This window comes from Macrotis lagotis, chromosome X (genome assembly GCF_037893015.1).
Source record: "Macrotis lagotis isolate mMagLag1 chromosome X, bilby.v1.9.chrom.fasta, whole genome shotgun sequence".
Lineage (NCBI taxonomy): Eukaryota > Metazoa > Chordata > Mammalia > Peramelemorphia > Peramelidae > Macrotis > Macrotis lagotis.
In genome coordinates, this window is record NC_133666.1 from 238040695 (window position 1) to 238617410 (window position 576716).

The 576716-nt window shown below is 34.7% G+C and overlaps 3 protein-coding genes across 10 annotated transcripts; 2 read left to right on the plus strand and 1 right to left on the minus strand.

The window, feature by feature from the left end:
* Positions 1-23949: 23949 nt before the first annotated feature.
* SSBP2 (single stranded DNA binding protein 2) lies at positions 23950-428329 on the plus strand. 4 transcript variants are annotated; one of them, XM_074204890.1, is made up of 17 exons: positions 23950-24076; positions 153490-153562; positions 163202-163263; positions 184940-185024; positions 316436-316525; positions 357765-357824; positions 371735-371801; positions 373389-373459; positions 378696-378763; positions 387193-387241; positions 391961-391996; positions 393909-393963; positions 397061-397131; positions 399295-399373; positions 407997-408025; positions 414512-414610; positions 427860-428329. In XM_074204890.1, the coding sequence occupies exons 1-17, from the start codon at positions 24015-24017 to the stop codon at positions 427887-427889; spliced, it is 1086 nt and encodes a 361-aa protein (XP_074060991.1). In that variant the 5' UTR covers positions 23950-24014; the 3' UTR covers positions 427890-428329. The 4 variants fall into 4 exon arrangements, with proteins under 4 accessions (XP_074060991.1, XP_074060992.1, XP_074060994.1 ...); XM_074204891.1 differs by lacking the exon at positions 316436-316525; XM_074204893.1 differs by lacking the exons at positions 153490-153562; positions 163202-163263.
* Positions 428330-465361: 37032 nt separating this feature from the next.
* Positions 465362-535190, plus strand: ACOT12 (acyl-CoA thioesterase 12). Of its 3 annotated transcripts, none has more exons than XM_074207733.1 (15): positions 465362-465509; positions 472553-472622; positions 481449-481509; positions 485458-485559; positions 490075-490210; positions 499380-499536; positions 503368-503487; positions 506813-506963; positions 507768-507823; positions 508776-508839; positions 511446-511529; positions 518858-518991; positions 524260-524388; positions 532954-533080; positions 533687-535190. In XM_074207733.1, the coding sequence occupies exons 1-15, from the start codon at positions 465362-465364 to the stop codon at positions 533831-533833; spliced, it is 1686 nt and encodes a 561-aa protein (XP_074063834.1). In that variant the 3' UTR covers positions 533834-535190. The 3 variants fall into 3 exon arrangements, with proteins under 3 accessions (XP_074063834.1, XP_074063836.1, XP_074063835.1); XM_074207734.1 differs by lacking the exon at positions 465362-465509 and adding an exon at positions 478319-478404; XM_074207735.1 differs by lacking the exon at positions 472553-472622 and having other exon boundaries at positions 465487-465509; positions 533687-535188.
* Positions 535191-537225: 2035 nt separating this feature from the next.
* Positions 537226-557709, minus strand: ZCCHC9 (zinc finger CCHC-type containing 9). Of its 3 annotated transcripts, none has more exons than XM_074207739.1 (6): positions 557603-557709; positions 554691-555061; positions 546284-546434; positions 545086-545178; positions 543688-543756; positions 537226-541623 (listed from the first exon to the last, which is right to left on the minus strand). In XM_074207739.1, the coding sequence occupies exons 2-6, from the start codon at positions 555042-555044 to the stop codon at positions 541505-541507; spliced, it is 786 nt and encodes a 261-aa protein (XP_074063840.1). In that variant the 5' UTR covers positions 555045-555061; positions 557603-557709; the 3' UTR covers positions 537226-541504. The 3 variants fall into 3 exon arrangements, with proteins under 3 accessions (XP_074063840.1, XP_074063839.1, XP_074063838.1); XM_074207738.1 differs by lacking the exon at positions 557603-557709 and adding an exon at positions 557446-557486; XM_074207737.1 differs by lacking the exon at positions 557603-557709 and adding an exon at positions 557030-557420.
* Positions 557710-576716: the final 19007 nt, after the last annotated feature.

Consider the following 576716-nt stretch of genomic DNA (forward strand, 5'->3'; position numbering starts at 1 on the left):
TAAGTAATATTTTAAGTGGAGGTGATACACAACTGTCTAGGGTAATTTAGATGAGTACCTACTCAAAGAAAAAAGAATCAACTAGATATCTCCCTTGGTGTCACATTTAATTCTATAATTATTAAGAATAAAGAGTCAATCTGATCCAATAAAGTCCTCAAAACAAAACTCAAAATTTGGGATTATAAGTGTCAAGATATTAGGAGGCCCCCTGCCTGTGCTCTGAGCTTGGCATAGCAATTGTTTCACAGTAGCATTAGCTGGTCTCTGAGCTTGGACATGAATGAGATCCTGCTATGAATCAAACAACACATTTTTACTATTACCCCTCATTGTCAGGGCTACAGCTCACTGAGCATCCATGGGTAGAATAAGTATTGGGATCTCCCACACTGCTTTGGGGATCATTAGGGGCAGGACTTTGGCACATATGTTCTGATTTGCAAGCCATCTTCCTCACTCTGAAATTAATTAAACTTTTGTTTGATCTCTGACCCTCCTGTTTCTTGCCTGCTTTGTTCAGCTCTGGTCATTCCCAGGTTAGAAGCCAATTCTGGTCTGGTTGAAATAAGTATTATACTAAATAGAAAAATACATTGAAAATGTATATTTGGGGAGGCTAGGTGGTGCAGTGGATAGAGCACCGGCCTTGGAGTCAGGAGTACCTGAGTTCAAATTCAGCCTCAGACACTTAATAATTTCTACTCAAAGAAAAAAGAATCAACTAGATATCTCCCTTGGTGTCACATTTAATTCTATAATTATTAAGAATTATTAAGTGGCCTTGGGCAAGCCATTTAACTCCATTTGCCTTGCAAAAAAAACCTAAAAAAAAAAGAAAATGTACATGTACATAAAATCCTACTATGATGATTCATTGTGGTATGTAGGTTTCTTTAGAATCCTGAAGACTAAACCCTGGCAAAAAGCTTCTGGGATAATCCCAGCAACCAACCAACTAGTTAAGTATACATAGATACATGTCCAAAAGATTATCCAATGAGATTGATTTCGGGGGATGGCAACCCATAAAACAAAGAAAAATTTAAATTGGTCCTCAGTACTGTGGGTCTATTCTGTTTCAGCATTAATTGTAGCAGTGAAGGAAAGATGGCATAGGATGTTAAGAAGTACTTAGTTTTTGACTATCAATAAACTTTAAGTAAACTATTGATCTTCTAAATGTGAAATTTTGTCCAGTGATCATAGAGTAGACACATTGGTGGAAAAGTTGAATCATATCAATCCTGGCATTTTTTGCTTTCAACAAAACCAGAATAAGGAAGTTGAAGCTAAAAGGAAGGATGGCTCATAGTTACTCTTTGAAGAGATGAGGAAAGGAACTAGCAGTGTAAATTTATTATACAACCAAAGGCAATGAAAAATATTATTTCATAAGATTTTGTCATATATTTCAGTATGAATAACACATTTTTGCAAAAAATCCACCATGAGAATATTTGCAGTTTAAATTCCAAATTCCATTGCTGAGGATTAAGTAGAAAATTCTATGAAGAACTTGAAATGACCTAACAAATAAAAAATTTTTGACAATTCCAATGCAAAGGTGGGAAAAGGTGAGCATGGAGAGAAAACATATGGGAAATAATGGTTTAGGAAGAAGGAATGAGAGAGTCCAAAGACTTACAGTTTATATAGAGTTATGCTTTTACATCTTGAACACTTCCTTTGAGGAAATGTAGACACAAAAAGCACTAATTAGCACCAATAAGAATGAAATAGGTTGTATTTTAAAAAATAGAAAAAGACCTAGTACTGATGTGGAAGTATCTCTGAGGCTGCTGTTCATCACTGGTTCATCAGAGATACTTCAAACTTAGCAAAGAGCAAGAAGAAAAATAATAATAAGAAAATTAAATGGCATACAAGTGAAACAACTTAACACTGCACTATTTAAACAATAAATCAAAAATAAAAATGGGATGCAGACAAATGAAATTCTATTATAGATTGCTATAAAAGTTTTATTCATACATTTAACCACTAATCACCACGACACCAAAGAGACCATAAAAAGTAAGCAAATATCTACTTTTACTTATTGTCAAAGGTAAAACTAGGTTAGAATATAAGATGGTTTGCAAAAATATAAAGGAAAAGAATGGAAAATTATGAGTAGCAGAATCTCATAAAAATAGAAAAAATGATAGAGCATAAAACCAGTTTGGGGAAAGCTTGGCAAGATATCCAGCTAAGTAAGTTGCCCCAAGGACATTTAAAGATGAAAACTGGAGAACTACAAACAAAAGAAAAAGGGGAGGGGGAATTTGTAAAAATCATTATAATAAATTATTTTCCTATCAAGGTTGCTTGAAACACCACATGGATCTTCATATTCACATTCTCAGATATATTTATAGAGGAGGTAGAACAAATATGCAAAAACTGCCAGATTTAAAGATGTATATAAAAGAGAGATTAAGTAAGAATTTAAGGAAAGAGCTTCTCTGGTCCCAAATACATTCTACAAGTTTGCCTCAAATTCCACCAATCCATTCACTCTTAGAAGGGTTGATAAAGGGGAATATACCAGTATTGTTCACAGTTTAATATTTTAAAGATCTGTAATTATATCAATATGGATACTCTTTTTAACCATGCTGATGCTGATTTTACCCACTCAACTCTCTTGGAGTTTTACTAAAACTGAAAATTTGCCGTGACAAATCAGATGATGAGTCTTTCCCTTTTACCTATGTGACTCCTCAATAGTTTAGTAGGACCTGCAAGAGCTTATGATGTACCAGGTCAGTAGAACTTTAGTGAAGGTAGTGGGCATCTTAGTGTAAATTAATTTGCTCACTTCTCTAACAATTAACTTAGGTACCAAAGGATCAGGAGAATTGTTGTGAGTGGAGAGAGAAATGTAAGATAATTTTGGAATATGGGGCATTTCAGAGATAAGTAGGGCTGAGATCTTTGGAAGAGAGAATTTTTAAATTTATGGACTAATAAAGAAGATATTACTATCATTATAATGTAAATCAAGGTCTACTAGCACAATATATCCCATGAATTTCTTTTGAAAGGTATTGAAAAATAATATGCCTCCTTCAGCTACTAAGTTGTGCTAATATCTGAAGTTATGGTATAGCAAGTAGGACTAAACATTTGGTTCTATGAAATTTTATGCTAATCCCTAAGAAAACAGAAATTAACTTTTAATGCTACTAATATATTTGGTATATTTAATGAGCTATATTAAATATTCAAATTGATATATGATCTCAAAAATTCATAATTTCCTTCCAATGATGCAAAGCACAATCCCTCTATGACTATATTTTTTTTTTTAGGTTTTTGCAAGGCAAATGGGGTTAAGTGGCTTGCCCAAGGCCACACAACTAGGTAATTATTAAGTGTCTGAGACCAGATTTGAACCCAGGTACTCCTGAATCCAAGGCCAGTGCTTTATCCACTACGCAATGGGGTTAAGTGACTTGCCCAAAGCCACATAACTAAGTAATTATTAAGTGTCTGAGACTGGATTTGAATTAAGATACTCCTGACTCCAGGGCCAGTGTTCCATCCTTTGTGCCACTTAGCCATCCTTCAGGGATCTATCTTATTTTCTGAGGTGATTCCTTGTTTTCTCCTGACATCAGGAAGATGCTAATGGAATGCTCTGACTTTCCACTTGTCAAATCTGATTCTTGCCATATGACTAGTCCATTTTTAATTCCTTACAATAGGATCCATCATTATCCATCCATCCATTGTTATTCCTTAATGATACATTTTACTACTCTTATTCCTCAGAAATCCTCTTTGTTTATATGTTGTATGTTTCTCAAACCCACTTTATTGCTTTCTGTTGCCCTCTGGTATAATGATTGTCCCAATGTTATTGTATGTATCACTCCCATAGAGCAACATTGGCTGTTACTATTAAAAAGATGACTTTTTGCTTTCATGGGAGGCTTAAGCAAGTAAGAGGGATTTACAGTTTCCCAGAGGTAATGCAACCCACTCTACTTTTTCTTCTTTTCAATTTTAGACCCAACTCCTTGTGCATCTATACTGTCTGTTCTAAAAATGTATGCCAATGAAAAGGATCTATAGGTTGTCTGTCCCTATGTATTTCTGGTTTGTTTTTTTTATTTTGCTTGACTGATTTTTGATGTCTCATAAAGTCATTATCTTTCACTTGCCCAATTCTAATTTTCAAGAATTTATTTTCTTCAGTTAGCTTTTTTGTCTCTTTTTCTATTTGACCAATTCTGTTTTAAAGAAGTTGTTTTCTATTGCTATATGCTCAATCGTATTTTTAAGGAGTTGTTTTCTTTGTCTATTTGGCCAATTGTATTTTAAAGAAGATATTTTACTCAGTCAATTTTTATTGTTCCTTTACGTGCAGATATCTTGAATAACTCCCATTTCTTTTCCCCTTTTTTCTACTTGATTTTAAAAATCCTTTTGGATCTCCCCCCAAGAGGACTTTTTGGACCTGAGACCAATTCATATTCTTCTCTGGGGTTTAACATAAAACGCCTTTTTCCAAAGTCCTCTTCTGAGATGCTATTATTGCCATAATAACTTTCTATGGTTAGAACTTTCTTCTGTTTCTTAATCATGCTTAACTCTGTGGTTTTTAAGGTAGAGTTCTGCTCCTAGACCACAGGTGGCTCCTGTTCCAAACTTCTTGAGCTGGAAGTCAGAAACCTGCTCACTCCCTGGGGCCTCACATATTAGCAGTTTCTCTACTGCGCTGGAATTGCCAGACCTAGTCGAACACTGTACTGGAGGCCTGGAACTGGTAGTTTGCCTTCTATGCTGGGCCTGGAGGTCTTTCAGTTGTGTCGGTGGCCTACTGACCCAGGACCTGAGGACTCAACTGGTGATCTTTGCTGTGGGTGAGAGCCCCTCGCTGTCCCCCCTGTCTGCTCCAGACCACCCTCCCCTACACCTGAGGGGGACAGACCTTTCCTGAAATCCCTCCAAAATATCTTAAACTAGAAAATGCCCACTCCAGTTTTGGGGGATTCTGTCATGCCAGAATCCATTTAGAAGCTTGCTGAACATTTCTGAGGGAAGTTCAGGAAAGTTTCTGGCTTCTCCCTGCCATCTTGGCTCAGTCCCCTATAACCTGAGCATCTGAGCCGTAAACATTCTTCAACCAGTTGATTTTGCCTACATCGAGGTACCAGTCAAACTTCTTTGAGGGATTACAGATCTCTTCCAGGAAATCGCAATGTCCCTAGCCTTGTTAAAATTAACGCGTTGTCTGCAAACAGGAGCATCTGAGTGCCTCATCAAGCCCAAGAAATCCCTCTTTGATTTGGAATAGGCGTTAGGTCGTCATCATAGTGAAAAAGCAACTCCTTTTTATGACATACCTGATGTTTATTAAAAGAGGGCAAATAGGATTATTTCTGTTATATCTTCCAAAAAATCTTGAACAGTTTTTTTTTTTAGTTTTTTCTTTTTTTTTTCTTTACAGGGCAATGGGGTTAAGTGGCTTGCCCAAGGCCACACAGCTAGGCAATTATTAAGTGTCTGAGGTCACATCTGAACTCAGGTACTCCTGACTCCAAGGCTGGTGCTCTATCCACTGCTCCACCTAGCCACCCCCTGTTTCAAATATTTTGATAGACCTAACTAATATTGTCCCTTTAATTTTTTTATTCTGAGATTAAATATCCTTATTTCCTTTCGACTAACATATCAGCTATACTCAAATTAGGTATATTATGCAATTTTCATATTTTAAGTCCTATATAAATATGAGTAATAAATTTGTGATTAAAAGCAAGCATTATGTGCATAGGGGTATAATAGAAATTTTCCCAATATGTAGAGGAGAAAAGCAAATATGCCCCTTTTATCACTATTTCTTGATGCAGTTCTAGAAATATTAACTGTGCCAATATGACAAAAGAAAGAAATTAATGACCTAAAGATAGAAAAAAAGGGGAAATAAATCTTTATCTATTTGCAGATGATATTTAGAAACTTAGTTACTTAAGTTTTCTTAGAAAATCCTAGGGAATTGATAAAGAAAATAAGGGCAACACATAACCTTTAGCTAAGTGTGTTTGTGTGTGTGTGTGTGTGTGTGTGTGTGTGTGTGTGTGTGTGTGTGACAAAACTAGGAGGTCAAAATAGAAATGAAAGACCTACTCAACTATAAAATACATGAAATACTTGGTAGTCACTCTCTCAAAGTACCTTCAATATTTGTTTAGACAATTACAAATTATGTATTCAAGAAAGAAAATTTTAATAGCTGAAAGAATATTTGGTATTTTGACCATGCTAATATAACAAAAGTGATAATATTGCCAAAATTAATTTACAGGCTGCTAATTACACCTTGGGTTGTTTGCTGGGTCTGGGCTGAGGAAGATCTGAGTTCAAATCCATATTTAGATACTTACTAGCTTTGTGACCTCAGTAAGTCATTTAACCTCTGTTTGCTTCAGTTTCCTCATCTAAAAATGGGGATAATAATAGCACTTCCTAGAGTTGCGAAGATCAAATATAATGATGTAAAGTGCTTAGTGTAGTATAAACACCATATAAATGTTAACTATTGTTATTTTCATATTTAGTGATATATCAGTCAAACTACTAATTATATATTTTTGAGAGCTAGCTAAAATAACAATAAAATTAATTTGAAAGAACAAAATACATAGAATTTCAGAGAAGCATATAAAAAGCTAGAAATGAAGGGAGAAACAGCATTTCTAAACCTCAAACTATAATATAAAATGACTATCATCAAAACCATTTGGTATTGGTCTAAAAAAATAGAAAAATAGTTCAACATCTTCAGACTGGCTCTTCCCATGACAAGTTACTGTTAGGAATTCTTTTTTTTAAATCAATTAATTAATTAATTAAAATTTCCAATTACAAGCAAAGATAGTTTTCAGCAATCATTTTTATAAGGTTTTCGGTTTCACATTTTTCTCCCTCCCTTCCCTTCCCTCCCATCCCTTGAAAGAGAGCAATATAGTATAAGTTATACATGTATAACTATATTAAACACAAACTGATAGGAATTTATAAAAGTCTAGCAAAGGAGCAGAGAAAAAGTATCTTCTCATATCTCTTCTTGGGGGGATTGTTTGTTCTTCTTAATTTTATAACTTTCAGTTGTTTGGCAGCTGTTCTTTACATTTACATTGTTCTAATTATTGTATATTTTATTTTCTTAACTCACTTCACTAGTTGCATCAGTTCAGGTATATCTTCCTATGATTCTCTATATTCATCATGCATATTGTTTCTTATGGTACAGTATTATTCTTTTTTCTTAAATTTTATTTATTTAAGGCAATGGGGCTAAGTGACTTGCCCAAGGTCACACAACTAGGCAATTATTAAATGTCTGAGGCTAAATTTGAACTCAGGTCCTCCTGACTCCAGAGCCGGTGCTCTATCCACTGTACCATCCAGTTGCCCACCCCACCCCACACAGTATTATTCTATTTCATTTTTGTTCAGCCAAACCTCAATTAGTATTCATATATTTTTTCTAGTTCTTCACTACCACAAAAAAGAATACAATTATAAATATTTTGGTGCTTGTGGAGTCTTTCTTTCTTTCTTTCTTTCTTTTTTTGGTAAATGACTTCTATGGGTAATATGCCTCTCAATAGACTCTTTCATTAAAAAGTATAGGTATTTCAGTTCCTTATTGTCATAATTTCAAAATACTCGCTGGATTTACTGTACCAATCTATAGCTATACCCCTCTAACAATGACTATTTCCATTTTTGGTTCATTGTCAAACTTCCAGGTGTAGGTTGTTTTACATTGCATTTTTCTTATTATGAGTTTCACATTTTAAAAAATATTTTGTAACTTTTTTTAAAGATATTTTGCAAGGCACTGGGGTTAAGTGGCTTGCCCAAGGCCACACAGCTAGGTAATTATCAAGTGTCTGAGGCCAGATTTGAACTTGGGTACTCCTGACTCTGGGACCAGTTCTCTATCCACCGTGCCACCTAGGCGCCCCTACATAGCTTGTAACTCTTTCATGAACTTTTCATATTTTTTGACCCCTCATATATTGAAGAATGGCTTTTGACTAGTCCATCAAAAGACAGATTTGGAGTGATGCAATGGATAGAGCATTGGCCTTGGAGACAGGAGGAAGGGAGATTGAATCAGAAACTTGACCACTACCTTGTGACCTGATTGTCTTGCAACCAGAGCCATCTCCAGTCATCCTAATTCATTTCTGGCCTCTGGACCCAGATGGTTTGGAAAAAGTGAGGCTGGTGACTTAGCACAGCAGCCCTTCACTCAAATCCAAATCATGTGTTTGTCACAACATCACCTCCCTGATGTCATGTCCTTCTTTGAGAATGAAGGACAAACATCATCATCATCATCATCATCATCATCCCATGTTCTTGCACAATTAAACCTTCAAGTGAAAGGTCTAACCCATGCTGACTCGTTGCATGCTTGTTGTCCACATATCTTGTATACTAAATCTTTATCTGGGAGATTTGTTATAAAGACATTTTTTTTTCCTTTTTACTGCCTCACTTTGAAGAGGATAGGGCTCATATATGTAGAATATTGCATATGATGACTGGTTGTTTTTCAGTTTGTAGGTTGGTTTTGTTGAATTTTTTCCTTTCTTCTGCTATTTACTTATTTTTAAAGAATGACTCTCTAGGAGGGAGAAAGGAAGAAATACAGGGAGAAATTTAGGTTATGTAAAAATCAAATATCCCATAGATATCTGTTTTTAAAATGTTTTTGATGATCTCAATATCTTTATGGAATCACAGTCTTTTAAAGTTGGAAGGGACTCCAAAGGTCAACTAATCTAATTGACATCAGATTGAGTCCCTTTCACAATATTCCTAATAAATGTTTATTTAGACTGTAATTGGCAACTTCTAGTGAGAGATCCTCAGACAAAAGTAGAATTGTAAAATTAAAAAATTAAAAAAATTATGCTCAACATTCAGATTTATTAAACATTATTCCCCTTCATGCCATTTATGATTCTGTCACACTGACCTTGCTAGTCTCATGTGTAGCTCCATTTTTCTCCATGCTCTTGCAATGGAGTGCACTATATCTGAAATACGCTTTTTTGTTTCCATCTCTTAGAATCCCTTGTTGTCCTCAAATCTCAGTTCAAGTACTGCTTTCTACATAAAACTGTTCCCAATTCTCTAGTACTTAAATGTTATCAAGATCCATCCATTTCACCTTTGTAGCATCTCTATAATAAAACCTCTTTTCTCCTCTGATACTATCACCACCTCAGTACAAGCCCTCAACTACTTATGTCTAGACTCTAGACTATTGAAATAGCCTGCTGGTTGGTAAACCCACCACAAGTCTCTCCCCACTCCAGTCTTGCTCCATTCAGCTGACAAAGTGATTTTCCTAAACTATGAGTCCAATCATGTCACCCCCTTACTTAATAATCTCCAGTATCTCCCCATCACCTCCAAGAACAAATATAAAATCCTCTGGTTAACAGAATCTCCTCTATCTTTTTTGTCTTCTTCCTCCATATATCCCTCCATATACTCTTTACAATCTACTGTTCTCAGAACAAGACACTCCATATTTCAGCTCCAAGAATGTTTTTCTGACTGTTTCTCATGAATGGAATACTCTCCTATCTCATATCTGCCTCTTAGCTCCCCTCAAGTCAAATTCAAGCTAAAATCCCACCTTCTATGGGAAAACTTTCCCAATCTTTCTTAATTCTGTGTCTTCTAGCTATTGATTATATCCTATTTATCTTGTATATAGCTTGCTTTATATATATATATACATATACATATATATATATATATATATATATATATATATATATATATGTATTCTTTCTGGATTTTGTTTCCTCCATTAGATTATGAACTCCTTGAGGGCAGGGACAGTCATTTATCTAGTGGTGCAGTGGATAGAGTACTGACCTTGGATCCAGGAGGACAGGAGTTCGAACCTGGTCTCAGACCCTTGCCACTTACTAGCTGTGTGACCTTGGGTAAGCCACTTAACCCTGATTGCCTCACATCCAGCGTCATCTCCAGTCATCCTAATTCATATCTGGTCTCTGAACCTAGATGACTCTGGAAGAGAAAGTGAGGCTGGTGACTATTTAGCACAGCATTCCCTCACTCAAATCCAATTCCCTGTACTTGTAAATAGGCATCACCTCCTTGATGTCATGGTTTTCGTTGAGAAGCAGGACACACATCATCAGCACTTAGTCCAGAACCTGGCCTACTGTTGTTGTTGTTGTTGTTTTTCAGTTATTCAGTAGTGCCTGACTCTTTGTAATCTCATGGATTGTCCGTGGTGTTGTGTTTTTTTTTTTGTTTGTTTTTGCAAGGCAAATGGGGTTAAGTGGCTTGCCCAAAGCCACACAGCTAGGTAATTATTAAGTGTCTGAGACCGGATTTGAACTCATGTCCTCCTGACTCCAGGGCCGGTGCTGTATCCACTGTGCCACCTAGCCACGCCATCCGTGGTGTTTCCTTGGCAAAGATCCTGGAGTGGTTTGCCATTTCTCTCTCCAGTGGATTAAGGAAAACAGAGGTGAAGTGACTTGCCCAGGGTCATATAACCATATCTGAACCCAGGTCTTCCTGATTCTAGACCCAGTACTCTATCCACTAAGGCATCAAACTGCATGGTACAAATTGGGTACTTACCAAAATGCATTTTGATTGATTCTACTACAAAAACAAAACAAAATAATACTTTGATTTTATTTTGAATATATGCAAGTTGTGTCCTTCAAAGGATTGTAAACTTACAGAGGACAGAGGTATTTTTGTCTTTGATAAATCAGTGCCTAGTACACTAACTGATTGATTGATTAATTTACCAGTTGGAGTTTGGGAACAATAACAAATCATCTTTTGAAGTACTTTTCCATTCTCTGAAATTTGAAATAATATCATCTCAGTGACCATTTCTAATCAATAAAAAGGCTACTGAATTTGTGAAGAATACTATTTATTTTAAAAATGTTGAAAATATACAGTATTCTTCACATCATGATATCTCTACTCAAGGAATATGCAATCTTTCTGAAAAGATAGGAAAAACATCTATAAAAGTTCGATAATGATACAAGGATGACAAATGCTAAATAAAAGGAAAGTTTCATCATTATGAGTTGGCATGATCATGAGATGGGACTTTAGGTGGGCTCTGAAGGATTTGTAACATTTAGATAAAGGTTGGTTTAGTGGTCAGCCAAGCCAATAGTTGTTTGAATAGGAAATAGGAAATCCCTGTTCTTGGAATTAAAAAAATCAGGGTTTGAATTTGCCACTTAATAGCTCTGTGGTATTGGATGCTTCTTCTTTAGCCTCACTTTCTGTATTTATAAGATGATAAAATTGGACTAGAGCAAGGAGTGTTGTAATGTTCAAGTATCATGGACACTTTGCAAACCTTAAAGAACTATATAAATGCCAGTTAATGGTATTATTATTATTATTATTATTATTATTATTATTATAAGCTTTCTTCTAGTCTAGTGATGATTTTATTCTCTGAGTCCCCTACTGTATTCCTAATGAGTTCAAGTAATGTTTATATAGCAACTGAAGGGGATGTTGGCAAATGTCTAATAACTGGTTAATCTGTATATTATTAACATTTTCTTAAATCCAGGCAACCAATAAAACAATAAATTCAGTCATGATTTTTTAGTGATTGTAGTTTCTGGAAATTTAGCAATGGGCTTCACAAGAATTACATTGGCTTCTTGACATCCCTGTCTTAGAGACCTTCCAATTTTAACATTCTATGATGCTATAAAAGGGAAATAAGTAAGGTGTCTCTTGGGGATAGTGATGAGAAAAAAATTGGGGTAACTGTGGAGGATGTTTCAAAAATTCAAATCAATAGACATTTATTAAATTCAACCATATGTAGAGAATTGTACTAGACCCTGGCAAGATAAAAAATAAGACAAAGTAGTTTCTATCCTTTTGGATTTACAAAATTTCAGGGGACTTGTGACACAAAACCATAAGGAAATGACCATAAAAAGGGGAAAAAAAACCTGCCTGGAAGGTACAAATAGAGGGAAGTCAGAGGAAGGAAAGACTATCTCTTAATTGGTAAGGGAGAAGAGAATTGGGAAGAGTTTCATGAACTGAAGAACTTTGAATTTAACTGAATTTTAGCAGGCTAGGCAAGATTCTAGTAAATGGGAAAAGACAGAAGCAGATATTCTTGGCAGAGAATGGCAGGGAAGTATATATATATATTATATATATATATATATATATATGTATATATTGGGGAGCAATAAGAAATGTGGATATGATTCAGGATCCCTAGAAGGTTTTTGATCATCTAGGGAGTGATGAGGTAGAAATAAAGTGCCTTTTGTGTCTGTATCACAGGCATAAATCTCTTGAGGCTACAAGCAAATTTGCTTGCAAAGAAGAGATCAATGGGTATGGATAAACAGAAGAGATTTCTTTCTCACTTTCTAGACAAATTAAATGTTCTAAAATTTTCTATTCTAAAATTTTGTAAGTAAGTTGCTTGAAGTCAAACATTTCACTTTCTGGCTATTTTTCTCATTGTGGACATGGAACTTACATTAACTTGATACCATATACATATCCCTTTCTCATTAACAAAGGTCTAGTTAATCCAGGGGTCATTTAGGTTTAAGCATCCATTAAGCTATTTAGGTTATTATCAGTGTTACTGTGGGAAGCATCAAAAATCTTACTCTTACCATTTCTATCACTCAACCAATTTAAGTATTTAAATAATAAACAATTATTCTGTCATTCAGAGCTTCTCATTTATCATTAAATTCTTTCTTAATGTTTATCCTAAATTGTTCTTCTGAGTTGGACTTATTTGGGACAATAAATTGAAAATGCCTTTGTTAAATAAAAAACATGGAGAATAAAGAAACAGGAATATGAAAGAGAAACCAGAGGACCACCTGGAGGTATGTGTAGGAGAATAAAATGCTGAAAAATTATGTGCTTTTATTAATTTAATAAACCTGTTTTGATGTCAGTGTAATTGAATTGTTGCCACAAAATACTGGTCTCCTGTTGTTGCATAAATGTTAAAATGAAGGATGTTATTTCCAAAATAGGAGATACTAATCCTTCTCTAATAGTATGTTACAAATTTATTTCCATTATGCTAAGTAGCCAAAGTTGGTTTGCTTGTTTGATTTTATGCATTTAGGTACATCAGAATTTAGAATGAGCTGGGACTAAGAGTCACAGGCTCCTAGTATTTCCTGACCCACCCCTCTTTTTCCTCCTTCCCTCTCCTTAGTTACCCAAGGGTTCCACTTGTATAACTACAAGTCAACCATGGTAAACTCAAGGGATACAAGTCTCTAGATTCTTTCTTTTGTTGCTTTAAAGAGGAAAATCTTTAGCACTTTTTTTTTCTGTCTCTGCTAAAACAGAAAAGAACAGACCACTGATTAAAATGCTGAGAATTGATAGGGCCTCATAGAATAGGAGAAGCAACAGGAAATGTGATGCAAGGAAAGGGAAAGCGATACAATAGGAGGAGGAAGTGAATTGAGAAAAACAGGAGGAAGGAAAAGTAACTGAACAGCGGAATGAGTGAGGGAAAAAAATTAAAAATAGGTTAGAATAGCTATCCATATGTTTCAAGATTCGCTCATTTTTAGCCTAATTTCTAGAACTGGATAGCTTTCTTTAAAAATTGAGATGCTGAAAAGTTATTTCCTTTATAAGGCAGAGTAACAGCATACTGACTAGAGAATAACAGGCAGAGAAAGGGCTGGGTAATTCTGAACTTTATCTTCAGCAAATCATGTAGTGCCACAAAGACAGTCAGCATGATGCCCCACAGCAAGAATGGAAAGGAATGATAACGGTAAAGTTAGGACGAAGACAAGAACTGACTCATATAGAAGGTATAAGGGGAGGTCTTATCTCTTTCAACAAACAAAAGAGAAAAAGAAGGGCTTCGCCACATTTGTTTTCTTCTTAGAAATCAAAAGTGAGCTGAAACGACCATCTCAGTAACAGACAGAATGTGGGGAAATGATGAAGTCGATAAAGGGCAAAGCTTGAGAGGAAGATGGGTGGGGTATGATGACTCTGTTGTTGCTTAGAAGAATGTAACCATAAGAGCACAATCTATTGCTGCCAACTTTGAGTAAGTGAGACTTACTGAACCATTCTGTTGTGGCTCCAGCTCCTGTTTCGAATCCAACCTAACTCTGGAAGAGAAACATTATACCATGGTGTTTGTTCTTGGGTTCATTAGGACCTGAGTTTAAACTGTACCTCCATCACTTACTACTTTTGTGACCCTGACCTATTGTAACCCTGACCTATTGGTTCCTTACCAGTAAATAAGAATGATAATAGTTACTATTGTTCACAACTCTTCTTGTTAGGCTCAGATGATAAAATTTACAGACAGCATTTTGAGAAATATGAGTTGGAGAAAGAAATGACAAACCACTCCAGTGTCTTTGCCAAGAAAACTCCCAAATGAGTCTTGAAGAGTTGAAAATAAAATCCATTATAGATGTTTGATATTGTAGAATCATGGCATATCATAGATTAAAGGTTTGGGTGATGCTTTTAGGGGAGAGGGGTGGACCTACAATTTTATTGGTTTAGGAAACTCTTCGAATGGAAATTCACTCATAAAGGCAAATTAGTAACTCATTTGTAATGTAAAATTTTAGAGAATTTGCCTAGAGGCAATGAGAGGTAAAGAGAATGGAAACTATTCACTCCTCCCCAAAATTCTCTACAATTTTCTTACAATTTCTACAATTTTTTTACTTACTCACTTTTTGCAGGGTGGCAAGGGGGGGGAGGGAGGAAGTGTTAAAGAAGATCCAGAAAGATTTCTTGAAAAGAAGAAAAAAGGGAGAGAATAGAAAACTGGGAGGAGATGAGAGAAGTATTCTCTGAAACAGTTCAAAATTTTTTCCAAAGGAATGGGCTGAAATTGAACCCTACATTCCCCCTGAACCTTTTCTCAAGCATCTCCAATACCGAATCAAAATAATACACAGTCTTGTTCTCTAGTTCTATATGAAAAAAACAAACAAGAAAAGTAGATATTGTAAACGTCTCTCTCTGCCACAAATGATAAATGGTCTTTTAGACTAGGACTGGTCTCTCCTAAAGGAAAAAAAAATCTAACAACAAACAAATCTAAATTCCAAGACTTGACTATGATGCACTAGCTTGTGTGAGAGAAAGGCAAGGACAATAGAAGGCATTCAGAAAAGCTAGAAAAGTGGTTATAACTGTCCTGGAGTGATGTGCAAGTGAAAGTTTACAAACCCAGAACCATATTCTCCCTTGTCCATTCATCTTCTTACAACTCCTGTGCCAGAAATCAGAGACTCTTCTATGTCTTCTTCCTTCCCAGAACCTTGACCACACTAAAAAACTATGAGTACTAGTGAAAAATCATTTAAGTAGATGTATCCTCACTGAATCTTTAATTTCTAATTACCTCATACAAAAACAGAGGAATATTTCAGAAGTTACATCCCTCCCTTTAGAGTATATTCTAATCCAGGGAGTAGAAACAACTTTAGCCATAACACCAATGTTTTCTTTAAAAGTATCTCTGGGAGCCAAAGTCCAAAAAGATTGAGTGTAAGGCAAAAAGAGATTGGCTCAGAAAGGGGAGATGATGAAGAACTATCAAAATAACAACAGCCCTCCCATGATTCAAAGCTTTCCTCTTCCAAATCTCTGTTTTTAATTTTTGATATCTAGTAAAAGATACAAGGAGTTGATTGACATGTCTGGCTTTCCCAAAGATATTTAGGGGACCATTAGGATTTTAAATTTTATTAATATTTTCCAAATCATTTCTAAAAATATTATTCCCTTCCTTCTAATTCTGAAATATTCCAGGCTTTGTTGAACACAGGGCTAAAGGACCTTTAGAAATTTGGCCTGAGTCCAAATAAATTCAGGTGATACTACATTTAGTGTTTTCTTATGCTACACAATAATGGGATCTTTCTACCTTCTGCCCTCATCAGAAAATTCCAGTTTGCTATGGCAATAGCTGAAATATATACTTGACTGATAAAGGAACTGGCTGTGAATATGTGTAATTTAAAGGTACTTCCTAATGAAATATAAACTTAATGTACATTATTTTTATTTAGTGTCAACTATTGATATAAAATAACTGGCTTCATAGACATTTTGAGAAGTTAAAAATAAATTGCTTAAATATTTTTTATACCTGAGGAAGTAAATATCCATTTAATTGGTTCATCTAACTGACTAAAGATTTTTTGGATATTTTCCCCCCTTTGCCTGTGATTTAATGTGGAAAATTCCCAATTTAAAAATTCACTTCACCAATGCAGGTAACCCAATAACTCTGACTGGCTAGGTTTAATGACTTTAGTAGTCACTCAAGCTCTCTATAAAGCCAACAATATTATAACAGTATCAGAAACTAGTGGCTTAATGTACAAGTTCCTAATGCATTAGCAATGACGTATGTCAGAAAAGTTGAACCCAAATCTTATGGAAGTCAAGACTGAACTTCTTGGATCAGATAGGAAAACTGATATTGGGGCAGCTAGGTGGCACAGTGGATAGAGCACCGGCCCTGGAGTCAGGAGTACCTGAGTTCAAATCCGAACTCAGACACTTAATAATTACCTAGCTGTGTGGCCTTGGGCAAGCCACTTAACCCCATTGCCTTGCAAAAACCTAGAAAAAGGGGGGGAGGGACTCATATTACAGAACTATCTCTTCAAATTCTTAGATAATAAATAGCAGAATCTAATGTAAGGGTCGGGTAATTTAGTCAGTTAATCAATTGTCCTTATCCCATTTTAAGAAAATAATAAGGTAATAATAAGCCTCTAATGAGATGGAGGTATTTCTCAAAGACTAAGCAAAGATTTTAGACTAAGTATGAAAAGTCTTTGATCACTTTGAGAAATCCTTGGAAATCATTGGGTACACTGCAATAACATTTCTAGACAGTTGAATTTATTGGTTAAGAAAAGGTGTTTACAATCTGCAGGCTTGAAGGAGGCAGTTAGTTCAGAATCTGAGAGATTTAAGTTAAGCAGAAAGGAAACAACTTTCCATCTAAACTCTTCAAGAAGGAATTTTCTTGTCTTTGAACCCTGAACTTTGGTTTCACTCTGTCTCTTCTTTCCCCTTTTGACCAAAGAGGGACCTTTTGAACTACAGAAGACTTCCCGTCTTCCTTGTACTTTTGTTGTTGCTCATTCGTGACCAACTCTTCCTGACCCCATTTGGGGTTTTGTTGGCAAAGATGCTGGAGTGGTTTGTTATTTCCTTCTCCAATTCATTTTACAGATGAGGAACTTCTGCAAAAACAGGGTTAAGTGACTTGTCCAGGTTCACACAGGTAATAAGTATCTGAGGCCAGCTTTGAATTTAGGCAGACCAGTCTTCCTGACTCCCAGACCAGCATTTTATGCTCTGTGCCACATAGCTGCCCATTCTACCACCACAACCAATAACCTCAAGGAAATATTTGGAGGGTTCTACCACAAAGGCTTCCAGGAATAATATAAATTAATTCTTTGACATTCTTGCTCTCTAAGCTTGAGTTCATTTTCTCCTATGAACTTGTGGGAGAATATTACAGTGGGGCATGTTTTGTACCCATTTTTCTTATGCCACCTTAGTAATACACCTTCCTAAAAGCTAAGTGAGTCTAGCTATATGATACCAACTGTTAGCAGTGTGTTTTCATAAGCTAGAGTACTAGAAAGATAACATTCAATATCTCATTCTTACTTTTAAACTGGAGTTGTTTTTTTTTTTTTTTTTAGGTTCTTGCAAGGCAAATGGGGTTAAGTGGCTTGCCCAAGACCACAAAGCTAGGTAATTATTAAGTGTCTGAGATCGGATTTGAACTCAGGCACTCCTGACTCCAGGGCGGGTGCTCTATCCACTGTGCCACCTAGTCGCCCCTAAATTGGAGTTCTTAACATGGATCCCTGAACTTTTAAAAAATATATTTTGATAACTACTTCTATTTAATTAGTTTTCTTCATGATCTTACATATTTTATGTCTTTAAAAAATACTCTGAGAATGGGTCCATAGATCTCACTAGATAGCTAAAGTCCATGTCACAAACTGTTATGAAACCTTGCTCTACAGATCTGAAGGGAAATATAGCTGGCTGTGCTGAGTTGGTTTGGGGTGGAGGTTCAGTCTGCCAGTGGAAATTGGGGTTTTGTAAAGTAGCTCCAGAGTCTAAATCTAGCAGACTAGATTTAGAGCTGAAAGGGACCTTAGAAGTTTAACCAACCTCACTCAATTTACCAATGAGGATACTAAGGCCCAGAGAAATTAGGTATTAAGTGGCAGACATTCCATAGCTAGTATTCTCTGATAATATTTTTTCTCTCATATATTTTAATCAATACTTAAAGAAAACTAAACATTCATTCAACAAACATCTGTGTAAGGAGCAGGCACATCAAACTTCATAACATTAAATAAAAAGATGCCATAGGCAATATATGTAGCTGTTCAGAACTCAGTTTATAGACTAACTTACTGAGAGCTTATGAATATGAAGTAAAGTAGCTAATTAAAGCAACAATTTTGTTTTAATTCAACAATCTTCAGCCTCCATCAAATCAATTCTGAAAATTTTCCTAATGTCTTTACTTTTCCATGACTGCATATTGTGATGATTTGCATTATGGCGTGTAATGACACCAAAGAACACTATTTTGGTATATGCTAGCATGGCAGTTGGTGAATCTGACCACATTAGTTTGCTCTCTCTAAGAATAATGTTCCATAAGCTATTTTGAATGACACCATCTCATAGCATGTTCACATTTTTCTATTGAATAGTCACTTTTCAAAGAAAAAGGTGTGGTTTTTGTGGTGTAGAAATGGAACTTGCCGTTAGAAACAATAAATTCCACTGCGTTTACTTATGATTTTCTATGTGTTCTAAGACAAATTAATTGATTTTTCTGGGACTCAGTTTATCCCTTTATGAAAAATGCAGCTAATAGGGATATACCATAATTATTAAAGAATAAAATGCAGATTGCTCAAAAATGAAAAATTCCATGAGTCTAAAGAATTCTTTTCATATTTACAAGCGAATCCATTTTTTGAAACAAATGAACAATATTTTTGTACTTTAGAAGACTTGCCTAAAAGAAAAGGGATATAATTTTTATGCTTAAACTATTTTTAAGAAGCTCGTTTTTAACAGGTGAAAAATATTTAGTACTCTAGGTCAACAAATCTAAAGAGTTATGGTTTTAAAATAAATGTACGTGATTGCGATAATTAAATTCATCATTAGCCTATACTTAAAGTGGCATGCTCATCTAGATCTATATTTATCTATCTAGAAGAGTTCCACATTTATGAAGCTTTGTACGAAGGCAGACATTACTTAATGTAATTTAAGCTATGAAAAAAGAAAATCCTATATACATATATTTACTAAATTATGCTAAAAATTACACACATTCATATGTGTGAAAACACGCAAAAATGTCATCAGTCTTGAGCTCAAATAAGGCAATGCCTGTTTCAAAAGGATAAAAAATTTTCAAGAATTAAGAGGCAGATTCCAGAAGAATGAAATAGTTCATACATACTCAAACAAAAGGAAAAACAAAACAAGCCCAAACATTATTGAGGAAATGCAATGTTCTATACCTGGAAGAAAAAAGTTAAAAAAATATCTGTGGCTCAGCTGGTCATTATTCCCATACATAAATTCCAGTGCTCTTCATGCAGGTCCAAAGAAGTAAGCAATATTTTGTAAGCCATTAGGAAAAATTTAAACTACATCATTAAGCTTTAAAATATCCCATTCCCCATGCCCTACGTCCCATTTTTTAAAAAATGAGAACAAACAAAGCAAAGGATCTTCAATCCTGGTTCTGGGATCTCAGATTTGGCTCAGTATATGTGTTTCAAATCTCATTAATTACAATATTGGCCCCATGAGATGCAGTTGCTGCTGCAAAGAACACTCTTTGTACTCAAAATGATTTGAGCAAGGGCAAAGAAGCATTTTATTTACATGTGTAAACACTTAAAGAAAAACAAAACAGACACATTCAACTTTATGAAACTACAGAGATGTTTTAGCGATAATTTATTTGGTGACTTAAGCTTTAACCATACACTATGTAGTTTTAGTTTTACTTTGTGTATTTATTGTATGATAACATTCTTGTAAAGGTAACTGTGACATTAACTTGGCAAGTTCTGAACTAAGACCTTTTAGCATTTTGTTCTTTCCAGATACTAAGACCAAATTGTTCTGAATTCCATTTCCCACTGGGCAGGTCTGTAATTTATTTATTTTGGGAATACGAGAAAATGTGCCACTACTCAAAGGCCTCTGTCTACGTACCAAATTTGGGTCAAAACCAATAAAAATGGATAAATTAAATAATGGTTAGTAAACATCCCATCCTTTATTCTCTTTCCTTTTCCTTGTCTGAAAGTTCAAAAGGTAAGCACAAATGATGGAACCATCTGGGAAATAAGAGATCTGAAGCTGTGAGTACATGCTGTTATGTATGGTAATATTTTGTGTTTATTTTAACTACACGATTTGGCTATACAGGCATCTTCCATGTCAAGTTCGTGTTTCTGCCCATTCCAGCCTAGCACACCTCATTTCAATCTTATTATCCTGCTTTTGTAGCCTTCTCTTTGGCTATCTGACCCTGGAAGATAGCTTCCATATATAACACTGTTAATTGAAAAATTGCTTAACCTATCAATGATCAGTCATTATTAAGAACCAATTAATGACTTTATGTAGAATATAACTGTATTGTCAAGAGGTGCCATTTGCCACAGATTGATTCAGTTGTAATGGTCATTGTTTGCCATTAAGATAGCCCAACAATTTTTGATCTTTTGCACACAAACATGATCTAACTCTTTCTCTGTCTCTGTATCTCACTCATATTCACATCCAGGTCTGAGAGAAAGTGGCTAATGTGGTTTTTTGAATCATTGACAAGCCAGTGGACTTTTTGATTTTCAGGGGAAATAATGTTTTCTGCAGGTATAAGCATGAGGATGGGATGGAGGCCAGGACTTTTTCTTGAAATCCAAGAGCAACAGCCTATAGGGTTCTATGACTGATGGACCTGTGGGTTTAACTCATAATTTTCTGGCTTGGAGCCATTGGAAATTGAACATTTGAACAGTGGCTAAATAATATTAAACCTGATGACAGACTTTGAGGAAGGAGTAGCAACCTTAAGAACTTGGAAGTTTTGATAAGAAAAAATTGAAGAGGGACTTACTGGTTTAATCTACCTCATTACATTTCTTTAGAATCTGTATTTAAGAAGTTTAAATTATATTATACAGCAATCAAATAGGCCATCAGAGATATGAAGGATACTCATTCTACAGACAGCAAATAGTTTTCTTGGATATTCTTTAATATTCTCAAGTTAAAAGTGATTTTTCACTTTAGTTTTTATATTTTTTATTTGTAAAATTTTTCCTTTCTCCCCCCACTATTTTGCTTTTTTTCAAAAAATATTCTTATATTACTCTGTTATTTTCAGTCTTTATTGTCAGAGGAAGGGAATCTCCTGTTTAGAGGCAGCCTTGGCTTTCCAGTCAAAGAAGATTCTAAGCTGTAAGTCCCACCTTTCAAAACTTATTGGCCCTGCGACCCTGGGTGGTTAGTGCTCTTGCAACTCTCTAAAAACTTAAGTTGCAGACATGGAATTTCCTCATTTAAGAGCTCCCTATAGCAGTGAAATTATAAATGCTGTCCCTAGCCTTAGTCTCCTTGATTACTATGCTATCCTTGTTTCTTGATTCCTTTCATTTTTCTCCATTTCTTATTTTCCCCAGTTCCCTCCTTTCCCCTACTCTCCATATACTCGGTCTTTGTTATTTTCTATTTCCCAAGTCCGGTTGATTTATGCTTGGTGGAAGGCCTCCTTTCTGCCTCTCACTTTTTCCAGTTGCCCTTCCTTACCCTTTTATTGCTGTTTTATTCCTGTCCCTTCCTGCCAGTGCTCCCTACGATCCCATTTCTTTCCGTCCCATGTATCTCTGCATTTTTATGGCCATGCTAAGTGCTTCAAGCTAGATCTCGGGGGTAGCCGGGAGCCCCCTCCCCCTCCCATTTCGTGGTGCATCCCTGGATGTCTGCACCTTCCCGCCGGTAACCACCTCCCCCTCCCCATCCTGGGCAAACAGCCCCTGCCCGGCCGCCCCCTGCACTTGCACCCAGCCGCGGCCCCCAGCGGGGAGAGGAGGGTTCCACTGGGAATTCGTGTGTGTGTGTGTGTGTGTGTGTGTGTGTGCCTGTATGTGCCTGTGTCTGTGTTTGTGTGTGTGTGTCTGTGTTTGTGTGGGTGTTTGTATGTGTCTGTGCTTCTCTGTGTGTGTATATGTGTGTGTCTGTGTGTTCGTGTGTCTGTGCTTCTGTGTGTGTCTGTGTGTGTTTGTATGTGTCTGTGCTTCTCTGTGTGTGTATATGTGTGTGTCTGTGTGTTCGTGTGTCTGTGCTTCTCTGTGTGTCTGTGTTTGTATGTGTGTGTTTGTATGTGTCTGTGCTTCTCTGTGTGTGTATATGTGTGTCTGTGCTTCTCTGTGTCTGTGTGCTTGTATGTGTCTGTGCTTCTGTGTGTGTATATGTGTCTGTGCTTCTGTGTGCATGTATGTGTGTGTACATATGTCTGTGCTTCTGTGTGTATGTGTGCACACATGTCTGTGCTTCTATGCGCATATGTGTACATGTGTCTGTGCTTCTGTGCGTATGTGTACATGCGTCTGTGCCTGTGTGTACATGTGTGTACACGTGCCTGCCTCTGTGTGCATGCGTACATGTGTCTGTGTGTACACGTGTGTGCTTCTGTGTGTATGTGTGCATACATGTGTTTGTGCTTCTCTGTGTGTGCACATGTGTCTGTGCTTCTGTGTGTGTACATGTGCCTGTGCCTGTGTGTGTACATGTGTCTGTGCTTCTGTGTGTATATGTGTGTACATGTGTCTGTGCTTCTCTGTGTGTGTACATGTGTCTGTGCCTGTGTGCACATGTGCCTGTGCTTCTGTGTGCATGTGTGTACATGTGTCTGTGCCTCTGTGTCTACATGTGTCTGTGCTTCTGTGTGCGCGTGTGTGTACATGTGTCTGCTTCTGTGTGCATGTGTGTACATGTGCCTGTGCTTCTGCGTGCACATGTGTCTGTGCTTCTGTGTGCATGTGTGTGTACGTGTGCCTGTGCTTCTGTGTGCACACATGTCTGTGCTTCTGTGTGCATGTGTGTGTACATGTGCCTGTGCTTCTTGTGCATGTGTGTGCACACGTGCCTGTGCTTCTGTGTGCATGTGCGTGTGTGCTGTAAACTTTCCCCACGCGCGGGGGGCGGATGGGCAGGGTGGTCCCCCGGGCCTGCCCCCTGCTGCTGGGGGGCTCTCGGGCCGGGCTGCGCCGGGGGCGCGTGCGTGGGCGCCGCGTGGGGGCTCCTTCGCCCCCCGTGGCGCGGCCGCTCCCCCCCGGGGGGGCCGGGCCGCGCGGCCGTGCGGCGCCCCCGAGTCTGGGCCCGCGCGGGCTCGGGCCGCTCCGGCTCCGGCCTGGGAGACTCCAGGCCGCGCTTTCCGCTCCTCCCGGCGCCTTCTCTCCAGTGAGGAGCCTCGCGCGGGCGGCGCGGGGGGCGGGCCGGCGCTGGAGGGAACAGCCAGTTGTTTAAAATCCTTCTAGAGCAGTTTCTAATTCCCCCCTTGCGCCGGGCGGCGGAGGGGGAGGGGGAAGGAGCGAGGGAGGGGGAGGAGGGAGGGACGGCGGCTCCGGCTGCGGCCGCCGCCGCGCGCTACAGAACGTCGGGGGGAGGGGGGCGGGAGCCGTCAGTCTCGCGCGTCGCCTAGGCGACGGGGGCGGGGCCCGGGCCCGGGGCGTCCAATGGCGGGGGTGGCTGCGTGGGTCGCCATGGGGACGGGGCCGTTCCCGGGGAGGCTGTGATGGGTTGACAGGTGCGTGACAGTGGGAGCTGCTCTCGGCACAAGCATGTACGGCAAAGGCAAGAGTAACAGCAGCGCCGTCCCGTCCGACAGCCAGGCCCGCGAGAAGTGAGTGTCGCGGGCCGCGCGGCGCCCCCACGGCCAGGGCCGCGCGGGGCGGGGGCGGCGCGGGGCGCGGCGGGGGCGGCGCGGGGCCGGAAACTTGTTGGGGCGGCGCGGGGGAGCCCCGCGGCGGCCCCTCGGCTCGCCGAGTAACTTTGCGGCGGGGCCCCGGGGCGGGGGGAGGGGGGGCCGGGGCGGGGGGGGGGCGCCCCGCGTGGGGCCGCGGGCCGGCGGGGGCCCCGCCACTTGTGGCGGGCGCGGGGCGCCCGGGGCGGCGCAGGTGTGCGCCCGGCGGGGCCCGACCCGGCGGCGGCGGCGGCGGCGGCGGCGGCGGGCGCGGGGGGCCCGAGCGAGCGCCCGGAGCGGGCAGCGCGGCGGGCACCGGCCCGGCCCGCCCCGCCCGGCAGCCTCGTCCGGAAACTTTCCTCCGCCGCGGGCACAGGCGGAGCCGCTCCTCGGCGGGCGGCGGGCGGCGCGGGACGGGCCCCCCGCGCGGGCGGCCGGGCGCAGATGCCCCCCGCGGGCGGCCGGGCGGCGCCCCCGAGGCCGAGGCGGCGGCCGCGCCGGCGCCCGCCGTGCCCGCCGCCCGCCCGCGCTGCCCGCTCCGCGCCGGGCCTCCCGTCCGTGCCCGCCGCGGAGCGGCTCCAGCGGCACCGGGCCGTTCGCCGTGGAGAGCAGCGCGTGTGATTCAGACCCGCAGTCGTCGTGACATTCTCCTTTCCCCAAGTTTGCATGCTTTTCTGCTCGCCTCGCCCCCTCTTTCCAGTCCTCTTTTGTCACTCACAAGAAATGTGCATTTAGTCAACTTCCAATGCAAGAAAACAAACGTTGATTCCACTTAGTTTTGCTGTTTGCAACTAGCGTAGTCTGTGGTCCTAAGTACAACTACCCTTACGAGCAAAGTTATGGGGGCCCTGCTAGATGGTGCTATTTGATTTAAATACATGCCTTCTCCCATTCATTGCAACTGGCATCGGGAATTCTGGCCTTGATGAAGGAATTTGCTTTCTGTACTAAATTCAGGTGGGTGGGTCATTTTTGAACTCTTGATAGTGATTACTGCACAAAGTTGAATTCGATTGCATTAATTTTTAGATGACGATTGTTTGGGAATGGTGAAAATAGATTTAGCCACTTTTTGTTGTATAACATATATCTAGTTTTCTTTATAGTGCATTTTTTTAAAAAACAAATGATGAATTAAGCCTAAACATTCAATTTCCTCATTCTGTACTTTGTGACTGTTTAATTTGGATTTTTTTTTTAGTTATTTTAATTTATCAAATATAACAACTTTCTTGGGTATGGAATCTGAACTTCTCTTGGAGAGTAGAGAGGATACTAGACTTCCTACTAAGACTCTCCTTTTAGGAAAGAAGAAAACTCTACCTTGTTTCAATAGAGGCAATATATATACTAGTCCAGATCCTAGATTTAGATATTTCATAAATAAGATGAACAGAAAATTTCTGAAAGAGTTCAAAACATGAGTATGAGTTTAAAACATGTTTTATAATTTGCTGAGAAGCATTTTATAACTGGAGTTCACAGTATTCATGCTGATAGTGGATAACTGACAATGCTTATGCATAATTATGTTTTCCTTTTCATCAGGAAGTCCCTTTGTGAAGTACAGTACTCTTAACAAATTAATAGAATTTAGGGTCACAGCTTAAGTTTGTATAGTTTAAATAGGAAACTAGTCACTCTTCTAAACACAGTAAAGGGTAGGTTTTAATTAATATTTGTGTTTTTATACAATAGATTGAATTTACAAAGAGGTTTGAATTAGTCCTAATTATGTTTATGCTGTTAGAAATTCTCAGAAGAGAAAAGAAACAATATTTATACCACAATTTTGATTCTGCACTACAAATTTATTGAGAAGAATACGCGAGTACAAAAGTTTGTTTTTTTTTTTTTTTCTCAGTGACCACAAAAATAGATGCTCAGCATTTTGGTCCTTTTAGAGATTCCTTACTCTCAGTTTTTTTTTTTTTAAATTGGATCTGTGATTTCAACTGTGTAAGGATCTTCTGCTGAGGAGTTGCCTCTATCAATGCAATTTAGTCTTTAGAATTAAGTTATCTCACATTGAGAGAATCAGTGACTTGCCCAGGGTCTCTTCTCTAACAGATTGGAGGGAAACAAGCCTGTGCATTCTTGGCTTCAAGGCTACCTTTAGCCACTGTACACTGCTTTATAAATTACTTCTGTATTTATTTTATAAATGTTTGGTATAGGGTATAATGTTACAGGATAAGAAGTTTCAGGCTTTGCACAAATTGTCATGATAAGGGTTGATCTGATGTGACTAGATACATTGCTACTCAGGAACTCATAACATTTGATAAAGTTATGGTTCCCCCACCCCACCTAAATTTACAGGAACTGATTTGGGCAAGTCATCTAACTTTTCCATGCCTCAGTTCCTCCATTTGTAAAATAAGAGAGTAGGACTAGATGGCCTCCAAGAGCTCCTTAATGGTCCTGATACTTCTGCTAATACTGACCTGTTCTTGTGGTTGTGATGAAAAAGTGTGTGTGTGTCTGTCTGTGTGTGGGGGAGGGGGACTCATTTACAGAGTAACTCTTAAGGAAATTTTAAAAGTTTATCAGATATTGGAGATTGAGGTGGAAATCTTAATGTTGAGGAATCCCTACTCTTTTTTACACTGTTTTGCTAGTTTGTTGTAGGGGTCTTTAGTAAGAAGGGTGATACTGGTCTTTTTAACCTTAAAATTAGATAGAAACTTGAACAATATTTATGAAAGAATATTGTAATATTATAGTTTCTAACTTGTTATTGTCACACTGGAGCCTAAGACTACATGGCAGATTTCAAATTCATTGTTCGCTTTTTAAAATCCTTTAATGTGATTTTAATTTGAAGATATAAAAGCACAGGTAAATGAATCAGATACAAAGAGAAACAGCCTTTTAGAGTAGTGTTCTCAACTATGGAATTGTAATAATAAAATGATACACTTGAGAGATCTGAGAGGACAGTTTTGGGTAACTTTTTTTTTTTAAATTGTGACTCTTAATAGAGAATCCAAGACCATATTCTGGTGTTTAAAAATGCTACTTCATTTAAAGCAAATACCTTCACTTGTTAAATCCATCACATTTTTAACCATCAGTAGTGAAGTCAACTTTGTAGTAGTATTGGTTTTCATTTAGTCTTATAGCAAAAAATAACTAAATAAAATATTTGGGATATATGTCAAATTATCCAGAAAATCTTTTACTTTTCCCATAAGAAAATATGTTTATGGTAAGTCTGGCTTAGGTTACTACAGAGATATGACTGGTGAATTAATGGATGACAAAATTTTCCCGAGCTATGAAAATTTAGTTTGATATAATGGAACTTGTATGTTAAAAAAACAAATAAACAACCTAGTAGTTTACCAGCACTTAGAAACAAAATGTCATTACATGGCTGTGATTTCTTGAATTACTTTTAAACACAAGACTTTTCTTTCATATATTGCTCAGGGTATATGACATCCTAGATATTTTGTTGAATTTCTTACTTTCCTTGAAAAAGACTGGTTTAAAGTAATTTTTTTCTAATGTGTTCACCTAAAATTAAGTTAAAAAGTCTGATGTGTAAATTATTAAAAAAAGCTATAAAAATCAGATTATTTAGGGGGAGGTTTGTTGTGAATCCTTGCAAGATAGTAATATTATCATTTTTTTGCAAAGCTATAAAGGAAAATATACCCATATCCTTTCCTCCTTTCCATATTAAAGGTTTATTCCTCACTTTCAAAGCCAGTTTGCCCCATAAAACCAATTCAGCATGAAAAAACACATTAAATTTTAGTTGCTGCGCAATAGTGGACCAAATGTGTCTTGCAGTTTCAACCATAGGCAGAAAATAGAATGAATTTCTCTAAAAATTAGAACATCATACTTGGAGTAGTGGTAGAATTACTCAGGGTGTAGAATTTATTGCAACTTCATTTTAAGGACCTAGTGCAAAATGAAAAAAAAAATCTTTATCATGTGAACTTTACCAATTACCACCTTGGCTGTCAGAAAAACAAAAAGGCACATTAAGCCATTTGGTTTGTTATTGGACAATAGGACTAAAGTATAAAAAAATAATTAAACTTGGCATAAAAGAAATTATGCATATGGAAATCATGACTCAAGGCTCAAATTGAAGATATAATCCATAATAATAATGCTTATGATGCCCACCATTGTCAAGTGCATATTTTCTTTGACATGGTTGAAAGAGGATTTAATGAAATACTTGTAGACACTTAGATTTTTGTGAGCTATTATTATTTGGAGGGGTGAATAGGGTAAAGTATATTTTGTTACTAAGTTTGTTTTTTTCCCCCTTCCCCTCTTTGCTAAAAGAAAGATTAAAAAGGGAATTAATGGTATGAAAATAAAATACACTCATGAAGAACTCAGAACAAAAAGATTAATATTATAGGGGTTTGTCTTTTTGTTTAATGTCTAAATTGTGTTCACTTAGTTGCCTCTAAATGTATTTAATTTTCTTAAAGAATAGACATGGCATTGCATCGACATGCACAGTTTGTGTAAACGGCACATCTCTATTAGTCTGTGTGTATGTGTACATATATATACACACACATGTATGCATGTATATGTATGTGTATATATATATATATATATATATTTAACCAATTGTCCTGGGGTATAAGTAAATAGCAATACTCATAATTTAAAATGTATTAATAGCTAAAATCGTTTGTTTTTTTTAACTGAATTTGATGTTCATGAAAGAGTAGAACTATATAGGCAATTGCTGTGCAAAGGAACTTTCAAAATTTGTACTTGTTTAGCTCTTAGTCTATATTTTAATTTTCTATGAGTTTCAGTTAATCTACCACTTTTTTTTTATAAACTCTCACAGTTTTCTCCCTTAAATAATTTAGTTTATCTATGCAGGGTATTTTCCGTTGGACTCTTAAACATTAGGACAGCTGAGATAACTTTCCTGGTAGAGTGTGTTTGAACTATTATCTTTGTCATCTCACTTTTGAAATTTTATATTAGATTTAATTTATGAGAATATTATAAAACAAATGGAGAATTCCATACAAAGAGAAAGAATGCCACTTTATTCTGTTTTATTTTACTCATTATATGCAAATATATATATATATATATATGCAAAAGTATAATAGTTTAGTCTTTCATTATTAAGATGGTCTTTAATTATTATACTTCTAAGTCAAATATTAAAAGACCATTATTTCTACAGTAATTCATTTTAGAAGATATTTATGAAAGTAGAAAAATTGAAAAATGCCTTTTATTTTTGGTTATTCATGGGAAGTGTATAATTGCATTTGGATTCACATTAAGCAAAGGAAGACAAAAGACTGCAACCAAAATTGTATTTGCACTTGTAGTTTAAAGATATTTTAAACAAAAATTCACATCCCCAGTTTTGGGCAGGTAACATTTATATAGTACTTTACATATAGTATATCATCGCATCCTCACAACAACCCTATGAGTTTGAGGTGTTTATTTAGTATATAACATTACCTAATGCAAATTACCTGATGCAAATAGAGTTCATAAGAAATCAGTGATTCTGCTTTTTTAAGGTTTAATGACTTTTTTAAATGATATAAAGAATTTGTTCATCCTTTGGGGTAAATAGTAATGTTGAAATAGTTGTAATTTATGATATGTTGATACATTCAAGGAATAAGGCATATCTCTTCAAATTTCATATCCTTGTCAAAAAGTATTCTTCTAACCCACCATAAGTAGGTTACAATGAGGTCATGATTATCTCTAGTTCATTTCTTACTAGTATCCTTACCAGTTATTTTTACTTGCTTGAAAAGGATTGGCCATACTATAGACATCTTAACAATCCTTCCTTCTAATACCACGTATAATACTTTTCAGGGCTAACGGTAATTAATGAGTAGACTTGGAGGATGCTTTACCTCCTAATGATTTCATGATCATGAACTTCAAATTGCTTCAGTAAATAACCAAAGAATTCTTCTGTTTTTTTAAAAATTCTTAAATGCAAAATTAATTTGAAAAATTTCCAAGTTAATTATTTTTAAATATATGTGGTATGTAGCTTCTAAAATGAAATTATTCTTTGTTGTAAATGTTATATACTAAGGTGTGTATATATACATATATAAAAGGGAAGCTTTATTGGGATGCATATAAAATGGATTGAGTATTACAGTAAAGAAATTGAATGGGTTTATAATGAAGCTTGAAGGATTTAAGTTAGCTTTAGAGAAATATTTTGAATATTAACAATGATTTATAACTTGAATTATTCAAGTGATTGATATTGGACTTAAATTAATTTTTTTAGTTTCTGATTTAATATTTATTAGAGATAGTTTCCCAGCCTCCATGTCTTCATTGTGGAGTGTGGAACAACCCTAAATAAAGTCTCAAAAGGTGTTAAAGATCAACCCTAACTTTTCATTTATGCAGTTTTTAATTTTAGACCTATAAGAAGGAAGGGTAGGAATAAGAGTTTCCCAGTAATGGTTTTATTAAGACCTCTAAGGATATTTTCACAGCTCAGACTCCTGAAGCTCCAAATACTTGGAATTGAGGTTTTCTGGGACATTATCAACTTTGTATGTGTGTACGTATGAAAACATACAGAGGTAAGGGAAAAGAGAACTGGTTTTGGAGCCAAGAAATCCTAGGTCTAAGTCCTTTTCTGACACATACTAAGTGCTGTGTGACCTTGGGCAAGTCACTTAATCACTCAGTGTTCTGGGCAGATCACTAAAGTATTAGTTACAGAAAGTGCTGATCTTAATTGGAAGAGAAAATTTACTCCCCTGGGAGTTTCCAGTACCAATCATTTCCCATCCACATCTCCTTACTTAGGTAGACTGTGAAAGTGCATGAACTTTGCCTCCACGTCCAGTCTCCTTTTTTAATAATGCTGGTGACCTCTAGCTAAAAGTGGTCTGCTTATAAGATTTGGAGTCAGGTGCAAAAACAAAGTATAGACTTGGATGATGATGATTAAATGGTTAAAAAAAAGCCTTTTTTTTCTTCTCTTAATTCTCAATTACCCTTAGAGTTGCTTATTCTTTTTCTCCTTATTTATTGTATGACTTTTATAACAAGATATATATATATATATATATATATATACAGAGAGAGAGAGAGAGAGAGAGAGAGAGAGAGAGAGAGAGAGAGAGAGAAAGAGAGAAAGAGAGTTTTCTTAGAGCTACATGTGACTCAGGAGCAGGTGTGACCAGATTGAATTCTTTCCATAATGGTTTCTTAGGTAATTTTAACTATTAGTTTTCAATTGCTACTGAATGTATCCATAGTATTGTTTTACCAAATCATTTACTCTTTAAAATGAACAATGTAGGTCCATCAACTCCAGGTATTTTTTTTTTTACTGTACTACTCTAGGATTTTTTTTTTAATCCTGGAAAATATTTTTTAGCAGTGACCAATTTGCCATTCTTGGGTTATGAACCCTTGTGGCAATCTGGTGAAGCCTATGGATCCTTTCTTCAGAATAGTTTTTTTAAATTCATAAAATAAAAATAACACTAATACAAAGAAGATCAAAGCAAAAAGAAAGATGTAGTTTTTTTCCTTATCCAACACTCCAACACACACACACACACACACACACACACACACACACACACACACACCCCATGGATCTTTAGAACATCTGTGCAATCCATGTTAAGAATCTCTGTTCTAGGAAATACTGTCAAAGTGATAACCTTAGTAAGGATTCAGAAGGAAATATATTAAGTAAGTCCACATTTTTCTTTATTTATATCAGGCCTTTTATCTGTCATAGGCAATAAATTTAGATTTGAGAAGGATTGCTCAGATTATCTGTAATTATCATTCATATGATCTCAGTTTGATCATGGGGGGAAAAAACCCCAAACTTGAGTTCATAGGCTCAAGGACCTGAAAAAGTATGACCATAAACATATCTGATAGAAGTCTGAAGGTTATTGATATCCTTCTTAGCTTGGCTGTTGTTTGCTGCCATCAAGTGCATGCATCATAGTTAAATAATAAAGTAAAAAGTCCTGGTAGGAAACTTGGGGGATGATAATTGTTTAGATCAATAGGGTTCCAATAGATTTATTAAAGCTTGTCATCTTATTTTAACTTATCATATAGGATGACCTTCAACTTGCAATAAAGGTCTTTATGGAAGTGATAAAAATTTTTTAAAAAAAATGGAAGCTTATTGAATCAGCTTAATTACACAATCCAACCTTATTTTATATTCATTTAAACTTGCTGCTGTTTTTCATTTTAGTTCAACTGAAATTTTCTGACAAATGAAACCTCAACTTAAGCTTCAAATCTTTGTTTTTGGAAGGAACTGGGTGATCTATTACAGGTGCACAGAGAGAACCACTTGCCTATTGCTTTCCTGTACCATTGTTCCTCTTCCAGTGTTAACTGAAGGAGAGATTCTACTAGAAAGAAATAGTAGACTATCCTCTTGGAGTATGATCCTTTGGCACAGTCTTCCTGTCTTGATTGGGAGTAGTCCCTGCTAGCTTTGTTTTGTTAGAGGGCTGAATGTTACAGTTATTCCTTAAGGTATCTTCTATGACTTCTCCAGCTTTCATCTAGTCTAAGGTGAAGGGTTGTGGAGGGAGGAAGTATAGATGTTTCAGTATATTAACGAAAATAAGTGTTTTTGTATTGCAGCCCATTTAGAAAAGTCGGAACTGTCAAATGCAATTGAGATATGGCTGCTGTTTATTAAAAGTGATACTTGATGCATGCAAAATTTAGTAGAATTCACTTGATTTCCATTCATAAATATCCAACAAAGTAAATTTGGCAAACCTTTATATATTATATTCCTACTGTATATAGAACAATATATCCTCTACTGGTTTGTTTATATAATTTGCTGTGCTAAGCAAAATTCTTAATTATTATTCCTTGGATATTGTGTTTTTATTCAGTTTGAATCAACAATTTCGGAGCATGTATAAAATAGTTTTATTTTTTCATCTCTAAAGCATCATACATTTGCGAAATCTAAGATAAATTATTGATGCGTTAATAGTGACTATAGACTAACATTTCAACATATTGTCTCCAAATAGTTTTAGTTATTTCCAATGCGTAGTGTCTGCTTTATAACCATGTGTAACATGATTGTAATAAGTCAAGTTTCTTTGCCTAGTGGTCCACTGTTAATACATATTAATACATTTGGTTTATGGACTGTGCATATCTCATTGTTTCTCCATTCTGACTGCCTGCCTGATTTGGCAGAAGCTCTACATTAACATTTGCATGAATCTTTTCAAAGTTCTTCAAAAGCCTGTGCTTTTGAGAGTCAAAAGAGTATATTTGAGTTTTAACTAAAACTAGGGTATATCTTCTAATGATATAGAAGATTTAATGTTATTCTTTTTGTATTATAGACTTGATCAGATTTACTTTTCTACAATGTTTATTTTTATTACAATGTTTTCATCATTTGGTCAACTAAATGAATAAGCATAGAAGCAAGTTTTAGTATTGTTTTTATTTATTTTGGACTGAACCTGTAGAGGGAACTCCAGCTGAGAGGGAAAGCCCTCCATTAATTCAAACTGGGGTTTGCTCTATGACTGATAGTTTTAGGGCATGGACACATTAAATGACTTGCCAGGGTTCTCTAAGTGGAAAGGGATCAGACTAGGACTTGAATCTGGTTATTCTAAATCTGAGGATAGCTTTCTGTCCTTACCCTGTTAAAGTTTAAAGAATATTTTTTAATCAATATATCCTAAAACTAAGGCAAGATTGTTTGTTATTTATCCAAGCAAGTGTACTAAGCAGTGGCAATACTGGAATGTACTGAAGATCGTGTTAGATCTATGTTCTTCTTTAGAATTGAAACAATAATACTGTCAATGAGTAGTTCATTTGAAATTTAATAGATCATTGTGGTAAAACAAACATGTCCAATGAAAATCTTTTAGTTTCTTTTGACTTTTCAAATACTTGAGGATTGATATTTTTAACTATTTCTGACACCCTTACTCTTTTATAGGACCAAATATTTTCATTTTTAATAAGGAGGAATTTAACTATTTGAAGTAAGTTCTGTTTAGTATACAGAGCTTTTATTCAAGTAGAAATAGCCACTGGGAGTGGTTTTTGAGTGAGCTTTTAGATACTGACCATACCTTATTTCCAGAAAAAAGGTACTTTCTAATTGTTGCATTTGGAAAGATGAAGATCTGTCATCAGAAAAGGAAATGGAAGTGGGCAGTGCAAAAAATTTTCAACAAATCCCTGGATTTCCTCTTAGAAATGATCTGTGAACTAAGCTAGAGATTTAAAGTATTTTGCTCAAAGTCCTTCTTTGCCTTCAAACTCTGGAAATTATGTAACGTGTGTCTGTGACATAATTTATTTAAGACACCCAGTTATTCTGATCAAACTCTTTTTGGGGAAGAGTGGGTGGATAAGAAAAGGTTTAAAAATTTTAGCGTTTCTGATTCTTCCTTTTCAGTTGTTCATTTGAATGTGATGGATAAACTATCTAATCTTTAAAAATCCAATCTCCATTTTCAAGTTATTTCAAAGTTATGGGGGAACATTTCTATTATGTTTGTTTTTCACTTTGTGACTTACTGTTTTCCCTCCTGGTTTAACTTCCAAGGTGTATTTCCAGTCAGTGAAGTTTTGAGGTTGCCAGTACTTTAATATTTTTTTCTCTCGATGACTGATAACATTTCCTCGTGCCGACTGACATTTAGATGAATTTATCTAAGACTCTTGGATGTTTGGGACTATTGGGAACTAGGAGAATATTTTGCTTGGGAAGGTGGTTGAACAGTCTTAGTATATTTAAGCAGTTTTTGTCAATAGAAAAATTCAGGTATAGGGGAGACTTTTTTTAATTCTTTTTTTAATTATATTTTATTTATTTTGAGTTTTACAATTTTCCCCCTAATCTTATTCCCACCCCCCACAGAAGGCAATTTGCCGTTATTTACATTGTTTCCATGGTATAGATTGATTCAAATTGAATGTGATGAGAGAGAAATCATATCCTTAAGGAAGAAACAAAAAGTAAAAGAGCAAGATCAGACAATAAGATATTAGTTTTTTCCCCCTAAATTAAATCTAATATTCCTTGGTCTTTGTTCAAACTCCACAGTTGTTTCTCTAGATACACATGGTATTCTCCATTGCAGAGAGCCCCAAATTGTCCCTGATAGTTGCACTGATGGAATGAGCGAGTCCATCAAGGTTGATCATCACCCCCATGTTGCCGTTAGGGTGTACAGTGTTTTTCTGGTTCTGCTCATCTTGCTCAGCATCAGCTCATGCAAATCCCTCCAGGCTTCCCTGAATTCCCGTCCCTCCTGGTTTCTAATAGAACAGTCGTGTTCCATGACATACATATACTACAGTTTGTTAAGTCATTCCCCAATTGAAAGACATTTATTTGATTTCCAATTCTTTGCCACCACAAACAGGGCTGCTATGAATATTTTTGTACAAGTGAATGTTTTTAGAATGGGAGACTTTTAAGTCCTTTATGGGATCTCTTACCTTCCAATGATAATAAAATTACCTTTACAAAAAACAAGAATGTTTCCCAGAATTTCACACATAGCAGCCACTATGGTACATGCCTACATCCCTAGATTGTAATAGATTCTGAGTTGGTCTCTGAGTCCCATCTCTTTCCAAGTTCAATTCATCCTCCTCAAAGCTGCCAAAGTCATTTTCCTTGAGGGGGCAGATCTGGCCATTCGTTTTCCCATTCAGTACATCAGACACTCTATTGCTTCTAGGACTAAATATAAACTATTCTGATTGGTTTTTAAAGTTATTAATAACCTTGACTCATGCTGCCTTTTCAGTCTTGTTTTACCTTATTTCCCATCACCAAACTTTGATTTTCCTTTCGTCGCATACTTTTTGATCTTCTTTTGCTGTCTGTCCCTTCTTCCTTCCCTGTCTAGAATGTGTTCTTTCCTTAGTTCTACCTTGTAGTATCTCTTGCTTCTTCTAAGAGAGCTCAAGAATACCTTCTCCCCGATGATTCTCCCTGTATCGCTTTCCTCCAAGTATTGATGCCCTCCATTCCCAAACTACTTTTTTTTTTTTTGCAGGGCAATGGGGTTAAGTGGCTTGTCCAAGGTCACACGGCTAGGCAATTACTAAGTGTCTCTGAGGTTGGATTCGAACTCAGGTCCCTCTGACTCCAGGGCTGGTGCTCTATCCACTTGCGCCACGTAGCTGCCCCTAGGGAGGCTGTTTCTTTCAGCCTGTAACATAGTTGGTGCATAATAAATGCTTGTTTGTTGATTGATTTGAAGTATATTACGAAGTCGCATTAAATTTGGATCATTAGATTCAAGGAGGCCATTTATATTGAAATAAATGTTTGTTAAATACCAGAAATGTTACTGATTTTATTGGGAAATATTGTTCATAGTTTACTATCACTTGAAAAATGGGTGTTGTACCGTTTTTAGTCATTAGAAAAAATGTGTTTTGCAAAAGAAAAAAAAAGCTCAAACTGAAAAACCATGAGGTTCAATAGTATATCTAATTTGTTTTTTGCATATTTTATATAGTGAAATGAAATTTGAGTTGTAGGTCTGATGGCTGAATTGTCCTATTTTTAACCTGGCATTTTATCTGTAACCATGTTTCTGGTGGAAATCATAAAGAATTGGTCCATAAGTAAAGAATGGTTCAATAAGATATTGAAGATTATGATACAATACAAATTGTCATCACAAATTAAGACATCCTTACACCCTAGTATGAGTCATCTTTTAAGACTGTTAGATGACCTTTCAAAATTTAATTGAGAAGAAAAAAGTAGTAAATTGCTTCAATATAATCAAAGGTCATTTATATCTTATAAACATACTAAAGTAATATAAGCAATGTGTGATAAAATAGATTTTACTCTTATTTTTAGTACATGTTCTGATGCACAGTAACTGATGTGTAAAGCAATCTGTTTTTGGCATTTTCGCTTTTGTGTTCTTTAATTTGAAAAAAATCAGAAAAAAATTTTATAACTGGACAAAGTGGGGAGGATTTTGGGAGTCATCATTTGCTTTGTGTATGTTAGGTGTTCAATAAATGTTTGAATGAATTTGATTTATTGTAAAGTCACAAAAACATTTCAATTTAGAGAAGATAATATCTTGTAACATAAATTTCTAAGACATGCAGTTCTGCCCAGTGCAGCTTTCAAAAAAGCCGTTTTTGTTTCTCTGAGATGATTACCAAAATCAGGTTTGGACTATTCAGTCTCCTGTTGACTTTAATACTATGATGCAGGCAAAATCTAGTTTCAGAGTTATGTTTATCTAAGTATTCTCCCAAGTTATACAGATGAACATGGAAAGACACTAATTTTGGGTGTTGCCCCTCCCAATGGATTTATAAATGGCTCTTTGTTCTTGAGAAGAAAAATGTAAAGGGTAACCCTTGCTATAGATGGATTATATAAAAGGGAGGGAGGACATTGAATGAATTTCAGGAATTGGCATCTAACCAATTTGGAAGCAGTTATGGACTCCTCCTATTTTTCAAGGTTTTTACTGGAATAGTTACTGGAACTCCTGAAGTGGATAAGTATTTTTGCCTGAAGCTTACTAAAACAGCCAGGAAATCCTTCTCCCTTACTTGGCCACAGACCTTCATTGTGAATCAGCCAATGATTTGGTTGTCTTGGCAATTCTGTGGAGTTCTGTGATCACAATTGTATGATAGTAAATGCACCAAACCTACTGCGTGCAGAACAGTGTACTAGATACAGATACTGCAGGAAGAATAGGTTTTAAATACAATTTAGCCTCTGCTCTTTAAGGAGTTTGCAGTCTGTTAAGGCAGATAAAACACTAAGAAAACTATCACATACAAGTACACTAGAGGGTTACAAAACGAAGTACTGTGTGGAGATAGGTTACTATGAAACAAGGAAACTTAATTAACAAAGATGATAGGTTATTACTAATGAGAGGATTGTATAGGAAGCGGTATTTGAGTTGGTATTAAAGTTGGTATTTGAGTGGTATTAAAGAATGGGTTAAAATTCAAATAATTCTAGAGTGAGCTGAAAGGGAAAAACTCAACCCATCCACCTAGAAATTGCTCTGCTTGAAGACCTCCAACTAAGAGGGGGTGTGAGGGGCAGTGCTCCACCTAAGAGAGGTGGTTCATTCCACTTTTAAACAGTACTAATTCCTGACATCAAAGTGGAATTTACCTCTACAATTTTAATCAGTTCTCCCAGTTACTATTTTTGGGTCTAGGAATAATAAAATTTATCCCTCCTCTACATATAGGCAGCTTTCATCTCTCCTGAGTTTTCTTTTCTGTAGGTGAAATATTCCCTTCTCCCTCCCTTTTATATAATGTTCATTCAAGCAATTTTCAAACGACATGGACTTAAGACCATTTACCATCTTAATTGACCTCCTCTGTTATTTTCTATCTTATCCATATCCTTCTTAAACTCTGTTGCCCAGAACTGAATGCAGTATTATGGATGAGGTCTGTCTAGGGCAGAATTCAATGAGACTATCTTGTTCTTATTCTTGGAAGTTATCCTTTTTTTTAATGCAGCCCAAGATGATATTAGTATTTTGGACTACCATATCATACTGCTGAATCATGTTGAGATTGCAGTTCACTAAAATCAACCAGACCTTTTTTAGAACAAATGTCAATAAACAATGCCTTTCCTCATACGTGAGGTTGATTTTTTTTAAACCTAGTTAAGTGCATTTATCTCTTTTGCACTTCATCTTACTAGATAATTATCTAGCGTTTCCTAGTACCTTTTGCATCCCAACTCTGTTAACTCAAATTTTATGAACTTGTCACCTGTCTTGACACTGTCCTAGTCATTGGTAAAAATATCAAAGTCCAGGACTAAGTACAACCCCAAAGGGCACCCTTTTGGAGATTTTGAGTGAAGAGTTTAACTACCTTCTGTATCAATTTAATTGTACTCTCATTAATTTTAAATGTTTTAATTTTTCCATAGGAATACTATGAAATACTTTTATCAATAGCTTTACTAAAGCACCCACCATCCACTGCATTCTCTTCTACTCATAGATCAGTAATCTTGTCAAAAATTTGGTCCAATGAGAGAGATAAAGAAAGAGATACAGAATCAAAGACAGAAAAAGAGAGAAAGATAATGGATCCACCATCCAATTTATCTGGATGGTATAATGTCTGAGGGCAGCACGGTGGCACAGTATTGAATGCTGGGCCTGCCAGGAGTAAGGAAGACATCTTCCTGAGTTCAGATCCAGCCTCAGACACAAGATTGTTCCTCATCTGTAAAATAAAATGGAAAAGGAAATGACAAACCACTCTTATTTTTGCCATGAAAACTCCAAATCAGGTCACAAAAGTCATACATGATTGAAATAACTCAGCAACAACAACAGAGTATCTAAAAAAAGAACAATATATAATTTGGCTAGAAAGGTATGATAAGCTTTAAATTTTCTGAATGTGGAAAGTCTCATCTCATTTTTTTATCTCCTGGTGCTTGGCACTAGAAAAGTATTTTGGAAGCCACTGAATATAACCTCCTTGGTTTTATAGGGGAGGAAACTTGAGACTCAGAAAGTAAAAATCCCAATATCAGAGATTAAAAATAACAGAGCCAGGCTTAAAAACTTAGGTCCCTTGACTCCAAGCCTCAACATTATTTCCACTGTATCATATGAAATCCATGATGCTGCAGCAAAATTTTGGTCATTTATTTTCTTAATATTCAGTTGGGAGTCAACTTGATATATAGCACATAGTAGCATCTTAACAAGTATGTGTTGATTGAGTTTACTAGTAGGTATTGTCTCTTAAGGATTTCAGTAATGCTAGATTTTTTGGTCTACTATCATATTATAATAAATATATTTTAAAATAACAAATAATCTTTTCACTCTATTTATAATGAAGATACTCTTTTGAAACTTTTTTTTGATAAATCTTCAAGGCAGTGAATATACTTGTTCGGTCAGTTGTGTCTGATTTTTCTTGACCTCATGAACTTTATCCATTGGCTTTTCTTGGCAAATGATAACTGGAGTGGTTTGGCATTTTCTTCACCAGTGTATCCTCATTTACAGATAAGGAACTGAGACAAATGGCAAACAGGTTTAAATGACAGGTTTAAGATAGAACATGCCTCAAGTTATATTTGAACTCAGATCTTCCTGATTCCAGGCCAGTGCTCTATCTACTCTACTGTTTACCTACCCCTAATGAACATACTAGCTTGCTTGAAATTTGACTTCTTGTAATCCTTTACTAGTATAACCCAGCCTCAGGCACTTAATAGCTGTGTGATCCTGGGCAAGTCACTTAAACCAATTTGCCTCAGTTTACTCATCTGTAAAATGAGGTGGAGAAGGAAATGATAAACAATCATAGTATCTTTTCCAAGAAAACACCAAATGAGGTCACAGGACACAACAGAAAAATGACTAAACAACATGTAAGCCCTTGGGGAAGAAATGAGCAAATTTGCAGATGAACCAGTTCATTTACAAATTGGTTGCTTACTGACTGAGTGCATTAGATAGCTTGGTTCAGATATTAGTCAATAAAATGAATGCTTCCATTGAGTTTGAAAAATAGGAAAACGATTCTATGCATTTAATTATTTTGGAACTTAAAGCTTTTCAATTTAAGGAAAAAGTTCTTTAAAATTACTGTTCTGTGTTTCTGTGGTTTTGGAAAACCTGAATCAATCCTTTCTTTGATTTTGGGTTTGAAGGGCCCAGGATAGGTTTTCTACTCCTAGCAGGTTCTCAGTAAAATTTTAATGATTACTACTTGTTACTTTGTGGGATCCTCAGTTTTATAGGTGTCAATGCTATTGCCACTGATTCAGTATGCAACTTCTACTTGTCCATCTTGTACAATATGGTTTTTGCCCCCCTAAATCTTGTATAAAAGCTGTTTCTCGTTCACTGATAGCCTTCCTAATTGAGAGATGTCAATATACCACTCAACAGTCCATCTTTGACTCTTATTCTTAATGAGAACAGTCTACTTTTTCTTCTTTGTGAATGTCATTGAAAATGCCTTTCATGCCATTTTTAGCACCTGAGTCATTTTTCACAAAATGCTGCCACCTGCCTTTGTCCACCATGATTCTATCCCTGGCCCTTTGAACTATTTGTAATTTAAAATTTTCTGAGATTGTGAGGCTCCATGATTCATTGGGTCCTGGTTATTTGTAATCTAACTTTCTTTACATGTCACACTTCACTCTGATTCTGTACTCTAGTCAACAAGAATTTATCTAGCACTATGCTATTTATTATGGAATATAAAAGGAATATGAAACAGTCCCTGACCATAAGAAATTTGTAATCTGATGTAGAAGTCAGGATCTACACATGGAAAAATTAGAGGGCAAGACAGCACACTTAATAATATTCTATTTATCCAGTGGTCACATTAATTATCATTAGTAACACTGTTATGAACTTAGTAGTAAGGACAAAAAGAGACTGAAAGAATTAACTGTCATAAGACATAGTTACTCTAAAATGGGTGTGAAGCTACTCTTGGGCAAGAGGAAAACAGAATTGTGTGTAAAGTTAATACTGTTAATTTAAAAACTAGGAAGTGCCACTGTTAAGCTGAAATACTGAGAAGTGATAGCTAAAAGCCAAGGAGAAGAAAGCTGCTTTGAAGCCTATGGTCCTCAATTGCTTCTAAGGTCATCATCATTATATTATCGCAATAATAGTATGCACACACATATACCTAAATATGTATATATAGGATTTTAGTTTATGCAACACTTTTCATATATGGTGCTGCATTTGATCCTTCAAACATCCTCATGGTATGGGAAGGTGAAGGGAAGGTTACTCCTATTTAATAATAGGAAAACTGAGGCCCAAGAGATAAAAAGATTTGTCCAGGGTCACATGTGATAGACAATAACCACCTTTTAGTCCATTACACCCCATTGTTAAAAGTTAATGAGGTTGACCCTGAGTCATTAAGAAACATTTTAATTATTTCTGTATTCTAAGAAGGCAGGGAAGTGCGTATTATGTTCTAAGATGTGCTATTGAAAACCATTTCAGTGTTTCCAAAGATTTGAATTTTAGTTGTCTGGAAAATTACAGTACATTGAACACTTCATTAGGAAGCATCTGGAGAAATGGTTAGATTAGGTTTGGAGTCTGGAAGACCTGGATTCAGGTCCTGCCAATTTATAGTAGTTGTGAGAACATGGGCAAGTCAACTTAGCTGTTTGGCCTTTTAACTCTCATACTAGACTTTGAATATGAGTTGCGAATCTGCATCAAAGGTAGAAAATGTCCATACCTTGAGTTGCATTTGAGAAATCACAGATATGAGCATTCCCCCTGTGCCCTTACAAAAACAAAACCCACTAAACCCCCAAATCCTAAAAAACACTTATAGTAAGATACTAAATTGAAAATGAGTTAGGGAAAAATCACTATGGATTAAATCATAAAGGATCTTGAAGAGTGGGAGGCATAAAACTTTTCATAAATATCCAAAGTCTGCCCTATAAATAATACAATAGGGAGAGGGGTATAAATAAAGCATTACTGGATGTTAAAGAATGCAGAAAACAAATATCAGTGTCATGGAAAAGGTGCTAGATTGGTAGTCAGAAAATCTAGGTTTGAATCTTGGTCTTGCCATTGTAAACCTATGTGACCTTGGTCAAGTCACTTAACCTCTCTGGGTCTCATCTGTAAAATGAGATGGGACTAAATGGCTTTTAAGGATTCTTTGAACTCTGAATCTGTTTTGCTGAACAAGGTACTTCATCTCTTTCTCTGGGCATTTTCTCTGGCTTTTTCTCCCACATGTCTGGAATGCACTTTTTCCTCATCTCTACCTCATGGCTCCCTGGTTTCTTTCAAGTTCCAATGAAAATCTCATCTAAAGAAAACCTTTCCCAACTTCTCTTAATTCAAGTGCTCCTCCTTTGTTAATAACTTTTTCAGCCTCCCCTTATAGCTTTTGTACACACTTGGTTGTTTGTTGTCTCTTGAGCTGGATTGGGAGCACCTTGAGGGCTGGCACTGTTTTTGTCTCTTTATCCTCAGCAGTTAGCATATAGAGGTACTTTTTGACTGATTGATTTAAAGAAAGTCATGGAAATAGATAAATGGTGTGAGGGGGTAAGAAACTAGAGGGGCAAAGTAGAATGACTGGCCTGAGAAGAGCACAGATTTGTGTCATGCCTTAAAAACTAGGCAGAGGTTAGACCTGAATGGTACTAGATGGATACGCTAAGGTTTTTGGCAGGGTATGGACATGATCAAGTTGTTATTCTGGGAAGTTTAATCTTATGTAATCAGTATGCTACATGGATAAGAGGACAGAAAGTGAAAACAGAACAATCAAATTAAAAAGAAATGCTTTAAAGCAACATTTTTAGAAGTCTGTCATCCTAAAACTTTGTTTTTTTGTGTTTTTTTCCCCTCAGTGACAAATGTTAAAGATTTGAAAAGATATTGAAAGCCCCACATTTATGAAGAGAGGTCATCTTATGTTCCCCTTATGTATCATATCCACTAGAGTAAACTACAATAAAAATGTTTTTACCCACAAATTGCACAAAATAATATTTATGGAAATCCTATTTTCTATATTTTAAACACATAACTCTGGAAAGGAAGGTTAATATTTTGCCATTTTAAAATAAAGTCTGTAGGTACCCATCAGTCATGGAATGACTAAACAAACTGTGGTACTTGAATGTAATGACAAAGAAGCATGATACGATTTACATGAGTCAACACAGCAAAATAAGCAGAATTGTGAAAATTATATATGTGTAAGGGTGTGGTCTGTGGAATCACTCAATCACCCTCAATCACTTCAAATGACTAACAAGATGTGCTGCACCCTGATACCTTTATGAGGTGAAAACACTTCTATTGAGTCAGTCAACCAAAGGAATTAAATTAGATGTGGGAAAAAAGTACCTTATCAATGTGGGAGTCATCAAAAGCCATTGGATGAAAGGGTTTGATGCTCTTCAGGAGGCATAGAGGGACTGACTGAAGGGTCAGGCCTTGTGAGGTTTGGATAAAAACATCAAACTAGTTTGGAATTGTCCCTTCTAATGCTAGGCCTGCTTCATTTCCGAGCAATTCCAGTAGTCTTTGAGAGGGAAACCCTTAGGGGGTGCAGGGGACAGACTCAAGCCCTCTCCTACCCTCTATTATGAGTGTTACCTTAGCTTCAAAAGGTCTGAAGGTTTGGACTAACCAAAGGCATCCTAGTAGTGTTCCTGGAAGAATAGTGGCTCCTGAGTGGTGTTTGCATCAAAAACTGATGTTAAGTTAGACACACTGACGAAAGCCTGCTTTTTCTAAGACACACTGAGGAAAGCCTGCTTTTTAAGCTCCAAGGAGTCCCACAGAAAAAGGACTTCATCCTTAAGGGGAGCTTTGTAGGCACCCCAATGTAGTGGAGAAAAAGAGTGAGAGTGTGCTCTCAAAACTGAGCTCATTCTCCCAGGACTTTTTGTATTTTTTGGGAAGAGTATAAAAACCAGTTGGGTTATTTGTCATGTGCCAGCTATTTTTATTATATCACTTTAGTAAATTTCTCTAAGAGCTAATTGAGTCAGGTTGACTAATTGATATCAACTGATAGTCAATGTGGGGAACATGCTGGAAGGAGATGCCAAGGTAGTTCTGTAACAACTCCCCTAGAATCTTGAGGGGAGGTGCAAGTCAGTTACTCTCTCGATATTTATCCTGTTAGACTGAGGATGAGGGAAGATGATGGACTCTTAGTCTGTGCTACATACACAGTGACTACAACCATGCAAATGGAAAGAACCAAGACTTCTGAAACTATATTATGTAATTAGAGCCAAGCTAGACTGAGTTGTAAAATAGGTTTCCTTTTCTTTTTTGCAAAGGTAGAAGATTATAGGTATGGAATATCATTTTTCTCTAACAGTTGATTTGTCAGTTGATTTTTGTTGAGCTTTTTTTCTTTATTCTAAGAGTTGCCTTACTGAATAGAGATAAGGAAAATGGAGATCAAAGAGGTTGTGACTTATAGTTAGTTATACATTATAAATGAAAAACAAAAGATAGTAGAATTACCAAAAAAATCTGCTTTTGAGCAGAAAATCTCTCCCACCCTTCAGGAGACAATCATCTCCAATCCTGTGTAGATTTATAAAAAAAAATTTCACCAAAAAGAATTTTATAACAATGCCTGTATTTTATTTTTACAGCTGACAGTATAAATTATTTTCATATTATATTTCAGGTAATGTCTTGTGACTATTTAAATGTAAAGTGTGCAAATCTTATTGTCTTCTAATTGTGGGTATTACCTATGTCTTTTTGATGACATTTCTTTATTTTAAGAAATTAAATTATTCAAATGCATTGTCATTTCTAAATATACTCATAATAGTGGCTTACATTTTTTTAGTGGCTTACATTTTTTAAATGAATTTTACAAATATAAAAGGCTTCTATATTATCTTATTAAGTCTTTACAGTGATCTTCTTAGGTAGATCTGCCAATTTTATAGTCCAGTTCTGAGAAGTTAAGGAGAATGAGGATCAAAGAAATTGTAACTTAACCACAAACACACAGATGTATGGGTACAGATATTTATTATATATGTTAACATATATGATACCCTGTGTGTATTAATATATATACATTATCTATTATCTATCTATCTATCTATCTATCTATCTATCAAATTGGAAGAACCGAGACTAAAAATATGGTTCATCTGACTATATTCTTTACAAAATAAGATGCAACATTAATTTTTTAAAAATTAAATTATAATTGTCATTTTGTAAGTAGATATTGAAATTTAAAGGTTATAACCTAGATCCCCTTTGCAATAATAATTTCTTAAAATTTTGATGTTAGAATCAGCATTGATACAAGCAAAATTTTTTTTTAGTTTGTCATAACATCAAAATGATTAAATTCCTTCCAGTATCTCTCATTAATTAGTCTAGTTGGAAACTATATCAGAGCTAGTCACAGGATTTTTTTTCCCACACAGATAACATATACCCAATATAAAATGTCTTTAAAATAGTATAATTTAGGTCACAACACTGGACCTGAGATTTAAAGTTTATACTTGTCCTTTATCATTTGGATATTTATCCCATGTTTATTTTATTTCTGTTTTTCCATTGCAGTTATTGCCATTGCCTGTTTTGAAGTAGGGCAAGTGAGTTAAGGATAGTAAGTTAAGGATAAAGGTAGTAAGTACCTTGAAAAGGATAGAATGGCTGATTAGTATACTCCTCCTTTTGTTGTGATCTTGCTGAACACTAGAAAACTTACATTCAAAATATTCACAAGACATCACCTAATGATATCTTAGATTTAAAAGGGACGTCAGAGGTCATTGAATTCAACCTACAGATGACTGAGAATTTCCTTTACAACCTCTAAAAGTGGTTCTCCAGCCTCTTCACTTAAAGATGTCATTTGAGGGGAAACTCACTACGTACTTAAGCAATCCATTCCAATTTTGGATAGCTTTAATTGCTGAGAAACCTTTTCTTAAATTGAACTGAAGACGAATTCAATGTAAGTTCTACCATTGTTCATGGTTCTTCCCTCTGAACCAATCAGAATAAATCTAATTTCTACTCCACCAGAGAACCTCTCAGATAATTGAAGATAGCTATCATGTTCTTTCTATATCTTTCCTAGGTTTAACAACTCCATTTCCTTTAATCTATACTCATGTGGCATAATCTTCAGGCTCATATTAGTGTTTACTGTAATTGTTCTCTACATTATTAATGCTCTTCCTAAAAGGTGGCATCCAGAACCAACCATAAAATCCACAAATGAGCTGACAAGGGTTTGTCTTGATCATCTGGACACACTGTAGCTTTCTTTTTTCTTTTGGAATCAGTCAGGATTAAATGACTTACTCAGGGTCACATAGTTTGTAAGTGTTTGAAGTCTGATTCCCAGAGTAAAAACAAAGCTCCTTAAGCAAACATACATAATCAAGCAAAATAAATTTCCAGGTTGGCCATACCTAAAACTCTGGAAGTAGGCTAACATTATAGTCCTATTGTCTGGAATCATGTTTGAATTACATAGATCGTAGTTCTAAAACTTCATTTTTGTTAAGAAACTGCTCTTGTTCTGCCCACTTAACTCTACATCAGTTCACACAAGTCTTCTCTAAGTTTCTCTGAAACCTCTAATAATTTCTTAAGGCACAATAGTGTTTTTATATTACATAATTTGTTCAGTTATTTCCCAATTAATGAACACCTCTTTAGTTTTTGGTTTTTTGCCATTGCAAAAAAAGACTGCTATAAATATTTTTGTGTATGAAATAGCTTCTCTTTTTTCTTTGATGTTTTTAGGTCAGTGGCAGGGGTACAATATTGAATAAAAGTTATGATAACAGGCATCCTTGCTTCACCTCTGGTCTTATTGGGAAGGCTCCTAGCTTATCTCTATTGCAGATAATGTTTGCTGATGATTTCTGATAGATCCTGCTCAACAATTTAAGGAAAACTCAATTTATTTATTTATTGTGCTTTCCTAGTGTCGTCAGTAGGAATTAGTGTAATATTTTGTCAAAATATTTTTCTGTATCTATTGATATAATCATGATTTTTTAATTTTTGTTATTGATATGGCCAATTATGCCAATAGTTTCCCCATATTGAATCAGTCCTGCATTCCTGGTATAATTCTCACCCATTCATAATGTATGATCTTTGTGATACATTGCTGTATTCTCCTTGCTAGTATTTTATTTAAACGTTTTGCATAGATAGTCAATAGGGAAATTGACCTCCAGTTTTCATTCTTTTTCCTTGCTTTTCTAGATTTAGATAGCAGCACCATATTTGTATTGTAAAAGGAATTTGAAAGGACTCCTTGTCTGTTTTTTCTAAATGGATATATAGTATTGGAATTAATTGTTCTTTAAAGGTTCTTTAAATTCACTAATTAATTCACTTATTAATCCATTTGATCCTGGGGATTTTTTCCTTAGGAAACTCATTTATGGCTTTTTCAGTTTCTTTTTTCTAGGATATGATTATTTTAGTATTCCATTTCCTCTTTTTTAAGTTTATTTTTCCCAATTAAATATAGAAATTGTTTTCAGCATTTTTCTAAAACTTTCTTCCTCCTTCACCTTCCTCCCCTTTCCCCAAAGCAGCAAGCAATCTGATATAGGTCATACATACACAATCATGTTGAACATATTTCCATATTAGTCATGCTGTGAAAGAAGAATCAGAAAAGGAAGCAAATTTTAAAAATGGAAATAGTATGCTTTGATATGACTCCATAGTTCTTTCTCTGGATGTGGATGGTGTTTCCCATCACAAATATATTAGAATTATATTTGATCACTGCATTGCTAAGAAGAGTTATTAAGTCTTTCTTGATTGATATCACATAATGTTGCTTTGTAGCATCAAGTTTTCCTGGTTCTGCTCACTTCACTCAGACTTAGTTCAAGAAATTCTTTACAGGTTTTTCTAAAATCTTCCTGCTCATTTCTTATAGAAGAGTAGCAGTCCATTACATTCATATACCACAATTTGTTCAATTCATTTGATGGTCATCCACTCAATTTTTAATTCTTTCTTACCACAAAAAGAGCTGCTATAAATATTTTTGTACATGCAGGCATTTCCCCTTTGTAATGATCTCTTTAAGATGTAGACCTAGAAGTGATATTGTTGGATCAAAGGGTATCCATAGTTTTATTTGTTCTTTGGGTATAGTTCCAAATTTCTCTCCATAATGGTTAGATCAGTTCACAACTCTACCAACAGAGCATTAGTGCCCCAGTTTTCCCCCATTCCCTCCAACATTTATCACTTCCCTATTCTGTCTTATTAGCCAATCTGATAGATGTGTTGTGGTATCTCAGAGTTGTTTTAATTTTCATTTCTCTGCTCCATCTTTGGGGACAAGTAGGTGGTACAGTGGATATAGAGTACTGGACATGGAGTTTGAAAGACTCATTGATCATTAGTTCAAGGAGTTCAAGAACAGTTTCAGATACTTAATAACTGTTAGATGCTGGGCAAGTCTCTTATTCCTGTTTGTCTCAATTTCATCATCTGTAAAATGAATTGGAGAAGAAAATGGTAAACCACTCTACCATCTTTGCCAAGAAAATCCCAAATGAAGTCCCAGCGAATTGGACATGTCAGAAAATGACTAAACAAATGCCCTCCTATGTTAATCTGGCAATAAATATTTTTATAAATATTCATCCATTTCACTTAAATTGTTAGATTTTATTACTGTATCATTGGACAAAATAGCTCCTAATAATTGCTTTAATTTGATCTTCATTAGTGATGAATTCATCTTTTTCATTTTTTCTTATATTTATTTTTATTTTTGTACAAGTGATTTTTATGCATTATTAAGATATTCTTCTTTTAGAATAAACATAATACCCCTCCCCCCAAAAATATAGACCCTCATGAGCAATAAAGTAAAGAGAAGAAAATAAAATTAAAATTAGAAAAAATAATAATAGTAATAGGGGAAGCTAGGTGACGCAGTGGAGAGAGCACCGGTCCAAATCTGGCCCCAGACATCCAACAATCACCCAGCTGTGTGACCCTGAGCAATCCACCCCAACCCCATTGCCCTGCAAAAATCAAATAATAATAATAATAATAATTATATTGATGATGATAATGTTGGCTAAGTGGCACAGGAGACAGAGCACTGGCCCTGGAGCCAGGAGCACCTGAGTTCAAATCCGGCCTTGGACACCCAACAATCACCCAGCTGTGTGGCCCATCTGTGCGGCCCTGGGCAAGCCACCTAACTCCATTTGCCCTGCAACCCCCCCACCCATAATAGTAATAATAAATATGCTTCAGTCTGTGTTCCAACACCACCAGCTCTGTCACGGGTAGATCACATTCTTTAGGGTAAGTCCATCACAAAAGTTACTTCCATAGTTTTCCACTCTTGCCATTACATCCCAACTCCATTTGTACTTCCCCACTATAATATACTATATTTTCTCTGTCCTTTCACTCTGTCCCTCTTCTTAAATGTGCTGTAGGGTAGCTGAGTGGCACAGCAGACTAATCACCGGCCCTGGGGTCAAGAGGCCCCGAGCTCACATACCACCCCTTAAGGCCCTGTGGTCCCAGACAGGCCATCCAATCCCTGCCCCTTGCAAGAAGTAAAAAAGAAAATGTGTTTTATCTGACCACTCTCCCCCACGGTCCACCCTCTCCTCCATCACTCACATACCCCCCTTCCCCCATCCCCCTTCTCTCCTTCTTACTCTAGATGTCTATACCCCATCAAGTATATATGCTGTTTCCTCTCTGAGCCACCTCTGATGAGAGCAAAGATTCCCTCATTCCCTCTCGCCTTCCCCCCTTCCATATCATTGCAATAGCTCATTGTAATGAAAAAAAATCTTATTGTATGAAATATCTTAGTCTATTCCACCTCTCCTTTCTCTTACTCCCAGTACATTTCCCTCTTAGCCACTGATTTCATTTTTACAATATATTATATCTTCAAATTCAGCTCTGTCCTGTGCTTCATCTATAAAAGCTCCTTCTACCTGCTCTATTAGATGAGAAGGTTCATATGAGTATTATCAGTATTATTTTTCTATTCAGGAATACATGCAGTTCATCATCATTAAGTCCCTCATATTTTCTCCTTCTCCAATCTCTATGCTTCACCTCAGTCCTGTATTTGAAGATCAGACTTTCTGTTCAGCTCTGGTCATTTTAACAGGAACATTTGAAATTCCCCTGGTTCATTGAAAGTCCATCTTTTTCCCTGGAAGAGGACATTCAGTTTTGCTGGGTAGTTGATTCTCGGTTACATTCCAAGCTTTTTTGCCTTCTGGAATATTATATTCCAAGCCCCACACACTTTTAATGTAGTTGTTACTAAGTCCTGTGTGATCCTGACTGCAGCTCCATGATATTTGAATTGTGTCCTTCTGGCTGCTTGTAATATTTTTTCTTTGACTCGGAAAAGAAATGAAAGAGATGTAGGAAAAACATGAAAAAGAAGTCAGCAGCTTAGTCAAGGAGATCCAAAAGAATGCTGAAGAAAATAACATGTTAAAAACCAGCTTATAATATTCCTCGGGGTTGTTGTTTTGGGATCTCTTTCTGGGGGAGATCAGTGGATTCTTTTAATTTCTATTTTGCCCTCTGCTTCTAGGGTATCAGGGCAGTTTTCCTATAGGAATTCTTTAAAAATGATGTCAAGGCTCTTTTCCTGATCATGACTTTCAAGTATCCCAATAATTTTTAAATTATCTTTTCTGAATCTGTTTTCCAGATCAGTTGTTTTTTCAATGAGCTGTTTCACATTCTCTTTTAATTTTTCATTCTTTTGGTTTTGAAGTATTGTGTTTTGACTTCTCATAAAGTCAGCAGCTTCCTTTAGTTCCATTCTACATCCGAAGGATTTGTTTTCCTCAGAGAGCTTTCTTATCTCTTTTTCCTTCTGGCCAATTCTGCTTTTTTAAAGCATTCTTCTCCTCAATGAACTGTTTTATCCATTTGAACTAAGCTGGTTTTTAGCATGTTGTTTTCTTCAGAATTCTTTTGGATCTCCTTGACTAAGCTGCTGACTTCTTTTTCATGTTTTTCCTACATCTCTTTCATTTCTTTTCCCAATTTTTCTTCTATCCCCCTCACTTGATTTTCAAAATCTTTTTTAAGCTCTGTCATAATCTGGGCCCAATTTCCGTTTTTCTTGCAGTCTTTAGATGCAGGAGCTTGTACTTCCTCCTCTTCAGATTGAGTATTTTGATCTTTCTTGCGATCATAGACAATGTATTTCTCAATGGTGTTTCTCTTTTTTCTCTGTTTACTCATTTCCCCAGCCTGCCTCTGGATTTGGGGTGCTTCTTGAGCTTTTGAGTATTATTGGGACACCCTCCTCCCCACACACCCCTCAGTGTATGAAGCTCTGTCCTCCCTCCTGGTCTGTGAATGACCATATGCGCCCCCTCTGCCACGGGGCTGAGGTGGAGGGGGCCCCTGCTGTTCTATGGGGGGGGGCCTAAACTGCAATCAGCATCTGAATGTGGTCAGAGCCCCAGAGTCCTGTTCCAGGTACAGAGGACGGAGCTCAGAAGTCCCTCTCTGCTCCCCTACCTTGGGTCTGCTGAGCGCCCAAGGCTCAGTTGCCTGGGGGCTCCTGTTTACTGGTTCTGCCTGCTTCTATGGATCTGGGCTGCCTCACTGCTGCATGCTGAGTGCCCTGAGGACTGGGCTTCCTTCGCTTGCTATGGCAGAGAGACCCTCCTCCCCATCTTCCAAGTTGTGCCTGCTGCTCCCTGGGCACTGTCCTGCTGCCACGAACTGCTCCTCTCAGGTTCCCTGGGGCTGCCTCTGAGAGGCAGAAGTTCCTTCACTCTGGCGGCTGCCCCTCTAACCCCGGGAAGCAGAGCCTTTCCACTATTTTCCAGGTTACCTTGGGCTGGAAAATTGTCTCACTGGATTCCTTTGTGGGTTCTGTCTCTCAAAAATTATTAGTTAGAGCCCTTAGTTTATAAGTTTTGAAATATTATAGAGAGAGAGCACCTAAGAGAGGCTCTTCTCCTGTTGCCATCTTGGCTCCACCCCCCCCATTCTTTTTATTTTTGATATTGGTAGTTTGGTTTTCTTTTTTTAAATAAAATTAATCGATGATTTATAAAACCAGTTTATAGTTTTTATTTATTAATTCCATGTTTTCTTTAATTTTGTAAATATTTTAAAATTTTAGTAAATTTTTTAAAATAAAAAAATAAAACCATTGAGTCAAAGGTGTATAATTCAACAAAACAAATTTCAACATTGTCCACATCCAAAACATGTAACTTAATTGCGATTTAAATTCATTGTCTCCCTTATTAAAAGTGAATGATAATTTTTCTTTATAGGTTTTTGCAAGGCAATGGGGTTAAGTGGCTTGCCCAAGGCCACACAGTTAGGTAATTATTAAGTGTCTGAGGCCGGATTTGAACTTAGGTACTCCTGACTCCAGGACCGGTGCTCTATCTACTGTGCCACCTAGCCACCCCAAGAATGATAATTTTTTCATCAATCTTTAGGACTTAATGGTTTGTCACTGATCAGAGTCTTTCAAAGATTTTTCCTATGATATTGTTATTATATTAAATATTTTTAAGTCTTTTCATTTCACTTTGAATCAATTTATAGAGGCTTTCTCAGTTTTTTCTGAAGTTCTCTATTTCTTAAATTTTTTCTTTACCATGTTGCTTTTGTAGGATAAAAATATCCTTAAAAGAAGGCAAATATTTATTGAATGCTGTGTTTTTGATAGAATTCAGTTGATTCACAGATTGCTCAGTTTCTGCCTCAATACTCTCAAAGGTTCCTTTTAGCTTTAAATTTGTGATTTTCTTGATTTTAGACAAAAAAAAGAATCATAGTAAAAAGATTTGGGATTTTTCATAAACTCCTTTCTTGAAATACATATTTCTTTAATTCAAGTGTTTTGTTATTTACAGAATGTTCCATTAATATCAAAACTACACTGAGACTTTTTAGTGTATCTTACATTTCCATGACAGTTTTCCTATTTTTAGCATGACTCAACAATTTTAGTCAATTTTATTTAAATCTGTTTTTACAGCACCTTCATTTTCATTATACATGTATCTTCTAACTCTCCCTCCCTCACCCAGAGTTCATTTTCTGAAACAATGAGAGAGAGAACCAAAGAAAAGAATGAAAAGCTCTGTCTGTTCAGTGTTTTGAACTACTAATAGAGATTAGTGTCTTTGCAGAAATGGGTAAGATGGATTTTCTCATATATTTTCTTCAGGACCAAATTTGATCATTATAATTTCACAGTGTTGATTCTTTTTTTTTTTTTAAGATTTTTGCAAGGCAATGGGGTTAAGTGGCTTGCCTAAGGTCGCACAGCTCGGTAATTATTAAGTGTTTGAGGCTGGATTTGAACTCAGGTAGTCTTGACTTCAGGGACAGTGCTCTATCCACTGCACCACCTAGCTGCCCCCAACGCAGTGTTGATTCTTTCTGTGTTTTTTTCCATTTGCATTGTTTTCATGGCATATATTACTTGCTTCACTTTTCTTTATCACTCCCTGTTCATAATAGTCTCTGTAGACTTTTCAGAATTTTTTATGTTTATCATTTCTTATAGGACAGTAATATTCTATTATATTTGTGTACCTTAATTTCTTTATCCATTACCCAATTATTTGATAGCTAGTTTGCTTCTAGATTTTTTGCTACTCCATAAATATTTTATAAATATTTTTATGTACATGGGGCCCTTCTCTCTTGAACTTCCTTGAGTATATGCCCAGCAAAGAGATCTCTGAGTCAAAGTGCATGAACAATTTAAATACTTTTTTTTGCATAATTCCCATTTTTTCCCAGGATGATTGGACTAATTTACATCTCCCTTTCCAACAGTGACTATATCTATGTTTTCTCATTTTTGTTGGATAAGAGATGCAACCTCCAAGCTGTTTTGATTTGTATTTCTCATGTTATTAATGATTTGGAGTAATGTTTCATATGGTTGTTAATAATTCTTTTGACAGTCAGTAGTTCATCTCCTTTGACTACTTACACAGTGGGGATTAGGTTTTGGTTTTGTATTTGTATAATTTCTTTATATAGCTTGGAATTGAAGGCTCCTTTTAAGAATTACTTAATACCAACATTTTCCCCTCTTGGCTACTTTCCCCATTATTTTAGTTTTGTTGATTTTGTTTGGATAAACTTTTTTTTATTTTCAAGGAATTTGGAAGTATCCATTTTATGTCTTGTAATTTTCCCTAGTTTCTGCTTTTGTTAAGGATTTTCCTCTTAGCAATTGCTGTGAAAAAAGTTCCTGCTAAGGTTATGTCCATTTTTAATGGTCTTAACTTTAAATATTAAGGTTGGTTATCTATTCAACCTTGGTTGTCTTGGTGGTACAGTAACTAGGATCCTGGCCTTGGAGTCAGAAAGATCTGAGTTCAAATCTTGCCTCAGATGCTTATCAGTTGTGTGTTTGTGGGCAAAGTCATTTAATTTCTCCCAGACACAATTTCCTCATCTGTAAAATGGGGATAGTTACACCTACCTCAGAGGGATGTTTGTGACCATCAAATGAAACAACTTGTAAAGTTCTTTGCAAAGCTTGAATCACTATATAAGTGCTAGTTATGTCCTCATTGTTGCTGCTGCAGCTGCCCTGAGCAGAAGAGTGATTGACAGGTCAGATAGGTCTTCTTGAAATGTCATTTAGGCTCGAGAACAGGAGAGACTGGATCTGGGAGATTAGGAGGCTGTTGGAACAGTTGGACTGAGTGCAGTGAGCTGCGTGTTCTGCAATTTAGAATCTTAGAGAGCTGCAAAGGACCGGCTAAGTGATGACTTGGTCACAAAGCCAGTATAAATCAGAGAACTTAAATCCGAGTCTTCCTGTCTTCAAGTTCTGTTCTCGTTCTCCAGTGGATCCCCAGTTTCCATATGAATGGATGAATGCATTGATGCTGTACTATGAGAAAACACAAGGAAGCCTTTGCTCTCTGGAAATGTCTGTTTTTCATAGGAAAAGGCAATACATAGAGAGTAGAAAAATATTGGGATGGGGTTGAGGGGAGGCTGAGGGCATGATTATATTGATGTCCAGGAAATGGCATGGCAGTCTGGAACGCTCCTTAGTTTGAGTGGAAGCTCTCATGGGGAGAAGAATATCTTATTATTAATATAACAGTTGTTATTCCTTCCCTCTCCCTGTAACACTTTCCATAAATTCTTCCTTTTGAATAAGTTATTCCCTTCTAGAGCTATATTCAAATGAGATAATAATTGTAGAGATTAGCACAGTATCTGGCTTATATAGTAAGAAGTATATAAATGGGATTGTTGAGACAGCTAGGTGGCACAGTGGATAGAGCGTGACCCTGGAGTCAGGAGTACCTGAGTTCAAATCCAGCCACAGCTTAATAATTACGTAGTTGTGTGGTATTGGGCAAGCCACTTACCCAATTTGCCTTGCAAAAAACTAAAAAAAAAAGGTTTGCTATTATATTATAATCAGGGATCCTATCTCACCAAGTCTCAGTGGTACCTTTCCTATCAAATTTGCTTTCTATCCTTTGTTATTCCCTATACTTGGTGCATTTAAGCAATGGCATCTAAGACCATGGATGCTGTGGGATAATCAGAAGAGTACTAAACTTGAAATTAGGAGATACTGGATTTAACTCCTTTCACTGATCCTTGCTAGCCAGGTGACCTTGGATGAGTCATTTAATCTCTGATGTTAGGATTTGATGGCTTTGTAGTTAGCTGGGTGATCTAGTTCAAGGGATTTGACCCCCTCTGTTAACCTTCCCTGTAATGATGACCTCTCACAATCATTTGAGATGACACATTTAAAATATTTTTCAAGTCTTAATGGTCTCTATAAATGTTTATGATCATTTTTGGATTATTTTGGGGTGCTATCCCTTGTAAATTCCTGTTTTTTTAGTACACCTAGACCTTCCTCTGTTGTTTCTACTGCTCTCTGTGGTGTTTAGTTTTTCCCATCCCCTCTGCATTCAACTTGAAGCCCTCCTAATTATATTTTCAAGAATATTAGGGAAATATTTATTTTTTGTGAAAAAGACCCTAATACTGTACTATGAAAAATATTCCTCCAAATATGTTACCTGCCTGAAAAAGGCCCCAGGCTTCCTTTAACACATCTATCTTCACAGACCCCTTCAATGCATGCCCCAACATTAGAAAGTATAGCCCTGAAAGAGGGGGGCTTTCTTAAGGTGCTGATATGATTTTCAAATTTTCTAAAAGATAGAATTTCTAAAAGCTGTATGAATGAAAGTTATGTTTCGTGTCTAGAAAATAATTAATTCTCCCATAAAATTGGTGTGTATAATATGACCAAATCAAAATCGTTAAAATAAAAGGAAGGTTGACAGATGCTCCATTGACAGAAGACTTTTTAGTAGTTGATACTTAATTGTGGAGGCATGATCATACTTGATGGAACATGAAGTAAGAGATGGAAAAATAACTATGATCTGTACTAAGTTGGAACATGTATGCATACCTGAAGAAGGCTCTCATCTCTGTAACACATGCTCTACCTGGAAAAGGCATTCTCTGTTATACAGCCCCTTTGGGCTTTACTGGCTTTAAGATATTGAACTCATTTGAAAAAGGTAACATCCAAAGACTGCATACAAGAGGAATGATTTTCTTTAAAAATTTGACTGATTTAGCACTGAAATATTTAAGGAATATGTACTCTGTTTACTTAGTGGGGAATAGGATATTTTTTTTCTTTCACAATCCATTGAGTTCTTATTAAGCTTACATGTGTGAAAAGAGGTGACTTCATAGCAGTTCATTAATCCAAGTGCATTTTGTACAAATTTGGGTATATCTGTACAGGAACAGCTTATTTAGGAATGTTCTTGGTCAACAAGGCCCTATTGGACACTTTTACCTTTTCATAATTGTTGCTTCCTGGTCAAAGGTATTCTCATTCACATTATACAAGTTTTTGAAATGTGAAACTTTTTTTTTTCTTTTAGAAATCAGTGAACCTTGAAGTTTCATAGCCAGTGAGAGTTTTGGCTTTGCAAAAAGTGGGCTTCTCTATAAGAAACTGGGTAGTGCTGTTTCAACAAAAGCAGTTTTTGGATGCAAGTTTTAAAACTTTCTTATAAATTCCACTAAATTTATTAATAGATAACTCTCCAACTATGTACTTTCCTTTTCCTTTTTTTCCTTCTCCTACTTTTTAACATCAATTTCTAAGGCATATTCTAAGGCAATGTCTTGGCATATTTGAGACACACCATGTCTCCATCATATTTTGCAGATGCTTTCTGTTCTTTCAAAGTACCCATATAAAATATTTGTAATTTCACCATTTCTTTCCAAGCACATTTTTGTTGTTCAGTATCAAAGTGAATGGGACAAAAATGGCTAAAACATCTTTGACAGAATAATACATATATATTATGAAGCTGACACTTAGCACATTAGCTTTTTAATTTTGTTGCTTTCATTTTTATGACTGGTAGCATTGAAGTAGCATTTTTCCTATAGAAATAGTTGAAAACTTCCATTTTTAAAAATGGAATTCCCTAATACATCAGTAATAGTAGGTAAATCCTGCCTATGTACTGTTATCCCAAGATATCATTAAGAATACACTTGATAGACTCACTGCTTTTTGGTTACATTATACAAAGGTATAACAAAGTTAAAAAAAGTGAATAGTAATTCATATTTTTAAACAAAAGTCTATCATCACCAAGTATAATTGATAAATATTGGCAAATACTGCTGAGCAGTGTTTTTTACATCATCTGTTTTTCCTGATGTATCATTTGTACCATTATGCAGGTGAACAATAATTTTTAGGACCAAATTCATTTCCTGACAAAATTTTGAGTAGCACATTAATTTGGGATCAGCTGTACAAATTAAATCATAACAATCCATTATATCATAACATTACAAATATACAAATTAAGTAATGCCTAACTGGTTCTTTTAAAAAAGGAGTAATTGAGTCACATGGAAGTGACTTACTCATTGGTCACATTTTTAGCAAATGAATGAGCCTAGGCTTTGAACCCAGATCCCTTATCTCCAAATATAGCAAGTACTCTTTCTTATCAACCATACTCTCCATATTTATTTTATAGCTCTCTGCTGGACAAGTCTTGCTATGAATGACACCTTTTTCACTCTTGAAAAATCAAGTGTTTCATCTGTTTTCATGAAACAAAAAAACCCCATGTAATATTGCTATTTTTAACTTTTAAAAAGATGAAATTATTATTACATTTTGTTTTGAGAAAAACACTTCTGAACACCTAAATAGATGTACCATAAAGTATATTCAACTTCCTGAAAGTCATTTAAGTAAAACTGATCAGTACAGTATGACTGATAGTAGTACATGTCACATCTACCCTTTTTTAAAAAAAGTTTTGATTGATACCTCAGATTTTTGTATTATAGTCGCTATAAGCACATCCCTTTGTGTAATAACAACAAAAACCCCCAACAGGTAAACACAATTTATGTGTCATTTGAGCTCATTGCCCTAGGGTTTAATTTCATTATCTAACTCTATGGCCAAGCTTAGTCATTACAATCCCTTAGAGTTTAGCTTTGTTTTAGTGTTTTTTGATTTATGTTACTGTATTCAGTGTACATATTATACTTCTCACTTTACTTTCTCTAGTTCTTATAAGTCTTTCTAAGTTAGTTTTTAAATCTTTGTTCATTGTACCTTTTGATACAAATAATATTCCATTCCATCAATATAACACATTTTTCATTCATTCTCCAATATGAGCAATGGTTTCCAGCTTTTTCCTCTAACAAAAAATGCTGCTATGAATAGCATCATAGTCATATGGGACCTTTCTTTGTGTCTCTGTCCTCCTTGGGGTATATTCCCATAATGAGATTGCAGAGTGAAAGAGTGAAAAAGATATAAACAATTTAGTGGCTCTTCTTGTATAATTCCAGTTTGTTTTTTCACCTGTCTTACATGAAGAGGTGGACTTCCTCCTTGCCAAAGCAAAAACTCTCTACCTGTACCCTTTAATTTAATTCTCTCCCCTAGTCTTTTCCAGTAGATTTCTCCCTAAAATGTTCCATTCTTATCTTCAATCTCTTCAGTCATTCCATACCTTTTAGCTCCTTTCTTGCTGTCCATAAAGATGCATATTTAAAGATCCTTTCTTAATCCAACCATCTCTACTAATTATTGTTTTATATTTCTTTTCTTTTCAGCTACATTTTTGGGAAAAAAGCTACTTAAAATAGGTGTTTCTGCTTCTTGTTCTCTCATTGGATTCTAAATTCTCAGCATTCTGGCTTCTGACCTCAGCATTCAACTGCAACTGTTCCTTCCAAAGTCAATCAGTCTTTTAATTGCCTAATCTAATCACCTTTTCCCAGTCCTCATCCTTTTTGACCTCTCTGTAGTCTTTGATACTGTTGATTATTACCCTCTCTTCTTGGCCTCTTTTTTTTTTTTTAATGGCAGTGCTATCTCTTTATACTCCTATCTTCCTGACCTCTCCTTCCCAGTTTCCTTTGCTAGATATTAATTCAGGTCATACCCACTAACCAATAGTGTTAAACTCAAAAATTCTGACTGAATCCGTTTTTCTTTCTTTTTCCCTTCATACCCATCTTTGTGGGTTTTGTCAACCAACTCCCATGAGTTAAATTAAATTTTATGCATTTGATTTGCAAATCTACATATCTATCCCTAACCTTTCACTTGAGCCTCTTGCATCATCAATTGCTTCTTGAACATCTGGAATTGGGAATTAATCTTTATCCCCTCACATTCATCCTTACTCCATACTTCCCTATTATTGTTGAGTATACTATCATTCTCTGAGCACCTAGGCTCACAATCTTACGTGCCATTCTTTACTCCTCATATGCTAACTCTATAATCAAGTTACACAAATCTGCTTGCAGTTCCTTACATAGGGTACTCTGTCCCCTAATCCTGTGCATTTTCATTTTCATTGGGCTTTCCCTCATTTTTGAAGTTTGCTTCCTCCTCACCTCTGACTCTTAGATTACCTGACTTCTGTCAACTCTGTGATGTCTTAACAAAAGGGAAACTATTAACATAGTTGATGATATAACATCAATATCAATAATAAGAGTTAAAAAAATCACATGATTATCTTTGTGGATGCAAAAAAAATTTTGGGTAAAGTTCAACCTTAATTTTTATTTAAAAAAAACCTCTTGAAATAAATGGCATAAATGTATTTTTCCTTAAATTGATAAAAAAATTATCTAAAAACATTAGCAAGCATTATTTGTAATGGGAATAAACTAGAAATCTTCCCAGTTAGATTAGTTATGAAACAAGATTTTCTGATGTCAGCAATATTAAATATTGAATCCTAGCAATGTCAGTAGTAGTAGTAGAAGAAAAAGATCGAAAAAGAATCAGAATAGGGAATGAAGTAATAAAATTATATCTTTATGCAGATGATTTGATGATATACTTTAAAAATCTGTCAACTAAAAAGTTAGTTGAAACAACAATTTTAGCAAAGTGTCAGGATATAAAATAAATTTGGATAAATCATTGACATTCCTAAATGTCACAGGTTCTTTAAGAAGCACTAATTTCAAAATATCACGTTTAAAATAACTCTAGACAGTATAAAATACCTGAAGATACACTTGCCAAAACAAATCCAGGAACTATATAAACAATAATAAAAAAAACTTTTTATACAAATAAAATTAGATTTAAATAATTGGAGAAATAGTAATTGTTCATGGGGAGGCAGGGCCATTACTGATAAAAATGGCAATTTAATCCAAACTAATTTGTATATTCAATGCTATTCCAATGATATTATCAAAAGATTTTGTTGAATTGTAAAAAAAATAACAAAATTTATTTGGAAAAAATGAAGTCAAGAATATGAAAGTAAATAAAGGGGAAAAAATGTAAAGGAAGGGGATTTAGCAGTACTGGATGTTAAGCTCTACTATAAGACAGTAATTACCAAATCTATCAGATGCTGCTGGCTAAGAAATAGAATGGAATAGAGCAGGCATACAATATATGGCAGCAAATAAACTTAATAACCATGTATTTGACGAGAGTAAAAATTTAAAATTTTGGGATAAGACTTCTTGGATAAAAATTGTTGGGAAAATTGGGCATAATAAAATAATATCTTACACCATTTGCCAAGATAAGATCAAAATTGATACATGATCTAGATATAAAGAGAAATTTCACAAGAAAATTAAAAGAACAGGTAACATACTACTTATCAGACTTGTGGATAGGTGAACAAGTTATAATAAACAAGAGACAAAATTAGTTATAGTTAATTTTGATTATATTAAAAGGTTTTTTTATAAATAAAACAAATGTAAATAAGATCAAAAGGAAAGCAGAAAATTGGGAGAAAAATTTATAGACAGTTTAAAAAATAAAGGTCTCATTTCAAATATATATAAAGAACTTTTGTCACATCTATAATAATATGAATCATTCACCAATTGATAAGTGGACAAAGGTTATGAAAAGGCAGTTTTCCAATGAAGACATCAAAACAATTTATAGTCATAAAAATGCTCAAAATTATTACTGATTAAAGAAAGGGAAATTAAAACAACCTTGAAATATCATTTTATACCTTCCAGGCTCGCTAAAATGATAGAAGGGGAAAGCAACAAATATTGAAGAGGATTTGGAAAAATCAGAACAGGAATATGGAAAAACTAGGGCACCAATGATTATGAACTAATACAACCATTTTGGAGAGCAATCTGGAATTATGCCCAAAGAGTTATTAAATTGCCTTTGACCCCACAACAACACTGCTTGCAAGGTTTTTTCCCAAAGATGATTAAGGAAAAAGGAAAAGGAAGTCTTATTTTTTCAAAAATGTTTAGAGCAGTTCTCTTTTGTGGTGGCAAAGAACTGGAAATTGCAGGGATGCCTATTGGTTGGGAATGACTGAACAAGTTGTGGTACATGATTGTGATGGAATACTACTGTGCTATAATAAATGATGAATTCAGTGATTTTTACAAAAGTACAGGAAGACTTGCATGAAATAAAGAAGTGCAAAATGAGCAGAACCAAGAGAACATTGTATAAGTAAGAGCAGTATTTAAGAATGACTTTGTGCAAGTAAGTTATTTTGACTATTAAAAATACTCAAATTAACAATAAAGGACATATGAAGAAAAATGCTATTTGCATCCAGAGAAAGAACTGAGGGACAGAAGTATGTATAGAGCAATTTTAAATAAGTGTGTATATGCACATGTAAGTATATATGTATATTTATGTGTGTGTGATGTATTTGTGTCTAATAGTAGCCATGTGTAGAGTGGGAAAGATGGGGCGGGGGGGGAGAGGAAGAAAAAAGAGGAAAATTTACATGATAATTTTGTATATTTGAAAGGAATAGCAAGGTGAACACGGTTGATTTGTAGTTTCATGTGTAATTGTCTTTTTTTTTAATTGTTCTATGTTATGGAAATGCTTGTTTTTTCCATAAATTAAAATTTTTTTAAATGAAAATAAAAAAAGACTTGTATCAAAAAGAAACTATTTTTCTGCTGTCACTAGTCTTTCTCATATATATATATATATGTATAATGTATATCTATATCTCGTTTGTAAATAGTTATTTGGATGTTGTCCGCCCCCCATGACAGTGTTCATGAACCACTTGAGACCAACAGCTTTCTCCCAACCCTCCATCATTTTTTTATCCCTAGTGTTTAGCACTCTGCCTGGAACATTGTGTGTATTTAGCAAATGTTTATTGATGAGAACGGTGTTGTCCTAATTTTAATCTCTACCAATAGTGTATTAATATTTGTGTATTTCCATAGCCCCTCCAGCATTGGTTATTTTCATCTTTGGCAATTTGCTAGATTTGAAATGAATCTTAAATGTTATAATTCTCATTCCATTTTGAATGAGATTATTTTGAACAATTTTTCATAGTGTTTATTATCTGAAATTATTTTTTGAGAATTATTCAACTTTGATCATTCATACAACTAAAATGATTCTTCATTATATTTCTATATAATTCATTTCATATCTTGTACAGAATTTTATTAGAGCTATACACACCTGAGGGAAAAACCTTTCCCCTTAATTCTACCATTTTTCTAATTCTGTCTTTACTGCTATTCAGTTATATAGTTGAAATAGTCTGTTTTTTATAGTTACTTCTATTTCTTTTTTTTGATCAAAATTATTCCCCAGTTCTAGTTATGCTTTTATTCTCTAATTTTTTTATGATATGACTTTTTATATTTAGCTCAAATATTCATTATTTTGTTACAGAGTGTAAAATTCTGGTCTCAATCTAATTTGTGCCAAATTGTTCTCAAGTTTTCCCAGAAATTTTTGTCATTGGAGTCTTTCCATAATGAAGTTTGTTTTTTCATGTTCTTCTAACATTGGACTACTTTATTCAGTATTCTCCTGCTTCTTTAACTGAATTCTTCTATTCTTTAATCAATAACCACTAATTTTTGAGTGATGACTTCCCAGGGGGATATGATCCACTAGTAAGAGGGTGGAAATATAGATTGCATTGCCACCCTTTTTTTTTTAAGGCCAGTTAAAGACTTTTCTCCAATTTAGTCATATTTAGCCTTTGTTACTCATAATCCATTCTATCTGCCTTCATTGTGTAAATTTCATACTTTCCCCCTTTCACAAGACATTGGCTCTTCAAGTAAGTCAAAAACTTAGCAGGCACGTGTCAATAACTGCCTCCCTTCTCAGCAGGCTCATCGCTTTCCCCAAGATTACCTCCTGTTTCCAGTTCCAGAGCAGTGACTGGTGACTAAGAGTCCTGCCTCCCCCCTTTTCTTTTTGGATAGGTCAGAATAAATCTCACAGGATGAGCAGGCATGGATAGATTGCACTATCTATCACAGAACTTACATTATTCCTACCACTTCCAATATGCTCCTTTTCCCAGCTTCTCTGTTACCATTCAGGTCACTTTGATTCATGTAATCATGAAAACCAGAATCTCTTGAATCTTCTTTGACTTTCCCTAACAACATATATCTAATCTTGTCAAATATTATATCTTTTCCTGTCCTTTCTGTTCATTCACATGGCCACCATCTTAGTTCAGAACTTCATTTGTTCCATCCTTTCTATAAGAATAGCATTTGAGAATTTATGAAATTTTTGATAAAATATTGGTAAATCATGTAACTAATTTAAAAAAAATTTATATGGATTGACTTCTTGAAGAAAACCCTGGGTTCTTTATGATCACTGCTTCTTCTTCCTGATGTTCACTAATTATCCACTTTTTAATTCTGCCTTTTAGCTTTTTTATTCTCTTGACAAATAATCTGGTCATTTGTCCCTTATATTCTCCATGATTCTTTTTGAGAAATTTTTTTTATTATGTTGACAGCCATAATGAAACATGAACATTTATTTACAAAGAACAGAAAAAGAAGCTTTCATATTAAATTGTTAGTCTATCACCTACAGCTTATTTTTTAAGAGCATACATAAGCTTTTTATCATAATAAACACTGGACCTCTTAGTTGTCTTCCTTTCAGCTTTCTGTATGTTCTTAAAATGTGTTTTATTATCATCTCCATTCTCTTTTAAAGATAATAAAATCATAGAATTGATGAGAGTTGAAAGGGACCTCATAGGTTATCTTGTCCTCATTTTAACGATGAAGGAATGAGGCCGTAGAAAGGTTAGGTAACTTGGCCAAGGTCATGTAGCTAACAAATGGCAGTTAGGATTTGAATCTACAACTTTCTAACTACAAAAATGTAAATCTAGAATCAACATTAACATTTGCTGTTTCTGGGTGTTTTTAGATTTGAAATTTTTCTTTTTTTTCTTTTTCTTTTTTTTGAGCTTATTTATTTGTTTGCTTGTTTATTTATTTGCAAGGCAATGGGGTTAAGTGGCTTGCCCCAAGGCCATACGGCTAGGTAATTATTAAGTGTCTGAGACCGGATTTGAACCCAGGTACTCCTGACTCCAGGGCCGGGGCTTTATCCACTGCGCCACTTAGCCGCCCCCATGAAATTTTTCTTTCACAAATACTTTGGATTCCTTTTAACCAGTGCTTTATCCTCTAATTTGAACAGTTCTGTACTTGTATGATTTCCTGAAATATGGTGTTTAGGTTTTTTGATTTGTTTTCATAAGTCTCCATCCCTTGCCACTCTCTAAGCCAGTGATTCTTGGATTGTATATTGGTTTATAATGCTCTTGTATTCTTCAGAATTTCTTGTCTTTTTTCTGAGGAACCATCTCACACTTATCAGATTGACTTATATGATGGAAAAGGAAATGACAAATGTTGGAAGACTTTGGGATGATTGAGACACTAATGCATTGTTGATGGAGTTGGGAACTGATCCACCCTTCTGAAGAGCAATTTGGAACTATAAAACTGTGTATACACTTTAATCCAGTAATAACACTACTGGGTCTGTATCCCAAAGAGATTAAGAAAAAAAAGAAATTATATATATATGTATATATATATATATATATATATATATGTATATATATATGTATGTATGTATGTGTGATGTGTGTGTGTGTGTGTGTGTGTGTGTGTGTGTGTACACACACACTGATAGCAACTCTTTTTTATAGTGGCAAAGAATTGAAAGTATCCATCAATTGGGGAATGTCTGAACAAGGTGTGGTATATGATTATGATAGAATACTATTGTGCGACAAGAAAGGATGAGTGAGATTCTTTCAGAAAAACCCAGGAATACTTATGTGAACTGATGCAAAGTAAAGTGAAGAGAACCAAGAGAACATTTTGCATTATAACAGAAATATTTTACAATGATCAACTGTGAATGACTCAGCTCTTTTCATCAGTGCAGTGATCCAAGAAAATTCAGAAGGACTTGTGATGAAAATATTGTCAGCCTCCAGAGACAGAACTGGAGTCTGAATGTAGTTCAAAGCATACTTCTTTTTTACTTTTTTTCTTTTTCTTTTTTGTGTTTCCTTTTCAATATGGATAATATGGAAATATATTTTGTATAACTATGCATGTATAATCTTTAATTAAATTGTTTGCCTTCTCCAGAAAGAGGGAGGAGAGAAAGGGAGAGAATTTAGAATTAAAAATTTTTCATGTAATTGAGAAAAAATAAAAATTTGATGTTTTCTTCACTTCCTCTTAATTTTTTTGGTATCCCTGCATTGATCTGTTGTTTCTTTGCCAACCCCTTTTTCTGTTTAGAATATACTTAACTTTTATTAAAAATTTTCCTATCTTAAGCATATTGTTTCTCTTGTTTATCCTTTAAAATTCATCTTTGAGTTCTAATTTCTTCCATTATCTCTTCCTTGAATTCTTTTATTAATTTCCTTAATCATCTTGGATTATTTGCAATTATCCAGTTATTGTTTCTAGGATTTAGTTATAGTTATTATAGCATTGTACAGCCTTCTGGAGATTTTGTTTCACATTCTTTCAGCCTGTTACTTTTGAATTAATAAAACTTCTGGTTTCTTGAATCTTTCTGATTTTGTGTGTGTGTATGTATGTATATATATATATATTTATATGTATTTATATGTGGAGTTATCCTTTTAAAGATTTCTTTCATTTTTATCTTTATGTGTTGCTGTTATTGTTTTTGAATTGAGTTTCAAACTGTGATGAAGGTATGTCTAACTTAGACCTAATGATTGGAAGTCCCTCACTGTTTATATATAATAATTTGCATCTTAAAAACCCCTTAGTAATTTTGTTTTCATATTTGTAATTTCCTAATGTACTCCCTATCCTGATAGAACCATCTTTGTAACAAAATATAAACAATTACAGACTATCAACCAGCAAAAGACCTTTTTTTCATGTGGTATACATAGAATTCTACATATGTAGTATCAGAATTTTTTAGGATAAATCTTATTTGGGAATTCTTATCCTAGAGTCCATGTAAAATTATTTCAGCATAATTTATTTCTTTTGTGATACTATGCAATTTTTTAAGTTGGTTTATTTTTTGCAAGGCCCTGGGATAAATGACTTGCTCAGGGTCACATACCTAGGAAATTAAGTACACTATCTACTGTGCCACCTAGCTGCTCCTAATCCTATGCATTTTATTTTTTATGTTTCAAAACATTATTTTTGAAAAGATTCAAGAGGCTTCCTCAGACTCCTGTGGGGGCAGGGCAGGGACAACTAAGACATAAAAGAGGTTTTAGGACCAAGAGCTGAATAGAACTTATTAAAGATTTTTAAAATTCATTTACATTATTGTAGACATTGAGCAGTTGTGAATATTGTATCCTTGACTCTGAATCATTTTCATATAAGTTGATTGTGTTCCTCTGAATCTATCTCCTCCTCTCTCCCTTTCTCCCCTCCCCTCTCCTCTCCAATAACACAGCTCCAATCAGCATTATTAGTTTTCAGATATTTCTATAGCCATTCTAGTATTGACTATTTTTGTCTTTTATCAACTTTGCTGATTTTCTGGGTTTGAATTAAAAATGGAGTTATTTTAATTTGCAGTTCTCTCATTTTTAGTATTTTGGGGCATATTTTCATATTGTTTGTAATTTGCAATTTCTTTTGTAAAAAACTTGTCTTGCTCTTTGTTTGAATAATCTTTTGGGGATGATGGTTCTTGTTCTTACATTTGTATTAATTCTTCATATGTCTTTGATATCAGATTTTTTTAATCAGTTGTTTCTTCAAAGCCTTTTTTTTCCTTTCACTAAACATTTTCTTTTCATTTTTCTACCTACATTGATATTTTTTGTTCCAAGTTAATTTTATATATTAAAAATTGCCTATTTTTTCCTTCTTATAATGGTTGCTGTCTTTGGTTGCCTTCAGAGACCCAGACACTATTGTGAAATATTCTTTATTATGTTTTTAATACTCTAATTTTTGAAAATGTTGTGACTTTTTCTATTCAGGTTTGAAACTTATTGTGATAAATTGTATATGATGGAAATTATAACCTAGCTTTTGCCAGACTGATACCAAGTTTTTTTAGGAGTTATTGTCACATATGGAGCCTTTCCTTTAGTGATTTTTGTTCTTGAGCTTATTAAATTCTGTGTTACTTTTTAAACTTGATTTTGACTCTTGATTTCCAAATCTATTTCAACTGTTCTGCTTTTCTATTTTTTAACCAGTACTAAATGTACATTCTTTTTAAAAATCTGAGTGATGAATTCTTTGCTTATCCACATTGGGCTTCTTAGGCAATATGTTTGTCCTTCTCATTGAAATTCTTCCTTTTGTTATCTGCACAGTTTCATTCTCTGACTAAAGTCTCTCACTTTTCCTGTATGACTGACTTCCTGTATGACTTCCTGGACTGACTTTCCTGTAGAATTTGTGTCCATGGGATTCTACTTACCTTTTCTCTGCACGCTTGTAATTATCTTTCCCCTAAATAGGGTGTGTTTCATATTGTGTGTGGCTTTCTTCTCTCTCATCAACTCTAGAACTAAAGCATTATTTAAAGCAGCTAAAGAAATTCTCAACTTCTTTTTTGTGTTTTTGGCAAGGGAGAAAGGGGTGGGAGAAAGAGTTTGGGGAGAGAGAGAGAGAGAGAGAGAGAGAGAGAGAGAGAGAGAGAGAGAGAGAGAGAGAGAGAGAGAGAGAGAAGAAGGAGGAGGAGGAGGAGGAGGAGGAGGAGGAGGAGGAGGAGGAGGAGGAGGAGGAGGAGGGAAAAGGGAAGAGAAAGAAAAAGATGGCTACTGCTTTAATCATGAGTCACTCTCTACCAGGCTCGTGGTCTGTTTCCCAAAGTCCTCTTCTATTTTATTTTTCTATGCAGGCTCTAATGATGACAAAATCTCTTCTGTTCTTCTCTTATTGATCTTCACTGAAATGTTCTCAGTGCTTCTACCCTCTGGTTCTTGGATTTTATCACATAAATACCCTGCTTAATATTTAATACCACATTGCCTGCCCTTTTGAATCCAGGGCTCTCTAAGGCTCAGATCTTGTGTATCAAAGTAAACTCCTTTCCTCTCATATTTTAATTCCTTCCCTTTCTGTACACTTCATGACTTTATTCCTGAAATCAAATAGTTGTTTTCTCACTTCCTAACATTCAGAGTTTCCTAATTTTCTAATTTCTACATACATTTTACATACTTGTAAAAAGTAACACAGATTACCCAGACCCCTTTTTCCTGATGGTAATTATTCTTTTATCCCTGCCTTCAGAGTTCTCTGGAATCCTTAAGGGGAATTGGGGGTGTCCAGGCTGTATGCCAATGGCTCTAGCCTCCATTGCCAGAGCTACCTTAGTAATGGGGGTGGTCTCTTGCACCCCAGACTTATTTAGTACCTAACAGCCAAATTAGCTTTCAGAAAGGCAAATTTACTTCAAAAGTTATAATCACAAATATACAATATAAAAATATTGTTTCCCAATACATGGAAGCATACTACCCTACCCCTCTTATCTTGCATCTACTAATTCCTCTGGGAGAGGGGGAAGAGGGGGGAAAGGAGAAGTTGAATAGGTTTATAGTTAAGTTTATTTCCTATAGAGCACAAAGCTCCATTTCCAAGTCCAGAACCTCACTTGGTTTTGATTTTTAGAAATCTTGGCTTCTCAGGACTTTCCTGCTGGGTTGGCTGGTTACAGCATCCCACCTGGCTCCAAAGTTGCCTAACTCCATTTTCAGAGAATTAACTATTGGTACCTGAAACTCACATGGACAAACAACAGATTTCTTAGAGTCAGGTTAATAGAGAGAGTAGGGGACCGGAAGTCCTTCCCCCTCACTGTTCATGCTATTGGATGCAATAGTAGAATGAGCACCAACCAGAAAGAGCTCCAGTTTTAAAGATGTTAGTTTTGGTTAGGCAGCCAGTCCAATGAAGTCACTTTCATTCATGTGATAAGGGATACATCTCCATGTTAGGCAACCTGAGAATCCAGAGCACCCCCAAGCCCCCCAACTCCAAGGTTCAGGCAATCTGCTTATTGTCCAAAAGCTTCACTAAAGAAATATTCATTTCTTTCTGGGCTTATAAACATAAACAAAAATTCTTTTACCTTGCTATCTCCCTAAGCTCTATGGTCAACAGTTAGAGAGCATCTAAATCCTCAGCACCTACTCAGTCTTCAAGGCCTTGCAATCTGGTTCCTAATTTCACTGCTTTATTGAAGCTGTTTTCTTTCAGGACACTAATGATGTTTTAATTACTAGATTCAATGGTCTTTTCTTAGTCCTTAATCTCCTTTGATTCTCCTGGAATGTTTGATATTGTTGACTCCTCCTTACATCTGGATGCCTTCTCCTTCGCTGCCTTTTGTGACACTACTATTTCTTGATTCTCTTCCTATTTTGCTGATTAATTCTTCTCTTTCCCCTTCATCTCCTTCCTCCTTGACTACTTTTCCTGTTTCTAAATTTTCTCCCTATTTGATCTTATCCATTTCAGTGGCTTCAATTATTTTCACCTCTCTGCAAATGGTTCCCAATCACACATACATGCATATATGCACACGTGTGAGTATATGTATGTATATATATATATATAAAATGCACATACACATTTATATTACCTCAGTCTTTCCATTGAGTTCATTTTACATTAAACTGCTTGTTGTCCTCCATTTGCATGTGCTGTTGGTGTCTCAAACAAAATATGTATTAAATAGAAATCTTTTTTTTCTCAGCTCCAAACCTGCCAAAGGCAGAGATCTGACCATATACCTTCCCTTTAAAAAAAATCTTCATTGAGTTTTTATGAAATAAAAGCCTGAAATTTAATGTTCTTCATATTAGGAACAGCTTACCTAGAAATTTTTTCCCCATCTTTTCCCTTTAACATTCTCTATGATCCATTTACATTGAACTAGTTGTTTCCATATCTGCTTGTGCACTCTTGAATTCTCTCTTCCCTCCCCTCTCCCTTACTCTGTCTCTAAAAACACAAAAAGTATAGAAGCTGAAAATTTCCCTCCTTTCTCCTTGGTACCTTTCCTGGGCCATATATTCTTCCCATTTCAACTTTGTTAGTTTTGCTCCACCATCTCCATAAACTATTTTTTCCTCTCTATACCCTAAACTCTTATGTCAAATGTTTTAGTTTACTTATTGAATCTCATCGTTGCTTCTTTCACATTTTGCATTTATCTGTATATTCCATATTCTATATTTTCATAAAGCTTTAGGGATCACTGGCCGCTTCTCCAAATTTAATCCTGTGTTAGTCCTTGGACAGGAAACATTCATTCCTGAGCTTGCATTCCTTAGACATAGCCTTCAAGAACTTAGGGTCAGCTCCATGCCACAGTGTGGCATATATAGATGAATATATTGTACATATTAGATATTTAATAAATATTTAATTGAAGTTGTGTCCATAGCATTATAAAGGTTTTATCAAGTAATGCTCTTAAAGTATTATATTGACAATAAGATAAAAAAATTTCAATCTTCTAGGGATATTGAAGATTATGTACTCAAAATTAATTTTTCAGATGCAGAAATAGGTCTAGAAGGATGTTTACACAAGGTCACACATGTAATAAGCAACAGAGCCAAGATTTGAGTCAAAGTCCTCTGTTACAGATATTTTCCAGATCGATCTAGTTTTCTACTTTATCACAATTTCTTTTAATTGTGTACAAAAGTAGAACAATATCTTCTGTAAAATGACATTAAGGACAGTTATGTAAATAGAACATTTATATGGCTAAGAATTTTAGGTTTTCAAAATTTTTTTGGTGCATAAGTACAACTGAAGCTGCTTAAAACCAACATGATCTGAAAATCTTTATATATTGTAGTGCTTTTTTATTTTCCATAATTTCATTTCAAAAGGCAAAGGAGGATTCTCTAGTTAAAAAGAGGGGTTTCACATGCTTCCTATGGGGACATTCTTCAGGAATTACAGACATCTTTATCAGCTGACAAGCTCTAACCAGAGATAGCCACTGTGCTAACTAATCTAAAAACATTTTTTCTTGAGTTTTTATTTGAGGATTTGTTGAGTTCTGGCTGTACTAGAAATGTAACACTGAGGTCTTTTATGTAGTTTATTGCAATTTCCTATTAACTGTCTCAGGTATCACCTGTCCCATTGCTTTATTTTAACTATAAAAGAGTACATAATAAAAATCTGTCAATTTTTTCCTTTGTAAATTGTCCCCTAATGAATTTATGCCAAAACTTTTGATTCAGCTGAGGAAAATACTCAATAATTTAATGAAGATATATTCAGAGTAATTTTTTTAATTTCATTCAAAAGAGAGGAATAAGTTCTTTTTTAAGTTGAATCAAAAGATGTTATATCTCTTTCTTCATTGAAATATTCCACAATTCAGTGAATGTTCATTAGCTTAGTCCCTGATGTGGAAAGTAACAATATAGTGAGAATTGAAGCATAGTTTTGACTTGCTTTATATTCTCAGGATTTAGCATAGTGTCTGGAACATAGTGCTTAATAAATATTTGTTGGTTGAAGGAAAGTGAGTGGCAGCTTGGTGTGGACAGAGAGTTGGGTCAGGAAGTCCTGCCTCTGACTGTCAGACTATGTGCCTCTGGGCAAGTCACTCTCAGTGCCCCAGGAAAGTCCCTGAGATAAATTACAGAGATGTGGCTACTCTGCATTGGTAGAGTTCCCTTCAATGATGAAACCACAGGTCTTTACTCCCCCATCCCCCCCAAGAAAATATTAATAAGTTCTCCTTAATTTTTCATAATATACTTTTGAAGTTTATTCCTTTTTATCTTAGAATTTTATGTTTCAGATTTTTTAACCATTCTAATATCTGTTTGAGTTTCAATATTATTACATATTTCAATGTAAAAAGCAAGCAAGCAAAACTGGTACAAGTGGTTGGTTGTTAATCATTCATTTTTCAGTCATATCTGACCCCATTTGGGGTTTTCTTGGCAGAGATAATGAAATGGTTTGCTATTTCATCTCCAGCTCATTTCACAAATGAGGAAACTGAGGCAAACAGGGTTAAGGGAGTCTTCCAGGGTTATATAGCTATCTATCTGAATCTGGACTTGAACTCAGGAAGAAGAGTCTTCCTGACTCTGGGCCTGCCATTCCATCCACTATGCCACCTAGCTGCCCAAACACAGGGAGCAGTGGAGTCAATTTTCAGCTCTTAGAGATTTTCTTTTATCCCATACTTACAATTGAGAATGGTAAAGAAAAAGAAAAGATGCACTACATATTAAAAAATGTGGGCAAAGAGTAACGACATCTCTTTAATCTCCTACCTCTCTTTTTGGATTTTATTTGTCAACATAAAATTGCCTAATTTAAAGCCTTAGATAACTACTCCCTTTAGAGTTATTTTAGAAACTCATGAATTTGGACTTGACTATAGAATAGAGTTTATTTTTATTTTCTTTCACCTCTAGCTCAAATATTGCTTGTTGCTCAAAGATCTGAACTTTGGGCCCATATATTTTTCTTATTTGGATGAATTACTGAATGAAGCATCAAGATATTTGTATTGCCATAATAGATTCAAATATCTAGAAATCCAGACCATAGATTAACATTAGGGAATAGCCATAAAGAAAGGTGTACTTTAGTAGATATAAAAGGAGCCTCAAAATCAGAAAGACCTGGATTTCAGTCCTATCTCTGACATTGGCTAAGTGACCCTGGGCAAGTCACTTAACCTCCAAGTAAGACTGTTATAGAGAAAATGTCAAAGTGCATTGGTAGAGGAGTTTTCCTTACCTCTATCCATATTCTCTACTAATATTAGACTTTATTATAGAAAATGTTTTGCTAATTCCAAATTTGTTTTAAAAATGAAACTTAAAAAATAAGTGATAAATTAGTTCTGTAGTTTGATAGTTTCCCACTTAACTTTTCCCAGTAATATTAGCAAAAATCCTAAAATCAATCTGGGAATTTCTACTGTAGCCATTTATTTTATTTTGTTTCCAAACCTTCAGTAACTTCATTTGTGATCCTAATGTAAACAAAAGCACCTCATTAATTTTTGTTTCAGGGTAACACCATAGGATCTTTTTTTTTTTTAAAAAAACTTTTCATTATGGGAGACATTTATGAACCAATACTCAAAGTGAATTTAAGCATATTCCAAAATGCTTCATTTAAAAAATAAACAAAAATGGTGCTAACTATGCAATGTAGAAACCACATGTACTACCTAAGCACTCTGCTGTAGCAAAGTTGACATTCTTGCTGTTACGCCATCGCCTATCTTTATGCCTTTGCCCAGGCTGAACCTTAATTCTGGATGCCGTCTCCTCACTTTTGTATGCTCAAATTCCAGTCCCTGTAGAACTCCTTTCCTGCTGTCAATGTCCCCTCTCCCCTTTTACCTGTTTTGATACCTAAATAATTAAATATTTAATGTAGACTTATTTTGTTCATGTTGCTTACCTCCCCTTAAAATGTCAATTTTTTTGAGGGCAGGAATATTTTGGTCTTTGTGTCTTCTGTGACTGGCATGTACTTACTAGACTCTTCACCCTTATTTGAATATCTAATGAATGTGAGAAATTTAAAGTTCATATTAGTTGACTCATTTTATTATAAAAGTAGTATATGTAAAGAAAAAAGCATTGTAGCTGTTTAAAGTTTATTCAGTACAAATAATATTATTATGAATTTGTATTTGTGTAAGCTGGTGTTTGAGCAAATTTGGCCTTAGTTTATTTTACACTTCTTTTCTCCATTCTATTAAAAATGAGAAGACTATACCTGTGGAGCTAAAAGATTCAAAGTATGATGAAGTGAGATATTGTGTGTGTGTGTGTGTGTGTGTGTGTGTGTGTGTGTGTGTGTGTGTGTGTACCTGCACGTGCGCTTGATCTTGGCTTTGTTTTTAGCAAGGAGTGAAGATTTTTTTTTTCAAATAAGTTGCATTATTTCATTGTTTAGACAATGGAATTCACCTTCATGGGAAACTATCAACATTCCAGTGTAAATCCATATCAGTTAGAAATGTTTTTGCAGTTTGGTGAAAAATATTTTTTATTTGTTGCTTTTTCTCTCTTCACTATATCTCAGTGTGGCATAATGAATAATGCCTGACCTGGAGTGAATTCATCTGGGTTTGTGGCCTATCTCTAATACTAGTTTTAATTCTAGCAACTCCCCAAGACTCACCTGTTAAGCCACAGATAGGTAGGGATCTATTTTGCTCCTGAAATCAAATTATTTCTCTTTTTATGTATTCTTTTCCCTGTTCTACGTCCTTTTTTTACAGTTGTGTCTTTATTGCATTTTAATATGTGTCACAGCTAAGGTGAGAGCACTAGCTATGATAGAAAAATTCCATTTAAGTAAAATGTTTGTCTTTTTTAAAAGTATTGGTGTTAGAGTCAACAATGTGGATTGATACAAGCTTGATATATTTTAAAACCACCTTTTTTTGTGGGCTAAGCTGATACTTTTATATATATTTACACCTAATTTATTATAAAAGTGGTTTGTGGTAGCTGAAGTATAATAATGCTAATTTGCTAACTGTTAATTTGCTAATTATTGTTTGCTGCTAAGCATTAGATTTGGATCACCATCCATCCTTTCAGTCTATTCTATAACTTAGAAGTCAAATTTTTCATCTTAATTCATACTTCTGATCTTATTGTTGCTCAGCTTATAAAAGTCTTTGTGGGTTGCCATTCAGTAAAACTTAAAACATTTATTGAGTGGCTGTTATGTTCCAAGTATTATGTTATAGGGGTGTAAATGCACCAAAAGAATTAATTCTTACTTTTAAAGAACTTAAGTTATAATGGGAAGACAACAATAAGTAAATAAGTAATACAGCTAAAGAGAATAAATACTAATAAAGGTTAAGCTTAGTTTGAGGAAATCAGGAAACGTTTCCTGTAGAAAGATTGTGATACTTGAGCTTTATCTTAAAAGAAAAAGAATAGTAGTGGTAAGGGTAGGTGAGGTAGGAGTACATTTCAGACACAGATAAAGAACCAGTAGAAAGACACAGAGAAAAAAGATGGAGAATATTGAGTGAGGACCAGAGAAGTTTTTATGAATTTAAGAAGGGAGGTTTAATGATGTTGGGAAAATAGATTGGGGCAAAGTTGGAAGGGCTTTAAAAGCTAAATAGAAGAGTTTTTATTCTAGAGACAATAGGCCACCAATGTAATTTGTTGAGTTAGGGAAATAATTTGGTCTGTCAAATTAAAATGTAAGTTTTCTTCATATTCAAGGTCCTCTACAGTCTGACTTCAGGATATCTTTCCATCCTTTTCTTACAGTTGTTTCCTTTCATATAATCTACATTCCATCCCACCCCTCTAGTTTAGACTACTGTTACTTCAAATGTATCTTGTACTTTCCAGCTTCTAGACCATTGATCATCCCTTTTTTAAAGCCCATAATGTCTCCCAGAACTGTCTTTCCTTTCAGTGTCTTCTTTTTATTCATCTACCACACATGTTGTTACTCTCATGTAACTTTGAATTTAAGAAGGGAAAATTGTAAGAGCCAATGGGATAGGAACAGTCAATATGCTGTGACATGTTTGAGAACTAGAGCTTAGTTTTTGTTCCTCGTCTGAGAATTTTCCCTCTAGTTTTGTTTGACTATACCATAAAGTACATGCCATTGATTCTAATAGAGACAGCACTAAAATGTTAAACTATTTTCTTCAAATCCATTATCACTACTAGGAAGACAATTAGAACATATGTTTTAATCATAGTGAGTTAGCAGCATGATTTTCCTTTGCAAAGATCAGCATACAGAGGTGGAGAGAAGAAATGGAACTCAGGAAAAATCAGTTAATCAAATTGGACTTAAAACAATATAGTAAGAAAATCTAAAGTTTTCAAAATTAGCAGAAAAGTCAAATAAGATTTGCAGATATGTTCATTTATGAGGAAAACAATAACTTATCTCTTTGCTCAATTTATGTATACACTTCATATAGCAAGGGTCTAGAGCTCCCTATACCTATGTAAATCTTAGGGAAAGACTAGTAGTTCTGAGTGGTTGTATTTGACAGACTGAGGATTTGAACCTGAGTCTTCTTAATAGCAAACTTCAGCAACTGAAGGACTTTTTGATTTTTGTCATTAATATCCCCAATGCTTAGAGTAGTGACTGACATCTAATAGGTGAAGAAATAAATGCTTGTTGGTTGATTGATTTACTTGTTTTGCTATTGCCTCATCTATTTTTATTTTGAGTTAAGAAACTCCTTATAGTGGTGCTAAAGACTTGACAGATTGCAGTCAGTCTCATTTTACTGTGAAACAATATAATAGACCTTAAGGCTAGACATTTTAAATTATTTGGATCAGTAAGGGAAGAAACTTTAGAAACAAAGGTCTTTTCTGTCCCCAGTAAAAGGATGGATGGTTAAAAAGTAATGACTACTTTTGTTTCTGTCAAGGGACTGTCCAGAATGAGCCAAGAGATAGAGAATGGGATATCACTAGAATAGCACAACTTTAGTAGCGCCAAGGTATTTTGATTGTTTATATTTATTGGGAATCTAGGGTAGGAGAAACATGTCACCAATGAAGTGTTAACTTTGAACATCAACTATATATATTCATATTGATCATAAGTAAAATACTCATAACCCTCTGCCTATCCTAAAGAAGTTTTCTCTAAATACTATTTCCAGCAAACACTCCTCACCCCCATTATCTTCCTGCTGTTATCCAGATTTATGGAAGGAAGGCATGGGACAATTTCCCCTGATCTCGATTCATCTCTCTTGACTTAGGCAGAGAAATGGGAATGATGATACTAGTTGTAGCTACTTCCCAGCATTGTTATGATGCTCATAAGAGAAAATATATTTCTTGTGACACTCTGGACTCATCTCAAGTGGGGTTGGATCCATCTCCCCTCTCTAGACATATCCCTGAGAAAGTGAAAGTATCTTTCTCTAGTGCTACCAGCTTGGGCCCTTATTCCAGTACATTCTCTTTGCTACTTTCAATCTCCATTAATTAGCACTCCAATTTTATTTAACTGGTTAACATCAATTAGCTTTTTTAGGAAGTTAGTGGAAAGTTATAGCATAATCAGAATTTACAAATATTTTCCATCAATACTTGAGGGTATACTTTTCCCTATATTACCTCATCTTCTGGGGTTAATGCAGTTTCTATATTGCATTTATCTCACCAAGTTAATTTCCTCATGTATTTTGGCTAAGAGGGATAGACGAGCCTACATCTCTGCCACCACTTGACAGCTAGGGTAGGTAGCTGGTGGCTTTACTTCTTGTGTAGCTTTCAGCAAGTCCCATCATGGAACTTCATTTCTCCGACTAACAGTGGCTCATTCTTCTGACCTCACAAAGTATCATTCCTCTCTATTAGAACCATTAAGGCTTTGTGCTCTCAACTTCATGTTGGCTCCTAGTTAGAGAGGACTGGCCCAAGGTTTCTCCCCTACCCAGAGGACCACAGTAACTCATCCTCCTCCCATCCCATTTGGCTAGAGAGAGCTTCCCTTTGACTCATCAATACTTTGGTAACATCTCCCAGTTTTAACTCTACAGGATCTTCTTCACTTTGTGGTTAGTGAACCAAAACCAATTAGAGAATGACTGCTCATACTCCAGTGTACACATGGGAATTGCATCAGCCAAGATGCAGCACATGTTCATAAGGACTGAATACATGGGTCAGTCCTCCCAGTACATATATTAAAATTCTTTACGTATCTTATAAAGAATTGTCAGATGTGAGGGCTGCTAGGTGGTACAGTGTATAGACTGCTGAACCTGGAGTCAGGAAAATTATCTTCTTGAGTTCAAATGTGGCATCAGACATTTTCTAGCTTTGTGAACCTGGGCAAGTCACTTAACCCTGTTAGCCTAGTTCCTTATCTGTAAAATGAGCTGGAGAAGGAAATGACAAACCATTTCAGTATCTTTGCCAAGAAAATCCAAGTGGGATCAAAGAAAAGGTATATACAACTGAAAAAACTGAACACCACCACATCATTATTATTTTGCTTTTATGGTTGATAATATTCAAAATGAAGTAATTTTTAACAATTAGATAAGTGAAGAGACTTCTTTTGAATTGAGTCCAAACCTTCTGGTTATGAAAGGCTTAGGCTGACCTCTGTGGGATCTGTGTTGTCACCCTTACCTGAAAAGTCACAGAGATGATGTGTTCCCATGGTATCAGTGCTTCCCATCTCTTCACTATAATGTTGTAACCAAGGATTTTTTAAGAGTATAACTTAGGGGGCGGCTAGGTGGCGTGGTGGATAAAGCACCAGCCCTGGAGTCAGGAGTACCTGGGTTCAAATCTGATCTCAGACACTTAGTAATTACCTAGCTATGTGGCCTTGGGCAAGCCACTTAACCCCGTTTGCCTTGCAAAAATCTTCAAAAAAAAAGTATAATTTAGGTAAGCTATAGTGGTGGTTGTGTCACTGTAGCTGAATGGGGGTTATGGATTTTTAAATGTATGTGTTTGGCATGTAGCTTTGACATGTAAAGGACTTAAAGAATTGGACTTAGAAGAAACTTTAAAAGCTCATCTGGTCCAATCCACTTCGTTTCACAGATAGGGAAACAGACAAAGAGTGGTGAATTGAGTTATAGGCTAATAGATCTAGAACTAGAAGGGACCTCAAGTATCATCATCATCCTCCTCATCATCATCATCATCATCATCATCATCATAGTTTATAAAAGCACTTTCATGATGTTGCTGGGCACTTCCATGATGTTGATCATATATGGCTTGATCATTTTACTTTTTCATTCTTTAACATAAAAATTTTACTTTTCGATCTAAAATCATCCTTGGTATAAGTTCCATGAAAATTAAATAGCTAAGATTTTATCGCATGATTTCTACTGCAAGGAATTTATACCAAGATGAAGAAAAAAACATTTTTTAGACTTTGTCTTGAACTCTAAACAGTTAGTTTACATCTTAGAATATTCAATTTCTTTATCTTTATTTGTATCACTATAACAGCAGCTAGAATATAGTAGTTCTTATTTTCTTTTGTTTTTATTTTCAAACAACAGAAGTATGAAGTCTTATGAGTTAAATTTTACTTTTGGTATGTTATTTTGTGTCACTGGGATTGGGGAATAGGATAAGAGGGAAGATGACATCATTCTACTTGCAGTCGATTTTTTTGACAGTATGTAGCATGCCCATAATTTAATTAATGATTTAGCACCAGTTAGAAAACTATATTTAGAGTTTCCTAGAGGTGGCTAGGTTGCACAATGGTTAGAGCACTGGCCCTGGAGTCAGGAGTACCTGAGTTCAAATGTGACCTCAGACACTTAATAATTACCTAGCCATGGGGGCAGCTAGGTGGCGTAGTGGATAAAGCACTGGCCTTGGAGTCAGGGGTACCTGGGTTCAAATCTGGTCTCAGACACTTAATTACCACTTAACCCCATTGCCTTGAAAAATCTAAAAATTAAAGAAAAAGAAAAATTAGAGTTTCCTATATGGAAAAAAGTTGGGTACACATGAAGGTCAAGTAGTGTAATGGATGAAACACCAGCCCTGGAGTCAGAAGAACCCAAGTTCAAATTTGACCTCAGACTCTTGATACTTATTAGCTATGTGACCTTGGGCAAGTCACTTAAACATGATTGTCAAGAATTCGGATGACTCTGGAAGAGAAAGTGAGGCTGGTGACATAGCACAGCACACCCTCACTCAAATCCAATTCACTTGCTTGTCATAGCATCCCCTTCCTGATATCTTGGTCTTCTTCAAGAACAAAGGAAAAATCACATCATCACAAATAACATCTCATTTGATCTTCACAGGAACCCTGAGAGGTAGATGCTACTGCAACCCTCATTTTACATTTGAGCAAACAGAAGATGTGACTTTCTCAATGTCACAGAGATAGAAAGTATTTGAAGGCAGGATTTGAATGCAGGTCTTCCTTGAGTCTCAGAGCTGTGCCACCCAGATGCCTTAATTTACAGATGACAAAGCTGAGGTGTGCAGTAATATAAAATGACTTGGTCACACAGGTTACAAGTATCAGAGGTGAACCCAGCTCAATTTTACTATTGGACCATACTTGAATGAATATCTCTTGGATTTCAAATTTGCTGATGGCTTTGGTTAAATTTCAAGGAGACACCAAGCCTAGAATTGAACTGCTTGCCCTCTAGATCCTCAGGGATTTCCCTTCCTTGCTTCTATTATAATTTACCCATGTGTCTGGTTATTGTTTTTAGGTACTCATGATAGCTGAATAATTTATTTCCCTGACTAGCAGTGGAGAAAACTAAGGAATATGGTAGTAAATTAGAAATTAGAAAAGAGAAGGTAGTTCCAATATAACTAAGATTTCTAAAATGAGTTCCCTGGGAATTTTTCTTCTTTTAGAATAGTGTTCTTTTAGTCTCATTGTTCACATAGGGGGGAAAATGTAGTAATTTGGAATAGAAAGAGATTTTACAATGTTTTTGAATTATCCCAGATTACTTCTTTCTTCTGCAAAAAAATTGTCACCAGTTGGTTTTCATTTTTAAAACCAGGGTCAGGAAGCATTTTTGTAATATTTAAATTTATAAGTAAACAAGTCATTAACCTTGAACTGCTTCCTTGGATGACCTGGCACAAGACTTGCTGTTGGTAATCCCAGAGTAGCCCCAAACCTCTCTATCACTTGCTCAGACTGTGACATTAGGGTATCTGAGACAGAACCCCAAAGAAATAACTTGTTTGAAAACTTCCATTAAGATCTTACTGCCCTCAATATTATCTCTTTTAGCTGAGATAAAAGTTTTTAATTCTCACTTGTCAGAAGAGAAGATCATATCTATTAGTCTACTGTAGAATTCTGGTAATTTCATTGGATTCCAGATTTTTTTTTAAACCACATTGTTCATAGACATTTAGAGATCTCTTTTGGCATAATTTAGCATGATTGGTCTATAATGTATCTTAAACTATAATTTCCCCTTTTGTTTGGGAAAAATTGATTTTTTTTAGAAAAATCTTTATTTTCTTCATTAGATTGAATGTCTTGGTGGTCTTTCTCCCAAAAGGACTGGCATTCATGTAACACTGTGCATTTTAATAATGAAGATGGATATATACCCCCTTTATTAAGTAGTCATTGAATTTCATCCTCCCCAGATATTACTTTATTCTTTGCCATCTAAGGCAAAATTAATATACAGGATCATAATATGGTAAAACCAGAGCAAAAGAGTTCACAAATTCTATTGAAAATGTTCACATATAGAGAAAGGAATGTGTGGAAGGAGGGAGAAAATTTGGAACTGAAAATAAAATAAAATAAAATTGAATTTAAAAAAAATTGGCAAATGCTGTGAAAAAAATCCATGTCATCAGTTTTAGAATGAATGTTTCCAATTAGTCAACATTGGGAGAGAAATTGACTTCATAAAGTAAAACAAATACTATCAAGAAAATAAAAATTCATATAACCAGAAGTATGATTTTAAGAAATTTGGAGAAATGCCACAACCTAGATTTTAATTTTATATTCCCAAAATATCTTCCCCCAATTCTTTATTTTTAGTTTTACTAGTGTCATGACAATGGTAAAGTTCCAAGGTTAATATATCTAAGGAGAAAAAAATTCCTGAATTAAATTCCTTAAACTTCATATAGATTGTCTTTGGGATATTTGTGTTTATCAAGTAATTGGCAAACCATAAGGAACAAAAAGAGAGAAAAATAGTATAATTAATACATTGAAAAAGTCTAAAAACATGTGCAATGTGTATCACTTGTAGACCTTCGCAAAGGGCTCTTTTGCGCCTCTTAGGAGTGTTTTGTAGTTGGATTTCTACATGTTCTTAGGATGTGTTGGTAGATTGACTCCCAGATGTATGAATGTATGAATTTTGTAATTACTTTGAATAAGGCATTTTATTTTTCTCCTGGGTTCTGTTATTGCTATTTTAAAATGTTGTTGTTGAGGGGTGTTCTACTTTCAGACGTCACATTTTCTATATTACACTTAATGATCTGAGAGTTACTCCTAAAAATTAGAATTGTTTTTTATTAAAACTACATACATAGGCTGGAAATAGTATGAAGAGGGCATAAGAAGAGCATCCATTTTGAAAGGTATATCTTTGACCAAGATAATGAAGCAAGGGGAAAAAAAGAGGAATTAATAAGAGGGGGGGAAAAGTAGACAAAAAAGAGAGGTGCTTCTATCTAGTTATAAAAACATTTATATGGTTTTTTTATACTCATTGCTTTAACTCATTGCTTGTAACCTTCTTGAGGGTAGAGAAAATGACATCTGCTTCCTTTTAATTCCCTAGTTGCTTAGTCTAGGGCAGATTATTTACCTTGTGAATTATTATCCATTGAAAATACAGCTCTTAACATATACTATCCACTAGTTCCTGTTTAGTATTGTCATGGGCTCTGCAGTTTGGGTAGAGGACCTTTTAAGATCAAATTTTTCACAATAAACTTTGATGAATCAAAAACCCAAAATGTATAGAACCCTAACCTACTTAGAAAATTTCCCCTCTATTCTTTTTTGTAAAGAGACAAACCAAAACTACTGCAAATCATTTTTTTTTTTTAAAGTTAGTTGTATAGGGAGCAGCTAGGTGGTGCAGTGGATAGAGCACTGGCCCTGGAGTCAGAAGTACCTGAGTTCAAATCCGACCTCAAACACTTAATAATTACCTAGCTGTGTGGCCTTGGGCAAGCCACTTAACCCAATTGCCTTGGAAAAAAATTCTAAAAAAAAAAGTTAGTTGTATGAAGAATTTTATAGGTTCATTTTCAGAAGGCAGGTCACCAGATAAACCATTTATTTCAGCCACAACAACTTATGAAGACCATCTAAGTCTCAGAAAGGTATGTTGATGAATAGAATATTGACAGAAATTTTAGATCCTTGAAGTATGGTATGAATAATTAAGAATAATTAAGCAATAATTGAAACAAGTGTGTTGATATATTTTAGAAAGATTTTTTTAAAAGGAATCAAAAATCTTGCCCAATTTCTAACAACCAGAAATTAGTTAACCAAAATATTCCTATTTCTTTACCCCCAGTAATCTAATTACAACTTCATTTTGATAATGAAATACTTCATTATTGATACATATGAAACACAATTGTGGCAAACTTCAATCAGCTTTGCTGTAAATTGCTCTGCTGTATTAATCTGAGAGGTGGTACTGATCACAGCCAGCATATAGTGTGGAGCCCCAAAGAGACTCCACATATCCACTGACTGGGAAACAGAACGACTTTCTACATCCTCTGAGTCATCTCTTCATAGTATTACTTCATTTGTAAAAATGTAAATTGCTGTAAATTCCTGAGAATGTCAGGCACACCCACATACAAGTGTGTTGTTTTTTTTAAACAAAACATTCCCAAACCAACTATGAATCAGTTTGTCTGGACCACCTTCCTCTTCCATTAATGTGGATAAAAACAACAAAATTGATTATTCTACATGAAATAACTATCCCACATAAAATAAATAATGGATGACTGTTGACTAAAGTCTCTTCTAATTTATAAGAAAGAAAAGAAACAAGACCCTAAGAATTAATTTCTCTAGAGAATAAAATTACTTATATTTTTCCTTTCTCCAATGACTTTTTTTATGCTAAAATCCTAGATTTGTAGGAATAATACACCCAAGGAATTATTGAGACTTTTACCAATTGCCCGGTGCTTTATTTGCCTTTTAGAAAACTGACATTAATTTTTTTTCTTTTCCCCAGAATCCTTTGCAAAAGGAAGGTCAGGTATTATCATTATCTTTGATTTTTATTGAATAGAACTCAGGTTTACAGACTCTGAGCACCAATACAATTTCCAATGTAATCATACTGCCTTCATGACTGCTTTCTGGGGATGGTTAAAATTTGGGAAATGAAATTATGCTTTTCTTTTTCCTTTTTTTGGCTATTTCTCATTACTCACAGTGTACTAACAAAAGCTTGCCAGCTATTTATTTAACTGAGGACATAGGCTTTTATTTTAAGTCCAGAATGCAAGTCCTCAAATGACCCTGGCCATTTACTGACAAGTTTCTTGAAGGAAACTTATTTAAAACTAGTATGGAAATTAAATGTGATGTAAAGTCTTCCATGTACTGGGTTATGGAATTTTCTAAATATTAATTTGTGGAAATGTCTGTATTCAAAATTAAGTCCCAAAACAAACCTCTTACAGAATATCTTTTAATAACCCCTCTGATCCTGTTCTGTATATGCAGATGGATTCCTTAGAGAAATAAGGCAAAATACTAAGGATAGATATCATGGATGGGTGAATCCCAGGTAAGAAAACTCCTTTCTACCAATGTAGGTTGAAAGTTTTTTTGCATTGTCTAAACTCAGAAAATTACTTAGAACTATGAGAGGTTAAATAACTTAGATGGGATCACTCAACCAGTATTTATCAGAGGCATGCCTTGAACTCATTTCTTTCTGTCTTCAAGCCAGCTCTCTGTTCATTACACCATGCTATCTATCAAAATATAGTTTAGTTTAATTAGACCACCAAAAAGCCATTTCCATTTTTATTTCATTCTGTAATGAATTTATGGGGGATATCTATAGGATCAATAAATTTTATAGAGAGATCCAAGGAATTCCTATTTTCTATTTGCACTAATCCTTCATTGAAAGGAGTCTAACTGAGGTACTCAACTAACTTTTTTTTCCTATACTCCTTTTTTTTTGGAGCAGACATAACAGAAATTTGGCTTAAAACAAACTAATCCCATGAATATCCCATGGTCAAAAAAAGATTTGGTATTATCTCCATATGCCTTTTAAATCTTTATTTTGAGATTGTATTACTAAGCAAATTAATAATCCTCAGGTATGATTAGTAAATAGAATCAAACAGCATTCAGTATGTTGTATTTGTTGAAGATCTTTAAAGGGAAAATGAACATGAGGCATGAGCTAGCTGTGGCACTTAAAAATGAGTTGTACAGGAAAAGCTGTACTTAAGTCATTGGAGAAATATGTGACTAGAAAAAAAATATATATATACTAGTTGAGTAGCAAAATCAAGTGTTAACTAATAGATGATCCATGGATGGTCCTCTGATAATCACAATATCAGACAAGTTAGAGGAGTATCCCAAGGTTGTTATTGGGTGGAATGCCTAGAAGGGAATGTTCAAGAATACACAGTCCTGAGCTGCACAAGATGGTCAGGAAACAGATATTTTAACCTATACTATTGCCTAGACTTTCCACAGAAGTAAAATTACAGATCTTTTGAAGCTGGAAGTGCTTAAATAGATAGAGTTACTAGAACTCTATTGAAATTAATTTAATATAAATTATCTAATAATGTTCTTTTGCCAAGAAAGCTAAGTTAGGGTTATCTTACGTAAGATAAAAGAAGTAATTCTTCAAATTTTTGCTTAGAGTCTTATGAAAATATTTTATCTATTTTTTTAAAAGATGTGTTAAATTTTCTGAATTCTCTAGGAGAACAAAAGAGGGTAGAAGAAATAGAATTTATTGTAGAGAATAAGAAAGTTGTAGTTATTGGATAACTTGAGCAGTTTAATTGTTTATTATAAGGAGGATGATGGCTATTTCTTTTTCACTTAAGTCATTCAAGTGGCCTTTAATTATATTAAAGGATTTAGATTAAATATGAGAAATAACTTTTGGGCCCTAAGAATAATTAAATACTAAAATAGTTTTTTAATAGTCTGAGATAAAAGTTATATTTAATGTTAGGTGAGAGACAATAAAGGGTTAATGGGATTGGGATAAAGGAGCCAAAGTAGCTGTTTACCCCTAACACAGACTGGTTCCAGTGTGATAATTACGATGCTGCAATCAGTACAGTGCTTATCAATTTGAAGGCATGGAGAATTTTCAATGTTTCCAACTCTCCTCAACCTTTCAGAAAACCCATTATGAGCCCTGAGTTGGTACTGGTCAGTTCCTCATAGCAGAGGAGCTCTGTTGACCTGAGGAAATCTCTTTTCCCCATCTGGGCCTTTGAAAGCAGAAAGGTGGACAGCTTTTGCTGTTACTAAGCACTGTGGCTGTTACTAAGCACTGAGAATCTTTGTTACCTGGCTCACACACATTCACAGTTCTTCCACTCATTCTTAGACTCAAACTCTTTAATCATAGGCAGAAGAAGTGAAGCTGCAGCATGGACCATTGATCCATGGCCAGGTGCTCATTAGAGAGCTAATGGCAACCCAACAAGTGGAAAATATGGACTGGAAAATAACAGTAAACAATTCAGAAATATGAAGAATTTTACCAATAGATATAAGGGTTGAGGGCAAAGGAAGGGAAGGGGAAAGGAAGCCAAAATATGTTTCTACTTGTGTTTTTAAACCAGTTTGAAGTAGAGCAGAACTGTTAGATGTTTGGAATAAGTTGACCTATTAGATTCCAATTTTACTTATAATTTTCAAACTATTAATTCAATAAACCACTAGCACTATAATAAATACCTTTATATACATTATCATAACATATAGCAAAAATATAGCTCAGAATTTATTGGGTAGATGGAAGAGAGACTGACTTTTAAAGAGTTGTACCCAACATTGTACATTAAAGAACATATATGTTATTATTTATGTCTTAATTGCTTTTAAAACAGTTAGATTGTTTTCTACAGGAAAACTGGCACACTTTTAAAATCTAATTTGAAAACTTCAATTAAGTTAAACTATTTAATTAATTAGAAAATACTATGTAAATATTGAAGATTTTTATAATTTAATGGGCAAACTGCTTTACCATTGAATCCTAATTAAATATTGAACCACTTCAACTAAGTATCCTCCACACAAAGAATACTGAATTAAGAAAATGTCCAGGTAGTTTTCAGAAAAATTCTCATTAGTATGACTAGCTTGTCAGTTTATAAGTAGCAAATATTGGTACCATATGTAGTATCTGTGCTTTATTCCTAGGCATTGGAGCTGGGATACACTAAGATTCAGCTACAGCATAGCAAATTAAATTTATTTTACTGTTGATCTGTTTAATATGAGACTTTAATGTTAGCCTGGAAAAGGTCACAGATCCTCTTTTTCTAGCTAAAGGCAATGAAGATATGTGACTGTTCATGGGGATATAGCAGAAAGAGGCAAAAATAAATGATAATACTATTCCCTATAATAAAATGGTTAGGAAAATGAAGTGACCCAGTTTGAATTGGCATTTGGGTCATGTACCATAGGGATTCTCTCTTTTGGGATTGAACAGTAGCAGAAAGCTTATATTCAAATGCCTGGATGAACCTCAATAAAATAATGTGTTTAGTTTCAACATTTTAAAAGGAGAGAATTCTGAAAAAATACAAAAATGTATTCTTCATAGGTGTTCATAAGTTTCTAATTACACATCTTAGTGATCACCTGGATTTGAGTAATAACTTGTGGAATAGCAAGGTGCTATTGGCAGGTATAGTCCTGTTACAAATACCACAACTTTTTAATTCAAAAACTTATTAATAATTTCTTTAAATATAAATATTTTAATATGATTCAATATAGCTGTCCTATAGGAACACGGACATTTGTACATATTTTCATTTTTATTGTTATCCCTCTCATTCTCAGCATTTTTGAAGATGTTCAACTTCATCCTAAAATAAGTTGCTATCTTTCTCTTATTCATTTATATTTAATATGCTATTATAGTAAATGCTCATGAGAAACTATGAGCTCATCAATTTGAATGTTTCCTCCCATGATCCAGATTGTAATTCATCTATTCTTGTCCACCCTGGGAAACCTCTGACCATGTCCTTCAAGGAGGAGAGATCTATAAAGTCATCTCTCTTTTGACCCTTTGAATTCTTTAAACTTGGCCTCATTCTTCTACTTAACAGTCTGTGAGTCCAGACACAGTAGCCTTCTCGCTCCCCCCCTCCCCCAATCTCTTATCTCCATGTCTTTTCACTGTCTGTCTCTCTCTCTCTGATGCCTCAACCTCTTGGAATCTCTGTTTTCCTTCAAGTATAGTTTGCCTGAAGCCTTTCCTCTTTCCCTCATCGAATAACACTTTCCTCCTTTTTCTTCCAATTACTGTGTATTAGTTTTGCTAATATATATTTTATATATATATATATATATACATGTTAATCTCCATTAGATATCTCTGAGCTAGAAAATTTAAACATTCTAGTAACCTTTTAAAAATATTTTTAGATTTTCTAAAACATTTATGTCCAGGTAATTTCCTGAAAAATTCTCATTAGCATGACTAACTTGTCTGTCTATAAGTAGCAAACATTGCTTCCATAGGTAGTATCTGTGCTTTATTCCTAGTCATTTAATTTTTCTCATAGATATCAAGGCATATCTTGTATTACATTCCTTTATTCTCAGACAATGCTTTCAGCATTTTCTAAATTGTCCTCTTTTCCATTCTAAAGGGAAATGAGGTTGACTTCTCAGAGCTGTTTTAATTTATACTTTTTATTAATGATTTAACATGGGTATTGATATTTTGCCATTCTTTTAAAATTTTTATATTTTGACCACTTATTCATTGGGGGGTTGCTCTTTTTACTCATTCATGTCAGTTGCTTAAATTTCCTATATACCAATTTTTTTTACCAAATGCATATATATATATATATATTTATATGATGTAGAGATTTTTCTCAAAGTGATAGTTTTTCTTTTTAATTAAATTTCCAATGAATTTGATATCTCAAAATCTTTTTATTTATGTAATTGTCATGGCCTGTTATTGGATCTCATTTATTTGGTTAAAAATCTTATCCTATCCATATGCCTGTGAATTTCCTTTCTCCCACTGTTTTTTTAAATGATGTGTTTTATATTGAGGTTAAACAACTTCTTAGATATTTGTCTAAATATAATTTTTTTTGAATTGATTTTCTGTTTTTCCAGCATTTTTTGTGAAATAAAGAATACTTCCTTTAGCTTAGCAATCTGTATTTTGGAGGTTATCAAAGTTCCATACTCCAAAACTCCAAACAGGAGATTACACTTTTGGTCCTTTCTTGTTAGCATAATTTTTAAATTTTTTATTGTGCAATTCTTTCTCTTCTTTTCTTCTTTTTTTTTTAGGTTTTTTTTTTTTTTTTTTTTGCAAGGCAAATGAGGTTAAGTGGCTTGCCCAAGGCCAAATAGCTAGGTAATTATTAAGTGTCTGAGGCTGGATTTGAGCTCAGGTACTCTTGACTCCAGGGCCAATGCTCTATCCATTGCGCCACCTAGCCGCCCCCTCTTGTTTTTGTATATGTTTTAAAGTTTTATTTAGATACTTAGAAACAGAACTACATACATATCTATACTATAATTGCAATATATACACATATACACTCATATATATATATATATATATATATATAATCTTTTATAGGTATTGATAGTTTAATCCTCTGCTATTTTATACCATTTTAGTATTAATGGAATCATTAGTTTCTACATTTTGTTAATACTATATAAAAAGTTGATGAGTTGTTGAGTTATTTACTTTTTGCCAGTTTTATAACCTTGATTTGTTTTTTGTCTGATTGCCATAGCTAGCACTTATAGAATATCAAATAATATTAGAGAAATAGCTTTCTTGCTTAACTCTTTTTTGTATAGGTCAAGATTCCACTACTGCTTCATTACTTATAAAGGATATACAGTTATCTCTTTCATATTTCAGGGATTGGAGTAGGGCACCCCTGACAGTCTAGAAAATTCACTTTAGATTCTTTGACCCTCTCTTCAAAGAGAAGTCTGAATTATTATTGTATTAAAAGATAAAACGTGTTGATGTTATATAATCCTATACATGTATTTTATGCATTTCTTGAATTTCTTTACTTTTTGATCTACTGGCCCTTCATGGTCATCTGCAGCTTCCACAAAACTCCCATTTAGTTTCTTATACTGACTTGTGACGTAGCAAAACTGCAATGGGGAAAGTCATGATGTGGAAGGGACAACTCTGTCTTTTAGATTTTTGGTGCTTTTAAAAAATCATATTGCAGCATATTTATAAATAATTTAATCCATTCTAAAGATAACATTAAGAGCTTTTACTTTCTTATTCCTAGAAGGTGGGACTGCATTCTGAAAGTAATTGTTGACCATCAGCAGGAAAACTTCAACTAGCTTTAGATGATATGTTTAGTTTTCAGTCTTTAAAAACCGCTTCAATAACTTCTTTCCTTCCTTCCTTCCTGATTTTTTTCCTTTGAAAATGACTCATGCCAGTCTTTTGATTATTATTAATTAGGAAATGGATCTTGTTCTTATAAATTTGTAGTAGAGAAACTTACTGCAAATATTCCTTCCCCCCATTAACTTCTAATTGTAATTATTTTCTTTTTAATTGTACAGAAGCATTTCATTTTTATGTAATAAAATTTGTCTTATCATTTCTTTTGATCTCCTTTCCCTTCTTTGGTCATGAATTCTTTTAACATCAATTATTCTCAAATATATTTTCCTCTTCATATCTCTAATTTCTCAATGACATCACTATGTCTAAATCATGCAAACATTTAGAGTTTATTTTGTTAAACAATTTGAGATGTTTGTATCTAATTTCTGTCTTGTTTTCTAATTTTCCCAGCAGTTTTTGGCCAATTGTGAGTATTTATCTCAGTCTCTAAAATCTTTGGTTATATCAAACCAAATACACTGTATATACTTTGTGCCGTTATGTTCATTTGTTTCTGAATGTTGTATATTTAACATGTTTCTATGATTGATTTCTATTTTTTAACCAGAATCAAATGATTTGGATGATTACCGTTTGTCATATAGTTTTAGATTTTGTACTGCTCAAGTTCTCTTTTTATCACCTTTTCCTAATAGATACTATTTCTTATCCATTATTTTCCATAGACGTTAAAGTCTATATATTCTGTAGTTTCTATCTCTTCGTACTTGGTTTTGTTGGTAATATATAGAAATGCTAATTATTTCAGTGAATTTATTTTATATCCAGTAACTTTGTTCAAGTTGTTAATTATTTCAGCTAATTTTAATTGACACTTCATGGTTTTCTAGATATGTTAGTGTCAAACTCAAATAGAAAAAAATTCTTTGGGAGCTATATGTTTACTTAGAGATCCATGATCCACAAACTAACATTATCTAAAGTATATTTTGTTTTTATTTATTTTGTTTAACATTTCTCAAGTATATTTTACTATGAAGTTTTATGGGCCACCATTCGACATCTCTGATTTAAGCCATCATATTAAATTGAAAGAAGCAAAGAAGCAATTATTTTGTTTCTTCTCTGAATTTTTTGTTTTCTTGGCTTCTTTTTCATGTTTCCTTCAGTAATATTTTGTAGCACTTTCTTAAATAGTAGTGGTGATAATATACATGATTGATTATTCCTCTCTGTTCTTTTTTGGAAAGGCTTCTTACCTTTACATATGAGAGATAACATGTACCAATTAATGAAATTCCTTTTGTCCTTATGGTTTTTAGTGCTTTAAAAGGAATTTGGGGTTGAATTTTGTCAAAAGCCTTTTCAGAATCTATTGATATGAATGGTAATTATTCACTATTTTTCTTATTAGTGTGGTCTGTTTTGTTTATAGTTTTCCTAATATGTTTTAGTTTTTAGGGTTTTTTTTTTGTTTTTGTTTTTGTTTTTTGCAAGGCAATGGGGTTAAGTGGCTTGCCCAAGGCCACACAGCTAGGTAATTATTAAGTGTCTGAGGCCAGATTTGAACTCAGGTACTCTTGACTCCAAGGCCAGTGCTCTATCCACTGCGCCACCTAGCCGCCCCTTAGTTTTCCTAATATGGAACCGTTCTTAAATTCCTAGAATAACTTCAATATATTCATACTGTACATACTCTTTTAAATGTATTGTTATAGTCTATTTGCTAATGTATTATTTAATTTTTTTGGTCAATATTAAAAAGGGATATTAATCTCCAGTGACTTTATCTACTTTTATCAAGATCATATTTGCATCATAGAAAGTGCACAGAAGGGTTCTTCTTTTACTATTTTTCTAAATAAAATTTATATTTAATATATAATGTCAAAATTAATTATTCTTTGAGCATTTGATAAAATCTATTCATAAATCCAACTGATCCTTGAGGTTTACTTTTCTTTAGCAGTTCATTTATAGCTTGTTCAATGTTTTTATATTTAGATTTTTAAAATAATTTTTCTTTTGTTCATCAGACTAGTTTCTTTTGTAAGTATTCATCCATTTCCTCTTAGTTATCAAATTTCTTAGCATGTAATTGTAGAAAATGGATGCTGATAATATCATTCCTTTATTTTTTCCTTGGCTGTTCTGAGTTTTTCTTTTTCATTTTTAAGATGAACATTTTTTTTCTTTGTCTCTATGTTTCTCACTGTCATTAAAAAAAAATCTAGTTCCTTGTTTTATTTAACAGTTTAATATTTTGGTGTTTTTTCCTTGTTTTCAATTTTGTTTGTTAATCTCTTGCTTTGATTTTAGAATTTCTACTTTGATATTTACTTGGGAATTTTTGAATTTGTTGCTCTTCTAGATTTTTTTAGCTGCATGTCCAATTCATTTATTTTGTTCTTTTCCACTTATGTTGATGAGAACATTCAGAAATATAAACATTCTCCCTAATTATTGCTTTAATTGCATCTCATAACTTTTCATATGATGTCTTGTTGTTTTTCATTTTCTTTGATAGAATTTTCTATTGTTTCTATGATTTGTTCTTTGACCCACCAATCTTTGTTAGGGTTAATTTAGTTCTTTCTTCACAGTCTATTTATTTAATACAATTCATTGTAGACAACCAAGGATGTATTTATTATTTCTGCTTTTCTGCATTTGTTAGATTTTAATGAATTTCCAGGAATTCAGTGTCCTCACTGCTGCCACCCCAGTACAAGTGCTTTATGTCTGTGCTATTGCAGTAGTCTGATGGTTGATGGCTCTCCTACCTCTCTTCTCATTCCTGTGTACCCTTCACTCAGCTGCCAAGTTGATCTACCTCTAAAGCACATATCTGACAATTATATAATTCAATAAACTCCAGAAGCAGTGATCTCCAAGATTTTATATAAAGACCTCTGTTTGGCTTTCAAAATTCTTCATAATCTGTCACTTTCCTACCTTTCCAATTTTATTTCACCTTACCGTATTTTCCCAGGTATAAAACGCTCCCATGTAGAAGACACCTTAATTTTGGTATCTGAAATTTCAAAAAAAATGTATTACACAAAGTTGTTGAAGTCAAGTTTTATTCATAAAATTCATACAGTTCCTCATCACTGTCAAAACTCCCATCCATTAGCTCATCCTCATACATGTTTGATGACAAATCACTGTCTTAGGTGAGGCTTGGGACTGCTCTACTGCCTGTATTCTGGTCTGGGGTTAACCACAAGCACTCCCTACGCAAGTCTGGTGTGTGGACACATGCTCAGTCCATTCTGTTTCATGAATCTGAAGCACAAATTGTGGTGTCCTTTGAAAACAGTCACAACTTTTTCATCAGCAATTCTTCTTGCCTCCTGTTGAACCATCTTTGTGGACAGAATTCCAGTGGCCCTTTGCTCTTCAATCCATCTCTGATTACCTCTCTAACTCAGGTTATTTGGCTGACTTGCCTCTCATGGTCTTCTTCTGGAGCATTTTCAGTCAGGTTTCTTCATCCCCTAACCAGTCTTGGATTGTTTCCTCAGTTGGAGGACCACCAAACTGACATTCAGCAGTGCAATTTCTATTCACTTTTGCAGACTGGATCACTTTGAACTTGAATTCAGCACTGGACAAAAATCTTTTCTGAGCCATATTGGGGCGGAATGTGGCAAAACATAACCCAATACACCAATAACAAATGAGAAACAATAAGCACAAAGATGACAAGTGCAAAAAAAGCAGGAAATGCAAGTAAAAACTCTAAAACAATGAGCACAAAAACAAGTATAAAAAAGGGAAATGCAAGTAAAATATCTACAAGGACTGTATAAGATGCTCCCAGTTTTTAGATTCCAAATTTTTCTAAAATGGGTGTTTTATGTATAGGGAAATATGATACATTACTTCCTAGCTTTTCCCTTTCCCCTTGACCATCATCTCTGTTGATTTGATTTTAATGACTTTCATGTTGTCTCTTTGCACAAGACACTCCTTTTTCTGACTCTGGGCTTTTTCACTGATGGTCCCTCAGGTTCATAATTTTCTTTCCTCATCTCCATTTCCTGGCTTCCCTGATTAGAAGGATCTAATTACCTATTAAATGCCCGCAAGAAATTTCCCAGTAACCCTTAATACTAATGCTTCACTATGAGATTTTTCCTGTATATTTATCCTGTTGATGCATAGTTGTTTGTATGTTGACTCTCATTAGATTAAAAGCTTCTTGAGAGCAGGGACATATTTTTTTTTTTTTGCTTTTCTTTGTAATCTCATTGGTTAACACAATGATTAAAATTTTTTTTTAATGGACTCACTATCAGCAGAAATGTATTATGCTGAAAAGTATGATGAGAAACTGGGAGAGCAGGACAAATTACTCTAAATCTTGCTGATCTTTCAACTCCTTTAAAGACTCTTAGAGACCTTCCCATAGTGGTTAAACTTTTTGGCCCCTCGTTACTGCGCAAAGGTGACTGTATAAAATTCTCCATAGTGTTAGTGGATGTTCCCATTCACAGGAATATGTAAGAAACATGTCCCCTATGGAGACTGAAAATGTATCTTTAGTAATGTAGTTATTCCTACTAAAACTCTTTTTAGCAGTATGTGTACCTGTGTATGTTGTGCTCAAATACCTGGGCAAATCTTAATGTAAAAATAACAAAGTGATGAATTTATTTGAAAGCAATTTGGGGTAGGAATGCATTTATGAGGGGTGGTGCTACTAGTGGATAGCACACTGACCTTCCAGTCAGAAGGACATAAGTTCAAATTCAATCTTAAAATACTTAGTAGCCATGTGACCCTGTACAAGTCACTTAACCCAAATTGCCCCCAAAAATAAAAACAAATAACAAAAAAAAATATTTGTGCTTCAAAAATTTGAATAGTTTTAGTTATATAGCTGTGTGTCTTGGCACTTCCATTCATTTAAGAAGAAACTTTGTACATATGTTTGATATATTTCCAAGAAGATTCCATTTGCAAAAATTTTCTCTTAAAAACACTGTAAAATATTTTTAAATTAAAGATTGTGCATGAGAGAATATTTTAGCCTGTTTTTTAAGCATTTAGATTAGTGGTAATTATATTTGGTTGCTTTAGATTTACATTGGTTTTTCAGAGATTAGACACTATAAGGAAACAGAGATTGAGGAATGAATGAATGAGTAAATGAATGAATGAAATAGCATTTCTTAAGTATTACTATTTACAAACAACTGGGGATATTAATAAAAAATAATTTAGATCCTCATCACAAGGAGGTCACTATAAGAGACAACTCATGTTGGCATTAGCTATAAGCCAGATGGAAAGGTCCCATGGTTCTTACGGTTCAGTAGGTGAGCAGATAATGCACTTTATATCTTTCTTTAATGGCATTTTCATCTGTTAAAGCAGATCCATTTTTGATGTTGAACCATTTGATAGTGCTAAGAACTTTGGTGACAAGAGCACTGTTTTCTGTATCCTTTATCTGGCAGTTACCTTTGCCAGGTCACATCTTCACAAAGGTTCATTCTCTGGACAGTGGTTACAAGACAGCCTGGCTAGAAGTTGGACTTAGGGTTTGGTGGACAGTGTTTTTCCCAGGGCTTTTAGTTATATCTGCCTGTCAATTTGGTCAGTTGTTGGGGTAAGACCCTTCTCTATCTGAAGTGTATCATTGGATGAAATACTTATGTTTAACCCTAATCTAATTAACATTTAAGGCATCCCCCCATATATTTTCTCCCATCTGAGTTAAATAATTAGACTAAAGTTCTTTGGTTTCATTTTCATTTTGATTCACTCCATGAAAAGAAGTATGATTCTAGCAGGTAAAAGGTTGAAGAATAGACTGCTTCCTTTTTTTCTTTCTCTGTGGTTTCATAACTAGAAGGGTAATTATAAATGGATAGAGATTGTGACAGACATAGCAGAGATCACGGTTTTTGAAATATATCTTGTATAGACTTGGTTATTTATATGTTATCTTTCTAATCAGAATGTATGCTCCTTCAGGGCAGGAACTGTGTTTCTGCCTTTTTTATCCCATATGATTAGTATACTGTTTGGTAGATGATGGAAACCCAAAGCCTGTCATAAAGTTTAGGAAAACCTGTATTGCAGTTTTATAGATTTTCTAATATATTTTCTATAGTGTGGAAATTATGATCATTCAATAACAGTTCTTCGATACTTTTTTGTGGATTTGTGATCTGATTAGAGATTCCTTTTTTGGTATAGATTGATAGCAAAGAGTCTGTATATTGTGCAGTTCTTGTCCATGTAGTTTTGTAAATCTACCACAAACAGTCTATACAACATGCAGGGACCCACATCTAACTTGAAAAAAATAATTGTTTGGATACCAATGGGGCAGGTGAGCTGTCCATCAGCTTCCACCAAATGACAAATCTAACCTTCAGTTCTTTTAGCATCCTTACATTTTGCCTCATGTATAATTAATTCTTAATTAGTAATAATTTACAGACTTCTCAACATATCTTTTTGTCAACATAAGTGACTTTTAATTTTAGATTTTCATGACTGACTGACTTCCAACCATAAAATATCACCAAAAATAGTGATATTATAAGTAAAATTTTAAAAGTGATATTATAAATAAATATAGTTCCATAGAGATTGATATTTGGTCGGTCATACTTTGGGTTATATAATAAGGTCTGAAAGTGTTACAGAGATGGACTTTTTTTTGGAGGAAAAAGCTTATTATGATCATTAAAAGAATCAAAATATCTTTTTTCTATTAAAATTCTGATTCCATCTCATTGTCCACCCACATGTCTGTCCAGAATATTTGTTCCTAATAACTAGCCGTGTGGGGAATTAGCGTAGGAATTTTGAAATCTATTTGTTTTTTCTTTGTTGATGATTAGGCCAAACACTTCAGTGATTTTGCCATTATAATTGGTTGAAGGAACTTGGGCTATTTAGCATAGAGAACCTTTGAAAGAATACAATAGATTCTTTCAAAAATGTGAAAGGCTACCATAGATATTTATTCTGCTCATATCCATAAAGTAGAATAAGGAGCAAAGTAAAGAAATAAATTAATATTTAACATAAGGATGGACTTCTCAACATTTAAAATGATTCAAAAGTTGAATGGGCTATTGGGTTTCCCCTTACCAGTACTCATCAAGCAGAGGTTGGAAAACTGCATGTTGAATATGTTGGAGAGGGGATTCTTTTTTATTTTTGAACTGGACTATATGGCCACATATATTTCAGTTCTAAAATTCTTTGTTTTTGTTGTTATAGATTTCATTTAGTAGACTCTGCAATATTCCAGGACTTGACTCAATCAGCTCAATTGCTGATTTCACTATTTATGGAAATATTTCTTCCTTTTAGACTTCATGACAGTAGCAGACACATTTGGCAAACATACATGTCCTTGATTTATGTATCACTCAATATTAATAATCATTGAGTGTTAAATAAAGTTATCTGAATTTGTTATATCTTGAAAAATCATTTGATTCTGACATGCATAAGAAATACTTTGTTTGAAAGCAAGTTTCTGTTGTGGCATTTAACTCTACCAAATTCTGCTTTTCATTGTCAGTAAAAAGTTAGCACAGAGGAATACTTATATGCCTATATTCTGTGTACTTTTGCGTGAATAAAAGATATTACCTACTGTATAATTTGTAAAAGGTGTATCTCTTCCCTTCTCAAACATTTGGCAAGAATGTTTTGATTTGCAGATAATCAAAAAAGATGTACATATATAAATAGGAAGTAGGGCATATAGTTCCATAGTTATTTATATTTGGTCAGTCATATTTTGGTTATAATAAGGTCTGAAATTGATTTTTTAAGAGTTTGATTTCTTCAGTTCTTTCAGATTGTTTTTAAAATCAATCTGCAAAGTAGTTGATTCCAGAATGAATTATTTTTTTTTGGTGGGGGGGCAGTTTTCTTGGTCTAGTACAACTTTTTTTTCTCATGTTTGTATTATTAAAAGCTTTCCAAGTTCACTTTCATCTTAATATCATTTTAACTTCTTCATTCAGAAAATTAGGAACTATTACACTGAGCTGAAATGTAGTGTCTTCATTTTAATTGATGGAGAAAGCTATTATAAACATTTGTATAGATCTTTTAATTTTTCATTTCTTCATTGCCCTCCTGGTTTTACCTTTAAAATACCCTCAGGATGATCTGGCTTCTTTGGGTATTACCAAGGTTTCTATTTGTTTATTTTATCCTTCACTGCTTCCTGCTATTTTATGAAATATTACTTGTGATCTTTTGCTAGACTCCATAAGAATTACAAAAAAAATTTTATTTTCAATCATCATTGCCCTTGGCTTCCATATCTTGCCAAAGAGTATTTATTGGCTGTACATATTTCTTTTGGTGTCCTTGTGGATATTCATTTATATCATTTAAATTTCTTTTGGAAATTTTAGTAACTAGTGTGTGAATAGCTATTCCTTGATTCCTCATTTTCAGCAACAATTTTTTTTAAATAAGACAGAATGAAGTTGTTTCAGTTATACAACATATCTTCTCATTTCCATTCTTCTGTTTTACTAGAACCTTCTATCTTGCCTATGCTAGAAGTACAATGGTCAGTCACAATCCCAACCTGACTACCTATATATGTCGTAGCATTTTTTTGTGAGGGGGCCATAGGGTTAAGTGACTTGCCCAAAGTCACATAGCTAGTAAGTCTGAGGTCAGATTTGAACTCAGGTAGTTTTGACATTTCTATCCTGGGTTGGTTTGTCCCTACTTAGGCAGCTTGGTGGTCCTGTGCTACCAAGGGCTCCTCATATTGATACTGGACTTAATTTAGACACTCAATTAGTTTAACCCTACCATAGCTTAGAACCAGCTCCTCAGATCAAGTGATCTGTCAGCATCAGCCTCTCCATTAGTAGGGATGATAGATGGGTGCCAGCACTCTTAGCCCATATTTTGCTCAAGAAGTCAGTGATCTGACTATACCAGAAGAGTTGAGTTTGACAAATTTCATTTTGGAGGACATTATTTTTAGCTTGTTAATAAATATTACTGTGACAATCCAGTGGTTTTGTGATCTCACTGATATGAATGTCTCCTCCACCGAAGCAGATTTTATAACCCATCAGTTCTTGCCATTATACAATCTTACTCTCCTTTTAGTTTAGCACAGAGGGGGCCGCCTAAGTTATGGAGGCCCTCTTCCCATTTTCTTCCTAGTATAAGGTTGACTGTAGTTTATGCTAATTGTGAATTATTCTTTTTTACTCTCAGTATATTACTACCTCATGTTTTGAATTCTTACATTTCTTTGCTGCCTTGCTGCTTCTCCTCTGCAGTTCCTTGCTTGGATTGTGTGGCAGTCTAGTCAGGTTTACCATGTGTCTCTCAATTGTCCTTGGAATAATCTTCAACTTGTATTCATTGAAGACTATATTCTTCCATCAATCACAGCCTTATAGCTTCACTGGGAGAATTTTTCTTTTCAAAAAATTGGATCTGATTTAATTTATGTGATGAACTTCCAGTAAAGAAACTCCCATCACACATTTAGATCTGTACTTGTTCTGCAATTTATAGGCAGTTTTTTGGAAGAACTTTGCAGTTATCAAAATCCCATTTTCTTCCTCATCTCCAATTCACTCTTCATTTGCATGTCTATTGGCCCTTGTCTCTGTCTTTCTCTAATCAGAAGTTTTATCTTATTGGATGCTAAACACTTTTAAACATCAGTTTAGCAAGGGCTGTTGTTAAAAAGCTCTTATCTGTAAATAAAGAAATTATAAATTTCAGTAGAGTAACATACATAAGAAAAAAGCAAAGTGGAGTATGAAGTTAAGCAATGGAACTAGTTTGACCAATCCAATCTAAAGCATCCACCTACTAAGAGTTAGCTTTCTACCATTTGTTTCCTACCTATTACCAAGTAAAAGACACCCATGGGGAAATGTTTCCAATTGATTTGCCCCAGTCCATGGATTCAGCATAACTTAGGTCACAACTCTAATGAGATTGTTATCACATAAAATTTTACCAATAACCATTTGCTTCTGAAATCTCATGTATTTTAGTCCAGCTCCACAACAAGTGTCCTTTTGATGGGATGAGAAGAGAAGCTCACTCTGAGCTAGTGACTTTAATTCATCTGACAAGATTAGGGGATAAGAGGGGGTTATTCTTAGAAGTCACAATTGTTGTACTTTTGTGATCATGTAGTATTCCTTCATATACTTCATTTCTTTTTTTATCATTTATTCAGTTTGATATATATTTTGAGCTTGTTTTAGTACATATTATTAGATAGCTATTGGTTCAAACTTAATTTTTTTCATAGTACCTTCGAACTTTTCTAGCAGTCCTTTTTTTAGTTTTTTTTTAATTTTTATTAAAGATATTATTTGAGTTTTACAATTTTCCCCCAATCTTGCTTCCCCCCCCCCCCCCCCCACAGATAGCACTCCGTCAGTCTTTACTTTGTTTCCATGTTGTACCTTGATCCAAATTGGGTGTGATGAGAGAGAAGTCATATCCTTAAAGAGAACAGAATTCTTAGAGGTAACTAGATCAAACAATAAGACATCTGGGTTTTTTTTTCCTAATTAAAGGGAATAGTCCTTGTACTTTGTTCAAACTCCACAGCTCCTTATCTGGATACAGAAGGTGCTCTCCTTTGCAGACAGCCAAAAATTGTTCCCAATTGTTGCGCTGATGGAATGAGCAAGTCCTTCAAGTTTGAACATCACTCCCATGTTGCTGTTAGGGTGTACGGTGTTTTTCTGGTTCTGCTCATCTCACTCAGCATCAGTTCATGCAAATCCCTACAGGTTTCCCTGAAATCCGGTCCCTCCTGGTTTCTAATAGAACAATAGTGTTCCATGACATACATATACCACAGTTTGCTAAGCCATTCTCCAATTGAAGGACATTTACTGGATTTCCAATTCTTTACCACCACAAACAGGGCTGCTATAAATATTTTTGTACAAGTAATGTTTTTACCTTTTTCCTCATCTCTTCAGGGTACAGACCCAGTAGTGGTATTGCTGGGTCAAAGGGTATGCACATTTGTTTTGCCCTTTGGGCATAGTTCCAAATAGCTCTCCAGAAGGGTTGGATGAGTTCACAGCTCCACCAACAGTGTAATAGTGTTCCAGATTTCCCACATCCCTTCCAACAACGACATTATCCTTCCTGGTCATACTGGCTAATCTGAGAGGTGTGAGGTGGTACCTCAGAGAAGCTTTAATTTGCATTTCTTTAATAATTAATGATTTAGAGCATTTTTTCATATGCCTATGGATTGCTTTGATCTCCTCATCTGTAAATTGCCTTTGCATATCCTTTGACCATTTGTCATTTGGGGAATGGCTTTTTGTTTTAAAAATATGACTCAGTTCTCTGTATATTTTAGAAATGAGTCTTTTGTCAGAATCATTACTTGTAAAGATTGTTTCCCAATTTACTACTTTTCTTTTGATCTTGATTACATTGGTTTTATCTGTGCACAAAAGCTTTTTAATTTAATGTAATCGAAATCATCTAATTGGTTTTTAGTGATGTTCTCCAACTCTTCCTTAGTCATAAACTGTTCCCCTTTCCATAGATCTGACAGGTAGACTAGTCCTTGATCTCCTAATTTGCTTATAGTATTGTTTTTTATGTCTATGTCCTGTAACCATTTGGATCTTATCTTGGTAAAGGGTGTGAGGTGTTGGTCTAATCTAAGTTTCTTCCATACTAACTTCCAATTATCCCAGCAGTTTTTATCAAAGAGGGAGTTTTTATCCCAATGACCAGAATCTTTGGGTTTATCAAACAGCAGATTACTGTAATCATGTCCTGCTTTTACACCTAGTCTATTCCACTTGTCCACCACTCTATTTCTTAGCCAATACCAAACAGTTTTGATGACTGATGCTTTATAATATAATTTTAGATCGGGTAGTGCTAAGCCACCTTCGTTTGCATTTTTTTTTCATTAAGCTCCTGGCAATTCTTGACTTTTTATTTCTCCATATGAATTTGCTTACAATTTTTTCTAACTCATTAAAGTAACTTTTTGGAATTTTGATTGGTAGGGCACTAAATAGTTTAGTTTTGGTAGAATTGTCATTTTTATTATATTAGCTCTCCCTATCCATGTGCTGTTGATATTTGTCCAGTTATTTAAATCTGATTTAATTTGTGTGAGAAGTGTTATATAATTGTTTTCAAAAAGATTCTGAGTCTGCCTTGGCAAATAGACTCCCAAGTATTTTACACTGTCTGAGGTTACCTTGAATGGGATTTCTCTTTCTAGCTCTTCCTGCTGTTTCTTGCTAGACATATATAGGAAAGTTGAGGATTTATGGGGGTTTATTTTATAACCTGCAACTTTGCTAAAATTGCTAATTGTTTCCAGTAGTTTTTTAGATGATTTCTTGGGATTCTCTAGGTAGACCATCATGTCATCTGTGAATAGTGAGAGTTTTGTCCCTTCCTTCCCAATTGTAATACCTTTAATTTCTTTTTCTTCTCTAATTGCTGATGCTAACATTTCTAATACAATATTGAATAGTAGTGGTGATAATGGGCACCCTTGTTTCACCCCTGATCTTATTGGGAATGCCTCTAGCCTCTCCCCATTGAGTATAATGCTTGTTGATGGTTTCAGATAGATACTGCTAATTATTTTAAGGAACAGTCCATTTATTCCTACACTCTCTAGTGTTTTTAATAGGAATGGATGCTGTATTTTGTCAAAAGCTTTTTCAGCATCTATTGATATGATCATATGGTTTCTGATAGGTTTGTTATTGATATAATTGAGTATACTAACAGTTTTCCTAATATTGAACCAACCCTGCATTCCTGGAATAAATCCTACTTGATCATAATGTATTATCCTAGTGATGACTTGTAGTCATTTTGCTAAGATTTTTTTAGGATTTTTGCATCTATATTCATCAGGGAAATAGGTCTATAATTTTCTTTCTCTGTTTTAACTCTTCCTGGTTTAGGTAACAGTACCATATTGGTTTCATAGAAAGAATTAGGCAGAGTTCCATCTTTCCCTATTTTTCCAAAGAGTTTATATAGGATTGGAACCAATTGTTCCTTAAATGTTTGGTAGAATTCACTTGTGAATCCATCAGGCCCTGGAGATTTTTTCTTAGGGAGTTCAATAATGGCTTGTTCAATTTCTTTTTCTGAGATAGGGTTGTTCAGGTATTTAATCTCTTCTTCATTTGACCTGGGCAACTTATATTTTTGTAAATATTCATCCATTTCACTTAGATTATCAAATTTATTAGCATAAAGTTGGGCAAAATAATTTTGAATTATTACTTTAATTTCCTCCTCATTGGTGGTGAGTTCACCTTTTTCATTTATAATACTAGCAATTTGGTTTTCTTTTTTCTTTTTTTTAATCAAATTGATGAGAGGTTTATCAATTTTATTGGGTTTTTTCATAATACCAACTTTTGGTTTTATTTATTAATTCAATAGGTTTTTGCTTTCAATTTTATTAATTTCTCCTTTAATTTTTAAAATTTCTAATTTGGTATTTGGGGATTTTTGATTTGTTCTTTTTCTAATTTTTTTAGTTGCATGTTTAGTTCATTGATTTCCTCTTTCTCCACTTTATTCATATAAGCATTTAGAGCTATAATATATCCCCTGAGATGCCAAAACCCATAGGTTTTGGTATGTTGTTTCATTATTATCATTATCTAGGATAAAATGATTAATTCTTTTTATAATTTGTTTTTTGTCCACTCATTTTTTAAGATGAGGTTATTCAGTTTCCAATTTGTTCTGGGTCTATATATCCTTGGCCCAGTATTGCATATGACTTTTATTGCATTATGATCTGAGAAAGATATATTCACTATTTCTGCCTTTCTGCAGTTGATCATTAGGTTTTTATGTCCTAGTACATGGTCAATTTTTGTATAAGTTCCATGTACTGCAGAGAAAAAGGTATATTCCTTTCTATCCCCATTCAGTTTCCTCCATAAGTCTACCATATCTAATTTTTCTAACAATCTATTTACCTCTCTAATTTCTTTCTTGTTTGGTTTATGATTGGATTTATCTAGATCTGATAGCGGGAGGTTGAGGTCTCCTACTATTAGAGTTTTACTGCCTATGTCTTCCTGTAATTCTTTCAGCTTCTCCTCTAAGAATTTGGGTGCTGTCCCACTGGGTGCATATATATTCAATATTGAAATGACTTTATTGTCTATGGTACCTTTTAGGAGGATAAAGTTTCCTTCCTTATCTCTTTTAATGCTATCTCTTTTTGCTGCTGCTTTGTCTGAGATAAGGATTGCTACCCCTGCTTTTTTTTCTTTAACTCAAGCAAAATATATTTTGCTCCAGCCTTTTACCTTTACTCTTACTCTATATGTATCTCTCTGCTTCAAATGAGTTTCTTCTAAGCAGCATATTGTAGGATTCTGGTTTTTAATCCACTCTTCTATTTGGTTAGGTTTTAAGGGAGAGTTCATCCCATTCACATTCAAGGTTATGATTACTAATTCTTTATTGCCCTCTGTGTTATCTTCCCTCTGTTTGTATTTTTCCCCCCTTCCCCCCTTTATCCATATTCCCCAGTATTTTGTTTTTGAATACCATCCCCTTCAGTGTGTTTGCCCTCTTATATCACACCCTCCCCTTTCTTTCCCCTTTCCCTGTTCCCTTCCCTTCCTTTTGTTATTTCCCCTTATTTCCTCCACTCCCCTTCCCTTTTTCTGTCTCCTCCTCCCCTTTTCCCCTTTTAATTCTTGCAAGGTTTGATGTTTTATAAGTTAACTGAGTATGTGTAGGTTGACTTTAAGCCAAGTCTGATGAGAAGATTCAGGTGTTTCTTTTCTACTTCCTTCTTCCCCTCTATTTCCATAGGGTTTTTTTTGTACCTCTTAGTGTAATGAGATTTGTCCCATTCAATCCCCTCCCTTCTTCTGTCTCTTTCCTGTCCCCCTTTTTAGGGAGGTAGTGTATTTTTTTTTAGATCATTCTATCTGAGTCATAGAAAATTCTGAGTGTCTGTCCCTTCTAGTTCAGTATATTCTGTTGAATAGAGTCAAAATTCCTGAGAGTTATTAGAGTCTTTCTCCCCAGTAGAGTTAAAGCCAGTTACATCCCATTTGATATCAGTCTCATGGATAGGTCATGGATGTCCATCATTTCTGGCAAGGTATATTCTCTCTGTTAGAGTTACATTTCTCAGGATTTATGAGAGTCTCTTCCCCCCCCCCTTCCCCCATGCTGGGATATAGCCAGTTTCAATTTACTGGATTGCATTTTTTTCCTTTTACGCCCCCCCCCTTTTTTTTACCTTTTCATGTGTCTCTTCAACGTCCTGTTTGATATCTAAATTTTCTGTTTAGCTCTGGTCTTTCCATCAGAAATTTTTGGAATTCTTCCATTTCATTAAATGTCCATCTTTTTCCCTGGAAGAGAAGGCTCGGCTTTGCAGAAAAGTAGATTCTTGGCTGCATTCCAGGCTCCTGTGCTCTTCGAAATATCTCGTTCCAGGCCCTTCGATCCCTTAAAGTTGATGCAGCCAGGTCATGCGTGATCCTTACTGTGGCTCCTTGATATTTATGTTTCTTTCTGGCTGCTTGCAGGATTTTCTCTTTTATCTGATAGTTCTGGAGTTTGGCCACAACATTCCTTGGTGTTTTCATTTTAGGATCTTTTTCTGGTGGGGATCGATGTACTCTTTCTATAACTACTTTGCCCTCCGATTCGATGATGTCAGGGCAGTTTTCCATCACTGATCCTGTAATATTAAGTCCAGGCTTTTTTTCTCTTCAATGTTTTCAGGAAGTTCTATAATTTTCAGGTTGCCCCTCCTCAATCTATTCTCAAGGAGAGTGGTTTTGTTGATTCTCGAGGTGAGTGGTTTTGTTGATGAGGTATTTCACATTTGCTTCTATTTTTTTGATTTTGTTTTACCTACTCTTGCTGTCTCGTGGAGTCATTAGTTTCTGTAGCCTCCATTATTTTTTGGGGGGGAGGAGTTTTCTTCATTAACCTTTTCCAATTGGTCAATTCTGCTTTTGAAAGAGCTTTCCATTTGACCAATTGAGGTTTTGAGAGAATTAATTTCCTTTTGCATTTGCTCATTTGAGGATCTGAGAGAATTATTTTCATTTTGTAATTGTCCAATTCTACTTTCTAAGGTTTTATTTTCTTGTTGCAAGGTATTAATTGTCTCCCCCAAATTTTCCAGTTGATTTTTAAATTCCTTCCTTATTTCTTCAAGGAAGTCTTTCTGTGCTGGAGACCAGATTGTATTCTCCTCAGAGGTTCCAGGTCTCTCTGGGTTGGGGTCTTTCCCTTCCAGGAATTTTTCTATGGATCCACCTTTCCGCTGACCCTTCTTCATTATGCTAAGACCTTGAGTTGGTTGGGGCTGGTTCACCTGGGCTTGGGATCTCTAAAGGCTTTACTGAGTGCAGTTTCTCTGGCGGGCCAGTAGGAGGTGCTGGTTGCCCTCTCTGGGGTGTCTGTGACCTTGGTTGAGAGGCCTTCTCTCTTAGCTTGAGGGAGGGAATTGGAGCTATTGAATTCTTTTGCCTTCAATCAGTGGTGGGCTTTACCCTGGCCTGAGGTCATTCCTCAGCTGGGCTGGTTCTTTTGCTCACACACCTGGGCTTGAGGCAGAAGTAGTTTGCATTTGTTTGGGAGGAGGCCTCAGTGCAATGGATGTGTGGGCTCAGAGTTTCTCAGACCCAAGGAGCCCAGGGATGGTGTCCGCAGCTCTCCTGCACCAGACCTCTCCCTGCAGCCCTCTCCCCAAGCTCCAGGGGGACAGCAACAACACCAGCGCCCCTGCTTCCCTGCCGTTGTGGCTGATACCGGGCTGATCTTCCCTCGGAGCTCAGACTCACCCTCCGGTACTCAGCCAAGGCTGCTGCGGAAGACAAATCCTGAGGTAGATTTTCCTCTCCTGACTTTTCTTTCTGGGTTTTGTGGGTCGGATTTCTTTAAGAGGTTTGTTTCATGTGATAGATGGGGAAGCGATCAGGAGACTTTAGAACTGTGCCTGTCTTCTCTCTGCCATCTTGGCTGGAAGTCGTTTTTTTAGGTTTTTGCAAGGCAAACAGGGTTAAGTGGCTTGCCCAAGGCCACACAGCTAGGTAATTATTAAATGTCTGAGATCGGATTTGAACCCAGGTACCCCCGACTCCAGGGCACCTGCTTTATCCACTAAGCCACCTAGCTGCCTCCTCTAGCAGTTCTTAAAACATTTAGTTACTCTTTTTTTCCTCCTGTGTTTTTTTTTTCTTCTTAGGTACTCTGTCCTACTAATCTACATCTGTTTGAATATACAGTACTAAATACTTAAAACTATTGATTTTTAATATAGCCTGAAACCTGATACTACGACCCCTTAATTCTTTTTTGATCGTTATTTCTCATGATACTATAGACTTTTTGTTCTTCAAAATGAATTTTATTATTCTTTTAATTTCTACTCAAAGAATTTTGCCAAGTAGTAAATTTGCCATTTAATTTAAGTAGTATTGTCATTTTATTATAATGGCATAGCTTAACTGTGATCAGTAATATTTCTCCAGTTATTTGTCTTTTAAAAAATTATTTTGGAGCTAAATTTATGTAAGTACTCTGTGTCATAGTATATACCTTCCATATAATTTATGTGTTTTGTAGGTATCTTAGATGAAGTTTCTCATATTATTTTTTGTACCATATGAAAATGCTGCTAACTTTTATAGATTATATTTTATATTAATGTTACTGAAACTCCTTATCTTTTCTCAATTAATTACTTTTCTGTTTTTTTAAAGCATAACATTTTGTTATTCATATAGAGTACTGTTTTATCTTTGTTGACATTTATTTTTGATTTTTTTGTTTTAATGTTGTAACTAGAGTTTCTAGGACTATCAAGTAATAGTGGAGAGATGACACCCTTGTTTTAGCTCCATTTGTGCTGAGATAGCTTCTAAATGTTTCTTCATTGTAAATAATGTTAGCTCTTGGTTTTAAATATGTGCTTTTAATCATATTCAATATATTCTCTTTTATGTCTAAACTATTTAATGTTTTTAACGTATATAATACTTTATTTTTGTCAGGGGATTTTTCTCTTTGTATTGAAAAAATTATTTATACTATAGCCATTAGATTTATTTGTTATCATTGGTAACCTGATAGGTAGATTTTAGTTGGCTTCTAAGATCTGAAACCAGATTATAAGGAATTAAGACATAAATGGGTCCTGAGGAAGTAGATCTGGCATAAGTAGATAATTCTTTCTGTGGCTTTGAGATTTGGTAAAAATATAGGGGGATAACTTGAGGGAATGTCAGGATCAGGTGTAATTTTCTTAACCATAAAAGATATTTAGCCAAGAGTGTAGATGGCAGGAAAAGAATTACTAGATAGGGAAGATTGAAGATAAGAAACAGTATTGATGATCAAACAACTGCTAAAAGAGATGGAAGGGGGGATGAGATCGAGTCTGAAGTAGGTGAGTTGGTTCGGGCAGGAAGGGCTAGCTATTTTTTCTTACAAACTGGAGCAGAGAAAGAGAGGGGTGAAGTAGGGGAAATGAGCTAGTACACAGAGAATGGTAATTATTTTCTCTGGAGTATGTGGAGTGAAAATGGCATTAGAGACTTGACAGAAAAGAAGAGAGATTCAGAGAACAAGTTAGAAAGTCATCCAGGGAAGAATAATAGTGAACAATGTAGGAACAAAGACAGAACAGTGCTGTAATACATTGCATCTTCTGCTTTACCTGATTTCAGCTTCATATAAAAAGATGTCCTGTGCCAGTTACCCCAATCTGTCTCCCCACCCATTTCTTGACTCTTTTTGTGTGTTGCCTCCCCCATTATATTTTAAGTTCTTTGAGGGCAGGGACTGGCTTTCTTTTTATTATTTGTATCCCCAGTGCATAGCACAGTACCTGTTCATAATGGACACTTCATAGATGTTTCTTGGGTTGAGTGATTGATCCAGTTGGCACAGCTTTAGTAACTTTCTCCAATAATATTTAGCACTCCCCACCCCCTTCCCAGTAGGAGCAGAAAAGTCAAATGATAAGGGCGATCCAAGGGCAAATGGAAATATAGGAATCCTAGAAGGACAAGTTTAAAAAGAGATTTACCTGTAGAGAACAAAGTATAGTGAAACTGGTTAACAGTAAAATGGAAATTGTGAAAGGAAGCAGATGAAGCCAAAGGTAGGTATCATGGATTAAAGTACAGAAGTTAAATTCAGGAAAAATATGTTTACAAAAGAGTAAGACAGAGGGAGATATTAAAAATTCAATGACCAGGGAAATGCTGCTTAATAAAAATGCATATTGAATTGAATTGAATGGAAGGACAGGAGATGATGATCAGAGAAGCGAATTTGAGATAAAGGTAATGGAAATGGCAGTGGTCTAGGTAATGGTGAAACTGAAAGTATAACCAACCATCTTAAGTATAGAGGAGACAGGGTGGTAATACAGGTCATAGGGTTTGACTGTGTTGATGAACTGGGAAGCAAGGATGTCTGAGAGGAATTCAACCTGCCTACAGAAATCCTCAAAAGTTAGGGCAAGAGCTGGGTAGAAAAAAGGGACCATGAGTCAGTTACTGAATTCCTTGAGAAAAGCAAAATGGTCTAGAGTCTATTAAATAAATATTATCCTTCAGTCAGAGGACTCAGTCACTCTGCTTGAAAAACTCCAAGGAATGGGGACTATCAACCTACTACCTCCCAAGGCAGCTTGTTCCACTCTTGGACAGATCTTGTTGTTTGGAAGTTTTTTTTTCCTGATCTTAAGCCTAAATTAGACTCATAGCAACGTCTAGCTAGTGATTCTGGTTCTGCCTTGTGGGGTCAAAAAGAACCTACCTAATTATCATCTTTCACATAACAGCCCTTTAAACATTTGAGAACCCATAACCTCCCTCCCTGCAATCTTCTCTTTTGTAAACTAAATATTTCTTGTACCTTAAGTCAATTTTAATTAGTTTGTCACAGGGTTATTTTCTTTTATTTATGGAGCCTTAGAACCAAAAGGGACCTTAGACCTCATCCAAGCTGTGTCGTAGATGAAGAAAGGGAGATGCTGAGAAGAGATATGACTTGGCCAAGGGCATATGGCTAGTTGGTGATAAAGTTAATAGAAAAGCATCTGAAGCATTTAAAACTAGTAAATTGACTCTAATCTTTCTATTATTCCATTTCATGTGACTATCAATTTGCAGATATTCATGGAATTCAATCAAGGATGGCAAGATCTTTGGTAGTATATGTAATATAATAGACAATGCAAGACATCATATGAATCATCTCTTTATATGCCCCTCAAACAGTGAAGAAGGGAAAAAGCTTGGTTTAATACCATGTAACTATTATAATAATACACTTTTCTATTAATGTGGTTTTATAATTGTTCATGATTTATGTTCCTTCCACTGTTTTGGAGTAAGACATATTGTATTTAATTACTGGGTATATTAGGTTAAAAGGATTAAACTAAAGAGAAAATATGGAAATCTTCCATTCTCTGAAAAGCTGAATCTTTGAGGATGACAGAGCAGAGTATGTCTACTGTAATTACATACTTTTTATTAGACTTGGTTCACATACCTCTTAATGTTGCTTGACCAGTCCTCCGTGTTCTTCTTTGGCATGTTTTAAATCCATAGTATCAAGAGGGAACCTGCAAGGTTCTATACAGCATAATATGCATGAATGGAGTCTTTGGCCAATGGAGAGACAAATCTATCTTAAGTTTCTCTGCATAATTTTTTTGTCTTGGTTTGTTGTGGTTTTTAGAACTTGGAGTCAAGGTAATAGAATGTCACATCTGGGTGGGGAGGACCTCTGAAATCATTTAGTTCTACTTTGTGCAAATAAGGAAATTACTTGAAGCCATGACTTATAGACAGGGCCATTTTTAGGGTAATGATGAGTAAATGACAACTCTAGAACTAGAAATAGATTTGTTATTCTCAGTTCAGAACTATGTTGTTAGTGAAGATGAAATAAGCTTCCTTGTCTTGAGCATTGGCTCAGGAAAGATAATTATTACTTCTAAGAGCCATAGAAGAAATATATTTTCTGGTATATAAGATTAATCTTTATAATTTTGTTTGGCTGTAGCAAAAGAATTTAGGGACAAAAATAGGATGAGAGGAGGCAATGGATTGGGTGAAGTTTTGGTGACTGTTCTTACAGACAAGTTCCCAAAATGATACTTCCTGAAGGATGGCATTTGATATGAAGATATCAAAGTTTAATATATATAATTTCCACATAGGCCAGTAAAAGTACATTCTGCTTCTCTTCTGAATTAAGTAAAAGCTTTAGATTCTGTTATCATAATACCAAAAGTGGACAAGTCTGACGGTGGTTGGATAACTAATAATATAAACATTATTTTAATAGAAATTCAGAATGACTTTTAGAGGTTCCTTTGGGGTTTAGTTCATTTTCCCTTACATAATCAATCAACATCATTTGTTGAACATTTGCTACGTGTTAAGCACTGGGGAAACAAAGTCAAAGGTGAAACATCCCTTATCTTCAAGGAACTTACTTAGCTATATGTATGTATATATATATATATATATATATATATATATATATATATATACATATATCCATATCCACAAATATAAGACAGACAATGTAGATATAAGGCAGCCTTAGAGGGGAAGGCACTAAGGGAATCAGGAATGTTTTCTGCAAAAGTGATGATGAAATTGAGTCTTCAAAGAAATAGGCATTCCAAGGCAGTGAAGAGGGAGAACCTTTAAGGCAAAAAAACCAAACCCATATGTAAAGGATCAGAAATGAAAGGGTCATGTGTGAGTCACATCAGGTAGTATCAGTATAATAAGACCAAAGAGAACCCTGGAAGAGAGGAATGTGTTAAAAAGACTGTGGAAAGGAATGAAGTTGTGGTGGGTAAAACAAGTTAATTTATAATTGTTTGTTAAGTAGAGAAAGAGATGCTAGAGTTTATGGAGTGACATGATTTAAGACCTGAGCCTTAGGAAAGACCACATTGGCAGCCATGTGGAAGATGGGTTTATACAAGGAAGAAATTTGAGGTAGCATTACCAAATAAAAGATTATGAAAGAGGCTAAGCTAGGGGGCAGAAGATCAGACCTTGGAGGAGGCTTGTGACTGAGTGAGTGGACAGGAGACAAATGTGAGTGAGATTGCAGAAAAAATTCCTGCCAACAGGATTTTGTAGCTGAGTGAAGGGTCAAGAATGACACCCACATTGTGAACTTGGAATGTAGTCAACAGTAATAGAGAAATTTGAAAGACATTTGGATTTTTGGGAAAAGGTAATAAGTTTTGTTGAGGATATGTTGAGTTTAAGATGAATGTAGGAGACTCAGTTGAAATTGCTCTGCATATGTCTCAAATTGTTAAATGATTAAGTTTGAGAAACTTAAAATTGCATTAATAGATTTGAGACATAGATTTGTAAGCCACCTGTATTTTAATTTTCATATGTAAGTGAATCCGTGGGAGCTGATGGGGTCACTCAGTGAGAGAGAGAGAGCAGAGCAAGTGAGGGCTTAAGACAGAGCCTTTATGACACTTACAGATAATGAATGAAGCATGGATGATCATCTGGAAAGGGAGAGTGAGAAAGAACATGATGATGATGATAATGATAAGTATAACAGTAGTAATTATATGGTGCTTTCAATTTGCCAGGCATTTTACTGAGCTCTTTACAAATATTATCTCACTTGATCTTCACAATCCTGGCAGATAAGTACTCTTAATATCTCCATTAACAGATGAGAAAACTGTGGCAGACAAATTAAATGACTTGCCCAAAGTAACTCAGCTTGTAAATTTGACTAGTAAATGTCAGAAGCTGAATTTGAACTCAGGTTTTCCTTTCGGTGAACCATTGTTGCACTAAACTGTCAGCAAAAGAGAACCAAGAGAAAGCTGGGTCATAAAAACTCAGAGAGTAGAGAGCATCCAGAAGAAAGTTGTCAGCAGTATCAAATACTATAGGGTGGTCAAAAACTTCAGAGAAGTCAAGAAGGATGAATGTTTGAGAAAAAGGTTGATGATTATAAGATCATAGGTAACCTTGAGGAAAAGTTGTTTCAGTGAAATGAAAAAATGGTCCATCAGATTGCAAAGATTTTAGAAGCAGTTGAGGAGAGAGTATCTGGGGACACCTGCTATGTGTTGATATCTTCTTCAAGGAAATTGGTTGTGAAATTCAAAATAGTAGGATCTAGGGTGAGTTTTAAAACCTACATACTTTACTTATTTTAGCTTTTGATATAAATATGAAAATTTAGTTTTGAATTTTTTGTTAATATAAATAATATAATATAATATAATATAATATAATATAATATAATATAATATAATATAATATAATATAGTGTCTCCTTGTATCTTCACGGAGCATAGAATTTACCAGATCACTAGCTCTGGCAGGCCCTATCCAACTGGACAGGCTAAGTTGGAGGGAGGCCTGGTCATAGATGGTTGTGTCTTGTTGGAGAGAAGAGAAGATTGTTTTTTGGTTCTCAGATTGTCAACATGTGTGGAAAGATGATATCACTGATCCTTGAAGTAATGCATGAAATGACATTAGCATTTTGTTATTGTTTTTAGATCAGCAGCCAATTATTGTGCACAGTTACTTGAATTAAATTAATAGCAGATAGTATAAGTTAATAGTTAATAGTATAGTAGAAGATCATCAGTGGATAATAATAATTTGTAATTTGCTTACATGGTTCTTAGGAATATAGCTTTCAGAATGGAGGGGACTTTTGAGGTCATCTAATTAATGCCCTCATTTTCATCTAGTTAACTCCTTCATTTTACAAATGAGGAAATTGAGGTCTAGAGAGATTAGGTGACTTGGACACAGTCATACAGGTAGAATTGGGTTTGACCCTAGCCAGGTCTTTTTATGTAAAACTCAACACCTTTTCCACTCTTCCATTGCGACCATGTTTTTAATTACTTCTCTTTCTTTACTTAGCTAAGGCCCTGGTTAGTCCTGTGCTTTCAGTGAATTTTTTTTTTTTTAATGGGAATGGAAATGGTACTAGATTTAGAGTTAGGGAATTCTGGGTTCAATCTTAGCTCCTCCATTTATTATCTGTGCATCATTGAGGAAATCATATTACTTTTCTATATCTGGTCCCTCCATTGTAAATGAGAGGGTTGTAGACTTTGTGTGCACTTGGTGATAATCTGTGTGACCATAGAAGACAGGGATCCATTTCTGAGTCTTATTTGATGAGAGGAACTAGGGCTTCCTAGTCTCATTGATCATGAAAAGACTAACCTGTGTGGAACCCCTTTCTTAGACCAGACAGATGTGACAACTGCTAGGCTAGTGAGAACACTTTTCCAACCAGATGCATTTTCATATGTAACCTAACCAAGATAAATTTTATCAACCTTAACCACTGTGATATCTTTTTGGAATATCATATGTCCTTTCCATGCTATTAATAAACTTATTTTTTTGTTAAATATTAGATGTCCTGTGATTATCAATTTTCCTCCCTGCCAATCTCAATCCCTAATCATTAACTAGGCCCAGAAAAAAGTATAAAAAATAATTTGCCCTCTTGGTGGTGCTGTACTCAATCTACTAACCCAGTGATCTTATATTCAGGGTTTTCTGAACATGGTTTCCGAACTTTGTTACCAAGTGACAGAGATTGGATAAAATCCACAGATTGGATTCTCAGGTTGAACTATGAGATCATTAAATACGAATTTTAATTAAAATAAAATAATAGAAAAATCTATGACTCTACCCCCAGTTACTACTCAGACTTTTCTTTCTTAACCAATGAACCTCATACTCCTTAGCTAAATACTCAATTCTTATTAGTTTCATAGTTTATTGATCTTCCCCAAAATGAGCAGAACCAATCCGTGCTCCCCACAAAGAGAGCCTCTACTTCCTTTTATTTCCAGAAACTTTCTGTTTGCTTTTCCTACTTTTCTTCCTAGGGTCCAAAAGAATCATCCCCCATACACTGGGTGGGCTCCCTTGCAGATCATGGGAAAGATTAAGGTAAGAAGGTTCTAAATCAGAGACCTCAAACCAGGTTCCAGAGTATAGGAAAAAAGAGAGAGTCTGGGAAAGAAGGAACAACATTCTTTTCACCTTTTCACTGGCCCAAACATTTGACACTCTAAACTCACATGGGTTCGCACTGTAACAATTTTTGTCTACTTGCACTGTCAACTGGAAGTCTTTCTCAAGGTTTGTTCCACTTATGTCTCAGTTGGTAATAGTAGCCTCAACCCCTAGGTGCCCTCATAGACTGAAGTCTGGTCATGGCCACAGAAGATAGCAATTGTCACTGGTATCCACTGGCAGCTCCCCGAAGTATACTGCCATCATCATGCAAAGGGGACAGAACTCTAGTTCCCCTGCTGTCCTTTATATATTCTGTACCCTGAAAATGGTCCTAAGGAAGTTACTTTCAGGGGCGGCAGAGGAGGTGATAGGAAGCTCTAGGTATGAGAAATCTTGGTGGTCATTTGTGCCACTACTGGTTCTCCTGAATAGTGATGTAATGGGATAGAGTAGAAATAATTATACTCTCTCTCATCCCTGTCTCCCTCAATCCCCCTCTTTGTGTCACACCTTCCCAATCTTTCCAATAAGATTTTAAGCTTCTGGAGGGCAGTGACTAAATTCTTATACCAGTTATATATCTGAAGCCCATAATTAGAGTCTAGTAAATAGTTGTTCTTAGTGATGATGATGATGATTAGCATAGTAATTGTTTCTATGTAAATGTATCCTCTAAAGTGCCTGAGGGCACTTGAAAGCAATTCTTGTAATTAGCTTAAATATTCCTTTTGAAAATTGTTTATCCTCCTCATTTAAGTAAATTTTTTTATTTCTTGGTGGAGGTGTAACCTTAGGGAAAACCCTTGTTCCTCTCAAGACATTTTCTGAATTGCTGAAGGCCCTAATGAATTTTCACCAGATTATCCTACTGGATTAATGCTTTTGAGGGAGGCTAGGTGGGCTTTAAGAGAATCAATCATAATTTTTTTTTTTTTGTGAATTTCATTAATCTGCAAAGGACTTTGTTTCTGGTATGGAATACATTTATTGTTGTCTGAAAGGTACAACAGCAAAATGACCGGAGTTTCTGCTAATGTTTTTTGCTTGGTTGGGTTTTTCTGTGGAATTTTGACCACTTCTTCCTGTGAATTTTGTTTTCTTTATCTGTAGGTTTGTGTTTGCCAAACTTTTTTTTTTTGACTTTGCCTTTAGTATAGGTCCCAAGGAGCCCTCATTAGTCAGTGATGTTTATGGATTCTGTAGTGAGAACAACTTTATCAGAATTCTTTGTGAAAAATAGTTAATGGTTTATTTCTTATTAGGCTCATTCAATAGTACATTGTCAATACTTAAATGCTTAATAATGAAGAGAAGCAAGCTGAAGAAATAAATCTGAGTCTTATAAAGTACAGTTGAATAAGAATTTTGAGGAAAGAATTATCCATAGGAAGGTGAATAGGAAAAGACAGCAAAGTTTTGAAGGGTTTGTTGGACAGAATAAGAGCAGATAAAAAATTTGAAAAGATAGATAAAGGAAGATATAGGGAAAATAAGAATCGCTAAACTCAGAAAAAAATGCTGAAAGACCATCCCTACACACTTGAGAAAATTTTGTAGTTATGGGCAGGTGGCAATGCCTTGGGCAAATTTGGAGCAGGATTGGGAAACATGTGCAAGCCCTGGGGGAGTATTCGTCAGCTGTCCTGAAGTAAGAGAACCAAAAAAATAAGATCAATATAAGAAGTGACCAGAAAACATTTGATCTAATACTTTTTCTAAGAAATACTAATTTTTATTTGATGCCATAGTGCAGTAGAGCATAGAATTGAGGTCCATCAGATTCTGGTTCTAATTTAGTATCTAGGCAAATCCCTTGTCCTCTCTTAGCTTTAGTTTCTTCATTTGTAAAATGAAGTGGTAGGCCTGGATAAATTCCCAAGTTTACTTCTAGCTCTAAATCTATGATCCTATGATCTGACACACTGAAGTAATTCATTGTTAAGCCAATTCTTTTTTTCAGTCATATTCAAGTAAAATGATGGTAGGGAAGGTAGGATCAGATCATGATTTTTCATTGTCCCAGGAAACTGTAGATGATTTCTGTTAATCTACTAATGCAGAACAGCAACTGTCCTTTAATCTATAATCTTAGTTTTAAAAAATGGCAGTAGTCAATGTCATCAGAGAATATGGGATAATAGGCACAACAGTTGGTACAACTAGGGTGGAAAGCAGTTTAGAATTCTTCAAATAAAGCTGCAAAAATGTTTATACCTCAGGAAGTCTCTGATAAGAAGAAAATTTCACAAATAGACCAAAATATTTATAGCAATACTTTTTTTATGTTGGTTAAGGATTGGAAAAAATTAAATGATCTACTATTGGAGAATTGCTAAAAAATATTGTATATGAAAATATTGGAATAGTACTGTGTTGTAAAAAATGATGTATGCCATGAATACAGAGAAACATGGAAAGATTTACATGAACTGTTGCAAAGTGAAGTAAGTGGAGGTAAGAAAACAGTATATACATAATGACTGACACAACGTTAATGGAAATAACAACTCCCTCACACACAAAATCAAGTGATATAATAATGATAAAATTCAAGCAGGATTTGAAAGAAAAATATGAAAGAGATGTTTTTAAAAGATATGGAATTTTGGGAAGGGGAGAGAGAAACTGGGGAAAACTACCATGATGTAAAAAAAGATCAATAAAAAATTACTTATAAAATTATAATGTTAGAAAGTTTTCTGGGTCACTGAAATCAAATGACTTGCCTAGGGTTATACAAACAATATGTCAGAAGTAGGACATCAATCCAGGCCTTCCTGACTCTCAGACTATCAACTCTGTAAACAAAGTTGCCTCTCAAATAAGTAAAATCAAGAAGAATACTGCACTTTAGAAAGAAAAACATCACCTTTAATAAAATCAGATGGAATAAAAATTATTTTAGATTGCTTACAAGATCTGAAAAGACTCTTTTTGAGACCCAAGTGGAAAAAAGCAAATTTTTTTCCTTGCTCTTAGAAATAGAAAAAATTCAGTAGTTAAGAAATTTAAACTCTAAAATAATTTTATTCTTTTAATTCCCATTTTCTATCTCCTGTTCCATCAATGCACCTTCATAATACCAACTTTTGGTTTTATTTATTAATTCAGTAGTTTTTTGCTTTCAATTTTATTAATTTCTCCTTTAATTTTTAGAATTTCTAATTTAGTATTTAATTGGGGATTTTTGATTTGTTCTTTCTCTAATTTTTTTAGTTGCATGTATAGTTCATTGATTTCCTCTTTCTCCCATTTATTCATGTAAGCATTTAGAGCTATAAAAAATTCCCTGAGAGTTGCTTTGAATGAATCCCATAGGTTTTGGTATGTTGTTTCATTATTATCATTATCTAGGATAAAATGGTTAATTCTTTCCATAATTTGTTTTTTGGTCCACTCATTTTTTAAAATGAGGTTATTTAGTTTCCAATTTGTTCTGGGTCTATATATCCTTAGCCCAGTATTGCATATGACTTTTATTGCATTATGATCTGAGAAAGATATATTCACTATTTCTGCCTTTCTGCAGTTGATCATTAGGTTTTTATGTCCTAGTACATGGTCAATTTTTGTATAAGTTCCATGTACTGCAGAGAAAAAGGTATATTCCTTTCTATCCCCATTCAGTTTCCTCCATAAGTCTACCATATCTAATTTTTCTAACAATCTATTTACCTCCTTAACTTCTTTCTTGTTTATTTTATGATTCGATTTATCTAGATCTGAGAGTGGGAGGTTGAGATCTCCCATTAGTAGAGTTTTGCTGTCTATGTCTTCCTGTAGTTCTTTCAGCTTCTCTTCTAAGAATTTGGGTGCTGTCCCACTGGGTGCATATATATTCAATATTGAAATGACTTTATTGTCTATGGTACCTTTTAGGAGGATAAAGTTTCCTTCCTTATCTGTTTTAACACTATCTATTTTTGCTGCTGCTTTGTCTGAGATAAGGATTGCTACCCCTGCTTTTTTTTACTTAAGCTGAAGCAAAATATATTTTGCTCCAACCTTTTACCTTTACTCTTACTCTATATGTATCTCTCTGCTTCAAATGAGTTTCTTCTAAGCAGCATATTGTAGGATTCTAGTTTTTAATCCACTCTGCTATTTGCTTAGGTTTTAAGGGAGAGTTCATCCCATTCACATTCAAGGTTATGATTACTAATTCTTTATTGCCCTCTGTGCTGTCTTCCCTCTGTTTGTATTTTTCCCCCTTTCTCCCTCCTTTATCCATATTCCACAGTATTTTGTTTCTGAATACCACCCCCTTCAGTGTGTTTGCCCTCCTATATCACACCCTCCCCTTTCTTTCCCCTTTCCCTTTTTCCCTTTCCCCTTCCCTTCCTTTTATTATTTCCCCTTTTTGCCCCCACTCCCCTTCCCTTTCTCTGTCCCCCTCCCCTTTTCCCCCTTTTAATATTTGAAAGGTTAGATGTTTTATAAGTTAACTGAATATGTGTAGGTTGACTTTAAGCCAAGTCTGATGAAAAGAAGATTCAGGTGTTTCTCATGTGCTTCCTTCTTCCCCTCTGTTACCATAGGGTTTTTTTTTGTACCTCTTAGTGTATTTTTTTAAGAGGTTATTTCATGTGATAGATGGGAAGAGATCAGGAGAGTTTAGAACTGTGCCTGTCTTCTCTCCACCATCTTGGCCTCATCCCGTCAATGCACTTTCAAAAATAACTATTACTTGATTTTATTTCCATCTTTTCCACTTTCTATTCTCTGATAGAAATATTGAGAAGCCAATAATATGGAAAACACAGTAGCTCATCTAATTATTTGGATGCTAAAAATATAATCTAATAACTACTGTTAAAAACTTTAACTATTTATAATTTACTTGAATATGTAAACTACCTTTGTGTTTCAAATGTGTTCTGCTGAAATTTTAAGCAGTCTAAAATTCTTTAAAAGAAGAAATTAAGTTTTGTTATTACATTTAATTATTTAAAAAGGAAATCTAATTTATGATAGAAATAATTAGACTGGAAGAAAAAAGTTTACAGCTCAATCATTTCTAATGGTAGAGCATTTGTTGAGTCATATTCTACTCTGATAGCCCAACCATTCTTAATTTAATGTTTATATTCTGTTGTAAAACCGATAGAACAAATGACATTGAATTTTGAATATATTATTTTCTCTTCCTTATAACCTCTATTTTTATTATAGTTGATGGAACACGATTAATGTTTTTTTTAATTTTAATTTAATTTGTGTAGAAATTACAGTATCTATTTTATTCAAAAGTTGTACTTAGTAGTTGCAGCACTGCTGTATTATTAGATGGGGAAAAAGATGTAAAGACTATTAATAAATAAAATGTTACAAATATCCTTTGTCTTATAGAAAAGATAAATATTCTCATGAATAGATCTTGAACTTGGTCAAAAGTTTTGAATTATATAGGAATGCTATATAAATCAAATCAAAATATTCTAAGTTCAGGTTCAAGGACTGCTACTTATTATTTCTCAGACTCAGGATAAACCTCTTTTTCCTGAGCTTTATTTTCTTCTTTTTTTTTTTTAAGGATTTTTGCAAGGCAAATGGGGTTAAGTAGCTTGCCCAAGGCCACACAGCTAGGTAATTATTAAGTGTCTGACACCGGATTTGAACCCAGGTACTCCTGACTCCAGGGCCGGTGCTTTATCCACTACGCCACCTAGCGGCCCCTGAGCTTTATTTTCTTTACCTTTAAAGTGATGATATTCTCATTACTCTCCTCAAAGTTTTGTTGTAGTAAACAAATTCATCAAAAATTATATTATTGGGATTATCCTTTTAATTAGATACAGTTTTTCAAGGACTGCTATCAATGGAATTTCAGGCTAAGGAATTCTTCCTTAGCCCTCCAATTTATTTCTTTAAGCCATTTGTTATATAGAATCCAGCTGAAAAAATTCAATCTATTCCCCCCTCTTCTCTTTCTCTTAAAATTATAATAACATAATGGTTAAAAATTAAGAAAACATGCCCAAATATCTCATACAGAGTTCAGACACCTAAAGCCAGAAAGACCTGGAATTAAGTCCTATCTCTGACCCCACTGGCCATGTCACCTAACCTCTCATGGTTCTGGGCAGCTCTCTTAAGACAGAGGTTCTTTATCATTTGATGTGTTTCAGACCTCTTTGGCAATATAGTGAAGCCCATGGACCCCTTCACAGAGAAATGGTCTTAAATGCATAAAATAAAAAATCTAGGATTACAAAAGAAATGAGTTATATTGAAATACAGTTATATATGTATATATGGAAAATATATGTGTATGTACAGTTATGTATATAAATACCTGTGTTCCATGAAATTATATGTACAACATAGACATACACACACATACATATATATATATATATATAAATATATATATATATATATTATCTGTGGGTGAGTATACAAATTTTCATGAACAACAGCCTAAAAGTCATGTTTAAGATGTTGTTTTGATAAGGAAATTGGAACAAATCTCTCTTGCAATAGTTTTGGCTTCTCTAAAAGAAACCTATCTAATGTAGAAAAGAAGTTATGACATATATCCATGTTCTCAAGAAAATTTTTCTGGATTTGTGGAGACAGGACTAATAAACAGAATAAATTATATTATAAACATAGGCAAAATATATAAAACTATGTTAAAATATATTTTACTGAGTGTGTTGAGATAGTGGAAAAGGAAGAGAGCTGCAGGGATTAATCTTCATTAGGGTCAGGTGGAGAAGATGCCATCAATTATTTAGCACTTCTATGCATTTTCTTTCCTGTTGGTGACCTGCCTCTCTGCCTGAACTGCCTGAACCCTCTCAAGTTTCTGATTTTGTCTTGGCAACCTGAATCAGATCTCTTGTATTCCAGATTTGCATCCTGTTTTCTCTGTTTCCTAGAAACATAATTCTGACTCTGACTCTTAAGTTATTTCTTTTGCCTGATGATTCACTCAAATTTATAAGATCAGTTGTAGGATCATAGTACTGGACTGAGACTCTAGAAGTTATTTAATCCAGCTTCATTTTATGGATGAGAACACTATATCCTCAAAAGGATAAATGACTTGACCAAAGTCACCCACACTATGTCAGTGGCTAGAGCTTGGTTCTAATGTCATTCAACTCTGGCCTCTGATTCTGATGAAACTTCACTATGGTGGAGTAGTCTCTGGAGTAAGAATAGTATAGACAGTTCTAGAGATAGAAGATCCCATTGGTATAGGTAACTCCCAGACAAGAATATTCCCTCAACCAAGGCAAGTAGTAACTTCTGCAACTTCAGTCTTAAGCAACTGGCTAGAGCAATAAGAAGTTAATCATTTGGCCAGGATCAAATATGTTTCAGAAGTAGGACTTGAACAACAAAAACAACTAATAACTAATGGTTTTATAGCGTTCCTATATAAATTATATCTCATTTGATCCTCATAGCAGCTCTAGGAGATAGGGGCTATTATCATATCCCTGCTTACAAATGAGAAAACTGAGACAAGCCAGGGTTAAGTGACTTGCCCACAATCAAATAGCGAGGAAATATCAGAGTGGATTTGAGCTCAGGTCTTCTTGATTCCAGGTTCAGGCTCCATTCACTGTCCTAGCTCTCTATCCACTATGTAATACTTCCTCTCAGATGATTATCTAATGTTTATAAAATTACAGTACTTTGCATTCATTGTCTCACTTGAGTCTTTCACTTAACTCTATGGTATGTTACTGTTGATATTATTTTTGCCTTTCTACAAGTGAACCAGCTAAAGGTCATCGAAGTCTGACTCACTCATGGTCACCTAGCTACTGGGTCTGGTAAGAAGTGGACTTTGGGTATCTATCTTGCTAGCTCCAAGTAGTGTTCTATCTACTACACACAACATTGCCATTCCTTTCCTTGATGTCATCACCACCTTTGTACTTTTTTATTTTATTTTGTGGATCCTTATTCCATAATCTAGGCTTAAATAGCAGTAGCAGGACTTTTATCATGCCCAAACATGTTTTTGTTTTTTTTTTTATTTCAATAGCTCCCAAAGTGGCAATGGGTTTGTCTGAATCGCTGCTAAGAGGAGCACAGTGTCCACACCAAAGGAAACAAATTTGTAATAAGGGTCATACATCACCCTAGAGTTTCATGTCACTCAGTCAGTTGATTTTCTTAAACTAAACTTTGAATATTTCAGGGAGTTTGTAGTTAGCTCCCTGGGTTGGGGGACAGGGGAAGTGCCTGTTAGGCAAGATATCTATTGAAATAGCTCCTGTTAAGGAATCTTGGAGAATTCTCCCATCTTTGACCATCTTGCTAGAGTTTAGATATGTCAAATGCTATACAGTGAAAGAGTGCTTCTCAGAGCATCAACAAAATAGTTTAATTCCATAATGATACCCAAAGTTTCAGTTCAGAAAAATAGGGTGTCAGAATGACTCTTTCCATTAATTCCTCCCAAGTTTCACACCTCAGTCTGTTACTTTGCTAAGCTTGTGTATTCCTTGTGTTTGTGATAAAATTCTATTTCTCTTTTCCAAGTTTCTCTTCCATTGCTTTTCTAGATCCCTACTGACTCACTCTCTTTATGTTTATAATATTTTAATTCATTTAAAAGAAACTCATCACATCTTCTAGGAAGACAACTTGAACTTGGGGTCAAGTTGTGTTTCACTCTAAGGATTTTATTTTAGGCATTTCATAAATCCTCTCTGGATTTGTGTCTTAGATAACTCTGGTATCATATAACCTATAACCTTTATCTTTTTGGATTTTTGTCTTTACATTCTTTGAGCAATCTATTCTCGTCAACCCTTTATTGCTGGTCTACCTGGGAGTTCTGGAACTCTTGAATCCACAGCTGTCTGGGAAACATCCAGTTCTGTTGATCTGGACTGGTGGCTAAGTCCAGAATCAACACTGGGTATCTCCAGACTGTTGGCATTGTTTGAAGCTCTGGTCACTGAGTTAAGCCCAGCCTTGTCCCATAGTCCTGCTAGGGGGTCATTTGATTACAGATTGAATTTCTCTTAGGCCAAAAAGATGACTCTTTATTGATTACTGAGTTATTTCTCTTACCCCCACCTTGGGCTTTTTTTTTTTTTGTCTTAGATCATTGCTGGAGTAGTTGTGGGGAGAGCTTGATTGTGCTACTTTCTACTTCTCCACATTGACTTATCCTCCCTTCTTACCTCTTAAACTAGAAGTACAGAATAACTAGAAGTTCAGAGAAATGTTCAGATATGGCCAATGTGCCAATTATTTAGCTTGCCAATGCTTATTTGTTCTGGGACAGTGAAAGGGGTTCAAGTGGAGAAAATTTAGGGAGACAAAGGATCTTATAAGAGTGGTGCCATAAAAGAATAAGAAAGAAAAGAGCATTAGTGAAGCATTTTAAAAAATATTATTTACAACAGAAGGAAATTAATATGGAGACGGACACAAGGAGGACAGATATGGAACCTAGAATATTCAATTTATGATATACTTGAAACTAAATTTTATATACAGTAGAGAATTGGAGTTTCATATAATCTTTTTTTTGTAATTGAAAATATTGATGTTTATTGATATTTGTCAAGTTCACAAATAGCAAAAAATGTACTCCAAATCCAGAAAAAAACTACAGGCTATCCATCTCTCCAAATTTGGTCTTTAAATCAAAATATGAAAACAAGAATTTTAATTATAGAGGGTTAAGACATAAAGGAAGACATTTGATATCCTTGTATGGTCATCAGCAAGGATGCTAAGATTAGATGTTCAACGCACAAATCTTTGTTTTATGACCCTGTTAAAATGTATGGTTTGGAAAGACATGACTTTCTTAATAGTAGTTGGATTCTGATTTTTCACACCTCTTTAGCACCAGGTTCTAAACATTGCTGAAACATTTGATCAAGCTGATCTAGTTTCACTGTTAATATAAATGTTTCCAATCCCACAAATGGCTTTGCATTTGCTGCCAAATGCTTCCTGACATCGTTTAGTTAGCTACAATCTGGCTCACTCTCGAAGCCTCAAAAAAAATCACCCAAGAGCCACATGTAAGAAAAGTTGCTGATTATTTTTGGTCCACATTAGGGTGACTTTAGGAAGCCTAGAAACCCTTATCTGCCTTTCAGTCTTGGTCCAAAGACCCCCCCCCCGGGAGGAGCTGTCTACGTTTGAATACTTTATTTTCCTGAGTTGGTGTGGAGACTGAAGAACCTTTGGAATAAAATTCCAAAGACAACCCCCTCCCTCTATCTCCAGAGCAGCCCAACCCCTCTCCCATAACCCTAGAATCAATTATTGTGATTTCGTCCTTTCTTCCTTCCCCTGATTTTCCCAGATTGTCAACAAATCTCCTAGAATTGTGTGTGTGTGTGTGGGGGGGTTCCCAGGTTACTTTAGACAACCCAAACAAAAGACAACCCCTAAATTTTGGATGCAGACTGGACCAAACAACATCAGTGTCAAGTTTTGAACAAAAGGAATAGTAAATCTCTTTGTGGAATTGCAAAGCCCTTCCTGGAGACTTTTTGTTGTTTATATTGTCAGGGAATACTACCTTAAACTTGGATAGCACATATTTTCACAGTAATAAGATATATAGAACTTGAAGGTCTATATAGACACAATCTTTTGGGGTGTAGATAGTGTAAGTGTTGCTCCCATTTTTACAGTTGAAGAAATCAGAATGAGAATTCCTTGAGAGTAAGGGCCATTTTTTTGCTTTTTTTTTTCACATCTCTAGTGTTTGCCATAGTTCCTAATACTATCTGTGTCCTTGATTGACTTTCAGATGATCATACAGCTAAAAACAGTAGAGACACATTGGTCGTTGAACTCAAATCTTCTAACTCTAAATACAGTGTTCCTTCCATTGTATCACATAGCCTGACATAAAAAATTCTAACTAAATATGCCACCTCATTCTTGAATCATTTTAAACTAAATGTAACTACTTAATTGTTTTTTTAATTTTTTTTCTAGCTAAAAAATAAACCTTTTCATATCCCTTATAATCATTGTATCCTAATAACTATGTTAGTTAGGTAGTACATAGTATCATTGTCATTTAATTGATGAAGAAACTAAGGATCAGATTGGGTCAAAGCCACGAACCCAATAAGTGATAGTGTTAGAAATTGAACCCAGATTATCCAATGCCTAGTTTAATGCTCTTTCCACATTCTCTCTTTAAAAAAAAATCACCATTTATTTTATTTTCTCATGAGGTTTTATATTTTTGTGAGGCAGGGGGTATTATGTTTATTCTTAAACAAGAATATTTTAGTAATGTGAAAATAAATTAAAGAAAATTTTAAAAATAACATAATAAAATACACCAACTTATTCTTTACCACACCCCTCTATTTTGAAGATAGGGCTAACATTTTACTTAGATATTTTAAACTTGCTGTGATGTAGTCCTTGGAGCATAGTTTGAAGGATTATTTTGTAGATGAGGCAGAATTATATTGAAATAGGTATCTCATGGGAAGTCTTCCTATCCCTTCTCTGATTGAAAACATGAGATGATGCCTGCTATGGAAAGTCAGAATAGCCTCACAGCCATGAAGTCCATGTTACAAATTCATGTTATCCAGTTTCAATTGGACTTTACTGCAGGAAGGCAGTCATTTTATTTATTAATATTTACATAATAAACATTTATGTATCATTTATTATTATTATTCCCTATGAAGCTATTCTAAAGTTCACTTCCTTTTCTCAAGCCTCTCCAACCCCATTCTGTCTTTCAGGTAATGGTCTCTTACTTAAGAAAGAAAATGAGAACCATATGACCTGAGCTTTTTTTTCCTTCATCTTCATCTTCATCTTCATCTTCATCTTCATCTTATTCTTTTCATCTCAAAACCCCTTGGTACATCATCTCCTACTCTGTTGTCTTTTCCCCAGTTGGCTTTCCTGTGCCAAGGCCAACCTTCCTCCAGGTGTACTTGATCCCATCCCTTCCTATTTTTTTTCCCAAGCCAATTGCATCCTCAGTCCCCCCATACACCTGTAAATGTCAACATTCCCTAGAAAGTACAACTTTTCCACCTGTTTTCAAACATTCCCAGGTTTTTTTTATCCTAAAAAAATCTTTCTTTTGACTTTATCATGCCCTTAGACAATCATTCTTTATCTTTTTACCTCTGGCAGCCAAACTCCTCCAGAAAAGTTTACAGTATTTACTTTCACTTCCTCTTCTCCTTGGGCATTCCTTAACTCTTTGCAGTCTGGCTCCTGGCCTCATCACTCACAATTCTAAAGTTACTTGTCATCTCTTGATTGCCAAATCAGTCTTTTCTCAGTTATTATCCTTCTTAGTCTGACCCAACCCCACTGAAGGCCTTTCCTCCTTGAAGTCTGACTCTCCTCTTTCTGTTTTCATGACACTAGTCTCCTACTTTGCCTCCTACCTGGTGGACCAGTCTTTCTTAGTCTCCTTTCCTAGCATATCATTCATATCATCTGTGTGTTCCCCAAGGCAATTTCCTAAGGCCTCTTCTTGTTTCCTTCTACACTCTCTCATGGTAACTTCATTTTACTCTTGTTAAGTTTGACAATTATCACTATGCAGAATAGATCACAGATCTATATATTGAGCCCTAGGCTTTTCTTTCCTGAACTTTAGTCATCATGAATAGCTTCTGGACATTTCAAGACGTCCTCAAGACATCTTTAACTTAGTCTATCTAAGCCATAACTCATTATTCCTAGATTGAAATTTCCCTTTCTCTGTCAAGGGTACTATCATCCTTTCAGATTCTGAGGTAAGTAATGTTGGCATTATCTTGAATATCTCATTCTTTCTCCCTCACCCTAGGTAACTCATCAGTTGTCAGATCTTACCACTTCTAGTTTCACAACACTTCTCACTATGACCCCTTTACTCTGCTCACATAGCCACCTCTGTAGTGGAGGCATTCATCATCTCTCACCCAGGTTATTGCAACAGTCGCTTAACTAGTCTCTTGCCACTATAGTAAATCCTAAATACGGTTTCCAAAGAAATTTTCCTGAAGTGCAGAACAGACTTCTAATTCAAATTCGGTGACTTCTTTTGTTTCAAGGATAAAATAAAAACTAGTCTATTTAGCATTTAAAGCCCCAAACACCCTCACTTCCAACTTAACTTTTCCTTAGCATTGGGTATTACTACCTCTTCTGAGTTCTGCATTCCAGTCAAAGTGGTTTTCATTTCCTTACACAGGTCACACCATCTCTCATCCTACATGTTTGGAATACACTTACTCCTTTCCTCCCCCTCATACAAGCTTTTTCTTCTTTCTAGAGAAAGGCTGCTCTAGGTTGTGAACATTTTTTTAAAAAAAAGTTGAAAACCATATTTCAATATAGTTGATTTTCTTTGTTATCAAATATGTGTCTAATTAATTTAAAAATCATTATTCTGATAAGCTAGGCTTCACCAGATTGCCAAAAGGTTTCATTTGACAAACAAAAGATTAAATATACACTATTTTAGATGTGTTTTAAATACCATTTTCTAACTCTTCTAACTGCAAATTCCTTCTGTCCAAAAACTGTCTTGAATTTTATGACATATTTCTTTGTGTATTGTAATGAATGCACTGCATTTTTAAGCCTAGGTCTCTCTAGCTTATCATGTCTGGAAGTACAGTGGGCATCCTTGTCCATCAGTCTGATGGTGATCTATACTTTAACCTGCCCTGTATTTTTTGGATCTCTTTGTATTCTCCCTTCCATAGGAACCTAGTGTCCATTTACTTCTTGAGGTCCATCACATTAGTGCTGGACTCTTAATCCATCTTGATCCTATTATACAGTTCAGAACTTGTGTCTTTTAAGTAACTCACCACACCCAGTCTGTCTCCTGAGCTCCTTGCCTGTGGAAATTATTTTATTATTTTATTCTTTGTATTTGTGTCTCGGGTACCTAGCATACAGTGGGAGGCAGAGTTTAATGTTTAATACATTCATATTGATTGATTAATTGTCATTTCTCATAATTGTCATAGCTATGGCAAATTTGGAGACTGTTTTGGTGCTACCCAACTTAGAACTATACTAGAGCTATGAAAGATAAATGCAGTGACTCTCAGGTTGGAGGTGAAGGATGAAAGGTGAAAATTTTTTTCTTTAAATTGAAGTATCAGTATGTATCAGCCAAATCAACAAACATTTATCAAATGCCTACAATGTGCCCATTACTGCTCTAAACATTAAGGACACAAAAAAAGAAAGCAAAAGACAATCTGTGTCCTCAAGAAACATAATCTAATAAGAGAGACAACATGTAAGTAAATCTATACAAAGTAAGCTAAATACAGGATAAACAGGAAATAATTAATAGAGGGAAGGCACTGGAATTAAGAGGGATTGGGGAAGGCTTTCTGTAGAAGGGGAGGATTTAGTTGAGATTTAGAGGAAGCCAGAGAAGTCAGATCTATGTTAGGCTACGTACATTATGTATTACTCAGACCACCTGAAGTTTAGATTCCAAAACTCAGTCACTTTCATTGAGACATCTTGAGTTTTTCCAAGGGAGTTTGTAATATAAATTGAGTATTGAAAAATATCATTAGCCTTATATCAGTCTCTTCAAAACAATGAATCGTTCATTCTAAATAGCTCCTATTTCCTTATTTATGTACTTTTTAGAAAAAGTAACCTGAATCTGTTTAATTCAGTGTTCATTTTTTAGATCTTTCACATCTCACATTAATGCAATTTTATTTTTTATTTATCACTTTGTGCCAGTAGCCAAATCTCATTTAAGATTTTGAATTGCATCAGATTGTAATAAGAGAAAGTTATTAAATATAAATATGAATTAAGTGGCAAAATGGAAAGTCTACAAGACAGTTGGCATAATCTTGATGATTACATAGGACTCCTGATAACATGATATAAAAATGAGCATTAATCTTTATAAATCTTCAATTCATGATACCTTTTCAAATTAAAAAAAATGGATTAGAAGATGATAAAGGACTTAGATTTCAATTTCTACTTTTGTTACTAACTAGAGTAATGATCTTGGGCAAATCTATCTTGGAGTTAGATCATGGGTAAATAATTTCCTAAACTAGAGAGGAAGAGGTTCTATGGACAATGTTGTTCTAACTTGTTCTATATTACAGCTATGAGAATTGATCTCATTTGTAGTTGTGAGGCAGTGGATTGTGTTGGGAAAAACCTTGGATTTAAATTTAGAGAGTACTGCCTGTTTAATGTTGGAAAAGTTACAAACCTTTAAGGCTTCATGTTATTCATCTATAAAGTGAGGGTGTTGGACTAAATTATCTCAGCCATCTTTGCTAACTCTAAATCTATGATCATCTAATTTTATTGCTCTGGACCTTAGTTTCCTTATATAAAATTATGAAATTAGATTTTAATCTTTAAAGTCCCTTCTAGTGTCAATATTCTGTGATTCTGAAAAATTAAATCAACCTTCCTGCTTATTTTCAGCATTGATTTTTAATGTTTAATACTGATTTAATAATTTTAAATGAGCCTTTGCTCATTTTTCTAAAAAAAATTTTGAATTCCAAATTCTTTTTCCCTCCACTCTTTTCCTGATTCACTGAGAAGACATGATTGATATTCATTATATATTAGCCATAGTGCTAAAGAAAAATAGAAAAAGTGGAAAATATTTTAATTGGCATGTAGAATTAATCAATTCTCTCTCAGGAAGTAGATGGCTTTTTTTTTCTTTACCATGGGTCTGTTGAAATTGTCATAGATTACCGCAATGAGCAGAGAAGCTAAATTGTTCATACTTGATTGTGATTACTGTGTACAGTATTTTCCTGTTTCTCATTTCACTTTACATATTTGTTCATATAATAAGTTTTTCCGGGTTTTTCTGAAATTAATCAATCTCATCATTCCTTATAGTACAGTAATGTCCTATCATAATCATTTAGAACTTATTTAGCAATTCCTCAATTGATGGACATCCCCTTCAATATCTAATTCTTTACCACCACTAAAAGAGCTACTCTAAATATTTGTGTACATATGCATTCTTTTCCTTTTCCTTTGATCTTTTTGGTATCCAGACTTAGTAGGGATATTAATAGGCAAAAGGTTATGCACAGTTTTTGGTCCTTTGAGCGTAGTTCCAAATTGTTTTCCAGAATTGTTGGATTAGTGTCTAACTAATTAATACATAACTATCCCTTTTTTTTTCATATACCTTTCAATACTTGGCACTTTCTTTTTCTGTTATAGTCAACCTGACAGATATGATGTGATTACTCAGAGTTGTTTTAATTTGCATTTCTCTATTAATGATTTAGCTAGAGCATATTTTATGTGACACTAGATAGCTTTGATTTCTTCTGAAAATTTCTTGTCAATATCCTTTAACTACTTATCAATTGGAGAATAACTTTTATTTTTATAAATTTGACTGAGTTTCCTACAAATTTGGATGAGTTATCAGGGAAATTTCCCAGTTTCTTGCTTTCTTTCTAAATTTGTCTACATTGGTTTTGTTTGTAACAACCTTTTAAATTTCATGTAATCAAAATTTCCATTTTACTATCTGTGATCCATTCTTTTTCTTGTTTGATCACAAACTCTTCCCTTATCCATAGATAAGACTGGTAATTTTTTTTCCATGCTTTCCTAATTTGCATACATCACCCTTTATGTCTAAATCATGTATTCATTTTGGTTTATCTTAATATATTTTGTGCGATGTTCTATTGTACCTAGTTTCTGCCAGACTACTTTCTGGTTTTCCTAGCAGTTTTTTGTAAAATAGTGAGTTCTTATTTCATTAACTTGGTTCCTTGGATGTACTAGGTCAGGACTGTCAAATATTAGTTGCAGGCAGTGTGCAGCCTGCAGTACAAATTTATGTGGCCTGCCTGTGGGTTTTAATTTTTTTGTGTGAAAAAATAAAATAATAATTTTCATAGAATGTATATTAGATTTTTAAATTATGTCACTAATAAATAATCTTGTTGATGCTAAATTTCTTTGGTGTTTTTAGCATTATTATGGACAGAACATATTGCACAAGATTTTCAGTTGATCTGTGGGATGCATTCTGTCTGTAGGATGCAGACAAATCAGTAAGATTCTGAATTGCATCAGATTGTAATAAGCCTTTATGCCGTTATATTGTCGTTTTGTTGTTTTGTGTTTGTGCTTTATGCCTTCACCTGTTGTATTGATAATGCTGGTTCTCCCACTTTCTAAGAATGTAAAAGTATCATGACTTTTCGTAGTGCCTGATAAACCTAAGGTAAGAATAAAATTAGCTGTTATATTAGTGTACTGTATTTCTATTGTAGGTGTGGCCCTTGAATAATTATTTTAATGTGACCCTAAGATAACCTAAATTTGGACAGCCCTGTATTGGTTTATTGTGGCCATATTTGTATACCTAATCTATTCCATCATTCTATTTCATAGAAAGTACCAGATTATTTTGATGATTACTTCTTTGTAATATAATTTCAGATCTGATACATCTAGGCTATCTTGCTTTACTTTTTAAAAAATTGATTCCTTTGATATTCTTGACCTTTTATTCCTCCAGAAGAGTTTTGCTGTTATTTTCTAGTTCTATAAAATAGTGCTTTGGTACTTTGATTGGTATGGCACTAAGAAAATTAATTTAGGTAGAATTGCAGTTTTTATTGGATTGACTTGGCCTATACATAGACAAATAATAGTTCTTCATTTGTTTAAATCTGACTTTGTGTAAAATGTTTTGTAATTATGTTTATATAATTCCTGGTGTCTTGGCAAATAGATTCCCAAGTATTTATAGTATCTGTAATTCTAATGGGGTATCTTTCTATTTCTTCTTGCTGTTTGGTTGATAACACATAGAAATGCTGATGATTGATGTGTGTTTATTTGATATTCTGCTAAAGTTGTTTATTTTTCAGTTAATATTTTAGTTGATTCTCTTAAGTTCCTTAAATATTCCATTATACTATATTACAAAAGTGATATTTTTGTTTCCTAGTTGCTTATTCCCTTATTTTTATGAGTTTCTTGTCTTCCTGCTATAGCTAGCATTTCAGTACAATATTGAATAATAATGGTGATAATGAATATCTCTACTTTTCCTGTGATCTTATTGGGAAGGCTTCTAATTTATTCCAATTACAGACAATCCTTTTTTAAAAAATTAAAATTTTTTTTTTGTTTTTGCAAGGCAGTGGGGTTAAGTGACTTGCCCAAGGCCACACAGCTAGATAATTATTAAGTGTCTGAGGCCACATTCAAACTCAGGTCTTCCTGACCCTGGGGCTGGTACTCTATCCACTGAACCACCTACCTGCCCCAAATCCTTCTTTTTGGTATTAGATGGCTACTATTTATCATTTTAAGAAAGATCCAACTAGATAGTACAATGGATAGAGTACTGGCCCTGAAGAAGAAGGACTTGAGTTCAAATCCAACTCAGACACTTAGAAACTCTGTGACTTGAGACATGCCACTTAACCCCAAATTACCTCCCTCAAGCTACCCAAATAAAGCCTTATTCCTAGGCTTTCTAGTGCTTTTAATAGCAAGTATTATTATTTGTCAAAATATTTTTCTTCATCTAGTGATATAATCATATGATTTTTGTCTTACTTGTTGTTGACATGGTCAATTATATTTTAAGTTTTCCTAATTTTGAAGTAGTCCAGTATTCTTCTCATCCAACTTGGTCATAGTGTATGGTTTTTGTAATATATTGCTGAGATCTCCCTGCTAGTATTTTATTTAAAATTTTTGCATTTTTTGCATATTTAAAATTTTTCTTTAGGAAAATTTGTCTATTAGTTTTCTTTTTCTATTTTTTACTCTTCCTGGTTTAGGTATCAAAATTATATGTGTGTCATAGAAAAAAATTGATATTCTTTTATCACCTATTTTTTCAAAGAATTTGTTAGTATTGAGATTTTTACTAATGTTTGGGAGAATTTGCTTGTACAATCCATATAGTCCTTAAGATTTTTTTCTTAGGGAACTCATTTATGGCTTGTTTAATTTCTTTTTTCTAAGGTAAGGTTATTTAAGAATCATATTTCCTTATATATTTTTGTAAATACTCCTCCATTTAATTTAGATTGTTAGTTTTAGGTTTTTGCAAGGCAAATGGGGTTAAGTGGCTTGCCCAAGGCCACACAGCTAGGTAATTAAGTGTCTGAGACTGGATTTGAACCCAGGTACTCCTGACTCCAGGGCTGGTGCTTTTTCTACTGCCCCACCTAGCTGCCCCCAGATTGTTAGTTTTACTGGAATATAATTGGGCAAAATTGCTTCTAATCATGACTTCATTTTTATCTTCATAAGTTTTACTTTCACCTTTTCTATTTTGATAATAGCAATTTAGTTTTCATTTTTAGACCAGTAGTTTATAGTTTAAACCAATAGTTTATCTATCAGTTTTTTACATAAAACCAGTTCTTAGTTTTATTTATCAGTTAAGTGACTTTTTTTAACTCTAAATTTTATTTTCTCCTTTAATTTTTATGATTTCTGTTTTGTGTTTAATTGGGAAATTAATTTTTTGTTATAATTCATCTGCTCTTTTATTTTGAAATTGGTAAAGGTATAGGATAAGGACAATGATACGAAGATATCTTCTCATGTTAAGGATGAATGATCGAAGTCCCTTTGTAAATATATTCTTTGTCTGCTATCAGATGTGATGTGAAAAAGAAAGAAAAAAGCTAATTGGACCCCAAGCTTTTTCAAAGAGAAGCACAGAGTCTAAAACAAGACAGATTATAGTCCTATTACACTCTGCCCTGGTGTGAGCACATCTGGAATATTATGTTGATTTCAGAAGTGCATTCCAAATATGGAGGCTTCCAAAGGAGAATGATCAAAATGTTGAAAAGACTCTTAGTTGATGGAATTAGTGATCCTAAGCCTGACTAGAGGTCTAAGGTGGGGAGTGGAATAGGTAATGAGTACTGTCTCTCAAGTGTCTGAGGGACTGCCAGGAGGAAAAGCTGGTGTCTTGGTTTTGTTTGGGTTTAAGCAAGCAATTTGAATTAAGCTAAAGGTAGGTAGGCAGATTTTGTCAAAGTACAGGCATTTTTGATTGATTAGTGGTATTCAGAAACTGGAATGGCTTGTCTGAGCACAGTGAGTTTCCTAATGTAAGAAGCTATGGATCTTAGCCCTGTTTTAATCATTAGAGAATACCTAGACTGAATGACTTAGTTAATCCAAGGTATCAACTAGATGTGATTTAGTCCTGGATACTCCTTTTAATTCAGTGAATCAGGGACATTAGCCTAGTTGGGAAAAATTCTGGATCTATTTGTAAGAAATGAAAGCCATTGGATGAATTGAACTGATTTCATAGGAAGGATATTGGAATTGACTGAGGATGCTCCCTTACATCCTGGATCATTCAAGGTTTGGCAGCCTAGAGGCAAGAGTGATTTTAACAGGGCATCCTGAGGTGGATTAATTGGGAATGTTAAGAGGTCAACATATGCATTTCCTTCTCCAATTTGGCTAGAATAGAACCATGTTAACTTGGAAAATTTAGAGGATTTGAAATTTATTTTAGATCTGAGCAGCAACATCAGAACACCTGACAGTAGTGTCTGCATCAGGAGTCGAGGACAATTACAAGATTAATTTTTCACAGTTCTAAGTAGCTCTGTTCTTGAAAAACTTAAGTAAAATAGTCATCATTGGGGAAAAAGAAAAGGAGAGAGATAGAGACACAGACACACAGAGAGAGATAGAGACACAGATAGGGAGACACAGACACAGACGGGGAGACAGAGACAGAGAGAGAGAGAGAGAGAGAGAGAGAGAGAGAGAGAGAGAGAGAGAGAGAGAGAGAGAGAGATGCAGGGAGAAACAGTGTCACACACAGAGAGACAGAGAGGATATATACAGAGAGAACTGATTGTCAGTAGATGGATTCAGGGAACATTAACATCAAAAATGAATCCTTGAGTTTTCTTCTTGGATTGAAGTACTAACAATATTATTCTGGACAAAAGAACACTTTGCTTTCTTGGAAAAAAATGAAATGATACTAAGATTATTAAATAGGACAAACATACTTTCCCTTCAAAAGTCGTTTGTTGAATTTTAAAAATCTTACCCTCGGGGGCAGCTAGGTTGCGTAGTGGATAGGGCACCGACCCTGGCATCGGGAATATCTGTGTTCAAATCCCTCAGACACTTATTATTAATAATTACTTAGCTGTGTGGCCTTGGGCAAGCCACTTTAACCCCATTGCCTGGCAAAAACAACCTAAAAGAAAAAATGTTACCCTATATTAAAAAAATAACAAGGTTTATTTATACTAAAATATACTACATTTAATAAAACTACTAACAATCAACTTAGTTAATATGATGTCTAAAAAGCATGCCCATCATTCAGGACCAGACCTACTGTGTTTCCCCAAGTAGAAGATGCTCCCATATATAAGATGCACCTTAATTTTTGAATAAAATGTATTACAAAAAGTTATTGAGCTTAAGTTTTATTCATCATGAAATTCAAGGACTTTCTGCTCCTAGCTTTCAGGCATCTTTTGAGCAAGTCAGGTGCATGGACGCAGGCTTAGTCCGTTCCATTTCACAAACATGAAGCACTGTGTCCTCCTTTGAAATCAGTCACTTCTTCATCATCAGCAATTCTTCTTGCCTCCTGCTGAACCATCTTTGTAGAAACAGGAATTCCACTCACCCTTTGCCCTTCAATCCATTGCTTAAGTGCCCTCTCTAGATCAGGTCATTTGACTGACTTGCCTCTCATAGCCTTCTTTTTTTTTGCAGTGTTTCAGTAGGATTTCTTCTTCCAATAGCTAGTCTTGGATTATTTTCTCAGTTGGAGTAGGACCAAATGACATTCAGCAGCACGATTTCCTTTCACTTGTGCCACCAGGATCACTTTGAACTTCAATTCAGCATTGTACAATTTTTTTTTTTCTGAGCCATTTCTGGGCAGAACATGGCAAAATGTAACCCAATAACAAATGTGAAACAATGAACAGAGGCAATAAGCAAGAATAAAGGGAGAAATATAAATAAAATCTACAACCACAGTTTTTAGACCCCAACTTTTTTGAAAAAGGGTGCATCCTATACATGAGGGAATACAGTATATGTTAATGAAATGGGTATCTGCCTATATGTTATGTCTTGAAGGGGTACCAAATTACCTTCTTTTAAATCTGACTCATTGGTCATGGTTTTTCAAGTCCCCAAATTCCTAATTTCATTGGGCTAAGACATTCAATACTCTTATAAAAATATAAAATATATTCATCTGAAGTATAATTTATTAATCATAATAACTTATTAAATTTTTAGCAGTTTCCTTAATGAGTCACTTTATCAAAGTCTTGAGAGAATCAGGTACAGGATACCTAAGTAGTCTTAGATTTTATTGGTTTTCTTATTTTTTGGTAGTGAATTAGGATTATATGAAGAAAGTTCAAGAGCCTAAAGTCAGTCCTGGGGGGCCTAGGGGATAAGGATGGTACTGCCATGGATGTCAGGGTCTTGGACACAAGCAACAAAGAAGCAATGAAGAAGAAAAAGGGGGAGGAAATATATAATGATTGGGAGGGATACATTGAAAATAATTTTCCTATAAGTTCATGATTTTTCCTGGAGCCATCACTTTAACTATGTATAGTAGCTTTAAAATATAAATCTTGTGTTTTAGCAGATTAATTTATCAAATTAATATGAGTTTGGAAATTCTTTGAAGGCATTTTCCTGGAGTGAAAAATCTGGCAACAGCTAATAAGGTGATCTAATTGATTTTCATTTGTTGTGGATCTGCAGGAAAGAGACCATCTGGAAGATAATGAGAACCTAAACCACATAAGATTTATAGATTAAAGGGAACAGTTTAAATTGCACCCTGTAGAAGCATGGTGGCCAGTGCAGACTTTAGAACACTAATATAATGAGCTTCTCATAGCTCACTCTATCAGGAGGCAGTTGCATTTTTGTACCCCTCTGTTGAAACTGCTTAGGATTTTTTTTTCTGGTAAATGGAGCTAAGAGGAATTATAGTAGTTTTGTCTGAAGGTAAATAAAAGCATGTGGTAGAGTCAAGATTTCACAAAAGAGGAGAGTGTTCCTGCTAAGTGTAGATGGAAGTGGGTACTCACAAACACTTGTTTGTCATTTGGAAAAATGAAGTGGTAGCTTGAAAAAACCGCATACCTATTAGGCAATGGTCAAAAAATTAATAAGCAAAATTAGGAAGTTATGGAAAAATTGGCAGCTATAATTTGTACCAGTAAAATGGGCAATTCCATATGAGACTCAGATTGGAAGCAACGAAAAATCATCTCCACCTACCTAATGATATTTATATTTAACTGCTGCATACAACTAAAAGAATATTATGAGTAATAATTAAATGTAAGCATAAACAGCTATTGAGGGAGATGGTATAAACAGACATATTCTTCATGTTACAGATGTTTATTTGAAGAGTTGTATGATAGTCAAACTATTTTATTTCACTGTGATAAAAGACAATGCTAAATAACTTTTTAAAAATGAATCCTTCTGTTAAGTGAACGATCTGAATTCATCGTGTTTGTAAGTTTAGATTTTTGTGTTTCAGATTTTAAAATTGGGTATGCTTTATATTTTACTGAACTTTGTTAGAGAAGTTTGTGTTTTACAATTTAAGTATCCATAAAGTACTTATTCTTTGTAGATTTGTGTATGATTAATTATGTGATATCACTAAAATAGTGATTGCAGTACATTTTTCTAGCATATATCTTAGGGAATGCTTCAGATGTAATGAATTTCTTAATTATTTATGAGTAGATAATGTAGATAATGTTTTTTACAGTGAACATGCCCCCCTCTTTTAACTCTTGCTGTGTGTCCTGTCTTCGTTTCCTTTCTACATTTTTCAATATGAACCCAAACAGATGTAGTTGACCATTTAATTTCCTTCCTCAGGAGTCCCTTCTTATTTGAGGTGATGTCCTTGGTTTTCTGTTTATAGCATAAAAGCTCTTCATTAATTTTGATTAATTACCATTTTTTATAATTGAAACAGTTTTAGACCAGTGAATATTTATTAAATTAGTTTCATGTATCAAGTACTTAGCTATGAACTAAGAATACAAAGGCATAAATGAAGTAATCCCTGCCCTTAAGGAGTTTATATTCTAGGGAGGGGGGAAAAAAGTACACATAAAATTATGTACAAAATAGATAAAAAGGAAAGTTGAGGGATCGCTTAGCTGACACTTCAGGAAGGAACTTCCCTCATTCATGGGGGATTATTCATCTGATCTTTGAAGGAAACTAAAAATTATAAGAAGTAGAAGTGAGGAAACAGAATTAATAATAAAAGCATTCATTTAATGTTATAAGGTTTATAAAGTACTTTAATATTATTGCATTTGACCCTCACAACAAATCATATTATTATCATTTCCATTTTATTCAGTTATTTTGTTTTGTTTTGTTTTTTTAGATTTTTGCAAGGCAAATGGGGTTAAGTGGCTTGCCCAAGGCCACACAGCTAGGTAATTATTAAGTGTCTGAGACCGGATTTGAACCCAGGTACTCCTGACTCCAAGGCCAGCGCTTTATCCACTATGCCACCTAGCCGCCCCCATTTTATTCAGTTATGTGAGATTAGGTGACTTCTTCATGTTGACACAGTGTAAATCAAACTCACATTCTTCTGACAGCAGTTACATTTTCAAGTGATAGAAATAAACTTAAATCAAAATTCAGCAGATGAATGAGTTTTAAAATGAAGTGAAAAAATTTAGAATCTTATACATAAAAGCACTAATGTCTATCAGGAAAAATGTAATTTCAATAAGAGTGTTACCTTTGAGCAAATAATACTTTTTAAAAATGTTAAGCCTTAGTTTGTTTTAGTAGCAACTATAGTAGATGCCACCTACTGGTAGACATTGTGGATAAATGTTAAATTCATGTCTCTGTCCCAGTGTAATTTGTGGTAAGGTCAATTTAAGATAATTATATTTAATTTGTTAAGTAATTTTGTTGTTCATATATATATTAAAGTTTAAATGTTGGTCACCTGGGATGCATGCAATAAATCTTTGTTGAGTGAATATGCCCAAATTTGAAATGAATTTTAGAATAATTTTTTTAACAAATATTGTGATTTAAGGATTAATGAAACATCATTAATTTTGAATAATAAGGAGAAAACTAGTCTTGAATTCTTAGAAAGTTCCATTTGCAATTTTTAGGAAATAAAATTTTATCTTTTGCATGTAAAAGCATAAACCAACTGCTACAAAAGGTCCCAAGTAGAAGGGCTAATAGATCTACTTTTAGCAAATTAGCACATGTAACTTAACACATTGATATCTGCTAAATTGTCTGATGGTTACTAATTAAATGGGTTTGCAAGTTTTGCCTTTCATAAGTAGAATATTCTCCCTGTTCATTTCTATTCTAAACTTAGTTGCACCTTTGCTGACAACAGTTTTTTCTTTAAATACAAAACCTTTTAATTTAACAACTTGCTCTGAAAATATTCTTAAAATTGCTCATTTCTCTGCCTTCTTATGTGAATTATAGTGCACATAATATGTTTTCTTGATAACTCTGAGTCATCATCACCAATCTTGTTATATCTTTAAGTGATATATAATATAATACAATTATTATATCTTTCGATGATATAATGTCATTATATATGATATATATGATATTAAGGTAAGGATAATTAACACAAAATTAATGACATTTTATATGATCATAAATATAGTGATACCCTTAGGTAGCATCAGTGGTATTGAGGTTTGTATTGCTGTGGTGGTGACTCTCAAGTAATTGGCCCTAGGCTACTGTTCGTTGATTCCATAGAAAATTTGTTACTTTTATTGATCTTAAGAGAATTATGGGAGACTCATGGGAGACTTATGAACAGAGGATCACATCTTGATTTGGGAAGTTAGCATAAAAAGTAAGGTCACAAAGAGTCAGGCGCAACTGAAATGAGTGAACAGTAACAGAAGCCATCCTGTCCAATGTTCTAATTTTGAAGAGGTGGGAACTGAAGAGGAAACTTTGGTTTTTTTTAGGAAACTCCTGTGCAGAGGCTTGGTCTAGGCCACGCTATTTCCCTGATCCTTTTCCTTCCCCATTTCCATGGGTTGACATCTTTCTGCTTTGGGTCTAGATTACAGAAAACTTTTTTGAAATGTGGATCAATTGAGAATAGATATGTTATAAGTGATAATATAAGAATTCTCTTACGAGTAAAGCACATTAACTTTAGTATGTGGGTTTTGACAGTTAAAAGCAAAACTAGAAGAATGTCTCCAATGTCAGTGCCTTGATTGTGTCCAGATGGAAAAAGGTAAAGATAGCTGTTTTTTCTGTTATATCCTTAGAAAATACCGAGATATAAAACATGATAGTTTTGTTGGATCGTTGACCTGAATTTTTAGAAGATTTGTGATTGGTGTGATATGTTGAAGATTAGAATAAATTACATATTCTATAATTTCAATTGTAGAAAATTCTTTTATCTATCTTTTAATAAGTATGAAGACTGCTTCTTAATATTTTTGAATTCATTCATAATTAAAATACTAAGTATTCACTATTTGCGTATATAGTAATATATATAGTAATCTGATAGACTTTGAGAGACTTCGAACATAATAAGCACTTTAATGATTTCTTTTTGAATGAATCAATTCCTATCTGTACCTGAAGTCTCTTCAGACTCAAAATTCTGTATTTTATATATCCTTTTTTAAATATGGTGATTGCAAGTCTCACCAAACACTATGCAATATGTGAATTAAGGCAGTAGTCATCATTAAAGTTAATTGGCCCTTCTTGAAGTTGTCTGGTCCAAACTTCAGTTAAAGTTAGAGCAATAAAACTCAAGTCTGTGGTATGCCCTCAGAAAAGATTAATTGATAATTGGGTCATTAACCATCTAGTTGAACAAGATGGCCTCCAGAATAACCTAAAATTGAATGTTATTTAATTTGTAAAGCATTGATCATTCTTTGCAGAATAAAATGAACACAGTCAAATTGCATTTTTGCAACCTTAGATGTTGCTTCTCATATAGTAGCTAACACTTACCCAGTGTGTCCACAGCTAAGTTTCACCTTCTATGCCAGAGAGATGCTCTAAGGATTGAAGAATCTTGTTCTGTTTTATTAAAAACAACACTGGCAAATAAATGTAGCAGAAATACTGGGATTCTATTCTGATGGAAATTATGAATACCCTCTTTGAAAGGTTCAAGTTCCCTAGGGCCCTTGTGAGGAACTATTTGTTCCTTCCTAAATAACAAGCCTGCAATGCCAGCAACCTTACAAACATGAAGATAATAGCATAATAGAACAGTATGCCTTTTCAAATTAGGTTCTTTTATACCTGTATGTGGAACAGAAATTATCCTGTTTCATATTAAAGATTATCTTTTTGATATCTACAAAAAGGCTGCTTGCCTTTAAAAAAAAAAAACTTCTGGGACGACTAGGTGGTATGGTGGATAGAGCACTGATCAGCCCTGGAGTCAGGAGTACCTGAGTTCAAATCCAGCCTCAGATACTTATTTACCCAGTTGTGTGGCCTTGGGCAAGCCACTTGACCCCATTGCCTTGCAAAAAAACCTAACAAAAACAAAAAAAATTCTATATAAAATACTAGTGGCATAACTGGTAGAATGACTAGAGCAACTCTATGGGATCACAATGAGAAACTGCTTAACAAAAGTTTAAGTTCTATAATTGTTTATCTTCCTAAGATTAAGGTTTAAAACTATTGCCTAACATGTATTTAATGAGACAGTATAATTTGATAGTTTTTGCTACCATTGTTCAGTGACTTTTTATTAATTTTGTAGCATGAATTCTGGGCTCACTCTGCCAACTTAATTCACATAATACTACACATGTATTTGGTCTTCAGTCCCTGAAAAGAATGCACTCCCAGTTGGGTTACTAGAAAATCACTCCTCCCTTTCCTCCATTGTAGAGATAGGTGGATTGGTTGTGTGGTGGAGGTGTTCTTTATCTCCTCTTAAGTCCTTTTTTCTTTTTGAGGAGTTCTCACTAAGTTTACATGTAGCTTAGAAGATTGTGACTTGGCTGCCAGATCACACTACTGTTGAGCAGGTTGTTCTTCCAGACAGACTCACTGGACTTAGCTGCTGTTGCTATTTCAGTGATGGTTCTTTTGGTGACTCTTCCAAATTTTGAATTTCTCAGGATTGTAACTGTTTTTGGTTTATCCCTGATATTCATTCACCTAAGATCAAGGAAAAATACTCTACATAGAGACCCCCCCCCAAAAAAAAAAAACAACAACAACAAGAGACACTTTGCAGTCATGGCCACATGAGGTGTTCCTCAACCAGGAGCAGATCACTGCCTGAGAGCTGTACCCACCTTCTCTCTGTTAACTTCAGGATCAACTCTTTATCCACTTACAGGGAAAGGAGAAAAAGAGCATCTGTTGGAGCCTTTTCTATGCATACTTTCCAAATGCACATACTTAGTCCTGGCTTAGTATCCAATTAAATTTTTAGTCAAGATGTACTAAGTCAATAGAAAACAGTAAGAGACTACCTATCCATCTCCGTTTCTGGAAGCAGGTTCATCAAGCAGCCACATAGATTAGTAATAAGCAGAGGATATAAAGCTCAATACTGTAAGGATTAGATTCTCAATGAGTGATCCCTCCATTACAAAGTCAAGTTTCAATGACAGTTTCAGTGTTGTAGAATTTTACCCCATTTTTGGTGGCCTAATTTAAATTAGAAGTTTCTTCTAGAATATTTGGCCTTTAGATTTTTAGGTTATTTCTCTTAAATATTGTTGTTAATATACAGTGATATCCCTGCTAAGTGATAATACTAGTGAGGTATATACAAATTTTAAAAGCAGATTAAATTCCTAATTGGCTTTCCTGCTTCAATTCTCTTCCCCCCCCCCTCCAATTCATCCTATAGTAAATTCTGCTTTTAGACTCATCTTCCTAAAAATAGCACTTAAAAAACCATAGTTCCACAGTGCCTAAGACATAAAGTCTACATTCCTGTCTGAAACTCAAGATCATATAAATCCCTTCAACCTTTTATTTGACCATTCCTTGGTTACAAATCCTGTACTCTGATAACTTGAATTTCCCTCAAATAGACTTCATTCCTCTCTCTCTCTCTCTCTCTGTAGCATTTGCTTATGTTATTACATGAGCCTGTCTAGAATTCTTATTCTCCCCTCCAGTCTGCTTATTCAAATTTTCTTCATCCTTTATGATCCAAATTAAGTACTGCCTCTTTCTGAAATATCTGATTATTCAAGATTTCATTCATCACTTGCAGTCAGCACTCCTACTACAAAAGGATAACCAGGCCTTTTTCTCAGCTAACAGCATTTGTATTCTTTTAACAGCATAGGAAGAACTGATTTTAGCACCTAGTTAGCAAAACTAATTAGTTAAAATTGAAAGTTTCCAGATGGCTCATACTTTGCCCCCAGGTTGTGGCACTTCAGATGAGTTCTCTTCTTTCTTACCTTCAACAGGTAAATGGTCTCAATGTACCCTCTACCCTTGTAATAGAATTTTTCTTTTAAAGTTAATTTGAGAAGGCTTTTCAGGCTGTTTAACCTTATCCTTTTTTATGAAGTTTGCCTCAATTGAGAAAAATGCTAGGTACAGTCCTGCTTTATAGCATTTATTTCCTCCTCATTCTATTGAGATTTGGTTATATAGTGTCCTGTTTTCTCTTCTGTTCTGAAAAAAGTCTTTTTTTCCCCTTAGCTAGATTATAAGCTCCTTGAGAAAAAGAAGGGAATGCTTTTGAATTACACTTTTTTTGTGTGTGCTCACACAGTTCTTGCTGTATCATAAGTATTCAGTAATACTTGTTAAAATGAATGAAAAGATTAATAAATGTGAATTTGGATTTCAGGACTATTTTTCAGCTTACCCTTTGTAGAGTGGAGGCCATGGTATGATAAGGGAATGGAAGGGGAATAAAGAAATTTAGAAAATAAAAGGAGAGGAGACTAGAAGAGGAAAGATAGAACTCCTTGCTTTTCCAAGCTGGAATAATAACCAAACTAGCTATCATTTTTTTAAAGTTTTTTTTTTCAAGGCAAATGGGGTTAAGTGGCTTGCCCAAGGCCACACAGCTAGGTAATTATTAAGTGTTTGAGATCACATTTGAACCTAGGTACTCCTGACTCCAAGGCCGGTGCTTTATCCACTGCGCCACCTAGCCACCCCTAGCTATCATTTCTTTAGCAATATCAGCTATTGATATAAAGGACTTTTCAAATATAATTTCATTTTATTCTCATAGTAACACTAGGAGGTAGACTCTCTTATCATCCTAATTTTACAGATGAGGTAACTGAGGCAGAGAGAGATGAGTGTCTTGCCCAGGATTACACAGTCAGTGTCTTAGGTAAGATTGGAATTCAGGTGTTCTTGATTTCAGGTCTGGTACTCTATGCTTTGCCACAGATGAGTTAACTTCCCTCATTCAGATTCCTACCTTCTCTCTCTAATGTCTAATAGTAGTCCTGGAGTCCTCCTAATTTAAATGCCTACGGCAACTACCATTATATGGGCTAGTAATTCCAGGACCTCTCTTAAAGCTAGGTTTCCTCCTTTCCCTTACCTGGGAAGACCCTTACTTATGGAACCTCAAGAATCTGATGTCTCTTATACTTTTGTTAGTCTGACTTGTGACTCTCCTCTACTTTTACTCAATAATTCTTAGGTTTATGTCACCTTGCCATAGGTCTGACAGCTTCTATCCATGTCTTTTGCCACAGTTGTTGTCCATTCTACCAGGCCATTATCTCTTACTGCTCAATAGGAGCAAAAACCGACAGTTGAAAGTTCAGTTGCTTTTTTCATAAGTCTAGTAAGCCTTTATATTTTTGAAGGACACCCTGGGACACTTCGAAAGACTGGTCTGTGTTCAAGGCCCTCTGTGATTGGTACATTCTCCAAACTGTAGCTCGTAACCCCCTGCTGGTATGTGTAAGCTTTCAGCTAACAAGAGGTATGTGAAAAACAATAATAGCTTTAATCATGTTTGACCACTAAAAATAAAAATAAAGTACAAAAAAATCCCCCCCATGTCCACATGTGGCTTCTAGGCCATGGACTGGAGAAGGACATACATATAGAGAACATGTATAACCAAGGAACACTCACAGGGGGCTTATGTGTTCATGGAACATGTACAGAGGGGAATGTCTTAGGAGGGCTGCAACTCATCTCTAATACTTCTGCTAGGAAAAAATCCTACCATTTGGTTTATGTCTTAACATTTTTATTGTATTTCTTATGTCCATTCTACTCTTTTGTGTGGACTTTCATGTGTCATGCCTTCTTATTGAGTCAAGTTGAATTATGGCAAATTCACTCCAGCAGAAAGAAAAGTTTGAATGCTCATGAACTAACTCTCTCTCTCTCTCTCTCTCTCTCTCTCTCTCTCTCTCTCTCTCTCTCTCTGTGTGTGTGTGTGTGTGTGTGTGTGTGTGTGTTCCAGATGTTTGATATGGCTTCCAGATCACTGAATCTTGGAATTTTAGAGTTGGCATGACCTTTCTGACTTTGTCTCCAAATTGAATCTTAGTTAATCTGTGTTTTTAGTCTAAAGTTTGATTAGCCATACAAACAACTTTCAGTTATCGTAGTACAGGGGAGGATATCAAGGAACTTCTATTTTTGTACATAATTTCGGTGGTTCTCTTTCTCTTTAAAAAATGCTATTTTTAAAATTACCTTTTGATTTTCTCTTCTGTCCATTGGACAATTTTAAAAGTGCAAAGCACAGATGATTCAGGAAATAAAATATAGTCTTGTGCAAAAATACGTATTTCATCCTGGATTTTAATCACCTCTCTGACAGGAGATGAATGATGTGAATCATATGAATTTAACCATTGATAAGCAATACCTATTTATAAACAAATTCTAGTTCTAGTTATTTTTAAAGATCAAGGTTTGTTTTCCACGAGTTGCTATACTATGAGGTTCACTGATTCTGGCAGTGAAATGATTAATATTTTTAAGGTCTAACTGAAAAGATGGTTTAAAAGGAATTAGAAATTGTCAAGATTCTCTTTTTATCTTTGTGGAATTTTATTTACATAGAAAAACATTCTTTAATAATAAATTATATTTTATTATGCTTAGAGTTTTTACATCTTTGAGAGTAGAAAGATATAGGTTCTGTATTCATTCTGCAGAATAATTTGAAGCTAGAGAAGTTGATGCTTGCTGATGTGGATGCTGTAGGTTATTTGAGGATTTTTGTTTCCTTACTCCCAATCCCAGAATTTAAGGAATTTTAATGTATTAATTAAAAGTTGAACTTGTTTAGAGTTGGAAAAAATAATCATTAAATGAAATGTTATGAAAACTATTTGGATTAAGTATCATTAATATGTATGTTATAAGGATAAATATAAATATTTTGAAGTTTTGTTAAAATATGAGAAGTTTCAGTTTTAAGAGGAGTGAAAGAATAAGATTAGATGGATTACTTATGTGAGATGTTCACATTTTTCTAATGAAGTTATAATTTCCTCTATTTGATAATGGGAAAGAATATGACTAACTAGGGATATAATAAGGTTTTGTTATTCATTTGTGTCTGACTCTTTGTGACTCCATGGACCATACTATCTCTGGGTTTTTCTTGGCAAAGATAGCAAAGTGGTTTGACATTTCTTTCTCCAGAGGATTAAAGCATACATAGATTAAGTGACTTGCTCAGGGTCACATAGCTTATAAGTATCTGAGATACTTTTGCAACACAAGACTTCCTGAATCTAAGCCCAGAGCTTTATCTACTGAGCCACCTAATAACCCTATTTTAGCTATTATTTACCAGGATACTTCTTTAGAGATTTCAGGTTGGAAACAAAAAATGCAAGAAAAATATGGAAGTGAAGACAGATTTCTATCTAGCTTATTGTCTAATTTTGGTAATAAGGAATCCTGAGATGGGAGGGGAGGGGGGAGGGACCTAAGTTTTACTATTAGAAGGACCTTTGTTTTGAACTTTCAAATTCATTCATTTATTTATTTATTCATTCACTTATTTATTTATTTATTTATTTTGAATATTACAATTTTTCCCCCAGTCTCACTTCCCCCACCCCCACCCCCAGAAGGCAGTCTGTTAGTATTTACAGAAGTCCCTTCCTTTGCAGAAACTTTCTCTTTAAATGTTTTCTCTGGTATGTAAAACTGGTATTGTTTGGAGCAATGAGAAGATAGAAAATTTAATTAAATTAATCAGCAAGCATTTAATAAACTGTTACCAGGCATTATATTAGGTACTAGAGATACAGAGAAAAAATAAAATAGCCCTTGCCCTTAAAACACTTAGATTCTGTCAGATGGTGTCTGAGCTGAGTTTTTAAAGAAACAGCATGTATACTTATAAATATATACAAATTAAATATGAAGAAGCTTTTGGATGCCGGCTCTAGCAACTGTATGTATTGTCCTTTGAGAGAAGGAAACTGGGGAATTTTGGAAGTTCTAAGAGGCATAGTTTGAAAGGATTGTGCCTTCTAACCATGAGTGACATTCAGAATAAAACCTCATTGATGAGATGCTTCAGAATGAGGAACACAGATGTCATCCGTATATATGAAGGAAAGTGATAGGACTTTAAATGTCACAACCACAGAAGTTTTCCTAGCACTTGTATGGAAGATAAACTGGAGAGAGTTAAGGAGACTGACATGACCACTGCAGCCGTCCTGGAAGAAGTGATGAGGGAGGACCTTAACAAAGGTGTTTCTGCTGGGAATAGAGAGGACCCTGTAGAGGTAGAATCAGGAAAGACTTGGTCACCATTTGCTAGTATATTATAAGGAATTTTTGAGTATTCTTATATATAGTTTTGAATGAGTATCATAAACCTGAATGTGTACATAGATACAGACACTGGGGTACACATATAGAAATGTGTTTATATTATGTCAGAGGCAGCATTTTCAAGTACCCAGTTCTTTCCGACACAGGATCATCCCTGTTTGTGCTACACTGTGTTAACCTTTCAGGAGAGTTGCAGAATGAAGACAGTTCAAAGTTGTTGGTCTTCCAGAAGTGAAGAAACAGGTACTCATAAGAGAAAGAACTTGGAGTTAGGAGGGTTGGCTTTGAGTGACAACCACTAGCATATGATATCAAAAGATGATCAACCTCTGACTGAACTAAATCATTACCAAATGGAGATTGTAATAGTTGTATCACTTACCTCCAATATTATGGGGAAAGTGCTTTGTAAATCTCAAAGTTCTATATAAATATGAGTTATTAATTCCTGGTAATAACAAAATAACACTTATCCTTAGACATAGATGAAAATGTAGAGAAGTATATCTTTGTGCTAAGTGTTCATATTAGATTCTCGGGGCATGGATTAGGACTGAGGCTTTAAACAAACGAACAAAAAACCCGAGTTAACATTTCATTTTAGATTAAACATTTTGTTCCTTAAATGAAAAATTGTAGAAGAAAAGAGTTATTATTATACAGTGGTTAAAATGCTAACTTAGAGTCAGGAAGTTTGGAATCAAATCATGCCTCAAATCAAGCTATTTAGACCCTCTCAGCCTCAGTTTCCTCATCTAGAAAATGGGGATAATTATAGTACCATATATTTGTGCAGCACTTTGCAAAACTTCAAGAGCTGTATAATTGTATATAATTGTATAAATGTTAGCTGTTATTAGCTAATATTATAATTAAAAGAATTCAGAAATAATCCCTTTGCTTCTAGAAGAAAATCTCATCTTGGTAGTGCTATATTTAGATTGAAAAATTTAGAAGGAGGAACAGTTTTAAGGTTATATCTATGTTTATTAGTGTTCTCAGACCACTCTTTAGCAGTGAGCCACTTGACCAGATGGACTTACTCTCATGGTCTTAGACAAATGTGCAGCTCAGCTCAACTTGTAGAAGACTTAACTCACTTCATGGCAAGGAGATCAATGATCAGGAATGAGAAAGCTTTCCTTTCTGTTACTTGTGTGACAACTCATTTATAATAAGTATAGCATTTCAGACAGAGATGTCATCTGTCTTTTAATGATAAAAAATCATTTGGCAGGAAAAATAGTACAACTATATTGAATTGTTACTATGCATTGTTTACTAGAAACCTGGTTCAATATTGGTAAATACAGAGTAGCAGAAACTGAACTGTTGTGTAATATCTGGGCATTAGTCCAAGATATCATTAAAAAATACTACCACAAGACTAATTTGGGATTTTGAATAATATTTTGTTAACAGATCAACTGAAATTAAAGCACATGGAGTAGTTTAAGAATTAAGAGTACACATAATGGGAACTGTGTGTAGGCAGAATAGGTTATATTCTTTGCATGTGTTATGGAATGTGTGTGTGTGTGTGTGTGTGTGTGTGTGTGTGTGTGTGTGTGTATATAAAAGTAAATATATATATGAATGCATATATAGATCATAAATATAGGTATGTGTTTATATGTAGGCGTATATAAGTGTATAATAGATTAATTTTCAAACTAAAAATCTTAAATGCTTTAGTGAGGTCTGCTATATCTAAATCTTAATACTTTTTTGGTTATATTTTTATATACCTCATACAATTAAATAATTTATGTTAGTGTCAAAGCTGATGAAAGGTTGCTGAACAAATATAAAAATGAGAACTGAGATTTTTGACATGCATGTGCACAAAGAGTTAAGGTTTATATTCGCATACATGGGGAAAATTGGAAGAGATAAAGTTATTAGAAAGTTTCCATGAAATAATCACATGCGAATAAATGATTTATTTATACTATAAAAGAAGACTTCTTAGAATATAGAGTCATGGGCTTATATTATTATTGGTCATGGACTTAAAATTTTAAAATTACGTTTTTTTTTTGATCTAGGACAAAGGGAGTGAGTTACCAGGACAAAAATTGAAATGTGTGACCTTTCTTGCCCATAGAAACATATCTTTGCCTTTTTCTTCACATATTATTTTAATTGTAAGATTTTTCTGAGTATTTGTGCATGTGTATGAATCTATATTATATTGAATGCATACATAGATGCTTATGAATACATATATAGTTGTGTATATAGACATTGATATGTCTTTATTGATATGCATATGTCAAAAACATACATATGATGTTTTTGTGTATATATTCATAAAAATGTAAGCATATGTGTGATTTTGTTGGTAGAGAAGTTGTTTCCTTAAGGGATCATCTCCTAATGATTGCTACCCATTCTGCAACTTAGGTGTTTAAAGAGTTATTTGGGTTGTCCAGAAGTTAAGTGATTGGTTTGGATCACCCAAGCTAGTGTGTGTCAGAGGCTAAACTTGAATCTTCCTCTTCTCAGCTTCAAAGGAGGTTCTTAAACTCTTCTCAAAGCTGTTTCTCGTGTGTGTGTGTGTGTGTGTGTGTGTGTGTGTGTATACATATATATGTGTATACATATATATAATACATATATATACATTTACAATTTATAGAAAACTGTGTAATAGATGTGTGTATACATATGTTGCATGTATACACACATGAGTATAGGAAGATAGAAATATAAATGCCCCATTTATAAATTCCCATAAGCATGGGCATTTCATAATGAACTTATTTTGAAAGGAAAAAGAATATATGTCTTCTTTGAGTTTGAATTTTAAAAAACTTTCTCAATTATTAATATATTTTATTCATTTTCTAGGTTAGCACTCTATGTATATGAATATCTGCTCCATGTAGGAGCTCAGAAATCTGCTCAGACATTTTTATCAGAGGTATGTTTTGCATCTTTTTTTGGCTTACAATTTTTGTGCATTTCATAAATAAATTGCTTATTTTAAACTAAATAATTTTATATAAGTCATTTGTGTATATATTCTTGCATGCCATATAGTGGACTCTGTTATTGGGATGTATTTATTTTGTGAATTATCTGTGTAAGCAATTTTTAAAACTCCAAGACTCTTTGTAGTTGGTGTTTTTCTAGGAAATGTAAAGCAATATTAATATCATCCTAAGCAAAATATAACATAGAATCAATATGCTGCTTTAAAATCATTCTATGAATTCCTAAACCACAAATTATGTTAAAGATGACTATTACTTTAGATTATTTGTTTTATTCATTAATATGGATATAACGAAGAATTAATTCTTTTCTCATATTTTAATTAGGAAAGATTTCAGCTATCAGCTGTTGAACCCATCTCTTTTCCTTCCCTAAACCTATTTGATAAGCTTTAATTTGAACTTTTTTTCCACAATGGTTCTATTTTTTTATAGTTCTCTTGCAGATTTTGATGCCTTATAGACTTTAGAGGAAGAAGAGTTTATAATTTTAGTTATTTTGTTCAAGGCTGCTTTAACTTGGATCACTCCATGATCTCTCCCTGAATCCCAGAGCAAGTTTTGCCTCTTCAGGGCATCACTTAGGATCCCTGGAATCCAGTGTTCTTCTGCTCCTTCTGAGTTTTTTCCTAAACCAAGAATATTCCTTTTTGTTCCTTAAATTTTGCAATGTTTCCACATCTTTATTTGTGATTACAAAAGTAATATTCTCCAAAAATAAAAAAGAGCTTTATGGATAATTTATTTCAATACCCTTTTACTAGTGATAGAATTATCTCCTGTTCCTTAAAAGTAGAAATTCTTTCACTTTTGTCTTTGTATCCACATCTTTTATCACATGTTTGCTGATTAACTGGTTGTCCTAATGCAACTTTTTCATATTCTAAGTCCAAGTACAAACATTTGCTCTCTGTTTCTGCCACAAGTCACTATCAATGACTGGTGGGGAGACAAAGGGAGAAATCCCTTTTCTTCTGTTCCCTAACTTCTCACTATTCTGGAAGAAAGGCTGAAGGAAAATTGTGAAAAAGCGTAATGCCAAGAGTATTTTCCCATTCACTATTCAAGTTGATTTAGGGGAATCCTCCTGATGAGCCCTCTTTTCCATGGACATATATGTAGTTGCTGACTATATATGCATCCCTATATCTCAACATCCCTGATTTAATGGTCTGATATAGAATCTGATTGCTTATGTTCCTGAAGGAACATTCCTTCTCTTCTCTACTACTTGAAATTTCTCTACCTTCCCATTAACCCCTTCTACTTTTACTGTTATAGATACCATTTCTGCCAAGAATTGCTATTAACCCTTACGACAATCTCTAGTTTTAACTTCTTCCAGGAACTGATTCAGGACATCCTATGTGGTGGCTGTATCAGTGGTAAAGGAGAAAGAGGAGTAAGGAAAATTGGCAAATAAAAATGAAGAAGGGAAGTTATCCCCTTGTAACCATTTCCCCTTACATGTATAACTGTTATTCTTTGCCATCTCATCATTGAATTATCATTCATTATATACTCCTCTATTTTTTATTATGAATTTAACAGGTATCAACAGATGTGAACATTCCAGTATGAAAAGAACAGAAAAGAGAATTACATATGAAACTGTAAATTTCTGTTCAGTTTCATGCCATTCATTTTTAAAGCCTCATATTAAATTTAACATGATCACAATAGACTATCTTGAGTGGATGTCCTTCCTCCTGAACTTCTTTCTTCTCTCTTCTTTGTTTTTTGTGTCATTGATAGTTTTATTTTTCTTCTTTTATTTGAATCACTCTCACTACCCACCAACTCTCCAATCCCACTAGAAAGAAACTCTCCTCTATACCCAATAAGTATTATCAGGCAAGCAAAACAAATCAATACATTGACCATGTATGAAAATATATATCTTCTTTCATATCTCTAATGATGTGTCACCATTCTTCCCAGAGATGGGAGGCATGCATTATCATGCCTTCCAGAATCATGATTGATCACTTCATTGATTAGAATTCTTTCTACCTTGTTTTTTATATACACAGTTGTATAAATCATTCTAGTTCTATTCCCTTCTCTCTGTCATACTAGAATTTTCAGGTTTCTTTGAATCTAATTCTTCTGCCATTTCTTGGAGAGTAATAATATTATTACATCATATTCTTATACTTTTGTCTTTTAGCTATTTCCTTGTTAATGGATACACACTTCATTTAGTTCATTGCTATATCAAAAATTATGTTACAATTTTTTCCTATAGATAAGTTATTTTCCTTTATCTTGATCTATTTGGGGTGTTGTCTAGCAGGATAGGAAGGTCAGAAGGTATGTACGTACAACCCAGCACTCACCTCATTTCCAACTTACTATACAAACTCCTACAACAGCTCCTGTTAACAAATGTCCAGTATAGGCCAATTCTGGAATTTCTTCCAAAATATAGATGAATCTTACTGTGTACCCAAACACTCACTTTTATGCGCTTTTATTTTTTTCCACTATGGAACTTAAGTGGAGAAAAAAATTAAAAATACTTTGAGGGGATGGAAGAGGACCTTTTAAGCTCTACCACTTTTCCCATTACTTAAAAAAGTTAAGAGTTTTAAATCTCATACTTGCTTCAGTGTCAGGAGAGGAGAAGCTGTGAGATTGTTATGTTTTCCACTGGGCCAGAGAAATACTAATTAGGGAATATGGGTAGTAGTGATGAACAGTTAAGAAGGCCATTCTTTTCCCTTAAGAAGAGAAGAAACCAAATTCTCAAAGTTCATCTGAGCAAATCTGTATCTGCATGCAAGAGCCCAAGTTACCACATCTTAGACATTTCATTCTGGTTTGAGATGGCTGTAATTGTTAGGAAATTTTTATACTGAGCCTAAATCTAGCTCCTAATAATTCCTTTTGTTGACCTCTGGATGATAAATTCATAATAAAAAAATAGAGGAGTATATAATGAATGGATAATTCAATGATGAAATGGCAAAGAATAACAGTTATCAATGTAAGGGTTACAAGGGGATAACTTACCTTCTTCATTTATTTGCCAGTTTTCCTTATTCCTCTTTCTCCTTTACCACTGATACATTTCAGGAAAGCAGTCAGATCCCTAGAAGTCTATTCACCTTGGTTAAACATACTTTTTTTCTTTAGTTGTTTTTTTATATAATAGTTTCTTTTTTTCCCTTGCCGTTCTGGTCTTCTTTCTCTAAGTTCGTTACATTTTGTCAAGTTTGCTCCAAACTAAATAAGGTGTTCTTTTTATAGTGTGAACAGTTATATCCCTTATTCTAAATCCTTGATAGATCTGTAATCTCATGAATATGGATACTCCTAGTGATTCTAGCAGCAATTCTATCTGAATGCCTGCCTATCCTATACTAGTGTGTATATTTCTATTAATGCAGCACAAAAACAAATTTTGACTGTGGGAGAACTAGAGACTCAAAGTCCTTTGCTCATAAGCTTCTCTTTGCATAGAGCTCATTAATGCTCTATTTCTGTCTTCTGGCCCAGACCCCAACAACCTTTGTTGGTATTCTTTATGCCTTTCTTGGTATTCCTATTTCTGCCCCTTATTTTACAATTTTTGAAAGGTGGTAGGGAGTCATTGAAGTTTATTGAATAGGAGAGTGTCATGGTCAGACCTTTAATGAAATCACTCTGGTATTTGTGTGAAGGATGAATTGGAGTGGGGAGAGTCTTGAGGCAGGGAGACCTTTAGGAAAGCTATTGGAATAGTTTAGATGAATGGTGATGAGGATTTTAACTCTGGTGATGACTGTGTGAGTGGAGAAAAGGGATGTAATATATGAGAAGTGTTGTAAAACATTGATGTCAGGCTCAAAACAAGTTAACATTATCTATGTTACATTTCATTTATTTTGTTAAACATTTTTCCAGTTATGTTTTAATCTGGTTCAGTCTGTACTCTATGTACGTACTATGCAAGCTGCACTTCTATTGTAGAGAGATGACAAAATTCAAACTTTTAGTAAGTTTATATATAAGCTAAAAAAGTGACCTAGATGGAGAAATCTTGAGATTATATCATAGAAAGAATTTGAAAGAACCAGAAATATTTAGACTAGATATAATATTTAATTGGAAGAAGAGTTGGAAGGAAAGGAAGGATGGCTTTAAGTCCTTTCTTCATGTGTTTGAAGGGCATGTGTGAGATTCTAGAATCATTAGACTTGCTTGGTTTAGCCCAAGGGTTGAACTTGAAGACTGGGTAGAAGTTACAGAGGTGTTGATTGTGCTTCATATAAGTCAGACTTTCTTAACTATTACAGCTTTGTAAAAGTGCAAAGGCTAGGCTCTGGGGGTATTGGGTTCACTCTCCTTTGTGGCCTTCAAAAAAGACTACAGAAACCTGATGCTTACATTCTAGGGATATTCTTAGTGTGAACGGGGGTGGGGGTGCAGCGGCTCTAGATTGCCTCTGTAATTCCTTCCAGAAGTCAGATTCTATTATTCAGTGAGGTTAAATAAATGAAAAACATTTTGAAATATCAAAAGTCTTATGCTGCTGCAAATTATCACTATTATTAAGACTTTTCTGAGATCCCTTTCCTTAGTTTTAATCTTTGGAAAAGTGAGTTGCTTTAAATAAATCAGATAAACAAAGATACAAACAAATGAAATATATGAGCAAATACTAGAGGAGAGAGAATCCTCACAATGAGTTTCCAATGCCATTGCAGATTCTTTCTTTCTCTGCATTTCGTGGTCTTTTATAGAGAAGAGGGGTCTTCCTCTATCACCTAGGCTGAAAGTGCAGTGGCCTCTCATGGCCAGAGCCTAATATTGATTGGCCTAGTAGATTTATTCTACTTAACTTTTTTGACCTGTCCCCGTTTGCCTCTTCTTAGGCCCTATATTTCCCCTTCCCGCTACCCCAATTATGGGGCTTATCATGTTCTTTCAGAATTTAGTGTGGATATTTAGCTTTAGCTCAGTTGCAGGCCAAAAATTCTAAACTCCGAGGACCTACCAGTTTCTACTTTAGCCTCAGTTCCCCCCACACACACACACATTTTGAGGGAATACAGGTGTGTATTACTGTATCTGGCAGTAATTTAGTCTTGAAGCATCACCTGAGACACTAACAGCTTAAGTTACTTGCTCCATGCCAGAGATAGTTCTTCAACCCAGGCTTTCCTGACCCTAAGTTAATTTCTCTATCTACTACCTTAGAAGTAGGAAAGCTTGAAAAGGATATGAGATTAATAAAGGAATTTGTTTTATGCTTTGAGTTCTTGTCATTAAAAGAGTTGGTAAAGAGTCCATACTATGATTTACATATAATTTGGTGTTTTCAGTCTTTAAAAATCATTGAACAAAATCACTTAAGCTGCTTTCCCTCATTTTGTGTAATTGTTATACACTTCTTTGAAAAACTACTTATTAATCAGCTTAAAATTTCAGGAATAGGTGGCAGGAGAGCCAATGGAATTAGTATTAGATAATTCAAGCTGGACATTTTTACATTTTTATAACATACATTGATTGGTCATTGTCCATATTTATCATGATTAATACAAACATATTTAACTAGTTGCTGTTAATCTCCTTTGAATTAATTTCCTGGATTTATTCTTCTTTTTTAAGAAATGCTTGTCACATATTCTCCATCAATAATTTTGGTTCCTAACAGCAAAGTACATATCTTCATCAGAATTCCCACTGGTTTGCATTTTATTTACTTCACAACCTTGAAAAATCTTACCAGTTTCTGGCAGTTTAATGGCACTTAAGTTTTTCAATCTATTCCCTAAACTTCTTCCTTTAAAGACTTCAGTCCTAGTTAAGGCCACCCTGTGAGTTCCTGTTAATTTTTTTAAGAGCCCTTGGGATAGGAATTTCCCATCCCTGTAGTAATGACTGATGGAAAGAATTTGTTCAATTTCTCTGTAATCTACAATAATGATTCTCTTTAATTGCCCTCTACCTCTTGGTGGTCTCAAGGATCTGTGGGCACATTCTCCTTCTTGTACTTGACTGATTTTTAATTATTTAATCTTTAAAGTTAAGGCAAAGATTAAGTCTTTCCACATTTGTTTTTTAAGTAATAATTTGCCATTTACCATTAACATGGGATAAAATTTTAGTGTGTTTAATAGATCTTGGATAAAACCATTAATTTTAAGAGATTTTAACCTAGATCTGAAACTTTAAATTCCATTTTAGAGGAATAAAAAAAAATTCAAATAAACATTCTCCCTCACATAAAACTTTTAAGAGAAACAAGAAGTAAGTAAAATGAATGTTATTATTCTTTTTAAAAGAGACAGCTATCATTCAAATATTCTTGAAAGCAAACTGAAATTAGGCAAAAAGAGTGACTAAAATGTCCTTATCCCAAGGAGTTTAAATGGCAGAAAAAAATGGCTTCTTTTCTGTTTGTAGCAGATTTTTTTGTAGTGGCAAAAAGTAGATGGCTTTCAATGGAAGAACAGGTAACCTACTTGTGGTACATGAATGTGAATGCGAAAAATCCTAAATATGAGGAAGCTGAGAAGCTTGGACAGGCATACAAATGTGGATGCAAAATAAAGTAAGCAAAACCATGAAAATAATTTACACAATTACAGCCATAGAAATGGGAGGAACAAGAGTAAACCATTTGAAACTGAATTCTATGAAATGACCAAGCTTCACCTGCTAGGAGGCAGGAGAAAACCCTACCCACCTCATATACGTTGATTTTTTAAAAAATTTTATTTATTTAAGGCAATGGGATTAAGTAACTTGCCCAAGGTCACAGAGCTGGGCAATTATTAAGTGTCTGAGGCCACATTTGAACTCAGGTTCTCCTGACTTCAGAACTGATACTCTATCCACTGTGCCACTTAGCTGCTCCCCACAGTGCCACCTAGCTGACCCTACACACATGGATTTTTTTGAAGAAATAGCTGTGGATGTTGGATGTGGAACACTAAATCTTTTCAATATGCTAATTTGTTTTAGTGACTTTTCTTTTTCTTTTTCTCCTCTTTAAAGTCTTTAATAGTAAGGATGACTTTCTAGGAGGTGAAGGAAGAGGACATATTAGGGGATATTAGAGTATCTAAAAACAAAGAATATAAATGAAAATTTAGTTGTGGGGAAAATTATTTGTATGGCATAATCATAGAGTTATAAATTTAGAGCCAGAGGGACTTTGTATGTTATGGAATCCATATAGATTTAATCTATTCTCCTATAGCTTTTATCAATAGGGCTTTCTGTAATGATGTACTAACGATTTAAAATCAGTAAACATTTTATTAAGTCCTTACTATCTTCCCAGAACTGTGTTCAATGCTGGAGGTAAAGATTAAAAAAAAAAAAAGCAAAAAGAGTCCATGCCCTCAAGGAGACTACATTTTACTTGGGAGAATACATACAAAGTAGACAGAAACTGACTTTAGGGAAAAAGTACTTGCAGCTTGTAGATTGAACACAGAAACTGCAAGCACCTGGTCTTTTCCATTCCTTTTGTTTTGGGCAACTACTATATGTCACTGATGGTTTTTCTTCTAAAAAATTTCATTTATATTAATGATTTGGAGCCTTTTTTTCATTTATATCGGAGAACCTTCTTACCCCAGCAGAACTAGAGGTAATATTCCCCAAATTGTACCTATAATTGCCTTTTCATATAATTATGATTAGTCAAGAGGTAAATGTCAGTTACTTTTGGAAGTTATGACCAACAGACAACTTACCTATTGAAAAAAGACATCACATTTAGTATAAATCAGTTATTTTACATTAAATAAAATTATTATAAATTCTTTAATTTTTCTCTGCATGCGTGCTGGAAAGGGTCTGAACCTATAGGTTTTTTTTTTTTTTTTTTAGTGGAAGGAACTGCCAGTATGAAACTAACCTTCACTGATGCTTTTCTTTTTTAAATTTCATATTTTGTATTTTATTTTCCCCTAGTTACATGTGAAAACAATTTTTAGCATCCATTTTTAACACTTTGAGCTCCAGTTCTCTCCTGTCCTCCATCCTCTCCCTCTCTGCTTTGAGGAGACAAGGGATTTAGGCTATACATGTATAGACAAACAAAACATTTCCATAAAATACATACTGTGATAGAAAATATAGATTAAAAAAAGATCCTCAAAAAAGAATGCTTCAATTTCTATTCAGACACCATTAGTTCTTTCTCTGGTGATAGTATTTTTCAGCTGATCATCTTATGCTTTTTCTGTTACTTTGTACACAGTACACTTTGCATCAGCCTAAGTTAACCTTTCCAGGTTTTTCTGTGAGCATCTTGCTCATCATCATTTCTTATATGACAATAGTATTCCACCATAAACATATTCCATAGTTTGTTCAACCATCCCGCAAATGATGGAAATCCCCTCAATTTCCAATTCTTGACTACCAGAAAAGAGCTGCTAGAAATATTTTTGTACCTTATAGGTCCTTTATCTTTGTGTGGGGGGTATATCACCTAGTAATAATATTGCTAGTTCATTTGACAACCCTCATAAGGGTTACTTTTGGCAAACTGAGAGGCTAAATTTGTCTATGGTTATTCAGATATTAAGTACCCTAAACCAGGACTTAAATCTAAATTATTCTAAATCTTAAGTTTTTAACTCTATTTCCTTTCTTTTCTGAAGGCTCAGAGACATTAGCAGCATGTCAGTGCTCACAGAGTACCAGCTGTGGGATTCAAATCCAGATCTTAACTGACTTCAAACTCAGTACTTTTTCCATTGATATTTCTAAATGTGATAAAATTGCAGGTTCAGTCCCTATCCTTGTTCATAGGACTGCTGTGAGAATCAAATGATGATAATTTTTTAAATGCTGTATATTATATAAATTGCTTTTTTCTATCTCTATTATTTTTTCATTGCAGACCTGCCAAGATATATAATATATCTACATATTAACTTAATTTTTTAAATCAAATAGGACAAATAATTAACATCCATATATCTCACTTTTATTTGGGAATTTCAGCTAGCTACTCAAACTTTTAGAACCAGCATATAGAGACCAGGGCCAAATCAAGCCAAATACACCAGCATAATGTATCTCATTATAAGATGCCAGGACCATTTACTGTTTTTAGTTAAAATACTCATCTGATCATGCCTCAACTAGGGTAAACTGATATTCCAAAAATAAATTATGAATAGTCTAACAGCATAATTTACATTGATCTTCATTGGTAGTATTCAAGAAGTTAAAAAATAACTTGGCACATGTACAAATACTATAATTTTACCATGTGTTAGGCTATATTTATATGGACGCAATTAAGGAAATGTTGCTAGAATATATTCTTGAGATACAAAATCTGTAAAAAGAAATGACCGTTGCTTGTATTTGCAATAAATTTTAAATTTTATGGTTTTTTAACTTATAGGAATCAGCAACCACTTAAATATATTTGTATATACATACACACATACTTATTTAAATAAGCTAAATAAAAATAAGAAAATAATAAAGATCCTGTACATTAAAATATAAAAGAGAAAAGTTCCTGCTTTATTGTATGTGAAGAAATTTTGTATACATTGTGTTTGGGGGGAAATTTTAATATCTTTTTTAATCCATTTTAGATAAGATGGGAAAAAAACATCACATTGGGGGAACCGCCAGGCTTCTTGCATTCTTGGTGGTGGTAAGTGTATCTTTTTATTCCAATTAAACTAGATTTACACTGTATTCCAATGCCCAGTGTGGGGTGTGTGTGTGTGTGTGTGTGTGTGTGTGTGTGTGTGTGTGTGTGTGTGTGTGTGTGTGTGTGTGTGTGCAGGAGTAGTTAATGACCAGTAATGCAGTTTTTTGATTGTATATGATTTTTAATTGTATATGATTCTATCTTTTGCTTTAAAAATTATTTCTATATCCCTCCCAAAAAAATTTAAGAAAAATAAAAACCAAAATCCTTGAAACAAATGTGCATAGTCAAGTAAAATAAGTTCTTTCATTTGTCTTATTTGGTATCTTATTTTTTGGTATCTCTCTTTTAGAAGGTACTTGCTTCATTTGGAGTTGTAGTTGATCATTGCTTTTATCACAGTTTATAAGTATTTTTTAGTTTATAAGTTTTTGAAAATTCTGTCTCTGCAATGTTATATAAATTGTTATCTTAGTTCTGCTCACTTGACTTTGCATAGCAATTCATACAAATCTTGTATCTTCATTTCTCCTACCTTAGTATTATTATATTAATATACCGTAATTTGTTCAGCCATTCCCCATTTGATGGGAACATCCCTGATTTCTAGCTGCTATATTATCTTTGTACAAGAGGCTTCTTTTCCTTTCTTTGATATTTTTGAGATTTAGATCTGTTAAAATGTTTAGGTCAAAGGGTTTGCACAGTTTAGTATCATGGTTCCAAATTAGCTTCCAGAATAGTCTAACAATCTCCAACTCCAGTCATTTTACATTAGTTTCTGGTTGTAGATTCTCTTACAATTGTAGTTTTTCTTTTTTTTTTTAATCTGAAAAATGTGAAATAGAACTACAAAATTGATTTTGTTTGCATTTTTCTAATTATTAGTGATTTGGAATTTTTTTTCCTATGTTTGATGATAATTTGTACTTCTTCCTTTGAAAAACTGTCTGTTAATATCCTATAGTCATTTATTTATTGAGGAATAGAATTTGTTTTTTTGGGTTTTTTCATGTTTTTTTCCAAAGCAAATGGAGTTAAGTGGCTTGCCCAGGGCCACACAGCTAGGTAATTAAGTGTCTGAGGTCAAATTTGAACTGAGGTACTCCTGACTCCAGGGCCAGTGCTCTCTCTCTCTCTCTCTCTCTCTCTCTCTCTCTCTCTCTCTCTCTCTCTCTCTCTCTCTCTCTCTCTCTCTCTCTCTCTCTCTCTCCACTGTGCCACCTAGCCGCCCCAATAGAGATTATTCTTATAAATTTGAATCACTTCCTTTTATATCCTGGATTTGAGACCTTTGTCAAAGAAATTTGTTGCAAGGATTTTTTTTTGTCTTTCTCTTATAAATTTAATTGCCTTAGTTTTTGTTTGAACTAAAACTTTTAAATTTTATGTAATCAAAATTATTCATGTTATCTTCTATGATGCTCCTTATCCCATTTTTTGTCTTAGATTTATCCCCTTGTCATAAAGCTGAAAGGGGCTTTCTTTTTTGTTCCTTTATTTGACTTATGTTATAATCTTTTTTTATCAGTTCATGGGTACATTTAGAGGCTTATCTGGGTATATGTTGTAAAGTATTGATCTAAATCTAACTTATGACTGACTGCTATCCTGTTTTCCCAGAAGTTTTTGTCAAATAGTAAGTCCTTACCTCAGTAAACTGAGTTCTTGGGTTTTACTACTAGATCTATTTACTTTGGTATACTTTTATCACTCTACTCCACTTATTGATCCCTCTATCTTTTAACCATTGCCAAAGAATTTTGATGATTACTGCTTTGTAGTGTAGCTTGAGATCTGATACTTCTAGGGCCCCCCCTTCTTCCTTTTTTTCTTTATTTCCTTTAAAGTTCTGAATCTTTTGTTTCTCCATATCAACAGTTCTTAATTTGGGGTCTGTGTTTGCTACTATTTTGATAGGCATGTCAATACGATTTTTTTTCTTTTTGATTTTATGTATTTAAAATTATTGATCAAGTCTGTTAGAAAAGGGTACATATCACACAAAAGTTTAAGAACTCCTGCTCTAGATGAATTTGGTTATTATTTTGTTAGCTCTATAAAATAACCCATTGTTAGTTTAGCATGATATTGAATCCATAAATTAATTTAGGTAGTATTGTCATTTTTATTATATTGTCTTGGTTTGCCTATTGGAAATAAAAATTCTCTAATTATTTAGATATCCATAAAGATTTTATAGTTATATTCATATAATTACTATGTGTATCTTGATAGGTAGACTTCCAAGCATTTTATTTGTTCAGTGGTTATTTTTAATGTTATGTTTCTCTCTCTACCTGCTCAGTTTTTGAAATTATAAAAAAAATTGGAGTATTTATTTTTTATATCTTGATATTACTAATTATTTAAATTAATTTTAATTGACTCTTTGGAATTCTCTAAGTAAATCATCAAATCATCTGCAAAATAAGTGATAATTTTTTTGTCTATGTTTATTCCCTAAATTGTTTTTCATATTGCTATAGCTTGCATTTCTAGCATTGTATCACCTAGCTGTACTGATTAGGTATATTCTTGTTTTACCTCTGATCTTACTGAAAGGGCCTCTACTTTTTCCCATTACAGATAATATTGACATGTGGTTTTAGGCAGAAATTATTTAACATATTAAACAAAGGGCTGATTATTCCTATGCTTTTGATGTTGTTTTGTTCTTTAACAAGAATGTGTATATTATTTGTCAAATGTTTTCTCAACATCTGTTGATATGATCATATAATTCTTTATACCTTATTATTAACATTCACAATTATCACTGTAGTTTTCCTAATTTTGAACCAACCCTTCATTCTTGGTATATATCCACCTAGTCAAAGTATATTACCTTTTTGTTATATTTCTGTAGCTTCTTTGCTGATATAATATTTAAAATTTTTGTGTTGGTCAGTTTTCTTTTTCTGCTTTGACTCTTCTTGGTCATATTCTAAAATTTTGAAGTTGAAGCCAATACTAAAATTACTTTCTCCTCAAGCTTCTCACATTAGTTTATCTACAAAAAATTGAGAATAAATTAGTTCTTCCCCATTTTTACCTCAAACTCTTAAATAACCTGCCTCAACAATCCTTTCCTTTTCCCTAGTTTCTAAGGCAGATGCAGTCATTCCTACCAAATCCAGCTCATTGTGTTCTTGATTTCATCACCCCAATTCTTCTCTAGGAGTCTCATCTCTCTTATTTATCTGCTTTTCTAATAATGTTCAAACATTCTTTCTCCACTAGCTTCCTTTTCTGTTTCTTATAGATATACTCAGATTTCCCTATCTTTAAAAACTCTTACTTCATTCAGCAATCCCTTCAAATTCTAACAAACTTCTAGAAAAAAGTGGGTTACAATTTTTTGTCTTCATTTCTTTAACTCCCACTCTCTTCTCAGCCCCTGGCAACATGACTTCCTGTCTTAACTACTTTACTCAAACTGCTTTCTCCAAAGTTATTAAATATATATGTATATATTTGTGTGTATATATATATATATTTAATTTTTTGAAAATTCTGTTCTTGAATGTTAAAAAATTTTCTATGAAACTATAAATTTTCATTTTATATCACTTGTTTTAAACATAATTTTGTTGCATACTTTAAAATGTTTCAGTGTCATTCTTGTTTAAAAAAAATTTTAAATAATATTTATCACCAATTACATGTTCCAAATTTTATCTTTCTCATCTTCTGCTTCTGCCTTGAGATGGTAAACAATCTGACATAGGTTATATACATGTACAATAATGTAAAATATTGCAGCAATTAAAAAGCTTTGTGAGACTTGGTGTCTGGGTAATTTAATCATTTTATTAATTATATCAACATATTTATTAGTAAAAAGATAATTATTTGACCATCTCTCTTAGACCAAAAACCCCTCTTGATGATAGACTCGCAGTTTATATGCCCTTCAAAGAATAGTTATTCCTGAGGTCTACCAATAAACCCTTGTTTTGTTATGGACTATATTAAACAAAAGGTCTTGGGCTACTTGATTTGGGTCATCCAAAACTTGGTCAAAGAGACATCAATTTTTATATATCATCTGCCTTGACAAAAGGGAGAATCAGCACTTTACCAGATATATCTGAGCAAACACAATAAGCAAGAATTACACCCATTAGCCCAGAATTAGAATTTCTTTTACCATCTTTTTAGATCTAGACCTGGGTAAATCTTTATGAGAATTTCTCACACTGATTGATTTCTGGATCAGAAAGTAGAAAAGGGAAAAAAAAACCTTGTTCCTAATACACTAATTAGTTATAGAGGCAACTAGATGGCACAGTGGATAGAACACTAGCCCTGGAGTCAGGAGTACTTGAGTTCAAATCTGGCCTCAGACACTTAATAATTACCTAGCTGTGTGGCCTTGGGCAAGCCACTTTAACCCCATTGTCTTGCAAAAAAAATAATTAGCTATTAAATACAAAAGAGGAATATTCCTTTCTCAATTAGTCATTTTGTGCAAGAAAACTCCAACAAAAAAAGTGAAAAATAATATGTTGAGGTCTGCATTCAGCCAACATTAGTTCTTTCTCTGCATACAGATAGCATCTAGATGAATCCTATGGGATTATTTAGGATCATTGTATTGCTGAGAATAACTAAATTATGTACAGTATCAGTTTACTTCACTCTGCATCAGTTTGCGTAAGTCTTAACAGATTTTTCTGAAATCATCCTGTCCCATCATTTCTTGTAGCACAATAATATTCCATCACGATCATATATCACAACTTGCTCATCCATTCCTCATTTTTAGACCACTTCCCCAATTTCTAACTTATAGTAATCACAAAAAGAGTTGTTAGAAATATATTTTTTTATTTTTTAAGGATATAATTTTTTAAATTCAGCGACTTTTTCTCAAGCTTGATCCTTCTTGTCTACTTTGCAACATTTAACACCATCCATCCTCTTCCTGAATATAAAAGGTCTTTTGTGGTTTTCCATGAGATATTTTTTCCCTAATGATTTAATGGTAGAATATACACTAAACATTCCATGGACCGGGGATAGCCCCTTTTCCCCCCTCAGTCTTTCCTTGGCTTTCTTTGAATGCTAAATCACATGTTTAACTCTACATATTTGATTAAATTTCTGTGATGTCTGCCAGTAGGCAGACATTTCTGATGAGAACTTTGTTCATTCTTCTGACTCTCTGTCCAAACAACGCAACCAGGCAACAAAGATTAAAGCCAGAGGCTGTAAAATCTTATTGTCCAGTGACCTCTTTGAAAAAAAGACAACATAAATCATCTTACTACCCCAAATTTGATGTTCTTTTGTGTTTTTAGCACTAAAACAAAAACACAGAAGCTATATCTAAAGAAATGTAAATGAGAAAAAAACAGATGCTTCAATGAGTTAATTTTTTTTATTATCTGGTGACCTCTGCACGGGAAGTTGATTCATAAAAGGTACTTTTCTGCCATAAAACCAGATGTATAGAACGCGCTCAGTAGATATCTGTTGAATTGAATTTTCTTGATGGTACATGTGAGCATGTTCTTCATGACATTTCTGGCACATGTAACTTTGAATACCCCTCTCAGCACACCCCATTCTGCGGGTCTGGTACATTTAGTTACTTGGCATGGCCCGAACTCGAAGAGTTTTGTGTTTCGTGCCCTAGGCTCTTTATCTTTCAGTTCCATATTCAAAAGGTGAAAACAAAGCACTCCCCCATGCTCTGTGGGGAGTTCCCTTTCAAAGGATTCTTGAAGGCTGCCATTTTTATCTCCTTGAAAACCTCTCTTACTGGTGTTCTGAAGTAAAACATGGGGCAGTTGTGGTTGTGCTTCTGAATGTCCCTTGTTTCCCTTGAAATGTGTGTATATGTATGTTTGTGTGTGTGTGTGTGTGTGTGTGTGTGTGTGTGTGTGTGTATGCATTTGGATGTGTACATAAAAGCAGATCCAGTCCTATAGTTCTATGGTTTGAAGTTTTCTTCTCTATAAGGAAATTGTTGCAGTTAAATAATTCTATTTTTTATTTCCTTGGGGTATAAAAATAATTTGCTTGTATTAAAAAAAATAGTGATCAGTTTATCTCCTACAGGACATGGTTTTTATCTTTCCTTTGCCCCTAATACATTTTATCTTGTATCGTGCTTATTTAATCATATTTAACCACCAGACAAAAGGTGCTGCTGCCTAGTTACAGAGCCTTATTTGTTGAGAGCCAGGGGGTGGATTCAGCTACTGATTCTCTCTGAATGCCCTTGTTCTGTTCTGGCCGTGTCTCCAGCTTCTTCTGTCTCAAATCTTTCTTTCTGAGCTTGCTCTTGTCCAGAAGTATAGCATGTCTATGTTATAAATTAAATCCGGTTACAAGGCCAGATGCAGACTTCCTCTCTGCTGAAACCAACTTATCTCCATTTTCTTCTTTTTTTTTTCCCCCTCTTCTGTCCCAAAGTCACCACCCACATTTGGTTCTTTTATGAACACAACTTGAAGAGTTTTATAGGTGGAACCAACTGAAAACATGAAACTCACATCCCAATGCTCTGTGTAGGTTGGTTTTCACTTGTAAACTCCATTTATCTCAATCACTAATTTGGTGGTCCTGTCAGGTAAGTAAATAAGTTTGGTCTGGAATGTTCTTGAAGAAACCATGGTGGTTCTTTGTACATCTCTTTCTGGGCAGCTAATTGATGCAGGAGATAGAGCACTGGGTTTGGGATCAGGAATACTCATCTTCTTGAGTTCAAATCTGACCTCAAATGCTTACTGGCTGCATGACCCTGGGTAAGTCACTTAATCCTATTTGCCTCAGTTTCCTCATCTGTAAAATGAACTAGAGAAAGAAATGGTGAGCCACCCCAGTATCTTTGCCAAGAAATATTTCTAGAAATTGGTTAACCAGGGGTGGCTAGGTGGCGCAGTGGATAGAGCACCAGCCCTGGAGTCAGTAGTACCTGAGTTCAAATCTGGCCTCAGACACTTAATTACCTAGCTGTGTGGCCTTGGGCAAACCACTTAACCCCATTGCCTTGCAAAAACCTTAAAAAATTGGTTAACCATCTCTTTAATAATCTTCCTAGGAAAATATTCCTAGAAATCAAAATCAAACTCACTAATTTATAGTTTACAAAGTGTATTTTCATCCCTCTTTCGAAAATTAGGACAAGGTTTGTCTTTTTCTCATCTTAGTGGTCGGTCTTTTTGTGATAAAGTTTCTGTGAACTTAGATGATCATTAGCTGAGTGTTCATTGCTGTATCTTTCACCTTTCTAAGGTGGTAAGACTTCTGAACTTATGCATACTATCATGGCTAGGCTTTCTGAAGAGCCATGTTTACTGCTGCATTGTAATATAGTATGTACTTGCATAGTTTTCTAAAAAATAAGCATTTTTAATAAATGAAGTGTATATACAAATAAGACCACTAAATATTCTTGTCATTGGTATGAGTTAGAAATTACAGTGAGAAGTTTTTCTCTCTTTTATTGTTCTCTGTTCATTGACCTCAATCTTTCCAAGTTGAACTAAAATGATTTTCAGAAGAAGGCTGAAAGCCATTTGAGGCCCTCAGTTGTGGCCCTGCCTGGAGAGGAATCACAAAACAGCAACAGAAATTTAACTTATTTACTGAAAATTACAGGGTCACATAAGCCTAGGAAGATTCCTAAAACAAGTAAAGAAGTTTTGATTTCATATATTACAACTTAGTTTATTTCAGTATATTCATCAGGAACTTTCATACTCCATTATCTTTATTATATTATCACAATAATGTTTGAAAATGTAGAGCATAAGAAAATTCAAGTAAGAAACTTCCAAACTACTAGGAATAGCTTTTTTTACATTTCTTTTGACTGATCTTACAATTTGTGTCAGTAAGGGATTTATGGTTCTGGTGCTAACTTTAACTGCCTTCATCTTCTTGAAGCAATTGATGATTAATTCTCTCATCTTGAACTGATTCTGTTCTTGTTGCTTTTATTTTGTTTTTTGTTTGTTATGTAAATTGATAAGGTAGGCAAGAAATTGAGTCCTTGAATCTTACATCTTTTATGTGGCTTTCATCCCTGAAATTTGTCTTTGATGTCTTTTTGTTGGAAAACTTGAAAAAATTTTCTCCTATCAGGGAAGAAGTTTGTATAGATGTTAAATTGGACCCTTGAGGTCAAGACAGATACATCCTGTTCCAAATTTCCTAACATTTATTTGACCAGCATTGCCTGTTCAGTTAAAATAGTACTTTACCTTTGAGATACTTTTTTTTTAGGTTTTTGCAAGGCAGTGGGGTTAAGTGGCTTGCCCAAGGCCATACAGCTAGGTGATTATTAAGTGTCTGAGGTCATATTTGAACTCAGGTACTCCTGACTCCAGGGTCGGTGCTCTATCCACTGCGCCACCTAAGATACTTCTTATGTAAACTAACAAAATTATAAATACTATAACTGGATTAATTTGATCAAATATATTCCTTTTGGCCACTGTAATTATATTTATTTATACACAACTTGAATTTGTTTTATTGTTTCTCTTATTTGTGGAGTCCAAATTTCCATATTTCTCTTTTTTGCTCATTTCATAAGTGGTCCATATGAGAGTATAGGAATGTGAACTCTCATAACTAATTAATATTTAGTCTGATTTTCTGTTTACAATTTTTTCCCAGAAGAGGAATGTGAGAGTTAAAAACAAATGATTGAGTTTTTTCTTCACAATTTGTCTCAGGATCCCTCAAGCAGTTAGGTACCTGCATGGCCACAAAAATGCCACACTATGGAGTTCTTTAGTGTTCTAAATATTTTTGTTTGATTCTTTTTTCTTCCCTTCCAAAACTCAATGGGGGGTTGATGATGGTAGTATTTGCTTACTCTTCCTGAGAAAATAATTTTATTGTAAAAATATATGAAACTCAAAAAAAGTTCTTGTTATTTAAATGGAGGAATTTGGACTAGATGAATGCTAAGGTTCTTTTTTTTTTAAATCTCTAAATCTAGTCTTTGAGGGAAATGTCCTTTACTGAACAAGAATTATAGGTCTTCGGTAGAAGCTAAGATATCCTCTTAAGAAATCATAAATTGAAGTAATTTAATTAGTATTTACTTAGGTTGTATTGTGCCCATAGCACTGTGATAATCACTGTTGGAGAATAAGTGAGGTATAGAAGAGCATTCAAAAGAGCCTTTTGCATATCCTGTGCTAGGGGAGAGAGAGATGAATGATGATTCATGTTATGGAATGAGAGAAAAGGAGAATGGTTTGTGATTAAATGCCACAGTGTGTGGCACAGACAGTGTTATAGTAAATATAATTCTATACAAATGTTTGAAAAGAGATCTGTCAGGATGAGTTTGAGTCAGGGACAAAGCTGGAAGCTGAATTAGTTTGGGCTAGATTGGGGATGATAATTCCATGTCTGAGCTAAAAGCTTCTTTACTGTCTCATCTATTCCTTCCTTTCCCCAGTGTTTTCCCCAGATAAATGGGAGGAAGGGTGATCTTTGGTAGTTTTTTATCTGGGTAATGAAGTTGTTGTCTGGGGATTACCATATTCTTAGTTTTCCAGGCTCACAACCTAGATAGATGTCTTTGGCTTTTCTCTCACCACCTAGCTCCTCACTCCTTTCCAATCTATTGCCAATATCTATCAATTTTGCCTTCTTAGAATCTCTCTTCTGACCCTGCCACCACTCTGATCCAGGTCCTTATCTGACTATGTAATAGCCTACTGTCTGCTCTGCCTGGATCAAGTTTCTCACCATTCCAGTTCATCTTACACTCAGTTGTCAAATTGATATTTCTCAATAAACTTCAGTGGCTCACTATTACCTCCAGAATCAAATATAAAATCCTTTTATTTTCAAAATCCTTTATACCCCCTCACCTCTACATTGCCAGTCTTGTTAAATAATACACATCTCTTGTACTCTACTAGCCTTGCTGTTCCTCAAACATCTCCTCACTGAGCATTTTCATTAGCTGGTCTCATACCTGTAATTCTTTCTGCCTTGTTTCCCTCAAATTTCAGCTAAAATTCTGCTTTTACCAAAAAGCCTTTCCTGTTCCTGACCCCCCCCCCTTAATGCTGTTTCCCTCTATCTGTTGATTGTCTGTAGTTGAACCTGTACACACCTTGCTTGCATATAGTCATTTGAATGTTGCATTACCTATTAGATTTGAGCTTCTTGAGAGCAGGGACTGGATTTTGACTTTCTTTGTATTCCCTAATGCTCATCACAATCCCTGGTACATGTTTAAGAAATGCTTATTGGCTGACTGGTTAAGGGTCAAAATCAATGCTAAATCATATAACAGGGACAACTTAAGCAGATATAGCTTTTGATTATAACAGCTCTAAACCAGACAATGTTTTGATCCTTCAAAATTGTAAATAGATAAAAGTAATCACAATGACTGTGATTATCACCATTTCTTAACGATTGGTGTAAAAGTTCTGACTATTAGGAGAAGATTATTACATGTAAAGCTTGGTCCATGTGAGTCCTGAGTTGTTCTGAGCTTGGGCTGCCAAACTGGAAAGGTATGGAAACAAAAGGCAATTTCAATGAAGAGTTCAAACTTATTTGCAAATATGACAAAAGTGGATAGAAGTTAAGAACAGTCACCTAACAAACCATAGAAAAAATATTTGATAAGCCTACTGCAGAGAACTTAACAAAAGACTCAGGTCAACCTGATCATACTTTAAAGAATCTGAAGGTGAAATATGGTGGTCAACAAATAGACACAAAATGGGATAGATCTTCCATGGTTTCTAGAATTATCTATTCTAATTATATCAATGCTGGAATGATAACAGCTGGACTCTATCACTGTAGTATATGATATACCATGTAAATAATTGCCAGTGTCATCTAAGACAATGAGATTTTTAAAAAGCATCTGAACTTGATCAAATGTATTCAGAAAAAAAAAACGTGTTTCAAGCTATATAATTTTAGGGTCACCTAGGGCTTGTTTTTAAGGATAGGTCAGGGGGAAGCCATGTGGCACAGTGAATAGAGCACCAACTCTGGGTCAGGAGGACCTGAGTTCAAATATGGTCTCAGACACTTAATAATTACCCAGCTGTGTGACCTGGGCAAGTCACTTGACCCCATTGCCTTGCCAAAAACACCTCAAAACTAAAGATAATTTAGAGAGGACTACAGCTTCCCTCTCATTGTCAAATTGGAGAGACTATTCTTTTACTAGAAAAGGTGACTGAAAAGCCACATCCCTATAAAATCTTTATGAGAGTGTTTTATGCACACATTGAAGGTTTTCTTTTGGGGGGGGAGGTTAAGGCAATGGGGGTTGAGTGACTTGCCCAAAAATAACAGAGCTAGGTAATTATTAAGTGTCTGAGACCGTATTTGAACTCAGGTCCACCTGACTTCAGGACTGGTACTAAATTCACTGTGCCAACTAGCTGCCCCAAGAGGTTTATTGAAGAAAAAATACTTAGGGGATGGGCATGCTTTTGTAGATTATTTTCTACATAGGATCCTATCTTCATAATGCTACACCGAAGTAAAAGCTATAAAGAACATGGATTCATGTTGTGGGTATTGTTTGTTGATTTTCTTTTTTTATTGTGAACTCAAGGATCATCAGCAAATAAAAAGTTTTCAATATACAAAGAACAAAAAAGAACGATATATTGCTTAAAAAAGAGCAATGTGTCTTCCCATGCAAATGTTTAAAATCATAATAGGATTGATAATACCACTTACACAATAATTCTGTTTAAAAATACATTTAATACCAACAGCAAAAGAACTATGAAGGAGACCTAAGTTCACTGAAGCTGTTTGCCAATGTGATAAAAGACCTCTTACATTATGCCCAACTCTTACATTATGTACTGATGATCAGTCAGCTAGTCAATCAACCAACGTTTATCAAGCACCAACTATGTTCTGCAGACATATAAACTCTGGGGATACAATAAAAGATAAAAGACAATCCCTCTTCCCAAGGAGCTCACAATCTAGTTAGGGAAACAACATACAAATTCTTATGCACAAATGATCCATGTACAGGATAAATAACCAAGAGAAGGGAATGCACTAAAATTGAAAGGGCCTGGAAAAGGCTTTCTGTTATTGGTACTTGAAAGAAGCTGGGGGAAGCCAGTAGGCAGAGATGAGAAGGGAGGTAATGTCATGCCTTGGAGCCAGTCAGTGAAAATGTTTATTCAGGAGATGAAGCATTATTTTTTAAGCAAGGAGGCCAGTGTTAGTGAATCACAGAGTACATGATGAGGTTTTTAAACTGTAAGAAGACTGGAAAAGAAGGGACTGAAGCATGTTATAAAGGGCTTTTTTTTTTTTTGTTTGCAAGGCAAACAGGGTTAAGTGGCTTGCCCAAGGCCACACAGCTAGGTAATTAGTAAGTGTCTGAGGCCGGATTTGAACCCAGGTACTCCTGACTCCAGGGCCAGTGCTTTATCCACTGCCACCTAGCCGCCTCTTATAAAGGACTTTTAATGCCAAGCAGCTGATTTTATGTTTGATCATAAAGGGATGAGGAGTCATGATGTGAGGATTTTTTAGATGATATTGTAATAATTTATCCATGATCCAAAATACTAAAAAAATCTTCTCTAATGAAATGCATAGTTATTTAAAAGAGATTTTAGTATAGAAATTCCTTCCAATAAAGCAGATTTTAATGTTTATAATTTATTACGTACTAGGAATCTGCATAGAAGTTAATCAGCATTTCCAAGATCAACCAATAGTAACTCCTAGAAGCAGAATTTGAACCTTAATCTTTTTGAAACTAAACCCTTGCACTTTATCTGCTAAGTCATGCAGCCTCTTGGGCTAAATATTATTCCTTGATCACAACTAGAGTGTATATTGGTATATGTACCTTTGGGCAAGTGAACAATGAAGAGACCCTTCAACTTAAGAGAAGGAAAGATTTGGATGTATTGAATTTGGAAAATTGTTTGGCCTTTTCCCAAATTGATTCCTGCTATAACAATTCATTTTTTAAAAAGCACAAATATTATTTCAATTATGCTGTAGGACTGTATGTCAGGGAACATTGTAAGTACAGACAGTCAGACTTACAAGCAGAACAAAAGAACAACCAATTGAAAAAGATATTGAAGGTTGTAAGAGTTTTACCAAAGATGACTTTCTGTTGAGTAATGATATAAAAGATATGCCTTTTTTTAGTGAGAAAAAAGATGTATTATAACAAAAACCCAGAAACCAAGGAAAGAATTTAAATATAAAACACCGAAGAGGATGATGGTAGTGTAACTGAACTGATGCCCATAGATGAGTCTTCCAGTGTTTTTGGTGGATCTTTTACAGAGATTTTATGGAAAGTATTGAACAAGAATCAACCAGTTCAGTTTCTAGGCTAGCAATCTACACTTTAAGAGATGTAGTATCTCCCTTTGAAGACTAAAGGGTCATCCTGGTCAGTTTTCACAAAAACAAAATTTCTTGTCTCATAGCATTATAGATTCAAATTTCTTTTAAAAACTTTTTTTAATCTTTTATTTAACAATATAGTTGTTACAATTCAGGAAGTCTTTAGTATTATATAGCATTAGTTTAAAAATAATTACAGGGAGATAATTTTAAAACAAGAAGTAATACTTTACTCTGGTTTTTCATCGTGCTCAGAAAACAATTTGTTGTATAGAATACTTGGCAGAAACTCATTTTTATTAGATCTTACATGAAAGAGAAAATATCTTTTTGTTTTTGGGGGATTTTTAAGGTTTTTTTGCAAGGCAAATGGGATTAAGTGGCTTTCCCAAGGCCACACAGCTAGGTAATTATTAAATGTCTGAGACCAGATTTGAACCCAGGTACTTCTGACTCCAAGGCCGGTGCTTTATCCACTACGCCACCTAGCCACCCAGGAAATATTTTTTTTGGAATGAACATCAAACTTACATTCTTACAGTTCTAACTATCTTTCAGAATAATTTAGCTCTGTTCATTGTAGAAAGAGAAAACATTTGAAGAAAAGTTGCTTTGTGGTATTTTAGTGGGCAAAAAAGTTAGTTAAAAACAAATACAATTCCTAACTGAACAACTCGGTAATCTTGGACACATGAACAAATTACTTGCTTTTCCCATCAGTTAAATTTGCATATTTTACTTACCTTTTTAGTATTCAGGGACTGTCTCTTTTTTTTTTTTTTATTTTTTAGGATTTTACATGGCAATGGGGTTAAGTGGCTTGCCCAAGGCCATACAGCTAGGTAATTATTATGTGTCTGAGGCCAGATTTCAACTCTCCTGACTCCAGGGCCAGTGAGTGCTCTATCCACTGACCCACCTAGTCGCCCCTAGGGACTGTCTTGAAAATGATTTATATGACTTTCACAAATATCCTTCTGAAATATCCTTAGAAAAACATCACTATATGCGAAATGAATGTGTTGATTTTTACTTTAGCTTTTCAGTGTTGATTTTTAATTCATAGATGTATAATAATTTCATTTATACAAAATTTAGGAATTTATCCTCTAAAACATCTTACAGTCTTATAGGGAATACTCCTGTAAAAACCCTAAAATTATATAAATACTACATGTTAACCTTCCTTAATAATAAGAGGTTATGATATCTTTTTTTTTATGTTTTTGCTAGGCAATGGGGTTAAGTGACTTGCCCAAGGCCACACAGCTAGGTAATTATTACGTGTCTGAGACCAGATTTGAACCCAGGTACTCCTGACTCCAGGGCCAGTGCATTATACACTGCGCCATCTAGCCACACCGAGGTTATGATCTTTTTTTTTAATTTAAATTTATTTTTATTAAAGATATTATTTGAGTTTTACGATTTCCCCCCAATCTTGCTTCCCTCCCCCGCCACAGAAAGCACTATGTCAGACTTTACTTTGTTTCCATGTTGTACCTTGATCCAAATTGGGTGTGATGAGAGAGAAATCATATCCTTAAAGAAGAGAAGTCTAAGAGGTAACAAGATCAGACAATAAGTGATCTGCTTTTTTTCTAAATTAAAGGGAATAGTCCTTGCACTTTGTTCAAACTCCACAGCTCCTTATCTGGATACAGATGGCACTCTCCTTTGCAGACAGCCCAGAATCGTTCCCGATTGTTGCACTGATAGAATGAGCAAGTCCTTCAAGGTTGAACATCACTCCCATGTTGCTGTTAGGGTGTACAGTGTTTTTCTGGTTCTGCTCATCTCACTCAGCATCAGTTCATGCAAATCCCTCCAGGTTTCCCTGAAATCCCATCCCTCCTGGTTGCTAATAGAACAATAGTGTTCCATGACATACATATACCACAGTTTGCTAAGCCATTCTCCAATTGAAGGACATTTACTGGATTTCCAATTCTTTGCCACCACAAACAGGGCTGCTATAAATATTTTTGTACAAGTAATGTTTTTACCCTTTTTCCTCATCTCTTCAGGATATAGACCCAGTGCCCTTTGGGCATAGTTCCAAATAGCTCTCCAGAAGGGTTGGATGAGTTCACAGTTCCACCAATAGTGTAATAGTGTCCCAGATTTTCCACATCCCTTCTAACAATGATCATTATCCATCCTGGTCATACTGGCCAATCTGAGAAGTGTGAGGTGGTACTTCAGAGAAGCTTTAATTTGCATTTATCTAATAATTAATGATTTAGAGCATTTTTTCATATGGCTATGAATTGCTTTTGACCTCCTCATCTGTAAATTGCCTTTGCATATCCTTTGACCATTTGTCAATTGGGGAATGGAATGGCTTTTTGTTTTAAAAATATGACTTAGTTCTCTGTATATTTTAGAAATGAGTCCTTTGTCAGAATCATTAGTTATAAAGATTGTTTCCCAATTTACTACTTTTCTTTTGATCTTGGTTACATTGGTTTTATCTGTGCAAAAGCTTTTTAATTTAATGTAATCAAAATCATCTAATTGGTTTTTAGTGATGTTCTCCAACTCTTCCTTAGTCATAAACTGTTCCCCTTTCCATAGATCTGACAGGTAGACTAGTCCTTGATCTTCTAATTTGGTTATAGTATTGTTTTTTATGTCTATGTCCTGTAACCATTTGGATCTTATCTTGGTAAAGGGTATGAGGTGTTGGACTAATCTAAGTTTCTTCCATACTAACTTCCAATTATCCCAGCAATTTTTATCAAAGAGGGATTTTTTTATCCCAATGGCCACACTCTTTGGGTTTATCAAACAACAGATTACTATAATCATCTCCTGCTTTTACACCTAGTCTATTCCACTGGTCTACCACTCTATTTCTTAGCCAATACCAAACAGTTTTGATGACTGATGCTTTATAATATAATTTTAGATCGGGTAGGGCTAAGCCACCATCTTTTGCACTTTTTTTCATTAAGCTCCTGGCAATTCTTGACTTTTTATTTCTCCATATGAATTTACTTACAATTTTTTCTAATGCGTTAAAGTAATTTTTTTGGAATTTTGATTGGTAGGGCACTAAACAGATAGTTTAGTTTTGGTAGAATTGTCATTTTTATTATATTAGCTCTACCTATCCATGAAAGGTTGATATTTGCCCAGTTATTTAAATCTGATTTAATTTGTGTGAGAAGTGTTTTATAATTGTTTTCAAAAAGATTCTGAGTCTGTCTTGGCAAATAGACAACCAAATATTTTATATTGTCTGAGATTACTTTGAATAGGATTTCTCTTTCTAGCTCTTCCTGCTGTATCTTGCTAGACATATATAGAAAAGTTGAGGATTTATGAGGGTTTATTTTATAACCTGCAACTTTGCTAAAATTGCTAATTGTTTCCAGTAGTTTTTTAGATGATTTCTTGGGATTCTCTAGGTAGACCATTATGTCATCTGCAAAGAGTGAGAGTTTTGTCTCTTCCTTCCCAATTCTAAATCCTTTAATTTCTTTTTCTTCTCTAATTGCTGATGCTAACATTTCTAATACAATATTGAATAGTAGTGGTGATCATGGGCACCCTTGTTTCACCCCTGATCTTATTGGGAATGCCTCTAGCTTCTCCCCATTGAATATAATTCTTGTTGATGGTTTCAGATAGATACTGCTAATTATTTCAAGGAACAATAAATGTATTCCTACACTCTCTAGTGTTTTTAATAGGAATGGATGCTGTATTTTGTCAAAAGTTTTTTCAGCATCTATTGATATGATCACATGATTTCTGATAGGTTTATTGTTGATATAATTGAGTATACTAACAATTTTCCTAATATTGAACCAACTTTGCATTCCTGAAATAAATCCTACTTGATCATAATGTATTATCCTAGTGATGACTTGTTGTAATCATTTTGCTAAGATTTTATTTAGGAGTTTTGTATCTATATTCCTCAGGTAAATGGGTCTATAATTTTCTTTGTCTGTTTTAACTCTTCCTGGTTTAGGTAACAGTACCATATTGGTTTCATAGAAAGAGTTAGGCAGAGTTCCATCTTACCCTATTTTTCCAAAGAGTTTATATAGGACTTTTACCAATTGTTGCTTAAATGTTTGGTAGAATTCACTTGTGACTCCATCAGGCCCTGGAGATTTTTTTTAGGGAGTTAATAATGGCTTGTTGAATTTCTTTTTCTGAGATAGGGTTGTTTAGGTATTTAATCTCTTCTTAATTTAACCTGGGCAACTTATATTTTTGTAAATATTCATCCATTTCACTTAGATTATCATATTTATTGGTGTAGAGTTGGGCAAAATAATTTCGAATTATTACTTTAATTTCCTCCTCATTGGTGGTGAGTTCACCTTTTTTATGTATGATACTAGCAATTTGGTTTTCTTGTTTCTTTTTTTTAATCAAATTGACCAGAGGTTTATCAATTTTATTGGTTTTTTCATAATACCAACTTTTGGTTTTATTTATTAATTCAATAGTTTTTTTGCTTTCAATTTTATTAATTTTTCCTTTAATTTTTAGAATTTCTAATTTGGTACTTAATTGGGGATTTTTGATTTGTTCTTTCTCTAATTTTTTAGTTGCATGTATAGTTCATTGATTTCCATTTTCTCCAATTTATTCATATAAGCATTTAGAGCTACAATATATCCCCTGAGAGTTGCTTTGAATGAATCCCATAGGTTTTGGTATGTTGTTTCATTATTATCATTATCTAGGATAAAATGGTTAATTCATTCTATAATTTGGTTTTTGGTCCACTCATTTTTTAAAATGAGGTTATTCAGTTTCCAATTTGTTCTGGGTCTATATCTCCTTGGCCCAGTATTGCATATGACTTTTATTGCATTGTGATCGGAGAAAGATGTATTCACTATTTCTGCCTTTCTGCAGTTGATCATTAGGCTTTTTTGTCCTAGTACATGGTCAATTTTTGTATAAGTTCCATGTACTGCAGAGAAAAAGGTATATTCCTTTCTATCCCCATTCAGTTTCCTCCATAAGTCTACCATATCTAATTTTTCTAACAATCTATTTACCTCCCTAATTTCTTTCTTGTTTGTTTTATGATTTGATTTATCTAGATCTAAGAGTGGGAGGTTGAGGTCTCCCAGTAGTAGAGTTTTGTTGTCTATGTCTTCCTGTAGTTCTTTCAGCTTCTCTTCTAAGAATTTGGGTGCTGTCCCACTGGGTGCATATATATTCAATATTGAAATGACTTTATTGTCTATGGTACCTTTTAGGAGGATAAAGTTTCCTTCCTTATCTCTTTTAATGCTATCTCTTTTTGCTGCTGCTTTGTCTGAGATAAGGATTGCTACCCCTGCTTTTTTTTCTTTAACTCAAGCAAAATATATTTTGCTCCAGCCTTTTACCTTTACTCTTACTCTATATGTATCTCTCTGCTTCAAATGAGTTTCTTCTAAGCAGCATATTGTAGGATTCTAGTTTTTAATCCACTCTGCTATTTGCTTAGGTTTTAAGGGAGAGTTCATCCCATTCACATTCAAGGTTATGATTACTAATTCTTTCTTGCCCTCTGTGATATCTTCCCTCTGTTTGTATTTTTCCCCCTTTCTCCCTCCTTTATCCATATTCCCCAGTATTTTGTTTATGAATACCACCGCCTTCAGTGTTTGCCCTCCTATATCACACCCTCCCCTTTCTTTCCCCTTTACCTTTTTCCCTTTTCCCTTCCCTTCCTTTTGTTATTTCCCCTTTTCCCCCCACTCCCCTTCCCTTTCTCTGTCCCCCTCCCCTTTTCCACTTTTAATAATTGAAAGGTTAGATGTTTTATAAGTTAACTGAGTATGTGTAGATTGACTTTAAGCCAAGTCTGATGAGAAGAAGATTTAGGTGTTTCTCCTCTGCTCCCTTCTTCCCCACTATTACCATAGGTTTTTTGTACCCTTTAGTGTAATGAGATTTACCCCATTCAGTCTCCTCCCTCCTCCCATCTCTTTCCTGTCCCCCTTTTTAGGGAGGTAGTGGTTTTTTTTAGGTCATTCTATCTATGTCATAGAAAATTCTTAGTGTCTGTCCCTTCTAGTTCTGTATATTGTATCAAATGGAGTCAAATTCCTGAGAGTTATTGGAGTCTTTCTCCCAAGTGGGGTTAAAGCCAGTTACATCCCATTAGATAGTAGTCTCATGGATAGGTCATGAATATCCATCATTTCTGGCTAGGTGTATTCTCTCTGTTAGAGGTACATTTCTCAAGGTTTATGAGAATATTTTTTTTTCTTTTCCCCCCATGCTGGGATATAGCCAGTTTCAATTTACTGGATTGCATTTTTTTTCTTTTACTGCCCCCCCCCCTTTTTACCTTTTCCTGTGTCTCTTGAACCTCTTGTTTGATGTCCAAATTTTCTGTTTAGCTCTGGTCTTTCCATCAGAAAGTTTTGGAATTCTTCCATTTCGTTAAATGTCCATCTTTTTCCCTGGAAGAGAAGGCTCAGCTTTGCAGGAAAGTAGATTCTTGGCTACATTCCAGGATACTGTGCTCTTTGAAATATCTCGTTCCAGGCCCTTCGATCCCTTAAAGTTTATGCAGCCAGGTCCTGCGTGATCCTTACTGTGGTTCCTTGATATTTAAATTGTTTCTTTCTGGCTGCTTGCAGGATTTTCTCTTTTATCTGATAGTTCTGCAGTTTGGCCACAGCATTCCTTGGTGTTTTCATTTTAGGATCTTTTTCTGGTGGGGATCAATGTACTCTTTCAGTAACTACTTTGCCCTCCAATTCCATGATATCAGGGCAGTTTTCTATCACTAGAGCCTGTAATATTAAGTCCAGGCTTTTTTTCTCTTCAATGTTTTCAGGAAGTCCTATAATTTTCAGGTTGCCCCTTCTCGATCTATTCTCAAGGTCATTGGTTTTGTTGATGAAGTATTTTACATTTGCTTCTATTTTTTCTACTTTTTGATTTTGTTTAACTGATTCTTGCTGTCTTGTGGAGTCATTAGTTTCTGTAGACTCCATTCTTTTTTGGGGGGAGGAGTTTTCTTCATTAACCTTTTGCAACTCCTTTTCCAGTTGGCCAATTCTACTTTTGAAAGAGCTTTCCATTTGACCAATTGAGGTTTTGAGAGAATTAATTTCTTTTTGTATTTGCTCATTTGAGGATCTGAGAGAATTATTCTCATTTTGTAATTGTCCAATTGATGATGTGAGAGATTTATTCTCCTTTTGTCTTTGTCCAATTGTACTTTCTAAGGTTTTGTTTTCTTGTTGCAAGGTATTAATTGTCTCTCCCAAATTTTTAAGCTCCTTCCTTATTTCTTCGAGGAAGTCTTTCTGTGCTGGAGACCAGATTGTATTCTCCTCAGAGGTTCCAGGTCTCTCTGGGTTGGGGTCTTTCCCTTCCAAGAATTTTTCTATGGATCCACCTTTCCGCTGACCCTTCTTCATTTTGCTAAGACCTTGAGTTGGGTGGGGCTGGTTCACCTGGGCTTGGGATCGCTAAAGGCTTTACTGAGTGCAGTTTCCCTGGCTGGCCAGTAGGAGGTGCTGGTTGCCCTCTCTGGAGTGTCTGTGACCTTGGTTGAGGCCTTTTCCCTTTGCTTGAAGGCAGGAGTTGGAGCTATTGAATTCTTTTGCCTTTGATCAATGGTGGGCTTTACCCTGGCCTGAGGTCATTCCTCAGCTGGGCTGGTTCTTCTGCTCACACACCTGGGCCTGAGGCAGAAGTAGTTTGCATTTGTTTGAGAAGAGGCCTCTGTGCAATGGAGGCTTGCCCTCAGAGTTTCTCAGACCTGAGGAGCCTCAAGATGGTGTCCTCATTTCTCCTGTACCAGACCTCTCCTCACAGCCCCCTCCCCAAGCTCCAGGGAGACAGCACCAACACCAGCGCTTCTGCTTCCCCGCGGACCCAAGCCCCTTTCATTCAGCCCCACCGCTGATCCAGCAGGTCCGTTCTCCAGCCCTCAGACTCCCGGTTCTAATTCAGCTGTTACTCTGGCTGATCTCTGGCTGATCCTCCCTCTGAGCCCAGACTGACCCTCCCATACTTGGCCAAAGCTGCTGCCAGAGACAGATCCTGAGGTAGATGTTCTTTCTCCTGGCTTTTCTTTCTGGGTTTTGTGGGTCGGATTTCTTTAAGAAGTTTGTTTCATGTGATAGATGGGAAAGAGATCAGGAGACTTTAGAACTGTGCCTGTCTTCTCTCCGCCATCTTGGCCGGAAGTCTGGAGGTTATGATATCTTAAGAAAATTTTGCTGAAGGAAAACATATCTTCTTCAAAATATTTTTGCAGTAGGGGAACAGACTTTTTCCCATACTGATGCTACTATGACTTGTCTTACTGTTATTTTATTTTTTATAGTGTATTTTGGGATCTCTACTGTGCAGCTCCAGAAAGACGTGAAACATGTGAACACTCAAGTGAAGCTAAAGCCTTCCATGATTATGTAAGTCCCATGCTGTGTTTGACTAAGTTTTTTTGACTAAGCATTTTTCTTTTTGAAATTTGAGGGCTTGAATAAACAGTTGTCTGTAATGTATAGGTCTTTGCTCATTTACATTTCTATTTATTACCACAGTCATGCTTTGGATTGGGAAAATTGCTTTTTAAAAATCAATAAATTATTACATCTGAGTTTTGGGAGTATATATAGGGTGGGTATAAAGTCATGATTCCAATTTATTAAAGTTAACCTTACTTTGAAAGAAAACTGATACTGAGTAAGCCAAGATTTATAAAAATTAAAAGATAATTACTATATGAAAAGATGGTTTGATGTACAAATCTGTTTGCCATAGAATTATGTCTTTCTGCATTTTACTTTTTCTTTGCCTTATAAAAATTTAATCTTAACTTTAATCAGCTCTTTGAGAAACATATTGAAGCAAAGTATATCCCTTTTCCCCAAATTGTTTGAGGAGTAAGGGACAACCAGAGATGGGGTGTGGAGGTTTGTATGCATCAATATAAATATGTACTTTTAATTGTAAAATTTATAAGGGAATGAAATGAGACACATTTTCAGTTATCTTGAATACACAGATGTGTATTGTAAATGACCAAGTAGGGAACTCCCAAATTATGCCCAGAGAGCTGATGATGCTAAGTAACAGAAATATGAAAAAATTTGGGTTGTCAGTTTGACAGAATATTTGAATACAGATTCAAGGATGAAAGGATATCTCAAGTTGTTAAGGAGGAAAAGCAGTAGCTTCTGGGGAATCAGGAAAAGTCTAGAAAGAAGTTAAAAGATTCTATGAAACATAAATAGGGGGAAGTGCATTCCAAGCATTTGGTGTTGCCAGTGTGAATGCATGAAGAAGGATACATGGTAGTATGGAGAACTGAGAAGCATTAGGGACCTGAAGCAGGTGGTGGGATACTGCAAAGATAGGTCAAAGCCAAGTTTGTGAAGGGTTTTTAAAAAGACAAATAGAGGATATCTGAAGAATGTGAATCTAGTGTTATCTTACAGTTGTAAATCTATGATATTGTCTTATTGGAAAATAATTATTTTTTTAATGTAGCTTTAAAAGACATGCTTTATTTTCCAATTGACATATATAATCTTGGGATTATTTCACTGTAGAAATTATCATCTCCAAGTAAATAAGTAGGAAGGTATCTTTTAACTTTCAGAAATTTATATTGCAACTAGGATTTTTTTGGAACACATCTGCTCTGTAAAATAAGGTGCATGTGTACATTTGATGAATAATGTGTTTGTTGTTATCCCTAAAAGGCTAGTTAGAATTCCCACTAGGTATACAGCATGAGAAAATGATCAATTATTTTAAATTTTAATAAAAATTGTAGAACTGTTTATAGAAGAAAATATTGAATTAGAAAAACACTTCCGGTAACCTTCATTTTAATTGAAAAACCTGAACCATTTTGTTCAGAAATGTTAAGAAATGGCCCAAAAAAAGTATTCTTACATAATCACTAATATAATGACTAATATCTACATGTGGTTGTTGATGGTCAGTTGTGATCGTGGTGGTTAGGACCTACTTTAAGGAATTTCTTTCTACCCATGCTAATCTACAGTTGTTTTACAATATACACATTTCTACACACTCTTGGTGAATAGCCTTCTCTACCAATGTAAGTTGATACCATCTCTGAAATTTATTAACCTTTAGAGACTTGTAGAAAAAGTGGGACGGGGACTTGTCTATAGACGAGTTGTGTAGCCATCATGGTTAAAAGGAAAGATTAGAACACACATCTTCCTAACAGAAAGGATTACCTCTGCCACTGCAGCAAGCTGTTTCTCACTTTATATGATGATTATAAAAATTCCTTAATATAAAGAATAATTTCTGAACTTAGTTATTGAAATTTGTGATTTTTGACTATATCTTTCCTACCACCAAATAAATCCCTAGAAATTTGCAAAGAATTTTTTGAGCTTAGTGAAATCATGATTATACTGTATGATCATATATTTGTGATCAATAGAATACTAATTGATGATTATTTTGATATCTGCTCAAAATTATGGAGATAAAATGTATTTTGATGTCTCTAACCTTTCCTTTATCTAGTGTGCTTTTCAGTCAGATAGCTTTTTTCCTTTGATCCCAAATGTCAAACCTACTCTCAGGAAGGATTCGAAGGATTCTTTGTGTTAAAGTATAATAATTAACTGATCAACTCAAAGTGTTTCTCTGGAAGGTATTTGAATTTGAATACATCAAATCTTAGGATAGTAATGATGATTTCTGTTGTGGAAAGTTTCATTCATCAGTGACAAATGAAGAAAAGTATTTTGAGAGAGCAGGGAACTTTCCATATCACCATATAGATCTTAATCTACTTTTAAAACCATTGCTGATGATAGAGTAAAACTGCAAGTTTTCTACATTGTCTTATCTATAAACAATTTGAGAGAGTAATTTCAGGGTTCAGTTTCCATTTTTAAACTCAACCTTTGCCTAGTACTATCATTTTTGGCTTAGCGCTTCTGGGAAGTAGAGTGGAAAATCCAGACCTTGATAGAATTTCCATTTTTTTAGGACTAATTATGCTATGACTTCCCACAGGTGGTGCTAATAATCAAAAAATGACTTTACTTTTTTTAAAGAAAGATTTTATTTATTTTGAATTTTAGAATTTTTCCCTTAATCTTGCTTCCCTCTCCCACCCCCATAGAAGGCAGTTTGTTAATCTTTACATTGTAAGAAATGACTATTTAAATAATTTCTTACATTTTAAACTTTGTTTTGTTCTTATCAGGACTTGCAAGTCTTCATGAATAAACTGGAAATAGAATGCCCTCAGGATTGTAAACATCATTTGCTAATTACTACATTCCTTATAGCTCATGCCCATCAGAGAACAATTATTCCCTTGAAAAGAAGAGTACTCCAGTTCAAAGATATTGGCATGGTAGAACTAGACTGTCCTGAAAAGTACCTTTGTCATAAAGCCAAGTCTGTCAGTGAGAAGAGGTTTCCATTTGATCAGTTAATTGTTCTAGCAGATCATTAGATTAATCTCTTGGAAACAATGAGAATGTTAGAGATAGAGAGACCTGTCTAGATCATCTGTAAGGAAAAGTTCCCAAAAGGTATATCCAGTTTTGACTGAAAATTTTCACTCTTTTGTAGTGTCTTAAAAGCAAAAGAAAGAATTTGAGGTGAGAGGGTTCTTTTGTTTTTTGTTTCATCAGTGGTTGAATGCTTCTATATATTCGAACTCTTTATTAAAGAGTAAGGTGTATGTTTTGAGAAAAGTACCAGTACCATGCTTTTCCTTTGATCCTGACTCTTTCCTTGTTTAGTTCGTGAATCTTTTCTATATCCATAGCATTGTCCTTAGTTTTAGAAAGATATCTTCCACTCCACTACAGGTACCTAATCATCTAGTACAGTGATTGTTCTGGACTTGTCAGATGACCTTCAGCACCAAATATAAATGCCACTGGGTTCTTCTGGGCTGTGTTTTTCTAGTCACCACATTTTCCAGAGCCCTTGGGACTCAGACATTGTGGGGCAACTAAGTCCTCTTCAGCTAAACAGGCCATATGACTTAGAAAGAGGGTTTTGTGTCTTATGGGAAGTAATTATATTGGCAGGCTGCTTCAGTTTTTATTTTCTAACTCCCTCTATTGTTGATTTCAAGACTCTTGATATCAAACTGACTTTTGAGTCCTGCTAAGATCTGACTTGGAGCAATAAGAAAAATGTACCCAGAAAAGTACATATTTGCTTCTTCACTTTTCATTATAGACCATTCAATATGGTTCAGATTTTGCCTCTAACATATATTAGCTATGAGTCTGTGGAGGAATCGAGTCACTTCCCATTGCCCCAGGCATTTCCAAAACTCTTTTCTGTTACATCATTTGCTATCTTTAAGTAGAGTAAGGTCCCCCCCCCCAAGTCTTAACTGCCATCTCTTTTTTTGAGATCTCTTTTAGTTTTAAATTACCCAAATAAATTACTAAAATAAAAAGTATTTTCTGAACAAACTGATGGTTGGAAGGAGGACTCAGAGGCCAGGTAGTCCTGCCATACCTGAACCAGAATCCCATCTGCAATATGCTGACAAATAACAATCCCAACAATTGCTTAAAGACTTTTAGGGAAAGGGAACCTGTTACTTCCTTAGGCAACTCATTCTACTTTTTGTCAGTTTTTCTTATTGGGAAAATTATCCCTTGTGAACTTAGATATCCTCATAGGAGTAGTGAAAACAAACACTATGGAGGCTCATGATCTGTAGTGCCAAATGGAAGTGGTCCTATAGAAAACCTAGAATAGCTGTTTTGGAGGCCCTTAAGTAGTAGAAGAGAATACTTCTTCAGGTACAATACACAAAGAAAAAATTCCTAAAGTAATTTTAATGAACTAATTCACAAGAAAATTCATAATAGAGCATTTTCACATGTATAGTGATCTTGGATAAGGGGCCTCTTGGGAACATATGTGATCAAGAATGCATGTGTGAAGGGCCAATTCATACTTCTGCTAGAGGACCACCTGTGTCTAGTGGTGATGTTACTCCTACTGTGCTTCCTGGCCTACTCCCTACTGGTCCTGCTCCACTCTGCATCTCTTCTGTCTACGTTCCTCTGCTGGGATTCACTGCTCTGTATTTATTGGACTTTGTCAGGGTACAATCTCCACTGGTGTCTGCTAACCCCATTATGACATCAGTGTACATAATGTTCACTGGTCTGTTGTTTTCCTTGTCTTGCAAAACATTTTTTAAGTGTTGTTGCTTGCCAGAGGCAATGTGTCTAAACCATACAAGACCAAGAGCATCTGACCCTTGCAGACTCTGGGAGCCTGAACCAACTCGCTAAGACTTAATTACTGAGAAATTGCTGACCTGCACTAGTAAAGGCAGTTTCCTCATCCAGAAGTTCCTTAGAACGTCAGTGAAATTACATGTCCCACTGTCCCTACTGTGTGTCAACACTGGGGATATACATTTAATTAGGACCTTGTGGAAAACAATACTTGTGTTGAGTGGAAACAAAGAAGATTTGACTCATGTGCCCTTGATAGTAGCAGTGTTACTGATAACTATCTAATGTAATTAATTTATTCCCCGAGATCTTCCTGACTTAGCTTGAAGATACAATTCAGAGGGAACAGAAGTTAAGTTGAGGAGCCAAGGTCATTGTTTCTCCATTCCGGCCTTTATTATGCAGATTAGTCATGGCACCCAGAAAAGCCTCAGTCTCTACCTTGCCCAAAGCCAGAGCCATTCTAAAGAGTATTCCCTACCCAGTGATCTTCAGTTAGACCCAGATAAAATGAGGCCAGTCTCCTTTTTCAAATGCCAGAGTCTCAAATGCTGAAAGTTGTAGACCTCTGGTTAGAAAGTATCCTGTACCTTATATGCTTTAAGGTGTCTAGGGTCAGAGGGTCTGGGTCCCAATCTTTTTTTTTTTTTTTGGTTAATTTATTCAAGGCAATGGGGTTAAGTGGCTTGCCCAAGGCCACACAGCTAGGTAATTATTAAATGTCTGAGGCTGGATTTGAATTCAGGTACTCCTGACTCTAGGGCCATTACTCTATCTACTGCACCACCTAGCTACCCCCCATGGATTCTAATCTTAAATCAATAGGCTAGCTATCCCCCATGGGTTCTAATCTTAAATCAATAGGCTTACTATCTAGTTTGACATTAAACAAGACATCTCTTTGTACTTCAGTTTTTGTTTCTGTAAACTGAATAGTTTGGAGTTGGACATGAATGATATAACTAAAGTGAGATTGTTGGACTTGTATGACTTCTGAAAGAATGCTCTGTATCAAAATCTATGATCCTAAATGACTTATTCTCTTGTTGATGCTTTTTAGTCTATCCATATGCTTCCTAAATCATACTCAGAAGTGAACACAGTACTGATCTGTGTAGAGTGTATTGCTCTTAATGTAACCAAAGATTGCATTAGCATTGCTGGTTTTCCATGAGATAGTCTTTATTCCTTCTCAGCTTGTCTACACCTGGGTCTTTTTTTCAGAACAACCACCTGTTAGGCTTGTGAAGTTGATTTTTTGAAATGGTATGTAAGACTTTACATTTGTCCATTTGAAATTTCATCTTAGAAGTTTTGGCCACTCTTCTAACATGGCAGATACTTTTTAGGTTTGTATCATTTTCAAACTGGAAAGGAATTTCAACAATCCATTATTCCCCAATACATTACTATCCAAGGTTGGGCAAGTTGAGAGAAGAAAAGGAGGATAGGTAGGGTCCATTAGGTGAGAAGGATGTAAGCACCACACTCATTAAGTTTGTGCCCATCTTGCATTTGTGCATTTCTCCATATAGTTCTATTAATGCATCTTAAAGCTATTGGGAAGAGTTAGAATACTTGTGTTGTGTGTTTTCTGGCCTTCCAGTTAGCATAATTTCCTTGTAAACACAGGCTTCTTCTGGATTATAAGTTGTCCCAGTAGTCTGCACAAAAACATCATTAATAAATGTTGAGTTGATTCACAGATAGTTTAAGCAATTCAAGATTCAAAAAAGATTTCTACATTTGTATCTTCCCATAATATTAAATTTTGAGAATCATTTTGCATATCATGCTGCTTTGATTATTTATAATTACTTCATTTTCTTTTAAATTGTATATAATGCATTCATAATAATATCTGTTTTATTATTTTAGATAAATCTTTAGGACAATTCTATTTAAAACATGTATATTTAGAAAAGTGAACACACTTTTATATGTTCAACAATTTTCTTCTTTTAAAAAAAAAGGAACAGGATCCTAAATTATGATTATAAGAGACTGAAAAAGGTATCTATTTTGGAGTTAATAAATAGCTGAGTTTTTAAAAATGAGAGAGTTTTATTGTGGTTCCAGAAAGCAATTTACATTGAGAGAAGCAGCTTTGTTTATTTTTTTTTGATTGTCCACAATTTTCTTCCAAAAAATGATAAGGCTTCTTTATGCATTCTTTTTCTACAATGTTGTATTTTGATCATGGTAGACTATCTATTAAATATATAATTCAATTAAATAAATATTTATTAGCCACTTACCATTTGTAGGCCATAATGGTAGGAATTGAGTCATTGCCATCAAAAATTTTATATTCTTCAAATTAGATAAGATTTTATTCTTAATTTTTAGTACGATATGTAAAATTTTAAGCAAAATTATTGTTTTTGGCAGTTGATTTCTGTGCTGTCAAGGGAGGTGGGGAGAAAAAGGGAGTGATGAGATCTCCAAGCAAGGAAAGTGCTTCTAACCATACCGATCTGTAACTGCTCTGAAATATACAGTTTTAGAGATTGGGACCCCAAGCAGTTAAATGACCTTCCCAGCATCATACTCCTTATGTTAAAAGGAAACCTTGAACCCAACGATTTCTGACCCTGAGATAGGCTTTCTATACACTATCGAAAACTGTGTCTCATAGATAAAATGAAAATGAATTATTCTTTCTAAAGAATTTGAATGCCATATTTTTAAAATTCCCTATTACTTAATAATTCTTCATTGTTTCTCCCTTTTATTTCTATCATATATATTCCTTTCTTCCTTATTATCATTTCATTGTCTGGATGCTTTTTATAATATAATGATTGCATATTAATGGTTTGAATTATATTACCAAATAGACTATGTATAACAAGGGAGGATCTACAACTTTGTATATTCAGTGTTTGGTTCACGTTGTCAATGTTCAAGAGACGATGATAAAGGATAATTACTTTTTTCTTTAAAAAAAGATCCAATCTCTTGACATTTTTAGGACCTACTAAAAATGTAATACTATTAGAGACAATTTTTGTATAAAGACATTTTAGCCTTTTTCTATTTCCAGTTTTCTAAAAGTTAGATTGTTATCCTTAGAGAGTTTTAGTAAGTCTTCTTTGTTTTAATAACAGGTAATGATAATGTACTGACAGAATCCTCTATCATTAAAATTCATGCAAAATCTGGCTTCCTCCTCCTACCTATGCAAACATATTTCCCACTTTTAACAGAAACCCCATATCTAACTAAGCCCATCTGGTTTCAAATGAACGAACAACATTTTTAAAAAAATTAAGGACATAGTGTTAGTGCTGATCTTTAGTAAAATTTTTAAAATGAAAAAAATAATAATTTTTATCATAGGATTTGGAGTAGCTTCCTTCAGCCTCTCTGGACATCTCAATGATTTCTGAAATTTTCCTTTCTTTTGATCCTAATACCCTCTAGTATGGATAGATTATTTGAAGTAAATTCAGTAGCTTATTCTTAAAACTTCCTTACCCTTTAAGTATAGCTCCAGAGCTCCTGTTCTAAGTTGGAATTTTCCAGTTTCCTTTTCAAGCTTTTATAAAGCATGCCCTCAGTCCATATGTAGATCATTCTCATGAAAGAATAAAATGTATATATTGAGGTAAATAAATGAAATCACTACCATTGTATATCTTAGGGAATTAAATATCTCTCTCTCTCTCTCTCTCTCTCTCTCTCTCTCACTTTTAGAAAGATTTTATTTTATTTATTTTGAATTTTACAATTTTTCCCCTCATCTTGCTTCCTTCCCCCAATCCCCCCCCCCATAGATGGCAGTCTATGTTTTCTATGTGTTTTCATGGTATACAGTGATCTAAGCTGAATGTGATGAGAGAGAAATCATATCCTTAAAGGAGGAAAAATAAAGTATAAGAGATAGCAAATTACATAAGATAATGTTGAGGTTTTTTTTTTTAAATTAAATGTAATAGTCACTGATCTTTGTTCAAACTCCACAATTCTTTCCTGGATAAAGATGGCATTCTCCATTGCAAAAACCCCCAAATTGTGCCTGATTGTTGCACTGATGGAATGAGCAAGTCCATTAAGGTTGATCATCACCCCCATGTTGCTGTTCAGTGTACAATGTTCTGGTTCTTTTCATCTTGCTCAGCATCAGTTCATGCAGATCCTTCCAGGCTTCCCTGAATTCCCATCCCTTCTGGGGCTGCTGTAAATATTTTTGTGCAAATGATGTTTTTACCCTTTTTCACAATCTCTTCAGTTATAGACCCAGTAGTGGTATTGCTGGATCAAAGGGTATGCATATTTTTGTTGCCATTGGAGCATAATTCCAAATTGCTCTCCAGAAAGGCCGGATGAGTTCACAGCTCCACCAACAATGTCCCAGATTTCCACATCCCTTCCAACATTGATCATCAAATCTCTTTTAAACATATATTTACACATGAGTCAAGTAATTTTTAGGATGATTGTTGACTCATATTGGTACCTCTTCCTAGTTAGGAATCCTACAGCTCATAGGAAGTCTAAGACCTGTATACTTTTTCAGGGGATTTTTAGGGAATTCTTAATAGTTATCTATAATATCACTACACATCTTGCTTTATAGCTATAATTTAGCATCTGAGATTCTAAATGAAAAGGAAAATAATATGAAATAATGAAATATTAATAACATATATTTAGTCTCAATGACTCTAGGGTAAGAAAAAGGTCTTACAAATCACAGTGATCTGAACACTTAAAAATTTATTAGAATAGGAAACCTTTTATTATTATTTATATTATTACAATCTTTAAAATAGTCTGTTTTGTTATAGTTAATTGGCATATATAGATAATTAATTTTGTGATTAATATAGGTTCATTTCTTAGATTAGTGGCTTCCTTATCTCAGTCATAGTAAAATGAGGTGTTTGGACAATATGACTCCAAAGTTCCTTTTAGCTCTATAGCCAAGATTCTAAGATCCTGGGCAGCAACTGAGGACTTGTGATGTTAGGGATCATGTGTGCTGAGGCATTGGGGAAAAGAATTTGTAAAAATCTTTGGGATTTTATAATTTTTCCTTTGTTTATTTCCTTTTAGTTTCATCTTTAAATGTCCCCAGGATGATCTGACTTAATTGGTTCTCTCTCTCTCTCTCTCTCTCTCTCTCTCTCTCTCTCTCTCTCTCTCTCTCTCTCTCTCTCTCTCTCTCTCTCTCTCCCCCCTCTCTTTAGACTTTTTCCTTCCTTTTCACTAGTTCTCATTGTTGTCTAAGGTACTACTTCATCTTCTATGTTATTCCACTGTAATATTTTTACATACAGGTTTTATATTCTAGTTCAACTGTGATGCCATAACTCTTTACTTAGCAAAGACATCTTGTATATACTGGCTGAGATGGTCTCTCAGTGTTTTCCATATCACTGTGGCAATTGACTTACATTCATGAAACTTCTTTAGGAAGTGATGTCTTAGTCTATGTCAAGAGCTGTTCTTTTATCCATTTTTTTTTGCATGAATTACTCCTTTAATTAAATTAGAATTAGAATTGCTTTGATTCCTTAACAATCATAATTTTATTCTATTCTGATGTAGTATTGATTTTGATCTTTGATTTAATAAGTCATCAGTCTAACTCTAATAGACATTTAATTTAGAAATTATTCCCATATTGCAAATGATTTTTGTTTGTTAAAATACAATATTTCACATTTTTAATATTTGTTATGTTCAGTGTTTCTTCTTGAAGAAACTGTTATTAGTGGCTAGGTATTATGGGTCTATATTGTCTAAATATTCTTGTTCCCTCTTGTAGTTTACTTCTCAACCTTGTTCTTTAAAAGATTTTGGGATACCTTTCCCTATGACTGCCTTTTCTTTGAAGTGACTGAGCATTAAAGGATATGACAATTTAATCTAGTGGGTGTTAATGGCAATAACTATCTTCACAGAGCATTTTAAAGTTTTCAGGGCACTTTCCAAACATTATCTCTTAAGTTTCATAACATCACTAGGTAGGTACTCCAGACAATATATTCCCTATGTGGAAGCTCAGGCTTAGGGAGTTTATAAGCCCATAGATACATGGCTCAGTATCATCAAGTAGGATTTGAATCAAGGTTTTCCTAATCTTAGACCAGAACTTTATCTTCTATGCCAAGCTACTTCTTTTTCATCAAGCTTTATTTTTAATTTAATTTAATTTTAAATTTTCTACAGCAAGAAATAGGACATATGTGTTTGGGATTTTTGCAAATGTTTACAATGAGCACTGCAATACAAATATTCAATTGCACTGTCAAATGATGCTTTTTGTTGGACATATTATGAAACCACCTCCACTTTCCTTTTTTTGTCTCTCCAAGAAGATGAGCCATCTATCCAATTAACTGCAACTTCCTTTTGACTCAAGTTTCTTTTGTAGTAAGACTGTGACAATTTATGATTCAATTCCTTTGAATAGTATATTTGCTCATTGGACTTCTAGACATGACTCACATTTTGAGAACCGTCAGATGGTATTTATAGTTGTTTTAAAATCTAAGGATTCTTAACATTCTCTACTCCTTTTCAACCATTGCCACCAACACTGAAGGTGTGTTAGTGGATCTTAAAGAACTAAGGACCATATTTCCTATATTTTATAAGTTACCATGGTGAAAGTTCATCTCTTCCACCCTCAAACATCCAATACTCCTGTTGATGTGGAACTATAACCATAAATCAGATGTTGAAAACAAAAGAACAAAAGCAGATAAATTTCTTGTACATCTTTTCAGGTTTTATTGGAACAACAAATAGAAATTCAGCAGATCAACAATCCCTACTCCTTGAATGTTTACCCTATTAGTGATGGGCCTTTCTGTAGTACTTATAGGACTGGTTGTTATGTCCTCATTGCATCATTTTCATTGTGATCATAATAACAAATGGTGTTTAGGGATTAAAGTTTAGAAAGTCCTCAAAATACATTATCTTATCTCAGTTGTAGAATTATTATGTTCTGTACTTAGAATGGCCATGGAAATTTAGATATAATACATTTGAAAGTTGATAGTAAATGTTTTAGGATTTAAAGAAATGAACAAAGTAGACTGTAGTCACTTTGGAAGACTTATGGAAATGGGATATGAACATTGAGTAATATAGTATATATACACACACACATATATATATATATATGTATATATATATATATATATATATATATGATCTAAATTATATGGACATGAAGAAAGTGAATTTCTGGCAGAGTCACAGCATTAACAAGGAAAAGGGTTAAGTAAGATATGGATGGAACAATAACTGAGGATGTTAAGTCCACTCTAAATTTCTTCATATGATAATTGCTCTGTTACTCAGATTCTTATCTAATCTATATTCTATCCTTTTGGATTCTTAAACTACTCTTTCTAGCATGTAGTATTTTCTTTATTGAACCTTCTTAAGACTACTTCTCATTCTAATGAAATAATGTTCTGGTTTTGATTAAATGAAATATCCCTTATAAAATTTACAGTTTTTCAAATTTCATTGAGATTCAACTATAGTGTCCAATTCAGGTAGGCTAAAGTTATGCTTTATTATTCTAGTTTTATTATTGGAGTATGGAATTTCTACACATAGGGATGCTATGCCACCATTGTCTGGCACCACCTCCCCCATTATTTTTCTATCTCTTTATAGAATTTTTAGCTAGATGTTACTGTCTCTCATTGGCTTTACTGTTCCTCCCAAGTCTCTGAATATTTATTATTTCAAATACTTACTTTTTTAGTCAAAAAATCTCCCCCATTTCCCATTTGTATTGATTGTTTTTTCAAGATAACCAATTTCCAACTCACTAGTCTAGTGTGACTTTTATCATTTGAATCTCACAGTCTTCTTCATGTAAAAAATTCTCTTCAGTTTTTACTTTAAACCTTTTGCTACTTATAAAATTTAAAAAAGGATTTTTATTAAAAGCAATAAAACTATTTAGCAACAAAAGTTTGTGCCAACAATGGTTAAGACTTGTTTTATGGATAAAAATTAATCTTTGAAAATTTATCTAAAGAAGCCTAAAATATACACTCTCTCTCTCTCTCTCTATATATATATATATATACACACACACACACACACACACACACACACACACACACACACACACATATATATCTACTATATCTACTATTCGAAATTTAGGTGGCTAGGTGGCATAGTAGGAGCGGCTAGGTGGTGTAGTGGGGGCGGCTAGGTGGCTTAGTGGATAAAGCACTGGTCTTGGAGTCAGGAGTACCTGGGTTCAAATCCGGTCTTAGACACTTAATAATTACCTAGCTGTGTGGCCCTGGGCAAGCCACTTAACCCCATTTGCCTTGCAAAAACCTAAAAAAAAATTTAGCCAAACAAATCAGTTGAGACCTTGAAAAATTCAGTACAGTATTCTGCTATTTGGGAATATTGTGATAATTGAATTTTCTGTTTTATATGACTAGGTGGTGGTATTTAGAAATAGACTTCAAAATGAGAAAATATCAAATATGTAATATTTATGTTTCAAATTGATATGAGAATGATAATATATGAGAATGTTATATGGTTATATGTCTTTTGAGAATGCATGACACTGGAATAACATGTTAATACCATGTTAAAAAATGAGGATATTTTTCAGTACAGTAATAAGTACATTTAACATCAAAGATAAAGCAGAAAAAGGCATCTATCAAAGCTATACTTGTGACATCAATGTCTGGCAGATGATGGCCATGTGTTGATTCATTTTCTGGAATGAAAGAGATTAAGTAGTTTTGCTTCAACAAAAACAATGCTGTATGTTTTTAAAGAATAGAAAGATGATTATTTGGAAAGGGTCCAATAATCAGGTGGTGAAGATTATTCCTACATCCAGTAGTTTAGTAATTGAGAATTACATTTTCTATAAAAGTATAAAAATTATCATTTTTCAATAAGAAGACAATAAGTACATAATTTTGTGTAGGATTTCATTAATGCTTACAAACCTAGTTAATGGGAATATTAATAGAAATTAGGTATCCTGAATCCTAGGCCACAGTTTTCTTTGGCTATATGTGGCTCCCTTATTTTATGGGGAAAAGGTTTGTCTAATGTTTCCTTCTCACTCCTGTTTCCAGTGCCTTCCTATCCTTCTTAGATACTTATATTCTATTAATGCTGCACCAAAAATATTCTCAACCAGAGGGTAGGAGGGGGAGGGGTCTTGAATTGTTCCCTACTTTTCCAACCCATAAAAAAACTTTTTCATTTTATTCCTTTAGGACCTTTGTTCTAATAAGTGACATTCAGTGATGATGAATTTTAAGCAGATTAACTAATCTAGCAGTTTAACTGCTAGTTACTTTACACTTAATTTTGTCTATTAGAGTTATAGATAATAGCATATATAGAGTTTTTGTGTCAACAAAAATTGCTTTTTTTTTCTTGAGAATTTCAAAAGTCCTGGGTCTTAACCTTTGGCAACTTTTATTTGACTTCCTTGGAGAAATTGCTTGTTAGAAAAATTATTAGACAGTAGTATTCTAGTACACATTTTTTTAAATGCTTAGGATTTAAGTTCAAGGTGGAGTCCTTTCAAAGAAATACTTCTGTCAGTTTTATGAATCAGTGGATCAGCTAATGTTAGTTTTATCTTGTTTGATTTCAAGATGAAAATAGCTAATAGTTCTGTAACATGACTCTTATTTCCAATATTATTTAATCTTTTCTTTCATTTTAGAAGGAATGCTTTTTCTTATTTTTAAAAATTATTATTTATAAAATGTTTGCTATTTCTGTTATTTATTAAAGGAAAAAATAATAGACAGTAAGCAGTCTCTAGAGAGAGACAAATAATGCTGCTTTTCTCCCACCAAGGTAGCCTTTCTCAGACAAAATAACCAGAGGGTTCATAACAAACGCAACATGAGGGACCCAGGGAACAGCTGTTTGCTTTGGGACTCATCTGGTAAGAAGCTGCTAAAAACAATGTATCCTTGACTGCTATGCTTAGTAACCTTCTTGGTGCTAAGGTAGTTAAGGGTCTTTATATTTCAAGTCTGGGACATTTTTAATTTAAGTGTTTAAATTAAGTTAATATTAGAGAGTTATCTCAATTTCCCTGATTATGTACAAATTTGCTTAAAAGAGGTATACTTCCCCCCACTTTTAATTTATTTATTTTGAATTTTATAATTTTTCCCCTAATCTCACTTCCCTCCTCCCACCCCAACAGAAGGCAGTTTGTTATACTTTATATTGTTTCCATGGTATACATTGACCTAAGTTGAACGTGATGAGAGAGAAATTATATCCTTAAGTAAGAAAAATAAAGTATAAGAGATTGCAAAATTACATAATAAGATATTGGATTTTTTTTAAATTAAAGGTAACAGTCTTTGGTCTTTGTTCAAACTCCACAATTTCTCTGGATACAGATGGTATTCTCCTTTGCAGATGGCCCCAAACTGTACCTTGATTGTTGAACTGATGGAATGAGCAAGTCCATTAAGGTTGATCATCATCCCCATGTTGTTACTAGGATGTACAATATAAAGAGGTATACTTTTTAAATAAGCAGCTATCATGTCTTTTTTCCAGATTTCATTAGGCCATTTTTGGCATTCACCCTTCTTGCTTACTTGGAGTCCATCAAATGAAAGCTGTTTAAAAAATTAAATCACAGTAATTCATTTATAGAAATAAAACTATTCTTATCTCTTTATACAAAAAGGAAAAAGAAATAATATTATTTTAAGATCACATATTTTTTTAAATAACTTACGTAGGGTTACAATTTTCAATGCCTTTTTATCCTCCTTAGTTAATTCTAGCCTTCAAGTACTTCACCATACATAGGAAATACAGTATCTTAGGCCTGAATTATACCCTACTTTTTTAACCCATGAAAAACTATCCTTTATTTTACTGATAAGTGTTCTGATAAGTGACATGGATTGGTGAAGGACTTTGATAAGGTGAACTAATCTAGCTAAATTATATACCCTAATTCACAAATTTCCAAAGATTAAATATAAATAAAAATAAATAAAAATAAATGCTAATGTTTGGAGAAAAGTATGGTGGAGATTTTTGATGCTGGGGTAGTTTGGATTCAAGTCTGGTAATGGAGTACAAATTTCTGGTCATAGACTTTAAGGTGGTCAGAAAATTTCCTTGAAAGTGTTTCTTTTGGTTAATCAAGAAGCACAGGATAGAAAGAATACCAGGAAGCAATTAATCCACCCTATCCAAACCTGAATAATAATCCTTTTTGCAATATAATATGCAAGTATGAAGACTTTCAGTGAGGAAGTACCCACTATTTACCAAATCATCCTATCCTATTCGATAGCTTTTTTTTTAGGGTTTTTTTTGCAAGGCAGTGGGGTTAAGTGACTAGCCCAGGACCACACAGCTAGATAATTATTAAGTGTCTGAGGCCAGATTTGAACTCAGGTACTCCTGACTCCAGGGCTGGTGCTCTATCCACTGAGCCACCTAGTCATCCTGATAGCTTTTCTTAATTAAGTTTTTCCTTATATCAAGGCTAAATCTTCTTTCTTTTTATTCCTTCCCACCCTCCATCACACTCCCACCCACTCCCAAACCTGGTAATTTTTCCTATGAAAGGAGAGAGGAAGAAAGAAGAATAAAATTTAGCAGCTATTTAAGCCATTGAAGATAGTTTTTATTATGCCCTCACATATTCTCTTCTCTAACTTAAACATCTCAGTTCTTTCAAACCTTTCATGGCAACTCTTCCTTATATTGTTTACAATCCTTTGAAATCTTCATCTTATCTCAGTATTCTTTCCAAAAGGAGCTCCCAAAACTGAACACAATACTTCAATATTGTGTGGCCAGTGCAATCATGTGGACAAGTGGGACCATCAACTCTCTTTTCCTAGATCCTATGTCTCTCTTAATGGAACTCATGATCTTATTGGTGGTTTTTTGGCTGCCATGTAATGCTACTAATTCAGTTTTTGTCCATTATAATCCCAAACTACCATCTAACTACATATTGTACTTATAATTTTGATTTGTTTAACTCCCCATTTAGACTTTATCTTTATCCTTGTTAAGTTTCTACATTTTTGGAGTAAGAAATTCAATCAAGTAAAACCATTCCAAATACATTTAAGGATGAAATTGGAAGGCAAACAAAGAAATTTAAAGAATATCAGTAATCGCCAGATTATATATTTACCAACCAAGGCACAGTGGAGAGAGTGCTGACCTTAAGTAGGGAAGATTTGAATTCAAATAGCCAAAGATAGTTATCTTTGGTGATTCCAGGCAAGTCATTTCACTTCTCTTTGCCTCCATTTCCTGATCTATAAGATGGGGATAATAATACTACCTACCTCCTACAGTTATAAGGATTAAATGAGATAATCTTTACAAAGTCTCTGGCAAGTTTTAAAGCACTTTTTGAGTACTAGTCTTTGTTATTATCATAGCTACTTTCCCTCATGGGCACCCTTTTTTAAAATTTTGTTTTCTTTTTAAGCCTGAGTCTCTTTAGCCCTCCCAAGCTCAAAGAGCTGCATCATTCATGGGCTAAACCCCATTGTTGATTAATGCAGTAGCTTTATACCTTGATCTATTTTTGGTGTTGGACAGTTTGCCCCTCTTTAGGTAACCTGGTAACCCTCTGCTTTCAATATATATTTATTGCATATTCATTTCATTGATTGATTCCAGAAGCAGCATGTATACCTGATCAGCTTTTCTCCTACTACCGCCTAGAACTCTGCAGTATTAATAGTCCATCAACTTCAGCCTCCCTACTAAGGAGAGATTATATGCATACTTTACTATACCTGTCTCGAGGTAATTCTGAAGATGACCAATACACACAAGGACATGTGTGACAAATTATAGAAAAAGAAACATGTAGACTAGAAATTCTCAAATTTAGTATTTTGAACACTATAATTTTAAAAATTGAGAGCTTCAAATTTTGTTCATGTAAGACATAGCTATTAATACATATATTAAAGATAATTTATTCATTCATTTAAAATAACAAGTCCATTGCATTTTTTTTTTAGATTTTTCAAGGCAATGGGGTTAAGTGGCTTGCCCAAGGCCACATGGCTAGGTAATTATTAAGTGTCTGAGGTTGGATTTGAACCCAGGTACTCCTGACTCCAAGGCCAGTGCTATATGCACTGTGCAACCTAGCTGCCCCAAGTCCATTGCATGATAATGAAATATATTTTTATGAAAAATTACCATATTTCCAAAAAACAAAACAAAAAAGAGTGATGTTTTACATATTTTTGTAAATTTCTTCAACATCTTCCCTAATGGAGATAATTAGATTCTTTTATTTGATTCTGCATCCAATTTCTTGTTATGTTTTTTTTGGCTGCTGTTTTTTGTTGAAATATAAGAGAAAATCTTATCTCACACAGGTATATAGTTGGAAAAGGGAAGAGAATTTTAATAGATAATAACTTGGTATTATATAAAAATAGTCTTGACCTTGAGGTTCCTCCGAAAGGGAACACCCTTTGAGAACTGCTCATGTAAAAATTTACAACAAAATTCTCAAACAGATTGCATCTTTATAATCCCTTGGCACCTCTTATGTTTGACATGATCTTTAAAAAAAGGTCACTGACAGTGACTCAGTAATTCCATTTATCAGTTTCTTGGAGTATTCTGGGTCCCTTACTTGAATTCATCAGAGCAATGAGATGTTGATTTGTAGAAAGAAATGAAAAATTATTAAGTGCTGAATATGTGCCAGGTATTGAAAGAGTTAGGAATGCAAATGGAAAAGAGACAATATTTCTAGCCCAAGAAACATGCCTTCTGAATGGGGAAGACAACATATATAGGGGTATGGTGTTTGTCCTAAGAGGTCCTCAGAGGTTGAGTATGGAGATGTTGGACATTCAGTTGATACACTCTTTCCAGAAACATTGGTAATGTTAATTTAAGTATTGTACCCAGTACAAGAGTAGAAGGAGTTTAGAGGGAAGAATGGATTGTACAACAAGAAGCATTCTTGAGGTCTTAGTGAGAAGGTGGCTGGGGTGAGGGTTAGGCTATCTGGGGCTATCTCAGGAATCAAGTAGTCACAGTCCCAAGGTAAGAATGTTAAAGCTGAATAAGTCTCTTGGGACTTCAACTTGTGTTTCAGCTCCATTTTATTTTTCTTGTGTTATTTCTAGAATAAAATCATTCTACTTGGCTGAGAAAGATAGGAAAATAATTAGATTTTAGAAATCTACCTTCTCTCCATTGTCTATGGTAATCATCTCATAGGTCATATAATTTAATTTGATATTCCTTTTCTCTCTTGTATATGTGTTTGTGTGTATTTGTTTTATATATACATGTGTGTGTATATATATATATATATATATATATATATATCCATATATGAATAATATGGTAACTTTCTTCACCAACGAAATCACAGATTGATACCAAAAATTTTTATGTATGTATCGTTTATACATAGTAGGATGTAAATTCCTGGAGAGCAGGAACTGTTTTATTTCTTTGTTTCTATTTCTGGTGTTTTGAAATATAGTAGGTATTTAATAATTCATTGTTGAATTGATTTTACCTGAATCTAGTCTAGATGACAGGAATTGAAAGAAATTTATTTACCCACCCTAAATGTTGGGCTGGGCTGAAGGGAGATATTGCTTGACAGAAGCAAAAATTACATCATAGGACAAATTTGAGGTCCTCTCTCCTGGCTGGATGACATTTGTTCTGATTAAAAATAATCTTAAACAGCCCTGAGGCCCTTGACTTTATCTAAAAAGAAGGTTGTCCCTCCATTGTGGGGAAAGAAGCTGAAAAGCAATTGTTACTCATTTGAGAACCTGTAGATAGTCATAGTAGTTTAATAGAGAATCCTGTAGAAGGCAGTAAAATGGAATAAGCAGAGCCACAGATGAGACCATGGCTATGTAAGAATAGAGGAAGACCAGTGTAGCATCTTAGATACAATCCTCAATGTATATGTGGTCTTGTCTATTCATATTTCCTCTCCTACCAGATTAATGTACTCACATGGGTAGGGGGTGATTATTTTTAACTAATTTTATTTATTAAAATCTCTGGATTAGTTTGGCAAAAGAAGCATCAGAAAGGGGCTCAAAGGCTGGCTCAGATCGTGTCTTAAACCTAATTCTAGTTCTCAGGGGCCCATGTCTGAAGAAGCCTAAGATATAAAAATATTAAAATTTTATCTTTCCTTTTCCTATGTTTGCATTCCAGTGGTAGGATAATGATGTAGGCAACTAAAGGAAAAAGTTAGAATCAAAGCATAAAAGGTAGGAGGAGGAAGTTATGCTTATGTAGAAAATGCATAAAATTTGTAAATGAAAAAATCAATAATTGATACACTATCAGTAATAATAGATGATGATCAAATATGATGGACTTGTTTATTTCAGCAGCATAATAATCAAAGACAATTCTAAGAGACTTGTGGTGGAAAATTCCATCCAAATCCAGAGAAGGAATTGTAGAGTTTAAATGCAGACTAAAACTTACTACTTTTCATTTTTAAAAGTTGTCTTAGGTATTGGTTTTTTTCTCTCTCTAATAATTTTTCCCATTTCAATTTGATTGTTCTTTCACAACATGATTAATATGTATCTAAGTTTAGCATGGTTATACATGTATAGCCTATATTAGAATCCCTTCTGTTGGGGAAGGCAGGGTAGGGAAGTGATGGAGGGAGAAAAATGTATAATTCAAAACCTGGCCAAAAATGTGGTTTTTGAAAACTACTATTGCATGTAGTTGGAAAAAATCTGTCAAAGCTAAACTGAGAAGAGGTTTTTACTATTGATTCATTTTCTTCTATATGGTTCTGTTACTCATAGACTATATGCCTTGGGTTAATCATTTAATCTCTTTAGACCTTAGTTACCTCAACTCTTAAAATAATAGGTAAATGACCTCTATTGTCCTTTCATTATTTAATTCTGTAATTTTATGATCATGAGCCTGAACTTCAGAGTTGTATGGTCTTACAGATCTCATATTGAGTAACCATACAACTGAACTTTTGGAATAAAAATATAAAAGTGTCCTTTAAAAAGAATATTCCACCCCCCCCAAAAAATGTTGGAAGACACATTTTCAGCAAAGAATTAAACTTCCATAAGAACTTAGGTGTGGGGCTTTTGTTTTTTTATTATTTAAAAAAAATTCAGATATGGAAGAAGGAACAGGAATGACCACAAATGAAGTTGAATGGTTTATTTATGTTCTCCAAGCTCTTGATCAAAACACATATAGTAGGAAATGAAAGATAAGAGCAACAGTAGATGTAGGAACTAAAAGTCCCCAAATACTGGGAAAGGCTCATAGCCCATACTTAGGCTTATTATGTCTGACGCATTAGAGTTTCCTTTTTGCTCTCAAAAGAGAGTGGGCACAAGGGAATCAGACTTTGTCTCATGTGACCCTATATGGCACCTAAACTGCCTTCAGATTGTTGGCAAAGTGAAAAGGTGATGAGACCAGAACTTCTGAATTTTGATATTTGCAATTAATGAATCAGAAAATGAATTAGATATATATTGCCTGAAGACCCTAATGGAAACCTCAGAAATCTCCCAACTCAAGTGCTACTTCTTTTAAAAGATCTTCCCCATTCCCTAGAGTTTTCTCTCTGATCCCACCCTCATTAATTTGTCATTATTTCATATATTATTTGTATCTACATATTTGTATACTTGTTGTTTCTGCTTATTCTAGAATATAAATTCCTTGGGACAGGTACTGTTTTTCTTTTTTAAATCTTTATATCCAGAGAACCTAGCATATAGTAAGTGCTTTATAGATGCTTGTTGAATTATTGAATTTAGGCAACATATACATTGATTTATTAAGTTTGTATAGTTAAAATTTCAGATATCAAAAGAGATACTTGAATTTTAGTAATCCCCTTTGTTCTATAATTCCTATATAGTGGGCAAAGTATGGATATTCTTGTGAGTTATATTTAGTGCTGTGCGTTTTCCTCCCAAAATGTACTGATTCCTCACATGATAAAACCCTAATTTTTTTTAATTTTTCCTCAATTTTCATTTAAATTCAGATTTGCAATACTGGAATCAGCATATTATTGCATACACATTTGATTCAACTTTCAATTTTCAGTTACTTGATTTTTAAATGTATTCCTTTGGGACTGAAATTCTGTTGTCAATATTCTTTATTCTAGTTGCTTAGTAGTTTGTAGTCAAGTATTGTCAAGGGAATTTTCTAAAACAGCAGCTGCTTTTATTAAACCTTTGTGAAGGAATGGAATAAATTTAGTAATCTGTTACATGCTGAGAACCAAAAAATGAAAAATATTTGTCTTTTTGCAAAACTATTTTCAGATTTGACTTTAAGATTATAATAAAAATGAATTTATCCGTTCTATAATCATTCTTTTAGTTCAATTAAATAATGCCATTCAAAACAATACTATGATATTTTGAAATATTGGTGTAACTTCAACATTTCAATTAAGAGATTCCTTAATTCTACTGTTCATCTCATTTAAAGAATTTCCCATCATTTAATATGTAATGTAAGCTTTTGCATGTGAAAAGATCAAGTAATATATTTAATGAATTTTGTAGATCTCAAAGTATTATATAAATGGAACTTTTTATAATGGAGATGTCATTCAACAGGCATTTTTTTTTATTAAAGATTTTATTTATTTTGAGTTTTACAATTTTCCCCCAATCTTACTTCCCTTCTCCCTCCCCACAGAAAGCAATTTGTTAGTCTTTACATTGTTTCCATGTTGTACATTGATCCAAATTGACTGTGATGAGAGAGAAATCATATCCTTAAAGAAGAAACATGAAGTATAAGAGATAAACAAGAACAGACAATAAGATATGGGTTTTTTCCCCTAAATTAAAGGGAATACTCTTTGAACTTTGTTCAAACTCTACAGTTCTTTATCTGGATACAGATGATATTCTCCATTGCAGACAGGCCAAAATTGTCCCCTATTGTTGCACTGAAGGAATGAGCAGGTCCATCAAGGTTGATCATCACCCCCATGTTGCTGTTGGGGTGTACAGTGTTTTTCTGGTTCTGCTCATCTCACTCAGCATCAGTTCATGCAAATCCCTCCAGGCTTCCCTGAATTCCCATCCCTCCTGGTTTCTAATAGAACAATAGTGTTCCATGACATACATATACCACAGTTTGCTAAGCCATTCCCCAATTGAAGGACATTTACTTGATTTCCAATTCTTTGCCACCACAAACAGGGCTGCTATGAATATTTTTGTACAAGTGATGTTTTTACCCTTTTTCTTCATCTCTTGAGGATATAGACCCAGTAGTGGTATTGCTGAATCAAAGGGTATGCATTTTTGTTGCCCTTTGGGCATATCAACAGGCATTTTTTAAGCTCTTACTATGTGCAGGGTTGTTTGATATATTGGAAAAATTGCTGGAGTTGGAGGCAGGAACCTGAGGACTTTTAGTACTAACTCTTTCAGTGAACGCTTTGTGGGGTCTTAGGTCACTTAGCACCTTTGACCTAATTTCTTTTGTATTGAATAGAAATGGTAATATTTGTTTGGCCTATCACATGGAGAAGGTTAGGAAATCAAATGAAATGCTATAAAACTGCTTGGAAAATTAAAAGGATTAAACAAATGTGAAATCTTGGTATAGTGGCTGAGCTCATATAATACAAATCCAAATATATATCTAAAATTTATATATGAATATACATATTGTGAACATATTCATAAACACAAATTTGAGCTATGACTCCCAAAACTCCCTTAATTAGAATCCCTAGAGGCAGATGTGGTAGATGGCAGCTGGCCTCATGGGTTAGAACTAGGTCTAACACAATACTGACTCTCAGATTGTAGGCAGAACACTTAACCTTTGATGTGCTCTAGGTAAGTCTGGAGGACCTGAAGTTCCTGAGAAACTGCCAGCTTGTATTGGTATGAGGGAGATTTCTCATCCCAGAGTTCCCTATGTCAATGAACTCTCATATCTAGTCTTTATTCTTATATAGAATTAAGCTTCCAGAAAGTTCAGGTTGTGTGTCTGTGTGTGTGTGTGTGTGTGTGTGTGTGTGTGTGTGTGTGTGTGTGTGTGTGTACATGCTCTTGTATTAAGTATTCTGCTTTGGATTTTAGAATATGTGAAATATAATGAATGGTAAAAAACCAAAAAGACATTAAAAGCTCATTGGATTTAGGTATTTTTTTAAATCAGCCTCTTGTGATAGAAATTCTGAGACACAAAGTTTCAAACATGACCTATTTTTATTAGTAAGGCTAGCAATTAACAATAAATGGAGTCAGTGACCTCTCCAGATGATCAAAGACTCCAATGAGGTCTTCAAAAAACAATTAAAATCAGTTTTCAATTTCAATCTCACATTCCCAATTATTCAGTATAGATACAGTCATGTCTTTACTTCATACAACCACTAGTGTCTGTGTCATTGAAAGACCTCACATTACCTTCTGGATCATCAAAGATTTAATTAAAGTTTTATTTAAGCTTTGTATCACCACACATTTAATTAAAAACATTTATGGTAGTCTTACAGTTTTGAGATTTGTTTTTTTGTGAAACTTGTGATTTCATTGTCATAGGTGCTACCATTGAGAAAACGTCCTCTACCAATGCACTTGAACAATTACTCTGCAATTTATAGTCTTGGAAAGTGCAAGGAATAACTAAAGACTAAGTGATTTGTTCAGGGTCTGAAGATTGTGTGTTAGATCAGAGATTTGACCCCAGGTCTTTCTTGATTTTGAAGTTAGATATCTATTCAGTATTTTAAATCTTTTATTTGACTGCTTTATTGAAATCTCCACAAAGCCTTAACTAGTTCTAGACTTGATAACTACTTAAAGTTCATGTATTAGCTTATTTCACAGGTGTATTTATATAGGAAAATAAAATCAGATTTACTATTATTGTATTTCATTGAAAAATGAGTTTTCATGAGCCACATGAATTATTTAAAAGTGAATACAAACTGATATGCTCTGTCTCAATCATCTATATTATTTCCTGGGTATAACATAAATGAAAATAGGTGTCTGTAGAATTAAGTTAATTATGAATGCATAAGGCCTAGCTTATCAAACTCACCTTTTGATTTCCTTTTGACAAAAGTCGAAAGTACTAAGTTCTTGTTTGCAAGGCCTGTGGTATTAATTGCTAGAAGTTCACCTAGGTCAAGGACCCAGAAAGGTAGAGCTTGAGAAGGGAAAGGTAATCAAGGAGTTCATATTAGGAGATAAGGTGAAATAAGACAACAATGATCAGAATGAAAATTCATCTTCTTCCTCAAATTTTTGAAATTGTCTGGATTTTTCATTTGCTTTTACAAGTCTTTCTTTTTTTTTGTTTTGTTTTTTAGGTTTTTGCAAGGCAAATGGGGTCAAGTGGCTTGCCCAAAGCCACACAGCTAGGTAAATTATTAAGTGTCTGAGACTGAATTTGAACCTAGGTACTCTTGACTCCACGGCTGGTGCTTTATCCACTACGCCACCTAGCTGCCCCATTTACAAGTCTTTCTTATAACACAGTTCTCTATGTAAACATTGAATCAAGTAATAAAATGTAAACTCCTTTAGGACAGAATGTCTTACTCTTTTTAATCATTCTATCCCTAATGTCTAATATAGTGTCTTTAACTTATTAGCTATTTGATAAATAGACTTCAATTGAATTTAGTAAACTAGATGTTCATTAGGCTTTTTCACTCAAATATAATATGGTTTGAAGAAACCTTTGGCAAAAACTGTATCACATCCAATTTTGGGTTGAATTTTCTGACAGGTCTCCAAAGTAAATCAGGGTTTGGGCATTTTAGATACTAGATATATAGGAGGCAGAGTTGGCATTCTATTTTGAAAGCTTAGTAGATTGTTACTAAGATGGAATGTTAACACATGAAAGGTAGACCATGAGTTAAGTTGTGTATAGGATCAACATTTTCCTCAAAAATGGGGTTAGAATCTGCTCAAGCACATAGGCTGGTATCATATAAGGAGTTCATTGGATAATGGGACCATACAAAGAGGAAGATACATTTTGAGCTGAAAAATCAAGGCAAGTCAACTGTCCAGCATAACTGTTTTTCAGTGCAGACTTTATGGATGACTGAACTCTGAATAGAAATATATCTCAGTGGGCTCTCAGGATAACAGGATATTAACTGTGAACAGCTATAAACAGACTTTAAAAAAACTGGATGAATTGATTTGAATGATGATATTTAGTAAACAAAAGTTTATTAAGAACCTACTGTGTGAAGAATATTCATGGTGCTGCTGGCTTCAGTTTATCACCCAGGGGATGAATTTTCTCTTTAAATGTAAGAGTGTCTCTGCCAAAAAAAGTGATCTTGGTTTTTATAATTAAAGATAAACTATTCCTTTGACAGGAGTTAACAATATAACTGTTTCTTATGTATGTTCTAATATAGAATAATATATCCATGCTGCATATTAGATGTCTTTCTTCCTTTGTGTTATAGTTGGAGGACATGTATTGAATTCATTTTGTAGCTGTACCAAATTATTTAGATATGTTTTTTTAAAAAAAATTAGGATATAGTAAATGACCCTTTTCAACTTTGGGTAATTGAAAAAATATTTTTGTATAGATGAACTTATTAAATCCCAGCCAGGTAGCACAATCTGGAATTTATAAAATTTGGAAAGATTGCTATGTTGATTAGTAACTTGATCTTTTATATTTTTGTGACTTTTCTTGGGACAATAGTCATTTATATTTTTGTGACTACTCTTGAAGAAGACATATCATGGCTATGTCCTAAATTCTATATTTATTATTGCTCCTAATTAGTGAACTTAAAGCCTCCCATTGGTATCTATTAAAAAAAATTTAAGAGGGTGAAGTTTGAAAACATTTTGACTTAATGAGCCTTTGGGTGTCTTAAGAAGAATTCCATTTGAATTTTTGTTTTTGTAACCTTGTAACCTGATTTTTTTTTGTCTCCTTTGACTCCCTGATAACATTTATTGAACTAGGAAATAGAATGTTCTTTCTCATGTTCCCCAGTTATACAGAGTCATAGATGGTTTCAAACTTATCTACCATCTCATCTACTCCTAGAGAGATTCTATTAGGTCCACTGGGGTTTTATACTGACACCTTTCTGAGTACTTGATACAGATAGATTATGTGTATTGCAGATTATGATTATTTTTAAGGTTTTGCAAGGTAAATGGGGTTAAGTGGCTTGCTCAAGGCCACACAACTAGGTGATTATTATTATTAAGTGTTTGAGGCCAGATTTGAACCCAGGTACTGCTGACTCCAAGGCCGGTGCTCTATCCACTGTGCCACCTAGCCACCCCCAGATCATGATTTTTAACTATGGATCTCCTTCTTTAGAAATTATATTTTTTTGTGTATAGGAAAATATTACTTTCCTATTAGTGGTGCTAAATCTACTTCCAGGAAGTAAGGCAGAAAAGAAAAAGTCAGATGATCTGGATTTCTGTCACATTTATATTACCTGAATAGTCATTTAACTTTTTTAGCCTCATTCACCTCATCCATTGACCTAGGTTATCTCTTTTAGGTCTAGCATTCTATGATTCTAAGTATTCAATCTCTTGCTCTATTAAATGGCACTTCTGGTGTGTATCTCTATTAAGGTCCCAGGAGCTATCATTTTAGGTGTGAGCATATGAATCTTTTTCTGAAGAAGTTGTCCTTTAGGTACAGGGGAAAATCTTAAGTAAAATGGGGCAAAAGATTTTTGTTGGTGTGCTTTTTGCTGAAGAAGAGACAGGAAATGGATACATAGATTTGTCAGCACTTTCTGGTTTCCAATTACACAGAATGTCTATAATTAAAGAAAAGAATAATTAGCATGAGAAGGCAGTATGGCATAGTGGACAGAGGACTGAATGGAGTCAGAACTTAGTGCTCCAGGAAGCCCTTTAGAACAGAGGAGGTACTGATCTGTGCCAGGTAACATGCTTTAGGAAATCAAAGATCAGGAGCAAAAAAAAATATACAATCTTGTCAGGGTTTGGTTTAGAGTGCACCTATGGGATGCTGACACACTTTCCTCTGCTCCTCCCCACTTCCATGGTGGAGTAGTCACCAGGCTATTATAGCTTGCATGGGAAAAGGGAACCAACCACCATCCACACATAGTCTTCTTATGGAAGAGAGAAGACAAGATAGTGACTCTTTTAAAGACCTACCAACTCAGTGGCCCTGGTACTCAGCCAGCAAGGAGATTGTTTCATCTTTCAGAAGAATCCAGGTCCTTCACTGCTGTGATGCTCCCTTGGATTATTTCCTTGGAAATGATCAGGGCCTAGGCTTAGGATTCCAGTCCAGACCATGCTACACAGTTATTCCAAAGAGCATGGAGAAGGTCCCTGGTGGTTGTAAGTAGGGTATGGTACATAATTATTATTGACATGTAAAAGAAGTCCCATAAAAGATATCCAGGAAGTGTATAGTCAGTGATAGAGGTGAACTAATTGTGAGTTCACTGAGTGATAACAGATGATTAGTTCAAGTGCAATACTCTATTGCCAGGATGTTTTGTTTTGTTTTGTTTTAAATAGAACAGATTTTTCCCCCCAAACTATTGAGCAAATATAAGCAAATTGGGGTTGGGACTGGGGAGATAATGTAAGACATGTCTTGGAGGAAGTTTTGGCAGAATTTTTGGCCATTTTCAAATATAACTCTCAAAAAGTATCTTCCCTTTTTTTTCACTGAATATAAAACCAAAACTAATAGTAAATGTAGCACAATAACTTAATAGTCTTATGTACAGGCAAAATTATATTTGAATTGTCACTGAATTTTATTACTTGTGCAATCTGTCAGCATCACTATCAGTAGCATATACTCATGACATAATGTTATTGTTTGCTATATTTGAATATGAAATGTGCAAACTTGAAATTAAATAATTTTTAATGTGCAAATTAAAAGTACTGTAATATTTATATTTTTCAGCATCACTAGTTTGATAACTGTCTAGTTTCTGAAAGAACTCTAACTATAAAAAACTGAAATAATTTGAATAATTATGGATGACTGAAATTTCAAGAGTATTTTTTTAATTACATGTAAAATAAAATTCCATGTTCATTTTCTAAAATTTACAGTTCTAAATGTTCTCCTTCCCTTCCTCATTTACTTCCTCAATAAGAAAGTAAGCAGTTTGATGTTATATATTTATGTGCAATATGTAAAACATTTCCATATTAATTATATTGTAAAAGAAGAAACAGATTTAAAAAAAACAAAAAAGAAGTGAAAATAGTATATTTTGATTTGCATTCAGACTCCATCAATTCTTTCTCTGGATGTGAATAGCATTCATCATGAGGCATTTGTAGTTGTCTTGGATCATTGTATTGTTGAGAATAGCTAAGTCATTCACAGTTCATCATTCAATATTATTGTTAATTTGTGTAATGTTCTGTTTTTGCTCACTTTAATTTGTATTAGTTCATTTAAGTCTTTTCAGATTTTTCTGAAATCATTCTGTTCATCATTTCTTATAGCGCAATAATAGTATTCTATCACAAGCAGAAACTACATCTTTTTTAGCCATTCCTCAATTGATGAGTATTCCCTTGATTTCCAAATATCTTTTGTACAAGTAAGTCCCCTTTTCCCTTTTTTTGTGCAAGTAAGTCCCTTTTCCCTTTTATATAGATCTAGATCTAGACCTAGACCTAGCTATGGTATTGTTGAATCTTTGCACAGTTTGATTGCCATTTGGGCATAGTTCCAAATTGTTCTATAGAATGGTTGGATTTGTTCACAACTCTTACTAGTAGTGTATGGATATCCTTGTTTTAACACAGCCCCTCCATAAATCCAACATTTTACTTTTTTGTCCTACTAAACTATTCTGATAGATATAAGATGTGATACCTCAGAGTGATTTAATTTGTATTTCTTTGATTAATAGTCATTTGGAGGATTTTTCATATAATTACAGCTTTGATTTATTTTTTCTGAAAACTGCCTGTTTATCCTTTGACCATTTATCAATTCGAAAATGACTTGTATATTAGTTCTCTATATATTTGAGAAATGAGACCTTTATCCAAGAATATTGATCAGAGATTGTTTCCCAACATTCCCAGCATTTTGCTTTCCTTCTAATCTTGTTTTCATTTGTTTTGTTTGTGCAAAAGCTTTTTAATTTAATAATCATTTTATTTCTTAGAATGTTCTTTTTCTCTTATTTGGTCAAAAATTTTTCCTTTCTTCTTAGATCTGACAAATAAAATATTTCTTGCATTCCTCATTTGCTTATGGCATCACCCTTTATATATCTAAATCATATGTCCATTTTGTCACTGTATATTGATATACAAAGTAAGCTATTAGTCTTTACTGTTTTTCAATTTTCCCAGCAGTTGTTGTTAAATAGTGTGTTATTGTTTTAGTAGTTGAGTCTTGGGGTTTACAAACACTAGATTAATATGGACATTTGCTACTTTATCTTGTGTAACTAATTTATTCCACTGATCCACCATTCTTATTTCTTAGCCAGTATTATATAGTTTTGATGATTGCCTATTTATAATATAGTTTGAGAGCTGGTATTCCTAGGTCATCTTCCTTTTCATATTTTCCTATTATTTTCCTCGATATTCTTGACCAATTTTTCTAGATGAATTTTGTTACTTTTTTCTAGCTCTATAAAATAATTTTTAGCACTGTGATTGGTATGGCATTGAATAAGTAGATTGATTTGGGTAGAATTATCATTTTTATTATATTGACTCAGCCTACCTATGAGCAACTGATATTTTCAAAATTACTTAGATCTGAATTTATTAGTATGAAAAGTGTTTTGTAATTGTGTGGATACAGTTCCTGAGTATATTTTGAAAGGTAAGCTTACAAGTGTTTCAGATTATCTGCATTTATTTTAAATGGAATTTCTATTTTTTATTCTCTTGCTACTGGACTTTGTTGGTTTTACACACACACACACACACACACACACACACATACACATAAATCTTGGATATTTAATTATGTGGCTATTTTGAAGAGAAAATTCATCAGAATATCTAAGATTAATATGAGGAAACACAATATAGATTATAGAAAAAATAGAGAAATGCAAATTAAAAAATCCAAATCCCCCCTCCCCAAAATGCAGTTGACTTATCATTGGGATTAACAAGAACTATTATTAATGGAGAAGAAAAGGCCTCCATTTGCTTTGTATAATTTGCTTTATCTATAGGCAGTTTGAAACCCAGTAAATTGAAATGGTATAATGATATATTGGTAAATAGATATTGGCAAAAAAAAAGAACTTCCAAGTGTCAAAAGCCTCATTTGATAGAAGATATGTTATAGTATTGGTTGAAGTGGTCACCGGCAAATTATATGCAAAGCAGTTCAGATAGTTCCATTTGCAGCAGCTAGGTGGCACAATGGATAGAGCACCAACCCTGGAGTCAGGAGTACCTGAGTTCAAATTCAGTGTCAGACGCTAAATAATTACCTAGCTGTGTGATCTTGGCTAAGTCACTTAACCTCATTGCCTTGAACCCAAAAAACAAAAAAAAACTCAAAAGGTTCTACTCAAAGATAGTATGGTGGGAAGGAGAATTTTCCATATATATGTCTGAAGATATTTACAATCAATTGAAAAATGAAAATCTTATTCTTTTATTTTGCAAGTAAATTAACAGGTGTAGTTAAAGATGCCCATTTAGTTACATATGTAAGATAGGTTGTTGAAATCATTGTTAGGGAAATTTGTTAAGTTGCAAACCTATTTATGGAAACACTCCAAGATAAATTTTCAACGTAATGACTAGATTTTAAAATAAAAAGATAGAATCTAGGAATTACATTGGACTTCTAAATGAATGTATTCCTTAGATGATGAGAATAAAATAAAGTTTACAATTTCTACTTAAGATAAAAAAAGAATTACAAGTGACACTATCAGTGGACCCTTTGTATTGGAAAAATGTCATATATTCATATTAATAATACTATTATTATGTTTATTATTTTGTTTGGCAAGATACGTGGTTTCCTTGATATTTGTCTCATAAATATGAACATTGCAAATATGTAGAATATTATATTATAGGATTTAAAATTATGTGTTTTATAGATAGTAATAAGTTCTTAATTTCATTTTGCTAAAATGGGTAAAAGACATTTTTTTGTATATTTATTAGAAAGGTGAGGGAGCAATTTTTTTTTCTTTTAAAATATGGGGTCATTGCTATATGAAGTTTGGAAACCATTGAATGGGCTTTCTTATTAGTCTCTCTGCCTCCATTCATTCCCCTGTCCAATTTTTCATTGATCTGGGAAATTGGTATTCTTAGGCCTGCCTATGTCTCTAATTTTTCCAGTAGCATCTTCTTGCAAACTCCTCTTTCTAAACTTTAAAACCCTGCACAGCTTGCCTCTTCAGGCCTATTTCATATCATGTTTTGCATTCTATATTCCAGCTAACTGCTCTGCCTGCTGTTCTCCATTCATGATATTCCTTCTCCTGTCTCTGTTCCTTTGTACAGACTGCGCTTCATGTTAGGTAGGCATGCTTTTCTCATCAAGGCCTCTTAGAATCTGTTGCTTTCATTCTGAGCTTAACTCAAATACCATCTCCTTCATCAGGTCTTTCCAGATTAATGCTAATACCCACCCAACAGAAAATAATTTGGGTCTACTATGTATCTACTTCAAATTTTATTTCTGTGGGTAGCTAGGTGGTGTAGTGGACAGAAGTCAGGAGTACCTGAATTTAAATCTGATCTTCAGACAATTACCTAGCTGTGTGACTTTGGGCAAGTCACTTAACCCCCATTACCTTTCAAAAAGCAAAAAAGAAAAGTATTTCTGAATAGATGTTGTTTCCTCCCCCCCCCCCCATAATAGCATTTAAACACAATCAGGGCAAGAGCTATTTGAATTTTTTCCCCCTTTGTGTCTCCAGTGCCTAAATATAGTGCCTGCAAAACAAAAACATACATAATTAATGTTTGTTGAATGAAGAAATCAATGAAAGAGATATTGAAGATAAGATAAAGACAAAGTTAGATATTTATATTTCATTTTATGAAAGTCATGAAAATTGAAGACATAACTTAGATTTTTTTATTTTTATTTTTTATTTTAAGTGTCTGAGGCTGAATTTGAACTCACTTACTCCTGACTCCAGGGCCAGTGCTCTATCCACTGCACCACCTAGATGCCCCCTAGATATTTTATTACATTTTGCATTATACAAAAAAATATTTTTTGAAAGAAGAAAAATACTAAGATGTAGATTAGGCAGATACAAAACTACATTGATTCAAGTGCCAAGTTACATATTTTTCTATTAAATATAGTACTATATATACTAATAAAAAGAACACATCTACAAAAACAGTAATATAAAGAACAATTGAAAGTGGATATAAAAAAGAGCACTAACTCCTTGAACAAATTCAGGACAACTGAAGGAGTGATATTAACTCTCTCCCTAATTTCACTTTTGCTTTGTTCCTATGCCTTTCTACCATGAATACTTTTCATTTAGTTGTTTTCACTCTCACTGTCTTTTTTTCTTTGAATACATCCTTCCTTTTATATATCTTTACTATCTTTTTTCCTTCATTTTATGATTTTCTTCCTTTCCTACTAAATTTTTTATTTTCTAACATTCTTGTAGGTTCTCCATTTCTTTAAATCTGTGTTTATTGTATTTCTCTTCAAACTGTTTTCAGTCTTTTAACAACCAGAAACTGTTGATTCCAGTATTTCTGAGATCTGAGTATATATTTCCTTAAGAATGGGGGTGGGGCACTTTCAAAGAAACCTAATGTGTTCCAAGTGCTATTAAAGTTCTTATGTCTGTTTCTGTTAGTCAAGCCGGTCCTGTCCTAAGTGTCAGGGATACAAAGACAGGTCAAAAAAAAACCAAAAGCAAAAGCAAAACAGTTCCTGAAATCTAGCTGACAACATAGCAGGAGAAACAGCAGCCAGATAATTACGAATAGGATAAATCAGAGGCTCTCTTAGAGGGAAAGCATTTGAATTAATGATCGGGAAAAGGTTTCTCACAGAAGCTGGGGCTTTTGACTTGAAGGAAACCAGGAAATTCGGGAAATTGAAATGATGAGGGCAAAGAATTCTAGACTTGGGAACCAGGCAGTAAAAATGCTGAGTCAAGATTATCTTGTTTGAGGAACAACAAGGAGACTGATGGCATGAGATTGCAGAATATAAGAAGGGGAGTTAGATCTAAGAAAACTGGAAAATTTGGCAGGGATTTGATAGTGAAAGACTTAAGATGCCAAACCAAGGATTTTATTTTTGATTCTGGAGGTGATAGGGAACCTTTGGAGGTTATTGAATGAAGGGGGATGATTGGGTCAAAACTTTTCTTTATAGGAAGATCTATTTTGCAGTTGAGTAGAAAATTAACTGGAGTGTGAAGAGGCTTGAGGGAAGGAGACTAACCATCAGAATATGGCAGCAGTCTGGACATGAGGTGATCAGGTTGTACCAGGATAGTTACAGTGTCAAAGGAGAAAAGAGGGACATAGATAAGAGAAGTTGCCAAAGAAGAAATGACTAATTGAGAACTAATTGGATGGGGTACTGGTGTTGCAAGAGAGATAGACAAGTCAGGGATGACACCTAGTGAATGGGAAACCTCGCTGACTGGGAAGTTTCTGGGTTGTGATTGGGAAGTAATCAAGAGAAAAAATGAGAAGTGCTAGTATAGTAGCATGGTCAGTATAATAGCTGTGGGTGGCTTTGTGGCACCAGGATAAAACTATACTCACCAAAAGAATCATTAAATAAGATATGTTTTATCTAAGATTAGTCTGTATATATCTATCTATAATGTCTTTCAATGTAAATGAGACTTGTGGAAGCTACAGTTTGCTTTATTTTATTTTCCCAAAGGAAGAAAATTATTTCCTATGTGTATTACAAAATTGAATATGCAATATGGGGATAGAAGAAATGAAAAAAAATACATTTATTTCCATCATATAGGGCTGTCAATTCTCTTCCACACTGGCAAATTAGGTTGAAATTTTAATAACCTTTATTTGTTTCTGTTTGGGTGAAGTGGAATATACTGAACTTCTAAATGAGTTCCTACCAATTTTCAAAGCAAATAGTTATTTTTCTTTTAACTTTATATTTATTGAATTTATTTTACTACCTTATTCCAAAATTCTGCTGTGCAGGCCTAGCACCACATTCATTTCAAATCTGCATTTGGCTGTGTAATTTATCTTTTATTTTTCTAAGAATTGGGTTACTTCCTTCTGTCTTTCATCCCATTGCATAGCATAGTACTTAGTTCCTCATGAGCCCTTAATAAATGCTTGTTCTTGCTACCTATCCAGTTTATCTAACAATCCATCTACCTAACTCAACCCATGTTCCATATTAAATAAATGAAGAACATATTGGGAAATTATTTCACTATTTTATAAAAGACATAAATAAAAGTTAATAATAGAGAGAGAAGCATATGTAATATTACTTTACGGTTTCTCAATTGTACTTGAAGTAGCCAAAAGCCATATATTAAACAGAATTTTAATGAGCTCACATAAATTTTTTCTTAAAGCTTTTTTTTTCTCATTTGATAACAAGTAACTTTCTTGATTTAACTACTTTTTTTAGATATTAAAAACAAATTGATACAAACCAGCTAGCTAAGTGACCACTATTGTATGGATTAGCTTATTTCAAAGAATCCATAGTATAACAGAAAAGCAAATGCCAAGAAGAGCTACATACATCTTTTTTTTTAGAATCCCTTTGCTAACTTTTTTTTGTCTATGCTATTCTTTAACCATATTGAACTACTCTGATTTCTGGTAAGAAGATCAAAATTAACTCTAAATTCCCTTTAACATAAAATCTATGATCACTCATCCTACTCAACCTTATATTTTTATCTTTGAGAACTATATCTTATCTTTTTTTCTTCTCTGTTTTTCATTTTGTCTGGCATAATAATACTCATCTTTGTCACTGACTTGGTCATACTCACACTTGTGACTTTCATCTCTGAAACTCCACCTTTCTAAATGACTTTGGTATATTTGGTATATTTAAGTCTAAATGACTTTTGGTATATTATTTTTCCAAGCATTTCCCCTATCATTGTTTCTCAGCACTTCACTATATACAGTATAACCCTTCTTCTATTCTATCCTCAGTTTCTTGGACTCCTTTACTCCATTGACCTCCGATTTTGTTCTAATTCAACCATCAGCCAAACCTCATCATCACTTTAACACTTGCCTCCAAAATCCTGAACTCTGAAATTCCCTTTTCCCACCAATCTTCTTCTACCCTAATTCTTCTTTACATGTTCTTCAACTACATGATAGTCTTTATTCTCTACATTCCTCCCTATTTTTGACATCTATCAACTCTTCTCTGCTCTTACTTTGTTTCCCTTCTAAATTTGACCCAGTCCACTATTAATTTAACAAGGAAGCCATCTCCTTTCTTCTGTTCCTACTTTCTTAATTCCTCAACCCTCAGGAATGTCTATCAATAACCTCTTTTGGGGTGGGTGTCTTTTATGAGACAGTGGGGTTTAAGTGACTTGCACAAGGCCACAGAGCTACTATCAAGTGTCCAAGGTCAAATTTGAACTCAGATCCTCCTGACTCCAGGACCAGTGCTCTAACTATTGCACTACCTAACTGCCCCCAATTAACCTCTTCTGATCCTATTCCTGACCAGCTCAATACTTTAAAAGGAAATTTTGAAACCACATAGCACATACCATAGGTCTACTGCAAATGTATATCATACAACCTCAACTGGACCCTCTCTGCTAAGTGGCAATCCTTTTGTTCATCTCTTATTGATTCTCTATCACATTTCTCTTAATGACTGTTCCAAATTTTTATTTCTCTCTTCAAACCCCAAATACTTTCCATGTCCTCCTTACTCTTAGCAGATGATCTCACCTCCTACTTTATTTAGAAGACTAAAAGAAAGATGGATTCCTTTAACTCTCTTTCTCTACTTGAAACCTCTTAATATCCTCACGATTCTCCTCTTCTCCTTTGTTCCAGTGTCAGAAGAGGTGGTTTTGGGTGGTTTTGCCCCTTTACCAAGTCTAATTCCTTGCTTCAACAGCAATTTCTTCCATGTCTCTCTCTCTCTCTCTCTCTCTCTCTCTCTCTCTCTCTCTCTCTCTCTCTCTCTCTCTCTCTCTCTCTCTCTCCCCACCTTTCATTCAGCCTAAAGCATAGTTAAATTTCACCTCTTTTAAAAAAAATTGGGAAGAAAAATCTGTCCCTTGATCCCACCACTATCCTTATATCTCTTAGCCTCCACTGCCCAGCTTTTAGCAAGAATAGTCTGTATTCATGGCATCACTTCCCATTTATTCTTCATCCTCTTGCAATCTGGTTTCTGTACCTCACTATTCTGAAATAGCTCTATGCAATTGCATTGCTTTTAAGAATGTGTGGCTTATAGCAGACACAATAAATGCTAGTTGATTGACTAATGCCTTTTTTAAATCAATAAATCCAGAGTTTTTCCAGCCTTCATTGTTTTTCATCTCCCTTGATTTACCCTTTCCTTCCTGATAACCTTTCACTACTTGATTTTCTTAATTTTTTTGCTCTTATTATTTTCTTCCCTTCCTGACCATGGCTTCTCAGACTTCTTTTATGATTCTGTGCATACATTTTCTTCTTCCCCATAAAAATGAATATTCTTTCCTCAATTCTCCTGATTTCTTCCTTTATACTATACTCTCTCAGTGATCCCCACTCTCACTAATATGAATTCAGTTATCACCTTCCAGAAAGTCTTTAATCTAAATTAGTTTCCAACTTCTCTTGAACACTCCAAAATCTTGCTACACATCTCACCAAAACCTACCAATATTATATCCCAAATACAATTCTTTATCTCTCATCCCAAATCCCTCTAACTCTTTTAACTTCTTTACTGTTTCTCATCTGTTATATCCAATTAATTGCCAAATTATATGACTTTTGCCATGATAATATTTTTAAAATATATGTATTTTTTCTTCATCTATACTGGACCTTATTATCTCTTTTCATGTAATGTAATAGACTAGATAGTACAGTGGGTAGAGCGCTGACCCTGAGTTCAAATTCCACCTGAGATATTTACTAGATGCACTTAGCCCAGTACCCCCTCAGTCAAATCCAATTCATGTGCATGTCATGGCATCACCTCCCTGATGCCATGTTCTTCTTTGAAAACAAAAGACAAACATCATTAATAGACTATTAACTGTTTTTCCTATTTCCAATCTATGCCTTCTCCAGTCCTTTCTTCACATCTTCACCTACCATTCTGATCATTCAATTCTTCTACTTAATGATTCCCTGCTGGTTATCAAATACAAGGCAAACTCTTAATCCTGACAATAAAGGTGTTCCTTAAAGATGCTTCCAGTTTACCTTTCCACTTTTTTCTAATACTTTTTCTCATTACATTTTATGAATTTCCAATTTAACAAGGCTACTTTCCATCTCTAGTTCTTGTCCTTCCTCTTAAATCATTGGTAGTTTTACTTAGATGGCTTCTTATGGATAAATGAAATCTCTTTGGCCTGCTACATGTGATTATTTAAAATTCTCTCTTCCTTCAAGGTCAAATTCAGGTGCTATCTTATGAATGAGAATGTCCTCTCTGACTCTTAAATCACCATCATATAAAAGTGCTTACTCCTCAAATTTCTCATAACATTTACTTATACCTTATTTTTTTTAACTTAACATGCTTTCTCTTGTTTTATAGTTATTTGTGTACAATTTATTTCTCTTCTATATTATATATTGTAAGTTCCTTGGCACCAGTATATGTGTAACAGCAATGGCTCAAATAGTTCTGTGTATCTAACAAGCATTTAATACATGTTTCTTGGTTGATTTTGAACAGTGAGGACTCAATAAATGCATGATTGGTTGATTGATCTTGGGGGTAATTTAAGACTTTGAGGTTGGTTCAGAAGTTTCTGAAACATCAATATGTTTTGTCCCTGGCTATGGTGGAGGTAAGTATACATTTTGATTAGCTAGAATACAGATAGGGAATATATAATATTTTAAGATTTCAAAGGCTGCTTCCTCTGTTTCTTACTTATAAGATCATAAGCAAAACTTAGGACATAGTTACAGCCTTATTGAATTTTTAAATTTGATGAATGAATAGAAAATATGATGCAGTATGCACTGTGAAATATCTAATTGCAAATGACTATGTTACATATAACATAGTTATGTATGTGTGTATATATGCATATGTATTTGTGTGTGTATATATATATATATATATACAAATAATATATAATATCTGAGAGAGAGAGAGAGAAAATCAAGAAGAGCAGTTTGTTATAGAAAGAAAAGTACTTGAAGGAGAATGATATTTGATCAGTGTAGAATCAAATGAGAGCCAGTTTGTGAAGGACAATAAATGCCAAAAAGAGGAAGTTACAACTTGCAAGCAGCATAGTTTAGTTTAATGAAGACTGGATCAAGTCAGAAAACCTGAGCTTAAATCCCATTTTTAATAGATAAATCACCATCTCCTGTGACCTGTTTACTCATCCACAAAAGGAGGGAGTTGGCCTAGCTAGTCTTTCCATCCCTTATCATTCTCGATTCATGATCCAATGATCCCAGAGTAAGGAGAGTGAACCATTAACGGCTTTTGGAGCCAAGGACTTCCGTGGTCAAATTTAGACCTTGGGAAAATGGATTTGTTAGTTGTCTATTCATATATAATGTGTATGCAGTTCCATTCACACAGAGATATATAGACAAAGATTCTATCTTCTGATACCTCACTCATTAACTTTTGCTTAACCTAGACTTTCATTTCATGCTTATATAGCCTAACTCACCTATTTGTCAGCCTTATTGACATATAGGAGCTTTCCATCTAGTGGTGAAACATGGTAAAATCAGATTTTCTTTAAAGTGCAGCTCTATGGTAGAAAAAATGATTTGGTAAGTACTTACTTAGACTTCAGGTCAAAATTTCCTTACATCTTTTCTCAGAGACCAGAGATAGACATATCGTTTCCAAAAATCCCTTTTAAATGATAATAAAGAAAATGGAATTGTTAATGATTAAATGTTTATAACTAAGTCCTTTCATGGATCACTTCAAATATCACATCTTCCTTCTCCATTCAAGTGAAAGTGATTTTTCCCAATTCCCAAAATTTACTTCAACTATTTTTTGCACATTTCTTTAGCTCTTATATCATGGTCATTTCTTTTATTTTTTTTTCTGGTTTTACAAGGCAATGGGGTTATGTGACTTCCCAAGATCACAAACCTAAGTAATTATTAAGTGTCTGAGTTTGGATTTGAATTCAGATCCTCCTGACTGCAGAGCCATTGCTCCATCCACTCTGCCACCTACCTGCCCCCAATTATAATCATTTCTTTCCTTGTCTTTTCCCCATTACTTTCCAATTAGATTGTGAACTTCCTGAAAACAAGCACTGCTTCATACCATTCTTTGTATTCCTGTTTTCTAGATTAAAGCCTGGCACATAGGACAGGTATAATAAATATGCTGATAAGAATGTCAGTTCTTTGAAAATACATATCAAGTCATTCTTGGCTTTGGATCCCCAGTGCCTGGCATAACACTTTGGTAAATAAGAACTACAGGAGCTTGCTGATTGATTCATTGGATTGAATGGTAGTATAATTTTTGCAGAGTTGGCCTTATCCAATAGAAGTCAGGAAAAATTCACAAAATACTTAAGAGTATCTTACTAATTCCAGATCCTTTGAAGTAGTCAAATTATCACTTAATCAAGTTACATTTTCAAGGCATTTTTGGTCACTTCAGTGGTTTGAAGTAAATTCTTTTAATTCAACTGTTTTGATGGAAAAGTTATTGTATATGACTTGAAATATGTGTATTCTTTGTTTACATTGCTAATAAATATTCCAAAAGCCTGGGGATGAGCATGTCAGTCCTCTGCCCCAAAACCATGACAGGCCATTCTCTTCACCTCCAGGATCATAGGGTCATGGATCTAGAACTGAACAGGACTGAGAGCCAACCTAATCTAATCCCCTTCTTTTACCCATAAAGAAATTGAAGTCCCAGGAGATTATGACTTATTTGTTAGAAATGAGATTTGAGCCCACATCTTCTGACTTGATCTAGTTCATTCCACTATCCTGTGGTGCTCCTCCATTTGATATCTGAAGCCCTTTGCACTAGCTACAGCTTACTTCTAGGCTGGTGACCCATCCCTGTCCCTCATGGCCTTCTCCCAATTCTCATGTTCTACATCCCTTCTCCCCTCTTTGTGCTTTTGCATGTGCCATCCTGTGGTCAAAATGCTCTCCCTCTTTCCTTTCACATCTTGGAGCTCCTGGCACCCTTCCTGGCCTGGCCAAAGTACAGTCATCTACAAGAAGTCTTTCCTGCATTAAGGAATTATCATGTATTAACTTTGGGTTTTGTTGTTGTTAGTGTTTTTTACAAGGCATTGGGGTTAAGTGACTTGCTCAAGGTCACACAACTAAGCAACTATTAAGTGTCTGAGGTCAAATTTGAACTCAGGTCCTCCTGATTCCAGGGCTGGTGCTCTAAGCACCGCATCACTTAACTGTCCACATGCATTAACTTTGTATATATCTTAAGTTACTTATGTGTGTACATGTTGTTTCTGCTTAGGTAAAATGTAATTTCCTGGAGGGCAAAGTACTCTCTTATTTGTGTCTTTATATCTCAGCACTGAACTCAGTCCTGTACAGAAATTGAAAACGTTTTGAAGTCTTGTAATTGATGATCTCCATTGGAATCCTACTCAAATGCTTCATCATGGTGTGGAAGTAACCCAACCCAGCTAGAGAAGTTTTGGATAGATACCAAGTAATAGACCATACCTGTTTTCTGAGGGCCAGCCTAATGAAGGGTAGAGTTGCTCAATGTGAGAGATGAGCCAGTAGGTGATGAATATTTTTGTCCTTAGCAATCTATGTAACATAAAAATGCATTGAATAATGTCATATTTCTATATCACTTTGTAGGCTTATATAAATACAGTATCACAATAAGTACTGCAATTTCCTTTTTAACAGATGTATAACTGAAGTTAAGATATCTTAAATGAATTTTTCAAGGTCTGTAGTTATCATCTCAAATCTTTATCTCTGTGAGAATTGATTGTATATGCATTGAGGACATCAGTGATGAAAACATGTGAGGAGTATTGACAGTTGCTTACATACAGTTTTTTCTGTAGCAGACCATATCTTCAGAGTCACACAATTGAGAGGGAGAGAAAATACAAGATTCTCCTCTATCAATTGATATGTTTCAAAAAAGAATTTCTCAGTATAGCTAAATAGGAATCTTAAAACTCTTAAAGCATATGTTAAAATTGTAAAAGATCCCATAACAAATGTGACTATAGCCATAAATTTGCTTAACAATTCACTGAGTATCAATATCAAGTGAATTATAACAGAGAGATAAATAGTCATCTGAGATGATGAAGAACATCCTTTGCAGAAACCAGATGGTAAAGTTCTCAAAAATGTTTCTGTTCACAGATAACTCTGTATGGGAGTCCTAGAATAATATAAAATCTGATCAATGAAACTAATATTTATTCAAAAGATTATTTTTCTAACCACTCTAAAGTAGATAAAAATAAATGTGTGTGTATATGTGTGTATACATATATATGTGTGTGTGTATATGTATATATATATACATATATATATGTATATATATATACAGGTTACAAGTTACTACATGTAATTGTTAAGGCAGATTATCAAGTTAATCATAATATGCATATATGGGTGGAATGGACTAGAATATTTCCCATGGAATTGGGAATTCATTTGGTCTCTTTATGGGACATGTATTCTGATTCCCTTTTTTGTGTGAGATAGGTGTTCTGTCCTCTTGCTGTATGACTTGAACATCAACTCCTGATTGTTCCCTTGATCCCTGTGACTATACATTTGTACTTGTATATGGGTATATGTGTACTTGGGTAGAGTTATTAAAAGGTTCAGAGCACATATACATATATTTCAAGGACATAGGTATTCAGTAAACAGAACCTAATAGAGCAATATGGCTGGATCATATCTGGAAGATTGAGATGAGTTTTGAAAAAGTTGAAGCTGTTTACTACTACTTAAAAGCCTCTCTCTCTCTCCAGCTTGTGAGGCGTGGAACACCAAGATCTCACAAGAATTACAGGACAATAGAAAGATGCTGATTGGGATAAATAGGTTTCACCATGTTACCAGGATGAACTATGCTTAAAAAATGATGTAGAAGTTATCAGGGAAACTGACTTCTAGAAAAAGAGGACTGATCAGTCAAGTGCCAGTAGTGAAGAATAATAGATGATCAGCATTTTATTACAGAAGTAAACATAAAAATATTAAAGGAGTTAAAGGAAACTCTACAGCAAGTTAGGTGGATCCTCCGTAAAGGAAAAATTAAATTGTTTGGATATGCTTAATTACCTCCTTTATCATTACCAGAAAAGTAAAGAAGATGAGTTGGAAACTAGGAAAATAGAAATTAAATTTTGTTTAGTATCAGATATATTGTGAATATGTTAGCATTTTTCAAATTGCAAGATAATAAATGTTGACTCACCACCTATAGTGGTTTTTGGGAATACCTATACATTGAAATCACAAAAATTCACTAAAGTAAAGAAATATAAGGGACAATTACTGGGAAATATTGGCTGTGGAAGCAGACTTTAATAATTATAACCCATGACTTGAACAAGTTAGATATTTTCTTGTTCAAGGGTTAAAATTCTTCTTTCTTTTCTTCATCAGCACATTTTTTGTAATATTCATTATTTAGCAAAGTCTCCTTGGTACACATCTATTTTATACTGTACCATATTATACTTAAATTATAGTATGCCTTGTTATGCAGTGTTTACTCTTAAATATTGAAATTCAGAAATTCATTTGACATTTTTAATCAAATTTTCAGAGCTTTTAAATATCTTTTATTTTAAAGAAAATATAAATTCCTGTATGTACCTTATAAATTGATTTTGCTAAATTGATATTTTTATTGGAGTTTTTATATCTATCAAGTTACTACATAAAAAAGATATTTCTGATTTCTAGGTTGGGGAAATTTTCAAGCAACTTAGTAGTTAATTTTAATAAATAGTAGATAGAAAAAAAGTGAATATAAAAACAAGCCTTTTGGGAGGTAGGAAAATGGGTCACATTCACAATACTAGTTAGCTCAGTTAATTTGGCCTACTTTCAACTTGCATTCTAACAAAGTAAAGATTATCTTGAAAACAACTATGTAATTTATAATATTGTATTGTCATTTCTTTGGAGAATGCCCTTTCCCCTCTTTTGAATACTTTTATTGATTCAGGATCACTGGATTACATCAAAGTTTCACAAAAGACTAATGGATAGAGTTATATAAGGGTTCAGAATCAGTGTTAATTGAATATTTAATGTGACTCTTTACTCTTATGCTAGATTAGTGAAGATATAAGTAATATAAAACCGAGTTCTTCCCTACAAGTAGATTATAGTCTAGCCATAGAAAACAAAATACCTGAAATGATTCAAGAATTATACAAATGATATATAATTAAGTATAAAATCATATGATTCAGTTGTAGGAATTGAGAAAAAGGTTGGCTCACCATCTCAGTGGTTTCAGGAATACATACATACATACATACATACATACATATATATATATATATATATATATATATATATATGTTTTCTTAAAATGTTGTAGATTGTAGAACTCACAGCAGGTAATTTTCCATTGAAATTTTCAATGTGGAAAAAACTAAATTGTTGAATGTGCTTAATTAATCCATTATACTTTACCAAAATGTAAAGAAAATGAGTTGGAAACCAGGAAATTAGAAATAATATTTTGCATAGTGTTAGATATATCTGAATAAATTGAAAAAGTTTTAAAAAATATTTTATATATAATAAATATAGCCATTTTGTGAATTGAATTTAACTTCCCTCTGTGATTTTCTCAAACAGGTTAGTGAGTTGGACTTTGATGAATACAGTTCTTTTTCTGATTAGATAATCAGTTCATATTTGTAAGCATTTCTGATTATTATTTGTTATTGCTGCTAAATCTGAACATGGTCATTCTAATTATTTCAGCTTCTTATCCTTTTAATGTTTAACTCTATAGATGGATTAATCTGTGGCTACACAAAGACCTTCTTCAATTATAATTGTTGATAAAAAATAAATTACCTTGAGTGAATTCCATTCCTGTTTTCCCCAAATATCCATATATTATTATGTTTAAATATATATATACATACATATATACATAATTATTTTTATGTGACATTTCAGCATATTTTCCTTGATAATTCATACTACTGTTATTTTTGGAATTGAAGAAACTGAGATGTAGAAAGACCAATTAAGTTCTCTTGCAGGAAATGCACTTAGGTTCATCTTAAGAAATTCATCTACAAATGGAACTCTTAGGTCAGTTTTGTCCATTTAAATTTATGTACCTAGGTTCATTAAAAAAAACAAAAAAGAAATGTGCAGTTTTGCTCAATGGGGTAAGAAGGATTGGGGGCTGTGATCAATTTCTAATTGGAACTGAAGTTTTTTCAATTTTACTTTCCTTTGTTGTCACTCTCAGTTATAACATAGTTTTATATCTCATGAATGACATTCCATTCAAATTTTGAAAGTACAAGAAAATGTTTATGGTGGTATGGGTTATATGTACATATGTACATGTGTTTCAATTCACAGAGAACCATGAATAAATATCCCGTCTCCTTTACACCTCTCTAAGTAATACTTTGTTTCCTACCAGGAGGGGGAACAGGAGACTGAGGCCACAAGACTAACCAGTCTGTATAAGAAAAACAGCTATCTGCAACTCCCCCCCAAGTATTGTTAATCTAGGGTAAATAATTTTTAGGTTAAACTCCCCCCCCATCACTGTCCTTTAACTATATCTTCTATATTAGGCTATTACTGCCAAATTTCTGTTACACAAAGACCATTACATGAAGTGAATAGCAGATAAGCCCATTTATCCAATTTTCTGGCATATAAAAATCAGAGATGTTATTCAGATTAGAATATGCCAAGCAATACTCAGAGAGTAAGAAATGAAGAAGGGGAGCAGACAGATACCCTGAACTCATCTGAGGGAAAGTCACCTAAAGTCTTTAATGTGGTCAGCTGAAAATAAGAGATCCTATATACTCAAAGTATGGGTCCTCTACATATGTCATCTTCCCAAATTCTTTTCCTCCAGGGACCTCTTTGAAGATAAGTAGGAGGGGAGGCTAGGTGGCGTAGTGGATGAAGCACCGGCCCCTGGAGTCAGGAGTACCTGGGTTCAAATCCGGTCTCAGACACTTAATAATTACCTAGCTGTGTGGCCTTGAGCAAGCCACTTAAACCCATTTGCCTTGCAAAAAAAAAAAGAAGAAGAAGATAAGTAGGAATGTACTTTTTGCTCTGAAAGTATGGGGCAGGAATTGTCCAGCCTCTCACATGAACAAAGAGCATCATGTAATCATTTTTTCAACCAATAAGTTCTTGTTAATTTCTAGACATAAACTCCAGGTTACATTTACTTATAGCATTAAATTACAATTAAATATTTACATATTCATTTTAAGTCAGAATGCTTATTTGAGATAGTTCTTAGACTTGATATCAGAAAGAGGAAGGTTCAAAACTTTCACTAGCTATGTGACTGAACTTTAACCTAATTTAATTTAACCTAATCTTAATTTAACTTTTTTCTTTTAATTTACCTGCTGTTTGTTTTAAGCAACTACTAAGTTCTAGATGTGTTCTCGTTTCTATTGGTTAAGAGATTTGTCATACAAAGAGAATTTTCCATTTACATATCTCACAACTCTTCTGTATTTTCTTATATTCATTTAAAGGATAATTGAGCAAACTGTTTGGCATTTACTATACTCGTATATTTCATTTTTGTATCTTCAAATATTTGATACTTTTAATGGTTATTTAGAGCTTCCTTTTGTTAGCGCTGGCCCTCATGCCAGAATATTCAATGACAGTTCTATTGTGATAGATTCACTGATTGAAAGCTGAAGCTTGTGATCTGACTCTCAATTATAGCTCTCAAATGGAGATGATTCCTCATCTGATATTTGCAGTGAGACAAAAACTCCAGAAATGCAAACCAAAACTGATTTGTATTTTGTGGCTTTGGATCCTCAGATTTTAAAACTTAAATGTCTTAATTATAGTGCCACAGTTCAGATTTATTTTCAGGTTAATTGACTTCACTATTTTCAAGGACATTTATTAATGCATTTCTTTTAGAAATTATTTTTGTTATTTTCTTCTTATTGCAAACTTCTTATCTAGTCTGACATAGTGGGTAATTGAACCTACAAGAATACTAAATTTTGACTGCTCTTTTCCATTAGACATAATGTCTGGTATGATGTAGCATCATTTTATTAAGAATCTCCAACTTTAGATGATGAAAAAATTAATGCTATTCAATGACATTGGTCAGAGACTATTGCCTCTGAATTAGGATTCAGGTTCCTTTGGGTATTTGTCTAAAGGACTTACTCAATGAACTTAATAAAATTATAACTGAGAATATCATAGGTCTAATTTATTTTTCCCTACTATTTGGCTTGACCAGAACAAGGTACACAAAAATTTTAACAGGAATGTATAGTAAATCTTCCATTTAGCTTGCTGAAAATAATTTATAAAAATATAGATAAGAAGGGAAATATGCCTTGGGAATGTCTCTTTTTGTAAAAAAAAAAGTGTTGAGATTTTAATTGACCACAAGTGGGAAAATGTGAGTTTATAGTTAGTATTCAAGTTTTCTCTTTGCTATTATGTGTAGTTGGGCAAATTGCTTAGCTTCTCTGGGCCTTGCCTGACCATCTGTAAAATGAGGGGCTTTCAGGAAATATTCTCTGAGGTTTCTTCCAATTTTAACTTTAGGATCAAATGATTAATGTAATATATTATATTGATACTAAATCAAAGGATTCTTAATACAATTGAGATATAATACAATAATCTTCCATATCATTAGAATTAGGGATGTGGTACCCCCTCAGTCTGGAAGACATGTGTACATTTTTTTGATCCTGCCTTTGTACAGAGAAAAATATCTGAATTACTGTGTTATTAAAAAGATAAAATTGTTGTTATACAATATTATACATATGTTTAGTGCATTTCTAAGTTTCTAAACTTTTTTGTGTTTCCTATTGTCCTTTTTGTATCATCTGTAGCTTCTGCAGAACTCCCTGAAAATTTCTATTTAATTTCTTATGCCAACTTACAATATATTGAAACCATGAAAAGGGAAGTCATTATGTGGAGGAGATAATTTTATATTCTATTTTTGTGTTCAACTCTGGGTGCCACATTTTAGACAAAACATTGACAAGATACTTGTATCAAAAGGAAGAATGCTGTACTCATAAAAATTCATAACAGAAAAAGTTGGAAGAGGTTGGTTATTAAACATGGAAAAGAGAAGAAAATTAGACCTTCAGACCATTATAATGCCTTCATGTAGAAGGAATGAACTTATTTTGTGAAAATACAAAAGACAGAGCTAGAACCAATGGATGAATATTATGAGGAAGTATATTCTGCCTTAACATTAAATTAAGTAAATATTTATTAAGTACCTAGTATGTATAAAACTGTTTTCAGGGTTCTGGGGTGACAAGTATTTAGATAAGACTTGAGAGCTGCTGATACGTAGCTTAGAGTTTCAGGGCATGGGACTAATAAATAAGTCACACACTTACATAATATCTGTAATTTTAGAAAGTGCTTTCTTTATAACAACTCTGTGAGGTGCCTAGTGAAAATATTACCACTCCCATTTCATAGATTAGGTAACTGAGGCTTATGCAGATTAAATAATTTGACCATGATTTCACAGCTAGTATCAAAACCCAAACCTAAACTCAAATGTTCAACTCCAAGACCAAAGCTCTTTCCATTGCACCATGTTGTTTTTCCAATAGAGAGAACTTATGAAAAACTAATAATGCAACTATCTCTTAAATTATATAGAGTTCCCCATTATTGGAGTTAATCAAGCAAATTCTATATAACAATCTGTCAAGGATATTATAGAAAAGATCACTGAACTTAGAAGTCCAATTTACATTCCTCCCAAATTGAAGAGTCTATGATTCTAATAACTACACTAAAGTGGCTTAGTGATATTAGTTTACTACCTAGGAAACTTTCTTTAATATTTCATCTTTTAGAAAGTATTCCAGGGCGGCTAGGTGGTGCTCGGAGCGGCTAGGTGGCACTCGGAGCGGCTAGGTGGCGCTTGGAGCGGCTAGGTGGCACAGTGGATAGAGTACTGGCCTTGGAGTCAGGAGTACCTGAGTTCAAATCTGGCCTCAGACACTTAATAATTACCTAGCTGTGTGGCCTTAGGCAAGCCACTTAACCCCATTGCCTTGCAAAAGAAAAAAAAAAGAAAGTATTCCAAATAGCATTATGTCTCCTACCTTTTCTTTTATGTTAGGTTAAAGAATATCTTAATCCCCAATTGCATTTCTTTTTCCTCTGTTTTGTTCTCCATTATTTAGTGTGACCTGATTTCAGCAATACAGTTTTTATGTCATAAACAGACTAAGAGGAAAAGTATAATTTTTAGTGGAGAATTTTAGTAATATAATAGATAACAATAACTTTTTAAAATCAGAAAATTTCTACAACTCTCCCCACCACCAAAATGCCATTATTTTAAATGGGTCCACAGTCTGTAATATATAGCAAGATGAAAATGAAGAATTGTATTTTAAAGTCTAATGGATCTTCATAATTTTGAAATTTGAGTCTACTACAAAACTAGTATTCTTTTGGGCAAAGAAGGAAGGAAAAAGGGCAAATAACAGGTTCAAGAGCAAAAGAGAGAATGTGAAAGATTATCTCTTTAAGGGTGATGACTAAGATGGTAAAAAGATAGGAATCTAAAACTGAATATTTCTATTTTCAGGGATATGCTGGTCCATGGTACTAGAAGAACTTGCTTTGTTTTCCATGCTCCTGTCTTCACAGCTATTTCTGATCGGCATCCTTGCTGGCATTAATTATTACCATAACAATTACCAATAACAAATCTCCCAAATTTCCTGTAGATTCAACAGATATCATGTACTAGGACAAGAGCATCAAACATACACAGAACTATTACTCATAGTTAATATGACATCAATTCCTAAAATTTAAGAACAAAGTTTTTATTATATTTCTTCATACTGAATACTCATAATCCCCAAGTTGTTCAGAATGGAAAATTTGCAAAACAGACACCTAGGGATGAAAATCACAGCCATTTGGAAGAGGATGAAATATATTTCTATTTCATCCTATCTTTCTGACTTGGGACTATTTTTCTTTATGAGTAGAAAAAGATGATGATGATGATGATGATGATGATGATGATGATGATGATGATGAAAGAGGTGATAAGCATCATTTCCCAGTCTCACCTGCCTTTTCCTTTCATGATGCCTTTGTACCCAGGTCTAGACTATTTTTTTCCTCTTAAAGTTGAAAATCTTTTCCTTTATAGTTTATGAGGCCTATTCACAAAATAAGTGATCCTTTCTTCAAAAATATATGGCATTCTGGATTTCTTGGACATGCTTCTCATAGTATAACATATTTCAATTAGTTGGATGTTATGTCCATAATCGCATTCATATTTCAAACTTCTTGAGGACAGGGATTGTATCTTTATTTAATCTTTTTATCTCTAGTAGTTAATACATTGCATTGTTTGAAATATATATTTCTTGAATTGAACTGAACATCTTGGGACTAATTTTACTTAAAAGTGATGATTAAGGAATACTACCCTCCACCTCTTGATAGCAGGAGCAAACTTTTAAAGGAATGTAATAAATCTCTGAATAAAGGCAAAATTACTCCATTATCATTCTCTTCCACAAATACAGTGTACTGCTGAAGGGGGAAATGCACTCCGGACTAAGGAAAAAGTGCTGATTATCATTTTATTGCTAATGTTGTTCTTTTGGTTTAGGATCTTTTAGAAATCTATCTCCCATCTTTATCTCACAGATTAAATGTAGTTGAGCCATAATAGTTTTATCTTGGTTTACTGTAAGATTTAAAGTTGGCCATCATCAAGGCTGATGTAATTAAAATTAATTCTAGAAGACATAGACTTTAGATAGCACTGAACTACTTTACACTGCCATGATTATTACCATAACAAGCCTTAATTTGGTGTCACTTTGAATTTAGGCCATGTTGTCCAACTGTGCTAAGAGAAATTCTCTAGTGATTAGAACTATTCAGCAACAGCTGTTGCTCTACCTGTATATGGAGAAAAATAAACTGCCAACAAGAAATAATTTCGATACTTGAATACTCTTTTCTAAATATTACACTTCTAGATGTTGCTTTAACTTAAAGAAATTGAGTTGAGTTGAGAGGTTTTACTGGAAATTTATTTAATACCAGAAATAGATTTTAGCTCACCATAGTCAAAAATGAAGATTCTATATGAGAAACAACAGGTGTTTAGAAAAATAATTTTAATAATTCTGTTTTATATTCTTATGTAATAATGTATAGGGTTATTCCTGGTATGATATGTTTTATATAGGTTAAGGTGTTTTCAAAAAAGATTTCACAAAGAAGACCTTTTTCCTTGAATTGAACACACCCAATTATCTATTATTTATAGTTTGCCTCTGTGGTATGTCATTTTCAATAATGAAAAGCAAACTAAGAATTGAAACAGTGATAAAAACACAGCTATATATCATTACACATGCACATGCACACACACAAATGTGTGTATATACACACATATATGTTTATATATATATATATATATAATATGTATATATTTAATTTTTAATTTTGATAGTTCCAAGGCTTGCTTCAAAGATCCTCTGTGGTAATATTAACCTCCTTAGAGTATTTATAGATATTTTCAGGGTATACTAGGAGTCCACAAAATAGGTTTAATCAATGATTTACCACCTTGGCTTTCACTTTAAACATACTTATCGATATCGGTCCTTGCTCCTCAAAACAACATGCAAATGGAATTTCCAAATGTACTGGACTTTAATAGACAAAGCAGTTTTTGAGTATTCCACAAAGAATCAGACACATTGTAGCTTATTCCAGGTATAGAAGGAGATATGTAGGGCTTTACAACTTGTTTTTACTAATCAAAGCAGTGAGATTTAAAAGTATTTATAGGACAATTCATGCAGAACTACTATTATAGAAACTTAATTCTTAATGCCAAAAATTTTGTTAGTGATACACCATCTATGTACACATCCATGTCATCATAGATATATACATACATATGTGATATGTGTGGTGTGTGTGTGTGTGTATTCCATGTAGGAGTGCATTGAAAAAAGGATAATTACTATATAAAAGTGAGGTAGTTATATTTCTTATATTACTAATATTGAGAGGATTAATTTTAACATTTTTCTTATTAAAGGGAACAAAATAGAGGTAGCTAAAATTTGGTACTTTTATGTAGCTCCTCAATTTCTTTATTTTGTGCTTTATGCACAAAATTTCTTCACAGAAATGTCTTTATTTATTATTCCAGTTAATGTTAATCAGTCTTATAGGGAATATTGTAGTTTAATGGATAGAGCCCTGAAGTCCATTCAAATTGCACATAGTTTTTTTAAATTTTAAATGTTTTATAAATATGTTATTGTTTGCATGGGTTATCAGGGCAAAAATTCTTAAATTCATTCCAAAAAAGTTTCTTTTCTACTTTTAGATAGATTTAAAAGAAATTTCCAACATTTTTGTGTTTATCTTTGCCTTTTTTAATTGTCTTTTTAAATATTTATCTTTTAAAATTCACTTTTCAATAATTCACTGGCCATTATGAACATGGCAAACTATATGTTCCACTGAAATCTATTGATTTCCTCCCTCCTCCCCCTTCCTCCCTTGCTTCCTTGCTTCCTTCCTTCCTTCCTTCCTTCCTTCCTTCCTTCCTTCCTTCCTTCCTTCCTTCCTTCCTGACCCATAATTTCATCAGGATGTGGACTTGAATTTAGGTGTTACTTCAAGACTTTCTCCCCTATCTCATTCCCTTTTCACATTTTCTATAAGTATTAGAGAGGCAGTCTGACATACTGGATAGGAAGTTGTCCTCTAACAGAAAGACCTGGATCCAAGTATGATACACTGTGACTGTGGGACCCTGGGCAAGTAATTTAACTTTCAGTGTCCAAGGCAGCTCTTTTAAATTTCATAGTCACTGTTGACCTATATTGATTGACAGAGGGAATTTCCTCACCAGTGACTGCCCTCTGCTAGTGAGATGACAGATCCAATTCATAATCAACCTCCCTCTCCCACAAATAACCCTAGAAATCAACCTAGATCAGGAATCAGGAGACTGGCTTCAAAACCAAATTGTTACTTAATTTCTCTTTACTTTGACATTTCTCTACCTATCAAATTCTTTTTTTTTTTAAGATTTTGCAAGGCAATGGGGTTAAGTGGCTTACCCAAGGCCACACAGGTAATTATTAAGTGTCTTAGACCGGATTTGAACTCAGGTACTCCTGACTCCAGGGCCAGTGCTCTATCCACTGCACCACCTAGCCGCCCCACTACCTATCAAATTCAATTCAGTTTAATTCCGTGAATATTTATTTTTAAAAGTAAGTTCTGTTGGTGCCTTATATTTTAATTTCATTATTTCAATGATTTCCCTCTCCTCCCAATTAGGCCATTTTTTTTTTTTTGCAAGGCAATGGTGGGGTCAAGTGACTTGCCCCAAGGTCACACAGGTAGGCAATTATTAAGTGTCTGAGGCCAGATTTGAACTCAGGTCCTCCTGACTCCCAGGGTCAGTGCTATCCATTGTGCCACCAAGCTGCCCCTAGGTCATTTCTTATAACAACAAAACAACACATAAAACCTGGTGACAGTGAGCCAATTATGACCACCTGTGCAATATCCTTCTTGCCTCATGCCCACAATCTCCTACCACCTATTCTCCAGGATCAAGATTGGATTTTTTTTTATTACTCAGAGCTTGCATTTCTTTTAATGATCTTTATGGTGATCGTTGTATATATCATTCTTCTCTTTCTGCTTCATTTACTTTACATTAATTGATTCAGATTCTACCATGGTTCTCTGAATTCCTCTCATCTTATTCATTGCAATACAATAATATCCCATTACATTCATTTACTATACCAAAATTTGTTCATCCAATTCCAATTACTGAGCACTTTATTCCCAGTTTTTTTCCCCAACCTTATCAGAGCATGTTATTTGAATATTTTGCTATATATTGGGGGTTTAAGTCTTCTGATTCCTAGGGGTTTTCTGATTAGTAGGAGTATCTCTGATCAAAGGAAAGAGACATTTTAATCACTTTCTAAAAATTATTTTTGCCTTTTATTGTACCAATTTGATGAGTATGAGACCAAAATTTGAGAATTTTAATTTTCCTTTCTCCTATTACTCGTGGAGTACAATTTTTTTCCACTCGGCTGATTGCTATAATTCTTCTTTTGAAAACTATTCATCACCTTTTCCATATACATGTTGGGAAAGACCCCTCAGAGGCTATTTTCTAATCATATACTGTATGTATAACACTTCATAGGTCATTGAGAATATGAACATTTAGATAAGATCTAGTTCCTTCACTTATTGAACATTTAGTTCAGTAGGAGGAAATAATACATTTGGTAAATGAAAGTGTACTGGAGAGGACTTCTTCCCCCCCCCCCAAATTTCTCCCCTTTGCCCTCCAAAAATCATTCCATGAAATCCAAGAGAGCTGTAGAGAATGACAGAAAGGACTATCTAAGTTGAGATTTAAAGGATAAGGAGAAATGACATTGTAAACAAAACCCAGAGGCAGAAAATTATAGAATGTGTTCAGGGGACAGAGACTAAGTAATACAGTTGTACCATTTCTAAAATTCTATTATTCTAATACAAAGACAACTTTGGCTATTGGTGAAAGGATATAATATAGTTGATAGGAGAAAAGAAGGGATAAGTTATAAACTCATTGTCAGTAAATTTATCTAATATTAATCTTGAAATATCATTTACTTTCATTTCCATCTTTGTTAGTATAATACCATATTATATTAGAAACTTTTTGGACATGATCTAAATTGCATCATACATTTTTCTGAGGGCAAGGGGAAAGGCAGTTGGAGATATGTAACTTCCTCTCAGTGTCACATAACTATTAAGTCTTGAGGCTGGAGTCAGGTCCTCCTAAATCAATGCCAGTATTCTATCTACCTAGCTGCCCTGAACATTTTTAAGCTTAGTATCTTCTTCTATAAACTAGTCAGTTTAGACTAGTTGATCTGCAAAGTTATGTCTAGATCAAGTATTCCCTTTTTTCTAATTTTTAGCCTTCTATATGTAGTTGCATATTTAATCTATAAATATATAGATTAGGCATCTTCATTTAGATTAATAAATCTAAATGAAGATGCCTAAAGTTTTTGATATAATGAAGATAAGCAGCAGGACAAAATGAAGTAATTACAACTTAATGTAAGACAGACAGACACATACACTCACATTCTTTCACATACACACACACACACACACACACACACAAACACACACACACACCGTGCACCCTTGATTAATATTTTCCTGAGAGCACATTAGTTAAGGTTCTTCCACTGTCTTTCATTCATTCATTCAACAAACTTTTATACTACTACTCTACATGAGACACTAATGGGAAAGTCCTGTCCTTAATGAACATATTCTTGTAGGGAAAATGGGATATGAGGCATGTATACAAATAGTAAGACAAAATAGAATGTTGTAAATTCCACATGAGGAGCATAATCTAGTATTTTTTAAAATTTAGATAAAGACATGTTACTTCTAGCAATAGTAAATGACACCTTACATTGAAATATACAGCATATGCAATAGAATGACTCAAGTTTCAAGCCTTGGATAACTTGGGCGTTGATGGGATGTCTTTTACAGAAATACAGAAGTGTAAGAAATTGCATTCTATGACTTATTGGGGCTAGGTGCTTATGATCTATTTACAACTGTCCTAATGCATACAGTGGGCAGGAGACTAGCTCCATCTGTGTAGAAAATTAGTGAAAATAGAAGTAGAGGTAACTACTTAACAGTATATTGAGGAGTTTCCATTTTAAACTAAAGCTCCTGAGTTGTCAGCTTTGGAGTAAAGGGCAATTCTGTGAAACCATTTGCTGGAAAGAGGGAAGAGGAAAAAGATGTAGAGGAGACAGGATATGATCCCAAAGTAATTGCTAATATATACCAACATAGTACTCAAGCATCTGAACATATTTATTATGGTATTCATTTATTTTATTCTTTGCTCCTGTTTTATTCATGCCTGAACTTAGACTAATAAAGAATTTCTGTTAACCTATCCTGTTTTGAAGTGATCTGAGGTGGGGGCTGGTAGAAATGCTTTTCCCATAAACAATGAGGGTTGGGTAGAAATTAAAAGTACCTTTTGTTTAAAGAAAACTTACTTTTGAAGAATGTGATCCTAGTTTAGTGAAAAATTACTTCATTAAGAAGGACATTCAAGGCACCTATCTATGTTCCTGTCTAGAATCTAGTATAACATGCTTTATATTAAGAGGAGAAAGAAAAGGTTTTTGCCAAAGAAATTGAGTTTAGGAGAGACACATGAATATAACTAGTGGCCAATTTAAAAAGAGAGACTTGTGTTTACAAAAGAGGTTAGGACAAGAGATATAGTTCTAGGAGTCATTCCTTTATAAGTGGAAGAAGAAAGTTTGGGAGGAAATGAGATGAATGAGAGAGAAGTTCAGGGATAGGAGGTGAGGGGGTGACAGGTGAGACAGAGCTGAGCCTCCTGCCTCACCTGCTGCCCTTTCACTGCAGATCCCTGGAATGAACATAAGGAATGAGAGTGATAATGATCATGATATAAATTAAAATGATAACATTTAGGTCTAGAACTGCAATTAGAAAAAGGAGAATGGGGGGGCGGCTAGGTGGCACAGTGTATAGAGCACTGGCTCTGGAGTCAGGAGTACCTGAGTTCAAATCTGGCCTCAGACACTTAATAATTACCTAGCTGTGTGGCCTTGGGCAAGCCACTTAACCCCATTGCCCTGCAAAAAAAACCTTAAAAAAAGAAAGAAAAAAGAGAACAAAATTATGAGGTATACTTATATTTGCTTAAGTGGAAGAATGAGAAAGAGGAACCAAGTAAAGAGAGATCAGAGTAGTGGTGGTGATGGTGTAGTGAGAGGAGAAGGAGGAGTTAGTAGTTAGTAATAGTAGTATAACTAATAAAGTCATAGAAATACATATCTAGAACTGGAAATGCCTAGAGATCATATGGTCCATTATTTTACAGATGAAGAAACTGAGACCCATGGAAGTTGTATCAGCCAGAGGTCACACAGATAGTAAGTAGTAGAACTGGGATTTGCTCAACTTCCTTCTACTCAAATAAGCACAGTATTTAGAAAATATGAGTCATGGGATTAGACAAATGGACCTGGAAGAAATCTTAAAAGCCAGTCACTCTAAACTTTTAATTTTACTTATATGAGGCCATGGATACCCAGAAAAATAAAGTGATTTTTCCAGGGTCAGATAGGAGACAATATCAAAGAAGATGGGCATAGTTAGTAGGAGTAATTGCTTGAAAAAAAGTCAGGGAGGTATAGGACCATGAAAGTCATTCCATTTGTTAATTGTATCATTATTAGCAATTTGTGCATGATTTTAGAAATAAGGACGTAGCAGATTTCAAGGGGTTGAAGAGTGAGGAAAAGCAGAAGTAATGTTTCATAACTACTCTTAGGAATTTTAGCAGGAAAAGAAGGAAAAGAAATCAAACAGGCTAGAAGTATAGGGGTTTTAGCAAAGTTAGTTTTACATAGGAGTGGGAGATGGGGGAGAGGGTAAAATGGAGGAGGGAGACTAAAGATGTCAGAGTGGTAATTATTGGTGGAGTGATATTTTTGAAAAGTTCTATTTAAAAAGATTCTCATTGGTAAGGAAAAGGAAGAGATAAACATTTATTAATATCACCTATCAGGAATTATGTGAAATACTTCATAAATATTATCTCATTGAATCCTCAACATATTAACTTGTGATATAGGTACAATTATTATCATATTTGAGAAAACTGAGACAGAAAGTTTAAGTGACATACCCAGGGTCCCATAGCCAATAAGTAAATGAGGCTGGATTTGAACTTGGGTTTTGCTCACTGATTCATGTAATTTATTTTGGAAAAGTGAAAGTGGAGGTATACAGGCAAATAATTCTCATTTTCTAGGCATTTTCACTTTTTGAATTGAAATTATTAAAATATCTTTTACATATAAATTAATCAGGTGTTTAATTAGTAAATGTATTAACAGATGGATAAAAACCACTGTGGAATACATTGCCCATAAATTGCTAGAATGCTAATGCTAAAAGGACTTGTAAGATCATTTAATTTGGCATTTTGAACTCAGTATTGTCAACCTGTAAAATACCCATATCTTCTATCATGGACTGATCTTCCTCCATAAATTCATTAGTTCTTAGTAGTTCAGTGAGTAAAGTCCAAGAACTAAGGAAGAGAGAGCAAGTAATGGGAGGAATAAATAGGTAAAAGTTTTATGCTCTTTAAAATTTCTTTGTATATTTGAATAAGTAAAGACTATTGGTAGCCAAACTTTTGTTGCCTAAAAAGACCCAACAACAATATTTCTCACAAATTGACAGTTGGAAAAAATTAATCTAGTCCAATATATTTTATAATTAAACTGAGAGTTTAAGTGACTTGTTATAAAAGGTAACTAGTAGAAATGCTAGTTTAAGTACCTTACTTTCCAGATTTCTTTTTCACTGTTCCTTCTAATTTATCATCTTAGATAAATTTCATTAATGCTATAGCATTAAAATATTAAAAACAATATCAAATATCATGGTTTTATATTGGAGAGATATCAGAGGTCTTTGGCCTGCTCTCATTTTATAGAAGAGAAATTTGATAGGTCAAATGGATCTGTAATCTTATTGCTATAAGAATTCCTTCCAATGATAGACACTACAACATCCCAGGCCTGCCAGTCTTGTTCAGCTTGTCTATGTTTTCTTAAAAATACCATGAAAAGTTCATATAACTAGCCGAAAACCTTCTTCATTTTAATGACATTGTAAAGATATCAGGGGAGTATATATGGAATATGTCCTTGGTTATCTCTTTCACCATGCAGTCAGCCTATCTTTTTCAAAAAGGGAGAGGGGGAGGGAAGACAGAAACACAGTTCCTTCCCAAAAGCCAGACGATCTAATTTTTAGACTTCATTGTTTCTTCCCCAAGTTGCAAAATACATAGCTATTACAATTCCATATTTTCCCATGCTTCAGACTTTTTAGAAGAATTTATTTGTCCTCCAATGCTTCTGAATGTAAATATTTATTTTCTTTGCAAGGCAGTTAGATAACTATACAAATAATCACTGCAGAACAGTTACTGTCTTCCCTAAATAACAACAACAACAAAAAAAAAAAAATCCGTGGGGGCAAGAGTCACACTATCTGCATATTCTGGGTCTGTTTCTTTTAACCCTGTGCGTAATTTTTAGAATTGTCAGTTCAGGCTGTTGCTTTATGGTTATCAAGATATTTTCCAGGTCAGTACTGTGTTCAAACAAGTGAGGGGTATAAATCTTTTTTTTTATATATGATTTTTCCATATTTTTTAAAATTACATATAAAGATACTTTTCAACATTTCATTTTTTTGTAAGATTCTGAATTCCATATTTTTCCCTCCCTCCCTTCCTCCCCTCTTCCCTTGACAACTAGTAATCAACATGAACAAATATGTTAAATATATTTCCATACTGATCGTGTTGTAAAAGAAGAATCATAACAAAAAGGGAAAAAAACAAAACAAATTTTAAAAAATAGTATGCTTTGGACTGCATTCAGGCTTCATAGTTCTTTGGATATGGATGTTATTTTCCATCGTAAATCATTTAGAACTTATCTCTTTTGTTGTTGTTTTTGTTTGTTTGTTTTGCAAGGCAATGGGGTTAGTGATTGCCCAAGATCACACAGGTAGGTAATTATTAAGTGTCTGAAATCAGATTTGAACTCAGGTTCTCCTGACTCCAGGGCTGGTGCTCTATCCACTTCGCCACCCCATATTGCAAGTGAAATCACTTGTTTTTGCATTGTAATGCTGAGAAAAGTTCAGTCTATCATAGCTGGTCCTCACACAATGCTATTACTGTGTACAGTGTTCCTCTGATTCTGCTGACTTCACTCAGCATCAGTTCATGCAAGTCTTTCCAGACTTTTTTGAAGTCTGCCTGCTCATAATTTCTTTCAGAACAATAGTATTCCATCACATTCGTAGACTGCAATTAGTTCAGCCATTCCCCAATTGATGAGTATCCCTTCAATTTCCAATTATTTGCTACTACAAAAAAAAGAGCTGCCATAGATGTTTTTGTACATATGGGTCTTTTACCCCTTTTTGTGATTTCTTTGGGATACAGACCTAGTAATGGTATTGCTGGATCAAGAGGTATGCATAGTTTTATTGGAAGGTTATGAATTTGAAAAATCTTAACTATCTCTGGTGGTTCTGGCATTATTTTCTTTTTTTTATTAACTGATTGTTCACTTAACATTATTTTAGGTGACATTATCATGACTCATTTCACAGGGGAAAATACTAACTTGTGAATAGCTTTAATCACTTAGTCTATTAGAAACATTTATATTTTTCTTTTTTATCAATTTTTATTAGAGATATTATTTGAGTTTTACAATTTTCCCCCCAATCTTACTTCCCTCCCCCAACCCCCCCACAGAAAGCAATCTGTCAGTCTTTACTTTGTTTCCATGTTGTACCTTGATCCAAATTGGGTGTGATGAGATAGAAATCATATCCTTAGAGAAGAGACAAGAATTCTAAGAGGTAAAAAGATCAGCCAATAAGATATGTTTTTTTTTCTAAATTAAAGGGAATAGTCCTTGAACTTTGTTCAAACTCCACAGTTCTTTCTCTGGATACAGATGATATTCTCCATTGCAGACAGCCAAAATTGTCCCCGATTGTTCCACTGAAAGAATGAGCATGTCCATCAAGGTTGATCATCACCGTCATGTTGCTGTTAGGGTATACAGTGTTTTTCTGGTTCTGCTCATCTCACTCACCATCAGTTCATGCAAATCCCTCCAGGCTTCCCTGAAATCCCATCCCTCCTGGTTTCCAATAGAACAATAGTATTCCATGACATACATATACCACAGTTTGCTAAGCCATTCCCCAATTGAAGGACATTTACTTGATTTCCAATTCTTTGCCACCACAAACAGGGCTGCAATAAATATTTTTGTACAAGTAATGTTTTTACCCTTTTTCTTCATCTCTTCAGGATATAGACCCAGTAGTGGTATTGCTGGGTCAATGGGTATACACATTTTTGTTGCCCTTTGGGCATAGTTCCAAATAGCTCTCCAGAAGGATTGGATGAGGTCACAGCTCCACCAACAGTGTAATAGTGTCCCAGATTTCCCACAACCCTTCCAACAATGATCATTATCCTTTCTGGTCATATTGGCCAATCTGAGAGATGTGAGGTGGTACCTCAGAGAAGCTTTAATTTGCATTTATCTAATAATTAAGATTTAGAGCATTTTTTCATATGGCTATGAATTGCTTTGATCTCCTCATCTGTAAATTGCCTTTGCATATCCTTTGACCATTTGTCAATTGGGGAATGGCTTTTTGTTTTAAAAATATGACTCAGTTCTCTGTATATTTTAGAAATGAATCCTTTGTCAGTATCATTAGTTGTAAAGATTGTTTCCCAATTTACTACATTTCTTTTGATCTTAGTTGCAGTGGTTTTCTCTGTGCAAAAGCTTTTTAATTTAATGTAATCAAAACTATCTAATTGGTTTTTGGTAATGTTCTCCAACACTTCCTTAGTCATAAACTGCTCCCCTTTCCATAGATCTGACAGGTAAACTAGTCCTTGATCTTCCAATTTGCTTATAGTATTGTTTTTTATGTCTAAGTCCTGTAATCATTTGGATCTTATCTTGGTAAAGGGTGTTAGGTGTTGGTATAATCTAAGATTCTTCCATACTAACTTCCAATTATCCTAGCAATTTTTCTCAAAGAAGGAGTTTTTATCCCAGTGGCTGGAATCTTCAGGGTTATCGAACAGCAGATTACTATAATCATCTCCTGCTTTTACACCTAGTCTATTCCACTGGTCCACCACGCTGTTTCTTAGCCAATACCAGTTTTGATAACTGATGTTTTATAATATAATTTTAGATCAGGTAGAGCTAAGCCACCTTCTTTTGTACTTTTTTTCATTAAGCTCCTGGCAATTCTTGACTTTCTATTTCTCCATATGAATTTACTTACAATTTTTTCTAACTCATTAAAGTAATTTTTGGAATTTTGATTGGTAGGGAACTAAACAGATAATTTAGTTTTGGTAGAATTGTCATTTTTATTATATTAGCTCTCCCTTTCCATGAGCAGTTGATATTTGTCCAGTTATTTAAATCTGATTTAATTTGTGTGAGAAGTGTTTTATAATTGTTTTCAAGAAGATTCTGAGTCTGTCTTGGCAAATAGACTCCTAAGTATTTTATATTGTCTGAGGTTACTTTGAATGGGATTTCTCTTTCTAGCTCTTCCTGCTGTATCTTGCTAGACATATATAGAAAAGTTGAGGATTTATGAGGGTTTATTTTATAACCTGCAACTTTGCTAAAATTGCTAATTGTTTCCAGTAGTTTTTTTAATGATTTCTTGGGATTCTCTAGGTAGACCATCATGTCCTCTGCAAAGAGTGAGAGTTTTGTTTCTTCCTTCCCAATTCTAATTCCTTCAATTTCTTTTTCTTCTCTAATTGCTGATGCTAACATTTCTAATACAATATTGAATAGTAGTGGTGATAATGGACACCCTTGTTTCACCCCTGATCTTATTGGGAATGCCTCTAGCCTCTCCCCATTGAATATAATGCTTGTTGATTGTTTCAGATAGATACTGCTAATTATTCTAAGGAACAGTCCATTTATTCCTACACTCTCTAGTGTTTTCAATAGGAATGGATGTTGTATTTTGTCAGAAGCTTTTTCAGCATCTATTGATACGATCATATGATTTCTGATAGGTTTGTTGTTGATATAATTGAGTATACTAACAGTTTTCCTAATATTGAACCAACCTTGCATTCCTGGAATAAATCCTACTTGATCATAATGTATTATCCTGGTGATAACTTGTTGTAATCATTTTACTAAGATTTTATTTAAGATTTTTGCATCTATATTCATCAGGAAAATAGGTCTATAATTTTCTTTCTCTGTTTTAACTCTTCCTGGTTTAGGTAACAGCACCAAATTGGTTTCATAGAAAGAATTAGGCAGAGTTCCGTCTTCCTCTATTTTTCCAAAGAGTTTATATAGGATTGGAACCAATTGTTCCTTAAATGTTTGGTAGAATTCACTTGTGAATTCATCAGGCCCTGGAGATTTTTTTGCGGGGGGAGTTCAGTGATGGCTTGTTGAATTTCTTTTTCTGAGATAGGGTTGTTTATGTATTGAAACTCTTCTTCATTTAACCTGGGCAATTTATATTTTTGTAAATATTCATCCATTTCACTTAGATTATCAAATTTATTGGCATACAGTTGGGCAACATAATTTCGAATTATTACTTTGATTTCCTCCTCATTGGTGGTGAGTTCACCTTTTTCATTTGTGATACTAGCAATTTGGTTTTCTTCTTTCTTTTTTTAATCAAATTGACCAGAGGTTTATCAATTTTATTGGGTTTTTTCATAATACCAACTTTTGGTTTTATTTATTAAATCAGTAGTTTTTTTGCTTTCAATTTTATTAATTTCTCCTTTAATTTTTAGAATTTCTAATTTGGTATTTAATTGGGGATTTTTGATTTGTTCTTTCTCTAATTTTTTTAGTTGCATGTTTAGTTCATTGATTTCCTCTTTTTCCAATTTATTCATGTAAGCATTTAGAGCTCTAATATATCCACTGAGTCAGTTTGAATGAATCCCATAGGTTTGGGTATGTTGTTTCATTATTATCATTATCTAGGATAAAATGGTTAATTCTTTCTATAATTTGTTTTTTGGTCCACTCATTTTTTAAAATGAGGTTATTCAGTTTCCAATTTGTTCTGGGTCTATATCTCCTTGGCCCAGTATTACATATGACTTTTATTGAATTGTGATCTGAGAAAGATATATTCACTATTTCTGCCTTTCTGCCTTTCTGCAGTTGATCATTAGGTTTTTATGTCCTAGTATGTGGTCAATTTTTGTATAACTTCCATGTACTGCAGAGAAAAAGGTATATTCCTTTCTATCCCCATTCAGTTTTCTCCATAAGTCTACCATATCTAATTTTTCTAACAATCTATTTACCGCCTTAACTTCTTGTTTATTTTATGATTCGATTTATCTAGATCTGAGAGTGGGAGGTTGAGATCTCCCACTAGTAGAGTTTTGCTGTCTATGTCTTCCTGTAGTTCTTTCAGCTTCTCCTCTAAGATTTTTGGTGCTGTCCCACTGGGTGCATATATATTCAGTATTGAAATGACTACCTTTTAAGAGGATAAAGTTTCCTTCATTATCTCTTTTAACAATATCTATTTTTGCTGCTGGTTTGTCTGGGATAAGGATTGCTACCCCTGCTTTTTTTTTTTTACTTCAGTTGAAGCAAAATATATTTTGCTCCAACCTTTTACCTTTACTCTTACTCTATATGTGTCTCTCTGCTTCAAATGAGTTTCTTGTAAGCAACATATTGTAGGATTCTGGTTTTTAATCCACTCTGCTATTTGCTTAGGTTTTAAGGGATAGTTCATTCTATTCACATTCAAGGTTATGATTACTAATTCTTTATTGTCCTCTGTGCTATCTTCCTTCTGTTTCTATTTTTCCCCCTTTCTCCCCCCTTTATCTATATTCCCCCAGTATTTTGTTTCTGAATACCACTCCCTTCAGTGTGTTTGCCCTCCTATATCACACCCTCCCCTTTCCCTTTCCTTTCCTTTTATTTCCCCTTTCCCCCCCCACTCCTCTTCCCTTTCTCTGCCCCCCCCTCCCCTTTTCCCCTTTTAATACTTGAAAGGTTACATGTTTTATAAGCTGAGTATGTGTAGGTTGACTTTAAGCCAAGTCTGATGAGAAGAAGATTCAGGTGTTTCTCATCTGCTCCCTTCTTCCCTTCTACTACCATAGGTTTTTTGTATCTCTTAGTGTAATAAGATTTACCCCATTCAATCCCCTCCCTCCTCCTGTCTCTTTCCTGTCCCCCTTTTTAAGGACGTAGTGTTTTTTAGATCATTCTATCTAAGTCATAGAAAATTCTGAGTGTCTGTCCATTCTAGTTCCTGAGAGTTATTTGAGTCTTTTCCCAAGTGGGGTTAAAGCCAGTTACATCTCTTTAGATAATAGTCTTATGGATAGGTCATGAATGTCCATCATTTCTGGCTAGGTATATTCTCTCTGTTAGAATTACAATTCTCAAGATTTATGAGAATCTTTTTTCCCCCCATGCTGGGATATAGCCAGTTTCAACTTACTAGATAGCATTTTTTCCCTTTCACCTCCCCCCCCCTTTTTTTACCTTTTCATGTGTCTCTTGAACCTCCTGTTTGATGTCCAAATTTTCTGTTTAGCTCTGGTCTTTTCATCAGAAATTTTTGGAATTCTTCCATTTCGTTAATTGTCCATCTTTTTCCCTGGAAGAGAAGGCTCAGCTTTGCAGGAAAGTAGACTTTTGGCTCCATTCCAAGCTCCCTTGCTCTTGAAATATCTTGTTCCAGGCCCTTCACTCCCTTAAAGTTGATGCAGCCAGTTCCTGCATGATCCTTACTGTGGTTCCTTGATATTTAAATTGTTTCTTTCTGGCTGCTTGCAGGATTTTCTCTTTTATCTGATTGTTCTGGAGTTTGGCCACAACATTCCTTGGTGTTTTCATTTTAGGATCTTTTTCTGGAGGGGATCCGTGTACTCTTTCAGTAACTACTTTGCCCTCTGATTCCATGATATCAGGGCAGTTTTCTATCACTAGATCCTGTAATATTAAGTCCAGTGTTTTTTTTCTCTTCATTGTTTTCAGGAAGTCCTATAATTGTCAGGTTGCCCCTCCTCAATCTATTCTCAAGGTCAGTGGTTTTGTTGATGAGGTATTTTACATTTGCTTCTATTTTTTCTATTTTTTCATTTTGTTTAACTGACTTGCTGTCTTGTGGAGACATTAGTTTCTGTAGACTCCATTCTTTTTTGGGGGGGGGAGTTTTCTTCATTAACCTTTTGCAATTCCTTTTCCAATTGGTCAATTCTACTTTTGAAAGATTTTTCCATTTGACCAATTGAGGTTTTGAGAGAATTATTTTCTTTTTGCATTTTCCCAATTGAGGATCTGAGAAAATTATTCTCATTTTGTATTTGTCCAATTGACGATGTGAGAGATTTATTCTCATTTTGTATTTGTCCAGTTGTACTTTCTAAGGTTTTGTTTTCTTGTTGCAAGGTATTAATTGTCTCTCCCAAATTTTTAAGCTCCTTCCTTACTTCTTCGAGGAAGTCTTTCTGTGCTGGAGACCAGATTGTATTCTCCTCAGAGGTTCCAGGTCTCTTTGAGTTGGGGTCTTTCCCTTCCAAGAATTTTTCTATGGATCCACCTTTCCGCTGACCCTTCTTCATTTTGCTAAGACCTTGAGTTGGGGGGGGGGCTGGTTCACCTGGGCTTGGGATCTATAAAAGTTTTACTCACTGAGTACAGTTTCTCTGGTTGGCCAGTAGGAGGTGCTGGTTGCTTTCTCTGGAGTGTCTGTGACCTTGGCTGAGGCCTTCCCCTTTGCTTGAAGGGAGGAGTTGGAGCTATAGAATTCTTTTGCCTTCGATCAATGGTGGGCTTTACCCTGGCCTGAGGTCATTCCTCAGCTGGGCTGGTTCTTCTGCTCACACACCTGGGCCTGAGGCAGAAGTAGTTGCAATTGTTTGTTCTGGTAGAGGTCTGAGCTGTAATGGGACTCTGGGTTCCTCAGACCAGAGGAGCCCAGGGATGGTGTCCTCAGCTCTCCTGCTCCAGAACTCTCCTCCCAGCCCTGTCCACTAGCTCCCCGGGGACAGCACCAACACCAGTGCCTCTGCTCCCTATTTGACTCAAGCCCCTGCAGTGCAGCCCAACCGCTGATCCTGCAGCTCAGGCTCTCGGGCCCTTAGACTCAGCTGTTAATCTGGTTGATAAGGGGCTGATCCTCCCTCTGAGCCCAGACTCACCCACCTGAATTCCTCCAATGCTGCTGAGGGAGACAAATCCTGAGGTATACGTTCTTTCTCCTGGCTTTTCTTTCTGGGTTTTGTAGATCGGATTTCTTTTAAGAGGTTTGTTTCATATGATAGATGGGGAAGAGATCAGGAGACTTTAGAACTGTTCCTGTCTTCTCTCTACCATCTTGGCCGGAAGTCGAAAACATTTATGTTTTTCAATGAGAATGAGTTAAAGGAAATTAATTATTAGTGAAATTAATTAGTTGTAATAAAATAGAGTTGAAAAAATAGACCTTGTAGATGGGAGCTTTTAAAGGATAGAATAGTTGGTTTTTCCTTGAGTCTATCCCTGATACAAACAATTTTTATGAGTTGCTGTTTTTTCCTTCTACTATTGTCCTCTGCTTCCAAAACTTTAAAAGTTCCAAATTTTTAGAGCTGAGTTTAGTGTACTAATTGCAATGTCATCAAGAATTCCTGAGGTGGAGGAAAAGAACATGAATGACCAATTACATCTGTGAATCCTTTGTAAATTGAATGTATGTAATTCAGGGACTACTCTTTGTTAACAAAACATACCTTGTAATTAAGTATTAACAAAAGTAAATATAGATATCCACTGGGACAATAACCAAATTGACAAAACATTTACAGCTCAAACAGGAGCTTTTAACTTTCTAATATACTTCTGTATTATATGTTGTCCACAGCCCATTCAAATATTGACACTAAAACTTAGACCTTTGCCATCTGTGTACCTGATGTTTCTAAAGACCCCTGGGCTCAGGGGTCATTTTTTAAAATTTGCTCTTGTTCTTCACAGCATTTTCCCCAAAAGGAGTTTTTCAAAACCTTATATATTAGGAATTGTTCTTTTACAATCTAATCTGTGTTCTGACAGTCAGTTTATCCTCTGTTAATCTGGAAGGTGAGAGGTAGTAACTTCTGTCTGGGTGTCCTCTTGTATCTTTTCATAACTCAGCTATATACTTTCTGAAAAAAACTCTATAAACTCTTTCTGGGAGTAAAGCACATTATTTCTTTCGTTCACCTTTAAAGTGAATCAGCACTCTTTCAAGCTTAGTCCCCAAGCCTGTTCTCCAGTATAACCAACCAACTACTATATCCTTTACCAGGAGGCTGAAACTTCCTCATGTTAAATATCTAAATAGAATCCAGATAGCTCCTCCCAACCCATGTCTTTCCCCTCAATCCCAAATCAATGAGAGAGAGGGACATAAATTTGTAATCTTGGGATAGTTTATTATATTTAGCTAATGTTTCTATTCATCCTCAAATTAGCTTTAGGTATAATACAAATAGATTATCATGGACTAACTATCTGTCTTACAGATATACAAGTTAATCAATATTTATAGCTCTTGTGCTATTTTTAGATTTAAAAAACCCTGATTAATAATCTTTCAGAACACCAACCTGTATGACACAATCAGATATTAAAGTCTTTTGTCATTATATTTATTCTCTTTTTGAACTGTGAAATTATATCAAATTCCCCCAAAGATTAGTTTGAATAATTTATTATTCTTGAAAATACAGTAATACAAAGTTAAATTTAATTAGTCTTTCAGCTGTTGAAATATATTTGCCTATTTGGTGTAATGAATAGAGAGATCTTGCTAAAAGCTCCGAAGTCTAGATTAACATTCTTTGGGTCAAATTGACTTTGTTACTTTGGATAAGTCACTTAGCATTTCAGGTATCCAAGGCAGGGCTCTAAGACTATATAAGTTGCAGGGGTAGATGCTGGCTTGCATTAGTGGATTTTTTCCTCCTGGAATTTCCAGGTTTCCACACAAAGTTTAATCTAGTATGACAAACCTCCAGAAGTAGGGGTGTTGTCAGGTTTCCTAAGAAGCAGTGAACTGGCCTAGGTTGAAAATGGAGCCAGGTCAGTGTTTCCATCCAGAAAAGTAGTAGGATCATTCCTTGAGCCTCCATAATTCTATGTGAAATGGGAAGGTTCTGTCTTAAAAACAGACAAATAGACAAAACAAAGTAGTAACTAAATGTAGACCATTAATAATTTTCAAGAATAATTTCATTTTCATGTTTTAGTGATAGCATCTGTCTGGTAGATATGCCTGAATCACTTATTCCATCATATTTAGAATGGGATAATTTTCAAGTCATATGGGCACAAATTAGTCATATTCCAGGTAACATTTGTAACCTAAAGCCTAAAGATTTTATCTCGTAATTATGATAAAATATGTCAAGGTAAAATCCATGGTCATTGGAAATGGTTAGGTTAAAACAATTCTTTGTATCTAGATTCTTAAAATTAGTATAAACTAATATAATATTCTTAGAACCCTGCACATTCCAACTTCCCTTGACACTGTAATCCTAGTTCAGAAACATGTAGGTTTTTAAAAATATATTTTCCAGTTAGAAACAGATGAAAACATTCTCCTTCTTCATTTGAAAATCATACATAAAGATTTTAACACGAAAAGAAAACTTTTTTAGTAACATGTATTATTTTAATACTAAACCACATGCAAAAGGAACTTATGTCCTAGATCAAATCAGTAGCTACTTCTTTAGTCACTTTCAAGTTGACATCAGTTTACCTAACCATGTAGTAAAAGTTTCTTTAAATAGAAATGATAATACTATCAGTACCAAGAGAATCTCAAGATTTTAAATTTTAAGGATTGGATATTAAGAAAAACTTAATTAGTTATCATAAGATGTCTCTCTTTTTAAAAGTATACTCATGGTTTTTCTTCCTTTTTAATTACAAGGAAAAAAAGTAAACATTGGAAAAGAATTGTTTATTGAAATAGCAACTGATGCCAGACTCCATGGAACGGTTCATTAAACCTTATGATTTAGAATAGTGTGCTATTCAGTTCTGAGAGATTTCTAGCAAGTTTAGTTTATAAACCACATTTCTTTCCCTGTCTCCTAGGCCAAATGCATGGAATTCATTTGAATTTCAATCTCACTATTTTAAAAGATCTGTGATTTCATTAGCTCTTTTGTAAACACCCCCTCTAGAGTCACATAGATCAAACCATTGTCATTTTTAGGGCAGCTGGAGTCTATCCATTAAGATGTAGCAAAAATTAGAATTTCTATTTATTTTTTAATCTAAAAGAGAAATTAAGCTCTAGTAGTTGACTTGCACACATACCAGTTGGTCATATGTTACCTACAATATTAGAAGTTCCCAGGGCAGGAAGAGTATAAAGGGAGTGACAGAGGTTTCCTTACTTGTTCATTTATAATGAAAAACATTATGGTTTATTTATACCTTGTTGAATGGGTTTGCAGATTATAATATTAAGTTTTATCTAGGGATAGGGACTGTATCTGTGATATCACTGATAGAGGGAGATCCCAGGTGAGGAAATTTCCTCTACCAATGCATGTTGATTTTTTCTATGCTGCTTAGTTGCTTAGTGCACTGACTGAATAATTGACTTGCTCATGGTCTTCCAGATAGTTTATGTCAGAGATAGAACTTTAATTCATCTACCTGATTTCAAGGTTAACTCTCCAACCACTTCCTATGGCAGGCTACCTCTTAGTTTTAACTAAACTTTAAAAGATGGGCAAGTGGTTTAAACAAAATTCTTGCTTCACTCAAAAAACATGGCAAGAAAATAATATAAATAATCTATCATTATACATGCATTCAGTAAAACTGCTAGAAAAGTGTATGCTTCCAATGTGAGCTTTTTGTCAGCTACATTAGAAGATAAAACCATCAAGATTATTTGGAACATAGATTTATATCCATTGTCTTTGATAATTAACCTCCCCTCAAATATATATTGTAGCATATCCCTTGACATTTTAACTAAAAACAGTTTGAAACATTACAGTTAGCAAGGTATTAAAAAACTTAAGCTTTTGTTACTAAAAACAAAGTATATCATGAATAAAACCTCTCATGAGCTCTCTGTCCCTCAACTGTCCCATGATAAGACTAGCACAGGACTCCAGAAGGGGAGCACATCAAAAATCTGTAAAGAGGGCAACTTTGTTCTCCCAGCGACTCATACTTTACCCCACCTGTCCAGATCTCACAGATTTTCTCTGACAATGCAACTTATGGGTTCAGCTGCTAAACTCTCCCAGTGTCTTTTTCTATTCAAATCTGAGTTCTAAAAACAGGGAACTAATGTCTGGCTTCATTATTTGTATTCCAGGATTTAGGATAGTGCTTGGGCACAGGTAAATACATAACAAAATCTTTCACATTCCATTTAATTCCATAAAATTGAAAATAAAATTTAAAAACCTTCAAATTACAGAGTTTCCGTGAAATTTGAACTTGCAATTAAAGATATAAAGATGCAACATTTTCTAATCAGCTTGCAAGATCAATAGATGGGTGATAAGGAAGATACTAGCAGGAATGTTTCACACATATATACCACAACAGGAATTCTTTCTCAGATGCCTTCAAGTAATTTTTATTTTACTGTGGTAGGAAAAGCTCAAAATTGTGACATTTCCTAGATTTCATGCTTTGAAGTTTATACCCAGAACAAGGAATGTAGAACTAGACTTAAAAGAGTCTTTACTACTGGAAATCCACCATAATTATTTCATGCTAGAAGCATCTGAAGAGGCCAAGAACATTTAAATGCTTCTATTTCTTTTCTGGTGATACTGGTTGTACTAATTGTACATAATCTAGGTATTGTATACCTTGAAATCATTTATGTTCTTTGTAGAAAAAATGAAAACAAACAGCTTATATCAACTGTCTCCATTTTAAAATTTATTTGGTATCATCTAGTAGAAAAGTAATCTAAAGCAATGATGTCAAACCCAAATATAAACAAGAGACGATAAATCATAGACATGGAACACATATTGACATAGAAAAAGACATGTTAACCTTATGTATGTCTTATTTTATCTTTATTTTGTTCAATATTTCTCAGTTTCATTTGAATCTGATTTAGTCTGCATTCTAGTATTGTGGATTGTGTTTGATAACTCTTATTTAAAACATCATTAAATTTCTAGCCTTCATTGTAAAATTGAAAATAGTTAGAACTATCTTTACTTTGAGAAAAATCTGTTAGACTAACAATTGATATAATGACTTTATACTCTTGTGATCATTTTAAATAAGAGACATGTTATTGATATAGGAAGTATATGTATGTAAAATAGCATTTAACTTCTATTATTATATATAGACATTTATATATAGGTAAGTATTAAGAATTCATCAAAACAATCATTTTAGTTAATGAGGTGAAGTTGTGTTTTGATAATAAATTTGTTCAGCTTCAGAAAGAACATAAAACATATTTGGTTTGAGGCTTGCTTCTGTTTCTTGTTTCTAGTTCCATAAGTGAGCTTAAACAGCCTAAGTACTTTAAATTTCTGGGAAGATATTTTGTTGATTTTATTGTTGAAATTATATATGGCATAAGACTTCTAAGTCATCAGATACATACAAATTATCTCTTATGTATCTTCAACTTGGCTTGAAGTCTGATATGACTTATTTACTTTAAGCATAGGTTTGATCTGGAATTTGATGGTGAAAAAATAATATGAAGGAGTTTTATTTAAAAATAAAATGAAAGTAAAGCCAAAGATTTCTTTCAGGACAACTTAGTTATTCTTCCATTCCCTCCCCAAATTATCTTGTATTCCTTTTGATCATATTTTGCATATACTTATATATGCACCCCTTCATTTAGAATAAACCTCTTTTAAGGGCAAAGGAATATTTTGCTTGGATCTTTTACTCTACTTTGTATCCCCTGGTGCTTAATAAATATGTATTGATTGACCAAATTGAGAACATTAGCTTTAAAAAATCTAATTCAGCTTTCCAAGAAGTTTTCCTTTAAAAATCATTTTAACATTTATTAGTGTTATCTAGTTCCTATATTAGCTAGGCTCAACTCCTTACATGTCTGTGTATATATCTCCAGATTGAGATTCAATGATGCACATGCAAGGATACTCAAACATTTTAAGACCTCTGATGGCTAATGGAAAGCCTCAGGAGAATTCTATCCATTTTCTCTCTACTCTTCTTCCCCCATTCTTCAGCATAAAAAATTCTCTTAACAAATTTGAGGATCTTTTACAAATGTGAACAGTCTCATATGCTTACTGAGTCAGACTTGTACTAAGAAGAAGTTAAAGACAGAAAGTTGTTTCTGGATTTGACATGAGAATAGATATTTTACTTCAAGGATTTAGTTTAATTATAGACTCACCATGAGAAACCAGTGCTGTACCCATAGGAGTTGGGGAGTAGTGAACCCCACTCCCTATTTTGTACCTGGGCTTCCTATGTGAAAAGTTCAATTCTAGGGACCCTTTAATGAGAGGGGTTAGCAAAGACCCTGGCCCAGTGCTCAGGATTGCTTTAATTATGGCACTGGGATGGGGAATTAATGAGCCAAAGATTGTGAAAATGGGGAACCATTCCCTCTTAGGACTAATAGCTTAGGTTTACCAAAAAAACAGGATATAAAAAGTACCCAGTGTACAAAATAAATCATTTATGAACCAAGTAATTTATTCCTATGTACAACTAAATATAAAAGACTCACTATGAAATGCTACCCATAAAAGACTCATTTAACAAAAAATAAATTTAAAAGAGATTCAGTAATTTAAAGTTCAGTAATTGATGCTTAAATCTCATTAGAACATAAAGAGCTTGCAAAAGTGCTAATTAGGCATTTTATATTTCACCTTGACTCTACTCAGTTCAGACACTTCCCTAGTAAAATAGGTTTGGATGAATCCTTTTACTCGTGGCTATTCTCTCCAAGAGGCATGAAGTACTTGTTTGGTATTCTTCCTCTTCTGACTTTGGACTCTAGCCAAGGTTCTTGACAGAAACTGTCAAACTTACAACTCCAAGTTTGGAACCTTCATTCTTAAGTTAGATAGTTGTACATCTAAAAACAGGAAAGGAAAAATAAAAAAGCAGCAACCCAAACCCACTGTTAGGATTATTGGAAAGGATATGTGCTTTAGATGTCATACATATCTTAAAACTACATTGATAAGCCATCTTTCCCCCATTCCACATCTGAGTTGGCTTTAAAAACAGATCTCATGTAAAAGGAATGGAAAGATTATGGGGGCAGCACCTCATTTTCATATACATATGTACATGAAAACATACACATAACACACACATATATAAGGGAGCAGAACCTCCTTTCATACATATATGTGTATGTGTGTATATGTATGTATTATGTATGTATATGAAATCCACTGAGTCATCAGATCTCCTAGCTTTGAAACCTATAAGGAAATCCTTCATCATCTCAAAGCACCAGCCCTTACGTTGGAGTCATGCATGACAAGAAGTGGTATCTAAAACTCCCATGTGGTTAACTAGAAGCATGAGTGATAACTCTGAGCCTCTTCCTTGGGGTAGCCTCCATAAAACAAAAGAGAGACAGAAGCTAGAAAAACAAAAACTAAACCAAGGTAGTTTGCCAGCAAAAGAGAAGAAAAGAAGATGATTTAGCATCTGATTGGGAAAAGGTTCAAAGAAAGGGATTTTTAGATTTGAGACATCTAACCATGTTTGTAGACATTTCAGTGGAGAGGGAGACAGTGAAGATACATGACTGTTGGAACAACTTCTTGAATGAGTCAAAGAGAATATGATCTTAAGATATAGAACAAACAGTTGTTGGGGAACTGGAAGGGCAACCTGGAAATTGGAGGGAAAGACAGAGAAATTGGCAGAGTTGAGAAAAGTTAGATGCCATGAATCAATTTCTGGAATAAATGCTTATTGAATTGAATTAAATTAGAATGTTGCCATTTTGAGGGACCAGTGAGAAGGTGAATTGGTGAAGTAGATTAGGAAAGAGAGTAGAAAGGTAAGAGAGGTCTATAGTAGGTATGAGGAAAAATGTTTTAACTCAGTTAAAAATTGAACTTAAAGCACCTAAAGATTAGAAGTCATTAAGCCTATATTTTTCTCAAGAAAAATGTGAAAATTTTTTGACAATCCTTAAGTTATATAGACTCCTATCTAGGCTAGAGCTGCCAAGAATAGATGAGTAGAGTTTCTCAGAAACAGAGGTTTCAATGGGGAGTGAGAATGAAACCAGAGAAGGAAAGAGAGGGAGAAAAGAGAAAAGCAGGGGAGGGGGAGAGAGAATGAGTCACATTAAATTTCATTTTGATCTGCTTCCTCATTTTCAGATCATGTTTTCCTTCATGCTATGGACATGTGGAACAGTGCTTAGAATTTCATTACTCATAGAAATAAATTTTTTAAGATTTAGTTTTTAATTAAAAATAGAATTCTGACACAAACAACAAATGTCGTATTTTGTCTAACCACATACCTTATAAAAATCCATTTATTGTGGAATATAAAGATACCATGACTATAATTTGCAAGGAATAAAACTCCTACTTTTAATGAAAAACAATAATTTGGGAGGAAATAAGGGCCCCCAAAATACAATTTTCTGTTGGCACAATCTGTGAAAGTAGTGATTTTAATAACTAGATGAGATTTAATGTTCAACATTATTAAGGGACATGATGGTATAATGAATAGAATGTTGGATTTAGGAAGACTTGTTTTTGTATTCTATCTCAAAATTTACTTGCTATGTGACCTATAGCAAGTCACTTGACCATTTTCAGACTTGGTCTCTTCATTTGTAAAATGAAGATAGCAGAAACTATATCATTTATCCCACAGTTATAAAAGTATCACATGAAATTTTGCATATGGAGCATTTTGCAAAACTAAAGCATCATATAAATGTCAGTAGTTGTTTTCTTTGGTAGTCCAGTCCACTTTCTATCCTGTGGTCATACTCAAGTGCTGGATTAACATTCAAAGCAAGAGCTACATTTACCTCAAAGATTATATATAATGATTAGAACTCACTGAAGTGAAGTCTCTCTCTCTCTTTCTCTCTCTCACCATCTCTATCTGTCTCTATACATTTGTGTGTGTGTGTCTGTGTGTGTGTGTGTGTGTGTGTGTACACACATACATACATATACACACATCCATTTTTAACTGAATTTCAAACCTTAAGGACATTTTACTGCTGGTCTAAAAATTTTAATAAAGTTTCCTCCAGGAATGATATTTATTATCTCAATAATTCTAATTGGAATTAAATATAAGATTGAAACTGAGCATATAAATAAATTACTTTATAATATATTTTTCCATAGTAACCTGACTTCATAGATTCATAGGATATGAGGAATAGAAGGAATTGACTAGGTAATCTCTGTGGTTACTTAAAACTCTCATCATTTTATGCTAAAGATTCAGTGAACGTCAAGACTAGCCACTTCATTTTATAGATAAGGAAACTGAGTCAAAGAAATTACTTTGACTAGATTACACGGCTAGTAACATAGGATCATAACTAGTTTTGTTGGAGTAGTGTTTCTTAAGGTTGAATGTTGGCAAATAGGATGATGTATTTTTACAGTTAAATTAAAGTCTATGAGAGAGACTTTATTTTCTTCAGTTTTGTTAAAAATCATTAAGTTCTATAAGGAAGGGAATAAGCATTTATATAGAGCCTTCTATGTACAGACCCTATACTAAGTACTTTAGAAAGATTACAAAGATTATCTCATTCTATTCTCACAGAATTCATGCTGTTATCATCTCTATTTTATATTTACATTTGAGGAAATTGAGGCAGACAGGTTAAGTGACTTGACTAGGACCATGTAGCTAGAAAATGTCCAAGTTAGGATTTGAAAGATTTGTTTAAAGAATAAATTTTACTTATTTTGGGGAAGTGGAAGTTGAAGTATTGAGGGAAAATGTGTTTCTTACTTCCTAGGCATTTTCATTTTTTGAATGGAAATTCACAAAATTTCAATTTTTATAAGTGTCTGAGGCTGAATTTGAGTTCAGGTCTTCTTGACTCCAGACTTAGTGCTCTTATCTGCTGTTCTACCCAACTATCCCCTCCCCATGGGATGAAATTCTGAACAAGAAAAATATATGTACCCATATATATATACTGTTTTTATGTAAGAGGTCTAACATGAGTATGTATCTGTTTATATACACCCATTTATCAAGTACAACACAGTGTAATGGATTAGAATTGAAGGGAAAACTAGCCTTAATGATGAACATCAGGGAAAAAAAATCTGACAGTGAAATACATTATATTGTGAAATTATCTTCAGAGGGAAATGGTGAAGTCCCATTGCTTGTCATTTAACAATGCACTCAAGAATATATATATTATAGTATTAGAAGCAATACTGCATTGGCAGCGGAGGAACAAGATGAACTAATAGGTCTTTCCATCTCTAACTTTTATTATTCAAGTTGTTTTCAGTCTTAATGTAGAACAGAATCTGGTTTTTGTTGCTCATGCAAGTACCCTCTTTCTTTAAATTAATGTGGTTCTCATTTATTCAGGAAGTGTCTAATGGCATTTAGGGGGAGGGGGAACTCATTAGCTTCCTTCCTGAGTAATGTAGTTTTTATTTCCTGTTGTAACTGTGGCCTCAGCCAAAACCAACATTTTTTAAAAAGAAAGAAAAGAAAAAAGATTGAGATGCTTATGTTTTATGCACATTTAGTTAATTTGAACTTTAACACATAAGAAAATATTAAATGGTATAATACTAAATCAATCAAAACAAAGGGCCCTGACATCGTTGTCTTATTCTACTCCTAAATTTTCATCTTTGGATATCCAGTTTACATTTCTGTTTACAGAAATGTTCAACACTCAGTCACTCAAATACACTAGTTTTTTTTTTTTACAAATCTTTTTTTTAAATTTGTATTTCAATTTTATGTTTCAATATTTGAAGCTTAATTCATAAATAAATTGCTGGCATCTATATGCCTCTACTAATCATTCTCAAACCTATCCTAGACTTTAAACTATTGCCTACCATTACTCTTAAGTTCATCATTCTTTCAAATGTGGAGACAAGTCTCTTCAAATGACTTTATTTTGTAGTCTTTGGGTGCTGCTTTAAAATGTTAATCTATTGTGTTGATTATATCTGACTGAGTTGGGCTGTGGGATGAGAAACGACTTCTATCAGGAGTGCTAAAGTTAAGGGTTCACATTTATGGATATATTTCAGGAGTTCAGTGAACTTGGAGGGGGGAAAATTACATTTTTATTTTATTTTCACTGATCTCTGACCAAAATTTAACATTTCCTTCAATTATGAATATAGACCACAAATGGCAATAGCATTAGCTGTAACTGCAACTTTGTCACCAACAGACATTACAAATATTTTCATGTCATAAAATAATTGTTGTATAGATCTAGAAATATTATTTACATTCATCACTATTTCAAAATTATTACAGTTGCTAGGTCCTTCAACTTCCCTATATATCTTAAGTTATGATCTTGTTTTTTAATGCACAAATAAAGAATCACAAATTTAGTGTTAACTTCATTGGCTCTTGAAATCTCATGTTATTTTATTTTAGACATTTAAGAACATTCTTCTGAGAATAGGTTTCTCTAGACTATTACAGGGGCTCATCACAAAAAAAAGTGGTTAAAACCCCTTTTACTTCTGAGGAGGCATCTGTTCTTGTGATTTAATTAATTAATAGGGAAAACCCCCTCCACTGATACAAACGGGAAATGTTTCTCTTACTCCAGTCTTTGGGAGTTTTTTGAGACACAAAATGGTTAAGGGACTTGACTATGGTCAGAGATTACTATGCATCAGAGGCAAACCTTGAACCTTGTGGACCACTCTCTCTTCCTGGATTAGAGTAGTATCTCCCTTTAGGACTTTAATCATATCCCTTTCTCTTGGTACATTTGTCTCCTTTCCTGCTTCATGATCTAGATCCAGATTCCATGCTTCAACACCCAGAGAAGTATGGGTGTTTATCCACTATTCTGTTCTAGGTCTCCAAATCTTCTTTCTGTAATCTCTTGGTGATATCAGGTTTTGTTAATTTAATTATCATCTCTCTGCCAATGACTCCTAGATCCACAAATTCAGCGCCACTCTCCCCAACCTTCACCCCTATTTCATTAATTGTCTATAAGCCCTCTCAAACTGTATACCTCTTCCTTTCTCTTCCTTTTTTTTATTTTTTTAGGTTTTTGCAAGGCAAACGGGGTTAAATGGCTTGCCTAAGGCCACACAGTTTAGGTAATTATTAAGTGTCTGAGATCGGATTTGAACTCAGGTACTCCTGACTTCAGGGCTGGTGCTTTATCCACTACCCCACCTAGCCACCCCCTCAAACTGTATATCTCTAAGGCATCTCAGCCTCAACAGGTCCGAAGCAATTTGTTTAGACCCTCTTCTCCTCTGTCATATTATTGCAGTGACTTCTTAATTGGGTTCTCTGGTTTGGTCTCTCTCCACTGTTATTAAGATGATTTTCCTTAAATGCAGATTTGACTCGCTTTCCAATTCACTCAACTCCACTGCATTGTTTTAACCTCTAAAATTAAATATTAGCACTTCTGCTTAGTTTCCAAAATCCTTCAAAAACCTTTTAGCTTCATAATCTATCACTCTCCCTACTTCCATGCTGTGATCTAGCCATATCTGCCTTCCTTGGTTATCACATGGAGCTATCCCATGTTTCTTTATCTGCTGTGTCTCACCTCTGCCTTTGTGTCTGGCCACTGCCTGAAATGTCCCCCTTCACCTCCATCTGGTAGAATCTCTCTTTTCCTTCAAAAAATCCCAGTGATGCTCTTACCTGAGTGTCCTCCCTCACAAACCTAATCCATTTAATGACTTTTTCTTTATTCATTTGCATTTCTCCTATTCATATTTTTACTTACTTGTTTTCTTTTCCATTCAAATTAAGCTCCTTGTGAGTAGAAATTCTTTCCTTTTCCGTATTTATATCCTCAGTACATATAAGTACCTAGGAAAATAGGTGTTTGATAAATACTTGTTGATTGATTCCTGACTCCCAAGATCATCATTCCCATTATGCCATGCTACCTTTCTGGCAAAATCCTGCAGGGGGGGGGGGGAGGCCTGTAGGAGGCATCATGATATAATGGGAGCAGCAATTATGCTCAGAATCAGCAGAATTAGGTTAAAATTCTGTCTCTGCCTGTAATGAGTAGCCAATCACATAATCTTTCTGAGCTAAATGTCATCTATAAATTTAGTGTGTAAAACAGTAAAATCTCAAAATTCTTCTCAGTTCCAACATGTTGCAAGATTATTTTTCATTTAAAAATTAACTTTCTTTTGAAAGCAACTCATACTTAGAATTAATCACTAAATAGCATTTGCAGGAAATTAGCACCAATGTGTTTTAGATTAAATAAAGCAATGTTAAATAATTTAGAAGGTAATTACAAAGTCTAGGGTCATGATGATAGTGAAAGCAATATATGCTGAAGTCTACATTTCTCCAAGATACTTTCTGTGATTGTTAACACTTTTTGCAAAGGCTATAGATACAGGTTTGTATCCAGTATCTAATAGCTGGGAGATATAGATCACTTTGAGTTTAGTGACTCACCCAAGGCCACCCAGAAATGGGTGGGCAGAGACAGGATGAGCCTTCCTACCTGTACTCAGCAGTCCTGCTGCCTCATTAGCAACATAGCTTCTGGACCCCCCTGCTGGGCGCCAGGCGCTGTTCTCCACAGTTTGTCTCCTCCTTCTGAGCCTGTGACCTATTTTTAATGTTGCCTTTTCAGGTGAAGTGATATTATTGCCTGCTGAGTTTCATACATTGCTATGTAAAATGGATAAAGGGGAATTTATAAACAGTGAAGTTAGCTTGTCTTTCTCATTCCCTTTATAATGACTAATGCTCACATTTAAGCTACAGGTTAGCGGAAAAATTAAACTTTTTCTAAATTCCATATTGCAGTTTCATTTCAACCCCCACCCCAAGTCTCAACATTATTTATTCTATGTAAATCAAGAGGGTTTTTGCTGTGTAAATCTCAATTTTCTTCAGACAGTGTCTGATTATAATTAAATATTTGGCTATTCTGCTTGTTGAATATAGATACTTGTACTAAATCAATACTGTGTGAACCCAGCTGTGTCACATGAATTTGGCACCAGAATAGAATATGCTAAAGACCTTTAGAAAGTCCTCCTTTGCTTCTGTATGTAGCTGCAAAAGAATTTCAATACCAGTGCTCTCTATCTGAACATTAGCCAGTAAATGCTAACATTCTTAGCTTAATGTTACAAAACAAAAATAAACCTGTAGGGGTTTTCTGTTTGTTTGTTTTGCCCAAATGGGAACACTTGTTTTTAAGTTGTAAGAGATTACTTCTATTTATAATAGAAATAGCTGGTGAAATGTGAAACACTTAGACTCTTTGTTAATATACTTGCTATTTTTTTCTAAAAATTTCCCATTGGGGTTACTAAAAATTCTCTGAAATGCATAACTTAACTCAGTATTATAAATATGGTATTAATAATGACATTGAGGTGTTTTTTTCTTGTTACTTTTTTAGACTTTCACATTAAGTGTGGACAAAGCTAAAGAACAAGCATGAAGTACAATGGTTCAGGGACCTTAGAAACTATGAGAAATAATTATAAAAGTTTAGATCAATATTAGCTTTTAAAGGGAAACATAAAATATAGCAATATTACTGAATCATTCATTTCTATAAGTAAATGCCAAATAAAATACTTTTAAACTTTAAGCAGAATTTAAAAATTGAAAAGTTCATTGTGGGAAATACATATGCTATTTCCTAAAATTAAAAATTCCCCCAATAAATAATGGAGAATTGAAACTGCCCATATAAAATATTTTTTCTAACTTTCATATCATACTTCAAGTATGATAAAACTACATAAATTGAGAGCTACATAAACCAACCTTTAAGTTACTAAAAAATTTTATTTATTATTTTGTGTAGTAAGGCACTAGAAATTCATACTTAATGCTTGCTTAAATCAAATATCAGTGATACAGGTTAAAGGATATAAGAGTTAGAAAAATGTATAGAATCATGGGATTTTACTATATGACAATGACAACCTAAAAGAATATTAAGTACATCTTCTCTAGTAACTAAAATCAAATATGTTGTGTGATAAGCTGATATAGAAAGGGTCAAGAGAATGATTAGTTTGCTGTTATCTCAAAAGAAATAATATTTGTAAAATACTTTGTATAATGCCTAGCACATGGCAGATCCTTAATAAATGCTTCCCTCCCTTTTCTTCCTGTTTCAGTATTTATATTTTATCATCAATTTAATTGAGTTGATTATAAAGCTAATTTGGATTTCTCTTCTTTTTAGTAACCCTGTCGCAAAATCTGATTTCTGTCCTTTGGGACCTTGAAATTATTTTAAAAAAAGATTTTCTAAATATTTCCTGAAATGGAAAGAACGTAAACAGGCCATGTCATAATATTTGAAGTTGGAAAAGACTTTAGGAGATCATCTAGTAAATGGTTGGTTCTTGTCCTTCATTGTTGAAAAAGTGCCATGGTTTAATTTAACCTTAGTTGATTAAGGTACCTGTCTAGTAAATAGGAGATCCTGAGTTTGAATCCCAGTGGGTGCCTTTGCCAAAAGGTGTGAGGTTTCATCTCATAATACAGCTTTCTTCAGTTGAGTAGTACACACTCTCTATAAACCTTTTTCTGTAGCATCTTAACCTATACCCCTTTTCTCCCTCCCTGGGCTAACTCTTTTTCTCTCCACCCTGCCCTTACTCTTTCAGATGGATTGTAGATCCTGAACTTTTCATTTACTCAAAATCTTTTGTAAACTTGTGTGTTAAGAACTGTTCTGCCAGGAGAAGTTGCTTCTCTATTACTCTGGGACATTGAAGCAGGGACAAACTCTTTCAGTACTCAGACACCCTTGGCAGGGTGCTGATAAAGTATTATGCTTTTTCAAGGGCGTTTGCCCTTGTTTGCCCCTTGTTTGAATTTAAAAGAAGCTTTAAGTTCTCTTACGCTAGTGAATTACTCCATTCTCCCAGATCTTCTTTGGAGCTGAGGAGAGCTTTCCCTCTCAAACTGTAGAGAGTAATAGGGCCATACAGCCTTTCCCTAGGCAGCTCTTCAAATAACACCTAATTTTGTTAGATCCAAATGGTATTCAGCAGAGTCTACACATACTCTTCTCAAAGCAAAGTAGAGGCAATACCTGTCATCCTTCCTTTGTTTCTCCCTCTTGAACCAGGTGAGGCAGTAAAGGGCAGCATTAGGAATCCCTGGACTTAAAGGCTCAAAGACCTTCCTCCAGCCAAATAGCTCTTAGCAAAGCAGTATATCTTTTTTCCCAGGAAGCAAAATTCCTAGCCAAACAACTGCAGAGGATGCCTGTTAGCTTAAGTTAACCCCTATTATTCAGTCTTCCTTAAGCAGCTTCTTTTTATTACTTCCTTTGCCTTCTCACCTTTTTGACCCAAAGTCTTCAGGTTCTATCTTCAGCTGGTAATCTTCTTCCCTATTTATCTTTTATTTCTAGGCTTCTAATACCTCAAATCAGGGCCTTCTCATAAGCAACAGCCTATTTCTAATTTGAAATGTATAACTCAAAAGATCCACAAGCCATGACCCCAGAAATCCTTGTATCTTCCTATAGTCCCTAAACAGTTTTTTTTTAATTTCTTCCTTCTCAGCCCTAACCTTCAAAATTCAAGAATAGTTGAATATAAATGAGCTGTTGGACCACAATGCCCTATAGCCATCATTACCTCAGTTTGTGCTTTAACTTCAAACAGATCTTCCCAGAACATTTATCTGAGGGACAAATAAAATGGACTGTCTCTCATAACTGAGAAGCTGGTTCTTCTCCAGTGGATTTTGTCAATTTTTAATTTTAAAATATTCTTTCTGTCCCTTTCAGCAACTGGATCAATCACATAGTTACACAGAGGAGGATGTAAATTGGCCAGAAAGGTTATATTTTGCCCCAGATCATATAATAAGACAATTTGCCAGGTCTTGGAGTGAATATAAGAAATACTATTATTAGAATTTAGTTAGGACAGCAAGATTCTTTAAGGTTATCTAATACCAAGTTTAAGTAAAAATAGACATTAAATCACTATATTAATCAATTAATGAAGAGAGTATTCCAGTGATGAGCATTATTCTCAGAAACTTTGTTATCAAATGTGTAAATAATGGAAGAACCATATTGTTGTATTCCAGTTTCCTAGAAAAGAAGATTTACATCACTAAAATACTATTGAATTCTAAATAAAATAATCGAAATTTAAGATGACATTGCCTGGAATTAATTTTCATAAAAGTACAACCATTCAATTAATTTTCAGTTTATGTGACTTGTATAAGATTCTTTAATCACTGATGAGTAAACAGCAAGCAGGAAAGTACTAATTACCTAAAATAAGACAGTTAACAAAAAGTTAGGCAAAGGACAAAGAAAAAGAAGTTCTGAGTTGTGAGACTAATTTTCATTAGTTCCATTCTTTTGACTAGGTTATGTCTTAAATTCATTTATTCAGAGAAACCTAGCAGCTCTGAACATAGATATCTTTGTCTTAGACTTTGGTGCGTATAAGTAGAAATAAATTTGACAAATTTGAATAAATCTGTAAACAAAATCTTGTGTAAGTGATTTCTTCCATTCATATCAGTACCTTTAATTTGACCCTACTTAATTAACTTTTACGATTTTAAAATATTATTTGATGTTTAAAAACTTTAGACTTTTAGAAAGGTTTATTCAAATATATTAAGAATTGCTCAATAAATATTTCAAGACAGTTGTGTAATTAGAGATGCCAAACAATCCAAAATATTTATCTGATGTTTCCTCAAAGCCATTCAGATGAAATCATAATTTTGGAAGTAGCTTCGACTCTTCCTACTTCTTTGTTCTAAATTTGCAATCAGTTACCAAGTTCCATCAACTCTGTAATAACTTTAGATATAAATCCCTGCCTTTTATTCATCCTAGTTGAGACATTTTTCCTCCTCTTTAATATAGTAAAGGTAACTTTCTAAATAAAAAACCAGATTCAGAATAAGTTCTTTTTTTTAGGTTTTTTGCAAGGCAAATGGGGTTAAGTGGCTTGTCCAAGGCCACACCGCTAGATAATTATTAAGTGTCTGAGACGAGATTTGAACCCAGGTACTCCTGACTCCAGGGCTGGTGCCACCTAGCTGCCCCTCAGAATAAGTTATTTATTAATTTGAGAGACTAAAGTGCTTCAATCATTAGATAAAGATTGATAATAATATTCAAGAAATATCTTGTGATTGGCTAAAAGAATCAGATATACTTTTGGTCTACATGTTTTTAAAAGCAAAGGAGTCTAGAACTTCTTATTCAAGTGTGTCAAACCTTCCTGAGAGACCTGGAGAAGATAAATAACCCTCCTCTTCTCCCCCCTCCCCTCCCCTCTATTCCTCTCCTCCCTTCCCCTCTCCTTTCCTTTCCCCTTTCCTTTCTCTTTTTTCTTCCTTCTAATCTCATGTTCTCTCACTATATCTATCTTCCTTTTTCCTCTCTTCTCCCTTTCTCAGATGCCCAGGGTATCATCTCACAAATTTTGAAAGTTCAGAAGATCTGGAGTTCTCATTACTAGAGAAGTGTTATCCCCACAGCGTTCATGGTACGTGGGATAAAAATCAACTTAAAAAATATAGAGACTCCTCTGGGGAAAAAATGTTAATTTTAGCTTTTCGTGAGAAAAGGGCACACTCTTAAGTCTCACAAAGGTAGTAAAGATCAAGGAGTTGCCCTGAATTGACAGTCAAGCAAGATTATATGACCTAAAGCAATCCCCTCCTCCTCCTTATTGTCCCTCTCTGCCAACTCATTGCTGAGTCTTCAGAGTTACATTCTACTTGTGAAAATCTACACCAGTAACAAAGAAAATAAAGTTTTCATAAGATATTGCCTCACCATCCAGATGATGAGAATAACCTTCAGGATTATAACTATCTTATTGAAGTAATATAACTTGTCTTGGAACACAAGGTCTAGGAACAGTCTACTTATCATCCAACAAGAGGAGTCTTAAGAGCTTCTTTGGAATGCAAGGCTTTTCTCATGGGAAAAGTCTACTCTCCTTCTAGTAGTAAAAGTGGTCTTATCAAGAATGAGAGTGAGGGGTGGCTAGGTGGTGTAGTGGATAAAGCATCAGCCCTGGAGTCAGGAGTACCTGGGTTCAAATCCGGTCTCAGACACTTAATAATTACCTAGCTGTGTGGCCTTGGGCAAGCCACTTAACCCCGTTTGCCTTGCAAAAGGGGCTTTCTTCTAGAAATAGTTTAAGAACAATAGTTGGTTCTTTCTAAAATATTTCTTAACCCTGAGAGGACTTCACTAAACATATTAACCCTGAAATGGTTTTATTGGGAATATCCACTCAATGACTATGGTATATCTGCATCAGGAGTTGATAGACCCCCTAGAGGAACTGTCCTGAGAAAAGGCAGTTTCAAGGACCAACGCCCCTCTGGGACAGAAGGAAGTGCAGGTGATAAGCTCTAAAAAAGTTGTAAATAGGTACCAATGCTGGGGGTCCAATGAGAGGAACCTTCATTAGATACTTCATGAGGATCCTGCAAAGGTAGAAAATAATTTGCAAAAGTCAGCAGTTGTACAATTCCCCCTTTGTCACTTGTGTTATCTGCTTATGTGCCTCACTACCTTTGAACCTATTTAAATTTGAACCCATTTTCCTGATGGACAGGGGAATACATCCTAGTTTGAAGGGTTTGTTTTAGTGAGATTTTGCTAAACTTTCTTAGTAGATCTCATTTTTGAGGACATTCAACCTTATAAATGCAGGTTTATAATTTAGTCTTAGTTTATAGACCCAAGATCACCTAGCCTATTCAGGTCAAGGTCAGGAATTCAATCCAGATCTTGATTTTCTAACTTGTAGGTCATGCTACCTAAAAATACTCTCAGAAGGGCTTTAACTTTTTCTAAGAACAAATTAAGCCTGGTTAGTAAGCAGTAGAAGGCCCACCAGAGAGGGGGTAATGAGTGGCAGTTCTACTAGGAAACCCCAACCATCCTCAGGATTACCCCTAGTACCTGAGCCAGATTCAATCACTTTTTAAGGTATCAACCTGACAATTTGTGTGAGAATTGATGGAAAGAGCCCCAGAGGAGAATCTTATAGTAGCCTATTATAATAGCTTATCAATTTTTCTTTTTGACCTTTCTTTATCCTTCACACACACACTTTTGCTTAGTTAATTTCTTAATGTATTGCTTATCTTGTGTTTCCACCCAAGAAATCTTCACTGGATCCCCATTGCCCACCAAATGAAACATAAACTTCATTCCGGCATTCAGAACATTTCACATGTAACTTTCATATCCTCTGAACTTTATCTCATATCACTTCTCTTTATCTTGAATGTTTTATAGCCAAGCTGGACCACTCTCTGCCAACCATTTTTCTCTGACCTATTTTTCTGCCTTTCACTATGTCTAGAATAGAGTCCCATGTCTTCCTTCCCAACCGCTGTTGCTTCTTGCTCTATTGAAATACCTTGTTTCTCTGAGGGTGAGATGGATCAAAGGTGGATTACACCCATAATCATTACAACCACAATTTCACCTGAGACCTCAGTGAAACCAGGCTCAGGACCATTCAATCAAGAGCCACTCCGGGGAAACTGAAGAAATGATGCAGTAGCATTTGCTTTGCCAATGCATCTGAAGGACCAGAACTGTTCCATTTGTTTTAGACTATCATGCCCTCTATCCTTGATTCTTGAAGGCAGATTTGGTTTTGCTTTTCTGTGTGTATTCACAAACAGTTGATTGTCCTTCCTTATCAAAAGAGGACTATCATATCAGGGAAATGATGTCATGACATGCAAGTGAATTGGATTTAAGTGAGGAGTAGAGGACCCTTAATAAATTTTTTTTCATTTGTTCATTATTTTCCAACAAGTAACTAAGGTAGTCACAACTTCATGAACTGATTCTTTACTCTCAATTATTAAAAAGCTATCTCTCCAAATTAAAACTTTCTACAATGTTGTGCCTAAACATTTCTTTTTTTTTTTTTTTTTGCAAGGCAAATGGGGTTAAGTGGCTTGCCCAAGGTCACACAGCTAGGTAATTATTAAGTGTCTGAGACCGGATTTGAACCCAGGTACTCCTGACTCCAAGGCCAGTGCTTTATCCAGTATGCCACCTAGCTGCCTCTTGCCTAAACATTTCTTTTACCTTTATGTCATGCTCCCTTGTACAAATAACTGTTCAGATGAAAGACGAGGAGGACTCAAAATGGGTTTTATTTTTGAGATTTACCATGATTCTGTTCCCTCTTCCTTCTCACTATTATATATTTCACTCTATCCTAAAACCTTCCCTTCCATATCCACTGCCCCTTCCTCAGTACTTATTTTTCTTCAGAGAGAGACTGTCGGGTCTATCCCAGGCAAGGAAAACTCTTGTACTGGAGGACAAGGAGGGGAAGATGAAGCCTGAGACCACCAGTTGCTTCCCTTTAACTTCCCAGCAATCTATTTTCAAGTCCTGCCTTCCCAATTACTCTATTCATCTATCTAGTAAAGATTTTTACCTTGTCCCTTTCAGGGATCCATTCTGCCCCTTAACTGAGGGCTTCTCAAATTCCATAAGCAAATACTCAGAAGGGTAAGAGTGCAAGTATTTCTCCGAAAATTTTAGTTCTGTACTCTCAGATATTTAAATTGTATTGAATTATCTTGCCCTTTAGAGTTTAAGTGGAAAAAGTAATTGGGGAGCTTAGGAAGCAACTTTTTAATGCCATATTTGTTTTTCATTCTGGCTCACAATAAAACTTACTATATAAAGGATCAAAGGTTTGAAGATATCCCTGGCAATACCAGTGTGTGGCTCAAATCTCTACCTAGAGACCAGAGAAATACTAGATAGTCTGGTAGACTGCTGATTCCTAACTTCTCACTTTCAAACACTAGTCACTCTACACCAGATGAAATTTTTATTAGGGGGAAATCAAATTATATCATATATTCCAAATCTTTTTGTCAGATTATATATATATATATATATATATATATATATATATATATATATATATATATGAAGAGGTTTTTAAACATTCATTTTTATAAGATTTTTAGTTCTACATTTCTCTCTCTTTCTCCCCTTCCCTCCTTCCCTTGACACTGAGTAATCTGATATAGGTTATACATGTACAGTTCTGTTAAACATATTTCCATATTAGTCATATTGTGAAAGAAGAATCAGAACAAAAGGAAAAAAACATAAAACATTTTAAAAAGTGAAAATAATATGTTTTGGTACACTCAGACTCCATAGTTCTTTCTTTGGATGTAAATATCCAAATCTTTAATATCTTATAGTGCCCTAAATGACTCTATTCATACTGGAGTCATCATTACTACCACCCTATTCTGGATTCAGCATTTCAGGTCTAGTCTTACTACTCTCTTCTGGCCTGTTTGCTTGCACTTCTGAAATGGTTGATCTATCCATCATGTTAAATACTATTTCTTGGGGAAACACTTCTACTTCTTCCACTCCTGAACAAATAACATAATCAACTTTTGAATCACAACTTTTTGGTGAATTGATAAGTGCTTATAATATAATAATAGAATTCCTGAAGGCTATTTTTATCTAAAAATGATGTTCTCTTTGTTCTGAGAAATAGTGAAATTTATTTGCTGAACCACTTTAGTGGTTTCCTAGACCACTGCTAGACCATTCCCATTTTCTCTCTTTTCAGTGAAATATTTTTCAACCTAGTAAAATATTTTAATAAAACATGTTATGGAAGACAGTTTGTTTATTCATAGTTGAGAGGGAAGGTAATGCTTGTAGTATAATAGGAATGCTGTAACCACTATAACTAGTTACTTGACACACCTTTTTACCTGCATTGTAAACCAGTCTTCACTAATAAGTATGCTTAGCCCTATATTTTAGATGTTTCTTGGCAGGAACTCCATGGAAAAAAAGACAGTAGAGTAGAAAAATGAAATTGTTCACCAAAAAATACTCAATCTAAAGAGAGTCAGACTATTACAGAGAAACAATGAGAATTTAAAGAAAGAAGAGAGGAAATGCATAATTAAAGGAGGTCCTGTATGGACACCAAAATAATAAAAATCCTATATTCCAACAGTCTCTGTGACAGCAAGCAGCTGATTGTATTGAGATACTTTTAGCCAGTTAGTTCATTTAGAGATAGAAACAAAATACTTGCTTTTTGTATGTGAAAGACACCTGGGGTGGCAGAAGAAAAAAACTTGAGATGTTGATGCTTTCCAATGTTGTTTCAATTATAATAATTATAGCTAATTGTAACTGAAGTCCTTTACAGATATTAATTTATTTGATCTCATAAAATACCTTAAGAGATAGGTACTATTATTACTAATTCTCATTTCACAGAAAAAGAAACAGAGGGGAAGAGTGGTTACCTAGGGCAACACAATTGGTAAGTTTCCAAGGAAGTATTTGAACTCAGATCTTCCTGTCTATAAGCCCAATGATCTAACCACTGTACACATAGCTACCTTGATATGCACAATTGTAATGGAAAGGATATTTCCAGGCAGATAGTGATAGAAGGGGTGTGTGTGTGTGTGTGTGTGTTTTCTTGTCTTAGAGCTATGCTAACATCTATCCCTGGGCCTCTGTCACACCCCTCATTCAGAATCAAGTCACTGTGACTTTCCAAATTCATGTTGGCATGAATAACTAACATGTCCACATCACATTTATTCTTTTTGAGACTTAGAAGTTTTGCCATGAGGACTGGGAAACTACCTGGTAGAAGCACTTCCCTATGAACTATTAATTGATCTAGAAGAGATCCCATTTCAGAAATAATCTGGTCCAACCCCCTCATTTTTACAGAGGGGCTTCAAAGACAAGGAATGACTTGATGAAAGATAAATATTTGATGACTAATAGCTGAAATTACAGACTAGTACCTCACTCCATTCCAATGCCACACTATCTAAGGCTCCTATCACCTCTTTACCCAAGCTATTATAGAAGCCACTGGTCTTCTGGCTTCCAAGAGCTCCACTCTTTAGTAAGTGTTCCTGAAAGAATCTCTTTAGGTTATTCAACATAAATGTATTATATACAATGCTCTAGACACCACTCTAAGTACTGTTCATAAAAAGAAAGGTAAAAACAGTCCCTGATCAGACTTTAAAAAAAACACCTCATTTTTCTCATCTATAAAATCCACCTTACAAATTTAATGCAAGAAACAAAAATTAGATAATTCAGGTTTGGGAGGATTGCCCTATATCCCTCAACCCTATCTAATATAATAAGATGCTCTAAGTCAAGATATCTTTATCAGCTATTCTCTTTGGTTGAGTTTACAAAATCAATTAAAGGTGTGAACAATTCTAAGCTATCTATTGAATTAATCAAAGATGTAAACAAGCCACAAACAAGTTCTTAATAAATTTTTGCAGAAGTGAAGGAGTTAGGTCATTGAAGGAAAGCCTTTGACTCCCCAGGAAATCTCTTGTAGCTTTGACAAATAGTCAAAGCTGTGGGGCTCAGATAAAATGGCTTGCTAAATTAGAATTCAAGATTACACTACTTTATCTAGAGTTGGAGAAGCTGCAACAAATTACCTAAGAAAGAATCACTTTGATGACAGAGTGAGAGTCCCTGTTTCCTTCTTCACCCAACCCTCTTTAACCAGAGGATGACCTAGAGAACTTAACAATTTTGAAATATTGGAACTTTTACTCTGCATTGATAACTTGTGTTCTTGGAACATCCTTAGTTGAAGTATTGACATCAAGAGCTCAAGGCAAACTAGACATTTCAAAGAAAGGTAGCCTCAGGACTCCACTAGAATACTGACTTTCCTCATTTTCCCCAGAGACCTGTGTAAATGTAGCAGTTTGCCCAGCTCAGGGACTCTGTTTAGACAATGAATGTGAGGGTCAAAAGAAACTTTTCCAAAGAGATCATTATATATGGATGAAGGTCTAAAGGAGACTGATAAGGTGCTATGAGACTGATAGGAGATCCCAGAGAGCAATGTCACAAAAACCCAAAGAAGAGAGAGAGTATTTGGTTGGTGATGTGATAGGAATAGCAGAGATGTTAAAAGGATGAGGACTGAGGAAAAAAGACCATCAGATTTACTATTTAAGAGATTATTGTTAACTTTGGAGAGATTTATGAATCTTCAGATGAATAATAAAGTTAGAAGTCAGACAGCCAGAAGCTTTAAGAGAGAGTTTTAGGGAAATGGAGGCATTGAGCACAGATGATTTTTTCAAGAGTTTAGCTCAGAAGATGAAGAGGAATAGCTTGCTGGAATCATAAACTCCAGAGAAGGTTTTTTTGGTTTGTTTATAAAGAATAGAGGGGACATGGGCATGTTTATAGACATCAGGGGTATAACTGTTAGAAAAATTAAAGTTTAGGGAGGGAATTGGGAATATCTATGTATTCTTCATGCATTTTGTTAAACTGAATCTTAAAAATGGAAAACTGTTAAAACAGAAACTCATCTGAGTTGGTGATTTGCACTGAAAATATACATATGATGAGGAGAGGGCCTTTTACTAATTTTTTAGTTGTTCATAGTTTAATTTCTTTTTAGAGTCTTTTTACTTACATTGACTTAATAGTCATTGTATATATTGTTCTATTGGTTTTGCTTGCTCCACTCTGCATCAGTTCCTACAAATCTTTCTCATGTTTGTGTTTATTTTTTAACCATTTCCCAGTTGATAGGCACCCACTTTCTTTCCAAATCACCAGTATTAATAAGTGTGAAATCAATTTATCTGAATGAAAAATAACAAATTAGTCAGATTTATCAAGGTCAAAATTAATTGGTTCACATTCTAAGAATTTCATCCTCTGTATTCATTATTTAGAATTATTCCTTCTGATGTAGTAGAAAAGCACCACTGGACCTTATCATCTGCCGTTTCCCAAGATCTTCTAGGCTTTAACACTTGCCCTGAAATATCATCTGATATACTGATATAACCTAAGGACCACTGGGCCTTGAGATCTGCCCCTTAGGACTTTTGGGTCTTTCTATCCAGCGAATAGCTTAAACTTTATTATTTTGTGTTTTCTTCCTCAATCATACTTTAGAATCTTTAAACCTTTTCTGTTTGTGTTCTAGCGCATAACAACTTGGTGCATAGTATGTGATAAGTAAATGTTTTCCATTCAGAACTTCTGGCTCAAGTAAAAGATGAAAGATGGATATTTGTTTCTCCCCTCTTCAACCAGGGGGAAGTTGACTCCAAAATACTCATCTTAAAGTCCTTCCTACTACTTCTAGCCAAGTGAGGTCTCATGTTCATAGTCATATCCCTTATTGCTTAGCTCAGTCTTCTTGAGAACTGGGAAAGACATACCTTCCTAGTTTTCAGTGCTCCCCCATATAAAAAAGGTTCTTTTTTTAATTATTAATATTTTATTTGATTTTCAATGATATACAGTAGTAGTTTCCACCTACCAATTTTGGTAAGGTTTTGCATTTTATACCTTCCCGCCCCCTCTCTTCCCTCCCCCCTCCCCTCACAGAAGACAATCTGATAGTCTTTACGTTGTTTCCATGCTGTGTATTGAAAAAAGTTTCCTAGAAACAAGTAACTCTTGATCAAGAAAAACTTCCAAGTTCATGAAAGAAGCCAACCTTGCTAAAGCCACAATTCACTGGAGATCATTCTTGAGAGCTGTGATACAGATTGAAGCCACATGAGGAAGAATTTAATCTACCTTTCTTTCTTTCCAGACATCGAAACTTTGTATTGTTAAACTATGATAGTGCCAAAGATAGTTGAGGCATTCAATCAAGAAAGTTTTTTCTGTTTTTTTTCATTATTCAAATTTTAAGACTATTGATAAAAGAAAAGTTTGTACGTAGTTAGGTGTTGTAGTTGCTACATTTGAATTCAAATCCAGACTTATTATTTACAAACTGTGGAATTCTGGGGAAGTCACTTACCATCTGTCTGCTTCAATTTCCTCGTGCATATGTCCCTCAGAGTTGTTTGAGGATCAATTGACATTTTATGTGTGTGTGTATACATATATATATAAAATATATTTATACATATATATAATATTTTATGAACCTTGAAGTTCTATATAAATGATAGCTATAATTATTGTTGTTACAAAGTAAAACTTGCAGAGTGGTTTTGAGGAAAGTAGTCTTGGTCTACATATTCTTTTGAAAATAGAAGTACTTTTAAATCAGTGTTATACATTTATGATCATAAATAACAAGATAATTTATAAAACAAAATGCTCTGTACATAATAGTGAATACTTATTTGTTGAATGATTGATATAAGACAGGCTACTTTTTACTTACAGCTACATAAAAATTTTACATGTAAAGAAATCCTAATTTTAATAGTTATATTAGTATCACTAGAGGGATATATCATAATTAATCTTTTAAACATAAGAATTCTCTATAGTTCTTTACTCTTGGGTAAAAACTTGTATGCTCTCGAGAACAGAGTAGTAGGTTGTTTGTTGGTAAAATTTGGAACTCTGATTAATCACTCTAAACGTGTGCCTCAAAGGAGTTGATTATAATTCATCATAATCTTTAACATTATTTTCTCCCAAATGTCCAAATGAGATATTGTCTTATTGTTGTTCCTTTGATATGAAAAATGAATTGTGTATGTAACACAGAAATGTCTCCTTCCTCAGTACTTTTCAATTTTTGTACTAATATTGAGAGTTCTCCAAGGAGCTAGAGAATGCATTCTTTTCTTTCTAACCATCTAATTTCTTTTTATACTTTGATACTACCATTATTCAGTAGACAGCATGGAACAATGGGAAAAGGATTGAAGTAGGGGAAAGGAGACCTGGATTTTTTCTAGTTTTACATATCTTGTATATCTTGATTTTAAGAGACTGTATATTGCTCAATTGATGAGATTTGACTTGATCCTTTCGAACTTTAAAATTCACAATGAAGCATTAGAATATTGACAGACTGCCACCACTAATTTTTACAATATTAAGAATATTTGAAGATGTGAATTTTCTTTGTATCAGCATACCTTAACTTTCACAATCTGTTGAGTAATTTGTAAAATCATCGATTAATTTTCAAATCTTGATGATTTCAGAAGGACTTTTTGATCACAGGTTCAATTGTATGTTGAAATTCCTGCAGTATCAATAAACATTTGGATTCACCATCTAACAGAGAACTAGTAAACAGAAACCTAGTTAAATGATGTCCATATATAGTTGATGAAGCTACCTTCCAAAGTAGCGATTAAGTCAACATGTATGGGAGAGGAAAGCTTGGAAAGGGATTTAAGTAACTAAGTCACATGGCCGATTAATTTATATAAATGCAATGTAGTGTCATAGTAACATAGACTATGCTACCCTATGGTTTATATCATTTTCTTAAGGACTCCTTAAGCTTTCCATACAGAGTGTTATGTTAGCATGTGTTTCATGATAGAATTGGGGTTTCTGCCAAGATTTGCATTTCACTCTAAAAGCCCAATATGACTGTGACTAAAGATTAGTCCTGGCTGAAATCTTGTAACAATTATTCTGAAAAATTTCCCAAGTTAATCTAGTGGTTTTCAGAGTATCCATATTTCTGGATTCTGTAGACTTATATCACTGATATTTTTTAGAATGGAAAATTTTATGTGCATAAGGCTGATATTGTTTTAGCAGATACATTTCTCATGACTAGTTCTTAAAATATGTAGCTGATCCATTAAGAATTTGTTGGTGGGGAGGGGAGTGATTGTCCTAGTGATTTTTCCCCCTTTTTCTTTCTAATCTATTTGCCCATTGCTATTGATGCATTATATTTTGCTTTAAAAACGTTCAAACCAAGGGAGGAACATGACCTTAATAAAGAAACACCTTTTCCTTTGTAGGTTCCCTGCAAGAATTTTATTCCTAAGTGACAGATTTATTCATACAAATATAACTTTTAAAAAATAATACAGACTACAAAGTCTGTAAATTAGAATTATGTTTGCACCATTTAGCAGAAAGCTATTTATGTATCTTATGGTAACAAGGAACTTGTTAAGTTTACTTTTGTGTTCTGACGTTAACTTTAAAAAAATGATAAATTCCAATTCTTACCTAAAAATAGGTTTCTCTTGCAGTGTAGTAATCCTTTTATTGTTCTTCATTCCTTTAGATGTATTAGACTCTTCATGATCCATAGACACATAAAACAGCCCTAAATTGTTGACTGGATTTGAACACAATTTAATTGGAATACTATTTACTGATGTGAGATGTTATTCATTATACAGATATACAAATATATGACTAATGCTAATTTCTCTTGAAAGATTTCTTCCTCCATTTTCCTCTAATCTTGGAATTTTTCAAAAAAAAATTCTTAAATACACTTGGGTCTTCTATGTAGTTTCCCTTTTATTATATTCACCACCACTAGTGGTTTTGCCTCTCAGTATCACATTGACTTCTCATGGTGATAATTTGTCTGTAGGAATTTCTTGCTTCTAAGTTGGAAAATATTCACTCCTAAAATCGGTCTGACCATTTTTCTATCACTGGATATTCTACTGATAAGATCTTCATTGACTTTTAAAAAAACTTTTATTTAAAGTTTTGAGTTCTAAATTCCATCCCTTTCTCCCTCCCTCCCTCCCTCCCCTCATCCCTCCTTGAGAGTATACAGTCAGACAAAGGTTATACATGTATAATTATGTAAAACTTTCCATATTAGTCATTTTGTATAAGAAGACTTGAATAAAAGAAAAAATAGCATGCTTCAGTTGTGTTCAATTAATATCAGTTCTTTCTCTGGAGGTAGATAGTATGCTTCAACTAGTTCTTTCGGATTCTCTTGCTGAGAATTGTTAAGTCATTCACTGTTCTTCATCAGATATATAATGTTGTCCAGATTCTGTTCATTTCACTATGCATCAGTTCATGTAAGTCTTTCCAGACTTTTTTGAAATCATTCTACTTGTCATTTCTTAAAGCATATAAGATTCCATTACAGTCATATACCGCAGCTTGTTTAGCCATTCCCCAATTGATGGACATCCCTTCAATTTCCAATTCTTAGCCACCATAAAAAAGAAGAAGTTATGAATTTTTTTTTGTACAAATAAGTCTTTTTCTTTTTTTTGGTATGTACAATTTTATAGTCTTTTGGGCATAGTTCCAACTTGTTCTCCAGAGTAGTTGGATTAATTCACAACTGCACCAAGAGTACATTAGTGTCCCAATTTCCCCACATCTTTGCAACATCTAACATTTTCCCTTTTTGTCATATTAGCTTATCTGATAGACATGAAGTGGTATCTCAGAGTGATTTTGAGTTGCATTTCTGTAATCAATATTACCAGCTATATCTTAAGAGATCCAATGAAATCCCAGTCCTCATGCTTCTCTACCTATCGATTGTATATGATTTGAATGGATTACTCTAGGAATATTGTTCTTCATTTTGGGTTTTCTTTCTGCCACTCTCTACTGAGGGCGGCTGTGTGGCACATTGGATAGAACACTGGGCCTAAAGTCAACAAGAGGCAAAATCAAATTCAGGTTCAGACACTTACTGTGTAGCCCTGAGTAAGTCACTTAATTCTGTCTCGGTTTCTTTATCTGTAAAATGAGCTGAAGAAGGAAGTGATAAACCTCTACAGTATTTTTATCAGGAAAATCCAAAATGGGGTCATGAAGAGTTGAACATGATTGAAACTACTGAACAACAACACTCCCTACTGATTATCCTACCTATCTTACCAGTTCTGTTGAAGCACTTTCTTAGATCATCATACATATCTTGTTTCTAACTGTAGTTCTTTGTTAGGTCCTCTTATAGGACTACATATTTAAAGATGGAAAGAACTTTGAAGGCCACCAGGTTCAGATTTAAGATTTAGATGAGTAAACCGCAGTATTGAAAAGTTAAATGACTTGATCAAATTCCTATAGCTAATTACATTTTGGAGGTGAGACTTGAACCCAGATTTTAGTGATCCCAAGACCAGTGCCTTACTTCTTATATTCCCTCATCATTTCTCAAGGTTAATTAATCGTTACTATGCAGAAGTCTGAAAGATAGATATAGTTATTTATTTGTTTGTTTATTTATTTATCTCCATCCCTTTTACCTACCTTGAGCTCCTTGAACTTTAGGCCTGCACCATTTCAAATTCAGTAAGATCAGAGCAAAGTTCTTTATCCTTTCCTCCAAATGTTTTCCTTTGCTCAGTCCTCAACAGATGGTTAGACATATTTGCGTATACCTTAGTTTGTGTTCTATACACTACACCAAAATAGATCCTCCATTCCACTGTGTTACCTATTAATTGTACTTCCTAGGTTTATAATTATGTGATCAAGTTGTTACAAGTTTTTGTGCTCTTGTAAGCCTTAATCTTAGATTGGGCATGGGTATTAGACACCATCTCAATATTACATTACATTGCATTACATATGCAGTGCAAAAACAAATCTAATATTGACTCTTATTTCACTATTAAAGTTGTTTTCCTGTTTTAACTTGTCTTTCACTTATGTTGTTATTCTTATTATTAATCTATTTAACAGATTTTCAAATGAATTGATTATCAATAGTGGTCAATTATCTGTTTTGTGAAACAGAGCCAGTGTGACCATAGTGGAAGGAAAGAAAATCATATCTGGAGAAATTGTTTCCTTACAAAGTTTAGCTTATATATAAATAGCTAGTTGTACTTTAAATATATTTATCACTTAATAGGCATTTAGGATTAGCCAGTAAAAAAATAGACATTTTATATCCATAGCTAACTATTCATTTGTTGATTGGTTAGAAGGCTAAAGATGAAAAATGAATTTCTTTCGCAGCAAGGGGGCTTGTAAAATTCACCTAACATCTTCTTATCATCTATTTATATGAGTTCTCATAATCACTTTCTTCTTGTTTTAAATCATAATCCAGATACAAACTCAGTATCAAATTACATTTAAGACTGTTTGGCTGGTGTTAAAACAAGATATTGCAAACTTTTGTCCAAATAACAACTTATTTCATAAAATTTTTATTTATATTCATCAAAATTTATAAGATAAAGACATTTAACATGAAATTTTGCAGCTAATAATAAGATGAGATCTTATTTGATACTTTTAATATAAAATGTCTGGCATTAAAAAATCAAAACTTTCATAATTTTAGTTTTATAATACCTTTATATTTAGAGCCCCATAATTATGTAGGATAAATTTTGTATTTTATAATTATATAATGCAAATTTTAATTTTGAGATTGGGGGGTAAAAGTTATTTTTGTAGCTATTATAAGCAGCTAATGAGTATATCTAAAAGAATATTATGAATAGTATATTAAATTGCTCTAGTGGTTCACATTTTTTGTTGTTTTTGAAAGGGGGTTGTGGAACAAATAACATTGGAAGCCACTGACATACACTAATGAAATCACAGATCAGGACCAAAATAAAAAGATGCCAGATGGTATTTGCTTACATTGGTGTTTTCCATAATTTTTAATAACAAATGTTTAGTAGACAAATTAACACATAATATTTGATCTGTTTCAACTTATGCATCTCTGAAATAACTGATAAGAAAATTAGAATAGTTAGGTTAATATTCCCCTAGAAGAATGAATGTGATTCTAAACATGTAGGTGCTTTAATAATTTAACAGAATTTATATTAATAATGAAAAGATCCAGTTATTTGCTGTATAACATGACATATTTAATATAATTTCCAGAACCATATAGAGTTTAGTCCTAGAAGGAACTTCAGGAATCATCTAGCCTATTCTGATTTTCAAATTGAGCAAACTGAGATGTAAGGAGTGCAAATGGCTAGTTCAAAAATCACAATTAGTGGAAGAATCTAGATTCAGACTAGAATCTTCTCTGTAACCTTGTGACAAATCACTTATCCTTTGTGGACCCGTGTTTCCTTGTCTAACTTCCAATGAGCCTTCCTTGGGTTTTTATTATCATTTTGACTTCTTTTTCCATAATTATCTTAATAAAAAATCAAGTTCCTATATACTTTTCTTTCTACTAATTATATAAGGGGATTAAATTTAGAGCCCCTGCCTTCTAATTTCAGACACACACACACACACACACACACACACACACAATATCTGTCTATCTACATATCTATCATTCTATCTGTTGAAATTGAAAAATTAGATGGACTTTGTACAAAATTAAATTTTACCTCAATTCAGCATCTGCCCATTTATATGCAAGGAACTATGATAGGTACTTTAGATAAAAAGGCAAAAAACAAAAAAGTGCCTGTCCTCAAGACTCATCCATTCTATTCTGAGTGGTACAACATTTAGACAGATAAATATAATATTTGATACAGGAGAAAACACTAAAATATGGCATCAGTGATGGCTTTCTGTAGAAGACATGGATTCTAGGTAAGGTGTAATGGTAAAGTAATTTTAGTTTTGTGTGGAGGATAAATTGGAAAGGGAGGAAGGAAACTATTGCAATAATCCAAGCAAAAGGTTATGAGAGTCTGACCTAAAGTTGTTGACTGAGTGAGTGGCGAGAAAAGGATGGCTGTGTATAATATGTAGAAGGAAATGAGTAAGTGCATTTTGTAAAGTTATTTGTAAAAGCCAAGTTACAAGAATTAGTCTTTCAACATCTGACTTCTTGAAACAAAGATTTTTGTATCCTAACCAACATCCTGTTAAAAGTGATCTTCATAAAACTTACTATCATACCTCATTTTATTTCTATTTCCTTTGTCTCTTTGATCTTCCAAAAATTCAGGAATCATTGCATTATTAGTGACAAAACTACTCCCTTTTTAAAAAAATTAACTTTCTTATGATCTTTTTTCTTCCTGTCCACTGTATTATCTATCATACTCTACTTATAATTTCACAAGCAATAATGACCCCCTTCTCAAAGTTCCAACAAAATTTATTAAGTAGAATGAAGCAACTTTTTTAAAAATTTTATTAATTTTGAGTTTTACAATTTTCCCCTAATTTTACTTCCCTACCCCTACCCCCCCAGAAGGCAATTTGTCAGTACTTACATTTTTTTCCACAGTATACATTGATCTAAATTGAGTGTGATGAAAGAGAAATCATATCCTTAAGGAAGAAACAAAGTATAAGAGATAGCAAGACAATAAGATATCAGGTTTTTTTTTTCTAAATTAAAGGTAATACTCCTTGGTCTTTGTTCAAACTGCACGGTTCTTTATCTGGATACAGATGGTATTCTCCATTGCCGAGAGCCCCAAATTGTCCCTGATTGTTGCACTGATGGAATGAGCGAGTCCATCACAGTTGATCATTGTCCCCATGTTGCTGTTAGGGTGTATAATGTTTCTCTGGTTCTGCTCATCTCCCTCAGCATCAGTTCATGCATATCCTTTCAGGTTTCCCTGAATTCCCTTCCCTCCTGGTTTCTAATAGAACAATAGTGTTCCATGCTATACTTATACCACAGCTTGTTAAGCCATTTCCCAATTTAAGGACCTTCACTTAATTTCCAATTCTTTGCTACCACAAACAGGGCTGCTATGAATATTTTTGTACAAGTGATGTTTCTACCCTTTTGAATGAAGCAACTTTTAAAATACTTTTTTAATTTTTATGTGCATAGTTTGCTTTTGACTTAGATTTAAGTGTAACTGAGAATTTTGATATCAGTTATTCAACAGAGACATGATTTGGAGGCTCTTTGCCACCCCCCCCAATATAGGATTGTAGAAACTGTTCATTAAAACTGCAGACAAAAGAATCTTGGACTTTCACAAAACTGAAAGAGTAGTACATAAAGTGTAATTTCTTGGAGGAAAAGACATTTTATTGGAATATCATTGTTGCTTAACTCAGAACCACACTTGTAGCAATATTTGTGCCTTAACTGTCTTTAATTCAAATTCTAGTCAAATATTGCCATCTTGATGAAATGGATATTACAATAGCATGGAAATAGATCTATGAGGATAAGCCATCAGTAAGCACTTCTATTATAAGGAAGTTGTGGTGGATTTTGAGCAGATACTTTGCTTTCTGTGCCTCACTTTCCTCTGCTGTGACATGAGAAACTTTTGCCAGATAGTAAAACTGGTCCATGTCAGTTCTCTATCTATGGTGTTTTTTTAATAACTAAGTGTTATTGTTATAAAAATTAATTGTTAATAACTTAGAACAAGTATAGCCTCAAAATCATTTAAATACCATAAAGACTTACGGCTTCTAGAATAAGTGATACCTCTGTACTCCCCTGTTTGAGAACTAGCTCTGCTGTCTTTTTTTAAAATTATTCTGTTGGTGTTCTCTATTTGTAATCTGCCTTGTTCACTCATTATTGTCTGGGTGGAAGTCTGAGGTTTTTCATATAAGCAGATGGCCCTTGAGGTAGCTCTTTTCCTCAGTCTTACTGCCTCCTCCTCTTCTTCCTCCTCTTCTTCTTCCTCTTCCTCTTCCCACTTACCTTAGAGACCTTAATGCCACATAACCTACTGAGGATTTTAATGTGTCTAATAAACTAGAAGCTAATAAATTTTAGACATTATATAATGTTAGTTAAGCTGCCAAACTAGTATATGTTAAGTGTGTGTGTGTGTGTGTGTGTGTTGCTAAGTTAAGTATTGTGCCTTAACATCAGAGGCTGGATGTATTATCAAGATAGCAATTTCTAGAGATTTATTTCTTCTTGAAGTCTTTTTATCTCCCAAGAACTACTTTTCTTTCTGGTCTTGACCAGTGAGTTTTATCCATATGAGGAACTCCAAATGTGTAAACTCTATTAATGTAACACTTTTTAGTATTATTAGACTGACTTGCCCACTAAGTCAACTGGTTACTTGCCCATCCATGATCATAAAGTCTATGTTTTGAACTCCCTTTCTTATGCCAATGCTGGCTTTCTGTCCACTATATCTCAGCATTGATGCATATACACATTATATGATGTGTGTATAAATCCTTTCAAAATATCGACAAAGAAAATAATGGTTTTCGACTTGTAAGATATGGAAAGGAAAAATCTGAATCCTTTTGAACTTGCATGATGAAAAATGTCTATGAATATTTATAATATCATTCTAGGTTTCATGATGATGGAATATCAATCGCCCAAGGATTTATTAAGCACTGTTATGTGCCTGGAGAGTCAGAGAGAAATGAAACAATTCCTGCCTTCAGAAAGCTTCCATTCTATCTGGAGAGAGAATACATGCACATTAAAGTTTATGCAAAAATAAATAACTGCAGGAAGAGGGGCTAGCTACTGGGAACCAAGAAAGACTTTGGGTAGGAGATTGCATCTGAGATGTGACATTGTGAGGGACAACCTAGGCAACAATATAGAAAGGAGAGGTATGCAATGTGTGAGAGCAGGGAGAAGGCTAGTTTGGCTGGACTGTAGAATATGTAAAAGAGAATACTATCAAATAAGGTAGAACAAGATTGTCAAAAGGCCTTCAGTTCCAGAGAAGTTTTTCTTGAATACTAAAGGTATTAGAGAATCATTGGGATTTATATAGGAGGGAAATGACATAGTCAGACTTGTGCTTTAGGAGCATCACTTTATCATTTCTTTGGAGAGGGGAGAGACTTGAGGCAGGATAGCCAATTAGGGGATTATTACAGGAATAAGGAAATGAGGTGTTAAGGCCAGGACAAGAATGAATGCTTCAAATATTTTTTTTTTGAGAAGAAAGATCATACTGACAATAAGCCCACTGAGAAACAGGTTAGGATGTACAGGTTTCAAATAAGGTTTGAAAATGATCAGATACCACCGTAGTCTTGACCACCACAATAAAAGATGGCAGATTGGAGAGGAAAGATCGTATTGATGATTAGCCCCTTGAAAGACATGTTAGGATGTACCAGAGTGTCACATATTAGTAATAGTAGTAGAATGCATCAAAGGTGGAGAAAAGCAGATGAATATGAGAAATATTTTGGAGGTAGAATGAATAAAAATTGTCATCTGTCTATAAAAGGTGCTCTTGTTTACCATCAACCCACTGTTCTTGTTGTTTGTCCTTTGTTCTTGAAGAAGACCAGGACATCAGGGAGGTGATACCATGACATGCAAGTCAGTTGGATTTCAGAAAGGGGGGTACTGTGCAAAGTTACCAGCTTCACTTTCTCTCTCCTCTAGAGCCTTCTGAGTCCAATGACCAGCTATGGATCAGAACAACTGGAGATGGCCTGGAAAGTAATAGTAAAGCTATCTTGGGGAAAACATATACCTGATATGCTTGAGACAATGAAAAAGTGGCATGTAGGTTATGAAACAACACCCCATAGATTTAGATTGACAGATTAGAATATTGAGAATATTGGCATTTTGTGTCCTTTTTAAAAGAATCTTTAACTTTGTGACTGCATGCTTAAAGAGTTTGACTTTGAGAGTTTTTAGTTTTTATCTGCATTCACAGAAATGAGAAGGTCTATGGTGGTTAATTATAGCAGTTACTGGTTCATAATCGCCTGTTTTGCAACATGGTTTGGAAAGAGAAAAAGGCAAAGCAAAAATGTTGGAATAATTGTTACTATTTTAGGAACTGTTTTATACCTGTGACAAATTCATGCCTTCCCAAAATTGTGACATTGTGACATGATGAAACTCCGCCTTCTGCTTTCTTCTATTTCCTCTTCACCTATCTACCTTATCCTGTTGTCTCTGCTGAATGATAAAAATTGTAATAATTGTGAGTCAACAACATTTATTTAATATTGAACATATGCAGAGAAGTACACTAGCTTCTAAGGTTAGCCAAAAAGATATTTCCCCCTAACATTAAATTGCTTACTCTTTGGAATGGAAATAAATGAAAACATATACATTTAGATGTACAAACTACATGTGCATGTAATATATTCATATAATACATAGGTATATATTTTTAAATAAAACAATAAATTTCCATTTTAAGAAACCTTTTTAATAAATGCTGCTCATTGTTTTCAAAGCTGTCCAGCTTTTCTGTGCTTGCTTATTGGTTATCTTTTTTTTTGCTGTGTACTTTTAACTTTATTTTTCTCCTTTCTCCCTCACCCTAAAGGTTACAATTAAATATATATTCATAGATGTCTTTAAACATATACATATGTACACATGTATATTCCTATACCCCTATGTAAGACATTTCTCTGCTTATTTCTTTCCATTATCTTATTTCTCTGAAGATGGATACCATCTTCCTTCATAAGTCCAAGTCTTTCCATGTTTTTCTAAATCAACTAGTTTATTTCCTTTTTTTAAAAAGGATTTTATTTCCTGGAGCACTGCAAATGTTTAATATAACAAGTATTAAAATAGGAGATTTGGACAACCAATGGACTAGATTCCTTTTAGAAATTCACAAAGTTCATTAAAAAAGATAATAAAGTTAAAAAAGGAGGAGAATGCTACCTGGGCTGGTAGGAATAACAGCCTAGAAGAGAGAAAGGGAGAATCTTTTAAGGAAGCCTGGCTTCCTGTCTCTGTTGGGAGGAGTTAGGGGGAGGAGTAAGAGCAATGCTAGAGAGGTATGAAGGTGTGACTAGCATACCTGATCTTGACTAGTATTGGACAAACAGCTAGGGCAAGGACAGCTGGGCATGTGGTACATGGTAGGAGAAGAATAAGGGAGGAATTGGGGTAATAGCTCATTGTTTTCTACACTACAGCAATATTCTTTTCTGGATTCACAGAATTTTCTTTTCTAGGATCTTTAAGGTTCATTTCGTTATTCATAATAATCAGAATGATTTGTTGCTCAAAGTTGTTCTTAAACAATATTGCTATTACTGTATATTCACATAGGTTTATGCAAATATATTCATATATATATGTATGTATATATATGAAAACCCAAGAGCCTGATCTGTATCAAGATAGAAATGCATGCATGCAAGTGACAGGGAAAAAAGCTACACATAACCAATTATAACTATATAGAGATATAAGTATACAGTATTGGCTAATGGATACTAAATAATGAAATAATATTTCAAATGGAGCAGATCTATAAAGACTTAATGAAGGAAATTAATCTTGAGGAGAATTTTAAAGGATTGTTGGAGATAAGGAAGGAGGTAGCCTTGAACAACTAGTAGCATATCATACTTGTCACTTTACACAAGTAAAATTTAACTTCTAAAGTGGAAACTGGGCCCTATTTTACTATTAAAAGGCTTATAGACCAAATAGCAATAAAAATGTGAATACCCTTTGATCCAGCAATACCACTACTGAGTTTGTATCCTGAAGAGATTGTGAAAAAGAGTAAAAATACCACTTGTACAAAAATATTCATAGCAACTTTGTTGTAGTGAAGAAGAATTGGAAATTGAGGGGATGCTCATCAATTAAGGAATGGCTGAACAAATTGTGGTATATGAATGTGATGGAACACTATTATTCTGTACACTATTCCAAACACTATTTTTAATGAGGGCCAGGATTTTAGAAAATCCTGGAAATACTTGTATGCACTGATGCCAGAAGAACATTATACACATTAACAACAACATGGGGCAATGATCAACCATGATGGACTTGCTCATTTCAGCAATGCAATAATCAGGGACAATTTTAAGGAACTTGTGATGAAGAATACCATCTGTGTCCAGAGAAGGAAATATGGAGTTTAAATGATGACCAAAGCATATATCTTAATTTTTTAAAGTTGTCTCATGTATTATGTCATTTTCTTAACTCTAATGTTTTCTTTCTTCCTTTTGGATCTGATTCTTTTCTCATAACACTTTCAATTTCAATCTGTGATCAGCATCATTATAAATGTAGAGCCTATATCAGATTGCTTTCTTTCTGGGAGAAGAGGGGAGGGGAGGGAGGGAGAAAAATTGTAAAACTCAAAATGTTGTAAAAATGATTGGTAGAAACTATCATTGCATGTAATTGGAAAAGTAAATAAAATATATAATGAAAATTCAAAAAGGTTTATAGAAAAGACTATTTTTCATATCAGTCAAAAAATAATATTTTGTGGTCCTAATTATATAGTCTTTAAGATGTAGTGTTATAATAAGTATTACCATATTTTAAGTACTGATAAATTGAACTTTTTTAGAGGTAAACTTGTTGAGTTTTCCAATGCTATCATATATAAAGTGATCAAAGTCAGTTGTTGTGTGACAGGGAAATTGGATATATGGTCATCCTTAATTTGTTGGTTCATATTGCTAAACTGTGGTAACTTTTTGTGTTAACTGGTGGTCCTGTCCAGTAATTCTTACTGAAGCAATTCAGGATAAGCTAGTGATCTTCTAGATAAACACTTTAACATTATGTGACCCTTTGTCTTGTTGCCTACTACCGAGATTACTGTATTCTTAAAGCATTGTAATGAGAGAGGAAGCATGATATGGTAGAATGAAGACCAACCAGGAAGTCAGTAGAATTTTATTCCTAGTCTCACCTTTGCCACTGATGAGCTCAGTGACTTTGGACAGGTCACTTAAGGTCATTAGACTTTGATTTCCTCACTTGTAAAGTTAGTGGGGATAAAAGACGTGATTTCTAAAATCCCTTCCAGTTCCACAGCTCTAGCTGAGGAATTAACATTGGTAATCTCATTCTGAAGCTACCAGGTTAATTGGTATGACTTGTGAGTTATTTTAATGTTTTCTCATGATTTACAACAGCAAAAGGGAGCATGGAAGATTTTGGATAATTAAATCCATTGGATAATGGCATCTGAAAACCCTGGGAAGAGCAAGTTTCTTTTAAACAAAGCATGCAATGTTCTTCTTAATATTGGTTTTGTTTTGCCTTGTTTATAATAGAAAGAGAATTGTTTATTCCAAAATGGTATTTACTATTTTCATAGCTGTACTTTCCAGTTAGAAGTTGTGAGATTGGCAAGTCTTAAATACACAATAAATGGAAAGATAAATGACTAGTTTTCCCTATTGGGCAGGAAATGGTGACCATTCATAGTTTATCTTGTCAGCAAAGTTATAATTGCTAGAATTTAGGATTTCTAGGTAAAAGGGACTAAACATTATCCTTGATGAAAAGATATATCATACATGACTTTCTTATAGGGGAAAAGTGATTGGTTTCATATTTAAAAACAAGATGGAAATAAATATTTCTGTATCCTGAAAACAAAGGGTTTTTTGATTTTTTGTTTTTTTGATTTTGTTTTTAAAAATATGAACACTTGTAAAAAATTTGGGGGAATTTTTGTTATTTTCAGCATTACAACTACCCACAAAGTGTTAACACTAAGAAGTTTTTGTGGTTTACCACAAACATCCTTGCATTTGGTCACTTGACATTAAGGGGGAAAAGGCTGAATATGAGTCATTTGTGGGAAAATTCCTCTGAAAGGTCTTTAGTATTAATATTGTCACATTAAACTCTGCATGTATATCCATATAGATATTCATCTCTCTAATATATAGCTATATCTCAAGAATATATATCTCAAGAAACATTTTACTTTGAAAGCTGTTCCCTTTAGCATATAAATTGTGCAGCTAATCAAGAATTTTTCTGTGCATTAAATTGTTTTGTTTGTGTAGTATAATTGCACATCAAGTGGCAATGAAATGTATATACTAATGTCAATGTGGCACATTTCAAATAATAACTATTTATATGAGATCATTTAGGCCTTCCCAATTTTTTCTTAGTTTCTGAAAGTGCTGTCCAAAAGAATCCTTCAGCAAATCAGTCAGGTCAGCAATCTTTATTTTTTTTTTGTCTTGGAAAACAGACTGGAAAGTTGGAGATCTGATTCCCCTTCATTATATCCCTCAGCCATCAGGATTTCCTGGAGAATAAATTCCTTAGAATTAGTATACAGAGTTTGATCTCCTTTGAGATAAAGGTACTTCCTAGTTGGATCAAACCAATGTTAAGAGGTTTAAAAAACAATTATAACACACCACTCTCCTGGTTTGGCTCACCTAGGATGTAGTTATGGGTCAATTGAGATTTTTTTACTCTGACACTTTTTTTCTAACGTTGTATAAATACTTAAGAATCTGTTAGGAGGACTGCCATGTTACCTGCTAATAACTACTTAAGAGAAAGGTTTGAAACACTAACTAAAGATGCCTCAAATATGGCATCTTATTCCACATTGTTATTTATATGTAAATTATGCAAGTAATGACAGTATGAATGTTGAGCAATAAATTTGTTTAAGACATGGTTTGTGCTTTGTTGATTACATTGACACTATTGACATTTTTAATAGATAAAATTAAAGGATCTGGCCTCTGCTAACATATTTTGGCTACTATATATTGTTCAAGTGGTTAAATGTTGAATTAATGCTTCTTTGGCCAGAATTAGATAAAGCATGCATATAGTCTCATTTAGTTGAGTAATCACACTAAATGATTTCACAATGAAAGGAGTGATTGTTTTATTACTTCATTTTCAAAATGGTGTATCAAATCATGTTAACTTAGCAGTTATATGCTAGCTGTAGCCATATATTAGTACTTGATCTTAAAAAATGAATCCTGGTTATCTTACAGTAGTCATATTACTTTCAGATAAAATGATACTGGAAATCAGTTGATATTTCAAAAGCACTATTGATTCATGTTTACATTTACAGAGAGCCCTGACAAAAAGATTGAATGCTTTACTCCACTTCAGTGTTCTTTAAAATTGTCCAGATCTATTTAAGAAACACCAAAAATAAAAATATTAGCTATATCAGCTTTTGTCAGTTTGCTTTCTAGTGATTTGCTGTGGTGACATGAAAGGATTAATTTGCTAAGTAACTTAAATTGAAAAATATTTACAATTCATTCTCTTTTTTTTTTAGGTTTTTTTGCAAGGCAAATAGGGTTAAGTGGCTTGATCAAGGCCACACAGTTAGGTAATTATTAAGTGTCTAAGGCTGGACCTGAACTCAGGTACTCCTGACTCCAGGGCCAGTGCTCTATCCACTTTGCCACCTAGCCGCCCCTATAATTCATTCTGTTAACAATATCAAATTTATTTTAGACCGACAAATATAACATTTGTAATCACAATAGCTTAAATTATTCAAAAAGTGTAAGAGTTCTAAATTTTAATTCTACTTTTGCTTAGAGTGGTCCGAAATGGAAATGCACTTTTTTCTCCTCAATGAGGCAAAAGAGGTGGATTTAAAGAAGACGAGATTTAAGATGAAAAGGAATAAAATGGTAGTAAAAGAAATTAAATATTTGTAGGCTACTGGAAGGTGTGCATCGATCAGCCTTCCTGAAGATCTTTTAAATGTCAGGATGGATACTAAATGCTATCACTTTAGTATTTTTAAAAATAGAGAAAAATATAAAGTAGTGAGGTTCATATTTTTAAACATGTATGACAGAATTTTACATCCAAATGAGTATTACCTTTCAAAATATTTGCAACTGGGCATTTTTGTGTCTGTTCCCTTTGCATACCGTTTACAAGTGAAAAATGAAAATTCATCATATTTCTCTATAGCTTGATCTTTTAATATCAAATTGTTTATAATCCAATGTATTCAATTAGATAGGGCTCCAACTAATTTTCACTTGTTTACAAAAATCTTATCTCCTTCAAAGGATGAAGATTTTCCATCTGTTTTTAGGGATACTTAAGAGGTGTTAATGGAAATATCCTCAGAATAAATCTTTGTCCTCACTCTTGTTCATGTTAAGTTTCAATTTATTTTTTAAAAATTATATTGTTGGGGCAGCTAGGTGGAGCAGTGGATAAAGCACTGGCCCTGGAGTCAGGAGTACCTGAAATCAAATCCAGCCTCAGACACTTAATATTTACCTAGCTGTGTGGCCTTGGGCAAGCCACTTAACCCCATTGCCTTGAAAAAACTAAAAAAAATAAATAAAATTATATTGTTATTAGTCACAGGCACAAGGAGAAAAAGTTTGAAGAGTTAGATTTGGTATCCTTGATTTATTATGTTAGGGTAAAGTTAAGAAGGGAATATTCTGTTCTGTCAATGAGATACTTTGTTGGCTTGGATTTCATCATTTTCTACTCTTATGATGGAAAATTATACTTTTCTTTTTTACTGAATTTAACAAAATCAAGCTATTATAATCAGACACCCAAAATATGAAGAGTAGGTGCTTCATATTCTTGTACAATCACCGTGAAAGATTTTATTTGCCTCCAAAATTCCCAGGGGTAATTTACTAAATGTTTTCTTGCAATGACAACATGAAAAGTAGATATTAAATAAAACATCAAGGAAAAATAAGTAGAAAAAATAAGATGGTTGTGTTTAAACATGACCTTAAGAACACCATGAAAATGTTTTAGATACATTTAGAAACTGAAAAGAAATTTAAATTGACCTGAAGAAGAATTCAACTAAATGTTCTAGATACTCATGGAACAAAAATTGTTTTTTACTTTTAATCTATAACAAACTTCTATACAAATATATTTTTTTGTTGATTCATTAAAGTCTTGCTTCCAAATTCTAATTGGAATATTGCACTCAAGGTTTTGCTACATGACTGAATCATAAATGTAATTTATTTTTTTCTAAGGAATCCCAATGTTAGTCCTATGAAATATGAAGATTACTAGTGAATTTGAAAGTCAGTCAATAAACTTTATTAAGTGCTCACTAATTCCCATGCACTGTGTAAAGTTCTAGGGATAGAAGAAAAGCAGTCCCTGCCCACAAGGAGCTCACAATCTAATGAAGGAAGACAATACATAAAAAGAATTGAAGGAGGGATGATGAAGTCCCCAGGAGGGCTGTTGTTGCTCAGTTGAGTTTGCCTCTGAATGACCCCATTTGAAATTTTCTTGGCACAGATACAAACAATGGTTTTTCATGTTCTTCCATAGTTCATTTTACAAATGAAGAAACTGAGACAGGTAGGGTAAAATGACTTGCTCAGAATCATACAGCTGGAGTATAAGGTTGGATTTGAATTCAGGTCTTCCTGACTCCAGGTTTAATCTTTTATTCACTGAATCACCTGGCTACCCTCTAAAATACACTAGAATTTTTTTTAATAGTTTCAAACTTCATGTAAAAAAAAGAAAAAATCTCTTTTTTTGTCTTCTGAACACTATACCTTCTGTAAATCTCTAAATTATAAATGATATGGAAAGTAAGGGAATTGTCTACAGAATGAATTATGCTCATACATTTACACACACATACACACACACACACTTTTCTTTTTCCTTTCAGTGTTCCTCATCTTAACCTCACTCTTGGGGGCCACTCTAAGATGGTGTGTGTGTGTGTGTGTGTGTGTGTGTGTGTGTGTGTGTATTTGTGTGTGTATTTGTGGGGGGGTTGGGTGTATACACATACACAAGAAGTGGTTCTCCACTGATCAATAGGTGAGTAATTAAGATTAAATTTAGAAAAACTAAAGGTTTTTTAAAATTAAAACTTCTCTGATTTGCTGTACTTGTATAGTTATATTCTGATAGTCAGACATTTTTAGGCATTGCCTAACATAGAACAAAAATCTTACTGAAAATACCCTAGACAGCTAATTAGCCAGCTCAACTACAACCTGCCTGTTGGCTCTAAGACTGTCAGGTTCCCAGACCATCAGTGAATTTGTACTTATAATATCAATTCCTCTCATATTCTCCCTTGGCTCTGAATTGTCAACCTAAAGGCCCTGCTTCTCTGCAGTTAGGTCCACTAGTTAGGCCCATGTGCAGTGAGGCTCCCTTAGACTAATCCTGTAAGGTCCTGAATGGGAACAGAGGCATGATAGATGTAGAAAGAATTTACTTACCAGTCATTTGCACTCATCATAAGGAATTGAGATCAATAAATTTGCATGGCTAATTATAAATTTCAATATAAACACCAAGTGAGCTTCTTGGGAAAAAGAATATTCTTAAATGATTTTTTTTATTAAACTGAGGGGTTTGGATATTTGTTTTCCCAGAAGAACATCCCTATTACGGTCTCCTTTGTTGCATTTTTTCAACTTCCTTCAAAGAGGAGAGTACTTGTTCACTCAGTCAACTGTGGTTCTTTCTAACTGGGGGTTGAGTTAATCAAGGTTTACATTGTGCTTTGCCTTCAACAATATCATCTCTTTGTGCCACTTCAAAATCTCCTTCTCACCTTAGTACTAGAATGAGAAAGTGTCATTCAAGTTATTTGAACCTATTGTTTTATTTCTATAACAGTATGCAGTCATCTTCATGAAAAAAAAAATCACTAAAACCCCAAAGGCTATTTATGGGGAAAGAAATCTTCCAAATTTATGATTGTTAGTGGTGGTCTATACCAGTACAATTTTGAAATAACTTTTTTTCTAATATTGTCCTATTTTTGTAGCAATTAAATAATTCAAACCCCTCACCCCCCATGCCCCAACAGAATTTACTCTATGTTGATATTCAGAAGGCCTATTCAGAGGCTCTTCCGCTTTCTAATTTTTGGCCAAAGTAAACAAATGCTATTTTCAATTTGTGCTTTTTTAAAGGAACTTAGAGGAGAAACCTAAATACTATGTCAATTCTGAAAGCCTTGTCCTAACTTTAAAAAAAAAGAAAAGCTACTTTTGAAAATGTAATCAATAAGGAAATAAAGTGGAAACTAATTTCCATTTCTTATCCTAGCAACAGTAATGTATATAATATTGTGAATGATTGGGGAATAAATTGTTCTGACTAATGATTTTCTTGAATAACTGAAGGCTGAACTTTTAATGCCCAAATGGTATTTGATTCAAGTCTTGAAAGAAAATCTTATAAAATGTTTTGAAACTACTCTGACTTTTTAAATGGTAGATTCTATTTTTAATGCTTAAAAGTGGTTTCTTTTTGTGATACTTTTTTTTCTGCAAGAACATCATTATATAAGTAGTAAATTTGTATTTGATCCTACGTTAGAGCTTTTGCTAAGGGAATTAGCTGAGAAAGGCTTAGAATGTAAGCTTTACCGTTTCATTTAAATTCAGTTCATTTGAACTCAACTGTTACAAGTCAAAAGTTGTTTGTAATGAAGGTTTTTGCTTTAAGATATAAATGGAAAATTATTCTAATGGGGGGGAAAGATTGCTATAGAGTTTCATGCTACTGACATTCATAGAGAAGCACCTACACAGCTGTAATCTCTTTCAACTTCTATATGACAAAGGAGAAAGAGAAATTCTGCTGGGAAAGTTTTATGTTGTCTTTTCCATTCCCTGCAGACCTTCCCAGGATGGTGGTGGCGGGGATAATTGTTACACCTTGAAGCTGTCAGAGAAAATAGGGAGCCAAGTAAAATGACAAAGACAAAATCCTTGGGAATTTTTTCATGCTAAATTAGTCGATTAGAGAAAAGAATTATGACTTTTCTCCTTCAAGAAAAAGAAAAATGAAATAATAGGTAAGAATGACTGAGAATGGTACCAAGTTGTACCTGATAATTTATTACTTATAATCTTATCCTTTCTGTACATCATAAACTTAATATCTTTGATACTATCTCTGACATAGTCACCACTGCAGAGTTGTTCTTCCTTCTGTTCTTTTATTATTCTCACTATGCCACCTCTGCTGCTATGAGTTCTCTGCTTTCTTTGTTCTTCACCCTACATTTCTTTTTTTCTCTGATTTCTTGCTTCCTCTCACTTCTATTCTTCTTGACTTTGGAAGGAAAGACAGACTTTAAAAATCAGAACTGTCACATTTTTTTCTTAGATTAAATTAATGCTTCACTCATAGGATGCAGTCTTGACTCCTGAGAGAGAGGAAGATGGAGGAGGTAGAGAGAGGGAGGGAGGGAGGGAGGGAGAGAGAGAGAGAGAGAGAGAGAGAGAGAGAGAGAGAGAGAGATTTATACCCATACATTTATACATACTCATACCCATAAATGCACACATATACACACACATTCACCTGCACACTACATACACATATATAGATTTAGATATATATAATTTGTATGTATCTCTCATTTTATAGCATCTCCTGAAATCAACAACCCCTACTTACTTTTCTATTCTACTTCTCTCTGTCTTGCCCTCTTATTCTTTAATAAACCACCCTTCAAAGAATTCCTCCTGTAGAACGCCATTCTGTTCCTTTACCCATTAATCTACCCTCCTTTCTACATCCCTATTAATCTACACACCTTTCTATATACCTCTTATCCCTCTAACTCATCACCCTCCCTATCTCCTATTTCTTTCTGAATTTAGGTTTTTATAACCTTATTTATGTTTATGTATTCTTCCCTTTTTAACCCATTTTCATTGAGAATCAGTTACCAGAACTACCAGCTCTCCTTCCCCGTCTAATTCTGCTATATTAATTCTTCTTCTCACACATCATTTGTCTAAGATGGTAACTTTAAAAAAAAAATTTTCCTAGACCAGTTTACTTTAAAGAATCTCATCCTATTCAACTCTACCCCCTTCTATTCTTCAAAGTACCCAATTGCTAATAACAATCATGGACATATGGTTCACATTTCCACATGTGGATAATAAACAATTTGTCATCATTGAGTACCTTGTAATTAGTCTTTGATGTTTACCTTATTTCTTTTGGTTCTTATATATATATGTCAACTTTTCTATTAAATTCAGGTTCTTGCAACAAAATCCTGAAATACTGCCAGTTTGTTGAATGTCCGTTATTTTTTGTTTAGGATTATGCTTAACTTTGCTGGGTATAATATTTTTGAATGCAACCCCAGTTCTTTTGCTCTTCAATATGTTGTGTTCCAAGACCTGTGGTCTTTTAAAGTGGTTGCTGCTAGATCTTGCATAATTCTAATTGTGGTTCTGCCATATTTGAATTATTTCATATTGCTCATAATACATGCCCTCTTAATTTAGAATTATTGAAAATCATACTATACACTTTTCCAAATAAGATACATCTTTATCTCCTCTGAATTTCCAGGGCATGCCTCAATGGTATGATGAAGAGCCTTTCTAGATTTGACAAATCTTATGACTAAGACACTCCTAGTGATACATATAGAAATAAATTATACTACCAAAAGGAATTTTTAAAAAAGCATTGCTAAAGATTTTGAAGTCTTGGACAAAAATAAAAAATTGAAGACATTAAGGACCCAGGTGGTGTTTTTGATCTCTATTGCCAATTGAAGGTAAAGGATTCAGAAGAGAGAGGCAGATTTGCAAAATGAACAGATGGCTAAGAAGTTGATGTCTGAGGTTGGGATTTGGATGTCTGTACTATATCTTAAAATATAGTTAGTAATATACATTCTTGGCCAGGGCCGGAGTGTACCTGACAAGGGCTAGTTATATGTATGTATTTGTGTGTGTATACATACATATGCACACTTATATGGCTAGGTATAACTACACACCTATACATACACATATGTGTGCCTACATACACATTTCCCTGGAGATCCATAACTCTCTCAAGAAGGATTTAATTTGAAAAAGAAGGGGCAGGGAGAAAACTTTCAAACTCTATAATAACAAAAAGAATAGCAGTCAAGAGCCTTAGTAATTCAAGGAAGACAAATTCTAAGAAGGAAGGCAACAGTGAACCTGAGGAAACATATACTATGTATAAGTAACAGATAAACAAAGATACCATCGCTAGGAAGTGAACTGACATTTCAGACCAGATTTCTCATAGGTATCACAAGTTCAACATGTTTAAAATTGGTTCTGTCATCTTTCCCTCAAAACCTACAATTCTTTCAAATTTATATGTTGAAACTGATAGGTGCCCAAGAGAAAGGATGGCACTGGGTAGCATCCTTGGCTCCTCACTCTCACTCATCCAGTATATGGTTGCTAAGTCTTGTCATCTCTACCTCCATACCATCTCTCACACATATCTCTTTCTCTCCATTCATAGAACTACCATGCTAATATAGGTCTTTTCCCCATCTCATCTAGTCTGTTAAATTTTTCTTAAAAATAGTCTCCCTATATCAATTTGTCCTTTACACACCTGCCAGAGAAGGTTCCCTGCCATCACTACTACCACTCTCCTCCCATGTAATGACCTCTAGCCAGTCCCTTTTACCTTGTAGTTCAAATAAAAATGCTTTTGTCATTTAAAACTTTTTATAACCCGTCACTGAGGCCTCCTTTCTTCCCAGTCTTCTTGCACATTACTCCCTAGCCACAGATGATAAAGTAGAACCATATTGGCTCACTTGCTGTTCCTCACACCCAGCACTTTGTTTATCTCCAGACCTTTGCACTGAGTGATTCCATACTCTGCTTCATCACCCTTTGGCTTCTTAGAATCCCTAGCTTCCTTCAGGACTCTTCTCAAATTCTTCCTTCAGAAGCTCTTCCTTTTCTACTGTTTTTGTGTATGTGTGTGTGTGACTTTCATTTGAATGTAAATTCCTTGAGAGCAGTGAATAGTCTTACTTTCTCCTTGTAAGTACTTAATAAATGCCCTGAACCATCTGATTCTTCATATTCAACACTCCATCTCTTTCTTCAGCAGAGTCACTTTGACTGTACCCCCATGCCTTCCCAGAATATTCTGTGCAGTTTATCTTCAGGTCTACTCTTTATCTTTCTCCAGGATTCAGCTCAATGCCCTCTCCACTGTGAAGCCTTTGTCTCTCCTCACTCCTCTGGTTCTGAGTACTCTTCCCATCTTCAGATATTTCTGGAGTTGTTTGTATACATGCTATTTCCTGTGTTAGGTTGTAAATTTTCAGAGTAAAGACTTCATTTCCATTTTTATTTTTTGTTCCCATTGCCCAGCACAATGCTTTGAATACAGCACATGTTTAATACATTCATTGAGCTGAATTTATTGAAATTTTTGGGCAAGTGACTTCTCCATAATAAAATTGATAACAACAAAAGAGAGGAGAGCCAGACATTATCTGATGAGGTTCCTTGTTTTAGGGAGAGCAGATTTCAAAGAGCTCAGAAGTAGCATAGGTGAGCCACCATCCTCACTCTACAGGAGAGGTGAGGACACACAAGTCCCGGAAGTTTCTAAGAATTCCATCCAGAAGCAACAAACAGAAATGATATTAATATGAGAGGGAAAAGCAGAGGACTTATTAAGGAAACCTCTATGGCCTTACAAAGAAGTCATTGACTCCAGCTTTTAAGACATCTACAGAAGATGGAAGCTAAGTGTGAAAATGAAAGAAAACATGTTATCTAAGAATATGGTCAGGGTAGCTAATGATGCCATGGTTCCTACGGTGCCAGACATGGAGGCAGGAAGATTCCTTATCCTGAGTTCAAATTTGACCTCAGACACATTTAGCTGTGTAACTCTGGCCAGGTCACTTCGCCCTATTTACCTTTTTCTTTATCTGTAAGATAGGGATGCTAAGAGCATCTATCTCTTGCTCCCCAGGGTTGTTGTGAGGATCAAATGAATTGATAATTATAAATTACTTCCCATAGTTCCTATCATATAACAGGTGTTTTACAAATGTGACTTATCATCATCATTTTTAATCCACAAATAAAGATCCTTAGGGCATATTTCAATAGATAATTGTAAAGCACTTAACATAGCATCTGGAAAGTAAGCTCTATATAAATGTTTTTGTTTTTTATTTGTTTCAGTCATCCGACTTTTCATAATCTCATTTGGGATTTTCTTGGCAAAGATACTAGAGTAGTTTTTGATTTCTTTCTCCATTTTATATGTAGTTATTATTATTATTATTATTATTATTATTATTGTTATTATGTGATAGGGAATAAAGAATGGTAGATAAGATAGTGATAATAGATCAGGAGAAAAGACCAAATTTCTTAACTCTTACTTTTGATCCTGTTTTCTTATATAATATGAATAATTAGAAAGGATACAAAAAATATTTTACAGCATTGAAACCCAAGATAAGTGAGATAAGAAAACAGTAACTCTCATGGTTTTCAAATTTTTAGACTCTGACAAAGGTACACCTAAAGATTCTAAGAGAACTGGGAGCAATGATTACCCAGAAATCTTTAAAATTAGTAGAGATTCCACAAGACTAAAGAAAGGCAGTAATGCAGTTCTTAAGAGAGGGAAGAAGGTAGAGTTTGCAATCTACACATCATCAGTTTAGTTGTAATTCCTGGCAAAATTCTAGAACATATCATTAAAGAGATCATTTGTGAGTATTTAAAAAGGGAAGCAATTAACACTGAAAGGAAGCAGGCTTTATCAAGAACAAGTCATGCCAGAATAAGTTCATTTCCATTTTGGGCCTGGTAATTGGATGGGTAGATTGGGAAGATTGCTATAGAGACCATATACTTGGACTTGAGCAAAATATTTTATAAATCTCTTTAGGCCTAGAGCAGAGAAGAAACACAGCTTATGTGAAAGCACTGTTATGTGGATCAGAAGTAGTTGAAAGACTGAATGTCCCCCCCCCCCCCCCATATAGTCATGAATGGATCTATGCAGTTTTAGTATGGTGGCTTGAGGCAGTATGGTGCCTCAAGAATTTGTCCTTGCCCCTTAGCTGTTAGCTCTTAGACGTTTTTTTATTAAAGTATTAGATGAACACATAAAAAAAAATGACTGCCAAAAATTTAGATAACATTAAGGTAAAAAGAATTAATAGTTCATTCAGTGATAGAATCCAAATGTTTAAAAAAATGTATTCTAGCTTGGTGGGTTAGAATAATGACTCAAATAAAATATAATGAAATTCAATGAGTAAATATAATGTTTTACCATGGATTTGAAAAATCAATTTCATAAATACAAAATGGTTGACAACTAGCTAGAGAATAGTTTTTATAAAAAAAGTCCTGGGTGACTTTTGAAATGCAAATTCACTGAGATAAGATTGTATAATGGCAGTCACAAAAGCTAATGTTAACCTAAGCTGCATTGAGGGAAGTTCAATGTCCAGAATGAAGAAGATAATAATTACACTGTGGTTTGACCTTGTTAGGCCATACCTGGAATATTCTATTTAATAGTTTATACCACCTTTGAGGAAGGACATTAACAAATTGGATTGTATCTCAAAGAAGACAACCAGAACTGTAAGAGCACCAGAGACTATATCTTAGAAGGATCTATCGAAAGAATCAGGGATGTTTGACATTGAAAAGAAAAGATTCTTGGGGAAAATGACTGTCTTTAAATACTTAAAGGGTTAGAATGTGGAGAACAGATTGGACATGTTCCACCTTAACCCAAGAGGCCAGATATAGAAGTTAGGAGAAAACATTGAGTAAAGTAGATTTAGCCTTGAGGTAAGGGGAAAACCTATTTCTTACTATATAAATAGCTATATCTGTTTATATAGGTATACATAGACACAACTTTCTATGATATGATGATACTTTATGAATTAATTTTACTATAAAAATGATGATAATGTTTCATCATATTTAAAAGTGATGCTATCTGAAAGTGTTCTCAGTGATCATCTTTTAGGTTGTTTTTCCAGTAAACATTGTAATAGATAAGTTCAGTGAACCATGATGTGAATTTCTGAGACATTTTACTGTGACTAGAGTGTTGTTATTCATGAAATAGAAACCATCTAACTATTTTTTATAGGAAACTAGTTTGATCTTATTAGTTTTCAATTCTCATCAATATTATAATCCAAACTATGTATTGTCTCTGACTCCATTTCATTATAAATTATCTAGATAATAAAAGTGGTTTGTGTACTTCCAACTTGTAAACCCTATTCACATCTTAAAATGAGTAGAGTATGTTTTTTCTTTTAAAGAACTTTGTTTCTCTATTCCCCTTTTTAGATAGACAAGGATTTGGAATCTTAACATTGAAAATTTCTTCAGATGTCACCTACTGAGTGCAAAAACAACTTCTCCAACACTCCTAGCAAATATTGCCCTCTTTTCAAAAGTTTCCAGTTTGGGGCAGCTAGGTTGCACAGTGGATAGAGCACCGGCCCTGAAATCAGGAGTACCTGAGTTCAAATATGACCTCAGACACTCAATAATTACCTAGCTGTGTGGCCTTGGACAAGCCACTTAACCCCATTGCCTTGCAAAAAACCTAAAAAAAAAAAATAAGAAAAGAAAAAAGGAAAAGTTTCCAGTGCTATGGATTTACTAATTTCACAAAGCAGCCCATTCTGTTGTTAAATAGTTCTACTTCCTAGAAAACTCATTCCGATATTGAACTGAAATCTGCCTCTTTCATTTATCCTCACTGGTTTTAGTTGTATCTCTTTTAGTTTCAGCGAAGAATTCTACTTCCTTTTTTCCATGTGACATCACATAAAGTTGTTGAAGAGAGCTATCATATACCTCCCTGCCCCTGTCTCAACTGCAGGCTAAACATCTCCAATTCCTTAAGCAGTTTCTCCAATTTCTTAAGCAGTTTCTCATTTAATAATATTTCCAAATTTGTTTCCATCTTGCTTTTCCTCTTTTGGATATGCTAAATAGAATCATACAGTCATAGAATTTTTAGAGCTAGAAATTATATAGTCAAATCCCTTTGATTTTACCAATGAGGAAAATGAAATTTGGAGAGAGATAAAGTGGCTTATCTAAGGTCAAGGTAATAAGTAACTAAACCTGGAGTAAAATGTCTAATCTGATCTCTATATTCTAACCCTTCTTTTCTTTTCTTCTCCATGCCAAACATACTCATTCTTTCAATTGGTTCTTCTAAGATAGAGCATCACAATTCTGGCTGCTGCCTTCTAGATATGTTCCATTTTATCATTGTCTATCCTCAAAGGTGGAATGAAACAAATAACCAAATAATCCAGGGTGTTTAGACTCCAAATCTAGGGGGGGGGGGGCTTCACTCTTTTTTGTAGGTTCTGTCACTTTAGGATCTGTTTAAGGCTTCATTTAAAATTGTTTAGGGAAAAGTTCTGGGAGCTTCCTCGCTTCATCTGACCATCTTGGTTTTGCCTACAGAAATCACTAGTGTCTTTTGTTTAATTATTTTTTTTTTTATTTTTACTGCATGACACTTGTCAAAGTTTCTTAAAATATAGCTCCCAGAACTGCATTCAGTGTGTATTGGATGTGTTCCTACTAGAGAATACTATTCTAATACTCCTTTGAGCTGGACATTATACTTTTATTAATGTAGCTTGAGATTTATTGTGCTTTTTTTTTTCAAGCAGCTTTGACATTTTTAGTTTATATTATGTCTTTACCTAATTTAAAATCCCTGCATTCTCTCTATGAATTAATTTAAAGACATTCTTACCCATCATATACTAGATGAATTGACTTAAAAATCAGTTCAAATGGAAAATATTTATTTTGGTTCAATTTCTTCTAAAATGTCATTCTAGGAAGATCACTAGACTTTTAAGGCAGAAGGCTTGAGTTAGAGTTCAGATGTTGGAAAACTATGTGACTATCGCTGGTTTCCCTGTGTCCAGCATATCTGTCCAGTTCTTTAAGTCATGTCCAACTTTTCATGACCTCATTTGGGGGTTTCTTGGCAAAGAAGCTGGGTTGGCTTGCATTTCCTTTTCCAGCTGATGTTAAAAAATGGAGAAACAGTGTTAAGTGACTTGCCCAGGGTCACACAGCTAGTAAGTGACTGAGGCTGGATTTGAACTCAGGAAGGTTGAGTTGCTTACTATTGCTGACTCTATGCCCCTGTGTGCTTCTAACCACTGTGCCACCTAGCTGCTTTTCCTGGCTTACAGTGGATACGTCAATAAATATTTATTATTTGACTTATGTTGACCAGACCATTTAGAGTCTTTATAGCTGAGAAAGACCTTAGAGATAATCTAATATAACAAAATCATTTTATAACTAAGGAAATATAAGCCTAGAGAAGGACGTGTTAGAGCCCTGTTTAGAACCAGGTGCCTTGTTCTTCTCACTCCACCGTGCTATATACCTTCCCTTAATTTATAAAATGGTAAAAATACTCATTTACAGGGTTTTGAACAGGTGTAGAAATCCAGTCCTAACTCAGAATGATCTGCTAGGTTGCATTAGAGATTGGAATGAAATGAGACATTTGTAGAACATCTATCACTTAATAAATAAATCATTTAAGTGGATATGGGTGGGGAGTATTCCTTATCCTCAGCATGGAAAGGATACACAGGAAGAATATAGCATCCCTGCTTCTCTTGCATGTTGGTCATGCAAATGAGATTATGAAGTCTTTACTTTAAATACTTACAGGAAAAACTAACCTAGCCTACATGATATTGTCCCAATAGGATAAAGAGTTTTGTAATCCTAAACAATTGTATACATCAAATTCTTATGATTATTGCAAGTCTTAGTTCAACATTCCAACCTGTCCAAATCTTTTCTAATCCTGTCTTCCATAGAGCCTACACACACACACACACACACACACACACACACACACACACACACACACACACAGTTCATATTTCCCATTATTAAATCATTTACATACTTGGTAAGAATGCCATAAATGTCTTTAACTTTTATACTCTTGATAAAAATGATGAAAAGATGGGATTAGTGAGAGTCCCCATCTCTAATGCCAAGTTCTTTACTATTCAGATACTGTCTATTGAATTTCCCTTTTCTACCAATATAATAATGCTATGGAGGAAAAAAAAGAGGGTTAATTGAACATATTTTGCTAGTTTTGCTCTCGCTTAACCTGGTTCTCTGTGAGCCTTACTTTCATTTAGATAAGTCTTCACAAACCATCTGCTTAATTAACTCTTCCAGATTTCTGCCAGAATATTGGTTTGTAGTTTCCAAAATTTACCCTTTTTACAATCTTAAAAATCACAGAATGTTTTGTCTCATTTCCTTTAATGAATAAGTTTAACCATAGGAACAAATCGTAGACTCTTAATCCAAATTTAACCAATAGCATTAGTAATTATGAGAATATTGTCCATTTTAAACCCTTGATACCTGACAAATCTTTATTAAATAGTTATGTATGCAAATTTATTTTATGCTTTTTCCCTTAAAGCATTATTCAAGTTTATCATAGTGATAGGAATTTTTCCCCATTTTATCAACTATTTACCTATAGAAGATATGAATTAAAAGTCAAGTAAGTCAATCAGGAATAATTGCAGTTGCTTCTAGTCTCTCCTTTACCAATCCTTTTCCTATATAGTTGCCAATTGTATACCTAAAGTCCAGATTTGACTGTGTCTGTCCATTGTTCAAAATGATTTAGTGGTACCCTATTGCCTCTGGGATAAAGTACAAATTCATTTGTTTAGTATTTTAAAGCCCTTCATAATCTGGCCCTGTGAGAACTCTCTTTTCATCCATTTCCTCTTTCACTGATCTTTTCCTACCAGACTGGCCTTCTTTGTTTTATCCAATACAAATGTTCCTCATACAGTTTTTGCCTTCATATTTTTACATAGTCTGAATTCATGTCTCATGCTCTTCTGTCTCTTAGAAACCGTTTGTCCATTTTTCTGTCTTTGTATCCATCCAGTGCATACATTGTACATACAGAAATAAACACTTATTAAATGTTTGTGGAAAAGTTTAATTATATTAAATTTAAATAATTATAAAATTTAGATAATTTGGAAATTTTTTAAGGGATTAAACAGAAAACTATATAATCTGCTCTCTAAATTAAGCAGGAACCTAAAATTATTCGAGAAATACAAAAAAAAAGAAAAAAACTCCAATTCTATGATATGGCCAAGCAAGAAACATGATGAAGTAGGGTAATGGAAGAAAGTTGGTAAGACACAAATAAAGATATAGAGAAGAAAAGAGGAAGAAAGTCAAAGAGAAGAGTAAGTTCCAATGCATCAATGTTAAAAGTAAACTCAGAGATGTATGTAGAAAAGACTCTATACCATAAGGCAAACATATTCAAATAGTTAATTCTGTTAATGGTCACTTTTATTTTATAAAATTTAGAATCCTCTAGATATAAAAACTCAGCAAACATTGAGATTTCTTTTATTTTTGGTTTGAATTTATTTTTTCAATTTGGAGAAATAAATCTTCATCAAGTTCCATCTTTACTTCATTTTCACAACTCCAAGCTTCCTTGCGCATAATGCTTAAGAGTAGCCTTTTTCATTTTTTAGAGAAGTCCATTATTAGAAGACTAATAATGTCCTTTTCTTTAGATCTTTTAAAATACTGCCACTAAAATTTTTGAAGTTTTGTTGTTTAAGTAGGTACTTAAAAGATCTAAATATTATTAAACCCAGATTCACAACTGCATTATTAGATCTTTTTCAGCCCTAAAGCTGCACAAATGTTTTTTATCTGTCTTGTCAATACTTAAATGCTTTACATAAGTTTGATATAAGGACCTATACTCTGGTGTAATTTTAAATAATTTAGCCTTCCTTTTGGCAAAACAAATAACCCCCCCCCTTCCAATTCAGCTGTTCTAAAACAATCCAGATTTTCATATATTCTTGTGTAAAGTAAAACATCTTTTGATGTTTTTTCTGAGAAAGAAAAATTTTTAAATAAAAGACTATCTTTGTGAAACTTATGATTTGGAAAAACAAAACATAAACCTATTTATTGATTTAAGAACATTTAAAAAGTAACATATAAACACTTTCATAACAAAGATATGCTGATTAAATTAATCTAGTACTAAAGACCAAACAGATGCATATGATAAATTAATCAATATGATTGTATTTGTACCCTCTTTATCCAGATTGGGTTAGTAAGAAATGTGCCCAAGTAAAATGATAAACTATAGAATTAGAGCTAACATAATGGGAATTCAACCCTAAATCAATGGTCACAGACATATTGCACTATAAAATTCCCTGTGGTACAACTCAAATAAAGTTTACACACACACACACACTGAAAGTTTTCAATGTCACAAAATTATGATTGAAATAGTTATCAAAGCCTAAAAGTAGCTTATTATGAATTAAACATGAATGACAGTGTAGACAACACTGTCTTGCAAGACTCATAAATCTCACATAGCACTTTGTTGTACATGCCTCTTGATTTACTCACCTTATTGGGTATTGTAGTTACATCTATGTATGTGCTTTGTTCACTGCTAGACTGTGAGAAGGAACTCTTTATTTGGTAAACTTACTATCTCCCTCTGAATTTAGCACAATTATCTGTATATATTAATTTTCACAAACCATCTGATGGGTTCGCACCTTAAATAAATTTTCTCCCACAGAAGCACAAATTATGAAAAAATAATCATTGGTAGTTTTTATGAGAATCATTATCATAACAGATAAACATAAAATTTAGTACTCTTTCCTATGTTAAACCCTAGTGTCCTCAAACTAAACTTTAATCCTGTCTGACAACTTCAAAGCAGTTCTTATTTTTCATTTGCACAATATATTCATAATTGTTTCAGTTTCTGCATGCTATAAATTATCTATTTTCAGAAGTACCTTTATCATTTTGAAAACTGAAAAATTTGAGATTTAGGTCCATATCATCTCATCATTGAATTATTTTAAGAGTCTCCCAACTGATCACCTTCCTTGAAATCTCTTACAGTCAAAGACGAAAGAAAATAAACTCCATAGTCTATTTCTAACACCTTTTGAGCCCTATTTTATACTATTCATCTTTATAGTCTCTATTTTCCAGCCAAATAGGACCTGGAGTAGTAGTCTGTTCTTTTCTTGGAGTCTTCTGTCTCTGGTGCTTCAAGTAGTCCATTTTCTATTCTTTGTAAGGGACTCCATTATCATCTGTGCCTGTTGAATTCCTCTTCTTTCAAGATTCTCTTTTTGTCAGTTTTTCCATGAAGTATTGCCTGAACCATCTTTCAGTTAAAGGTGGTCACTCCTCTTCAGTGCATACATTGCACATACAGAAATAAATACTTATTAAACTTTGTCTGATTTCTTACATTTTTCCCTTCACTCCCTCCATTTTGTCACACTCATTTACGTAATATCCCCAGTTACAATTTATTAGGGTAGGGATCAAGTTTTTTTACTATTTGTATCTGTATGATGTAGCTCATAGGTGTTTCATTTATTTTCTGAATTAAATCAACAAAGATTATTTTGTCAGAAGGAAATCACAAAATACAGAAAAGAAATCATATTATAATATCTTTCATAGCTTGGTATATTTGCTTACACACTATTCATTCATTTATTGAACAAGTATTTTAAATATCTCCCAAATGTCAGAAGACATTTTTAAAGGTATGCTCAAAAATTAAAGCATTAAATGACACACTTGGTCATAATGGATTTAAAATATGATGAAAAGTTCATTGGAAACTGACACAGGCAAAGGTCTTTGAATCATTTAATGACTAGTAGAACCAGAGAATGTATTATGGCAAAAGAGAATATTGATTCTTTAGAGTTGGGATGTGAAAGGATTTTCCAGAGGACAAAAATTATTTAAATTATTATTTTCCATAATTAAAGACTATTGTCAATTATAGGATATCAAAATACTTTTTAATATTGTGTATCTTAATATCTTGAATCAGCAAAAGTTATACTGATCACATAATTTAGCATACTCTCAAAATGACTGTCAGATTCAATGTTCTTACTACTGTTGCATGACTGTGATTGAAAAGGAGTGGCTATACATCAAAGAATATCATTTTAAAGTTGTCTCTTTGAAATATCAGAACTTTTCTATAGCCAACTAAAAGAAACTGAGGCTCAGAAATGTTGAATACCTTACCCATTATCACCCAGGTAGTAAGGCCTCTGACTCACATTTATACTCTGTCACAATGGACAAATTATACTTTGGTAAACATATATTATAAACAGTATGAAATAATAGCTATTTACCTTAAAAATACACTTATTTAAAAAGGGGCTGATTTCTTTTTTGTTCTCATTTCTCAGAAATATTTTCTCCTGTTAAACTTTTTGGTTTCAACAAAAATGCAAACCAGAATTCAATTTGTTTAGGGGTAGTTTTTGGCAAAGCAGTGGATTTGGCTAGGTACACTTCAAAGCTAAATAACATTTCAGATAGCACTGTTTAAATTTGGGGCTACCTTAAGATAATATTAAAATTCAATGGCCTTTATATTTGATGATCTTCCGTAGAACATATGTAAAATTTTAAGTATTCATATTACTATAAAGTAAAAAATATACATGTATAACATTGTTAGCATATGCTCAAATGTCATGGCATTATTATAATAATACAGAATCAAATTTGCTGGATGGATGAATATGCTATTATTACACAATGATCACACATACCTACCATAATCACTCATTGTAAGGTTTTTGGTTTTTTCCTCCAGAAGTAATCAATTAACATTAATTCATTTTTGGTTTATTTCCTGATTTCTTTTGTAACCAACTTCAGTCCTTGCATAACAACTGGTGTCACCGAGGGATGAAATCTATAGTTAGAATACTGCTTACTGGCCCAAAATAAATAAATAAATAATCCATGACTGATATTTTTAGCAGTCTTTCCATCTGTTTTAGAGAATACATTTGTATTTTGCAAATAGGATTGAACTTTAGTTCTTTTTATGAAATTACTGGATTTTTAAGTGTTTTAAACAGTCTTCCTAATCTACTTTTTGTGTACATCATTTTCCAAATCATATTATCCTATTCACTTTTAGTGCTGCATTGTTTCCAAGCAAAATCAGAGGGCACCAGAAAGTAATCTAAATAACGGATTTTCCAGGCAGAAAAATGTGTTATATTTTGTCTTTACTGTAACTTGGATGTCATGATGGTGGCAGTTCAAATTCAATATAGCCCAAACTGAACTTATCAATAACTCTCCTGAAACCTTCTCTTCCTCCAAATTATCCAGTTTCTGTTGATGATGCTGCCATCCTCTTAGTCACTCAGATTAAAGACTTCAGTCATCATTGATTCTTCCCCCGCCCTCCCACCACCTTCACACACTACCAATTGCCAAGTTCCATTGATTCTATCTCTGAAATCTTTGATCCATGCCTTTCTCTCTGCTTGCACTGTGATCACACTAGTTCAGGTCTCTTCATCTCTAAATTGGACTATTTTGATAACCTCCTTACTGATCTCCCTGCCACCAGATTCTCATCTCTACAGTCAAACAACACAAGGAATTACTACTAAGTGCATTTTAGGTATTAGCATTATACAGATGCTAAGGATGAAAATATAAAAGTGATGCTTCCCACCCTCAAAAACTTAAATGATAAAATCACATATTATGACAATTGAAATATTTAAATGCAGCCTATATCTAGACTAAAAACAAATACAGAGAGCTTAACATAGTACATAGAAATGGATTTCTAACCTCTCTTTTTCTGACCAATACTGAAATCACCTAATTATGTATGTAATATATAAAAAAAAGTTTGAATTGTCAAAATTTGATACTACAACAATCAAGTACTTATTTTTTTAAAAAGTTGTTGGAATGGAAACTGTTCTATTTCTTTCTTTTTTTTTTTTTTGTAAGGCAAATGGGGTTAAGTGGCTTGCCTAAGGCCACACAGCTAGGTAATTATTAAGTGTCTGTAATTATTAAGAGACTGGATTTGAACCAAGGTACTCCTGACTCCAGGGCCGGTGCTTTATCCACTATGCCACCTAGCCACCCCCAAACTGTTCTATTTCAAGAAAAATGTTCAGAAATTTTTGAAATAGATACTTAGTATTTTTGTGAATTTTTCAAGTGGTTTTGTTGCTGCCTATGTTTTAAGGGTTGATTACATTAAGATTCATTTTCAAATTTATTTTATCATAAGCTCTGAGTTTTGATGCCTAAGATTAATTTATTTCATATTTAATTCTGGACACTAGTAACAACTTATTTTGTGTGGGGTTGTGAGAGAAGGTAGAAGAGGAGGCAATGGGGTAGAAACATATTTTTAAGTTCCATTCAACAGTATTGTAAATTCTAGCTTTCCTGTCTTTATTTTAGAGTGTTCTTTCCCCTTCATCTGTTACAGATGCTTCTTCATTCATACTCCCTCTCTTAATAAAAAGTAACTTCATAAACTCTTGTCAAAAGGATAATTAAAATTCATTCCCACTAAACATTTCTGATTTTAAGGTCCAGACCAAGGGTATCTGGAAAAAAGTAGATGCATCATTCATGCCACAATGATAATAACAGTTACGTGCCTTTAGGGTTGAAGAACCCTATTTCTCAATGAACCTTGGGGGCTCCAAGGTGAAGGTAAAAGGCTCTTGTTACCCCCAATCTATGTTTCACACAGCTTCCAGTACAAACAGGACACAGATAGGAACACAGCAACAACTTGGTCAAAAGCCTTCTGTGACTTCTGATTGTTGATATGATCAGACTCAAAACAAATACATGGCATTCCAGCCTTACATTAACATATCTTTCCAACCTTATTTCATATCCCTCTCTCATGCATTGTGTTCTAGCCAAACTCACCTACCTGTTCCCTGAGCTCACCTTGTTACCCCCTTACCTTTGTACATTTATTCAAGCTGTCTCCTCATGTTGTAATGTTCACAACTTATGCCCCCCATCTTTCTCCTGAGTTCAAGTCAGGGGCCATGTTCTTTATGAAGTTCTCCCTTTTATTCACCATCCCTTTTAAAAAGTCTCCCCATTTGAAAGTTTTCATTTTTTACTCAGATTTTCAAAAAGTATTTGTATCTCTCCTTTGCCTCTTTTACATCCTAACCTTTTATGCTTTATTTGGATATGTTTCACATATTCTGTTCCTAAACTAGATTGTAAACTTTTTGATAGTAGGGACTATATTCTATTTAAAATCCTTGCAGTACCTAACAGAATCTTGTATGTAGGAAAAACGAGATTAGACCTGTGATTTCATTGTGATAGGGCATCCCTAAGTAAACAATTCCTTCTGCCAATACTAGTCACCAATGTATATTCAACTTCTGGTCTTAGAGAGTTACCTAACACAATATATGAGTCACACAGCTAGTATATACCAAAGGTACAACTCGAATCCAAGTCTTGGCTTTGGGGCCAACTCTCTATCCATCTAGCTTCTAACTTAGGTTAATAGTTGTGTACAAAGAAGGTCAAATACATTGAAAAATTAAAACCAAAAAAAAAAAGAATTTTATTACAGTTTCCAGGATGTTCTTTCTTAATCTTACTACCTTGCCAATTAACTCTTATTTCTACTACAACTTTTTAAATATATTCCTCAACCTTTCCTTAAAATGGACTATTGACAAAATAGTTTATTGCTGTATTCTCATATATGTATGCTTGTGTGTACCTCTTTGATCCAGGCTTTTGATTTCTTTAAGAAGTATGAAAAAAATTCGTTTTGTAATTTCAAAAAGTTTGGAACTTTCTGTGCCAGTCATCTGACCTATACAATCCAATACTAAATTGCTAATTGAATCATAAAGTAAGGACTTTCTTTGGAGTAAGAACATAGTAGTACTAGTTGCTGGCCCTAAATGTCCCTTTTTACAGTCAAGTTTCATTAATCTTTGATTTTATGCCTTCATTGTAATGACAAAGGCTTTTTTTTCCCTTTATTCTTTTCAGAGCGCTGCAGCAGCTCCCAGTCCAGTGCTAGGAAACATTCCCCCAGGAGATGGCATGCCAGTAGGTCCTGTACCACCAGGGTTCTTTCAGGTATACAAACAAACTGTGACTGCAGGAATGTTAAGGTGTAGAAACTCTTATGTGATTTTTTTGAGGCTATGCAGGAAGAAAAGTCTATTTTAAATCTTATGGTTAACATAATGTAATATGCTTCTTCTTGCTTATTCATGAATCCTTATCTAGTTTATGTTATCTTTCCTTCAATGTCTTCTTCATTGTTTGCTTGTCTTTTGACTATCTTGCCCCCTACTTGAGAGGAAAAGGAAAGAAGGATCACAATTTAGGTCTTAATATTTGGTAAAGGTTTGATGGGAGAGATGGCTTCAAGTAGATTTTGGAATAATATTGGATTTTATCCATCCATTCTCTCTTCTCTGCAAGGCATAGAAAACACAAATTTCATTGTATTTATAAAATACAATCAAGTTATGATCTATCCAACTAAAACAGGAAGAAACTTTAGACCACATCTCTGACAAGTGACTGTGGTTTATTAATTAAAGTGTTAAAAGAAGAATACTAACATTTTGAAATATCCATTGTATGTTAGTATTTTTAAATTGTAGCATTGTCATTCTTTACTATAATGATTGCCCGTATTGGTGTAATTGTGGCACCTTAGGGTTTTTTTAATTTTACAGAATGCATTCCTTACCTCTGTCCATTTTCCCTTCCAAATTCTACCTTCAACTCCATGTGAATATGCTTATCCAGCATAATAATTATTTTCCAGATAAAATTGATTTTGGAAAAAATTGGAGAATCCTTGTATATTAGCAAACTTGGGTTACTCTGAAGCACTATATTATCAAAATTAATGAAGTATGTTACATATTATTTACAGTGAGTTACATTAAGAGTATAAAAATGTTTGGCTGTCATTTTAATGCTTTGTATTTTCAAAATCTTTAATAATTAATCATTAGGTAATCTATACAAACATCATTGCAGAATAAATCAATGACTTAATAAATTTGAAATTACTGAAATCGAGGCAAGTTGCTGCTACTATTTTGTCTAGACCAGTAATTGCTTTGGTGTAATTAACTCCCTCTGAGGAAATTACTTCTACCTAATGCAAAATAGCCCTACACCTTGGAATGTTAAGAGAGTTCTCTGGTTGCATTATAGAATTTAAGTGACATTCCCTCACTCTTGAACTAGATCTTTTTATTTCATGGCTTGTGTCCTTTCTGTTTGCTACTCCAGTGCCACCTCCTAATGTGTAGCTATTGAACAAAAGGGCTACAATTAAAACTCAAACTATCAGTGAAGCTATATTTATTTACCCCAAATAAATGTGATTCTAAGAAATACAATATGCTGATATCCATGGGTGAATTAGTAGATCCATATGCATATCACTCTTCCCAATGATCTGTTCAGTATGCTATTTTTTATACTGTTTATGGTATCCCAGACTCAGCAGCTAGGTGGTGCAGTGAATAGAGTACTGGCCTTGGATTCAGGAGGAATGCAGCCTCAGATACTTGCCACTTACTAGCTGTGTAACCTTGGGCAAGTCACTTAACCCTGATTGCCTCATATCCAGGGTCATCTCCAGTTATTCTGATCCATATCTGGTCACTGGATCCAGATGACTCTGGGGGAGAAAGTGAGGCTAATGACTTAGCATTCCTTCACTCAAATCCAATTCACGTGCTTATCATGGCATCACCTCCCTAATGAGGTCTTGTTCGAAAATGAAGGACAAACATTATTAGCATATCCATGATTCTGAAAATAGAAAACTTGTAGCTTGGAGCTTACATTATTCACTGCCCATCTTCTGTAATTCATAGTCTACTGTATATTTTCACTCCTTTTTGTTTTTGCCCCATGTTCTCAACCATTTTGTCAAAAAGTAGCTATTTTAAGTCACAGTTCTTTAAAAGGAATGACTTCTCTGGTTGGCTTGCTGTAGGAGGCATGCCAGAAGTCTTTATCAACTTGAACAGGAAATGAAAATATCCCTTGCTGGGGTGAAGCTTGGGGAGTTTATGTGGTATTCCTCCCCCCCTCCATTCTGTATTTTATAACAAGAGATATATAGCTGTAAATTCAGTTTCTGCATTTTCTACAATAGAGGGAGCAAAATGTTCCCCCTTACCTTTTCTTAGGTTTCTCATCCATGCTCAAAGGACTTGGTTGGTAAGAGCAATTGATGTAGCGTGAACTATACTTAAATCCTGTTTACTGAAAGTAAATGGAAGAGTCCACTTTCTAGAAAATTATTTATATAACTTCTGCTAATAAAACAAAGGAATTGAGCTACACATCTGCCTCAGTCATTCCATTACTTCATGTAATACCTATGAAGGGCAATTGGAGAACCTTTCCCATGATGAAGGACACCAGTGAACATATGGAGTGTTGGTAGATAAATAGAAGGCAGTTGTTAATAAAAATCAATATACAAGAGCTGTACTTGTAGCATACATAAATATTACGAAGGTGTATTTTCAAATGCATAAATGTGGGATGGCCAGTCATTAGAAAATGTTAAGTAATTATTTTGAATTTTTAATTCACTTAGCTAATAGAATGGGGAAAAGTATGGAAAAATATATCTTAATATTTGCTTCCATCTTTACAGCGTGGATTTATCTACGTTAAGCTATTATAGTCAGTAAATTATAAAAATTTGAAATCCCACAATCTAGAAAGTTCATATTTGAGCTTAACATATTCATTTCTAATAATCCTTTTAGAGGATGAAGAATAGGCTTTACCAAAAGGTTACCAACTTTATTCAAGTCATAGTTATAGGATCAGAGTTTAAAGGAGCCTTAGAGATATTTTAATTGAATCCTTTATTTTTATTTTTCTGGAATTCAAGATGAATCATTTTATATACAGCTGAATTATATTGTATTTTCTTAAAATATGACTAACTATTCTTAATTCACACTTTCTTGGGAAATACATGTTTGAAATAGTGAAAATCAGAATTGCAGAATATTTTCAAAGACTTGCAAAGAAATTTTCAATGAAATACCTGAGATATATTCAAGAACTAAACTAATGGAGTGCTGTCTACTAGTTTTTAATGTGTACAGAGGAAGTTTCGCTAGTCAACATATTGAAGAGCCAACCATAGTGGTTCTAATCTTTACTTATAATGGAATGATATTTCATGAGGGTGAATTTTAATAAAATGCTTAAAAACAATTATCTTAAATAGATGAATCTTTTCCTTCTAATCATGTTTTCATTTTTATTTGTATAAGAGTTATCCTAAATTCTGAATTTGTGAAGTCTTAATTAATGGAAATTTGTACCAACAAACTAAATTTTTTTTAAACAAGGACTTCACTTGAAAGATAAAAATATATTTAAATGATGAAACTAAAAAAAAGACAAGTTCCATGTGATTTTTACAAGCCTATCTTAGTATATTTTCTTTGGATTTATATCTTTATGTTTGATCAAATATTATCATTATTCATCCTGAAGGATATTAGAGTTCTGTTGAAAAATAAGTTTTCTGGGGCGGAGGGGGGGGTGCAGTGGATAGAGTGCCAGCCCTGGAGTTAGGAGGACCTTAATACTTGGCTAGCTGTGTGACCTTGGGCAAGTCACTTAACTCCATTGCTTTAAATAAATAATTGCTTCTGAAGAACATATCATTGAAAGAAAATCAAGATATAATTGAAATTCTAAAACTGCAAAAGAATTGGAGGTACAGGGGCAGCTGGGTGGCACAGTGGATAGAGCATGGGCCCTGAAGTCAGGAGTACCTGAGTTCAAATTCAGCCTCAGACACTTAATAATTACCTAGCTGTGTGGCCTTAGGCAAGCCACTTAACCCCATTTGCCTTGCAAAAACAAAAAAAAAAAAACCTTAAAAAAAAGAATTGGAGGTACAAGGGGAGATTTGTTAGGCTGAATATAAATTATTTAAGAAAAATGTAAAGAATCAACTTTCTGATGAATCCCCAAATATTTTAAAATGAAATAAATTGGTAAAAGACCCAGAGTGGTGACAACCTACTCCAAAATTGCCATATTAAAAAAAATCATTTTTGAAAATGGAATGCATTAAGCTAATTTGGAAGCATTCCAGATTATTGTGAAAACAGTTTGGGTGTCATTTGTCTAGAGTTGTGTTTTTCAAATTGAGAAGCAAGATAGAAGCTCCAAAGTTTTTAACTCACTGCTTTAGTGACAGAACAAGAGTAGACTCATTCCTTTGAGTCACACTGGAGTCTTCCAGCTACAAATGCAACATCTCCTCTTTCCTCTTGGCCTTTGCAGAGTGACTGGAAAAGATTGGCCAGTGACAAATAGGAAGTCTCCTGTCTAAAATTTAATTGGATAATAATAATGAATCTGACTTAAATGTGCTGAATTGTTTCATTTTGTTATTTATTAATTGTATTCATTTGAAAAGGCTCTCCTACAGTTAAGGAGGTTTAAGTATCCTAGTCAGCAACTATTACCCTGTTCTTGTTTCCTGCTGAAATAAAGTAGCTGGATTCCAAACTGATTAGCTTTTTTTTTTTTTTTAGGCTTTTGCAAGGCAAATGGGGTTAAGTGGCTTGCCCAAGGCCACACAGCTAGGTTTGAACCCAGGTACTCCTGACTTCAAGGCTGGTGCTTTATCCACTACTCCACCTAGCCACCCACCCCTGATAAGCTTTTTCTTAAGCTTAAATAGAATGTGGCCATGAATTGCTAAAGCATAGACAGTTTAAAAAAAAAAAAAAAGGAGAGCAGTCCCTTTTTCTATTTTGAAAAATTTAGATCTTTTCAATAAATACATTATAGATTATAGAAGTCTTAAGATTTTATGGAAGAATGACCATACTCACAGAGAACAAGGTTGAGCTGTAGCTTTTATTGAAGCCTGAAATGTATGATAAGATTTTACATCTCCTACTTTATCTGCTTAAGGTGAAATATTTTAGGCTGCTTGTTTTCTTTGAATTTTGCCATAAGGTGATTTTTTTACATCAGAGGGCATATATCTTTTATTCCTTGGATCTTTCTCAATTTCTTGTTTCTTTATTTAATGTAAAATTGTCTTTTTATAAGATGTGTAAGCAGATAATATGATTGTCTTTAGGTAATTTATATTTCTAAAGTTTTCTTGAACATTGGATAGCCTTAGCTCATTTTCAGCATGCGTTATAATTTGTTTCAATTTTGAGCTTAATGGGACCATTGTGTTCTGGTCTTCAAATCTTTAGTTTTCTTAACTGAAACTATTGAAAACTGATTATATAGGTGGATGTATAGGAATATAAATGTGGTTATAAATATTATTATTATTATTATTGAATTTACCAGATATACTGCTCATATAAAGTATATGTGAAGTGATTTCCTTTATAAAGTATAGTTATCCACATGTAAAAATATGAATTGATTTTTAAAATCCTCGATATGGTGAAAAATGTGTTGCTAGCATGTTTTCAAGTCATATTTTGCATACAAGCATAATGTTAAAAATGATAATGCTGCCTTGCCATCTAGTGGTGGATTTTAGATAACTCCATTTGTTCAGAGTATATTTTACTGGGGTGCTATTTTTAGCAATGCTGCACAGTAGCAAGCTGACCTAATGCTTTGGCAGGAAGAATACAAGAAGAAAGAACAAAAAGAAATTTCCTTTCTTCTCTCTGTTATTACTCTTGACTAGACAAAGCTCGATTTAAATAACATTCAGTTAATGGCAAAAAATAACCAACGCAAGGAAATTCAAAGAAAGGGGGATAACTTATCTTTGGGCTGCTGAAAGGAAAAAAAAAGTCAAAGAGCATGGATCAAAAATGAAAGAAAAATATACTACTATTAAGGCTTAGCTAATTAAACATAACCCTAGACAAATACATACTTAAATTGTTGCTGAAAATATTTTGTTAATTTTTCAAGTTTTCCTAAACTCTAACTATATAATGATTTGTTTTTAATACTATTTGAATTACTCTGATTAGTCACTATATTATCAATTGCCTGTTTTGCTGTATAGCCAGTTCATCATAGTCAGTGACAGCAGCCTGTCTAGGTACTTGTCCTCCTGTGTCATCTTCATGCTCTCTACACTATTCGTGCTTTGACTGTCTCTTCTATTTATTCTTCCTGATCATGGTTGTTTCAGAAATTAGTCACAGGAAATACTTGAAGCAAGGAGAAAAGATTTCTATCCCCGGAGGTCTTTTTGGTCTTAGACAAAGAATCAAAGCATTAGCTATTAGAAATTCTCTATAATTTGCAACAGGAGAGCATTGAAAAATCTGAGTAGACTTGATTGATTGATGATCATAAATACCATGAAAATTATTCATTTTAATAGCTCAGAAACATTTGAGATTTGAATTTATAAACCTTAATGCTCGATTGCCTGGATTATTTTGAAAATAAAACTATATCAATCACACATGAAAAAAATTAAAGGTACAAATTTCTTAAAGGTGAGGTCTTCAGAATTCAATATTCTGGAAAATAGAGCAAGTTGTTCCCTAGAAGATGAGATAAAAGCAGCCTAAAAAATAAAGGTGCCTGACAGCTGCTGGCTTTGATAATGCCATCCCGCAGCTGTGGTAATGGCTTTACTAGCCTCAACTATTAGACCAAATTAAAACTGCTCAGCTTGAGTAACTAAATAAGCTTTTTTTAAAAAAAAATGCAATGGCAAAACACCTATAGAGCTTCTGCAAGTGATGAAATAGATCAAGAAAAAAGGAAGGGAGGAAAAGCAAATGTTGAAAGTTTTTACCTGGATTGTCCACTTAGAACTTTGTTTTAGAAACCTTCCCTGAATGTCACAATATTCACTTGGAATTAGTCACTTCTTTGCAAATTGTGTACATTTCTGTTGCCACTTTTCATGCAGTTTAATAAAGCTAAAATTGCCAAGGTGCTTGGAATAAGACATCTTCTTTGGTTAAGAAATTAATATAATTAAAATGTAAAATTTTTTATGCTTTCAAAAATGTCTTAATGAAAATTCTTCATAGAATGAATGATGCAGATTTGATTAAAGATCCTCAAAACTATGTATGTGTAGTATTTATTAGAAATGAAAATTATTATAATATTTGTAATATAGTCTCATATGTAGAGTTGAAGATAAATGAAATTGTTGCCATTCTTTGGGAAATTGAAACTTTTGGAAGAATTTGTCATTCATTATTCTTCAAGTAAGCAGAATCACTTGATGAAATATTCTGTACATAAAAATGCTTTTAGTGCATTAGTGCAGTTTAAAACATGGTAGAGATAGGAAGTTGATCAATTTTATTATTTGGTTGTATGATCATCTCAGTGTATTCTGTAAGGTAGCTGAATTAACAAAAGTCAACAAAGAACTGCTTCTTCATAGTAATTCTATGCTAACTATTCTCTACCTTGAATTCCTAATAAAACATCAAGATATTTAAATTCTGATCCCAGGTCTACTGATATAATAGGGAATGTTAGATTTTGGAGTTCAGAGATCATTTCAATCCCAGTTTTCCTTGCTTAGCACCTGTGGATCCTCAGCAAATTATTTAATTCCTCTCTGGGCTTCAGTAAAATGAAGGAGCTGGACTAAGTAATCTCTGAGGTCACTTTCCAACACTTACATACTTTGATCTATGATACATTGTATCATACATGTGCAAATAAATCCTCTCACTTCTTGAAGCCTTAGTTTTCCTATCTTTAGAAGCTATTAGCTGATGTGAACTTTGAAGTTCATTTCAGCTGTGATTTCCTGTAATTATGTCAGACCTTCAAATCCCTGCAAAGGGGAAAGAAAACAACTCAGCCTAGGTGGGCAGATCTTCAATTCTGCTGACAGCTATAAAATGTGGAAGTATAAGCTGCTGACAGGTACTGTCCATCCTTCCTGACAGCCAGGAATAATCCTGGCTCTCGGAATTAATTTGAGGATCTATGGGTCCTAGAAGATGGTGCAAATTTCCTCTGCCAACAGATGGATATTTATGCCATACTTTACAAATAATGAAATAGATTAAATCTTGGTGTCTTTACAAGTATTTTCTCAATATCAACCATACGTGATTGGTTTAGGACTAGAACAGATCTCAGAAGTCACTTTACAAGTGAAGAAATTAAGATGGAGAGATTAAGCATCAAAGCACAGGAAACATCAAAGACAGAATTTGAACCCAGTTCTTCCTGTACTTTCAGTTTCCATACCAACAGTTACATTCATAAAGTTAGATGCCCTGTCTATAGACAGGTCTTTCTCTTTTTAAATGTTTCCTTTGTACATATTATTACAAATACCTTTAAGATCCATGCACTACGTAGACAATTATTATTATTATTGTTATTTTACATAGTCTTTTCCATCGCCTATTGACAGGTACCAAAGTATAAATATGGTGTCCATATGTATCCATTTAAAGAACATCTATTTCAAAATGAATGTTTATGTATTTGAATCTCTTCAGAGAGGTATCTTGTGACATTTCTACTTTTGAAGAGTTAACCGTATTTGAGGTAATTTTAAATTAATCCCTTGGATACTCTCCTCTCACCCCAACTGCTCCACAAAAACAAATAAACAGAAACAAACCTGAGCATCTTTTTTTTTGGATGGGTGAATGGCACTACTAATCCCTGGGTATATAAAATCAAGAAAGGTGAAGAAACGTGTAATGTAGTGAACAGAGCACTGGGCTTGGAATCAGGACAACCTGGTCCAAAAACCCGATGCTAACTAAATAGGTGACCCAAGACATATCACTTCTCTTCTCTCATTCAGTTTGCTCATCTAGAAAATGAAAATGACAATACTTGAAGGGATTATCATGCAACTCAAATTAGATAGTACATATATAAAGCACTTTCCAAACAGTAAATTGCTATCTAAATATTAACTTTTATTACCTATTCTGGAAAATATTCTCCTTCCTCCCCTTCTTTTTCCTCCCCCTTTCCTCCCATTTCTGTTAGTCTCCCAAGCCAGACAGTCACACTGACCCTTGCAGCATGGTGGGTCCTTCTATTAGCTGTCACAAGCGTACTATTTCCCTGTGATTAATATTGCAATAAAACAGTGCCAGGAGGTGAGGCACCTCCTAAATCATCTCTTATCAACATATTCTTTATATGCGAATTTTCCAGTTTGAAAATAATATTGTGACTGTTATGTGAGGGAAGAAAATCAATAGTAGCAGAATCTGGTCCAGTAGAAAGCAAGGGAGAGGAGCCAACATTCAGTGTGAATATACCAATTCCAACAGTGCAATATGAGAATAATAGCAAAAACGCATCTTTAGTGTCATAAATGGTTGCATCATAAAGCTAGAGTTGGAAGTGATCATAGAGATCATAGGTCATTCAAGTTCAATCCCCTTCATTTTACAAATCAGATAACTGAGGCTAAACTATTAGAAACTTTTCTAGGGCTGGGAATATGTTTGCATTTATCTCTCTTAATAACTGGCATTATGCCTTGAAATCATAGGCATTTAATATTTATTGAATTTTGTTTTTAATTGAATTCCCCTATGAAGTAGCCCAGAAGCCATTGTGACTAATGCTCTCAGGGTTCTATGGGTAGCCCTGACAGTTTAGAAACTTATTAGGTAAGTATTCTAATACTTACCATTCATAAGTTCCCCCCCCCCCGTGTACTTCTCACTCACAATCAGATAGGCTTAAGAAATAAATATTTTTAGAAAAGTATCTTCTAAGATAGTATAGAAAGTATAGAAGTTACAAAAACAAGTCTGAGGAACTCTCCTCCACAAATACAGGATTTATAGGAAATTAGACATACATTTAAACTACAAAAGTAGTTTGAAACTTTCCTAACTCTAGAAACATGTTGAAAATATATGACAAATATATGACAGAGCTGTAATTTGTAATTCCTAGTAACTAGAAATCATTTCCCCCTTCCATAGAGTCTTTATTAAGTTCTCCTCCAGGGTAATTCTCTCTAAGGTTCTGAGGGTCAGTGCCTTTGTAATTTTCTGAGTTAGCACTTCTCACATTCATGAGCAGTTGTTCTTTCCAGTTACCTTTTCTTTTGGGACTATATCCAAAGTGAATCAGTGTCATCTACTGATCCACACTCTGATTCCATTTAGCTACATTGCCTGTTACTGGTCTGGTCTCTCCAATAACATGGTTAATAGGGAGGGGTAGAGAAAGAGAATGAAATGTTCTCCTCCCCTTCCCCTCCCTACCTCCCCCACCACTACCAAGAATGAGACCCTTTGAATCTAACTATTAAACTGGAATTCTTCTACAACTAAATTAGTTCCCTTCTTGACAGACTCATTGCTATTCAAATTGTATTTTTATACATGGGCCCAGAAGTGTGTCTGATTCTTTCGGCCAGTCACTGTATTCATCATCTGCCTTCATTTGGTGGTAAAAGCACTATAATTCTTTAAAATTATTAAGAACCTACATTCATACTTAGTTTGGAGTTTTGTTGAATTAAAGCATCTATGAATGTATTAATTAGGAGGGAGGAGAGGGAGTGGAATTCCACCCTTTTGTTAGCTATATGTGTATATACACATATATAAAAATATGGAATATGATAATTTTTTAGGTTTTTGCAAGGCAAATGGGGTTAAGTGGCTTGCCCAAGGCCACACAGCTAGGTAATTATTAAGTGTCTGAGACCGGATTTGAACCCAGGTACTCCTGACTCCAGGGCCGGTGCTTTATCCACTGCTTTACCTAGCTGCCCCAGAATATGATATTTCAAGAAATCGCGAAATAAAATCATCCAAGTCTTAAAGCTGTAAGGCAAAGTATAGATTGATTGACTATACCACAAATTGACTACAGGAGCCCAGAAATATGGTTACCCAGAATTCCCAGGTCAAAAGGAAAATATTTCAAGCAACAAAGAAGACACAAAATATATACTGAAGAACTCCAGTTAAAATAATTCAGTGCTACTTAGTAGAAGCAAAAAAGAAAGGAACATTACATAGCATGCTAAAAAGAAAAAAAGAAAATGACTTCTACCTACATATCCTACAAAATTGAGTATAATTCCAAAGTTGAAGGGAGAAAATGAAACTTGCATCAGATTTTTCTAGGCAAAGAAAATTACAAATCTGTGGTAGTTATTTCTTTACTTTTTGAAAAAAGAAAAAAAATTGTTGGGGGAGGTAGAAACAAACAATTTAACTTTGAATGTTTCTGACATAACTCACCCATACAATGAATATGGAAGAATTATTAGCAAAATAAAGTCCAACAATTTATTACTTACATAAAGCATACTTAGCATCATTTAAAGTTTTTTAAATGAAAAGTCAGAATAGAAATTATTCCTCAACTGAACATAGGAAATCAGGAGTTAATATATTCAGACAAAACAAAGGCAAAAAATGCATATAATCAAGAAAGACAAGAAATCTGCTTTGTTCTTAAAAGTACCATTGTAAATGAAACAATAGCAATATGAGTTTTTACCAAATAACATAATATATAAGTGCTTAAAATATAACCTAATTTGGATCTTCAAAAAATACAGTAATTATTGGTGATTTCAACCTGCCTCCTTCAAAGAAGTTGTACAAAAATTGAGCTCAGGGTGACAAGGTGGCGCAGTAGATAGAGCACCGGCCCTGGAGTCAGGAGTATCTGGGTTCAAATCCGGCCTCAGACACTTAATAATTACCTAGTTGTGTGGCCTTGGGCAAGCCACTTAACCTCATTGCCTTGTAAAAAAAAAAATGAGCTCATTGTAATAGATAAAGAATTCATGAATTCATAAAGACAAAGATGCATTCTATGCAAATTACAATGTATTTAATTTTTTTAATCAATAGGATAAATGATAGACTGAAATGGAGACTAGATAATGAATAGGCTATAAAACAAAATTTAGAAAGAATAAATGTTAAAGAAAATAATAAGTTAGCATATCAAAATTCTTGAAAATTCTTTGAAAAATTGTATTTTTCTAAGCATGTGTGTGTGTGTATGAAATTGAAACAGGAGCATAATAAACTGGGTTTGCAAAAAATACCTAGAAAATCAGCAATAGTTTCAAAATGACATAAAAATTTTTAAAACCATTGATTTTTTTAATAGTAAAGACTATTTTACTAAGAGTTTTTAAATGAGATGATGAAATTCAGTGAATTAAAATGAATTTTTTAAAACTCAGTCTACTATGTATGATTATATAAATTATGATATTAAAATAAATAAAATGGATTTTTATTTGGAAAAAAAATATCTAAAAATTCCCCAAATTAGGAAGTCAGAAAAAAAGAAAATTTAAATAACCTAATATCACTGACAACATTGGAAACGTCTCCCCTAAAATCAGGAATAAAGCAATAATACCTATTCTCTTTACTGTTATTGACAAGAAGTTAGATATTTTGCACTAATAATGAGAGACTTGAAAAACCTACCATTGGATGTACTGCGAAAGGATAGGCATACTAATTTATTACTGATAGGAGCTATAAATGGTTCAACCATTGTAGAAAACAAAATGAAAATATACAAGAAAAGTCACTAACTTGTTCATGCCATGCACCATAAATTACTGCACAGAAGACAATGACAACAATATTATAGATTTAGCAGTAAAAATATATATAATAAAAATGAACATAAATTTTATATTTTAGTGTATGTCATAATCAAATTACCAACGGAATATTTTCTAGAACTAAATATAATAAAATTCAATTGGAGAAATAAAAGTTGAAAAATATAGAGGAATAAAGTGATAGAAAATAAGAATGGAAGGAAGTCTAGCACTCTAGCACTACCAGGTTTAAAATTATATTACAAAGCAGAAATTATCAAAATTATGTTGTACTAGATGAAAAGCAGAAATGTAGATGAGTATGACTGTGAAACAAATATTCACAGCAATTCATACGTTGACAAACCTGGAACATAGGCTACTAGGTAAGTAATGTTAAGAATGCATAGCAAAATTAGATAGTTCAGGAGAAAATGAGTGATGTTGTTCTAACAGAACCTAAACACAATATATTACAATGGACAAATCAACTGAATATAAAAAGACACCATTAAAATAAATGGGAAGTAATGAGTTGTTATGTCTTCACAATTAAAACTAGGAGAATTTCTAACCAGATCCAGGATTTTTAAAAGTTCATAAAAATAACTGAATTGACAATTATGATATTATAAAATTGAAATACAAACATATATGTATGTGTTTGCCCATGAAATCAGAAGAAAACTTGTAAACATTCAATAAGTGCTACCATTTGCCAGTCACTGTGATAAATGCTGAGCCATGAAAATTATGAATTGGGCAAACTTTGAATTAATTATTTTCTGATGTTTGGCATCTAGAATTTGTAAAGAATTGACATATCTATAAAATTAAGGCATTTCCTAATAGATAAATAAGAGGTTAGAGACATGAATACATGTATCTCAAAAGAAATATACTCTATCAAGTAACCATTGGAAAAAAACATTCAGAATCAGAACTATTGGAAGAGTTTGATATTCAGACATTCCTAAGATAACTGTCACTCTACAAATGTCAAGTTAGCGAAGGTGGAAAAAAACTCACTGTTGGAGGAGCTGTGGGAAGACCACACCAATTTATTGCTATTGGGGTTGTGAATTCTTTCAACCTTTCAGGATAAGAAACCTGGAATATACAAGCAAAATTGCTGATTCAGAGATTCTGATGTTAGGAATATAACCTAAAGACAGTAAGAACAGATCCACACAGGCAAAAATATTCATTTAGGATGGTAAAAATCTAAACCCAAAATCCATGACCAGTGATTTTGAAATGAACAAATAATTATGACATATGAATGTAATTGAATATTACTACTTCATAAGTAATGAAAAACATTAAGAAATTTGAGCAACTTGGGAAGACATATACGTGGTAAAGAAAATATGATGAAGACAATGTGCATAATGATTTCAATAGCAAAAAAGTGGAAAATCAGGCAATGAATGCCATATGCAATGGTTAATGCTATGTCACTGTCAAAGTTTAAAACTATACCTAATTGTAAATCAAATTGTTTTGGAGATTATGCTTTACAAGAAGAGTTGTTTAGAAATTCATTGAGTAGTGTCTGTTGTGTTAAAACAAATTCTATCAAAGTAGACATTTAATGAGTACCTGCTTAGTGAATGAATCAATCAAAAGAAATAATCAAAGGATTTCCAGTTAATATGGCATTGTGAAAGGGTAGTTCCAAGACTAGTTTCTTCAATAAACACTCCAGCAAAAAACAAACAAAACAAAAAAAAAAAACAAGAAAAAACTTTTAAAGGATACCAAATTAAATAATGAACAGTAAACAAAGAGAAAGACCAATAAGCACCTCCATCCAGTCCAAAACTGTACAAGAAAATGACTAGAAGCCCATGGGCATATTGGTGGGGCTTGGAGAAAGTCTAAAACCATTCCATTCTCTGTAAATGGAGCCTGAAACAAATATCTCTGCCCTTGGACAGAGCATAGTGAAAGACAAAGACAGCCCCTGGTAGGTCACTACAGAAGGAGATGGGGTTGGACAGTTCATTCATGTCTTGGAGCCCTCTATGAAGCCAGAAGCCAGTCCTTCAAGTGATGGTCTTGTACCTATAGGTGGATGACCAGAAAGAGAAAGAGAAACAATGTCACATTCAACCAACAGGCATTGGGAGTGTCCTTACCCTTCCTCTAGGATAGCAGAAGAGAAAGGAAGGGAACGAGAATTTATTGAGTCCCTACTCTTTGATTCAGATACTGTGCTAAGTACTTTACAAATTATTATCTCATTTACCCCTCACAACAGTCCTGAGAGGTAGGTACTATCATTATCCCCTTTTTATACTTGAGAAATCTGAGGCAGACAGAGATTAAGTGACTTGCCCAGTCAAATAGCTAACAAATTTTTGAGATTAGACTTGAACTCAGGTCTTCTTAACTCGAGTGCTCTATCTATACCACCATCTATTTGTCTTATAATACTCATAACAGTATTATTTCCACTTGGGGATTATAGAATATGGAGATGGAAAAAGAACCAAGGATACTTGGTTCTGCACAGATAGGGAAACAGAAATCAAAACTTTCAGCAGAGGAAAAGATCAGGACCCAATCACAAAACTGGAACTTCAGAAGGTCAGTGGCAGCAGCATCTGGATTACAGAAGGGACAGGATAAATCAGTGTCCCTGAATTTGAGGGGTCTATGTATATACTCTAACCTTAACACAAAGTCCAAATCCAGGAGGAAATACTGAAGATTCTGGTAATCATAAGAAAATTCAGAACACAATGAAGTGACCTTTGAGTAACTTCATAGTAAGCATAAATAGAACCTCAGAAAAATTATGGTTGATCACATGAGTTCTTAGAGTGAATAGAAGAAATATAGGAAGTGACAAAAATGAATTAGAGCTCTTGAGTAAAAATATTGGAAAGATATTAAGTAGCTTAGAAAAAATGCATAACATGACACAAGTAATGGACTACTCATAAAATACGATGAAATTTTAGATGAGACAAGATGGACTAGAACAAAGTCAAGATTTTAAAATTAGAAGAACATACAAAGTAACGATTTCAAAAACAACTGAACTGGAAAGCTTGTCAAGGAGAGAGAGAGAATTCAAGAATCCCAGGACTTCTCAAAAATGATCAAATAAGAAATGTAAAAACAAAATTTAAAAATATATTTTAAAAATCATCAATCATATTGGGGGGGGGGGGCAAACTAAAAACAGTCAGAAGGAAAGAGTTCAAATACCTGCCAGGATCACACACTATGTGTTTCAATGACCTTAAAGGATTGGAAATTTTGGAATATTATATTCCAAAGAAAAAAAGCTTATAACCAAGAATAACAGCCTGCAAAACACTATAATCCTACAGAGGGCAGAAATGATATTTAATTGAAGTAAACGACTTCCAGCTTTTAAATAAAAAAAGATCGGAACTGGTTAGCTTCTTTGAAATACAAAATCTGGGAAAAAGAGAAACTTAAAATTGTTAATCAATTTTAGCAAATTGAAAGACTGAATGATTATCAGTGCTTTATATTCTAATGGGGGAGAAGAGATGTCCCTTTAGAATCCCTTAGTCTTTCAGAATCACACACAAAAAAAGGAAAAACCAAGTCCTAGGGCAAGTTTTGTTCTGTTTTGTTGGTTTCGGGAGAGAAAAAATAATAACTAAGGAAGGAACTGAGGAAATATGAGATCTTACTGTCTTTCATAATTGGAGTATGCCAGAAGAACAAGAAAACATGGATGAAGAATATTAGGGAATGATGATCTCATGAACCTTACTTTTTATCTCAGGTAGGAAATGAGAGTTGATGAATAGACACATAGAAATATAAGCACAGTACATCACAAAGAATTTGAAATAGTAAGATTTTTCTTTTTTACCGAGAAAGAGGAAAAAGGACAGAGGGACTTAAGATTTGAGGAAGAAAACACAAGAAAGAAATAAGCTTGTTTCCTTTAAAAGATCAACTTTATACATGTGGCTCAGTGTGGTGGCTAGATAATTCACAAAGTTAATAATTATCCACTATCACCTAAATAGTAAAGTGGGATAGAGTGTTGGTCCTCAAATCAGAAAGATCTGCATTCAAATGTGACCTCAGACACTAGCTGAGTGTCCCTGGACAAGTCACATCACTTCTATTTATCTCAGTTTCCTCTACTATTAAATGAGAAAAGTAATAAAAGCACCTACCACCCAGGGTTGTTTTAAGGATCAAATGAGATAAGATTTTTAATACCCAGCACATAGTAGCCCTTAATAAATACTGTTCCCTTTCCTTCACAAATTACTTCTAGCTATACTTCTTAGCATTCCTTGAGATTAACCATATAGTACTGTTGTCAAAATAGAGCATAGAAAAAATGATTTTCAATATACTTCATAGTTATTTTGAACTGTTTAATTATGGGCTGATGATAGGCTATCTAAGATGTTAGGAACATTTATTGCATATCTATGCTCATAAACAGACTGTGGAAGCACAAGTGTGTTATTTTGTAAGCTAAATTAATTTAGTACTGGTTAGAATTAAAATTGTTCATCAAGAGTATCTTGTCTACTGGAGGTGACATTGAGGTCTGATGGAGATATTCATGGAAAGAGAAGAAAAACTAAACAAATTAGGATATATGAATTGTAAATTAACTGATGAAACTCATTTGATGTGCAATTTATGCTTCATTTCTTTACTTCTGAAGGATTATAAAACATTTCAAAGAATTTTCAAAATAAAAATATTTTTACTATATCAGTGAATGCTAGAAACAGCATCATAATATTCTAATACAGCTAGGTTCAGATTAGTGTGAATAATGAAAACTTTAAGGTAGTCCCATATATTCAAATTCATTCTATTCAAAGTTATAATTATATAAGCTATAATAACAAACTTTACCATATAAAACATAGTCTTAATAATATGGTCCAATAGAAATATGTGCTACAATTTCAAATCATGGGACTACTTCAGGGAATTCATTATTCATAATAATTTGAGTCTAATACTTTGAATTATAATTATACAATTATAAGAAATTCTATTCTGATAGAATTTTTAAGTATACAAAAATGTTTTGGGCTTTTTTTTGCAAAGCAGTGGTGTTAAGTGACTTGCCCAAGGTCACACAGCTAAGTTAAGTATCTGATGCCAAATTTGAACTTGGGTCGTCTTGACTCCAGGACTGTACTCTATCCACTGCCCCCCCCCCCAAAAGTGTAAAGAACAAAAAAAACCTTACTGACATCTACAGGCAATTAATGAGCTGAGGGAGGGAAATGGCAGCAAAGTAGAGACAATTAAGTTTAGTAATAAAACTATTGGTGTGGCAAAAATTTGCAAAGAGTGAAAAATTTTTAGAGTTTACTTACCCAACTCCATGTTTCCTGCATTCCAATAATAGTGGCTTCCATACTTTTCCTTTTCTAAGACACTCCATTGCACACTCTGCATTTTTACTAGCTATCCCTTATGGTTGGAATTATCTCCCTTCTTGTCTCTGCCTCCTAGATTCCCTGATTTTCTTCCATTCCATTTTTTAACCAGAAGCCTTTCCTAATCCCCTTTAATGTTAATGCCTTTTTTCTGATGATTTTTTAAAATTTTCTGTTTGCATATAATTCTAATATTTTTTGTCCCGTTAGACTATAAGTTTCTTGAGAGCAAAGATTTTTTTTTTTATCTTTCTTGTGGCCTCAGTGCCTGGCATGTATTAACTGCTTAATAAATACTTGTTGATTATATTAGTGATTTTATCAGAACATTTTTTTTCATTTTTTTTTGTATTTCTTTTGGAAATCATTTGTTCAGATCTTTTGACCACTTTATTGGGGAATGACTAATAATGATAATGGTGATAACTGATGACAGATGATAACTGTCAATTATATAGTAACTGTTGTGCTAAGTGTTTTATAAATGCTATCTGATTTGTTCCTCAATACAGTCTTAGGAGGTAAATTCCATTATTTTCCCCATTTTACAGAGAAGGAAACTGAGACAAACAAAGGTAAAGTGACATGGTCAAGGTCCCACAGCTAGGAAGCATCTGAAGCCGGATTTGAACTTAAGACTTCCTGATTCCAGGCCCAGTGCTTTATCTACTATACCACCTAACTGCCTCCAAACATATATATATGTAAAAATTCTTATATAAATACATGTATATATACATATATATATATATAAGTATATATGTATGTGAGTGTAATACATAGAGATATGTTATACACACAGGTGATTGTTGATAGTTAAGGGATTTTTACAATTCTCAAAAAATTACATATGTATGCACAAAACACATGTATTTTGTATATAAACACCATATATAACATGTGTGTGTTTACATACATACATATATTCACATGTATATGTGTTAGTTGTTTATATGTCCTGAATTTCAAATTCTCATATAAGAAATTTGAAACAAAGATCTTTTTTTTTCCTTATTCAATCTCATCTCTTCATATCCTGATGCATTTATTTTGTTGGTCCAGAAGTTTTTCAATTTCAAGTTATCAGAATATCTACTTTATCATTTCTAATAACATATCTTTTTGTTAAGAATATATATTTTACCCATAGTTATGAAAGGAATATGATTTGTTTCTCTTCTAAATTTTTTGTGATATGATCTTTTATATTATGGTCACATTTCCATTTTTGAATTTATTGTAGAAGAATCCATAAGATGTTGGTCCAAACCTAATTTCTTACAGACTGCTTTCTATTTTTCTCATCAGTTTTTCTCAGAAAAGTTCTTTCTTAAATAATTTATGTTTCTAGAGTAATTTAATGCCTTTGTTTCTGTCTTTTTAAAACTAATTTCAGTGGATTTTTATGGTTGTTATTAATATATTTTAAGATCTGAAAATACTATTTCTTTCTCATTGCTACCTCTTTTCATATTTTTGTATTCTAGATCTTTTGTTTCTACAAATGAATTTTGTCATTTTTATAGTTATATGTACAGAATTTCTTTGATTTTCATTGGTTTGGCATTAAAACAAAAAATGAGCAGAATCTAAAAATTTGACTATTACAGTTTTTATTATTTCAGTATGACCAAGAAACTAGCAAGGACTCTTTCAGTTATATAAAATATGCTTTATATTATTATTTATTATTTAATATTATCTTATTATTTATCTTATTTTTCAAAAGAATCTTTATAACGGTTTTGTTTGCTTTGTTAGAGTCATCACAAAATAGTTTATTCATTTTATGGTTATTTGAACTAGATTTCTCTTTTTTATTTTGGTTTTATATTGAATTGTTCTTGATCTTTATAGTTTTTTATCTACAACTTTGCTTAACCTATTGCTTCATTTTGTGTCTTTTCTGCTCCCTAGAATTTTCTAAGAAAACCATCATGTCTTCAGCAAATATGGATAATTTTGCCTCATTATTTCTTATTGCTGTACTTTTAATTTCTTTTTCTTGAATTATTACTATGACTAGCCTTTCTAGAATTATATCAAATTATAATGTGAAAAGTTAACATTTTTGCTTAACTTTTGTATTTATTGATAAAAGCTTCTAGTATGCTCTCATTGAATATTAAGCTTGTTTTTCATTTTGGATAAATATTTCTGATATTAAAAAAGTTGCTTTCTAACTTCAATTGTACATAAACATTTTTAAGGTACATGTCTTAAAATTTTTAAACTTAGGTTTTTCTTTGTGGATTCTGTCAAATCAACTTTTTGCTATTTACAAATATTTTTGGATAATTGTGTGTTTTCTTTCTTACAATATCTTATTTAGGGTTTCAAACCTATTTTGATTTTCTGGGATCTCTCTGTTATATCCATGTATTGTATCATACTTTTTTCTAGTCAATTTTTCTTTTCATTCTGTATTTTTTCCATTATATATTTTTATCTTCTTTTTCTCAAAAGTTGCTGATTTGAAAGATGAATTCTTAAAAGAAGAAATGCATGAGAAAAATAAGAGTATACAATTAAGAATATATCCTACAATAAATAAAGAATAAATCCTATAATATGCTGCTTACAAGAAACTTGTTTGAAGCAGAGAGATACATGGTAAAGTAAAAGTAAAAGGTTGGAGCAACGTATATTTTGCTTCAGCTGAAGTTGAAAAAAGCAGGAGTTGCAATCCTTATCTCAGACAAAGCAGCTGCAAAAATAAATAGCGTAGGAAGGGGTAGCTAGGTGGCACGCCGACCCTGGAGTCAGGAGTACCTGAGTTCAAATCTGGCCTCAGACTTAATAATAACCTAGCTGTGTGGCCTTTGGCAAGCCACTTAACCCCGTTTGCTACAGGAAGACATAGACAGCAAAACTCTACTAGTGGGAATGACTTAACAAACTATGGTATATGTATGTCATGGAACACTATTATTCTGTTAGAAACCAGGAGAGATGGGAATTTAGGGAAGCATGGAAGGCTTTGCATGAATTGATACTGAGTGAGATGAGCAGAACCAGAGAAACATTGTACACCCTGACCGCGGTGTGGGGGTGATGATCAACCTTGATGGACTTGCTCATTCCATCAGTGCAACAGTCAGGGAAAATTTTGAGCTGGCTGCAGTGGAGAATACCATCTGTATCCAGAAAAAGAACTGTGGAGTTTAAGCAAATACCAAAGACTATTACCTTTAATTTAGAAAAAAAAAACATTATCTTATTATGTATTTTTGCTATCTCTTATACTTTATTTTTATTCCTTGAGGATATGATTTCTCTCTCATCACATTCAACTTAGATAATTGTATACCATGGGAACAATGTAAAGACTAACAGACTGCCTTCTCTGGGGGATGGGGGGAGGGAAGAAAGATTAGGGAGAAAAACTGTAAAACTCTAAATAAAATCTTTTAAAAAAAAAGGATTCTGGTTTTCATTGCAGTTAGGTGGCAGAGTGGATAAGAGCACTGATCCTGGAGTCAGGAGGACCTGAGTTCAAATTCTGCCTCAGACACATAATGATTACCTAGCTGTGTGACCTTGGGCAAGTCACTTAACCCCATTGCCTTGCAAAAGCCCCCCCCCAAAAAAAGAATACTGGCTTTCAATCTAATTTCAATCCATTTTTTTTGCTAATTGTATTTATCTTTTTTCATAGTTCAAGAATTTCTTGCTTATGTTATGATATCTGGGAGTTTGAGGAATTTATTGTCATGTTCTCTCATTTTTTATGTCTTTTGATTCACCTTCCATTAAAGCACACAACTTAATCTAAATGCTTGACCTTTTCTGCAATATATTCTTTACTTTTTCTTCTTTCTTTGAGTCTTGTTGCTGTTTCATCTACTTGGGTTTTTATATAGCTTTTCTCTGTTGGTCTTAATATCTTTCAGCTTTTTTGTTTTTCCCCTGGTATGTTGTCACTGACTTCCTTCCATTCTATTTTTGACCCCTTCTTCCACCAACGTGATGTATGTTTTCTTCTGTGCTGACCCCTAAGTCTACAAAAACTCAGCCACCTCATGTTGGAATATGAGATTCTTACTAGGTATGCAATTTACCAATGTAATATTTAAATTTTAGAGATTCCCTTATTTCACATTTACTTAAAACACAGTTGTGGCCGCTTTCTTTTGCATATTTTGACAGGATCAGTGTTTCCAAATTTAGTAGGTATACGGAGGTATTCTCCTATAGGGTCAAAGAATTCTATAACTCATAGACTCAACCATGGTTGAAGGGAGTGGTAACTTTAAATATTTTATCCTTTTGTTTCAGTAGGGATTATCTTCTATGGTATTGAAAACCAATTTCAAACTTCTCTTGCTGATAATTTAATTTCTATAGGTGTATGTGTACTGCATTTCTTGCTGCTGTCAATTGTGCTCAAAAAAATTTGCACTATAATACTGATTACATGACACTTCATATTTATTTCTGATTAGTTTACCAGAAATATTACACTGATTTTAGTTAATTTTACTCTCTCCAAAAACTGTAAATATTAAGCTAGTTACTGCAAAATTTAATCCTTTCACATCTTTTAAGAAAGAGCAAGATTAGTCAATCCTTATTTTCCTTCTGTATTTGTCATTAAGAAAAAAATGATTGGCAAATAGAAATGTCCAGACTAAATATTATTTTTTTTTAGATTTTTCAAGGCAATGGGGTTGAGTAGCTTGCCCAAGGCCACACAGCTAGGTTATTAAGTGTCTGAGGCCGTATTTGAACTCAGGGACTCCTGACTCCAGGGCCAGTTCTCTATCCACTGTGCCACCTAGCCACCCCTAAGACTAAATATTGTTAAGAGAGAATTTAGACCTACAATAAGTGAAGAGATGTGGTAAGGGTACACTCAGCTGCTTTAAATATGTTAAAATCTCTTAAGATTAAATTAATTACATCCTAGAGCATAGAAAGTCTAGGGTGTGATACAAAACAAGGACTTTTGTTTTTGTCTGGTTTTTTAATTATTTGACTAGAAGAGATGCCAAAAATTGAAATTGGGAAAATGTTCTCATTTTCAATGGGAAATGGAAGAAGTTAGATTCTGAGAACTAGTTATTGTTGTGGGATTTTTTTTAATTCAGTGTATGAGAAAATTCTAGAAAAGACTATTAAATAGATGCTTAAGGCACATTCAGAAAGAATTGAATCAGATCACCAGCAAGGATTCCCCCCCAAAAAAGTTATAGCAAAACAATTTCATTTCTTTTTTTAATGATCAGATAAATGCTACAGACTCCATTTATCTGAATTTTAATAAATCATTTGATAAAGTTTGTCCTGGAAGGATATATATTACAGTATAATTAAGTGAATTATAGTTAATTGAATGACATTGCCCAAAAAGTATTAATGACTCCATGTTCTTAGGAAGTGGAGTCTCCTGCACTTGTTGGCATTTCTTCGTACAGTATTAGAAGATATTAATCAATAAACTAAACATTTATTAAACACCTACTATGGATAATATTTGTCCTTCCTTCTCAGGGAAGACCACAACATCAGAGATGGGGTACAGTGCTAAGTCACTAGACTCATTTTCTCCTCCAAAGTTATCTGGATCCAGTGGCCTATGGATACAAAAAAGAGGCAAAAGACTTGCCTTCAAGTGTATCACAATTTATTAGGGGAGACAATAAACAAATATGTGTAAATATATGTGAGATAAATAAGAGAGGGTAGGCATTAGAGGGCACAGAACTGTTTGGAAAGATTTCCTCTAGAAGATGAAATTTTAATTGGGACTAAAAGGGAGCCAGAAGACCAAGATAAAGTGGGAGGAATGCCTGCACCTTGCCTTACTCATGGATCAACAGCAATGAGGCCAGTGTAGGTCAAGTGTACTCAAAGAGTAAGTTGAAAAAAAAACTGGGTGGGGCACAGACAATAGATTAGAAAGGATTTTTTTTACAACAGAGAAATTTTTTATTTGATCCTGGAGGCAACAGGAAGCCTCAGAAATTTATCCTGGACAAGTCACTTAACCCTGTTTGCTTCAATTTCCTCATTATTAAATGACTTGGAGAAGGAAATGACAAACCACTCTAGTATCTGCCAAGAAAATCCAGTTAGGGTCACAAAGAGTTGGACATGACTCAAAAGACTGAACAGTTATGTGTAATAAGACTGGAAAGGGATATTGGAACCAAGTGGTGCAGGACAAGGCAAAATTAAGATTCAAAAGGATTTTGAAAGCCATTTTGTTCAGTCCCTAAACACCTCTTCCTTGGATTATTATCCTCCTAATTTGTCTTCCTTTGACAAGATATTGTGCTAAGTATAAGAAAGGAGTTCACAGTCTAAAGAGGGAGACAACAGTGCAAACAACAATGTCCAAACAAGATGCAGATAGAGAAATTGGAGATAAACAAGAGAGGGGAAAAAAAAAACAACCACCACCTATCTCAACTTCATTTCCTCTTTGTTAAATTGGTATAATGATACCTACCTATTATAGATTTTTAATTTTATTTTTTCTATTTCTGTATGTAACAAAGACCAACTAAAATGAGCATTTTCATAAATATACAACATAACAGAAAGATTGTAATGAAACTGCATTATCTACTGCATTGTTTGCTTTTCTTTTCAAATATGTGATAAATTTAATATACAATGATAATAATTGCTTCAAAGCAATGCTTCCTAAACTTGAAAGAATCAGATACTTTATGATTTCTTTATTTATTATAACCACCACATAAGGTTTATTTTACTATTCATAAATTTCTTAATCTTAGTTTTATCTACCCTTGTTGGTCACCTTCCATTTTGAAAGAACAAAATAGAATAAGAAGTTAGAGGAGGATGACAAAGGATTGTAAGGAAGATTTGAAAGCTTACTGATGAAGACAATTTTAAAAACCTGGAGACCTTTAGCCCAAGATCAAAAGTTGTGAGAAGAGCAGGATAGTTGTCTTCAAATAATTAGAGGGCTTTTGTGGATAGTGCAATTAAACTTGTCCTGTGACTTTCTGGCATAGATCTACAACAAAGACATGTTAGGAGAGAAGCATATTTAAGTGCAGACATAAAGAAGAATATTCCAACTAATTGAGTTGGATAGATTAAGCTTCGTTATGAAGTTATGAGTTTCCTGTTGTGGTTTGTTTCCATTCATGTCCAACTCTTTGTGAACCCATTTGAAGTTTATTTGGCAAGTATAATGGGATAGTTTGCTCTTTTCTTCAGTTCATTTTATAGATGAAGAAACTGAAGCAAATAGCATTAAACAACTTGCCCAGGGTCACATAGCTGGTATCTGAGGATGGATTTGAACTCAAGTCTTCCTGATTGCAGGCTCAGGGTTCTTTTATTCACTGTACCACCTACCTGCTCTCCCCATCAATGAAATCATTCACACAGAAGCTGATTGTCAGAAATGTTTTAAATGAATTTCTTGGGAGCAGCTAGCTAGGGCAGTGGATAGAGCACTAGCTTTGGAGTCAGGATGGCCTGAGTTCAAATTTGACCTCAGACACTTAATAATTACCTAGCTGTATGACCTTGGACAAGTCACTTAACTCTATTATAAAAAAAAAAGAACAAAAACCTAGAATGAATTTCTTCTTCAAAGAGGAGATGGGATTAAATTATTTCTAAAGTCTCTTCCAATGCAAAGGTCTTTTGACTCTTCTTTTAGGGTCTAAGGCACTTCTTTTAGTGCTATGGGCAGTGGTTTGATTTGTAAACTGTACCTTAATTTTACAGTGATAAAAATCCAAAAAAGAGCTTAAACTCTCATCTAAACCTTATCAACATAGGAAAAAGAGAGAGAAGTCATGGAAGTTAAAGAGGGTGTGTATGGTCAAATACATATGTATGTACATATGTGTTTACATGCACATACCTAGATAGAAACTCATAATACATGTGTGTAGTGCATATATGCATCTGCATTCACATTCTTGCATATACATATATACAGTAGTAGTTTGGCTCCACTCCATAGAACATCATGCCTCCCCCAAGATAAGCTAATCATCAGAAGTCTTACCACCTTGCAGATGTACTCAACACCTTCTCAACTCCCTCAGTTGTCTCTCCCCTTTGATTTCAAGGATTCAAGAGTAGAATAATTTTCAGCAAACTTCTCAAGCTTTTCTTAATAGAGGGCTCAGAATTTTTCAGGCAACTCTCCATTTTCCATCATTGACTCTGCTTGGTTTCTACTCCACAGAATGTCATGCCCTCATGTGGGGTGCTCTTTGGTGCCCCCTCCCCTCTTTTTCTTTTTTAGATTTTTCAAGGCAATAGGGTTAAGTGGCTTGGCCAAAGCCACAGGGCTAGGTAATTATTAAGTGTCTGAGGCTGGATTTGAACCCAGGTACTCCTGACTCCAAGGCCAGTGCTCTATCTACTGTGCCACCTAGCTGCCCCCTCCCTCCCCTCTTTTCAACTTGATTTTGTATATTATATATTGTAAGCACTTTAAGTTCAGGGACTATCTTTATTATATTTTAATATTCCTAAACTTAGCACAGTACCTTGCCCATATTATTTAATAAATATTTATTGAAATGAATAAAGTGTCTATGTGTATCTAAATATGCATGTAAATATGTATATGCTAGTTTTATAGATGTATATAATGAAAATGTATCTATGTATATAATGACATCTATATGTAGATTATCTATATGTATATAATGAAATTGTGTCAGTAAAACTAAGCTAAATTATTCAGTCCTAATGGTTAGTTGTCTTGGTTGATTAAATTAGCTAGTTAATTATCCTACACAATCCAGTCTTTTGCCATATCTTGCTAATTTTTCTCCATAAAATCTTTTTTTTTTATCTTTTTCCCCTTTTCTTTACATACACAGATACTACTGTCTTAATCCAAATCTTCATCAACTTTCGCCTAGACTATAGTATAGTAACATTATTCTGAAGGATCTCCCTGCTTCCCTATGGTCTATCTTTCACATATGATCAGATTATTTTATCTAACCATGTTACTCACCTATTCAGTAAACTCTAGACACAACCTGTTGCCTCTAAAATCAAGCATACGCTGTTCTATTTTAAAGCATTCCATAATAATCTAATTATACATTTACTTCACTTTCTCATTCTATAGTTCATTCATTAAATGGCCTTCTCTCTGTTCTTCAGACATGGTGCTCCATCTCCTGTCTTCCTAACTTTATTTTGCCATTCATAAAATGTACTGTCTCCTCACTTGTGCCTCATAGAAGCCCTCACTTCATTCATGACAGAGCTTTACACCATCTTCTACATGATACCTTTAATGACTCTGTTGATTTTTAGTGTCTTCTCTCTAACTACCTGTGATTTATTTGTACTTGTAAATTAATTTATGTAGCAGAAAAAAAATATATTATTCAGGAAAGCCTTGAATAACAAAATAGATGTCTCTATAAATATTCGGTCCTTTTATTTTGGTAGATTATGTTGTAGCAATATTATGTAAATCATGCTTGTGTTTTAGATTGGAACCCAGGTATTTTAGGCATTTTGTTATTATTTGAATGAAATTCTCTCTCTCCAATTCTTCTTGGATTTTATTGTAAGATGTCAAAAGACTGATGGTTTCTAATGGTTGGTCGTGTTTTAATTTCTTGAAATTTAATTATTTCTGTTCATTTTTTTCTTTGAATCTCATTACATCATATGCAAAAACATTTTGTTTTTAACCTTATTCCCTCAGGTTCTTATCTTATTGCTAATATATTGCTTTCCATTTTAGTGCTGTGTCAAATAAGAATGGAGATAATGGACATCTTTGATTTATTTCCAATTTTATTGAGAAGTGTCTACCACCTTTTGCCTTTAAATATATGTGTGTGTATGTGTATGTGTGTGATCATAATGAAGAAAGATCTATTTATTCCTTTACTTTTTAAAAATTTTTGCATCAGTCAATGCTATATTTTGTTGAAGGCTTTTTTTTTTAGTTTAACTGTTGATTATAGACATGTCATTCCAGTATGGTATATAGGATTTAGAGTTTTCCCCTAATCCTTGAATTCTAGTTGTAAATCCTACCTGATCATAATAAGTAATTTTCTGATATAATTGTTTAGCCTTTTTGCTAATATTTTCTCATTCAATATTTTGTATCTATTTATTAGTGACAGTCTTTCATTTTCTTTTTCTCAACTTTACCTTTCTCTTTTTTTCTAATATCATTGACCTGTTTATCTCATGGAAAAGGGTTTGGTAAGGTGCTTTTTTTTCTCCATTTTTATATACAATTTATGATTAGAAGTATTAATTTATCTCTAAATGTTTCCTAAAATTCACTTGTAAAAAATATGGTCTAAGATACTGGATTTTTTCCTTTAGGAACTCATATATAGTTTGTTCTCTTTCTTTGCTTGAGATTATGTTACTTCTCTCCTGTGTTATTCTTTTGAGGTTTTAATCTGGATTTATAAGCTTAAAATTATAACAAGATTTAAAATACCTTATATTTTATAGATTATTCATAATTTTTTTACTTCAGTAGTATTTTATTTTTATTTCTTTGATTTTTAGACAGTTTTTTAAAATTTTGGTTTTTGTTTAGAAGGTTTTAAAATATATTGATTTCCTAGGTTTTTTCCTAGTGATGCATTAAGTTTCAGTGATGTTTGCTTTTGTTCTTTTAGTAATATTAGTACTTAAAGCCAGAAAAATTTCCCCTGAGGATTTGCTTTACTTGCATTCCACAAATTTTAGTATACTGTTTCATAAGATCATAGATCTGGAAAGAGAAAGTATCCTAGAGGTCATTGAATCCAAACTCTTCAGTTTACAAATGAGGAAGCTGAGGCCCTGTTAATTTGTCACAAAAGTAATTAGTAGTAAGGCTGGAAGTCAAACCCAATTTACCATAATCTTTCATTATTTATTATTTATTTTGTAATCCTTTCTATTTCTTTTAATTATAATTCTTTATGATTTAGATTAATTATAGTCAGTTTCTATTCAGATACATATAATACTAAAATTATCATTATTCATTTAGTAATTACAAATGGTCATTAATAACTAATTTTGCTAATAGTTTGTTGTTAATCATAACTTAATTTCCTATAAGTTGTTCTATTAGATTTTTCTGAGTTTAAAAGAAATATGTTGAAGTCTGTAATAATTATTACTAATATTGCTCATGTAATTTAGTTTTTTTCCTTAAGTATTTAGATACTATGCTGTTTGGTGTAAGTATGCATGATGCTTGCAGAATTTCATTATCTACCATGTCTTTACAGATGATATCATTTCTCTCCTTGTCTCTCTTAACTATCTCTATTTTTACTACTGTGTTCTCTAATTAAGAAATATCAGTACAGGGGGTAGCTAGGTGGCGCAGTGGATAAATCACCGGCCCTGGAGTCAGGAGTACCTGGGTTCAAATCCAGTCTCAGACACTTAATAATTACCTAGCTGTGTGGCCTTGGGCAAGCCATTTAACCCTATTGCCTAGCAAAAAACTAAAAAAAAAAATATATCAGTACAGATATTTTTGATCCTACTGAGACTTGATAAATTATACCATTTGTGTCAAATTGTTTCTTGTAAATAAAATTATTAGGTCTTTTTAATCCATTTTTGCACCCCCTTTATGTTTAATGGGCATATTGTACTACATTCATATTTTCAGTTTTGATTATCACATTTTTTTCCATTTAACTATATTAAATTGGAAGGATCCTATGTATTTTGTATATTATATTACTAATCTCAGAATGGTAGTATATTGTCTGAACAGTAAAATAATTTCAAAATCACAATAATATTCAAATCTCACCATTTCTTAAAATGAATTGCCACATGAAAATACTTTTTTAAAAAAACAGTAACCTTTTCATAATTTTTATTCACATACACTTTTGAAATGAAGGTGGAGGGATTTATTGAAAATCATTGAAAAAAAACTTGGAGCAGTTTCTAAATGTTTAAAGCCTTTCTTTAGAAGTTAACTGTTTTATTCTCTGGTTATGACCAGTTTATTGTTATGAGAAAATGATCCCATCTTGATTTTCTCCCATGATGTGTTTAAAATGGATTTTTCCCTATTTATGAGAGAATGGATATTTAGGTCTTATAGCTTCTTTTCCCTCTTGTCTTTAGAGAACTCAGACATGTATATTTCAAAAATATGTTATTCTTTGCCAAATTTGAACATTGAAATTCTTAACTTTTCCCATACCATTACAGAATATCATATCTAGCATCATTTTAATGATCTAAAGAAAAAATTAATTGGTTATGAACCCTTTACAAAGATGAAAATACCACCACTTAATCTCTACATGCATTATAATATTACTAGATTTAATTTTTGCATTTGTACATGTACCTTGAGACCTTTCATTGGTATGTGAACTTTAAAAAAATCAAATAATAGGGAAATGAATAAACTAGAGTGATTATTCACATGTTCACTAAATTGTAGAAGACCAATGCCCTTATGGGTTTCTCATAGATTCACAGCATTTTAGCATTGGAAAGAATATTAGATGTTATCTGAATTACTTCTTATGTGATTCACTAATGTCCTCTAGAAAATCTGACTCTTGAAGTTGTTTTCCATTATATAAAGATTTTCTGTTTCTAGGTTATGTAAATATACCATTTTTCTGTACCCTCTCCACTATTTAATTGATTTCTTATCCTTACACATTTCACTAAAATTTACTTCAGAACTAGGGGTGTTTTAATGATTGTAAGAGTATAAGTTCTTTTGAATAAATGTATGTAATTTATATATTTCTTATATTAAAGTTCACATTTATCCATAATGGAGTTTAAATAATTAAATTTAGGATTGAAATATTTGATATCCAATAAATGAGAAATAATAGTACAGAAAAAAAGCTCTATAGAACTCTTTATTTTAAAACACATAGTGTCCAAGAAAATAATACAGAAGCATAATCAAAGATTATCTTTAATTTTAGAGTTCTTTCATCAATACTGATGGTAACCAATGTAGCACTACTGCCTGTTCCATTAGACTCAGGTTAATGAAATCTCATTCAAAATGCCTTGACAATTTGTGTTCCTTAGTATGAATCTCACTACCATTATACTTTAATTGTACTTACTTTTTCCCATCCTTGCACTCTTGATTGTGTTTGTTGGAGAATATGCCTTTGCTGATGGCAAAAATGCTTTGTTTTTACTATTTTATCTGAGTAAAGAGTTTAAAGGGGGAAGTACACTGGTCATGAGCTAGCACTTAGGAGGATACTCACTCATAAGATTACTCCTAGAATTGTTGGAAGAGTGAATCATCCCTTTGACAAACCAGTTTACCAATAACAGTGTGTGTTGAGCAGTTAAACTGTGAGCAGTTATTACAATTATTATAATTGTTTTGATAATATCAGTACCTTTTCTTTTTACCCTTGTCTACAACTGTCAGTAGAACAAGAGCTCCCTATTTAATTTTAGAAATTCCCAAGAAAGCCTATTAAACCACTTAATAGTATCACCTTGTTCTATTAAGCAGCAGGAAGCTAAAAAATAAGGAAAGGAAAGAAGGATTTAAGTATCTGTATCACATCATTTTATGTTATTCATTCCATTTTTTGCCCTATATTAATTTGAATTATTTTATAAATCATCATGTAAAGTATAGATGTGCTGATATGGAAAATCTGTTTTTATCTGAAAACAAACTTTTCCAAGTTTAATAAAATAAATAAAAAATTTTTCTAAAAATTTCTTTATAAAAAAATTACAGTTTAGAAAATTTATTTATAAACAATAGAATTAATTAAATGCTAGAATCCAAATTGAACTCTACCCTATCTTCCTTCTTCAAAGCCTTTATTCTCCTGGAATGGACCTCCCCTACTCCCAGCCTATCTAGTTTTTGAAAATTTACCTCTCCCAATTGAAAGACACCTTTTCCCACCACCACTACCAGTTTCTCATAACAAATTACTTGAACATCTCTGTGATGGAATCAATATCTCCTTTGCAACATGAATGAAGCTATTTTTCTCCAAAAGGGGAGACTTTTATCCTCAGGATTTGATTGACTCAGATGGAGTATTCTGGAAAAAATAACATGACTTTTTGGTCACCTTAGGACATAAAAAGGTCCATTCACATGGAGTCAGGATCTTTCAAACTTGGTGGCTGTCCCAAAACCAAGTCCCTATGCCCCTGACCTACTGACAAGGTTCCATATGGAAATTAGAAGGACCAAGGATACCAGAGCTAAGTACTGCAATGTCCTTGTTGCTTATCCTTTCTGTGCTGTGGCTAAGTAAACTTCCTTTAGTTTAATATTGAATGACCCCTGAGAAGCTCATTTTGTCTCAAGGTCAGACGTCAATTAAGAGTGCACTTATCTGAGTCTACCCTATCTTTAATTCTCTCTCTCTCAGTCTATCTCCTTCTTCCTTGCATCATAGTTATTTATGCATACTTTTCTTCTTGTTATGGTGTAAGTTTTTAGAGAGCAGAGGCATTGTCCTCTATATTTTTGAAGCCTTTGTATAATATCTAGCATATGAAAAACTGTTAATATAATTTGAAAGGAAAAAATAAATTTGTGGCCTGAGGTACTGGGAATGGACCATTTTTAGACAGTTTGACTCAAAGAGAAACCTATTTGCAAGGTCATTTTTGTGACTTTATAGAAATCTTTTAAATTTTCTAGAGTTCCTTATCTGTTCAGTAAGGATTCTGTATTATTTTAAATGTGCTTTCTTGCTTGAAGTCCTATGATTTATATTTCACATGGCTATGTAAGAATATTCTTTGTCATGAGAATTATCTGCCAACCAGCATCTCCTCCCATGTGCACACTCAGGACTGCAGTTCTAAGAAAGTGAAAAAAATATACTTATGCCCTTCAGAAAATGCACATCCATTTCCCTTTCTTCCTTCCTTCTTTCTCCCTTTCTTTTTTTCCTTCCTCATTCCTTCCATCATTTCTCTGTTCCTTCTTCCATTCCTCCTTCACTCACTGCCCTTCCTTCCTTCCTTCTTGAATGATGCCAAGGCTAGAAATATAGAGACCACTTGTTTCTGATCCCATTACTAACAAACACAGAAGCCCCTCCTTAGGCATCATGGTAGTTCCCTACTTCAGAATGTTCATCAAATTAATACAGACTCAGTGAGGACAACTGGTCTGCTTGCCAGATGAAGCTCAGGTCTCTCATTCATAAGGATCCACCAGCCTCGCTCAACCTTTCAGTAGTAAAGATTATGAACGTGTTCTACCACACCTGGCTTTGAAACCTAATCCATGACTAACCCTTTAACTTGTAATGGTTCAACCCTAATGTTTCAGTTACATTTTTAAAAGTCACAAGTTTCAGGATTTTTTGAAAGATTGTCAATCTTTGATCCATTCGATCAGTAAACAATATTAAGTACCTGCAGTTAACACCAAGTCCTGATGGCAAAGCTCATAGTTTAATATGAAAATAAGGTATACAGGTAACAATATTATATAATAAGTGCATAGAGCACCAACCCTAGAGTCAGGAGGACCTGAGTTCAAATCCAGCCTCAGACATTTAATAATTGTCTAGCTGTGTAACCTTGGGCAAGTCACTCTTATTAACACCATTGCCTTAAATAGATAAAATTTAAAAAAAATAGGGGCATTAAAGTTGGAAAAAATATATTATGTGAAGTCCGTGCAGTAAAAAGTAATTAAAAAACAATTTAGATCTGTCTGAGCCAAGCTAATGGCCCTAAGCAGAAAATGGGGTTTCAAGGGAGCACTTCTGAGTCCAAACTTTTTTGTAGAAGTATTCTAGCAATAGCTCTGTGACATTCCAACATAATAGTTTCTAACCTCTAGAGATAAAGCAAAAAGGAAAGGAGGAACATTTTCCTTTGTTTCTTAAGATCTTAGTTTTCACAGTCAGACCACCTCCTCAATAAACCCCTTCAGGACCTTTGATTCCCCCCCCCCATCACTTGCATTATGGTGTGACAAGGAGAGGCAATGTGGGGCAGAATAGCATAGACATATATATGTATATATTGGCTTGGGTGTTTCTTCACATAAAAGACCAGGAACCTGACTAGGCTATTAAGAGAAATAAAGACCTTGCTCCTTGTGCTTGACTCTATCTTTGTCTCCCACTCAATTCATCTTCCAACTTTGCTTATGACTTTGTATACTACTTCTACTTGAGTTTGTTGCATACATTTTAAACTAAATATTATAAAATGATGATTTTGTCTAAAAGTTCCAATTCTTTGGATACCAGGGCACTGAGTGCTTTTATTGCTCTCAAATCATCAAACATGTATTATGCACATGGATTGTTTTACCTGCTTCTCAGTACCTAGGAATAAGACTTTCTAAAGGAAGACATAAGATTGACATATTACTTTCAAGGCATTAATGTTAGTCAGTTGAGAATATTCTATTCACTCTGAAGTGGTGGACTAATATTGAAATTACATAATTCAGGAAAATATTATTTGGGAGACTAATGATCCAATTTCTTTGCTTATTTGCAGTGAACATAGGTATGGTCTTACTTCCTATATACACAAATTATAAAAGATAAAATAAGAAATAATGATTGAATTTATAATATGCAAAAATGGTTCTCTGTTAGAAGGGCAATTAGTATATGTAAGTATGATTTTATAGTATATATAAATTTGTATATATAAATACGTATATGTAAATATGATTTTATAGATAAATGAATAAAAATACTTTATCAAAATATATCAGTGCTAAACATCCTTTTTAAAAAAGCATTATTATGTAAAGGATTCCCTGTAGATAGTAAGGTCTTTCAGATGCTCCTATTTATTGATGATAATATGATAATTTTACTGAGCTCCATCATATTAGAAAGTCTCTTCAGTAAATTTCATGACCACTCAAAAGCGGTCAACCCTAACAATTCACACAAGTAAAACCCAAGTAAATATGGTACTTTTAGGCAAAGTAATGGAGTGAAAGTTTTCAGATGAGCCCAACTTTCTTCTTGACTACTCAAAAAACATTAAGATGCAAATTATAATGTTTGTCATTTTCGAAGAAGAATATGAATTCAGGGAGATGATGCTATGACAAGCAAAGTGAATTGGATTTGAGTGATGGGGATGCTGTGTTAAGTCACCAGCCTCACTTTCTCCTCTGGAGCCATCTGGGTCCTTTGGTCAGATATGAATTAGGACAACTGCAGATGACCCTGAATGCAAAGCAGTCAGGAATAAATAACTTGCCCAGGGTTACACAACTATTAAGTGTCTGAGTCTGGATTTGAACTCAAGTTCTCCCATCTTCAGGGTAGGAGTTCTATCCATTGAACCATCTAGCTGCTCAATATGTGTATTAAGATGTATTTCAATGGAAATTAAAGAAAAAGTTAAGGGGGGGGGGAATAGCATCCTTAATGCAATCTCTGAAGGAAAAAACAAACAGCAAAAGTAGACCTTATTGATGTCCGAACTCTGACTGGGGGAATGACCAAGCAAAACAAACAAACAAGAATAACCTTTGAATATAGTGAAGAAAATAAAACTAGTAATTGTATACCAACTACTATAGAACGTTCAAAAAAGAAGGGGGGGGGGAGTCTAGAAGGCTTGATAAACAAATTAAAGGAAAAGTTGCGTAGTACTCTAGGAAAGGAATGAAGAGGAGATAACAACCATTTCTTGTAATTCAGATGCCACACAAAATTATTCAAATATAGGGGACTAGGCTGGAGAAGATAGGCTAAAAGTCAGCAACAACAGAAAGAAAGAAGTACAGTGTCTACCAGTATAAGTCTAGTTTGGGAGAAAAGAAAATGGAGAAATAATGGAGTTTATTTTAAAGTATTACAGACCCCTGATGATACCAATTAATTTTTGTACCTTTTATTTTTCTTCTAAAGACCAGATAGGGGTGGGTGGCAGGGAAAAGAAATATTAGAACGGAATTTGTTTGAAGGAAAAACAAGCTTAAAAATTAAGTATATATACATATATATGTATATATATATATATATATATATATATATGTACACACACACACACACACACACACACATATGAGATGAACTCACCCATTAAATTGAGGAAGGTGACAGAATGGATTAGAAAGTAAAACCCTACAGTATCTTGTTTTCAACAAGGGATAGAATAAGGACTAGCCTTCAGCCTTCTTCTAGGTCTTTCTAAGTGAGGAAGTTCCCTCTACAATACAGGCAAAAATTTCTCTGCCACTTTAGAGAGTTACCTAAGGACACTAAGAGGTAATACTTTTTGACTTAACTTGTTACAAGATACATACAGTGACAGGAATAATTCTGCTATAGAATTTAATTCAGATTTGATTCTGATGTTAAATGCTATAGGCTTCATTTAGTGCAACTTTTATTAATTCATCACATCCTAATTTCTTTTTTTTTTAATTTTTTTTTTCAAGGCAGTGGGGTTAAGTGGCTTGCCTAAGGCCACACAGCTAGGTAATTAAGTGTTTGAGGCCAAATTTGAACTCAGGTACTCCTGATTCCAGGGCTGGTGCTCTATCCACTGTACCATGTAGCTGCCCCACATCCTAATTTCTTAATTGAATATGTCTTTATTTTTTACCTACTAAGATTTGGCTCTGTTTATTGGTACTTTGAGAATATCACCTCTAGGAAGACTCTTACATAAAAAATGATAGAGTCATTTATAATAAATCAAAGTAAAACTGACATTATGTTGAAGTTGCAAAAAAGGTGGTAACATTAATTAAGCAATGAGATAGAATTTTAGTGAATTCTAAAGTGCACCATTATTATTTATATTAATAGACACTACTCTAAGATAAAGTACTATCCTAAAACAAATTTCAGATTTGCATCATAGTATAGAGGAATTCTGAAGAAGAAACTATATTTTATACTTTGTTTTTGACTGAAAATTCTAAGTTTCTTATATTTACAGTTTTAATAATAAAACCCAGAGCATTTTCTCTCATACTCATTTAAGGTTTTCTTCTTTCACATTCACAAAAAAGGGTAGCACATATGAGACCTATAAGCTCCCAACCAGTTTTAAAATTATCAGATTTTATGCCCTCTATTTTAAGTGTTTGTTACTTAGATCATGGCTTAGATAATCTTAAGAACCTTTATAAAGTATACCTTTTATAAGTCGCTTCTATCTAAAAAAGCATGAAAAGTCTAATAGTGGGAATTTGTATGAATATGATTCTCATTGTACCACTTAAACCTCTTATAATCATTTTCAGGGCTAGCTCTTTCCAGACCAGAGAACTTTGTCAGTTCTCTAATTCCCTGTCTATATGCATGGAAACTTCAAAGAATAATAAGTTGTGTTGTCCATTCATAGTCCCTAAGCTGGAGTTTAAGTTATTTATATTTTCCAAAGTTTTCTAGCATTTATTTATGTTGACAAAGAAAAAGAGAATGTTTCCAATTTCTGCCCAAGATATTTATCTAATAATTCTCTTTGGTACCATAAAAGGTGAAAAATACACACAAGTAGCATTTTTATTAAGCATCTTCTGTATGCACTTTATAATAAATGATAATGCTGAGAACAATGGCTTTAACTAATGGAAAATTGTAGGATTTTCAAAGTTGTAAATGATCTTAGTGATGGCCCAGTCCAATTGCCTTATATCACAAATAAAGGACAAAGGCCTAGAGAGATAGTTACTTTCTTAAAATTAATATACCTATCTTGGCTCCCCATCCAATAATTTTGTCAAACCATTGAGAATTTGGGGAGGCCAAGACCTGTTTTCAGTTACTGGTTCATCACCACTACTACCATTGCTATTTCAAGCAAAGACCTGGATTTTTAAAAAATAATAAATTAAACTTTAAAAACATGCAACCTCTGGAACAGGGGTGAATCAGAAGTGAACAAAAATTCCACAGGCAAGCACCTCAACCCCTATCCAATAAGATTCCTTTCCAGAGTAATAATGTGGATGTTATGTTGATAAAAATTTATTCATTGATAATTATTTCTTACTAGTGTACAGTTAAAGTGACCTCATACTTTATTTTTTGAAACAATTTTATTTTTTTAAAGATTTTATTTATTTTGAGTTTTACCATTTTACCCCCAATCTGACTTCATAATTTAAGTAAAGACTTCCACCATCTAGAATTTCATGTTTATTTTTAGACCTTAAATTGTATGTGAAAGCAAATATCAATATTTCCTTTGCAGCTTTTACTATGAGTAAGCTACTTTTCATTTTAGACATTAATGTTCTGTCTATACAAGCTAACAGTGATATGAATTTTTTTGGGGGGGAGAAGGCAGTGGGACGAAGGGACACTGGAATCTATGATTCCCTCAGAGTAAAGGAGTGAGAGAAACTCCCTCTCCCAAAGCTGATATGCAAAGGTTAGGCAAGTAATGTTTTTAGATAATTGTCTCAGACACACAGATATTAAGCAACTGGTCCAGGGTCACATAGACCTTATATATCCAGACAGTACATAATCAGGGTGACCCAGTATCATTATTTGCCTCTCTAAAGTGGATAATTAGGGTCATTATCCAGGTTATTTAAGTCTGAATAATAACTCAACATGTATTGTGTTCTAAGCACTATAAATTACTTACAAACTAGAGTGAACATTTTTTTTTTTAATTTTTATAGTATCACAGCCATCACCAGTTACAAGGCCCCAACCTTAACCCAGAAATTCCATGATGGCAACTCATGGTTAGGTAGTATGGACACTTATTTAAGAAGAGAAATTTCTCATTTAAAATTTTTCATTCAATTAATACTAAATCATCTTTCTACTATAAATAGGAGCGTGGAAAATTTTTCTAAAATTTTATTTGTTCTAGGATCCTTCTAAACTTTCAGCTTTTGACTTCAAGTAATGCATTTAACATAATTTCCATGACTTTTTGTATTTCACAGGAAAAATATTTATTATAATAATATTTAGTTATCCATGTTTCCCTAACTGCTTTTTTCAGTTACAATTGGACTGATATATTATTTGAAATAACAGTTTTTGAGTTATGCAGCTTTATGTAAATATTGAATCAAATATTTGATTCTTAATAATTTCAAACTATTTCAAGAAACAAAGATTTTTGCAAATCAAAAAATATATAAAGGTGAGATGTTTTTGACTACATTTTGCTATACTGTGAAGAATGAGCAGAAATAAATAAGAGGAAAGAATAAATTCTTAAGACAAGATATTTAAGAATAAATTTTCCTAAATTTATTTCTAATACTAATCAAATGAATGTGAAAGTAAAGAATATTTACTACTTCCCATCTAAGAACTTTATAAAAATTATAAATTTATCTGTCATGGGAAAATTAATTTAGGGGACAATATTTTTTTCATGATTTGAACAGAATACATAGTAAAACTAGCATACAATTCAGTGATTAAGGAAAATAAAATATTCTCTTGCAATTAGCAGATTGGTTGCAAGCTAGTTATTTTAGAATCTACACCTGGAAAAGGAACAGTGAATGGTGGTGGTTGAGAAAAGGCAGAACATTCCATTGCTTTGGGGAGCACTTCGAGGGAACTTGGTAATTTAGGCAACTGGGGAAGGATGGCTCCTATTAGTCTGTGGCTCTCTCCCACTATGGGAACAAAAGAGAGTTTAGCATAATTTCTTTTTGTTATGGCTAACTGTTTCATTCTTAAGTACTTCAAGGATCTGTAATTTTGCAGTTGTGAGTGCTCCCCACGCAGAGACTGTAACATTTCTACAACTTTTAATAGATGATTTACTAGATTCTATGGTTGAAAAAATCATTACCCTGCAACCAACTTCTTCAGTTCCTCTGAATTTGACTTGGCTATTTTGACAGTTAGGCATCAGCCTGTACCATGAAATCTTTGTAGTTTGGTAGGGATCTGTTAAAACCTCCTCTCCAGCCTTCCTAAACTCAGGCCTGTGCACCACCTTGAAATATTAGGTAGAAACTTGAGTGGAAGACTAAGAAACATTATTTTTGCAAATGTAAAACAAAATAGCCAAGAATAATTCAAAATCTTGAGCAGAGAACCAAATTGTTCATTTAATTTAAAACTTCCTTTTTCTGATTAGTCAGACCCTCAATAATACAGGATAAAGGTGCAATATTTGATAATTCTGTCTGGTCATAGAAACAAAGGTTTAGGGGGCAGCTAGGTGGCATAGTGGATAAAGCACCGGCTTTGGAGTCAGGAGTACCTGGGTTCAAATCCGGTCTCAGACACTTAATAATTACCTGGCTGTGTGGCCTTGGGCAAGCCACTTAACCCCATTGCCCTGCAAAAACCTAAAAAAAAAAAAAAAAAAAGAAACAAAGGTTTAAAAAAAAACAAAGTTGGGTTTGTGGGTGTGTATACATCTATATAGTAAAAGGTGAAATTAAAATTTGACAGTTTTCTGAATAATTATATAAAATTCTATTACCCCTGCGATTTACTACCCAGTTGATATTTTTGGCACTTTCCTCCCTGGCCCTTAGTTTCCTGATCTGTCAAATGAGGGTGTTGGACTAGTTGATTTGTGAATGTTCTGCTAACTGCTAAATCAGAGAAGATAGTGAGAGGAACTGGAACTATCACAATAACATTGGCCTAAAAACTTCCTGGAAGAAGAAACTCTTCTCAGTATGTATCTACCTTCTCTGCAGAACACACTCTTAAAGGGTCTCCTAGAATATTGAGAAGTGATTTGCCTAGGGTCACATAGCCAGTATGAATAAGAAGCTACATGGTGTATGGATAAAGAGCTGGTTATGGGGCAAAGGAAGAGCTGAGTTCAAGTCTTCCCTCTAAACCAGAAAATTTTCCCTAAATTACAGTCATTACTGTCATCATTAATAAATATTCAGTAACTCCCATGGATCTGTGATAGAGGTTTCCTGCTAATGATGCAGATTGCAACCTGCTGTTCATGACTGCTCATCTTGTACAACCCTTGACCATGTCTTTACTAATAAAAAAGTTCAGGTGCTTAGTCCTGTCTTTGAGTTTTTGTTACATGTCCAGGACACCAAGTGGACACATTAACTGTGTATCAATCAGTTATACCTTACTCTCACTAGGGGCCCATTTCATTTCTTTTTTGATTATATATTCAGTGACATCCTACATAATGCTTACCATTTTGTAATTCCTGATTTGTAATGCGCACACACACACACACACACACACACACACACACACACACACACACACTTCCATTAATGATAATGCATATTTTAATTCCTCTGCAATATTAAGGGTAAATTTAGAGTTCTCATATTTTTCAGTAAACATCTCAAAGCATATCTCCTATTGATGTGATACTAATGTCCTCAAGAGATTTTATATATAAATGGAAACAATAAATAAAAATATTATAATAAATATCTTAAAGATTGAATCCTTAGAATTTTGGATTTCACAGCAATGTTATATGTTCTTTTTTTTTTCAATAGCCTTTCATGTCACCTCGGTACCCTGGAGGTCCAAGACCACCACTGAGAATACCTAACCAGGTAAGGCCTCTATGAAATATAAATTTGTATTATCATTCAGTAAAAAAAAATAATAATTTTTAGGAAATAATCAAAAAATTATCTGTACTTTTAAAATACTACTTTATTGTGATTCCTAAGCAACTATTTTTTTTCCTTCAATACATAAGTTTTCCTTCTGAAATAGAATTTAAAGCTGCAAAACCTAGTCTTACAGAAATTACCTAGTCCATTTTCTTGATTCTCTAAATAAGGAAACTGATGAGATTGAAAGAGGTTACCCCGAGATTACACAGTTAGTGACAGAGCCATCTGTATGTCTTCTAATCATACTTTCCACCGTACTATTCTGAAAATTGGGGTAATTGTTAAAGGTGAGTATTGCCAGTAAAACCTTGACATAGTGAAGGTTGTTGAAAATCATCATTAACCTAATTTTTGTCATTTATTTTTATGTTACTTACATTTAAGTCCATAGTTCTGATTTCAGATCAGTTATGACCAAGTAATTAACTAAGACTATTTTTATCTCAGTTAATCTACAACTGAGTTGCTGGCCTTCCAAAGAGTCCTCCAACTTCCTGACATAATACTGATATAATGCATATTCTAGGTTCATTCTCCTATTTGGCAGGTCAGGAGCACCTCTCCAGAGATAACCCTCAGATTAGATTATAGCATCTAAAACTGTTGCTCACAAAGCCTCCCATCCAATGGATTCCCTTCCCCCTCCCTAATATAACTAAATCAGTTATCGTCTGCCCAATAACAATTTACCAGTTCACATCGTTTTCAAAGAGATATTTATTGAAAAGATATTGCAAGGACCTAAAAGATCAACAATCCTCTCCTCCCCAAGCTAGGAATCAAACTCATTCCCTGGAAGAGACTCTTCTTTAAAGTGATGGCTACACTTTAGGTGGAACCTCCTGGCCCGTAAATACTTTACTCCCTTTTCAAAGTTCACTTCTGCATTTGTCATGACCAGTAGATAAGATGCTCCCTTGCTGAGCTAGGCTGGGTCAAGCAGATCATTCCTTTAGGCTATTGCAGCCATATTAGACTTTTCTATTAATTATATTTGTTGTACCCCTGATAGCTCTTCCAAGTGAAGAAAAAGAGTAAGGTATCAGTTGGTTGAAACTTATATGCAAACTTTAGTTCTAACACAGAAGCCAACTAAAAGAATTTTTGTCAAATGGTATCCAGGCAGGAAACAGACAGGGACTATATCTCTTTGCTCTCCAAAGTGGAAGAAAGAGGAGAGGGTCTTCTCTATTGCACAGGCAGGAAAGCAGGCTCACCAAGCTTCCACATGCACTGGAACTAGTTAGGAAACATTGACCACACTAAGGACTGAGTCCTCCCCCCAGTACCAAAATATGTAGACTCTGACTTCTTATGGAATTTCATAAGTCTCTGGTTCCAAATGTTTCTTAGTCAAGTATTCCTCAAGCACCTACTATGTGTTTACTGCTATGGGGAAATATAAACAAAGTATAAATTTTGTTCCCTTTGTTTAAGGAGCTCAGAATATGCATCACTAAACCATAAAACACTTAGAAAGCAATCACAGAACTGCACAGTGCAAACAAGTGCAAACAAAAGATGACCTTTTTCCAAATTCTCTTTGTGTCCAAAGGAAACCTGTATGTGTAATAGTATTAACTTAATTCCTTTCTTAGCCTAACTTTTGTATTTTGTTTCCCCTACTAGAATATGAGCTCCTTCCTTCCACCCCTTTTTCTTATTCCCGATCCTCAACTCAGAGCCTGGTATAATAATGGTATAATAATCATTTAATAAATGTTTGTTGATTTCATTAACTCATTTTCCTTTTAATCTCTAATACTGCCCCAAAATTCAAATATAAAAACCCAAACTTCCCTAAATTATTCCTTTATGTTCATCCTCCCACTAATTCTACCAAATTTTAACTCATTTTTATGCTAACTTTGGTTGAAACAATTCTCAAGTCCTTACAGAATTCTAACATAATAGATAGTCTTTTCCTGCTGCAAGAAGTAGAACCAAGAAGTGCTAGCTCCCAGTTCCAGTCCTAGGTCAAGGCTTCTACCAGGAGAAGGGCTAGATCCTTTTCCTCTAATGTGGCAGGCAATGCTAATGGAGCAGCTGGAGCAGCTCTCCACAATTCTGACTCAGTATTCAAAAGCATGGTCTAGAGGAACAGGCCATGGAATGGTAAAGGAAAGTGTGCAGATGCCATGAATCCTGACATATGGAAACCCCATTTTCTCTGTGGGTGAATACATACATTGACATTCAAATCAGCTTATTTATATAAATGCTTTTGTTGTTTCTGTATAAAGAAAAGGACTTTTTCAACTTCTGTTTCTGAATTTTACTGAGAATTTTTCCAACTTCCCATTTTATATTTTACCCTAGTCACATTTGAAATTACATTAAGAGGAACATTCAGAGCACCTAAACCAAGGACAAGGTGACTCTCCCCCCCCCACATGCTTAGAGAGCTCTTCATGATTCTATGCAATGAGATGGTGATGATGATGATGATGATGGTTTAAAGAAGGGGAAAATGCAGGATGGCCCCAAAATCTTAGTGCTGTTGTAACCTTTTAAAGTCTTACTCTCCCAATTGGCAGTTAAACTTTGAAAGAAAATTGCACTAACACTTTTGGGACACACTTCACTTTTGAGGGTTTCCACAGACCCTTTTGTCCCTAACCCTGTTGTTTTGGAAGACTACAAAGGGACTCCACAGGTAAGCTTCTTCTAGGCCTACCTGAAAGAGAGCCTTTATAATACAACTATGTAATCATTTAAAAAACTGCCTTCTAAAATGTTTCCTCTTAACTCAGGAGATAAACTGAAAATAATTTAGTTTTTTTTTATGTTTTTGGCAAGGCAAATGGGGTTAAGTGGCTTGCCCAAGGCCACACAGCTAGGTAATTATTAAGTGTCTGAGACCAGATTTGAACCCAGGTACTCCTGACTCCAAGGCCAGTGCTTTATCCACTATGCCACCTAGCCACCCCATAATTTAGTTTTTTATTAGAGGAATGTCTAATAATTAATTTCCTCTATTTAATAGCTAACAACCCCTTTCTTGTAAATATATGTAAAATAAGTATTTCAATCCCTGTTTAATAGGGCATAGTGTATAGAGTACCTGGAGGAGAGTCAGGAAGACCTGAATTCAAATATGGCCTCAGACATTAAGTCTGTAACTCTGGGCAAGTCACTTAACTATGTGCCTCAGTTTCCTCATTCATATAATGAACTGGAGAAGAAAATGGCATACTAATCCAGTATCTTTACCAAGAAAACTCTTAATGGAGTCATGAAGACACAACTGAAATGAATGAACAAGAACAACCTATGGAATGAGTAGTATTAAATACTGGGCAAAATGGACACAGAGAGGTATTTTACAAATTCTGAGAGTAGTGTGATGCTTTTGTATGGCAGGAATGTTGATGGCTCTTTAGGCCTGGATAGGTTTCACTTCTTCAAGTGAAATATCCTATTGTCAGTACCATTTTGTCTCCATTTGTGTTTGTTTCATATGTATATGACAGACTCTTGTTCCTTATTTTTTCTCTTGAACACTAAAACTTTGCTATTTCAGATTCTGTTTATTATATACTTGTAATATTTTATTTCTGTACTATTAAGAGGAAATTTTTGTTAGGCAAATTAGTAATATAAAATGAATCCTATAGGGGAATATTTGTCCTTCTTAAGGGAGCAAACAATTTTCAAGTACTTTTCATAAGATTGTCTTACAACTAATATAATAATTATGAATGAATCACTTAGTCATTAAAATGGGATTGGTAGAACCTTTGTGGGCAATAATAAGTTGGTATTATTGTACATATATTTGGAATAATAAAAAATTAATAACATTTCTCTTAAATATTCTATAATTCAGTTGTTTTATTTATTTATATTGACCTTTGAATTACTCTAGTTTTATTGTATTGTCAAAAATATTCCTACCAAAGTATGTTAAATACATTACCTAATGACTGTGGCAGGTCACTATGAATTCATAATGTTCATCTTTAAGGTGAGCAAAAACTAGAAAAATTCATCTGTGATTGAGGACATAGTCTTCTGCCTTGGATTTTCTTCAGATTTCCTCCATAGTTTGTGTGTAGATATACAAAAATAGTACTCTTTTATACTGATGTTAGAGGCTATATAAAATAGTATGTTTGGGGAAAGTAAAAAACAAGGAAGTAATAAAATATTTGCAATGAAAAAGAGAAAATTGCAGCAGCCATGGTGATGGTGAAAGAGAGGAATGAAATGAAAGATCTTGGGCAAAGAATAAATGTCAGTATAAAAATGCCAAATTCAGGAGCCATGAGAGAATACCTTGATTTTGTCCCATTGCCAAAAGGCATCCTTGACTCTTTGATAGGTAATTTAACAAGAATGTATAAAGATAATTAGAGTTCTTCCTAACCTGACCCCTTCCAACTTCTCCAGTTGTTTTTTTTTTTTTATATTTGTCCCATTCCACACCTTCTACAATTCAGATACATGGACTCACTTGCAATTCTGGGACCCAACATTTCCTTCTTTAGTGCCTCTCTCCTTTTGCCTGGGATGTTCTGCCCCATTAATTCCACTTTCTGGCCCTGCCTCCTGAAAAACTTTTCCTGATATCACAACTGCTAATGCCTTCCACTCCTGTGTTTGCTTCTGTCTATTCTGTATATATCTTATATGTACTTCATTATTTCCATGTTGTTTCCCCTATTAGAATGTTATGGTCCTTTGAGAACAGTGACTCTTTTTGGTTCTCCCTATCTTCTCCCTTTGTTCTTATATCTCTAGTTCTTAGGAATATGATTGACAAAATAAATACTTGTTAACTTGAGAGACAAGATACAGATAGAAAATGAATTTACAGTTTCATTGGTATGGGAAACTCCTGGGAAACTTCTACCCATGCAGTTCTTAACCTTTCTATAAAAGGCAGCTACTGGAGTTGATGATCAACTTTAGTGGACTTGCTCATTTCATCAGTATAATAATCAGGGAAAATTTTAGGGTATCTGCAATGGAGAATATCATCTATATCGAAAGAAAGAACTGTGGAGTTTAAACAAAGACAAAAGACTATTATCTTCAATTAAAAAAAAAGTTGTCTTATGTATTTATGTATGTATGTATGTAATTTTGCTATCTTTTATATTTTGTTTTTTCCTTGAGGATATGATTTTTCTCTTAACACATTCAATTTTGATTAATGTATAGCATGGAAACAATGTAAACACTGTCAGACTGCCTTCTGTGGGGGATGGGGAGGGAAGTGAGGTAGGAAAAATTGTGAAATTTAAAATCATAAAAAAGATAGGTAGAAACTACTATTGTATATAATTAGAAAACAAATAAAATATTTATACTTAAAAAAGGCAGCTAAGTAGTGCAGTGGACAGACTGCCAGGCCCGAAGTCAAGAAGATTCATCTTCTTAAGTTCAAATCTGGCCCCTGGCACTTTTCTAGCTATGTAACCCTGAGCAAGTCACTTAACCCTATTTGCCTCACTTTCCTCATCTGTAAAATGAGCCAGGAAAGGAAATGACAAGCCAGTTCTGTATCTTTGCCACAAAAACCCCAAATGGAATCATGAACAGTTGGAAATGTCTCAACAACAACAAAAATCTTACCCACAATGTGGAAGGTTGTGTAGAGCACTCAGAGCTCACATGACATAGGTGTCCATGGTCACAAAGCTGGAATTTGTCATTGAGACTTAATCCAGTCTTGCTGACTTTGAGGCTAGATCCCTGCCCTTTGTGCTATGTGGATAGATTTCTTTCCTTTATAGATGGAAAAGCTTGGTTATTTTAAAAAGAAAGAAAGAACTTGTCATTCATTCATTCTGAATAATAAAAATTCTTTAGATTTTAAGTACTTCCTAGAACTGTAACAAATTCTTCTAATTAATTCAAGTCTCTTGTATTTTTCTTCCTACTCTTTCCTTAGTATTTGATAATATGATTTCATATATTGAAATTGAGAGATGTGTATAAAATACAGACAAAATTAAGATTTGACCAGTAGAGGATATTTCTGTTATTGTTGTTGGAAAACTGTGACTCCCAGGATATTCCATGCATCAAAAGGGAAACAAAAAAATGTAGCGATTATATTCTGAATACCCAAAGGAAGGTGTAACTGTTGTTCTATTAACTACCTGGAGGTATTAGAATTCTTTTTCCCCATAAACTCTGTTGACACTTAAGTGAATTGAAATTATACATCATTAATGTAGTCTATTTCACATTGTCCTGGGCTGGCTCTGGAACACCCTTACATTTGCCTGTTGTGTTGTACAACCATCAAGAAATAGCTGTCCAACTCTGGAGGCGATCCCATGTTGTAAGGCTATTATTTATTAATATAAAATGAATCCTTTTTCTACTCATGCATACTCAGTGAAAGGACGTGGCTTTTAGCATTCTAAATGTAAATACTGCTGAGAAATAATAGTTGTAAAAACTGTTCTTTCTTCAGTATTGTACCTTTCCCTCAGATAGAAAAAGTAGGCTTCTGGGCAAAAGAAACCTTGAAAGCACTTTAGTCTCACAAAGAAAATAAACACAATCAGTCAGACTTTCAAATTCCAGAGCAAGTGAGAAACATAAAACTTTAACAAAACATATAGTTGTACTTCATTCACAGTACATGATTTGAATATCTTATTTACAGTTAATAATAATGTCTGTCCTTCATTTTCAAAGAAGACCATGACATCTGGGAAGTGATGTCATGAATTGGATTTGAGTGAGGGGGTGCTGTGCTAAGTCATCAGACTCAATATCTTCCCCAGAGCTATCCAGATCTATGGTCAGATATGAATCAGGACGACTGCAGATAGCCCTGGATGCAAAGCAATCAGGGTTAAGTGACTTGCCCAAGGTCATGTAGCTAGTAAGAATCAAGTGTCTGAGGTCAGATTCATACTCCCATCCTCCTGAATCCAAGGCCAGTGCTCTATCCACTGTGCCATCTAGTAGAGTTAAGATCTATTTAACAGTCATTTCCTTTACTGGTAATCCTTGTATCTTTTTTGTCAACATGTAACCTTAATTTAAAATGTTTAAGGTTGGCATAGTGCAATAAAGATTTCCACAGTATAAGTACAAGTACATTCTGCACTAAGTAAATGAGAGGCAATATATTTCACAGTTGAAAATATAGAGAATCAGCTTTCTAGAAACAGATGGCTTTGGTAAGGGTTTGAATATAAAAGTTAAATATACTAGGCCTGCTTAATGCTTAGATTCATAACTATTTGAGGGTACTTAGGATTTATAAAAATTAGTGGCTAATGATTAGAGGAGGAAGTTTTGTTCCTTTGCCAGTTCAAGATAGCTCCTTCCATCACTGAATTCTCTTTGCTTATTGCTTTTCAGTTTTAACAGTGATATCCTTAGAGTAGTTAAATTATATATATTATTGAAAGATTTAAACACCAAGTATACAATTCATCTATATAAATAGCAATTTATTATAAAGTATGCTTAAATTATTTACATTATGATTATATGTTTAAAATTATTATTTGAAATTCCATGGAATCAGATTTTTTTTTCAATCTATTATTTCCTTATGACTTAAAACTAAGTATTGAATGAAGGACCTTAATAGAATAGGGGGGAAAGTAATAACAAATCAACATGCCTGGAAAATAGTACTTTCTCTTCCCCCACACCAAATAAAATAAAGTCTTTCATCCAATTCTGAAAGCTTTTGCCCTATTTAAATCCTAGTTGCACGAGACATCTGGGTTTCATTTTTGATCCTGTTGCTTCTCCCAGAGCTTCAGCAGACATAAAATATTTCATTAGCCTGAAGCCTTTGTACTACAGTAATGTTCTTTACAGATGTTAGCAAATAAAACATATATGTATATATGCACTGTATGTCTAGTTAGCAACCCCAAAGGAAAATAGGAAATTTATATATATAAAATAGTAGCTTTTTTTCCTCCTCCAAAAATCTCGCTACAGTCTGACTATATATACTGTTGCATATGTATATTTTAATAATCTTTATCCTGATAATCTTATTAAAGAAAAGAATGAAGAAAAGAAAAATAAATACTATGTTAAACCAATTTTTCAATTGGCAGTGATTTGGCTAAATTTGGCACCAAGTTTGGCAGTGATTAAATCAAATTTGTGTAAAGGATATAATATTTTAAAGCATTATAGTAGCCTTTGGGGGTGAGATTGTTTTATTCTTTGGTCTTGCTTCCTCAGTATCTAGGAGAATACTTTAGCATATAACAGACACTTAAAAAGTTGTTGCTGACTTACTGATAATTGCTATCAAGAAATATTTATTGAAAAAAAGATAGTAGAATGGGAGAAGTGCCACAGGACTGTCCTGGGACTGGTCATGCTCAATTAGACAAAGGGGGCCTCCATCCAATGTCCTCTCCAGAGATTGTGGGCCTCCAGAATCAGCACCACCATTGACCCAATAATAAAGCAAATAAAAGAAAAAAAGGAGTACTGTGAAATACAAAATCTGCTGCTCTTCTTCCTGGTCTAGAAAGTGACAGTTACAGATTGCTTTGCTAGATTTGGTAAAAGGAAGAAAAATTTCATCAGAGAAGGACTGAGTGGTCTCTAGAAAACACTGAAGAAAACCTTGGTATAATGTCACTAGATCTTTTGATGTCAGTCCTGATGATGCTCTTATCTGGCATGGACCCCAAAACATGGCAGGAGCAAGAGATTTCTTCATTTCTTCATCAAGTCTTTGTAGAAGGCTTGGTAGAGATTGACTCCTTTAATGTAGATAGTCCACCTGGCACTTCAAATGAAAATTCATCCATAATATAGTATTTTAGTGCAACACACATAGAAAGAGCAGAAATAATCATAGTCCCTCAGGAAGTATCACAGTAGGATGTTAGAAAAAAATCAACCTTTGTCATAAAGTCTGGAGACAGTTAATAGGTCAGTTTAAAGTTAGATGCGGGGGGAGGATCAAGCCAAAAAGGTACATGGTGACCACATTATTGAGGATATGTGTGTTAGTGAGTGCATGCATACTTGTATGTTTAAATTTAAGCTATCCAGAGATCGTAACTGTAAGGCAGAGATTTTTGTACTACAATCAGAGTCAGACTCTTATGGAAAGGGAAAATATTAATAACTGGATTTGATTACAGACTGTGCTTCAAATCAGATAATGCTGACTCTTCTCAAGTCACTAACTAACCAAGCTATCCATGATCTGACCTTTCCCAAACAAGCTCCAGTTAGATTTGCTGAGAATAACAAATATTAAAATTGGGAGAGGGGACTGTGAGGTTGAAACTCCCCCCATTTTAGCTCTGCTAACTTATGAGGTAAACTATTTGATTGACTCAAACAATCAGAACCAGTGTGACCAAGACCTAAATACCTCCTTGAATCAAGTCTCTGAGAAAGACTAAGCAATCTATATAAAATAAGTTGTCTCAGAATTGAGGGAGAGATTCTGAACATCTGGATTTAATAGACTGAAGCAAGCCAGCATTCCCAATATGTGTATAAGGAGCAAAAGGAGGACTAAGAAAAGGAAGGTATGGAGGAAAATCATTGGTTATATAGGCATTTTAGAGTAGAGCCACCTAAGCTGAAGGGCATTCCAAGAAAAGGACAATTCTTTCCCCAAGTTACCCTTCCAGTGCCTATCTGTCCTCAGATATTATAATATCTTTTTATTATAAAACATTAACAATAAAGTGAATTTTGTTTCGACTACAAAAAAATTAGGAGTAAACTAGAGATGAATATAAATATAAAGTTATACAGATAGCCAATCTCTTCCTAGGTCTTAGGAATTTTCAACTAGGTGTTGAACATAAACCCCAAAAATGGGGTGGGGGGAGCAGACGGTAGGGGTCACCATATTTACTCTTGAGCATAATCTAATTTTACAGTGTCACACTTGAATGCAATGTGAAAGATCATGAACTTATTTTAGTAAGTTATGAATAAAAACTTGTGTTGCTTTATGATAAAACAAAGAATGAACATTTGGAGCAAAGAGTTTACATTAAATCTTCTATGAAGTTAAATCTGCCAATGAGATACCAAAATAAAAAGTTTTAACTCGCAAAATGCTTTTTTTTTTTAAAGTAGACCATAGCGGGCAGCCAGGTGGAGCAGTGGATAGAGCACCAGCCCTGAAGTCAAGAGGACCTAAGTTCAAATCTGGCCTCAGAAACTTAATAATTACCTAGCTGTGTGACCTTGGGCAAGCCACTTAACCCCATTGCCTTGTAAAAACTTTTTTTAAAAAAGTAGAGTATAGATCTATAACAATGAATAAAGAAATTGTATCCATTGATCCATGAACATAAGGAAAATGTTATGAAGATCAAAATTTTGGTGAAGGCAAGTGGTATGTCAAAACAGCTCATGGAGAGCATTGACAGCTATCTCTGGAATCTTGTCCATCCTTTCTAAGGGAGGCTGTGATTCCTGCCTTGAGGGGAGCAAGAGAAAAAAACCATAAAGATGAGTGGTCAGTTCTCCATGAAGATAAGGGTACTAAGGGTACTAGAATTATATCTGTCTGCCCTTTCCCACCCACCTGTAAAATATTGCTGATATAGGACTTGATTGGATCAGAACCAAAAATATCACTAGTTTCCCAAGTAACCCTCTCTTAAAGAGAGAAATGTATCCTAAGCTTCCTTTTCCTCTCTTGTCCCCTTAATTCCAAAATCTGGTTTCATAAAAGATCCAAGAAGATAGAAAACAAAAATAAGACAATTTTTATAAATTAGCTAATAACAGAAAATACATAAGATTAAATTTGCTCTCCTATTGTGGAAGCAAGATCTCAGTTCAAACCAAGAGAGAATTCCTAAAAATATCTCAGGAGGCGAGCCAAAAAGCAAGAGCATATTGAGGAATGGACATCCCTATTTAGTTTTTTCTCTTTCTCCTACCTGGAGATATTCCTGAATAGGATCTGGAATCAAATGTCTTTTTTGAATAAGGACTCAGGAACATCCCTCCTCTCCAAAACCTTTGGACAAACACTGCCCCCTTAAGGCTGTCAGACAGCATCACATCAACATTATCTCCATTTAGGAAATTCTCAAGTAAAATTGGAGAACAGGTCACAATGCAATTTTTGAAAGACTCAATATGAACAAAAGGAGTGAACAGAGTTCACCATGATAGTTTTCCAGATTTCATTGAAACAAAATTTTAATTTTTAACTATTTCAAAATATCATATCTGCTTCCACCAGAAGAATGAACTTTTTCCTCTACTGGGTTACATTTTAAAGAACATTGTAGTTTTTGATGGCAGCTTCAGAAGAGAAATCCCAAAAATATTTTAAACTCTGTGACATTTTAAAATACATATTTAGTCTCTCAAAGGGACAAAACTCATTTATAGCCATAAGTTTTAGCATATTTATTTACTACAAAAGTAGCAAAATTATAAATTATTTAATAAGGAAGACTTTTTAACTAGGATAATCTTTGCAACTAAAAAAGTTCTTTAAAGAAATAACTATTTAACTGAAGGGATATTCAATGTTCATGACTAGAGAGGGAAGGGAGTAGGTATTAAGTACCTCAAACCCTGCAAATTGGCAAAGATGACAAAAAAAGGAAATAGTCAATTTTAGAGGTTTTGTGTGGGGAAACAAGCACACTAATAACACATTTGGTAGAACGATGAATTAATTTGACTATTTTGAAACTCAGACTCGAGTTTTGCTAAGAAAATGGCTGAAACATTCACACCATCTTACCCAGAGATTCCATTTCTAGACAGACACACTTGTCAAAAAATAGAATAAGCAGAAATACCCAATAGACCCCAAAATATTTATAGCACCACTTTGTGTGGAAGCAAAGAATTGGAAGAAGTTCATCAACTGGGACTTTCTAAGCAAATAAGAATGCAACAGAATATTACTGTACCCTAAGAAATGATGAATATGAAGAAAGTATGAAGGGATGGAAAGAATTCTACAAACCAATACAGAATGAAGTTAGCAAACCCAGGAAAAGTTTACAAGATAACTAGGATAATGTAAATAGAAACAACAACAGAAATCAAGTCTGAAGACCAAATTTGATGAACAAGTTTGACTGAAAGCCAAATTTGGTGAATAAATTTGGCACAAAGAAAGGAAAGGTGAAAGCATCAACTTATTTTCTTTGTAGAGTTGTAGGACTGTGGAGATGAATAGAACATGTATGTTTGATTTGAATGATATACTAGTTAGTTTGCCAGTCTGCTTCTTTCTTATATATTCTTTGTTAAAAGAGATACTAATTAATAAATATTTCTTATACACATATAAGTAGGCTAGGCACTGTGTTAAGCCTAGGGGATTCAAAAAGAGGCAGAAGATTGTCCCAGCTTTCAAAGAGTTCACAGTCTAATGGGGGAAGACTGCAGGCAAACAAATATGTCCAAACAAGCTATGTATGGGATAAATAACAATGGGGAGGCTCTAGAATTAAGAGGGGTTGGGAAAGGCTTCCTGTAGAACTTGAGATTTTAGTTAGAAGTTGAAGGAAAATAAGATGGTCAATAGAGCACAGAGGGAAGAGTGTTCCAGGGATGAGGGACAGCCAGAGAGAATGCTAAATCAAGAGATGGAGGGTCTTGTTTATGGAACACCAAGAAAAAAGAGCCCCTGGATGGAAGAGCACATGCAGGACTTAAGTGTCAGTAAATGGGAAAGGTAGGAGGGGGCTAGGTTATGAAGGGCTTTGAATGCTAAACAGAGCATTTAAAAACAGAAGTGAGGAGAGAAAAACTGAAGTACTGAACTCATTGAGGAAACTATGGAAGTGATCTCTATAAACAACAGCGACCAGAATTTTGATTAGGTCATAGATATGAATTGCATAAACCTCAAAGGAAAAGATGTTAACAGGTCAGGAGAGAACCTAGAAGTAGCAATGAGGAGCAGGGAGCATTACTGCTTCCTCTGGGTAAGGAGGAGAAGTTGTATTGGAAAATGAAAGTGATATAAAAATAAAAAATATCAATAGGAAAAATTTTAAAGATAAGTTTGACCTGAGCTGATCCAACCTAAAGCATTTGAGATGATTTTGAGGGATAATATGCACTACACAGAACCAGATTTTTCTCCGTGTAGATAGTTGCACAGAGTTCATAGTTTTTTAGGGCATATGCCAGCTATAGTGCTGTCTTGATTATTGTCTAAGTATGTTTTAGCCATCCAGTTAATACTCATTAAAGTACCTGTTGTATGCAAAGTGCTGAACTAGAAGTGATAGAGAATACTAAGGAAAGTTTTTAAAGAGGTATAATGCTGATACCAAATAGACTTTACCTAATTCTGTTCAATTATTGTACTTTGAGTCTTTTCTTTCCATACAGTTTTCTCAAATTCAATATTACAGTTTATTTAATGTGTTGCCATGGTCAAAGAATTCACCAAGTTGCCAACAGACTTGGCCTGGTGAGCCACCCCTATATGTAGTATGGCTTTCAGGAAACAGAATCTTATTGATAAGATTGTATTTGAAGCTTTTTCAACCTAGAGAATTTGTACCCCGTTAAACAGTCTTCATGGATCCAGAGTCTCCTCTAGATCACAGTAAAGCATTTGCATAGAATTTGTGTTTAAAAGGTTATTTTTTAAGAAACATTCTTCTAAAGTGAGTGATTTCTTCAGCTCTTTAAACCCAAAGAATCTTTGATTCACTCTCATTCTCTTCAGAATAGGGTCATGAAATCCATTTTCTTTTGATCAGTAATTGACAATGAATGGTCTGTTGTGCATTTGAGGATTTTTCTCATAAATTGACATGATTGGCAAGGACTCTTTAAGAAATTCTAAAATTAATTTGAGTATTAAATATGATATAAATTATTGAGTGCTGTCATCATGTTTTGTTTCTCTTTAAATATATTAGGCACTTGGAGGTGTCCCAGGAAGTCAGCCATTACTGCCTAGTGGAATGGACCCAACTCGACAACAAGGTCAGTTCTTTAAAATGTGTGTCCATAAAATTAATGCTCAAAATCTCCATGGAAATACTTTATTTTCTCAAATAAATTTCCTTTCTTTAAGTTTCACCATCTATTGCCATTGCACTTGTGCATATAATTTACTCAACTGTAGCATACTAAAAACCTATCAGGAAATCTGGGTTCTATTTCCAAGTATGTCACTAACTTTAAATATTTGGAAAGGCCACTTCACCTCTCTAGGTCTTGGTTATCTTACTTGGGGCAGTTGGACTAGAAGATTCTTCCATTTCTGACATTGTGTAATGTATATATTATGATTTGCATTTATGGAGTCAGGATAGTAAAAGACGTGGGGTGGGGTGGCTAGGTGGCAGAATGGTTAGAGCTCCAGGCTTGGCGCTAGGAAGACTCATCTTCCTGAGTTCAAATCTGGCCTCAGACACTCCCTGGCTTAACCCTGTTTGCTTCACTTTCCTCATCTGTAAACTGAGCTAGAGAAGGAAGTGATATACCATTCCAATATATTTGCCAAGAAAAACCCACATGGGGTCATAAAGAGTAAAATGAAAAGGTCACTGGAGGAGTCATCAAGAGATTTAGGTTCTGAGTCCTTGCTCAGTCAGTGATTAATCATGTGACTTTGGGCAAGTCACAATTTCTCTCAAACATAATTTCTTTCTCAGATGGGAACAATATTTAGCTGTGCCTATTTCTCAGGACTGTTGAGGAGGTTCAATAGAGAATGTATGTGAAATTTTGAAAATTCTAATTAACATAGATTAGAAAGTATTTTATTATCAATATAGATGTGAATAGAAATAAATAAAGTAATAAATATCCTTGGAATATAGGAATAACTTGAGTATTGAGTTAAAGATAATTCAGTAGCTCATTTGGATAATGGCTTCAACCTCTTAACCCGCCACTCTTTTTTATCATTAATGTAAACAAGTAGAAATTGAATAGTTTTACTTTTTCTTGCTTGCTTATTTCGGATCATTTCTGTTAGAGAAGTTGGTAAACAATGAAATGACCATATAATGAACTAGAATAATTTACAGTACTAGATTAAACACATACACAGGCACGCATATACACATACACACACAAATTAATACTTGAGGGTTGTCTTTATTAACTAACATTTATGTAGAGCTTTGCGAAATACTTCCTCTACATTATCTTTTAATCTTCATTTCTCAATATGATAGATACCTATATTATTCTCATTTTGCAGCATAGGAAGCTGAAGTCCAGAATTAATTCACTTAGCCTAGTCACCCAGTTTGTTGACTTGATTTGAATCTGACTGTCTACTTAAATCCAAGGGATGCTTTCAAGCAGAAACAGTAACTCAACGTTAGGGTTTTCTCTAGATGCGGTTATTCTAAGAGAGTAGCAAATCCCAGTTAGTGATAGGGAATGCAGGAAAAGATGCAAAGTAATTTCAGAACAAGGGCCAACTCTTATTAAACACCTACAATTTTAAATCAAATGCCTGAAATGTCATCATCTTATATAAGTTATAGAAACTGTTGACCCTTGCTTGGCATTCATGAACATTGAAATCTTACATTTTCATGTCTTTTTTTTCAGGACATCCAAATATGGGTGGACCAATGCAGAGAATGACCCCTCCAAGAGGAATGGTTCCCTTAGGGCCACAGGTATTTGACATGGATGTTTGTGTGTGTGACAGATTGACATGGATAAACCAAAAACAGGACCAAGAGCCTTTTTTATGATGCAGGGGCTATAGAATAGGACTACTATTGATGTTATATCACAAAATACTTCTTTTTTCCTGCCTAAGTAACAACTTTGTTTTAACTTTATATGCTAAAATACAAAAATAGTTTCAGTGATAATATAAAAAATATCTAAATAGTAGCATCAACTGATTTTTAAAAGAACCTACAAATGTTTACATATATATTATGAATTTTCTAAATGATTTCCATCCCAATACTAGTCTTTAAATCATAATAACATTGTATATATTTCCAAAACAGGATTCATACATAATACTTGTTTCGTACCAGCTAACCATATATTATCTGGCTTTTAACATGGCAACTACCTGAGAACATTATGTTATATGTGATATAACATGATTTTATCTGTGTAACAAATTATGTCTTAACAGCTTTCTACTTTATTTATATAATGCTGTTTCCTCTTTAGAGGAAATGTTTTTAGAAATATAATTTGGTCATTAGGTGATAGCAATACCTTTCTATTAGATGTACTGGAAAAAAAAAGGTTGGGACAACCTAAATAAAAATCAAGGTGTTGATAGTGTTAAATAGCAAAACATTTTAAAAATCATGTAAGTTTTCTATTCACAATTTTCTAGTGTACACCAGAGGGCCATTAAGAAGTCAACTTTGAAATAGGTTCTCATACAAATCTACTACTATTCAATGCATATCAGCTATACTCAACCAGAAGCAAGAGATTATCTATTAGAATTGAGTTTTCTCTACCTATCAGTGGCATTTTTATCACTTTGTCCCAGGAGGTCAAGTTTGTTTTAGATAGTTTCCTTATATTTTTTTCTTACATTTGCCAATAAAATGCCTGAAGTAGAAATTAATTTCTAAAGAGTGAATTAGAATAATAGAGATAAGAGTTACATAAGCCTGTTGAAGAAGGTTCTCACATGGGTAACAGCAAGTCAGTGAGTTTCTTTCCTGTCATCTATATGAAAGCAACTAATAGTTTTGTTCTTTTAGAATGTATTTGATGGCACTTTGGACACATAAAAGGAACATTGGGCTGGTTTGGTATTTTTCAAGTATCTAAATAGGATTTCAAATTAATGTGATTCTCATGACTTATTTGAATGACTGACCTGATCATAAACTCAATGTATAGAAACCCTTTCGCTTTTCCACCTTTGCTCCTTTGTGAGTTCATGTCAATTCATTCTTTGTACTTATATCTGATCTGGGATCTGTGACATAATAAGCACTTAAGTGTTTACTGATTGATAATATGAGAAATAAATAAATTATATAAAAGATGACTTTATCATATCATATGGGTTTCATAAAGCTAAACTTCTTTGTTTTTAAGCTAACCTTTACAGAGTACTTTCATGAAGCAAAATCTTATACAAATTCAAGTTCCAAACCATTATCTGAAGCAAGCCAGTTTTCATGGTAATTAGGCCTAATCAATTGATAGACAGTTATTTATTAAGTGATTATACTATGCTCAGACATATTATTAAGTGCTAGGAATACAAAGGAAAAAATGAAACAATCCTTGCCCTCAAAAAGCTTACAGTGAATTAGTGTAAATATGTGCTATATATAGGATATATAGGCACATTTTATTCATACACACACACACACACACACACACACACACACACACACACAGAGATGTATATATGTACACACTCCATTTAATGGGAATGAATATATGAGCATGTGTTATATAGACACAAAATAAATGCAGAATAAATACAGTGTAATTAGAGAGTAGAGCCACTAGCAACTGGGGAGATCTGGAAAGGCTTATCATCCAGAGAAAATAGCAGCTGGTGAAATTACCAAGTGAGGAAAGAGAAGGGCTGAGAGAGAGCCTTGAGGTACAGCCACAGATAAGTGCATGATATGAATAATAAACCAGCTAAGAAAACTAAAAATCATCACACATTTAGGAGGAAAACCAAGAAGGATCAGTGTCACAAAAGCCTAAAGGGGAGTATATCTGGGGGAGGGTATCAAGGATCTGAGATAATGAGAATGAGAGAAGAGACTATGAAATTTAGCAATTAATATATTAATGTAATTGTTAATTTTGAAGAAAGTAATTTCAACTTAGTTGAAACAACAAATATGAGAGTGCTTTATCTGGAGTTAGCTGAGAAAGGGAGAAATGAGAAGGATGGAATTGGGAAATTTGGATAAGTTTATGGAGTCAGGGAAAGGGAGAGACTGGAGTTTGCTGGAGAAGATGAGATAGAAGGACCACATAGAATAGTTGGCCTTAGGAAGGGGAATGGTCCCCTCTTCATCACAGACTGCAATAAAGGAGGGGAGAAGGAGATGATTTCAAGTGACTTTGAGAGAAAGGGAAAGATGGGAATTAGATCATAATGAATGATGTCTATTTTGTCAATAAAGTTAAGATGAGAACCTCTCAAAAATAGGAAAGAAAGAGATTATGTGATAGACTTGAAGAAAGAAATTTGCAATAATTTCTGTGGGAATGGGATACAGAATCAATTAGGAAGGAGTAAAATAAATTATTTTGTTGTGATGAGGGTTCTGTTGAAATTAGATAGCATGAATTGAAGCCAATCAGGTTTTACTTCACTTAAGTTTTTCTTCAATTAAAGGTCTTGAATAGGTCATTAAGAATTTTAAACTGGTTTTCTGTTATTTCTGTACCATAAACCAACTTGAGTTGGATTTTCAATTTATATTTCTGCTTCTTCACCTTTTTTTATCTATTTCCTTTAAGCATCATTAAATATGTGAGAAGTTTAGTGAGAGCAATTTGCTAATTAGCCAGTGTATGTTGGACCAAATAGGTAATTATTCTACCAGTATATTTCATTGGTTAAATGTGCTTTCATTCTCAAACAGAATCAAATATGTTTCCCTTGGACAAATACCAGCTAAAGTTTTTTCCTCCAAAAATATTTCTTAATGGATAATAGTTCATGTCCAAATTTATTTAATCTTCAACTTAGCCTTCAGCTTTTTTCATTCCAAACACAATAGTTCTACTAAGAAGGATTGCTTTTGTTGTTTCAACAAATTTTGTTTTAGAGGAATTATGCTGACATTGTTCAGAAAGATACACCAGTGCCTACCTGAGATGTCAAAACACTTAGACTTCATATGAAAATGTAGTAATAATGAGCATTCTGGTCATTATGGTTATACTCTAAGTTACTCAGCTGTGTATTTATCTGAATTATGTTGTAAATAAATTAAATTAGTAAAGTTTAGAAAATACTCATTTCAAGTAAATTTTATTTGTGAACAATGGCTAACAAAATCATAATGCAGAAAGGAATTTATTCTTTGAGATTATTTTTGCTTGTGCCCAAGCAGCACCCTTGTTATGCATTGTCATATACATTATTATGAATTTGCATGAGAAATCAGACTTTTTTTTAAATTTAGGCTTCACAGAGACAAACAAAATTTCTTATACAAGTCTTGTATATTTAAATGAAAGAAGAAACTATTCTTTTGTCTATATCATATTAAGAAAGAATAAGAACTTTTCCTGACTCAGGTAAAATAATTTGAAGTGAGGGCATTCTAATGAGAATTTATGTTTAAATTTCTTAATTATGGCATATATACTTTAAACTTTGTAATTGTAGCATCATAACCAAAAATTAACTTGCAGCGAACCAAATACAGGTTTTTTGTTTAAATATAAAGTACCATGCTAACTGTGATCTTTGAAATATAATGGAATATTGAATTCTTAAGTTGTTTTGTTCTAGAGTTGAGATTCATATGTGGAGGAAAGAATTTGCAAGCTTTTTGAATCCTTAAAAGTGAAAGATAATTTTTAATCAGCTTAGGTTCCTATAGGAAATCTCATTAAGATGTCCAAATAATGTCAGTTATGAAGTTTAGAATATGTAGTGTGTATGTGTTTATTATGTAGTTGACACGATAGTTCAGTGCAATTCATATCAAAATAAAGCATCTACTGTGTGCAGAACTCTGTTATTAGGTACTGAGGATGTGAGTGTACAAAGTTTAAGTATTTGTTGAAAGAATACGTAGTGAGTAAACTTCCATTTGACTGTGTGGTCAAATAGCCAAAAGATTTATTTGCCCATGTTCCCAATTTCAATTATTGGTCTATTGCTTTATATATTCCTAATTAAGAATCAATTTATAAAAATGATCTTTCTCTTTTGCAATTCACACCAGGATTGTTTCCCTTTTTATCTTGACTTACTTTAGCTACAATGAGACATCCATATTAGTCTGATCTTACAAACTTTGTGTTCCTATAATCAGTATACCTTTAGACTAACAATGAAATTATACTTAACTGCTATACTTCAATGAAGGGAAAAAAGATGGCAGTTGGGAAAAGATCAGATTGAGAACCAGAAGGAAATGTATTTTTTTATATTACTATCACTAGCAAACTAGTGCCCTGATTCAGGGGTTTGGCTTCTGATGTGTTAAAAAAGAAAATTCTAACAGTTAAATAAGTGAACCTCCTATTATAATTGCAAGCTTCAAGGTGATTCAATGACCACCTGTGTCATGGTATTATAGAAGAGAATATTGCTCTGGCAGATTTTAAACTAGATTAATTCTAATATTCCTTCCATCTCTAAAAATTTTTCATTCTAAATTAGCTTTAACCATTATGCCTAAGAAGTTACAAGTGTATATATGTTTAAATATAAAAATTTGTGCTTTTAAGAGTATGCATTATTTAGTTTTGATTATTTTAGATTACTATGGAGTTTATAATTTAACCCAGAAATTCTGATTTTGTTCGTTGAGTATTTCAAATTTGACTTTCTTAGATTGAACTCACTAGCATTTATGTTTGCCTATGTTATGTCAAGATGAGAAATGTATAATTTATAAGAAATCCCCCACTTAAAAATTACAGTGTTGTGCATACAGTAGGTGATTAATAAATGCATATCAAATTTTTATGATTATAAACATTTCTCAGATTCATTTAATAGGCTTCAATGAGCCTACATATTCATTCATTTTTCATAAACTAAAAATTTAAAAATACAGAATGGATTCCTCACTGAATTGCACAGGCCTTATCCAGTCAGCAGTTGTGTAGGGAAATCATTAACTTGCTCTCCTTTCTTTCCCCCCTCCTCTTTGGTTTTGTTTTTTTGTTTTGTGGTAGTCTGACCCTTGGTTATCATTGCAGAACTATGGAGGTGCAATGAGGCCCCCTCTGAATGCTTTAGGTGGCCCTGGAATGCCTGGAATGAACATGTAAGCAAATCTGTTACACTATTCTCTTTACAAAAATGATATTCATTTTAAAAACAAATAATGAGTTGTGACTGAAATCAAAAGAGGGAATATATGCATTATTTGGTTGAATACTGTAAAATATTTTCATTTTATTAATTTTTTTCAAAAGATGCTCCATATAATTTACTATTTTCATTTTACAGCTTGTATAAATAATGGTTATGCCATTTTTAGGGTTCTTGACTGAAAACTTTTTGCTTGATATTTCTATTAGATTTTAATGTTTATCACATGCCAATTAATAGGTATGCATGAGATGCCAAGAGATTGAGAGGTCTTAAACATATTGGCTGCTTCTCTTGTGGCAGATTTAAGAAAGTACATGGACAGGAGAAATAAGAATGGACAAATTGAATAGATAACAAGCTGTTTTTGCTGGGAGTACCCCTATTGATGACTTCATAGATACCATATAGCATAGATTCATAAATTATGAAAAATTGATGTCACAAAATATGTAAACAGCAAGATAATTGAAACCTACCATGGTAAGGAGCTTTATATTTTTTAAATTTGATTACTACATTTAGCCAATTAACTATTAGAAAAGACAAGACTCATCTCTGATTAAAAAGTAAGCTTTGATATAGCTGTCATCATTTTCTACCCCTAAAAGAACTCTGGAAAGTGTTTGATTCAGCCTTTCATGGAGCAAATGGTCATTTTAGAGAATTAAATATTCTCATTTGCCTTGTACTGGAATTTATTGAGAAAGCTCACATTTCAAAATTATACAATTTTCCCTACAAGTTCCATTTGCCCCAGAGTAGATATTATGAAAATCACTGATAAGGAGAATTATTGATGAATTATAGATATGTGTACTAAAGATGGATGATCCAAAGTAATAGAGATACTTTATATAATATTATATAATGTGAATAGGTAGTCAAGATTTTTTTTGGATACAACTCTATCTAATCCACCTATTTTATTAGTATTTATTAGCTCTGAAAAACATGCTAGTGATCAATGATTTGGTCACAAGTTGAGTCAAGAAAAATTTGCAAAAGTGTGATTTCATTGGTGTAAGGAATTTGCCGTTTGGGAAACTTCCTCTGCCAAAACAGATCAACAATTATTTAATTACTTATGGTCTCAGAGAGTTGCAAGGAGCACTGGTATATCCAGTAACTTACCATGGAGTCATGTAGTAAGAATGTCAATTGCCTCTGGCAGTAGATACCCAAATATGCACTTTTTCTAAAACTACTTTAATAATGTCAGAGTTAAGGTAAGTAATCTATTTTTTTAAATGTAAAAAATTGAAGATAATAAGTAAACTACACTATTTACAATACAGAATATAACTATGATTGAGGGGAGGAGGAAAAGGTTTGTAGATTAATTTTATGGTCATTTTAAGATTATAAATATGTGCCTAATTTCTTCTAATTATCTTCATATTACAATTATTTAGTATATTAGGTAAACCATTTTTTGATAATGAAGATATATTATTTCATATGATCATTTATGTTTTTAACATGCTCCTTGAATCTCCAAAATGGAAATGACTATCTTTGTTCCCCTGTGCTTGCATGTATACATAAATAATAACCCACATTTAGGTCATATTTCTCATGTGCTTGCATGTATATATTAATAATAACCCACATTCAGGTCATATTTTCTATTATAGAGTCTAAAAATATGTGTGAAAAAATTATTGTAAAACACCTTTAATCACATTAGACATATACTTCAGTTATAGTTGATTATTAAAGATAATTTATGTTTATGTATAGTTATCCAGATTATGGGTCCAAATGTATTACCATTTTTCCACTATATCACTCAGCAATTTGTATGATGCTTAGATCTAAAAAAATCTCTAATTTTAATTTTCTCCACATTTATTGCCTAATGTCCTAGTTCATTTTCATTTCCATAGAAGTTATATTTATAGAGAAGAAAATATAAGAATTTGTGCAATCATATTTTTGTAATTTTCCAGATAAAAGGAAACAATCCCAGTATGTTTAACTGAAGATAAAATAATTGAATAAATTTTTAAATTATTTATTTTCTATGTTATGTTTCATACGTGTATGGATTTGTTATTTTCTTAGAATAAATTTAAAGTGAATGTCTAATTCTATGAGTATCTCCTATTTGAAATAAGAGAGAAAAAGGATTATAGAGATCTAAGTTCTTATTTCTCTATTAAAAGACAGTTGCATTGATAGTAATGATATAGTTTAACATATTGAGGGCCAGCCATGTTTTGTAAAAATCTAACCGTTTTCAATTTCAGTTTTTATAATGAAATTGCTTAGCTTAAATCAATGCCGGGCACTACATTTATATAGAAACTTTATTTCTTTATTTCTATTATTTCTATGACATGTGTTATATCATGGATTATAATGTTCATTCTTTGTAATGTGACTGATATTAAAAAAAAAAGGAGAGGATGGAGGGTGGCCAATTAAAGAATATTAGAACTTCATCTAATCATAATTGCCATTCAGCACCATTGCTTTCCTTCTGGCTCACCTCCTCCCACCCCCACCAAAAATGTTGTGAAGATCAAAGTAAATTCCAAATGTTCTAAGCACTTGAAAGAAAATTCACTATATAAATATGAATTATTATAAATATTCTGTTAAAATATTAAAATGAAATTTAATGGAAAAACCCATTGGGAGCTATGAGAATAAATGAGTGTTTAAGTCTCAAAATAAGTATATTATTTTAATGCTTCTTAAATAATTTTTGGTAAGCTTCACACAGAATATACAAATTTATGATATCTATGTAATATATTATATTGCTTTTATCATGATTTTTTAAAATGATAAATTCAACATTGTGCGTTCCAGTCATGGCTTTGTGCAGAATTTTTGTATGAATTAGAGCCTGAAAATATTTATGGGTCACATTGCTGTCTCTGGTTAATAGCTCTATCACTCAGCATCAGGCAAGCTACCAATTTAACTTGTTTTTATGCCTTAGCAATAACTCATGCTGACTGACAGTTCAACCAGCCAATGACAGAGAATATTTTAACTGAAAAGAAGCTTCACTCATCATCAGATGAAAAGAGAGTTCCCAGGCTTGTAAAATATCCAATTCTATTTAAGAAGAACCAGAATAATAGCTAATACTTAGCAAATCCTCACTCTAATCCTTAGTCTCTTCTTTGACAGATGTGGTAAGTATCCCACAGAAGGACAGAATTTCCTTCTGGAGCCTAGGCTTCCCCAAATGGAACAGTGCTTCCCTAAATGTATGATTCTTTTGTGACCCCAATTGTTTCTCTATTCCATTTTATTTATCTATATGAAACAAAGCTGAAGAGCAAATAGTTTTATTACCTAAATGATTCATTGATTTAGTATCACCACATGCTTCAGTCTACACCATAGAATCTATATCAGTAAGCCCTGAAATCCTATCTCTGAAAACATTTTTTTTAGAGACTTAACATTAGGATAGAGGTTTTTAGAGGACAAGTTATCAGATCAAGGTTTTTTTTTAGCTGACAATAAACATAATATTTTATACATATTTGCCACCCTGTCAAATTAGCTAAAACTGGTAGCTCTTGTATTTGCGGTTTAATCCATGAGTGTGTATATCTATAAATGTACTTTTTTTTCTTTTGGTTTGACCCTCTGATTTCTTGATGTGGGTAATTCCTGGTGTAGAAACAGCTTCTAAAAACAGAAATTAACAGCTCATCTATAAATATAAGAGTGAATTTGATTTATATTTACTCAATCAAGTCACAATATCCTACTTAAATTAAATGATAAGATGCCTAATGAATTAATTTCAACTGTAGACTTCATTTAAAAGTTCTTTTAAAAAATACTTGAAACAGGAATGAGAAAAAGATTCAGATAGTCTGAGAAAACTAGACTTCATCCTAGGAGTCATCTATTAGTTATCAAGAGAATCAAGACAAAAAGTCATTTGAAAAATTGGAGCAAGCAATTTCCAGTAAAAGTCTCTGAGAAGGAATATCCTCTGGAGAGCAAGGGGTTTGGGAGAAGACTCCCATTTGGTCTTGGCCAGGCTTCCTCCCCCCTTTTATTGGAGGAGGATTTTAGGATCTTGAAGGACCCAGGGGAGTTTCTATTTTGGACTAAGGGCAGTCTAGACCTAGATTCATGACTCTATAAGGAATCCAGGAAAGAGACTGTACCTTCTCTAAGAGGGAACATCTTGAGCACCTATTGAATGAAGCAAAGGACTTCCTGCAACCAAGAGCTGTAGATTACCCCTTTGCCACATGTGCTCCTTAAACTTAATCCCACTTTTCCCTAAACCTTGCATGAACTTGTGGGAAAATGTGCCTTAGAGGAGGATATGTTTTATACCTACTGGTTTGAATGTTATACTATAATAAGTGACCCTTTCTAAATGTTATTTAGGGATGGCTAGCTAAACTGATTTTTAAGTAGGGGATGTATGTTAGTAGAAGATTTGTATCAAAGACATTAAAAGATTACCCTAACAATGTGAAGACCAACAGACTGCCTTCTGGGGGTGGGGGTGGGGGGGGGGGAGGAAAGCGAGATTAGGGGGGGAAATTGCAAAATTAAAAAAAAATAATTAATAAAAAAGATTACCCCTCCACTTCCTCAGGGATATCCCTAAGGCCCCCTGAGAGGGAGATATAGTCTTCATTCACAACTCAAGATTCATCTGTGGAAATTACAGTAAGAATTTCATGCCTTATGTAGGTCACACAAGGTAGAGAGTTGCCTGGAAAATTTAAGTGACTTGTGCAGGATCATGCCACTATTATATTTTAAAGTCAGAATTTGGACCTAGACCTTCTTGACTCCAAAACTACCCTCAATAATCTCTGCCACCATACCACCTTGCCACCCTGCCTCTCAAATATATACTTATACTATACTTATTGTTTGTGTGTGTGTGAGTGTTTAGAAAACATGAGAAGATAACTGATTTACCTATAGTTGTTCCTAGTATATTATTATTGCAAATAAAAGTCACAAAGTAATCACTTTGTGAATAGTTACAAGCAAAGAATTTTATACTGTTATAGTTTATTATTAATGATCAGCTTAATTTTTTAGGAATAATTCTACACTGGAGAGATAGCTAGCAGAATGATGGAGATTTATATGATCATGACTAAGTACAGTTTCAATGCCTTGAAATAATAGTAACTATACCAAATAAAGTAAAAGAACAAAAAAATAGAGATGGGGAATTCTCACATAAAATATTTTCAAGGAAGAAGAAAAAGAAAAAATTCACTTTTGCAAAAGCAAAAGTGGATACTACATTGAAAGGAAAGAAAAAAAATACAATAATGACAGAACTTCTTGAAGGGAAACTGAATTTCACACAAAAAAATTATGCATTGTAATAAGCTCAATAACAGAAATATAAAGCTAGTTGACAACTCTATATATAGAATTAAAGTCAGTAAAAGAAAAAGTCAAATCAACTAGATAAATATAAGACTTAACAGTTTGGAGCATTCTTTGGAAATTATTGATAAAAAGGTAGAATCTCTGAAAAACAGAATAGTCCCAGTGTAAGAAGGGGTAGAACAAATAGCTAAACAACATTTTTAAAGGGCATAATTACAAGAATGTTTATATTCTTCAGTATCAATGAATCGTGGATAGAAGTCAGAACTAAGTGATACAACCTGAGAAGTCTTGGTCTGCAAGGAAGCATTTTTAAAAACAAAAATTTTGAAAATTATATCTTAATTTTTCAGAAACATTGAAAACAGGAAAAATTGAAGCTTAATGAAGCTTTCAGGACTTTGACAGAGACAATCCTCAAGTTAAATTCACCCAGAAATTCACTTGCCAAAGTAGCTTCAACCATAAAAATGAAGATTTTTATATACCCAGGAAGAAACAAATAGCATATTAAAAAATATAGATTGAATCAAATGGGAATTCTCTTCAAGGATGAGCAATAAGAGCCCAAAGTAGAATTTGCATGCCAGTTAAAGAGATTTGGAAGCTTGGGGCAGATGTATAGAATTTTAAGTGAGAGTCCCCTAAATAGATTCTGGGAATATATGTTCAAAGTGAAGAGTTAAATGGGAACAAGAACTTTTCCAAGTTCATCAAGACCAATCAAGAAGGTGATCTTGATCAACTCCAGATAAAGGATAATTAAAAAGATAAGATTAATCTTGACCAGGAGACTTTCTCATGAAGTTTGTTCTCGTTCGTGTTCTCGTTCTCTCTCTCTCTCTCTCTCTCTCTCTCTCTCTCTCTCTCTCTCTCTCTCTCTCTCTCTCTCTCTCTCTCTCTCCCTCCCTCCCTCCCTCCCTCCCTCCCTCCCCCTCTCCCTCTCCCTCTCCCTCTCCCTCCCTCCCCCTGCCTTTTTTTTTTCATAGCTCAGTCCATTGCATTAATAGCTCAGTTGTAGTGCTATGCATTAAAAATCATCTACCTGCTCTTACCTGGAGAGGCTTTGTAGACATATAGGCAACCAGAGGACCCGGCAGATAAACCTGAAGAGTTATAGCCTAATGGATGATAGCAGAAAGCAGCTTGGTAAATAAACAATGATACCAACACAGATAGACCACTGGATATTGAATAGAGAGAGACACCCAGAATCAGCAATGGAAAGCCTTGCAGAGTTGCAGTGTCAGCCCACAAAGAGCAGAAATTAATGAGCAGTCAGATCCTAACATGACCAGAGCCCTTAACGGCTCTGAAGCATCAGAAGCACTGGTTGCCCTGGTCCCACAGCTTCCCGACTTGGGTGATTTGCAAGCATGTTACATGAGTTTATGGTGTGAACCTCTTCAAACACATTCTCTGGCCACACAAGTTCCCTATTTAGGTGCCAAATGTATGTTCACACAGTAGTGTCTCTGCATGTATACCTTACCTCATGTGGTAATCTGTGTGAATATTAGCCCATGATGGAGTGGGAGGATCTTTTCTGATTGGGTTGTTTATGGGTGGTTGTTTTTTTTTTTTGGTTTTGCTGTGTTGTTTGAGATTGTCATTTATTTTGACCCAGGAGAGGCAATCATGGCAGAGTGATTGGCATACAGTCATCAATATTGACTTCAAAGTCAGGAACACTTGGGTTACAGTTCATCCCTTGACTGAGGAAGGCTTTGTGACCTTGAGAAAAATCTCTGGGAACCCCCAAGCAACTCTATCAGATTCTAAATAGCCAAACAGGTGAAAATGTGCATCAGTAGATTTTTCCTCATCTGCAGTACCCTACACCAGTGAAATCACAAATTTGAATTCTTTTTTTAAACTGTAGCTTTCTCAGACTACACCAGAAGTCCTTGAGCAGTGGTTTTAGTAGGTTAGTAGCCTCCTGAGTGGCCTCAGTTTTGCTACTGCAGCTTCCTGGCCTGGGAACATAGTAGGTCCCAGCTACTATTGGTTATGACCTCCCAAATCTGCTGGCTACCTAAAAACCATGAGTCACTATTACTGAATTACAAAATTGCCAGACAAGTTTTCACATGGAGACCTTGTCAAGCAAAGCTTACATCCTTGCTGTATATCCTTGCCATGTTTGAACAAACTATTCAGTGACTCTCAGGTGTCTCATTTCATCCCAACATCAAACCTGAACTAAGAGAGTGCTGGCTTTAGAGCAAGATCTATGATGTGGGCACTTGAGGGGCAGAGGGCCACATGTGAGGAAGTGCTACTCCAAAGGCGAAATTAAACATGAAAACTTATTTTTAAAAAAAATTTCTTATCTTTTGAACCAGTAATCTACTGTTTCATATTCTAAGGTGGTTATGCACAAGAAAAAAATGTCTCTGTACAAAATTATTCAAGGTAGCAAAAGGTGAGAAATGATTTGTGTGAAAAATGGGGAAAAAGTTAATAAATTGTGCTATGTAAATGGAATATTATTTTATTATATGGTATAAGAAGTATAAATAATTCAAAAAATGTAAGAAGACATATAAAATGATACAAATAAAGAATATAAGATCAGAATGATATTCAAACCTACCACAATTATGTAAATGAAAGTGACAATAAATAGCAACTAATCTCAGGCTAAATATAGTAATAGATATTGCTACTAAACCTATTAAAGTTAGAGCCTACAGCCTTCTTTTAGTAAATGGTAAATAATACACATGTATAAACTGCATTTTAGTTACTTAACTATATTGGTTTAACTGTTTCTAGGGATTATACTTTAGTTTTTGTGTTTTGTTCTAAAATATTTATTAAAAATGCTAAATGAAAGAATATGTTTATAATAAAGTAATTTGTTTCAAAAAGAGACATAGGAAGTTAAATTACTTCTGTGTTGGAAAAGGAATCTAGTAAAATTTTGGTAAAATCGTTGGTATTTTTTATTTAATATTTTTACATATCAGTTGGTCAGAAGCTAAAATTGGTTTGAGTTAAACCTTTGTTTATTATCTTATCTCATAGGGGTCCAGGTGGTGGTAGACCTTGGCCAAATCCAACAAATGCCAATTCAGTGAGTACATGTGTGAGATTAAACATTATTATAACCTGTGAAATTAATTCTTTACCATAGTAATGAATTTCTTATTTAAAAGAGTATATTCAAAAGCTTAGCAAAAAAATTGTGCTTATGAAATCCCTTGAATCAATTTGTTGTTGTTCAGTCACATTTGATTCTTTGTGACCCCATTAAAGGTTTTCTTGGCAAAAATATTGGAATGGTTTACTCATTTTACATGTGAGGAAACTGAGACAAACAAAGTTAAATGACTTGCCCAGGGTCATACAGCTAGAACGTGTCTGAGGTCAGATTTGAACTCAGGAAAATGTCTTCCTGGTTCCAAGTCCAGTTTCTATTCACTACATCACCTGGTTGTACTTTTGAATCATTTCACTGACCAAAGTGTAAATTGAATAAGACAGTGTCAAAAGTATATGTACAGAAATAAGTAAGCAATTCTAAAGAAAATGCATATACATGAATTATGAGATTTATTTTGTGGTGTTTTTTCTATTTAGAAGAGTAATATGTATAGTCTTTGTAGATAAATACTTGTAAGCATTTTAATAATACTGTTTTATCCATTATGTTAACATAGCTCGTTAATTTGTCAAAGAAAAAGTATGAACTTTTCACAATTATAATAGTTACTAAATATTTCCTGTCAGACTTTTCTTTGAAATTGTAGAATTTTAAATGAGTTTCTTAAGATAGTATATCCTAATTTAATTTTAATAGATTTAATCTGTTAATTTGTTTAACAGATTTAATGCACAGGACTCATTCACAATCTGCTTTAATGACTTACAGAATTATAGGAATTTGGCCAGCCTGATTTTTTTCCTCTATAATATCTAATACGATAGTGGAATCATTCAAAATGAAAATTTGACCATATTTAGCCCTTACAAGTATGAAGGTTTTTTTTCTTTTCCCTTATACTTAGAATTATAATTTGGGTGGAAGCAGAACAAATATGAAGCTACCCTACTATTTCATGTTGCTGTTAATTTTAATATGAAATATAGATAAACCATTAGCTAACTTCATGTTAGAAAGAAAAGGAACTACAATTCATACATATGTGTATTATGTGTATATATATATATGTATTTGTGTTTATGCACATATAAAATTTTGTAATTCATATACTAATTTTTCTCTCCTTGGAATTCATTAAAGGAAAATAATTGGAAATGCTTCAGACAAGGGATGTGGAATGTATAAAAAGAGTTTTTTGTTTTTTTCTATGTCTTATTTCTGTGGCACATTAATAACTAATATTTATGTAGTCTTAATGTTTACAAAGTACTTTCTATACATTTCATTTAATCCTCACAGCAACTCTGGGAAGTGATTTAGATACAGGTATTTAATTCCAACACTCCATTTTACAGATGAGGAAGCAGGCTTGGGGAGGGTAAGGGTTTTGCTCATAATCTTTACTGACCAGTATTTTCACTTCACCAGAAATTATCCCCAGGTAGAATTTTTCCTAATAGTTTTCTAAAAGAAATCAACAGAAACACTTCCAGTGGATTTGACAGGTTTAAATGTTGGAATATATATTATACTTAAAACTGTGAACTAAAGGACATTTCTTATTCATGCTTATATTCCCTACCCCCACCCCCAAACACTACACCTAGCACATAAGTAAGGATAAATATTGTTGAGTGAATGAATGAACACTATGTACCTACCTGCAATGTCTGGTGTAACACACTGGGCAAGTAAAAGGTACTTCATTTTTTTTAGATTGAATTGAATTAAATTCCAAATAAATTTAAAAGCCTGGAGGAAAAGCTTACTTATAAACTAGTTTACAAATCTATAATTCCTCTCACAAAGAACTAACAACTCTACAAGATGTACCAAAGTTGGCAGCGCGTTCTGGCCGCTACATAATTAAATAACCTAAAGCCTAAGCTAAAGGGGAAAAATGATCTCATCAATTTCCCTCCAACATACATAAGTCATCTGTTTTTAATGAAAATTTACTAGGTATCTTAAGCATCATATCACTAACATATAGAAAACTGAAAGAAAGACAAGAAACTGAGGGTAAATATATAACACTGCCGTTGACCTAGGAGGCAGGAGGGGGGAAGAGTGTCTGAAACACTAAACTCAGAGAGTACTGATATTGGAGTTAACAGTACTTCTAAAATGGAAGACGAGTGCTTTTCAAAACTGACTGGTTTTTAAAAATAATTGCTTAAGAATGTATTGGGGGGGGGGGGGGCGACTAGGTAGCGCAGTGGATAAAGCACCGGCCCTGGAGTCAGGAGTACCTGGGTTCAAATCCGGTCTCAGACACTTAATAATTACCTAGCTGTGTGGCCTTGGCAAGCCACTTAGCCCCATTTGCCTTGCAAAAAAACAAAAACAAAAAAAATGTATTTAAGATGATGACTACTTTGTAGAGATTGAATGGGATTATAACATCAGAAAATAGAGAAGTCAGATGAACTTAACGGTAATTTTGCTTCTGTTCAGCCTTTGAATTAGGAAATTCTGCCTCTGACTCCGGGCAAGTCCCTTAAGCACTCTCTTCCTTAAGGTTTTTTATAAGACTGTAAAAGGATAAAGATTTGCATTGATAGAGGGAGTCTTCCTCAGCTTCTTATACCAGTGAAATCATAGGACTCATTTTTAAAAAAGCACTCAAAAGAGTTCAACTTTAGTGTTGTGACTGTTCAGTTGTTTCATTCATGGTCAGAACTTCATGAACTCATTTAGATAATGACATGGTTTGCCATTTCCTTTTCCAGCTCATTTTACAGATGTGGCAACTGAGGCAAAGAGGATTAAGTGATTTAACAAAGATCACACAGCTGGTAATTGTCTGAGACCAGATTTGAACTCAGGAAGATGAGTTGTCATAACTCCAGGCCCATGCTCTTTCCATTTTATCACCAGCTGCTCAACTTTAGTAGATTATCAGTAAAATTTAATAGAATGAAAAATAGATCTCGTGATCTGTATCCCCTAGAACTGGGCCATTTTATGCAGATATCTTAAACACTGGGGATATACAGTAAATTGGTTCTAGAGGAACTAGACTGACTTTAGGAAATTTCAGGGTGCTTTTGAAGATCTTACCCTTAACCCTGAAAGAAAAGTCTATCTTGTATTTGACAATATTCTTGAGTAGAGATTGTATCTCTGCCAATCATAGAAAACTAGTCTTCCAAGAATTAAAAATGCACATCCCTCAGAGAATATGTGGTCTACTTTAATAGTTATAATGTTACCACAGAAAAAATCAGAACCAGAACCAGAATATCAGCAGAAAAATGGATGACTGAAAAGATGAATGGGACTGGTCATATAGTATGGATATCTGAGGGATTGTTCCATTAGTATAAAATGTCAACTTAGAGGATGCTAGTCCCTAGCCTTCTAAAGGGTGAACCCTTTGTAGAGACAATTCTTAATGTTTAATTGTATACTAATAAACATAATAATACTTTTGAACAGTCTTCTACAAAGGGGGCTTGTCAAGGTTCTTTTATAAAGAGGTCAAGATGATTTTGTTGGTAGTGATCAAGTTTTGGTATTTGAGACAGCCTCTTTGATTTCCTTGCTAGAAAATTTAGGATTCTAGATACAAAGGAGAAAGAGGCCTCGGGGGCTACCTAGTCCCACCTGTCATCTTACAGATGAGGAAAGTGAGGCACAGGGAAGTTATATAAATAACTTGAGAGGTTGCAGCTACATGACTCAATGGAGATAACACTGGGACTGCAAGTCAAAAAAGATCTGAGTTCAAATCCAGCCTGCAGACTCTTTTTAGTAGTATGACTTTAGGTAAATCACTTAATCTCTGTTTGCCTCAGTTTTCTCAACTGTAAAATGGGAGTCATAGCCCCTGCTTCCCAGGATTTCTGTGAGGATTAAATGAAATAATATTTGTAAATCACTTAACAGAAACTTTAATAAATGCTACTTATAATAATTATTATAATCATCATCTTCATAATCCAAAATCATAAAAGTAAATGTCAAGAGATAGGATACAAACTCAGAATCTTAAATGAAAAGCAGTCTCTTTCCCCTATATCTCAGTAGTTAGAAAGTAAAGAGTATAGGTTGAATTAATGTCCAAATACTGAATCAAAATAGATGTGTTTAGTAGCATATAATCTATCTTTGAAAAATACCAGTTAGTGCTTTTCATGTACACAACTGAGAAGATAATCTGATTTCCAGAGTTCTGGTTATTGGTAAGTTTTCTGATGCGTATTGTTTGTCAGCATGATGGAAAAGTTAGTTCTGATACATGAGTAACTTAAAACTGAATCATTTCTGGGCAACTAGGTGGCGCAGTGGATAGAGCACCGGCCTTGGAGTCAGGAGTACCTGGGTTCAAATCTGACCTCAGATACTTAATAATTACCTAGCCGTGTGGCCTTGGGCAAGCCACTTAACCCCATTGCATTGGGAAAAAAATCTAAAAAAAAAAACTGAATCATTTCTTTCAACTCTAGTTGAATTGTCCTTGACTGAGATCTGGTCTTTTTAAAAAAAACAAAACTAAAAAATGATAATGCAGTTTTAATTTCATTTTTTCACTACTTGAACTATATTTCTTATAGGCAATACCCTCTTTTTCATTTTATTTTAAACTAACTAAAAGTTAAAGAACACGAATTCACTTTGCTTCAGCCTTGGATTCTTGACATGAATCAAAAGAAAATAAATTGTTTTGTCCTTTTCACATTCTAGATACCATATTCCTCAGCGTCTCCTGGGAATTATGTAGTAAGTACATTTGGGTTTGTTTGCTCATTAGAATTGATGTTACATTTTACTTAGGCAAAGAAATAGTTGTCCAGATGTTAAGAAGAGCCCTTGTGTATTGGCTGAGAAGTGAACATCTGATTTATGTTTAGCTGTTTTGTCTGCCATCTACAATACATATGTTGACGTTCATTAGCAGAACAGTTATCAATCTGGTCAGAATTGCCCTGAGTGCTCTGTTTTACTTCAACATATGTTCTTTATCCAGGATAATACATATTCCCTGTCCAATGATGAAGAGGACTTTCTCAGTTACATAGTGTTTCACTTGAACCTGCTTTTAAAGTTTAAGTAGATAGTAAACTTCCTCCTAAAATGTAGAGTGCATCATTCCAGCAAAACTACTGACAAGTCAAAATTAAAAGTTAGATTTTAGTTTATCTAGTTTTGAAATTCAAATGCCTCTTTTAATGTCCTTTTTATGTAGGAAATATTAAAGTCTCTAAAACTTTGAATCAACTTAACCACAGCTTAGTAGTTTATTCTTGCTGTCCACAGTGCTCCTTTTGCATAATTAGATTTTAATGCATTGGAAAAGCATATATAATTTATAGCTTACACTGATTTCTTCTCATCTCAGTAAAGAAGGTGAAATTTTAAAAAATAACAACAATATTCAGCCAAGAAACAGAATAAATAGAGGAAACTGGAAACCTTTGTTAAGGAGGCTTTCAGAAGTTTGTGACTTTGGCCGTTGTTGAGATGCATCACTTTGTTTATTTTCAATTAGCACAGGAAAAAAAAGAGAAATGTTTACTTGCTACCCCAGGGCTTTTTATAACTAGTGGTGTGTAAATAGATTTAAGTTTAAATTAATCACTTAAAAGGAGAAGGAAATTACTTAGGTATTTTAACTTCTAGTTTCCTTTTTTGAAATCTTAACATTTAAAAGTAAATTCACTTTTGGACATTCAAACAATGATTGTGTTCATTGTCTCTAATTAAACAAAACCCATTTTTTTCCAGAATTACATAAAATGTGAATACAATGGGAAGTAAGAAATGTTTGGAAAATGAATTCTTTTTAATCACTATAATTGTAATGTATAATAAGTAAAGTTTGTTGAACTTTGAAGGAAAGTTTAAGTGCCCTCCTGCTATTAAATGGGCTATTGGCACATCCTTTAAGATATTTGATTGACTGTCTACCAAGGCAAAGAGGGAAGTGTAGGTATTTAGCTGTTTTATGGTCAGTTTGAGCTCTAGATAATTCCATAACCAAAATCTGTTTAAATAAACCACATTAGCTGTGTGTATAGTAAATTGGTTAACTTTGTACCTTCCATATCTTCACTTTATTAACACACAGTCTTAGCATTGTAGCTGATTTCTAATTACTTAAGGAGAAACATCTACAAAAGATGTTGATATTTGTTGGAAGGAAGAAAATATTAGAATTTTTTAAAAATATTTTAAAAAGAGGAATGCATTTTATTTACATTAAATCTCTTAATATTTTCTTTCCTGCAAAACTAATAAATCACTGAGAAAGAAAAGTATTGAAAAGTAACAAATGCATAGGTAATTTTCATTGCAAAGATTTAAAAAACCCTATTAAATGGTTTCTCTTTTTACTTTATTATGTGATATGGTTATATTATTAATGATAGAACACCACTTCTAATTAAAGATTCATTACTTTTAGAATGCTTATCTATAGTGTTGAGGATTCTCACATATATTAAAGCTAAATCGTGTTTTGCTTAATGGTAAAATAAAATAGTGATATTTCACAGGAAGTAAATGGAGAAAATATTTTCCTTTGTTTTCAATCAAGTACTTTGCTAAGACAAATAACCTTCATTCTATATTGTTGTTATTATTAATGAAAGACCTTTTTTTTTCACTGAATATCTTCTTTAATTGTTTTTAGGGTCCTCCAGGAGGTGGAGGGCCACCAGGAACTCCCATCATGCCTAGTCCAGCAGGTATTGGAATACAAATGACCCTTGGGCATTGAATGGGTGGAGTAAATTCATAAAAGAGAGAGAGAGAGAGAGAGAGAGAGAGAGAGAGAGAGAGAGAGAGAGAAAACATTCATATACATCTAGGTGTACATACATAATTCTAATAGTTTAACTTCAACTCTGTAAATGCAATGATTTATTTCTGAGTTTCAGTTCAAATTCTTTAATAAGATGTTTATTTTAAAAGTTGCTAAACTTTATCAACATGAGGGAGTTGTATATGTAGAACTTTTAGAAAAATTTGTCTAACTAAATTTAGTCTTAAGATTCGTTGAGAGTAAAAATAAAAGATTTTATACAAATTTCCCAATTCATGAAATTGTCACAGAAAAAGTGAGTGATGTTTTCATATTCCTCACTGCTTCTGTATCTACATATAGCTGTGTATAATGGAACTTCTCTCCCAAATCTTTCAGGCCTAGGGATGCATGTAGGCCAGCCTTGAGGGTGCATATTAATTTAGAAAACCACAGATTATCATCATATATATTACATTGTATTTTTATTTACTTTGTTGAACATTTCTCAACCACATTTTAATTTGATTCAAAACTAAGGAGTTTTGCAGGCCACTGTCAGTCCAGATTATATCAGAAAGACTTATTTTTTCAGCTAGTATATTTGTTAGTAAAAAATTTATAAAAATCAAATAACTATCAATACTTTAAATTACTATTACTTGTGAAATTTTTATACAGAATTTTCAAACACATTAAATGTATAAATTATTAGTTTTTAGAAAACTTTGAAATGAGGTAGAAATAGTCTGATATAAATGTTTATATTCACTGACATTACTGAAAAAAAAATGCAAAGATAGTAATTATTCCAAAGGAGTTGTTCTGAAGACAAACCTTTCATGGATATCCACATAGAACTCCCTCAAGGAGAATATTGCAAAGTTCAATGAAGGCAGAAAGACATAAATTAATCTTATTGTCCATGTGTGAGTTATTGGCCTTGTTAAATTAATTTTCAATTATGAGGTTCATATTGCAGGACACTATGTTATTATAAACAATAAGGAAAAAATAAAACCTTGTGCATGTTCTTTCATTAGTTTGTCACTATATGATATTTCATAGGAAAAGGGACAGGGACTAGTATATAGGAACATCCCAGGTGAGGAAATTGTGGATACCAATACTACCTGGATCCTTCAGTTCTTAAGATAATTACCTAGAGCAACTAGAGGTGAAGTTTTTTGTCCAGGACCACACAGCCCATAGATGTCAAAAGAAGGTCTCAAACTTCCAGGCTGCCAAGCTTTCTCTCTCTTCTGACATTCTGCCTTCTCTGTGTGGTATACATAATCTCTATTTACTATCATGTAGCAACCCAAGACACAGCATGTACAGAGCAATAAAACATCGAATTAGTTTGAGCCTGAGAGGTTACTGTGTTCTAGGCTCCCAGATTCTCACTTCCAAAATGTATCATTTCATCCTTGGTCAGAGGAAAGTTCCTCACTAGATATCAGATGAGTGAGTGGCCGACTTTGCAATCCCATTTCTGAGGTAGATGCACAGAATCCCTGGTTAATGATACTGATTTTATTCTTCTCCCACTGGTGTTGGGTTGCATACAAAAATGGTGAATGAATGAATGAAAAAGAAAGTCTATCCCTCTGTCTTTTCACCTCATAGAGACTAGGAATGTGTGTTGATCTGTTCTCCTCTACACCTGTATTTACTCTACACAATTCATCTTCCCTTTGTACTTACCCAAAGACCAAAGCTGCTACACTTTACAAAGGTCTTTTTAATAATTTTTTTACCTTGAGTTATCCAATTTTTTGCTTTAAAAGGGGAGGGGATTTTATTTAGTTATTTTGGGGGGATGGTACACTGATACAAAAGTAAAAGTCAAATAACCAGACAACAAACTCAACTGCATGACCATGTCCAAAGAAGTCACAAATCTGCTGCAGGGATAACTAGCAGCTTTGAGACTTGGTAACACTAAAATGAATGAAAGAAGGTGAAAAGTCCTCTGACCCTTTATTCATTGTTAGTAAGAAAGAATCAGAAATTTTCTCATACCATTCACAGCCACAATAGTAGGCAAAAAAGTGGAACCATAGGTTCCAGGTCAAGAACCCTCTGCCAATTGCTGCCACAGCTATTGCCATATAGTGCTAAAATAATTTGTCTTCAACACTGAACCAATTCACATAGAATTAATGAATCTCTGGGCACAATAAATCCATTAATATAAGGCAATATTACATAGTTAATGATTGTTCTTAGAAGAAAAATTCCAAGATTTCTGCATCTTATTCACAGAAATATCCATTTGAAATTATAGAAATTAGAGAATTGTCATTGAATATAGATGTTTTAAAAGTGATGCTGCAATGGGAGATATGTGAGATAATTGTTGTACTTTATACTTATATGTATAGCTCACAGATTTTTTAAATTACTACATGTGTGTTTGGAAACAACTACTTAATGGCTGTGTTGGAAAAAAGTAGTTACTTTTAAACTTTGGTCAGGTGATTTGTTTATATTCAGATTGTTTAGGCTAGTTCTTGTCTTTTTCTTGGAACTAAGCCAGAGGATTCCTCTAGCTCTTGCTTAATTATTTGAATAAATTGAAAGAAAAAAAGAAATATTCTCAGAGCCTGAGGGAAAATGAGATACTCAATATAACTACTCTAGCTTTAGGAGATTTGGGATATATCTGCATATAGTCAATGAAGTGGAGAATTAAGGCAAGTATGTAGTTAATTCAATGAGAACAAATAATTTTACCTCAATGTTATAGATTTCTCAAGTAGTAGGTTCCTTTTTTAACCAGCATCATGCAAATAATCATCTCATTTCTTATCACTACCTATTTATAGGCTTTTAATCATAATGGGATTGAATTCTCAAATCATCTGAAAAATGACTGGCACCTATTTGTTAATAAGCCTTAATAATGCACATTTTAGATGATGCAGCTAAAAACATGTCTAAACATTTACACAGTCTTTCACTAGTTTTTCACTATGTAACACCTCATGTGTTTTGTTAATAAGGAAGGATATTAACAAGCTAATATTTTGTTTCAGATTCTACCAATTCTGGAGACAACATGTATACTCTAATGAATGCAGTACCTCCTGGACCCAACAGACCTAATGTAAATATGAATCTATTATTAGTTTTTCTTGATTTGCAGAGTCCTTCAGATTTGCAAAATCAGTTCTTTTAGACATTTTTAAAGAATCTAAACAATCTAGACAAAGCTACCAGAGGAAAATAAAATTCATTTCAAATTATCTAATTAAGTTGGTCAAAATTGTGAAATTCCAGGAATTCTGTATAATTGACACATTGAATAGATAATTTAAATTTCATAATGGTGACATTTGAAATATAATTTAGAATTTAAAAAACTATTAATGGTCTCTGACTTAACTAATTAAATTATAGAAAACAGGAATTCTGGGTAAATTGAAATAATTTATGTAATCAATTTTAGAGTTACTCTTTTTTTTAAATGTAGTGGTGACTTCCCCCCCCCCCTCACACTGAAAAGATTTTTATTATTAGCTGGATTATCCTGACATGTTCTGAATTAGAGCAATAGTATGTGCCTTAAGATTAGGAAATCTAGGCCCTATTTGTTAAAAAATGACCCAGTACTAAAGTAGTGATCCATATTTGAGAATTTACTTTTTGTCCCTGTAGTAAGCTTGAGATTGACAATATTTAGGCTTCAAGCTGTATATTATGTTCAAATCCTGATTTTTAAAATGTATAGTTTTTTTCAAAATGAAAGTATGTCATCAAAGCAAGTTTTTTGCAGGGTTGGCTTGTCCTGTCTAATCTCTTATCAGCAACTGTAATTCTAGAAATTGAGAATCCATGCAGTAAAATCTAGGGCCAAAAAAGGAATCCCAGCTCTGTTACCTACTAATTTTGTGATCTTATGTAATCATTTTGCCATTCTTGGTCTTAGTTTCCTCATCTGTAAAATTGGGAATGATAATATTTGTACTGTCTTACAGGGTTATTATGAGGATCTGGAACAAACAATTATAATGTTAAACTTAACATCTCTCAAAAAAATTTTTCTTGATCTTTAGAGCAAGAATATGGGTATAATGTGTAAAAGAAATGAGATCAATGACATAGCACTTTATAAATATTAATAAAGTACTATATAAATGCTAGTTATTATCCTTTGGAAGTATGACTATAAATTATTGCCATGCTAACAGTTGGCAATTAGAAGTATCATTTGTGATGCTGGCATGGCACTTGAAAGAACCCTGTTGACACAAGCCACCTAGATGTGAAGTGATACAGATTATAAATTCTATTCCATTTAACATGAAAATAAAATCCCTGTCAGGATTTTTAGAAGCTGAGAATTTGGGAATAACAAAGCTTTCGTATAAATGTACCCATAAAAAGAAATCTACCAAACATGAAAATCCCTACTCATGTAATTTTTTCATTCCATTTCTCAGATCTATTTGATAAAATTCTAATCTGATTATGCTAACAACCAGTAATGGAGGAGAGATTAGAGAAATCAACAGGCTTTCTTGATCTTCCCAGCTGATAGAGCTTCTTCCTTGAATTACCTTGATTTATTTTTATATATTTTATGAATACTAACTTTAATGTTATGATAATAGCCTTATTTTAAGTTTTGCAACTTTAAAGACCTCATTTGATCCTTATAATAGCCAGATAAGATAACTGAGTACAGCATTATTATTAAAAATGATATTTAAGTCAAACAGTTTGAGAGGTTTATTATTATTATTATTATTATTATTATTATTATTATTATTATTATTCCCATTTTTATAGATGAGGAAATTGGAGCACAGAGTGATTAAGTGCCCAATTCTCTGTGCACTTGTGCCCCTTACTGCTACATATACACATCCTTTTGTCTTCAAATTTTCTATTGAATGTTGACTTACTGACTGCATCATCTATGTTTTCATATCCCCAGCACCCATCCAAATGTCTGGCAGACAGTGGGTGATAAATAAACATTTATTGACTCATTAAATACACATGAAAAACACTGTAGTAGCTGCAAAGTTTCATGACAAAATCTTTGTCCTGAAGATGATTCTCAGTCTAAGAATGACACAGCTGAAGCTAAAGGTGGAAGAACATTGAGAGAAAGCTTTGAATTTATCACTTTTAAGTGAAAAATCCTGTGTTCCTCCTCAGAGTTGTTTTTTAATGGATGCTTGATTACTGAGGACTGAATTGTGCCCAGACTTTGATTTAAGCTTTTAAATTTATGATCAATCATTTTCATTTTTTAAAATAGTTTCCAATGGGCCCAGGATCAGATGGTCCAATGGGTGGATTAGGAGGAATGGAGTCACATCACATGAATGGATCTTTAGGTAAGGAAGTTAACTATAATATTTAATTGTGATAGTCTTAATGTAAGATGATAACAGATTTTGTATTATTGGTACCTGAATTTTATCTGAAATTATAAAATAAGTGCTCAGGTCCAACTGTAGGTTCACATTTGTAAATTAATGGTCAAAGAGAGTATTGGTTAAGTACCATTTGCATAACTGTTCTTTTTAAGAGCTAATACCAACAGTGACATTGTGTCTCCTATTAGAAGGCCAACAAAATCTCAGCATTCATTTTTGTGTTGAGACTTGTACTCTCTTCCACTTTGAAAAGTCCTGTAAGCTGTTGTTTTTCAATTTCTTATACATAAAGTGAAAAAGTTAATTATCATTTACCTCTTTGAGCTGACTGTTATGAAAATTAAAAATTAAATGCTTCCCATGTAATTTCTTTAAATAAAATAACTGATTTTTAATTCTTAAAAAGTCAAGCTATGCAGGTTGTGTTAATTATGTATATTATGCAATATATTGTTATATGTGTCAGCATCTATTTTTACAATCTTTTAAATTCTATTACCCAGCATTCTATCATCTAAGCCTGAACTCCTCCTAAGTGCTTCCCCTGTACAATGGCCAGAGAGGTTCTTAATGATGATTTTGAAGCAATGCAAGATCCTGCCCTAGCTCTTGAGTCATCTCAGAATAATTAAGTCCCATTCAGATCAGCCTGAACACTCAGTTCTTTGTATGTTGTTCAGATTCTTGGAAAATACTTGGTTAATATGGGGTACATTGAATAGCAGATCTCCAGTACTTGAGAGAACCCTCTAAGGAGGATCTGTAGAAGGCTAACGGACAGAAGGCAGGATGGTTGTGATTTGTAAGGTCCAGGAAGACAGAAGTGGCAAAGACCTGAGAGGACTCTGCTCACCAGAACCCTGAAATCACCATCCCAATACTCCATCTCTTTTTGCTGACCAGCTAATATAATAGGATCATTGATTTGGAGAGAGAGAAAGAACCTTAAAGACCAAACCCCTCATTTTATGGAAACCCTCAATGATACCAAATGATTTGACTTAAGATCCCATAGGTTATTAGTGATGAAAATCCGGTTAGTTTAACTGCAATCCTTTTCTACTGAATCATTTGTGCTAAGAATGAGGAATTTATTGACTTTCATGATTTTCAAGGGGCAGCTAGGTGATGAGTCAGGAAGAGTTTCTCTCTGACCTTAGACACATGCTAACAGTGTCATGCTATGCAAGTCACTTAACTTTGTTTCCCTCAGTTTCCTCATCTGGAGGATGGAATGTAAAAATGATCTGGAGAAGGAAATGGCAAAACACTCCAGTATCTTTGCCAAATGAGATCACAAAGGGCCAGAGGCGACTGATTTTCAGTTGTTATTACCACATAAATGATAGATAATGGAGAGGAGATGAGGAAAGAAAACTCCCAGAATAAAGAAAATAGCAGAACTACAATAATATGAAGAGAAAATTTGATTTATTGACACAGTGGATAAAGCACTGGACTTAGGGACAAGAAAGACATATATTCAAATGCTTCCCATGACATCTTTTAACTGAATGAGTCATTTAACTTCCCAGAATGTTTTCCCACCTGTAAAGTGAGAATAATGTTTACTTATCTTATACTACTTTTGTATGATTCTTTTGAAACTCAGATTAGATATTTAAAATGCTGTGTGAACTTTAAGGCATTGCTTGGTGTCCATTCTTATTACTATGGAGAAATTTATTAAATTGCACAGGATGAGATTAGGCACAAATAGTTGTAATCAGTACCAATGGCAGAAATGCTCGCATCTGTAAGATCATTGAATTCATTGAAGTATTTTGGAATCACTTTTAGGATTGTTCCCATACTGCCTAAAAATATCTTAAATAAATATATTCTGCACTTTAGCTTAAGATTAGTGGCATGTTGCAGTATTTTCAAACCTAATAGCTATTTCTTTGACTATCTGGTCTGTGCCTTTGACTAGCATGTGGAAGAAAAGTCCTAAAGCTTTTAACTCTGCATATTATAGTTGGAAAAGTAAATACTGTTTAAACTTCTAAATGGTAATTCTTTAAAATGTAAAAGTGTTTATTTCTTAATATATGCACCAGAAACAGTGACTAAAATCCTAAAGATGACTCAAAATGTTGTAATCTGAGGGTTTTCCATGTCATATCACAAATTTCACTACACCAAAGGGAAAAAAACCTACTTTAGTAACTATGTAAATAGAATTTTTAAATCCTGTTGTTTCTCAAAAGATATTGATGTTCCCATGGCAACTGAATTCTAACAGGAGCTTCATTCTTTGTCATATTCCACAATCATAATCACTGCAATTTTTGAAGGCAAAATATTTCCTGGAGTTTTTAGTATATTTTGAAAAATGAAAGGTCACAAATACATATTTCAGCACTTTATTTTTTTTAAATTCTGTAAAGGGTGGCTAGGTGGCGAAATGGATAGAGCACTGGCCCGGGAGTCAGGAGTACCTGAGTTCAAATCCGACCTCAGACACTTAATAATTACCTAGCTGTGTGCCCTTGGGCAAGCCACTTAGCCCCATTTGTCTTGCAAAAAAAAAAAAAACCTAAAAAAATATTCTGTAAGAACAGTGAGTTTCCAGAAGGAGTCAGAACTATTTACACATTGATTATAACTGTGTGAAAAAAAAAAAAGTTCTGATCGATTCTGACTGAATTCTGATTAATGAAAATGGCAAGTAATCATTTAAGAGAAGTAATGCTGAAGCATACCTCTCCCTCTCTACAGACAAGTAGCAGACTTTAGGAGTGGGATAAAGAATTGCTTCATTCCTTCCTGTGAGAGGGCAGCCTATAAGATGTCTTTGGGGGACACATCCACACAGTAGCAAACACATCCAGTCAGTTTTTCAGCCCTGTCTGACTCCTTGTGATACCATTTGGGGTTTTCCTGGCAAAGTCACTGAGTGGTTTGCCATTTCCTTCTCCAGGTCATTTTGCAGATGAGGAAACTGAGGTAAACAGGGTGAAGTGACTTGCCCAAGGTCACCCAAACAGTTAAGTGTCTGAGGCCAGATGAGTCTTCCTGACTCCAGGCCTGTCACTCTGCACTATAGCACCACCTCACTGGTTCTATGTCAGATAGAAAATTTGGAAAATATAAGGATTGTTAAAGGGTCATCTCAGGATCTATAGGAAAACAATGTTTTTTTCAACTTTGATTTGTTCATTAGCAAGCATTTAATAAGTGCCAAATAATCACCAAGCATTGTGCTAAGAGCTAGAAATACAAAACAAGACAGCAATGGTTCTTCATCTCAAGAAACATTGCAGTGGAGGTGATAAGCATGCAAGCTATGAAGAAAAGATGGAAGGTCATCCTAAAAGGGAAGGCTTTCTGCAGAAGGTGGGATTTGTGCTAAATCTTGAAGAAAACCAAAGAAACAAAAAGGTGAAAGTGAAGGGTGAAGAAGGGATTCTGGGTGTGGGGGGCAGCACGTTCCAAGTCAGCCCCTTGGCTGGATCGTAGAGGGTTAGAGTTAGAAACACTAGGAAGGACCAGGTTAGGAAGCGCTTTCAATGCTAAATGTGGGGCTTTTCTAATTGATTCTGGAATGTAAGGGTTGCCCTGGGGTTTACTTACTAAGGAATGTGAAATAGCTAGACCTGTGTTCAATGAAATCACTTTGGCAGCTAAATAGAAGATGAATTGGAGAGAGGAGAGAGTTGAGTCAGGGAGACTCTCCAATTACAAACCTATTGCAAGAGTCCTGACAAGAGGTAAAGGGATATATGTGAGAGATGTACAAGTAGAAATCATCAGATTTAGCCACAGGTTGGACACATTGCACATTTTTAGGGGTTGAAGATGACACTACTGAAATTGTAAGCCTGAGTAACCAGGAGAATAGAAGCATCATCAAGACTAATAGGAAAGTTAGGAAGATGTATGGGGTTTGGAAACAAAGAAAATGAGTTCTACTTTGGACACATTGAGTCTGAGATTTACTTTAAGTTATCAAAAGGCATGGGTGATGTGGGACTGAAGCTCTGGAGAGAAGTGAGAGCAGGGTAAAGAGATCTAGGAAGCATCTGCAAAGAGACAGTGATTGAAAGGTGAGGACATGGCCAAATGAGAGAGTATGGAGAAACAGGAGGACAGAGTCCATGATAGGACCTCAGATAACTAATGACAGTTCATGGTTATAACATGGATGAAGAATCAACAAAGGAGCTCAAGGAAAGGTCAGCAAGGCAGGAGAGATCAAATGGCAAAATCCCCATAGAGAGAGGAGAGGGTGACCAACAAAAGCAGATGCTTCAAAGGGGATAAGAAGGAGGAGAATTCAGATTGGACCATTGCATTCAACAATTGAATCTTTCTGGGGCAGTGGATAGAGCAACGGCCCTGGAGTCATGAGGACCTAAGTTCAAATTTGGCCTGAGATACTTAATAATTGCCTAGCTGTGTGACCTTGGGAAAGTCACTTAACCCCACTGTCTTGTAAAAAAACTAAAAAAAATTAAATCCTTGCTAACTTTGGAAAGGAAAATTTGAGTTAAATAAAGAGGTTGGAAGCCAGATTGCAGAGGGTTATGAAAAGAGTGAGGGAAGAAGTGGAGACAGACATTAAGTGTCTGGATGGATCCAGGATAGAAATAGTGGATCTGGTTGTATGAGGTGAGAGTTTTTAAAGATAAAATCAGTGAGGAATGTTATCCTTTTGGTTTTGGTGATTACTCTGATTCATTCATATCAGATATACCTTCAATTAAATTTTCTCTCCCTTTAAGCTCCTCCTAAATTGGAAGAATGACAAGTTTCTTCAAGTATCCAGGAGCTCTTTAAATTCAGCTCAATTCAGATAATAGATAGAATGACTTACAACCTTGACATTTGGAGCCATTCCCCACACATTTTAACAAAACCCTAATGACATGGTTTCTATCAAGACTTACTGTAGTTTGTCACTTTCTTAGTTAACTCCCATACTCATAGTGTGGAAAAAGGGATTTATTAAGGACCTACTGTATGCATGGCATTTACCATGCTAAGCACCATGGATGTCAAGGAAGGCAAAAAAACAAAGACAGGAAAAGTGACGGAGGAGCCCCTAAACACACTCAGGGTGGAAACCACAAGATAGCATCCCAGAAGGATCTGCAGATAAGAAAGCAGTGATTCGGGTCAAGTGCTTTGATTATCTCAGTCACAAAAATAAAGTCATCTTTTCCTAGCTGCAAATCTTATTTTCTTGTGATATGAGCAAATTCTCTTGTTTTTAAAATGCCACACTGCCAAGAAAGAGATCAATAAATGTTGAATTAATTTAATTAAATGAAAGAATTTGGGATTACTTGCTTACTGAATCAGTTTATAGGCATTACATAAAAGCATGGTTCCACATGATGCTCATTATGTACATATAGAACTCCAAAGGTTTCCTTCTGCAAAAAGTTTTTGAATCACCTCCTACATAGAGGTCATGAACTTAAAATGTGAAGGAAGACTTTTGAGGCATAGCTGATGTTGGAGAATTTCTTTAAGTTTTAAAATGTTTTTAAAATTAATTAAAAGGAGAGGATGATGGAAAGGATAAATTAATAGAAAATATATGTTATTAGAAAATTTAGAATACATATATTTTAAAATAATGGGAAGGGGCAATGGTAAGGGGGAAAATAATTTACAAAGCAGGATGGAGAGAACAAAATAGGAATGGAGGGAATAGGGTAAATCAATTGACAGACTGTTTCTTTGTAGTAAGCAAATGATAAAGAGGCATGGATCCAGTTCACACTTCTTACAGATGTGGGGCAACACTGTTCAGAGTCTGAGGATGTTGACATCACAATAAGAGGGAAGCAAGGTTAGGGAGGGGCATGTGAACCACTAATGTCTGATATAGATTCATATCCTACCTCTGACTTTATCTGTGGGACTGACCATGAGTAAATCATTTTATCTGTCTAGGTCTTAGTTTCTTCATTTGTAAAATGGGATAATACCTATAGTATCTACTTCCGCAGAGTTGTTTTGAGACTGAGGCTAGATGATATGAGTCAAGTGCTTCATAAATTTTAAAATGCTAGCTACTTGACCATCATTGGTATTAGCATTATAATGGAATTTAGGACAGCTAAATGGTACAGTGGATACAGCATTAGGCCTGGAGTCAGGAAAACTCATTTTCCTGACCTCAGACACTAGTTGTGTGATGCTGAGCAAGTCACTTAATCCTGTTTGCCTCAGTTTTCATCTCTTGTAAAATGAGCTGGAGAAGGAAATGGAAAACCACTCCAGTATCTTTGCCAAGAAAATCCCATATGGGGATTATGAAGAATTGGACGTGACTGAAAACAACTGAGCAGACATAGACGAGGAACTACCTTTTTTATTTTGATCAGTATTATAAAATTTACCTCAAACAACCAATCCTAAAGAATTTTGACACAGTCAGCTTTGTGCCATGAAAACTCAAAACTTAAACCTTGGGCTCCTGCTTTTCCTCATCACAGGAAAAAACCTAGAAGAGACTATGTGAAGGGAAGGGAATATACTATATTATTTACAATTCATTGAGAGTTGCAAATGACTTTGTGATTTTTAAGGATGCACAGCCCCCAATTGCCTAGATTTCAAAATATTTATAGAGTCCCTGGTTTTCCAGAGTATGATTTACATAGGCCTTAGACAGATGATTGGGGGGGGGATGAACTGGACCCAAAACTGAGTAGGAGTTGAGTAGGCTACTTTGCTCTTGAGAAACTGTATTTTTAAAATGAATCCAAGCTTCTCCTCAAAGGTGCACCTTGTTTAAGTTTAAGTTTCCTGGTGATGCTTTAAGACTTCCAACTATGTGATATCACAGGCTCCAGAGAATTTAAATTAATGTGTCACCAATATATGAGAGAGGCACACTAAATATGTGAGTGGGCTGCAAGCTATTATGACATCATGCAGGGGATGTAGCAGACATTATCAGAGAAATGTATGACCAAAAGAGGAGGTGGTCATGTAGAGAGAATACTGATTAATTGCCAACCCTCATATCTTTAATAGTATCTTTGCAATGTCAAGAGATGTAGATTAGCATCCACTCCAACATACACACACACACACACACACACACACACACACACACACACACACTCACTTCACAAATGCCCTCTGAAAGATTTAAGGGGAAACATGAATAAACATCACTCAATGAAAACAGTTTGAGGTCTCCATTGTTGGTAACAGTACCCACAGTGACGAATGAGATTGCAAATCCATGGAAGTATTGAATAACTTTCTGTGTTCCCCTTTATTACCAAGTACTACAATTTCTTTCTCCATCACTTTGCTTCTATCGCATAAGTTTTATTAGAAGTGAACTTAGTAATAAAATATTTTATATAATAGCTATAAACAGTTATTATATTCATTAGACTAGAAACAACAAAAAAACATTAGACTAGAAGCATCATGTATGTTTGGTGGATGGTTTCTTCCATTGTGACTAAATAAAATCAACATACTTTCAATTATGCATATACTAACCCTGAAAGAATTTATTGTTCCTATTTATTTCTAGCTTTTAAAATAAGCCATAATATCAGAATGTATTTTTAGAATAATCATGCCAAAAATTACTAGTGTTTTCTTTTAAGCTATAGTTCATCTCTTGCTATAGGGCCACTATGGAAACTCATACTTCCTCTGTAGAGAAAAAGGAATGAATTGTGTACATATAGCTATCCATCTATTAGTAGTATATTGTATATGATACCATTTAATATAGTGCTTATATAACATACATTTACACATAAATATATATCATACATCTGTTAGAGATAATTATATTTGTTACATATTCATATTTTTCTTTTCTTTCATGCATCTTCATAAAAACAAATTATCAGTTCTTTTGAAGATAGAATTATGAAAGACCAGCTATGAATATGAAATAATTCTTGGAAGCTGTTATGTATAGAAGGTTTATATAAAAGTTTTTATTTTGATTACTGCAGGAAAATATTGGTTATAGTTTTTGTTGTCTCTTTTGGTGTCTGAAAATTAGAATTTTACTTTAAACAAAAATATTAAAATTTCTAGTAGATAGATGACTGATCTTGTAGTGAATAAGACCCATGTTTAAGTTCTAGGCTGGGTCATCTTGGGCAAGTTACATCTAGGTGCTACTTAGCTGTCTTCACTTGTAAAGTTGCAAATTAATTTCCATTCTGCCTCATTGAAGTGAGGTTCTACACCAGATGGTTCCTGTACCAATGAAATCATAGATCAGACTAATGAAATAAAACAAAGCAAAAAAAAAAAATCTAAGAATAGACACACCTGAAAATCATACCAATTGAGCCATATTGAGGAATTTTTGCTTCCACAGAGTCTTATTTATAAGCCCTGATAAGGATTTCATCATGTTTTATTTTGTTTGCCAAGAGTGGAAATTTTTCATGAATTTGTCACATGTACATGGAGTGACTCCTCTCTACAAATTAGAGGGAGAAAATATTTTTATTTTAGATTCACATCAGAGGATAGTGTATGTACTGAAAAATACTAAATTTTGGAAAGTAAACCTGATGCTTTTGATATCTACTAATGAAGATTTTATATGTATTTAATTTTATTTTTCTTTCAGGCTCAGGAGATATGGACAGTATTTCCAAAGTGAGTATTGCTGTATATTTTTTGTTAAATGTTTAGTTTGAATTGTTAAATTATCTTATGAACTTGATCATGATATCTTGATGTTTAAAACCAGCTGGAAATGGTAAAATGATTCATTTGATTACCCCTGAAATGTGCTAGTGGCTTATTAACAGAACATTCCTGATGTGATTAATTCATGTCCAGATCATAACCAATTTAACCATATTATATTGTTACATTATTTTAAAAATGAATACCACTGAGAAAATAACCTCTTGAAAAAGTAATCAAGTTTAGTCATATATATATATATATATATATATATATATATAAAAGAGGTAAATTTGAAGAAATTTTTAATTTATAAAGATAATAGTCAATTCTCATTATCTAGTGATTATTCTCTTTTCTCTAAAATGGAAAAAATTAAAGGGAGATTATATTAAAGCAAGGAGAAAACAATATTATAATAGCATGTTGCCTTTTTATGCTCAGTGGTTTAAGAATCTAAAAATAAGTTTTTATTTATAAGTACATTTTATTTCTAAAGAACAGCTCTCTACTTTTGAGTTTATAGGCAAAAAAAATTACCATTCTTGTTACAAGTACCTTAAGACCAGACGTGGTGTCACATTCCTAAAACCACAGTTACTAGGAAGGCTGAATGATGGATCACTAGTTTGGGAGTGCTGAGTGGTGCAGTAAGCTAATCAGTTGTCTGCATTAAATTTGTCACCAGTATGGCTACTTGAAGAGGGATGAGAACTAGTCTAGATCAGAAATAGAACAGATCAGGCAGCTAGGTGTTACAGTGGATATAACACTGGCCCTGGAGTCAGGAGGACCTGAGTTCAAATGCAACCTCAGACCTATAATAATTGCCTAGCTATGTGACCTTGGGCAAGTCGCTTAACCCCATTGCCTTGCCAAGAAGAAGAAGAAGAAGAAGAAGAAGAAGAAGAAGAAGAAGAAATAGGACAGATCAAAGCTTCTCTGCTGATCTTGAGTGGGATCAGGCTGTGAGTGGCTGGATGAGATAAGGAGAAACTGTTCTCCCCCAAAAAACAAACAACAAAAAATCCCAAGATCCACCCACCAACAAACCAACAAAAATAAGAATAATAATACAATGTAAATAAGACTGGTAGGAACTGTTTATTCACTACCTTTGAACTGAATGCATTGGACAATGACTTTTCTTCCAAACATTATAAAAATTCATTAAAGGATCATTTCATTTCTTTAATTTGCCTATGCTACTGTAAAACAGTGTGACATCCCCATAAGTTGTAAAGAAGATAATATTAGAGAAGAATACTATTTTAAATTAAGACTTCATTCAAATAAGTTTAATTTGACAGCATGTCTGGGTTGTCTTGCTTTGCATAGCAACAACAAATTTGGCAAACAACTAGAATACCTGTATTTAGGAGTAATCAAAAAGGTTTTAAGCTTAAGTTTAAAATTGTCTCTTTCCTTTTTGTAGGATGTTTATAGCCGAAACTAAGATACCCTAGTGGCAGATATGATTTGGCAACAGAAAGTGCAATTCATTCATCTTTTTTTTCTCTGTGGGTCAGGGAACAACTGGAGCTAGAAGAGAGCATTGCATTGACTAACCCAGTTATTTCAATCTGATTCCAATCTCTTCTATAACACCTTTTCCCCTATTCAGGAGAACCATGTGAACATGCCATGTACTCCTCTTTTATCTTAATTTTTTTTTTACCACTCACAAATTTAATTTTTTTTACCACTCAAATTTAATTAGTTTGAATACAAGCAATCTTTCTTAAAATATATATAAATATATATATATATATATATATATATAATTTTCATTAAATCCCATCTACCTTCCCTTTTTATCCTTTCCCTTATAAGTCTGATGATATCAGGAAGATCTCTTTTACTCTTTCCTCCTCTTTTCCTTTTTTATTCCCATCTCATTTAGAACCCCAAAATAACCTCAGTCATGGTGAATAAACATAAAAGTAGCACTAGAAGTACATCTTTCTCAAGGGAAATGAAAACCACAAGTTTTGAAACCAGATCTAATAAAGAAGCAGCCTCATCAACCCTATAGAACCCTTGAAAGTATCCTGGAATCACTCCAAATCTCTACAAAAATCTCCATCACTTTACTCACTCTAGCAAAATAACCTTTTTTTCCTACAATCCCATCCACTAGTCTAATGCCTTCCCCACTCTTTACCCTATGTTTTTAACAGTCTTCCACCTGATCCAGCCATTGACTAAATGTTTATTGACACTTCCCACTGTTTACTAAACTTCTCTTGTGTTTATCAGCCATATATATGAAGGTAGTTTTAGTTCACAAATGGAATAAAGTGAGGGGAGAGGAGGAGAAAAAGAGAAAAGTTTCCCTTTTAATTTTTCAAGCTTTAGCATTCAAGAGAAATAAAAATTTTTCAATTTAGTTTTATTGTTTTTGTTTTATTAATTACAAGTATTAAAAGGATATTGTTTTCTATTTTTTTACTGCAAATCTCCAATATTATATAGCTTTATAATGGACTAAGTAGACTTCTATAGGCCTGGAAGAGAACACGTACACACCTAAATAACACATACATAGGGAACATACACATTCATTCTTGCAAATGACAATATGCATTCATACTAATATAGTATTTTCTATGCATTCAAGGGGTGCTGAGCAAATGAATTGTAAACGTTTAGCAATGTAATACAGAGTAAGTAAAACATTGAGATATATGCTACCAGACAATTGCCTACAAGATGCAAAATTGATTTTACATAATAATGACTCAAATTTTTATAGTTAAATATATTTATATAAATACCATATAAATTTAAATTTGAAATTTTTAAATTTTACAAAAATACTTTTCTCAAAACAACTTTGATAGATATAATTAACCATGTTTTTTAGTTTTGTTTTGTTTTGGCATGGGGAGGAATGAAGTGAGTTGGTGGAATAAATTGGACTTGTGATTTCATTGGTTTTGGGAATTTGGCATGAAGAAACTTCTTCTATCAATCAGTGCAAGTCAGAACCTGGTCTATAACTTATGTTTATAGTAAGTTAACTAAGTTAAGTGAATATTGTTCAAATATTTATTAAACACCTACTTTTCACTGGAAGCACAAAGATGAAAAATAAGTCATTTTTCATTGTACATGGAAGGGCAATATGGTTGAGTAGCAAGAGTAATGGATTTTGTGTCAGATGACCTGAGGTGTGGGGGGGCAAGGGGCAGGAATAAGATCCTACCTCTGCCAGTACCAAGGCCATAAAGATCTCTTGACCTTAATTTCCTTATCTCTAAAAATAGTGAGTTTACTACAGAATCTCTCAGGTCATATCCAGTTTAGATTCTATGGGGAAAAAAATTCCCTTGCCCTCAAGAAGGTTGCAAATCAATGGAGAGACAGCCATATTGATACAAATAAGAATAATTCAAAGTAGGTTGTAATTGTATATAATGAAGCTAAAAAGGAGCCTTACTATGTGAGATAGAATTTGAACTCAGTTCTTCCTGACTCCAAGACTAGCATAGGGTGGAGGATTTGAGCCTTGGATTTGGCATAGGTGACCTAGAGTAGAAGCCTGATTCTCCCTCTCTATGCTTCCACTCCCTCGTGGTAAAAGTAAAGATTTGGACCAGAGTAGGGGCTCTTTACCTTTTTGATATCATGTAATTCTGGGGAGTCTGGTGATACCAATGGATCCCTTCTCAGAATAATATTTTCATGAGCATTATATAAAAGCCAGAGGATTACAGAAAAAATCACTTATGTTGAATAGTCAGCTAGGGAATAAAACCTGCATAAAACTTCCTTTAAGTTTCTGCTAATGCTCTTTTTGAGAGGGGGTATCCTAATCTTCCCTAATTACAACTTCCCCCCCCCCCAAGGCCCTTAAGGACTCTGCTCTCAAAAATGACTTGCCTTGATGAATAGCTGGAACCTAAGAGACACACCTCCCTGCTGCTCAGGTTTAGGACCTCTTTGGGTCATTTATTGATCACTTAACACACCATTTCTAGAAGTAACTTGTAAGAATTCCCTCCAAAAGCCCACTTTTTTCCACTGCATATCCTACACATTTCTCTTCAATTAAATGATTTTGCCATATCCTTAAATGATTGGGCAGTGATAGCCAAATGAAGTGGGCAGACCTGGGTTTTGCAGTTTTTTTTTGTTCTTAACTTGGCTTAGTCACTTACTTTTCTGTCCATGTTTTTAAAATATGTCAAATAAGATACTGATCTTGGGGAAAGGGACTTCCCTTTTAGGAGACCTTAGGTTTCTCACCTATAAAATTAGCTATTCTCTAAGAACCTGTGATCTGGGATACCCTTTACAGAGGGGTGTACATGAATCAGCTAACATTACAATGAGGACTTCTTCACATATGTACATCATATGTGTGATTATAGAGCCTATATCATATAGGTTGAGCATATATATATATGTGTATATATATATATACATATATATATTGACTTATTCACATATAAAAATCATATGTTTGATTATAGAGTCTATGTTATATTGCTTTCTCTCAGGGAAGGGGGGGAAGGGAGGGAGGGAAAAAATACAAAAATCTATGATTATTGAAAAATACACATTGTTGGAAAAACAGAAAGAAAGAAGCAGGCTAAATTTATAAATATTTTTTTAAAAATTATGCATTATTATTGCTTTAAATATTTTAAGTCAGCCCTTTGTTTGAAGTCAAGTAAACATTAGGGACTTTAAACCATTTGGTCAAGAAATAATTTACTATATATTTTATCAATTCATGCACTAAAGAATCCTCTGATGGAATTAAATATCTAAGGCAGCATTCTGAGGATCTTATTTGCTCCACGGGAAGTTGCCTTATCAAGAAGAGTAGAATGTATAAATTTATTTAAATATATGTTAACGTAGAATGCATTCTTTCAGTTTGTCATATAATATAAGCATATTTAATAATAATAATTCATTCCATTTAATTTGAAAATCAAAAAAATTAGACTTAAGATCTTTAAAATGTTATATTTTAATTAATCTTCTTTGAACCAAATTAAAGATCTAATTCCTGCTTTCAGAGTTTGCTGTAAAAAAATCACTAATAAATTATTGTTAAGTACTTTTAAGATTGATGCCTCTGTAAATGTTTAATGATTTCAGTAACAATATTTGCACATTCATTTTAGAAATGCAAGTACTTTTTCTTTGTCTACACATGGATAAATATAGGTTTATATATCTGTAACTTTTGGAAAGGGTGGGAATATATAGGAAAAATAAGATTCCATTTTTGCTATTTACTCTTGCCTCATTTTTCCATTTTGTTCTGTCCCTGTGGAATTTAACAAAGCAAGGAGTTCCAGTCAACTTCAGGTCCTCTCTGCAGGGTACAAGTAACAAGATACAAGCCCTACTTTTCTTCTGCCTTGTTGCTCAATCAATTTTTGAAAAAAATAGCAAAACACATTATTATGGGGTGACTACATTCATATTAAGCATTTGTTTTTGATATAACTAGATTGCATCACTCAAGTTTAAAAACTTCTGAGCAGTCTTCTGTGATCTTCAGAAATCTTTCCTTCCCCATACCCAAAACAAGTGACCACGACTGAGAAGCATCTTAAATTGTTAACCCCATCTCATATGATAAGTAAGGATTTAACTATGTGGTAAAAATTGGAATAGAATAGAATAGAATAGAGAATAGCATCATCTTTTGATAGTGAGAGCATCATATTTCCTGGTGAGGCTAGAGCATGTTGCAATTATGAAACAATGGACATAATTTAGAAACAATATGTACCAATTGATTACTATTTCAACATTTTATTAGTTTGATAAATTGAGGCATTTTATTTTTTTATATAATAATAAAGGAAATCTCTTAAGAGGCTCAACAAAAAAAAATTACCCCAATTAACTTTTATCTTCCAAGCTTCACATTTTCTTTTAAAGGAGGAATAGACAACAGATTCTTAAGTTCTAAAATGTTTTCTTTGGTGGTCAACCATTGTACTTAACTCTCTTTTTCTTTTAGCATTACATAAAAAAGTTGTTGAAATGATGTTCCTATGCAAAATTGAGTGTAGAACTAAAAGAACATGCTCATTTAAACAGTGACCTTTTAAATTTGATTACTAAAATTACCAAGGGCAGTTATTTCCCTATCATACCTCATCAGTAGGTAGGTCCCCTTCATAGTTCCCCTGCTGAGAATGTGGTTTAAAGTCTCCAGGATTAGGAAGTCTTTGCTAAATATGTTTCAAGTAATTATTTTTGAAACTAGGAGGGAAAAAAGTTGTGGTATGGGCTGTTTTTTTCATTTGGGAAAATATTTGTGTTTGTTAAGTTACAAAAACAAACTAGTGCTCTTGCTGAAGGCTAAGATTGGAAACCTAGGTGGGTCTTTCTCCTAGGATGATGTTCTAGAGTCAATTGTGACATATTGTACAAAGTAAAATCATCAACAATGCCATATTTTATTTATCTTGTTTGCAGAATTCTCCCAATAATATGAGCCTAAGTAATCAACCTGGCACTCCAAGGGATGATGGTGAAATGGGGGGAAATTTCTTAAATCCTTTTCAGAGTGAGAGTGTAAGTATTTTTTTTATTATATTGTTATTCCACTATTAGATCCTGAAATAGGAAAAATGCATTATGTCTGTTTTCTTTTTCTGTTGAAAGCAAATTATATTTGGAAAAAGCCAGGGGCCAATAAATTAAAATAAAAGTGACCTCTCAGAAATTTTTAAGTAACTTTCCATAATAAATGTCTATGTTCTACTTTGTTCTTTCATTTTCTTTTCCTCTATTCACATTCTTTTAATTTTTTTATCTTAAACGTAATGCCCCAAAAATAAACATTTCTACATATAAAGCAGAAGACAAAAAGAGGATTGATTATAAAACTAATAATCTCTATTTGATATTCCTTTTTTAAAAATATATATATAATAAATTCAGCATGCTACTTTCAAAACCGTCCTTCTTGTCTATACTTCCTTCTAAATTTCCTGCATTTAAATAAATTTTTCCATGACCCTCTTTTTCTTTTCTTTATTTAATATTACTATTGGTGATCCTATTCCACAAATCCCATTCCCCAATTGTAAGAGGGGGATATTCCTTGTAACAAAAAAAGCATAGTAAAGCAAAACAAATCCATATTGCAGTTATCTTTGAAAAGGTATCTCAATGTGCTTCTTGAGTTTTTGTAAGAAGGTGGGCCATAGCCTTCATTTTAGATCTTCTGGAGCTGTATTTAGCCATCTCCTTTTCCTCATCTCACATCACTCATTTATCTCTGCCACTATTTCCTTCTTTTTCCCTATCTCACATGATGAAGTGGCCTTATCCCTTACCAGGACTAACTCCTATACCTATTCAAGACATCCAGTGTGACCCTTTCCCCTCCAGCAGATTATTCCATATGTCATTCCCATTCCATAATTTATTTTTAGTCTTTCTCTACCAGCTCATTTTTTTTCTGCATACAAACCTGCTCATGCTGAAAAGACCCTCACTTGAAAAGGAGAGGAAAAATCATGTTTGTCTCTGTTGACCTGTTCTCTATTGTCCTAGAACTCTCCTGCCCTTGATGGCCAGATTCCTTGAAAAGGTCATTTATGATAGGTACCTTCACTTTCTCTTCTCTCACTCACTTCTCAACCCCCTAACAATTCAACTTTCAACTTAGTGTTCAAAGTTGCCAGATCCATTGGCCTTTTCTTAATACTTCTTATTTAATGATTCTTGACTCTTCAACCTTTGATGCTGTTGATCATCCTCTTATTGATACCCTCTTCTCTCTAAACTTCCAAAGTATTGTTCTCTCCTGTTTTTCATTCTACTTTTCAGAATACTCCTTAATCTCCTTTGCTGCACCTTTATCCAAATCATGCCCTCCAACATTAGGTATCACAGAGGATTCTGTCCTGAACCCCTCTTCTCTTCTTCTAATTGCTGCTGCTCCTCCTCTTTGATTTAATAGTCCATACGACCCTTGTGGAGCTTTTTAGGAGTCCTTTATTCTTGCTGCTTAGGATATAGAGGCTCACAGACTACAAGTGCCTTGGACCCACCTCCAGCCCCACTGGGAGGTTTACCTTTCTTTTGCCTCTTTATTTATCTTGTTTCCAGAATTCTCCCAAAAATATGAGCCTGGGGGATGATATAATGGAGTAATTTCTTTTGCTTCTTTTGACTTTTCTGTTCCTGTTGCCAGAATTCTCAAGAATTTTTTTATGCAGCTTTAGGTTGGATGAGGCCACTTTCTGTAGCTTCTCATTGAATTATGTATTCATGCCTCCATCTAGTCTACCATCTTTAGATGGAATCCCTCCATTCTCTTTATTTTCTGATCCCTTTTCTGTTAACTCATCATGACCTGGAGGGGATTGGGTTTTGCAAAATCATTCCAGTGTGACACAGGTCCTGGCAGTTCATCTTACCCTGCTTCAAAACCTTTGAGTATGGACCAAAAGACTGTTCATATTGTTCATAGATAGCCTCAGTTTAAAGAGACTCATCACCTGAAAAGTTGTTAACTTTGGAGATTTTTTTAACCACAGTTACTTTTAACAACAATTGACTACAGCATGGTGAGATTGTTATTTGTATCTTATTGATGGAGGGAATGACAAAATGGACAAAATTACAGGCCCTTAATGTACTAGCTAAGTATGAATTTATGTAAGGTTAAATTTTAAATAGATCTTTTAACAAGCAAACGTGTATTTAGAGTGGTTTTCCTTGCCAGTCTATTAGGGTCTTAGGATGAGGTAAGTAGAATCATGGGGAGAGTAACCTTGGAAGAAGTAAGACCTGGGTTAAAGTTCTGCCTCTGACAAATTGGCTGCATCACCATGGGGAAATCATGGGGTCCCAAGCAACTCTATCAGATGGTGACTTATAGATACACTGATGAGCCACAGTAGCTAAGGGAATTTAATATTGATTTAGTACCTACAGTGTGGTAAGTGCTTTATAAATATTAGCTTATTTGATTTTGACAACAACCCTGGGTGCTTTTAATATTTCCATTTCATAGTTTAGAAAATTGAGACAAATAGAGATTAGATGACTTATGCAAATTACTCATCCAGATTGTAAGAAGTCTGATTCAGGGGCGTCTAGGTGGCACAGTGGATAGAGCACTGGCCCTGGAGTTAGGAGTATCTGAGTTCAAATCTGGCTTCAGACACTTAATAATTACCTAGCTGTGTGAACTTGGGCAAGTCACTTTAATGCCATTGCCTTGCAAAAGCCTAAAAAAAACATCAGATTCAAACTTGTCTCCCTAATTCAAGGTCTAGTTCTTTATCTGCACTACCTATTTTTCATATGAGGAGTTTCTCATTTCAACAAATTTCAACAAATCATAAATCTAGCCCCCCCCCCAAAAAAAACCAAGAGACATTGCAGGGAAATCACCAAAATTTTTTGAATAGGGGAATGACATGGTTAGGTCTCTTTTAGGAATATTACTTTGAGGATGAATAGATAGATTGGAGAGAGGAGAGATTAGAAACAAGATTATTAGTTTAGTGATGTTGGTGACCTTGAACCTTTAAAACAGGGCAAGGTATAATTCTGAGAAATGTAATGAATGTAGCATCGACAAAACTCAACAACTACTAGGATCTGGGGATTGGAAATAGATGGAAGAATCATAATCAGACCAAATTTGTGAATCTAAGTATCTGGAAGGCTGGGAGCACAAGTTTGGAGGAGGTGATATCAGTTCCATTTTGGATCTGTGAATTTGGAGATGCCTATAGGACAGACAATAATAGACTTATAACCTTGCAAGAAGTAAGTAATGAAGGACTAGAGTTTAGAAGAAAAATTACTGCTACATATATAGACTTGGAAGTAATATGCATAGGTGTGATCCTTGAAGCCACAATTTAATGATGAGACCACCAAAGGCACAAAGTTAAAAGGAAGGAAAAAATGATCAAGATCAGAGCATTTAGGGACAGCTGTTTAATAGGTTAAGGAAAGAGGATGATCCAGCAGTGAAGGAAAAAAACTGATCAGACAAGCAGGAGGAGGAAAATGAGGTCAACAATAGCAAAAACTGCAGTGCAGTTAAGTAGAAAGAGGCTGGAGAAAAATCCATTAGATTTAGCATTTAAGAGATAATTGGTAAACTTGTACAGAGCTATTTCAGTAGAGGGATGGTATTGGAAACTGAGATTGTAAGGGATTAATGAAAGAGTGACCAAGAAGAAAGTGATTATAGATCACTCTTTAGAAGATTAAAAACTATGAAAGGAAAAAAAGATAGAAGACAGTAAGGGTTTGAACCAGGTCAAGTAAAGGTTTTTTAAGGATTAAGTAGACCTGAGCATGTCAGTAGGCAGCAAGAATGGATCTAGTGAATAAAACAAGTTATAAAGAGATGGAAAGAAAGATGATCAAGAAGGAATGATCCTGGAGAGGATAGGGATCAAGAGCACAAATGGAAGGTTGATTTCAACAAGACTGACAAAGGAGAAAAGCCACTTTTTCCTAAACTTGGAGCAAAAGTGGAAAGGTTAGAGAATAATGAAGAGTTTTTGAGGTTCATAAGGTAGAGAAAAAAGAGGAAACTTGAGAGATGACCTCTATTTTCTCAGTAAAATAGGAAATGAGGTCTTCTCGATAAGGGTGTTGAAGAATAGGTATAGTATGGGGAATTTGAGGAGAGACAAGTCCAGAATAGTGACCAAGAAGAATATGATAAAGAATCAGTAAGAGAAGAATAAAAGGATTTATTGTTATGCACCCCATTTGAGGATACATAGCACAAATATATAGGTAATAAACTTGCTATTGTTTTAATATACAACTTCCTGTATAATTTGATATAAACTTCCTTTAATATGCAACTTCCTCACATGAGTAAGAACAGAGATGACTGATGGTGTGAAGAAAATAGACTCGAGTGCCAAGACAAACGGAAATAGAATCTGGAGGCCAGAGATTCAATATATTTGAATTACTCAGCAAAATTAAGATTAAGCAGAGATGATACACAGGGAAAACATAGAGGGATAGAGGGATTAGATATCCTAATGAGGATGAAAACTAGGTTTAAGAATAGTGAAGGAGAGGGCTCTCCATCTCATCATCAAAGAGATGATGCTATGATTGGAAAGGAATTTTAGAGTTTTTCTGAATCATGGAAATATATGTTAAACCATCACTCTTATGTAGTGAAATTTGATATCCTGGGAGGTAAGAAGCTAATAAATTGGGAGCTGGGTGGTTAAAGGGGACAATGAAACAAATTGAAATCCCAAACTGTTAAGGCAGTGATTAGAGTAGAGAAGACTAAGAGCATCCCCTTCAGAGGAATGAGAGTCCAGTAAATGTCTGCCACAAAGATCTGGACCAGGTGACCACAAAGAAATGAACCTCAAAGGAAAAGGGACTTCTGAGTGGTGATGGTAAAAGAATGGAGCATTAGGAGCCAGAAGTCAGCCTCTTGGCCCAGCATTTGTGCAAGTTGGTAACTACTGATAAATACCCCCCTTATTCTTCACAGAATGGCTCTTTCTTGAAGCACTGAAAATTTTTTGGTTATGATTTAAAGGGACCAGGACCCTGTAGAGTCCCCAATTGTATAGGGCTTTATTGTTTACCATATGCAATGTGATAACAGTTTATAGTTGAGGACAAAGAATTCCAACCTATATCTTCTGCCTTCAGGTTCAGTTATCCAGTTAGACCACATTCCCTCTCACTCATCCTTGTCACTTAGAATTGGAAGGGATATCAAATATGTCTGGTTCAAATCTTTGATTTTACAGATCAGACACTTAGGTATTTAAGAAACTTGTCCATATGTAGTACGTGTCCATTAGGAGATTTGAACCTAGATCCTTTGATTCTAGAGTCAGTGTTCTTTATGCTGTCCCATGCCTATTCAAAAGTACTAATTCATCATCTCACAAATATTAATGTCTAAAACCCTACTAGAACCTCTGTATGAAATTTTGCTTAAGTTCATGGGGAGAAGCAGAATATTTATCCATATTCGTGAACAAATAAAATCATCAATTCCAATGAGTTAATAAATATTCATTTCATTCAAAATATCATTGAAAGGGAAGAGTGTTGTAATTCTCAAAGCACTATATAAATGTGAGTTTCTATTTCAGAAAGTCAGAAAGTAGTCAGAAGATGATAATGGAGAAAAAGGAAAATATCTGTTTTATACATAATTTACATGGAATTGTGGAGCTCATTTTTCAAATCATGACTCCTTTCACTGGTTTGATGCATGGTTTCAGCAGGACAACCAGATATAACAAGCTTATTCCAGTTTCTTCCAGTGAAGTGCATCCATTTTGCTAACAAGGAAGATAATGGTTTTATTGCAGAACTAGAGAATTCCAGATATTCTGACAGAGATTGCCTCAAGACTGATTAATGTGCATCAATGAAAGGGACCCCTTCCAACTCAGATATTTACCCATTGCTCTTCTGGGTGAAGGAATAGTGAGCCTTTTTTTCTCTTTCTCTCTAGCTTGTTTTTGCTCTTCATGACTGTCCATGTAATTTCTCAGGAAAGAAAAAGTTTTTTCCAATTTTTTCATGTAATATGAGTGTTTCTAAAAACCTCTCTTCATTTTCTGGGTTCTTCTCTTTTCTTGTCCCTTTCCATTAGTGACAGGGCCCGTCCTCTGCCATCCTCTTCAGATGGCTACCACTTGTTCCTCCCAGCCATTCAAATGACGAGAGAGGGAAGGGGAGAAGATTCTAGGGCTACCTCCCCAAGATATGCTTAAGAAGGAAAGAAATCAAGTTAGGTCTTTTACTCCCCCAAAAAATTCAAACAAAGGATAGACTTTAAGGTGTCAAGACTAGTTTTATAGTTTGCAACAGCAGTAACTTTCTTCGGGTCCTTTTCCTATCACCTCTATAAAAGAAGGACAAGATGGCAGAATTGGCTTTTTTAGGCACAATTCTTTTCACCTTTATATATCATCCTTGCCCTCCTATTCCTCTGCTTCTTCATCAGGAAAGATGTCATCATCCACCATGGTTGCCATTTTCATGTTGAACATCATTAGCTTTCTCTTTATTTTTGATTAATTTTAAATTTTAAATTTTAGTACCAAATTCTCTCCCTCCATTCCCTCCACTCCCTCCCCTCTTATTGAAAAGACAGGTAATGTGATACCTATTTTACATATGGAGTTCTGCCAAACATTATGCCCACATTAGCCATGTTGTAAGAATAAAAGCAAGAAAAATAAAGTGAAAAAATAGTCTTCAATCTGCATCCAGAGCCCATCAATTATCTCTCTGGAGCTGGAGAGCATTTTTCATCACAATTCCTTTGGAACAGTGCTATATCATTGTCTTGATCAAAGTTGTCAAGTCTTTCACAGTTGATCATCATTACGGTATTGTTGTTATTGTGTACAGTGTTCTCCTGGTTCTGCTTACTTCTCTTTGCTTCATGCTTATATGTCTTCCTAGCTTTTTCTGAAACCATCCCTTTGATCATATCTTATAGCACAGTAGCTTTCCATCACAATCTTCTGCAACCCATTTAGCCATTCCCCAATATATGGGCATCCCCTTAGTTCTCAATTCTTTGCCCCACAAAAAGAACTGCTACAGATATTTTTGTACATTTGGGTTCTTGTCCTTTTTCTGTGATCTTTTGACATATATAGTGGTATTACTGACTTAAAGGTTTTGCACACTTTTATAGTCCTTTGGCTTTCTTTCCATAGAATGGTCACTTCACATTTTTTGTTTGGATCCCAACTGAGGAGAAATGGGGAATGACATGGGATGTGCAGGCTGATTGGGATGGAAGAAATGCCAAGAGAAATAACAACCAAAAAACCATAATGATTTAAAGAAATAAAGAAACCAGCCTATTCCAGTAAATTTCAGTGCAATCAAAGCAAAGTAGGGATTGTTTTACATGAAGGTTTCATAAAGAGAACATTTTCCAGTGTAAAGAATATGCAAATTTTATTTTCTTTGCACAGACATCTTGAAGATAAACATTTTTGGAACAATCTACCCTCTCAAGATTATGATAGTACTTATCTTAGAATAATTATATTAAACTATCAAAGAAATGGGACTTCACAGCTCAGAAACTCTGCTAAGTCAGCAGACTTCGAAAAACAAAAAGGGAGCCACTGCCTGGGCTCTTTCCTTTTTCTTTTTTTTTTTTTGAAAAAAAAATTATAAAGACTTTTTCAGAAATAAATATACCCTCTCATATTCATATTCCCTTAAATTTATGTTCATCTTTGGAGATACTTCTGAAAAGGCTTTGCCACCAAGAGAAACTTTTTAATGACTCAGGTGAATAAAATGCTTTAATTTATTTCATTAACTAGTATCAACAAAACTTTTATCTTTAGGGTTCACAAATATCAGCTAAGCAAACATGATTTTAAAGCAAGATGTTGATTAGGATCCATGATCCTGCTCCTCTCACTCCAGGGTGTTGCCAAGAATTCATCATATCCCTGTTTGACTTGATCATTAAAAGACTAAACCTTTAAAATTGCTGAGTTTTATTTTATTTTTACCAGAGTGGAGTATAATGGCATATACAAATATATATATATACACATACATACATATATATGTGTGTGTGTATGTATTCTCTTTAAGGAAAGAGTAAAATACTACTTATACATACAGATTTAGGAAGATTCAAAGTGTTTTTGCAATGTATCAGCAGGAATTTATACACTTGATTTCAGCTTCTAAGTGTTTTCTCTATTGTATACTCTGGAGTAGGTATAAAAAGAAAAAAAATCAACATGACGCATCCAAAGTTTAAAAGGTGTATTCTCTAGTTCATTACTAGCAACTGATGGACATTGTTTCTTAAATGAAAAAGTAGAGTAAGTTGTCCATAAAAATCAAGTATCAAACTTTTATCAAGTTCCTACCAGTCACCTTGTAAGACTCTTTCTACCATCAAGGATCTTTACATTCCCCTAGGATTGTTCAAATTCATGGACAAATGTAGAATATACACGAAATAGATATAGAAATGATAGTGGGATGCACTAACTGGGACAATCTGGCAAGGCCTCTTGATGGAGTTGGCACTTGGAACAGGAGCTAGGGTTAGGGCAATGATAAAGAAAGAGAGCATTAGAGATGGAATATCCTGGAGTTGTCATTTTCAGCCCTGTGTGACTCTTCTTGACCCCATTTGCAGTTTTCTTGGCAAAGATACTGAAGTGGTTGGCCATTTCTTTGTCCAGCTCATTTTACAGACAAGGAAACTGAGGCAAATAGGAGTTAAGTGCCTTGCCCAGGGTCACACACCTAGGAAGAGTCAGTCTAAGGCAGAATTTGAACTCAAAAAGATGAGTCTTCCTAACTCACAAGTCCAACTCTATCCACTGTACCTACCACTTACCTGCCCATCCTGGAGTAGTGGACCAATTTGTCTGGAACTAAAGTGAATATGGGGGAGCAATATATTATTTCAGAATGATAAAACATTACCAGATTGTGAAAAAGTAGAAATGTCTGTGGATTCTGCATTGCCTGGTGGCAAAACACTCAATGAATCTATCTATATATGTATAGGGAACATAGTTTCAGCATTTCATTTGATAATTCTTTGAAGTAAAATCAAGTTTATTTAGTTCTGAATAACCAAATAGTCGTGCTGCCAACAGATTTACAAGAGCAATTTTATCTTCCATTTGAGGGGAAACAACCTCACAGATAGTCTTGGATCAGAGCCTCCAGATAGCACAGACATTTCAGTAAGTCATTTCATCCAGACAGCACTACAATAGAAACATTACAATGTAATATCACTATAATACACCATGAATATTTTATGTCTCTCTATATGATACTCTGTTTAACACCTGCCCTCCCTTTACTGTTGGGGGGGGGGGGGAGACAATCCTCCCCCCTTTCATTTCTTGCTCTTTTTTTTGAAAGATGGGGAACAATGTCAGAAATTCCCCATCACTTGCTCCATTAGAAATGCCCCACCCCCATCTTCCTATAAATTCTGTGACTTCTTCCAGAATCCAGGAGCTACAATAAAAGCTACATATTCAGAAAGGCAGCATGAGATGAATAGTTTGCTGCCATAGAAGTGAAAATTGCATATTGCTGATCTAGATAATTAGACATAATAGACAGAATCTAGTTTATTGCACCAAATGCATTTAAAGTGACATTTGCAGTTATTCAGACTTCCGAAATTAAATTTTATTAGATACTTCTAATTCCTCAGTATCTTAATGTTCCTAACTGATGCTTTATTTCCCTGTATTATCCAACACTTACTTTTCTAATGTTTTACCATTGTTATCCACTTTACTTCTTCCTCGGACAAATCCAGTTCTCACACTCCAAATCAATTTGATGATATACATCAGTCTTTATGATTTGCTCAAAACTGTCCAAATATCAAAATTAACAAATAACAATTTTAATAGATGGATCTTATAATTCATATAAGGACTTTATAGCATAATGTCTCTGCTTTCTACTTCCCTTCTGTGTTATTAAGGAAGATGATACTTAAGTTGATCAAATAGCTTGTCAGATGTTTTTCTCAGTTAATCTCTCTTAAGTGTATTTTATTATAGATATCAAAGCCTAAGAATTGTTTGCAAATTCATGAATTATTCTCTCCATGTTTCAAGTAAACATCTTCATTACTTAAGAGGCCATGTTTTGATTACAAGTTATCAATGACCATTAATAAATCAAATTGTTCTACATTTCACAAAGATCTACAGATCTTTCAAAAATCAAGGTTAGTTTACTTCAACTTTTATAATTTGAAGTGACATTAAAAGGATGATAAATTTTTACAAGTGTTCTCTCGCTATAGCTTGAATTCCATCTATAACTGAAGTGTGTACAAATCTATTTTTAAACATACATAAAAAGAATCAAATTGTCATTAATAACCTGTTCCTTAGATTCCATGCAAAAGCAATAGTATCTCCTTTAAACACACTTCTTACTATTTTAATATTTGAATGAAACAGACTATTCCTTTAGTAATTTGGAAAAAAAGCTTTCAGTGATAAAAAGTCATGGAATAGGGTGATCTGATTAGTTAAATATACTATTTAATTGGAAATTAAACAGGATATCAATTCTTCTAATCATTTTTGAAAATGTTCCAAAAATATATTACTGTCCTTTGCCATCTTAGTAAGTATAAAATTCTGTCTATTTAATCTCTGGTAATTTACAATCTCATAATGTCATTAAGAGCATTGTATCTCATGGTAAAATAATATAAATATAAATTGATTAGGTCAAATCCCTTTCCTGAAAGTTTCCCTTAAAAAGAAAAATCTAATATAAATTTATTTATTTGGTTTTTATTTTCCTTTATACCATAAAAATGAAGTGCCAGCAAATAATCTGACTAATTGAAGCTTCTAGTTAGGCTCTAGCTATAATTGAAATTATCTTATGTTCCTGAAATTGTCATTTTTATCTGTACAAATCTACATGTTAAGCACCATGTGAGTGAAAGATACACCCACTTAAGCCAAAAGGCCCAAACAAATTGAAGTCTCAATAAGATAGATTCAACTTAGAGGTTTTGGATTCTGGTTAGCTTTTCCCCACTACCACCCTGTAGTTAAAAAGAGGAATTAATTCTTTGCCAGAAAATCAATCCCCTCCAGTTTTTCCTCTTCTCCTATCATGCGCCTTTCTCTGCTTTTGTCTATTGGGGTCTAGTACAGGAAATCACTTTCACAACTAAACTTTACACCAATATTGGGGAACTTCAGTATACAAAGTTTATAAATTTGAGGTAAATCACAAAAAGACTAACTCAATTGGGTTTGAATATGTAAAACATGCCCTCATTTCTGTCCTTAGTCTGTGGGTCATTTTTTTCAGGCTCCATATCTTCAAGGATTCTTCCTAGACCATGATTTTACTATTTCAAGACCAATTTCCATTAGCTCATTTTCCGGTCTCTGGAGGAATCACATTCTTCCCTATCTGGGCCATTATAAGATAGTAGATAGAAAGGATGTTGAATTTGCAGCCAGATGACCAAAGTGCCAGCTCAGCTGCTGGCCTTAGGAGAGTCTGAACTTTGGTGTCCTTATCAGTCAAATAAGAGTCTTGATCTCAATTTCCTCTGAGCTCCCTTAGTCACTGGTCAAAGTGGAGCTATAAGAAGACTTCTTTCATCCACCTCTGCTCACTTAAGTTTTGCCTTTTTGAAATGGACTTTCGATCTTCAGGGTCCTTTTACATGTAGCTTTCCCTTCTTTTTGCCCCAAACCAGCTCCAATTAGTTTCTAGTTGGACTCCTCTTTTCCCCTGATCTTTTTCTAAAAATCACTTTGGCCTTCCCCTACATCCCTTTACCACTAGCTCATCTGCTCCCCTCATCAAACTTCCCCACTGTCTTGGTACCTAGGTGTAACTTACTTCACCAAGTTTCCTTTTTAGGGATACACAAGAGAATTACAGCCTGTAATAAACCCAGGAAATCCAGATTGTTTGACTTCAAAATATTTCAGGCAGTCATGATTATGCATTTACATTGTAATATATATAACCCATTGACTCCTAGTTTGAGATCCCAACTTAATTACAGTCATTTTTTTGAGCAGGAAAGAAGCACACCTCTAGTTGGTCATTTGATAAGATGATGGTAGACCAGAGGGATAAAGTTCTCAGAAACTCAGGAGTATAGCCTCATTTAGTGAGTACAGTACAGTACAGTAAAAAAATCAGTTGGCATTTAATAATTATTCTATATGATTTTACTATTTTCTACCCATATTCTTAGAGAATAGGGGTGTGTGTGTGTGTGTGTGTGTGTGTGTGTGTGTGTGTGTGTGTGTGTGTGTGTGTGTGTGTGTGTAGCTACTACACAGTGACATTGTGGGCCCCGGACATAACCAGGGGATAAGAACATTCTCAACTATGGACTTTGCTGAAGTTCTCTTCCATGATTTTTCCCTAATTATTAAATTGGAGTCTAGGACCATAGATGTTGGACTGGAAAGGGGTTTTCCCAGCTGTCTTGTCCTATCCCTTCATTTTATGGGTGAGAACACTAAGGTCTAAGCCAAGATTCTAACTGTTCCTGCCACTGCCAGGATCACCACTCTTTACAATCTTTCATAATAATTAATCATAACACATTTATGTAGCAATTTCTGTCTTAATTACCTTATGATTACCTCATTTGATCATCCCAGGGAGGTGGATACTCTTAACCCCTTTTTGCAGATGAGAAAATTGGGGCAAACAGACTTGCCCAAGGTTACACAGCTAGTAAGTGTCCATTGTTGGATTAGATCTCAAGTCTTCCTGACTCCTAGCTCAACACACTATCCCCTTCATCACCTAGATTCCTTTCCAGGAAGCACCTAAGAGAGGGTTAAGGAAGGTTCTCCAACCAGCCTCCATAGAACTAAGTTATTCATATGTTCCTCGACCTGAAAGAGGAATGAAGAGTGGAGCTTCCTAAAGACCACACTAAATAGAGGACTTTTAAGGGGCAGCTAGGTGATGGCAGTAGATGGAGCACCCCCTGGAGTCAGGAGGACTTGAATTCTCATCCAACCTCAGACACTTAATAATTACCTGTGTGACCTGGGGCAAGTCACTTAACCCCATTGCTTTGCAAAAGCCAAAATAAATAATAAATAATAAAATAAAAAGGTGACATTTTCTAAATAGGCCAAATCTGTTTTAACTTATTCTTTTTTTACCTTAACCTTGTAAGCATGAGAAAAGAAAAGAAGATGCTCAATAACTCCTACAGCCCTTGAAAAGCATGTCAGTGGTCTAGGCAAGTCCTGCTGTGACAATATGGATTTCTCTTTTCTTTCAGTATTCCCCGAGCATGACAATGAGTGTGTGATCCATTCCCAGGCCTCCTCTGACAACAACAGTGAGTCAGCCTTCTCCACCGAACTACTACAGAAGAAAATTATTCATCACCATGTACAGTTTAACAAACAAAAGGATCTCAATCACAACCAAACCAACTATTTTTTTTTCCTGCTCTCTCCCTTATTTTGTGAAGAAAGCAGGTCCAAACATGATTCAAACAACTGTACGGAGCGGCATTTAAAATTGCCCTAAATTGAACTGCAAATAATTATCTGTGTATGTATATGTGTGGGACAATGAATGTACTGTATATGTGTATGTTATATAGACATATACATACACACATACATACATGTATCCACAGGACATTGTAAAATAATTATCACATGACATCTTAAGTAGAAATAAGTAGGGACTTTTATTCCGTCTTTTTTCACGTTTACATTTTAATTATTAAAAGTTACTTTTCCCTCCCCCTGAACTATTTTGTGCTGTGTATATCACTGCTTTATATAAGTTATTTTTTAAGGTGAATTCAGATGTTATGGTTTTGTAAATGTCTGCGATCATGGATAGGAATAAAATTGCTTATTTGAGAGCTTTCATTAAATGGTGTCTGATGCAAGTTATCCTGTGAATCACAAACTGTACTGTCTCAAGAAATAGAAGAAAGCTTGTCTTGATTTCTATGTCAAAATCTTAGCGATTTCTCAGTTACTTTTGTTGGAAGTTTTTTTATACTTTGCCTTTAAGGGGAAAAGTCTCTTTAAATAAGGCCTAATGCAGCACACTTCTGCAATTTTTGGTTAAAATGAAGGTTTCAAATTTACCTTAGTTTATACAAGAAACTACCATTGCCATAGTTGTTTTACAATGGAGCAATAAAAGCGGCAGTTGTCCCATTTTCAGGAGCATACTTTTTGCTTGCCATAATCAGCCAAGAAGGGATAGCTAGAATATTAACTTTAATGTGTTGTCATTTCTCACCAAAAATTCTAGGGTGAGACCTTCACTCACATTGCCATCATGAAATTTATCCAAATTGATTGAAGGCATCACAGATCATGCCTATGGGTTGGAAGCAAATGGGTTGGAATTGTGACTTTCTAACAAAGTTGGATAAAAAGGAAAATTTTGCCAGATTTGGAATACCACTGTCATTGTCTTTCTGCTTCCCTGTTGACTTTTAAACTATCAGAAGAGTTAAGAGCTGATGGATTATTGGGCCTTTCCATTTCACTGGTGGGATCCTTATGTGACCCTTCCGAGGTATTGTGCTGATATAAGTGAATCCGTGCCTATTTTGCCTCCTTCATTGCTTTCATTGGGCTAAATGAGCATTCTCAGCCAAAGAGACAACAAATTGGTAATTTGAAAAAACAATAACAACTCAGCCATGTTGGTAATGAGAAAGCATTTTGGTAGAATTGAATCAAAAAACTAGTATTTGAATCTTGACTCTTCTACTTACTCTCCATATGATATTGGGCAAGTCACTTGAGATCAGAGAATCATAGATTTAAGCATCTCCCTTTCTAGAACTTGACCTCCTCATCTGCAAAACGAAGGGGGTCCCTCTAGGGTCTTTCAGCTTGTGAGATCCTTTGAGAGGATTTTGTTCTGTGATATCCTTGCTTTCCTGGACTTCATTATGAAAAATCCTCTTGAGAGGGGCCCAGCTTTCAACAACAGCAGAAAGGTGGGGTGGGTCTCACCTTAATTTCCAAGACAAAAGCAAGTCATAGATCACCCTGTCAAAATTGTGATATAGAATATTCATCAGTGTCCATCCAGCAAATGTAGCTCCAAACTCAGGAGACTATGAAAAGGGATTGTGTGATCTTAGGTGAGGAAAATTTTCTATCTTTTGTAGGAAGGGCCAAAAGTCTTTAATAGTTTTTAAAAATGGCAGATTATTTGCCAGTTTCTGGTCCCGACTGACTTATTTCTCTCACATCCTTAATGATTTATTCCTCAAGAAAATAAAGATTTTCCCTATGTCTGCTGGGTAGCAAGGTAGAGCTAACTGATCAGTGCAGAAAGGAACTGAATTAAATTTATAGTACAGATTTAAACTGTAATAAAATGAGTCACCATGAATCACAGAGAGCTCAGGAGACAAGAACACAGGCCTGCCCAGCGAAGAGCAGCCCAAAGCCTCCAGCGGCAAAAACCTTTCTTTCCACAAGTCATCCACCTCAAATTTATCTTAGTCAGTTGGAAAGTATCCTAAAGACAGCACAGCACAGATGCTTGGCTTTCATCAAAAATGGTCCCCAATCTGCAACAATTTTTAAGAAAAAAGTGCCAAAATAAAACATTTGGAGACTCCCTTAATTATCTAATCTTATAGTACTGTATTTCAGCTATTTTGTTGTCTTGATCTTAAGTTAAAAAACAAGATTATTCAAGAAAGCACAAAATAGAATTTGCATTTATTAAACTGATCTTGTTCTTGGTATATCAAAAAATTCTGTATTATTTACAGAAAGAAACATCTTTCTGGGTTTTTTTAGGTTCTGATTTACTAAACCCAGATTTTTCCCACTTCTCATCAAAATCCTTTAACTTTCTGCCTCTCCCATATTTTTCATCTCTTCCTCATGTATGAGTTAATCTCAATACATACACATGCTCTTTCAGATCATTTTTACACATTTCAACCCATATAATTAATGGCAGTAGCAATCCCTTACCTTCCAATGTTATATAGGAAAAAAATTATAAATAAAACAGAAAAACAAAGTATGAAACACTTTTAATTGTTATGCTTTGTATTATTCCAGATTTTCTATAATTTAAAGCATACATCAACCCTTTTCAGGATGTAAACTTAATTATACTAAACTGTCAGTTTTCTTTGTCACAAATTTGTTCAAAAATGAAAGGCTTTGGTATACTGTGGAATTTATCAAATGTTGGCATCCTTTGCAAGGTTAACATGAGATCATTTGGAATGGTTTTCTGGTTTGAATCTAATGTCTTAATTCCAAATTTGAAGGTCTAAGATTCAAAAGTTTCTGTCCATTAAAGGACAGTCATAGTTATTCTATTGCCACATTTACAGCATAACCTCCTGGAGAAGAGACCAAGCCTTCTCCATTTCCTAGGATTCTTCAAATTCTGAATGTCTATCCAAGCATTGCAGAGTGGTTCCTAGGAGTGGCTATAGGTAGCTATCTAACTCTATCTACTTCTCCTCCTGCCACAAATCATAGCACACGTAGCTGAACATGTTCAAGTTTCCCTCGAGCAGGGGAATAAGATACTTAGCACTAGAAAGTCATGACTTTACTTCTATGACTTTCTTGTCCAATAATCTATCCTTATTTACAGAAAGGAGACAAATCATCCCAAAATATTTGCCTTTTGAATCTTCAATTTTTAAGAAGTTTAAACATCTACTTAAAACACTCACTTTTTCTAGGGAGAAAACTTAGAGATAAGTCTTGATTTCCTTTGCTATAAAGGAAAATGGCATTACAGAATGCGCTAGATCATGGTGATTTGGCTTTGGAGAGTTTTTAGTACATAGCATATATCATGTTTGTGTTCATGTGTATATACAATATGTAATTATGTTGTGTAAGTATTTAAAAATATATCTAGATTTCTGGCAGTAGCTTTACCTTTTCAGTTGTTTTGCTAAGGCTAATATTTTGTATTCCTCAAACACTGATAAGAGAAGAGGTAACCCTGAAGGCCCAGAAAAAGTATAGGTAACTTAGTGAAAGTTGAAAAAAGGAATCTGGGTAATACACAGAATAGGTTGATGTCTCACATGATGAGAGGAACTTTTGTAAGGATTGGCTTTTCTGTTCCTTTGTAATCAATATAATAGATTTCTCTATGAACTAGCATCATTTATTTAATACAATTACCTTTGCTAACATTTCACTGAAAATATATCGTAAGATACAGAGAATGAATCTGGTTCAATGACACCAACTAGTAAAAGGACATTCATCTATTACACTTCTTTGGGTAAGAATGAACTAGAAATAGAAAAAGACATGTTATTGGTGTGGGGGTATTTTTTGGTTCAGCTGCTTTGAGTCAGATTTTTTTCCTTAAATTATATTTTTGTATTACTCTTATGTCTGAAAAGAACATATTTTTCCAATGATATTTGGGGAAAGTTAATGGAATATAAATTGGTTTGGCTTTGTAGGATTCTTGGCATTATTGACACAATCATTTTTAGTCATAATTATCTAACATTGATTAAACACCCTAAGAATAGTCAGTAAGCATTTATTATAGATCTACTGGGGATACAAAGAAAAGCAAAAGCATGACCTGACTTTCAAGGAGATAAAAGTTTAATGGAGGAGCTCATTCACGATGGTCATTATTCCTATTTTTACTACAGAATTTTGTTAAAGTGAATAAGTCTTGGGGTCAAAATTTGATTCCCACTTTAAGTTTGTAAATGAATTAATTCCTATCTCCAGATCTTTTAAAGCTGAGTTGAAATAAACTTAAAGAATTATAATTTAAGTTTAAATTTAAAGAATTGTAATCAAAATGCACATTCTGAATCATGTTAAAATATGAGGACAAACAGCAGATGAACTGAATTCTGTTCCTCATTTTAATCTGCCTCTTAAAATATTTGAAGTTTTTTGAAAGATGACACACAGCACTGGAGACATAAATTACAGTAGATCTCTTCCCTCAAACTTTTTTTTTGGTGAGAGATCATAGACCTAGACTGGAAAGGATCTCATAGATCATATGCTCATCTCATTTTAGAAATGTGGAAACTGGAGATAAATAAGTTGTCCATAATTTCCCCCTCATAGAATACCTGCTTCTCTGAAGATGTAAGAACTGTTTTGCAAAAAAAACAAAACAAAAAAAACCAGGAAAGTGCTGAGGTACTTACTAATCCTAGCTTTCCATTCTGTTTCCAAAGCCCCAAAGGTGCTGAGGGAGACTGGGAAGGGGACACTGATGGTGATCTCCAAGAGTTTGTCTCACCTCATACAATTTAATTACGTGATCCCTCCCCCTCCCTGCTTCCATTTTCAAGATACAATATAGACTAAAAGGGGAGAATTTATACTAGTAAATATATTTACTTTTTTATGCTTAGTGGGTGTAATCTTGCCCATCCTAATCGACTGCATTAGACCTTGAATTTGGAAGTCCTGCATCTGAAGAAAGGTAAGATCTCAATTCAGTGTCCTTGGTCTTTTAATCCATAATGTCCTTATTGCTATTACCACAAATTAAGAAACTTCATTACAATTACAGTTGTTGGGGGGATGGAGGGGGAGATCTGGCATGGACCTTTGTGAACAGGCAACTGAAGAACATTATTTCCCCATATTAGCAGAGTTTCTAATTTAATCATAATCCACATAATTGGATTCAGAATAATGACCTACAGATGAAAGACACCCTCAATAATAAACCCCAGATCAAAATCAAAAGAAATGGGTCCTGGTGGGCCACCTCTTGACCTAGAAAACCACAAATTAACATTATTTATATTGCATGGTATTTTAATTTATTTTGTTGAACACTGCCCAATAACATTTTAATGCAATTCATCCATTGAGTTTTGTTGGCTGCAAGTTTTAACATTTTCTACCCTAAGGTATATTCTAAATACAGTCTTCCATGACTAAATTTGCCAAGCAATCATGACTCTTCTTCTCTTACAGTAGTCTCCTTGTTTTTTTCCTACAGAAAACAAAAATTCATTTCTCTCCTTAACCAAACAAAACTGACTATTCTTCCAGTTCATCCTTTTTATGAAATACAGTACTATAAAACAATTAGAGAGGATAAAGGGGTAGGAAGATTAGGTTTTCACAAAGTTCAGAATCAGTTTCTTCCTTCTAGTAAGGATATAATGGCTGTCCTCAGAAGAGGTATTGCACCCATTTTGATTTTCATAATGTTCATTCCTCACTACTTTCCCCTTCCTCAACTTCCACACACACACACAATGAATCAATCAATCTGGGAGTTCCAATTTTGGAACCACAGTACAACTAAGGTAAATCTGAATATTTCTTGAAAGACTGATATAGTTAACTGAGTTATACCAATTTCAACTTTAAGATTCTTTCTTTTCCACTGAGATGGCCTAATTAACAAGGAAAGAGAAGCTTGGTTGCTGTTAGGTCACCTGGAAAGGTGTTTTGCCCTAATGTTTTCAACTCAGTTTCATCTGATTCTTCAGCTAAAGTACTTTAGTACAACCACTGAAGCATGACTGCCCATTTGTTGATTGGAAAATAAACTAAAAAAATTGGATTCAAATTGTGGTAAAATTATTCAGACTTCCATCCTATGGGGAAAAAAATCGATTCAACAAAACCTTAGGAAATTTCTCAATATCTAATTATTGTACAATTGAAATAATATGTGCATGATGTCCTGTCTTTCACCAGACCTTACATATTTTTCAAAATGTTTTATTTGCATTAAGATCTTATATGATTAACACAAACTATATATTAGTATAGTAGAATAATTTAAAGGGCATGTTGGTGTTTTAAATAACTAAAGGAAGAAAAAACTTTATAGATAGAAATATTTCTTTACTTGCACATGGTAACCATCTTAATAACTTATCTAATTGTGATAAAATTAGAATTTGAAGTGTTCTTTTCTTACTCTATATGTTAAATTGCTAATTCTAGAGTCTTCCTGGAAATAAGACTATAAGATTATTTGTAAGTTTTTTAATGCAACATTTGTGCATTCATATAATTGGTGTCTAGGATGACTTAGCTTTCTTCTCTTTCTTAATTTATTAAACCACTGCCCTCAGCTACTTAAAACAATTTTGTAAATCTATTCTCTTCTATTGTGTTGTTAATTGTGCATTCTTACAATTTTTTAATCCAACACATATTTGACTATCATTCATCCTTTTACTTTAAAGTATGTAATGGAGTCTATCCTGTAATAGGAGAACTTGCCATGAAGATGTATATAGATATCCTTTTTAATGGGTACATGTTTTCACATTTAATAAAAATATAGCTTTCGTGTATAATTTCCAAGCTTTTGTTTCTAGCCACTATGTAATTATTGCTTGGAAAAGAGGTTTTAAAAAATATGAATTACATTGTTCCATTTGAACTCAATCCAAATGTTTACTGCATTGCAATTTTAAGGCATCAAATCAAAGCTTCACTAACATGAACCTGTGTAGTAAGTAAGCATCAGACTTTATTCCTTATATTCAAATAATCCCTAAGATTAAATGTTTCAGAAGAGGTGAAAGATATTCAATAAATACTTAACTTAAAAGAATCTGATCTAAAAAACAACTGCTCAATGCTAATATCTCCATGTAGTTCTGGGATTGAAGTCTGCACACAGGCAGAAGCCTTTGAAAATAGAGATTAAGAGCAACTAGCCATGAATTGGTAAATATCTGAAATATTTCTTCCAGGCAGTCTTAGAGAGAACTTGGAGTAAGGAAAACCTGAGTTCAAAAGCTACCTCTGAATCCTTGCTAGCTATGTGACCTTGGGAAAAAAGGAATCTCTGTGCCTCAGTTTCCTCATCTGTAAAATGAAAATATTAATAGTGCCTGTCTCAACAGGGTGAGAATCAAATCATTAAGCAGAAGTAATGTGCTTTGCCAACTTTAAAGCACTATATAAATGCCAGCTATTACTATTTTATTATTGTTATTAATACCCACATTTTTAACATTGTTCACTTGGAGACCAGAAGGATTTTTTTTCATATCATTCAACCTTCATATTTACCTCTGTTACATAAATTTTAAAATTAAATCATATAAAATAAATGTTTCAATTCTTAACTTCACTCTCTGGTAGTACCTTTACCACAAACCAGAGTATCAGTAGAAACAAGGTCTGTATACTATTACTATTATATGTGTCCTTCCTTTAAAGGTCCTTCCTTTAAAATTCAGAGAAATTAAAACCCATAGGTTTTTCCCCAAAACCCTTCTTTTATAGAATAGTCAAGTAACATTTGGAACAAAATGGAATCTCCTCATCAACTGATGCAACATATTTATTATTCCATCAACAGAATGGAAGACACTATGGTCCACAATGTATACTATAAGATTCATCCAAGGATTAGAAACTTTTCATTAAAAGTCAATAGCTTCTAAATTTCTAGATAGTTCTCAAGATGGATTTCCTTTCCTTGCAGAAGAAGATGATAACACATGCATGCTGTTAGCAAAAAAGAAAAAAAAATCTTTGCAGGCATTCAGATTTGAAAGGTTTTCAATTGTGCATTGTATGATTATCATTTTGGTGTGTATATTTAGAAACTTGTTTGGAGAGGGGGAAAAAATAGAGTTTGTTCATAGAAAACTTATGATTAAGCATGATTAAGAGATGATGTATAGTTAAAATCCCAAATTTCATTTTGATCAATAATACAAAACCTTTGAAAGCTTTCACCAGAATGGCTTTAAAAAAACAACATCCCCCCCCAAAAAAAACTCCAAACAACTAGCTATTGACCTGAAATAATCTGTGCTTTGATCCATCTCTCTGTGAATGGGTTCGTGAGTGGGCTAGAACAGAAAAACAAGAGAAGCAAAGGACTCAAAGAAGGTCCAAAGGCCTAATTCCAAAATGAAGATTCATGTGTGGTAGTACCTTAAGAAACTTCTCTAGCTAGTGGCTTTTGAAGATTGATATTCCATTTTTAAAAATTTAAATGTAAAAAAAATTTAATGTACAAATATCTGATTCAGTTGACTGTTGTGTTAAATAGTACTTTATAACCAATGACACTGTGCTTGCAGCATCTATTCCCTAATGAAAATAGGAAAGGAACTTGATAAATATTAGCCAGTGGGTCAACAAGCATTCATTAAAGACTGGTTGCCAGGTTCAGCTCTCTTCTATTCAGTCAACCTTAAGAGTCAGCTTAGCTGACTTCAAATTCAGGAAGATCTGGGTTCAGCTTGTCTCCAACACATAGTAACTGTGTGGTGTTGGGTAAGTAATGCAATTCTCTAAGTCTTTAAGTTACTTAGAAGGTTTCACCCTATATTGTTAAAGAGAACCTCATCATTTGAGATTTCCTTCTATCAACTACTTAAATTTCAGGGAAACCAAACTTCCTTACTTTCTCTAACTTTCCCACCCCACCCCCCAACATAATTGACTGTGTTTCTACCATTTTGTTACTTTCAATATCTAGTAGTATGGAAATCCCTGAACAATAATAGTAAGTCAACAAGCATTTTTTAAGTTCTTACTGTGTATTAGGCACATATATCTATCAAGTGCTAAGAGTTGTGGATACAAAGAGAGCCAAAAACACAGTTTCTGACCTCAAGGAGTTCACAATCTATTGAGGCAAGATGCTAACAGGATATGAACAGTACAAATGGGAGCTAAGCTCTGAGTATGGCACTAGCAGTGGGGGAGGGAAAAAGGTACCCAACAGCTCTCCTGGACAAGGGAAGAAGCCAGAGAAGCCTGAAGGCAGAGGCTTTAGGGGAGACCCAGTGAAAAGACAAAGAAATGGAACATATTATTTAGTTCCTTAAAATTTCAGTAAACATTGTCAGCAAATATTTCCACAACAAATTCCACACAAGAAATGCAATTTACTACTGCCAATTAAATATATAAATTATAAATGTAGTTTGAGGATCCTTGGGTCACCATTGTTGATTCTCTTAACTTGTTGCAATGAAAAAGGGAATTTTAAATGATGCCACTCAGTTTACACTCTAATAATAAGGGCAGTTTAGTTTCATAGTACATAGAATAACAGCCTGGAGTCAGGAAGACTTGAATTCAAATGTGATAATGCCATTGACTATGTGAGCCTGGGCATGTCACCTAACCCTGTTTGCCTCAGTTTCCTCATCTGGAGAAGAAAATGGCAAACCATTCCAATATCTTGGGCAAGAAAACCCCAAGTGGGTTTCCAGAGAATCAGACACAACTGAAACTACTGAACAACAGCAAAATACTCTAGTAATATAGTATTGTTCTTCCATCATTGACAATAGCTTATATGCAAAGGATGTTGGTAGGTGTGCTTAGTCTCAAAGGAGACACTGGGAATTTTCACTGCTCTCTCCCATACTTGGAATATTCTCCCTCCTCAGTTCTACCTTCTGTCTCCCCTGGTTTCCTTCAAGTCCCAGCTAAAATCCCTCCCTTAAAGGGATTAGGTCAGAGTCTTTCTTTTGTGATTTATCTTCACAAATATACTTGTTTGGATACAATTGGTTATGTATTGTCTATTACATTGTGCACTCTTAAAGAGATGAGACTTTTTCTAGTCTTTCTGTCCACAGCACTTAGAACAGTGCCTGCCTGATATATATTAGGTATTTAATAAATACTTACTGACTAATTAAAAAGAACACAGCCCTCATTTAGGGTATAGATGGGCTAATTGTGAAATGTTCAATTTCAAGTCATGTGAAAGTTCAATCCATCTGACCCGCCAAATTCCAACATGTTGAATGATTTTCATTTGAGAAATCATTATCTGCCCACTATCCCCTTCTCATTCAATGAAGAGTCGCCAGAAATTTATGTCAATAAAATGACTCCTGTGAAATATTTGTTAAAATTTCAACCAGAGCAACAGACTTCAATGAAAACAGAAATAAGAATAATCAAATAAGATTTCACTTTCTCACTCCCTCAGCTGCTGATCAGATTCAATCTTGAAAACAAATGCATTGTGTAAGAAGTAATAAGAAAAAGGAATTTGTTATTTAAGAAAATGAACATCCAAGTCAAAAATAACATGGGAGCCCTATCTAATTTTCATCCAAGGATGAACTAATGAATTGAGTGTCAGACTCTTTTATAAAATAGTTAATCACCTGGGACAAAGTCAGACAATAGCCAAATTCTCAATTAGTGGATCCTCAGTACTTTAAATCAGTGTACTGAGGCATTCCATTTTGCAAAGTGCCATTAAAACCAGGCAGCTCAATAGTCTTAAGCAGGAGTCTCATAAATAACAACCTTGTCTTGATATCCCAAGTTGCAAAAGTCTACGGTCTACTGAAGCTCAATTTAAAAATGCAAAGCAATTAAAGGTCCAAATATTTCCAGAACTAGCATGTCATAAGTATCTCTTAAATGAACCTCCTATCACTTTTGAAGGGATGTGAACCAGATTGAGCAGAGGTCTGACATTCTGATTGCTCTACTTCCCCGGTGATTTTAGACCCTTGTTTTGAATAATATTTACTGCTCTACCTTCAACTTTGAGAAATGTTCCAGGAATGCTTCTGTTTATAATGGAGACACTACTTGATAATGTCTTTGAGGAAATAGGCATCTTACATTCATTTTTCCCCAAATACTCTGAGATGTAGTTTTCTATTTGACTCCACCTGTGAGCACTAAAGAATCAGATACAATTACTTTTAGGGGAAAAAAAAGAAAAAAGTATGTTTCAAGAACCTATTACATTTTTTGAGTGTTATTTTAAAAGAACTAACTTCAGATTTACTTCACAATATTATCAACAATGAATAGCAGTTATCTAGTATTTTTTGATTCTCACAACTACCTTGAGAGGTAGATGCTATTACCCCTATTTTCCAAATGAGGAATCTGAGACAGACAGAGGCTAAGTGACTTGTCCAGGGTCACAAAGCTACTAAATATCTAAGACTGGATTTTAACTCTGGCCTTCTGGAGTTCAGACCCTTTTTGCCTCCAATATACCAAGTTCTTTTCAAACTAAATAAGCAAACAAAGTTTAGCCATATGTAAACAAGTTTCCCCTTCATTTTAATAATCCTATAAATTTTTGTGAAGTGGATCAACTGTCCACAAGAGTGGTTTACAGTTTACTTTTCCAGTTTTTTTGCAGATTAAATGATTTGCCCAGGGTCACACAGCTCTTTGTATTGGGACCAGATTTGAACTCTGGTGTTTCTGATTACAGGTTTACTGCTCTATCCAATGTGCCTTCAGGTACCCCTATAATCAGTGCATCCTCTTCAATAGGAATTACAGAATCTAATGAAGTTTTTAATTGACTACTGCTTTTCAAGAACTGTGATTAATCTTTTCTCTTTACCACTACTGAATATGTACTATGTTCAGGGTGGCTAAAAAGTACAATTGCCAGTCAGATGATTGAATTTCAGGAGTGAAATTTATGTAATCAGCTATTTTAGAACCCCACTCAGCAGTATACAGCCATTCTTGGTTCTGTCAGTGGTTGTCATACTTCCAAACAATTTTTTTCAGATTCAAATGCATTAATTATTAGAAAATATTTCAAACCTTTCAAAACATTTTTTAACCTAAGCATTTTCACAAGAATGAAATCTATAAATTGTGCACTAGGGCAAAATATGCTATTAAATGTTTAACAATCAACTCTCCAAAAATTACAGCACTCATGTTTATTTCTTGAAGTAGAGCCAAGATGGTGGAGAATAGACTAGGACCAAGTTTAATTCTCCCTTCATTTCCCTCCAAACAGATAATCTCAAATCAAACTGGGGGGTTGCAGGGCCAACAAAGGTTAGAAAAAAGACATATTTCCTGCCTAAGACAATGGAGGTTTCAGAAGTTCTTAGCCAAGGGGCGGCTAGGTGGTGCAGTAGATAAAGCACTGGCCCTGGAATCTGGAGTACCTGGTTTCAAATCCGGTTGTCTCAGACACTTAATAATTACCTAGCTGTGTGGCCTTGGGCAAGCCACTTAACCCCATTTGCCTTGCAAAAACCTAAAAAAAAAGTTCTTAGTCTAAAGCCAGCAAAAGAGTGTCAGACAGAGATTGCAAGGGGACCTTTGGCTGACACGGAATACAAGCTGGCACTCAGCAGCTCTTGTCCATAAGACATTTTAAATCACAGTTTCAGAGTAAGGAAGAACACTTATGGTTGGTCACAAGGGAACAGAGGTCCTGTCCTGGTCACAGTTCCAGGGCCAAGGTCAAGAGGGTCACTAGTATTTGTGGCTGCAGGAGAGCAGGGACCTTTCCTATGTAAAGACCAGAGCATAGATGAAGAGAGTAGTGAACACACCTCTCCCAAGATAGCAACACCCTGAAAACACCAAAAATTTGCAGCTTCCCAGAATTAGCTCCTAGAAGAACTTGAAACATGGTACAATTTCTCTCCACCAATGGATGAGCAGAGCCCAGTTTTCACATAAAGTTCAAGGTCAAGAAATAGGCTGGGGAAAATGAACAAACAACAAAAGAAGTCCTTGACATTAATGTTCCTTCATCCCTTTCTTAAGTATATAAATCATCAATAAAACAGCAAATCAAACCTTGATTTGTATCATTTGCCAATTTCTGAGGTGTGAATGCTCACACTGAAAATTTAACAACCAACTCTCTGAGCCAGCCAGAAATGATTCTGGCATAGATATCTGGCTAGGGATACAACTGAAATAATCATAGAATTGTTTTAAAATGTTCAAATAATTTGGGCCTCATAGTTATGGATGTGTATAAATAGATTTTCTCATTTCAGTCAAGTAACATTAACTAAGTGCTTATTACTGCCAGACACTGGGCTAAAATCCAAAGAAACTAAAAAATAGTCCCTACCTTCAAGGGGTACTCATTCTTATGTGAGAGCTCACATTCTGCCACTGATTTTTTTTTCCTTTATAATAAATTATTCCAAGTTTCCAATTGAATTTCATATAAAATGCAATTTTTTGTGAGGGATGGACTCAGTCATAGCTGTCAAAGTCAAGACAGGAATACAGGTCTTGTCTCCAAGATAAGCTCTGTACCCTCTGCTACTCCATTCTGCCTCTCTTCTAAAATGATACTTAAGTGCTGAGATTTGTTTTATTTTTTATTGTCTGGACCTATGATTTCTTTGGAAACACATAGTGTGGAATATCATCCACCTCACCCCCATCCTCTACCGCCACCAGTATAGATTGATCAGCAATAACTCAGCCATTAATTCTTTTTACTTGTGGTAATGAAAGGTTAGCTGTGCTTAGCATCCCACTGTCAGTGTGTGTGTGTCAGAAATAGGACTTCCTGATTCCAAAGTTATCTCTTTTCCCTCTCTCCCTTCCTCTCCCTCCCTCCACAATTGGGGGATAGTGACTTACCTAGGCTCACGCAGCTAGAAAGTGCCTGAGGCTGCATTTGAACTCAGTTCCTCCTCATTCTAAGGCCCCAGGCCTTATCCACCATACCACTTAGCTGTCTCTTGTTTGTCTTTTAAAATTATATTATCTTTTAAAAATTTTTCTTGGCTCTAAATTTTTTTTGTTAGGACACTATATTCTATCACTGCAATACACATGTACAATAACAGAAGCATTCTGATTGTAATGTCTGTGTTCCAATCTAATGGGGTTCCCCTCAGATTGTGATACAATCAGTATAGCCTCAGAAGTATTGTCTATAGATTATACTTTTGTGGTATGTAGGTGAACCATAACTCATTGTTCGAATTAGAGATTATGGACTGTCTATATATTCCTGGAGTGGGAACTGACACATCCTATATGCTAAAAGATAAATGAATTTATTAGCACACATTGATTTTATTGAGGCACTTTGTGGTCATTAGACAACATGGTACTATATCTATGTGTTATTCTTGGTCATACACATTTTTGGAATGAGAATTGGTTGTCACTATGTACTCAGCTGGCCTTTCTGTTTCCTTTAAGATTGTTGGTAAGGTCTCACTTAAATCTATTAATGCCTTTTTAAAAATTTTTAGTTCAACTCCGTCAGAACATCTTCAGGTACTATCCTTTACCAAGTCAGGCTTAAAGTAGGCAGGAAAGAAAATATCAGAGAAGAAACAGAAAAAGACTCTTTTCTGTACCCAGAGCACTTCTACCATAACCAAGAAAAATATGCCAAATTTATTTAATCCTTCTGAAAAAAAAAAATCATGTTTCTGAACACAAATATCTGGAACATCTAATAATTCCTATTGGCATTTTAACCATTTCAGGGCCTTAGAAGTAAAGAGTTCATGCCTGAGCAGTAGGTGCTCTGAAAAGGTTAGCTAATATATTACCATAGGCAAAAAATACAGTCCTTCGTCTCTTAAAAAAAAAAAGTAGATTAGCAGCCCAAATCAAACTAGAACTTGGAACAGCAGGGAAGAATAATAGCAACTAAAAGTTTTAGGAAACTTTCCTCATTCTTCAGTCATATCTAGAGTACCAACCTCTGGGCTACTTCCTCAAGATTCACTTAGACTTTGTGGATTGGTTTCCTCTAACAATTACTACCTCAAGATTTTGAGGGGACAACTGGTGAGTACCAATTCCTAAGCCCATAATTCATAAACCTCCCCTTGTGGGCTTCTTATTAACATCAGCCAGTAGATACAATTCTCTCTTAACAAAGACACTGATATAGTAAAAACAGTAACCAGAAGACAATTCCCCCCCAAAATCTGGGGGGGAACACTTCCAAAAATACAACTAATATCAATGGGAAGTGCAGTCACACACTTAGAATACACACTGTGCCAGACTGCCATACTATGTACATGTACAAGACAAAATATATTTGTTTCATGGCAAATCACAACTCTGGAACTGCTGGGCCTGGAAGTCCTCTTTCTCTCCTCTCTGTATCCCAAATCTTAACTACCAGGGCAAGCTCTGAGTCCTGAGTCCATAGCTGGCTCTTTTCTTTGCTCCCAGAGATCCTGATGTTGAAAATTGCTTCCACCTTTGAGTGACTGCCATCAGACAGGTGTGTGAACTAGATGCAATGTTGCCTACAAACCTAGCAGCTTCTCTTCAAAACTACCCAACCAAAGGTGAGGGGAAGGAAAGAAATCTCTTTTATCTTCTTACCATAGGCATGTAACAAATCTAATACTTATCTAAGCTCCTGAAAAGGGTAGCTAGATGGTGCAGGAGATAGAGTCAGAAGGATGGGAGTTCAAATCTGATCTGAAACACTTGACTCTTACTAGCCATGTGACCTTGCGCAAGCCACTACCCAATTGCCTCGCATCCAGGGCCATCTCCAGTCTTCTTGAATCATATCTGACCACTGGACCCAGATGACTTTGGAGAAGAAAGTGAGGCTGGTGACTTAGCACAGCATCCTCTCACTCAAATCCAATTCATGTGCTTGTCATGGCATCACCTCTCTGATGTCATGGTCTTTTTCGAAAATGAAAGACAAACATTATTAAGCCCCTAAAGGGTGTTCCTCTTTTGCTCATCCAATGCTATTGTTCCAATGAATTTACTCTAGGGACTTTGGCTAAATCTTGAGAATTAGCTTAACACTTCATTAACATCTTGTAATTATGAGTTTTCTGGTCTGACCAGGGGATGAAGGGAAAAATTTCTTCAATGGTCAGCTCCATCATGGTATGGCAAATGATAAAAGGATGCTATTTTTTCTTTATAAACTAATGCTTGTTGCTTCAGACACTTAATAATTACCTAGCTATGTGACCTTGGACAAGTCACTTAACTACAGTGCCTTGTTAAAAAAAAACTAATGCTTGTCCTTCATTTTCGAAGAAGACCATGACATCAGGGAGGTGATACCATGATAAGCACATTAATTGGATTTGCCTCAAAGAGAGGCAATCATGGTAGAGTGACTTGCCCAAGATCACACAGCTAGCAAGAGTTAAGTGTTTGAGGTCAGATTTGAACTCCCATCCTTCTGACTCCAAGGACAGTGCACTATCCACTGTGCCACACAAATCCTATTGCTTAATGAGAGATTCAAATCTGGAATTCCCTTCCAATCCATTCCCATTAGAGATCCCTCACTACTGGCTCTTGTATTCCAGTGTTACTGGCAAAGCTAGTGAATGGTACTCATATAGAAGGAAGTGTTTTTACAGTAAGGTCAGCATAAGACATATTTACAACATCTCTATATACTCCTCCCAATTCAATTAGGATTTTTTGCTAACCAATGAAAATGTGATATCCATTGTAAGTTTTATTGCAAATTCTAAATGCTAATTTTTTTGTTTTGTTTTAAAAGATACTCAAGAAATCATATTGATTGTATAATAAATTCATTTTAAAAAAATTATTTCATTGTATAGATTGTAGTAGTTTTGAAAGGGAAACAAAAGATTCAGTATATGATAGAAAATGCTGACATGTCTAAAATCAGCAAGTTATTTATTTTTTTTACTTTTTAAAGGAGATCAAGGATTTATAGTAATGAATAGTCATTTGAAAGCTGCCAGGACCTGGAAGACACTGAGTTCTCTCTACTATCTTAGAGGCTTGTTCATCCTGTATAGTGTGACACTGATCCCTATGCCTGTTCATATTTTATAAACGAGCTTTAATGTACTGTTAAAAATGTGTATTAACAATTGGAGTCAAATCTTTTTCAATATTTAATGTATTTAGGAATAGGAAAAAGGAAGACAGAGTTCATATTATGTCAGGAATGATTTGCAACTCACCTTACCCTGGTCTTTCTTAATTCTCTTGGTCCTTCACAAACATAAATCTGTCCTTATTACTTAAAAGGAAGCCATTTCTAACTTTTCAAGAAGTAGCTCTAGAATATGACCATTGTTAAGGTGTCCATCCTTTTTATGTAAATGTTTTTCTTTCTCTAAGTCTTCTAACAATGTCTAAAAAGCTGAAAAAGTAAATGGTAGAGGTATATTTTGGCTTGTATATTCATTGTATCCCCTGAAGATCATCATTTGCATTTGAAAGGTGCCAAATTCTTTCTGTCACCCTAAAATACATAAAATACAATGCAATTTAATCCTTTCTTTCCCTATTGGGTCACTTCCATCCACTAATATCCCCATGTAATCTTACAAAGATAGTGCTCATACCCCTGAACACATGTGATGGGGTGTGCTCACTTAGTTAACTGAGCAATATCATAACTCAGTTGTACTGCTTTCAGAAACCACAATATTATGCTTCAATGACTTCTAAAGTACATTTACAGTGAACATAATTAAATTTGGCAGCCTCAACACATTTCCAAAACATAAGCATCTGATAGCATATTACTTCTGATACTTAGCAATTTATATCCTAAGAAAAAGGAATTGCTTCTGCATGCTTTGACTAAGTGAAACTGAATAGTGAGTAGCCAGAAACATCAACTATGTAGAAAAAAGAAACCCTAGGCAAAAAGTCCCCAATGTTGCTCTCATGTCTGAAAACTATTCTAATTGATATTATGATTATATGATTTGACTCCAAATTCAGATTTATCCACAATCAACCATAATACGAGATTCTCCCCCTTCCCCTGCCCCACTTTTCATCCACTCCAAGGCTAGGAATATCTCTCACCTTTGATCAAGACTGATAGGTACCCTAGTGTGACCACATCTACCATCTATGTTAATATGACAAGGGCTGCCATCTTGTTGATACAGATACCTTCAAAGTCAATGTTCAAATTTGGACCTTTGCTTGAAGAGGTATTAAATTGTTCATACTCTTTGACCCAGCAATATGCCACTTAGATCACTCCAAAGAGATCAAAAAGAAAGGAGAAGGATTCATACATACAAAATATTTATATCAGTTCCTTATTATAGTGGCATAGAACTGGAAACTGAGAGAATGCCCATCAAATGGGGTATGGCTGAACAAGCTGTGGTATGATTGTAACGGAAATACAAAAAAACAAAAAACGATGAAGGGGATAGTTTCGGAATAATGTGGAAGGACTTTTAGGAAGTAAAGCAAGGTGAATTGAGCAAGACCAGTAGAACAATGTAGATAGTAATAGCACCATTGTAATATATAATCCATGTCAATTCCAAAGTTCTCATGAAAAATGTTATCAACTTCCAGGTGGAAAATGGATGCCCATTTTTCCCCTTTTCTTTTTTTTATTTTTTTTGAAACAAAACTTATGTGGACATATGCTTTGCATGACTTTAAATAATGGGTATCATATTTCTTGCTTTCTCAATGGATGAGGGAGGAGAGGAGAGAGAGAATTTGGAATTGAGGGTAAATATTAAATTTAAAATTAAAGTTTTAATAGACAAAAATAAAGCCAGCGTTGAGATTCTGATGATGTTTGTTTGTCCTTTGTTCTCTAAAAAGGATCATGACATAAGGGGAGGTGATGCTATGACAAGCACATGAATTGGATTTGAGTGAGGCAGGTGCTGTGCAAAGTCACCAGTCTCCCTTTCTCCTCCAGAGCCATTTGTGCCCAATGGCCAGAATCAGAATGACTGGAGATGGTCCTGGATGCGAGGCAATCAGGGTTAAGTGACTAACCAAGGCCACACATCTAGTGTCATGTATCTTCGGCAGTATTCGAACTCCTGTCCTCTTGATTCGAAGGCCAGTGCTCTATTCATTGCATAATTATTTTTATTGTTGTTGTAATTATTATAAGATCCTGTGCTGCAACACTAAGAGGGAGTGTGAGATTTAATTTTAAATTTATATAATGTCTCAGTGTTCAAGGGAATTTCCAAACACTGTAAATTGCAGCAAGACAACAGAGTAGACACCCTGATGAAGTCACTGGTCATGACAAAAAATAAAGTACCAAAGTGCTTGGCCACCACTGCCACCACCGTCACTCAGATGTAAGTTCTCCAGTCTCATCCTTCCCTGCCCAAACTCTTCAGGAATTATATTCTTTTTATACAACCTCCAAATTTTGTTATGACTAAATTAGTAACTTACTGCCTTCGCTATTTTATATAACTTTGGAAAACAGGAGGACAAAAAGAATTAAAAAGAAGAGCCTTGGTCACCCAAATCAGGAAGATTTCACATTTATTCTAAATAATATTTTTTCAGAGACATTTCTATAAGGCTATACTCAGTTACCATAGTTTTGAGGACCAAATACATTTTTTAAAAAAACCTTACTAGAGTTTTTAAATTTTATTAAGAGTTAATTAAAATCCTTCTAGCCACTGGCTTCATTCCTGTATCCATACTACTATTTTCTACTGTTCTTCCCTTATCAACTCACTATTCCACTCTCCACAGTGTCTCTTCCAAATTTTTTCCATTCCTCTTCATCTCCCCTCCCCTCCCCAATTTTATCAACTGAGAACCTTACCTCATATCACAGAGAAAAATTAAGTCCATTGTGAATTCCTTCTTTTCATCTTCTATTGCCTTCTGACTCTATCTCCTCTTGTCTCAACAATAGCTCAACAATACTAAACCCTCTACCTGCTCAAGTGACCTCATTCCATCCCATCTCCTCCAACAGATTGTCTCCTCTGTCATGGAGGAGAGGGGACACATTATCTCTTAACTTTAATCTCTCCTTGTGTACTGTCTCTTTCCCTGCTGACTACAATCCATGTCTCCCCCATCTTCAAAAACCCTCATTTAATCCATCTCTCTATTGCATTTTATTTCTTTTTATTAAAATGAGTTTTAATTGATGCTTTCTGTTTCTTATATCACTGAAGTATTTCTTGTACCCTTCCCTTCTTCCTCCCAGAGAGCTACCCAATGACAAATAGTATATTTCAGTCAAAGCAATTGACCAATACATTGAAAAAGTCCAAAAACATGTTCAATGTGTAATAGTTGTGAACCTCCCACATCCTTGAAGTTTAGGTAATGGGTATCTTCTTAAAGCTGTTCATTTGAGTCTTGCTTGATGTTTATAATTTTGTCACATTTTCTCTTGATTCTTTGGTATGTCATTGTTCTTTCAAGTTATACTGTAGTTACCATGCATGTTACTTTCTTGGCTCTGCTTATTTCACTCGGCTTCACTTTGTATAGAATTTTCCATGTTACTCCATATTCATCACACATATCATTTCTTATAGCACAGTTATATTCCATTGTACTCCTGAAGCATATGTACCACATGTTTCCATGTATCACATGTACCATATGTAATATAGTTTCATTCCCCAGATGTTTATAATTCTTAACTATTACAAAAAAATGTTAATATAAATATTTTGGAGTATATAGGGACCTTTTTCTTATCAATGGCTTTCGTGGGGTATAAGATTAACAATGGAGTCTCTGGTTTAAAAGGAATAGACATTTTAGTCACTTTATTTGCATAATATCAAATTACTTTCCAAAATGGTTTTACTATTTCACAATTCCACTAAGAATGTATATTTCCATCTTTCCATAATACCTTCAGTATTGACTTATTATTTTTTGTCATTTTTGCCAATTTACAAAGTGTGACATCTCAGAGTTGTTTTTATGTGTATTTCTCTTATTATTATTAGTTATTTGGAACATTTTGTCATGTTGCTGTGAATACTTCACAGATCTTTTTAGAACTATTGGTTGATATTGTTTGACCATTTATCTATTGGGGAAAGGCATATTATTTATTCATCTTGGATATTAAACCCTTATCAGAAAAATTTGATGCAAAGATATGTTCCCCATTCAACTACTTCCCTTCTTATTTTTTTAAGGTTTTTGCAAGGCAATGGGGTTAAGTGACTTGCCCAAGGCCACACAGCTAGGTAATTATTAAGTGTCTGAGGCTGGATTTGAACTCAGGTACTCCTGACTCCAAGGCTAGTGCTCCATCCACTGCGCCATCTAGCTGCCCCTATTTCCCTTCTTATTAACTGTATTGATGTCTATCCAGAAGCTTTTAGATTTAAATAATCAGAATTATCTGTTTTATCTTTTGTAATTGTCTCTATCTCTAGTTTTGTGAAGAATACATCTCTTTTCTGAAATTATGAGAGATATCTAATCTCTTTCTCTTCTAATTTCTTTTTGGAGTATGATCCTTAATGCCACTGTTGCATATCTTTTATAAAAGATATTATAAAGTGTATTGTAGATTGTGATATAAGGTGTTGGTCCTTCCTTAATTTCTGCCAGACTACTTTCCAGTTTTCTAACATTTTTTATCAAAAAAAGGAGTTTTCCTCAAAATAATTTTCAGTTTCCCTTGCTTAATTCTCTTATAGACCATATCCAGTAACTGTAAATGTCTTCTTATAAGACCCTCTTCTCTTTCCCTCTGTACTATTTCATTTGGTGACCTCATCAGTTCTCGTGAATTTAATTATCATTGCTATGTTGACAGTTCTCACATCTGCCCATCCCATGACACTGTCTCTGACCTGCAATCTTCTATTTCCAGCTGCCTTACCTTTTAGACACCTCAAATTAGATGTCCACTAAATACCTTTTAAATTCAACATGTCCAAGACTGAATTCATTACCTTTTCCCTAGACCCTTGATCCTCCTACTTATTATTGAAGAGGGTAATTCTATCTAACCAGTCCTTCAGACTCACAACCTAGAAGGCAACATATACTCCTCACTCTCTTATCACCCATATCCAAGCTCCCCTTTGCCACATCTCTCCAATACACACTCTTCTGTCCTGACATGGCAACCACTCTGGTACAGGCCCTTATCACCTCATGCCTATATTTTTGCAAAAGCCTTTTGGTAGGTCTGTCTGTCTTGAGAGTTTCCTCACTCCAATCCATTCTCCATTCAGCCAAAGTGATTATCCTAAAGTACAAGTCCAACCATGGCACCTCCTACTCAATGAACTCGGATGATTCCCTGTTGCCTCAAGGATCAAACAAAACTCTCTGTCATTCAAAGCCTTCATAGCCTAGACCTTCCTCTACTTTTCCAGTCTTAGGAGACATTGTACCCCTCCCCCACATACTTTTCAATCTAATGACACTGGCCTCCTTTCTATTCTGAAAAAAAAAGACCAACAAAACATTCCACTTCTTACTTGAAGAATTTTTTTCTGATTGTCCCTCGTTCCTGGAATGTTCTTCCTCCTCTTCTCCCCCATTGGTTTCAAAGTACAACTAAAATTCTTCCTTCTAGAGGAGGGGTTTCTTAGTCCCTCGTAATTTCAGGGCTTTCCCTCTCTTCATTATTTCATATTTATCCTGTATATAGTTTGTTCAAATCTGTTGCTTGTTGTCTCTTCTATTAGACTAGGAGCTCCTTCAAATATTTACAAAAATATAAGTTGTCCCAGTTAAATGAAGAGCAGATTGAATACCTAAACAACCCTATCTCAGAAAATAAATTTCAACAAGCCATCATTGAACTCCCAAAGAAAAAATCTCCAGGGCCTGATGGATTCACAAGTGAATTCTACCAAACATTTAAGGAACAATTGGTTCCAATTCTATATAAACTCTTTGGAAAAATAAGAGGAAGATGGAACTCTGCCTCTTTCTATGACACCAGTATGGTGCTGATACCAAACCAGAAAGAGTTAAAACAGAGAAAGAAAATTATGATGAATATAGATTCAAAAATTTTAAATAAAAATCTCAGAAAAACAATTACAACAAGTTATCACTAGGATAATACATTTTGACCAAGTAGGATTTATCCCAGGAATGCAGAGTTGGTTCAATATTAGGAAAACTGTTAGTGTAATTAATTATATCAACAACAAACCTATCAGAAATTATGATTATATCAATAGATGCTAAAAAAGCTTTTGACAAAATACAGCACCCATTCCTACTAAAAACACTAGAGAGTGTAGGAATAAATGGACTGTTCCTTAGAATAATTAGCAGTATCTATCTGAAACCATCAACAAGCATTATATTCAATGGGGAGAGGCTAGAGGCATTCCCAATAAGATCAGGGGTGAAACAAGGGTGCCCATTATCACCACTACTATTCAATATTGTATTAGAAATGTTAGCTTCAACAATTCAGAAATTGAAGGAATTAGAACTGGGAAAGAAGAGACAAAACTCTCACACTCTGCAGATGACATGATGGTCTACCTAGAGAATCCCAAAAATCACCCACAAAACTACTGCAAACAATTAGCAATTTTAGCAAAATTGCAGGATATAAAATATACCCTCATAAATCCCCAACTTTTCTATATATGACTAGCAAGATACAGCAGGAAGAGCTAGAAAGAGAAATCCCATTCAAAGTAACCTCAGACAATAGAAAATACCTGGGAGTCTATTTGCCAAGGCAGACTCAGAATCTTTTTGAAAACAATTACAAAACACTCCTCACACAAATTAAATCAGATTTAAATAACTAGGCAAACAGCAACTGCTCATGGATAGTTTCAGCTAATATAATAAAAATGACAATTCTACCAAAACTAAACTATCTGTTTAGTGCCCTACCAATTAAAATTCCAAAAAATTACTTTAATGAGTTAGACTATGAGCTCCTTGAGGGCAGTGATTGTCTTTTGCCTTGTGTTTCTAGTACTTAACATAATGCCTTGTCCATAAGAAGTACTTAACAAAAGCTCATTGATTTCTTGATTATGGAAATGACCATTTAGATTATCAGAATTTATTTATGGAGAACACAATTCCATGCCAAGTATATTCAAGATAACAAAGATTCTTCATAAGAATTCTCTTCACCTGCTTTTTAAGCTATAAAGCCAGTTCAATCAGGAAAGAAGGCCCCTCCATTCTCTTCCTCTCTTTCTCCTCCAGGTTCTTTTCAGTCATGATAGGAAAACTATCTTCTAAATGACAAAATTAAAATACGATTCCTACAATATTTCATTCAGCTTTTCAAACAACAGTAACTGTGCCCACTACAGAAGATGATTTTGGTCAATTCTGAACCTCATAGTCCTACATGATGGGATTCTAAAAGAGGGAAGCCTAATTGCTTTTCAGAAACTAAAGGATGAAGTTAAATTTTGGGTGAAAAGGCTCCAGGTCTCTTGAAAGTTTCCCCTTTTTATTGCTCCAGTAAAGGCCAAAATGTCCACTGTAGGGAAAAAGCTAACCACATTATCAAGCTAGAGAAAATTCCTATACCTTAAGAATAAGTTCAGAATGTAACTATATAAGACTTACTGTAGTAACAAAATATCTCAATTAAATCAACTTTGTAGAAGAGACTAATTCAAACCCCCAACAGTTAGAGAGGACAGCATCAGACTTGAGAGAGTATTTGTGTTATTGAGGACATGTGTGAGAAGAGTTAGAGGAGACAATTGCCAAGTGGTTCTAGGGGTTGGAGAAATAAATACTTCAACAGTCATATTATAAAAGTTTAGGTTCTAGTTGTGCTATGATTTATTAGGAACATTTTTCTTTTCTTTACAAATGGAGTCCAACCCAGTTGTGATGAATTAGACTATAATTAATTTGCTGCCCTGTACATATCTGAATGAATTCAACAAATATATATGTATAGATAAATATACACATATACACATATGTATACCAACATATATCAACACATATACCTAGATCTTATTTTTTCATATTTGAATTCATTGCAATGAATATGTTTGTATTTTATTTTTCATGTTTTTAGAATGATGCCTACTTTATTCACGTGCAATTTGAATTGATGTGGAACAGAATATCTATAAATTATAAAATTTATTGATGGAACCTCATAAAAATTATATGAAAATTATCTTATGTTTCAATGATCTTTGCAAATTTATTCATTGATAGTTTAATGGTACCCAGGTCTTAGAATTTTGGATGTTTCAGAATAAAGTTTCATTTTTTAAGAATGTTGCATTTTTGATGGGTATATATTACTATTTTATATAATTGGAAAACAAATAAAATGTTAAAATAAAAAAAAATGTTGCATTTTGGGGCAGCTAGGTGGTACAGTGGATAGAGTACCGGCCCTGGAGTCAAGAGTACCTGAGATCAAATCCAACCTCAGACACTTAAGAATTACCTAGCTGTGTGGCCTTGGGCAAGCCACTTAACCCCATTGCCTTGCAAAAACTAAAAAAAAAAAAAAAAAAAAAAAGTTGCATTTTATTTAGCTGCAGTAATATTGAAGTCCTCAGATCTGAAATAAAACAGGTTCCTACTTAATGAAACATAAAATAAAACTGTAACAATTTCAAAACAAGTGTAGATAAAATACAACAGGAAAGAATAGATAGAAAAAATTATCTTTAAGACAAGTATTGTAATATACTTACAGTAGTATGTATGCAGATGCCTATTGAAAATATCCACATACACAGTGATATGCAGGTAGTTAATGGGAAGGCATCTCTAGAATCTTGCTCATTATGTCCAAATGAATCTCTGATTCCTTACTTGAAGGCAGGATCATGAACCTGGCCATTCTGTTCTCCTCCAAGAAAAGAATAACAGACTAGAATTAGAAAATTAGATAGATAGAGACAGACAGACGGACAGATGGATGGACAGATGCATGGACAGATGGACAGATGGATGAGCAAAAATCTACACCCTAAACATTTTTTGGTCCAGGAGCATAATTCTTAGATTCATAACAAGTCACCAGCTTCCAGGTTGTTATCCCTTAAAAAGAGAATAAGGAAGTAGTCTTAGCTTACTCATTAATTTGAATCCTTTTTTTCAAATGCTGCTTACACAGAAGAACTTCACATATAAGGAATAGAAATAATGCCATTTATTCAAGCAAACAGAAAAATTGGAGACATTATACAGATAAGAATATGCCAGACAATAAATAGTGAATGAACTCTCCCTTTCTCTTTCTCTTTTTCTCTGTCCTTCTGTGTGTGTGTGTGTGTGTGTGTGTGTGTGTGTGTGTGTGTGTGTGTGTTTATATATATGAATCAACTCAAACCAAGAGAGAAATGCCCAATCTCTTACAAAATCTCTAAGAAAGCAAGCTGGGAATCAGAGACATATTGAGTTCCTGTTTTCCTCTACACGTTTACAGCCTCCTAGGTCTTTCTCTACTCATATGTCTCCCATTGATCCTGAAAAGAATCTAAACAACACATTTTCTTTCAGAGAAGAAAAAAGTAATTTCTTTACTCTCCAAATGTCTCTCCCCTAAAGAAGCAACAATTTGTTGCACTGGTATTCTCCCCATCAATTAGGAGAATCTCTAGCAAAATACCTCAGTCTTAGCTAGAAATCAGTTACATCACTAATTTTACTCTTAGACAATGCTTGTCAACAGATATTAGATAAAAACTGGGACTGTGAAATTTCAAATTTAAGATTATATCTAACTTTTGTTTTTTGTACGTGGCTGATGATTTTACTTATATAGGTAGCTCCTAATAAAGAAATTTTCTCTCTCAAAGCAAATAAGCACCCACTCTTTTCTTGGGGCATGGGGGGGGGTAAGCTACTAGCTCAAATTCACAAAATCGGGAACAGGAACTGAATATTTTTCTGACTCGAGGATTGATTCTAGATCTACTAGGCAACACTGTTTTTTTATATATAATATTAGGATTAAATGAATCATAAAAATTTAACACAAAAAGGTGGGTGATAGCTGAGGCAATTAATTAATTAGCTGACCTTCATCTCTTTCTGATATTTTTATCAAGTGAGAATATCTCCATTGAGTCAGTAAATGAATTAAGAGAGAATCCAACATTTCTATTTAATCTATCAAACAAAGACATTAGAATAAGTATCAAATGTTCTGGATCAATTTAGTAATCCTTAAAAAGCCAGAGAACAGACTTGATAGTTGCACTGGACTGAATAAAGAGACTCGGCCCAGCCCTATGGGTATTGTATTAAATAATAAGCCAATTTAGAGCCCATGTTTATTGAATGTTGGAATAAGTTCCCCCAGAACACAGAGAATCACAGAACTTCAGAAATAAAAGGAACTTTAGCCATGTAGCACAACTCTTACCTCTCAATAGCTATGTGACTCTGGTAAAGTCATTTAATCTCTCTCATGCTTAGTTTCTTCATCTGTAAAATGTTGTGAGGATCAAATGACATAACATTTGTAAAATATTTTGTGGAGTATAAAATGTGATATAAATTCTAGCTATCATTCTTATGAACTATAATTTCATCTAGAAAGTCTCCCCACAAATGGTATTACTTTTCCTTAGAGATTTTAAGTGTTTGGGCAAGGTAACACTTTCTCATAATCCCTGCTATTGGAAGAGGCTGAAGTTGGAGGTGAGGAGTTGCAGTCAGGAGTTTACTCAGTCAATTAGGTTGTTCCCAGTGAATTTGGCACCAATATGGTAACCTGCCAGGAGAGGTGGACCACATTGGACTGAGGAGTAAACTGTTAAGTATGGTTAGGATCAGCAGAGAGATCAGGTCTATGTGTAACTTCTAAGTTTCCATCCTGGGAGATAGAAGAGACCCTGCCAGAAATTGAATTAAAAAAAAAAATCAAGTGAAGGAGAATCTAATATATCCCAACCATCTATTCTTAGCTATCTTCAATTGTCAGGAAGGAATTCTTTGCATGAATCCTCAGGTTCCCTCTCTGCAACATTCACTCATTTCCTATAATTCAGTTCTCTTAGGTCAAATAGAAAAGAAAATCTATTTACCCTTTTCCATGACAGTTCTCAAATATACGATTTATTATGACTTTTTTCCTCTGACAAAAGCACAGCAATTGTTAAATTTATTCTGAAAACCACTCACTATTTCCTTTTTTAAATTTGAAACAAACAAACAATCCAAACATACCTTAACAGGCTCCTGACAAAAAACTATATTAGCTAGCTGAGATATTGTGACAAATCTCCAGTTCTTCTTCAATGTCCTCTAGCCATTTCATAATCACAGGTTACTTTTTTTTAGAGCATTTTTATACTAATACTTTATGTTAACTTAGTTCTTCTTATTCCTTATACTCAAGGACTCCAATGACTCAGAACTTCAAAAGTGTAGAGCCAATAATGCAAATTTCAATAAATCTGTGGCTATCCATCCTGAGGGACTCACATCCATCCTCTCTCTAGATTCTATCATGGCCATCCAGTCAACATGTTCAAGGTTTTCCTTCCTTCCTGAAAGGAGTCCATGGGCAGTCCAAAGCCTTGCTTTCTCTACCTAACCTGTCCATCTTCTTTTCCTATCAGACATTTCTGTAATAATTTCCTTTGCTCTAATTCTTCTTCCTAGTCCCTTATCTCTTATGAGTGGCAGCATGTTCATAACATCATGTGTCCCCCATTCCCTTCTGAGTGATAACTCATTTCCAACTCTTCAGCCATGCAACACCAATAGAATAGGAATTTTAACAGTGTTTTGTTTTAGGGAAGTGGGGGACATTAAAGGAGCTCTGTCCCCTCCTTTTCCTGTTCATTTATAGGCCCAATTCATTTTCCATTTTTCAGAGGCTGAATTCTATATTAGTATCTGATATGGCATTCATGAATTCTAAAGGTTGTCCAAATAACTGAATATCATAATATGAACTTGAGGCATTATTCATCATTTGGGGATTAAATTAGTGGATATCTTTGAATTTGGTTTAAGGAGAACTCTTTTTTATTAAAAAAAAAAAGATTGTATTTATTTTGAATTTTATAATTTTCCACCAATCTTGCTTCCCTCCCCCACCCCCCACAGAAAGCAGTCTGTTAGTCTTTACATTGATTCCATGATATACATTGATCTAGTTGAATGTGATAAGAAAGAAATCATATCTTTCTTAAGAAAGAAAAATAAAATATAAGAGATAATTAAATTACATAGTAAGATAATGGGTTTTTTTAATATTAAAGGTAAAAGTCTTTGGTCTTTGTTCCAACTCCACAATTTTTTCTCTGGATACAGATGGTATTTTCCATCACAAATACCCCAAAATTGTGCCTGATTGTTGCACTGATGGAATGAGTAATTCCATTAAGGTTGATCATCACCCCCATGTTGCTGTCAGGGTGTACTAGGTTCTTCTGGTTCTGCTCATCTTGCTCATCAGTTCATGCAGATCCTTCCAGGCTTCCCTGAATTCCCATCCCTCCTAGTTTCTAATAGAACAATAGTGTTCCATCACATATATATCCCACAGTTTGTTAAGCCATTCCCCAATTGATGGACATTCACTTAATTTTCAGGAGAACACTTGATGAATCTTAATGTTTTGCTGCTCTCTACTTATATGATTAAGACAGAAAGTACTCTGATACTATGAACTTATACTTATTTATTAAAGCATAACAGGAGAGAAGAATGGGAGGAAGGAAGGAAAGAAGGAAGGAAGGAAGGAAGGAAGGAAGGAAGGAAGGAAGGAAGGAAGGAAGGAAGGAAGGAAGGAAGGAAAGGAGGGAGGAAGGGAGGGAGGAAGGAAGAGAAGAAGGAAAGGAGGGAGGGAGGAGGAAAAGAGGGAGGAAAGGAAGAAGGAAGGAAAGGGGGAGGGAAGGAGGGAGGACTTAAGGAAGAGCAAAAAATATTGATTAGATGGCTTGCTTAAGGTCACACAGCTAATGATTTGAACTCTAGTCTTCCTGAATTCCTGCCTAGCACTCTATCCATTGCATACCTAGCTGCCTAGCAGGAATTCTAATAGCTGGGAGAACAGCAATGGCTAGGGGACCCCAGCTTTATCCTGCAGGTCCAACTTGGCTCATATCAGCCTTTTAAACAAGACCTTAAGGATTTAGATCTGAGATTAAATCAGAGTTTTAGTGTCTTTTAAGAGCAGACTTGGGAGTCTTGATCCATTTTAGAATTCCCCATCTTTCCCCACTAATAGACCCCAAACCCAACCTGGTCTGGCTGATATTCTACAAAGAAAATAAGCCAGATCAAATCAAGCTATATTATTCCAAACCAGAGTTGATTTACTCTGTCCTTGTATAGGCATCCTCAGGCTAAGATGGAAACTCATAGATATTGAATGATAAATGGTAAGAGGGAGATCAGCAGCTGACTGCTCACACAATATCTCTGGACAGTATCCTTTCTACCTATTTAATTCTGAAATGAAGTATGGTCATCCTCTGTTATCCCACACTGTCTCAAAGTTCGTCAATCTTAAAAATATATTTGACATTATTGAATGACTAAAAAAAAGTGACTTTCTCTGTAGATAAATTCCCTTGAAATATCAAAGCTACAGTCATTTTTGCTTGCCTTTGATTGTAGAAACCTAATTTTTGGTTTCATCTTAAGGGTATGTAATTGGGACAAAGGAATTCTAACAAAAGGTAAGAAAAAGAATATTCTGAGTTATTTAAAATCTGTGTTCGTTATTATTTTAAGCACTTAAGAAATCATTATTATTTATGTAATGTAGGAAAAATATGTGAATTTATACTTTTTTGAAAACCAGCTTAGTTTTGAAATGTATTCAGGACTTCAAAGGTAAAAGGTTTTTTTAAAAAACAGTAAAAAGTCATTATTAAAATGGTAAAAGTTCTACCAAAGACATCCATATTTAACATACTGCTTGCTGAGATATATAATGGGCAATAATTCTGTTAAATGGCTGGAGGTTGGCATTAGGTTATATTCCCAAATATTCTCATCTACCATCCTCTCTGCATGTGATTCTCCCTGGAAAGATAAACCTAAGAGGAGAAAAATATTCCTCAGTGAAAAGGCAAAGAGATTAGTACTGCAGGACAATAAATCTTTCTTTTCTTTTCAAATGTTTTATGATGTATTGGTGTAGTATAATAAAACACATTAAGATCATAGATCTAGGGTTGGAAAAAGACCTTAGAGGTCACACAAGACAACCCCCTCATTTAACAAGGAGGAGCCTACTACCCTGAGAACCAGAGATAATGAGTAACAGTCAGAAAATGTACCCACATTCTCTAATTGCAGATCTGCACTTTAAAAAAAGAAAAGAAAAAAAAAAGTCCAGACCTGTGATTTCAGGGACTCCTGTATAGTAAACTCTCTTTATCAATGCAGATAAGTAAATATTCAGTAGTTTGTAGTCTTTGAGAGTTGCCTGGGGGCCCTGAGAGATCAGGTGACTTGCCCATGATCACACTTGAACTGGTGTCTCCCTGACTCCAAGGCTAATTAACATCATGCTATGGAATCATTTCTCTTTGGTACTTTTTTAAAAGAGACTAAGTCTCCCAATTTATGCAGGCTGGAAATACAGTTGATCATTCACGGTCCAATCCCACTACTGCAGCTTTGAACTACTCCATGAGAACTACTACATGAGAAAGTTTGTCCCCTTTTTTTGTTTTGTAAGGCAACAGGGTTAAGTGACTTACCCAGGTTCACACACCTAGGTAATTATTAAGTGTCTGAGGTCAAATTTGAATTCAGGTCCTCCTAACTCCAGGGCCAGTGCTCCATCTACTGCACCACCTATCTTCCCCTGTTTGTCCCCATCTTTAGCAGTCTGGTGGCACCCTATTTCTGGAGATGTGCCATCCCAGAGTTGGACCGAATGTGAGCACCTGCTCAATTTTAGCCCTATTAGAGCTTAGTGTTCCCAAAGTACAACAATCCATCTGCCTCAGAAGTCAAAATTACCACTATACCCAGCCAGTTCCAGGGTTCTTTCCTACTTCACTTGGGTGACTTTGCTCCATTGATACCATCAAAAAATTTCAAATGATACTTATCCAGTGGCTTATTGGACTGGGAGGGTGGACAGAGTTATTCAGAAACTCTGATGTGGATATATGAACAAGATCCATAATCTTGGGCAATTTTAGTATCTGTTTCCTCATTTGAAAGCAGAGATTAATTACAATGGTCAGCCTCTTGCAGATTCTCTTACAAAGTGATTAATGGTTACAAAGGGTTTGGAAAAATAAGGCCCTCTCCAGAAACAGCCAAATTTACTTTTTTAAATTGGGTTTTCCTTGAGGTCAGGAACAGTGTCTTTGTATCCCCCATAGATGCTGGTACAGTGTCTGTACAAAACTGACACTTGAAAAGTGCATCTTTATCAATGGATTAATTTGGGGAAAATACTGAGGGACCTGCCCATTTCTCCAACTCCAATACAAATTAGCTGCTTGAAGTAAAATCTCATTTCAAAATAAAATTATTTTAATTGAGATGTACACATCTTTATTACTATCTTATTATAGTTGTTCAAAAAGTACCCTTAGGATTTGGCATTGCAACCACTAATCTCCCATGTGAACTTGTAATCACATGAATGCCATTTAAGAATTGGAAAAAAATCTCTATTGTACTTATTATAGGGCCAAATAACTTACCTGAGATACATAGGAGTACTAATGACCCCTCCATCTCATTCAGAAATCAAAGAAATGAAATACTATTTAAACAGAAACCCTAAAGGAGAATCAAACACTGATCGTGTGTGTTTGTGTATGTGTGTGTGTGTGTGTGTGTGTGTGTGACAAGCACATTCGAGAAGGATAGAGAAGCCCAGGAATGGAGGACTGACCGCACAGAATCCAAGACAACATGATGATAGAAATATCCCTTGTAGTGATGCTTCCTAGATGTCCTTGGATCCAGGATAATCCAACCCTGACAACTCCTTGCTTGACTTTACCAAGGAAATCTGTGAGGTAGCCTTCCATTTAGATACAAATCTCCTATATCCTTTGGCTTCATTTAAAGCAAGAATGTCAATGACCAATAGTTTGTCTATTGACTCAGTGGTCACTGCAAAAGAATCCTATATTTATGATATTAAGAGCCAAGTGAAAGTTTATGAATGATCTGAAAACTAGATGATGCTGTAGCACCTTTTCCCACAGCTCTGTCACCTTAACCACAGAAGCATAGGAGGGATCTCATATGGAACTGGAGCCATTTAGGACTGTTTTCTAAATTGCCATGATTGAATCAGTCATTTTTCTGGCAATAAACCTTGCCATACATAGGGAGGCTAGTACTCAGGTGGTGAGTGGACAGAGCACTGATCTTGTAGTCAAGAGGATAGGAGTTTGAATTCAGCCTCAGACTCTTGACACTTACTAGTTGTGTGATCTTGATCAAGTCACTGATTTCCTTGTAAACAACACCATCTATAATCATCCTGATTCCTATCTGGCCATTGGACCTAGATGGCTCTAGAGGAGAAAAGTGACTTAGCACAGCACCACTAAAATCCAATTCATGTGCATGTCATGTCATCACCTCCCTGATGTCATGGTCCTCTTCCAGAATGAAGGACAAACATCATCAGCATCAGCTAATACAATTAGTCACTAAGATTAATTAATTTAGAGGTCTTGCCAGTGTTGTCATGTCTATTAAAGCTTGTGTTACACTGGCATGAATTTTCAAAACTCAGTTTCACCTTCAGATGATGATGAACCTATAAAGTAAGGACAGTAATGGAAGGAATTCTTCCAATACAGTATTAAAGCATCAGATGAATATCTTTAAAAAGCCCTCCCTGACATTTTTGCTTAGAGACTTATAATTTGAACTGATGCCATTGCCTTTATTTGTATTTGAATAGGAAAACCTCAAACTTTCAGAAAAAATTTATGAACCCATGAAGAAATATTGGTCGTATTCCCTTTTTCATCAAATATCATTTCTGATTGGTACTAGCATCTGCTGACCTCGATGAATCACTATTTGTCACTATACTAGATTCTAAATCATGTTTGACTGTTTTGCAGAAATCCAAGTCACCCTTAGAAGACAAAGATAAGCCACCATTGAGTATATTCCGAAGTATATCAGGGGCAACTAGGAGGCACCAGCCCTGGAGTCAGGAAGAACTGAGTTCAAATCCAACCTCAGATACTTATTAATTACCTAGCTGTGTGACCTTGGGCAAGTCACTTAACCCCATTGCCTTGACAAAAAAAACCCCAAAAAAGTAGATTGCTCATAATTACAAGATTTTTAGAATAGATATAGCTCTTATTGATCTACCTTCTCACCCTCAAATTTTCTTCTGTGCCTGAAGCCTTCTTACCTTGGAACATCTTTACACCATGTCAGCTCCCTGCTCCCATCAGAGAGTTCCATTGGGGAGTCCCCCCTATTTGGGTACTGGCTTCATTCCCTTCCCAGATATACTTCTGACTCTCTGGACTTTGCCAACAATGACAGCACCTAGATATTTTTCCCTTTCTCTGCTCCCTTCAGTTCCCTTTTATGTACTGGCATCTCCCAATTAAATATAAGCTTCTTAAAGGCAGAGAACCTCTTTCTTTCTATTTATATACTTGTATTCCCATCTCTTAGCACAGTACCTGGCCCAAAGGACTTGCTTAATAAATGTTTTCCCCCTTGTCTAGCCTCTCAGGATGACAACTTTGAAGGACAAAAGTCTTTAAGATGTATGAACTTTGATTTTGTTTCAAAAGAATTTTTCCCCACTATTTTATGATTGTATCTCAACAAGACAGTACACTATAGTGGAAAATATACTGAATATGGAATCAAATCCTGGCTCTTCCACTTGTTATTGGTGTGACCCAGAAAGCATGTTCCTCAGCCTCTCTGGGTCTTAGTTTCCTCATCTGGGAAAGAGAGAGTTGGATTAGCTAGCATTGTAAGGTGCTGTCCAGTTCCAAATCTGTGAATTTACATATTGAGCAAAATATACTTAAGAAATCTGACTCCCAGAATTAGAGATTTGGAATCATATAGTCAACCTATGTAACATTCCCCTCATAACATCTAGACTGAAAGGCTAAAATGTACTCATTCCATTGCTGGACAGCTAGAGGAATTCAAAAGTTCCCCCTTGAGGCCTAACTCCTTTTCCTCATTGTTTCTAATCTAATTCTGACCTTTAGAGTCAGGAAGGAAAAGACAACTCTCTCTTCCACATGTTCAGTCATTTTTAGTCATGGCTGACTCTTCATGACCCATTTGGAGTTTTCTTGGCAAAGATCTTAGAGTGGTTTGCCAATTCTTTTTCTAGCTCAGGAAACTGAGACAAAGTGGATTAAATAATTTGTCCAGGGTCACACAGCTAAGTAAGTGCCTGAAGCAAGATTTGAACTTGACTCCTCCTGACTACAAGCATGGCACTCTTCCACTGCCCTGCCTAGCTACCCAAGACAGTCCTTCAAATACCTGAAGGTATCCCTTGTGTCCTCCTATTAGCTGGAGCATGCTATAGTGTAAATCATATAGACTTTAGTGTCAAAAGGACCTGAGTTTAAATCCCAATTCTGCTGCCCTCTAATTGTGTTCTTAGGCAAGGGATGAACTCTGGGGGATATTAAGTTTCTTTATTTGCAAAATGAAAGGGTTAAATTTACGCCTCCATTATCCTGGTTCTAAATTCTTTCTTTTCTAGGTTTAAATTCTCAGTTCCTTGAACTTTTCCATTTATGACCTATTTTCAAGTCCCCTTTGCCATCTTGATCTCCTTTTTCCAAGTGTGTTCACAGAAGCAAACCTTCAGGTATCATTGGACTGATGTATGGTGGGAGTATTTACTTCCTTTGTTTGGCACATTTGTTGGCCAACTATTTTTCATTCATGTCTACATTTTCATGACCCCATTTGGGGTTCTCTTGGCAGAGATACTGGAGTGATTTGCCATTTCCTTTTCTAACTCATTTTACAGATGAGGAAACTGAGACAAATGGGATTAAATGTCTTGCCTAGGGTCAGACAGTAAGTGCCTGAAGCTAGACACCTGTCCCTGCACTCTGTCCACTGCACTACTTAACTGTCCCTTCTAGCACATAGTAAGTATTTAAAATACTTAATTAATTATTCTGGATATTAAGAGAGCCTAAGGTTATGTCAGTTTTTTTGGCTTGTTTTACTAATACCTTTGATTTCACATGAGAGTAATTTACCAGCACACCTGTCCCCCAACTTAACTCTCCTTTGTATCAAAGAAAAACAAGTAATTTTTAAAAAAGATTGAATCATGCTTTTATTAAACACTTGCTACTTGCCAGGATGTGCAACATATTGCACCCAAAGCCTGCTAACTTTCTGGGGAAAGAAAATATATTTATTATCAATTCCCCATATAAAAATATTACATATATAATATTTATACATTAAATATTATATTAGTTATTATGTTATATATAATAATATAAAAATTAATCAGCAACCAATTGCTTTTCCATGCCATTTTCATTTACACATTGTCCTCTTTAATAGCTCTAATACCTAGTATTCGGGAGCTCTTTTTAAGGTTTGCAAAGCACTTTTATATGTATCATATGATCACACAACAACTCTATGAAGTAGGGATGATGATAACCCTCATTTTACCGAGTAAGAAACTGAAACTAGGGGGCGGCTAGGTGGCGTAGTGGATAAAGCACCGGCCTTGGACTCAGGAGTACCTGGGTTCAAATCCGGTCTCAGACACTTAGCTGTGTGGCCTTGGGCAAGCACTTAACCCCATTTGCCTTGCAAAAAACTGAAAAAAAAAGAAACTGAAAGGAGAGGTCCAGTATTCCCCAGGACTACTGAGTCTGAGGCAGGATTGTGACCTCAGGTCCTCCTGACCCCCAATCCCATCTGCCAACTAGCTGCCCTACTAGGCACCATTTTCGCTGTATGTTGTTCTCTTGGTCTAGTTCCTTCCTTTTGCATCAGGTAAATGCAAAGGTATACCAAAGGTTAATTCAATCGTCCCCGGCTACCCTGGCCTGAAGCAGGACTAGAATGTTTTTAACTGCTTATTTCCGATTTTAGTATTTTTTTTTTTCTGCAAGGACTAGTTATCTGCTCTTTCTCGAATGCTAAAGAGGAATGGGGGTGGGGGGTGGGGGTGCGCAACATAGGAAAGCCCTAAACTCAGGACTCCTTTCGCGGTGGAAGGTCAGAGAAGAGAGAGGGGCCAAAGGCCCTGCTGCCACTGGGCTCCGGGTCCTGCCCTTGACCAGGATGCCCGGGGTGGGGCCGGGGCAGTGGATGGGCGTCCCTGCCCGCAGCTGCGCGAACCAACTGCCCTTTGAGACCCGGGCGCAGTCAGCTTGCGCTGCTTTGTGGCAGGTGACCCGAGCCCCGCGCCCCTCCGAAGCCGTGCATGGAGCTGTCCGGCCCGCAGAAGCGGCCGCCCGGCGGGGCCGACGTCCAGATGTGCCAGGCCATCCTCCCTGGTCACGCCACCCACCGCGGGGAGCTGAGCGCCGGCCAGCTGCTCAAGTGGATTGACACCACGGCCTGCCTGGCAGGTGAGGGGGGCGGGCGCTGCTGCGGCCCCCCAGCTTTGGGGCAGCGAGGGGCTGCGCTGCCGCGAGCCCCCCAGAGGCCCTGGGCTGGCTGTCTCGGAGGGCGGCACAAAAAGTTCAATCCTCTCCCCCAGCCCGCACTACCCGCCTCAGATCCCTTTCCTAGGGAGCTTTGACTTGGCCGTTCAACTTTCCAAAGACCGAAAAAAAAAGGCAAAACGAGTCTTTGCTCCTTTTTATCTCCCCGCCCCCAGCCCTTCCCTGAATTGGGATTCAGGAGCTGGTGGACTGGACGCTGCAGCCCATAACGCTCATGAAAACCCAAATGGGGAGGATGCGCACAGTTATTTATACCAGTGTTGAGAAAAATCCAGGTATTCAGGGGAGATTCACATCAGACATTGAAAGTGCTTTAACTTAAGTCTAGAATCTAAATCGAAAAGAAAGTCAAAACTAAGGGTCAAGGTATTCTTAACTAATACTGCTTATTAGTATTTATTCGAGAAAATTACGTTGGAAGCAGTTAGGTACTTATTTTGTGATAAATAAAAGTGCATGTATTATTGGACCAGGTTCAAGGCCTAAATGGGCAGCAGCCCTGGGGCTGCCGCTGTTAGAATTGCTTGCTAACCCCTTAGGTAGGGCACACAAATGCTTCTTGGTCCAGGCAGTGTGCCCACTTTGTTCTTAAATGGGTAAATCACTTCTCCTCCCTGGACTTTAGTTTCCTCTTTTATAAAATGAGAGGGTTGGACTGAGTCACCTCTGAAGTTCCTTCCACTTATAACATTCCATGATTTTTAGGGACTCCCAGGACATAGAGTGCCAAGGGAAATTTGCAAAATAGACAGATTGGCTTTCTCGTCCTTAGCTTCTTTTGAAAATCCTTGTTCCCCCCTCCTGTACCCCAAACCCCTCATCTCCAGCCCCAGGGACAAGTGCATAACTGCATATCTTAGAACTGTACTTTGGAATGGAAACTAATTCAGACCCTTCATTTTACAAGTGAAGAGACTGAAGGCTAAAGAGGTCAAGCAATTTTCTCAAGGTCACACACACACACACACACACACACACACACACACACACACACACATCTAGTTAGTCACAAAGTGAGAAGGGAATCTGAAGTACAATTCAATATTCTTGCCAAGTACCATGGCAGGTAGAAGTCATGAGTTCTAGTTTTTTAAAGTCATTTGTAGAGAGGCAACAGGATAAGTCACATAACCTGGAGTCAGGAGACCTTGATCTGAGCTCTGCCTCTGTCCCTTTCAATTATGTCCAATCTACAAGGCAGCTAAGCGACACAATGGATAGGTTGCCATGCTGGAATCAGTTCAAATCCAGTCTCATGTACTTACTGTTAGACCTTGGGCAAGTCACTCAACCTGTCTTTGCCTCAGTTTCCTCTTCTGTAAAATGGGAATGATAATCTTTGCATTGCCTATGTCATGGACTACTTTTAAGGAGAGTGTTTTGGAAGCCTTCTAAGTTATAAACATGGTTCAAAAATTATCAACTTGTATTTGACAACTGTACCTTCAGTCTTATTATGGCTATACCTGGAACCTTCACCATAACATGTGGTGCTGTTATAAAGCAAGGAGACAAGTTTCCATGAGCCATTAGAAAGTTGGTCTGGCTAGTTTCTGACCCCCCATTTCTAAATGGCCTATCAGCAAGGCTCTTGTCTGTCTTTCTGCTAAACAAGATTTATTTTAAGCTCTTGTTATTTCTCTGGATTATCATGAAGAAGTAATTGAAAAGCTAAGTGAAGGAAGGGTTTTGCCACCAATGCAAATGCCTCCCCTCATTTAGCTTTTGATTGGATTTCCCACACTGGGGAAACTGAGAATCTAAAAGAATCCAAGTCTAGTCAAAAATTTCATGCATTTGTAATAGTTATAACAACGAGAGTTTTCATGGTTCAAAGGCAGAGGACTTGGATTCAAATTCTGCTTCTGCTACTTGCTACCTGAGTAACCATGGGCTGTCACTTACACTTGATCTCTATTTCTATAGATATAATTTAAGGGGATTGGATGTGATGACCTTGGAGGTCCCTTCCAATTCTAACTCTTTATCCAAAAGAGTTTCCATAATGGCATGCCTTCAGGAGAACAGGACAACATATAACCAATATGGTGAAATAACATTTTCTTTTAGAGTTGTTGTTCAGTTGTTTTCAGTTGTATTTGATTCTTTAGGACCTCTTTGAGATTTTCTTGGCAGAGATACTGAAGTGGTTTGTCAATTCCTTCTTCAAATCATTTTTACAGATGAATAAACTGAAGTAAATAGAGTTAAATGATTTACCTGGGGTCACACAGCTAGTGTCTGAGGTCACATTTGAATTCTAGTCTTCCTGACTCCAGACCAGGTACTATTATTTGCTGTCTTACAAAGTGCTAACAGAAACTGGGAGCATGTTGGTTGACTTGAATTATTATTTGGCACTTACAAATACATGGAGTATTGTAGGTAGTACATTTTTTTTTAATGCCTATTCCACAGATGAATAAACTAAGTCTCAGGGAGATAAAGTGATACATCCAGAATTAGATAGTAAGCAGATTCAGAATTCAAATCCAGGTCTTCTGATTCAAGGTTAGTTCTCTTTCCACAGTATCAAATTACCCCTTTATTTGTCATTTGTTACATAGGGGAACATGATTTTACTCAATATAATAACCAAATATAAAGAAAGGAGAGTTGCTCTATGAAAATTGTACGAAATGATGGCAGAAGAAGAGCTGTTCTGTCAGCCAGAGCTCCCTCCTGATGGGCACTTCTGCACATCTAGAGTGCAATGATAACTGATGTTCATAATGAGAGCCCTAAGGCACTACAAACTCCCAAACTGTCTTCTAATCATTAAAGGATGATTAATCTGTTCAGCTTCCCTTTACTGCTAACTACCTCACTTCTGTCAGAGGCATCTGCATTCTTCCAGTCTCCCAGGTTGTAAACCTTGCAGCCATCTTTGACTTTTTTCACACTCAGCAGCTTCACCCCTCCCTCTCTAGTTTCTAAGCCAGTCCATGAGCACTTAACTGTACAATAAGAGAAGATGCCAGATTTAGAATCAAAAAATTCAAATTTAAGTTCTGCCATTTGCTATTGGATGACTTTGGACACATCACTTAATAGTTTTGTGTTTCTATAAAATGGCAGAGCTCGAGTTGAAAATATTCAGGGGTTTTTTAATTGCTAAATCATATGATTTTTAAATTACTAAATCATATGATTGCATGCTTGTAAAGTAAGTCTTCTTTTCTATAGCATTTTATTTTTTCCAATTACATGAAAAGATAATTTTTAAATTCATTTTTATATAAAATTTTGAGTTCAAAAATCTTTCCCTCCCTTCTCTCTCCCTCCCTAAGTTGGTAAGTAATTTGAAATAGGTTATATTATGTGCAATCATATAAAACATTTTAATCCTGCTATGAAATAAGAAACAGAATGAAAGGAAAGAAATACGAAAGAAAGAAAGAAAGAAAGAAAGAAAGAAAGAAAGAAAGAAAGAAAGAAAGAAGGAAAGAAGGAAAGAAGGAAAGAAAGTAAAAATAGTATGCTTTGATCTGTATTTGTAATCCATCAGTTCTTTCTGGAGATATGAGAGCATTTTCTATCACAAGTCCTTTGAAATTATCTTATATCATTTGTATTTCTGGAAAAAGCTAAGTCATTCTTAAATGAGCATTGCACAATGTTGTACAATGTTCTGGTTCTATCCATTTCACCTTAGATCAATTCTTTTAAGTCTTTTCAAGCTTTTCTGAAATCCATTCACTTCTCATTTCTTATTGCATAGTAGTATTCCATTACAATCACACTTATTCAGCCATTCAGTTTATTCAACCATTCCCCAATTGGTGGTCATTCCCTCAATTTTCAAATCTTTACCTCCACAAAAAGAGCTGCCATAAATATTTTTAAACACATAGGTCCTTTTGCCTTTTTTATAGGTCCAGTCCTTTTATTATTCTCTTTGGCCCAAATCTTTTCCCTCTCCAATTCATCTTGATTGAGAGCTAGCATCCCTTAAATGCTGTTTTCACATTGTTATTCCCCAAGAATCTATGATGGTCCCTTGTTACTTACTACTCTGCCAAACTTTCAAGGCCTTTCATAGACTTGTTACCTGTCCCATCATTTCTTAATATTTCGAGGTGGAATTCCATTTTAGCCAGGTTTCCTCACAACATCCCAAATCAAGTTAACAAGCAACTAATATGTGCCAGACATATGCTAAACCCTGAGAATATAGATAAAAGTTTGTTTTCAAGGAAGTCACATTCTAATGGATGCAAAAAAAATCTATTTACAACCAAGATAGGCAATACATTGGTAATAATCTCAGAGGAAAGGATTTAAGATTAAGGAAAATTGATACAGTTTTCTTTTTGTTGATGTTGTTTTCAAGGTAATGGGATTGTGACTTGCCTAAGGTTACACAGCTAGGTAGCCTTGTGACTAAGTGCCTGGGGTCACATTTGAACTGGGGTCTTCCTGACTCCAGGGCCAGTACTCTATTCACTCTTGGGCATCTAGCTGCCCAAGAGAGGTTTCTTGCAGATGGTGGGTCCTTAGCTGAGATATGAAGAATGCTTAGAGACGAGATGAGGAGGGAGAGAATTTATGTATGGGATACAAAATGAAAATTCTCAGAGTTGGCAAATTGATTACCTTGCTTGACATATAGCAAATAGCCCAATGCCACTGGATCATAGAATCTATAGAGGAGAATAAGGTGGAAAAAAATTGGAAAGGTAGGAAAGGGCCAGGTTATGAAGGAATTTAAAAACCTAACAAGATTTTACAATTGATAGTAGAGGTAATAGGGAGCCATTGGAATTTGAGTATCAAAAAGGCTTATTACAGGGTCAAAGTTGTACTTTGCAATTTGACAGTTGAATGAAGGATGGATTGAAGTGGAGAAAGACTTCAGGCAAGGGGATCTACCAGCAGACTACTGCAAATACACAGGCAGAAGATGCTGTGAAAGTAGAAACCATGAGTTACCAAGTCTTGGCAACAGATTGAATAGGAGGGGTGAAAGAGACTGAGGAGTTAGAGATAAGGCCCTGGTTATGAGCCTGAGTAACTGATATTGATCCCAGCAGTAAAGCAGAAGCTGGGAAAAGGAGGAAGATAGATAATGAGCTCAATGTTGTTGGAACTGCTGAGTTTAAAATGTATATAAAACATCTGTTTCAAGATGTCCAACAATAGATAGTTGGAGATTTAAGCCAGGAGGTATGGAGGGAGGTGAGGGATAGATAAATTCACCTGAGAATTATCTGCATAGAGATCATTGAATCCCTGGGAATGATAAGGACACTAAATGAAATAGTATAGTGGAGAGGAAAAAGAGAAGTGGTCCAGTAATTTGCCATGGTTTATGAAGTAGTAGAGATTAGTTCTTGCCAGTTGCTCCTCAGCAGTGTAGATTTTTTCCTACTCTATTTGGCTATTAGTCTGTATGTAACCCCAGCCTGCACCAAGCACAAAGCTAAACAAGTAGGTCAGTAACTTTGGATTCTTCTGTTATGAGTTGCAGTGTGTGCACCGGGAATATTTTCAATATCTTTTTCACTGGAGTTGGCCCCATTGATAAATATAAAGGGGGGAAGAAAGGAGCCCTTTTTAAAAAAAATACAAATGCAACTATGTCATTGTTTCTTTCTCAGCTCATTAGATGATTAAGGGAAAAAGCCAAAATTCAAATGTAAATTTTAGTTTTTGAACTAAAAAGTGAATCCATTCAGTCTGTTTGCAATTTTATATTCTATTCCCTTAAACAAAATTTGCTTTTATAAATGGTAGTTAAGGGAGAAAAAATCCTTGCCAAAGGGGACTCTTGATCTCTTGCTAAAGGAGGTATAGGAGATATAAAAAGAAAACCTGAAAATACAACAATGTCGAACAAATGCAGTACCTTATTAATATAAAAGATAGTTGAATTGTGCTAAAGTCCTACCCTGCAACTTTGCTTCATCTTGGTATGGTTGTGACCATGGTCTCTCAAAAACCACACCAAAGATGTACTAAGGACAGCAGGTCCTGCCAAGCAAGAAAACTTTGTGTATTAATCTATGTACCTATCAATCAAGGACAAAATATGTTAAATGAAAAGGTGCTCCAGATGATTATCATCAGATAATGAATTATTTTGGCCATTGACATTCCATTAAACCATCCACTAAAACATGGAAGGAACTCTCAGATGAGTCATATCACAAGTCCTTGAAGATTATATGTGTTTGGGGTCTTCTGAGTTACTAGGTGTTAAGTAGTAAAATGGGAGAAATACCTTGTTTGACATATAGCAAATAGCCCAATGCCACTGGATCATAGAATCTATAGAGGAGAATAAGGTGGAAGAAAATTGGCTACCAATGATGTGGGAGTGTTAGAGAAAGAAAGGAAGAATGGTTTCCCTGAAATTAAATAAGGTTTATAGGAAATAGATCTCTTATTTCACCCATACAAAGAACTCTCAGATAAAGAGGCTCCCTCTACCAAAGTAGATTCGTACCTTCTCAGGAATCCATACTTTTAGGAGAATTTCCGATAGTCCTTTGAGGTTGAGTATCTCATCCAAGTTCACATAAGTCACCATGTCAGAGGCAGGATTTGAATCCAGGCCTTCCTGGATCTGAAGCCAACTCTTTACCCATTATACCACACTGCTAAAATTGATAGAATATTATGTTGATAACATTTATAAATTTGACTGTGACAATAAAAATTTTCATTTTAAGCAGGTTGATGAACTTTATCCTTGTGTTAATGTTGAAATCAACACTTGTATAAATTTAGAACCCTCCAACAGAATAGTAAGGATACCATGCAGTCTAAACATAACTCATAGCCCAACAGAACAGCTGCCAGCAGTCCAGAAATGTAACCAAAGTGGTGTTTGTGACTGCAGGGAAACTACCAGCTAGAATTAATTTATTTCAGTTTTATTTGTTTTCTATTATGTTGAAATATATTGGATATAACAATCCTCTCTTTTGTCTGTTAAATTGAAGCTGAAAAACATGCTGGAGTCTCCTGTGTAACAGCATCAATGGATGACATACAGTTTGAAGAGACAGCCAGGTAAGGAATATGATGTGAGGCTGCTAACCCTCTTTCCTGGTTATCAGTGATTTATGCCAGAAGTATGCTTCCAGATAGTGTCTCACCTTCAGCACTTGAAGGCAGTAAGTAGTGAAGGCACCAAGACTCTCCATATAGTAAATTACACTGGGTCTCATTTAAATATTTTTTTAAAACTCAAACCCAATGAAAAACTTAGTTCTTATTTGCAACATAAAGTCAAGTTCCTAATTACATTTCTTTGATGAAAAATATCTCCAAGCATTTGTAAATACAAATGGTAGTATATAACTGGCTGTTTCAGAATTGATTTCCTTTAATAAAAATAATTAATGATAATAAGAAAACCTTCTCTAATCGTATGTTTCATTATAAAATTGTTGCATAAGCATTAAGGAATCTGAGTAGTGTCAAGGCTGAAACTTAACAAAGGACAGACTAAAGCAATTCTCTAACAACATATCCTTCATTAACAGGAGCATGCAACCTGATGACAAAAGAGTCTTATTAGGCTTGCCTCCATTTGTGCCAAAGACCCTGAGCAAGAGCCCGTGATCTCTTATATCTTTCTTCTGATTGGCCTACAGTATATCATATGGCCCTCTCCTGGCAAATATAGGGCATCCCTGATTAGTGAATATTTTAATGAGGAGGTGGGTTAATAGTGCTCAACTCTTTCTTATTACTTCATGATTAGGGAAGAGGGCTATTCCTCAAAATCAATCTGCAGAGAGGAAAAGGGGGCTGGCTTTTCCATGAAGCTGATCACATACCTCTCTGACACCCAAGGAAGGCTTGTGGCTCTGCTACTGATAGCTGCCTCCCTGCAATCTTGGTTACAAAAGCATAAATCATCTCAACCAGGTTTTTATTGACTTCGTCTCTGTCCCCCCCCCCCCCCCCCCAGACTGGTTCACTCCAAAATTTGATTAGTAGAGGCAAGGATACAAGAATCATCTCCCTGGCAGGGTAGCTGCTTTGGCTAAAGCAAAAGCAAGACTCCTTGCCTAGGCAGACACCTGGGAGGCTGGGAAATGACATTCCTCAGCCGATTCTGACTGGGATAAATTTCTTTTGAGCTAGGCTAAGAAATTGCCTGGGGGGGGTAGTGTTCAGAAAAGGGTACATTACAGATTAATATTAAACTTCAACTGATACAGCACAATATTAATTTTCCTCAATAGAGATGGTAGTTTTTTTAATATAATTTTTAAGTGAGAAAGGGTCTCAAAGGTTTAGTCCTAACCCATCATTTTACATAAGAGAAAGTTAATTTCCAAAGAATTTAAGTGACTGAAGTGACTGACCCCAAGGCAAAACAGCTCCTAAGTAATATTTGAACCCTTATCCTCAAACTTGAGTGTTTTTTCTACTGCCTTTTCTAAAACAATCAAGTAATCAATCTATTTATTTAGTGTGAAGAAACAATTTCATTTAAGGTTTTATAATGGTTTTTTAGCCAAGGAATCCTAGTCAAAAGTCTGATGATTGAGTCAAATGTACTGATTTGGGCAAGCTTCCAGCTCAGTGTGGAAATATTTATAGAAGACAAATATTCAACTTGAAGCAGGGTACAAAGAAATGCCACACTGGACTTGAAGGTCACACTCTTGGGAAAAACTAGCACACAGTGTCACCCACAACTACCTAGTTCAATCCAGCCCTCTACAGAAATTTCCTATACAAATAGATCTGATTTTAAATTAGTGATAGAGAATTAACTACTTCCTGAGATAGTCCATTCCACTTTTGCTTTATCATCCATTTCTCAAGCCCTTTTATGCTAATTAAAATTTTACTTTCTACAGTTATTTCTAAGGAAATACAAAAACAATGTTTTAAAAATTAGAAGTTTAAAACTTATTTTTAATATATTATCATAATATAATATCAGTCTAATAATATATGAGGAAACTACTTCTCCCAATGCGGATTAGCACTTTTTGTCATTTATAATCTTTTTTTTTTTTTAGGTTTTTGCAAGGCAAACGGGGTTAAGTGGCTTACCCAAGGCCACACAGCTAGGTAATTATTAAGTGTCTGAAATCAGATTTGAACCCAGGTAGTCCTGACTCCAAGGCTGGTGAGTTATCCATTACGCCACCTAGCCGCCCCTGTCATTTATAATCTTGAGGAGTTACCTTAGATCAATGAGAGGTTAAGAAATTTGCCAAGACTTAAACCTAGGTCTTCTTGGATTCAAGAGCTGCTGGAGCAGCCTGGGCTGGGGAGAACCAAGAGAAATATCTTTGGTTCTTTTAAGTGAGAAAATCATCAGGCTCTCTGATTCAGTTGCTGCAAAAGTTCACAGATTTCTGCAAAAAAAAATTCATAGATTAAGTTCTTTAAAAAGGTAAAGAAAGTAAATTTTTAAACTGGGTTTAGATAGACATTGATCCAACCATAGAGCTGGGATCACGTGGATTCATCAGCTTGGAGAAGAGAGTGGGAGAGTTTGAGGGATCACATTCCTCCAGAGCAAGCTAGCTTTACCAAAAGATAAGGAACTCTACTGGGCAGTGAGCTGAATTTTTAAAGGATTAGGAAAATGAGGTAATTTAGGTATAGGTTGGTGGGGCAGGAAACCCAGAGGAGATTATTAGGGATATATAGGTGAGAGGTGGAAGGTCTTTGACTTAATCCTTTCAGGTTTAGGCAGGAATCCATTGATTTATTGATAGAGCCGTACTTTGTGTCTGGGGGCAGGGATTTAAGGAGTCCTTGCCAGTCCTTACCAAAAGTTCATTGACCTCATCTCATATCTTTAACAATGATATGGGGGGGGAGGGGGGGAGGGGGGGAGGGGCGGCTAGGTGGTGTAGTGGATAAAGCACCGGCCCTGGAGTCAGGAGTACCTGGGTTCAAATCCAGTCTCAGACACTTAATAATTACCTAGCTGTGTGGCCTTGGGCAAGCCACTAAACCCTGTTTTCCTTGCAAAAACATAAAAAAAACCAAACCAATGATATGGGGGAAGACTCAATGTTAAAGTAGGGGATCTGGTCAGTGCAAAGGGAACAGATTAATAGCTATAAAGCATGTTTCTCTAGCCAATATTTATCCTACTTCACAAGATCAGCTCTTTATCCACAATAACCTATTGCCTTAATAAAAATGAAATACTACCTAAATTCATGTACTTATCCATATCATGCCAATCAAAGTGATTTTATTGAGCTAGAAAAATACAAAATTCATTTGTTGTAGCAAATGGTTAAGAATCTCAAGGGAGAAAATGAAAAGAGTAGGAAGGAAGAGCATTTAGTAGTATCATCAGTGTTACAAAACAATAATCATCAAAATTATTTGGTATTAGTTAAAAGATAAAAAGTTGACCAAAATTAAATATAAAATAAACAGAAAATGAACACAGTAGCATATGTTGTTGGATAAACATACAAAGCTGATTTGAGCCAAAGCTGATATGAAAATTGGAAAACAGGCAGAAATTAAACTTATACCAACCATTTATATCCTACAACAATAGTTTCAAATATTTAATGATCTAGTTATAAAAGGTTACCTCATAAACAAATTAGAGGAGTAAGGAAGGAATTACTTTTGCAACTATGGATAAAGGTGAGTTCATTACCAAATAAGGAATAGAGAAAATTACAGAAGATAACATAATCACTTATTACTTAAAATAATAAACTGAGTTAAAATTAGAAGGAAAACAGATGAGAAGAATCTTTGCAGCAAAGTTATTTGATAAAAGACATATATAATCTCTGAATCATAAGGCTCTGATAAAAATATTATTCCTCATTAGATAAGTGATCAAAAGATATGAACAAGTAGTTCTCAAAGGAAGAAATCCAAGCAATCATAGCTACATGAATTTTTCCCCAATTAGAAAAAATCAATTAAAATAAATCTGAGGTAATCCTTTATACCTATCTGATTGGCAAAAAAATGACAAAAAAGGAAAATGATAGTTGTTGTTGGAGCTGAAGAAAAATAGGCATACTCATGACCTGGGGGAGCAAGGCTTCCTTCCTCCCCAAGGGGGTTGTTAATTGGCCCAGCCATCCTGGAAAGCTATTTGGAACTATGTCCCCAAAGTCATTAAACTGTGCCTACTTTTTGAGTCAGTGACACTATTATTTGCTTACATACCCTAAAGAGATCAAAGAAAGAGGAGTGAAAAGTAATTTGTAAAAAAAAAAAAAAAAAAAAAAAAAAAAATATATATATATATATATATATATATATATATATATATATATATATATATAGCAGCTTTCTTCCTTACAACAAAGAACTGAAGACCAAGAGGGTACCCATCAATTTGGGGAATGATTGAATAAAGTGTTTATAGTTATTGTCAAAAAAAAGTGGGGAGGGGAGAGGAAGAAAAGGTCATTAAAGCATTTAATAGAAAATACACAAAGGAAAACAAAAGGAAGTTCAGGAGACAGAGACCCATAGCATGACAGTTTTGAAAGTAACAAATTCAATTTTAAATTAAAAAAAAAGTTTAGAAAACAAGATATACAGGTAGCAATTCATCTTCATATGCAATCATCTTTTTTTCCTGTTCTGCTTTATATATGAAAAAATTATTTTCTTGTTAAGTGCAGAATAGTGTACTTATTGAAAAACAGTGATATGTTTAAATAAGATTTGCCCAATTGTTCTCTTACATTCATAACTTTAGAAATTTCCCATATTTTAATTGCTAAATTTAGTTGACTTTGCTAACCCAATTATAGATTCTAGAGGGTCACCAAGAAGTTTAAATGGGCATCAACTGAGCTAGTAAGAGATAGGAGAGGAAGGAAAATGAAGTCAAGCAGAAGAATTAAAAATATAGCAGCCATGTAAAGTAGCCAGATACATTTAAAAAAAACATTACAATTCCATGTACTATAACAGATGTGAGTTAAGTGCCTACTGTGTTTAGAGCACTTTGTTGCATGCACATAAGATACAAAATGGAACTTAAAAATCTAGTAAGGAGATAAAATAACAGCATTTTTTAAAAATTTATTTTTAATTTATGAAATGTTTGCCCTTCATTCTTGAAGAAGACCATGACATCAAGGAGACATGCACATGACAAGCACATGAATTAGATTTGAGTGAATCAGGGCTTGTGCTAAGTCACTAAGCTCACTTTCTCCTCCAGAGCCACCTGAGTCCAGTGGCCAGATATGAATCTGAATGACTGGAGATGGCCCTAGATGCCAGGCAATCAGGGTTAAGTGACTTGCCCAAGGTCACACAGCTAGTAAGTGTCAGAGGCTGGATTCAAACTCCTATCCTCCTGACTCAAGATCCTAACCACTATGCTCTAGCTGTCCCTCAATGTTCTCTTGGTTCTGCTCATTTCACTCTTCATTAAAAAATAATGAATTATTTATTATATTATAATGCTATATTATAGTTTTATATACATGTATATTATTATACATATATAATGTGTTATACATATAATTATATACATATACATATAAAATTATATACATATACATTATAAAATAATGAATTATACATTATATTATAATATAATGATATATTGTAGTTATATACATATTTATTATTATACATATCTATGATGATGATATGATGATGAAGATAATGTTGATGATGGTGGTGGTGGTGGTGGTGGTGATGAGGATAAAAATAATGTAGCTTTAAGAAAGCACCTTAAAAATATCATCTCATTTGATTTTCCCAACAATCCTGAATAGGAAACCAGTGAAATTTTGAGCAGAACAGTAACAGGACATATGTGTAAGAATGATCTACTTCTAAGATTGGATCACCACAGAGAACAGTAAGAAATTTGCTAACTTCTGTATCTTAAGAACTTGTCCTTCTTTACTATATAAACTGCTACTTACTCATTTTTAAACACACATAAATGACATAAAATAACCCCGGACCAATTAACCAAAGGTACTTCCAAAGCAATACTAAATGATTTCCAGATTAAGATAGGAATTGATGAGGGGCAGCTAGGTGGCACAGTGGGAGGTGCAGCTAAGTGGAACAGTGGAAAGAGAAGCAGCCCTAAAGTCAGGAAGACCTGAGTTCAAATGTGAACCCAGACACTTAATAATTACCTAGTTGTGTGACCTTGTCAGTTAACCCCATTGCCTCCCCCGCCAAAAAAAAAATAGGAATTGATTTTTAACCCCTTCACTTCTAAAAATCATTTGCTTATGTGGAGTTTATGGTGAAATTACTGGTAATGAGTGATGCGACAGAGCGTATACATCATTTTCCTTGAGTTATTGCTAATATTATAGTGACCTAGAATTCTAAAGCTGCATTAAATGATTTGTTTCTATTCTTGAGAATTTATGCTACTCCTTTTACACTTCCATACATTTTTCCATTTCCATGAAGAATGTATTTATTTGTATTTAAGGAGTTTTAAAATGAGCAACCATATAGCTTCCTGGGGAGATGCTATGACTTATATTTTATATCTTTTTCATTTCCAAATTCTGTTATTTTCACAGCAGTCATAACCTCATTAGTGATTTCTGGCTTTGCCATTTTGTGACATTTCATGTGTATGTTGCACAATTTCCTCTGGGGCTATTTAAAGCAAGGGTGGGGAACCTTTATTCCATGAAGGACCACTGACATACAGAAAAAAATCAATCTGGTGCCATTTATAAAAAAATAACTTAATTTTGGATTTAATTTCCTCAGAGAAAAGTAAAATGTTTAACTCACTTGTCTCTTAAATTAGGAACAGGGAATATAAAACTTTATTATATATGCAATATATACAAACTTTAAAAATATATAATAGTATACAGATGAATGAATGAACAATGCACTTATTAAGTCTTTACTACATGCAAAGCTATGTTAAATGCTGGGGATAACAGATAGAAATGTAGACAGCCTGGCTTGCAAAGAACTTACATTCTATTGGAGAGATAACATTGTAGGTTTTAGCTGAAAGGCAAATGGAAAAGTCCTAAGGTTCTTAGGATACAGCAATAAAACAGATGCTAATGTCTCTTCTCTAGTGCTATTTCCATTGATAAAATATCAATTTCTGATGTATAAACATTTGTCAGTACCAGAGACTTTGGTGACAAGAACTTTCTTTTCTGGGTCTTTGGTAGTTATGGCTGTGTTGCCTGCAAGTGCAACCTTAGGCTGCATCCTCATGGTGCTATCTTTCCCAAGCTAGAAGCACTACTTTTTCCAAGGCTCTTGAGTTCAGGGTCCTAGTCCATGTCTATTAGGTTCTGAGAAGAGATGCTGGTCAAGATTAGGTGGTGACCTGCCCTATCCAGAATATGATGCCTGCTGTCAGTCTCAGCATGTCTTGTTGCTTCAGGTAAGAGAGCCTATCTGCCCTCTGTGTGGTAGCTGGTTGATAGTTGGTAGGGATGGCTGACCCCTTTTCCACTGGAGTTGCTTTCCCAGTTGATGACTGGGAGGGCTGGACTGGATGGCTGGTCAGGGGGAGAAGGTGAAAAGTGCTGCCACTCTCACGGGTATTGTGCCTATCTGACTTTTGGATGGATGAATGGATAGCCTCCACAAAAGCATCACATTGGTGGCTATACTGACATGGAGATGACCTTGACTTATTAAAGATTATTCCAAAGGAGCATAACTTCTGGCCTATCTTACCAAGATAGAAAGACTTCAAAGAAATAATTAATAATCTACTATATTTCTATGTTGAATGACCAGTCAAGGTAATAATGAAGAAGTTCATGAGTAGTTCGAAGACAGTTTACTAAAAGAAGGGCTGCAATCTATTTTTGTGGAAAGAACAATCATATCGATGAAATTTCAGATCCTTGAAATATTAAACAAATATATATTGTGTGAATACACAAGCTTTATTTTTGTAATTTTGTTTAAAAAATGAAATTCTGTTATCTCATTCCCATTTGCTTGTGAAATTTTAACCTTCTTCAGGACCTTAACTGTGCCTTATTTCAAGGCAGAGGCTCTGATTGATTGATTTCTTCCCTAGAAGACTCTTCCTGGAAAACTCCCACCTGACACTCCCTAAATCCTTGAGTTTTAGAGTCCCAGTTTGTCAAAGTGAAGACCATTTTCCCTTTCTCTCCATACACTCTCCTTCCTAATCATCTGAAACCTGCCCTGTCCTAGGTCTTCTCCTCTCCTCTCTTCTATTAACATGCCCTCAGGAAGACATAGTTTAGCCAGTTAAGGTCTGAAAGTTGAAGGTTGCTGTTGTTTTTGATTCAAGCTTCAGGGGTTGGTTAAGGGAAGATTGAGAGATAGAGATCTAAGTGAGTTAGGAAAAAGAAGAGATTAAAGGGAGAGATGAAAAAGAAAAAAAAGACTTTCTAAATGGAGTTGAGTTTGTCTATTGAAACTTAATGTTTAGCACTATGCTTGGACACAGTAGGCAGTGAGGCTGACAGGACTTTGCACAGCTCTGCCTTATTTAAATCCTATTAAGGCATTAGTCAATCACCCTCATGATGTCTCTGATTCTCTTCAAAAACGAAAGACAAACAAAACAATAGCATGATACAGATTCAAGTAAGTCAATTAGCAAATAGTCAAAATATAATAGCCATTTATTTCTGAGCTAATTTTATATTTAGTAACTCTCTACATCCTTCCTCCTGAGACAAAGGTGGCATTCTGAGCAGGTGGCTTAGGATGCTTGTGTTTGGGGGTGGGAAAGGGCTGTTATGGTGGAATTAGTGCTTTTTTGTTTTTGCTGTTGACCTTAATTTATCATGCACAGATATTGTCTAGGATCTCACCATTCAGAATGGAACTATTTTGTAGCCCACAAATTCTATGCTGAATGCATATAAACCATGCCTGGACAACTGAAGTTTGACTTTTCCTCTCTAGGGTTGGACAGATCATTGATATCAAAGCTAAAGTTATCAGAGCATTCAACACCAGTATGGAGGTAAGAATTTCTATTATCTGATTCAAGACAAGTCTGAATACAGATGAAAGCATAGTATTTTCACTTTGGGGGTGAGGGTGTTTATGTTTTTTCTTTTGTTCTGTTTCTTCTTTCACATCTTGACTAATGTAGGAATTTGTTTAACATGATTGTACGTATATAACCTGTATCAGACTATTTGTCATCTTGGGGGAAAGAGAGGGAGCTTGGAATGAAAAATTAGGAACTCAATATCTTATAAAAATTATTGTCGAAAATTTTCTTTACATGTAATTGGGGAAGATAATATTCTTTACATTTAAAAAAGTTCTAATGTCTCATTCTGTCCTTCTGTTAGTGAAGAGGAAGATCATGCCTTTACTATATCTGATATCAATGCTGGGAAAACCCCAAAGATAAACATGCACTGGCCAGGTCATCTCCATTTTATGTTGAATCATCTGTCTTTTATATATCAAGAAGAAAAAGAAATAAATGCATAGAGGGTAGAGGGAGGCTCCCTTCGTTCATGGTTTCCTATAAAGCAGGAGGGTCTCATTCTCTAAGTTTAACTTGAGCCTGCTATGCCTACCATTTCTCACTTTACTACTGCAGTATTCTATGGAGCATTCAAAGCTACTGACAGCTCTTTTTAAATTAGCCATTGTTGAATGATGATTTTTCTTTGTTTGCTTTTGTTGGTACCTGTCATTTCACTGGTGTAGGGAACTACCTGCACTAATAAAGATAGATTGGCAACTGTTCTGCAATTTATGGTCTTAGAGAATAGCTTGGGACTTTGAGAAGTTACTTAACTTGCTCAGACATACAACTAGTATATGTCAGAGATATGACATGAATCCCCATCTTCCTAACTCCAAGAGCAGCTCTCTATTTATAATGGGCGATGCCTTTCTGTCCTGATGCTGATATAGCCCCATTCACTGTAACATTTTTAAGCAGTCTTTAGTACCTCATTCAGTCTTTTGGTCCATAAGCTTTTGGGTCCATAAGGAACCATTTGTGAAATGGCTAGAATGAAGTTATAGTGGATTTCATTCATCTATCTATATACTCTCTCCCAGTTTTCCTTGTTACCATCAATTTTTATTTGTGTGTCCATTGAACTTGGGATAAAACAAAGTTAGTTAGCCATTTGAGAGGAAGATCAGGGAAGTAGGAATCTTGGCCTATTTCCCAACACCCCTGGGGTTTTGTTTTTAAATTTACTTGATTAGATTTTTTTGAACCTGAGTGTCCCTATATCACCTAGTTCTGGAAGTTCTACAAGTGGCTGATAGACCTGATCCCACTATTGATCAGCATGAGAACTTTAATTCTACCCATTTCCTACTTGGTTTAGTTTGCCCTCCTTAGATATTCTGTTAGGCCTGTGTTCCTGACAAAATTGGTGCTGTACTTAGTGCAGATGCATGAATTCATTTTAGCCCCCTGTGGCTCAGCACTCCTGAGTTCAAGAGATCCATTAGCTCTCCCACTTCCCACCACGCCCTCAGTGTCAGAGATTACAGGTTTGTTGCCATTATGTCCTGCCTTTTTTTTTATTTTTAAATAAATTCTTGTTAATCTTATTTTCTTCTCCTTTCACATGATTGTTGATAACTTGGATTTTATCTTTTGTAAACTCATTATTGTGACTTGAGGTCACATCCAGACCCTCCCTCTACTGCCATTACTTTATAACTTCTCTTGTTTTTCCATTTCTATTCCCTGATTTAGATCCTTGATGCTGTAACCCAACTGCCAGATCACTCTCCTTTCTTTCTCAAGGAAACAACTTTTTATTAAGTATTTACTATGTGCTAGTCACTGTGCTAAGCACTTTATAAAAATAATCTCATTTGATGCTAATAACAACTCTGGAGATAGATGCCATTATTATCCCCATTTTTACAGCTGAGGGTTCTGAGAAATAAAAGTTAATTGACTTGCTCAGGGTCACATAATTAGTAGGAACTCAGGTCTTTAGTTCCTAGTTTAATTTTTCTTTATACTTCAATCCCTATCTTAAAACTTCAGGGCAGTAATGGATAGAGCACCAGCCCTGGAGTCAGGAGAACCTGAGTCCAAATATAGCCTCAGACATTTAATAATTACCTAGCTGTGTGGCCTGGGGCAAGCCACTTAGCCCCAATGCCTTGCCAAAAAAAAAAAACAACCCCAAAACAAACCAAAAAAACCCCAAAACTTGGTTGGATTGCCCCTACCTTCCAACCCAACAAATTTATCAATCACTATGACCTACATCTCTCTAGCTCAGCTATCAATATATAGGGATCATCTCTGGGGTCTCACCATTTTGCATGATTGTGTTGCCTTCATGGATTTGAACTAGGAAATTCCCTTCCCTTAGCACAATCTCCCACCCTTCCATTTCTCCCTCTTCATTATTTTTCCCAAACCTGTTCTTTGCTCTTCTTGTGACATTGTTTATGCTTCCCTCCCTGTTTTCTTAGTCCTTCACTTCTGATCTCACTGCCCCTCTTACAACCTCAAACAAATAAACAAGTAGTTGACCTCTAGGCTGTTCTTTTACTCTTAGAACTCAGATTAAAGTTTTCATGCTGATCAATAGTGGGGTCAGATCTGAGTGACTGATGAACTTCCAGAACTGGGTGCTATAGGGATACACAGTTCAGAAAATCTAAACAATTAAATTTAAAAACAGAACCCCCAGGAGTATTGGGAAATAGGTCAAGATTACTACTTCCCTGTTCTTCCTTTCAAATGGCTAACTTTGCTTTATTCCAAGATCAACAGACACACAAATAGAATTGATGGTAACAAGGGAAACTGGGAGAGTATATAGATAGATGAATGAAATACACCACAATTTTCTCTAAGGCTCAGCTCATGATTAGTAATTCCTCAAAATTTTTATATCTATCTGGGTAGGAACAGTTTCATTTTTCTCCCTTTGTGTCTCCAGTGCCAAGCCACAGTATCTTGTACATAGTAGGTACTTATTATGGTTTGTGTAATATAATATATATATATATTATATATACACACATATATATGTATATATTAAAAAGAACTGTCAGAAGTTTTGAATGATCCATCGAATACTTGAGTTGCAATGGTCAATAAAACTAAAGCCTCCAAGGTCACAGAAATAACTTTGCTTTTCAGAGACTCAAGGACTTCTGGCCTGCATAAGGAAAGCAAGAAAGGGAAGGGAGAATAGGTTCAAGTTAAACTAAAAGGAGACAGAGAATGAAGCATTCCTTCTTTGTAAGAAGCCCTTAAAAGAAGGGCTGGGGTCCCTCTACCCTCTGGGCATATATCTCTTTTGTTTCTTAGAGTATGAAAGACAGATGTTTCAATATAACATAGATTTCTGGGTTTTGATTAGTTGGATTTTGGTTAATCAAAGGTTTAGAGTATAATTAGTATTAATGAGTCATTGACTTGAAAGGGAAATTAGAGTGCTGATTGGCTTTGTAGATGATGATGATGATACAGAAATAAATGGTTATTATTTGTAGCTAATGAAACTGTACATTCACCAAACAATGAACCCTTCCTACCACAATTCTGCAACATGTAAGGTTGGGCATCTAGGTTACAAAGAAGGCAGTTCTTATTAAATAGAACCCATGTTTCTGCCCTCACCTTTGTCCAACTTATGGCTGTAAGGCTATGTTTTTACATCCTTCTGACCGAGGAAGAATCAATCCCTTTGTGTCATATCTCACTGGAAAATGTCTTGCCCTTCTACTTCCAGTGCCTTATAAACTAAAACAAGACAAGCAGTTCACAAGTGATTTGGAGAAATAACTATTTCTTAGAGTGAACTATGGGACATTTTAGAAAATGAAGCTGAGTAGAATTAGCTGTTTGCTCTTCTTTGAATGCTTCAGTCTAATAGCAAATATAGTCAGTGCTTAATAAATGTTTCTTGATTGATTGATTGATAGGCACTAAAGTTCTTTCTTTTCATTTTAGATCGGCATTAAAGTCATCTTACAAGATACACTTACCAGAATTCAGAAACTCATTAGCGTGGCTTTTTCTACATTTGTAGCTAAACCAGTTGGAGAAGAAAAGGTAAATTATCTCACTCAAGAAAAATCTGATATATAACAAAGATATATTCACAAACTAAATCGCCATTATTAGTCTCTCAACATTCCTATCAATATATTATTTGTTAATATTTCTTGGAGGTTATTCTGGAATGATACTTAGCCAGTAGGATCTCTTTAACCATGCAGCAAAATAGTCTGTGGAAGAGGCAGAAAAAAGCCTTGTATTTTAAGGATCTGAAGGTCATATCAGGCTTTCAAAAATATTGCTTACTGGTTTGGTCATTTCTCATGGCTCTATAACTCAAAACTGACTCTTTTTTAAAAAAGTAAAGGCAATTTAGTAAGCAGTTTCGTGTTATGGTCCAATCATTTTTGATACCTTAAGGAAAAAAAAAACAGTCCAAGTTGCTGAGTTACTGAAGTTTAAAAATAAGCTCCTAGACATGTGCAGTAAATATTCCCATAAAAGAAGCACATGGGTCTAATGTGCCTTCCCAGCAGGAGAGCTAGGCCGCTGGCACCAAGCTGCTCCATAAGGTAGCTTCGTTTTGGGGCTGCTGTAGATTCACATTTCTATTTCCTTGATTTCCCATTTTTATGGTCAGGTAAGATATAGTCATACAGTAAAACCACTTAAATGTTACCTTTTAACATTTTAATTTTTTTCTATTTCATATTTAAATCTTACCCCATAAAGTTCTCCTTTTTTTCCCTACCTCTCTTTGAAGCTCCCTAGTGCTTTTTTTCTACTGTCTTGTCTTTGGGGCCCTAATGATTTATACCTTTGTTCTTTGAAACCTGTTTTCTGCCTCTGTCTTTGGCCACCTTTTTAAATATGGAGGTGGGGAAAGGCACCAAAATCATGATACTGGCCAGTGACTATAGCAGAGCCTCACTAATACAGTTCTTCCTTTCTGATGCATTTCCCAAATCAAGTCAGGCAACTATCAATCATAACAGGACACAATTCAGAGTCTTCAGGGTTAGCAAAAGAGCCTGAACTGAATTCAGAGTATCTGGACTTAATCCATCTCTAATATTTACTACTTCTGTGAATTTGGGCAACTTGTGTGATCAGTTCCCTCAACTGTAAAATGGGGATAATGGTATCTGTAAGGCCTACCCCAAGGGGCTGCTATAAATAGCAAATGAAATTATGTATAAATGTATGTATATGTGTGTATACATACATACACACATATGTGTATCTTGCATTTGGCAAACCTTAAAGTACCATAAAAATAGCAGCTATTAGGGAGAGAGGGGAAGGGCATAAATGTTTATTTAATGTCTATTATGTATGTAGCAGACACTGTTCAAATATTACAAATATTAGCTTTTCTAACATTTTACAAATATTAACTCAAATTTGCCTGTCAGTATTAAAACAAAAATGAGTCAATAAGCATTTATTAAGTACCTGCTGTGTGCCAAAGTGCAGTGTTAAATACTGAGAATACAAAAGCAAAACCATAGTCTCCTCCCTCAATTTGAATAACCTACCCTCAAAAAAGAATTTCTAGACTAATGAGGGAGACACTAAATAACAACATATATATTTGTTATATATAGTTACTGGAATTGTCCTGGTACCTTAGTGTCATCTGTTTTAACTTGACAGCTCATTCATATTTAAAGGGATTCACTTGAGAATGGAATTATCAGATTTTTTGACTCAGTTTTATTTGAGAATTTCAGAGAACATCTCTGGATTAAAAGTCTCCTTGGACTAGGAACTACATGGGTGAGATTGGAGGTTGGAGCATCGTCCCACCCTCTTTCTGAAAGCAAGAAGTAGAGATCAGATACCACTCTATTGTCCTTCGTTCTATTTTTTTTTGCAAGGCAATACGGATAAATGACTTGCCCAAGGTCACACAGCTAAGAGGTATCAAGTGTCTGGTTGACACTCAATTGAGATTGATTTGAACTCAAGTCCTGACTCCGACACCCCCTCCCAGCCCCCCACCCCCACCCCTTCATTCTTGAAGAGGATGGTTACATTCAGGAGGTGATGTCATGACATAAAAATGTATTGGATTTGAGTGAGGTAGATTTGGGCAAAGCCTTCAGCCTCACTTTCTCCTCCAGAGGCATCTGGGGGTCCACCCAGCATTCAAGGATAAGCAACTCCACCTGCCATCAACCCCAAAATTCCATAGAATGGGAGTTGGGATGCTTAAATTTCATCCAGACTGAATTTAAAAAAAAAAAATTGCTTTTGAAAACCTTCTCTTAGAAACCTGGTGATTTGGGGGTGTTGCCATGATTCCTTGGTTCAGCTAGCTCCTTATCTTAAAGCCTAACTTTGTTTTCTCTTTGGCAGAATTCCCATCCATTCACACAACACTGAGTCTGTAAATTAAAGATCAATGGCCTGGTTTGATCCCAGAGCCCTTCGTGGCCCAGAGCAGCTACCATTTTCTATCCAAACTGATAGTATATGTATTTCAAAATGAAACTGGGGGCGGCTAGGTGGCACAGTGGATAAAACACCGGCCCTGAAATCAGGAGTACCTGGGTTCAAATCCGGTCTCAGACACTTAATACTTACCTAGCTGTGTGGCCTTGGGCAAGCCACTTAACCCCATTTGCCTTGCAAAAACCTAAAAAAAAAATGAAACTGACAATGATTGAGGAGACCCAGCTCTATCAGCAGGCCTTCACCTGGAGAGGACACCCATCAAATGTTCAAATGTCATAAAAGTCAGGTGTCACTTAACAGTTTTTAAAGTCACCAGTAAGCTTTTATTAAGTGCATACTATGTGCTAGGTAAGATATAACACAATCATTATTTTTGTTTGCCTATTAAAAATAAAGATATTTTGACCATGCCAATTTTACTCTAGATGCATTTTTTATGCCTTTTGAATGTGATGTACTCCTTTATGAAGCCTCATCATTACAATGCTAATTAGTAGTAAGCTCAGTATCTCCTTAAAAGAAAATCTGATTCATTGGAAACTTTTCTGAAAGATTTTATTTATTTTGAATTTTACAGTTTTTCCCCTAATCTTGCTTCCTTCCCCCCCACTCCCCATAGAAGGCAATTTGCCAGTCTTTACATTGTTTCCATGGTATACATTGATCCGAACTGAATGTGATGAGAGAGAAATCATATCCTTAAGGAAGAAACATAAAATATGGGATATAGCAGAATTATATAATAAGATAACATACCCTAATAGCAACATGGAAGTGATGATCAACCTTAATGGACTTGCTCATACCAACAGGGCAACAATCAGGCACAAATGTGGAATATCTTCAATGGAGAGTACCATCTGTATCCTGAGAAAGAATTGTGGAGTTTGAACAAAGACCAAAGACTATTACCTTTAATTTTAAAAAAATATCATTGAAAACTTTTTAAAAAAAAATCAAAATAGTAATTATATTATGAAAACTCTTCAAAACATTTCTGAGGGTGAAAAAGAAAAAACTCCCAATTTAAATGTTTAATAACAGTTTATTTAGTCTTTTCAAATAATTTTCATCTATATAGATGAAGGAACTAAAGATGAGACTCTATTTCCCCACCTTCATTCTTTTGTACAAAATATTCTCTGTGCCAGAATTCTCCCCATTGTCATTTCTACTTCTCAGGATCCCTGGCTTCCTTCAAAAATTAGCTCAGGTACCATATTTTGCATAAGATGCCTTCCCCAGAATTCTTTGTATTTATTTTTCTACCTACATGTTATTTCCCCAAAGAAAAATGGGTACTGCTTGAAGGAAAGAGACAGTTTCATTTTTATCTCTGTAACTCACATTTATATGGCATTTAAGGTTTGAAAAATACATATATATTGTATTATTTGATCCTAACAACAACACTAATGCTGTTGTTGTGTTATTACACATACAGGTGAGTGTCTTAGCCAGGATTTGAACCTCTATCTTCCTGACTCCAGGTCCAGTTTAGCACAGTGACTGGAACGTAGTTAATATTTAATAATATTGAGTTTAATTTGAAAAACTTGTCATAATAAATTTTGTCAAGAGTTTGCCATGTGGAAGTTCACCTGAGTAGTTTTGATGATTGAATTTCAGTTTTAAAGTGAACTACAAAGATAAAAGTGAAAATAATACCTTTCCTTGAGAAACATATTCTATGGGGGGAAAATATACTCAGGTAAAATAAATACAAAATAAACTTTTCAGGGAGAAGGGAGTCAGCATGGGTACCTGGAAAGCTCAGAACACGTCTCTTATAGATCTCAACCTGAGCTTTGAAGCATAGTATGAATTCTAACATAGTTGAGGAGAGAAAGCACAGGGAGATGGCTTAAGCAAAAGAATTGAAGGGGGTAGATGGAAGGTCTTCATCAGTTCCTTTCATTTAAAAATCAACTCAGAAATAAGAAATTTGAAAACACAAAATAAAATTACTTTTAACTTAAAGTAATTAAACTAGCATCCTCTCCTTATACTAGAGATAAACATTTTTAAAAGTATTATTTTGTTTGAATATTATGTTCAAAATCAGTATGACTAAACCATTTAGCAAAATTATCCATTTGGGTTTTGTAGGTTCGTTTAAAGCCAGTCACTCTTCTGACCGAACAAGATCGAGTGGAGCATGATCTTGCTTCAGAGAGAAGGAAAGTCAGACTCCAGCAGGAGGACACCTTCCAAAGCCTGATGAGGGAGAACAGCAAGTCTGATGGTTAGTAAGGCTCCTTACCTTGACCCAATGGTGACAAAATGAAGAAGATTGTGTTTCAGAAACATTTTCACTTCAAATAGTAATTCAACATTCCTAGTGAAGCCTGAATTGGATTTAAACATTATTGAGAACTGCTTAACAAAACAAATACAACAAAATATAGATAAAACTAGATCAATACGTGGCCCAAAGGAATCCTTATTTCTGTTTCTACTTGAGTTTGACATTTCTGGTCCAAAACATACTTCCAAGTGATAAAGCTGTATTCCAGTTCATTTGCTTATCTGGTTGAAATCTCTGTCAAATCCAGGTCTAGTTCACATGGCTTATAAAGATGGCACCATCTTAGACCATACAATTTTGCCTTTGGGTAGAGTATACTTATTATTTTTCTTTTTTCAGTTTTAAAATCCTAATCTCTTATTGTTCCTCTGGTAAATTTCTCAGCTTGCCTCAGGACCCTCCAGAATTTACTTTTCATTCCATTTCCAGACCTGGAATGACTCACAATGCTTAGAATCCATAAAGGATGACACATTTTTCTGTCCCATCTGCTCTTTTATTCCAGAAGGAACCTAGACAAAATTTCTGAGGATTTTTTTGTTTCTTGTTTTTGTTCAGTTGTCCCAGTCATATAAGACTCTTTCTGACTCCATTTGGGGTTTTCTTGACAAAGATACTAGAGTGATTTGCCATTTCCTTGTCTAGCATTTGGGGGATTATGAAGCCCTTGACTAAAAATTAGTCTGTAAGAATACCAACAGTGCACTCCAAAGTATCACTGCGAACAGTGGAAGGTAAGGGTTTCAAAAGAGAAAAGTTAAATTTGGAAGTTGGAGAGAAGAGATTTCCAAGTGTTCAGAAAAAAAGATATGTAGGATTTTATGATCTAAAATTCTTTAGGGAAGTTGGATGATTAATCTCCCAAAAATGACAGAAGATATGAAGACAATTGAGATGAGGAAGAAAAGGGTATAGTTGCCTAAAGAGACTGATATAGATCACTAGGGAACTAAGGACAATTTGTTTTTTGGTCTGTTTATTCATTTCTGTATTCATTTATTCATTTGCTCTTTGCAAGGTGTGCCCAAGGTCACATAACTAGGTAATTATTGTGTCTGAGGCTGGATTTGAACTCAGGTCCTCCTGACTCCAGGGCCAGTGCTCTATCCACTGTGCAAGCTAGCTGCCCCAACAATTTGATTTTTTACAAAAAAAAAAAACTTTTTAGAATTTGAAAGCCAGGGCAGGAGAATATGGATCAGTATTAAAGAGCTGTAAGAATAGTGTCAAGAGTATTAAAGCTCAAAATAAAGTAAGGCTGGCAATGAAAAACAAATGCTAAGCAAAACCCACCACAACCAGAAAGGTTTTTGCAGACCAAGATAAATAGGACCCCTCTTCCAGGTGGATGTGCTGAAGGTAACAAATACCAGAAGCCAAACTACTCTGTTCTTTATTTTTCTCTCTCAAGGCAAACTGTTTGCCTTAGTTTCCTCATCTGTAAAAGGAGCTGGAGAAGGGAATGACAAACCACTTGAGGATCTCTTGCAAGATAACCCCAAATGGAGTCACAGAGAGTTGGACAAGACTAAAATGACTAAACAACAACAAAAGTCAGTGTTAACTTGGGGGCAAGTATCTAGTGAACTGTATTTTTATTAATTACTTAGACTCTATCAAAGGCAAGGTTTAGCAAATGTGCAGATGCATAAAATTGGACTGACAAAGATAGAACAAAAATAGGTCATAGTAAGTTGAAACAAAAGATACCAGTTGGTAAGAGAGTACTTAGTTGCCTTCAATGAATAATCTAATTTCAGCTCAGACTCTACCAAAGGCAAGGTGGAATGTTTAGCAAATGTGCAGATGACAAAAATTGTCAGGGCAAGAGTCAGAATCCAACCAAGATAGATTATGGGCCAGTTCTAATAAAATTTAATTGGGATAAATATAAAGTCTTGTTCTTGGTTTCAAAATAGTAACTTCACAATACAGGATGGAGGAAATGTATTTAGACACGATAGAAAATGATTTGGAAGTTTTAACAGACTAGAAGTTCAATATTTGTCAAGAGTATAACATGCTAGACAAGAAGGCAACATAATCTTAAATTATATTAAGAGATACATGGACTCCCAAAGGGGGAGCTCATAGCACTGCTGAACTCTATTCCAGTCAAACCATATCTAGAGAATTATACTCAGTTCTAAAAGTCAAATTTTAGCAAATATATTGAAAAACTTGAGCAAGTCCGGAAAGTGACTAGAATAGCAAAAAAGACTGGTGACTTCATCTCTACCTTTTGGCTTCCCTGACTTTCTTCAAGCCCAAGCTAGACTCCCACTTTCCACCGGAAGCCATCCCAATTCCCCTAAATTCTAGTCCCTTTTTTCTGTTGATCATTTCCAATTTTCCACAGTGTCTACCACCAATAAAGTTTATCAACTGACTGAATGACCTTACCAAAGCAAGATTGATTGAAGAGACTACTTGGGAGGAGGGTGATTGTTGTCTTCCCTTAGTGAAGGGGTGGAAGTAGGATTTGGCTTGATTTTGGAGAATGGAACTAGAGTGATTCTTCCCTGAGGCAGATTTAAACACAATGTAAGGAAAATTTTTCTAATAATTAACATAGTCCAAAAATTGAATAGGCAGTACTGATAGTATCTTAGAAAAAAAGAGTCATTCATTTATTAACTCCACCAATATCATGAAGTCAGATAGCTTTCAATACATTTTAATTCAGTTCTTCACACTATTGAATCCTTTTAAAAATGTTAATAAAATATATTTAGACACACCTTGGCAGAAAGGTAACTTGCTAAGGGCTTTCCTTTTGGTGAGTGCAACAACTCACCAAAGATAGAAGAATGGTGATTATTTCAAATTGTTGTTAATGCTTCAGGGGAAATGCAACTCTTAAAATTGTCATTGGCAGATCATGGGCAGATCTGTCACTCTTCCTTACTGCATACCAGTGTCTAGAAGGATTTCTATAATTTCTTTCAACTATAAATCTGAATTTTGAAACGGAGAAGCACAAATAGACCACTGATAGAGCCCACAATTGTCTAGAAATGTGAATGAGAATCATGAATCATTATGAGTAATTTATAATTATATTAGGTTTAGAGGTAGAAGAGCCTTGAAAGGTATCACTTCTAACTCCCTTGTTTTACAAATGAGAAAACTAAGTTCAGAGTTAAAAGTTCAGAGGAATTAAATGGTCTCACCAAAATTCACCAAAATCCCTAGTTTATGCAAAAGAATTGAAGGGGTAGATGGAAGGTCTTTATCAGTTCCTTTCATTTAAAAATCAACTCAGACTTAAGAAATTTGAAAACACAAAATAAAATTACTTTTAACTTAAAGTAATTAATTAAACTGGCATCCTCTCCTTATACTAGAGATATACTAGAGATAAACACTTGGTAAGTAAGCAACAGAGACTCTAAAATCAGTGTTCATTTCACTACAACATGTAGTTATTTCCACATCAATCCAAATTTGCCTTCAGATTGCCACAAGAAAATCCTTCTGAATCTTTACTCACCTCAGCTTATTACCTTTGACTGGATCACAACAAAGATAGCAGATACCATATTGGGCTCAGCAGAAATCAATTGTGTTTTCTGGGTAGTATGTTTATATCCTCCTGGGTATATCCTGAAAGATTGACAGGCTATATCAAACATCCTCATCCCTCCATGCTCAAGAGCAAGACAATTTAGGTAAGATTTTAAATAGAGGAAGAGCTGGCTTTTTCCAGGAATTATTGAAATAATGCTAGTCATTAGCAGAAAATTCTGGAAAACTGTTTTCACAACTTATACTTAAGGTTTTTACAAGGCAAACGGGGTTAAGTGGCTTGCCCAAGGCTACACAGCTAGGTAATTATTAAGTGTCTGAGACCAGATTTGAACCCAGGTACTCCTGACTCCAAGGCCGGTGCGTTATCCACTATGCCTCCTAGCCGCCCCTACAACTGATACTTAAAGCACAAGATATATTTCAGATTAATAAATAAATAGAATCAAGATATACTTATCCAAATGATAACAGCCACAGAAATATAAAGTTTATTAACATATTTTAACTTCTAACTGGCAGGAAATTGTCAGGGCTACATGTCATAAACTTTATTAGAATAATATTTTCCAAACTGTATATGTATATATTATCTCTCTCCACACACACACACACACACACACACACACACACACACACACACACGATTTTAACTTTATTTTCCTGCTATGTACAAAAAGAGGAGTGTTTTAGTAAATAGAAAACTGACCTCTGAGTCCTGTTAAAGTTAAAGTCAATGCCTATGTCTGACATATTCTGGCTTTGTGTAGGTCAAGCAATTCTAAGATGAGTTGCAGATGGAGTTTCCTCATCAGGATAAATTATTACAAAATCTTCTTTATAAAAAAAATTATTCCTTAAATTTCATTGTTTATATTTCAAAGCCATGTTAGCTCCTGTAGACAAGATTTGTTAAAGATTTGACCCATGAGCTAGCTACACAGCAGCACCAAACATTTCCAAGTGCAGTCTAAGCCAAATTAAAAGATAATTGGGAACTATTTAACAAGATAAATAAAAATGCAGTAAACCATAGATAATATTAAATTTGAAAACTAAGTCACTAGGCTCCTGACAGGGATCCTTCAAAATGGGTTAGTGATTCCTATTTATAACTGAATTTGACCCTATAGTGTAGTCCACAAAGGTCATTGAAAGTCAATTTATTTGTTTTATTTTGGACAACCAGAATGTCTAGGTTGTTGATAGTTGTTGATGATGATAACTGTATTAGCTTTCATACTACTTAGAACAAAAAGATTTCATACTATAAAGACTCTGCAGAGATCAGAATATCAGAATTGGGCCCAAGATGAGATGTCAGTATCCATATTGCTTTATTTCTACTGGGAGAATCCTATAAGAATGCTTTCAAGTTTACCTACAAATACTTTAATTCAGGAGAAAAAGCAGTTATTTTATCTGCCTATGCAATAATCTATAGAACATTAAATTTAAAAAAAAAACAGTAGCAGGATGATGGCTAGTCTCAGGTCTAACTCAACCATATAAAAATATAAGAAAGAAATCATAATAATAGACATATATTGAGTGTTTTAAACTTTACAAAGCATTTTACAAATAATAATCTTGTGAGGTTAAGCACAGGTTTTATTGTCCTCATTTGATACATGAGAAAAATAAGTCTTAATGAGGTTAAGTAACTTGCCTGGAGTCATGCCACTAGTAAGTATCTGAGGTGGTATTTGAAACCAGGTCCTCTAGCTTTGGAGGTGATCTGCCCTGATGCCCTTATGTCCAGTTGTGAAGACGAAAGCTACCTCACATGCCAGTAGTTCTAATGGAGTTTACCTAAGAGAGAACAGACTAAGTATTTAAAAATAATAATCAGTTCTAATACTGTAATAGGAAAGAAGGAATATAGATTTTAAAGAAGTAACAGAACATCAGCTATCTGAGAAAACTGGGTCAACTTTGAGCCCATCAAACACTTCAAAGTACAGTGGGAATAATTTTTTTAAACTAGCTTGAAAAAAAATTAAGGCATTTACTAATGTCAGGGCAATTTGCATACATTAGTAAAGCATTTGCAAATGCACTTACTATTTTTAAATGTAGTGCTTAGGGGGAATTTCTATTGCTGAATTTTTTTTGAGAAAATAATAAGTTCTTTCTGCTTCAGTCAAAATATCATACATAGAAGGTGGGGCATCATCTTTTAGAAAGATGTTTTGTGTCCCCAGTGTAGTTTGTTTGAGTAGCAGGAAAGCTACTTGTATTAACAAGTTCCAGAAAGGCAAGAGAATCAGGTCACTCCAGACTCCTTTTCTTATATATGTAGCACTTTGCTGTAGGGGTTGGGGTAGGGGCCATTGTCATCTTCTACTGTCATTGAAGACTGAGAGAGGCAAAATGAGAATTCTTTGTTGTTATTCATCATATTTACTAAATTTTAATTAAAATCTTATTAAATTATTTACTATATATTTACTAAAGAGGTATTATTTGTCTAGCTCTTTGCTGCAGATATGTAGAAAGAAAAATATCATTCCTTAGTCATTTGACCTTGGTTCATGTAAAGATGCGGACCTTAGGGGTGGCTGGGCAGTGCAGTGGATAGAGCACCAGCCCTGGAGTCAGGAGTACCTGCGTTCAAATCAGGCCTCAGAATTTAATAATTACCTAGCTGTGTGGCCTTGGGCAAGCCACTTAACCCTGTTTGCCTTGCAAAAAAAAAGCTAAAAAAAAAAAAAGATGCGGACCTTAAATTTTGTTTTGCTTTTATTCTAACTCAATAACCATAGATAAGAACAAATTAACATAAAACATAAAGCATTATATCACACATAAAGCCATAAACTCTAAACCATTAAGTCTGTCAAAAGTAAACTGTGCCTTATGCAGCTCTAGCAAAATGATAACATTTCATTTGCTTCTGAATTCCTTTCTTAGTTCTTTTTTATTTGTGCAGTTATCAAATTTTAATTGCTTGCTATTTACACCTGAGGAAACTGAGACAAACAGGGTTAAGTGACTTGCCAAGGTCATGCAACTTAAAATCTGAGGTCAGATTTAAACTCAGGAAAATGAGTCTTCCTGACTCCTGGTCTGGTGCTCTATCCATTGTGCTTCCTAGCTAACCCAGAGGTAGGATAGGCTTCTTCCAAAGAGCACATAAATAAGGACAACTCACTTCAACTATTTAGAATTATATATATACATATATACATACACACACTCCCCCCATGCATGTATATAAATATATATAATCTATGAATGCTCATATGTATGTGTATGCATAAATACATTCCATTTACATCTTTATGTGTGTATATTATAGTACTAAACCTGTGATTTCATCTCCTTCTCCCTTTGAAGGTGAACATACCTTCTCTACAACTTACTATCTTAAGAACAAGGGTACTTAACCTAGAGTCCACAGACTCCTAAGGGGATCATGAATAGATTTCATGAGGTCCATGAATTTGTTTTTTCCACATATTTTGATAACTAAATCAATAAAAATTGACTTCTTTTGAAATCCCATGTATTTCTTTTATACATTTAAAAACATCATTCTGAGAAGAGGTTTTTTCACCTGTTTGATTGAGAAGTCCATGACCAAAAAAAAAGTAAAGAGCTCTTATCTTAGCAGCTAGAGCTCTAAGAAACTCAGATAAGCCCTGATTCATCCAAGATCACATGGTGAGCAGGTGAAAGAGATGTTCTTGGATCCAGGTCTCCCTCCCACTCTGCCATGCCATACTGCTTCTCAGAAAGCCAGAGCTTGTTCATTTTTCTTAGCTCAAGTCAGGGCCTACTGTATCATGCTGGGGCAGAATCCTCATGGTCATTTTCTACTTGTCAAATGGATATAGTTTGAATAAGGGCTATAAGGTCAATATATCACACCTGAACTTTGTATTTTTAATATAAATAATTTATTATATTCCCAGTTTCAGGATGCCCTGGAATGAAAGGAAAGACCTGAGCCAGAGAGGATTAATCTGTAAAATCTTTATAAAATGTTGAGTTTTGAGAAATGGTAGGCAAACTATTTCAGTGTGAAGTAAATGGACACTTCAGATAATTTGGGTAAAAGTTGGTATACTCTTTTTTTCCCCCCTGATTCTTCTGAATTGTATTCTGGTCAGCAGTTCCTCAACTACATAAAGAAAGAATCAAACCAAATAATGTCTAATTCTAACTCCATGATCTTATAAGTGAACTAAATTCATTTTGACCATGTGTGGATTCCGAATTAAGGAGATAACAAAGATGTTCAGCTTGAGTCGGCAGAGCTATGTGGCTGGAAGCCATGAGAGAAGATGGAGGAAATTGTGTCCATTTTGTTTAGAGAATAACCCAAAATATCCTTTTGTGAGAAAGGTCTCTGGATAAATCAATGAAATGTGATGGAATGAAGTCAGATGAAGAGTAAATAAGAAAGAGATAAATAAATGAAAATCTAGACTTTTAGAATGTGGGTTGTCAGCAGTCACTCTTTCTCACAGGCCTCCTGAGGAATATGCCAAGGAAGTTGTTTCAAAGATGTTTTATTGAGACCCAAAGTAAGTTCATTAGAGTCTTTATGCATGCTTCCATAGGAATTTCCACACCAGATAATCTTGTAGTTCCCACCTAAATGGATGTTTCTCTCTTCTCACTTTGTAAACTGAGCTGTGTCCCTGGCCAAACCCACCGGATATGTGCTTTCTGAATTACACATCCACCCAAACAACAACACTTGTGAGATTTAAGCCTAGCTGATGATTCACTTGATGATGCAGGAAGCATAATTGAATACATTTTATTTCTTTGCAGCTAGAGTAAATGATTTCCCCATTGTTGACAGTAAAAACCAATTTGTCAGTAAATGAAGGCAATATGATTCTGAAACAGCAGAAGGACACTGAGATGTACAGAGGCATTGTGTCTTTTCTGCTCAAAGCAGCATTTTTGAAAACCCCAAACAACATTTCCTTAGCAAGTGGCATTCTCATTTTGAGAGACTTAGAACACTCCGTCACTGTGCCCTGGAGGGGCGGTGGCTGTATATACACATCTCAGATCTTAAATTCACTTTTGTATTTATCCATTCTTCCAACCAACACTCTGAAAGGGGATTGTCAATAGGGAGGAAGATGGTTGCAATATTAAATCAATAAGAAAATACATTATTCAAAACATATCTAATGACTACAGTAGGCTCTAAAAGAAAATATTTTCAATTTTGTTTTTTTTTTTTAGGTTTTTTTGCAAGGCAAATGGGGCTAAGTGGCTTGCCCAAGGCCACACAGCTCGGTAATTATTAAGTGTCTGAGACTGGATTTGAACTCAGGTACTCCTGACTCCAGGGCCAGTGCTCTATCCACTGCACCACCTAGTCGCTCCTCAATTTTGTTATCTTAGCCCCTTAAATGAAGATGAAATTTATCTATGTCTAGAATGAAACTTTCTTATTTCCTCAGGTGGTTGTTCATGAAGGGATTGAGTTCTTTTACAGGCTACAAGGAGTCAACTCTTCTGTTTGAGGGAGAAGCCACCCCCTGGACACTGGTTAAGCTGCTGCTGCTGCTGCTGCTGTTGCATTTGATGTTTTTCATTCACATTTCAGATGCTATCTATGATCAAGAGGACTGTATGGTTTCAACAGGTGATACCTGGGTCCAGAGCATTGAACTTGTCCTTCCTCCCCATGCAAATCATCATGGAAATACATTTGGAGGTCAAATTATGGCTTGGATGGAGGCAGTGGCTAACATTTCAGCAAGGTTTGTTTACCATTTTTGACTTTTGGATTGTGTCCTTCACTTAGGAAAAACTACTTGCTCTTCTGGCAGGGATAGAAGGGTCAGGGAGTTGGAAGTGAGTTGAAAAAACATCCAGAGATGTGTTAGTATAATAAAGGTTTGAAAGAGAGAACCTGGGGAAATAGTACCTTTCATTAAAATGATTTATCTTAAAGAACCACAACAAATAGACCTTTACTCCATGACTAATCTGTCCTTTTGTCTCAGGCAATCAACTAGCATTTATTAAATTCAAGGGTCCAATAAGGCAGTTGAAGATTCAAGACCTAGAGGTCAGTAGAGAGATTAAAGCTGAACAAATGATATTGAGAGTCATTTGCGTAGAAATAATCATTGAATCTGTAGGAGTTGATGAGATCACTAAAAGAAATGATATAGTGGGAAAGGAGAAGAGAGCATCAGACAGAACTTTGAGGGACCCTTGAGGGTAGAGAATGGGAGATGTATAAAGATCCAATAAAGGAAACTGAGAAGAACAGACAGCTGAGAGAGAGGGAGGAAAAAAGAAAGAAAATAAGGAAGGAAGGAAAGATGGTAGAAAAGAAGCAAGGAAAGACATAAGGAAGGAAGGAAGGAAGGAAGGAAAGAAGGAGAGAAAAAAGATATTTATTGAGTAATTTATAAATATTATCTAATTTAATCCTGGAAATTGGGTATTATTATTATTATTATTATTATTATTATTATTATTATTATTCTCCCCATTTAACAGTTGAGGAACCTGAAGCAGCCTGAGTTTAAATGATGCCTTGCCCAGGTCATACAGCTCCTAAGTGTCTAAAGCTTGGATTTGAACTCAGATCTCCCTCACTACAGGCCAATTTCTCTATCCATTGCCTCACCTAGCTGCTGAGGGGGAAAGGGCGAGAATACAATCAGTACAGGTGTTGTTGGTCCTTCATTCTTGAAGAATATCATGAATCAGGGAAATGATGCCATGACATGCATGTGAATTGGATCTGAGTGAGGGAGTACTGTGCGAAGTCAGCAGTCTCACTTTCTCCTCCAGGAGTCATTCTGGTCCAGTGGTCAGATAGGAATCAGAAAGTCTGGAGATGGTCCTGGATGAGAGTGACTTGCCCAAGGTTGAACTCAGTCCTCTTGAATTTAGGGCCAGTGCTCTATCCACCTAACTGCCCTTGTAGGGGTGATGGCCTGGGAAAGAACTAAAGGATGGAGAAATTAGAGGTCTTAAGGACAAAAAAGGTCTTAAATTGTGACCAAATAAGTCATTTTCAGAGTTTATTAACATGGACATATACGTGTATATATGTAAACGTTTGTCGGTGATATCAAGGATATGATGATTTCCATGTGGAGTATGGGCTGGAGGTTGAAGTCATAAAAAATGAGAAAAGTGAAAAGTTGGGAGCTAAGTGTGTTTAAAGGATTACCAATATGTATGAAGATGTCTTCTAATACCAAGGCAAGGTAGTGCAGTGGATAAAGTGCTGGCCCTGGAGTCAGTAAGACCTGGGTTCTAATCTGACCTCAGACACAAGCTATGTGACCCTGAACACTGTTTATCCCAGTTTGTTCATCTTTAAAAATGAACTGGAGAGGGAAATGGCAAACCAATCCGGGATCTTTGTCAAGAAAACCCCAAATGGGTGTTTTGCCAAGTTGGGGAGGAAAGTTCTGTGAGCCAGGCACTGAATACATTGAAAAAGAAGAAGAAATGTCCTGGAGGTCATACACAACAACCACTAGAATCTCCATTGCATAATAAATATGGAATAATTGAACCACAAAGGAAAAAGGTTACTGAGTGAAATTGGTAAATGGAGAATCTGAAAGAGGCAATTGGGAATATGGAGTGTTCCTCTCACTACGACCAGTGAGTCAGAAAATCTGAATGAAAGTTCCCTCATTGCTTGAAAGGGTTAGCAGTGTCATAAGGAGGAAGCCAGAAGATGGAGGGAGCAAGAAAGGGGAAAAAAATTAAGATAAAAGCTAGTTTTTATTTATGGATCAGGCATTCCAGAGAGCACAGTGTAATGGTTGGATCCTTTTTCAGTGGAAGGTTGGTGGGGGAGAGTTTAAAGAGGATAAGAATAAAGGAGCAGTCAGTGGGAATGAAAAAATAGGATTAAAACAATGGAATCTGGGGTTTTCAGACCGACTGAAATGGGGGGTATTTTTGATGGGGTGGAAGTCATCTTATTCATCAAGGAATGAATTCAGGTATATTATCCTGAAAATGACCATCTGAATTCCTAGCTCAAAAAAAAAATAAGATGACAGTTTCCACACTTTTCTCTGAATTACAGATGTTGATCTTGTGACACAGAAGCTCGCTGTAACAATGGTTTTATTACAAATGTGAATATACTGAATAAGAAAGAGAAAAAACAGTTTCTTGTGCTTAAAGGAATTGTCTCACTACAACCCTTTTCATGTGAACCTAAAGTGCTGGTTAGCATTGCTATGGTTAAAGGTTTAAATGAAAAATGAGAAGAGAAAGAAGTAATTTTGGGGAGAATGCATTTAATTTAATTTTAATTTTAATTTCCTCAATTTAAAAAAATTGATTTCATGTTTAAAATAACTATGCAGGGAATGGAGGAGCTTCAAGGTATCTTGAAGAGTTAGAAAGCATTTGAGTTAGAACTATCTTCTGAGGCAACCAAAGCAGAGTTCATCTATTTCCAAATTTAAAAGAAAATGTAAATTTCATTTCTATAGAAAGCACCACTCTTAAAAAGTCATATTTACTATAGCTTTGAACTATGCCTAGATGAAGGAATATTATTTTTAAATAAGATAAGATTATCGTTCTGTGATGACAATGGATCTCCCTAGCATGTTCCTATGTGAATATTATAACTAGACATGGTTGAGACCATGGCTCAAGCTCTTCCTAGTCTAATTGAAGGACTGAGGTTAACATCTAAAGCTGTAGAAAATCACGAAATATAATTCTTTGTTTGATTAAAAGAAGTGTGTCATTATTATTTTGAAATTTCACAGAAATAATGTGACATAGTGGTCAAAAGAGCTGTTAAGTTGTGAATGATAGGGTTAGGAATTTTTTTTTTTTTGTGGAGAAAATCCACCAGTTTCCCCCTTTCCTTTATTGTCCTGGTAAATTCTTTTAGCTGTGAAACTGATGAATCATTGAAAGTGGAACACACCAGCCTAAGGGCAAAAAAATCTGGCAGCTACTTCCATATTTCACTCATGCCATTGTTTCACTGTGGTGATGATGTACAACATGTCTCTAGTTCCAGGCATCCCTGTGAAAGCAACACAGAATCTCCTTCCCTAGGAACTAGAGGAGACTAAGTCTGTTAGCAGTTGGGCAAGGTGGCCATCCTGCTGCAGTTTGGTAGATTATCACACTCGGTATGCATAGACAATACAAAGTAGTACGTTTCTTGCTTATGAAATATAGAAATTCTGTCAATATTCACAAGTCATCCATTTGTTTTACTCTTTGAAGGGGGAAAAAATAGTCATTTAGCAAACAATTTCCTCGAGTCTCCATGAGGGAAGCTTAACTGGAGCTAGATTCAACCTACTCTAATCAACACTGACTATGGGTCAAGGATGTCTGTACTTTCTAGAATATAGGCTTTCCCTTCTTAGGATTGCAATCAGGTCAGTCTGCCCTCTGTGTCAACACGCAGCCGCCTACCCTGACTTTGCCCTTGGTGAAAGAATTATAAGTTACACAATTCCTAGTCTGCAGTTCACTGCATAAGGTTTATTATGAATGGGCAAGAACACTCTAATATTTTCCCAGGAGGATCTCTTTTGATGTAATCTTTTTCTTTTGTCTTTCTCATTCAGTCGCCTCTGTGGTTCACAACCCATTCTAAAATCGGTAGATATGTTCAAATTTTGGGGACCATCTACTGTTGGTGATCGCCTTGTCTTCAATGCCATCGTGAACAATACTTTTCAGAACTGGTAAGAGGTGGCTGAAGTGATTATATATTTTTCATCTTATTATTATATTCCATTTTTTGTGACCACATTTCAGCTTTTCTTGGTCAAGATACTGGAGTGGCTTGCCATTTTCTTTTCCAGTTCATTTTACAAATGATGAACCAAGGCAAACAGAGTTAACACAGGATCACACAGCCATTAAGTGTCTGAGTTCAAATTTGAATTCAGATCTTCTTGACTTTAGAGACAGTACTTTATCTACTGCCACCGAACTTTCAAATTTTATTAATTTTTCAATTTTCATTTGTGGCCTTTGGTTTCAAATGTGCAGATGCATTTTCATACTATCTTAGTGCATAGCCACTAATTAAATTATGGGTGATGAAATGGCATCTCCTAGGAATCTGGCATTTAGCATTACAAATTCCTACTTTGCTTTGTGCTTGTTTTTAATTATTCTTTCCACAGGAGAGAGCTAGTCAAAATTACTTGTTGTTCTATTGGTGTCAAAAAAGCATTATTATTATTATTATCATCATCATCATCATCATCATCATCATCATCTAATTTAATTTAATTATTGTCTAATTTATTTTGTTTTCTTGGATTACAAAACCATTGCTTTGAAAAAAGAAAGTTTAAATATCTAGAACCAATGGTCTAGCAATGAAACTCAAGGCTTACATAAACCAATTCCATTCTTGCCTGCTTTAACTCTGCCCCAAATTATTCTCCCTTTGGTTTGTGTTGCTTCCAATAGAGTCCCTTCTATGGAATCTCAGACTTTATAACTTAAACACAGTTTTTTTCTAAATCTCTACAGATATGTATAAATGGTCTCTGGGTACCAGAAAAGTACTTGAAAAAACAATATATATTAATCTATTATAGGAGAGAAAGTCTTTAGTCTATCCCACAAAAGATGTTAAAATTTGCTCAGAGTAGTCCATTCCTAATTGATATTATTTTCCTTCTTCTTTCTTGACTTTTTCCTGGGTTCTATCAAGCTCTTCTTCCCTTGAAAGGGAATCAGTTAATCATTAAGCGCCAAGTACCATGGGAATATAAAGTCAAAATTTGAAATAATCCTTCCTTTCATTTCATAATGAGCTTTTATTCTACTGGAAAAGATAAATATGAGCATATAGCAATATATCCTGAATAAATACTAAAAAAAAAGGCAGTTAAATGAGGTAGTTAGGAAGGAAGGGCACTCTTAGATGAGGGGAAATCAGGAAGGGCTTCATGGAGAAGGTAGAGTTTCAGCTATGTCTTGAGGACAGTAAGAAGTTAATGAAAGCCAGGCCTGAGGGACAACCAATAAAATACACACACACACACACACACACACACACACACACACACACACACACACACACACCTGGAGACAGAAATGTAATGGAGTAATGGAGAAAAGCTTCATAATCCCTTACTATTTTTATAAGTGGCTCCTTTTAGAAAACCTTAATAGGATTCTAGACTTTCAAGGGTAAACTTCCCCTTAAAAGGGGGAGTATGAGAAGAGCAACCTCCTTCAAATTGGGGCTGAATGTCTAAATAACTCATGGTAACAGAGGAGGGAAAAATGGAAGTCTTTTGCTCCTGTATATCATGACTTAAATTTTCTTTCTGCTTCTCCAACTTTGTGGGTCACATAACGGATTCCTCTCACTCTCCAAAATGCTGGTGCTGCCTAGGAGCTCTCCTTGTCTCACCAAATGACTGCATTCCTATACTGCTGAACTAGTTGTTATCAAGGCAACCATAAGTCTGATGCTTCCTAGGCAATTCCTTTCCCTAAGCTGGGGTTCAGGAATTCTCATTGATTGGCATCTTGGGTTACCCTGTTTCAAGGTCATAAATGTCTCTGCTACTGTATCTAAAGGTCTAGACCATGTACTGATGGTGCAAAAAGTCTTGATACTCTAATATTGGCTTGTTGCCAACTCTTAGACTGAGAAACTGCCATATTGTGAATTGAGGAAAAATATGTATTCAATTCCTGGGAGACTTTATAAATGGACATCCCTCTTTCCTTCCTCTGCCCCAGGGATTAAAGCCTACTTTCAGATTTCTAGTCTCTGACCTATACTCAGAAAAGGGAAGGAGGAATGAGGAAAAGTGGTCAAATCTATAATGAAAGACACTTTTTAATAGGCCAACACAAAAAGTTGGCTCCTCCCAAAATAGTACTAGTCTCTAAGTCACCAAATTCATTCTTAAGGGAACCATACTGAGTTTAGAATGAGTTTTAGAGACCCAGAGATCCCATTGCTAGAAAGAAAGAAAGGTATAATATACAAGAAAATATTTTAGCAGCACTTTTTATGATAGCAAAAAACAGCAAAAAAGTAATATCTGGCATTTACATAGTACTTCAAGGTTTACAAAATGCCTTACAAATATTTTTTTCATCTTATCTTCCTAGCAACCATAAGAGATAGATATTGTTATTATCTCTGTTTTACAGATGGAGAAATGGAAACTGAGAGAGGTTAAGGGACTTAACACACATCTAATAAGTGTCCAAGGCTACACTGAACTCAAGCCTGCTTGATTCTGGGTCCAGTGCTCTAGTCTATGCACCACACCACCCCATTGCCTATTAAACTGGAAACAAAATAGATGTTCAGAGATTAGGGAATGAATAAATAAATTGTGGCACACCAATGCAATTGCTAATCACTAAGCCATAAGAAATGAGGAATATAAAAAATATAAAAAATACTGATTGACATGAATGATACAGAGTAAAGTGAGCAGAACAAAGAGAACAATATACCCAATGACTACAACATCCTAAATGGAAAGAATAATAAAAATAGACTGTGGTAATGAATACACTCTTCAGAGGGAGATGCCATTAAACTCCCCATCAAAGACTCATCCAGTTGATCAAGGAATTCCCCCCAAATCAACTTATACTTCCTCTCTCTCCTCCCACATCCAGGGTTCCAAATGAGGGACTGTACCTATTAATTCAAACAGTGTCCCAAATGTTATTAGTGACTGAATTAAGAAGTAAGTATTCTGAAGGAACATGTATCAAACAGAGATATAAGCATGAATATAGGATGGGGGGTTTCTTTTAAGGACAAAAAAATTTTTTCTAGCATTTCATAGGATCAGAAATTTAGAGGACATGAAAGATCATTTTGTCCAATCCCTATATTTTGCAAAATGAGGAAATTGAGGTCTAGAGATATTAAATGACTTGACCAGATCATATAGGTAGTAAATGGAAGGACTGGAATTTGATTCCAAGTTGTCTGCCTTGCTTCTCCCAAAGGGAAGTTTATAAGAAGCCCTGCTCAGATTTGTCTTACTATTTTTTTTTCTTTTGTAGGGTTGAAGTTGGAGTTCGTGTTGAGGCCTACAACTGTGATGAATGGTCCAAAGGACAAGGCCGGCATATCAATAGTGCTTTTCTCATTTATTATGCTGTTGATCACAATGAAGAACTCATCATATTCCCCAGAGTCAAGCCTATTTCAAAGGTCATGCTTGCAAAAAATTAAAATGATCAGGTTTTTACTAGCTCCTCCCATAATCATAACATTACATTATCTTTTTGCTCATATTATTCTATCCATTGACAACCATTTAAGCCTTGTCCATTCTGTAATATTTGCATAGGACTTTGAAGTATACTTTCCTTACAGTAAACCTATGCTGTAGACTATCCAGGTTTTGTTGTTCAACTGTTTTCTGACTCTTCGTGACCCCATTTGGGATTTTCTTGGCAAAAATACTGGAGTGGTTCTCCAGAACTGAGGCAGAGTTAAGTGGACTTGCCCAGAATCATACAGAAATTAATATATGATTTGAACTCAGGAAGATGAGTCTTCCTGATTTCAGGTCCCAAAATCTCTATAAATATGTGTCTTTCCCTATTAAGAGGTGGTGGAACTTTCCTCATCTCAGGATTGCTTTATTTTTCATATCTTCTCCAAACCTCTGTTCTAAGTTATAGTAGTAGCCACATTTAAGTATAAGACACACAGTTATAGTAGCCACATTATAAAGTATAAGAGCAATAGGAAGTCATAGGAATAGCATTTTTAGTCATTTATCTATGTGTGATGAGTGTTAACTCTTAGGACAAGTTAAGATATCCCATGCAGATATGAGTTCATAATTAAATTCTAAAAATTTGATAGGAATCCCTACCATTATACATGGTCTTCATTTTCTTCACAACAAAATGGGGATGGGAGAATAAACTAACTGCTAAGATGCCTTTAAGCTCTAAATTTAGGATCTTCCTGAAGTAGGTTTTTGCTTTGTTTATTTCTTTAAAGGATGATATTAGAAGGTATCGTGGAGCTATTGTACGTAAAAGAATACGACTTGGAAGGTATGTCTTATAAGGTATAAAAAACGTCACTAAAATCTCATTAATTGCAAAAACAGTGGGCTTTTTTTGTTAACAAAAGTTTCTTTTTTTTAAAGCACTGATTTCATTCTAGGAACTATAGTAACTATTTCAGTTATACTAGAGTGGATTATATATTGCAACACTGTTGATGAGTTTCCAAAAGTAGTTGGACTAGTCAACCAAGCAGCAAATCTACTCTGTGCACACCATATGCTAGGAACAGGGCTACCTGCTAGGCACAAAAAGAAACTGTGCCTTCAAGATTCTTTGTTGTTGCTCAGTCACATCCAACTCTTGATGACCCTATATGAGGTTTTCTTGGCAAAGACAGTGGAGTGGTTTGCCATTTTCTCTTCCATTTCATTTTACAAAGGAGAAGACAGAGGCAAAAAGAGTTAAGTGACTTGCTTAAGGTCACTAATAAATGACCTTACTAGTAAGTGTTTGAAGACATATCTGAACTCATATCTTTCTGATTCCAGGCCTGGTTCCCTTAGCTGTCAAGAAACTTCTATTCTACAAATTCACAATTGTCTCTCATCATTTTGACCAGTTTGATGTATGTGAATCATACAAATGTTAGGAAGGTCTTTTAGTCATTTTGTCATTTTTTTCTTTTTTATCTTTTTCCATGGTTGTATCAAACATACTGACATTCCTCCTAGTTGCTATTTCTTTTTGTCTGTTTTATCATAATATCTTAGATCTAGAGATGTATGTATATTTTGGATTTAATTTTTCTTTTTACATATTATTCTTTCCAATAAAACTTGAGCTCTTGGAGAGTAGAGACTGACTGTTCCCCTCTGTCTGCCTACTGTCTACCATAGGTAGAGTGTTGAATGAATAGATGAATAAATGAATGGACAAATGCTGTAAGCTGATGACAAAGAGTAAAAGTCACTACTGAACATTATCAACTTTGTTTCAGGAAATATGTTATTTCTCACAAAGAAGATATTCCACTTTGTGTTCACTGGGATGCAAACAAACAGGTGATGATTTTTATAATCTGGATCCACTAAATGCAAACTAATTCTTCAGAAAAACATGTGGGTTTTTTCCTCTCATTTATTTATCTCAGGCTGTTAAAGTAAATAATAATTTGAGGAAGAAAAATAACTCAAATTCATCATTTCATTTTGAAAGCCAAATAGTCAATAACTGATTACTTACTACAATTAAATCTACTGTTGCCTGGTCATAGACACAGGAAGCCATAATATAGTCACAAAATCACAGATTCTCAGAATTATAGAAAGGACTTTAGTATCTATTGAATTTAACTTGTACTTGGAAATGAATATTCTCTTCAACATTCCCAGTGAGTGGCCATCAAGTCAACTGCTCTGAGATAACCCATTACATCTTTGGTTAGCTCTGATTTTTAGTTTTGTTGTTCTTAGAGAGCTCCTCACAGGTTAATGGCCCAAATCTGGTATTTGTGAACCCTTCTTACTACTTTGAGATATAGTATGCATCAGAATAGACAGATAAGCTGGGTCCAAGCCCCTAATACAATCTAGCTATTTGATTATGAGAGTCACTGACCTTCATAGTAATGTAGACATCTCTCCAATAGGTAGATTAAATTTCCATACCAGGCAGCTTCATATGCAAATTAATTTATAAATCTGGGGAAGGGACACATGTTTTTTAAACTAGGTGTTAGATTTTTTTGAAGATTATTTCATAATATCCAATAAGAAATGTATTTGCTACATACATAGTTGTTAGAAATTATATTACAAATAAAACCTCAGGTCTAATGTGATTTATAGATGCAAATGTAAACTTTATGCTTATGTACAAACATAGACCAGAGAATGTTAATTGAAAATAAACTTAGAACATTAAAAGATAAGGGGAAAATAGTGTAGTATGGGCCTGGGAAGAGCATAGTTCAATGGTCAAGTTTTGGTGGTACTTGCAGCTCAGTTCCAGTGGGGAGCAAGATTCGACTGCTTCCCACAAACAGCTAATAGGACCACGCAGTAACTTAGATGAGTTAGCAGACCCTTCTACACTCACTAAAGGGAAGGGGGAAAATACAGGTTTCCCCACAGAAAATTAGCCTTCTAAGTCAGTTTCTTCTCAATATTATCTCAATGTTGATTTTTAGTTTTGTCATCCTTGTCAATTTGAAAGGGGTAGACTTTGCTTCTATTGGTTAAACTCAAAAGGCAACCATCAGTCCAAACTATACCTACAACTGCATATTTAATTTTAAATGTGATGTTTTAGTTAGTCATTTTTCAGTGTCTGACTCTTTGGGACCTCATTTGGGATTCTCTTGGCAAAGATATTGTATTGTTTCCAGCTCATTTTTTTTTCAGATAAAGAACTGAGGCAAACAGGGTTAAGGGACTTGCCCAGGGTCACACAGCTAGTAAATGTCTGACACCAGATTTGAACTCATTCTGACTCCAGCCTTAGTGCTCTATCCACTGTACCACCTAGCTGCCCAAAACATAATGCTATCTTTTTCTTATTGTGTCTCTCTCTCTTTTTTAATTTCCCAATTATATTTTAATCTCCTTCCTTAAGTGGGAAGTATTGCTGATCACAGACTAATGGCCATGTTTAACACATCGGGTTTACATGACTTTTAGTCTTTTCTCATATTTGCATCAAATTCCCCCCCATCCTAGTCCCACTTCCTAGTGCCCCCTCCACCCCTCAGTTATTTTCTATCAGTATATGTTTCTGGGATCACAGATCTGTCTTTATATGACTTTGGACAGGTCACTTAACTTCTATTTCTTTAAATACAAATGATTCCAACACTGATGTGAGACTAGATGGATTGTATGGTTCTTCTACTTCTGTAAGATTATGACTTCACTATTTACTTGCAAAAAATCCAATTCGGATCTTTGCAAGTTTCAGGAATAGTGGGGGAAAAAATAAGATCAAAGATCAAAAACTTGTCATCTAGTTCCCTGAGGTCCAAGTCTATTTTTAGGAGTGGGCTGAGTGATCACAGTATTTGTGAAATATTGTTCAAAGAGAGGACTTTTGAGATGGAGGCCATAAGAGAGTTTGTAGAGAGTGATAGATTCTTATTGTTATTGTTGCTGCTGCTGCTGCTGCTGATAATAAAGAATTTACATAGCACTTGAAGATGTACAAAGTATTTTATGTCTCTTACCTCATTTGATCCTTACAACAACATAGGGAAGTAGTTGCTATTTTACAGATGAAGAAACCGAGGCTGAGAGAGATGAAGTGAAGCTAACACCTTCTCTTGACCATGCCCAATCCAGGAAAAATTTAAAGAGGAAAATTATCCTCAGGCTTATGTCAAATTGCTTTCTAAGATTATCCAAGTTCATCTGGGGGTAAAAGCTAAAGGAAGTGTTATAGATTGTGTAGTATCAAAGATGTACCCAACCTGAATGGGTTCAAACAGTTTATTAGCTACTGTAAAATTTTTTGCAAGTAAATGTAAGTATAAAGCATCAAAGTTCAAACCACAGCTCAAAGAGGGTCAGAATACAAAGTCTTTCACATATATTTTCTAAGCAAGTATTTTCTAATATCTGCTATCATCTCTGCACTTTTGACTCACATCTTCCCCTTGAAACAATTCCATTTTCAGGCACACTTGAGTAGAAGCAATGTGGATGCTCTCAAAGATCTGGCAGCCAAGAGTGGTTGGGAAGTCACCAGTGCTGTGGGAGAGGTAAGAGAGTGACAATAGATGTCTGAAGAGGCATCCTCAGATTGGGGTGGATAATTAGTTCCACAAAAACATCAAACAATGTTATGGGAGGCAGTTTGTTCCATGGAAGCAATGTGTTCATGGACAATTGGCCATATAATGTTTCATGACTTCTCCCAAGGAGGCTGATTATAACGTATGAGCCATGCCACTGCAAAAATATTGACATTTAGGGCAACCTCTCAGGAGGTAGGTCTGTGATGAAAATTCCTTTCCAGAACAATCTGAATAGCTTTCTGACTTTTTGTTTCCCCTAAGGATTTATAAAATCATTTTTGAATAGTAGTTCTCAGAGACAGGTATTAAGAGAATAGTTCCAAGCAAACTCCCTTCCCTAAAACATCTACTTTCTCTTCCTCTGAGCTTTTACTCCCTCCAGAGTGCGCTCTCTCCTTGAAGCTTATCCAAATCCTTTTAATCAGTTTAATACCCGGGGTCAAATTCCTCTGCTCCACAAAACTTGTTCCAAGTGCCCCAGCCAGAAGTGACTTCTTCCTTCAGACTCCTTTGGTAATTCTATTTACAATAAATTCAGCAATTAGTAATATGTCCTAAATCCCTTCTATTGCAATCATGTTTTTTCTAATTTACTTTTTCACTGGTTTAAGGCTTTAGCTAAACTATAAATTCCAGGTAGGCAGGTAATGTCTTATATTTCTCTGTATCTCCCCAATACATGATAGCACAGTACTTGGAGAAAGTCAGACCACAATAAATATTTGTTATTTAAATTTAAAATGTATATTAGGAGTTAGAAGCAGTCTTCATCTTCATCTTCACCTTCACAGACTGACCCTATAATCAAGCTTCACTGTCTTTTTTTTCACATGAGAAACTGTAAATTTTCAGAAATATCCAAAGAAATCCTGCATTTTCTCAAGATCATTAAGCTCTTATTTGGATCTACCCTTTGTTCGGAGGTGCTTTCACTATCTCTTTGCAAATGGCAGCAGTCAAAGCCTCATTCAGATAGTCCCCAAGATTCTCTGGGTTCAGTTTTTGGTCACCAGCTAAGAGTGACTATTTGGTATGGAAGGAATAGAGATTTTTCCCCCTCTTTCTCTAACTCTAGTCTATACTGGTAACAGATGCTTCAGGGTTTGTTTGTGTGTTTTTTTAAACAATATAAAAATTGCCTCTTGTACCATATTTAGCACCTGAAGATTCATAAGCTTTGGAAAGCACAAACTCACATCTGGCGTGAAAGAGAAAGCCATACTTAGTGTTCTTATATCATTGTACTTTTATAAAGAAAAAACAATAACAATATTAGGAAGTACCATCAATGACTAGCATTTAATTATTGTCCAAATTATTTATAGTAAAGGTTGTAGGATGCAGGATCCTTATTTTTATATCTCTCTGTTAGAATTTGGATCTCTTTCTTGATTCTCTTTATTATGAAACCCTAATACCTATGAAACCAGGAGAAGCAAAAAAAAAATTTCTGGGTACATTTCAGATTATATATTTTTCCTTAGAGGAATTCTCTTCCTTCTTCCTACCTTTTAATATAATAATGCTTTCTGTCTGCTAAAGTCATCTTTATTTTAGACCTGGAAAATTTGTCCTAGTTCCCATTGCAGATTAAATAAAATGTCCAAAACTTCTCTTGAAGCATAGGCAGTTTGCTATGAGATTGGACAGTATTAACTTTGTCTCATCTGCTTCTCTGCATGGACACAAAAGAAATAAAAGAACACTGTTTCTGTCCTTCAGAAGCTTACACTTTAGTTGAGGAGACAGGATATCAGAGTTATAACTAGCAACTTTGATAACTGGGCAAGCTTTTAAAAAATCGCCCAGGATGAGCAGAAAAAACTGTACCTGTAAATCAATTTTTAATGATGAATTCAAAGAGGGGAAATCCTGTGGTACCACTCAGAGAGAGATACGATCCTGGAATGCTGAGTTCCAGACACAGAGAACCCAAATCTCTATAAGGCTACTACCACTAAACCCCAGAGGTTCGGTGGGTGGTGGAGGGGCAGGCTGTCAATGCCCTCTACATTTCAATTCTCCAGTAAAAGTAGAATTAAAATAGAACCAAGTTCTAGAGGCTGAAGTTCTACAATAGGAGATAAATTAATGAAGTTGTCTGGTACAGACTGGATACTTTCAAAGCTAGGAACCATAGTCAGCCTCTGTAAATCTGTTACAAAATTCCTTGATCTCTGATTTTTTTTTTAAAGCTTGAAAATAAATGTGTTTTCTTAGAGTCTTTGTCTCTATTCCATCTGGCGAATGCTGACTTTTCTTTCGAATGTTTGGGGGTGAATGTTTGATGCTTTGTTTGCCTCAGCATCATCAGTCTTGCCCTGGCAATAGACCTGGTGCTGATGCTGGTGGATGAAGGAAACACATAATTCCTGCCCCCACACTTTTGTTCCAGGGGCCAGGACAACCTCATGGTCAGGTATATGTGGAAGGACAGTCACTTTAGCAGCTACTCAGTCTCCATAGCTTCCTCTACTCCAGATAACTAGGGATCAAGAAAAGCTTTATAATGTGATCTTACAGAGGTAGAAGGAACCCTAAAGTTCTCAAGAGGATACCTGGCTCCTCCTTTTCCTCCTTCCTTAAACTATTCTGATGCTTTAATACTTGGGGAGAAGAGGGACAGCTAGGTGGCACAGTGAATAGAGCACCACATCCCTGGAGTAAGGAATATCTGAGTTCAAATTAGCCCTCAGACACTTAATAATTACCTAGCTGTGTGACCTTGGGCAAGTCACTTAACCCCACTGCCTTGCAAAAACCTAAAACAAACAAACAAACAAACATGCTTGGGGAGAAGAGTTAAAGAGAGCCATTCCATTTATTCACCATGTATAAGGAATATGAAGATGGCCCACCTGTGCAGGGTTCATATTGGGTACATTATATTAGAGTTCATTATGGTAACTTCCAGGAACCATATTTTCATTTTTATTATTGCTCACTAAATACTGGCCTTTGGAGGAAACTCTGTATATAACTTTTCTGAGATGACTTGGACATGTAATGACTTCTGTGATGGGCTTGGAGGAGTCAGAAAGAACTGCATTGAAATTCTGCCTCAGATGCTTCTCAGCTTCCTCATCTATAAAATGGGGTTGATAAGCCCTCCCTAACAAGCTTGTTCTGAAAACCAAATGAGATTGTAAAGTCATGGCAATAATAATAATAATAATAATAATAATAATAATAATAATAAAGTGCTTTAGTATAACGTAAACTGAAGAAGGATAGGGGAGGGGAAGGGAGGCAGGTGGAAGTAACTTTTTTTCCCCTTGTAGTTGTTTCTCATTTTCTCTCTTCTCTTATTGAAGATATTTATGTTTAAATAAAGGTTTTTCTCCTTCACAGCCTAGTTTTTCCATCTGCTTGATTCCTGCAGTGAAGACTTAACCCCGTGTTTGTTTATCTTCTCACAGCTTGTTGCCATGGGAATGATTTTAAGATTGGAAATTCAACATTAACTTCAAAGCGCACAGAAATAGATGGAGAAAATGGGTGGGACAAGGGCTCACTGGTAGCTCAACACTCACATCTCTGGTTATCCTCAAAATCACAGTACCAAGAAAAGTTACCATGATAAAAGAATAGATTAATGTTTAAGTAGTAGTCAAATTTCCTGCTCCCAGCAGAAGTCCTTTTTTTCTGAGGGAACAGGGGTCTGAGAATTATCCCCTAAATAAGGCTTATTCTCAGATACACAAAGAGAAAGGCAGACATGAGCAATACAATCAAAGAAGCATCATTGGGAGGGATATTGGAGAGAGGCTAACTCTTTTTTTCTGATGAGTATAAGCACCCCCACATAGTGCTTAAATGTTTTCTTGAAGGTCACAAAGCTACTTGGGAGTGGGGACCAGGATTTCCTTCTCCTGATTATCATTGTCTTTTCTCAGGAACTCATCCTTTCTCCTTTTGCATCTTTCTTTTTCTATCAAAGTAAGGGCACTCTTGTCTTTTCCTGTCTTTCCAAGTGTGTAGCCCACAAACCAACCACAATTCTTCCCTCTCCTTGGACAACCCCTATCCAATCAGGTGCCATGTATTGTTGATTCTTCTTACACATCTCACACACATGTGTATATACACATAAACATATATGTGTATGCATATATATGTGGGTGGATGGATGGTTGGATGGAAGGCTAGATGGGTATTTCTTTTGTTCACTGTTCACCACCCACACTTCTGCTTGGATTTAGGAATTTATCAGTCTTAATCTAGATTATAGCAATAACTATCTATTTGATTTACTTAGCTCATTTCTCCCCTCTATAATCCCCATAGCTACCAAACTGATATTACTAAAATAGTTACCCTGCTCAAAGAATTCCAGTCACTTACTCTTGCCTTCAGGATCAAATATATAACATACATATCAATATCTATATCTATTTATTGAAAGAGAGAGGCATAGACTTAGACATGTATTATGCATGTATGTATCTATAGATACACACATATACAAATTGACTGGAGTCAGATTATAAATGCCTTTAAATGCTAAACAGATGACATATACATATACATATATGGTTCTTACAAGTAATGGAATCTATCTTTAGATCCATATATATATATATATATGTATGTATATATTCCTGTGTATCTATCATATATATATAAATGTGTATGTAGGCTTTTGTTTATCTATTAATGACTTCCATGAGTTTGACCTTAAAAAATTAATTAAATAAAATGTTTTAACCTTCAGGGTTTTCCTAATAAGGAACAAATGTTTCAAGAAAAAACAAGCAGAACTAGTTTAATACAAACATGTATTAATATCTCTAAGTTTTCTAATAATGTAGGCATGTGTAGGAACCCAGTTAGAAAACTGGATCCCAAACTGGAGTTTTGGAGGATTTTTATACCACTCACTATCAGAAGGCAGGATCTGAAAAGACTACTTTCTGATTTTGTTCATCAAATGAGCAGCCCTAAACTCAGGATGGAATGGGGCCAATTTAGGGGGGGAGACTGAATATTAGACATTTCATTATAAGGAATGATTTATCAGTTATGCTAAAGACCTTTACAAAGCAATGTAAATCTTCCCCCTCCAGGGTGTCTGTGCCACCCAGTGACTCTTAACAAAATGGGATTTGTTATTAGAGGTCAACATTATTTATAATTACAACTTTTAAAGTCCTTCATAGCCTGATTCCAACCAACATGTATATTCTAGATGTTGCCATGGACAATTGTAGCTGGCTAAAGAATTCATGTAAAAATCAACTCTGACCCAGAATTACTGACTCTGCTCTAGTCTTGAATCCTTAAAAAATCCTATCTACATGTGGTAGCCTCCCACCTTTTTCTCCAGGGGACTTACCTGACAACAAGCTGACTCCATTACTCTAAACTTTTTTTCATTGGCATTTCTTGCCAAATCTTTTTAAACAACAAAATATTCAGAAATGCATATAAAGTTTTAAATGCCATATAATAAGAGAACTCCACACTTTACTTTTAAAGGCACTGTTTAAAAAAAAATCACACATTGGAATAATAATGTTTGTCCTTTATTTTGGAAGAAGACCATAACACCAGGAAGTGATGCCATGACAAGCACATGGATTGGAATTGAGTGAGGAGATGCTATGCCAAGTCACTCATTTCTTCTCCAGAGCCATCCGGGTCCAGTGGCCAGATATGATTCAGGATGACTTGAGATGGCCCTGAATTCGAGGCAATTAGGGTTGCCCAAAGTCAAACAGTTAGTGTTAAGAATCTGGATTCAAGTTCCTGTCCTCCTGATTCTAAGACCAGTGCTCTATCCACTGCACTAGCTAGCTGCCCTTAAAAAAAATCATAAAATACCCAATTACTGCAGTTCTTCCAAATTGAATAAATTCAGAATACTCAGGCCCTTTTTTGGTGGGAGTGGGACAGGGTGCAATGTCCAAGAGGAGAAGTGGACCTGGAGAACAGGGTAACACCACTCCTGATCCAGTGAAATGGAACAGGATGGGGAGGTCAGGCTGTGAGTCTTCATTAATTCACAACCTGTCAGGACCCTGAAATGCACAACAGCAGCTCCTCAATTCCTCAGACCAGGGGGAAAAGGAAGAGTCCTCAAAATTTAAGCTGTCTCTTTTCTCAGGTTTTAGATCTCACAGCTTTAGCAACTGTAAGTCTAGGGAAGGAAAAGAGATGCCAATAGTTTAGACACAAATGGGTCGGGATAGAGAGAAGACACACTGCCACTACAGAGAGTACTGATGAATAACTATGAAACATATTTCTCTGTCCAATATTTTCTCTGCTTCACATGTTTGCATGTCTATGCCAATCTATGTATCTATCCATCTACTTGCCTATGCATGTATGTATGCATATGTCTGTTTATCTATCTATCTAGCGATCTATCCATCTATCTTTATACATTTGATCTTAGAGGCAAGAATGAGTCACTACAGTTTCCTGAGCAGGATAACTATGCTTTAGGAATATCAATTTGGTAGCCCTGTGTTGAGTGAATTGGAATTGGGAGAGACTTGAGGCAAGTAAATCAATTATTTAAAATCCTTCACAACCTGGTTCCAGTCGATTTTTCCTGAATATTTCACATTATGCCATCTCACATGCTTTGTTTTTTTACCCAAATAGGGCTCTTCCTCAGTGTGTAACACTGCTTTTCACATAGTAGGTACTTAGTAATTACTTATGCATTGATTTTTATGTAGACAAGATATCCTACTTTTAAATTTATTAAACATTTTCTATCAGCTTTTATTAATGAACAAAAGAATCAGCTTTGAAACTTGGGATGCATAAAGCTGGTTTTTCTTTTTCTACTTCCCTATTCCCAGGGAATCCAATAGAGAAATCACTTGAAAGTCTAAACAAAGTGTGTAAATTCCTGCTGATGTATTGCAAAAACACTTCAAATCTTGCTAAATTTGAATATATAAGCATCTAAATAATATTTTACTATTTCTTATTAAAAATAAAGACCATGTCCAACATCTTGAGAAACATCAAAATGCCTGGTTTCTGAGACCTGGAGGAAGGAATATTCTCATTTTTTTCAGGAGGGAAGTTTGGCCATTGCACGGTAATTTGGAGGAAGGAAGACTGTAACAACCTTTGCCTCTAGTTTCCTGAGTTAGAACCTTGCTTAACCAGATTAGTTGAAGTAAGGCAACTACCCCTCTTTTTGCATCATGGTGTTTTGTTTGTTTTTTCTTCCTAGTCATTTAGGAAGCTGCTTTGACCATATGCAATATTTTCTCTTGATATGAGTAATAATTATGAGATCCATATTTTTTTATGCCATTCTCTTTCAGGTCAAAATGCATACTTTGGAAGAGAGAGATGTTTTGTCAGTCTGGGTAGAAAAGCAAGTAGAGAGACCAGCTAACTTAGCTTTTGACCTCCTGTCTGACTTCACAAAACGACCTCTGTGGGACTCCCATTACTTGTAAGAAAAAAAAATGTTTTACCAAACTCTCTCTGATGCTTAAAAAAATCAACTTATCCTTCACATTACATATTCAGGCCAACTGAGAACTTGACTCTATTCCTTAAGACATAGTTCTCTGTCTAGTAAACAAGTATTTAATTATCCTACTTTATTATTTTTTGCCTTTTCTTCATATTTTATTTGATTTTAAAATTTTCTTCCAATTTAAATATTTTTATTTGTTTTTTCCAACTACATGCAACAATAGTTTCCAAAACTCATTTTTTGCAAGGTTGTGTTTTATATTTTTCTCCTCTTTTCCCTTTCCTTCTCCCTCCCCCACTCCCAGATAGAAAGCAATACAATATTGTATCTACTTCTTTAACTATGCTAAACATAGATACATATTAATCATGTTGTGAAAGAAGAATAAAATCCAAATGGAAGAAAAAACATTTGAGAGAAAAACACAACATAATACATAAGATAACTTTTAAAAATTGAAGATAGTAAGCTTTGGTCTGCATTTAAAATCCACAGTTCCTTCTCTGGATATGGATGGTATTTTCCATCACAGTCCTTTTAGAATTGTCCTTGATTATTGTACTGTTGAAATGAACAAGTCCATGACGGTTGATTATCAACCAGTGTTGTTGTTTTGTATATAATGTTCTTCTGGTTCTGCTCATTTCACTCAGCATCAGTTCAAGCAAGAATTTCCAGGCTTTTCTGAAGTCCACTTTTCTGAAGTATACCTCATGATTTCTTTAAAACTTGTGTTCCATTACATTCAATTTGTTCAACCATTCCCTAATTGATGAGCAATCCTTCAATTTCTAATTCTTTGTGTTCCATTATATTCAATTTGTTCAACCATTCCTCAATTGATGAGCAATCCTTCAATTTCTAATTCTTTGCCACTTTGAAAAGAGCTGCTATGAATATTTTTGTTCATGTGGGTTTTTACACTTTTTCGTGATCTCTTTGTATACAGCCCTTTGATGTATCAAAGGGTATTCACTGTTTTATTGAATGGTCTGCTTTAAGTAGAATTCTGTATCTGGAGTTTTGGGTATACAACAAACAACAAATTGGTTTCCTGCCCTCCTGGATATTATAATCTAATTACCCATATTCTATTTCCAAATTATCTTGGATTAATTCTTATTTCCCTCCTCAAGAAGGCTGTGATTATGCTAAAAAAATCCCCATTCTTCTTCCCCCTTCCCCTAACTCTTGGAAATATGAGGAAGATAGCAATAAATGTTTGAGAAAACAAAATCATGATATACTTCTATACTCACTGACAACAATTCATCTGATTAATGTTAGCACTACTGCTACTCCATGATCAAGTTGTGTTGTTTACCACCTGCTGTGATCCTAGGGACTAAGAGCATCCCACTGACCCCTTCTACCAATACACACTAGACTATATAATTTGGTAACCTATAAATTATACCAATTGTGAGTATTTGCATACATAATCATCCATTGTCCACATTTGAAATTTATGATCCTAGGGTATAGGTTCCAACCATCCCTTTTTTATACTACTATGGCAGCATTTAGAGATATATTGAATTGAGAGCCAGAAGGTCATTTTTAGGATCATCTAATCCAGTCATCTCATTTTATACAGGAGGAAGCTCAAACCCAAACTGATTAAGTAACGTAGTACAAATAGAAAGGAAATAATAGAACAAGAATTCAAACCCAGGTCCTCTGACTCTATGAATTTAATGTCTTTTCTACTATATAAGCTGCCTTCACATTAATCTTATTTAAATGTAAATATGGTAATGTGTGCTTCCTGTTTAGTTGGCAGGGATATTATTAGTGTTACATTAAATATCATCACTTACTTCCTAATCTTAATAAGTTAGAGCTCTAATCTTCAAAAATTCTAAAATTCACTGTAATTAACACCATATAATAGACAATTTAATACAATTAAATGAAACTTCTCTAGGGTTGTGTGTTACATTTGCATGACTGCCAGAATAATACATCATGGTTAATGTCATCATAATGACCCACTCTGGGAAAAGGGGATGCTTTTCACATAACTCCCTAATGTAGAAATCTCTCCAAATTCTCCAAGTTGCGCTTAGGAAGAATAATACCAGAAATTCTGTCTCCACTCCTAATTACCCATACCAGAGAATTGCACTATTTACTAGATATGCTGTGGTGAAGACTGATTTAATCAGGGTGTCTTTTTTTTAAATAGAGCACTGACAAGGCTAGCCACCAATCTGAGCATCTCAGAACTTATCAGGATGATCAAAGTGATCTGTGGAAGTGTCTGAAGCTGAACTCATCTTCTGGTCCAAGATCTATTCTGGGTCTAGATTTACAATCTTTAGTCCTTCTGACTGTCATCTTTTTTACTGACTGTTACTGACTTTTTATCACATTCCCCCCATCGGTGTCCCAAATTTTTGCTATTTTCATCAAGCTCCCAAAGCTACCCTCACCTAACAAAGTCTCAGCAGATGACCTTGCCTCTTACTTAACTGAGATCAAGGATATGGTTTATAAATAATCTTAATTTTGCTACTCCACATCCCATAACTTTCATGTCTTCACCCATCTTCTCTTTCCTTTCTGTTTCATTGGAAAAAGGGATCTTCTACCTGTGCTCTTGATCTCTTCCCTTTCCATCTCTTTTGGGAGATTTCTCTTTCCATCATTGCACTCCTGCATATTCATTTTTTTAAAATAAGTTTTTATTCATGTCTTTTTTGTTTTGATTACCTAAATTTCCCCCTGTGTCCTTCTTCTCCTCATCTCATAGAACAAAGAATTTTTTAAAAGAAAAAAGGAAAAAATTAGCAAAACTGACCGCATTAAAAAAAATCTTACAATATATTCAGTGTTCTACATGCAAGGATCCCTTTCCCCTCTTCCTCTAAAAAAGAAATTAGGGGAGACATTTTCTCAGATCCCTTCTTTTGAGTCATGCTTGTTCTTTTTAATTGTATATTGTTCTTTTAAATATTTTATTGATATTTTTTGGTTTTCACACCTCTAAAATTTCTCCCATGGATACCTTTCCCCCATTCCCTCCTAAAAAGCCATATCATATAAGAAATGATATTTTTGAACATTGAAATTGAATTTAAAAACCTTAAAATATATGCAATGCAACAATCTTATGGACATATCATCTTTGCAAAGGAGAGGGATGACAATGAAAAACATTGCTTTTGGGGGGAGCATGTTTATTTTCTGTAATTTTACAACATTCACTTTTGATGGTTTTGTGGTAGTTCTTTCCATTTATATTGTTGTGACCATTGTGTTTATCATTTTCTTTTCTCTGCTTATCTCACTCTACATCAGATAATGTAAAGCTTACCATGTTTTCTGTAGTCATATTTCCATTACATTCATGTAGCAAATTTTGTGGGCAAGTAATACTTTGCCCCAATCTACTTTGTTTCCAGATCTCTATTACTACAAAAAAAAAAAAACCAGTACTTGCTATAAATATTTTTCTTTTTATCATTAACCTCCTTGGGGATTTATACCTAGAGGTGGAATCAAGGAGTATGGAAATTGTGGATACTTTATTTACATAAATTACAAGTTGCTTTCTACAATGTTTATACTAATTCACAAGTTCTACAACCATTGCATTAGTGTTTCTGCCTTTTCTCCATTTTCCCCAAGATTGACTTTTCCTATCTTTGACTTTTCTATTCATGACAATTTTCTAATTTTCTGGTGAAACCTTGGGGTGTTTGATTTAAATTTTCCATATTACTAGTGATTTGAAACCATATGTTTCATATGGTTGGTAATAGTTTTCAAATCTTTTAGGAATTATTTGTTCATGTCATTTGGCTATTATCCATTGGAGAAGATGACTTTTGGTTTTATAAATTTGCTAGGTGTCTATATACCTTCTGAGAAATATGGTAAGATTTTTTTCACATTTGACTGATTTGCTTATTATCCTAGATGCATTAATTTTATTTGTGCTTTTCAGTGTCATGTAATATAGATTTATGAGTTTTATCTTATAATTGCCTCTATCCCTTGTTTGATTAAGAATACACTTCCTGGGACAGCTAGGTGGTACAGTGGATAAAGCACTGGTCCTGGAGTCAAGAGGACCTGAGTTCAAATCCAGCCTTAGACATTTGGTAATTACTTAGCTGTGTGACTTTGTGCAAGTCACTTAACCCCACTGCTTGGGAAAAAAAGATAAACTTCTTACCCACAGCTATGAAAAGTATATAATATGCTTCTTTCTTAACTTTTACTGTCTGATCTTTAATATTCAGGTTTCTTGCATCTTTAATGTTTCCTTCTCCACTGGTTATTTCCCCTTTGTCTAGAATATGCTCATATTTTCCAGTCCTTTACAAAAAAATTCTTCCTTTGATGTTTCCAGCAGCTTGAACTATTACTGATCTATTTTCCTTCTTTCTTTAAAAGTCAATTTTTTTGAAAGCATATTACACTCACTGCATCCATTACTTTGTTACCACTGTTAGTCTTCTGTAGTTTGTGATTGGCTATTTCATTGCTCAGTTATTTAGTTTTTCACTCTGTAACAGTTTGTACAAGTCTTCCCTAGTTTCTCTGAATCCACTACCTCTGTTACTTTTTATGGAACAACAACATTCTGATTTATCTTCTTTTTAAACAATTCTTTGATCCTATCAGTTCTCTATTCTAAATCATTAGTATAAAGTAAAATATAACCTCAGCCCAGCATTCAAGGCTCTCCATAATCTAACCATAGTTTACCCTGTAATCCAAATTTCATGATACTTTCCTACTATAATTTATTGTAGCCAAACTGGACTACATGCTATTCCTGAACAAAGCCTATCTCATATCTTCTTGAGCCATTTCTTACACCTGCAATGCCTGCCCTAACATCTCTTCTGTCTGTCTGAATTGTTCAAGGATTAGCTTAAATGTCATCACTTCCACAAAGCTCTCCCTAATCTATCTTCTTCCCCAGGAAAAAAAAATGACCTGCTTTTCTGAACTCTCTTTGTATTAATTTTACTGGAAAATAACATCTAGTCTCTTCTTTTAGACTAAATTCCTCAAAAGCAAGAACTATGTTTTCTTCCCTTTTGCATGTGTATTAAAAAGTTTTCTTTTGATAGGAAAGTGAAGTGTACTTTGCAAATGAAAATAGATACTTATAGATATGTAATAAAAAAACAAAATAATTTTAACTGAGTTATATTTCTTACCCACACTTTCTGAGGAGTAGATTATGACCGTATTTATTTTCTCTGTTCTGTATACTTACAGGTCTTGTGAGGTTGTAGAATGTGTGAGCAATGATGACACAATATATTATATCACCTGTACAAAAGTGAGTAGCAGTAAACCCATAGATTTGGTTGTCCTTGTATCACGAAGAAAACCTATTGAAGATAGGTGAGTATATGAAGTTACTAGAACTATAAACACCAGGAGCAGGAAATTCGATATTCACCTTGGTCTGCCTCAGGACCTAGGATAGCTACTTTCACAGAGAAGTTGAATTTGTATTGCGTTAAACCACTTATATTCTAATCCTTCAAGATGTGTGATTTCTTCAGTATTGCCTCCATGAATGCATGGCATAACCCCTTTATGTCTTAGTAAACAATCTTCATAAGTTGCTGTGACTGTAAAGTACATCACTATGAAGTTAACATGGTGATGAACCACTTCTCTAAACACAGGGAGGTTCGTCCCCAGATGATACACATCAAATCTGTCTTAAGTTTGGTAAATGGAGCCAGAATTTGTATTCTCTGGCCATAGCACTTTGGTAACCCAGGCTTACCTCCAAGTCATAATGAAAAATCAAAGCAGATTATTGTTGAGTTTGAGTAGAAACTTATATAGTCACCTCCTCTCCTAATCAAAGAACTCCTGAAAGTTACTTCAGGTTCAAGTCATGTTGTGAGTCAGTTTCTATACAAAATCATGGCATATAAGCCCACAGTGATATTTCTCTCATCATAGTAATAAAAGGATGCATTAATTCAAAGCAAAAAAATTAAAGCAAAATAAGTAAAAGCAAACATTTATTTGGCACTTATAATAAGCATGACACCGAAATAAGTACTGGAAATATAGATAGAAGCAAAAAAGAAAAACAATCCTTGCCCTCAAGGAGCTTATATTCCAATAAGGAAAGGCAACATAAAAAGGGAGTTGAAAGTTCTTCCACAAGGTTATGGTGGCAAAGTTCAGAAATTCAGAAGAAGAACCAGAAGGATGAAGATTAGGTGGTTTGGGCCCCTGCCCATTATGGATAACTTGTGAAGATCTCATCAATGAGAGAAGAAGACTATTCCAAGGCAGAGGGTCAAATACATAGAGCTGCCTGAGGCACTCAACAATATCAAGTCCAGTCAGATTGGATAAGCATATAATAGGGAAATGTTTGCCAAAATAAATAAAAGCACAAAAAAACACTGATAATAATACATTTCAAAACTGTCACTAAGCTGCAGGGAACCCTCTATATGGATTAGTGATATTTAAATTTGACACCACCCTTCCAGGATGAGAAGGATTCTGAAGAAGATGGATATTCCAGGGTGAGGAAGAGTTTAGGAGGAGTCCAGGAGGAGACTGCAGTTGAAGCATAGTGGCCAGGTCAGAAAGTTAGAATCAGTCAGAAGGGGAAATTCTCTAAACACACACAAGTGTATACTCTCCCATAGGTTCCCACCTCAGGATACTCAGAAATATGTGAAAGGAACTCAATGGAGAGCACATAGGTGCCCTATGTAGAATGGGAGGGGATATAGATAGCACTGATTTTGCATGGTGCTCATGAAATTCTTTCTAGTCGGGTCTCATTCCATAGACCCCTTGTACTGTTCAAAATTTCTCAATATCATTCATCATTGATTCCTCCTTAGAAACTCTTTAGAAATCCATTGAAACCTCCTTAGGGAAACAAACAATTTATGCTCCTGGGGCTGCATATCTGCTAGATCCCTTCCATGACTATGCTTCCTGGAAAACCAGTCTTGTCAGCTGCTGGCTGGTGATTACACTGAGCTGCAGACATCTTTCTCTGCTGCTGTTGCACTGCTAGCATCTCCTGCTTGTCTAGTGTCTACCGTGTGCTGCTAGTGGCTGGTGTCTTTTTTGGGAGGGATCCTGGTGGGTCTTACCTGCTACTATCTCCTGGTTGTTTGCTGAATTGCAATAGCTTTGTGACCTTTGCTCTCTGAGAGTAATTTCAGATTGTTTAGGTCATAGCTCCAGAGTCTATCTCAGCTCTTGATGTGGAAGTTATCCTGCCTGCCAAAGAAGCCCACAGCTAGTATTTTTCTTTTTAAATGCTTTTTTTTTCACTCTCTTGGGTAGTTTAGATGGGAAAAATCTCCACTTTTTTTCAACTCCCATTAAGCAAATCACCTCAGAGGAGTCATCTAACTGGACTAAAAGCATCTGGATGGAACTGAAGCCTTTTGCCATTTTCCTATCAGATATCCTTACAATGAACACACACACACACACACACACACACACACCCAAGAATATTGATTGTGAATAGTGCCGATAGAGTTCTTTCTAGGTGGGTCATTGCATAAATCTCTTTAGTTAGATCAAAACTTCTCAGTCTCATTTATCACTGATTCCTCCTCCTTCCCCTCTGTCTCAGTAGAAGAGGTATTACTACTCTCTGACAAGGTAAATCCCTCTGCTTATATCCTTGAATCCATCTCTTCTTTCTCTAGGAACTTTCTCCAGCTGTTATTCTCATGCATCATCAATAGTTTTCTCTCTGCTGATTCATTCCCATCTGCCAACATTCTTACATCTCCCAACCTTCCCTGGATACTTCTTTATCATATAGCCACAATAACATTTGTTTCTTCCCTTTCATGACCAACTTTGTTGAGTAAAAAATAATCTAGGGGGCAGCTAGGTGGCACAGTGGATAGAGCACCTGCCCTGGAGTCAGGAGGACCTGAGTTCAAATCCAGTCTCAAACACTTAATAATTACCTAGCTGTGTGGCCTTGGGCAAATCACTTAACCACCATTGCCTTGCAAAAACCTTAAAAAAGAGAGAGAAAATAATCTAAATTTACACCAGATGCCTTTATCTCAGTAGTTCTTCGAAAGTTCATGGCAGCTACTTTAGTGTGTGATGAGAATTGAGTAGTAATAAAATGCACATTGGAGTTTCTGAATATTCAGGAAATATACCACAATTCTTCATGGAAAAGAATAATACTGTTCAATGAAAAAAAAAACTTCTTCCTCATCACTCACTCTCTTCTAACACTTTGCATTCTGGATTCGAATTGCACTGCTCTCTCAAAAGTCACCAATAATTCCTGAAATCTTTTATTCAATGCTTTTTTTTCCAGTCCTCATCCTACTTAACCTATTTGCAGCATCTGACATAGTTAACTAGTTTCTTAGATACTCCTTCTTTAGCTTTTGAGATAGCATCAAACTAGTTTTTCTCTTTTCTCTCTTAACTGTTCCTTCTTGGTCTCTTTTATTGGCACCATATTTTCTTGCTGATGTTATCCTCAAATCTCTTCTCTTTCTTCACCCTCTGCTTAGACAATGCATTCATTCTCATAGCTACTTTTTAATCTCCTCTAACATATGACCTCCAAAACTATAAAATCCTAAAATCTGTGCTCACGACTTACATCTATATCTACAGAGCAATTTCACCTGATTTTCCACCAGTACCTTACACTTACAATGGTTAAAATTATTTCCCCCAAAACTTCTGCTCTTTATTCTTCACCCTTTCTGTAACTAGAATCATTATCTCTCATGTTCAAACATTTTTGTTATCTTTAACTCATTCCTCTCCCTTATTTCTGTTCCCTCTTCTCTTTTCTCACCAACACTGTTTCAATGTAGGCTTTTATTTCCATAACAACCGAAATAGTGAAGCATGACCCTAAAGTAAATATCTATTCTGTATACTTTTTTCTAAAAATTGATTTTTTTTTGCAAATTTCATGTTTAAAAAACTCAACAGTCATTTCAAAAATTTTTGAGCTCCAAGTTCTTTCCTTCCCTCCTACTCCTCCCCTCCTTGAGAAAGTAAGCAATTTGATATTGATTATATATGGAAGTCATGAAAATATATTTCCACATTAGTCATGTTGCAAAAGAAAATACAAAATAAAACATTAGAAATGAAGTTTTAAAAAGTATATTTCAATCATCATTCATAGTTCATCAGTTTTCTCTCTAGAGGTGGATAGCCTTTTTCATTATTGTCTTGGATCATTGTCTTGATCAGAGTAACTGAGTCTTTCATAATTAATCGTTTTTGCAATATTATTATTACTGCATATAATTGTTTTCCCAGTTCTTCACTTTGCATCAGTTCATGTAAGTCTTTCCAGGTTTTTCTGAAACCATTGAACCGTCATTTCTTAAGGCACAATAGTATGCCAATCACAATAATATAATGTGCAACCATTCCCCAACTGATAGGAATTCCAATTATTTGCCATGACAAAAAGAGCTGCTATAAATATTTAAATTCTTTTCCTTTTTTAAGATCTCTTTGTGAAACATACCTAGTAATGGTAATTCTGGGCCAAAGGATATACAGTTTATAACCCTTTAGGCCTAATTCTAAATCATTCTCCAGAATGGTTGGATCAGTTCACAATTCCACCAACAATTCATTAGTGTCCCAATTTTTTCACAACTCCTCCAGCAACTGTCATCTTATTCTTCTATCATGTTACCTAATTTGATGGGTAGATGGTATCTCAGAGTTGTTTTTATTTGTATTTTTCCAGTCAGTAGTGTTTTAGAGTGTTTTTTTCATGTCACTATTGGTAACTTTGATTTCTTCTTCTGAAAACTTCCTGTTTATATCTTTTGACCATTTATCAACTGGAGAATGGTTGTCATATTTATAAATTTAGTTCAGTTTCCTATGTACTGAAAAATTAGGCTTTTGTTAGAGAAACTTGCTGTAAAATTTCCCCCATTTACTGTTTCCCACTAATTTTGATTGTAGTAGTTTTGTTTGTGCAAAAAAACTTTTTAATTTTCTATAATCAAAGTAATCCTCTCTATCTCTTATTTAGTCATAATCCAAAGATCTAACAGGCACATTTTATACGTGCTCCCCTAATTAGCAAATTGATGTCATCTTTTATGTCTAAATCATTTATCTATTTTGATTTTATCTTGGCATACAGTGTGAGATGTTGATATATGCCTGTTCCTACCAAATTGCTTTCTAGTTTTCCCAGCAATTTTGTCATATGTTGAGTTCTACCCCCAAAATGTTTAACAAAAAAACACTAAATTACTGTGGTCATTTATTACTGTTTAATGTGTACCTAGTCTATTCCACTGATGATCCATCACTCCATTTCCTTGCCAGTAAGAGATAGTCTTGATGATCAATATTTTGTAACATTGAGATCTAAAACTGCTAGGTTCCCTTCCTTCACATTTTTTTTTCCATCAGTTCCCTTGATATTCTTTTTTGGATTTTTGCAAGGCATTAGGGTTAAGTGACTTGCCCAAGATCACACAGCCAGGCAATTATTAAACATCTGATGTCAGATATGCACTCAGGTCCTCCTGACTCCAGGGCCAGTGTTCTATTCACTGTACCACCTAGTTGCCCTGGTTCCCTTAATATTCTTGACCTTTTGTTCTTTCAGATGAATTTTGTTATTATTGTTGCTAGCTCTATAAAATAATTCTTTGGGTAGTTTGGGTAGAATATCATTGAAGGTGACAAATGTCAGCTTAGGTAGGATTGTCATTTTTATTATGTTGACTTGAACTACCAATGAGTAATTATTATTTCTCCAACTGCTCAAATCAATCTTTATTTGTATAAAAACTATTTTGTAATTATGCTCATATACTTCCTGGGATTGTCTTGGCAGGTATACTCCCAAGTATTTTATATTGTCTGCAGTTATTTTAAATGGAATTTCTTTTATATATATATTCTCTAAGTATGCCTCTTTTTATTCCTTCAATTTCTTTTTATCATCTTATTTAGTTCAAAACTGAATAATAGTAATATAATAGACATCCTTGCTTCACTCCTGGTCTTACTGGGAAGGCTTGAAGTATATCTCCATTATGGCTAATACTTGCACTTGGTTTTATAAAGCTACTACTTGTCATTTTAAGAAATTGATTCTTACACTTCCTAGTGCTTTTTAATGGGAATGGGTGTGTTGTATTGTGTCAAAGGCTTTTTCTTCATTTACTTACACAATCATAAGATTTTTTTTAAACTATTATTCATATGGTCAATTATGCTGATAGTTTTCCTAATATTGAACCAACTATAGTATTCCTTCTATAAATCTCACCTTCTTTACACTGTTCAGAAGAGAAAAAGAGGCTAAGGTTGCAGACTGGAACTTTTAAGTATTGGTTTTTTTTTTAAATTTTGGGGTTTTTTTTTGCAAGACAATGGGGTTAAGTGGCTTGCCCAAGGCCACATAACTAGGTAATTATTAAGTGTCCGAGGCTGGATTTGAACTCAGGTACTCCTGACTGTAGGGCCAGTGTTCTATCCACTGCACCACCTAGCCACTCTACTTACTTTTAAAAATAAAAATGTACTCCCATTTGTCTGGAACTCCACTTGACACTCCACTTGAATCAAAACAATGGATTGTAAAAATCTCTGCTTAACCCTGCTATTCAAATAGTATGTTCAGATATCACCCTTCTCTAGGCGAAGGAAGCTGTTTTGCTAATGTGTCATAGTCAAGATCCATTTGCCTTGTTATTTTCAGTGCCAAGGCCCTGAATCTTACTGAATGAACTTTATCATAAACCATCCCTGGAGGGTATTACTCAAAATAAAGTTTTCTTAGATTTATTACTAGACAGTTTCTTTTTCCTACAGTAACATGCATATAATCCAAATGAGTCATTTGTTGGCCTCTCTGTGGGAGCTGTGAACTCCATATTGTAAGAAAAGAAAACTTACTAGATGAAAGCTTTCCAGGTGTCCACGTGATCAGTACTTATTACCTTTTGCCTATATGTATTATAGTTGTATTTTGTTCTTTTCTTTTCTTTTTTATAGATGTGAGCTACTTCATGCATATTTTAAATGGAAATATGGCTTTTATAAAAGAAGTTAGAGATGGGGGAAGAAATAAATGAACAAGAGACAAAACAACCTGTCTCCTGGTGGCAGCCTTAGTTTGGATGTTGGAGAACCTGAGTTCAGGTTTTGCTGAGGTTTCCTGAATGACCTTAAGCTTGTGAAGCCTCAGTTTTCCCATCTGTAAAATAATATAGAGTGACTAGAGACAGTGGTGAATAATGAACAGGACACTGGGCTCACACCTATTAGTTGCATGACTTTGGGAGAGTCACTTAACTTTTTTGTGCCTTCATTTCCTGATCTGTAAAATGAGGGGATTAGTTCTAATGATCTTTAAAGTCCCTTTTAATTCTAAATCAATGATTTACAAGAGTGTGGTGAGACAGTCATTTGTGAATATTAAGTGAGAGATCTTATTGGTACACAATATAGGGAGCCAGGATAACATTATGGATAGAATGGCAGACTTGCATGTAAGACTTGGGCAAATCACTTAACCCTGATATGCCTCAGTTCCCTCATCTGTAAGGTGGAATAAAAAATATGACTGACTTTACAGGAATGTGGTAAGGTTAAAAAAGTTATATGTAAAGTGCCCACTTTAAATCATTATATAAATGTTAGAATTAAATGGTCTGGGACAAGTTAATATGAACAAACAAGAAATTATGACAGAAGGGTTAAGAAAGATGAAAATAAGAGGAGAATCTGAAGAGAACATTTTTAGAGATGGTGACCAAAGCTGATGGTACTAGCAGAAATGACAAATGTTGGACACTGGGGCCTTTTGTTTGAGGGCTGTCCCAAGGATTTTTTCCATTATGGAAGGGCCATCCAGAGAATAAAATGTAAAAGGGCTGTTGGACATCTGCCCAGATGGTCATTTTGCTTATATAAATAATTTTCTTAAGCCTTCTTTAGCAAAATGGAGACATACAGTGAAAATATCATTGAAGGGAGAAGGCAAAAATATAGATCATAAAAAGGAGGAGGTGTGGTGTTTAGAGAAGAGCCTCTTGGACAGAGACAGAGTAGAAGAGATGAGAGAAGACCAAGTCCTTTTTGGTCAGAGTATTTGAGAAAGAAAGCTAGGTACTCTAAGCCCTCTCTCATGTTTTTCATTTAAACTAATATTAGAGAGGCAGCTGGGTGATGAAGTGAATGGAGCACCAGCCCTGGAGTCAGGAAGACCTGAATTCAAATATGGCCTCAGACACTTAGTAGCTGTGTGACCTTGGGCAAGTCACTTAACTCTGACTACGGCCAAAAACAAATAAACAAACACCAGAAGAGTAACCCACAATTGGGGGAAATTTCCCAGGGGTGCTGTGGGCTCTTATTATCCTTAGATTTCATCTGTGTCTTCCCCTGGCTCATATTTACATGGTATACTTATAGAGCATTAGAGGAAACTAAATCCTAAGAGTTGAGCAAGAAGGAATAGAGAAGTTTAAAAAAGACAAATATACACTATTATCTAGGTAGAAAGAAATATTGCAAAATATTTGCAATCCTTTTCTAGAACACTTTTCACCTCTTTCACTATTTTATATATTTGAATGTTACCCCTCAAGAAGGTTCCATTGGAATTGGTTGAATTAAAAAATCTGGATCTTGAAAAAAGCTACAGATTGAAGTGAAAAGAACATTGGTTTCAAACAGTTCAAATTAAAAGTATGACTGGACAAATTCCATTCCTTCGAGTCTTATTTTCCTCCTTTATAAAATAGGGATGGTTTTATTAAGACTTCCCTTGCTATGAGGAAAGCACATAGATGATAGTTTATTTTGAAATTTCTGCTTTTCTCTAAAGATGGTCCCCTGCTGGAACATGTGTTCTTTTTTACTCATAATTTTATATTTTCTGTGATACTGAGGACATTTCCTTTCCTCTTTCAGTAACACTTATGTAGTGGCAGTGAAGTCCGTCACCCTGGCATCAGTCCCACCTTCTCCACAGTACAACAGAAGTGAGATCACATGTGCAGGATTCCTGATACAGGCTGTTGACAACAGCTCTTGCAAGGTGAGTTTGCTACAACATCTGCTGATCTGTTTTGTTTCTGGTAGACCAGTCACAGAAAAATATCCTAATTCAATCCTGCAAGAACTCTGACCAACTCAGTGAGTAACCACAATTCCAAAGGACCCACAGTGAAGTTTGATATGCTTCCTCCTAATTGAGAAGTAATGGGCTCAGAAAGCAGACTTGAGACTGGTTTTTTTCGACATACACAATCCTGGAATTTATTTTGCTTGACTGCTGTGTATTTGTTTTCAAAGTTTTTGCTTTTCCTTTTTTATATAAAAAATGCTGGAGATTGGAGAGAAAATAGATTTTTGCTAACTGAAAAAATTTTAATTAAAAAAAATTGGTTTCAGTGACTTATTAATCTTGGTCAGGGTCTGAGACTTAGGCCTTGAGATCCTTCCTAGAACTGTCCCAGAAATTGATCTTAAGGAGTCAGTTTATGTCTTTATTCCCACCAAAGAGATTCAAATCCCAATAAGATGTTCTATGTTAAAGAATTTCCTATTTTATAAAAGTCTAATTAAAACAAATATATATGTATATTTATATACACACACACATATGTGCATATATTTTCTTTTTTTTTTCTTTTTGTAATAGGTATCATATTTGAACCAAATTTCTTCTAGCATCCTTCCTTATTTTGCTGGAAATATTGGTGGCTGGTCAAGATCCATTGAGGAAGCAGCTGCTTCATGTATCCAGTTCATAGAAGAAGCAACTATTGACAGATTTATTGACAAGTAATACTTTAAAACAGGGCAGCTCTCACTGGTCTGTTTGTGGACTAACCATTTTGAGGATTACTTGCAGCAGTTTTTTATTCCAAGCCCTCTTTCTCCTGATATCCAACAGGCTTGTGGGCCAGGGAACTAAATTTTAAATTAGCCTAAATAAAATGGAATCATGGAGATGTTGAAGAAAATCTTAAAATTCATTCCAGTACTTCAGGGATCAATGATTTTGTGGGTGTGGGTCTTTCCTTTACCAACATCAATCACAACTTACCAGACAGTTAGATGAATTGCTGAGGCCAAGCCCCTAGAGTGGAGCTTTTCTAACCTCAGCTGTTCGGCCTTGGATGACAGACACACTATCTTTCCATTTCATAATGAAAGACTTTACAGTTAAGAAGACTGACCAAACTTTCGTCTCTGCTGACACAGCCCTACAAAAACCTAGATCACCTGAGGGACACAGCGAGGCCTCAGAGTGCATCTTTAGTGGAGTGTACATTCCAAGGTCAGGTTTAAATGACTTTATTTGTACACTGTCCTGGATTCACCAAGTCCCTGTTCCCCTCTGGTGAATTGGATAACTAAGAGTTGACTGATAGGTAGTATTATTTATATATATATATATATATATATATGTAAATATATGTATCTATATACATAATATGCAAATTGATATGGAAGCAGTTTTCTTATTTTTTTTTAAAGAACTAAGTGTTAGTCGTAACAGTGTGACTGGTGTACCATTTACATCTTTGGAAAACCTGAAAAGAAGACTGGTTAGGAACTGAATAGTTGATTAATAGGATGACATTGTTTCATGGGAACAGCAGGTGCCTGTATGTCAGAAGCATCTGACAAGATGTATTACACTTTTAGAGCTTGAAATTAGGAGGACATTAAAACATAATGGAATTCAATCAATTTCAGTAATAGGAACTACTTACTGGTGTCATTTAATATATATTCAAGGTGGCTGATCAATTTAGTATCTATTGCTATATATACATGTAAAGTACCTGCAAAATGTGATATCAAGGGGTAAAAGAACATTAAGTGAACTCTTCTTTCAGAACTATTACATTAGCACTTTATTCTTTGACATTCATTCTTCTACTCCTGCTATCCATGAATTGGATTGGTCCTGAAGGCAAATCAGCCTTTTCCAGGTGAGCCTCCTTTTTGGGAAAATCTTTCTGCATCAAAAGATTTACTTGTTTACCTGAATTCTCTCAGGTTCTTAGGAAATCTGGGCCTTCTTCTTAGCCTTCAGCCAGTCTCCCCTTTCAAATCCCCCACCCTCTCACAGTTTTCCAATTTAAACATTCTTTTAAAAATTATTTTCTCTCAGTATCTCTAAAACAGGGGTTTTACTTTAAAAAAGTCTATAGTTATCCAAAACTATTTTTCTGGAATCATTAAAAATATTGGAATAATATCCATGAAAATTAAAATCACTATACACCTATTAAATTCAGGAGAACAGAAAATAAGAAATGATATACAGAAATATAAACTGAAAGAAACTTTTTTTCCAAAAAATTCAACTAAGTTTTTTGGATTGCTTCTTGGTATAAGGAAAAATGTAATTCAAGGGCAGTTAGATCACAAATTTATATTGCAGGGTTTTTTTTTTAGCCCTCTCATACTGTCAGATGGCCCATACAACCGAGACTTCCAAATACTGTCTGCTTGCCCTTAACAACAATATGGTGTTTGGGTTTGCACCTCCTGAAGCCTTTTCAAGACTGTAAAGTTTGGTTAGTTGTACAGTGTGCGTCCAGCTTGATATTTCTCAGATGTAAAGATGCCGTCAATTCTAGTCTTGAATGTCATACTTGAGCAACAAAGGATGGCCCCTTCCTTATAATTTTGAGGTCAAATCCTAACCCTCCCAAGCCATTCCAATCCTAGGCCCCTCATCTCCCAGATGGAAAGAATCTCTTCTAATTTCTTTCTGACCCCAAACAGTGAAAACTGTACTTTTATTCTTTTTAAAAGGCTTTCTGTTTATACTTCCAACTGGATACTTCTCGGGAAGGTCAGGATGGATTTAAACTGACGGTCTTACTCTGAAACATCAGAAGAGTTTATTAACCCCTTAACCTAAGGTGCCTAATTCAGGAACTAGTTGGAAATCAGAGTATAAAGCATCTTTTTTTTTTAAAGAACTATTGGGCTTATAATTGTGGTAGTAACTTCAGTCACTGATTTTAAAGAAGCTCAGCAGAAATAAGTCACAGTGACCACTGAAGAGACTATTTTAAGTGCACTCAAGATGCTTTGTTTCATATGGTCATAAAGCAGAATTATTACAATTTAGTAAGTCACACTAGTGGTATAATTCAACAACAGCTCTAACCTTCAGATGTTCTCTCCTTTTTTCAAAGGTTCATACTTGAAATCTGTGCCAACCCCATCCCAAAGTCCACAATCTCAGCAGACAATACAGGTCGTTGGGCAGTTTATCTGACCATCAATGGTCTACTCTGAAACATAAAAGGGCAGTTGCAACTCCTTAAATTATAGGTTATTACCTTTTAGGATTTCAGATAGCAGCAGTCCTTGATTTAATGTCTATCCTAATTATAGGGGACTTTCCTAACCTGACACTAAAAGCTTTTTGCTTAAGGCATGTCATTTCTGGTATTTCTTCTTAATTCTTAAAGCAATCAAATTTTCTGATCTTCAGGACACCAAATTTCTCTGCTTTCTCTGCCAAGTGGACGAGGTTGCTAGACCTGGTATTCTTCTATTTTCTGTAGTTCTTGAATGGTTTTCCTTGATACCTGCTTGTACTAATCTTGATGGTCTGGTTGATGGCTTTTGTCTACTAGCTTGCTTTGGAAAGCCAGCAGAGATGAAATTATGATTTCAAAAAATTTGATTTTTAACTTTTTAAAGCATGGCAGATAAGAGAAATATGATGATTTACTTTTTTACAAGCATTTGATGGACCTTTGACCAAAGCAATGAATTTTCATAAAATGAAAAAAATCAGATTCTCATTCATGTCTAGACCCATATTCAGATGGTTTTGTGAATGATTCTCATTGCTCCTCTCTCTGATCTCACTCATCTGAAACAGCTCTCTCCAAGGATTACCTATGATCTCTTAACTATTAAATCTTGAAGGCCTTTTCTCAGCCCTCAGTCATTCTTCATCCCTCTGGAATATCTGGCATCATTGACCATTCCCTCTTCTTCGGTTTTCATAACCCTTTTGTCTTCTGTTCTTTGACTTATCAATCTCCTTTAATAGATCATCATCCAGGACCCAGAATTATTATAAACTCATAATAAATTTTGAAAACCTTATATATCTATATCTATATACACACACATATATGCATATATATATATATATACATAAAAAATACATTTTTTTTAAAAAGTATAGCTACAAGATAAAGAAATTGACTGGTTAGAGACAAAAGTATCATTCACTGAGATAAAAATAGAAAAATAGACTTGGGCAGGAAGTTCAGAGACCATTATGTTAAGTTAGAACAGGAAGAACAAATTATGAAAAAAAAGAAACAAAGCTTTTCATTGCTATCTGACCCTTTTTCTCCTTAAAATAGTCATCATCATCACATTTAGTCCTTCCCCTTAACATCTCTCCATCTTACCAGAAAAAAAAGCCCAAAGATTTCCCTTTCCACTATTAGACTGCAAGTTCCATGAAGGTAGGGAATGTGACTTTATATATTTATCTTCCCAAATACACATAACAGATTATTGGTAGCTTGTCAAGTTGAATTACCATGCATGTACATTAAAAAGATAGACCTTTGAAAACACCCTCTATCTCAATTTTCCTTTAGCACCTAACTTTCAGTCTTTCCTCATTATCCTTTGCCAATGAATAAATGAATAAGGCTATTAAGCACTTAGAGTGCTAAAACATGGAGAGTCACATTCTATCATTTCATTACTTTTTTAGTATTTTAAATTTTTTCCAAATTACATGAGAAGATAGTTTTCAACATAAATTTCTGTAAAATTTTGAGTTTTAGATTTTTTTCCCCATTCCTCCTAGAGACCCTCCCCAAGACAAGCAATCTGATATAGGTCATACATGTATAATCATGCTAAATATATTTCCACATTTTTCATATTATGAAAGAAGAAACAAAAAATAAATTTTAGAAAGTGGAAACAATATGCTTTGATCTGCATTCAGAAATTCTATGGCATTTTCCATCACAATTCTTTTAGAATTGCCTTTGATCACTGTGTTGTTGAGAAGATAATCATAGTTGATTATCTCACAATGTTGCAGTACTGTTCACATCATTCAGCATCAGTTCAAGCAAGTCTTTCCAGGTTTTTCTGAAAGCCACTTAATCATGATTTCTTACAGAATGGTATTCCATCACACTTATATACCATAACCCCATTCCTCAATTGATGGGCATTCCTTCAATTTTCAATTCTTTGTCATCATAAAAACAGTTCCTATATTTTTGTAATGTGAGTTCTTTTTCCCTTTTATTATGAGGAGATGCACATGCTAAAGCCCTGGGCTCCAGATTGTTGACAAGGTCTGTCACCTTTGCAACATGTCTCAGATATGCCCCCTTCTCTCTTCTGACACTACCATCACTCTTACGCAGACTTCTCCCCTCACACCAGGACTGCAATAACCTGCTAATGGATTTGCCTGCCTCAAGTCTTCCTCCACTCCAATCCATTCTCCATTCAGCTGCCCAAGTGATTTTCCTAAAACGTATGTCTAACCACATCACTCCACTAAATCATTAAATTCCAGGGATTTCCTATCATCAACAAGATCAAATACAAAAGGATTTTAGTGTTCAAAGCCCTTTATAACCTAGTCCTACTTTTCCAGTCTCAACATACCTCATTCCCCAAAGATATTCTTATGCAGGAATCTTGAAAGTGTCACATAAATGTGAACTATGATTATTATACATGTGATTCCTTGCCATTTCTTGCCCAGGTCTAGTTCATTCACCCCATTTTTCAGATTAATCCCTGGCCATTATTAACAACTAAAAGGTGACATAATTTATTTTAACCATTTGAATATTAGGTTTAAGTGAAATACTTACCTGAGCATTTGGAATGACACATCATATTTTGTAGGGTACAGGCATTCCTTCTGAAGTTATGAAGTAAACCTTCACTTAAATCCTCCTGATATCCCTCAGGTATCTAAATGCCAGCAAAATCCCAGCCCCGAGACATTCTACAAACCGTTAAGGTTAGTTATTAGATGGTGGACATTCAGTCCATATGTCAAGTGGACCATCAATCACCAGTTGAGGTCATATTTTTTCAGGCTTCAAAAACAGTCAAACAAAAATGAGCTGTATTGGCAAAAGAAGTACTTAAATAAGCAATAACAACAAAAAAGCCATCATAGATCTTTGAATACTGGATGCAAGGACCTGGCTTTCATCCTGATACTGCTAATAACTGGTAATCCTAAGCAAATCAATGCATCACATGGAAATAAAAAGTGGTTATGGCCTGTTATTAAGTCACACTCTCTGGGCTTCAGTATCCTCATCTGGAAAATAAGGGGTTGAGTTATGTTTTATTAGAATGCACCAAAGATGAGGAACACTAGCAGTATTTAATCACTTGTGTTTTCCCTCATGTTGAATAGTGCTGTGCATGTACAAGGCACATTCTAAATTATTTTCATTCTAAAGTTAAGATTCTGTGACTACCCACCACATTCAAATCAATATATTGAAAGATCTCTTTATCAGCTGATTTGAATCTTTCACTATGAGTAAGAAACAAATCCTATTATTTTGCCCTTTTCTTCAGAAGGCCAGGGTTAAGTCCACTTCACACAGGAAGGACACTGGGCCTCCATTCACCTCCAGTTCTATTTAAGAGATACACATTATTCAGGAGCTCTCAGAATTCCTCAGAAGTCATTTGAGGCACTTTTTTATTTTTTTAGGTTGTTTTGCAAGACAAACAGGGTTAAGTGGCTTGCCCAAGGCCACACAGCTAGGTAATTATTAAGTGTCTGAGGCCAGATTTGAACCCAGGTACTCCTGACTCCAGGGCTGGTGCTCTATCCACTGCACCACCTAGCTGCCCCACCTAGCTGCCCCTTGAGGCACTTTAAAATGAGATATCTGGCATCTACAAAGTAGTTTTTATTGTTTTACAATCAAGGGTCACATTTACCTTAAAATGTAGAGGAAGGGGCCACCAGAAAGAAGATTCTGCCCTGAGGACTGAGCAAGAGAGTACAGGGACTGGAGGGGGAGCTTCAGTTGACAATTGGAGGATTTTGCTCCTTCCATGGCAGTTAAAGGAAATTTTAGAGTTTAGTTGCCAAGGTGGCTGCTGCTATCCCAATCCAGCAGCATCAGATTATAGTTTTTTTAAAAAAAAGGTATTCAATTCTTTAAACCCTTAGATATTAAGTTATATTTGCTGTCCTCATATTTTCATTTCGCTCCAGAAAGGAAAACAGTGCAGCCTATGAAAAAAAAAAACACCACACCAACACTGTTCAGTTCCCCAGACATGACAACAGTGAAAACTATCTCTTTTCTTATTTGGTAAATATTTTGCTAGCAAAGCTGCAGTAACTAATCACAGCTGTTTCCTTTAGTTATAAATGTATCCAATCAGGTAAAAATCTCAAATGAAATACACAATACACCCGAGTTACTCTATTATACAGTACAATAGCAGAGTTAGGTCTTGTGAAATATATGTATTAAGTATGCATGTATTCATCAAATAAAACAAAGGATCTAATGTCTCCCTGATTAGTGTTCTAACTCCATTATGGTGCTGCTTCCCTCTCACCCTGACTCATCTAAATACATGATCACATTGCTGAGTTTTACACTTCATTTGCTCTATGCAACAAAAAACTGTCCACCTGGCTCTTTGCTAGAATTTTTCTCACCAAAATCAAGGACAAGGAGCAAGGGGGGACAGGTGCTGGTAGACTTCAGTTTTGTTTAAGTTAATTATGATTCTGTACCTCTGAGCAAAACCAAAGTAGCAGTGAGCCAATATCTACTCCTCCTTTTCCAAAAGGCAGGGACCATTTTTATGAAGGATCTTGTTTCCAAAGACATACAAAATACAATGATATGGCAAACCGAAGAAGAGTAAATTTAGTCGTGAATGTAGTTTTAAGACAACAAGTACCAAGACAGGTAAAGCCATTTTTATTAAATATACAAAAGCAAAATAAATTTTAAAGCTAGAAAATTCGAGCTCTTAAAATACCACTGTATTCAAATAAATTACTTAGATAAATGTAACTTTTATAAAAATATATAAAGCTCACCTCCATATACAGGTCTTGTTTCTGGACTGTTCAAATAATTTTATTATTTTTAAGAAAACATTTATCATTTGATATTATTTAAGTTTTGCAGATACTACTTTGTTAAGAATTAGGACTCCCAATTTAAGCTTCAAATGGTTGTTTCTGAGTGTTTTATGCTGGTGGTATTCCTCTTCAGTGCACAAAACATCAGAAAAGAATTTTACAATTTTACAATTTACAACATGACTTGTTATTTTTTTGCAAGGCAATGGGGTTAAGTGACTTGCCCAAGGCCACACAGCTAAGTAATTATTAAATGTCTGAGGCTGGATTAAGGCTGGTACTCTATCTACTGCACCACCTATAAACTATAACATCTAAGGTGTTATCTTTCTACCATTAAAAGTTAACAACCTTGGCTACTAATTTTTTGGGTTTTTGTGGTTTGGGAGCCTCCAAAATTTCTTCATAATCTGCACTCATCCCCTCAATCCAACGACCAACTGTGACCTTGTTATCTGTAAAAGAAAGAAAAAAGGAGCATTCAAGAAAAAAAAGAACAATGAAAACAGCTTTTGGGAGCTTCATAGACTTAGTAAAGTAACTAGTTTTGACATGAATAATCACAAGGTGGGAAGACTCCATTGCTAAAGGAAAGTGTGCATTTGTGTAATTGATTATAACTCTTGATTTCAGAGTACCACAGGCAATTTCTCTTTCCAATTAGGGAAATGCAGCAGCTACTTTGCATTACACAAATTGATGAGAAGGCTCTTTCTTTCTTTCCCAGAGTTCATCATTAGTAAGTCAATGAATTCCAAGAGTCTGTAAACAGCAAGGCTTATGAAGCATCAGTTTTAAATGCACAAGATTCCACCTGTGAAATTATACACCATCTGCTTGTCATTCCTGTCATTCTGGAAGTGGCGATCCTCCCAGGAGGGAGAATTCATATTCCACTTCATCATTTTAATCTCAGGGTTGAAGATGTAGTAGAGCTTTGCTTTCTTTCAGACTCAACTGTGAAGAGGTGCCCAGGTTGTGAAGATTAAATTCATTTTTGGGAACTGTGGGAGTGGAATGGAGCTACAAGACAAATTCAGGCAGTATTATGATTTTGAGTTTTTTAAAATCACAAAGCCTTTTGTTAAAATTTGGAGTTCTCAGAACCTTCTGAAGAAGGGGAACTGGATGGAATCTGTAAGTACTTTTTTGACCAAAAAAAGGATACCTCGGCTGTGAGCTTTCTATTCCAAATAAACACTCTATAAAAAGTCTCTGGTGCCTTTTATAAAAAATCTCATCATAGCTAGCACTAACTGGATTTCATGACTGACAGGACTGGACTTATAACCAGATTTTTCTCTTGTATTTATTTTTTTAACTCTAATTTTTTTCTTAGGGAATCAATAGCTTGCTTTTAGTATTGCCAGGCTTTTTAAGTTTTGGTTGACTGTGAAAAAGTTTAATAAAAGAATTTACCTTTCCTATAGATTCTTTTATTTTTTGATAAGGCAATGGGGCTAAGTGACTTGCCCAAGGTCACACAGTTAGGTAATTATTAAGTGTCTGAGTCTGGATTTGGACTCGGGTCCTCCTGACTCTAAGTCCAGTACTCTTTCTACTGTGCCACCTAGCTGCCCTCCCTATAGATTCTTGCAAAGTTCCTCAGTAAAGGAGTAGCAGACTATTCAGGGTTTAATAACTGTTTAATTTATCATTTGTCTTTTTTTCATTATAATATCTGGGTTATAGGGGCTTTATTTTATTATCTTTTCCAAAGGATGACCAAATAAAGACCTGACAGAAATGCCAATCAATCCATCAACCTTTTAGGCTAAAATAAAAGGGAGAGAAAATTACTTGTTAAGATAAGGATTTTATTTATATAGAAATATCACTTATCTTGATTCAATATTGACATTCATATTTAAGTGGTTTGTTACTTTCAGACTAGCCAACTTTAACTCCATGTAATCACTGAGTATTAAAATTAGTATCAGGAAAAATGAAAATCTATGAGAAATTACTTGTGGCCATCAGCAAGACAAAAGATGGTTCATTTGTGAATCTATTCAGTGGAAACATCTATAAACTGGCAGAGATCTTGAAATACCTTTTTTTGTAAAGTTACTTTTTAACTAGAATATCCTTTGTTCTGACTGTGTCAAGCGACTGTTCACTATAGACCTAAGGTTCTAAAGTCTTAGACTTCTGCTAAGCACCTAAACTCTTGAAAAAATTATAAGAAGAGTCAAGGAAATTGACATTTATAACATAAAACTTTACATTTTTCTTTATAATTCAAAGTAAAGTTCTTATCAGAAAAAACATTCAATTCAATTTTATTTACAACATTCCCACATTTGAAGCATGAGAAAAAAGCTAATTAATGAGTTTATATATACATATACAATAATAACAATTATGGTGATAGATTCATGAGTTAAGATTTATTAGTAAGAAATTAAGACATGTTTGTAGGAAATCATGATGTTGTTTAAATTCCCATAGTCTCTGAATGGAAGCTACTAATAACACAGAACACCAAGAAAATAAGGAACTTTTAAGTGAGTTCTCACCTGAATTCTGATTTTCAGGACAATCTTTCTTAAAATGTTCCACAGAACCACAAAGTCTACAACCACCACCTGTTGAAGGAACAAAAAATTTCAATCCACTGTGGATCCCAATAATTATTAATTTTACAAAGCAGAGTCAAAGTCTGTCTTGTGATATTCACACAGATACTCCACAAGATGATTGTCAACGTGAGATACGTCTTGTATCCATATTTATGTGTGTATATATAGTCACAGTATGTGCATAAGTACACACATATCTAATGTATATGTATATGTATATACACACACAAATAGACATATACACTCTCTCTCTCTCAACTCTTCCAAGGGACAAAGAAAAACAATTAAGCAAAAACAGCTTTAACTTTGACTATATCTGACAATGAATACAATGTTCCATCCTTGTAGCCCCCTACCTTTCTGCCCTGATTGAGGAGTTATATTTTGTTATCTATTCTCTGGGATCTTCTATGTATCTGTGGAGAAATCTGGCCTTTTATATGGAGAGAAGAAAACCCTTACAATCATCTACCACCACTCTTACTTTTGATTAGAAATTGTGGAAAGAGAGATAGAAGTCAAGGAATACTCAACTTCTAGTTGTAGAGAGAGACCAAGTGGGACCCATAGGATAAGAGAAGAACTGTTCATCATCTTATGTCCTACACACAATGGTCTTGCATTTATATTTTGGATGAACAGGCTTATTTTATGGATGAATAACCATGAAAGTAAAGTTTTAACTATCTCAGGTGTCATATCAATTATTGAAAAATGTGGTGAGGCAATTTAATCATGAGTAATTTAAAAGTATGAATATGAGTTAATTCCAAAACCATTAGATAAGTTATATTAACATTTACAAAAACTAAAGTGATAAACATTGCCAAATCAAGTTTTTTTTAATGTTAAAAAGTGACTACACACATTTTTCACAAACATATATTATCTCAGCTTGGCTAAAACCATTATCAAAAATAAAAAATTTGTGTTAACTTTCTGAAAAGGAAAACCTCTATCTACTTTTAAGAGTAAAAGATTTGTGTACATTAAAGCAAAAAAATACACTGATGGGGGGCGTCTAACATTAATCTGACAGATGCAGTTTGCCTTTCCAGTTTACTTATACACTGAGAAAAGCAAAAGTCCGCATGATACTGTCACAGATTATGTCAAAATATACCAAAAAAGATGGATATATAAGCTCTGGCTGCTTTGCATAGAATTTATTAATATATGAAGGAGAGTCACCATTTCCTACTTGTAGCATATATATTTCAGAAAAGAATTCTTTCAAGGGTTTGCAAATCATTAAAATGTTCTATTCAAAAGGAAAGCTATATTCCAACTTTTTATCAACATTTGTCCTATTTCACATCCAAAAATAGTTCTTACCTTCAGCATAAAGTCCTTTAGGATTATCAGGACAGGATCTAGACAGATGTCCCATCTCTCCACAAATGAAACATTTTGCAAAAGGAAATTCTCCTGTAAAGATAAATGTCTTATTCATGTTCATCAGTGTGAATCATATATAATCTAGCATTATTTAAAAGTCCTCTACATGAAGGCAATATTATTTCAATGTTTGGTTCATTTAGAACATTCATTACAAAATTATTTAGTGACTCAGGCTAAAAAAATTGTATTTAAATTTTAAAAATATTATCAAGCTTTATTTTTTTTTCCTTCCACTACCCCCTCCTCACTGGGGGGAAAAAATGGAAAAGAAATAGTTCTAACAAGTAAATATTACTAAGTAGAACAAATTCCTATATAGTCAATGTGACTTATTTGGCTTATTAGTCTATCACCTTTCCTAAATAATTATGTTGAGGGAATGGCAAAACAGGTCTCTCTATCTTACCCAGGCTGGAAGGAAATTCAGGGGTTATTCAAGGCCTGATACCACCACTACTAATCAGCACAGGAATATTAACCTGATCTTGTTTGCTCCCTCTTATGTAGTCTGGCTGCATACCCTTGAACCTGGATGCTCACCATTAGTACAGGACTTAGGGATGTATATCTGACTAGTCCTAGCCAACTGAAGTTCAGAAGTTTCCAAGTTCAAATAATCCACTAGCCTCACCCTCCCTGAGAACATGGACCACAAATATGCTCCATCATACCCAGTTAATAATAATTATATTATCAAAGTACATAGTGAGACTTAAATCTTGGTCATCATCATTTAACCAGTATGAAAATATCTACCTTCTCCTCCCTACCACCCACCCCCTTTGGGAGTCTCTCTATTACCCTCTAGTTGAAAAACAGTAGTCAATCAAAAGTCCAATTCCATTGCATATCAGCATGGAAGGCCTAACCTCATTATTTGCTTTGGTTGCTCTGTTTCAGACCTGGGCTTCCTAAGCAGCCTGGTGGCTGCTCCCCATTAAGGGCTCACCACATTGGTCCTGGACTTATTGTGGGTATTTAATCAATTTTAACCTTGCTACAGTTCAGAATTCTGGAACTCAAATGATCTACTAGTCTCAGTCTCTCCTAGAACAGTGATTACAGCCATGTACCACATGCCTAGCTCCCTCTCTTTTTTCTAATTGGAAAAAAAAAAAGTGAAAACACATACCCATAGCTGGGTCTACTTTGGCTTTGCATTTGGTTATTTCATGTTCAGTGGAACCACAGCGGTAACAGATTCCAGTGCCCATATCTTGACTCTCAAGGACAGCAGGGCAATCTGCAACTCCATGGCCTGGTTTTCTGCAATGATAACAGACCTGGGAAGATGAAGATATGTTAGCTTCTTAAACTGCTAAAAAACAACACTAATTGAAAGAATACTACTGTCCTTTAAGAAATGATGACCAGATTATGATAATGAAGAAAGGAATGCTCTCAGAAAAATCTGGAAAGACTTACATGAATTGACATAAAGTAAAAAGAACAGAACCAGGAGAATACATACATACATACATACATACACACACACACATATACACATACATACATACACATATAATATATAATTATTATATAGTAACAACAACAATATTGTTTGATAATCAATTGTGAATGACTTAGCTACTCTCAGCCATACAAGAATGTAAGATAATTTTGAAGGACTTAATGATGAAAAATTTATTCACTTTTCAGAGAAAGAACTGATATAGTCTGAATAGAGAGAGTGAGGGAGACAAATCAGTACAAACCCAACACCAATTTTACCAAATGGCAGCATTTTTTGCTGTTAGTGATACTTTAAAAACTTAATCATTCTCGTTTCTAATTTACTATCAAATTTCTTTTTCATAAACTTCAACTTGATAAAATAAGCAGTATGGTATACTAGAACACCATTTGACTTGGACTCAGAAGACTGGGTTTGGATGTTGACACCATCACTTGCCAGTGATATAAACTTGGGCAAGTCACTTATTCTCTCAAAGTCTCAGTTTCCTTATCTATGAATAATACTACTGGATAATAACATTTGTACCATCTGCCTAGGATGATATTAAAGTAAAGCTTTATAAATTTTAAAGCTTTTTGATAGATTGAAATATGCCATAAATACCCCTTTAAAGGTTTTCAGAATTCTTATAAAATTTTAATCCTCAAAGTATCCTACCCATGAATTTCAGAGACCAGGATACAAAAGATCCTGAAGAAAGATGTAGTCAATGAAACAAAGAGATTACTCAGTGATGGATGTAGTGTTGTTTTAAGAAATCTGAATTCACTCTAGAACATATATATTAGCTCCAAAAATCTGCATTCACAACATTTGCAACCTTCATCTAACTAGATGTATTTGATTTAAATCAAATCAAACTGAATTATGATTCAAATTACTAGTCAAGATGACTTAATTTAATCAAGTTTTCCCTTAAAGTCTATTATTACAGCATGATATAACCTTAATACATGCTCATCACAACTCAGAAATAGACATGGGTTTTCATGAGAAGATATACATTACACATTTTTAAAATAGTGCTTTATTTTGTATTTCCTAAAATCTTATAACTGTTTCAGAAAATAAAATTATTATTTCTGGGGATTCAAATATTCTCTAATGTAACAGAGAAAGGATATGTTTTTCCTTTTTACTCACAAGGACAAAAACAGTAATTGGGTTTATTTACCTAGAGCAACATCCTTATTCATAGGATTTTTGTTCTAGAGCAAGAAGGGACTTTAGTCCAACTCCCTCATTTTAGAAAAGAGGTACCTAAAAAGGTCCAGAAGGAGTATATATTTGCCCAAGGTCACATAGGTAATAGTAGCAGTGCTGGTCACTGAACTCAAGTCCCATGGCTAAGTCCAACACTTTTTTTCATTGTACCCTATCTTCACAATCATTCTCTCAGCCTATGAATTTTTAATTGTTTTCAATGTAAATATGAAATGTGGAATTTCTAAAATCTAAGTAAAATAAAGACCAAGTGATATAGTGGACATCGTGAGCCAGTCTTGGAATAAAGAAGACCTTGATCATCAAGAATAAATCAAGATTCTTCCATTAGATTGTAAGCTTCTTGAGAACAGGGGAAGTCTTTTGGGTTTTTTTTTGGGGGGGGGGACTGGGGTATTTGGGGGGGGTACCATTTGCAGGCAGATGGTACAAATGTTATTATCCAGTAGTATTCCCAAGGCTAAGCAGAGACCCTGGTGTAGACACTTAATGTTTACTGATTGAATGATTTGTTTTAAAAGTTCTGACTAAGACTTTTATTTACCTTTCATCACCTCCGGTTACTCTCTAAGACAACTAAACTACAGAACAGGTGGTGATCTTCACTGATAGAAAACTCTTCCTCACTACAAGTTGGCTATACCAATGAAGTCGGGGTCTAATGCAGAACAAAAATTTAGTAAAGTACAAAAGGAACATTAAAAGTTGCCCTGTATTGTTATGTAGCTAACTCACTCAGTCTTCATTTTCTTTTTCCTGTTAATTCAAATTGGAAAAGATGAGCTTTCTTACTTTTCCCAATGACTTTTCAATTTAGAATTAATTAGTTCAATAGAAAAAAAAATCTTTTGTACAACTGCAAAAGAAGTGGCTGCTACTTAAAGCCAGATTGTCACTTCAACATATTCAGATTCTTGATGAATACAGGTGCTTAGATGACATGACCTTTAAAACTCCATCAGCAAACATGAATTTCTTGAATGACTTCACTCTCAGAATTAAAGTTTATCATACTTTGTGTTAGAGAAGAGTATTCTGTAGCAAGGGTCAGCATACCTGACCCAAGAGCGAAATCATGTCAGGTGCCTCTGTTTGTACAAACCGAACTAAAAATGAAATTTTCATTTTTAAGTACTATGAAACTATTTAAAAATGTAAGCCAATCTTAGTTCCAGGATCATACAAAAACAGGCAACTGTTAGGATTTAGCCTTCAGACTACAATTTGCAGACCCAAGTTTGATAGCATAGAAATATTGACACATCAAATATTGAGAATGCTATTAATGAACTTAGATGACAAGAGCTATGCACAATTTTAAAAGGTTATATAAACATATTGTTTTGTTCATTATAATGTTCAGTTCTGAAACTTAAATTTTGAACCTGAACATATTTTTAAAAAACATTTTAAAATATAACATGCATTAGATTTTCAAAATTTGTTTGAAATAACTAATGAGTTTTATATACTCTAATTATAAAAGAGGCAGTTAGATGGCATAGTGGATAGAATATAGGACTTGGAGTCATAAAGACTCATCTTCCTGAATTCAAATCTGACTTCCTAGCTGGGCAAGTAACTTTATCCTCTTTGCCTCAATTTCCTCAACTGTAAAATGACATTCTTTGCCAAGAAAACTCCAAATGAGGTGACAAAGAGTCAGCTGCAACTGAAATGACTGAACAACATTATAATTCTCTACTCAAATCAGCCCATTTGGGAAATAGTTTTTTTAGTGTCATCTCTAAATATATAACTGTAAGAAACTTTCTAACATCAGGAAACTCCTAAAATTTTAGAGGTGGAAGAGACCCGAATGATCATGTAAGACCTAAAGACCTACCACCTTGGGGTGGCTAGGTGGCACAGTGGATAAAGCACCGGCCCTGGGGTCAGGAGTACCTGAGTTCAAATCCGGTCTCAGACACTTAGTGATTGCCTAGCTGTGTGGCCTTGGGCAAGCTATTTAACCCCATTTGCCTTGCAAAAACCTTAAAAAAAAAAAAAAAAAAAAAAAAAAAAAGACTTACCACCTAAATGTTACAGTTGAAGAAACCAAAGCCCAGAAAATTTAAGACTTTAACCAAGATTATACTAATGGACTCTCAAACCTAAACTCTTAACTTAATTAAATTACCCTTACTCTGCTAATTCAAGATGCTAGATATAACCTCTGTTTTTATAAAAATATAACAGAAATAGCAGGTTTTATTTCCAGGCTTTCTGTTCCTATCCCCTTCCCATTCTGCTAATCTTAATATATAAGGTATTTTGGAAACTTATTGCAATTCAAGTCCAAGTGTTAAGTAATTATAGAACAAGAAATGATCAGTTTTGTGTGTGTGTATGTGCATATAAAATATCTATCTATCTATCTATCTATCTATCTATCTATCTCCGTGTGTGTGTGTGTGTGTGTGTACATCAGCTATACTCCAAACCTCTAAAAATTAATATGGTGCCATGAGCAGAGCTCCCATTCAAAATATAATGTAGATTCAGACAAAGAATTGATGGGGAGTCTGAATGCAGACTGAAGTCTACTATTTTTTACTTTTATTTTTTTCATGGCAGGGTTGAAGATATCTGTTTTTTCTTTCATAACACGCTTACTATCTCAGGGTAGGGGGAGGAAAATAATTTGGATTGCAAAATTTTAAAAATGAATGTTGAAAATTGTTTTACATATAATTGGGAAAAATTATTCAAAAACAGTAAAATGCAGCACAAGATTTTCAATTGACATATATGAGAACATATAATGAGAACAGCAGAAGTTTAGAGAGTGCTAATGCTAATTCTGCACCTAACTAGTGTGACATTTTATGGTGCCTTCTTTGTTTCTTCTCTTTTGTATAATGGGATTTTAAAGCACTTAACTGGTACATAATAAGAAGTGCAGGAATTAAGCCTGTATGAAATGTCAAACTTACTGGGTATCATACCTTTACGAAGAGTAAAATATATGAAACTTTGTTGGTAAGGAAGGATATAAATTATAGTATTTTTTGACCAAGAAACCATGATGGGAAAATATTGTTTTCTTGAAAACAGTTTGACAAAACATATAAGAAAACTGAAGAGCAGAGAAGACAATCTAACAAATATATCAGCTAATTGCAGAACTGACATTAAATCTCCATGGGATTATGCTGCCCCCTGGTACATGTTTCAAGTGAAAAGAGAATCCATCCTCTTCAAGAACATACTCTGAAAAGAAATTCTGCAGGTGGCAAAACAATAATTTCAAACAATTCAGAAACTCTTCTTCATAGTTACAGCATTCAAAAAGCATTTATTATCTTAAACTGAATACAAGTATTCTGTAAATTGCACTTTTTTCCATAGAAAAAGTAGCCCATAAATCTAATAAATATTGACACTAGATATAAAGTGCTAGTAAATATATAATGATTTATGGAAGGAACAAGAATTACATTGGGGGGGCGGAGCCAAGATGGCGACAAGAAGGGATCCAGTCTTAGGAGCTCTCTGATAAAAACTCATAAACTAAGGACTCTAACTAAACTTTCGAGAGACAGAACCCACAAAGGGACCCAGTGAGGCAGTTCTCCTACTCAAGGTAACCTAGAAAAAGAAAGGCTTTGCTCCCCGGGGGCCGGAGGGGCAGCCCATCAGAGGGGTGGCCCGTCAGAGCCAAAGAACTTCAGCCTCCCAGAGGCAGCCCCAGGGCACTGGGAGCCTCAGCTCACAGCAGCGGGGGAGTCTCCTGAGCTGCACCCCGGGGAGCACCGGGCACAAAGTGGGGGAACAGTGGGGGCCTCTGCCAGAGGGAGCACCTGGAGCCCAGCCCTCGGGGCACACAGGGAGCAGCTTGGTCTTTCTGCAGCCCAGAGCAGGAAACAGAAGCAGGCAGAGCCAGTAAGCAGGAGCCCCCAGGGCATGAGCCCATTGAGCTGAGGGAGCAGAGTGAAGAGAAACTGCAAGCTTGGTCCTCTGCCTCTGGAACAGGACTCTGGGGCTCTGACCACATTCAGATCCTGATCGAAGTCTAGGCACCCCCATAGAACAACAGGGCCCCCCCACCTCGGCCCCGTGGCAGAGGGAGGTGCTTATGGTCATTCACAGACCAGGAGGGAGGACAGAGCCTCACACACTGAGATCCTTGTGGGAGTGTCCCCAAAGCTCAGGAAGTACCCCCAAACCAGGCCCAGGCTGGGAAAATGAGAAAGCAGAGAAACAAAAGGAAGACTATTGAGAAATATTTTGCAAATGAGCCCAAGAAGGATCAAAATACTCAGTCTGAAGATGAGGAAGCACAAGCTCCTGCATCTAAAGACTCCAAGAAAAACAGAAATTGGACTCAGGCTATGACAGAGCTCAAAAAAGACTTTGAAAATCAAATGAGGGAGTTGGAAGAAAAACTGGGAAAAGAAAGGAGAGAGATGCAGGAAAAACATGAAAATGAAGTCAGCAGCTTAGTCAAGGAAACCCAAAAAAATGCTGAAGAAAATAGCATGCTAAAAACCAGCTTAGGTCAAATGGACAAAACAGTTCAAAAAGTTATTGAGGAGAAGAATGCTTTAAAAAGCAAAATTGGCCAGATGGAAAAAGAGATAAGAAAACTCTCTGAGGAGAACAAATCCTTCAGACAAAGAATAGAATTCAGGGAGATTGATGAATTTACCAGAAATCAGGAATCAATACTTCAAAACCAAAAAAATGAAAAATTAGAAGAAAATGTGAAATATCTCATTGAAAAAACAACTGATATGGAAAACAGACTTAGGAAAGATAATCTGAAAATTATTGGAATACCTGAAAGTCATGATCAGGAAAAGAGCCTTGACATCATTTTCAAAGAATTACTACAGGAAAATTGCCCTGATATTCTAGAAGCAGAGGGCAAAATAGAAATGGAGAGAATCTAGTGATCTCCCAGAGAAAGAGATCCCAAAAAACCAATCCCCAGGAATATTATAGCCAAGTTCCAGAACTCCCAAGTCGAAGAGAAAATATTACAAGCAGCCAGAAGGACACAGTTCAAATATCGTGGAGCTGCAGTCAGGATCACACAGGACTTAGCAGCAGCTACACTGGAAGCTCATAGGGCTTGGAATACAATATACCAGAAGGCAAAAGAGCTTAGAATGCAGCCAAGAATGAACTACCCAGCAAGGTTGAATGTCCTCTTCCAGGGAAAAAGATGGACTTTCAATGAACCAGGGGAATTTCAAATGTTCCTTTTGGAATGGCCAGAGCTGAACAGAAGGTTTGATCTTCAGATACAGGACTCAGGTGAAGCATGGAGATTGGAGGAGAGGGGGGGAAATATGAGGGACTTAATGAGGATGAACTGCATGTATTCCTGCATAGAAAAATGACACTGATAATACTCATATGAACCTTCTCAGTTAATAGAGCAGGTAGAGAGAGCTTTTATAGTTGAAGCACAGGAGAAAGCTGAATTTGAAGATAAAATATGGTGTAAAAATGGAGTCAATAGAAAAAAAGGGAAATAGAATGGGAGAAAGAAAAAAGAAAGAGGGGGAATAGAATAGTCCAAAATATTTCACATAAGATTTTTTTTTATTACAATGAGCTATTGCAATGATATGGAAGGGGAGAGGCAAGGGGGAATGAGGGAATCCTTGCTCTCATCAGAGGTGGCTAAAAGAGGAAACAGCATATATACTCAATGGGGTATAGACATCTGGAGTAAGAAGGAGGGGGGAGCAGGGGGAAGGGGTGGGGATGTGAGTGATGGAGAAAAGGATGTACCATGGGGGGAGAGTGATCAGATATAACACATTTTCTTTTTTACTTCTTGCAAGGGGCTGGGATTGGATGGCCTGTCCGGGACCATGGGGCCAGGTGGATTCTGGGCCTAAGGGGTGGTATGGGGGCTCAGGGCTTCTTGGCCCCAGGACCAGGGATCTGTCTGCTGAGCCAGTCAACGACCCTACAGCAGAGTCAGAGTGAAAGGAGAGAGAAAATAGAGTACATGGTAGTGGAGAAATAAGAAAGGAGGGAGTTGCAATCAGCAATGGCAACATTGGAAAAATATGGAAGTAACTTTTGTGATGGACTTATCATAAAGAATGTGATCCACTCACGACAGAGTTGATGGTGTTGGAACAAAGACTGAAACACATTTTTTGTTATTATTATTTGGGGGAGGGTGCAGGGCAAGTGGGGCTGGGTGGCCTGCCTGGGGCCACATAGCAGGGTGATCATTGGGTGTCTGGGGCCGGATTCAGACCCAGGTGCTCCTGGCTCAAGGGCCAATGCTCTGTCTGCCACCCAGCCACCCCTACTATTATTACTATTTTATTTTATTTTGGGTCTTTTTTTTTCTTCTTTTTGTTTTTTGCAGGGCAGTGGGGATCGAGTGGCTTGCATGTCACATGGCTGGGTGATTACTGGGTTTACAAGGTTGGATATGGACTCCGGTGCTCCTGGCTCCAGGGCTGGTGCTTCGTCCATTGCACCACCTGGCCATACCTACAATTATTACTATTATTTTTTTTAATTTTAATTTTTTTTCTCCCCCTTTACTTTTTTTGCCCAAGCAAGTCTATCTATATTCATGGGGGGAGGGGTATTTTGTTTACTTGTAAACAAGTATATTTTATTAATGTAAAGAAAAACATTTGTACAAAATGAGAATAAAAAATAAATTAAAAAAAGAATTACATTAGATGAGAAATAATTGAATGATCTAGATCAATGAAAGGATTATGCAAAAGGAGGCCACGATCCACAATAATACTGAAGGTTGTGTGAGCATATGTGAATACTGTGATAATAGTACATCTTGTACTACAGATTACGTCTCATAAAAATTAAAGAAAGCAAATATGGATGATCCTACCTGTGCATTTTTCTTTATTTTTTGTCTTTTCAACCTCCTTCCTTCTCGGCGACTATCTTTTTTGAGAGCTGTTGTTATTTCTTCTCTTATTTCCAGGCTATCTCCCATCACATTCCCATTCTGTCTTAGATATTCCATGAATCCATTTACATCTTGATTGGTATAAGATTTTTTTTTCTTGTTTTTTGATTGGAGTGGATCATTCTTAAGGGAGAGCCCACTGGAATGAAAGTGCTTATCCTTTTGTAGATTTTGGGTTCCTCTCTCCATAGAGCCCTTCTTCATGTCTTCCCATGATGTTGCTTTCAAAGCTTTCTTATTATGTGTTGTGTTGGTTCGTGCCCACCTGGTCATGGTTTCAACCAAAGTACCTTACAAATTAAAAAAACAAAACATGAGTGTTCAATCTTCATCTTCCCATTCAATCTTTCATTGACCAATCTTTCATTTCATAAAATAAGTTGAACATGATTGTACATGTATAACCTATATCAGATTATTTGCTATCTTGGGAAGGGGAGAGGAAAGGGAAGGAGGGAGAAAAATTTGGAAATCATAACCTTACAAAAATGAATGTTGAAAACTATCATGTAATTGAAAAAATATTAAGTATGAAAAAAAGAATCTACTACGCTTGATGAATTTATATTCATTGAGCATGAATAAATTATCTTGAAAAGACTATAGTGTTTCATTATGTGTATTTTCCTGCCTAGTTAATATCCCTATTTGCACATTAAAAGTCAACTTACTAAAAAAATTTTTTTACCCAGAGGGTGAACTTAGAAATAAACATGTATTGCTATGTATGGATATAAGTTTGCAATATACATTTAGCCTCTACAAAAAAAGGCTTCACAATCACAGCAGGGTAAAGAACAAGCCTATTCAACAACTAGTTCAGAATTGAAAGTATTCTCAAGTTCCCAAATTGTTTCACTAAAGAAAAGTCAAAACAGTAATCAGTAAGTCTTCCTTTCTAGCTATTTCTCCTCGTTTGTAAATCACACATGTCTTTCTCCCATTTTCTTGTTTTCTGTTGTAAATTGCTATTTGGGGGAATTAGTTTATAGACAGACTTGACTATGTACAAAGATCTTGTTCTTTAATCTCATGTTCATTACTGCAAATCTCCTCTGTGGATTTATAAATCTGAGTAAATAAAACCTTTCTTAAATCATCTGTTCTCTGCTGACAAATCATTCTGCCCTTTTAACCCAAGATTTTGCTTATTCAAGATCAAAAGCTTATGACAAAGTAATCAAAAGTTCACACAATCTCACAGGATTCATATTCCTAAAAGACCTATTAATTTTATTGGAATAGGAGAGTAAACTCTTCCAAAGGCAAGTTGCCACCTTCTCTGCAATTGCTGTCTTAAGATCTAAGACTTTAAAATTAAGTGATTTGCCCTGGGTCCCATAGCTAGAATCTATTAGAAGCAGGACTTGAAGGCATTATCTTTGTCTTCCTGAAGCTGGCTCTCTATTGTGATGCCTTTATATACCATCCTATACTCAAGTTATCATTTCTTCTATGAACTGCCATTCTGGGCACCACACCACAGTCTAAAACACATAGGTTATCAAAACAGTATAAATTTAGCTATTTATGCTCTGAAATCTTTAGAGGGTTGGGACTTCATCAAGAGCCACAGCAATATAGACACAAATTCCTTGCATTCTCATTTCATGCAGTTCCAATTCTTTTTCTCTTAAATACACCATAGAACAAACCTATGAACCATGAACTTGTTTTTATAAATATTTTCGATAACTATTACAAGATAATTTTGTTTCCTCTGTATACTAAGGTTTTTTTTAATGCATTTAAAAACAGCATTCTAAGGAGGAATTCACATGCTTCGCCTGACTTTCAGAAAGAGTCCATGAGAATTCCTGTAAGAGTCATCCGAACAGTTGGGAATGGGGAAGGAGGGTGTCTCTTAACACAGAAATTCTGAGCGGCAGTGCCCTAAGATCAAAGGGAATGTTCACAGCAAGTCTTCATCATCATCAGTGTGGTTAGGGGAAAGGGAGGAGGAGACATAAAGGAAGGGGGGGGGTGACGGCTGGCCCAGGTTGGAATAAGAAGTCAAAGATCCTAAACTTAAAAGTAGCAGAATCAGGTCCTTTAGACAGTCCTTGAAAATAAATAAAAATTATTTATGCATATACATGCATATATATATATATATACTATATATATATATATATATATATATATATCTGCTTGGAGAATTGATACAAAGCAAGGAAAGCTTTCCTCTTCTTATAAACAATTACACTAACATATCACAAGATCAGAGGGAACAAGCAACTTAATATCAATTCACATACCATATAGTCTGATATTTGTGCTTTTGTGTTTGACACTAGGAGTCCTGGCATGAAAAGTTTTACGCATTGGGTGGGTTTTCTTTTCTTGAGTTTGTCTTTTGCAAGGCAGGGGGTTGGGGGGCTTGCCCAAGGCCATTACGAAGGGTCTGCGGCCGGACTTGAACCCAGGCAGGTTTCCAGGAGGCGGGCGGCAGGGGCCTGTCTGGCCAACTCCTGCGGCGTGCTCCCTCGCACGCTACCCGCTCTCACGCCGCAGCGCCAGCCCCGGACCGCGACGGGCCCCTTCCCCGCCACCCGGGCCTGAATCACGCGCGTCTGCCGCCACGCGAGGGGAGTGCTGTCCGCGGCGGAGCTCGGCCTCGTCCCCATCTTACGGGGAGGGCGGCCGCCCCGGGCAAGGAAGGGAACCGACTTACCCTCCTGCCCACCGGCCCGGGGTGGGTGCAGCCCGGAACAAGACTAACCTCCCCTCCCCCCGGAAGTCCCGCCCCTCAGCCCGCCCCGCAGGGGCCTGTGGGAAACACGAGGCCGCCGGGACAGGGGCGTTTCCGGGGGCGCGCGGAGCCTTCTCACCTGCCGCGACACGAGCCTGCTTCCCCCGGAGCGGGGCCCTCGGCCCCGGCGGTGAGCGAGAGAAGGAAGCTCCGGAGCGCGCGCCAGCCACCCGGAAGAGGAAAGCCGCAGTCCGGACCGCCCCGCCCGCCCACTTCCGCTGACGGCTGCCCCCTAGAGGCGCATGGCGGCGCGGCGGCGGCGGGGGAGGGGCAGCTTTGAGCCGTCGCCCCGCCCCGCGCATGCGGCTTCCTCTTCCCCTTCCCCTCCTGAGGGAGGGCAGCGCGCTCTCTCCCTTTCCCTGTACTGAAGGCTGGCCCAGCCCTGGTACACACGAAGCGCATAATAAATGCTACTTGAGAGACTGATAATTAAGCAGGCAGTTCTTCCAGGCACTGCACCTTTTTGTTTGTTGTTGTTTTTTGTTTTTGTTTTTTTAGTTTTTTGCAAGGCATGGGGTTAAGTGGCTTGCCCAAGGCCACACAGCTAGGTAATCATGAAGTGTCTGAGGCCGGATTTGAACCCAGGTCCTCCTGCCTCCAGGGCCGGTGCTCTATCCCTTGTGCCACCTAGTCACCCCTGTTTGTTGTTTTTAAAGAAGGCTTACCTGTCATCTTTGGAGTTCCCTTTTAAACATACAAAGTTAACAGCAGTCCCAGAGTGCTATTGGAAGGGAAAGAAACAATCCATTCCTTAAAAATTTTGGGGGGGGGAGAAAAACAAAAACAAACAGCTCATGAACTTTTAAAAAAGTATTTTGATAATTATTTCAATTCCATTGTTCCCTTTGTAATATTTTAGCCTTTCTAAATTACCTTTTCCTTTGTAAATATTTATTTCTAAACATTTAAGGACATTGTTTTGAGAAGGTTTAATCAGAGGTGCTTTTCCTGGGGTTATCATGGGATCAGTTGTAGTGTTTCCCCTGGCTTAATGTTTGGAAAGAGACTAGGGTCTAAGCAGTGGTCCTTCACACTTACCAGTAGTCCTTCTGCTAACCTACTTTGGTAGTGTTCCCAATAGATGGTCCTGTGATTGGCACATTTCTCTTTTAGTCATTGCTGATAAGATTCTTGCCAGAGACTTCAATAAGCTGATCCTTCACCTGGAAGATGGTCACCACCCTGAGAACCAGTGTGGCTTCAGAAAGGGTCGAGGAACAGTCAATATTGCGTTTCTTCCTGATAACTCAAGGAAAAATGCCAGGAATAGATCAGAGGTCTGTGTACAAGAATTGTAGATCTGACCAAGACCTTTGATACATCAGTCGTGAGTGTTTATGGAAAATTATGTCAAAATTTGGTTGCCCAGAGAAGTTTTATCAGTATCATATGTCCATTTCATGACAACAGGGATGCTTGAGTTCCGGAGAGTGAACAATGCTCTCAACATTTTAGCATGATGCTTTTCAGCCATGTTATCAAATACCTTCACTGAGGATGGACATGGCCTCAAAGTCATCTACCACATTGATGGCAAATTCTTCAACTTGAAAAGGTTACAAGACAAGACCAAAATGGAGGGAATGTTGGTGCATGATCTTCTCTTTACAGATGATGGTGCACTTAATGCAGCCTCTAAAACTGAGGTGCAACAAAATATGGATCCATTCTCTACTGCTTGTGCTAATTTTGGTCTAACAATTAACAGCAGGTTAATTAAAAACAGTACCACACCATCCATATGTGGAACCTTCATCTACAGCAAATGAAGAAGTTTTGAGTACTGTGGACAAGTTCACTTACCTTGGAAGTGTCCTTTTCAAAGAGGAAAACATTGACAATGAGAATGACACTCACATTGCCAGAACTAGCTCAGTATTTGGGAGACTCTGAAAATGTGGGAGAGAAGACATATTAGACTGAATACCAAATTGAAGGTCTACAGAGCCATTCTGCTGATCTCATTTTTATATTTCTCTGAAACCTGGACAGTCTACCAGCACCATGTCAGGAAACTGAATCGATTCCATTTAAATTGTCTTAGAAATATATTAAAGACCACCTGGCAGGAGAAGATACTAGACACAGGTCATTTCTCACGTTAAACTACCTAGTATTCCAACATTGCTACAGAGAGTGCAGCCATGATGGACTGGGCACATTGTTAGAATGCCAGATGTACACTTGCCAAAATACCCCTATTTTTTTGAGAACTCACACAGGGCAAGCACACACAAAGTGGTCAGAAGGAGGGATACTAAGACACCCTGAAGTTCTCTTTGAAGAACATTAGAATTGACTATACAGCATGAAAGACACTGGCACAGGACTACCCAGCATGGTGTGCCCTTATCAATGAGGGTGCTGCACTCTATGAGGAAGGCAGAATTGAAGTACCTCAAAGGAAATGTGACATACATAAGTTTAGAGTACCCACCCCAGATGATCACGTGGACTATTTGTGCTCAACCTGTGGTAGAGCATTACAAACTCATAATGGGTTGATCAGCCACAGATACACTGTAATTTGTCTCAGACATAGAGATGTCATTTTGGGCTTCTTTGATAGCAAAGGATAAGAACCAATTTGAGTTTCCTCATCTGTAAAATGATCTGGAGAAAGAAAAAGCAAATAGCTTTGATATCTTTGCCAAGAAAACCCCAAATGGGGTCATGAACAACTGAGAATGATTGAAACAACTTAATGACAACATAATAAAATACAGATAACATTTATATCTTATTTTCTAAGTCAATATGTGACCAGTATGGATATTTATATACAGTTTAGAGTCTTTGTTCCTTGTTGAGTTTGACACCACTAATTTAGGGGAAGATCTACTGTGGAGAAGGAGTTCAGCCAATTTTACTAATTATCAAAACTATCATGCATGTATAAAGCCACAAGGCAGCATGTTCTGTGCTAGTCAAACTACCAAACACCTTAACCATAAACTTCCCTCAGACAAGGATCTGAACTTGAGTTCTTGGAATAGAACTGGTTCCTTCCCAGTGTTCTTTGCCATTGTCCTGGATAGATCTCTGTAGAGATGCAATCTGGCAGAAATATTGAATGCATTCTTCTCTGATCATGATGCAATAAAAGTCACTTGCAATAATGGGCCTTGGAGAGATAAATCTAAAATTAATTGGGAATCAATATCATTTTAAAGAATGAACGGATCAAACAACAAATTATAGAAAGAATTTTGATTTCATCCAAGACAATGACAATAACAAGCCAATATACCAAAATTTATGAGATAAGCCAAAGCAGTCATTAGGGGATTTATTATATCTCTAAATGCTTACATGAATAAAATAGAGAAAGAAGAAATCAATGAACTGAGGATACAGCTAAAAAAGTTAGAGAAAGAACAAATTAACCCCCCCCATTAAATACCAAATTAGAAATTCTAAAAATTGAAGGAGAAATTAATAAAATTGAAAGTAAGAAAATTATTGAAATAATAAATAAAAACCAAGAGTTGATTTTATTAAAAAAACAAAAAATAAACCTTTGGTTAATTTGGTTTAAAAAGGGAAAGAAGAAAACCAAATTACTAGTATCAAAAATGAAAAAGGTGAACTCACCACTAATGAGGAGGAAATTAAAATAATAATTCGGAACTATTTTGCCCAATTGTATGCCAGTAAATTTAATAATCTAAGTGAAATGGATGAATATTTACAAAAATATAAATTGCCTAGGTTAAATAAAGAGGAAATAAATACCTAAATAACTCCACATCAGAAACAAGCCATCAATTAACTTCCTAATAAAAAAATCTCCAGGGCCAGAAGGTGAATTCTATCAAACATTCAAGGAACAGTTGATTCCAAATATATATAAACTATTTGGAAAAAATAGGTGAAGACAGTACTCTGCCTTCTATGACACCAGTATGGTGCTGATACCTAAACCAGGAAGAGTCAAAATAGAGGAAGAAAATTATAGACCAATTTCCCTAATAATATGGATGCAAAAATATTAAAATATTAGCAAAGTGAGTACAGCAATTTATCACTAGAATAACACTATGACCAAGCAGGATTTGTTCGAGAATGCAGGGTTAGTTCAATATTAGGAAAACTGTCAGCATAATTGACTATGTCAATAACAAACCTAACAGAAAGCATATGATTATCTCAATAGATACAGAAAAAGCCTTTGACAAAATATAGCACCCATTCCTACTAAAAACATTGGAAAGTGAAGGAATAAATAGATTGTTCCTTCAAATGAAAACTATCAACAAGTATTACATACAATGGTGATAAACTGGAAATAATCCCACTAAGATCAGGAGTGAAATAATGATGCCTGTTATCACCACTACCATTCAATATTATGTTAGAAATGTTAGCTTCAGCAATAAGAGAAGAAAAAAGAAATTGAAGGAATTAGAATTGAGAAATAAAAAACAAAACTATCACTCTTTGCAAATAACATGATGTTATACCTAGAGAACCCTAAAAAAATCATCTTAAAAAACTACTGGAAACAATGAGCAACTTTAGCAAAGTTGCAGGATTTAAATAAACCCACATAAATCTTCAGTATATATATATATATATATATATATATATATATATATATATATATATATATATATATATATATATATATGTATATATATGTATTACCAACAAGATACAGAAGCAAGAGTTAGAAATAGAAATACCACTTAAAATAACATCAGATGGAGGCAGCTAGGTGGCACAGTGGATAGAGCACCGGCCCTGGAGTCAGGAGTACCTGAGTTTAAATCCAGCCTCAGACACTTAATAATTACCTGGCTGTGTGGCATTGGGCAAGCCACTTAACCCCCATTGCCTTTCAAAAAAACCTAAAAGAAAATAAAAATATCATCAGACAACAGAAAATACTTGGGCATCTACGTCAGAACTCTATGAAAACAATTATAAAACTTTTCACACAAATGAAATAAGATCTAAATAACTGGGCAAATATCATCTGCTCATGGATAAACTTAGCTAATACAATAAAAATGACAATTCTACCTAAATCAAACTATTTATTTAGTGCTGTAACAATCAAACTTCCAAAAATTGCTTTAATGAGCTAGAAAAAATTGTCACTAAATTCATATAAAGAAACAAAAATCCAATAATATCAATGAATTTCATGAAAAAACTCAAAAGCAGGTGCCCTAGCCTCACCAGATCTAAAATTATTTTTAAAAACATCAATCATCAAAACTGTATGGTACCAGCTAAGAAATAGAGTGGTGGTCAGTGGAATAGATTAAGTGCAAAAGAGACAGCAGAAAATGATTACAATAATCTGTTATTTGATAAACCCGAAGTGTCCAGCTTCTGGGATAAGAACTCAACTCTTAGATTAAAAACTACTGGGAAAACTGGAAGATATTATGGCAGAAACTAGGATTAGACCATTAGTTCACTGTCCAAAACTCAGGTATACTTGCTGTCATAAAATGGACAGATGATAATGTTAAACTTCTCTGGGCAACCAAATTTTGACACAATTTTCCATAAACATTCATGACTGATGGTGTCAAAGACCTTGGGTGAGATCTACAAATGTTGAATACAGACCTCTGATCTATTCCCAGCATTTTTACAGCAATGACTAAAAGAGAAATAGCCCTGTGATTGTCACAAGACAATCTTTTCCTTTTACCTTTATAGATATGGATGATGGAAGCATCCTTGAATTCTCAGAGGATAACCTCTTCATGTCATATAACCTGGAAAATTTCAGTCAGTTTTTGGATAAGCAGTGGACTCCCAACCTTGTAGATCTCAGCAGGAATAGAATCAGCACCAGGTGCTTTGCCACCTTGAAAGGAGTCTAATGACATTCAAAACCTCTTCTTCAGTTGGAACTTTAGCTAGGGAATGATTGATTTCAACTTGAGGTAAATGGTCAATGGCTTCTACATTGATTGATGATGGTCTGTTAACACTATAGAAGTGTTTAGCCCATCTCTTTAGGATCATGTCCTTATCGTTATAAGCACTGAGTAGTTGAGGTGCACCATAGGTCTTTGGCCCACAAATAGCCTTCAGGGCATCATTAAAGAGATGATTTGTTAATGTCTACATAAAATTGAATTTAATCTGCCTTCTTATGGAGCCAAGAGTCCTGCGTCTCTCTAAACTTGGCTTTTACTTTACTTTTGATGGAATTAAATGCTGCCTTCTTAGAAATGGATGAACTATCCTGCTTGTAAACCCTATGGAGTTGTAGTATTTCATTTATCAGATTCTCTATTTCCCTATCATTTTCCTCAAACCAGTCTTGGTGTTTGGAGTGTTCTGGCCCAGATGAGCAATGAAGTGCTGTACACCAAATCTCTGAAAATGGCCTACTCTTTTTCTACTCCACTATTGCTAACTGTATGTTGGCTCAGTTTTCCCCTCCAAGTTAGCAACAAACTGTTCCTGCTCAGAGAGACACTCTAATTTCTTGACATTAATTCTTCTAGTATTTATTTTGTCTTAGGGCCACTACTTAGATTGAATGTAAATATTTAGCTTAGAGAGGATGAGTCTGTGATCAGTCCAGCACTTTGCACCACACATTGATCTTTGTCATTCTAACATCCTGTCTGTCTTTTCTCCTTACAATCACATAGTCCTTACAATCACATAGTCTATTAGATGCCAAATGTTTGCTATGAGAGTGCAACTAGTAAGTTTTATTTTGTTCAGGTAAATGGAAGACCATTTAAGGTAAGATGAAAAGGTCATGAGATGCACAAGTCTTCAGTAGTAGGTAACCACTGCTGTTGTCATTTCCAATTTCATTCCTCCCACAAACTCCCTCCCATGACTGGTAATCTGAGCTTACTTTAGCATTAAAGTCACCCAGAATTATAAGCTTGTCTTCTTTTGATACATTCATTTCATAAAATTTTTCTTTAATTTCATCAGGATTCATCATGGTGGGAGCATAATGGTGGCATGGTGTTTTCTTGAAAGTGACAATTTCATTGTCATGAGCCTGTCATTCAGTCCTTTTGATAGATATTCAAGAATGTTGACTATATTAGTTTTGATTGTAAAACTAATTACCCCATCTTCATGGCATTCCCTTCTCTGTGGCCATGCCAGAAAAACATGTATTCTGCTCCAACTTCAGTAAGCTGACCTTCATTCACAAGCCTTGTTTCACTCAGAGCTACTATTTGGATACTATACCTGCTGAGTTCTCTTGCAACAAAATTTGTTAGTCTTTCAGGTCTATTGGATTTTGTGCTGTTTATGGGTGTGCATACATTCCATGCACTGATGGTAAGTGGAATCTTCTTTAAAGAAATTTTTGTAGATTTTTTTGTGTCTCAGCCATTCTGTGGGATCCTCACCAGCCATGATAATCAGGCCAGGGTTGGTTAAACAGACACTTTTTAGGGCACCTTTTCTAGCCCCTTTCTTGCATCAGGAGGTGAGCCAGCATGAGTTTTAAAAGGGCTGCTCAGTCATTCAGGGGGCTGCCAAATCTCACAGCTGCTTTCCATGGGGAAATGACCCTATGTGGCCTATACTGGGTTGTGACTACGGCTCCCAGTGTATCTGTATGTCACTTGCCTGTTGCCACAGGACTTTGAGAAATGGTTATGGGTGATGTCTTTTGCTGCCAGCATAAATTGAATTTAAGTAAGGCACAGCTGCACAAAGTCATCTGCCTCACTCTCTCTTCCAAAGTCATCATGATCCAGCAAAGAAAGACAGAGTTAAAACAACTGGTGATGGCTCTAGATGCAGTGGATGACCTTGGCATCTTCGATGACTAACCAAGTTCTAAGCACTCCACAGCACTGCTTCAGCTGACTTCTTGGCCATTGAAATGAAATGGAAGATTTAGCATACTGGGGTAGACCCCCCCCCACCACTACTCACCTATGAGACTTGTTACCATTAACCTGTTTTAGCCTGCTTGAGAAACCAGTTTACTGAGGGGTGGCCATTGTGTAAGCTACACCTTGGAGCCACAGGTGAGAATTAGGTGGATCAGGTGAACATCAAAGGTGGAAAGCAGATACCAGTCTTCCTTGAACACACCCTACACTGAAGCAAACAGGGTTAAGTGACTTGTCCAGGGTCAAATAGCTAGTAAGTGTCTGAGACAAATTGAACTCATATCTTCCTGATTCCAGACCCTGTACTTGATTCACTGCACCATCTAGCTGAGGCAGTGGCATTGTATTTTTATTTATTTGCTAAATATTTTCCCAATTAAATTTTAATCTGATTTGAGATTCACTTAGGAGTGTTGCAATCCAAGAGGGCTTGTGGTTGACATCTCTGTTCCTGAGAATTGGCCTGGAGAAAAGACTGGTAGTTTGAGGGGTGCTGTTATTCCCTAGGCCTCTCTGACTTGAATTAATGAAACAATCCCCACTCACAAAGTGCTCATGCTATCTGAAATTTAAATAACAATACAACTAGTAGTTAGATATAAATAATAAACAGCACACAACCAAAATTTTAAACTTTTCTTCAATGTAACATTGAAAAGTTCATTCTGTTTTTTGACTGCTGAAGCTTCCTTCTTTCCCCAAAGATCCCTCAAAACTAAATAATCTTCTGGACTTAGTAATTTTTGTCAGTTATTAATATTTGTCAGATTTGAGATGCAATGTATTGTTATCCAATTCCCCAAGACTGAAACCTTTTTTTTTTACTCTACATTGATAGATGTCCAATCTTTATTCTTCCTTTATAAAAACATTTCCCACAGCCATGCTCCTTCCAAAAGGTGGAGTGAGACAGAAAAACTAGAGTCAGAAAACTTGGCTTCATATCCTTCCTCTGATTCTTACTAAGCTGTTTGACCATAGGTATTTAAATCACTTCATCTTTAACTGTAGCATGAAGGTAAAACTGACCATAGTACTTTATTTTAGAGAGTTGTAGGGCTCAGAGATATGTAACAAGCATTGGGTAAATTTCAATTATTGCCAGAAGAAAAGAGAATAGTTAGGTCTTTAGGTAGGCCAGAACCCAGCTTCTTAAACAATTATTAGTTAGTTGGTAGAAACAAGCTTATTGTTTTTATTTGGAGGAGAAGATAGATATATCTGTCAAATGAAAGCTTTATTGTGGATTTTCCTTCTAAGATTTTTGAAGTACTTGAAGTAAGGACCCAAGAGGAACAAGGAAGCCTCAAGAATGAAAGCTAAAGATTCACACAGTTTCCAATGAGGAAAAAAAGGGAAGCTGTCTTTAAGAGACTAACCCACATGCAAAGAGAACTTTAAATTGGATTTCAGAAGGGAGAATGTAGGTAACAATGAAAACAAAGGAAGACCATGGTTTTATAAGAACAGTATCAGGAGTAGTAGAACTGAGCTGATAGCTGGTGATGCTGGGAACAATTATGAAAGGATCTTTTTCAAGCCACACCTGTTAAAAAAAATAATGATCTTCTAGGACAGGATAAAAATGATTAATAGGTAGTTGAAATCCAAAGTAAGGGTTTGGTAAGAGACTACTTTCTGCCTTCAATGAATTGAAGTCAACTAACCTAGAAAACCTATATCCTAGGATACTTACAGAACTGAGCCCTTGCCAATGATCTCTAAAAAGATGGTAGAGAACTGAAGAGGTGCCACAAGGCTATTGAAGGGCAAGTGTTTCCCTTTTTCTTTTAAAGGACTAGGGGAAGGAGTTGAAATTGTTGAGTTTCATTGATTGCTTGGAAAATTTTAGAATTTATAATTTTGGGGGGGGGGGTTTGCAAGGCAAACAGGGTTAAGTGGCTTGCCCAAGGCCACACAGCTAGGTAATTATTAAGTGTCTGAGACCAGATTTGAACCCAGGTACTCCTGACTCCAGGGCCGGTGCTTCATCCATTACACCACCTAGCCGCCCCGTAGAATTTATAATTTAAGGAATTATTTGTGAACCACTATAAAGGCAAATGGTGATCACTAAGAGCTAATGTGGTTTTGTCAAAGATAGGTTATATTCAATATGAAATAATAACATATAATTTAATATACAATGATAATAATAATAATAATAATAATAATAATAACATAAATTCCTTTCTTGACAGGGTTATTCCTTAGGTAGATCTAAGAAATGCTGTAGATCAGGTGTCAAGCATAGGATCAGGATCAGATTAAAGCAACTCATTACTTATAATTGGTTTAGTGACCTTCTATTTGAGTTTGACACCAGTGCTGTAGATGTTCCTTACCTAGATGTCTGCAAAGCTGACTTAGATGAAGTCTGTTGTGTGTTTAATAACTTGGGCATCTTCATTCTTTGATACATTACTTACTTCCATGAAATCTTAAGTTTCAGATATACTGTTTTACTTGAACTCATCATTGCTTTGTCCTGACTCCATTCCACTCCCTGCCCAGAATGCTCTTCCTCTTCACCTCTGCCTCTTGGAATCCCAATTCTTGGCTACACTATCATACCATACCATACCATACCATACCATACCATACCATACCATACCATACCATATCATTTTATAGTATATCTTACCATACTGTATCCTATAGTACTATAAACATTTATTAAACACCTACTATGTTCCAGTCATTGTACTAAGAAAATGAAAGGCAGTCTCTTCCCTCAGGGAATTTATGAAGTAATGGGGGGAAGACAACACACAAAGGGAAAGTGAAAAGAGGAGGGAAGAGGGAAAGAAGGGAATCCTATCCCTTGGAATATACAACAGAGATGCATTTGGAAAGTAGAAAGCTGACTTCCTTTAAAATTCAATTTAAGCACTGCTTTTTTTGCAGGAAGTCTTTCCTGGTTGCCTCAGTTACTAGAGCTTCCCTCTCCAAGGTTACTTCTATCTTCACTGTATGAATCTTGTATATACATATTTGTTTATACATTGCATTTCAATTAGACTATAAGGTCTGCTGAGGGCAGGGACTTCCTTCTCTCCCCCATCCCTCCTCCTTTTTTCTATGTAATTCTAGCATAATACTTGTTGACATCAGATATAATAATGTGGGATTATATCCAGGAATGAGCTGGTAAACATTTATTTTCCTTTTCTCTGAGATAAAAACTCTACACACTTTTAATTTTAATTTGCATTATTACCATTTTCTCCATCAATTTCTTAAGTCTAGAAATCAGCAAAATGATAATTCAAATTCTGATTTGTAATGTTTTCTGATAGGTAGAACTTCTATCTTGAAAATTTAACAATTAGACCCAGTTGAAACTGGCTCTACCACACTCCTGGCTATAGCGCATTTGGGTAGATTCAAAACTGAATCATCAGACCTGAAAAGAAATCATTTATGATGTAATATTGGTTTGAAGAAAGCTCTCTGGTTGAGTGTCCCTAGATTCTCTCTTTGGTTGTGTGCTGTTTATTATTTTTCTTGATGAGGGAATAGATGACATGTTTATGAAATTTGCAGATGACTCAAAGCAGAGAGAAGTGAGAAGATCCAAAAAGATGTAGATGAGCTTGTTTAATGGATGAATCTAATAAAATTAAATTTAAGATAAATGTAAGAATCTCTTTTGTGTTAAAAAAAATCAGCTTCGCAAGTACAAGATGTAGGAAACATGACTAGAAAGTTCTGTTCAAGTAAAAATTATCTGAGGTAGGCTGCAAACTAAGTTTGAATTGATGGTGTGACATGGCACCTGCAAAAGCTATGATATTAGTATATGTCAAAATCAAGATGATGTGAATTTATAATACTGAGGTATAGGCATACTTCATTTTATTGTGTTTCACAGATATTGCAATGGCAAATAGAAGATCTGTGACAACCTTGTGTCAAGCAAATCTAATGGCACCAATTTTCCAATGGCATGTGCTCACATTGTGTCTCTGTATCCCATTTTTGTAACTTTTACAATATTTAATTTTTTATGTTATGTTATGTCAATCAGTGGTTTTTTGATGTTACTATTGTAATTGTCTTGGGGTCCATGAACTGAACCTATATAAGGTAGATAACTTAATAAATGTGGTGTGTTCTGAATGCTCTATTTATCAGCTATTCCAGTCAATTTATAGCTCTATAATGGCCTCTCAGTGATCAAGTAAAAAGAAGAGACAAAACAGCAAACTCTATTGTTGTCTTATTTTATCAAATTGCCTCAACCAACCCAACATGCAGTGACAACCACCCTGATTGGTTAGCAACTATCAACACTGAGGGCAAGACCTCCCTTCCAGCAAAAAAAATCACTGAAGACTCAGATAATGGTTAGCAATTTTTCCAGCAATAAAGTATTTTTCAATTAAGATATGTACATTATTTTTAGACATAATACTATTGCACACTTAAAATACTAAAACATAGTATAAATTTAGACTTTATATACAGTGGGAAACCAAAAAATTAGTATGACTCACTGTTTTGCAAAATTCATTTTATATCTGCTAGGCATGCCTGTACTCTTCCCCTGACCAGACTACATTGGGAGTATCATATTCAATTCTGAGTTTCATGTTTTAGGAAGAAAATAACAAATTGGAGAGCTCCTACATGGAAGTTTATGACCAAGCTATTGAGGGACTTCCAGAATGTGCCATAAGATAATCAATTGTTAGAACTAGAGATATTTAGCCAGAAGAAAACAAGATGAGGAAATGGGGAAGAGCTGTTTTAAAAATATATGAAAGGCTGTTTTTTGGAAGGAAGATTAAATTTGTTTTTCCTTATCCCCAGAGGGCAAAACAAGATGCAACCAACTAGGTGGAAATTACAGAGGATGGCTTAGGCTCTGTATAAAGAAAAAAACAATTACTAAAAATTACAACTGTTCCAATGTGAAATGACCTTTTCTAGAGGTAATATATTCACCTGTCACTATCTTCAAGCAAAAGCTGTTTAACTAATTGATGGGAATCTTTTAGAAGGGTTTTACCATATACAGTTAGACTAGAAATAAGGTCTTCAGCTTCCTTCCAATTTATTGTTACACTGCTTATACCACAAGAGGGAGCTTGTAACTCAAACTTGTCATTCTGATAGTTTTACTAAAGGTAAACTAAACAAATTGTTTACATGATTAAATGAAGGTATTTATCATTTCATGAGTATATTCTCACATTGTTTTTCCATCTAGAATTTTCATTAATGATTAGGACCTGAATGAATAGGCCAGAAGTTTCAGATGCATAGATTTATGGCTCTTCATAAGGAATAAATAAAATGAAATTATTTTTGTCAATTCAAATCTAATTCTAAAACATTTTTGTCAAAATTATTGTTGCCAGTGTAAAAATCATTTGCATTTATTTCTTGAGATTTCCTTTATATTTCAGCCCTTCCCATTTATTTTTAATAAAAATATTATAATTGCTATTTTACATTATTAGTAATAGTAAATGAATTGAAGAGTAAAAGCAATGCAGAAGACCTTAGATATCCTTTATTAGCTTCAATTCTGCCAAATGTAGTAATTTACTTTCAAGTTTGTGGAGGGTAGATTTTAAAGGGTATTCAAATTTGTAAAAAAAAAAATTAGATTTCTTTTTATTCAGATCATTCAGATAGTTCTTATAATTATACCAACAGATCATATTCCTCCAAGGAGGAATAAAAAGTATAGTGAATCAAGGGGTGGCTAGGTGGTGCACTGGCCCTGGAGTCGGGAGTACCTGGGTTCAAATCCCATCTCAGACACTTAATAATTACCTAGCTGTGTGGCCTTGGGCAAGCCACTTAACCCCATTTGCCTTGTGAAAACCTAAAAAAAAAATAGAAGTATAGTGAATCTTCCTTTTTCATGGAGGAAGGAGGAGAATCTGGAGGGCCTGTATCAGTAATTTCATTAGTGTAGGAATGACAGTTAAAAGGTTCCCTCGCTCAACAAATACAAATCTGTAATTCAGTCTTAAAAGTGTTGTTTAGAGCATTGAGGACTAAAATGAACCAGGGTTAATAGTTAAGCATATGTTAGATGTAGGACTTGAATCTAATTCTTACTAATTCTGAAGCCAGCTATTTATCTGTTTAGCTGCTACTCTCTGCTGCCCAATACTTTGCTTTGTTTTTGGTTTGGGTTTTTTTTTTTTAATACCAGGAACCAATGATATTAGAGGGTGTCAGCCAATTCCTGCTGAGGAAATGGCATCTACTATTGTAGATTAGAAATTGCTTTGTAATTTAGGAGAATTAACAGTTATTGGCAGGAACTGCCATGTTTTAATCATTGTATTCAAAGGAATTCAATTTTGAAGGAATTTGGGTTTTTTTATTATTATTATCAGTCTGAAATTGATATCAGTCTGAAAACCTGAATGTCCCCTCTCCAAAGGAGAGAACTGGTAGAGAGGAAGCCAGAATAAGAATGTAGATGGTGACATTTATAACCAAGTCGGGGCTTCCAAACAGATGTAAGACTGAGAATTTGAACACAGGAATCCAGGACAGTGTTTGGCCCCAGCTACCTTTGTGGCACACCTATGCCAAGTCTATAGGCCAGTCTTTTCATTATGACTGGTTTTCTTCCCCATTGGCAACTACAAGGTTATAAACAATGCTGCATTATTTCAAGAATGAAGAGAAAACAGGTGTCTGAAGTATCAAGCAAAAGAAACAAACAGTAGAATACAGATTGCTGGAGGTTGCTAAGCAATGAAGAACAGGCATAAGATGGAGCTCCAGTTCTCCACTGGAAGGGCTCAGATCTGGAGCACATATTTTGATTAAATGCAGAGAGAAAACAGGAGAGGAAACATTAATCACAGCAGCAAGATAGTTTCTTGACCCTCTGGGATTATGTCCCTCAAAAATCAGTGCCTCTAATCTTGATCCAGAGGGCTAAGGGTACCTAATGCTTCAAAGTAATAACTTTCATCTAAATTGCAAATGAACACAGTAGGAATTTCAAAGTGTTTGATACTCTGACATGAGCATTTTTCACTTCACCACTACTTCTTAGAATTCTTAGTGTCCTTCAAAATTCAATTCAAATACTCCTCCTTTAATGAGCCCCTAACTGCTAATGCCTCACCACAAAAATCACTTAATATTTTTCATCTATTGACTTGTTTTCTATATATACTCCATAGATTTAGAGTTGTAAGGTCCCTCACAGTTCATTTTATAGATGAGGAAACTCATTCCTACACTAATGAAATTACTGATATAGACCCTCCAGATTCCCCTCCTTCCTCCATGAAAAAGGAAAAAAAAAAAGAAAATCTAAGGTATATATCCTGATCCAGAAGATTCAATATAATTCTTATTCCTCCTTGGAGGAATATGATCTGTTGGTATAATTATAAAATAGCTTACCTAAGTTCACATAGGTAGCAAGGACTAGAGCTGGGATTTGAACTCAAATTGCTGCATGGTCTTGATAGAGCTGTTTCACTGTCTCCCTTTGTCCTTATCCTCCTTATGCAATACCCAGAGTTGCATCTCTGATCCACAAAATAGATGCAGAACAATTGGGGTGGGAAACGTATGGAGCCAAAGGTGAGATGATGGGACAATTGAGGAGATGGATCATGGTAAGACAAGCCACAGAATAATTTCTTCCACATAGCCCCCATGCTTCCCTCATGAATTAATATTTCTACAAGTCAGGCATGGAAGAATAAAGAGACGATAGAGCAAAAACAATAACTAGAACTTTCCTAGATAGAAGAGGGAGTCAAACTCCAGCTTGGTAGAACTCATATAGCTTGCACCCAGCTTGCCTAGACTTCAAGAACCTGGGGTTCCCTCTGTGTCACTATGAGTCATTATTATAAAGCTTTAGTGGAGGTAAAATATAATACTCTGTTTATTTAACGTATAGATGTAATGACATAATGAAATCTCAGCCTGAAAAATATGTTTTGGTTTTTCTTGCCCACATTTGTTTGTTTGCCTTTTGTTTCCATTGAGTGGAAATGAAAGAAAGTCAAATTTATTGTCATGGAAAGTGTTAGCAACTTCATCTTCTTGATTTTATATCTATAATAGAGGCTGAAAGAGAACACGCTTTAATTTTATCTTATCTTTAGGTTAAGATTTAAGGAGGCAAAAAATGATGGCCAAGAGAAAACTTTTAAGTTTACAATTTCTAATAAAGAACCAAAGTCACTAAAGAGTATTAAATGAAGTTCTGTTTTAATTAAACTAAACTAGTAAGACTTCTTGAGAGAATATGGGTGGAAAGGGAGGTGAGTAGAAGAAATAGGAGTTAAGAATATAATAAATCATATAAATGAATTATTTAATGACCAGAAATACCGCAACTAGTAAGAAACAAAGTTTGTATTAAATGAATAAAATACATAAGAGACTATTTTAAAAATTCTCTTTTATTCATTAAAGCTTTCTAGTGCCTCATTAATTTTAATGCTATAACCCATTTCTGATTGAAGGAAGTACACCTGAATGCAGTTAGTGCTTCATCAGTGCCGATGAGTTTCAAGTAATTCAGGCCATGTCTTCAGAGTACAAATTAACTGTGGATATCTCCCCATATACATGCCCATTTTTTTTCTGATACATAAATTTTTTTTCATTTCAAAAGAGAAATTTCCCTCCTTTAGGATTTCTTTTGGTACTTTGGTGCATCCATTTTTTCATTAATTTGCAATCAACCAAAATAATTTATTAAATGCCTACTATGTGCCAGATTCTCTGCCAGAGGTTAGCAAGGAAGATACAGATATAAAAGTGAGGTAGATCCTAGCTTATATTCTACATCTATGTGACTATCATAGTCTATCCTTCCTTATCTCCTCAACCCTTGTAAGTGCAGCAGAGTCAGTTCCAAGTTCACATTGTGTGACCTTGACCAAGATAATAACCCTTTCTGCTTCTCATTTTCTTCAGCTATAAACAAAGATATTGCACTAAATTATCTCCAACATCCTGTCTAACTCTAAATCTATAATTCTAAGTTTTATCAATGTTTTTCTGTATATTCTCAGTGGAAGATCTACCAACAGCTTGGAGGGCCTCTTGTTCTTTTTATATCTCTTTTGTGTCAGTGTGCCCTTGACATCATCCACAAATTTAGGCCATGTCAGCACTGTCCAGAATAAACCCCTAATTTCTTATGGTTTTCAAGGTACTTAAATAACTTTTGTTTTCATTGCCAAGTTATATGCAGCAAAATGAAACAAGAGAAGTTTTTTCCTTACAGGAGATAAACTTTTTTTCAGAAGTATTTACTAATATGAATACAGGTGAACAAAAGATATCTCCTAGTTTGTTTGTTTTTTTAGATTTTTCAAGGCAATGGGGATAAGTGGCTTGCCCAAGGCCACACAGCTAGGTAATTATTAAATGTATGAGGTCAGATTTGAACCCAGGTACTACTGACTCCAAGGCTGGTGCTTTATCCACTGCGCCACCTAGCCACCCCCAATATCTCCTAGTTTCAAACATGTAGTTTAAAACCCAGTCACTTAAATTCTCTTTTTTGTCTTTTAGTATTATTTCATATCCAAGTATTCAATTATTGGGTGAAATATGTTGTAAAAGATCCATTTGCTGGGTTGATCACCAGATAGATTCATATAAAAAGTCCTCACTCTGGACAAGATTAATAAGGCTTCCTTACAAATTAAGCTTATGATCCAGGACCTCCCTATATAGTTGACTTACTCTGTTGAAATATTACAGGGAGTCTTCTCCCTGCTATTAGAAGTATAAACTTTTCCCTTATTTATCTTATTTATCACTTCAATAAGGTTTTTTTTTTTACTACTGTGTTGTGGCAGTTTTTGCCATAGTATTCACTACAACTTTGCTGAATTAATATCAGCAGTCCCTAGCAAACAGAGTCTGTTTAAATTTAAATATTAAGTATATATTTAAAATGATCAATCTAATTTTATATGATATCAAGAAACAACTTCAATAGGTTGTAATTTTCATTATAACTACTATATTTCTCTGTACTCTAAGGAAATACTTCAATTATCACTTTTACAGTTTCATAACTATATTGTTCTATTTAACCTTACTCATATTGTCAGAGATAGTTTATTGTTTTAAATTATAAAAAGTCTTTCTAGTGTGCTTAAAGCATAGAAAAGCAGCATTACAATTACTGTACAATATAACTCAAGTAAAGCTCTGTATACTTCAATCCTTTATGAATATTAGAAAATATTTCATTGAACATATTACATTTTATAACTATAAGTCCTAGGAGACCAAACAGCTTCAGTTGAAAAGCAGTACCAGAAAAGTTACCCCCAAAGCTTTAAATTTCCTAGGGAACTGCCTCTTATTTAATATGTACCTTAGAACTTGGGCTAATTTTTAAAAAATGTTAACAAAAAACAAACAAAAATTCACTATGTGGGATCTTAGAGTTGGAAGAAAGTATAGCAATTACCTAAGAGCTGAGAAACTTCACTCTTAGCTATCCCCACCATTAGATACATCTTTTCGTGCTAATATTCTGGGGATGTCATATGGCGAAGATACTTAGAATTCTACCTTTCAGAAGAATCTTAATTGCCAGTGACCCAGAGGACCAGAGAAAGATATATGACATGTACAAATAGATTATATGTAGCATGTTACCAATGACAACTTAATCCTAAGAAGTGACTTAAAAGATATATAACTACAAGAAAGGTTGAAAGGATCTCATAGCACAAGGAAGGATTACATGAGGCATTACATAAGCCTGAAGGTTACATTGGTATAAATAGAATATCAAAAGATGCCAAAGACCTTCATCACCTTATGTGCTATTTGGAGAATTTGTTGAAAGATGTGAACAAGAATAACAATGAAAAAAAAGGATAGCTCAAGATGGTGGCATGAAGGTAGCATTACCAGAGAACTCCAATCCTCCAACAATGCCCCCCCCCCCCAAAAAGGATGACTCTAGCCAAAATTTAGAGGGGCAGAACCCACAGAAAGACTTAGTGATACATTTTTCCAACCCAAGATAACTTAGAAGTTCCTCAGGAAAGGTGTGTTTCACCAGGATGGGGGGGGGGGGGGTGGAAAAAAAAATCCTCAGCTTAGCCCAGCTCAGCCCAGAGATCACAGGCAACAACTTGAAGGGGTGGTGAGAGAACTCTGCTACACCTGGGTGAGTGTGGAGTGAGGAGCCCTGGCTGCAGAATCTGCAGTGAGAATTGGGAGAAAGCAGCCTGCACCCCCAGAGGTGGTAAGGGAAGTCTGCAGAGATTTCTCTGCTATTTGCCTACACTCACATATTTCAGTTTGGGCTCCCATACTAAATAATCAAGCTGGATCCCTCCTTATAAGCCCAGGGCA

Bases quoted from the DNA above. Each gene is read 5' to 3' on its own strand.
- SSBP2 (XM_074204890.1), top strand. From the start codon at position 24,015: ATGTACGGCAAAGGCAAGAGTAACAGCAGCGCCGTCCCGTCCGACAGC. The intron at 387,242-391,960 runs GTGAGTACATGT...TTCACATTCTAG, and splicing joins ATCCAACAAATGCCAATTCA to ATACCATATTCCTCAGCGTC. The intron at 397,132-399,294 runs GTAAATATGAAT...TTTTTAAAATAG, and splicing joins CTGGACCCAACAGACCTAAT to TTTCCAATGGGCCCAGGATC.
- ACOT12 (XM_074207733.1), top strand. From the start codon at position 465,362: ATGGAGCTGTCCGGCCCGCAGAAGCGGCCGCCCGGCGGGGCCGACGTC. The intron at 472,623-481,448 runs GTAAGGAATATG...TTTCCTCTCTAG, and splicing joins CAGTTTGAAGAGACAGCCAG to GGTTGGACAGATCATTGATA. The intron at 524,389-532,953 runs GTGAGTATATGA...TTCCTCTTTCAG, and splicing joins AGAAAACCTATTGAAGATAG to TAACACTTATGTAGTGGCAG.
- ZCCHC9 (XM_074207737.1), bottom strand. From the start codon at position 557,165: ATGGCCTTGGGCAAGCCCCCCAACCCCCTGCCTTGCAAAAGACAAACT. The intron at 546,435-554,690 runs GTAGGATCATCC...TCATCTTCCCAG, and splicing joins AAATAAAGAAAAATGCACAG to GTCTGTTATCATTGCAGAAA. The intron at 541,624-543,687 runs GTGAGAACTCAC...TTTCTTTTACAG, and splicing joins TCCTGAAAATCAGAATTCAG to ATAACAAGGTCACAGTTGGT.